Source organism: Manacus candei, unplaced genomic scaffold, assembly GCF_025592945.1.
Source record: "Manacus candei isolate 608988 ecotype Guabito, Panama unplaced genomic scaffold, ASM2559294v1 h1tg000014l, whole genome shotgun sequence".
Classification (NCBI taxonomy): domain Eukaryota; kingdom Metazoa; phylum Chordata; class Aves; order Passeriformes; family Pipridae; genus Manacus; species Manacus candei.
The window spans coordinates 64,997,011-65,566,190 of record NW_026138062.1 but is presented as its reverse complement, the minus strand read 5'-3'; the positions used below and the strand labels follow the sequence as shown (position 1 = coordinate 65,566,190).

Sequence of the window (569,180 nt, the reverse complement as noted above, 5' to 3'; positions counted from 1 at the left end):
AAGGAACAAATTGAAATTCATCCATTAATGTCTAAAGAAAAACGTTTACATCTTTTTCAAATGTTCCAGCTAACTTAGCATGTGTTACTGTTTCTCTTCCATAAATCTCATTCTCTGAGTGCTGAGATCAATATCCCAACCACTGGAACCAGAAACCATCAACAAGTGTCCAGTTGCAAGCTTTTTTTCTCACTTGCATGCTTGGTTCTACCTAGTAATATGAAAGGGCTTGGAAAGTGAAGGCTTTTTTGTAGGTGCTCAGGTAAGAACATGCTCTCAGCTACCAGACAGGGTGCTAAAACAATTGAAAAACAGTTGAGTTTCCTTCCATCATCATTAAGAACTACTCAGGAAAAAGTGCAGCTCCCATTTTTGAAGACTGCAGGCATAAATTTCCAAACATCTGACAGTGTGAAGCAGTAAAAAAATGCTTCACGCCAATCTATCCTAATGGATATATAGAAAAACCATACTTAGTAGAAATTAACTTCTCTACTCTATTTAACAGATATATTCTGCACCATCAGAGTTGTCAGAACTTCCAGGGCTGAACGATAAGCCAGGTGTCGTAGACAGAGGACTTGAGAAAGTGAGCAAAAGCAATGAGGCAAGTCCCCATACCACGAGGGAATTCTGTTGAAGAATTTATGGGAGGCTTGAACTTCTGGGAGAGTCAAGATAAGGTAGAAAAGATAGTAGCAGTTGTGTTTTACAGGCAGATCTCATCAGACATTGGGTAGTGTTTGAGGAGAAGGGCTGGGCCAGTGGTTAAGTCTTATGGAAAAATCTAGGTGAGGTTAAGACATGAAATAAACTTTTGGAAAACTACTATCCAGTTGCCTGTAATCCCAGACAACAGTGAGGAATCCTACAAAACTTGCCTTTCAGGTACAGAGAACATAAGAGCTATGTTCCATGAAGGGCGTGCATGATACTGACCTTTATTTCCTTATTCCCATTCAAATCTCCCACACCATTCTTCATGCATAAAAGCCCATGCAATCCTAGCAAAAATAGGATATATTTATACAATTTAGAAATCTTTGTCTCAAGATACCCAAGAGATGAAGTGAAAATGTGAGCAATATAACTCTCTCTATACACTTCAACGTAACTAAATCTGGCCTTGCTTGATTAAAAACAATCAGATTGTGCAATCATTTGGCTCCATGGCTTTTGAAACACAGGATGCTGGGCTACATGAGGGACAGGATGATTCTGAGCTCTAACTGGTCAAATCAAGCAACATCGTTTGCTGTTACAAGAGCACCTTCTACTGCCTGTGTAATGACATTGCGTTAGGAATGCTAAATCTTAAGGCAGGTCCCCTTGAACCTTCAGCCTGACCAGTGCCCTCCTAGGAACTTTTAAAGGATGATCTCTTGTAGCCTGGCAAAGGAAATTATGTAGATTTCAGAGCACTCGTGTTTTAAAAAAATAAATATTCTTTGAGCTTCAAATCAAAATCCCATGTATTTCTATGCTTATACTCTCTGAACCATACAGATGCTTTCCCTGCTTTGTAATAGACTGCACTTATTTTTAATTTATAGGTTGTATTTGAGTTCAAGTATAAACATTAGGACTATTTCCAGTTTTGCTGGAGGGGGGTATGACATAACTCACAAACCACCCATCAATAAAGCAGTAATTTTAATTACAGTATGTTTCCAATGTTTAGGCATTTGAATTCTACACTCTCAAAGAACAACAGTGTACTGGTAAATTAGACACTAAAGGAACTCTAAACAGTGTTTATCAAAATGCTACTACAACCATCAGATACATTTAGTCATTACAGATTTATTTGCTAGAGGTACTGGAACTTTTCCTTCCTTTTTTTTTTATTTTTTTTTTTTTTTGGTCCTGTATCCTCTTGATAAGTTTGCCCAAATTGATATTGAGTATCCTCACCTAAATATCTCTTTCAGGGGAAAGATATCCATTCATTAGCTGCATGTTAATTATTACATTAATCAATTTAATTGCAACATGACACCAGAAAGAAGCTCTGACCTTAATAAACCTTATGGACACTAAGAGAAATGACTCAGCAATTGCAGTGCAGAACAATGGGCCATAGAAATCATCCATTAAATCATTCCATTCAATCCTCTGTGCCTAGCAAAAGACTTGTGAGCATCATGTTATTTCCAGCCTTTCCAAGGGTTAGTAACCTAGTTCTCCATTAATGGAACTAATGGAACCATTGCCACCAAAAACAGTGTATGTACCGTGGGTAGTTTTACTAATGGTTAACACCCTTGCTGTTCCTTCAATCACTGAATTATTGTCACTAGGTAAAAGAGAGTTTGTATCCTCCTCAAAACCTGTTCAGGTGTTCTACTGTAGCTCATAACTTCCTCCAGTTTCATCCTGATGTATTTCTGCCTCTACTCTTGACATTTCCTGTGCAAGATCTCTCGAGTACACACACACACACATACCCACAAAGCAATTCTCCCCAAATACACCTGCTTTTCCCTTGTAATTTGTTCCTTAAGCATCCCTTCACCCACACAGGGTGACATCTTCCATGGGGAGGCTGGTTTCAGCCCCCAGGGACATCAGACTTGCTAAATCTGCAAAGCCTGACTTTTCTATAGGGGACTGTGGGGAACTGCCAGACATTACTGAGCAGCAACCAAAGGCAGAGGAAGAGGATGCTGGGGTTTAGAAGAAGGGCCCAGCATCCTGAATCAGGAGACTTTATGAGGTAGCTCTTGAAGACAGACTTCCACTCACAGGAAATAATACTTTTAAAGACACTGATTTAATGGAATCATAGAGTATCCTGAGCTGGAAGGGATCCACAAGGATTATCGAGACCAACTCCTGGCCCTTCATAGGACAGGCCAAAGGATTCCACCATGTGCCTGAGAGCATTTGTACAAACACTTCTTGAACGCTGGCAGGCTTGGTGCCATGACCACTTCTGTGGTGGAGAAACTTTGCCTTACCAAACGTTTTAGGAAGCATTTCCACTACGTAACAGTGTCCCACGCTCTATGAGAAGGCTAACAAAATAATTTTCTGAAATGAATATTCAGCAGAAATCGTAGCACCTCGTTTTTGCATAATACTTTCCCTAAGCAAAATTCAGCCCAGTTTAGCTTTTCTCATTTTTCTAAGTGTCTGGACAACACCAAATGCTTGTACTTAGGCTAATTCTGATTCATTTTGACACCATGATAAACTTGGCATTGGTTTTGGATACACACCAGTGGGGACAGGTGGAATTTCAATAATAACTCTTGTTTCCCTGGCTGTGTTACAAAACTAACCAGCAGAATCCAAGTAGATGAAGTAAAAGTGTGCTGAGGTAAATTGTATTTATAGAACTTGAACTTTTTAATTATTGAATATATATCTTAAATCCTACAGACAACACTAGTTTTACCACTTTTCATTTCATTAGTCCAGCAGAATAGTGATCTGTTTTAACAACATTTATTTTCTTTACTTACTTCTAAAATCACGTTGCAAGAGCCTGGATATAACAAGAACTTTACAGAATATTTGTGATATAAAAAAAATTGAGGAATTCCTGCAGTTTGTTTATTTTTTTTTAAATTAACTGCACTATAAAGCCAGTCACACTTCAAATTTTTCCCCATATGCTCTTATTAAGAAATGCTGCTGCACTACAGTGGTATGAAATGGATAAGAGTGATTATTTGGGGCCATTTCCCACACTGAGGGAAATGGCTGAATAATTTCACTATTTAACATGACTGTCATAACTAGCCAAGATGTAACACAGTCATATAATTGCTTCAAATATAGACTTTCCGAGATTTCTAAGAGTTTGGCAGGGTGTTCGTAAAAATAGTTTCACTCCCTGCTCCCATGAGCAGCTTAGCAATACCAGCTAGTGACAGCTCTGCTCGGTCTATTTTTGCCCTCGTGTGTTTGGGCGTTCTGTGTTGACAACTGTAGCATGCTTGTACTACAAACCCTGCTTTGAACGAGGGCTTAAATCTGTTCAAGTTTTCTCATGTGAAAGGAATGTTGGCATGGCTAGAGAGAAAAAAAGAAACCCTTTAAAAAAATCTTCCTGCATGAAGAAAGGAACTTTTTCTGCCCAGTAAATGTGATGTGAATAGAACAGACGGACTAATTGTTTTCCTCTTGTTCTGGCCCATATATTGTGAATTGGTGTGATTGTATTTAACTGTGATCTATTCAAATAGGCAGTAAACAATGAAGCACTAAATTACAGTTTTATTTGGGAAGGAATTTCTGTACAGTCCTTGCTGTAGATTTTAACATGTACTCCTCAAGTGGAATGTGTTTTTTTTAGAGATTATCCCTGAAGACATAATATACATGCACACACTCTGAGACAATTCAAAGGTAGGTGCCCTAAGTGGCAGACATGATAACAATCTTTCACTACAGGATACACTGCAAGGAGTAATCTTATTTCTCTATGTCTTTGATGGAAACAACAAGGAGTCACAGACTTGGACTGAAATGAAAGCTGTTTGGGACAGGCATTTTGAATAGTCCTATCTGGTTTCAAGAAAAATATAGATGTGGAGTAGAAAACTTAGAAAACTATGGAGCCTGTATCATGGATATCTTTAAGGACACACCATGTAGGCGTTTGTCAGGAATGACCACAGTGACACTGATCCTGCCTTGGATGGGAGGGTGGATCCCCTTAGGGGATGGAATTGGGTGTAATGGTAGATTTGAGCATCTTTGTTATTTCCTCACAAGAAAACAGGTCAGAGAAGAGACCTCTAGAGGCCTGTCCAAGACTCATCTGTGTCAAAGGCTCCATGTAGTTGGTTAGAGCATGGTGCTAATGACACCAAGGTCATGAATTTGATCCCTGTATGGGCCATTCACTCGAGGATCCCTGTGGGTTCCTTCCAACTCAGAATATTCTGTGATTCTGTGAATCACGTCAGCAGTGTGTGCAGCCCTTCCTCACTACTCCCTTCACCCTCCATGGCTCCTGTGCACCCACATTTCCAGGCTGTGAACCAGAGAGAGTCCAAAGCTGTCCTTTCCTGTACAACAGTGATGGACCCACTCTCCTACTATCAGGAAGGGAAGGCTGGGGTACTTGCCCTGGATGGAAGTTGCTCAGGCCTTTGACAGGTAATTTTGGGAGAGTGGCTGACCAGAAAATAAAATATTTTCTTTGATCCCTTATATGAACTGAAAGACAGGGCAATGTAATGGGAATATTCTTACATATCTGCTGAGTTCTTATGTTCTTGTCCAGGCATCTGCTCTTGTCCGCATCTAGAGACAGGGATTGAATTCGATCCAGGGAGTTAACAGTTCCTTCAAGCAAGGCCAGAGGCATCTTATTAGGTAGCAGTGCCATGCTACCTCCATCCAGATGGAGGTATGGTCTTATGTGTTACAGGGGTGGCAGTGAAGACCACAGGCTGCCTGCCCACATGCTGACATGCAGTGCCCACATGCCAATCCCACCACTGCAGTGGAGGAGGGAGAGTGGTCAGCGTAGACCTCCAGGGGCAAAAATGGCCCATCATCCAAAGCAGCAACTCTTCTCTCCCTGTCCTACTTGCTGGGAAGTTCTCCCTTAGTGGATCCTGTCTGTGGGGTGCCTGCTTAAAGTGGGAAAGGAAGCAATCCTGCAAAGCTCCTGTCCCTCAAAGCCAAGGGCCGAGCTCGGTGCCATGATGGTTCTCCATGGCAGAGGACATGGAGCAGCAGGCCCGCACCCCAGCTGCATGTGGCATCAGAGGCAGGCTGGTGGGAATGATAAAGATGGGGAGAAGAAAGTTCCCACACTGGCTGCTCCTCCATTTACTTGAGTGCTTCAGCCCAAGCTTGTGACATGGAACAGGGATAGGATCTGCACTGCACTCCTGCTGGCAGGGCACCTTTCCTGTGGCCATCACACACCACATTCAGGTGAGAAGATCTCCATGCAGCATCTGTGCAGAGATGTCTATGGGGGCTGCATGAGCTTAGTCCACCAGGAGGGAGCTGGGCGCCCACGCTGCATGGCATATAGACTCACCAGATAGATCCCTTCTCTGGGGCTATGAGTTAAAGGTCCCAACTCCTCCATAATCCTCAAGCACTCCCTTCCCACTCCATCAGTTTTGCAGGTGAAGGGTACAAACACATAAAAAGCTGCACACTGGACAGGAGAGTGGTTGATGTGAGTGGCAGGGAGCAGAGATCTCCCAGAGGAATGCAACCCACGCCACGATCCACAGTATCCCCATCAAGACCTGGCATGCAGCTGATGAGGAGCTGCTGGTTTGGTTTCCTCTAAAGCAATGCCCATTCACACACACCACAACCACTCCATATGTTGGCTCAATGCATGGTAAAACAGAGCCAAGCAGTTAATTTAGAAATCTCTCTACAGACCAAGGACAAACTGGTAGCATAGATGCAGCCCTAATGCACAAGATTCCTTTGAATCTTGTTTTCTATCATACTTTTGTTTTTCTTTCTGTGAATTCCTCAGAGCAAACACATAAAGCAAGATGTCAATAAGGATCATGTGAAACTTATCTGTTCTGTTTGGAGCAAACTGTCAGAAGCTGTTATATCATTAACAATGCAGAAAAATACTCACATCAAGAACTCCAGACAAACTGCTTTTATTGCAAAGATATCCATTAACTTTATGGTTGGTTTGGGGTTTTATTTAATTTTAGAGTACATTAATTGAGTCCTTCTTCTTCTTCCTTTACATGCACATTAGGCATTTTAACTAACACTAAAAATAAATTCTAGTCCTAGAGTGAGGAATTTAAAAGTTAAGGGATATAAAATTTAAATTCACCTAGGCAATTTTAATTCAATACCCTTGATAATCTATTAAAAAGACTGTTATTCTGTCTTCCACATCTTCTTCCCTCAATGTGGTTTTTTATGTAAACCATCAAATTTCTGCCATTAACAAATATTTATCCATAAAAATCCTTTAAGCAAGCATTTTCAGGTATTTTGGAAAATCTCAGCACTGAGATTTCTGTCAATACTGAATGCATGCATGTCATATATATTAGTAACCTGGGCGCTTCATTAATATATTCCTTTTTTTGCCAGGAGGAAAAAGAGAAATCTCTGTTGAAATACCAAAAATGTATTTCATTGCCTGCTTGTCTAAATAGCTCTCCATTTCTAGAAGTCTTTTCAAGCCAGCTGTTGCTAATCAATAGCCAAATATTTGAGGATGTTTGCCTCAGGAATGAGAAGTAGAGACAGACCTGGAAAAGTGCTGAGTGATGAGCCATGCATAATTTTTTGCTTTTAGTTAAATCATTAATGTTTATTACCTGCATTACTGACATTTCCAAAAGTATCACTCATATTCCAACGTCAGTGTGAATGACACTAGAACAAATATTTGAAAATGAATTTAGATGAATTCATTTTACTGAAATGTCATAAGGTCAAAAGATATACAGAGAACCAAACATTTCAATTCATGTTGTGAATTGGCCAAAACAATCAAGTTCTGTTGTTTTCACATCTTCTTATTAAGTTCTTCCAATCTCTCTGAAAATAAGTAAAAATCTGCACTTTAGCTAGTAATCAAAGAGGTACATCAAGCTTCCTGGTATATTAAAATAGTGATGCAGGATATTTGAGATGGAGAGTGCCTAATATTCCATTCAAAAGATGTGTAGATGTGCCACTTGGGGATATTGTTTAGTGTGAACACAGTGGTGCTGTGACAGTTGTACTCGATGCTCTTAGGGGTCTTTTCCAACCTAAGTGATTCTATGACTCCATTCCTTCCTTGATTACTCATCCACTCTTCTTCTTTTCTCAGCAGCCAGGCTGGCTGACCACTGGAAATCTTCAGCTTCTTGTCTCTTGTTATGGCTACCAACTGCCAGCCCCTGTCACTGTGACCAGAACAGAAGTCCTTAGCTGAATTCAGCTGTTTTGCTGAATACCTTGCTGAGAATTTCCATCTTTACCTCATCAAAACCTGGGGCTTCAAAAGATACACCCCCTGGTCATTTCTGAGCTGTTGCCTTCCTTCTTTGCCTGCACTGCACGATACTACGCTTGCACTAAAAACAGAGCTTTGACTAACTTCTGAACTTATAATTCTATCTCAGTGAAATCCTCTTAGAACTAGAGAAAAGTCAAATTGTTCATACTTTTGTGTTGTGAAAATGTAGTAGGGAAACTGTCAATAAAATGTTCATTTTTTAAAGATTTCAATGGATTTTTGGATGCAGCTTATGTTACGTGGGAATAGTTTGAATGGAGGGTTTACAAATTATATATAGTGTGTGAAGAAAGACGACTCTTCTGATTGTCATTAAAAAATGCTTTTGCCATCACAACAGTCCTTATAAAGTAACTGCATTTTGACGCTTTTTATTCTCTTGGGAAAAACACTCCCTCACTTTCTCCATCTGCATCTGCCCAGATCCAGAAATTGCACTGGAAATAAGACATTTAGTAGGTGTTTTATTTTTGTTGCTCAGGTATTTTGCCTCTCAGTCTGGCAGACCTGTGAATGCTGGGAAGACATTGTGATCATTTGTGTGTAGGGCAATAAATTCCTGACATCTTTCACTGGTTATCTGTGCAGTTGGTTAAAATACTGCACTTCCACAGTTTCCATTCAATGTCCCTTAGGCATAACACTGCTGCTAGGCAATGCAGTGCCTAGGTTGTTAAAAAACTGGAGCAAGAAAGTCACAAAAAATGGTAGGTCTGACAAGGCCTTTAAAGCCAATAATTTGCAAGGAAAAGTATTTTGCTTAAATAAATTCTACGCACATTAACTGACACATCTAAGGCATTCTAGGATGACTTTCTACTCAGATGCCTGGTTTCTTGTTTGTTCATTTTTGGAGGGAAAAAGAAGTTTAGTTAGATCCAAATTTTACAGTAAGATCTTTGACACCGTGAAGTATTTATGTCTGATTTCAGCCACGTGCTTTGTGTAGTTTCTTTTTTTTTTTTTTCCAGAACTACCAGTTCAAAAAGCTGTGGAAAGGAGTATCATGCACTTATTTTAATTCTTCTGTGCTTCTGTATCTGAAACTTCGATGAAGTTCTTAGTGCTGGGAAAGGTAACTGGTTTATACACCATAATCAGGTGTATAAAGATTGCATCCTTAGCACAGATAAGGGAAAAGGGTCTTCAGAAATGAACACTAACATCAATATTAACTAGAAAACTCACGTCTTCTCATTATAACTCCATACATTGCTTTTTTTAAGGTCTTAGGCAAATCCTGTCTCCTCTCATCATCTTTCTCCGTAAGCTATCACCTAAGTGCAAGAGTTAACTATGTGCCTGGTGGGTAGTGAAAAAGAATTGATGAGTAAAACCTTCCCACTCATTTTATACCTCCATAAAAGGTTCTGATTTGCACCATTTCCAGTGAAAGGAGAATGGATGGTACTTTAAAGAATTACATCGAGGCAAAATATTGTATTTGGCATTTAAATTCAAAGTTGATAGCAGCTTCAGAAATGCCTGAACTAGACAGTCGGTGCCAAGGGCTACATTTTTCATATTCCGTAATGTTCTTCAGTAATTGCTCCAAGACTTATACAGAGAAAACAGTGCACAGTGAAGGCTGTTACTAATTCTTTGCTCAAAATCATATGATTCGCCTTTCTGATTTTTTAAAGTTTCAAAGCTGTTCTTGCTTTGGTTTCTGTCTTAAGAGTTCTCGATGCGAAGCACCACTTACATATTTGCCACAGCTTCTGAGGCTTGTACACATGCGAGTAATAACAATCAAGATGCAATAAATTTCCTGAGGATTAATGGCTGGCTGGGAGGAGACAAAGGTCAGCAACACAGCCAAGGATCATTAACCCAAGCTGGTCATTAATCTCAAGAATTTACTTCCTGCCAAGGTCAGTATTGTTATTTTAAGCCAGCAATGAAAAAAATATGGCCATATGAATTTTTATTTGATAGGTTTAATGGTAACATCTAGCATATTTTAGAAAAAAATTAATTTTACTTGGAAGAATTACATTAGCTAATCAGACCACCAGCCCATCTTCCAGTGACTGATTAGTTTTGCTTTCTTTAACATATGTACTGTCAGAAGGGATTTATAGCATTTTTCTTCAATGTGCAATTGCTGTGGACCTATTAAATAGTGACCTCATTTGTGTATCTATTTACAAGTTTCTATTTCCTTCCCAAATTTTAACTCCTAGAGCTTCTTACATCTCTTACAAAATATTTGTATGACTGAACATCTGCTCAAGTTATTAGTTTTTAAAGTGATGTTTCAAAAGACTGCTGTTTGAAAGTGAGGATGTTATAGCTAGCTAGGGGGTGTCTACAACGTAGAGAGCATTTACTCTCTTTAGAAGCAGTACTCCCCTTTAGTACTGTCCCTTTCTCAAATGTCCCCCAACTCTTCTGGCTCTTCCAAAGTACTATTGATATAGGTGACAGTTGAAGAAAACAAAGACTCAGCCAAAGGGGGGGGGGGAAACAATTTATCTTACACAATACAAGAAATATTTAGATGTTTCTAAAGTAAACAGCATTTTTCATGTTTCAAAGTGGAGCTTGCCTTTTTTTCTACGTTTCTTCTTGCTAGGAAATTTGTCCCTGTGAGTTGCTCCTCATCCTTTGCAGTTCAAATCCTCAGTTGACTATTTCCCTCTTTGCTCCCACGTGGGGAATTGCTGCTGAAAGAGACAAAATCTTTGAGTTTAGTCCTCCAAGTTTACATGAAACTGTGCAGTAGACACAGATCCACAGAGCTCTGACTACATTTGACTCAACTCACCACAGATCACAAAATATTTTTCATCATTTCTTACAAACTTTAGCTCCATGCTAAGAGACCAAAATGAGAGAGTCATGTGCCACACAAAGAGAGCAAGAATGACAAGAATCCATCACAGCAATTTTACTCGCTCAGCTGCATCCTGGCTCCAGCTGAGGTCAATCTGCAACGCTTTAGAGCATGGCTCACCAACCAGGCACCTTGAAGACTTTAATACCTTTCTAAATCACCCCCTCATTTATTCTTACTGACATATGTTATGTCTCTACTTGTAACATATTTTTATTATTTCCTTTAAAATATATTAACAGGTGTGTATGTGAAAAGTGGACAACCTAAGGAGGTGGTTGTTGCTGGATAAAGACTCGATTTGAGTGTAGTCCAATGAAAATGTTACACTATGCACTCTTACAAGCCAAAAAAAAAGGCTTCCCAAATCTCACATTCTGATTGGAGATCAGGCTAAGTCAGCCAGAAATATGTTATTATTCGGGTTCCTTTCCACAATATATTCAGTTTCTTCTTTCAGTCATGCTTTTTTTGTATCTTTTTATTTTACTTTTCCTTAAAAAAAAAACCAAGATAATTAAAGTCTTGATATAAAGTTATGGAAAGTCATAGCAAACTTGGCCTCCCATCCCTAGTCCTTGGCATTTATGTTGGTGGCAGTCTGCTCCTCACCTCTTGTACCGTCATAAGGTCCTTCATTATAGGCCAAATTTTGCTCTTCTATTTTTGGCTGAACAAAGTATGATTTCAGAACTTATTCTACAAAAATACCATTATGTGAATACCTGTGACTTGAACTTTTCAATATACACTCATCAGTCAGTACAATATACACACCTACAGACAACGTATGTTTTGTATAATATTAGTGCCTTTTTTCTAACACTGTCAAATGCTTTCTTTAGGCAACCCTCAAGAAAATTGTTCCTCTGAGGTGCTTAGTAACATAAGCTTGCTACATCAACAGTTTGTGTTTTGGTAGACAACTGCCTATCCCCACACCCCTCCCCTCAGCTTTTGAAGCATGATGGTAGCAGAACACCAAATGTCATTATGAAAGACATATTAAGGTTGTTTTGAAGTGAAAACCATTTTTAATATCCCTTTATTAGATTTTCACACTAAAATTCATACAGGGAAATACATACAGGGAAAACCACCATAATTTCATGCAGATTTTGTTTAGTTTCTTAATAGTCATGCTTTCCTTTATTATATGAACATATTAAAATGGTCCAGGAAATAATAGAAGGTGCTGAAAAATGTGCTTAGTACATCCAAACAAACAGAGAAAGATAAAAAATTCACTAATGTGAAAAGCACAGCCTGCCTAATCTAGTATCAGTATCAGTATAATCAGTATGACTAGTGTCAGCCAGGAGAAGGTACAGGGAATCTTCCCCATGGCAGGTGTTTCCCCTCATATTTTTACAAGAAAACTGTATTAGAATCATAGAATCATTAAGGTGAAAAAGACCTCCAACATCACCCAAATTCAACTTTTGTCCAAACACCATAGCACTGATGGCCATGTCCAATCATTCTTTTAATACTCCAAGGGATGGAGACACCACCATTTCCATGGGCAGCCAATTCCAATGATGAACCACCCTTTCACTGATGAAATTCCTCCTGATGCTCAACCTGAGCCTCCCCTGATGCAGCTTGAGGGCATTTCCTCTTGTCCTGTTACTAGTTAGCTGGGAAAAGGGCCCAATCCCCACCTGGCTACAACCTCCTTTCAGGTAGCTGTAGAGGTCTGAGGTCCCCGCTGAGCCTCCTTTTCTCCAGGCTGAGCCACCCCCAGATCCCTCAGCCACTCCTCACAGGACTTACACTCTAGACCCTCGCCCAGTCCATTATCCTACAATGGATGGACAAAGAATGGACTCCCAAGCAAGTTTTCAGACAGAAACCTAGGAGGAGCAGTTCTGTAGTGAAACGACAAGAAGCCACGAACACAAGTTGAAACGAGCAAAGTTCAGGCTGGATGGGAAGGAAAACATTCTCACCCTGACTCTCACAGTCAAGCAGTGGAACAGTTGCTGGTTAGTTTGTGCAGGTTCCATCTTTGGAGGGTTTCAAAACCTGCCTGGAGAAAGCCCCAGGCAGCCTGGTCTAATCCCAGCGATGGCCCTGCTTTGGGCAGGAGGTTGGACCAGAGACCAGAACCCTTTTCCTGCCTGAGTGCCACTTTCATCTGACAATTAGAGGCCTCTTACTAGAAATAGTAAAATTAAAAAAAATCTGCTCAAAGCTCCTCACTATGGTTGTTCTTAGGCCTCTTCCTTAGAGATGTTTCAGTTCAAACTGAATCACTTTTTGTAGTGAGTTTCTCTGGTATAACCTGCTTCAACAAGTCAACAGAAAATAACATTTTTTTTCTACTAAGAACTCGCAGAACTCACTTTTAATGTAGAGTAACCCCATCAGAATTAAAACTAAGTACATAATGTTTGAATAACCTGAGCATTTAATAAATCCTACTCTAAATGCTCATTCGTGGACAGCTGTTTTTTATTTTAAGCAAAAGTGTTAGTGTATTTTATTGTCTATTCCTTAAACAAATTGCTTGAAACTTTTGGCTTCATTTACATATTTTGAAAATTAGTTCTATTACTTAATGATATACTGTGGAACAAAGTATATTTCTTGCCTTTAAGTTTCATGAGTTCCTGAAAACTCACTTATAGCTTCAATTTTTTCAGTTCATACAATGTAGTTGTCAACATTCACTGTTTTAAAAGCTTCAATCTCATTTTATTCTTACTCTTCCCTTGCCTCACATCCTAATATATTCTTCAGAAAGACAGTCTTTTCCTGGCTTCAGCAGCTTTCCATCACCCATTTATGAGCTTCTTTATAAAACAGCACAAAAAAATAAGATTATATAGATATATATAGATATATATATAAATGTATATATACATTGCCACATAATATATATTATGTATATACAATACTATTTTTATATAATGCCATTATAAATATATGTGTGCTTATATACCTTAACACCAATATATATAATAGGATAACAATATCGAGTTTTGTTTATCCTGTTCTAACCTAAGATATGCCTGTGGTATGTCTTGCCTTTGCTAAACAGATTTTCCCTGATTTTCCATGTTAGTGATTTATTTTCTGATGAATGACAACAAAGTTATTCTGAAATGTATAAGGACAATTGTAATTGTTCTTTCTAGGTTTTCTGTCTTCTGTTTATGAACACTAGAGTAGCTACAGCTCTGATGAAGTCAATAAAGTTATAATTTAAAATAAGTAAAGAGTTGATCTGGTGCATTTATACCTACTCAGATGCTTATGATAAGACAAGACTGATGTTAATTATAGTTGTCTCTAACACTGACTAATTTAAATAACGAACTGACTGTGGTGTTCTTGCTTCTCTATAGAGTCCTGTATAGAACTTAATTTTTTGTAAGTTCTTGGGGAAATCAGACATCATTCCTGCCCCCTGAAGGAGGAAACATTGGTATCCCAATTATAAAAGAAAGTTCCACTATGACTCTGCTGCTTGAGGTGTTTTGGTTTAAGTTGTAAATGTAAACCAAAGAACTTGATCATTGGTGGCTGAAAAAAACCAATTCCATTTTTTTACATTAGCAGTAGGTTTTTCCTAGGTTTCTGGCCTACATCCAGTTTAAAAAAGTATATATGACTACTCACTACACATTCTCTTTCTGCTCAGTTGATTATGGCATTATTCATTTTCTCTCCTGAAGTGTTGAAATACTTTTGTACACTATTAAAAAGTTCCTTGCCTTTTCCCTGAGGGAGCTGCATTTCAATGTTGAGTGATGTAATTCCTTCAATAGCTGGTAACCTGGTTTTTAAAGTTTCACGTGCACTCTGAGATCTTTTCAGGAAGGGCTATAAACAAGTATCCATCATTCTTACTCTCTAATGTGTCGTCCCTGGACCATTCCTTACCAGATCTAAAAATTCCACAGTGTGACTAAACCTTACCATGCCGTGATGTATTGCTGCAATGTCATGAGGTAAGGGCAAGAATTTTCATCGGTCAGGAGGGAAGCAAGGAAGTGAAAAAAGATTTGAGCTATTCATCTTAGAAATACAAAAGAATAGTGTATAAAACCAAGCATTGACTCATCTGACAGGATCTATGGAAAATGGGGATTTTTGTTGGGGTATAAACTACAGGGTTTGCCTTTTGGTATGGTTTGGGAATTCAGGCATACAATTAGAATGGGTAATTGGGAAATGTGACACTTGGAAAAAGAAGTTAATTATCAAAAGACTAGAAATTAGTAACATCCAAGTGTTTTTCACATCAACAGCAGCAACAGTTCTTTGCTTAATAGTCAGGGAAACAGTAAAAAGATTATACTATTTTGGTCTTAGCTAATTAATGAGCAGGTTATTTGAGGATGTCAGGGTCAAAAGGGAGTGACAATATTTGATTGTGGTTGAAGATGGAAGCAAGGGAATGAATGAGTGCAGGAATAGGCTTCAAACCTGGTGGGTTAAATAACCATCTCAAGTACGATATTATGAACATGCAGTGTCAAAATGAAATGATCAGTAAAAAAGCCATGTCTTGCAAGCTAGAATATACAATGTAACACAAGAAATGTTAAAATAAGTTTGAAATAGTCTTAATGAAGACTATTGCCCCATCCCTGGAAGTGTTCAAGGCCAGGTTGGATGGGGCTTGGACTAGTGAGAGGTGTCCCTGTCCATAGCAGGGGGGCTGGAACTAGATGAACTTTAACATCCCTTCTAACCCAAGCCATTTTATGATTCTAGAATTCTATCGAAGATATTAAATACTAGATCAAAATGGTTTGCACACGTGTTCAAAAAGACAAGAAGGAAAGCAGCAGGACCTCTGTACTGTTGACCTGGAATAACAGTTAAAAACAACAGACAGATGATTTAGGTTGTGATGGCAGCCTGCGGTATATTACTGCAGTGTCTGCCTCCATTTTTAAACACAAAAATAATCTACTTAGACTCCCATGCAGCTTTAGATGTGATGTTATGTGGAAAAGTATGAACTAAGCTGGAAATGATGGAATTGGCAGCAGAAACATAAAGTGAACAAGAAACTGAATAAAAGTTAGTCATATACCATACCGAAAATGAATAGTATGAGGTTCAAAATCACTAATGGTTACTTCCTGAAATACCAGTCTTGGGGCTGATTTTACTAAAGTTTTTTTATCAGTATCCTTGGCATCACTATGATGACAACATGAAATCAGGAGACAACCTTTGGGGGGGTGAACAAAACGACCAGGATGTGAGCAATAGGCATGCAAAAAGGGAACTATTAAAAACAATAAAATGCTATGGAATTTTCACTTTATAGTCAGTTATTTGGAAACCATTGAGGAAAAACCAAGGAAAACCAGCTGATCACAAAATGGAAAGAAACTATTTCTGCAAAGAAAGTGCAACCATGATCCTGGGATGGACCAGGAAAATCCCACAAGAGATAATGAAGCCAGTAAATTCTTCAAATCATCAATAAGGCATTACCTGTAGTCTTTGTACAAGTCACATTCGGTGTGAAGTCTGACTTGAATCCATACATGGAAAGTCTAGAAGTGCAGTAAGAGAAATTAAAATAATGTCTTATGGCAGGAAATTTTAAGAGCATTTCTTATCTAATCAAGCAAAACAAAGGCTGATGAGAACCTTTCTTTGTCTACAAATTCATCAAGGAAAAACTATGAAAAGAATCACCTAAGCTTACATACTTGCTGGAAGAGTGAGTATAAAATCTATCACCTCTGCATTTAGGCCAGGAATTACAAGGTTTCTAATGATTAGAGCACCAAAGTGTTATAACAGCTTTTCACTAGAAATATTGTTGGCAAGAAGCCTATATACTTTCAAGAAGATACTTGCTCAGTTTGAGAAATATATTATAAGATGAGGTTGCTTGTTGGACTACTTAGATAAAGAGATTTTTTCCAGACCTCAAATGCAGTGAAACAGGAGCATTCATAGGTCCAGCACAGGTCTACATTACTTCCAGGACACAGAGGGCCAGATGCAGCTGTGAAATGTTTGAGAATTTTATAATGGAGATCTCTGAGGGCTGACAGGCAGTTAGGAAATCATGGGTTAAGGATTTGCTGTGTGAGAAGTATGGCACTGAATTCCAAATGGGATGAAGCCATACATCTTAGCGTAAACAAATGGTTATGATTCCTGTCAAGAACAATTTTTCATCTCCATAAAGCCTACTTTAATAACATAGCACAGGCACCACTGAAAAACATATTCCCGTATTAGCCTTCCAACAACTTCCCAAAATTGAAATAGAATCTGTTTTGGCAAAACCAGTACAGTTACCTACCAAGAAAAACATTTTAGGTACGTAGTTATATAAGCAATAAAAATAAATGTTTTGTAAAATTCACCCAGAAGGACTTATAAGTATTAAAAAAACCCAATAATAATTAACTAGATTTCATGAAGTATGAAACAGCCAAAAATAACAGCCAGTACAGCTGAAGATGGTGAAGTAATTTCTTCTACAGCACTCCAAAGCTTGACCACCTGTAGAGATTAAAAAAATATATCCAAAAAATTAATTTTCCCAATATGGACACAATGCAAAATTCTGTCTCTTTACATGACTTCATTTCCAAAGTAATGGAATTTTATGCAAGCTTAATATGTTTTCAAAGTATTTGTTTCTCTGGTACAGCAGATGGGAAGACAGATGAAATGAAGGAGTATCTACTGGGTTTCCTTTTAAGCTAAAAAACCGGTTATTGTCTCCTGTCAAGCCCCTGGCCCACAGAAGCAGTCTATTTTCCTCCACTGATGGTCCAGGTAAGAGCAGATTAACATTAACCTCAGTCAGAACCCACCATTCTGACACAAATGTGATATTCCTGCTCTTCGTCAGCCAAGAGATTTCAAGTTAAGGAAACTATTATCTTCTCACAGGCTAAGATCTCATTTACCCTGTATTTAGACACCATGCCGAATAAATCTTATCAGAACAGGATGATGAAAGAATATGATAAGGACATAAATTAGGAGGCAATAAGGACTAATTTAGTTGGCAAAATGAAGGTTGAGGTAGGTTATGACAACACTTAATGTGAGAGAATAAATGAAGAGAAAATAACATTTTAAACTAAAAGTAATACTAGTACAAGATCAGGTCCATGAATAAATTTACTCTGAAAACTGAAATTTTCTGAACTTCTCATTTTCTAGAATTGCTTTACACTCTAAATGGTAGACCAAGAAACCTGTTTTAAAATAAAACTTGATGGTTTCATTTCCATGACAGGACAAAAATGATCCTTGAGTTAAAACCTCATTTTTGGATCTCTGAATATTTATCTCTGGATATCTGATTGCATTCACTTACCCCAAAGGATTGGACATAAAGGACAGTTGCTTACTACAGGCTCATCATAATTCTTGTCACATATTTCTGGTATATTATTATTATTATTGATAATTTCTGGTTACTTGAAAAAGGTTGGCTTTGAGGATAAAGAGCAGCACTTTGATTTTACTTGGAAACGTGGGACACAGCTAAAGGCAGATGTAAGGCAGGATGTACTGAATAACGCTGAATTTTCAGTTAAATCTTCCAGGTACCTGGCTGGTGAGCTGGTGTCCAACACCTGGGTCAGGCAACACTAGTTAGCTGTTCTTTTTTGGTATTGTTGGGGTTTTTTCTCCAGTGTGCAGGGATAGTCTTTTTTCTAAGAGAATTTACCCAAACAAATTTCTTGTTATGGTAAGAACTGAGTATAATGATGACACCATCTTTTTCTCACACTCATGTATGTGAAATAGATGAACAACAAACTTTCAGTACAATTCTTTGCAATGGAGGGTAAAGGATGAGATCTTCACACGACACAGGAACTCCATTTCTGTGTTTTCCTACATTTCAATGCAAAGCTGACCCTACAGCGGATACAGAAATAAAGAGAAAAAAAAACTAGCTTCAAAATGAGTTTAGCAGCACTTATGAATTACAAGATGCTCAAAAATGAAGCTGTTCTTCTGTAGGAATGGCAGATATCCTCTGTTTTACAGAAGCCATTCACAGTTGCATGTGAAAAGTGGAAATGGGCTATCTTTCCCGGGTTCCAGAAAAAAAAACCAAAATGGAGAGTAGCAAACAAGACATACCTGACTTAGGTACATTTATGTACTTAAGGTACATAACATACTGTCATGGTTTAGGAATGGTATTCTCCAATTTAGTCTTCCTGTCCCCCTGCCCTTCTCCTGTGGCAGGTTGGAGAGGACAATTAGAGGCACAAAAGTTAAAGACCACAGGTTGAGATATGAACAATTTATTGGAAACAGCAATGAGACAAGAAAACAAACAGTAACAGCAACAATACTAATAACAGAATGTACGAGAAATGTTATTGTGGAAACCTTCAACCATACCTGACCGTGCCACACTACCCCGACCTGGAAGCAGGCGTTTTCCCAGTTCCCAGAAAATGAGGTGAAGTGGTATAGAACAACCTGCAGGTCCCAGCCATGTTCCCTCCTGGCTACTGCAAATATTAACCCTGTCCTGTCCGGAACCAGGCCACATACATACTTGTATTTTAAGTACATTTATATATGTAAGTCAACAAAGATTAATCCACTGGGTTAGTTGTTTAGGTGCATTTTTTTCCTTCTTTTGCCAAAACTCATGTTACTCAAAATTCCTATCAAAATAACATTTTAAGATTCTAACTTGTTTGTTAACATCACCTGTTTCCTTCATTGACCTAGACATTCATCTTACTGCCAGAATTTGAGTGTTCACTGCATTAATAATTGAACACAGACATTTAATGGGAATTAGAATTTGTCCACCTCTCTCTTCTGCTTTTGATCACAATTTGTTTGGGGTTTGTTGTGTAGAGGAAATTATTAGTCTGATCTGAGCCCTGAAATTTCCCCTCAATTCTTAGTTTTGCAGAGCCTCATTTTTGTTAGAGTACTGCATCCATCTCTGGGGTCCCCAGCACAGGAACGACATCGACATGTGGGAGCAAGTCCAGAAGAGGACACCAGGATGACTGGAGTGAGCACCTATCCTATGAAGAAAGGCTGAGAGAATCAGGATTGTTCAGCCTAGAAAAGAGAAGGTTTCAGGGTGACATAATTGAGGTCTTCCAGTACCCAAAAAGCCTAGAAGAAAGATGGAGAGAGATTACTTACAGAGGCATGTAGTGAAAAGGGGTTAAGACTTCAAACTGAAAGTGAGTAGGTTTAGATTGGATATTAGGATGAAATTCTTTTAGTGTGAGTGTGGCGAGACAATGGAACATGTTGCCCAGAGAAGCTGTGGCTGCCCCACCCCTGGAAGTGTTTAAGGCCAGGTTGGATGGGGCTCTGAGCAACCTGGTCTAGTGGAAGGTGTCCCTGCCCATGGCAGGGGGGTTTGATCCAGACGATCTTTAAGGTGCCTTCCAACCCAAGCCATTCTGTGATTCTACGACTCTGAAGTTCACAGGGTTGGTACATAAGCATGTGGTGAGGTGTTGTTGACTAAAAATCACAGAAACATAGTATTTTATAACTGGAAAATAGAGCTTCGTTTAAGTTGAGTATCAATGTAAGGGTTTCCCCTGTGTGCTTCGAGAACTTCCCTCAGCACCTCTTTCATTCGGTGTTCACGCTGACTCCCTGCGGTAGTTCTCACGGTGGAAACACAATCTGTGAAGCGGACACCAAAATTATGAGCAACACCAGCAGGGCTCTCTCACATCAGCACCCACGGACACCCACGGGTGGACGACCGCGCACACTGCGGTCGTCTAACGCCGGCTCGGTGGGATGGCGGCCATGCCGCCCCGCCCGCCGCAGGCCCGGACCGCGCAGTTCCCTCCCCCGGCCCGCCCCTTCCCCCCGCGCCGGAGGTGCCGCCATGGCGGGGCCGGCGCTGCCCACCCCGCGGTACGGACACCTGGGCCCGCGGGGGCCCTTCCGCGACGTGTACGAGCCGGCCGAGGACACCTTCCTGCTGCTGGATGCGCTGGAGCAGGACGCGGGCCGCCTGCGGGAGGCTCGGTAGGGGCGGCGCGGAGGGGCGGGACCGGCACCGGCCGCCAGGCACCCGAGGAGGGGGTTTATCTGCTGAGGGATTGCTGTCACAGAGGGACTGGGCAGCACAGTTTCAGAGGGGCCTTAAAGCTGTCAGTATCCAGAGGAGGGCTGCGAAGACGGTGAAGGGTCTAGAGGGGCCATACGAGCAGCGGCTGAGGTCACTGGACTTGTTCAGCCTGGAGAAGAGCATACTGAGGGCAGACCCCATAGCTTCCCTCGTGAGGGGAGGTGGAGGGACAGACACTGATCTTTGCTCTCTGTTTACCAGTGACGAGACCCGAGGGAACGGCATGAAGCTGTGTCAGGGAAGATTGAAGTTGGATATCAGGAAAACATGGTTCACCCAGAGGGTGGTTGGGCACTGGAACAGGCTCCCCAGGGAAGTGGTCCCAGCCCCAAGCCTGACAGAGTTCAGGGAGGGTTTGGATGATGCTCTCAGGCACAGGGTGTTATTCTTGGGGTGTCCTGCACAGGGGCAGGAGTTGGACTTTGATGATCCTTGTGAGTCCCTTCCAGCTCAGAATATTCTACGATGCCATGCATTTGAGCCCTGCTCTCTTCGAGCGGCTTCACAGTGAACTTCCATAATTTCTGTTGCAGTTCAGCCTTGCTGCAATAAATGTACAATAAATGCTGTAGAAATGTAGCTTGTACTATTGAGATTGCATAGTTAACAGGAACTTTCATGTTAGGCATAGGAGAAACGTATGTGTTTCCAGAAGTGGCTTGTAATCACCAGGAATCATCTGTATGGGCACCAGGAGGCCTGGAAGCCACTATGGGAGAGGTGACATAATGTGAGCATTGAGGGCCATGTGACCAGCAAGTTCAGGAGCCGGAACTGATGATCCTTGTGGGTCCCTTCCAACTCAGGATATTCTATGATATTCTATGACTTTAGCACGTTTGGGAGAAGGAGAGCATGTTTCATAACACTGTCTTGACTAATTCTGTATCTGTTGTGATGCTCTTATATGTTACAAATAAAAGTCATCCAGAGTTTTCTCTCTTTAGAGTTGAGATCTGCCTTGAAATAGGATCTGGATCTGGTGTGGTTTCAACATTTCTAGCTTCTTCCATTCTTGGATCCAGTGCACTGTACATGTAAGTATAACAGCATTTTAACTGTTGCATGCAATAATAAAGAATGCTTAGCCCTCAAATATATATTTTTCATTTTACCATTTTAAAAACTGTTTACAAAGAAATATTAGCTCAGTTCTACAGCTAAGGAAATTAAAGCAAAAAGAAAGCCTGTTGAGCATTTCTGAGATGTGGACTGAGGGCAAAAGGGGATGCACCACAACAGGTGCTGAACTATTTACTTCAGGTTCTGTAATTAAGTAGTGCTGTGACTACAGTTCCATTTTTCCATGCCTACACTTGTGTTTGCTGGGTTGAATCTTAAATTTTACCCACTGACTAGTCTTCCTGTGGTCTCATGAGATTAGTTACCTGGGTGTTGGGAGTAACTGAATTTTATTAGAGACTTGTATGAATATATATATTTATGCAGAGCTAGCGTTGAAGTGGAAATCCTACACTTCAGCTTTCAGACAGCCATTAAAACTCACAGTGTAGCATTGAGTGGTTTAGCTGCTAATACAATGTGTGTGTTTTACTAGGTGTTTTTTGCTATTTACTTGCAAAGCAAAGGATGCTGAAATGGATATTGTCTTTGAGAGTACATAAATTAGCATGTGGTTCATAGGGTTAAACTTCCATGTACGGTAGCCTATAACTTACACTTAGTAATGTTTTGCTTTTAGATGTACAGATATCAACCCCATGGCAGCTTACTGTACACAGGAGACAGCTCGGCTTAACAATGTTCACCTTCAGCCAGTCATTACTGACTTGGTAAGATAGATGTTTCAGTAATATCTTCTTTATAGTTTTTGTAATTTTTTAATACTTATTAGAGATCACAGAATCACACAATAGTTAAGCACATGTCCAGGTGGATTTTGAATGTCTCCAGAGAGGGAGAATCCATGACCTCCCTGGACAGCCTGTTCCAGTGCTCTGTCACCCTCAATGTAAAGTTCTTCCTCATGTTGAGGTGGAACTTGTTGTGTTTTAGTTTATGATCATTACTCCTTGTTTTGCTGTTGGGCACCACTGAAAAGAGCCTGGCACCATCCTCTTGGCACCCACCTTTGAGATATTTATATGCATTAATGAGATCCCCTCCCTCTCAGTCTTTTCTGCAGACTAAGCAGGCCCAGCTCCTGCAGTCTCTTCTCATAAGAGAGATGCTCCAGACCTGTAATCATCTTTGTGGCCCTGATTCTGAAAAGTAACTAAAAAGCCTAGAACAAACCTTCTTTTTAAAAGCATGGATGGGGAAAAAGAAAACAAAAATGCCAAAATGTTTCTGAAAGAAGAGAAAACCACACTACTCAAGCTCTAAAATTCATAATTAAGCTCTAAAAAGTCATTGAATTAATTTAAAAAATAAATTGTGTAGATACAGTTTGGGAAAATGCTGGACGAGGAATTCTGTAGTCACTTGACATTATCATACCCCTTCCTCTAAAGCTATACAGTTCTTAGTTCTCAGCCTTTTCTGATTTAATTAGGACCTGTGTATATTGTTACTTTTAGTTTCTTACAAAATTTGATATGGAGAAAACCTAATTTTCTCATCTTTTAACCCTGAATATATATGTTTACAGAAGACGATGTAGATAGGCAACAATAAATGGGATTTAAAATGGATGAACAACTGCTCATACCTGAGAACTGAACTGCAGTTGTCACAGATCAGTCATTTTGGCTAACAAATGTTAACCAATGAAAAATTCAACATTCTTTTATATCTAACTTAAATTCTGAACTAAAGTACTACCCCTGTGTCTGCACATGTGTCTCTTGCTTTTCTACAACTTATGCATAACATAATCATAAGACTATCAAAATTGTTCTGCTCTGCATGGGTACTTCTTCTTGATGCTTCTCTTGCACATAGAAAGTAAAGGTTAGTATTCCTAAGTCAGGATGAAATGCTTAGAATATCCAGCATTACGTAACTGTATTTTTACAAAATATTTGCATTCTTCATGTTTCAAAAAAAAAAAAAACCACACAAAAGAATCATCAACTTCATCCACAGGTCAAAGGATTGTCTCCAAGACTAAATGGGAAGGTTGATCTGCTGCTGTTTAATCCACCGTATGTGGTAACACCTTCTGAAGAGGTAAGAAAAACTTGAAATACACAATAAAAATAGTATTTCTACTGTCAGAGGAGAGACAGCAAATCAAAAAGACCCTGCTATGAAAACTGCAAGGGTTTTTTGAAATAGTAAAGGATGTTGTAGGACCAGCACTGATTTAGTGAAAATGCTGGAGTTCCCTATAAACTCTACATGGGAATAAGGATTGCTAGCTGCTGCTTCTCAGTACCTGCTTCCTCCATCAAGTATAAACCATGTAGGACTTCTGTTAGGCATACTAAATAGAAGACTTTCAACTGAAAATGCATTTGTTTCCTGCAGAATAAAAATCCTCTGCTTCTGCAGACTCCTACTCTCAGAATTTGACCATAAACACTTCAGGGGTTTTCTGACGACCTTTGACTTGGCAAACAAGCTCATAAAACATTACAAGAAAATACATACAAAGTATGTGACAATGTAGCTCTTTTAATTCAGTTTAAGAATAGAACTTGAAACAAAATAGTATGTTCATCCTGTAGAAAGTAGTCTTGAAGTAATTTGCTGCATAAACTAACCCACTGAATCAGAATTGTCAGACTTCTAATGGCAGACACCTAAAGCTAGAGATTATAGTGATGATTCTCTTACAAGTACCACTGACAATTCTATCATTCTATGTTATGACAGTCTTTGTTTTCATTCTTCCTAGGTGAAAGGCCATGGAATAGAGGTATCCTGGGCTGGTGGCAAACAGGGCAGAGAGGTAATGGATAGAGTTTTCCCGTTAGTACCAGACCTACTTTCACCAGGAGGATTATTCTACTTGGTCACAATTAAAGAAAATAATCCAGGTGATCACTGTCCTTGGACATTTAAATGTGCCAAACCAGTTTTAACACTATTAATCAAAATATTGATCACAGCTAGACCAAAAATACAAGCAAATTTATCAAAACTAAGACCTCCCCAAGCTAATTTGGAAAATGGTAGTATGTAGGACCCTAGCAGCTCTGCAAGAGTTCAGTTTTAAGTCTGAGAGGTGACTGTAAATCTTCTGAACTAATTAACAAAGCCAGGCCAATCCTTTCTCATGGAAGAGAACGGTGGTGTTAACTTAAAAGACAAAAGCCCTTAGCTGGAAATGTGATGCATTTCATTTTAAAGGTATAGGGAAAAGATTTGGGCTTGTTTCTTCTGATCTAATGCTAATGCCTACAAGTTATCAAGTAATTTTAAGAAGAAAGATTATTCTTCACACCTGATTTATTAGGCAGCTTTTGGGAGATGATGCTGCAAAATCTCCTTTTTCCTTTCTCCTACAGTTTAGCTTCATACAGAATTTTTCTTTGTTATTAATAGCAAAATACTGAACTTCAGGTAGTAAATTGTAAGCTTTATTCTTGGTGGGAGATTATTTTGCACAAAAATTACTGTCTGAAAGAATAAGAGGACATAGTTTATAATCTTTGCTTTACAATTTATGTTTGACAGATACTTTATAACCAGTTTGTAATTCAGTTGTAAACACTGAACTTTCAATTACAGATGAAATTCTGGAAACAATGAAGAAAAGTGGCTTAGAAGGCATACAAGTACTTTCCAGGCAAGCAGGACAAGAGAAGCTGACTATCCTCAAATTTAGGAAGTCTTGATAATTTCTCTTCACCTTCCAGGGAGTAGGCATGCAGAAAGTTGAACATCTAATTGTCAGCTGAACACTGAAGTTGTCAAATAATTTTTAAACCAAGATTTTTGACCTTCTTGAGGTGTACTCTCACTTCCTGATTACTGCAGTGAGACTGATCAAGACTCTGTATTTATATTTATTCTGGATGTGAACCAGCTGTTGTCTGCTGGCAGAGGTACAGTTATCCTCTGGCTATCTGCAGGGCAGTTGTGGAGGGACCATGAAGTAACCCACCCTGCTGCATTTGCACTTAAGCACCAAAGGCTTTTTCCTCTATAAATAAGTATTTGTATATTTGTCATTGCGTCTTGTTATAATAACATACTTGATGTAATTCCTCCTGTTTTTAGAGCTAGTTTGTAGCTATGCTGGGTTTAAAGGAATACTTTGAATCCGTGGTACTCCTTTTGATGTAGTATCAGGCACCTTTACAGGTCTAAGGCACAATGAGCAGGTTTGTTTCTGTCAGAAGGAAATGGTGTACTTCTGAACAGAAAGGAGAAGCAAGTGTCTTTCCTGTGCCAGGTCCTGCCCTTGGGTCACCACAACCCCCTGCAGCGCTACAGGCTGGGGGCAGAGTGGCTGGAAAGCTGCCCAGCAGAAAAGAACCTGGGGGTGCAAGTTGACAGTGGCTGAATATGATCCAGTGTGTGTGCCCAGGTGGCCAAGAGGCCCAGTGGCATCCTGGCCTGTGTCAGCAATAGTGTGGCCAGCAGGACCAAGGCAGTGATTGTCCCCCTGTGCTGGGCACTGGTGAGGCCACACCTCAAATCCTGGATTCAGTTTCGGGCCCCTTAGTTCAGGAAGAATGTTGAGGTGCTGAAGCATATCCAGAGAAGGGCAAGGGAGCTGGGGAAGGGTCTGGAGGACAAGTCTGATGAGCAGCTGAGGGAGCTGGGGGTGTTTAGCCTGGAGAACAGGAGGCTCAGGGGACACCTTGTCACTCTACAACTCGCTGAAGGGAGGTTGCACCCAGGTGTGGGTTGGCCTCTTCTGACAGGTAACAAGTGACAGGATGAGAGGAAAAAGCCTCAAGTTGTGCCAGGGGAGGTTTGGATTAGGTATTAAAAAAAAAATAAATTCACACAGAGAGTTGTCAAGCTTTGGAATAGACTTCCAGGGAAATGTGGAGTCACCATCCCTGGAAATGTTCAAAAAACATGTGGATATAGCACTTGAGGACATGGTTTAATAGTGAACATGAAGTGGTGGTGGGTTGGTTGGATTTCATGATCTTAAAGGTCTTTTAAACCCTAACAATTCTATGATTCAAGGCATGCTATTCCTTTCCTGAAGTCTTCTGGGCAGTAACATGGTGATTGTGCTCCCTTTTATGCCATTTTAGAAGGAGGATACTACTATGGAGTAATCTAGATGAAGAGTAGTCATCCATGAAAAGGTATTAAGCATGCAGTTAAAAAAGTCTAGTTCCTGGGTAACTGAAAACAATGACTGCAAGGAAGTAGAGAAATGGAATAAAAGTCCTTTCTCAAAATCACTACCCAAAACAGGAAGGTATTTCCTGACCAACAGACCCCAGTGGAGAGCTTTCTTCTGCAGCAACCTAAAAAAACTTCTCCAGGAGACTGAAAAAAGGAGGGTTTAGACAGGCAAAAGTGGAGGTGCTGTTAGCACAGACATGCCTTTCTATGCCACTTGAGGTATTTGACTGCAAAAAAGCTCATATAGGTCAAAAGTCAACTTAGGCCAGTCTGGCATAAAAATTATTCCTTAAACCATCCTGAAGAAGATAGAAAAAAGGACTGAATTGCAGGAAATGTGCAGTGGAGATTGTTTTACACTCTTGAGAGCTGCCATTCCCCAGCTTAGCAGGCCGCTGAAGAACAAGGCTGCAAGTCAATTCAACAGTTCAAACACAGCTAACAGCTCCCTTCAGTAGCTTTTCTGTCCATTTGTTTTTATATGAATGAACATGAATGTGAACACAAACACACAACAAGAGGGTTTAGAAGGAAGATGCAGTCATGATAAAGGTGTTGCTTAACATTTATACAATACAATATTGTATATTTATACAATATACAATATTCAAGAATTACAGTTCTTGAAACTACTGAGGCTAAAAAAAAATTGCATTTCCTTGACCAAAGTGAGGCTTGACTTAGGACTTTCTTTTACATTCTGAATAACTTGTTAAGAGAAACTTTGTGCCATACGTGATGTGAAGTGTTTCCACACTGAAGATTTTAAGCAAAGTTTTGATTTTGTAGTGACCAGCTAGTCACTTCTGAGAAGCTATATTGCAATTTGCCTGCTTCCTACTTCTAGAACCTTTTTGACTTGATGACAGACCTTAGCAAAGCCACACTTTTTTTTTTTTGCTTCAGTTTCCCCTTACAAAACTGTTAGAAGAGGTTTTATGCACAATTTTGTTTTTCTGTAGAATCATGGGATTTGATGTTAAAGGCACAGGGCTGTTTGAATGAACCAATATGCTGTCACAGCCATAGACCCCTCTAGAAGTTTACAGTGTTGACTGCTTTGGCTAATCAGAAGATTTTAAGATGCAATCAAAACATGCAATAGAATTAAGCTACGTGTTTAACAAAAGGAAGTTTTAATTAAACTGTCTAGATTTTAGTTATCACTAAAGAATTATTTTTAAAATAGGTAATCAAAGATAAAAAGAGAGCAGTCATCCGGCACATTAGATCACAACACTCAACAGTGTGTGCAGTTTTAAGTTATAAAGGACAGAATAATAAAAATCAGAACAGAAAGTGTAATAAAACAACATGCTTTGAACAAAAGAATGATTGCACTGAACTATCTAACAACTGGCTACTTGGAAAAGGAAATACATGCATCCACTTAAATAATTCATGAGGCAGTTCTCCTGGTGGAGAACCAATTCTCCAGTTGGTCTGCTGCAGCTTTGGTGGAAGTACTTCTCGAAATGCACTCCAAATGAGAACGTAGGTGAGTTCTGCCAGAGGTGATCCCTGTTATGCTCCCATCACCCTGGTGAAGACTGGGAACTAGTAGACACAACAGGTAATTTTTTTTCAATTTTGAAATTTGCCATCTACAGATGTGTGTATGTACACTTAGCATTTGTTAAGGTCTGCTAGAAGAGTCTAACATGGCTCTTTTCAAGCATTACCTGGTTAACCCCAGCTGGCCTTCAAGTCAGTTACTGACCTTGTAAAGAGAATAACCACAGTGATGCAACTGAGACAATCCTGGAGTTTTAGCATCAGTAACTATGAAACAATACAGCTCTACCTACTCTGTCTTTTCAGTTAGACCTTTTCAATACCAGTGTTAAATCCTTTCCATTCTCTCTTACTCAAAAAAATTGTCAAGGAATTTCTCCTCTGTAAGCCCAGTCTTACCTGTTAAAAATATAGACTTCAGTTATCAACAGTTAAAATCATTCCTAGAGCTGTCACTTCAAAAGTGACCAACTTTGAGAAAGCATACAGAACCTAAAATTTATACTATTAATGCCTGAAAGTTTATCACACAGAGGAAGAGACAGCAATCCAGAGACTACAGAGATTGACAAAATTTATTTATTCCCCCCTTTTATTGACTTTTCAAAGAAATCCACCACAAATATCATCCAGGTTGGAATATATTAGTATGCTACCGCTGTTAAAAAAAAGAAGGCATGAAAAAATGTATGGTTGAAAGCTATTAAATTCAGATACATCTGTATATTCACTTACAGTCCTTATTATTATAGGACAGTGGAAGTACAGTGGACATTCAGCGATAGCTAATTTGCCAACTAATGAAGATAAACAAAGATTGATAAGTGTCTATGCCTTCTCTTTAGAAGCCAATCAGCAATAATAGATGGTGTTATTCATTGTCATGCAGGAATGATTGTGCTCTCTCTACTTAATTGGGCTTCTGAGTTTTCATGTTTTTAGGCTGCTGGATGGCTGAGGAGTTTCGGGAAAAAGAAACTGTTAAAGGGAAACTTCAGTTTATAAACATGTTAATTTAGAACAGGCTATGTTTAAATTTTATGCTTTAACAGAAGATTATCACTGTAGTTTCATGCCTTAATGTCTAACAGCAACAACATTTTTTTTCCTCCATAAGAGGGACTATTATGAATGCATCATAATCAAAAATCAAGTCTTTATACCACCTCTTTTATATTCACCTGTTATATTAAGAGGTATGATCTGGGTTAATTACATAACACCATGTTAGAATATGCCTAAAATAAGAGGTTTTAATCAACTATGCTGTGGCTTAAACACCACTTTTTCAGACATAACTCTGCATTATTTCTGAAATTTTTAACATATCTTAAAAATATACCAATTAAAATAAATTATTATTATCTGTTTCTTTATATCAAAGAAGAATCTTCAAACTTACAAAAACAACAGTCCAGAGGTAAATATGTGTCATATTCCACTGGTGAAGAATTTAAAGTAACTGACATTATTTCCAAGGAGTTAGCTTCTTTCAACATACAGTTTATCACCTGCTCTTCATGTTATTCAGCTCACAGAAAGAAGAAAGACAGTTTTATTTCAGAAGAATGTCTCTCGACAGAGTGGACACGTGGATTTGTTGCTGGATGTGAACCATTTGTACTGAAAAAAGAAATACAGCTGTTTAATATACAAATGCAAGCTGAATATCAGGAACGCTGTACATCAATAATAATCATTATTTGCCAATGAATATAAGTACCAAAACATTAACTATACTTTAAAAAAAACCCTTTCCACTTGTGCATGTATGCATGTGTATATATACATATGTATTTGTATATACACATATTACACACACACTCTGTAGGAGCCCCTCTCATTACATGTCCTTATGTCTTAGTACAAAATCCAGAGATAATTTATGAGTTCAGTTAATCCCAGATACTCCAGTGACAAAGTGGAAAATTGATGGTACTACACTAGAAGCTTAAACTAGATGGTTTAAACTATATGGATAGCCAGGTTGGATGGGGTTCTGGGCAACCTGGTCTAGTGGAAGTGTCCCTGCCTATGGCAGGGGGCTTGGAACTAGATGAGCTATAAGGTCCTTTCCAAGCCAAACTGCTCTATGATTCCAGGATATTTTGCCTATTTAAAAAAGATTTAGTCAAGGTACTTACCAAGCAAGCTGAATGAAACTTTTTCTTGCATGTTCTGCAAGCTTTTTTGGGAAGAGAATAGTTGGAACCATGAATGACTGAAAAGCAGATCATGCAATCTTCAACGCCTTCAAAACGTTTATCAACGTTATTTTTCCACAAAGATAAGCCTTCCATAATACTTCCATTCTAACAGAGGAAAAAGAGCTGTTAATACTGTAGAATTCCTTTGGACTATTCCTACTATTATTCATCAACACATGAAGAAAACAAAGCCTGAAGGCTTTATAATCTGAAATTATGTGCAATACATGCAGTGAGTAATTTATGATAGTCTAATCTACAGAAATGCGAGTATTCATCACAGAGGTAGAATGCATTTAGGAGCACTTAAAATGGGATTTTAAATTTCAGTAACTGCTTTGTTAAACCACAGACGATGCAACTTCAGCAACCACCAGTCTTTTAGAGAATTTCATGGACTGGGTTTTCGGGTTTGATTTTTTGGGGGTTTTTTTTTTCAAATTATAGTTGAGATGGCATTGCCACATGGGGCAAACACTGGCCCGTGTCTTAAGAGTAAATTTTCAACTCAGGCTATGGATTTAACAGGACTTAGCAGGCTGATCATTTTACCTCTGTTTAAGCATATGGAAAAAAGCAGATGGTAAGAGTGACCTGAATCCTATGAAGTGCTTTGCGATCAACTGATGAGATCCATTATCCAGATCTATACAATATTGCATTACCAGGAATATTTTTCTATTATATGGACTTTTAAGTTTTCAAAACTAGGAGCTTTCTTTAAACCCACCTGATGTGTAAGGTATGTGCTTAACTGTAGCATCCAATTACGCCACTGCTGAACAGCCACACCAACCCTCTTTCCACTCTCAACTGTTATGGATCCCAGTGGGTAATTTGGTGGAAGCTGTATTATTAGTTCAATAAAGATATCATCAACTGAATAGGTAGCAATGACTTCTCGTGCTGCAGACCGAGCTTTTACCTATGAAAAAAATGCACATATTAAAAAAACTCCAGAGAGATACTCACCATCTCTAGTCTTTATACATAGATCATATAAACTATAAATATGTTACTGTACGCATGAAATAATTTTCTTAGACCAGGTAAACACTTTTCTCAAAGAAAACAAAAATCTACTTATATCTTGGCAAACTAAAAGGAAATTACCAGCCATTTTCCAATCTACTGATGGGTTACATTTTTTTTAAAAAGCAAAAAGTAGTATATTGATAACAGTATCTTCCACTTCCTCAACTTCTCCAACATCCTGAAACCCATTCTTTCATTTTTTTTCTAAACAGAATATTAATAAACATCAATTTAATATATTGATACCAAGCAAAACTATGTTTCATCAGTCATTTAGAACAACAAAAATGCAATCATATAAAACACTCAGAACCACAGTCTGGTTATGAGAAGTCAGATTTCTTAAAATGTTTGCGACAAACTGAAGCAAATAAAAAGAAAGGACAAAAAGTGTTACTAACCGTCATGCCATTGAACAACTGTGTGCTGGTCTGAACAGAAGATATTTCCTGGGAAGAAAGGACGCTGCTGACGTATTTGCTTGTAAATTTATCTACAACATTGAAGACACGTTTTTCACAGCTATTCCACCAAAGCCTGACCATGGCTGGCAAGTCTTTCAGCGTTATGTGGTACACAGAGCAGGCCAAGTGCGGAATCTGGGATGACAGCACTCCTGTCCCAGGGAGGATAAGAAAGGATGCTCAAATACTCTTAACACATTAGTCATGGATGTTGGTGCCTCCACACCACACACAAAAATTATGATCTCAAAAGAACTGTGGTAACCAGAATTTCACATACATGTTCCTATTATTGCTGCTCTGAGGGCTTGTTTGACTCAGCTGTTCTTCCCTAGGCTGGTTTCTTTGTTTCTTAGCTTAATACTTCACACCTCAAAATTCACATGTGGACTATCATAAGTCAAGAATAATTTTATATTATAGAAATTACAAAATGCTCACTTTGGAGCGAACAAGCAATAAGATGTTTGGAGAACAGCTGAGGTTTGCAGTGTTCATGCATAGAAATGGCCTCAAGGTGCACCAACAGAGGTTCAGACTGATATTAGGAAAAAATTCTTCACTGAAAGAGTGTTTGAGCATTGGAACAGGCAGCCCAGGGAAGTGGTGGAGTCACCATCCCTGGACATGTTCAAAAAACAAGTAGACAGGGCACTTAGTGATACGGTTTAGTGGGCACGGTGGTGTTTGATCAAAGGTTGAACTTGGATGATCTTGGAGGTCTTTTCCACCTTACTGACTCTATAATGAGATAAGGGAAATCTTTCCCTTGGGTTGTCATGTTAGTAATTCTTTCTTAACTGTCATCCAGATAAATTGTTCTGCAACATAGTGATGTTGAAGCAAAAAATTAAGAAGTGGAAACTCAGTTTCTTTGCTTATACCTACACAAGTACATAAAATAAAAACTTCAGTGAAGTAACTTTAAAAACTAATACTCTTTTTCATGTTTCTCAGCTAAAAAAAAAGCAGTGTATCTTCTTTCATCATCATTGATTAACTGGGTCTTCAGAACAGCATGAAAAAAACAACACCGCGTCTCAAACATTTAAAATATATATATTAAAGTATTTTTTAATTTTTTGTATTTATATATTGAAACACAAGAAAAAATGGAAATTCTATTTAGCATTAAAAAGATATATCTAGAAGCAATGGTCCCAGAATAGATCACACATTTTTAGTGTTTTGGAATCTTTACATTCAGATTTCAATAGTAGCAACATATTATTCCTGTTTTTTGTTGTCCTTGATTTTTCTGATAAACATTTCAACTTTGATAAAGTTTCAAATGGGGAGTGTTAGCCAAAGATGTCCAAACATATGTATATATTTGTCTCTCTGTATCTGTTTTATAGGTAAGATTTTCTAAATAAGTATTTTTAAGCAAAAAAAAACATATTTAAACTTCTGCAATATAACAGCTCTCTCAAATACACAAATACAATGTTTACTAACCTTTAACATCTAAATGAAGCTCTTCAGTAAAGAAGGTTTTTGTGTCCTTATTTGAAACTTCTGAAGTTGGCCCAGAAAAGACAGGGTTTTCAGGCATAAGCCTGAACAAGTGATAAAGCAGTTTGTTCAAGCTTTTAGTTCTTCTAAGGTATTGTGAGTAGAGAACTCGCAGCTGGTACCATTAAAAAAAATACACAAAAAATACAAAACACACTTTATAAATATAGCTTATTCTGTACATGATACAAATATGTCCTTGCAGGGAAGAAAAGCAAGACTGTGATTCAGAACAAGTGTTCAGAAGAGCAATTTAGTCCTCTGCACCATTTTGAATGATTAGAAGATCGTAATATGTAGCAAGCTTGCTTGAAAATGCAAGAAAGAATCATCTATTAATGAATCTTAATTCTTCATTCCTCTTAATATTACCACCCTCAACTATAGCAGTGCAGAAATCTTAAGTCCAGGGATGCTTTCAGAATTTCACCAATTCCACAAAAACAAGAGGTAGGATTACATAATTAATAAGAAGGGTGGATGAAACTTCAAGATTCAAACTAAATAAGTAGTTTAAGAAATTCAGTTAAAATGAAAAGACTGAACATATTACCTGAGAAGAAGCTGCTTTGAAGAAAGCTAATGTTAACTTCCAGGTGAGAAGATATCCCAGAACAAGGCAGAACTCATCACTCAGGGGCTGAATAACTGCAAATTCTCCAACTGGAATGCATTCCAGGATGTTTTCTAGCAAGAGTTCTTGAGTGGCCAGGATAGACATAAGAGCTGCTGGAGGTGATCTACAGAAAAAATGTTATCTGGAATAGTAAACTCCAATCTTGAGCACAGCATTAACTGAATTTATGTTCATAGCCTTCCTAGAAAGTCGTGGTAGGAAAGCCATGCATGCAGAACATAAAAAGGGGCCTCTTATTACAGGAAAATTTACTTTCAAATTCACACATCAGTACTATATAGGGATTTTTTAATTGGTGTTTATACCTTCTTACAAGACAAATTTAAACTGAATGCTGATTGCTTAATCTGGAAGGGGTCTATGGCTGAGATGATTTAACCTACATCACAGATAGCTGCTTTGCTTGCTTTATCACACCAACAAAGGAGCAACTGAACAATGGATCTCCTAATCACTGCTGGGTTTGGATTAAAAAGCCCTCTGCAGATCCACAGTTAGGAAAGGTATTAATCATTGGGCTGAGGTTATAAAATGAATTTTAACCAGTTACCCACTTCAAACCATAGATTTTATTGGATTCAAGCTGTATAAAACACTCAGGTTGATTTTGGAGTTTCAAATACCTGAAGTTACCTGTGCAGATGGACACATTCTGAATAAAAGTAAAAATCTGTCAAGATTTTCCAATATAAAGCATATCTATGGCACTTAGTCTAGTAACTTTACCCCAAAAAAATTGTAAATACTGCCTGCAGTTTTAGCAAAGGCAGATTTAACCAATTATATTGAATATTTTAAATATTTATGACCCTATTGTCATAGCCATGTAATTTTTTTCTTTTAACTTCTTCTGACAGATGACTACTGCACATTTCAATCTTAGAACACATTTTAAAAATATGGAAAACAGTCTTAAAAAATGAGGGAAAAAATACCCACAATGCCAGTTCCTCCTCTTCATCACCATAGGATTTGAGATTTTCGTCATCAAATTTAGGCAATTCAGGCATTAATCTATAGAAATATGGAAAGAAAATCATATTTAATTTTTAAATAATTTTAATAAATTATTTTAATATATGTGATGTGTTACTGACAGGCAATAAAATAATGGCAATTATTCCTTAACAACAACACAGAATCTTTAAGAGACATGTCACCATTGCAAAGAGGGTTCATAAGTGACATGAATGAGCACGTAGCCTTGCTCAGTTCTTTTCCAGATCTCTTACATTTCCTGAGACATGCTAAAATAAAATAAAATTCTCTATCAGAATAAAGCTATTGCACATCTTATTTTTCAAATTCTGTATTCTCTCTTTAGGTATTAGAGATATCCAAGAAGTTCACAAGAATACTACCTATTTTTATTCACTTTCTTAATGCCTTATCTAAATTAGTGAAAATAAAAAGGTCATACTATTTAATGATCGTGTCAGATGCTAATCAAACCTGGAACACTTCAGTTTACATTTTAGGATTCATTTTGGGGTAAAAATAAATAGCTTTACAATTATGATACTGATATCTATCTAACTATGATAAAGAAAATAAAATTGTATCTTCATGTACTGCAGTAAAATTTCTCAGTATATACTAAGTCTGCTTTTACAATTAAATTTAGCATTCATAGTTTTATATACTGTTCTCCAATACAGAACACAAATTGCCCAGTTAAGAATTTTTGCCCATAATGGTTTTGCTAAACATGCAGCTATAAGTGCATGTTCTACAGCACATTTAAAAAATAAAGGGTGGGGTGAGAGGTGAAGGAAGTGCAAAATTTGTTGATTCTTACTTATACAGCATGTGGTAGACAGAAATCTGTACAGGTCGAGCCCGAAAAAGCAACAGTGGAGACAATGTATTCAGCAGAGTCTGGAGATTATCTGGAAGATTTGTTTTCTGGCCTGCAACAAACTTCGGTGGCAGTTTATGGTTTAACAACTGGTCCTTCGATATGTAAGTTAGAGCTTCACCCAAAGATATTAACACAGAGTTCTGAAAAGAACCTTCTGATGCATTTTTGGTTTCTCCTACATAAAACAAGAGAAGCCGTGATGCAAAACGTGTGGATGATATCACAAACAAGCATTGCTGGAAATAACTCAAACTGCACTTAGCAGCACCCATCTAATCTTAAGAATCAGTAGGTTAAGTGCAATTACTTTCCTAATTAGCATGTAAGTGTTAAAAAATCTGAGTTTTTATAAACTATATTGACATAACATTCCTATAAATTCAAAAATACAGCCCATTCAGTTCTATTTCAGAACAGCCTGGCTATTGCCCTCTTTGCCATATACTTGCCTGTGATTTTCACCAACAAAGGTAACAGCAAATTGTGAATTCCCTCAGAAAAGAATTCTTTCCATTCACTGAGCAAGTTCTTAGGGAGATTTTCAGTAGTTTCAGGAGCTGCAGCTTCAAAGTAAGCACTAAGGGCAGATGCCAAGTCACAACTAACACAAGCAAAAATCTGCACAAGCGGGACATGATAAAGGGAACGGTTTTCACTTGTTGTCTAGGAAGAAATAAACAAAGAGAAAGATTTCTTAACCATAAATTTGCTTTAAAGTATGCTTCACATTCCCTGTCTACACCAGAAAGCAAAAGTTCAAAGATTCAATTGCAAGGACCATTTGAAAATTATTTGGGGTGGCGGGCTGTGTTTAAAAATGTAAATTATACTCTAGTAAGACTTCCTGAAATTAATTTCAAAGTCTCACCAACATTTAGAATCCTGTACTGCTTCCATTATATAACCTTCTTTATAATGACAGAAAGAAAATTCAAACGGGAATGTACCACACCTGGAACACTTGTGCAGTCCAATGAGACAAAACTGATCTGTGAAGTGCTTTCACTATTCTCTCTCAAACATAAAAGCTTTACCAATATCATATTTGCATTTCCAAATTGCAAAAGGGAATTGACAACATGCTATTAAAAGCTAGAAATTATTGAAGAGGCTGTTAGAAGAATATTTCTTTTCCCCCAACATTTCTTCTTTTTTTTATTTTTCTTCTTACTAGTTCCCCCAAAAAGGAATATCATTATAAATTAAAGATATTCCCAAGCACTTAGTCTACACAAGATTTTCACACAAGTTTATTATTTGTTTTTTAAATTTAAAAAAAAAAAAAAGAAAAAAGATAGTTTTGAGGCACATGCAAGAATGGTCACATGGAAGTTTCCAGCCTGCCCTTCTAAGTGCATAATAACAGAGTGAGAGATTCTGTATCTTTATTTGCTTAATCAGGAAGTAGTCAGCTGACTACTGACCTGTTTCCTAGCAGCGCTAGAATATAATTTTGATATTTCATGTGATTAGTTAGACATTGAAATGTAGATACTGCTTTTTATTCAGTTAATTTTTATGGATCATGTTAGACTTTGGTCTTAAAGGAACATTATTTTTCAACACAGAGATCTACAACATCTGTTGTAGCCAGGTGGGCGTCAGTCTCTTCTCCCAGGCAACCAGCAGTAGGACAAGAGGGCACGGTCTTAAGCTGTGCCAGGGCAGGTTTAGGTTGGATGTTAGGAAAAAATTTTTTACAGAGAGAGTAATCAGACATTGGAATGGACTGCCCAGGGAGGTGGTGGATTCACCATTCCTGGAGGTTTTTAAGATGAGACTGGATGTGGCACTTAGTGCCATGGTCCAGTAACCACGGCAGTGTTGGATCAAGGGTTGGACTTGATGATCTCGGAGGTCACTTCCAACAAGATCGATTCTATGATTCTATGAACAGACATATTTCAAAATTATTCTCCAATTACCAATGACATTATTAAATACCATCTTACTTGAAGAGTGAGCTGATTTCATCTCAATATACAATAAGAAACAGGAGAGTACAGCTTTTAAACTACACATGACCTTTGACAAAGCCCAACACACACAGGACTTAATGCAATTCTTTTTAACATTGTGTCAAATTTTTGTTAAACTGAGATTACAAGTGTCCCTGCCATATGCAGGGAATGATCAAAAAAGATAACCACATCAAAAGTGAGGATGCTTTCACATTACCTCTAACCAAGCCAGCATGGAGCACATGATGAAGTCCCACTCACTATCAGCCAAAGGAGCTGTGGAATACTTCAGCAACAAGGGAAAGTAACGGATCATCTCAATGTTCAAACCAAGCAACTGAGCACTTGTTTCTTTCAGATTGCTGTAATAAAAATATAGCCAAAGCTTATGTACCTTCACGTTGCAGACATGAGTATCTATATCCTTGCCTTCACTCCTCCTCTCATGACAAATTAGTCTGGCACCACCACACTCTGCCCTATGTGCTTTTGATACTCTGTCTATCAAAGGCTGAGTGCTACATTAGCTGCCAAGACTACATAAGATTCCTAAATTACAGATTCATAAATTTCTAAAATTTACACATTTGCTCGAGTAATATATTTACATAACCTATGAAATTTAGCAATTTCATTTAAATCAATGCAAGGAAAATAATAATTTTAAGTTAATAATTTAAGAAAAAATATAAGCCCTCAAGTCTTCAAATACTGTACATTATAAGTGTCCAAATATTGTACATTATAAGTTTAGATTAGATATTGGTGAGGCCTTGGCACAGGCTGCCCAGAGAGGCTGTGGCTGCCCCATCCCTGGAAGTGTTCAAAGCCAGGTTGGATGGAGCTCTGAGCAACCTGGTGCAGTGGAAGGTGTCCCTGCCTCTGGCAGCGGCGTGGAATGAGATGAACTTTACAGTGCCCTCCAACCCAGGTCACTCTATGGTTCTATGATTATTCTGAGACTTCATTGCCAGGATTTTTCTCACTATAGTCAAGACAAATGAACGTTAGTATATCTTCACTCCTTGCTGGAAGCTTTTCAAGTTACATTTTTGGGTCCAGAATTTTAAAAGACAGACATCTAATTCTGGTATCCAGGTTTTCTTCCTGCTACTGAAATAAGCAATCAGAATTGAGAACTGATATCCAGCAACACTTACAAAAGCTGTTCAGTTCTAAATGCTTTTGAAAACAGTTGACATCTAGGTGCATTTAAATAACTCCTTAGTTTCCCAGTCTTCAACCATCCAGGTAATTTTCTGCAGTATGAGTTATTAAATACCTAAAGACAGGTGTATGAAACTACAGAATGCAGTTCTACAAAAGTTTAAATATGTAATAATAGAACAGTGGATGGCAGTTGTAATGTACAGATTGATTTTGTCTGAGTTAATAACTAGTCCGTATTTTTAAATGCTTGTCTTAGAAATGAAAAAAAGTGAAATTATCTCCAAGTTGCACCCACCAGCTAAAGAGAAAGCTGTCCTCATTATCATTTTTCCAAGATATTATTATTTTCAGTATTCCAGGTAGTAGATGATCACAATCAACACTTCTGTCATTCAGGCAGGAGTTCAAAATGGAAAGACACCCAAATGCTCCTATAATACAGTAAAAATACATATTCAATAGTCTTAATTATCAAGACAAAACAAATGTTAAAATGTGTGTCAAATGACTGAATCATTTTATTTGACTGTAACATTAACATCATAAGAGTTTGGATAATACCTAAGCTTTCTTCTTTGAACATGTAATCCACAGATGCCATTGTTAAATCAGAAATACTATATCCAACGCAAACTTTAAAAAAAAAAAAACACAAACCACCTTCTAGAAGGTTAATTGATAGTTTATACAATTAAAAAAAAAGAAAAATACCTGCTAAGATTGAAATCTCTTTGTGTTACTAAAAATGTAGTATGCTAAGCAACAATTTGGACAGATAGTGAAGGAAATGCAACTGCGAGTTGGGAATTCTAGTATTAATGGTATGTTAATTAGATTTCTCATTGGAATGTTAATTTTTACTTTCAGAGTGAAGTACTACCATTGCAATAGTACTGTTTTCCATTCTTAAGAAAAACTGCATTTATCTCGATTTCTTGGAGAAGATGAACATTTCCTACAAGCATGATGACAAAGAAATAAGGCAACGTACCACAAAGGCATAGCAAAACCAACCAACCAAACCCCTGCTTCACCTAAACAGCTGAGCAACAATTTACAACAACTTTACCAGCACTTTTCTGACCTGAAAAGAAAAAGACCATTGGAATGGTAAGCCAACAGCCTATGTCTCATTTAATGTGAATTTGGATATATGTGGTCTGCTCAGGAATCCATAGAAAACTGTGAAGCAGCAGAAAGGAAATGCAGATTACAAAAAGGAGCACTCCACAGCATATGAGGAGTGAGGATTCTTTTTCCCATTTTACTCTGTTTAGAGTTTCACAGACACAATTTTTGCCTCACTGGTTCACTTAGAAAGCCAAGAAGGCTTAACCAAGTTCAAAGAGTAAGAGTTAGGGAAACTACCACAGCAGAAGGATTTTTAAGATTCTTCTCAATTGCTGCATGACACTAACACTGATAATTTTCACACTTTAAGGACATCCATTTGAAGAATTCATCTGAAATCCTGAGGACACTGCCAAGGGACAGATATCCACAGTTAAAAGTCACCAAAGATAGGGTGTTTTTTTCAATTTAAGGAACCACAGTCCTGTTAAAAAAGACAAAACCTATATTTCAGTTTTTATACAGACTGATCAGTAACAGTATGTGCAAAAACATACAAAAACAGTACTGGAAAAAAATAGAAAGTACTTTTAAATTACATCTAATTCATAAATGTGTGTTACCATTTCTAAATAATTTTCTTGAAAAGCAACAAGTTTGTGAAAATATAGACTCAAATTAAGTGGGTATATTCAAAGCAATAGTATAACACATCTCAATCACCTCTTAAGTAATTTTTCCACAGTTGCTGTAGGTGTATGTAGAGCAGTTCTGACTGAGTACACTGTATGCCATGCACTGGAGGAACTACTCAAAAATTGTATGTAAACCGTGAAAGAGTTCTTGCCAAAGCATCTGAAGACAATGATGACACTGCCAGTTGACAACAGTAATATTTTTGCATACTGTGTAAAGCCTAAATGGTTAACTGAAAACTTTGATATTTACAGATGTGTTTAAATAAGATAGACCACGTGAGAAGTACAACAATATCAAAATGCTTTTAACAATTCAGCCTAAGCCCTTTAGTTCCAATTTTGTACCAGGCAGTATAGCTCATACTTTCTGAATAAGGCAGAAAACTGTCTGAAAGAAATATGCAATAGAGAAAACATTTCTTTCTAGAAAAAATAATATTATAGTTAAAACATTTTACCTAAAAGCAAACATTATTACAAAATAGCGTTCTTAAATTCTAATGAACTAGACTGAGGGAGGTAAGAACATACTAACCATCAGTGCTGGAAAGATCTGTCTGTGTGCATGTCATAAGTTTAGCCACACAGTGGAAGACAAGTTCTCTCTTTTCTTCCTCAGTTAAGAAAGGTGATAAACACTGAAGTGTATGCAATCTGCCCTCTGTTAATGGCAGAAACCTATTAATACAAGCAAAACATCAAGAATGAAATGAACCCAAAAATTTAACTAGGAAACAAAATGTAAATTGTTTCATAGTGATCTAATATCCTCTGATGTAACTAATCCCACACACTAAAATGCAGTCTCACTTTCATATGCCACACACATATAGCACTTAATTTTCAGTCCTCAGTAGTCATTTGTCAGAATAAGGATTATTTAACATTATCAACATTCACAACAAACTGGAAGTTTAGAGGCAGCAGTATTAAGATACCCTTCTGTTGTCTTAAAAAGTTCTCTCCTCTCCCAGGATACAGTGTTTTCTGCACGGATCACTTTAGCCACGGTTAAGGACCACAGTCTTCCATGTTCCTCTGATCTTCAAAGAAGAGGAAAGACCCTGGTTAATATATACAGATGCTCAGAGCACCACAAAAGCATTTGGATGAAGTTTGAATCAACACAGAGAAGGAAATATAGTGGCACTTAATACTCTATACAACACAAAATGTGAAGACAGAGTTAAGAGTTGTTTTACTTGTACTCACCTATCAAATATAGTTTGCTGAAGACTAGCTGTATTACTTAGTGTACTGAACTTCTTGTATGTGATGTGCATCTCTTCTAACATATGAAGATATTCCAGAAGTAAGGAAGGAGGATTCTCTAGTTCTTCAATCCATTGTAAGGAGTACAACAGTTCTGCAACTAATTAAACAACAGAAACTGTTGTTTACAAATGACTGCTGAATATATTCAGTGCATAAGCAAGATGTTTCAAGTCAAGTTTTTGTTGTTTTTTTTAATGTTTTTAATGCATTAAAAGTATTATATTTACACACAATCTCAAGTGCTTCAGAGCATGAACTGGATATTTACCATTGTACCATAAAATACAAGAAAACAAAAAGCTACAGTAATCTGTTCTAGATATTCAAGAAATTTTAAAGCAAATCAAGCAAGCATGACACAAATTACAACTCCTCTCTATTCTCCTCTTTTTTTTTGACATATACTTCTTGCAGACAAGACAATTAAGATCTAAGTCCAGAAGAAAACCAAACAAATTTGATGACAAGAGCTAGCATGTGGTTCCTTCATTAGCTTACAAAGACCCACACTAAGCAATTACACTTCTCATCATGGTGAGATTTTTGGAGATAGAATTATTAATTTCATTTGAGCACTCTAAAAATAAAAAGAAACTACATTCCACCTGGTGGAATTAAGAAAATATGCTGCCTCAAACTATATTTACATTATGGCTAAACCCTCAGGGCAGGGATACAGTTCCTATTGACCACTCATGCCAATGCACTGTGTGTTTTGGGAATGAACAAATCTGAAGCTCATTAAAAATTCAAACATCTCCCAGCTGAAAGTTCTGGTGAGGTAGGATTTAAATAATCAAAAAAGGTCCCAAGGATATAAACACTACACTTGTACATACTTACACTTTTAAAGGAGACTTGAAGAAAAAAAAACAAAACAAAATGAAACAAAACAACAACAAAAGGTAAAAGGATAATTTCTCATACCTGTAAGCCAGTCTTTAACTATGCATTTCTAATTATCAATCCAGGTTACAACTACTATAAGATAAAATTCCTTTAAGTTTTACGATTGTAACTTACTTATATTGTCAATTTTCTTTCTTTCAGTATCATCATTTCCATGGACTGCAGCATTTTCCAACACAAGAAGAACCATTTTACTTAATAAGGCTGAAGTACACAAATGGCCTGGAAGTTTAGTTGTGTCACACAGCTTGACACTTGATCCCAGAGGTTCACAATTCATACTAAGCCTTCCTTCCAAAAGAGGTTTGTGTATCCACTGTAATATGTGCATAAAAAGAGTGTGAACAAATAACTGGCATTTTAATAACGCACAGAAGAGCTATGATCTCTTTAATCTTGAAAATTCAGAATTACTAAAAAATAACCACAAAACATATAAATTGACAATAAAAGCACAGTGACCCACTCCAGCGTATTAAAAAACCTAAATGTACAGCAGTAATTTGAAACTGCCTTGCTGCTTCAGAAACAAATATGTTTCTTTAGAATTCTACATATTTTACAAGAAATACTAGGTTTACTGAAGCTGGGTGGTTGGATAGGAAATTTATGTCCTTCCCACTCTCTACTATATGTATGTCAGCATTTTGTTGATAGTCAGCACACCACGTTCCTCTGCAGATATTGGCGTCTTTCACAAAATTAATCTTTTTGAAGAATTAAAGTACATCTTCACAATGTACATTTTGTCAGAAAAAATTCCAGAATTTCTAAGCAAGTTGCTTGTGTTTCATGCAGAAAAGGGTAATTTTGATTTTCTCCAGTAGTACTGGATGCATCCATAAACATAGAGATTTTGTCTTTTTCACGGATAGAGGCTGAAAAGAACCTCTGCACAGACATATGGGTATTCATAACTGCAGTGCCATGTCAGAAGAAAGAGTGCTTACCACCCTAAGGGAGAGAGGCTTGAGGAAAGATTGACTACCCCAGGCAAGCCCATTATCATTTCCATACCTCAGTAGATAGAGACTCATGCAACTTCCCCCACTCCGTTTTGTTCGGTGTGACGTGCTCAACAAAAGCTCTCACAAGGTATCCAGATTGTCCATCAGCTTCCATGAGCTTTGACAACAAATCACTAACTGCAGAGATCAACATCTGAAGACTGAGAAAAGGAGAAAACACTGCAAACAAGTTTGGCACTCTCCAGTAAAAGCAAGCTGTGTATTCTACATTGATACAGTGCTCTATATGTTGTACCAACGCTCTATACCTGTTGTACCAGTGGTGGTTTTCTGCTCTGCCCACCACCTTCAACAGGCTGAAAAGTCTCTCAGCAATACAAATGACCATTAAATAAAAAATAGTATAGCACTGATCTTTGTTTTAGAGAAGAACAACATATTATGAAGCAGACATGTGCATCCCAATTACCTTTTAACGTCCAAAGAGGAAGACTGAATTTGATTCTTGACCCACAGTGCAGCTTTAATCAAAAAGGTACTCTGTTTGTGTGTGCTCTGAAGCTGATGCACAAGTGAATTTACACCAGACATCCAAGTGTGTTTTAATTTGCATACAAGTAAATCTATTGTAGGGAAAAGAAAAAAGAAAACAAAACAATAACAAATGGACAAGAAGACCACCACAAACAGGTAAACTCTAATTACAATCTACATGGACAGCATGTCTAAAGGTCCTTGAGTAGGAAAACCATTCTCTTTTCTATGTGGTTACATGGAAGAACTATAAAGGGCAAATATACATCTCTCTTGTTGCAGAGCAATTTTAAATTAACTATGACACACAGGTAAAATTTAATTTAATGCAGAATAAGTGATGTTCCTGTTGTCTACTACAATATGTCCACATGGTCTTCAAAACCACAGATCTTTTTACTGAAATACTGAACATTCATGGCATCAATAGTCATTTGCAAAGCAGCAGTGGTTCTCAAGCTAGTACTGTCCTACTTCATTTCTATGACAACTCTGAAACATTGTATTTATTTGTGTTGATGTCAGTAAATGCATGTACAAATTTATCATTCTCAAATTCTGCCTTCAAAGAATATAAACGAGGATCTCAGTCTGAACATGAGATGCTGCTAAAGAGGTATGGATCACAATTTGTCTGGGCAACTTAACCAATACAAATGGTTTCAGAATAAATACATGTGGCTGAAGTGATTGCACACATTTTTTCACAGAATCCCTACACTACAAAATGAACCAAAAAAATGCTCGTTTCTTGTATTTCATAGACTTTAAATAACTTACATAACACTCCGAAAAGTGTGCAATATCACAGCCTCAAAGTTAACATCAAAGAAGTTTAAAAATCCTTGTAAAGAGATGTACAGGACTTGATGTTTAGTAGTAACTATGGGCACTGTAAATTAAAGTATAAATTTTTGTATCAGTTACAGCTGCAAGTGCTCAATGTATGTGAATTCAGTATTCTATTACATACTTGAATCCGTTTCATGAAGAAGAAGAATTCAGACGTAATCATCACCTGTGAGAAAGTTTGGTTGAAGTTCTTTTTCTAGATTACCTGTTAAGTGTGTTGCCTCCTGCCTCTGAGCACACAGCTGGAAGATGGTAAGCAGCAGGTCTTCTGAGGATGGCATCAGTAAACACCCTTTAACAGAGCTGAAAAAGCTTGAGGCTACATCACAGATGAAAGATACTGATGGTTCAGTATTTCCAGCTTCAGAAAGATCCTTTGCTTTAGATAGAGCTGCTTGAAGTTTATCAATAATCCTTTCAATAAAAGTTTCATCAATCAATGATTCTATTGGGGAGAGGAAAACAACAGCATGCTTTGATTTCTTGATAAACATGGTCATTCAAAGACGTCGTATTAATATGGACCAATTTGGTTAATATTTACTGATTCTGAAACCAAAATAAAGTGCAAAGCAGTTTCACTCTAATGTATACTCTCTTATTTCACAGACATCAAGGATCACCCAGCCAAAGTTTCACATTGCCAGTTATCTCCTCTCTAAACCAGCTGAAGCAACTTCAAAAAAGGTATATAAAATAGAGCAAGTGCAGACTGATCCCTCCCCCTTTTATGCCTTCCTAGCTTCTGACAATCAACTGTGAGCCCAAGATTACACTTGAACTGCATATAATTACCCCCAAGCAGACCAGTCTTCTGTGAACATGCTTGACTCCTTTTTTGTGGGATCCAAGCAGGCCAATCCCATTTATCCTCAAACTCCACAACACCCTGTGGCAATGAGTTCCATTATTTAATTCTAAACTGGATGCAGAAGTGTACTTTTCCCTCAAGACTGTTATCTAAACATCTGTTAGCAACTCAGGTTCTTCCACTGAAAGAAACAATGAAAAGTTTCTTCCTATTTGCATTTTCCATACAAATTATGATTTTATAGCTCTTTAGCACAACCCCATCCCTAATAACTTTCACTGCAAGTGAAAAATTCTAGTCTGTTTTATTGCCTCTACAACCAGAAGCCACTGCTTGTCTAACCATCCCTGCCAGCGTTCTTTGGGCATATTCTAATTCTATCACACTTTTTCTCAAAAGCATACAGGTGAACTAGAATATTGCAGTGACCAAAACCACAGGTAGTATTACAGACACTGACTACATGCTCAATGCATTGACTACATGTCATCTGTCCTGGGTTCTTTTCACAGCAGCTCCTAATAACCTGCATTCCTTATTTACTGCTGAGCACAACCTGCCACTTACAGGGAACCACCACGATGACTGAAGGTCTCTTTTTGAGTTTTAACAGCTCAAAGCCTATCACTGAATCATTACAGTTACAGTTGGTTCTTCCCTTGTATACTTGTGATATTTACTGGTTTTGGATTTCTTTTGTCCTTATATCAGTTAAGCATTCAGTATCACAACACACTGCTACAGGTCTGTGAAGTTTCAATTTTGATTACTCTGAATAATTTATCAGAAACAATTATCTTCCTTTCAGTATTTATCCTTTTTCCCCTTTAATTCTTATCATCTGATAGGCTACTGATCCATGAAAGGCTCTTTCATTTCCTCCATGGCAATTTACCTTGAGAAACTGAGATAAGAGATTTAAAAAAATTTTTTGAAAGTCCACATACTCTATTTTGGCCTAAATCACTAAGCCAAGAACCACCATAGCTCCTGAAAGCCTCTTAGGCTTCAACCAATATGAATTAAAAACAGGTCACCCAGCAGAAAATGAGCTCAGCAGTACCCCCAAGCTCTAGAGTCACAAAGCAAAAGTCACTGGAAAATCAGCCCTATTTGAATCTGAATTTGAATCTGTTCTTTAAACACTGACTTTGGTTAGCAATGTGGACCAAAAAAAAAAGAAAGCCCAAAAGAAATAAACAAAAACTTCAAACCAACAAATGAAGCACAAGTAGAAAGCCTAAATGTTCCAAATTAAGTATTCTGGAAGATCTCAAATTCTTTTCAACCTTTTGCAAAGCATAAGTGCATAAGTGCACTTCACTTACGCTTTACACTTCACAAACTCCAAGGATTGGAGTATTTACAGTTCACAAACTCCAAGGATTATACATGCTTACCACTTTTAACGTGCTGTGACAGCACCAAGCTCAGGAGGGTCCACCTTTCTGAAGAGGCAGAGTCTGATGAGGCTGTGCTAGGTTTTAAACACAGGTGGCACAGATCATCTGCCAGCATCACCAGTCTTTCTCCAAGTGTATCTCCCTTCAGCCAGTCAGAGACTAAGGAAAGTTTTGTTGTGCTTGAGCATGCCTGAATCACGAGAAAATAATTGTAAGAATCTCTTAAGAGTATAGAACCATAGAATAGTTTGGATTGGAAAGGACCTTAAAGAGCATCTTCCATGTTCCCATTCAAGCACCAACCCCCCCTGCCACAGACAGGGATACCTTCCTCTAGACCAAATTGCTCCATGCCCCATCCAACCAGGCCTTGAACACTTCCAGGGATGTGGCATCTACAACTTTCTGGGTAACTTGTTTTTAACTATTATTACTAAGTAAGCATAAGATTACTATGTCAAACCTACACATAGAGTGGGAATCATATCATCTGTCACAAACAATAAGTCTTCAGGTGTTTACATCTGCAAGAATCCCCCCAGCTTTCTTTTCAGTCAGAGACAGCAGCTTATGGCTAGGTCAGACCTCTGCTGTAGAGCAAAAAAAGTCACCTTCTGAAAATGCTTCGTTTTCCTTTTCTTCAACTATAGAGCCCAGGGAATTCCTACATTGGAATTACAAAAATAACTTTCGGATGACCAAGTTGGCTGAAATAAAACCTACTTACAACATAAAATCCATTTACAGTACCTGAATCTCTTTAAAAATAAATGGAGGGTCACAAATCAAAAACATTATTTTGGTGATGAGGCACTCTAAGTTACAAAATCATAAAAATTGAGTATTCCTAAAATACACAGCATGTGTGAGGGAAGACACTGTGGTCTATTTTTGGACAAAAATGAGTTTTCGTCCAAAAGTTTGTCATACACTTCCTATTGCATCCCATGCAATAACTTAAATGTCAGTCTCAATATTGGGTGTGAAAAAAATGGAATACTACCTTTTCCTTGTAAGCATCATTTAAGGGTTATGATATAAAAGATCATTTAAGTTATTGGTCTAATCCCCAGCTCCATTCTCTCTAGCTTAGCACAGATAACCAACAAATCAGGAATCCCTCTGGTTCAAAAAGCAAACTGACCAAAAATAGAAGGCACAAAGATTCTTTTGTTTTGGTATCATCATTTCATTTTTAAAACTGTCTCCAGATTTAAATGCATTTAAAACAAACACTACTCTGAAACTATTAATGTAAGATTTTCAAACTATGGAAATTATCACTACGTAGGTAAAAAAAAAAAAGTCATTCAAACACATGTGAGTCTCAAAGCTAACACCAGAGAAATAGTCAAAACTACGCATAACAAGAACAAAAAAAAATTAAATATTAAGGGGTACCTTTTGAATTATCTGGAGGAAAATAATCCATTTCAGATCCATCTGAAAAGAAAATCAAAATTCCACAATATTTAACAAATTTTTTTGCTGAATAGGAAGCATTAATACCATTTTAACTGTTCTGCAGGGATTAAGTAGAAGTTGCTAAATTTCAGTAACAAAATCAATAAGGGATTTCATTTAAAAGAAGGGCCACCAATGACTAGTATAAAACTACACTGTATAGAGAAGTAAAAGCAGAGAAATTCTGATGTTCATTTTTTTAAATGATTTTTACCATACAGAAAGGAACAGATGTCGTAACCTTTCACTCCAACACTGTCATGTCAAGCTTTCCTAAAGCTACTTTCCTTAAATTGATCTTACCCAAGTTCATGTAGAATTTTTTCTATATGGCAGTGCCAATGTAAGATTATTAATGAACAACAGCCCACAAAAAGTCATGACTTTGATAAAAATTAATGACATAATGCACAAGTCATACCTTTGCTAAATCATCAAGAATGATTTTCCTTTCTTCATTACTGTTGCAACACCGAAGCACACTGTATAAAATATCAACTAGGAAATGGGTGTCTTTTCTCCAGTCTTCTTTCAGCCAAGTTATTAAATTCATATACAGAAATTGTACAGATGGACTTCTGTTATGAGCTTTCATTTTGTTTTGGGATTCAGCTTGAGCATGGCTTGCATCATTTCCCTGCTCTAAAAGTACTTGGAAAACTCTGTTTGAGGAAAAAGAGTTGAGCAGGGCAGAGAGAAATTTCAAATGCTGTTCTGACTTCTGTTCATTGACATACACAATGCTCAGCTCAGCAAGGTTGCAGACTAAGTTCTCTAAAGGTTCTTTCCTTAGATGTGAACTATGCTGCAAGTCAGCCTGTATTCCAGAGTCACCTTTTCTCACTTCTGTGAGCTTTCCATTCTCTGTGTTTCTTTCAGATTCATCCTCGTCTGTAAATCTGATTTTCAGAAATTTTTTGTTGTTTGGTTTGGTAGCACTCTTTGGATTCTGAAGAATTTCTAGCATACTAGATATGGCAAACAATGATTTCTCATCAGCATCCAATCTATCAACATGAAGTACACACATTTTTAAAAGATGGTCCCAAAAATTTGACAACAGTTTCTGGAAAACTTCATCTGTGCCATCATCACTGGAGAGTTCTGCTTTAGCTTCCCAGGAGCTCAGCATTTCTGCTATTTGATAAAATAATGGTCCACTTTGTAACATGGGCTCTTTAAGAACAGCACTGGTGAAAGGAATTAGCTATAAAGAAAAAAAAATTATTAAAGAACAGTGATCCAGTTAAAAAATCATTTTATTCTTTGTCATGCCACAAAATTATATAATTTTGAAAAACATTGCAGAAGCAATTCTAAAAATACCGGAATTACTCAAGCTCGAACACTCATGGTTGAAAATATACAGGATAGTCTTTTTTTCCTTAAATATAATTTAAACTGCACAGTTAAAAGGATGATTTTATAGGAAGAAAAAAAATTACTAAATTCAGTAGCATTATTTTTGTTACTCATGGCTCTCCACAACTGCCAAAAAGGAGGTTGTAGCAAGGTGAGGGTCAGTCTCTTCCGCCACGTCTCAAATAAAAGGATGAGAGGAAACGGTCTTTAATGGCACCGGAGGAGGGTCAGACCAGACATAAGAAAAAAAAAATTCACTGAAAGAGTGGTCAGGCATTGGAATACATTGCCCAGGAAGGTGGTGAAGTCACCATCTCTACAAGTGTTCAAGAGGTGTCTGGACGTGGCACTTGGGGATGTGGTTATGGGGTAGTTATGGTGGTACTGGGTTGATGGTGGAACTAGATGATCTTGAAGGTCTCTTCCAACCTGGGTGATTTTAAAAATCTAGGGAAACTTTCAACAGAGAAGTAAATCCTCACCTAAATTTCACATTTTTCTTTAATGTTATTAAAATATTAATAACGTTAGTTAATAATAATGGTAATTATTAAATGTGCACACAAAAATATTCCATATTTCTAATAAATACCTGGTCAGATATAAGCATTTGATGAATTTGGGTTTGGTCATCCTCTTCTACTTTCTGTAGTACAGCAAAGCACAGACACTCCATAAATGCAGTTATAATTGCTGAACTTTCTGAAGGGCTGGCTACTGCCCGCTCACTTGACAACCTGTGAGAGGCAACATCAGAGGGAGGGCACACTCAGGCAACTGTGCTTCCAAGAAACCCCACATGAACGCCATGAATATACCCTCTGTTATGTTGTTCTGATCCAGACAACACCAATATGAGAATATAGGATCATAGAATCATTTACAGGAGTCAGATGAAAATAAATTCAAATTAAAGAGTCAATAAACTGAGGCAATTAATATAACTTATATTAAAATAACTTCTTCATCCAGTCTTAGCATTCACAAAGAAATATCTATGTAAATAGAGGAACCAGATCCAGTCAAGCATACTTCACATGCTTCAGCTGGCTGTCAAAACTCCTTTGCAATTTTCTACACACGCCACAAAGTGTCACTTTCTGTCATTACAGGTAAGAAAAAGAAAACAAAGCCACCTAAAGCCAGCTTACCAGTAACCAGTTTGAGCTTGAAAAACTGGAATTCGTTTGCTTTTTAACGAAAATTAGATCACACAAATTACCAGAGAAATATTACAATCACGGAATATTCTGAGTTGGAAGGGACCCACAAGGATCACCAAGTCCAGCTCTTGAGTGAATGGCCCATATGGGTATCAAACTCACAACCTTGGTGGCTGTAACCAACTCACAACCTGAGATTGGCTCTAACCAACTGAGCCAATCTCAGGGTCATCATTTTACTACCTGTAATAACACTCGACACACTTTTCAAAACCAACCCATACATAACTCTCTTCTCCAAGAGCTCTGATACAGGCCACACCAACATCAGTTGAGAACTGATTTTTGTTTAAATAAATGTCATTTTAGTCTTTCATAAAATAATTTCTCTATGCTTTTGAGTACACAATGCACATGTATCTATTTAAATGAGATTTGACAGAAGGTTGGTTTTGATGCATTTTAAAGGCAAAAAGTGATAGCAGTTTCAATCCTTTAAAAATCAGTATCATAAGAATTAAGGTTCCTGCATACAGGAAATTTCATTATCCCAATGCTAATCCCCAATAACCACTGTAAAAATTACACACTGGTGAGAAAAGTCTGATTCTTAAGAGTCACTTAATTTTAAATTAATTTCTCATTTTAAAATTTGTCACGGAATAAACACAAAGTTTTGACAAAGAAAGACAAGAATGCTTTATATAAGGAAGATGTAATAAAATCAAAAGGAAAGCTGAAGATTTCTGATGACAGGAACAGGCACAAAGGACTGACTCTAGTTTTAGATATTTAAAAGAATTTTTAAAATATTATTTTCATTCCTTTTTAAAAGCTTGAAGAAGAATAGTTCTCTTATTTCCAAATGTAAAAGAGATTGATTCCAAATAAATAAATTTGTGGTTCATACCCTTGAATTAAAGAGCCGAAAAAAGTTCTGAAATATTCCAGCTTCGGTTTCATAACAGCAGGAGGTACCTTGCTAATGAAGGGTAAGAGGTTGGGGTATATAACAGTAGCCAGCCCTCGTCCACCTTCTCGAAGCACTGTCCACAGCTTTGGCAGAACTCCCTTTTTGGCATTTACATGACTCCAACAGTCCTATAGAAAGAAATTCACTTTCTGTAAATCAAACAAGAATATGTTGCCTCAGAAGAACTCCCAAGCTAGACATTTAACCTGCCTCCCCATATTGTAGCTGAAACAAGTTATTGTAAAATTTAAATTCTCTTCAGTTACTCTCTTGCCAGTATTTTTTAAAATCACTTTCTCCCTATTTCAGCTTGTGAATTTAAGAAGTTATCACGACAAAAATATTTCTGCACTGCTTAAAATCAACTGACCTTCCTTATTAGCCAGCTGGAATCAAAGGCTTCTCTTTAATAATGCTTTCACGATGCTTCATAAAAGTCATCATTGTAATTAGCCCAGTATTTAATTTTAAGTTCTCATTATCAAGTGATACTGACTTTAGAAGCATCACCCACTTCAAAACTCTCTTCAAAAATTTCCTGATGGTTACAAAATACTTTGGCACTTTCTCCTCCCCAAAATTTTTTGCCATCTGATCTATTATATTTATTATAATACTCAGTACAGTTCCAGATACCTATATTTATAAAAGGCCAAGCAAATATAGTTTGGGGGTTTTTTTCCACACGAATTGTTACAGTTCATACTAGCAGTTACAAAACAGATGTTCATTATTAAGGTCTCAAAACATCCCAGTCTATGGTAACACCTCATCCTGCTCATAAATTCAAATCTGGTATTTCACTTAAAATTCAGTAAAAAAAAAAAAAAAGGAAAAGCTATAGAACCCTTAAACTTGAAGGGGAAACAAACAAACCAAAAATGCACTGCAGGTCATTTTTTTAAACTGTCTTTAACCAAGAAAAAGGTTTTAAACATTATTTGACTTACTAGTAACTACATTTAATGAAAGGGATTCAGGTTAATTCAATTAAACTCATAAAACAACTCTAATTTTCAAATACGCTGGACACAATAAAGTTACACTGAAACCCTTAGGGGAAGAAGGAGTATGTAGCCTTGAGGAGTCCATGTTATTAATCATAAAGAAAACCCAGTCAAGCTCTTCTTCCAAATTCTATACGGAGAACTTGGTGAAAAGTTAAGTTTGAGGAAAATATCTGCCTCTTAGTTTTCCCCATTACCTCAATAGTGGTGATAGCATAAAGTACAGCTTCCCAAAGAGCAGGACACACCACTGCATCGCTGTCATCAATGCTCAGAAGAACAGCAGGACAAACTCTTGGTGCTTCAGCTCTCACCAGCTCAGGTAAGTGCTGGCAAAAAGCAGAAATCAGCTCAAAGAAAGCTGAGCGAACCTGACAGAGACCACAAGAAAAAGAACAAAATTTGTCACTACATGTAGTTTATAACATTCCTTTTAAAGTCAACATAACTTACATCTGGTCCCCATATTTTATTATATCAGCAAAATTTTAAATATTATTAAAGAAAAATAAAGCAATTATTAAACAGGCTTATCAAACGTTTTACAGCAATTCGTTCAGTTGTATTTTAATATACTTCTCAAAAGGCATTTTTTCCAAAAGCAACTTGAAACTTGTTAAAAAATACTACCTCATCAGTTCACCACTCTGTGCACTACTGGTCTTAGCAGATTAAAGACCAATAAAATGGTTTAAAAACTGAAAATTCCAAACCACTAAGAACACAATCAGTAAGCTGACAGAGTTTGTATCTTTTAGATGAATTTTAAATGATGGCAGATTGCCAAGAAGTAGATCATGATGATATAGAAATAACAATTTGGTCTGCTGGGTAAATTTTAGAGCAATATTGTCTATTTAAGGCCTAGAAACCTGAAGGCTGTTTCAAATATAAGCAAAGTGCAAAGTTCATTCCTGTAGAATACAAGCAACTAATACTTCTTTAGGTTAAGTGTATCACCTTTAACTAAAACCAACCAAAATAAAGAAGAAATTAAGAAGTCACCTGTGGTATGTTGTGTTTGCTGTATTTCCAAAATTTGTTTTGGGACAGAAGCGACATTAACTTTTCCTCTAATGAATGCATCTCTTTTTTGGGCAACATGTTAAGCAACTTTTTTAAAGCTAACAAGGAACAGGTCAGAATCCGAAAAAATTTGGCTTCCCTTTCTTCTTCTGGAACAGTTCTCAGAAGGCAAAACAAACAAAGAAATTAAAGTGAACAACAAATAAATCAGTAGGTTTCCCAAGTTCTTCTAAACTAAACTGTCTTCAGTTTTTTTGTGTTCTTCTTTTGATTTCAGGTGCTAGCAATGTAAATACATAAACTTTCCATAGGTTCTAAATTACATTATGAAGTGTTCAAAAGAGTTTCAAGTCATCTCATATTCTGCCTAAGCACAAATGCTATTCCTAAAACAGCTGAAACAAGAATTAGATAACTGGTAACACTTTCAAAAGCATTTAAACTTAATTCCCAAAGAAAGTCACTAGGAACTGGACTCAAATAAATACTCTGCCTCTTGAAACAAAACTAAATCCACTACCTCCAGGGACAGAGAACCCAATACAGACCAATACTTAAACCATACACATTAAAGCAGGCAAACATACTGGGGATCACTGAGTGTATCAGCTGTCTCTTTCAGAAGGTGATCTTGAAGTACCTAAGGGGAAAAAACCCAACAAACATAAACACAAAGAAATGCAATATTTATATGTGAACAATATAGTCCCATACATCATTCAGAAACAGCTCTACAATAAAATTTCCCAACCTCTGAGCTGTCTATTTTAGACAAGCTAGTGAAAAAGAAAATAATTTAATTGACTCATGATCAACATAGTAGCTGTTTGAATTAAAGCTCCATAACACTTCATAAGTTGCAGCCCTGTGCCAGTGTGCTTCTGCTACAAAGAAGCCAAACTGAGGAAAACAAAAATAGTTCTGTTTGCGTATGATGGGCCAGCAATGCAATCTTTTACTTTTTTAATCCAGTCAATTCAGTTTCATATAAGACTGGCATAAGAGCATTAACCTTAGTCATTACTAAACTTGTAGATGCTGAAAGACTGCTCAGCATTCTTTATTCCTTTTTCACTGCGGCTGAAGTACTCCAGCATCTTTATTCCATCTGTCAGTGACATTAAGTGTTGACTGAGCATCATTACATAGAAATGCACACAAGAAAATTCACTATTGATTCCTCTGTGTTCATCACAGTTTTCTTATTACCATACTCTTTTATATTATTTATAGAAGTTCTTTCCTGTGAGGGTGGTAAGGCCCTGGCACAGGTTGCCCAGAGAAGCTGTGGCTGCCCCATCCATGGAAGTGTTCAAGGCCAGGTTAGAGGGGGCTTGGAGCAACCTGGGATAGTGAAAGGTAACCCTGTCCATGGTAGGGGAGTGAAACTGGATGATCATTAAGGTCCCTTCCAACCCACACTGTTCTATATTCTCTTCACAGGATCAAAGTTTCAGGTGAGAAAGAAATTTAACAGTGAAGAATGGATGGGACCAGGATGAGTTTTAAATTTACAATAATAGTTGATATACACAAAGCCTTAAAGAAACATAAAAGTATAAACTCACATTAAGAATTTCATCTTTACAAAACACTAAGGCTTCAGGCTGTTTGCTTGAAGGAAAAGCTTTTTCAAAAGCTACTTTTGCAGCAGAAGCAGCAGGAGAGTAAGTGTCACACTGAGCAATCAGCCAGTATCCCATGATACTTTTTAAGTAAGGAGCTAAGTGTTTTTTTACTTTAAGAATCAGTTGCTCAAAAGATTGCTGAGTTGCTTCTCGAACACGGCGATCATGATCCTGTCAGAATAAAAAAGAAAGGAAAGTTAATGTTTGTTGGTTTAAGAAATGCACCTTTGATGCCAGATACTTCAAAGCAGAGGTGATGATTAAAAAGCCATTTTTGTGATTAACTGGGCTACCTAGATTTGAAAATACACACAAATGACAATAAAGTCTTGGTATCTCTAGGTATGGGGAGAGCCACAACTTAGTAGCATCGTATTCCCAAAAATGTTGGACACTCACAGTTGTAACCTTTTCCCAATATCCCTAACCACAGTATCTGTTTCCAATTTATACAAACATTTAACAGAAAGACAAGAGGCAAGAGAAACAGGAAACCTCAAAGACATCTTTTGAATTAGAACTACCATAAGTCTACAGAAACACTGCATCATTATTGTTTATTTGCATATGAATTTAGAACATCATGATTTTCTAGGCTCTTGGCTCTTGAAAGAAACACTAGGAATTGCTCTAATGGATAAGAATAGTGACCCATTCTGTCCCATATCATGTTTTCAAGAGTAGCCAGTCCAGAGAGTTTAAAATGTATTAAATATATCAAAAATTTAGTTATTATCTGGCTACCCATGGTCCTCCATGTTTGGGTTTGGTTTGGGGTGTTTTTTAATTTTAAGTCTGGTCAGATATTAGTCCCAGGTCAAAAAGATTTATAATTATATTAACTAAACAGTCTCTTTAGCCATTCTAGAATGTACATAAAAGAACTTTTCCTGAGAAGAAATATCCTACCATCTTTTAAACACAAAGATCTAACAACAGATACCTCCATCAATGAAATAAAGCCCAGAGACCCAAAAGTTCAAGATTTCACGCACTGCCAAAACTGAAATATCTCCACAATAAAGAACAATAATTTCCTTCAACTTCATGTTTTTCCTAGAACAAGTCAGTAATTCCAATAAAGGTAGATAACATCAATAAAGACCACCTTGGAAGTTGTTCCAGAGAGAGGAATTATACAGAGATGTTTCTAATTTAAATACTTCAGTACTTACTAGTGAAATTTTACAATAAATTCTTGGCCAGTAAGGAAGAACACCTTTAACAACTTCTGCTTCTCTTTCCTTGCACATTGTCCCAAACTCTTGCATAGCCTAAAATCAAAATATCAAGAGAATGACTTAAGGAGTCAGACAGATATTTTCTGTAATTTACCAGCTTATACCTGAAACTGCAACTCTCTTTTTAAAAAATCAATTCATCTCTTGTAATTGAGCATCTGTAGAGATAACTGCACGATGGACCTTCCTAGAGGTTATCCAAGATAACTTCTGGATTGCAATTCTAGCAAATCTACCAATATGAAATTAATATTAGTTATGTTCACATATTCCTCTCCCATCCTTAAGAAAACTGTATTGTTTTCCAATTAAAAAAAAAAGAATTATGGGAGACAAAGGACACACTTACTTTTAATTTTGTTGTGATGTCCCTTTTAGAAAGTTTTCGCAACACCATTCGGAAATCGGCATCCACAAGGCTGTCTATTTCCTCTGCTCCTTGAATTGCAGGAACATATCCTAGATCACTCTGAGATGTTCCAAAGCCAATAAACCCAGGCACTGTTCCACGTTCTTTGGCAAGGAGCTCTGCAGCTCGGCCGCTGCTAGAAGGCTGACAAAAAACAGGGACAGTGGTCAATGATGTATTTAATTTTATTTTGCATGCCTCATGCATTTGACATGATGATCCTATTTATATTGTACGATTAACCTTCTAATTAAAATAAGTCTCACAAACAAAAGGCCACCTATGGTTTAAACACAGAAGTTTGACCTAGAAAATTATTCTTCGCTTTAGAATCAAGCTGAGAAAGTTGAGGTTGTTCATCTGGGAAAAGAGAAGGTTCTGGGGAGACTTCCAGTATCTGAAGGGAGCCTACAAGGAAGCCAGAGAGGGACTCTTTGTCAGGAACTACAGTGATAGGACAAGGGGGAATGGCTTCAAACCAAGAGTAGGTTTAAATGACATATGAGGAAGAAATTCTTCCCTTTGAGAGTGGTGAGGCACTGGCATAGGCTGCCCAGAGAAACTGTGGATGCTCCATCCCTGGAAGTGTTCAAGGCCAGGTTTGATGGAGCTCGGAGCAACCTTGCTCATGGCAGACAGTTGGAACTAGATGGCCTTAAGGTCCCTTCCAACCCAAGCCATTCTGTGATTCTATTCTCTGATTCTATCAATCAGCATTTCCTTTTCTCACAATCCATGATAACTTATGGAAAGTTTTATTGGATTTATACACACACAAAACAGCGTAACAGGAAAGTCCTTCTGTAAGCAAACAATTTATTAAGAAACTATTTATCCTCCTTCAATACTTTCGTTTTTCCTAGTTCTTCTCATGGGCTAATAAGGGCTCCCAGGAAATGCTATTTGTATCACTGGGAAAAATAAAAGCAGATACACAAAACATTCTCCCAGTAACAAAGTGGCCAAAAAGGATTTAGAGGAATGGAGTAAAGGGTGCATATGTAAAACAGGATAATACCAGTTAGTATTACAGCGTGCGTTTTCGAATTTAGCATCTCTTCCAGTTTGCCCCAGTTGCTCACTGTACCATTGGCTCATGTTTATTACAACCATACTCCTTTGGAAAGACTGGCCCACAATTGACTGATGCTTTAATGTTCTCTGTGATACCTCATATTCCAAACACCTTTTACTTCCTAATGGCAGTTGCAGTTTCGTGAGCTTGTGGGGTTTAAATAATCTTTTCTGAATGTGATCCCTCAACTGTTAAGGACATGCTGTGCTGTGTTCTCTAGTCTTCTCTAAATCCACGGAGGAATTACAGAACCTGAACGCAAGGTTTCGCACACATCCTGAGAGAGTACCACATAGGACAGATTTCACACCACCACTGGCCTGGTGGCAAGACAGAGACACCAAAACAGGTGAATTCTAAGACTCCCCACAGAAAACCACGCTGAACTTTGCTGAACTTAGCCCCGCGGTGATTTTGTAGTTACGTGCCCCTACCGCCGCCCCTCTCCGTACAAACACCACGGCGACAGCAGCCACACACCCCTAAGCACGCCTCAGGCCCAAAGGTGGCCCCGGCCCCGGTTACCGCCACCGGACCCGACGACCGCGGCGCCTCCCCGCCGGAGCTGGGCCTCGGCGGCCCACGGCAGCCGGAGGGGCCGGCCCCGCGAGCCCCCGAGGCCCGGGCCGCACCGCCCTCCCCGGCCCCGCCGAGCGAGGACCCCGGGGGCGGCCGTTCCCCGTCCCACGGCCCGCGCTCACCCGCAGGTTGCCCTTGGTTCGCTGCTTGTTCTTCCCCCCCATGGCGGCGGCGGCGGCGGCGGCGGCGGCACCGGGACGGGCCGGCACCGACAGGGAGCGAGCGGCACTTCCGGGGCGGGGCCGGGGTGACGGGGACACCCTGAGCTCAAAAAACCCTTTGGAGAATAAAAATCCGTCGATCTTAAACGCGCGGAGACTTCGAGCCTCCCGTGGCGCTTTCACGGAGCTGCGGCCTCCTCGTACGCTTAAAGGGACTCGGGATTTGGGAGTTTCATCCAGAGGCAAAACCGCACTTGCCGAATGACGTCACTCCGAAGTATCGCTACAAATTTTACTGGATCTGTACAGAAATATTTAATCAATATTTATTAAAAATATTTAACCCAAAGCGACCAATTTGTGCTTTTTCAGACGTGGGATTTAGATACAGTATCGATAAAATTAGGATTAATTGGTACAACTTTGTTGAAACTGCACTCAAAAACACACGCAGCATAATGCACTTTATATTACAGGAATGAAAACTTGTGAACTCAGAAGGCTGAGGATCATTTCACAGTTTTGGAGTGTGCTGTAAGGGAGCCCATCCTTGATTCTTCATCTTTGTTGCTTCTACACAAATGAAAATAAACTCTTCAGCTACAGATGTAGTGAAGCCACCATGGTATTTCTCTTACCTGCATACACACTTGTACCTACAAAAAACTCTTACACCTTAGAGTAGGCATCCTAGCTCAGCTTCTTAGCATATGCAAGACTCTTGTAAATTTGCTCCCTCCTTTTGTTTGTTTTTAAATAAAATACTGATCTCATGGCTTAATAAATTTTCATGTAGGAAGTAGAAGATTGTTACAAAAAAGTCTTTGTGTAGTGTATGTAAACAGTAGCAATTAATGTAAACATAACATTTCCCCTCCTGAGACATCCACACTGCATTTTTGTAACTTCTTATTCATATATTCATTCCCTATATTCTATCTATTCATTCATCTGTAATTCCATAGCTGCCCAGTTGGTTATCAAATGCATTTTTTTAATTGTAATTAGGTATGTACACTAAATCTCCTTAAAATCAGAAAGTAAATGAAGTAATAAAGTATTCGTGTAGTCATCACTGGATATTTGTTTTCATTGAAAACTGTATTCATCACATAAACCATGAATTATTAATTCCCTCTCTGATCAGCTGCTGCAGAACAGCTAAGGAATCTGTTATGAGGATTAAATTCCAATCGTAAGTGCTGGGGCCTGTGCTGATCTTCAAACCCTTCAATGCCCTTCAACCCCAAAGTACATTTGAAAAATGTCAGCACATCCTTTTTCTTCTAAAAAATGATAGAGTTGCCCCAAATCCATATGATTTCCCCTGGCACCATGTGCATCAAAACATTTTTCTTCCAAAGTGGAAAACTTCCGTTGGTTCTGAATCTCAGCATGTCCTCCACCTTCCAAAGAAACATCTTCTCTGTGCCGAATGAGAATTCTTTTCCACGTTAGTCTTCTCACTCTGAAAGCAATTGGAGAAATACTAATCTATCTATAAAATAAAGACTGTTTTAGGAAATACTATGGAATAACTATTATCACAAGAGTCAAAAAATTCTGTTTGTATATATATACATAGACAGAGATAATGGTTCATGAGCTGGTCATAGAAATACTGCTCACATGCAAACACTCTCATAAGGAGGAGCTTGTTTTTTTATATCTCCTCAGGATTCCAAAACCTTAATGTTATTCCTCACAAAATAATTAATGAAGATGTGGTTTTCATTTCAGTGCTCACTTCTGCCTTCCCCATGCTAAGAATTCTCATACTCTCTTAGCTGTTATAATCAAATTACAATGTTCATTTAGTCTGCATCGCCCAGAAGCATAAATGATGGAAGCAGAATAAAACACGAATGTAAAGTGATATAAGAGCACACATATCTAACACAACTGGGGCACTGTTGCCCATCCCTAGAAAAGTGACACACAGAGGAAAATAAAACAGAAATAAACGTGCACCATGGTTGCTTTGATTGCTGCAACCAACAGTACAGTGGATATTCAGAGTTGTAAATACATTATTATAAATGCAGTACTTGGCAGATCTTTAATCTTGGAAGGTGATTGGATTTCCCACCTTCTGGCCACAGGTACAACATGAAAAAATGTAATATTCTAACTGCTAATGGCATTTAAGTACAAAGAAAAACTAACCTTGACCAGAACTCTTCACAATTACTTTGTAAACCTTCTACACAAACAACACCTGGTTTCCCTGGCATGCAAAACCCTGAAAGAGAGAGCTCCTTTGCCCAGTCAATAATATTCTTTCTTTTTTGCTTGTTGTAAATGTGATGACTATAGATCCACAATCGAGTGAATGTAGTGACTTCTGCCTGAATGGCACTTGCAGTTGTCATTGAGGAAGATGAAAGCTCTTTGTCAATGTAAGCAGCTGCATAGTCTTTAACCCATTGCCTTGCACTCAACATGCAGGGCTCACCACTGCAGTTTTGCATCAAATATGTTTTTAGATCAGAGTTCAGGTGAATCTGCTGAGAGCGGCTTAATAACGACGACCTAAAGGAAAGTACAAATGCAGTTATTGTGTGCTTACAATTTAGCATGTTTTTAGAATCACAGAATCATAGAATCATTAAGGTTAAGACTTCCAAGATCATTGAGCCCAACCTTTGACCAATCACCACCTTGTCCATTAGACCAGAGCACTGAGTGCCACATCCAGTCATTTCTTGGAGCACCTCCAGGAACGGTGACTCCACCACCTCTCTGGGAAGCCTGTTCCAATGCTTGACAACCCTTTCCATCAAGAAATTCTTCCTTGTGTCCAACCTGAACCTTCCCTGGTGCAGCTTAAAGCCATTTCTTCTCATCCTGTCACTGGTTGCCTGGGAGTAGAGGCCAACCCCCACCTTGCTGCAATGTCCTTTCAGATAGCTGTAGGGAGAGGTCTCCCCTGAGCCTCCTTTACTCCAGACTAAACAACCTCAGCTCCCTCAGCCACTCTTTATACAACTTACTCTCTAGACCCCTCCCAAGCTTCATAACTTTTCAAAAGTTTTACTTCAAGCTGCCAAGAAAATCAGGCATATTTAAATGATATGCACTTGCTACTGATATTTAAGTCACATCAGCTGTGAAAATGTCTCAATTAGTATTTAATTGGTGTGCTAACTCTTAAATTCACACACACTACTACCAATCTGTAAATCAAAATCAAGAAAAAGGCACTTCAAAAGTAAGTATGGTGGCTGGACTAATTTCCCATAATATGCAAGGCTACTTCTTTAAACAGAAGTAAAAAATATCAGAAGGCTGGGAGTAACAGCATTGTGACAGGGGAGAAATAAGACCACTGGCTACTCATTCCTTTAGTTAGTGTTAAGCTTTATTAAAACAGACAATGGTCTCTCTTCTTGAGCATCAGACCTATGAACAGTATGTACAGTAATCTTTCTGTACAGATGATGGCACTCCTACACACTTTTTCCCTTTACTTCACTTATTTGCTGAGCACACCAGAGAAATTATAACCTTGTAAGATTTGATTTTCTTACAAAGATTTGTCTTTTCTTTGATCTGGCAGTAAACCATCAAAAAAAAAAGGACTGCTTTCTCTTATTATAACTGTATTTTTGTAACACACAATAACTTTTAAATGCTTTTATGAGCTGCCATACCTCACAGTGATTTCCGGTAGAACAGTTGGATATTTAAATGGCAAAGCACAGGCCATAGAGAATTCCACCTAAAAACAAAGGAGCAAATGCTTAGTTCAAGTAAGCCCTAAAATCCCACAAAAAATAAAGTAAAATAAAGTAAAAAAAATATATGTTCACAGTACCACAGAAGCATTAGGGACCTCAGCCTTTACATTCAGTACAAACTGAACTTTCGAAGACGGCACCTCTGCAGACTCATTTTCAGCATAGTGTTTCAGTTCAGCTAGAGCCAGCTGGTCTGTCACAGCAAACTCCTCCTCATAAGGAAACATGCTAGACAGTAAATCTAACTCTGAAATCTGCATCTCCGCTTCTTCTTGGTTAGTCATTTCTGTTGTTCCCTGAGCAAAGAAAAATTTAGGGAAGAAAAATACAGCTTGAATGTGGGACAGATTTCATTAACTATCCTTATGTGAATCATATTATAGAATGACAGAATATTCTAAGTTGGAAGGGACCCACCAACGGTATTGAGTCCGACTCTCAGCCCTGCACAGGACACTCACAAGAATCACACCATGTGCCTGAAAGCATTGTTCAAACACTTCTTGGACTTCGCCAGGCTTGGTGCCACAACCACCGCCCCCGGGGAGAGTGTTCCAGTGCCCAACCACCTTCTGGGTGAAACACCTTTTCCTAATATACAGCCTAAATCTCCCCTGACAAAGCTTCATGCCGTTCCCTCAGGTCCTGTCACTGTCTCTGCCCTGTCCCTGTCCTGCCCCTACCCTGCCCCTGCCTTGTCCCGGTCCCGGTCCTTGCCCTTGCCCTTGCCCTTGCCCCTGTCCCTGTCCCTGTCCCTGTCCCTGTCCCGGCCCCGCTGCCCTCGCCCGGCGCTCACCAACACCTCAACGGAGCTCGGAGCGGTGGCGCTCGCGCATGCGCGGACACGTCCCGCTCCCAGCCTCGTCACGGCCCCACAATGCAGCGCGCCGGAAGCGCCCATGGCAGCCGGTGACCGCTGCCCCGCCGCTGGGGGATGAGGTGAGGTTGCCGTCTGCCCCGAGACGGAGCCATGCACCACCGAGTTGTTCGCCCCTCGGCACCGGCAGGTGAGGGACGGGAGCCCCGCGCTGCTAACGCTGCACTCCTACCGCCGCGCTCCTACCGCCGCGGCCTCTCTCCTCCTCCCAGCGCGGAGCTCTCTCCGAAGCCACGGCTCCGGCCGGGACACGCGGCTCTCCCGATTGGCTGCGGTGCCTGTCAGTGATGGCGCGGGAGGCGGGCGCGGGCCAATGGGAAGCGGGCGGGGCGGGGCAGCGGCGCGCGGCGTGGGGGCGGCGTGCACGTGGGGTGGGGGCGCGGGGCGGCCCCGGGGCTGCGGAACGGGACGGGCGGAGCGGCCGCCCGGGAGCCCACCTGAGTACGGAGCGCACATCTGGGCGCCCTCCTGAGAGCCCACAACAGTGCCGAGTGCTCACCTCAGCGCCCTCCTGAGCGCCCACCTCAGTGCCAAGTGCCCATCTGAGCGCCCACCTAAATACCGAGTGCTCACCTGAGCGCCCACTTGAGTACCAAGTGCCCACCTGAGCACTCACCTGAGTGTCGAGTGCCCAGGTGAATGCCCAGCCGGGCTGTGCCCATCCACAAGGTACACCTGCTCCCCTCAGGGCCGGGCTGTCGGCTGGCGACAGGAGCCCGGCAGAGCCATTGGAGCCCAGCCTGCTCCCCGCCACACCCCGGTGGCTCCCAGGTGAGCCTCTGAGGGCGTTTTGCCAGGGTGTCAGGTGCAGGTGCGCATTTGCAGACTGTTCTATCTTATCTCAAAAAATACTAAATAAAATGTATTAGTCGTTTAGGCGGTGCAGCACGTTTCATGGTGAGGGCTGTGCCCTGAAAGGGCTAGTGCAGAGCCTGTCAGAGAAGTCTGCCCAGGCACAGCGTGGGTTAAATTAATAGCTACACGTGTCATGCTGTCCTACCTTCCTGGCAGGAGCAAGGACAATTTGGAAAGGATTTTAACAATTAAAAGTTGTTCGTATAAGGGACGTATTGTAGTTTTTGCAGAAAAATGTGGTCTAGGGAAGGGTTGTTGGATGAACTGTCATTTCTTTTTGTGAACTAATCGAATGCTAAGTTGCAAAAGTTGATAATTCTGCCCTTAATGAAATGTCTGTCCATCAGCAACTGGGTCATCTGCCCTAAGAGCATGCTCACATACACATGCTCATGCAAACGTGTTTGTAAAAGGCTTTTCATTAAAAAAGTCGTCTGTGAGTATCATGCCTAAGCTCTTCCCCGCTTAGTTTCTCTCTGATTCTCTTGGTGTGGCTTCATTTTTTGGCTGTGACCACTGCGAGCCGGCAGCTGTGCTCTGTGGCTGGTGTGCTGCCGAGTACGAGCTAAGAAAGGGGTTTGAAAGGACGGGCTGATACAGGTCAGATTTAATGCTGACTGTGTTTAAGTGAAGGGTGGACTGCAGGGTTAGGCTAGCCTGCAAAGACTGCAGAGACTTCATTTGGAACCCTTTTGGCTTCCTTGTTGTCATTGTATAGAATATGTCGAGTTTTAAGTTTACCTGAGCTTTTTGGATGATCCTTAGTACAGGGGCTACAGACTAGAAACTAAAAATGTCCTACCATATGTGCAGTAGCCACCTTTTTGAAGCCAAGCATTTGGTTTAGGTTTCTGTAGTGGTAGATCACTCTTGTTGAGAAGAGTCTACAGGCATAGCAAATAACAGACTCATCTGAATTATTTGCTTGATGTGTGGGGAAGGTGATGATAAATCTTTCCCAGTGAAGAAATTAAAAAATTGGAACTCCCATCATCTGTGTATTTTCAATTATATTAGAGTATTTGCATGTGTCAGACTTCATCAAAGGCACAAGGAATTTGCAATAAACAAAACAGAAAGATTGTAATTGCAAATAACTTCAATTGGGACAAAACCAATTCTTTTTCATAAAATCCCTGTGTTGTTATTAGTTAGAGTACAAATCCTAACGAGTCATAGTATTTTTGATACTAAAGTTTCCAATCTTCTTGGTTTGTGCAATGCTTTTGACTTAAGATTTTCAATCATTTGGGTTTTGTAATTCACACTGTGATCTTGTCTGTACAACAGCTACAATTGTTTCATGTTAAAATATAATTACTATTTTTTTTCTTTTGAAAATGTCAAATCAAGGCAAGTTAGTTCACCTCAAGGGACAGCTTAGCCATAGAAATAACTTGCATAGCAATGAACAAGTAAAGCCAAAATTACTTTCTAATTTTATTATTTTTTCTTTCCTAGGTCACTCTTCCTTTTAAGAACAATTACAGACTACAAATATGGGAAAGAAACGCATCAAAGGCAAAACTGCACAGTTTGATGAGTCTCCGGATATACTGAGTATGTTTCCCCAGAGAAGTCTGTGAACCTAATGTTTTTTTACCCTCAAAGAAGGCTTGAAAGCTGGTTAATATTAGAAGGCCTTTACACTAGTCACTGTCCTTGAAGTCTCATTTACAAAATGTGGATTTTTTAAATTGAAACTGAGGTCTAACAAGAAACGTGTTGCTACTTTTCTAAGTATGCTAGAAAATAATAATCTCATCTTGAAAACTAATATTGTTTTCTAACTTTTAGGAAACTCAGACACACAGTTCTTTACTGATACACAGATTGTATAAAATTTCTCAAAATATAAAGGATTTGTAGGGTCAACTGTTAAGCTTAAGGCTTAAGTAGCATTCTCCTAATGAAAATGTTGTTACAGAAGATTCTTGCTTTAGCAATAAGGGCTGTGATTGAAGTATTTTCTGTGAAATAATTTGTCTTTATTGTAGCTGCTAATTTAGTACTGACCCTGGACAGCTCAGTTCTCTAGTCATAGAGAATTTTGGTTAAAATATCTTCCTTTCCTTCTGTTCCTAATAGTTCCTAATCCCAAAGAGTAAATTTTATTCTAGCTCTACTTGATCTCACCCCATCTTGAAATTTAATTTATCTTGTTTACCCTGGCTATTGTAGGTTTTGTTTTTCCTTGTGCTGTGTAGCGTTCTCTTCTACCACCTTGTCTGCCAGGTCACAGATTGCATCTTGCTCATCTGTCTCACTGATCCCGACTGGGGCAGTGAATTGAGCCATGCTGATTTATCTGTGAGAGAGTGCACTTACAAGTTCAGCCAGGAGGCTTGGTGTGATGGCCTGTTTAAATTCAAATCTACTGTACTTTGTGTTCCTCGGTGTCCTGGTCTTTTTTGGGTAGCTTCTGTCTCCGATGGGAGAGGCTTTTTTAGCTGCTTTTGTCTGGTTTGGTTGTTTGGGTTTCTGGGGGGTGTTGGTTTGGGGTTTGGGGTTTGGGGTTTTTTTATTTGTTTCCTGGAGTCTAGGTCCATGTGTGCTGTAACGGTTCCTCTTCTTCTCCAACAGAGAGATCAGTTATGGTGTCACTGCTGATGGCATTTCACCTCTTTGGCTATAAAATAGCTTATTTTACCATGACAGAGTTCTGTAAAGCCACAAAAGAAACTAAGACTTATTATGAATAATTCAGCTGTAATAGTAGTTGGCAAAATACAAAAGGTTTGGATTTCTTTTTAAAAAATTTGAAGTTGTAGATGAAGCTTGTGGTTTTTTTAAAAGGCTTAAAGAATGCATCAAAATATCTGTATTTGTCTTTTGTTGGCTAGCATTTGCACTGTGCTAAAATCCTGTAATCTTGGACAGGAACAGAACTGTAGGTCCAAAATTTGCACCAGTTTGCTATCTTGAGGCTGTAATCTTGCATGGGATCCTCAAAAAAGATGGATTCAGAGCTGTTACACTATCTGAGCAATAAAAATACCTCAAAGTACAGGACTTAACACAGCTTAATTATGCAAACAGTGGTATAATTCTTATCAATAGCTGTTTTGCAGAAATGTAACTGACAACTTGAAAAATTAAACAGGAAGAAATAAGATAGTTAAACTCCTGAAAGTGGCTCTTAGCAACAGATGCCTGTTCTTGGTGTAATCATTCTTAGCAAAGTTTGGTTAAATAGATGGAGTTCACACCAGGCCCAGAAGGTGCAGTTAGGTTGCAGTATCGCAGTGCAAAGTGATAACAGCACGAGAACTATGACTGCCATTCTTTTTTTACCATAATCTGCTGCATAATTTCACTGAGGCAGCTCAGCTGGAAGCAGAGACTCCATAATCTTTACTTCTGTAAGACAGGCAGGTGCGGCCTTGGTGATGGGAAACTGTGGTAGTGGGCTGTGGCTGCTCCATGGGAGGTTTGGGAATCATAACACCACAATAATAAAAGCCTGACATACTAGGTAAGTGTGTATCCAAAAGTTCTGTCAACTCCTCTAACTAGATGTAACTCTGAGGGATACTTTTAGCAATACAGCAACAGTATCCCCAGATTCTGAATGAGGATAATAAAGGGTTTCTTTCTGATACATCCCATAAATTGTCAATGTTTCTTTGACTCTAGAAAGACTATCCTAACTTCTGGATTGCTGCCTGTGTCCTTAACATTTGCATTTGTTATGATACCTACATCCTTCTTGTGCTTTTTATTTTGTAGAACCTACATGCAAGCATATTCGTAAAGGATTGGACCAAGGTCATCTGAAAAAGGCACTGCTGAACGTGGAATGGCATGTTTGTCAGGACTGCAAGGCAGACAATAAGACACTAGAGAAGTCTGAGGAGGAGGAGACTGATGAAGGCCCTTCAATATGGTTATGCCTAAAATGTGGACATAGGGTATCTTTTGTTGTTAATCTGTCTTAATATCTTTCAGGGTCTCATAACATAGTAGAACAAGAGAGCTCCTAATTAAACTCTAATATTCTTTCTTTTTTTATTTTAAAGGTGTTGCTACCTAAATGATTTTGTATGCTGTAGTGTAGTTAAAAAAATGTCTGCTCTAAATGTCAAATGAAGTACTTGAAAGCTTGGCACAAAGGCAGTTAGCAAGCTTAAGGCTAAAACACCATCTTAAGGACTTGTTTTCCTAGAAAGTTCAAATTATTTTGCTGAGAAAGTAAAAATGCTCCTAATTTGTGATTTTTTTACAGTAAGATCTTAATGCTCACATTAATTCATTAAACTTAGAACTCTGCATCCTGAAGAGGGTTTTGTTCTGTTTCGTTCTTTCAGGTGTTCAAACTGAAATTTGTAAATTAAATGTTCAGTCCGAGAGCAGCTTTATAGTTATTCTGCACCCAGTAAATTGCCTTTCTGTCTGCAAAAATAACTCATAGAGACCCATCTGTTGATCCTAATTAGTTTAACATAATTAAACAGTATTAATTTTGAACTTTGTTTATACTGTGACTTTATGTTTGTGATTTTATGACTGTCAGCTGGATTTTGTGACACTTCTGGTTGTCAACATTGTAGGGTTGTGACAGAAATTCTCCAGACCAGCATGCTTTAAAGCATTATGAAAAGCCAAGATCAGATCCCCACTGTTTGGTTCTCAGTTTGGACAACTGGAGTGTGTGGTGAGTTTGTCAGGTGACACTTAAAAGACATAGCTGAAGGACAACAGAGGCTGGGTTATAATTTGTCCTTTTTTTTGTGAATTCTAGGACTTACCTCTAGGTGTATATTAAAGTATTTCCATACACATAAGTCCCAGCAGTCTTTGCTGAGATTTGCAGAATAAATGTTATTTTCTTGTAAAATTTATAATTAGAAAATTTTCATAATCAAGGCTGAAATAGACCAATTAGTAAATGTGGTTGACTTCATATTTTACTGCTTTTACTTGGTCAGAATCCTGACAAATGGAAACAAATGTTGATATGTAGCTCTAAATCATAACTTTAGACCTTGGGAGAAGGTTCTTTCTGATATGCACTTACTGAGAAACTTACTTTTATTTTCTCAGTAAATATGATTTTTTGATATCACATGTAGTCAGGAAGCACAGCTGTAGAATTAGAAAATGCTACTGAATCAAGCAATACAAAATCCATCTCCCTGGCAGTATTTCCTTCTCTTAAAAGGAATTATACATCACTATATGGAAGGAGGAACCCTAATTTTCTAAACTATGCTACAGAAGTACTGTACCTGATGTAAAGAGTTTTCATTTTGCTTAGTAACTTTGTTTGATGATTTAGTATCTGTCATTATGTTCATTTTATATAACATTACCTGTTTTACTTGATCATATTTAGCACTTACGTGTATTGAACTTTGGAATGAAAAGGGACATTATTAATAACATGTATTACTAATGAACTACTGAATTCTTTTTGCAAATTTAAATTAGTGTTAAAATTGTGGGGCTTTAAGTGCTTTTTTTTCCCTGTTTTTAATCAAAGTATTTGTGAATGAGAGGAAGTTGTCAAAGGAGGATGTTTTTGCTTCCTCCTAGAATTTCTTGGTTGTACAAAGTTGCCCAAGAAATGATTCAGAGATTGATATATTGGCTATAAGTTATTGTTGTAAATCAAAACAGTCAAAAACTATATTACACACAGTGGGCCTAGTACATAAATTCTGATCAAAACTGCTTTTGCTTTTATTAATGATATGAATATGTGAATAAATCTCTCTATGGTGTGCATGCATACATGGTTCAAATTGGATATGAATAATACCTATAAACAGTTAAAAGAAATGTTTTAAGCTTGGAGAGGAAGAGGAGTGTTCTGCTCTTTTGCATTTATAAGTGCTGTTGTACACATTTTCAGTGCTAGTATGGCACAGTAGTCGGATCTACTTGTGTTTTTGCCCTGTTGGTCAAGCAGCCATTGCTAACAAAACTTTTTCCAATCCCTCGATTCTTTCAAGGTTACCTACAAATTTTTTGACAGATCAAGGCTTATGATGTTAAAACTGCCCATGGAAGTAACTATCATTTGTTATTCCAGGAGTGAGAATGCCTATTTTTATGGTTAACCAGACAATAGATATACAATCAGGGATCCACAAGTTGAGCCACTTTTTTTTAATGAGATATGAAGAAATATGACAATTGCAGCTAATGCCAGGGATGCTAGAGATTGCAGCTAATGCTAGGGAAGCACTTTGCTGCAGACTTCTCCTGCTTTTTATATCAGAAAATTGAATCTGACTTAAGGTAATCCTGAAATCTGCTGAATGATTTGTACCTAAGAACTGTGAGTGGTATGTTCCAAAGTGCAGAAGTATTTGTAGTCTCTTCAGTACTTTTTTTTACCTCCTCAAAGAGCTGAACTACAAAATTGATATATGTAAAACTCCTTCAGCTGTGTGTGTTCTGGCAGAACTTTACCCTTCTTGAGTCTTTACCACTGCAGCTTGTCTCACAATTTTGTTTAAAGCAGATTACTGACCTAACCATGCACTTCTTTGCTCACAAAGAGACAAATAGGGTTTGTACCAGCAAAAGAAGAGCAAATAAAAGTCCACAGGTCTAGTGGTGGACACTGATTTATTTCTGATCCAATTTAAATATAACTAAGTACTTGCTTGGCTAGAATACTCAGAATATTTTTCCATGCCGTAACACTCGTAAGTCATTTCCTTTAGGGACCGATATCTTAGTTTCTTGATTTGGGGCAAAATTTTTTATTTTCCTTTAAGTTTTCTGGCAGTGAGGTTTCTAAGCACATCTCTTCAGAGTCTAGTTTATATTTGTAAATTGCAACCACCAGTCACCGAAATAATTTACTACAGATAATTTTTAAACATTTTATTTTCATGATCAGAAGTAGATTGAACTCTTCTCTAAGACTTCTAAATCTGAAACTAAATCTTCTAATTTCATAACTTTGTATAATGAATCACATCAAACAAGCAAATAGTTCAGGATTTTTAAATAACAGAAAAAAATAGCATTAATTGTTTTTCTTTTGGGGGCGGCGGAGGCAGGTGCTACATATGTGATAATGAAGTTCCGTATAAAACTTCAACCCAATTGGGCCAGACTGTGGATTTTGTTAGAAAACAAGTTTGTATTGACTCATCACGTCCAGGTAAGTAATTGTAGTATAGATACAGTAAATCAGAAAGTATGCTAAATGTAGGAGACAGTACTGTAAATCCAGAATTTACACTAAATTAGATTTAGCACCTTAGGGTAAAGGAAAAAGTTTTTTCTCCCTTTTTTTCCCCCTTTTTCGTCACAATTCTGATAGCGTAAGTAATGTCCTAGCTCATGGACCTAATTGGATCAGGATTTTGCTCAGTGTCCCCTAAACTTCTACAGATAAGACATACAGGAACAGGAGGAAAAAAAGACAGTTTTACTGTGACTTTTTAAAGAATGACATTCACTTTTTCTGTGAATATGGAATTGACTTCCAGTACTTAACCATGCTGTGTTTATTCATCAGTGTCACTCAGTCTCTCTTGAGATCTAAAGAAAAATTGTCATTGCTTAAGGATAATTTTATTTGATTTTTCTTAAGTATTTTTCTAGGTACTTGTGAATGTATCAGCTAGAATGACTAAGTCTCCACCTGTTGCAGCACATTTCCCAATGGAAGGAGTACACAAGAGGTTTTTTCACAGGGTCTGTACATTTAGAATAGGCAACTGCAGTGCTTTCAGAACTATTAAATACTGTGTTTAGCCTGCAGTCTTTCTGTAAAACATGGTTGTTTAAAAGCAAACAAACCCAGCAAAACCCCACAGTTTCCACAATGGCAAAAAAAATTGTTTTGTACAACTTTTCACTAGAAAACTTGGAAGAATTTGCATATAAAAATAAATGCTGTAAAAAATGGCTTTCAAAAACTCCAACACCATCCTACACTTGGGTGAAATCACACGCCCCTTGGGAAATGGATCACAAACATCCAACAATGCCAGTGTGGCTGTCTCCAAATTCAATTTGTTCAGAAAGCAGCTGAGATTTTCCCACAGGAAGCAGAATCTTTTGAGTGGTCAGTCTTTCCCACTCACGTAGTTTCTCTACATCTAATATTTGAACTTCATATCAGTTGCCAAAATTTTCTTCTCAGGCTTGAACTGGAAAACAGATGAATACCAACAGGCAGTTGTTGTCCCTTTCACATGTTCCATCTGTTGTTATCCAACCATCTCTTCATTGTCCAAAGATTGTATTGTCAGTTTTCCTTGCTTTCTCTGAGCTGGCATTACTTGATTTTAAAGTTAATATTAACTCATAGCCCTGTTTATCAGAAATCTAATCAATCACTGACTGCCAGGCTGGCAGAACAAGTGTGGGTGTTACTGTGGAAATTGCCTGAAATCCCCTTGTGTTTTTATTAAACAGGTCACTGAAACTTTGAGCAATACACTAAAGTAATTTGGGGGGAAATATTTGTAACGTGTCTTAAAAATATAAACCTTCTGTGTATATAAAATGAACATGAGAATGCTTTGGCAGCGGGAGCCAGTTGGATGTTGTAGAAAGCCCTAACATAGGTGATTTTGACACAGGAATGAAAATTGAGACTTGCAGAGCTTCAGAGGTTGGCATGAATGGCTCGTGGGCCAAGAGGCATGTTCAATTTGTATGCTAATCTGAAATGGTATTTCAGGTGGATCTTGATTTGTATTTGTTGTTGTTGTTTTGTTCTGTTTATTTTTTAACTTCTGTTACCTAGACAGTTTTAGAACCTAAACCAGTATTGTTACACTTATACAATTACAGAATTAATTATCATATGTGTAAGTTTTAAACATTGTAGATTGCTGCTGCCTATAATAACCTTTTCCTAGCCTATTCCCTGTTAGTGAGTTAATATGTGATATGTTTTTTTTAATTATTTCAGTAGAAAAACAGCAAGAGAACAAAGAACTTGAAAATAAAAAAGTAGAAAAAGACAGCAAAAATGAGCAAGAAAAAGAAGTCTCGCTTAAAGAAGAAAATTCTCATTCAACTACTAACTTGGAAGTCACTGTGAAAGGACTTAGTAACTTGGGGAATACATGTTTCTTTAATGCAGTGATGCAGGTACGGAAGTTATTGGTACTTTAAAAAAAAAACAACTTTGAATAGAAAAAAAAGCTCTGAACAAAATGAAAAAGCCCACAACAACCTCCCCACCTCAGCATTTTACAGCGACACAGTTAGACTGTGATTTTTTTCAGCTGCCAAGAATGATGGGTTCTTTCTAAAAATAGTGTGTTGGCCCAGAGAAATTCATAGAAATGGAGCTGCATGTTCAGACTTGCTCTAAGGGGAAGTAAAAAAAAACTGCCTTGTCTGTGAGGGGACAGCATTTTTCACTGACGTAATTAAGCATGCCACCTTCCTAGTTTAATAAAAATATGAAATAGTCTGACACATCACCCTTGCTGACCTCTTAGAATATGAGATTAGTACTCCAAGAGCATGGGTGTTTACTGAAACAAAAATGTCTCTCTCAGCAACGGGAGATCAAAAGTAAATGTTAACAGGATGAGCATGTTGCATGCATTGCCATCTTGTGTCTTGTTCAGCTAAGATCTGTATTAAAACTCACATGTGATCTTGTGCTCTTAGGCCTTTGATACTGAAGCTTTACTTGCAGATTTTAGTAAACTGTTTGCTTTTGATTTATTTTTAAACGCTTTTTAAACCACCCACACTGCATTTTATCTTTTGATTTTTAGAAACAGGCACTAGTAAATACACTTGTCAAAAGATCAATCTGTAGAAAAACAACAGATTTACAGTTTCTGCAATTTAAAGTGGTATTTATAGAAGGCACTTGGAAGTCTCATTAGCTGTATGGAAATTCCAGAGTAGTAGTTAACAATTCTAGTTCTGTATTTGGGAAAAAATAAATTGCTGCTTATCTAGTTGCTACAAATTCCATGACTAGTGGAATTCCTGTTGTCCCCAGTTAACAACCTCTTTCTGTCTTTTATGTTCTACAGAATTTATCACAAACTCCAGTCCTGAGGGAGCTGCTTAAAGAAGCTAAAATGCCTGGTACAACAGTTAAAATTGAGTCACCTGAGTTATCCATGGTAATATGCTTTGACCTCCATAGTATTTGTCCCCACCTTCCAGTCTGTTAAGGGAAAAAGCAATACTTATCTCTGGATTTTAAAGCTGTTTCAGCTAAATACTAACAAGATTAAGAGGTAAAATCAGCAGGAACTTCACCATTGACTTCTGTAAACCTGCTTCTGAATTCAGTGGAGGTTTTTTGTTCAGAGTGAAAGAGCAGTGACTCAATAACTACTAGTTGTTGTAAAAGAAGTGCTTGCATTATGATTAAGTTATTTAAAGGATGACAATACGTGACTCTTACTGTAGTGTCATTTGTCTAAATGCAAAATAGAAACTAGAGGATGTCTGTAGCACTAACTTAAATAATGCACCTGTCATTACAGTTAGGGATTTGGATGGGTACAGGTAGGGATTTGGATGGGAAAGAAAGGTCACACTTTTTTTTTAAGAAATTGGGGGTTTTTTTCCTAGTAAAAGCAAGAAATCCAGAGTTGGAACTAAGCAATACATAATTAATGACTTTTGGTATCATTTCATGATAAACCATGTGTTGTTTTTGTCAGGTTAACTTATTGCCATTTTGGAATTTTGTATATTCTATATTACAACAAAGTTTTCAAAAACTGAAGGGTTTACATAAGGAAAAACTTACTATAGAAGAATCAGTCACTAAATTAAGGCAAAACAGCTCCGTTGCTTTTCTTTCAAACAGGAACCTCAGCTGATAAAGCTAGATCAGCCATGTCCTTTGACATTAGCCATGCATCAGTTTCTGACAGAAATGCAAGAGACAAAAAAAGGGGTAGTCACTCCTAAGGAACTTTTTGCTCAGGTTTGTAAAAAGTGAGTATCTGTACAATTGCATGTCATAGTGACCATGAAAAAGTTTGTTGTTTAAAAGATGGTCAGTTTTTTCCCTTTTTTTTTAACACGAGCTCACATCACAGCATATAAAATTTGTAGAATACTTAAAAAGCTTTGACAGAAGAGAATAAAGTGCAAAATATAAATGAACAGCAGTAAAATGAAAGACATTCAATGACATATAGTGATTATTTGGCTTTGTATTTTTAGAAAATACCATATGTAGACACTTGTTGTTTTTGTATACATACATTATGAAGACTTCGTCCTTGTGTGCCTGGTGTGAGTTGGTTTTGCTTTGTTTATCTCTGGGTTCAGTTACACTTTACAACTAATGTTTCATTTAACAGAGCAATACGATTTAAAGGTTATCAGCAGCAAGACAGTCATGAATTGCTTCGTTACTTACTTGATGGAATGAGAGCAGAAGAAATCCAGGTGAGTGCTAATTTCACAGTTGTGCATACGTTTCTTCTCCATACCCCAGACCCAGACTTTCCCCTCTGCTGAGGGGAGAAAGAACCTTCTTACTGAGATACATCAGCCTCTGTAGAGTGGTTGTGCTGCCTATAGCACTTATTTGAAGCAGATTAGCAAAGAGAACCCTCAGAAAAAGTGGGTTTGGAGTATGTGTAGTCACCGTAAAGAGTGTCTTTTTGTCTTAATTTCTGAAATGCACTTGTGGAAATTCCATCATTTTATTTTTTTTTGCCAGTTTTAGTTTGGGCAAGTATTTCATCCTTAGACTGATTTTCTTACATACTATTTGGAACATTATGGTTGCAAGCCAGATGATTATTTTGTTTAATATCTGCAGGAACCATTTTGTGTCTCTGCAGATATTTGCGGGGTTTGTATTGATTCTCTTAATTGGTGAAGATTATTATTTTTCCTCCCTCTGAAACATTTCGTAAAGTGAAGTGGTTAACTGAATAAATTTAGGAAATTTTACAGTGTGTATTTTTTTTTTTAAATTTCAGCAAATAAGTGTTGGAATACTGAAGGCATTGACTGAGTCTAACAAACAAAATGAAGAAGAACTTAAAAAGAAAATTAAAGGTAAAATAAATTATCACAACATCAGTAACATATAAAATCTTCTGTTTTGCTGAAGTATATAAAGTAACATTAATAGTATCAACTAAAAGATACATGTTTAACTGTATAACTTTATGCCTCCTGAATATGTGTGTATATAGAATATGAGGCTCAATATTTTCAGTCTATATTTAAGTCTCTTGCTGAACTTGGTGGCGTTTCCTTTGTAACAGGATAAGAGAGAGCTGATTCTGTAGACATCGTACATTATTTTTGGGTAGTGATTAATCATTAAATTAAAATATTAGCATGTGAATGTAATTTATGCAGCCCCTAATAACTGTTACTCAACAGTGGTATAAAAACCCCCCAACAGTAAACAGAAGAATTTTTAAACTTTTTTGACATGACTTAGGATGAAGAGAAAATTTATATGCAGACTCTGTGCTACTCTGAAAATACAGCTTGAGGAAATTGGTTTTGCTTGTCATGCGCCTATAGACACAGAAGTTGGTGCTTGTTTTTTAAGTTCAGATAGTTGCTAACTCTTGAGAGAAAACGGGAATTCTTACTGGGATGCAGTACTTCTGAGAAAATAGGTAAATGCATCTAAAGTGGAGAAAGTGGTAAAGGTGTTGGTTTAACCAAGCTGTTTTCTGCAAATGTGTTCCCCCCCTTCCTTTGATATACAAAAGATGGTTAATTTAAGAATCTTGCTGTACTTGCTGTCCTGAGGAAACTAAAACAGGCCAACATGTTCCATTATACACATTGCATATTGTATTCTCTTTTTTTAATTTGGTATGCCATAATGAAATTGGCTGCCAATATATTGTATTAACTTTACTATATACTTTTTTAATTCTCAGAATATGAAAAGAAAAATGGAATACAAAGTTTTGTAGATCGAATCTTTGGTGGAGAATTAACCAGCACAATTATGTGTGAGGAATGCAGAACTGTAAGTAAACTGTCCACTTTGAAAAGCCTAGAGTATAATATTGTGTAATCTGCAGGAGAGCCTCAAAGTGACTGTGTAGAGATGAGAGCTGACTAGCTGCATGCTTTTCAAAAAGGGGCATGATTTGGCTGGAATCTTTCTTTCCTTCTGTTATAAAGCTAATCTTTCAGTTCTTTTCAAAAGCCTTCCAGAACAAGAGGTCAGCAACAACAAGCTGCCTCTGCCAGAACAATTCCCTCTTAGATTCCTAGTGAACACTTTCCTGCCAGTACAAACTGTAGAGCAAATGAATTTTTCTGCTACCAGGAATATGCTGTCAGGAGCCCTTTCCTTTTTTCATCATTTCCCACCCTGAAATGACCGTGGGATTGGCGAAGTTAAGAAGGCTTTACTGGGAGGATATAATTAAGTAATTGAGGGTATTAGTAAGTGGGCTGGGTAGATATCCTGATAGATTGCAGCTATCAATCTCTTAGACCCTAAGGTGCATTCTCACATTCTGGACCACTGAAATTTGTAAAAATACTTCTTGCTTATTTCTGTGGCAATGGAACTGCTAGATTTTGGTCATTTGTGAAGGTAGATGAGCTGTGTTTTACATTTGTCTGCACAAGTGAAAGCAGGACGTGAATGTGAACGTGCACATAAGCCTATTGACAGCAAGCCAGCTGCTTCCAAACAAAATTAAATTGGATTCTTGATTATTCATTTAAAGGTATCCTTGGTCCGTGAGTCTTTCCTTGATTTGTCACTTCCTGTACTAGATGCTCAGGTAAGAAATTGTACATGTTTGCTTTTTGGCTTAGTTTTTTTTTGCTTATATGAAACACTTTTATTATGTAATCATTAGGGAGTCAATTCAAGCATCTTTCTAAAAGTCTCTTTTGCAAACTATCTTGTAAGTGCCTGTAAGTGCCATGTAAATGCCTGTAAGATGTGGCTCATAAATTGTGTCTGGAAAATCACACAGGTTGCTTGAATGCTTTGAGGTTTTTTTCCACTTTTTTTCATCCATTTTTCTCCACTGAGTCCAAGAACACTTTTAATATTCAGGTTATGGAATAAAGTTAAAAAACGTTGATAGGATAGTATGTGAATACTTATTTGATCAATATTATTTAATTTGATCAGTCTCCAGACACTCAAAAGACTTGATTTGCTTTGTGTTTTGCATTGATAATCTGTATATGTAATATTTCAGATTTGTTGTGTAGCACTTGCTCACACAGAAGTTACTGAGTAAATATTGAAATGAAACCCCCACAGCCAAAGGGATCACATGTCTTCTGCCACAAACAAATTTCACTTTAGCAGATGCAAACAAATTCTGTGGCAGGCACTTCAACTGAAGATGTCTCCACTTGTGTAAAATGTTACTCTTCAGTTCTTTAATGACATCTGCCAGAGGCAAACATTATGTTGCCCCCGTACAGGTTCAGAATTTGGCCCTTGATAGCCTTAATTATACATACTGTTTCATTCTGCAAGTCCTTGTTTCACATGGACCCCCTCTGGAGTGAGACACTCCTTCATAAACATTAGGGGGCGAGTAAGTTGTATGTTATATCATTAGAATGTTGTATCTTGAGCTGAAAACTCAGATAACATCTCATCCCTACAGTTTTCTTTGGAATAGTAGTTTGTTATTTGGGACAGTAACATCGCTAATTCTGTGGTTGTTTTGTGGCTTTTTGGGTTTTGTAGAAAGTAAAAATTACAAAGAGAGAAAACATCAAAAAAAACAAAGAAAAGGAATCTGAAGATGAAGAGGATAAAATCAATGACCATTACCTTAAGCAGAAAGATGAGCCCTCTGGTACAAGTAAGCACCTTCAGAAAAAAGCAAAGAAACAGGCCAAAAAACAAGCCAAGGTTGGTTTTGATGAGTATTTCACTTTGTGCTTGCAATTTCTGTTAAAACCAATTATTTTTGCTCCCTTAGTTTAGATGAAGGAGGAGACAACTTAGAATTTCTCCTCACTCAAATGCACAACCAAAAAGACCAATTATATCTATATCTTTGCTGTTAAGAAGTTATATGTTCTATTAAGCATTGCTGTGCTAGGAATGACCTAATATCCAGAGTAATGTTGAATTTGTTTGCCTGTATGAAGTAGCCTTAATTGGTATCAGACAGCTGTTTTCCAGTCATTGATTGTAAGAATATTCACAAAACTTTAGAATACAGACATAGGAAAGGATCAGGAAGATAGCAGGTGGATTGATATTTGTATTTTGATGATATTGTGTAAAAAGGAGCAGTGGGAACTATATCTCAGTGAGGATAAATTCAGTATTGGTGGAACTGATCACCTCTGATCATTAAATCATAGTTTATTCTCCCCTCCTCCTTCTTTGTGCATCTATGGCATGCCACTAAAAATTTGATAAAGAAGTGGTAAGAAAGGTTAAATGTAATTTATACTTACTGTGGGTTTTGTACCCTTTTATATTATGTGTTCAAATGTGCAGAGCCAGCGCCGCCAGCAAAAACTTCAAGGAAAGGTGCTTCACTTGACAGATCTGTGTGCAACTGGACAGTCAGAGATAGATGTTGAGTATAACCAAGAATCAGAGACAGAAATTAGCTCTGAAACTCTTGATATGAAGAAAGAAGAGGAATCATCAGATGAGTGCAAAGATCACAGCTTAACTCAAAAAGAGTTGACTCTACAGGGAAATAATACGGAAGTTCAGAGCATGCATGAAAATACGGGAAAGCCAGAACAAGAGTGTGTAGAAAATGAATGTCTTGTGGATCTCCCTATGGAAGGCTTGGATTCTCCTATAAAGTTTGTCAATGGCCTTGACAACCTGTCTTTGAAAGATAAGGACGATGACAATGCAGATGAGGAAGAGCTTGCTACTGACTTTGCAAAACTACACTTGGGTGCCAATGACTCTGACATGAGTACCTTAGATGACCTTCAGACTGTTCCCAACAAGACATGCAAAGTATCGACAGAAGATCCCGAAATGGCATTTTGTACTCTGGCAAACAGGGAAGACCTGAACCCAGAAGAAGGTTCAATCCATCACTGTTTGTATCAATTTACCCGTAATGAAACACTTACTGAGACCAATAAACTACTGTGTGATGTATGTACACAAAGACACTGTGGACCAAAGAACAACATAAAAAGTATGACAAACTATTTTTTAAAAGAAAACTTTAAATATGTTCCTATCCACTGTTTGGGTGGGTAAGGGTGGTGGGAATACCCCTAAAGTGGTGTCTTTATAACTTTGTCTACTTTCATTGTACAGTTCATCATGTTAAAGGGGAATGTTCAGCTTCTCAGTTGTTGTAGTAGATGACATTATAACAGTTTATATAGTAAAATTAAAGGAATTCTTGCTGTAACATTTGTTTTGATGTTAATCAATGGTGGTTTTTCTTTTCTGCAGGTGAAAAGAAATATGTTTATACTAATGCCAAAAAACAGATGCTAATCTCTCTTGCTCCTCCAATTTTAACTCTTCACTTAAAGAGGTTTCAACACGTAAGTACCAGGCTGATGTAGGTATATAGTATCAGTTTAATATGTATACATGCACGTAGTACTAGCTCAGTTTGAAAATATGCTAACGTTAGTTTTATTTCCCTAAACTTTTGGTCTTTTTCCCAGTTTGGAAGGCATTGGTGTGCAGCATTGGGTTTTATGGTCTCTGAGGTGTTAGGGTGTGTTTTCCTGAAAGATATTCCCTTAATTAACTGGAAAACACTGTTTTGTGAGCTTATTTACAACGTATTTCCTCATTTTTCTTACTGCTTACTGTATCAAGCAGCATCTTAGGAAACCACTAATGGTTTCCTACTATTACAGCAATTCCTGGACTCTTACATTTCAGTAGGTATAGGTAGAATATGATCCCTTACTAAAAAAGTGCAACAAATAAGTTGGCAGAAGTGGAAAAGAGAGGATTCTAAGCCTTGTAAGGGGCAGAGGGGAGAAGGAAAGGAAAGCAAAGCCACTTAAGTTTTATATACAGACACTGAAGTAAAGTGCCTTACCTCTTTATTCCCAAGTTGTAGAAAAAAAATTTTAGAGTTTTAGCTTTTCAAGAGAGAAGGAGGAAAGGGAGACAGTACTGCCTCTTCTAAATTTAAAATCGTTTGGTGTTTAGGACAAGATAATTGAAAAATAGGGGAGGCAACTTTAATTAGATGAAAAACAATTTCATATAGAAAATGGAAATGTGTAGCCTATTCCAAGAGACTGTAATATGAAGAAAATAACATTTGTCATCATCTATTTTGTTTTTCCAGTTTGATACTGAACAATTATTTGATTAAGGTGGGAGCACAAGTTGCATCACTTTTGATGCTGTAAGATTAGATCCTCAGGCACGTTACAGTATCTGAGAATCAAGAGTTACTCATAGTTACTGAAGTACATTGGAGCTGATTCTTTTTCCACTTTTGCTACCATTAAGTTAATGTAAGAGTGAGCTGAAGAGCCGTCTTAACTTGTGCTCCAGTGCAGCATGTGGGGGCAAGGAGGTAATGCTGGAAAATTGGACACTGGAGGAAAAAAAAAATAAGAATGTTGCTTTTTCCCAATTTTGTGTAATGTAAAACTAATTTTGTATTGTTGAAACGTTAACCTGAAACATATAGTAACTAAGCATGGTTTTAATATGCTCCATTTTAACATTATGGGGTTTTCCTCTACTTTGGCTGTTTAAGGCTGGATTTAATCTGCAGAAGGTTAACAGGCATATCAAGTTTCCAGAAGTGATAGACTTGGCTCCTTTCTGCACAGCTAAATGTAAAGTAAGTGGGAAAACAATCAGATTATCCTTTCACGTGTTCTAATGTGCTTTCACAATGAAGCTGATTAGCAGAATCTTTGTAGAATGCTTGTCAAGCTTGTTATTTTGTGTGGTAATACCAGATAACTTGTACTCGAGTCAGTGTACTGCGCTGATCATAGCTGTCGTGCTTGCCTGAATCTGTAATGACCAGCTTCCATTTCATCAGCAAACAAATCAGTTTACATTCTTCAAAACCCAGTACCTGACTGACATAGCTAAACTTCTGCTTTTCTAGAACGTGGCTGAAGGGAATACAAAGGTATTGTACTCTCTCTATGGAGTTGTTGAACACAGCGGAACAATGAGGTCTGGGCACTACACTGCCTATGTTAAAATGAGAACTATGAACAACCACCTCTCTGATCTCGTCCTTCGAGGACAATCTCCTCAAGGTAAAATCATTAGAAATGTTTTACATATTATTACTCACAGAATCACAGAAGGGTTGGAAGGAGCCCTAAAGATCATCTAGTTCCAATCCCCTGCCACGGCATGTACATGCTCCAAGAAGGGCAACAAAGCTGATGGAGCTGTATGAGGAACAGCTGAGGGAGCTGAGGCTGTTTAGCCTGGAGTAAAGGAGGCTCAGGGGAGACCTCATCACTCTCTACAACTGCCTGAAAGGAGGTTGTAGCCACGTGGGGGTCAGCCTCTACTCTCAGGCAACCAGCAACAGGACGAGAGGAAATGGCCTCAAGTTCCACCAGGGAAGGTTCAGATTCAATATGAGGAAGAATTTCTTCACTGAATGGGTGGTTAATCATTGGAGTGGGCTGCCCAGGGAGGTGGTGGAGTCACCATCCCTCAAAGTGATCCAAGAAATGACACTTTGTGCTGCAGTCTAGCTGACAAGGCAATAATCAGTAAAAGGCTGGACTTGATGATCACGGAGTTATTTTCCAACCTTAAAGATTCTGTAATTCAACTCTACAATTCTTACTAAAGAACCATAGTAGAATTGTTTTAATTCTTTGTAATAACTTTTTACTCCTTAATTTTTCCTTTCTCAGCTTTAGAAACTGAACCAGTCAAAGGGCAGTGGTTCCACATCAGCGATACCCACGTACAAGCTGTCTCTGCATCCAAAGTGCTGAGCTCACAAGCCTATCTTCTGTTCTATGAGCGGCTGCTGTGACTCAGCAGAAGAAGCTTCCTGTGTGTGCAGTCACCTTCTTCAGGTGGTCTGAGCGAAGGCAGAGACTTGCAAATCATGTTTTTAATGTGTTGGAGCTACTGTATACAACAACAGGAATTCACTTTATGCTTCTTAAACACACTGACAAGTGGTTAACTTATACTTTTTCCAGTGTTTTCACTACTTTTCAATAAAAGTTTTTCTCAAAATTACAGCTTTGAGCTTCCATTCAGTAATTTGGGTGTTGACATAGACAAGCAACTGCTCCTTTTTGTTTCCTGCAGATGCTATAAATCTTGGTCAGCAGCTTTTTCATTTTAAAGTGACCAGCTATAATTTTGAACTATAGTTGTCTTGGCCATCATGTGTTCCCTGTGTTTTTCAGACCTGGGTTCCAAGCATAAGAAGCTGTTTCTTCCTACACATCTTAGAGAAAACTGTAGCGTCAGCTCCCTTTCCACTGTTGGTTTATGTCCAATGGAGGAGCCCTCAAGTTGCAGACTCTCTAAGAATTCTTGTGCTGGTGTTTTGGCAAGGCTCAGCACTTGCCTCTCTCTCCCTTTCAGTACAGGCAGTCCAGTGTAGCCCTTTCTGCACTGCAGGCTTAGGAAAACTAGTCCTGCAGTGACTTGTAACTTTCAAGTTCACTTCTCCACAAGCTAGGCTTCATGTTGACTTCCATGTAAATAAAATCTTGGCTCCTGCATGTTAGAACAGCAGCTGCTTACATTCAGTGCATTTTTCACAACGGCATTACTAGGAAAATGGGCAGTCTTATGTGTTCTTGTAACCCTGACAGCCATCAGCACTAGCACTCATGCCAATCCCTCAGAAAACTAGCTGGGTTTATTTTGCAGCCATACTACCAACTGCCTAAAGCAAGCATAAGAGCTGCTGTATGGCAGCCTTATTTAGGCATATGACAGTTCCAGACTTGATTTAGCCTTCCACTCCTTTCTGGTTGTGAGACAGAGTAGCACTGGCAAAAGTAATAAAAGGATTAATTAGTGAAGTGGCTTGAATTTCAAGTGCAGTTCTTCTTTCAAGCTACTTGGAGACACACAAGCTGTTTGTTTGCTTTCTAAGACAAATCTTAACAGGGGACTTCAGTTGAAAGATTCCAGCGCTCTGTATCATGCCAGCTAGTGCTGCTCAGCATTTATTTTTAAGGTCATTAGAATGTGATGCAGTTCACTGCTGTCAAGCTCCTGTTTTGAGAGCATGGCAACTCTAAAAGGGTGAGGATATAGATGCATGCAACAAAAATGAATCACAGAATCACAAAATGGCTTGTGTTGGAAAGCCCCATCCAACATGGCCTTGAACACTTCTAGGGATGGGGCATCCACTCCTCTGAACAACCTGTTCAAGGGCCTCATCACCTCCATAGTAAAGAATTTCTTCCATATATCTAACCTAACTTTCCCCTCTTTTAGTTTGTACCCATTCCCCCTTGTCCTGTCACTACAGTTTCTGATGAAGAGTTCCTCTCTGGCTTCTTGTAGCGCCCTTCACAGACTGAGAGGTTGCTATGAGGTCTCCATGCAACCTTCTCTTCTCCAGGCTGAACAGCCCCAACTTTTTCAGCCTCTTCATAAGGGACGTTCTCTGGTCCCCTTATTGACTTGGTCACCCTCATCTGGACTTGCTTTAACAGTTCTATGCCCTTCTGATGTTGGGGGCACAAGAACTGTAAGCCATATGCCAGCGGGGGTCTCACGAGAGCAGAGTAGAAGGGCTACTGTAGGTAGGGACCACAGACCTGCTGCCCCACTTTCAATATTCATTTGACTGTTTACACTCAAAGTATTGGCTAAGGAGCACAAATAAGAGCACAAAGAGCTGCAACAAGTACAGATTATGAGCTCCCTGCAGTGTGCTCATTTGGTGTCCCTGTATGTTGAGTCGGTTTTGCCTGTGACAGTCACTGGTATGTGATCTCCAATCTTTATCTCAGAGCCTGAGAAGTTGTCTCCTTCCTCATTGGGAAAGGGTGTCAGGCAGCCAGTCAAGGTCAGATCACTACACCCACACACTGTCATCCTACACATTCATGGATTGGGAACAACCATGTCATGCTAGGTCCAAATAAAATGAGTGTTAGCATTTTAACAGTGAGTATGTTTATTGAAGTGTTTGAAGTTCTGCACTCCATTGTACACTGTTCATAACTTAAAGGCAAAAGCAAAACATTGCAACAGGTTCCAACTGGGATATTAAAAACCTCACATAATCACGTCACTTAAGAAATACAGTTAAACTGTTCAATCATTTTGGTCTTCGTCCCAGTCTTTCTTTCCTGATGGAGGTTTAGGGCCACCAGCTGGTTTTGCCATAATGATCTTGAAGAGAATAGAGAAGCAGAAAAAGCTAACGTTAGAATCAGGCTCTTCCCCTACTCTTACAGCCACTGATGCTGTTAGCATTCACTAAATTCATGCAGTTTCCCTACTCTGAGCCTAAGCCAGTGATTACTATTATCCGTCTAATCAATATACTCACAACTTAGTTATTTTCTCTTGAAAAAGGCAGAAGCTGAATCCTGATACAATAAAAAAGGTATTTTACCTCATTTCTGCATGCAAATTCAGACCAGTTAGTCTACAGAAAGTGAGTGCTTAAACAGACCAGCAACAGACTAGTTTACAGGATGCACACTACAGAAGGCAGCATTATCAGAGCTATTGTTCTGAATTATCACATCTAAATATCACACTTTAAAACTGTGAAGTCCATTAGTCCTACCATGTTAAAGGCTCATTCTCTGCACTTGCTATAGTGACAAGTAAGGTAAAACTGAAACTGCATTTGTCATTCCTTCCATGAAAATTTGGGTTTAGGAGCAAAATTCATTTGCAAAGGCACAAACACGGGGTGTAGCCATCAGCACACAGCAGAAGGCAGCAGTGTTATGTGTCATCAACAAAGATACAACCTGCCACGTGCTGGTCAATGAACTCATGCATGCACTCACACACAGATACCTCTCTGCTAGAGAAAACAGAGCTTACTGCACACTATTTTTCAGGCTCATCTTTCCAGTCATCTTTATCCCAATGTCCTTGTTGCTTAGGGACTTTTGGACCGCCTGCTGTTTTTGCCATAATAATCTACAGAAATTTTACATGCAAATACATTTTTGCTAAAGTTTCACAAAATAAATAAAGACTTTTATCATTAAGATTGTAACCTCTGTTATTCCTAAAAATTGGATTTTCGTGTAAAAACAATACATGAGAGAAGGTTTCTTCTCTTACATCTTGTTCCTAAAGAAGTCAGGACAACTTTCTGAATACAAGTATCAACTGTCCAATCTTTAAAAAACAAAACTCAAAACCAACAAACATTAATAGCACTGCCATAGAAGCAGCACCATTCCAGATTACAAGCTCTTGAACAAATTACTTCCTCACTATAAGAAATAAACAAACCACATTTTCAAGTACCATTAATTTTTACACCTTGCATTCCCAGAAGATTCACCTGCTTTGCATGAGGGTTCTGCAAGGTTTCAATTCAGCACCCAAATTACTGTAAGCTTACCTGATCAACCCTTAGGACAGTTACTGCCGCATTTGTAGCTAGCTTGATACCCCAGAATTTTCCAAGATATGTGTCTAATACACCAGCTTCCAACATATCCTTCACTGCAGCAGCTTCAGCCTATCAGATGGGGGAAAAACATCATTCAAAACTTTTTCAGGCTTTTACCTAGCAAGATATTATCACTTCTCTGATCTCATCTGTCTCCCTTCAGAAAACCTTCATTCCTAATCCATTGGCAGGAAGACAAAACCAATAATTACTGAAGACTTATTTGCAGTCACATTAGTTCAGTATCCCACCTCACCTCCTACTGGCCTACAGGGCCACTACACTGTGCTGAATTTAACTGCTTGCTGATTAGAACACTTAAGTATTTCAATTCTAACAAGTTACTATTCCAGACTGTGCAATGCAGAGCTTCCAATGATTTAAAATAATCTATAAATACTTCATTCCAATTGAAGTACTTTTAAATATAATCCTGCGCTGCAGGGCACCAAGTAACATGAGAGACTATTTACCTCGATATCAAATCCAACATTTTTCTTCCCTTCCTGATGCACAGCATAAAGTTTGGAGATGACCTCATTAGCTTTTACTCCGGAGTTTTCTGCCAGTGCTCGAGGAATGGATTCAAATGCCTCAGCAAACTTCTTGATGGCATATTGGTCAAGCCCAGGACAGGACTAAAGTGAAGTTGAAAACCATGTCAGCATTTCAAAAACCTTAAGACAGGATGGCATTTTCCCCTACATTTTTTATTAATACACACACATATATATGTTTGTATGAAGTAATTTTTGTATTTTTTGTAAGAGATGTGAAAAAATGGGAAGTGAAGAAGCCCATTTGCTGTACCTCTCCGTAGGATGTGATCTGCTTGGCTAATTCGATCTCTGTCGCACCACCTCCAGGGACAAGACGTTTATCCTGTGAACAAGACCACACCAAAACAGTTTTTTTGCTTGAAGCATCTATTAATTTTTACTTTTCAGAACTTTTTATACTCCATCAAGAGTGCAACAGAACTTCATTCCACACAGACTTATTAAGAAACGGCTTCCGAACAAACGTGCATTATAGGGGAAATCTAACAGAATTTACTCATTCATTTTATAAAAAGCAAAATAATAATGCAGTGGGGTTTGTGTCTGGGATTGTTTGGCTTTTTTTAAACAATTTCAACTCCTGGCTAACTAATAATAGCATTCCTAGATTTTCTCATCTTTTCTACTATTTTGGTGGGAAATGTCATGCAGAAAACCAATCCACTGTACACTAAGTTTAATATGTCAACAGGTATCACAAGGTGTTGGGAGTTTCTGTTTTCTTTCATTTTAAATTAGGCATTTACCTATTAACTCTGGTCTTTTAAACCAAAAAGTAATCATCATAAATTGTAAGCCAGGAAAACTCCTGGAGACAATCATAAATGCACAGTGTTTCAGTGCTCTAAATTAATGTGCATGTCTTGGTATGTACAGGAGATTAAGGGTCAAACAGTTTTAACAATGTTTGCATGCCTTTTTCCTACTAAATACAGAAACATCCTATGTATTAAAAAAAAAAAAAGAAAGAATAATAGCCAAGTCCACAAAAGATGCTCAGAAAAAAAAAACCTGTACGACTGAGTTCTTTCCATAAAAGCACATCTGTATCATGTGGAGGAAGCATGTCTTCATACAAATGAATTAGAAATTTAGTCTGCAACCAATCAGTTCCTCCTGATCCCGAATGACAAAGCTATCTAGATTTTCTTCTGTGCCTGGTCTCATTCCAAAACATTACAAAAAACATTTAGAGAGTAAACCAAGAAAGAGCTGACTGTCATTAAAAAGTGACAAAACTAATCTACCTTCAAGCATTCACTCATTACTGGAAAAAATGAGTGCAGTGCATGCTGAGCACCACCTTTTATGTATCCTATATTCACAACAGCATTGGCAGCAATCTTCTCTAGAGAGCCCTCTACACCTCAGTACAGCACAGCCTTCTCTACAACTCCAAAAGGCTCCTAAGTAGGTAACATATATACCTGCTACAGCCTTTGTAGCAAATGAGCACAAAGCAGGCACAAGTCTTGCCTCAAACTGATCCACTGCTCACTTTTGATAACTTGCGTGTTCTCGCTACTTACCCTTGTGAGTACTTTGAAAGTATTGACACCATCGTCCACTGCTCTCTCTATGTCATCCATCAGATTGTCTGTGGATCCACGAATGAGGATAGTGGAAATGGCACCATCCTCCTTTTCTGTTCAGACATATGCATTACTGAATTAACTCTCTTACAGATAAAACAAATACGAACATCACACTTTCTAGAAGAGCAGTGCTAGCAGTTCTACAGAACATACATACCATGCTTAAACACAACAACTTGTGTATCCCCAACCTCTGATAAATACACACTGCTGCAGTGACCCATTTCTTCAAGAGTAGGGGGAGTCTGGAAAGAAAAACAAGAGTTAAGAGGTGAAACTGCTCATCATTTCTCACCCTCCTGCTCCTCATTTGAAAAGTCCGTACCAGTCTGGGTAGGGCTGTTGCACCAACAGTTTTGCAGAGTCTCCTCAGATCCCACTTGGAGTTCAATCTTTAAAAACAAGTTTCCAGAACAACATTAATACATAAGAATATTCTCTTAACTCAGTAGCATTTTGTAAACCAGTGACAAGATCAAAATTTACTGCATCATTACTAAATCCATTCAACTACTTTTTTGAGTTATAATTATCTACTTTCAGTGATGCTGTGCAAAGACTATTTTTCTAAGAATTTAAAAACAAGTAAGACACATGGAAATTATCAAACTTCCTCCTCTAATGCAAAAAACTTGAATTGATCTTTACAATGCCTCTGTAATAATCCTTTGTTATACAAGACATTACAGAACCACACTCCATTTCCAGAAGTGCAAATGTTTTGGACACTGCCAATAAATTTACAGCTTTCAACAAAGCACTACCTATTTTTGTGAGACGTTGAGAGCTGCTGCTGGTAAATCTGACTTTATGTTATGCAGACTATATTTTGAGGATCTACAAATATGCTTTATTTATAAGTAAGAAGACGAACAGAATAGAAAAAAGACACACAGTTATTAAGAATTGCCATCTATAAACACATTAGTGATGCACAAAGGCATTCTCATCATTGCTAAATCATCACAAGAAGACTGTGAGGAGGAGAAAACATTATGGAATAATCTCACATGCCTTTGAGGTCACATCCCTCTTTACTAGATCTAGAAATTTTGATGTTCTTGATTTCAGTGTGCTATAGAAACACTTAAAGCACAATAACTACACTATACACAAATTACTCCTCCATTAGCTGTCGTATGGAGATGAAATTCTACCAAGAAACTTAAGCTGTGAAACAACCAAATTGTAGGTCAGATTTTGACTCACTAGAAAAACACCTAATCTGCAGTATTTTTTTGGTAATTTGTTTCAGAGCTAAGCGACAAGATGGTGAGTGCATTTCATAAATCTGGCAGACCAAACGTCTTTATGCTCTCCTAGTACTTACCTGACTAACATAAGGTTGTATTTATTGGCGTAATGAAGAGCCATGTCTGCCACTTTGCCACCCGTTACTACCACGTTTGCACCACTGTCAGCAATAGCTTTGACTTGCAAATCCATAAGATTTTCTTCTCCTTTACTGAAGTTCATCAGCTCCTCAGCATTCTTTATGAGGACGGTGCCCTAGTGAAACACATACACCGTTATCAACTCAGCACTAAGCCACAGGCCTACAAGTCTCTGACAAACCATTCTGCCTCTCAACCCATCCATAAACCTCAAGTCATCTTATTTTGTAATACTGATACCTTTCATAGGCAACAAAGTAAAACAAGTCAAAAAAAAAAGAACCAAAGGGGCAATTCTGGTATTTCTAGACAACCTTGAGGTTCAGACATTCAAGCATGCAGTTTGGCTCAAATAACCCAAAAAAACCAACATTACTTCCCCAGTCTCAAAAACCCTGTGAAGCAAAATTAGGTTCAAACATTTTCTGTGAACTTTTTTAAACTAATAAATCAATATTAACCAAAATATCTCAATCACCAAGTGTCAAGAATATAAATATTAAAGTCTATGTTTATGTGCTCTTATTTTTAGAGAGGTAACTTATTTTGAGCTTCAACATACCTTAGTTTCAGTTATCATCCCATCAAAAGGGCAGGAATACACGGCTATTTTTGCATCTTTGACAGAAGTAACATCTCCTTCAGTTTCTTTTTTAAAAACCATGCCATGCAGTACTGAGGAAGCAGAAATACCAGCACCCTGAAAGGAAATAAATGGAATTTGAGACTTTTTACAAGGGCATGTAGCGATAGGGAAAGGGAGAATGGCTTTACACTGAAAGAGAGTAGGTTTAGATTAAATATTAGGAAGAAATTCTTTAATGTGAGGGTGGTGAGGCACTAGAGCAGGTTGCCAGAGAAGCTGTGGCTGCCCCATCCCTGGAAGTGTTTTAGCCCAGGTTGGACAGGGCTTGGAGCAACCTGGAATACTGGAAGGTGTCCCTGCCCATGGCAGAGGCCTGGATGGATTTAAGGTCTCTCCCAACCCAAACCATTCTGTGATTCTATGATTCTGTGAATGACGGAACATCATATTTTCAGAATGCTGCACTACACTGCATGAAAAGCAGATCTTACAATCATTTGGTTGTAACATACTAAGTTATCATTGCAGCTTAAAGAAATAAGACTTTAGCTTATTCAGCAACAACAAACACTGTCTTACATTGTCCCCATTTGAGATTACTTTCAATATCAATGATTTTGGTTTCTGAAAGCTGCTACTGGGTACTAACCAAGGAAAGTAAAGACCCATTTTCAAAATCTACTATGCATGCCACAACACAACAGAAATTAGAAAAGACTCTTTCAAAGTTCAGAGATTAACCTTCATTAAACTGTTTACAGTTAATAATACAGTAAAGCTAGCTACTTCAAACTTACCACAATTTTGCACACTCTGATATTATCAACGTTGAAATGACCAGAATCAGGAAGAATGGAAACTGTTTGGAAAAAAAAAAAAAAAAAGGAATTAATTTGTGCTGCTTAATGAATAAAGTAGAGCAATGGCATCATAAAAAAATCCCTGGAATTTTTCTGAAGTACTAAATTTCAATGGTTTAAGATGCCTACCTAAATTCAAGACAATTATCACCTGCTAACAACTGGCATCAAGAGAAACAGAAACTTTGGTTTTTTACAATGTAGTAATCAATAAACAACACTTATTCAAGCTGCTCAGTAACTGAGTTCAAATATTGATTCATACATGTACATTCAAGAGAAAAGTCTGACTCTATAAATATTTGAGAAAACACTGGAACTAAACATGAAGGCTTTTTCTTGAAAATCTAAAGGGAAAGAGCAACTCAACAGAACTACAGTCTTGCTTCCATTGTTCTGTGGCTGAGACTACTAACAGCTTATCTGAAGAGCAATACATCTTCCTAATTATAAAAAAAGAGGGAGAAAGAGGGGTTTCTGCCTTAAAAAGACACAAAGCTATTTCTATAAACGTTTAGTGGGAAACACAAACCTTTTCTGAGCCACAATGCCAATGAAGAGTTAAACAGGAGAAAGGTTAGCCCTATTTCAGAGGCTAAAGCATTCCACCCAATCCAATCTGTTAAACTAACCATACTTTCTGTCTTACATGCAGCTGTAACGACCATAAGCAAACCTACCCAGATTTTTAGATGCATGCCCACATCTATTCTTGTCCACTTACCACAGGCCTGAGCAATAAGCTTTGCCAAGAAACGTTCATTGCCATATTGTTTGCTCATCACTGAAGTGTGCAACAAAGATGCCACTTCTTCAACATCTCGAAGGTTCTTTGCAGAACAGCACACCAAGTCTGGAAGAATTTCTAGGGCTTTCTTGCAAGCCTTTTCATATCCTTCAATCACCTGTGCATCAAACAATAAATATTCACTACATTGCTTCATACAGCTTTTCTCTCCTTTTCAAACAGTCATAGAACATCAGCAAATGCAGAAGTTTTCAAGGGAAGCTAGCAATCACAAGCAGCAAAACAGTTCTCCTTCAAACATCTTTATCTAAAAAAATTAGTTCATAAGAAAACAGGTGACTCACAATATTACAACCTAGAAATATTGACCAATGGTAATCTAGATTCAAGCTACATGAATTGCAAAAACAATACAACTTGCCTCTGAGACAGATAACCCCATCCTCAGAAGGTCTTCTGCTAACTCCAGAAGAACTCCAGCAAAAACAAGGACAAAATTTGTTCCATCTCCAACTTCTTGTTCTTGCATGTGGGAAGCCATAACAAGCATTTTTGCTGCAGGATGCTGGACCTTTAAAAGAAGGTATACATCTTGGTTACTAACATCCCACCTAAGAATGCAGGTCCAGGCTTTTCTGCACATCCCGTATAAGCTCTCTTATTTCAAATTGTATCTAGAGATACTAAGAACACACAAAATTGGAAAAGAAAGCAGCACAGATTACCTTAATTGGTTGACTTCCCTAATAAGAAAAAGTACAAACTTATATTAAAACAAAATCAGAGAACTGAACGTTGCCCCTACAACATGAATCACACATCTTTGATATTGGTTCTGTGCTATTTTTACAGGATGCAGTGGCTTCACAACTAAGCTCTGCAACAAGAAAGCACTCTAGAGTTTAGATCTTCAGGCTGAATTCATGTGTAACAAAGCAGACATCTAAATTACAACTTTAGTGGGAGTTTTTTCTGCTAAAAGATTGCGTTGCTTCCCCTTTCTTTCAAATAAATGCAACAAAACGCTGTATTCTTGGATAAAATCACAGCAGTTGTCATTTTATACCAGAAAGTAACATGCAAAACTCATCAGATAAGGTCACTAGTATGCAGATTATTTTTTAATATCAGAACTGAGGCTTCCAGTTATTCTACTCATACTGAACACTAACACAATGCATTCAGTAAGGAAATACTTAATATTTACACAGTTTCTGTCAGTAAGTATAGAATTCAGTAAAATATTATTTGTGCTGTGTCACAAATATGAATTTGATAGTACAAGGAAAAGTTAGGACAGAACAGCCTTTTTATGCTTTCACAGTATTTACAGGAGGATGCTGCTATACCCACAGCTTCTTAAATTCTCCTGATGGATTCTAAGCAGACAGGAGAACAAGGCAACTAACAACACTGGGAGATTAACACACAACAACTATTTCATTCAGACTTTTCCAGAACACTGTATTTCTAGACATACCCTCTTCTAAGTCCACACAGTGGTTTGGGGAAAAGTAGGGAATTATTAAGCTTCTCCTACAACTATTTAATGCTGCTTTACAGAGTTATATTCCTCACTGTGGATCTCAAATTCAGTGAAAAAGGTAAATTATTTACAAAGTGGCATATGTAAATAATCTGCCACAGTGACATGCATTTCCCTATTGACAGTCAGAATCATAGCAACCCATGAACAGAAACACCAGTTCACAGCTGATATCTTCTGAAGCAAGAAAACTTACTTCCAGCTCTCTCAGGATAGTAGCAGCATCATTTGTTACAAAAAGCTTCTCCAGATGATTGATAACCATTTTGTTCATTCCTAATGAGGGAAACAAAAAAAATTTCAAAAATAATTCGTTATGCAAATATTTTTTACGCAGACAGTTTTAAAACTTTCAGGTATATCTTGCATATTAAAATGTTGGCCCTATTTATAATTCAAGAACTTAAAATATTTTTCCAAATAAAAGTTGGAAATGTGTTACATGAAGGAAAAACCAATAATTTCTGAATAAGCAGTTCTCTCTTCAGAAATACTAGCATGTTATTTAATTAACCAATCCAGGAGAACACAATTTGTTTTCGTGTATCTGACTGGCCATGGTTATGGTTAAGTTCACTATCTGCCATATTATCATCTTTCCTTTACTTTTTGTGCTCTTTCATATGGCAGTAGGGCAGCAAAGAGAACACAGTAACTGCTACAAAAACACGGCAAAGGCAGATACACTGCACTTAACTCAAGAGCTAACAAAACAAAATCTGATTTGTACAGTCACAAGGATATATTTACAGTTCTACAGCAATTCCAGTGTGTTTCCTCAAGAAACAAACAGCTGCTTCTTTGTCAAGGTATGTTTAGTCTCCAAACACAGTATTTGTCTCAAAAACGTGGCAACAATTTTAGGAATTATTTACCATTTGGTCCATAAGCTGTACGGGTGGTCTGAGCAAGTTCTTTGCATGCCTGGATGTTCCTATAGACAGCTTCTTCTAGTCCTGAATAATGCTAAACAGAAAAATGATCTGATCAGAATTAGGCTAACAAAAAAAAAAAGTCATGAGCTAGTAACTTCTCATCAAAGCAGCATCAATCTAGTGAGGCCCTGAAAATTTTTTATTCATTTAAATTGATGTCACTTACAGTTTAAATGGAAACCAAACCTTACCCAAAGATGGCGAGAAAAGAACTACTTTTCTCCTTCTCAACTAGGCAGCTCAGCAGGCAAAAAAAGCTTCTGAACAGAAAATCTGAACAGTGACTCAACTTTCAATACAGTTTGCACCCCCTCAGTCTTCCAAAAAAGTTTGACATGACAAAGGAAAACAGAAAACAACCAAGACAAGACTGGAGAGGGGTAAGGGGGGTTTTGTTAGCAGAGATTTTTGTATGTGCTTCTTTATTCACAGCTCTGTATTCCCCAAAAATCATTTAACTCAGTCCTATGTTCAAACATGTGCATTTTGAAAATTCAGAAGAATCATTAATAAAATATTTGTGTTTAAGGCTGTGATCAGCCTGGCTTCAGTTTTGAAACCTTAAGAAAAGACAGGATCCCCAGAAAGGGCCTTAAGAAAGAAGAAAGAGTAGGACAAAACATACTGTGTGGCCCATAAGAGAGAAAGGTACTTTCTCATGTATACTCTCTAAATACAAAAACATCTCAGAATGCCAGCTGACTCCTTTGTTTTGCAGAAGACAGCTCTTGCTATTTAGGCCTTGAATTCTCCTTTAGTCAACCAGCAGGAAGGCCACTTTGTTTCCCTGTTCTGCCCCTGCCCTTGAGTATGCCATTATTTGACTCAAACGATTCTAAAGAGAAACACAGAGGGCTTTCAGAACTGCTAACTTCACTCTTCTTCCTATTAAGTAGCAGCAAACAGAAATTTTCTTATTTTTTCCCTATCATAGAAGTCCCTCGCTTGGAAAGAGGGACTTTCCACAAGGGCCTCCCACAGGACAAGGGAGAATGGCTTCACACTGAAAGAAAGCAGGTTTAGATTAAACATCAGGAAGAAATTCCTCCCTGTGAGGATGGTGAGGTTCTGACACAGGTTGCCCAGAGAAGCTGTGGATGCCCCTTCCCTAGAAATGTTCCTGGCCAGGTTGGATGGGATTTGGAGCAACCTGCTCTAGTGGAAGGTATCCCTGCCAATGGCAGGGGGGTGGAAGCTAAATGATCTTTAAGGTCCCTTCCAATCCAAAGCCTTCGGTTGATTCTGTGAATAAGAAGAAAAAACCTACACCTGCTGCCTTTCTGTTCTTTTCAAAGAAAGCTGTTGCTTCATTAAGGCACAGTCCTTCCATAACACCAAAATCTCCATTATGCTAACATTAAATACAATGAATATGGATTTATGGAAAAGAATTATATGGAAAATATTGCACTGATCTGCAGCGCTGACAAAGGTCCTTCTCTTAAAGACACAGGGAGAGTCAAGTAGTTTCTATAACAAGTCGGACACTTCTGAACAGCTTCAACGACAGGGCCCGGTTGAATGCTGCTGTAAAAGCTCTCCAAACCGCGCGGGCACGAGTGGGGCACACAGCTCGAAAGGGCCCGGCAGAGCTTTCTCGAAGGCTGCGTGCGCCAGGCGCCACCCTCCAGAGCGCGGGGCCGGGCCGGAGCCCATCCCCGCGGCGGAGGGGGCCCGGGCCGGGCGGGGGGCAGAGCGCGAACCGCCGGGCCCCCGCCCCGCGGGGCACGTGGTACGGCCGGGCCCCACCGGCCCTCCAGCGCCTTCCCCGCGCCACCGCCCTGAGACTCCTCCAGCACCCACCCACCCGCTCACCCTTCCATTCACCCATCCATCCATCGATTATCTCACCTTCGCCCCCTCCTTGAGCATCTGGGCGAAGCCCGGGGCCTTGGGGACGTGCAGCGCCATCTCCGCTCCGCTGCGGGGCCGCGGCGCGCAGGGCACGGCGGGAGCGCGGGGCGGCGCAGGCGCGCGGCGGGGCCGGGCCGGGCCGGGCCGTCCTTCCGCCCTCAGCGCGGGAGGGAGGCGGGTGCCGCAGGGGGAAGAGCGTCGTGAAAGGCGCGCCCAGCAATACAGGGCTGGGACCGGCTCCCTCAGAGCCTTCCTTTCCTTGTCGAGCTCAGCATACCATTCCCAAGGCGTTCCTCAGGACACTTTGTAATACAAGTCCCAGAAGCAGTGCAGAGTCTTCCTTGGGCACCAGTGGCAAGCACTGGTCATAAAACTTAGCAGATTCCAGTCAGGTGTTTTGCTTAGTTCTTACCTGACTTGTCCAAGTGGAAGCGCAATGCACAGATACGAAAAATAAGTATCCTAGAACCACAGGACCGTTTGAGTTGGAAGGGACCCTAAAGATCACCTGGTCCCAACCCCCCTGCCATGGGCAGGGACACTTTCCACTAGACCAGGTTGCTCAGAGCTCCATCCAACCTCACCTTGGAACACTGCCAGGGATGGGGCATCCACAGCTTCTCTAGACAACCTGTGCCAGTGCCTGACCACCCTCACAGTAAAGACTTTCTTCTTAATATCTAATATAAACCTACTTACTTTCAGTTTGAAGCCATTCCCTCTTGCCCCATTGTTGTCCACAAAAATCTAATTCATTAGATTTGTTGGTGTGCAACAAGCCAATAATTACACAGTTGAGAGAGGCATTGATTATTTATTTCAGAGTTGTGAAAGCCTGGGTGCTCGGTGTTATTCCACAAATCAAGGCAACAAATAGTATGTAGGATAACAAAGAAATGGGATTTTACTATTAAAAACACTTCTCAAGTTTATGTTCATTACAATCTTTCCATAACATGAAAGGCTGAATATTTATCTTTCCATAACTTCTGACCTATATTCTCTGATTTTTCAGGGATGATCTCTCCAAAGCGCTTGTTTCATCAGAACCTTAGTAAGTGTTAGCTCAGAAATTAAATCAAGGGTTGTTATTGTCTGACAATTGTGAGCATTCATCAGACTAGGGAGCTGAGATTCCCTTACTGACTCTTTGATAATTAAAATGCCGTCATTTAATTAGTCTCTGAAGTGAGTTATATACAGAAAATTTAACTTGTGTAATGTTGGAACTACAGCAAAAAGCAAAGTCAGTTCACTCAGGCCAGTAGTAACTATCACAGCATTGCATGGTGCTTTTCAATAACTCAACTCCACTTGAGTAAAATAAGCAACTTGGGGGTGAAAGACTCAACTCTTCTCATTCAGCATTTCGGCTGTCCAGTTCTCACCAGTTTAGGATTCTTCCTAAGAGCCGGTTTTGCTTGGAGAATTAAATTTACCCATGTGTGTTTCTGCTCATAATATTGCAGCCATGAATTTGCTGTTGCCCAGCAATTCTACACTCAAAGTCCATTATTTTAAGCAGGGACAGTGGCCATAAAGCCAGTCCCATCTAAGGCTGTTTGTTTCACCTCTGCATTCTCCTTCCTCTTCTCTCAAATCCTCTCTTGTCAAACATTTGTGCATCCATGTGATGAATCAGATTAGGGAACTGATCTGCATTAAGACTAACCCCAAAGCAGCCTGGCCAGCTTTCAGCTTTCCCGCTCACTACATAGCTGTGCAAAACTTTGCACTGGCACAAGGAGAGACAGAGACGGGGGAGCAGTGTTTCTGTGTCTTATGCTGTCTCCAGATATTTGTATGAAGTTTAACAAAGACAAGCGCAGATTCTGCACCTGGGATGTCGCAGCCCTGGATTTACAGACAAACTGGGGAATGAGATGCTGGAGAGCAGGCAGTATCATGGAAAGGGACCTGGGGGTCCCAGTCAATGGCAAGTTGAATATGAGTCAGCAGTACCCTGGCAGCCAGGAGCACAAACCACGTCCTGGGGTGCATTAAGTACATCATCACCAGCCAGTCAAAGGAAGTCATTGTCCTGCTCTACTCTGTGCTGGGTGGCCTCACCTCAAGTCTGTGTGCAGTTTTGGGCACCACAATATCGGAAGGATATAAAACTCTTAGAGAACATCCAAAGGACAGCTACAAAGACGGTGAAGGGTCTCGAGGGGGACTCATATGATGAGCGACTGAGATCACTTGGCTTGTTCAGCCTGGAGAGGATGAGACTGAGCGGTGTTCTGGTTTAGGAATAGTACTCCCTAGTTAAGTGCTCCCACTGAAACCATGCACCACTCACTACCTTCCACCCCCAGTCTGCCTGCAGCAGGCTGGAGAGGAGAACTGGAGGCACAAAAGGTAAAGATCACAGGTTGAGATAAGAACAATTTACTGAAAATGGCAATGAGATAAGAAAGGAAACAGTAATAGCAACAATACTGATGACAGAGGGTAAAAGAAATAATGATTCACACAGAAACCCCCTGACAGCAGACAATACCCAACTGCCCCCCTCCACCGCACTTACTTGACTAAAAGAGACCCCTTCTCTACTGAAGAGATTCCCTTAACCCAGCCTCTGGCAATGGTGCAAGGTAGTATAGAATAATTTCCAGATCCTGGCCATGCCCCCTCCTGCAAAAACTAACCTTTCCCTGACCAGAACTAAGACAGGGGAGACCTCACAGCAGTCTACAGCTTCCTCACAAGGGGAAGCAGAGGGGCTGGCACTATGCTCTTTAGTGATTAGTGACAGGACCCAAGGCAATGGCATGAAGCTGTGTCAGGGGAGGTCTAGGTTGGATATTAGGAAAAGGCTCCTCACTCGGATGGTGGTTGGGCACTGGAACAGGCTCCCCATGGAAGTGATCATAGCCCCAAACCTTCCAGAGTTCAAGAAGCATTTGGACAGCTCTCTCAGGCACCTGGTGAGATTCTTGTGTGTGTCCTGTGAAGCACTAGGAGTTGGACTTTGATGATCCTTGTGGGTCCCTTCAACCCAGAACATTCTATAATGCTATTATTTCTGGAACTGCCCTCTTTGTACAGTGCTTTTATTGAAACTTATGCTAGCTACTTTTTTAAAGCCGGAATACCACTAAAGTCAAAATATACATGTATGTTTGTGACTATGAATATAGGCAATATACATATGTACTAATCTGTATTCAATTATCACTAGAACATTTCTTTGTGTTATAACCAGCAGTTATTTTGGACTCGCTGTCTAATCACAGCTTTAATTTGGCCTTGATCTTTTTTTAGCTATGCATCTACACCATTTATATTCTGCACAGACATTGCCATGTTAAAGGACCATCCAAAGGTCAGAGGGTTGGCTATTAGCAGTTGGCTGCACTTTCATCAGCTAAAATCTATTACTGTACACATGGAAATCCCCAGTTTATCTGTAGGCACTTGTTTGTTAAATTCTAGGGTGGTAAAATTTTAACAGGATCTCAGGAAGTTCATAAAAAGGATAGAAGGGTAATTTCTGTTTATTTAGTTTATTCAGCTGTGGGAACCCAAGCAATGGAAAATGAGGGATAGAAAAGTATCTGCTGAAGTGTGAGTATAACAACTGTGTTTGTCCAATAACACTGACACCTGGCCAGTGAAAAATATGTGCATGGCATCTTGAGGGAAGGCTGAGGACCATACCTAGTTTACAGAGAATCATGCTTATACGTGAAACAGAAAACTGTGAACCATGTAGGGCCAAACATTCAGAATAATTCTCTTAGTAATAGCAACTGCAGTTACATCAGCTTTCCCCAGACTGTATTTATTTCACTTGTATCATAATGAGAAGAAACAGTCTAATCAACTAAGTACTGCTTAGGTCATTGCTCCACAAGTCCTGGGTTAAACACTACCCTCATCCTGGGCTTCTTTCACTTGTGCAGAGGATTGCAAGCTGATCAGGAAAGAAAGATTTCCATACCATTTGGTATTCTTATCTCAGTGTATGCTCTCTCTGCTGTAGCTAATCCAGTTAGCTTGAGTCAATGGAAAGCACTTCTGGGGATTTTAGAGGAGTATTGCCTTTCCATGGAAGCAGTAGATTAAATTGTTTGACAGAGTTGACATATTAAAGTAGTGAAGCCAGTCCCCAGCTGAGTTAAGGATCCAGGATGTTTGTGAAGCATCTGGACCACAAGCCTGATGAGGAGCAGCTGAGGGAGCTGGAGGTGTTTAGCCTGGAGAAAAGGAGGCTCAGGAGGGACCTACTACAACTACCTGAAAGGAGGTAGCTAGGTGTAAGTCAGTCTCTTCTCCCAGATAACAAGAATAGGATGAGAGGAAATGGCCTCAAGTTGCGCCAGGGGAGGTTTAGGTTAGATATTAGGAAAAATTTCTTCATAACAGGGGTTATCAAGCATTGGAACAGGCTGCCCAGGGAAGTAGTGGAGTCACCATCTCTGAAGGTGCTTAAAAGATATGTAGATGAGCAGTGGGCTGGGTGGTGCTGGGGGAACAGTTGGACTCAGTCAGTTGGTCTTAGAGGTCTTTTGTAACCTAAACAATTCTGTGATTCTACCTGCACAAGTGACAAGAATTCAGAAGTTCCTCTAAACAAGCAAATTGGAAAGAATGATAGTCTCAGAAAGGTATCAGTGCAGTTTATATTGATTTTGTGTTGCAGGTACAGTCAGCTATAAAATCATGTTGTGACATTGGTACAGTACACACCAAAACACGATTCAACAGCCTCTACTCCGTGAGTGAAAGCAAAGTTGTTGAGGTCCTTCTTGTTTTGATATCATAAGAAAAAAAAATATAATTGGGCAAAAATGACAAGTCTTCTAGATGGTGAGTTCTGTTTTCCATGAGGAGGCGAAATCCAGGATCAGATAGGGGCTAGAGAAACACCTCTTTTCAGTTTTCAGCTTGGTCATATGGGAATTCTTTTCCAGTGCAGTGCACAGGAGCCTGGAAATACCTGGAAATCCAAGCTGACTGCTATTGAAAGTTCAGCTGTTCTTGTAGGGTGGGAAGAACTTATCGGTACCTATGTGGTTGTGGAAACTTGGAGAACACTAATTTGGAGAGTGAGGGAAATAGGAATTTTAGGCTGTAATTAGAAAGCATAGGAAATAGCGGAAGAGAGTGGCAGGCTCGGCATTGAATAGACTTCTACAGAAATAGTGTCCAAATGAAGTAATGAGGAGTAGAATAAATAACAACTGTCTGCAGACTCCTGGAAACAAGCTACTACCACACCTGATTTGAATTTCTCTCAGCTCTGCAGACACTAAGCAGAAAGAAAAATGTAGCTGAAAAGGTAGGATTCTGAGGTCAAGACCGCAACTTATGATGGCTGGTGCCTGGGCCACTGAGATCTGTAGTCTCCTCTCTTCACTGTGTCATGTCTTGACTTAGATTCCCAATTTGGAATTTTCTAAGGATGGTCTAAACCAGTACTAGATCTTCAGGACAAAACACAGAGTCCAGTGAATTAATGCTTTGTCTTATATAGTCCTGCTAATATTTTTCTCCCAACAAATTGTTCTTGATGGAAACACGAACAAATCACAAGAATTAATAAACTGATAATTCAAGCAATTATAGGATGGTTAAAAGTTTTGTTGGTTCCACACAGCTCCATCTCCTCTGTTGGCGGGTTCCTATAAAAGAGAAGTGAAAATTTGGCCTAATACAGATTGATTATTAAAAGGAAGGCTGGTATAATGCTTGAGTTTGAAATGCTGATGTTCACAAATGTGACTGATCGAAAGGAAAAGTGGTTATCAGATCTCAGCTGCTTTCTGTGAGCTTTCTCCTGTAAATCTGCTGGCAGTTCCCCCAGTCCAAACTGCTTCCTTTGACCTTCAGTGGGGGGTGCTGGCATTCCTAGGAAAAGAGAACACAAACTTCTCTGACAAGTTACTTGTTAGTGGATCGAGTTGTTTAACTGCATGAACGTGGTATCTCTCAGGTGGAGTTTTAACTTCTATTTCATGAAGTGCTTGCTGCACTGCTATTATTGCTTGCCCCATCTTTTCAGGGGAGTCTCCTCCAATTAATTTCATGTTTGGAGGGAGAGAGACTGCTTGTAAAAATTCGACAAGCACTGCCAGTTGGTCTAGGTTTCTTTTAGGGTTTTTAGGAGGCTTCTGCTTCTCACCCTTATCAATTCGTGAGATAACACTTGCTCTGTTTACTCCAGTGGTTTTAACTTTTTGCCATCTGGGAAGAGGATCCAGCTTCTTGGCATCCCACTGCATTAATATTGACTGGATTTCAATCTTGCCTGATTTATGGCCAGGCTTTGATATCTCAGTAGCCATATATGGCACCATTTTAGTAGCAGTTTGCTGACCCTGGTCAGTTTTTAATGAAGGGTCAACATGCTACTTCCTTGTCATCAGATGTCAATGCAAACACTAGGTTTTTCTCCTTATCAGAAAAACAGACTGGCTTACTGTCTCTCAGTTCCTCCACTGGGCACGGTAAGTTTGAGTCACAAGACCTTGTTTCAGAGAATATTATGGGTTCTATGTCCTGCAAATCTTCCCGTAAGATTCTCTGCCTCTCATGCACATTCCAGAGCTCCACCTGAAGTTTTTGGAAATGATCATGCTTGGCAGCAAGCAATGCCCAAGCAATGCCCAAGCAATGCCTCCACTTGCAGCCTTTTTTCCTTTTCCTCTTTTATCTGAAAATACAATTCTTTAACTGAATCTAGTAAAGACAATATTATTTCAGATTTCTATGTAACCACTCCTTCATTATCCAAATTTTCTCCCACCTTCTCCACTCCAGGGGCAGAAAGGTGATTAAGAAATTTTTCAGTGAAGGACAACAAAATGTTTTCTTTACACTAGCCACACAGGACAGACATTTTCTCCAAAAGTTCCTGCAGAAGGATCCTCACAACCTCCCTCAGAGGGAAGCTGAGGCAAAGTTTTCAAAAATTCAGGTCTCTGCAGAAGAGACCTCAACCTCCTCAACTCTCTCAGAGGGAATTGTGTCAGACTTACCAAGAGTTCCTACAGAAGGAAACCACACAAAACAACCACACAACCCCCTCAGAGAAGACCATGCTACTATCAAAGGCACTTCAGGTCAGAGGAGATTACCCTGCTTTCGCTGCACCAAAATAATGTTATGATCCAGTTATTAAAATTATTAGAAATGCCTCTGCCCAAATTAAGATGCAAACAAGACCAGATGCCAAAGTCGATAGTATGGGTTTTATTTAATGGTTACTGTGAGGCAGACAAAGAGAGAGAGAAAGAAATAGGAAAAAGGAGGGGGGGAAGAAAGAAAGTGACAGAGATTAAAATAGAAAATGTATCACCACTGTGGAACCTGGTGGTGTCCCATCGGTCCAGTTCTTCTGGTCTTCTCAGTGGTGAGGGTCCCACAAAACAGAGAGCCCAGTGGATTAATATATGTTCAGGAGATGCCAGACACTTCACCTGGAGGGGGAGGGAAGCTTTGCAGTCTTTTGTGGCAGGCTCTGGATTTGTTGCCTCACTTGGATCACCGTGCAGTCCTCTGGTGGTAGAAGGCCTCAGGAATCAGTTGAGGCGGAGTTGCTTTGGGGGTCTTTGATGGTTTATGACCCCTTCTCAGCTGCCTCTCACGTGAATATCCCATGTGCACATGGTCTTCCCAGAGCAGGATGGTGTGTAGAGATTTCACCATCACACACCTAAAACCCTTTTCCTCCACCACCCTCTGAGCCCAGCTAGGGCAGATTCTTAACACAGATGCATTCTTCTTTCTGAGACTTGTTTACTTCTCCTCAGACTAGAGATGATTAGATAATAGTATCTTAAGTCCCCAGTCACAGTCCAAATTCCAGTCAGGAGGCACTGGGAGGGGAAGCTTCCTCAGTGGTCACACACAGGCAGTTGCTTCTTTGCAGTTTGACAAAAAGTCTTTCTACAATTTTGACAATCTTTGAGACACTACTGACATTTCAGTCCATCACACCACAGCAGAGGAAAAATAAAATGACATATATATATATATACAAATAAAATCATTACGGGCAGTTATCAAGATATCATTTAAGCAGTACAACACAGTTTACATACAAGGAATAAGCAAAGAACATTTTCTAATAAACAACTTCAAAAGAAATAATTGCAAATGTACCAGTGTTGTAGTATATACAATAAAAAAAAAAAGGAAAGTTAAAGTCCTGGCAATTTATTTAATAAGAAAATCACCCTGATGGACATCTAATCAAGAGAAACAAATGTTTGTACCATGCTGTAATGATATGCAAAGCTACTGAAACATTTGTTCACTCAGATTTCAGTAAATTTGTTATTTGATCTGCGAATGCTTTGCATACTACAAAAGGAATGGGTGAAATGAGAAGGAGGCTGAGGGAAGCTACAGGATATTACCAGACATTGGAATTCCAAGATGAAGGTGGCACGGTGGTGTTCGCTCAAAGGTGGGACTCAATGATCTTGGAGGTGTTTTCCAACCTTAATGATTCTGTGAACACCACATCCGTGACTCAGTAGTAGTAGTAGTTTTCCCTGTTGGCTATCAGGTAGATTTAATTTCAAACCCTGTAATGGGGCTAAAATTCTTGAAACTGTAATCAAGCTGTAAATAAATCTCTGCCTTTTTTTGCTTTTGGAGGATAATTATCCAAGCTGCTTTTCATCATCCGTATTGCTTATCTTACTAACTTGCAGACTAGGTGTTCATTGCTTATCAAAAATAAATTTTATCTGTGATGCATTTGAACTTCTTAATTTCTTTTTTTTTAACATAGTACAGTGAAATGAATGTCTAAATGTTCATTATGCATTTTTATGGTCCAGGTTCTGAGTTCTATTGACTAAAATATGGACATCAAAGAGCAGACTGAGAGGAACCTCATCACATTCTACAGCTTCCTCATGAGGGAAAGTGGAGGAGCAGGCATCAATCTCTTCTCTCTGACCAGGGAGAGGACCCGAGGGAACAGCATGAAACTGTGTCAGAGAAGGTTTAGATTGGATATTAGGAAAAGATTCTTCACTCAGAGGATGGTTGGGGGCGATGGAACAGGCTCCCCATGGAAATGGTTATGGCACCAAGTCTGCCAGAGCTCAAGAAGCATTATCCAGTAACTCAGAATATTCTATGATTCTACCTGTGAGATTCACAACAGATTCTCTGCTAATCATTCTCTTGCATGAAAATGGTCCAAAATATCTACTACAGCATTATGTCGGTTATTTTGATCCACTAACAGATATTCTTGTTGTCAGCGAAGTGGCAAAGAGATGGCAGAAGTCATTAAATCAGTTTTGAAATGGGACAGTATGTGGCAGCGAGCCATACCATCACTCTTACTTTGAACATCAGCATGCCGCAGCTTTAGGAAGCAGTCATGTGCATTCCCCAACACTGCAGAAACTCTGCAAGAGTATTTGTCTTGTTTGATCACTCACAAACACTTTGGATAAGTTGCCCCAGAAGACACCACCTTTGCAGAAAGAAGTGGTGCAAGGCAGAGTAAGGTATAGAGTAAGGGGTAGGTAATGTCCTGGTTTCAGACAGGACATAGATATAATTTTTTGCAGTAGTTGTGAGGGGGCAGAGCCTGGGGCTGTGTGTGTCATTGCTGGGGAGGGGGGGTAAGGGACTCTCTGGCTTCCACACATCATGCCACTGATGCTATGTGGAGTAAGGGGGTCATGCTGATCACACAGCGAGCTCAAATAGGAAATCCCAATCACCCCGGCATCTTGGAAGTCCTCACAAACTGTCCCGAAGGTGAAAATTTCAGACTACCATCAGGGGAGGAGGAGGACAAGGTGAGACGTGCTGAGGAGTCCCCATATAACCAGCTAGGTGAAAATGAAAAGTGATATGTTCTCTTCACTGACAGTTCCTGCCATATCATAAGGATACCTCTAAAGTGCCATGTGGAGTCCTATGCAGTGAATTGCAGAAGCTATTGAAGGACAAGGTGGATCAAGTCAGGTTGCAGATCTGAAAGCTGTCCAGCTGGCTTTAGATATTGCTGAACGAGAGAAATGGCCAGCACTCTACGTCTACACTGACTCGTGGATGGCAGCAAATGCTCTGTGGGAATGGACCACAGAACGTGTGGGACCACAGAATAGACCAATGGAAAAAGATCGATTGGCAGACCCATCTGGGCTGCTGGATTGTGGCAAGACATCGCTGCCCGGGTAGAGAAGTTGGCTGTAAAAGTACATTATGTAGGTGCCCACATACCCAAGAGTCGGGCCACTGAAGAACACTGCCACAACGGACAGGTGGATTGAGCTGTCAAGATTAAACTGACTCAGGTGGATATGGACTGGCAGCATAAGGGTGAATTATTTCTGGTATAGTGGGCCCATGATACCTTGGGTCATCAGGGAAGAGATGCAACACAGAGATGGTCTTGTGATCGAGGAGTGGATGGACACCATCTCTCAGGTTGTCTGTGAAACATGCACTGCAGTCAGGCAGACCAAGTGGGTGAAGCCTCTGTGGTATGGTGGACAATGGTCAAATTATAAATATGGGGAGGCCTGGCATCACACTCTTCCAAACCCATCAAGGCAAGCGCTGTGTGCTTATAATGGTGGAAACAACCACCAGATGGCTGGAGACATACCCTGGAGACATTCCACCGCTGCAACACCATCTTGGGCCTTGAAAAGCAAGTCCTGTGGCAACATGGCACCCCAGAAAGAATTGAGTCAAACAATAGGACTCATTTAAAAATTAGTCTCATAGACAACCTGGGCCAAACAGCACAGTATGGAGGAGGGATATCATATGCCCTGTCATGCACCAGCCTCTGGGACAATTGAATGAACTGTTAAAAACTGCATTGAAAGCAATGGGTGGTGGGACCTACCAATGGAGTTGGCCCCACCCAATCCAAACCTTCACATACCACAGAAGGGGATAAAGTCCCTGTGGCGCATATGAGAAAAGTGTTAGGGAAGACGGTTTGGATTAGTCCTGCCTCAAGCAAAGGCAAACCCATCTGTGGGACTGTTTTTGCTGAACGACCCAGGTGCATTTGGCCGGTAATGCAGAGATAGGGAAACACGATGTGTACCTTAAGGGGATTTGATTTTTTGAGTGACAAGAGTCTGCAAGGTTGAACTGTGTAATATTCATTGCTGAATGACACTGCTTCTGTATGCCATAACTACCATAGACAATGAGTATGGACTGGAATACACCAGTTGTGAGCTCTTGATGCAGTTTGCAACCAGCCCAACAGCACACCAACCTTCCTGCCCTGGGAGATATCTAGGACATATAGAACCCACATCACAGACTAAATGAACTCAAGAGACAACTTGGAGGACTGACCATTGATTATGGAAATGATACCTGTGCATGTGTGTGTATATATATTAAAAAAAATATATGTATATTAAAATATATATATTTATAGTTGGAAGGTGTAGGATCTGGGCATGATGTAGATGTTATAGAATAAGAGGTGGATAATAACCTGGATCCAGCCAGGACAGAGTTAATTTTTTGCAGTAGCTGTGAGGTGGTGGAGCCTGGAGCTGTGTGGGCATGGCTAGGAGTTTATTCTATACCACCTTACATCATGATCTTTCCCCTTTGTGCCTCCAATTCGCCTCTCCAATCCACTGCAACGGGGAGGGGAAAAGGTGGGGGGAGCAAGCAAACAGGATGTGGTTTTGGAGTCTCAGTGGGGCCACTAAATTAGGGAGTACCATCCTAGGCACAAGCATGGTGCAAGATTATACTGTTGTGATCCAGTTCTACTCAAGTTGTCTTCAGAGACTGTGTGACATGAGAAGGACAAATTCTGGTGAGACCCCCACCTGGAGTGCTGCATCCAGCTCTGTGGTTCACAGTACAGGAGGAACATCAGAGGGAGTCCAGAGGAGGCCACCAAGATGATCAGAGGGATGGGGCACCTCTCATATAAGGAAAGGCTGAGAGAACTGGATTTGTTCAGCCTGGAAAAGAGAAGGCTTTGGGGTGACCCAATTGCAGCTTTGTGCTACTTGAAGGGAACCTTCAAGGAAGATGGAGAGAGGCTATTTACAATGGCATGGTGTGACAGTACAAGGGGGAATGGCTTCAAACTGAAAGAAAGTAGGTTTACGTTAGAAATTAGTAGAAAATTCTTTACTGTGAGGGTAGTCAGGCACCGGCACAGGTTGCCCTGAGAAGCTGTGGATGCCCCATCCCTGGAAGTGTTCCAAGGCCAGGTTGGATGGAGCTCTGAGCAACTTGGTCTAGAGAAAGGTCTCCTTGTCCCTGACCGGGATTGGAACCAGAGGATCTTTAAGGTCCCTTCCAACCCAGGCCATTCTATGATTCTATGAATTTCTCAAATGCCCCCACTAAGGGGCAGCATTGAAGAGCAGGTCTCGGTAAACAGCTAATTCTAGTCATACTATGGAGTAGGTGTAAGGAAGGGACTAACAAACTAGTGTTTGTTCTCGGTTGTCTGGAAGAGAAAAATTAAAAAGGGAGAGAAAGAAAGAAAGAAAGAAAGAAAGAAAGAAAGAAAGAAAGAAAGAAAGAAAAGAAAGAAAGAAAGAAAGAAAGAAAGAAAGAAAGAAAGAAAGAAAGAAAGAAAGAAAGAAAGAAAGAAAGAAAGAAAGAAAGAAAGAAAGAAAGAAAGAAAGAAAGAAAGAAAGAAAGAAAGAGAAAGAAAGAAAAACAAAGAAAGAGAAAGAAAGAGAGAGAGAGAAAGAAAAGAAAGAACGAAAGAGAAAGAAATAAAGAGAAAGAAGGAAAGAAAAAGAAAGAAATGAAAGAATGAAAGAGAAAGAAAGAAAAGAAAGAGAAAGAAAAAAAGAAAGAAAGAAAGAGAAATGCAGAAAAAGAAGGAAAGAAAAAGAGAAAGAAAAAGAGAAAGAAAGAAAGAAAAGAAAGAGAGAAAGAGAAAGAAAGAAAGAAAGAAAAGAAAGAAACAGAAAGAAAGAAAGAAGGAAAGAAAGAGAAAGGATAGAAAGAAAAAATGAAAAGAAAGAAAGAGAAAGAAAGAAAGAAAGAAAGAAAGAAGGAGTGAAGGAGAGAAAGAAAGAGAAGGAAGGAAGGAAGGAAGGAAAAGAGATCACCAGCATCGATCCAGCTGATAAGTGGTGTGAGAGCAAGTGGTGATCCAGCTGCCTCAGTCTGGGCCATGAGATGTCCAGGGTACTAGAGGCGTCACCTAGGCTTGAGGCGTTTTTTTAGGTTTCTTACTTTCTATGTAAATTAGTTATCATGAGCCATCTGTTCTTTCAGGCCTTTCTGGAATTGGGTCAGCGGGCTTTGGGGGTCTTTGGTGGTCTTAATCCAACCTTGTAATCCATGCCTACTTCTTGCCGCTCATTCTTGCACTTGTGCTGTACTGTATGTGGTTCTTTCTCACAGAAAAGTGCTGCCCTATTTCCACCTACCCCCCCTTCTCCAGCCAAAACTTGTTCTTTCTCATAGCACGTTAATACCAATGGTCCTTATTACCAACAATTCTTGTCTGTTACTGCTAACAGTCCTTGGGTGGCTCTACAGCCATCCGGTTATCGTTGTTTGAGATGTACACATTAATCCCTTAACTTCTGGGAGTCGAGAGCACAATGGGTCTCACTTTGGACCACTGTTTATAGGGTCCTTAAAGAGTGGGATTCAGTATGCATTAGCCCCTTATAGTTGAGAGCTCAAAGGACCTACTTTGGATTGCTGTTTATAGGGCCTTTAGTCGTATTAATTTTTCATCCTGGCTGCAATTCAGGCCAGTAACTTTCCTTGAAAGTTCAGTAACAAAAATACTGTTCCACTTAGGTTACTATTCAGGCAAGAAAAATAAGTTTCCAAGGCTGTTTGTTAAAAAACAGGCGCTCACTAGACACCACGAGTTCCTGGGAACAGATAATGTTTCTGATAATCTCAAGAGGGACTTAGCCCAGGTGCAATTTGTCAAGTCCGAGGCCTAATGAGCGTTAGGTAGGGGGGATGCACCACCACAAACCATCCCATGACTAAAGTCAGCTTCTCAGGGCCTCTGTGGTAGGTGACTTAATATGGGAATATTTTGGAGTATTGTTATCACTGGCTTAGTCCTCTACATTAGAACACAAGAGGAAGAGCATGGAACTAATAATGACATGTAGTGCTTAGTCTTTCACTTGCAGTCAGCTACAGTGTCATGGGTGATCATTTAGGGAGAACAAAGTTCAAGGGGTCTTTTCCTCCTCTTTGAAAAAGCAGCACTTTACTGCCCCTACCCTACTTTGTCTTGTAGGTGTCCTAGTAGAAAATTGGCAGTCTTTTTTTTCTGGGCAGGAGTTGTCCCTGGCTAAGATAGTCTTTGAAATTGTCTTGTCTAATTTATCTGCCAGAGCAAAGTATTTGCTTTTTTTTTTCCCCTAGTGTGCTTTTATTAAAATATAATATCTTTAGGTTTATAAAAATATAATGCCTTTCATTGGAATAAGCAATTTTGGCTGAATTTGGGTTCATGGGGGAAATTGGTGTAAGCATGCATCATTACAGACCATTTCAGAGAGGTACAAGGGTTCCAAACTGACTGTAAAGGGGGAGGCAGGTCATAAGACTGACAATTTTTGACTTTGTTTTTTTGACTTTTGATTTCTTGTTTAATGTAGTTCATTCTACAGACCAAGATAAATTCACATACACACATCCTGTCATTGCATGATAGTCACATGCCTGATACATCCAGCACACCGCTCTTCTGTAATATCTGTAATATCATAAGTTTTCTTTTCAGAGAGGGAGGGAAGATCATGAAGACATAGAATGGTTGGGGTTGGAAGGGACCTTTAAGATATCTAGTTCCAACACCCCTCCCATGGGCAGTGACACCTTCAGCTAGACCAGGTTGCTCCAAGCCCTGTTCAATCTGGACTTGGACACTTCCAGGAATGGGGCAGCCACAGCTTCCTGGGCAACCTGAAGCGGCACCTCACCACCCTCACAGGGAAGAATTTCTTCCTAATATCCAATCTAAACATACCTTTCTCACTGTGAAACCATTCCCCCTTGTCCAATCATTCCATGCTCTTGTCCAAAATCCCTCTCCATCTCTCTTGGAGCCTCTTGAGGCACTGGAAGGGGCTCTAAGCTCTCTGTGGAGCCTTCTCTTGTCCAAGCTGAACAACCAGAGCTCTCTCAACCTGTCTCCATAACAGAGGTGCTCCAGCTCTTGGAGCATTTTCATGGCCTCCCCTAGACTCACTCCAGCAGGTCCATGTCCTTCTAATGTTGGGGGTCCCAGAGCTGGACACAGGTGGGGTTTTACAAGAGCAGAGCAGGTGGGGAGAACCACCTCCATCAACCTGCCGGTCACATCCCTTTTGATGTAGCCCAGCATACAGTTGGCCCATACAGTGGGCTCCAAATGCAGATATGTATCTAGAGGAGGTGAGAGGACTGGACTATTATGAGATGCGTTTACTAATGAATTTTTTTTGCTAATAAATATTCTAGCACTTATTGTTTCTAAACTTCTCCTCTATGTTTGTAGCTGTCAGTATTACCTAAGGCAGTTTCAGTGCTGAAGCAGTAGTGAGGTTTCAAGTATTGCCAGAATACCAGCTGCTGCTTGGGATTTTGCCACATTCTTCTGATGCTGACTTCTTCCTTAGAGCAGAAAAGCTTCATGAAAGACTCTTTTGATTTGAAAGTCTTACACATGTACCCATGAAAGCGTGATGACTCAACTACCATCCAGTGGGAATGTCTTGTAGTATCTTCTTCAGGCAAGTTCTTAAGTAAGGAAAGCTTAAGGAATGGCAAGTCTAGCTGAAGCAGAGTGATTACTACACTTTTACATGGATATGAGAGAACTATCTTTCTTTTCTAGGACAATCGAATGTGGTGGTTTAGTGGCACAATCAGTAAGCAAAATTGATGAATTTTTTATTAAGTGATGGTGTTTCCAGTTAGCCAGTGCTAGCCAAAGCTGGCTTTGAACATTTAGCTGCTGATCTCCCAGAGAATTACTGCACACTATCTGTGTTGTCCTTCACCATTTCCCATTGACATGACCCACCATCATTCTTCCCATAATTTGTTTATAAAGGTTATTTCCATCTCTACGCTGATGTGAATGAAGTGTGTAAGTTTGCACATGTTGATTTCTGGCAATAGTGAAGCTTTTCCAGTAATATTTCCCACTTCAGCTTTCATCTTGTTTTCCATGCAGAGTTACACAAGGATCCTTTGCAGGATAATATCTCAAAGACTTCAGGTTTCTTTTTCTCAGCAGATTTAGGATTTTACAATTTCTGGATGGAGTTTGCTGTGGAAGTGATGGAATTTTGCACCTGTCAGGTTTTCAGACAATTCAAGATGTAGTTATTTCCAGATGATCATAGGGCAGGTGTAAAAATTGTCAGGTCAGCTCCTGTAAATACACATTACTTTGACTGAGCCCATTCTTTAATTTCTCTGCAGCAATCTCCTTCATTAGGCCTGTATGATCCTATATAAGTGAATTCATCTATTGGATATCAATTTGCTGTTAGTTATAAAGTTAGTTATGTGCTCTTTTGTAAGTCAGTGCTCAATGTGTGTTTCATGCTGGTGTTAATGATTTAGTTTAACCAGAGAGAGTTCAGCCATTTATGAGAGTAGAGCCTGGGGGAAAGAACATTATTTTTCCTGTGTTAAAATACTACCTAGTCAAGGAGACTGGAGGTAATACCAAAGAACACTAATGAAATGCTCTGTTGGTTGCTCCAGTTGTCAGGGATTTTGAATTGTGAGTGATTTTGTTCTATGTGCAGTTTCAGGCAATACTTTTTTTTTTTTTAATTTCTTCTTGGAACATCTTCCATATGCTAGAATATTTAAAGTGTATTTTAAAATAGTGGCTGGCAATCTGCGAAACACCATTTTAGCATGAATGAGGTCATATGCTACTAAAATACTACTTATACTAGGAAGCTGAGATGAATTGAAAGTAGCACAGCTAAAAAAGTGAAGGCAACAGGTGTTTTATTAGATTGCAGGTACTGGCTTTTTTTAACATCTGTAGAATAACTGATACTTCATCCTAAAACTTGCTGCAAATTTGTATGTTTCCACAACTGAATATCAGTAACTCCCAGTATTCCTAATTTAGGATATGTTCCCTTAAGGTGTTTTTGGCTAATAAAACATGATATCCTCTTCTAGCACATCACCAGTTTCATAATGTGATGCAGGATTAAAAGAATTTTGCTTGGAGACCAGGCAGCTGATGACTAAGAGTGTACTGAAAAGGAAACAGGGCAGGCTGTGCTCTTGCAAAAAAAAAAAAAAAAACCCAAAAAAAAAAAAAAAAACACCAAACCCTGGAGATATCAGCATTCTGTAATTTTCACAGAGATGACTATAAGGTGTATGTGCAGCCTGTCAGAAAGAAGTAATTTTTTGTTGCAAGAAATGGGAGGGTAGTTTGGTGTAGATATTTTAATCACCTATTTAGTAAGTAAGAGAAGTGGGATTTATCTCTACGCAAAATTGACAATGCCTTTGACTATTATTTGAGCAAGTCAAGGAAGTGAAACAGCCTAGACTTCAATTTCCCTGTTGTTTAAAATTGAGATCTTCCCTAGTGTATAAAGTAATTTAAACAACCTTTTAAAATGTGCTGTTTAAATCCATGCTGTTGGGAGTTTTAGCACAATGACCCCAATAATAAATAGATGCTGGAGCAATTACAGTCAAATCATTCATCCTGATGCTTCAAATTTGATGTTCTGTATGCAGAATGCTATAATATTCTCACATTTTAAAAGTATTCCACCTCCCATAAAGTAGTAGTTTCAGGTGACTAATTGTTGCATAAACCATGGAACTGATATTTAAATGCAAATCAGGGGCCTTTTTTGGTGCAGTTTTGGATTTTAGCCCATGAGTCACAGTTTTCAGAAGCAGCAAACTCCATAGAAGAGTGTAACTGTGTCAGTTCTGGGCTCCTCAGTACAAGAAAGACAAGGAGATACTGGAGAGGGTCTAGCAGAGATCACAAAGATGATGAGGGGTCTGGAGATCTCTCTTATAAGGAGATACTGTTTAGTCTAGAGAAGACTGAGAGGGGATCTCATTAATGCGTATAAATATCTCAAAGGTGGGTGCCAAGAGAATGGTGCCAGACTCTTCAATGGTTCCCAGCAACAGGACAAGGAGCAATGACCATAAACACAGTAAGTTCCACCTCAACATGAGAAAGAACTTTATGTTGAGGGTGGCAGAGCACTGGAACTGGCTCCTCCGGGACATCGTGGATCCTTCCTCTTCGGAGACATTCAAAACCCACCTGGAAACATTTCTGTGTCACCTGCTCCAGGTGACACTGCCTGGGCAGGGGGGTTGGACTGGATGATTTCCAGAGATGCCTTCCAACACCAGCAATTCTGTGATTCCTTGATTCTGTGAAAAATGCAGATTTAACTAGAAACAGTGAGATTTAAAAATCGTGGATACAAAACATAAAACAACGTACACAATTAACAAATGCATATGCTATTTAAACTAAGTGCAACAGAAGTCTCAGTCTGGAAACTGGAGTGGCAGAACCATCTGGAAAAAACATCCCTGGGCTATTCAGGCATCGTTTCTGTTCAAGACCCTTGCTGTCATGGCTGTTGAAAATTTTGCCTGTTTTAAGATTTTATGTAGAGAGCCTTTCTTAGGCTTTACTGTAATGGCATGTAATGAAGACACTTATACCATTCAAATACCATCTCTCCCATACAAAACAGAAGAGTATCTCATGATTTGGGGGAAACGCTGGCTCTGGGGCAGAATATTTTTAATTCCTCCACTAGCCAGGATTTTCTGTGTCTTCAAACAAATACTTTCACAGTAGTTGGATGTGGAGCTGGAGATCGATACCAATTGCTGATTGTTATTTGCAATAATGGTTGTGGTCAGAGACAAATCTGTCTTCCACCCCTTCCAAGGCAGACATATAGGGAAGAACCCTCAATCTTTTCAAAAACACATCAAGAGAAGTGAAAATGGTCAGTGTTGTCAGAGGTGCAGTCCCATTTTCCAGCAGCTCTTTGGGCCAGAGCCTGTAGTCTGCTCTGAAATCACCCTGTGGACAAAGACAGCCTCAGAAGATACCTAACTAATGGTGTAGCTATCTGATACCCTCCCTGGTCGTTGCTGGGGGAAAGGTAGTGGGGGTAGGATACTTTTGCAGTTTAGCAATTTTGAAGTATAAAAAAGGTCTTTTGAGGCCACAATGGCAACTGCTGGCTTCAAGAGTTTTGCCCTGATGAGATCAATCCTGGACTAGGGCCAGAAGGTGAGAGGGTGAGGAAGGACTTCAGACTGTCTTTATTTGTCCTGCAACCTCTCTATGTCTCAGCTGAGCCAAGAGAATCTAGGTATGTGTCTACAGAGATTTGGGTTAGATAAACTCTTTCCATTTGGAATTTCAATATATGAAATACATTTTGAACTATAAAAGAAGGAGAACCCTCTTTTCAAGCATAGAACAATAACGATATCTGTATAATCATTCTGTAATTGTTCTCCATTTTTCTCCATTTTGTTCTAATGACAGTGGTAGCAGTCAATTGAAGTCATGTAGGCAGTACAAGTACATGACACAGTACACGTGCAAGACAGGGATTAAACCATTATTTTCTGGCAATAGGAAATAAAAGTTTAAGCTGAAGAAATTAATCTATTGTGATATTTCAGGGTTTATCCATTAATTGCTTGCCAGTGGTTTCAAAATTGAAAAAAAGCTATCCAAAATCACACTAGGATATCCTCTGAGTTCAGTCAAATCTCTGATTGAGTCAGCTTCAGTTATCACCGCCATCACCAGCTGATCTATAAATACATCTTCTTTTACAGCCCACGCATTCTGAGATTTGCCCATTGCCTCCTCAGAAGAGCAGGGCTAGCGTCTACTATTAAACAAGCCTGGCTTGGCAAAAGCCAACAAGAACCTAGCCTAAGAGGCCAAGCCCATCCGTTGTTGTCAGCTTTGACAGTCGCTGCTATCATTTGAAAGTGCGCTTGCAGCCAGTCCAAGTTGGTAGTGTCAGCCCAAGCTGATTGGAGCTGCAGACATTTTTGCTGACTGGAGTCATGCTATCTTTGCCAGTTTGCTGGAATAGACACAGACACTGATTGGGTCATGCTGAAAACATTCCTGTCCTATGAAGCAAGTCTGTTTGTATTTCAGGTTTGCCAGGACTAATGAATTAAAAATCTTGGGCTCACCACAGTTTGCTGCTTAATAATGCCTGTGACAGAAGGATTTTTTCCTCCCTGGAGCGTGACAGCATCATAATCCCTTGTCACTGGCAAGGAGAGGAAGGAGAAGCATAACTGTGGAGAAAAGCGGAAAAGGGTGATCTTTTGGGACAGCAAAGCCTATGGGAAGTGCAGGTAGCAGCATGTTGCCCTAACAGCTGTCTCAGCTTCTCAGACCTTGTCAGTTCGTTGCTATGCAGCAGGTGCAGCCTTTTCTTTTATTGAAGCTTTACTCCATAAAGGCAACGACAAGCCAAGGCAGTGGCTGGCCCTGGATTATACAAGTGCAGACACTCCGCTAAGTGAGGTAAGGCAACAGGTGTGAAAAAATTTGATAGAGCTGTAACAGCATTTAATCTGAGTTCTGCTGCACATATTTTACAGAGGAACAGCAGCCAGTTCTATAGGCAATTGTTGGGAAGAAAAGAGCTGCTCGTTAAATCTCATTAAATTCCAGGTTGCCCACTCACCCTCATCTCTGTCCACAGTGATATTGTTCATCATGCATGGAGAAAGCAGGTGGGGAACTGGGGGCAGCCGATCTGACTGTTTCATGATATCACCTTGTTTGCACACAGGCTTCTTCCATCCCTCTCTGTTCTCTGTGATAGCTTTTTGTGATGAAGAGCTTGAGGATTTGGCACAAAAAGGAGTGAAGGGTTAAATTCAGTATTATTTAAAAAATTGATTACAGGTAATTGCTGCGTATAAAGATGAGATTTCTTTTTCAGGATTGGAATAAAATGAAAACATTCGTGTTTTGATAGAATTCACCATTCCTTACTGAAAGGATGTTGATTTTTGCTCTCACATTAAAAAGATGGTTAAAAGAGGTAATTTAAAAGCATCACACACCAGAGAGTATGGGACTGGGATAACACAACAGACTTATAGCAATATTGTTATGGCAACTTTAAAGCCCCTAGCAGAATGCATCATTTTAATTTCTTAGGTTATGATGGGAAATGTTAAGTATACTCTTATGTGGAAGACCACTTGACATAGTCAGTGTCAGGGGAAAGTGTACCAACAACACAGAAGGATGGACAGCCTTGTTTTAAGGATGTGCTTATCACTTAAAATCTCTTAATTTTGTGGAGTTTTTTCCTTCACCTTGTATTGGGAAGTATGGAAGGGAAATATGATAAAGAATTTTGCATTAGTAATTCTGTTGCTTTTTTTAAAACAATGAGATGTACCAGATATTTTTTATGAAGTGAGGGTGGGGAGCCGGGGAAGAGATCAATAATGCTCAGAAGGTAAAAGTAATTCAGTCTGATGCAAGGCACTTCAAAATAAAGTATTTCAGTTTACTCCAAGGATCTTTTGCTGAGTCCAAAAGCATACATGGTTGCAATTATTTGACTTTTCTATGTCTCTGCTCCGTAGATATCAGTTCAGTTTTCGTATGTCTTGAATATAAGTAAGGGAGAATTAAGAACAATTCCTGGTATCCTTTGTGCATTAGCAGAAAGAGACACTCTCAGCTTCAATCAGATTCATTCGAAGTAAAGATTTTAGGTTACTTGTTATTTTAAGAAAAGATTATGCACTTCAAATAACAAGTAACCATATCACTCTGCTAGGTAAATATCAAAACAGACAAAGCAAATAAACAAGAAATGCTGAAATTAACAGACACAAGGCAAATTTGATCCTATTCCACTGATTGCATGGCAGTGATGCCAGAGAAGTGTTTGATTCACTTGTGTACCACCAAGGAAGACTGAAATATTGTTCTGTTGTATTGACATTTTGAAACTGCCAAATAATTCAGTGTAAATTAGAATGAGTTGATAGGATTTCCCTGCAATACAATAGCCACTTTACTGAAAAACTGCGAGACTATTGGCTTAGAAAACTGGTTTTTGTTTTCACTTGCTAAATGCCTTGTTGTCTGCTGATAATGAATTAGTAAATTCGTTGTATTTTTCTGATGAGTTTGGTTTCTAATTGAGTAAGAAGTTTTTATGGTAATTTAAAAGCTACTCTCATAATTGTCCACTTAGTTGGTATGAATACAATGTGCACTGAATAGCAGTCCACAGTCCTAAAATAATTTCTTTATGGGCAGATCTTTTGCATGCATGAAGTCCCACTGATTTCATGTTCTCCACACATGGAGCTAATCAGAAGTTTAATATCTTTGAATTTTAGAAGCTTTGTGCTAGATAATCAAGGAGATTCCTTGTATTCAGCTATCCAACAGTTTAACCAAAACTGTTCATCCAAAAGGTTACATATACATAGTAGAGCTCCGAGTACAACTCTCTAGTGTTCAGAAATGTTCTAATGATCTAATTCTAGATCAATAGTAGCTAATTCTTTTGTTGCTCTTTAGTGTCAGGTTTGAAATGAACTAGCTGTTTTCTTAATGGCAGGGTTTCATCTCAGTAAAACCACCTTTTGTAATTGATGGTCTCAGAAGAAAGACGGAGGACGGAATAAGGTCCCGATCCGGGAGCCAAACCCATGCAGACAGACCCCTAACCTGCACAGACTTCCACTGAGAAATCACCACCAAGGTTTGGAGACCCCATAACTTTCTGGCCATTAAGTGTGCAACTATCAGGCCCAGCTGGACTGGGGGAGTAATGGTTGGAAGGCAGGAGGATGGGTGCCTCCTCATTGACACCATGTGGAGTGGTGTGCACATTTCCAATCACAAGGCAGGCTTGGGGTCATGTTACTCTCAACTCCCCACCCCTTCTTCCTTCTTCACCTTCAGAGGCAGGCAGCATTGCCACAAGTCAAGGCTTGCTGAAGGGGCAATGGCAGGGAGGAAGCAGGTGAGGAGAGGGGTAGCTTCCTTTGCCATCATTCTTTCTAATCTATAAATATCAAAAATAAAGGCAGTCTCTGCACTGAATTTCATTTAATTCCTTTTTAAATGGAAAAGTGAAATGGCGCTCCCTTGACTTTGATTCTAAACATTGCTTGGCTAGAATGGGAAAGGTAGCTGTGAGTGCATGAAAAGCATTAAAACTCATTTATTGAATGATGTCACATGCTCTGTAATAAATATATTGTTTGTATTATTGCAGCTGGAACAAACAAGTAAAAGCATTGACTCAAGTGCCCACATGATCACTACCGCCAGGGTACCTGCTGATAAGCAAGTACGAATTGCCTTCAGCCTGAATGAATCCCCAGGTACAGTTTAATTTATGGAGTAAACCACAATGAAATAATTGGTTTTAAATTTTACATGTACTTACCAGTGTTTACAATATCAAACCTAGTCCAGTATAATGGGTGGATTTTTTTTCCTGAGTGGCAGCTGTGATCAGTTTTCCTGTCTGATAACTTTTAATGTTTCCATTAACAATTTCATTAGAGTAAATCCACTAGATTGACAATTTAGATCTTAGCTTTCTTTCAGTGGTTTGTGGGGTATACTTAGGACTGTAATTAACTAATCAATTTACCTGCACTTGCAGTATATCTGGTTTTATGGAACTTTAAACTGAGAAAAGTAAAAGGACAAATTTGGATGAGCCTAGAGCAGGAAGGGACTTTTTTTTTAGCAGGAAGGTTGAAAAGTGCCACACATGCCCAGCTTGGTGAAAGGTTTCAGGAAATGCATACCCCACATGGCATCTCTGAGAAAGCAGCAGAAATTTCATTGATGTTAATACTGTCAACTAGTGCTGATGGAGTGTTAATTTCCTCAAACATATCCTGTACAGACATGGACCCTTTGGCCTTTGGAATAGATGAATATTATTAGTTTGCACCTTCAATATTATTAAGGTCCAGAGAGCTGTTGCCAAACAATGAAAGTCAGAATGAAATAAAGCAAAAAGGAAGCTGAAAAGCATCCCAAAAACGTTGGCTGTTGCTTTTACTAAAAGTGGCTGGAGTCAGGGCTAAGATGTGTTTATTGATCTCTGATAAGGATAACTAAAACCCACTGCTGTTGCATGTTTTATGGGACTGTATGCATTGTGAGATAATGTGTGAGGTTGCTTCCGGAGCTTTTTGTGAACAGAATCTCAGCTTGAATACACTTTTCTCATGTAAAAAATATTTTAGAATATGCATTAACTTTCCTAGCTAATTTTTGTGTAATAGTAATCTTCAGCTACAATACTGAAATACAATCTCATTCCCTAAGCAAGGGAATTAAAAACCAAACATCTTCATATGTTATTGAACCCAACTTTCAGTTCATAAAGATGAGTGACACAGAAAGACTGGGACAAGGAATGTAAAGAAATACATGTGATTATATATGTACCCTTTTTATAAATTAAAATAATGCGGTAATTACATTTTTATTACAGAAGGCAGTAAAGAATCATTCTCATCTCTCAAGATACAGTCATGTGGTAAATCTCATACAGGAATTATGGCAAAGATGGGTCTTGAAGAGAGATGTAACTTATGGAAAAAGGATGCTTATGTGAGACACTGAAGTCAGGGAAGGCTGAAACCATGGGAAAATCAGACAGCAGACTGGTTTGTGACAAGAGATGACAACAGGAAATTACAAGGTTCTGAATAGCTTGGAAGAAGGAAAGGCAGGAAGCCTAACTTCCTTAACATTGCTTCATGTTTTATTTTTTCCTTTTTTTATCCTGCTAATAACCCCAGCCTCTCTTGTAATGTTTGGGAAAACAAACCCAGTTAGAGAAAGGTAATCTTTTCCTGCTACATATTGTTAAACTGTTTCATAATTTTGAATCCTTTATTGTATGTATGCAAGTGTTCCTGCAGTATGCAATCCAGAATCTTCATGAGTGCTGATAAAAGAAAATAGCAACCCGTAGAGTGAATGCTGTGTTCCCCTCTACATCACATGCCTGTGAGGGCTACTAGGAGGACTAAATCAACATATTGTTTTACCATGTGACAAGTTTCAAGAGTTATTATGTTTGATATATTTAAAGAAGGCAAAGGAAATAAGCTTTTAACAGGTACGAAAATTTCTAGCAAAGTCTAGCTGAATCAAGAGAGTAAAAACAAGTATTTAAAACTTTTTTTAAGAATGGACTACAAAAGCCTTCAACAGATGGACCTTTAGGTATTCCATAGCAGGCAGAGACTTTTTTCTTACTTTTTTATATTTCTTTAATATTTTTTTTTTCCTTGACAAGGTCATTTGTTTTCAGTTTAAACAGGAGTTACCTGCTGAAAGTGTGGTAGTAAAGCATCAGCTGAGGCTCATGCACTGCTAGCCATGAACAGTAAGTTCTTCACCAGGGCTAAGTGGTCAGGAAATTGGTCTGACTTGAGCTTTTCCTTAAGTTCTACCTCACTTGAAAGGCACAATGACACATTTCACCAAAAAAGGGTACATTCTCCTTCCGGGGCTGTACAATTGCTTACTAGGAGGAACTAGCAGCATAACTGGATATAAAAAGGGGAAATGGAATGTTTCTTCTGGGTGGCAATTATCTCACTGGCTAGGATTGTAACCAAGCACTGGGTGTGAGAAGCAGTGAAAGGAGAAACTGCTCTCAACTCATGAGAAGAAATTACTTTGTGTTAACTGACCTACAAGACTGGAGCTGGCTTATCCCGAGTGTACAAGAAATAATTTAATTGCATTATATTATTTGTCAGTCAACACCTGATGACTGAAATCCTGGCCAGCCTTGTGCTGTATTTTTAGTGTGAAAGTAGGGTAACCAGTTCCTTAAAAGTCTCAGGAGCAGCCCATTAGTGGGCTATATACGACTGTTTTATTGTGTATGTCTTATTCCTGTATATATAGATCTCTATGTTTGGCTCTTTCAGTCAAGTTCACTAACATAGATTTCCCACAATATTGCACCAGCTTTGACTTAAGGTACCATTTTAAATTAATTAATTGGAAACATATTATTCCAGCCCATCTTACATCACTTGGAAACTAATGCAATTTGAACTAAAAATGGTGTTCCAAGATTTAAAGAAATATTCCAAAGTTGAAAATATGTTGTGGTTTATCAATATCAACTTCATTTAACCAGTGAAGTTCAATATGTCCTAGTCTTTATCACTCTTACTTACAAATATATTAAGACACAATGATTATAAGAGGAACTTCATGGAATTTAGACAAGTGGCTTTGTTTTGTGCAATACTTGAAAGATAAGGTTTATAGGTAAATATCTCTTCACCTTGCCTCCTACAATAACAGATTGAGTCTAGCTGAAAAGTTCTGCTCGTGACACATGGTGATAAATGACTGGTTTTGAAATTGTTAGTGAGTTCTTTTATTTGAAATTAGTTTACCTCTGATAAACCATTCCAGAAAAATCATTGACAAAAAAGGTAAAACGTAAATTTTCTAATGAACCCGACAGATAGTGACATAGTGAAATATTTTTGCAAGTATAGCAAAATTACTTATTTTACTCCTCTTTATGCTCATTATCCCCATGACCACAAAGAACATTTCGTTTTTCTAATTAATCATGCAAGACTGTTTTGCAGTGGTTGCTTCTTCAAAAGCAACCTTTAAATCCCTACTCCATCCTTATTTTAGTTGTAATGGCAACAGAGGCTTTCCAGCACATTGATTGAAAACCAGTAAAGGTTGCTAAAACATATGGCTAAAATTCACAAAGCTAGTTTCCTAAAACTACACCCAACCTACAAGGAAGTGGCTTGGTCTTTGAGGAATTAGATAGGAACTCATGTGAGATACCTTCAAAAAGATATTTATCTGAGGATGCTTATGCTTCAGTGAAGGTATATGGAGTAGGAGAATTTTGCTGTTATCTCTTCTGTTATGTACTGTTTCTATTTTTGGGAGGCCCATAACTCTTATTATTGAGCAAGACTTCACATCCTATTCCTGGGTGAGGCAGTGACCATTCCCCACTATTTTATGAGTGAGGTAACTGCGAGGTTTTGTAAGGTCGTGTCAGGCAGGGCTGTGAATATAAGCCCTGGAGCTTCACACAGCAGTGCCAAGTTGCAGTCACTTAGCCATACAGCCTCCCAGAATGAATTTGATGAGTTGTCTGTCAGCATACAGGGCCAGAGCTGCTGGATTTCACTGTCCTCCCAGGGTCAAGAATGGACCCTGACACACAGTTTGCTGGTGTTGTCCCAGTGCAACTTGTGGTGCTTGCAGTTGGGTTTGAGTAGTTTTCCTGTATTAGGGCTGATCCACTTACAGGATGACAACCTACTTATGTTACCAATTTAATTCTTTAATTTAGGAGCAAGAAATCTGAATACGTGTAGGAGAAAAAAAATAGTACCTGACTGTATAATTAAATACTGGATCATAACTCAGTTACTCAAGGAAACAGAGCTGTGATTGGCATTTCCTAAGTTTCGAGTGCTTGATTTAGCAGCCTTAATGTGCTTTCAACGCAGTTAAACTTTTCTATTCTATTTCTGTCTATCTTTATGAAGATCATAGAGAAACTAATTTGCAACTTTACAGTGCAAGTAAATCAGATGTTGTTCTTAAAGGATTTATTGCCTGTAGCCCACGGTTTAGCTAAATGGAGCAGCCATATAGGAAGAGACTTGGATATTATACTTCATTGTACCAGACATTGTGTCAGTTAGGCAGTGACATGTGAAGGATTTCTCATATTTGTCTACATGATGGAGGTCTGGGATATCAGAATCTCCAGGAGGCCAGAACATCATCAAATCAGTGAAGCTTTCCAGAAAGCAAGATTCATTTTCAAATGTGCAACATTAGCATATATCAGAGGAATTCCTCAGGACATAAGTAGATAAGTAGTAAGCCTTTTGTATAAAGACAATCTGTCCTAATAGAGTTCAGATGCTCTCTGTTATGATGGCAGTTTTCAGCAACAAGCAAAGCAAGCATGTGAACCATGAAACAAACAGGAAAATCGAACTCTTTTGTGCACATGAACCAAGTCTTTGATTCAAAGTGTTCACCGTGTAATCAGGGTACAGGTCTTTAGGGCACTTTCAAATATAGAACTTCAAAATTAGATTTGGGATTATGAGAAATCAGGAAGTGCTACTCATTTAGAAATCATGTCATAGATACATTAACTTAGGTGGCTGTAATGAAGTCCCTGATATGATTCTTTTACATCACCAATCAGTGCTGTTGAGTTTGCTGGAATGGCCATGGCATCCATATGCATGTTATTCTTACTTTCTTGTTTCCTTTTGACAAGGATCTTAACTCATTTTCAGGTGTAGCAAGTTCCTGTCTTTGATTTTTCTAATATTTTTATTTTTAAACAAAATAGGTTTTCAACATCCAGCTTGAATTATAAATCGATTTTCTTTGTGGGTTTTTTTATAGTGACCACAGGGGTGAGATGCTGTTTGTAGCTGTTGAAGAATGAGCCTAGATATTTTCAAGGGTTTTCGGTACAGAAAAGCCACTAACTTTATTGTAAAGGGGGTCACTGATTATATCAGTGATTCCTAATCTAAGCACTCATTAAAAATTGATAATGAATTGAGAAAAGGAGAAAAAGAGGTATTTCTGAAATTTGTTGTCTAGTTAAGGAGATGTCGAGCAGAAAATAACAGATACAGACAGATAAGGAGATAGTTCTGAGTGATTTGATCTTCAGAATACTTTCACTGACATTTCAGACATTTCTTGTTTCTGATTTTCAGAGTCAATAGATTCTGAAGGTTGGAAGTCAATGTAATTTTGCCTGGTCTTTTACATAACACTCAGTATTTCAGCTTGTAGGGGCAATAGTGATTCTTTCAGAAAAAAATGTAAGAGTTTATATCTTTGCTCTTGACTTTCTGAAAACATCCTCAAAGAAGTTTTAGGAGCTGAATGACTGCTTTCATTTGCTTTCCCCTTGTGTGAAATTTAATCGTGTTTAGTTTTTACCAAGCGATTTTTGTTGTTATTGTTGTGGTTGTTACTTTGACAACAGTGAAATACAAACTGACCTGAGGCAGTAATTTATTTCACTGAAAGCTGTGGGGAAAGTCATTTGTTGTTCTTTTTGTAGAAAACAAGATTGCAGTTAGTTATGAGGATTTCTGTTAATTTTTCTAAACTAAATACTTGAGCGAAAAATCTCAAAAGAGCCCGGGAGAATCAGGAACCCAGGAAAATTTCAAGCCACTAAAGTCTCCAACATTTCTTGATGATGTTCTGCGCACTGGATGATGATTTAAACAAGTCTTAAACTAGTATCACTAAAAAAAACCCCTAGCAGCTGTTCAATAGATGCTAGGGCAGGCCCATTATAAAATGTACTATGGTATGCCATAATGGTTAGGATACCAGTACGTTCTATTTATGGTACCATTGACTCAGTCACTTGAGTTCAAAAAATAAGCAGGGAACATCTGTTTATTGAAAGGATTTCCTCTATATTAATTTCTCTCTCTATTCCATCCTTTATGAAGTACTTCCAAAGTTTTTTAATTAGTTCTTTTAAGAGGATATTCCAATTTATTTTCTAATATTCTGACACTGCATTAGTTCTATTTTCTTATTAATAGCTGACGCAATGAAAAAGTAATTACTAGCTGATGTTGCTTCAGATTTGGGTTTTTTTAGGACTTTGAAGGGTTGCTTCGGCTATGTTTTTCTTAATTTTAAAAATGTTCAATATCCCTCCTTAAAGCTGCTGTACCAAGGATTGTACTGCTGGAATTGTCAAAACAAATAGCAGCTTAACTGCCATCCATGACTCTGGTCCAATATCTCTGTCAGAATATTTAACAGCTATTCAGCCAAATACTTGTAGAGCAGCTGTACCCCTAGTCAGACTGAGTTTTATTCTGTCCTTCCTTTTAGCCTTGCCATATGATTCATCTTTCTTCTTTTAGAAAATTAGTCTATTTATAAATATTGTACAAGAAAGCAACAGCAAATTAAAGGTAAACACTCGCATATCTGCATGATACAATCCTCTACTATTAAAGCAATTTGAGTATTTTCCAGAATGGACACTTTTGGGAAATGGTGTGAAAAACGAAGGGGGACACACGTATGACATGGGTATGACTTGGTAATGCTAGCAAAACTCCTACCACATGAAAATATAGGAACTTCACTTTGTTTTCTGAGGAAGTTCAAAAGTTTTCCTTTTGTATCACTGTGTTTTATTTTTTTCTTCTCTGGGCATCCTTTCCTAGGCTCTGACCATGTGTTAGCCTGTATGCTTATTTTTCATAGGATAAGGTGACTTATTTTACTTTTCCCCCCTAATTTCCTTTGCTACATGACCACGGAGAGGAGGAGAAAAAGATATCAAATATTTGACAAATAATTTAGATCCTAGTCTGTACTCTTTCAGAATATCCAGAATCCTGCTTTGATATGCAGTCCTCTTAATCTCATTGGGGTTTTGTTGCCCTGTACAAGTCTGCCAGCATACAACGTGTTGCAGGATCTGAACTGTGTCGGCAATTTTCTCTTATGAGAGCCATCCTTGTTTAATTTTGATACGTTACAAATAACTGACTATAAGCTAATAGTAACATTCTCTTCACCCCCCATAACCTGTAGCAAGATGCCTAAGTGGTCATCCCAATCCAATGCAAAAGTTATAGTGTGAAAGTCACTGAGAAATACTGTGATACTAGCTGGGATGCTACCAAGTGTGATTCCTGTGTTCCATCTCAGTCCAGCTACTACTGGGCAGGTGTCCACATCTCAACACTGACATAACTGGCACAGTCTGTCCCACTTTCGCTGGAGGCCTGTACTAAAAACAAACAAATAAATAAATAAAAACATGGTTTGGCTTGTTGTCATGATTAAACTAACTCTAGCCCATAAGGATTGTAATGGACAGGTTAAAGTCATGTCTCTGTAGTACGGAGAAATTTGTAGTGCCTTCCCTGTTCTAATCATGTCTGTGCAGGTAACAGTCTTCATAGAATCACAGAACCATAGAATGGTTTGGATTGGAAGCAACCTTAAAGGTCATCTAGTTCCAACCCCCCAGCTCTGGTCAGGGACACTTTCCATTAGACCAGGTTGCTCAGAGCTCTATCCAACCTGGCCTTAAACACTTTCAGGGATGGGGCAGCCACAGCTTCTCTGGGCAACCTGTCCCAGTGCCTGACCACCCCCACAGGGAAGACTTTCTTCTTAATATCTAATTAAACCTACTCTCTTTCCATTTGAAGCCGTTCCCCCTTGTCCCTTACACTGTATGTAAATTGTAGATAGTTTCTCTCTATCTTTCTTGTAGGCTCTCTTCATATACTGTAAGGCCACAATTAGGTCACCCCAAAGCCTTCTCTTTGTGTTTCAGGGTTGCCAGGCTAGTTTGTGTGTTCTTGTGATTGTTTTGGCCTTCATTCAATTAATGAACTCTTTGGTAGTAACGATGCTGTCTTCAGAGGGTTCTTTACTTTTCAGTGTGATGGAAAGAGCCCAGGAAGAAAGACAGTTTGGGTTTATTAAATTTATTAAATTATTGCATGTTCTCCTGGACTAATTGACTTTGTTTTGTTTCTTAATCACTGCAATACAAAATAGATTTTCTGTCTTTCCACCAAATAAATATTTTCTTATTAACAACCCGCTAGTATTTTCAAGGAGTCTATTAAGACATCTCAACTGTAAAAGATAAGATGTAGAGGTGTTTTCAGGATCCCGATATTATTGTCAATATATGCAATATAGAACTTCATCAGATAGATTATTTGAAATGCCCTTTTTGGTAGACATTGACTTTTAACATCATGTTTACCTTTTAGATGATGCTTCCCCTGAAAACTTGTCTTTGGCATTTCCAGAACTAGATCAGCAGCTGCAGGTAAACGGGTTTTTTTTTGTTATGACAACTTATTTCACAGTCACTATACTTGTTATGATATAAAGCCTCTGGTTGTTATACTAAGGTGGAAGTTTTCAATGGTGCTTTTCTAACCTATTGACATTTAATAAGGCTGTATATATCCACAGAAGAAAACACTGTCTTTTCAAGATCTGCAGAAAATTTGGTTTGACATTTTTAATCCAATTGCAGGGAAATTACTATTGCAACAATCTCACCTGCTTTTAAGATTTTTTATACAATTCCTGTGTAAAATGCAGGGCATGCTGTTGCACTGCAATGAAGAGAGTTCTTGTGTGTTTGACAGGGGAAGGAATGAGCCAGGTATTATATTCTCATGCCTGCAGGCTGTGCTATGACTGATGTCATCAGCTTTCTCTGAAGCTTTCCAAGAGAAGATGTATTTTGTAGTGATGTTTTACCTTTAATCTTGGGTAAATAAAGCTAGTCATCAGGATTGATGAGAGCCTCATCAAAGTAACTACAGTTCATGCTACATAGTCAGGAACCCTAATGATTGCCCTGGCAGGTGTCTGCAGACAGCCTGGGATAAAAGTGATGAGTCCTTTTGTGATCAGACTGATTTGTCAGCACAGGATGATGGAGCCCAGATACACTGGACAATGAGCAGTTGATGACAGCTCCGTGGTTCACCAGGCACAGAGCCAGTTCCACATCCAGGAATTATTTCACTTTTCTTTGTGGAGATTCTGAAGTGTTTGTTGGCTGTTTTAAAGTACTTCAGATCATCTGTTTTCCCAGGAGCATTTAGACTTCCTCTGATATTTCACTATGAAGGCAGTTGCTTCCTGGGTGTAAATTGAGAAAGGCATTAGCAGACCATGCTTGTCCAATAATGTCATCTTTCCTGTATCCATCAACTAGTGACACAACACGGGAGGGCTCCTGACTTCAACTATTCTCTCCTACAGTTCTAATCAAAAGAATGACTGCAAAAGGAATGACAGAGACTCCTCTTGCTCTATTGCTCTCACCCTGAGAATATGGGCAGGTTCCTTAGGCATAACTAGGAATGATTAAAGGAATGAATAACAGCTTAAGATTTGGGGTGAAAGGAACAGGATAGGATACTGACCTCTTTATTCTGCTGACCTTCCAGTGCAACAAAGATGATTGGCTTTTTTTTCCCCTCAGAAGAGTTCAGAGAGCAATAATGTTTCATAGCTGAAGCACTGAACTGAAAGTAAAGAACCTGAAATGCTTGAATTTGCAAGAATGCTGGTACATGTTTTTGTAATAAAAATATGGCATCTAAAGCCACAAGATTTTCATCACCATGCCATACATACAGCTAAAAGCATTTATATTTTATTTAAAGAAGCAAAGTATAAATGCAGGTTAGGTGGCATTATAATAATAGACAATATAAAAAAAATAGTAATTTTCCAGGTTTCAAACATACAAAGGAAAATTTTGAAACCTGTTTTAAAAACAAACAAACAAAATAAAAGCCCAAATTAGCTGATCTTCAGGCTGGATTTTGAAAGCAGCTTGAGAGCTATGTAGGTTCACTGAGTCACTTGGAATTCTATGCATGTAGGCAGCAACCACAGCCTGAGTACCCAGCAATTTGCGCCTCTGGTTTAGGTTTCAAGCCCTTGTCCTCCTATGTTGGGCCCTGGCAGACAGCTTGGCTATTTGAGCAGAATTACCTAGTGTTCCCACTTTTCCTGGCACAATTCTACCATACCTGGGCACCACCATCTGAGGTGGGCAGGGCAAAGTTCAGTGCAGCCTCCTCATGGGAGGGTAACAAACCCTGCTGTCCAAGTACCAGCACTGGCTCTACAGAGGTAGAGGTAGGACTGGCTGGAGAGAAGGTCTTTCTAGGAAACTTAGCAAATAATTCTCTATAAGGACTCTTACTAAAGGACAGTCCTAGTTACAGCTTCTTTCTGAAGAATAAAAACGATCAGTCTGTGTCTTCTGATGTACTAGGCAGGTTCAGACTAAAAATGTTTTATTTTCAAATTACCTCTTTGAATGTTACATTTTTCTACTGCACTGAGAGGAACACATTCCAAGAAGCAATCTGTAAGAAAATAACTCAACTGCTATCTCTCTTTTTTTTTTTTAACCTAAATCAAAATTGCTTTATGGTCAACTAGACACAAAAGCCCTACATATGAGAACGGAGCAGTTTAAACTCTTAAGCTCTTAAGCAGTATGTCTCTTTTGCAGCTTTATTATTTAAAAAAAAAATATAAAGAAATTCCTGTTAAGTTATCAGTGAAATGAAACACATATTAATAAACTTCTTGCTTTTGTTTGCAGTACTGGAAATTATTCTCTTCCCACTGACCAGCAATACTTTGAATGAGGATAAAACATGCTTATTTGGGCTTCTGTTATTTCCCCCACCTGTGTGTGTCGTGTGGTGGGTAGTGCAGTGAGGGTAGGCTGGCTACACTTGTCACTTTGTCATTGGGAAACTTTAACCATTTCCTTGTGTAAAAGCTGGACTGGTCCTTGGAAGGCACTTCCTTGATTATCCACAGCGTGGGTGGTGGCCCCTCTGACAGACACTCTGCTGTGGGTTGTCTGCTATATTTAGGCACCTACATCAGCATCTAAGGCCTTGTTGTTCATGTCACTGAATGTAGAGGAAAGTATCTAGAGTTAAGTACCTGCATTGCTATGTCCTGTGTGTTGCCTGTCCCGTTCCAGCACTTCCTGTGACTTGCTCAGTTCATCTCCCTATTCTCCATCAAAGTCTTTATTCCAGATGGGAGTTTGATCCTGAAGAGGGAAGAATACAAGTCACATATGGATGGACAGGGGTTCTGTAATTCTTTATCCTTCAAGGCCTGGTTGGATGGGGCTCTGAGAAATCTGACCTAGTGGAAGGTGTCCCTGCCCATGGCAGGGGGGTTGGAACAAGATGATCTTTAAGGTCCCTTCCAACCCAAAACAATTCTATGATTCTATTATTCTATGATTCTGTGATCTCTTCTCATGAAATGTGAGCTTGAGAGGCATTTATGTCATATTTTGTATTTTTGTACAAATCTGTGGAGATTAACGTAGTTAAATAAACTTGCTGCAACAGAGAAAAAGCTCCAACCACTTATAATATCAGTTTTCTAAGCCACAGGATAGTTTTTCATACTTTAGTGGCAAATGCTTATACGAAAGAAGCAGTGAAAATGTTATGAAAGTTTGTTTTGCATGATATAAGCATTTAGCAGAAACCTTGTTTACTCTGGAACTTGAATTGATTCTACTGAATGCCAAGATTCTTGTTAGACACACAAAATTATTTTAGAAAGCTTAAAAGTATACTGCATTTTTAAAGAGGATAATGTATTTTTTTAAGATTTACTAATATTTTTAATATTAATTTCCATAAGTATTCCTAGAGTACTGTGGTGCTCTATAATTAGATATGAACTTGAAAAGTTTCCTGTAATGCTGCTGTAATAACTATGGTCTTAGGTTATGTAAGACATGGATGTTCACAAATTCAGAACATCATCCCCAAGTTAGAAAAGAATGGAAAATGTCTCAGCAAAGGAGAGCAAAACTCTCAGTTGCTCTTATCCAGTTGACCTGAATTGTTCAGAAGAAAGAGAGCTGCTTATGTTCATAGTAAAACTAGACTAGACAAGATATATCCAGACAGGTATCTGAAACTGGTTGAAGAGTTCCACTTGCACAACAAAAAGTAGCTGCAATGTGCTAGTTTTTGCTGGGAGTAATGTGGGGTTTTCCATCATGGAAGAGTACACAAGGCTGTATAATGAACATAGGCCACCATGCAAAATATCAGCACTGAACTTTCCAGTTTTGCACAAGAGTTTAGCTGAAGGTTATCAAATTTACAAAAAGCGAGATACCACTCTTTAATTGGACTTAATTAGACTTTAATTAGTGGTAAAGACTGCTTTCTAGACAAGTTCACATAAGCTGGTAAAACTGCCTGATACAATTTTTTCTTGAAACTTCAACATTTTCAGGAGAAAATTTTAATTTTATTTTTCACAGTTGAGTCAAAAAGTAAACACAAACAAACTATGGTGAATTAAAAAATAATCTGCTTCAAAGTTTTTGAACATTTGATTGACATTGTCAACTACACAGCCTTTGTGGATATGGAATGCTGATATTCACATGGCAGGGCAAAACATACCTTGTTATGTGAGTGAAGAGAAAAAAACCCTAAACCTGAAAACTGTCATTCTGTGTCCCCCAGCAAAGATTTTATTTAGAACAACTCCTTCAATCTGCCTTAAGAAGCCTGCAGAACTACTCTTTCTATTTCTTCATGAACAGCATTTGCATGTCATCTTCCAATATCCTTCATATCTGGATTCCAAACAAAAGTCTAAATGAACAGTTTATATGTCTTGTAAAGATGTACATATATATGTGCAGTTATAGAATAGTCTCTAAAAGATCTCTTAATGTCTACTTGCTGGATCCTGTAGACCATTTCTCAGTGTTATTCAACAAAGGAAAAATCAGACCTTGTTGAAAATCAGGCGTAATAGGATAGATCACTAGTATAACTTAAAGCTGCAGCTTTTGTGCTAACTTTGTGAACAAAATCAGAGATTCTGCATGTGCATATCTTGCCAGCATAGAAAAATGAGGGTGGATAACACTGAAGCCTGAAATAAACAGGATTAAAAGTAGCAACTGTTGCCATTAAATGTAACCTTCTTTGGCAGGGATGTTTTTTGACTTCTCTAGCAGGTATGCTTTTAAGTGTATTAATTTATGGACAGGCAAGATACTCCATGAAGTATCAAGCTTGGCCTGTACTAAGAAGAAATTAAAGTATGGCTGTTTGCTTCTGGGTGAAAAAAAGTACATACTGCAAACTGCACTTTATTAAGGCCTGTTGAAATTAGTTACCTGGATAAAGTAGCGAACTCTCACCAAAAAAATAGTATACAAACTTCGGGGAATGCCATCAGAGTAGCATCTGCAACACTCTCCATGGTCTGGCCTCATGCATTCAAAAAAGTCATTCTAGGTGGATGGAGACTTGTATCTCTCCATTTCATGTGATTGCAATAGAGATGTTTGTTAAATAATGAATGCATTAGCCAGTTTAATATCCTACTGGCCAGAAATTACTCATGGACATCTATCACCAAATACTATCACCAAATCCTTTCATAGAAATTTTCAAATTGCAAGTTGTCCAGTCCTGGCTGCCCCATCCCTGGACGTGTTCAGTTACAAGTTGGATGGCACTGGAGGCAACCTGGTCTAGTGGAAGGTGTCCCTGCCCATGGCAGGGGATTGGAACTGGATGATCTTTAAGGTCCCTTCCAACTCAAACCATTCTATTATATGATTCAATTATATGATTCTACCTAGTCATACGAAAACATAACCAAATCTATGTTTTAAAGAAAAATACACTAAAAAAGTTCTTTATATAGTTCTTAATACCATCAGAAAAGATTGAAAAGAATTGTATGAACAGAACATTAGTAAACTGATTGTATTATTTGTTGTAAGTTTATTTTAAGTGCTAAAATATCATTGTAAGAAAAAATGTCACTGAAGAGGACAATGGTAGGAAGGGGGTTGTAAATCAGCAACTGGTTCTAAGTGAAACTTAGATACTAAGTTTCAGCATGACTGGATAATTTTTAGCTCTCTATATATATCTTTTGAGTGGGAAGCTGGAATATAGAAACTGAACACTGTTTTAATTTTTAAACTGTTTAAACCAGCTAGATTAGCAGAAACTAAGTTGGAAGCAAATCCAATGTGATTTTTTGTTGGTTTGGTTTGGTTGGATTTTCTTTTGAAGTATCACTGTTTGGGGACTTTCCTTTTGGTACCGTCCAAAATTTTTTTATTGTGATGCATTTGTTGATGGCTGATCTCTGGCAGATACCAGAGATGCTACTTTGGCTCATCCTTGCATTCTTGGATTAGAGCACTGAGACTTCTATATTCTGTCTTGTTAAATTTATGCTTATTATTTGGGTGGCTGTATGAATGGTGCTATTGCTCATCCACATTGAAATGCAATTAAAAGCCCTTTCCTAGGGATTAGATTCATCAAGTGATGGGCTGCCCTTTCCCTGGGTTCCAGAAATCTCCAAGATCAGAGAGAATGTCCTGTGAAACAATTCTTCTGCAGCATTTTTGCATTTAGAAAATGGGAAATGAGTGTTAAAATTTCAGTGAGGAATCACATACTGTCTAAAAGTACTCACAAGATCCTTACATTACCTACATCTGTGCATTGGGTTACATCTGAACCAACTTACCCTGTCTCCTGGATAAAAGTGTTTTCAATCTTTGAAAAAATTCCCAGTTTAGATTAAGAAGAAGGATTAGAAGATCATAAATAGGAAAAGTCTGATAACTTGTGCTTTTCTTTTCCTAATAAAATGTCATTAAAGAAATATTATGCTACAGCAAAGAGTCAAAGTAGGACAGCAAGAAATGTAAAATAATCTACTAATATTGTGAAAGGCAATTGGATGCTCTTTAACTGGGCAGTAAAGGAACTATTTTAAGTGTTTCCTTTTGCTTCAAACAGGTGGCTCAAGGATGCTATTTGGAGTTCATTTACAGTCAACAGATTCATGGCTAATAACTTAGAAGTACTTCCTGAAAGCGTTATAGCCAAAATGTGATAAGCCTGAATTAAGCAGTTTTCTTTTTAAGGAACAAAAAGTACCTACATTTAACCAAAAATGTATTTTCAAGGTCTCAACTGAAATTCACATGAGGAATTCTAACCCTGAGTGGGTTTACTTGCCATATTTATTACATTCAGTGTGCATTAGAAAAAAGTTAAAATTTTGTGACAATGGTGTCAGTACTTAGGATAGGAGGTATAATGCTTTTGTCTTCAATGTGTCTCTTTCTTGAACTGAGTTTTCCTTTTTTGATTGCCATCATCCTTCTATGCTCAATCTCACCTGTGCTTTACATGAAAATGTAAAACACTTTGCAAATAAGCTGACTTAACTCTCATAATCATTCTACTAAGTAAACATATGCCCTTCTTCTACAGGAAATACAGATGCAGAGAAATGGTATTATCTTGAGCAAGCTGTTTACAGCTTGAGATATTGCTGGGATAGAACCCATCATAAAATCTTGGCTGCACTGGAGTCAGCAGATTAACTTCTGTTGAGTCCAGCAGAATCAACCCCAGTGTCCCAATTCACAGCCCTGTCCTATTTAGGAATAAACTGGACTGGAATAAGCATTGCATTTAGGAATAAAAAGACCGTTTAGTCTACGTCTTTTCATGTGTTTTGTTCTCATCTTGCACAACTGGAGAATAGGAGCTTGTTTGCACTCAAAATCTCCTTCTGCTCAGAGCTGTAGTTTCTGCAGTGAAAAGACGCTCCTGTGTGTTATGGGTCTGACCAATGCATCAGCTTTAGCATCCATGTATCACTGTAGCTGAAAAAGAGGGATGTAAGGGAGAAATCTTTCTTTGATCAATCTTTAGGAATACTTTGCAAAACTGACAAGGAGAGTTCTGAAAATTGTTACAAGGTTTGAAGGTTTACATGCATATTCTTATGCAGGGAAGTGGGATCGTTTTTGGTTTTTTTCCTTCCATGAAAGGTCGTCACTAGGAATAGTTGGCAATATCCTGCAGTTAGGGGAAAAAATTCTCACAGGAATTAAGATAAATATTTTATCTTTAAAATATGTATTTTTAAACTAATATTTCATTCTAAAACAGTGCATTTTTCTTCTTCTTTTTCTTAAAGCCTCTGCCTCCTTGTCACGAGTCTAAGGAATCTATGCAGGTGTATAAACAGCACTGCAAAATAGCAGAAGAGTACCATGAAGTCAAGAAAGAAATTGCTCTGCTGGAAGAAAGAAAGTGAGTAAATTTCCCAAAGGATTTACTGTTGTATAATCTCTTTGTAAAATCCTGTTTTAAGCATGAGGTTTTCACATAATATTTTCTGACCTTAAACTCATATACATATATACTCACATATGTATATACTTATATACACACACACCTTTTAATTGCAGCCTTCCAGTACCTGAAGGGAGCTTATAAAAAAGATGGAGATAGACTATTTACAAGAGATAGGAAAAGGGAGAATGGCTTTAAACTGACAGAGGTCAAGGTTAGGGTATTAGGTGCATGGGATATTAGGAAAAAATTCTTCCCTGTGAGGGTGATGAGGCACTGCCACAGGTTGCTCCACCGCTGGAAGTGTTCAAGATCAGGTTGGATGGGGCTCTGAACAAGCTGGTTTAGTAGAAGGTCTCCCTGCCCATGGCAGGGGGATTGTAACTGGATGATCTTTGGGGTCCCTTCCAGCCCAAACCATTCTATCATTCTTTTGACTCTATGATTCTGTTCCATACCTCTGCCTGACAGTCACAGTACAAGTAGGCCATTGCTCCATAGGATCAACTGGACCCACTAAGAGCTGTCATAGTTCTGGACCCTAACCTATGTGTGCGTCCCTTCAAACCTTCACTGACAGATTCCAGGTCACGTAACAGTCCAGTTCAACTGGTGCAAGTCTCCTTTTTAATGTTAGGGAATTTTTTTTTCAATTTAACATTATACATTTTAACGACGAGTGTAACAGATCCTCAGTTAGGCTTGGAGTGCTTGACAGTATTGGTAGATGTGTTTCTGTGAGTTGCCCTGTTTCTGTATACATTGGCTCAATGCACATTGGCATTTTAGGTGTTTGTATGCAAAGTGCATAAGATGGAGATGTTTTTCTTGTCTGTGGCCTGTACTCACAGCCCTGTCATCTTTTGCATGACTATTAAATGGCAAAGTGCACTCTGTGGGTCTCGGTCCCTTTCCACAAGAAACCTAAAAAAAAAAATTCAGAGAGACGAAAGAAGGTGAGTAGTGAAATCCCTACCCAGCTGACCTTGAAGTTCAGCCAAGTTTGCATCCATGGGAATCTTAGAATCAAGCTGATGGGAGGGAAACTGTTGAAATCCTGTATTCTTACAAGATAGCCAAAGAACTCCCTGAATCCAAACTATTCAGGGTAAGAAAGTGAGATGTCTTTATCAGGGTTGATGGCTACAGACACAATATAGTTACATTTGGCTTAACGTGTCAGAGCTACTTGAGGTTTCCCACTACAAATGCCCTTCCACTGTAGGATCTGTGTGGCACTCAGATTCTGACAAACTGACACAAAAGTTAAAAGAGAAGAAAAAATAACCAGAAGAGATTAACACTGCACTGTCCCTGCATGGAAAAATGCATGAAAATGCAGTGTTGGCATTTGATTCATCATTCATTGAACATGACCCATCAAATGTAATTGGTGTGTTTGGAAAGATGAGGAAAAGATAATTAGTTCAAATAATTTTGCAATGATTTGTCAAATTTGGTTGTCTAATATAAGCTGCTTACATACGTATTTAGTAATCAAGCGAATTCGGTGGAAACCCATGTGTCTTTTTCTATTCTGAAAATCCAAATAGAATATAAAATATTAAATGGTCATTTAAGTACTTGACTTTAGATGTATAAACCCAAAAGGTAGCCTTAGATCATTTGGATCATTTGGATTTTGGAGTCTACTGATATAAATCCATTATTATTACTGACACATCCTCAAATCAGTTATGCCTATTTATGAAGTATGCTTGGAGCCTCTAAAAACTAGACATTTATATTATTATTATAATAACCATAGACATTTATGTTATTATTTTTGCACTTTCTTAAGTGAAAAAAATATCCTGTTTGAATGCAATCTTTTAATCTATGGAGTCTGTGGTACTAGCTGAATTAGAAATAATTTGCTTCCTGAGAAGGGCATGCACAAAATTGTTTACCAGAACTCACAACTGTCCTAATCAACTTCTGAGCCCAGATGTCAGCCTCTCTGCAGTGGTTACCCTGGATGAATTAATGGGCTTCAGGCTGGCATTTTATTTCATTTCACCAGTGGATGTCAACAGTGGAACAATGTCAGGATGCTTCCACCACTGCTACCTTTGCCGAACCTGTTCTGTGGATTCCGTGCCCCAGTAGACATATGTTGAGTGGCTGAATAAGGCAACAAATGGAATTCTATTACTGTGATTCTTATGTGCCTTCCAATTACATATTTGTGGACTCGTGTTCACATGCTGTATAGCTGTGAAATGCCTAAACATCACAAATGTCAGTGCAGCACCTCTCACCACTGCCCATGTTAAGAAGTGGTCCTAGAGCGCTGGGATCAAAGATGTTTAATTTCCTACAGGTTGGTGCACTGGTTGCTTGATTTTGAGGTTTAACAAGCTGCAAGTGCCAACTGAAGATTTTTTTTTTCTCCAAATGTGGACTGTTTATAGCTTCTCCTTCCAGGTAGATTCTCCATTTTGTAGTATTTTGGAGAAGGTCTCATGAAACTACCTTTCCCCACTGAAGTAACAATTCTTTCTGTAGCAGTCTGTTTTTATTAAACCTTCCAGAAACTAACTGGGACCTCTTCACTGCATGAAGTTTGGTTAAAATTGGAAGGGGGATTAGAAAGATATTAGGACGCATATACTTTTACACACACGTAAGCTTACAAACCTGAGCACACTTGTAATTGCAGCATTTCAGTACCTGAAGGGAGCCTACAAGAAAGATGGAGAGAGACTATTTAAAAGGATACGTAGAGATAGGACAAGGGAGAATGGCTTTAAACTGACAGAGGATAGGTTTAGATTAGATAGTAGGAAGAAATTCTTCCCTTGTGAGGGTGTTGAGGCCCTGGCACAAATTGCCCAGAAAAGCTCTGGTTGCCCCACCACTGTAAGAGTTGAGTATTCCATTCTTAGAATGGATGCTTTGACTTTTCTAAAAAGTCTGATGAGATGGACAAGCTTGGAGCCTCAAAAGCAGTTCTAATCAATTCAATCAAATCTAATTCAAACGGAAAAGATGGCTTTTGCAGCTTTTTTGAAATTTGCCCCTTTTGTGGGTGTCTTTATCTTCTTCTACGTTTGAATTTGAATGTATGGAAATAAAGATCCACAGGTGCCTAATGCACCTGTTATCTATTGTCTATTTCTCTTAAATACTATTTTGATAAAATGATCGAGTTTCATCCCTTTTAATGGGAACAAACAACTTTATAGTGTTGTTCACTGTACATTTTTGCCAAATGCAACCACAAGTTCTGTTGGATGACACCCCTGCCAGCGCTCCCAATTTCTCTCCACAGGTAACTCACCTGTGTCATTACAATGGCAAATCCCACCTGGCAGTGTCTGCATCTGTGGTGCCTACTGACAGAACACTGTGCACACGGAATACTGAAGGCTATGACTGACAGGAAAAAAAACAGACAATGGATTGAGCAAATATTTTCTATTTGTTGGCTAGGAGGAAGAAATAATGTTAAGATAACCTGGCATAAATATCCATAGTAGTATTAGAGCTTTTTAGTAAAAAGAAATGTAATCAAGTTAATTCTACTTTAAACAATTTTTGTTCCAGCCTCCAAACTTCAGTGTCACCTTTATACATAGAATAATATATGCAGGTATATTTCTAAAGGAGGTATCTTTAAGAAATAGAAAATTGAAAAGCATTGTTTTAAAAGAGTTAAAACCATTTAATCTTTTACAACTTTTCAAAGGCTTAGCTTGACTTTTCTCTCACTGAATTGTGAGCATCAAGTATGGCCAAAGTATAAAAAGTCATTGATGTGAGGAGGGTTGCTTTTCATCAAGGCAAGAACAGAATTTATTTGCCCTTTGTCTTGTATGTAATGTAGATGGTGAAAGAATGTACTAGGCTGGGAGTGGGACAGAAGATGACAACTATTTCACAGGAAGAGGGGAAATGTGAGAGAGAAAGAGAGGCTGCAGTTTCAAAAAAGGGAAAATAAAAGTAAAAAAGCAAATAAGAAGGGTAAAATAAGTTACTAAAGAAGAAGACCAAAAAAGGAAGGAAGAAATTGAAAGAATTTAGAAGAAGACTGAGTAGATTTTTTTTGCTAATATAATCATAGCTTTGGTTGCTCTCTTCACTCAAACTCTTCCCATTTATGCCAGCAATATGTAGTACAAGGGAAAAAATCACTGTGGAATGGGAGACATGATTGAAAATAAAGAAAAGGGTGTGGAAGCGAGAGCACACCACATTTAGGGCACAGAATGTAATTTAATTTATGTTCCAGAAACACACATGTATTTCCATAACAGATGTTTTGGGGTATCTAAGTTTGGGTGAAAGGGGTGGGATGGCTGGTTATTTTGAGCACTTGTTATATTGCTATTACTAGATAATGACCCTGGATTATGTAGTTAAATATTAGAGTTGCCATGGTTGCTAGCTGTATCTTATATTCTTAGCACTGGCTGGTTATCGCTTTTTCCTCCCCCAGACAATTCTAATATAACTCTTCAGAAAATATCATTTGATCACCACCTGGTTTAGGTTCACTCCTTTTCCTTGCCATGAATATGATTTCTTTTCTTCTTTTGCACATGTCACAGTAGACATAGAATCATAGAATCATTAAGGTTGGAAAAGACCTTTAGTATCATCAAGTCCAACCATCAATCCAGCACCACCACCATGTTTGCCATTAAACTGTGTCCTCAAGTGCCACAACTACATGTTTTTTTAACACCTCCAGGGATGGTGACTCCACCACTTCCCTGAACAGCCCATTCCAGTGCTTGACAACCCTTTCCAGAAAAAGTTTTTCCTAAATCTAATCTTAACTTCCCCTGGCACAATTTGAGGCCGTTTCCTCTCATCCTTGTTACCTGGCAGAAGAGTCTGACCTCCCCCTGGCTACAATCTCATTTCAGGTAGTTGTAGAAAGCATGAAGATCTCCTCTGAGCCTCCTTTTCTTCAGATTAAACAGCCCCAGCTCCCTCAGCTGCTCCAGTTACAAGACTTGTGCTCCAGACCCTTCCCCAGCTCCATTGCCCTTCTCCGGACACCTCCAGCACTACAATGTCATTCTAGCAGTGAGTGGCCCAGAACTGAACGAATGCAGGATTTGAGGGTTGGCCTCACCAGTGCCAGGTACAGGGGCACAGTCACTGCCCTGGTCCTGCTGGCCACACTATTGCTGATACAGGCCAGGATGCCATTGGCCTTCTTGGCAAATGACATGCAGTGGAGATGTCTGATTAATTTTGTGGAAGCCTTCCATATGCTTTAGCATGCTCTCATGACCATAAGACTGTTTTAAGGTTTCCAGCCCAGATAGTTTCTCCAGGTACACTATTTCCAGACTGTCTTTCCAACATTGCTAAGACAAGCAGTCTTCAGACTTCCAGGTACTGCAGAAAAAGATTAGCATAAACCTTAAAGGCAACCTTTTAGCTCAATAATTTTCCCATTCTAGACCTGATTTTTCATCATCATGTGTATGGAAAATATATGTTACTTGCCAAATAGTGGAAATTAAATTACAGCTTTCCTAACACAAAGAGAAACTTCCAGGTCTAGTGGAAAGTGTCACTGCCCATGGCAGGGGTGTTGGAATTAGATGATATTTAAGGTGCCTTCCAAACCAAACCATTCTCTGATTCTATGACCTTTTATGTGTTGTCATCTGGATATATTTTCATTTAAATTAAAACAGGCTGTCTCGTTGTTTTAAAAATCGATTAGTAGGCTTTAAACACACAAGGGCAGTCTTCTCAGACAGCGATTACCTTACAGGGTCTCATGATTCCTCCTAATGTGAAAGCCATGTCAAATGTGAGAAATGAAGATGATCTTATGGCCACCAGAACACAGACACATGTTAGCTGTGAAGAAATGTGTGGTGCCACAGATGCATGATCCTGAATACATTGTTCACAACTGGGGAAAGACAAATCTGACTCTTTGTACTCTGGAAGTTGTTTTCCTTGTGTCCAGTCTATCTTTAAATACACTCATCTCCAGACAGATTTATCTGCTTAGTCTGTCACTTTTCTTGGTATTTATTCATTGTGAATATTGGTGTTAAGGAGCTCTGTTGTCTGCATGGTCAGTCATTAAGGCCAAGAGAAATAATTTCCCTGAGACCATGCTGTGTTTTTCTCCTGCTCTGGCAGGCTCCCTTCCCTCACAAATCCCTCCCCAAAAAAGAACACTTAGAGTGTACATTACAGATTGTCTCAAAGCTTTGAGTACCTCAGCACTAGTTTAGAAAATACCTTATCAATGCTGTTAATATTTAAACTTGGGATAGCCATTAACAGAAAACACAGATTACACAGTGCTAGACCTATTTATTAAGCATCCATAACAAAGGCTACATGGTGCAAGAGCTTAGTATGGTGTTCTTTAACCTCTGGAAGCTAAGTTCAAATCCCAGATTAGATCAGAAGAAAATGTTACTGTCCTCATCCTTTTGTGAGCTTCGTAAGCTAGACCATTCATAACATTTAGCAATTCCCCAGTACTCTAATTTTAGTTCTGTGGCAGGCTGACAGTATTTGCCTGAAACATCACCCTACCCTGTAAACAGGTGTTGATCCTGATGGGAAGGGAATAAGTAGGTTCTGCTGACTCAGAAGTGGGCAATTTTACCACAGAATCACAGAATAGGCTGAGTTGGAAGGGACCCATGAGGATCATCGAGTCCAACTCCTGGCCCTGCGCAGGACCATCCTCAAGAGTCACACCATGTGTTTGAGAGTATCGTCCAAGCGTTTCTTGAACTCTGTCAGGCTTGGTGCTGTGACCGCTTTCCTGGGGAGCCTCTTCCAGCACTCAGCCACCCTCTGGGTGAGGAACCTTTTTCTAATATCCAGCCTGTAGCATCTACCAGACTTCCAGCACAATCTCATGAGTAGTCAATCAATAACACATATGTACAGCCATACACACAGGGAGCCACACAAGTAGTTACTTGGCAATTTACTGGAAATTAGTTATTTGGACAGCTGTTTGCCTCCAACGTACTGGGAGACAACTGGAGATTCTGTCCCAAACAGGAAACACAGGAAAGATGGCTGAATTGCCCTTTTCTGCCCACATAGTACTACTGGATCGCAGAATCAGTGCAAGGAAACTGCTTTCTATGAGGGAGGTCCTAGAGTATGGACTACAGCAATGAGTATATTTTTATTTTAGCACATTTATAATTTGTTCAACAGCAAAGGTAAGTCCCACAGGGGAAAAAGTTATCTGTGTTGCTTGAATATTACTGAAAAGCAGCATGAATGCCATGCCTGCACAAAGTCTCATCTTATCAAATCAGGACTGACATTCATTAACAGGGTTGTCCTAGTTCGCACGTTGTCTGTCTGTGCCACTCCTGGCTCCAGTTCAAACAGAGTAGTTAGTACCATTCTTTTTCAAGTACTAAAAGTCCCCGCAGAAAAGATTTGTCTGCTTTGAAGATGCTGATTACTTATTAGTGTGTTCACTGCATCTCCCTTTAAGAAGCTCATAAGTGTATGAAAAGTAAGGAAGAATGATTCTGAGTTCATTTCTTTGGACACTTCTGTTTTAACAGTCTGTAATTTGAAAGAGCTTAATTTAATCCTTCAGTCCAGCACTGCACCAGAGAATAATTGCAAAGAAATATTGCTGACACTCTCTCTTGGTTTCCAGAAACAAAAGTCTTCCAGAGAAGGCCCTTGAGAGATTGAAGTGATTAAACACTTGTAAAACCTCATTGTCCCTAAATGCATTTTTCACTCTCTAAAATACTCCTCCATGGTCTCTGTCTCATTAATAGGAGCTGTCTAGCAGAATCATCTTGGCCCCTTTGAAAATTGGTTGATCTATCATGGCCCAACCAAAGAGAAATAAACCTGTTAATGGCTTGCGGCTTCTAAAAATTTTACGACTATTTTGTGACAAATATAAACAGAATTTTGCTGAGCTAAAATAGGCTCTTGATGTTTTCCCTCAAAGGCTTGATTGAACACACCTTTCACCTGGTGAAAGGAAAGAGAAAGAAGCTTTTCTGCAGCATAGCTGCTCTGCATTACCTCAGCGGTATAAAACAAAGCCAACATATTTAGCTGTAGGAAGATGCCTATATACTGCCTCTTTAGGATGATTTAAACTTCCTGTAACGGCTGCTAACTCTTTTTTTTTTTCAACGGGAAGCACATTTGAGAGAAATGGCTGTGTCAAGAATCTCTTCTGACTTTGTGACTCCTTGAACTTACGTAATTGTGACTGTAAACCGTGGGCAAACTCTGCTATCACTGAAAGCTGCAGTAAAGACAGAGGAAGGTCAAACTGACCCTAAAAGAAGCCCAGACAGAAGTGTTTTTCAAAACCCGTGTGCTTACACTTTTGCTGCTGTAAGTGGTAGCTTTGCAGCTACAAGCAACGTAAGTGATCAGCAAATACAGAAATGTTATCTTTTCATGAATACTCTGACCTGTGGGAATGGAATTCCAGATCTCTAGGAATTTCCTGTCTGAAAGTACAGGTCTAGCCTGACAAGAAGGCTCCTTTAAGGACCACAGCAAAAGCTACCCACTTTGAAGGTACTAACATCTTCCCACTGGTGATCTACAAGCATTGTTTTGATATGACTGAGAAATAAAGTCACAGGGCCATGAACCGTTAAAGATTAACTAATCTCTGAGATAGAATGATCAAAAGAACTAAGAACCCTTTAGAAGAGACTTCCTGTAGCAGGGGTGAATTTTTGACTTAAAGGGAAAAAACCCCAGAGGCCAGGCTAGCCTGCCGGATGACTTAAGTGGAGAACAATTAGTAATTCACTAACCCTGTGAGTTACTCATGCCTTCAGTGTGTTTTAAGACCTCTTTTATCTTCACTTGTGCTGAGGTAATTTCACTTGATACTATACAGGAGGCTCCAGCTCCTGGCCAGCTCTGGGAATACAGGGCACTGTGTTACTCCATCCAGAAGAAGCCACAGCTCTTAAGAGGACCAGGAGGCGTCAGGTTTGCAGGTCTATCACTCTGCCTCAGTAGTAGGGCTAAGGTTGGAGCGTAAACATATTATAGAAGCAATATATGTAGTTCAGATTCATGTGCCTAGTATCTACTAGAATCATCTGTAGTAGAGAAAGGAAACCAGAATTTACTAATAAATCTAACTAGCTGAACAAAAAATTTTGCTCTCTTTCAATTATATTTGATATTGAGAGAAAAATATATTGTTATTCTTCTGGTAAAGTATTACCAAGCAATCTCCAGGAACTTGATTCACCACCATGAATTACATGTTCAGCATTTACTGAAGTCAGAGATCACAGAATTATACAGTTATAGGATGGTTTGGATTGCGATGGACCTTAAAGGTCATCTAGTTCCAAACCACTGCCATGGGCAGGGACACTTTCCACTAGACCAGGTTGCTTCAAGCCTCATTCAGCCCGGCCTTGGACACTTCCAGGGATGTCACAGCCACAGTTTCTCTGGTCAACCTGTGCAGTGCCTCACCATCCTCACATGGAAGAATTTCTTCCCAATATCCAATCTAACCCTGCTCTCTTTCAGTTTAAAGCCATTCTCTTGTCCTGTCACCCTTGTGAAGAGTCCCTCTCCAGCTCTTTTGGAGCGCCTTTTGGTACTGGTAGGGCCTCTAAGGTCTCCCTGAAACCTTCTATTCTCCAGGCTGAATAGCCCTAAATACAAACACTTGAAACCAGCATTTTGCAGATTTGGTCACTGAACAGCAAACCTATCAGCGATTTTGGAAGCTTCATCTTTTAATGGAAAAAAGAGGACTCTAACAAATTAATTTTCTAGGCCCTTGTTTCACACGAGCTGAGGTAATACCATGTTAACAACCTACAGTCCAGCTTTGACCTAACACATGATGACGAATTTTTGCATGCTGCCATTTTTAATATTTGGGGTTTTTTTCATAATCATTAGAAAGGAGCTGATTGCCAGGCTGGAACAAGTGGAAAAAGAAAGCATGGATGCTGCTCAGCTGGCTAAGGAATATGCAGAACTGACAGAGGAGAACCGAACACTGAAGCTGGCCCAGACGCAGTGCGTGGAGCAACTGGAAAAGCTCAGGATACAGTATCAAAAAAGACAGGGTTCCTCATAACTCCCAACTAGCTTGTGTGAGGCAGTTCATAAATGATTGGTCCTGTGCTGGAAAGAGATTTTAAAATAAGGATCTGTTTAATATGTTATAATACTTTACTACAGATACGGAGTATGTAGAAGTCTATATTTGATTTAATGCTTGCCAGCCAGTAACTTAATATAATGGATATTTTATCCATTATATAATGGATATTTTATTTCAAGTAACATAATTGAAGTTAATCTATCCCCATTATATGTTCTAGTAGATCAGATTTCTTTTCTAAACATATTTCTTCCAATTTAAGAAGATATGGACACACTAGAAAATGGTATAAATAGTTCCTGTGTTGGAAATTTGGATCATACTAAGGCATACAGCAGGGACAATGTTAGTATATGGAATACATGTATGTTAAATTTAGTTTGGTGAAGATTTTTTTTGAATTATTTTTCTCATGCCTGAAGTGTTTGGAAGTTATCTTAAAACAGATCTCCTCACTGGTAAAAACTGTACTTCATTATCCCATGTCAACTTTACATTGTTATATAAAATCTGAGAAATTGCACATTAAAAATTGAAGCAATATAATTTTTTTTCAAATGAATGCACTGCCAGTAATAATTAGCAAGTTATGAAAATAAAAGAAAACAGTTGAGATCAAAATTTCCTTCCTTAAGTGTAAAGATTTGAGAGTCTTTTGGCTCTTGTACTTTTTGGCATGCAAGAAATGAAAAATTAATATAAGAATCATAGTTTCATCATAGTTTCAACTGAGAATATGTCAGTAAAAGTGCTGAGAGGATATTTTGTTCTTATTTTCTGGTCTGTTTTGAAACATAAGTGGCTCTAAGTAGGGACAGAATGTACAAATAACTGAGAATATACAAATAATGGGGATATACAAATAACCAGGAAGTAAAATGTCAGTTTTACTTGCTCTATTTATCCCTGTATTTTCCTAGTTCAACTGGAAATTCTTTGTTATACTTCTATTTCTATTCATTATTCATTTTTTCATTAAAAGTGGATATGGAAAAGTTCTCAATATTCTCAATTGTTGTACACATCAGAACTTTAGCTTTGTTTATTATTATTAATCTATCATAAAAATGGTATTTTATGTTAATCAGAACAATTCCTGGGAACAAAGAGGACAAAAAAAGTACACAAGTTGCCCTTTATTTTCCATGCTCACTGCCTACACAGTTCCTGCAGCACACGTGTGAAAACAGGCTCTGCATTGCTCCAAGAACCCGGGACTGCAGTAGGAGAGCATGAAGAGGTTGCAGGAGAGGACAACCTTGTTTCCATTTCTCCTCCTGAGCCATCAGGGCAGTGCCAGTGCCCATCATTGCTTGCTGCTGTACCCTGGCCAGAGTGGAGACACGATGGGAAATCAGTCCTGAGGCACGCGCTTCTTGCTGGGATGCTCCACAGGCAGTGCAGCACTGTGTTTATTCCTCTTTTCTTGTTATCTGAGGATAAAATTTTCACTATATCTTGTGAAAGTTGAAGAGGAAAAAAAAAAAACATAGTTAATAAAACCCACTTGGAATATCAGGCAGGGAATGCTGGAAAAGCCTTATTTGAGTTTTGCACTGATGGGAAACAAAACCTGAACGGACATCAAGGCTTTGCTTTGAGCACAGAACACTGCAGAGTCTAAGAGGTACTTTTTTTTTGTCTGTATTTATGTGTATTAACAAAAGCGTTCTCATTTTCAAATTAATTTGTCATTTTAGTAATTTTTCCATCTAGCTTTGAAAGTATCATCCAGTCTGGTGATTTCAGTGAATTCATTGAAAACTGTAAAAAGTACATAAAATTAATCATCAACAGACTGGCTTCGGATGCGAATGAATTAGATGGCAGACCTTTACTTACAAATAATTGTGTTTACCTTGAAATTTTCTATTTAAGTGCAGCCATTTTGCTTTAGATATCAGAATAATAACAGATTATATGCTGGGATTAAAACCTTCTCCACAGTGAGGTGGAGAAGGAAAGCTGGGCCCCATTTGTGACATATCACACCTTGAGAGCAGCCAAAGAGTATCTTTTACCTGTAGATACTGAACAGTATGGAAGTCTTCAGGAAACATTTTTATACGTGTACAGACACCAAATTTGTGGTGTGGTCCAGCTACCAGCCTGGATAAATATGAAATTCTTAAACCATCCCAAACTACCTGAAGTCAGAGATTTGTATTTAATCTTGACTATGGCTATTTGCAATCAGATTTTCCTCCTACTTTTAGTTATGGTGAAAGTAAAAAATAACAGCCTTGTATCAATATATTTGCCTGCCAGCACAGATGCTCAAGTGTCTGAGAGCACTGACTTGGAGAAATTGTATCACAATTCAAATGAGTAAAACTGATATAGAAGTACCAAGGAAGAAAAATTAAAGTATCTCATGAAAACTATTTTTAAAAGAAAAAATAGTATGAGAAATGGGATTCAAAGACAGGACAGTAAACAAATGGAATTTTCCAAAAATATTCATAGGTAAGTCAAATTAAAATGTAGCAAAGTCAACATCAATCAGGTGTTGCAAAGCATAAACATGGCTAGAACAGCCTTCTGAAAGGTAACTGCTATATGTATCATCCACCTCTTCATTTTCTTATCAAGTTCATAATAATGAGAAACATTTTCGTATTCAATAAATCTCCAATTTTGACATGCTGAGTTTTTTCTCTAGATACTCTGGAAATCTGCTGAATAAATAGCTGAAATTAAGCTTTTTAATAAAACACTCTTCATGTTGATCTTGTATTTTCCAAGTAAACTGTATGATTTGTGTCCTGGTAATTAAGGAGAGATCTTAAATTGGTCTGCAAGTTAGGTCCATTGGAAGTATCACACTGTAAAAACAAGTTTTATACAATTATTTCAAAGATGGTTTTACACTGTATTTCACCCAAGAACTTAGAAACCTCTTTCAGCTTTTGAGATCAACTGCCAATGAAATGTTCAATTTTATAATTTCTGACTACAGCCTGTGGGAGCCACGGTTGTATTCAGCAAAACAAGGGTGCAATCTGAGGCTCTTGCTGTCAATTCACCAGTGGTCAGGAGGCAAGGAAAGGCATGTGAAAGGCTCAGATGGCAAAAGAAGCTGCTAAATGCAAACACCTCCACAGACTGTAACAGTCAGTTACATAAAGTGTTTTTGTTGCTATTATCCAGGTTATCCAGGTTAGCAAAAGTAACCATGCCACTGTGATGGCAAACGGGTTTACTTCAAACCAGTTAAGAAAGAGTGAAGTAAATGGGTTTAAAATAAAAACAAGACCTGTGATTTCCATTTCATATCATTACTAACTAAATTCCTTCCATCCTAATGGGTGCTGAACAAACTCAATTTAAGTCTTCCAGTTAGCAAGGATATGACTCATGCAGTCTTGAAACAACCAGAGGCTAGGGCAATTTGACACTTGAAAGGTCTGGAAGATAAGGACATGCATAAGGTTTGGGTTCAGCAGCTTTTTTTTTAATGTTTCACTTTTCAGGATTATATTTGTTCTGGCTGGTTTTGTGAATCTTTCGAAGTGTGTCACCTCCCTCCAGAGGCTTTACTGCCATCAAGGCCTTTGTGAGCATTACACATTGTTAACAGTGTGTACAAGTAGCCAAGGGTGGGACAGAGAGGTGTTCTCAGCCTTCCTTTGGGCTGGTTGGGGAGCTCTGGCTCTGTCACTTTGCTGTCTTACCTCCATGTATCCATCTCACAAACCACCTCTCAGAAATGAGCTAGTCACAGTCTTAGCCATGGAACCACTTGGTGTTTTTTCCTACATAAAATTCCTTGTTTGCTAAATGCACAAAGTAGAAGTGTCTAAAGGAACGCGGCAGATTTGTCTGGAGGAGTCTTGCCTCTCTTCTCGTGAGGGGTACAAGATGTGCAGTGTTGGAAGAAGAGGGCTGCAGGGAAAGGAACTTTGGTCCAGGCAGTGATGTAGCAGGAGGAGTCCTGGCCCCGTCCAGCAGGATTGTGAGGAGAGCTGACAAAACCTGGGTGCTGGCATGACTTTTCTCTTCTATTCACATATTTCCACAGTCATACATGTGCACCCACAGCACTGAGGATCTTCTCCCTCCTCGTGGAGTGTCGTGGCATGCATGTGCATGGATAATACAGTGATGCACGTCCTTGGAAAAACCATGATGAAACTATCAATGGTCTTCATGACAGGCCTGGAAGGTGTGCAGCAATGAAGGACTATGACTATTACTGAATAAGTACCAAAAAGCTGGGCCCTCTTTTCCATCCTAATAGACTTCTCTAGGACAGGACAGGCACTGACTGCATGACTGCACCACAATGCACATTAAGTAGAGAGGGAAGGTAGCAAACAAAGTTGGAGGGGCAGTCTCAACCTTACCATTTCCTTCACTGAGTGCCTTGGTTTTGTAATCTTAAACTGGGAGTTATCAAGATGGTCCTTCAGGTGTGCACCAAAACTGCATGGCTGATGCTTTAAATTCAAAGTAGATTGTAAGAATGAAAAAAATCTACCTTGCTTTGGACAGTGCCAGTCACCTCTAGGTTCTAGTGCTCCTTACAGGGAATGTCATGTGTTGCTCATACCACATCAATGAAAGATGACAACCATTCACAAATCACTGTTACACTTGACCCAGGCTTCCTAAATGGCACAGTTCAGTGGCTTACACTGTAGAAAGCACAAGATTTGGCATATGAGTCATTCTACTTTCCTGCATATCAATCATCAGTTCCCCCTTCTAAACCTCAGTTCCTTCAATCCTCCCTGACCACAGCCCATGCATCTGTACTCCCCACTGAGTAAGCAGCATCAGCCTAGAACTCAGATCCAGTTGACTGGTGATCTCATGGTCTGATGATCTCCATGGGCTTGAGATGGTTTCCAAATGTTACAGTCATATGATGTTTTGCAATTGGGTGCTGGTTTGTGGCAGCAAAGTATTCCACCAGCCTGCAGGTGCCAGTTGTGAGAGATGCTTGGTTTCTTTGAAATGGTTAGAAAATATGAGAGCAGGTGGTCTGTGAATTTAGTTATTTGTCTGAATCTTATACTAAATTTTAATACAGAAATTAGGGAAATGAAATGAGGATGTGTGTGCTGATGTAACAAATGTGCAGTCAGATGCCAAACTGTGCTCTGGGTGCTCAGAATGAGTAAACTGATGAGAACTGTAAGTGATGGAAAGGAAGTAGGTACAGCTAGGAAGAGGAACTGGCGAGTGAGCTGTTGCCTTATCTGCCTGCTTTCTTGCTGTTTATGGCTTGCACCAGTGGAATGTATAGGCTGTTGTCCTTAGCTCAACATTAAGAAGCTTTTGTTTAGGTATACATGAATATTTACTTCATTAAGGTTATGTTTTTGTTGACTATGTCTAGTATCAACAGAGCTATAATGTGATACAGACACTCACAGTGTTGCAGATGGTTCTTCTACAGAAAGAGGAATAACCAGTATCAGGATATGAGTGTATTCTGCTAATCATAGAATCATAGAATATTTGAATTTGGGAGGGTCCCATATGGACCATTGAGCCCAATTCTATGCCAACTGCTGTATTTACGTTAAAGATAAATAAAGCCTTGATAAATAGCCTACGCAGAGTAAAAACTACACTGAAGGGAGTTTGGATTGACAAGAGGGACCTGGGAGTTTGGATTGACAGGAAGCTGAACATGAGCCAGCAGTGTGCCTAGGTGGCCAAGAAGGCCAATGGCATCCTGGCCTGGATCAGGAACAGCATGGCCAGCAGGAGCAGGGAAGTGATTCTTCCCCTGTACTCAGCACTGGTGAGGCCACACCTGGTGTGGCCACACCTGGAGTGCTGTGTCCAGTTCTGGGCCCCTCAGTTCAGGAAGGATATTGAGGTGCTGGAGCAGGTCCAGAGGAGGGTAAGTAGGCTGGCGAAGGGACTGGAGCACAAGTCCTATAAGAAGAGGCTGAGGGAGCTGGGGTTGTTCAGCCTGGAGAAGAGGAGGCTCGGGGGAGACCTCATCACTCTCTACAACTCCCTGAAAGGAGGTCATAGCCAGGTGGGGGTTGGTCTCTTCTCCCAGGCAACTATCAGCAAGACAAGAGGGCATGGTCTCAAGTTGTGCCAGGGGAGGTTTAGGTTAGATATTAGAAAGAATTTCTTTACAGAGAGGGTGGTCAGACATTGGAATGGGCTGCCCAGGGAAGTGGTGGATTCTCCGTCTCTGGAGATTTTTAAAAAGAGACTGGATGCAGCACTTAGTGCCATGGTCTAGTAACCACAGCAGTAGTGGATCAAGGGTTGGACTTGATGATCTCGGAGGTCCCTTCCAACCCAGCTGATTCTATGATTCTATGATTCTATGAAGCCAGAGCACTTCAGTACTGAAATAACTGCATCCCCCATTAATGGGCTTTTGCTGCTTTCATTGCACAAGTGGAGTTTGGAACTTTTATTAACCAGATCCCCAGTTTCCCACATGAGGGGATAATGATGTGATGTTATGTGATCAAAAAACTTTCACCTCTATCTTGTGACTGTCTTACAAGTGTATGACACATCTCAGTGCACAGCCCAGATTGCCTTGTGGCCACAGACCTTCCCCACAGCCATTTCATCACAGTGCTCTCCCCAGATCGTTCCTTTAACTGTCTCATTACTTTGCTGTCCATGGAGAGCTGAAATATGTTAATGACTCTGAATTTTTTAAGAGTAGTCAGAAGTAAGTTCATCATTTAATGACATTACCTGCTAAGAACCTTGACTGTCTTGTGGTCAGACTGTTTTGTATTCATGTTCTGCAAATATGTCAATATATATGTTTACTGTTTAGATGTCAGTACAAAAAAATACAAGTCTTAATATTCATGCAAGACAGTCAAACATATTCCTATTAATGCTGTTTTAATATTAGGCTTATTCAGGATGTTCCTTCCCTTGGCTGTGAAAAAAAAAAGCCAGCTACTCACACATGAAGTAGTACCTCCTGATGAAGTTATCTGTGCCAAGAATGCGAACACTTCTTTTTGAAATAATTTCAAAACAGGCGTATTCTTTCAAGGAAAAAAAACCCTACACATGTTACAGTTCCCAGCTAATATAAATTACATCTAACCATGCACTAACTGCTAAAAGTGTGCTTAAATCTATTTATAACCCTTTACATAGCTCTCATCAATTTACATTGGAAAAAGACACCACTACATTTGACTGTCTGAGCTCCCTCTTGTGGGTAATGGGACATTATTATTATGAAGCAGAGATACCTCAGACAATGTTTTGAGTGTACAATTATGTTTGTCCGAGTGAAGTTTTGTTTATGTAAGTGTTTATTGCTAATAATTCTTTATATATCTAGCTTCAGGTCACTACACTAATTTATCACCATCTGATCACATCTGAAACTACCAAAAGAGTGATATCCAATATTTTAAAAATACTAGAGGTACTTGCACGGAGGCGTAGTTTTCAACAACATCTTGAACAGCAGCTAACATAAGCACCCGAGTTAAATGAGTTCCAGCATTACACAGAAGCTGAGAGAATTCATAACTGCAAATTATTATTCAAACTGAGAGTAGAGAGTAAGTTTAGGTTAGACATTAGGAAGAAATTCTTCCCTATGAGGGTGGTGAGTACCTGGCACAGGTTGCCCAGAGAAGCTGTGGCTGCCCCATCCCTGGAAGTGTTCAAGGCCAGGCTGGATGTTCAAGGTCTAGGTCAGGCCAACCTGACCTAGTGGAAGTTGTCCCTGCCACGGCAGGGGTTTGGAACTTGCTGATCTTTAAGGTACCTACCAACTCAAACCATTCTGTGATTATATGATTCTGTGAGCTATATCATAATTTCTCTGTTTGTCCAAACTACTTCTGTTGAGTTCAGATGGATTTATGTGCCTGGAAGTCTGGCCTGTATGGCTTCACTTTTTCAGTACTAGAAACTAGTACTGTCACTAGACAGTACTGACCAACTGCAGGGACTTTGCAGTGCTTATGTAATGGTACAAAAACTAAGAGTCAAACATCCTTTAAATAATGCAGTACAGAACGGCTGAAGAGTGTGCTTCTTTTTTGCTGGCAAATTTTAAAATGCCTTAAATCTCATACAGCCTGGTATTCATGAGTGACACATTTCTGACAGAAAACACAAGTGTTATCTTCCTATCTTTCTCTTTGTATTTAGGTTAAGTAATCTGAATACAGGAAGTGTCAAGCTTCGGAGGAGTGCCCAAATGCATGGGCAATGTTCCAGCCACAGTTCGAGTTTCAATGAACTGAAGTGGTTGTGCTGGAATATTAGGATTGTTTTACCAGTAATGAATTTAGTGGCTCTTGCACATCCCACAGTCTATTTGAACAACCACGTTTTTGGAAAATTCGGTTTCCTAGAACATTCTGCAAAGAAAAAGAGTAGAAAAAGCATGCTATTAAGTATGTTTTTCTGCTTTAGCTGCTTCAGAATTCTCGTTTAATTAATAAAAAGAGGTTTATATTTTGTCATTTGGCTGAAACATGGCAAGAGACAAAATTCTAGTTACACTGTATTTAAAGGTGAGATATGAAGACAAAAGAAAGCATAAGCAGGATTTTACCTAAGTGGATGTCATTTTTACCGGCGGATACCTTTGTATCTCCTGAATATGACTGAGTACATGCAATGGTTTCAGATGTTTATGGTACTATACTAATCCTGTAATTTCTGCCCAAGGGACTTTTAATTAACTGTTTGACTGCCAGAGTAAATCTACCACTGTGTTACTGTCCGAAAGGGAACCGTCCCTGAATGCTTATCATGAGAAAGTGGCATTTAAAAGTGCTTAATATTCCTTTTAAAATGAGGGTGTGCACATCTAAATGAACAGGGCTGCCTGGTAAGAAATCATCAACACCAAAAATGCACCACATGGTAAACTGCATTTAGGCTCTGGTTCAACACAGCACTTACAATGGGGCACTGTGCCACATCAAACAAATCTCTCGAACATATACGTAACTTGAAGTAATCAGTAGTTCCCACTGATTTGCCAGTAGGTCTATCCAAAGTAGTTTTATTCATGCACTGAAGTGTTTTGCTGGATTGAGGCCAAAGACACCAGTGCCTCAGCTTGAAACTTGACTGTTACAGGTTCACTGGAATTTAATTACGCACTTGGAGTGTTCAAACAGTGTGCTGCAGCAGGACCCTTCCACGGAGCCCTCTATCAGTGAGCTAAAGAGCTCCTCGGAGTATCTGGTAGCAGGGAGGACCTTCATGCTGTGAGGAGCATACAGAACCCAGGCATCATGCTGCAGCACTTTGAGCTGGGTCTAGGTCCAGTTGCAGCTGCCAAACAAGCCAGGTGCTTTGTAATGCAGAAGTAATGAAGAAAACATTCTCTTTTGTCGCTCCTGGTAAGCACATTTGTTCCCACTCACACATGCCAACCCGCATGAAGTATCTCCACAGGGTCATTATATGACACTATGTGAGTTTTTAAAGAAAAGCAAGCAAACAGAAGAAATGTCAAATATTTACAAAACACTATAAAATACAATTAGAAATGGCTCTTAACTAGAAGAATAACAGCATAAAACTATTTTTAAAATTCAGAAATACTACTCTTGCTTTTCTTTTCTTCGTAAAAATGTAGCAGAAATACTGGACTAGGACAAAAATGCCATGGGTTCCTGTCAGATAGGTCCTGTTCCTCCTTTCTTCTCCCTTCACATACCCCTCCCCGTTCTTCCAGCAAGAGGAGATCTCAGCTTCTTCAAAGATGAGACAGAGAAATAAAATATTTCCCAGGGTTCTGGTTGTGGCATCCTTTTCTTGGAGAAAGTCCCCTCCGCTTTTGATAGGAAATGGAGAGAGGAGGAGTACTTGGGTTAAAGGTGGGTTCTCTGCCCTCCATATGAATTTCTGCTCAAATTTGGATGTGTAATAAGCAAATGAAATTTTCAGTTTGCATGTGGTAAGTAGAGACGTAGAGCTAAAGTATTTCCTAGCTGAACCTACTCTGTAACCCGAGAGCTTCGATGCATTGGTGACAGTTCAGCACATGGATCTCTCTCCTCCACAAATGCACACTTCAAACAGGCATATGTGACCACACACAATTTTGCTTGTGATTTCACCTCACAATTCAATCCTCCCATCCTGTCAACGCCATTCCTTTGGTCTTTCTAAATTGTGAAGGAGGAAGATGTCAAGTTCAAATACAAAATAATCAAACATCTGGATCCAGGAAAGAAGAAGACTCTGCCTTTAAATTTGGCTAGAACCCATTGCTACTTTTCCGATTTATCATCGCTAATTCACTACTAATCAAAACCAAAACTTTCCCTTCCCTCCCCTCCTCTCCCCTCCCCTTCTTTCCCCTACTCTCCTCTCCCCTCTCCTTCTCCTCCCCCACTCCCTTTCCCTTTCATATTATCTTTATTTTTTTTCCTTTTCTTCTTTCTTTTTAGTCAGGAGTATTAAAATATATACCTACAAAAGATAAGGAACTTTGAGATGTCAGATAGTGAGCCCAGACCTATCATGATGTGTACAACTGAACAAAGAAAATTACTATTTCAGCATGATTTTAAGCATTTTGAGGTTTTTGTCTGATGATGCACTTTTCTGTTTCAAGAGTAGGATTTATTTAATATGTCTCTGAAGCAAGCAGAGGATTTAAGAAGCACATCATCTTCAGCGAGTCTCAGCCTTACTGGTGCATCTTTGAGGACTTTTACTTAAAAACAAATAAAGAAATACTTCCAGCTCCATTTAATTATTTATTAAACACATTTCTAAATACTGTTTTAGTTACAAGAGTCAATGCCAGCCAAAGGATGAAGTTAGAAGAAGAGGAATAGTCCACAGTGGGCTTAGATTGGTCACTGTAAAGCCTAAGTTGAGTTTTCAAAACTAAGCAGTGTTTGTGTAAGCAGCATGCGAAGTCTTTTGGAACTTCATTTTCAGGGATTGAGTAATAGGTCTTTTTGAACACCTTATTTTTTTGAAATAAATTAAAATTCACATATCACATCAAGCCATACTTCACCTTTGAAAATGAAGACTGTTTGAAGATCTCCTCTGACATCTGACAAGGACCTGGACAACACAGAAAACACCCCAGTGAGACGTGAGCAATTCAGACCACATGTTACCTGCAGCAGATGCTGCCCTGGGAAGGGGGCCAAGAGCAGGGAGTAGATATCTGTTCAAATTGTAAGTGCCTGCTATAGAGATCTTTTACTTCAATGACCGTTTAGGGACTTTGGGGTCTAGGCACCCACCAGCTGGGTCTCCAGTTCTAAGATTCTATGATTCACTTAAAACTTGGCTCTCTGCACTCAAATATGGGAATGCTGTTAAGGCTGAGATTCTTGGTATTCTGAGTCATGTTATGTGGACATAAAAGTACCCGAAACTCACATTCTGGGTAGCATCAGGCATATTGTTCTGCCTTCCCTTGAAAAACCCCTCCCAGAAACCAACTACTTATCAACAAACTATTCTGCCAACCACACACGGCATGGGCACAAACTGAGCACACATGACAGGGAACTTGAAATCCTTACAGTATGTGTGTGAAGCTGCAGTCACTGCTCTCTTGAAGTTAGGGGTCTGATGTGCCACACACAGCTTAGCAGGTTTGTGTGACTTCTCTTTCTTATTGAGTCACCTCCAACATTTGCAGGCAAAAGCAGAGCAAAAGGAACTGCTCCACATCTTGCCTGGCTGACTCTGCCTGCTGCTCTTCATGGAACTGGCAAAAGGCAGCGAGGTCTTCCAAGAACAGAAAATGTGGCCCTTTGTCACCAGGGCTCCACAGGCACCATCAGGTGGCAAAAAAGCCTTAAAGACTTCAAACCTGCAGGGCAAATGTTCCTGCAGCTCCACAGAACTCCATAGAGTATTCAACATTAAAAGGAGATCCAATGGAAAATGAGAGGGGAAATACAATGGAAACATTCCTGTTTAAAACCCCCCAATTTTAAAAAATATTACTGTGGTGCTTTTAATGAAGATGTATGAGACACAAATTGACAGTTGTCTGGACTATATGGACAACTACACTCAAGAAGAACTTGAGCTTTTTTTAGGGTTCAACCTGAAGCTTCTTCCAATAAATGGAAATCCTGGAGAAAGACAGCTGATCAGTGGCAGGACACCACTTTTATGACATGCTGAAAAATGTTATTGCTTGGTGGTCTGAGCTAAGAAATTCAGGAAATATACCCTAAAAACAAGTTTGCTTGTCTGCACTGTTTGACCTTCAGAGGGTTTTGATGATGCCTCAGCTTAAGAACAAACTTTTTATTCTATTTTAGCAGAGTAATAAAGATCTGGAAAGAAGATAGATGTGCACTGTAAACTTCGTGACAGTGTATGTGGGTCTTTTGGGACTTCCTAGGAAAACTGTTGGAGACCATTTCATTCAGGTGCAGAGAACAGGAGAAGAAAAGCATGCAGTGGTTTTGTACCAATCCTCCTCCCTAGAGCCAGTCTGTAGGACCAAAAACCCCAGGGCACATCTGCTGATTCACCTGGGGACTCCAAGGAGGAGCAGACCCTCAAAGGAGGGAGGAAGGGAGGGCAGCAGGCAGGCAGGCACAGAGCCTTGGCTCCCTGGCATCCTTTGCTGTGCCCTCTTTGCCCACTGTTGCCTACTTTATCCATTCAGTCCGAACAGCTAACAAGCTGATGTGGTTTGCTATTTTTTTCAGTTGCAATTCCAGGTGATTCCTTCCTGGACCTTGTTATTCATTTTCTTTAAAGCCAGGCTATGTACTCTGTGAAGTCAGCTCCAGTTTCATCCACCTGCCTAATTATTTCTGGAAAATCTGTGTGCAGTGTAACCATGCATCATTGGTCTGAGCCAACAGTCCTTTTTAACAAAGCAGAAATGTTTCATTTAACGCTGTTTATTAACACTCTGAGAGATGAACTTTTCTGTTACCTATTCTTTCTACTAGAACTTTTCTTTCTCATTTCCTGTTGTGAATTGAACCATTTCACTGCGTTTCGCATTAGAACTCCTTCAACATTCTGTCAGATGGCTCTTTCTATAGGAAAATTAATTTAATACCCACACCAAATTAATTCAATACCCACACTAAAGCTTTATTGAAAGGAAAAAATGAATTTATTTGTAGCAACATAACTGTCTTAATTTATTAACAGTCAGTTAACTTTCTTGATGGGCAGCTTTTCCCTGATTGTAAGAGTCTGTAGCAACGAACTACTTGTTTTAAAATTATTCTGCTTCCCAATCTCCTACTGACCAGTTGATTTATTTTTTTCTCAATGCTAGTGTGAACTCCTTCTTTTTTTTTTTTTTTTTCTTTTTTTTTTTTTTAACCACCAGTGACAACTTCTCTCCCCAGCAGCAACAATTTTTCTCCCTAGTATAATCTTATATCTCTGTCACTGCCTGTAGGGTAGGGAGAGGACTCTGTCTCTAGTGTGTCTCCTTTGATACTGTTAGTCTGGAGGCACCTTTCCTGTCTGGAACTCATTTTCCTAGAAGTTTGTTTTCTGCTTTTATCTGATAATACAAACATATTTTGTACTTCAACAGCTTCTCTAAGCAGTATGACTTTAAATTCAACAGACAACAGAAGCATTTCTTATTTGTTTTCCAGAGAAGTTTTTTGGTTAACTAATTCTACTTCAGTCCATCAGTGGTTAAACTTTGTTTTCACTGTAAGGATTTTCCAGGGCATTATCTACCTAAATACCATTTTTTCCCTTTGGATGAAGCTTCATTATTAATATATATATATCCCATAATACTTGCTCTGCTATGATGGCCACGTAGACAATGAATTAAGTAACCCTTGGACCTGGAAGTTAGCTAACATTGTTGACAATGTGTTGTATTTTACTGTTTAAAACTCTGACAGTATATGAACAAGCTCAGTTTAATCCAAGCTAATTGTCACATTTTTAATGGCCTGCTGCCTGTTCTTATAACCCATCAATTTGAAGTTTAAAATAATGCACATGGATCGAAATAAAATCCAGGTGATGAGTTCAGAAGAGCAGCTATTTGATCAACTGAAACAGTCTAGAGAACTAGTGATCAGAAGGATATGAGAAGAACTAAGGGAAACTGGTGATGGCAGTTGTTATTCATGACTTTTTAGTAATTTCTACCAAAATAATTCAAAGAAGGCTCAGAGGAAAGAAATGGAAAGCCTTGTCATCTTTGAAGACAGCATCCCCACCACCAAAAAATAGGCTAAAGAGGTTAAAACACACATGCGGATCCTCTCATGTTGCAAATGGGTCTGTTTGCAGCAACTTTGCAAAATCTGTGAGCTGTGGGAGAGCAAACAAGAAACAGGGCCCTAATGTTTGGATAGTGGGGCTCCCCACCCAAATTTTATACTTATTTTTTTTTATATAATTCACAACCCTGAGGTAAGGGGCCAAGTCTTTTCTCTTTCCCGTGAGGTGCCCTAGTCAGAAGGCAAAGAGCTGCATTTCATCAGAGGCCAGGATTCACCTGTGCTTACAGACTGGGGACACTGGAAATGCTACCTGGGACTCCCTCACCCCAAAACTCAAGCCCATCAACCAACAGGGGATGAGGCATCAACTTTCTCGGGCTTTAGCTGGCCTGTGCATGTCGAGAAGCACAACCAGACACACTGAGAAGATGCTCAGATCAAACAGGGAAGTATGGAGTGAATTGAACCATGTTTGGGAGAAGAAACAAGGAACATACTCATCAGTTTTACATTTTGGATATAAATGGAGCTCAGTTTTACAAGACCAGGCATATTTGCATACCTAGATATACCTAGGCATATTTCCAAGCTCCTCCCACAGTCCAGTATTTGCAGTTGTGCTGCTCTGTCACAGGCTCACAACTGCTGTTTGAACTGCTATATCAAATGCAGTATGTTTCAAACACACTAGCTATTGGATTTGTGAAGCTGCCACCCTCCCCCTTCAGTGTGGTTAATATTTTACTTCTTCTAGCTCCCCAGTAGAACCACTGAAGAGCAATGCTTGAAAATAAAATGTTTGCCCTTTCATTTTTCAACACAAGCTTTTGCTACTTATTTAGGCATAAACTAAAGGCCCTACCTAACCTTAGTGTAGAAGTGACCCTTCTATGGACAGACACTGAGCACAGCCAATTCCAGTTAGGCTGAGCTGTGCAAAGCCCTGGAAAGTTCCTTGGGTGTGGGTGTGCTCTGCTCTACCTGGGGGCACTTGCTTTCAGATTAGGATTAAGGGCCTGGAGGAACAGACCCACCAAGGAAGCACCAAGCCTGCCCGAGAGAAGTTTCTACCAATTTTTAACTGGTTATCTAAACTATTTCTCACTTTATGCAACAGCAAGTATTGATACCAATGACAACCAGAAATAGAAACATGCAGCTTATTCATCATGGCCTTACAAATACAACTGCCAGCAACATAAAAGCAGTTATAAGTTTCTTGTTGGTAGAAGAACAGCCACTAATCCGAATAAACATACCTGTGATGACACATGACCTCTCTCAGTCAAAAGGACAAGATTTGCACAGTGAGAGACAAAATGGATAGAACCTCAAACTGTGTTTTATTCATATAACAGTTTACGTTAAAGCTATTCTGAATGAACTTTGACAGACAGGTTTATAAGCTTTATATAGGGAACAGTTGTGGAAAAAAAGTAAGTTTCCAAAGACAGTGAAGGTGGTTATTAATTATTATTACACAAGAGCATTTTCTCAAAACTGGTTTTACACATAATATCTGTTATTTCTTGTTTTTTAAGATCAGTGTTTGGAAGTTTCCATCTCATTCTGCTATAACATTTCAGTTTTTGAATCACATTGTGCCACCAATGAAACTGCCAAGAGCTATTAAAATAGCACAGATCAGAATGAGGGAGAAGAATATCTCTGATATTTCTTGATATGTAGCAGGACAGGGTACGTTTCAAATAGATTATTAAAGGCTCCTTCATTCAGATCTTGGTAGGACTACTCTTCTGCTTACTGACATGTGCTCAGTTAAATGTCTTAGCAGATGAGGGATTCAGCCTATACTAATATTCCATTTTACTCTCTCTTGGAGTATTTAATGCACAATCCTAGAGTTGTGCTATTTTACATGAATATTACTTACACAGGCTACAAGTGCCAATTCCAAAGCCTACATTCCCAGTTGCAGTGGTAGTTCATTTCCATTCCTGAATGCTTCTGTTTCATTTATTATTTTACTTCAGTAACACTGTTAAAAATGCCCCTGTATTGTTCACCCTCATCTACACCTCACGATCTATTAATAAGGCAGAAGTCACTACTCTGCATCGACGTGCGATTTCTGCGTGCATTTCTTAAGTTCATAGAGAGAAATATCTAATCCATATTCTACTCTCTGCATGTGAATAATTGCACATTTTTGTTCCTTAAACTATGATTTTAAGATTTCTTCTCCTACCACTGTGACAGCTGTGCTGTTTCTGCTATGTTTCTCTGCTTGAAAAGTATGTGAGTATAATATATCTTCTGGTACATAATAACCGCTGTGCAACACAGTCCCTTACTGTCTCAGTTTAGTACATTCCCCCAATTTCTGAGACCGTATGTGAGATATTGAAGGTGGGGGCATTTTTTACAATGCTTAATTCATAAGCATTAAACTAGAACACTGGTATTTTTGTTCTTTCTTAGAGGGAATTCATTTGAGATAATTAGCACAATTTCAGATTTACAGCATTTGTCAAAAAGCACAAGGCAAAAGAAAATGCACGTTCTTGCTTTCACACAATGGGAAGACATGCAAGTGAGTACTTAGGGCTGAAGGCTTTTATCTTATCAGGTCCAGACCCGGCTGTGTTCTGCCAAGGCTGCAAGTAGAGATGTAAAACATATTTACCACGACTTGCAAAACTCCACCTGAACTCCAGAATACAAAGTTTTCCAAGTCATTCTGAGGTGGAGCGACACGAGAAGTAGGTAGTTATGCACAGGTACAACACACAATGCAGAACATTGCTCCTGTGAGCAACTCAGAAATCCTAAACTGACCCTGGGCACTCTGAGAGGTTAGTCAGCAGCAGACTGCTCTGCCAGGTGCTCCCACTTAAAGCTCCAATAGTAGCAGTGTGCTACTACATAAGCAGGTAGAGAATATATGGCTCTGCAGATCCTATAGATCCTCTTAGAAAGGCTGTAAGGGTTTTGACCTCTTGTGGAGCACACCCACCCATAGACAACAGTCTTACACAAAGCCTTGGTACAATCAGCAACATACTGGGATAGCATTTGAGTCAATACAGGCAGAATTTGCTAGATAGATAAAAAGATGAGGATTTTGTACAGGAGAAAAGAATCATAGTGGTATATGAATTAATACAAGAACATTAATTTCCTAAGCAAAACAACAGTCGGAAAACACCCTACAGGAAATTCAAGCTTGCAGGTTTCCTTATCGGGAAATAAGTCTGTGTGCAAAGAAGGACCCACAAGAATTTGATTACCTCCCAGCCTTCTGGTAGTGTGGCAGTCCTTTACTCTTTCTGCCTTCCCTCCTTTTCATAAACCTTCCAAATACTTGTTGAGAAGTAAAGCAGCCAACATGTAACCCAACCCACGTAACCTCTTCTGGAGACCCTATGTGAGCTCTGCAACCAAGAGGGGCTAATTTCAGAAAAGTTACAAAATATCCAGAGAAACTATCACCATCATACTCATAGGATGCTTTTCACAACTGCATTCAAGCCTAAAACAGGTTTGTCCAGTTAGGATATTGAACCAGGCATGAGGCATAATCTAGCAGTAGGCTGCTGCACAATCCAGGAGGTATAAAAAAGTCTTCACTGAGTTTTTCAGCTGGGTTTTTTTAGACTGTTTTGAAAAGGTCCCGGGCTACATAAGCTCTGGCTGGAACAGCACCCAGGCTCCAACAAACACCCAAGACCTGCACTCTCATTAAAGCACAACATTTACATGTTTCTCTGAAAAATGAAAGTCTCAAAAAGCATTGTAATCGTGTGACAGTAGCAGGAACAGCACCAGAGGGTTTTGCTAAGTAGATCTGTCCTTGACTAGAACAAATCTTGGCCTATTTCTTTAGTAGTTCTTTAGTAGTTTCTTTATCCTCCCTTTAGTAGTTCATCCATGTTAAGGGAAGGCTGAGGGAGAACCTTAATGGGTACAAATATCAGAGGGGGAGTATACAGATGATGGACATAGGCTCTTTTCAATGGCATTCAGTGACAGGCAATTGGCATGAACTGGAACACAGGAGACTCCATCTGAACATCAGGGAATCCCTTTTCACTGTGAGTGTGACCAAGCACTGGCACAGGTTTCCCAGAGAGGCCGTGGAGTCTCCATCCCTTGAGATATTCAGAGTTGTCTGGATATGGTCCTGGGCTCTGTGAGGTCCTGCTTGAGCAGGGGGGTTGGACCAGATGTCCTCCAGAGGTGTCTTACACAGCCATGTTGTGATTTTGTGAAGGGAAAGGGGAAGAGAAACTGTGTTCCTGAGATAAGCTTTGGTAGTGGTTTCAAGAAGCTCATACCTTGCACTGTGAAAAACCCAACACCAAAAGGTTTCTATAAAAGGCTGTGAGTCTCCTCCAGTGCTGTTAGAACCAGACTCCACACGTGCGGATCATGAGCTGTACAAAGAAGGGAGAGGAAAAGCACTGTAGGAAACTCACTGGTTTGTGTGCTAGGCTATACCTCACAAGACAAAAAATTAAAGAACCAAGGTATCAGGAAATTACACTGTATAATCAATTCTACCATTCTATAACAAGTTTCAGATTTGCAAGTGCACTTTCCAATCTGCTGTTTTCATCAACTTTCATCCTTTGACAAGCACCAACCACTAGTTTGTGCATCATCTAATGCTCTGTTTTTGAGAACCCATCAGAACCAGTACAGGGAACTGCACGTTCATTTCTCTCTCTTTTTGCATGTTGATGGCAATATCTCATTCTGTATCTTGTTTGCATTTTGCTCTGTGTAGCAGTTTTGGTGACTTTCACAGAACTAACCTGGAGATAAAATCAGAAGTAGAGCTAAAATTGGCCTCGTTTTCCCTTCAGTATGAGTTGTACACTTAAACCATGACTCATCATGGCTTGCAGTCACACCCAGGTGCTCGATGGGCTGACTGGCCAGTCACTTGAGAACAGAAGGATCCAGATAGATACAGCAGGTGGGTGAAGGTTGGCTCCTTCCCTCCTCTTACTGGGTCACTGCAGTGACAAACAAACCACCAAGCACCCTGGTTTCTCAGTTGAGGCTCCAACTTGCTAGTGAGTCCCAGAAACTGAATGACTTCTTATTGTGGGGCACTTTAATGTGCAGCTCTAGACAGAAGCCAGCACTGAATCAATTTTTCCTCTGTTATGACAAATAGGGAAATGTACAACCTCCGAAAAATAAATTCCCTTTTCCGAAAGCTGCAACTGGAGAGTGACTAGGTCAAAAAGTCAAACTATTTTCCCGGCAGGTCACTGTGTGATCAGTACAGAAATAGCAGGTTACAATAAGAACCCTGTGCTGTGAAATTAAAATTTAGACTGGAAAGCATACCAAAATTAGGAAAGAATACCATGCATTCAAGTACTTGGCTAAGTCAGGTCTTCAAATGAATCATTCAGTTTTGCAATCATCCTGTGTAACAAAAGCAAGGTGAGGGATCATAAAGAATTCATTTAAGGAAAGAAGTATCTTAATAAGGTACTTAAATTATGTTACACCATGCTGCAAAAGTTCGTATGTCACTTTATGCCGCTGTCAGACACCTCCAAAAGCAAATGCAATTTCATTGTTCTCCATTCTGGTCCTGATATACTTACAGTAGCTTTCAGACAGCCAAAGTGTGAGTCCTTCAGAAGCTTTCTACCATTAAATGTTGAAACTGATCTTTCTTCAGGCATTAGACTCAAAAAGCAAATATGCTTCATTTCCATATTTTCTTTCAGAGCACTTGAACTACTTCAGTCCAATGCCGGAAAACCTGACCTTTTGAGTCATTTAACCAGTGTTTTTGTTGTTCATCTGTCTGTCTTGGTTGCGTCTGACCTCTGGGATGATTGCAATAGAAAAAACATTCGGCTTTTCTTTCCTTTCTTCACTATGACTCAACCTCCTTCTTCTCTCAGGGGTGTGACTACAGTTCTTAGGGAATAGGTCCAAAGTTTCAACATTTCAAGTGTCTCACCCACAAATACTCTTGTCATTTAGGAAAACTCGGGGTACCTGAGTTCAGATACACTGAACACTCCCTTGGTTTATAATCTGGGGTGGTTAGGTTTAGTATTTTACTAGAGGGACAATAAACCATATAGCCCTGATAATGAAGCTCTAAGTAGCAGACTTCTAGGTTAGAGCAGTTAGAGTGAAAGCAAGAGCCAGACACATGTGGGAATATTGCATTACCAGCTCTTAGTTCTCCTAAACTAAGGGTGTGCAGAGGGATCATCCCAATTTGCTAATTCAGGAGACTGTCAATAGACTATATCATAAATTAAAGAAAGCAGATGGGCTCTTCTTTCCCTCATAGGTTTTTTTTGTGAAGAGGTGACAGCATCACCCCTTCATATGGGAAGGGCACATGGAAACAGTGGGGTTTGTTGTGCATTTAGTCTGTGGTCCTGTAAATGGGCAGCTTCAGCTCCCCCAGCATGAGGCATTTCACCAAGTCTCCCTCCATCTTCCCAAATCCCCAGTACTTCCACCAATCTACACACAGATCTGCATCTGGCTTAAAATTAAGAGCCTGCTGGTTTCAGTTTAGGAGTTTTCTGCCACAGGGAGCTTATTCATCCAAAGCCCTCACAGCTGTCATCCCACAGCATTACTCAAGATTGCAAACACTCATCAAACCTTGGATGACATACTCTGGCCTTCCCACATACACTTAGGTTTTCTCCCAGGTTTCAAGAGAGCCATTGTGTGAAAATGTCTGGTCTGGATAGTCTGGCTGTGGTAATTTTGCTTCACCTTCTGAACATTTTTGGTCTTTTCCCAGACCAATCAGATCAGGCATTTCTACCTGACAAAATTACAGCCAGTACCAGTATTTACTCCAGGTATCCAGGAAAGCAAATTCATTTTTCAAGAATAAATCAGTTGTTTTCCTCTTTAAGTTAAGTACCCCCGTGGGATTTTTTAGCTGTCCTGCTGCAATTCTCATTCTTTGGTCTTCTCACACACCTCCCCCATCCTATCCAAGTAGACCTCTAATTTTCCACAGCTAGATACTCTTTCCCACCTTTTTGCCATTGTTTACACATGCTTTATTACCCTTCTCACAGAATCAAAAAAACTCTCATTCTATTTAAGAAAAAAAGTTTCTTTTTTCCCCCATTGAAATATTACTGCTTAATTTAAGGGTGCTGTTCTTAAAAACTATATTTGAAAAGAACCCCAACCAAACAAACCAGATTTAACCAAGAGGACAATTTTCATTTTAACAAGGTTTGATGAGAATTTGGACAAAATTAGCTGTAGATTTAAAATACATTTACAATTGCATTTCAAAAGACAATTTACTCAAATAGGATTTACTTCTAGATGGAAAGCATTTTTTTCTCATTTTTTATAAACAGGTAGTGTAAAAATATTTTCTTGTGTTTAAGACCATGCTTTCCCAGAATGAACAAAAGACTTCTGTAAGCCAGAAACCATGGAAAATGTGTGTGTGTTCCTAAGGATTAGAACAGTATCACATACATACGGCAAAAGACGGTATGGAAATAAATTCTAAAATAATGTATTTAAAGACTTCAAAAAACATTTTAAAATAAGAGGCAGATTTTCAGCTTGCACATATTGACATAGCCCTGAGCTTTCAGTCACTTAGATAGATACCACAGTAGCTCCTTGATAGATCAATTTACAGTTAGAAAATGTTATCTAAATGTAGACTAAAAATCAGCCTTTGTATTTGCAAATTCACAGGAGGGAGTGGTTTGGCTTTCATTTACTGGTGTGTAAATGGACTAATATTCCATATGATGCCTACAGAAGTCATATTTGATGTGGAAATGTGTACAGCAGGGTCTTCAGCCTCTGCCCTGTGAAGCCAGAAGATGGGCCTTCAGCACCAATTTTTCTCAACAATTCCCCAACACCCTTGTTCTATAGGATCCTGATCCCAGCATCCTGCAGGGTTCAATCAATGCATAGCCCTCTGGGAGTTATGTCTCTGGCCTAACCCAGTTAGCCACACTCCCACTGCAAAGGCATGAGATAGGTAGCTCCAAAAGAAGTTTTATCCCATCTGTCTCAGACACCTACCACAGGAAGGGAACAATTACCTTGTGGAGATGCCTGTCTAGTTCCATCAACTACACTGGAGCCTAGATGAGCAGCTTAGACTAGACAGTTCAATTTTAGATGGATAAAGATAGGTGAGATGAATCTCACTTTAGCATTGGGATATGTCACAATTTAACTCTGGAGAATTTACTAGCCAAGTTTCTATGGTACGAAACCAGCTTCAGCACACAAAGCTGAGGGAATAAGGGCAGAAAAGAACACATCCAATATTAAAGATGGCCTAAATATTCTACGGTATAGGCTGTACCCTGCGGTCAACACAACTAACCTGTAGATTAGAGCACTTTCATCTCTCTCATCCACAGACCAGCCAGAGCTCAGTAAACTGAGCTGCCAGAAACTAGTGGTAGCTGAGGCTGGTGCATGCAGTGTGCCAGAAGCAATAAACAACACTAGCAAAGAGACTGCTATAGCCAGGATTCATGAGGAATTAACAGCATTTGATAGAATGGGACTTAAGAATCCCATTAATGTCATCAGTGTATCAGAAAAATAAATCTATTTCAACGAATGAACATTTTCCTTTGATCTCTTCTAATTATATTGTTATTATTTGTTATCATCCACACTACCTCTGTGAGCATTTATCATCTCAGTTTTCATATTGTTTTATCTTTAAAGTATTTATTATTAATTTGCAAGAAGATCTACTTCCTTGATTTTCAGCTTAGATTTCCAGATCTCATTTTCACTGGTTTTACTTCTCCTTTTAGGAAAAAAATGGACTAACTTTTTTATTTTTCCTCCTCCAGTTGTGTCATTTCAATGAGGAAAGTACTCATGCAGTTCTTCAGACTGACTGTGAGTGAGAAGCAAGCTATTTTGCTGTAATTTCACTCACTATTGTGTGGGAAGTAAGCATTGCCATCATCCCTAGGATCCCGAACAGGACATGAAGATCCCTTCTTGGTGGGGGAAGCCCAAGATTTGATAGTCAATCTTCCAGTCAAAGTCATAACTCCTTTTGCTTTGATTTACTACTTTTTGTCTTGATCTGTTTCTTCTCTCTTCTGTTCCACTCTCTTCTCTACAAAAATCTTTGGTGTAAGACCACAAACAAAGCCCCCAAACCCCCAAATTTTAGTCTAGTGGTAGATATTTTAAATTTTCTGCTTATGCTTAAACATTGCAAACATCTTGTACTTCTGCAACTCAATTTTTACCATCTAAACAGTTGTCTTAAAGCTGCCTGCTTCACATGTGAAGGGGACTAGGAATTCCTAACATGTGTAAGAGTGTAACAACTACAAGTCATAGAAGTCATGAACAGCAGCTGTAGAAATCTAGATTCAGACTACCTTAAGTACTGGTAGTACCCAAATCTCAACCCAGAAGGTTCTACTTGGATATCATCATCTAATAGCTGTCCTTAAATTCAATTTCAATTGTTTATGTTATTTTGTAAGGCAACTCTGTTCGCACTGGTGAATATATTGACCAACTAATAACTAAAAATAATTAAGTGCTACCTTCTTAATTAGTTATCAAACAGACATTGAAGGAAAATCTGTATTACAGAATACACCGAGTTGGAAGGGACCCACAAGGATCATCGAGTCCAACTCCTGGCCCTGCACAGGATCCCCAAGAGTCACACCCTGCGCCTGAGAGTGTTGTCCAAACACTTCTTGAGCTCTGTCAGGCTTGGTGCTGTGACCACTTCCCTGGGGAGCCTCTTCCAGTGCCCAACCACTTTCTGAGGGAAGAACCTTTTTTTTGATATCCAGCCTAAACCTCCCCTGACACAACTTCAGGCCATTCCCTCGGGTCCTGTCACTGGTCACCACAGAGCAGAGATCAGTGCCTGCCCCTCCTCATCCCTCACGACGAAGTTGTAACTGGAATGAGGTCTCCTCTCAGCCTCCTCTTCTCCAGCTGAACAGACCAAGTGCCCTCAGCCGCTCCTCACACGGTGTTAGCCTCTGCCAGAACTGAAAGCCTAGTGCAGAAACAGCCGGAAAACTTACGGGATACTTAAATACGGTGTAAAACAGATTGTATGATTCTTCTTGCTTTATTTTACAAGGCATGAAAGCAATCACTCAAATGCAAACAAAACTGTTAAACTTGGTTAAAATCTCGTAACAATTAAATTCCCATCAGCATTCTTGGCACCTTTTGCCATCATTAATGTTTTATTCAGGAGCTTCTGGAGAAAGTTGTCTTCACTGGTGTCCTCGAATAAAAAGGTACACGGAATTTAACAGCCCGCTAAGCGCCCATGCCAACAGCAGGGAGAAAGGGAGGGACGGAGGCAGGAAAGTGGGAGAGAGGAGCGGAGAGAGGAAGAGGGAGGTGAAGGGGAAGAGAGGGAGGGAGAGAAAGAGGAAGAAAGACACAGAGAAGGAGAGGCAGGGAGGCCGCCGCGGAGCGGGCGGGGGGCGGCAGGACCCGACGCTGCCCCGGCTGGCGGCGCCCGGCGGCGCGCATGCGCAGCACGCGGCGGTGTGGGCGGCTGCGCGTCGGCGGGCAGCGCCGCGCCCAATCAGCGGGCGGGGCGTGCGCGCGCGGGGGGGCGGCGGGCGGTGCCCGCGGGCAGTCACCTGACGGCGCGCGCCGCAGTCGGGCCGTGCCCGTTCCGGGAGCGGCGGAGCCCGGGCAGCGGTGGCGGGGCGAGGAGGAAGGGGGCGAGGCAGCGACGGCGCTGTCCCCCGGCCCGCGGCGGCAGGCACCGAGGTAAAGCCCAGCCGGACCGAACCGGCCGCCGCCGGGAGGGCGCGCGCGCGCTCGCGGCCGGTGCCCGTCGAGGGGTTGGCGGTGGGGGGCGAAGGCAGCGCCGCCCGGGCGCGGGGAGCGGCGAGGAGGGTCAGGCCGCGCTCACGGGGGCGGTGTCGGTCATGCGGCCCCTTTCCCCTCCCCTCCGCCGACACACGCTCTGCGACCCGTCCCGCCGCGGCCGGGCCCGCGTAGGGCCGGGGGGTCTCGCCCTTGGCGGCGGCGGAGGCGCCCTGTCAGCGCTGGCTGTCCCTCCGGCGGGTATCGCCTCCCTTCGCCCGAGGCCTGCGCCCCGTCGTTCCTCGTCCCTGCTTTCCGCGGGTGCCCTTGTGTCCCGGTGACACAGGCGTGACTCTCCCACGCCGCGTTCCCTGGTACTGTTCGAAAGGGGCGATTGAGCCCCGCTGGGAATCCTGCGGGAACCCCGCTCTGCCCGGGTAGAACGTGCGGCTGGAGTGCTCGGTGTTTGTTTTCCTTCGTTGGAGCCGGGGAAGGTTTATTTTAGACCGTAAACAACGGGATACAAATCCTGTCCGTCTTGTTCTGTGCGGTGAGATACTTGGCATGTTTTGAGGCACGGTGAAAATGTAGTAATCACAAAACAACCATCACCTGCTTTTCTGTAACAGAACTGTCACTTGCTTTTCTGTCGAATTATATTTATCCGTTTTAGTATGACAGTATAACAGTAAACCCAAATTCATATACAACTCGGTTCTCCAAATGCTTGTTGGATTTAAAAAGGACAGAGAAAATGTTCTAGCAGTAAAGATAACTGTATGTACAGTATTTTTTGACAGACACATTAATTTGAGGCACTTTAGGAAGGCAGTTTTTCTGTGTGTGAAAAACATTGGCTGTAGTAATGGAATAATTGCAATCCAGAAACATTGTAAATTAAGGTTATGCAGCACTCTGAATGCTCTAGTATACAGAGTCCAATTTTGAGTATTATACTGCACTGCAAAGAAAATGAAGGAGTATATTCCTGTCAACATGGTGAGTCTGAATTAAAGCATCTAAAATAAACCATGGAATATGATTTTTAATATGAGTTTAACTTTAAAGGTGACTTAAATGGCATGACCTAACACATGCAAGTAAGTTTGTGTGTACCCTAGCAAGCAATGAGGCCCAAAATAGGCAGATTTGCAGAGAGAAGCAGTTGTTGCTGAAAACAGAATATCCACTTCATTTATTTTTCAGAAGGGCTTCCTTCGTGGTGACTGCTGAATACCTTGAGATTTGGAATTCTTTAGAACATCTAGAGTACATTTCCCAATTTATTCTAAAAAAGAATTTACTCTTATTATCTGGATGTGCCTTGTGAAGTGAACAAAAGCATAGTAAGTGGGATGTGTGGGAAGTTTGCTTCATTAGCACACTCCTGATTCTAACCAAAGTGCTAATGTGGAAGTTTAACTTCCATCAGCTGTATCTTTGAGTGGTTTATATGCAATAATATGCAAGATCTTAGTGTGTTAAATGTTTACTTGCTTTTAATAGGTTCTAAAATTCTTACGCAAAGGATATTTTGAAGAGTAATAAAGTCGTGTTTAAATAAGAATGGTCTAGTATTAAAACCCATACCCTTTACCTGATTCTTTGGATCAGGTGGCACTCTTGTTAGGTGTAGAATAAACATGTCTTTGCACATGAGTTGCTCGAGTCCCAAGTAACTCTGCCCTATGGTTTAGGGAAACATAGCTGAACAAGTCTCCTTGTCATGTCATCCCCACCTTCCAAGTCTTGATAATCAAAGTGGTTGTGTGAATTCTTTGTAAATTTCCTTTTAATCATAGTTGTCTTTCTCCCTGCATCGAGCATGCTGGGGTGTGGGGGGGGAAAGGAGTGTTAGATCAGTCAGAGGGTTCATATTTGTGTCTGAGTGCTGGCATTTTAATTGTCCCCTAGAATTCGATCGCTGGAAGTTTCATGGGGGGTAGGAAAAACCTTTGTGGTATTTATAATGTAAGTCCTGTTTATATGCTATCCATGGTTAAACATAGATACCATGTTAGTTGATGCAAATGTGGGTAGGAGCAAAACCTTGAGTGAACCAAAATTAACTGCTGAAACAATCATTAAGTTGTATTAATTCAGCCCAGTATGACCACAGTGGGGATGAGGTGTGAGGACCCACCTGCAGCTTTCCCTGCCCCCACCTCTGGTTCAGAGATAAGCAGCCTGGAGAGGGGAAAAAAAGCAATAGAAAGGCTTACTTTGCTGTAACAAATCATAGGCTATATCACAAAAGTCACTCCATCTCCATATGCAGTTCTTTTCAGTTAATGCCCTTTTAAGGGTGGAAGGCAGTTTTGGCATTGTTAAGTAATACAAAGGGAAAGTGTTGTATTTTGTATAAATGTGAGTTAGCTGGTTAGAATAAGGCTCAACTGACCTATAAGCTACTGAAGCTTTAAAAAGGGGGAAGTGTGCTATGAGGGGTAAATTGACTTTAGAAGCACTGGGGAAATACATATCAATTGAGTTTAATCATTAGGCGTACTTTGGAGAGTGGAAGAGGTGTAGCCTAGGGTATCAGTAACTCAAAATGTCTTTAAATGTGAGCCTGTGTCTTAAAGAATATTCAATTAATCTTTAGAATCGTGTTGAGATATTTTGTTTGTGAATGACTCCGTTTGAACTGTCAACATAATGTTTGTAGGTGTTTGGATTCCAGTCTTGGCCCATTGTCAAATACTTTGATAAGTAAGTATATGCCATTTGCACTCCCTGTTTACATTTCTTTTAAGGTCATTGAATCACAAAATCCTAGAGTAGTTTGGCTTGGAAGGGACCTTAAAGATCACCTAGTTCCAACTCCCCTGCCATAGGTAAGGACACCTTCCACTAGTCCAGGTTGCTTCAAGCCTTGTCCAACCTGGCCTTGGACAGTTCCAGTGGTGGGGCAGCCAGAGCTTCTCTGGGCAACCTGTGCCAGGCCTGACCACCCTCACAGGAAAGAATTTCTTCCTAATAGCTGACCCTCCCCTCTGTCAGTGGGAAGCATTGCCCTGTGTCCTGTCACTCTGTGCCCTTGTCTTAGGTTCTTCTCCAGCTCTCTTGGAGCCCCTTTAGGCTCACTCTGGGGTCTTCTCTTCTCCAGGCTGAACAACCAGCTCTCTCAGCCTGTCTCCATAGCAGAGGGGCTTCAGCCCTCAGAGCATCTTCGTGGCCTCCTCTGGACTCGCTCCAGAAGATCCACATCCTTCAGAGTTTGGGTGCCCCAGATTTTGGATATCAGTATTTTAATGTGGTACCATCCCAAAAATGCTTATTCACAGCTCAGCTAGTATGACCATGTCTCTTGACATTGTGTGTCAGATAGGAAATGATGGGAAGACTGAAACACAGCTTTAGGTGATTTGTCAGAGACCTTTACTAGCCTTACTATTTGAAGTCTGGTTTTCTGCACATTTTTTCTTTTCTTTATTGTTATATAAATACTGTCAGTTCTGATGAATCTGTGCTGTTCTGTTTTCATAGAAATGTTTCTGAAATTCTTTCTGATTTATGTCTAAAATATCTGCAGGCTTTTTTTCAGTTTCACATATTGTGAAGGGCAGTTGTGGAAACAAATCAGAGTTAAACAGATAATACCAGAAACGAGATTCTAAATATAATTTCCAAACCATATTTTCTTTGATTTGCCAGTATAACTGCTTCTCAGTTTTCACAGGTTCTTTCTTGTGTCCTTCTAAGTTAGAGTAAAATACGTTAGAACCACAGATGGTTAATTTGGTATTCATCATAAATATTTTGACGTACATACTTGTAAAGGCTTATGACAGTTATTAAATCAAGATAATTTGTGTGGTTTGTTTAACTGTGGCAAAGAGTAGAATATGTAGCTCTAAATGCAAAGGTGTTTGTCCTCTGAGAAAAGGCAGGAGCTGAGAGTAGATTTTAGTTGTGCGTGCTTTTCTCATCCTAAGTGAATATTTTATTATCTAACCTGGTTCTTATTTAAGAAAAAATAAAACCAGTTTTTACTTATGTTTTTTGAGTGTTATGTTTGTGGTTATTTTTGTTGTTGTTAAGTGCTTTGAGTTCTTTTTAAAGGTCTTTCTGAAGTCAGAGCATTGTTGTTATCTTTGCAGAGTAACTTGCTTTGAATACGAAGGGCTATAAGTACTGGAATTTTGCTGCAAAGGAGTCTCTGAAATCTCCTCATGCCTATTTCATTTTCTAGCAGTGAACAAACCAAATCCCACACCATGATTTTCAGCCCTGATCCAAAAATTAAACTATTAGTTGTCTAAAATAATGGTAAACTGCAGAGTAGTAATTTTTGTTTATTTTTGCTTTGACATGGACTACTTTGTGTCATCCTCTGAGGGAAACTTTTCAGACTTCTGTTCTGTGGGAAATCTGTTGTTACATGGTATCAATTTTTTTTCCCCCGTTTAAAGTCACAGCTTCTGGAGTCTTGTATGCTCAGGTTCCAGCCCCCCAAGTCCCTCCCACGTCCCGAGTTCTCATACAGCTTGCAAATATTTTTTTTAAAAAGTATATATTCAGGCTTAAAACCTGGAAAACAAATTAAGACTCTCAGAGAAGACTTTAAACTTGCCAGACTTCCTGTGATTCTTTTTTATACTAGCTTGTGACTTGACAAGAGTCCAAATGCTATGGTAAGAATTATGTTACAAAAATACAGCCTGATAATTTTTGAAAGGCTCATTTGTGTAATTAAGCTGTGAGCAATATCATCCAGGTGTTAGACTGGATGATAAATAAAGAATACAATTTAGAATTATGAGTGTGCTAATATCTGAAGATTAAATGTACTTTTTTCTGAAAGAGAAAGCATTGCTCTCTGGGCAGCAAAGCTTAGTTTTTGCTTTTTTATCACTTTTTTTTCTGTTACAGTCTTTTTGAACTAAAGATGAAGAAGCAATGAGCATGAACACCAAAACGCTTGTTCATTCTTTGTCAGCATAATGTGAATCAGCAGCTATTAATTGCTGTAGGCTTTTGTCTGTAATGTAACTATTTCCTTAAAAGGAGAGAGAGCTGGGGGGCAAGGACAGAGAGATAAAACTTTAGGAAAAAAAGCCTGTGCAGTGTATTTTGAATAAACTGTCTCTTATCTAAACTGTCTTGTGACAGACTATCTAAATGATAGTTGTCCCTTTGGACTTCACATCTGCGGATGACAGAAATTTTTTTGTAGGCTAAAGTAAATGTGTCAACCATAAGAGAATTGAGAGACATGAGTGACGTGCTGCAACTTACTCAATAGGTCAGCGTAAGAGTTAGGGATAGCAACGGGGGTGTTTTCTCCAAGCTGTATTTTTGGGGATCTACAATTGTCTCTTTTCCAACTATTCAAGAATTTAAAGTGTTCCAAGAATACAGATGCATTAAAAGCACGGTGATAACTGAACAGACCTTTGTTGTTTGCTAGGTGATAAATTAATCTTGCTAGTTTTATCCTGATAGTGAGCACAACTGAATTTACATCCGGATATCCAAGTTCAGCTCGGATAGCAGTGACAGCCAAGGGGTGTCCTGCCCATGTTCTGCAGCTACTACAAAGGGGAGCTTTGCACTGTACTCTCTCTTATTTCAGAACTTTACCTGTGTACAAGTGACATTGTGATGTGTCATTGTGACTGTGCTTGCTACAGAGGATTGATATCCAGTGTGGCATTAGTGGATGCTTGTTCACAAAATAAAGTCTAAGGAGCAGGGGTTTGTTTACATTTTTAGTAATTTGGGTAACTTTTGACTGGATCTCATACAGGAAGTTTATGGTAGGTGAAGATCAAAAAAAAAACCAAATGTGTGTAGACTGAGTTGATTTGCATAGTAGGGCTGCACAACTGATATAGGAGTCCAGGAATTAAAGGTTAGCTCTTCTTCATAGGATATCGGAAAAGGATTTATTTGTTGATGGAAAATAAGAGGCTGTTGCTCTTTAAGAGAAAGCAGTGACCTCACAGGATGTAACTCCTGTAGCTGATGTGGTTTTGCTTGGTTCTTGCTAGTACCATGGCTGTCTTAGTGGAGCTTAAGACAGAAGGACCACAGGTCAATTTTTTTTTTTTTCTGGTTTATTGCCCCACTTGCTCTTAGGCATGTTAACTGTTGATGGTAACAAGGTAGACTCCTGTGTTTTATTTGACAGTGAGTCTTTGAAAGGCAATTTTTAGGTTTGGATGCTGGACTTGATTGAATCTGGGTGCGTTAGGATGAGTCCTTTCTTCAAAGTTCATCTGGTGATGAGGAGATTACTGGTCCTGGTCACAGAGGCACAGTGAGGTCCTGCTGGATGGCAGAACCAGCTCTGCTCAGCTTCCTGGAGTGGCTGGTTCTCAGCTTTCCAGGAGGAGAGAAAGAGTATCAAACAATTTCTGTATCAAAACCTTCTCCAGTCTACGCTGCTCTTCCATCTGCTGTCTCCAAAAACCTGTAGTTTGGAGGGGGAAAAAAGGATTTGGAAGATAAACTTTGATGTGTGAGGAGGAAATTTAGGGATGAATGCTACCTCTGAATTTGGGGTTCCCATTGTATCTTGGTGACCATTAGATGCTGGCTTTTGTTTTCCAGGTCCTTGGATTTAGTGCCAAGTGTTAAGACTGTAAGTTATAATCAGCTATGTTTTTCCTGAAAGTGTAAGCCTTCAAAGTAATAGAGGCATGACCATTATTGATTTCCATGGGTTTCTGTGTTCTGATTTCATATTTTTAAGGACACTTGAAACATTCAAACTCAGAATGTTCAAAAAGCATTTTGGTAAAACTGTACACAAACCACAGGTATCATAATGTAAATAGAAGCGGAAGGGACAGCAAATTGCACTCTCAAATCTGTATCCGGTTTTAAGGGCCATTTTATTATTCTTTGGCTGTTTGCCTCAGAGTCTCAGAGCTCATGGAGCTCATTTCTGTGACTCATTCATTCTTTTTAGTTGTGAATTTTCTTCTAATGCAGATCATTCCAGCATCAGCTGAACCAATGTTCAAAACACTCTCCTTAGATGTAAATCATACCCCTTTGTATGCTGAAATCTCAACCTTTTGGTTTTGTGGTGTTTGAGGATTCTAAATTTACCTCTGTTAGCTGAATTAATGTATGTTATTCTGTGGTAAAGGTCCTGGCAGCTGTTATAGGCAGACAGGAACACCTTCAGCTGTTACTTTTATGGTCTTTGTTCAGAAACAGTGATGCAAGTATACAATAAACCAGCTATAAGCATACAGAATTGGTGTTACCTGACTCATTTTCTAAGTTAGCAGAATGCTTAGTAGTAAACTATATGGCATTTTGGGAGATTTCCTAACATTGATGCAAAATACAAGATATTCTGTCTGTCTTCATTCAAAGTTTAAAGAAGTTCTTACTATTATTCAATGCAGTTAATTAATAGTAAGCTTTATGTATTTAGATTGATTTTTATGATCTTGTATGTTTGGCATTAATTATTAATAAAATATTTTGGACAAAGCATTCATGTTTTAGAAATTCTCCAAAGCAAAGCTGGAATTCTTTGATTGTTGTCCGGTGGACATCTGGATAAGTGATAATAATTTGGGATAGTTGTTGCTGGTGTTAATGTTTGAGTTAATACTATTTTGACTAATAATATTACAGTTGCTTTATTTTTCTAATGTTCTGAATTTTGTCTTGACAACTGCATCTCATTGCTGTTGCTTCTTGTTAGCTGTATAACTTTCCCCCTTGAATGGGATTTCTGTGTTATCAGCTATTTTCAACCAGGACTTATTAATGATGACAGATTGTGAAGTTTGGGCTCAACAGCACAAAAAAAAAGCAAATGCTCATACTGAACACTGTCAGTATCCATACGTTGTGTGTTTTGCTGTCCTTTGTGTAGTAAAGGTTACTTCTCTGCATTAAATACTTGAGAAAGTGGTACTATGTCAAATTCGGATTTTCAGGAGTGGTTTACTAGGAAGACTGATTGTAAAAAGCTTTTACTGGTTCTATTATTGTGACTTTACTATATCATATAAAAATTTATGTATTATTTATATAATACGTGATTTCTATATTTATGTATGTTATTCAAAAGTATATAGCATTTTTTGTGAAATGCAGTACAGAACTTTCCAGGAGTATGTATTGTCTGAATTTAAGAGACAACCTGTTGAACAGGTTTCTCAAGTTTTCAGCCAAAGATTCAGCCAAATTAAACAAAGATTGAATTAGCTTATCTCCTTTCTCTACAGCTTCAGCTTTCTGGCAATTCAGTTGTGAAACCTTTTCCCTTACCAGGTTTTTTTTTTCTTTTACCAGGTCCCTGATTTCTTTTCAGCAATGTTGTGCGTCCATAAAAATTTTGTTAAGCTTTTTGTCTGCTTCTCAAAATTTGCCATCCTGCTGACTACACCAGTTTGTCTTGGGTGGGAGTGGAAGGCTTAGGCAAAATTTATTAAAAAAAGCCCTGCTGTTGAGTCACGAGGTGCAGAAAGGACTCCCTTGCTTTCTAAACTTCTCCTCAGAGAGGAGTCTAAGTGTGGCTGAATCTAATCAGCCACAGATTTGTGTCAAATGTTTAAATTTAAGGAATTACAGAGGTGTGATTGAACCACTTTTGTCCTACAGGTTTTAATGATTGGCAAAATGAGAATATTTATATAAAATGAATCATTTATTATTACAAATGATCAGACAAAAGATCTTAATCAGAATTTTTTACTATACGATATAAATGCTAAAACTACCAGTAGTGTGATATAAGATAGTGCACTATATTAAAGCAATAATATTAAAGCTAGCAAAAAGAAATAACTGTTAAGTAGAGATTTTATGTAACCTACCCATACCAGTGCTTGAGGGGAGATCTCTTTTGCTCAGCCTTGAAGAGTACCTTTGGAGGGCATCCCCACTCAAGGGAGGAATCTCCACACATACACCCCAAGAAGGGTGTAAAGTAAGAAGAACCTGACTGTAGGAAAGGGGACTGGACTTGTGTAGTATAAAGTGATTGATTGCTAGGCACAAGTTTACAGGCCAGCTACCAGCTTATCTGTGACATCCAACTACAAAAAGCAGGATGTGTGTTTGGAGTTTGGAGAACCAGGCTGGTTTTAGCATAATTCAACACCAAAAAAAAACAGCACCATGGTGCCACTGGTAACTCACCACAGATAGCCTGCACTGTTTGCATTCTCTGGTTGGATTCTAGGTCTTATTGGGGTAAGACACAATATTTAAAGATCAGGCAGTTCTTTTTGCAGGTAAACTGGTTTCTCTGCATGCCTTGGTCAGCTTTGGTGACAGCTTGGTGCTTTACAGCTTCCTTCAACAATCGCAGAACACTTTTTGACCACAGGATGTTGGGTGCAGTGGTACTGCTGGGCATGAAAATTTATCTACCTTGTGCCAGATTTGTATGTGTGTGGATGAGAAATACACCACACTGCTGTGAGTACTGTCCTGCTACTGTATTCCTGCTCTTACACTCTGCCTGCACTAGCCATATTCCTCAAGTGTTACCTCTTTTGTTACTATTTTTCTTCTGTAATGTAGCAACTACAGGTTTTTTTAGCTTTACTTCATTATCATCTCTGGAATATATAGTTCTTTTTTTTTTTTTCTTTAAAGGCATGAGAAAAATGAGCCTTGGATGAGATCTGTATTTGACAATGAGTCTTGATAGGCTTCTTGCTCTGGTCTCTATACTGTGTACTTAAGCAAATCTGTATTCTTTTTTTAAATGTGTTTGCAGTACTGATTTTCATTAAGTATTTTATATGTTCTTTGAAAATAACTATGTATATATCTAGTCAATTGGATGTGGAGATGTTTACATTTATGGAAGATGCAGTAATTTTACGGGACTGTTGGGCATAGTTTCCACAACTGTATGCTAGTACAGAGAAAAAAAAATTGAGTTACTTCTCTTCAGTAAAGCAGAATAAAGTTTTATAGCCAGTGCTTAGAAGGTGTCATGAATGAATGTCCTTAGGCAAAATGTTATTTATCTCAAAATCACTGATGAAGAATGGAAACTTCATATTAGCATGCTTGGTTGTGTTGATTGAATTGCATGTGTTTATGTGGTTTTTATACTAGTGTGTGTTTATGTTCACTTTATTTTTTTTCATTTCTGTGCCTCTTCTCAAGAGTATGAGGTTATTAGGTGTGCAGAGTTCCAGGTGAGAGGAATTTGAGGAACGCTCTTGTACTCGCAGTACTAGTTTTCTTCCATTAACTGAGGATTATTTGTAGTTACTGAGCTTTCATGTTGTTTCTTCTCTAATCCTTTCAACCTCTACTGTAAGGACTGTTTTAAGTTTTGGAAGATCTTTTTGGGCTTCCCATATTTTTGATGGTAGTGGATGTAACAAATATCTTAATGAATATTCTTGCATGTTTGGGGGGTTTTTTAGAATCTTTTGCATTCCATCATGTGGTTGTTGGCACTCACTTAGTGAAAAGTGATTTAGATGTATAGTTATCTGCTGAATTTTGGAATACTTTTACAAGTTACTTGTGCCTACTCTTAGTTTTCTTTACTTAAATGTTATTTTTAAAATAAAAATAGTATGACAGAAGAGGAGTTTTAGGATGGTTTACAAGGAAATAATTAGTCTTATTTGTAGTGTCAGTTTTCCTTAGTAATTTGTTGCTGCTTACATATGAATTATCTGAGAGTGGAAAAAATCTGATAAATAATATTTATAGAAAATTAAATTATGTAAAATGGACAAAAAAAGCCCAGAAGGGCCTGTCCTTATAGGACAGTTGCAGCATGAGCTTTTAAGTTTTATAAAACTTCTTTAAAAAGCATTATTGAATTGTTTTCTCTGCTTCATACCTTTCCCCATCTTTTGTCCATCCATCCATAGATAAAACTAATTTTAAGAATTCTCAGTGTTCTAGAAGAACAGTTAGGGTAGAAGAGAAATTAAACAGTTTACAGAAGAGATGTACTTTTTGATGTAACAGTAAGTATTCTTGTTGTGGATATGTCTATAAAAATATCTAGTTATAGGCAAGTTATTTTGTACTCACTGCAGTGGAAAATCTAGTTGGCTGTCATGACAGGTACTATCATAAATGTAGTAATGTTACTTCTCTTAAGTGTTACAGCTTTTTACAATGGTTACATTTTCCCTTTCCTGTTTGATGCTTTTTGTTCTCACCAGCACTTTCAGTTTTCTGGTTCTTTTCCTTTTGATTTCTTTTTACCTTGTATGACAGTAATTAGATTTTACAAAGAAGACTGAGAAATTTCATGTTTGATTGTAGTGCAGAGGTGGGGAGTTTTTGGGTCTTTTTTTAAAGGTTCATTTAAAATTTGAAATGCTTATTAAATGCTGCATTATATATTATGAATGCCTCAAAAAACTTTTCGTTCTGTTTAAATATAGCAGGAACGTAACTTGGCTGATGAAATCTTCACATTAGGAAGTACAACATTCTCTCAGAGTAACGTGTTAAATTGAGTTATGCTCAAACTAAATATTTAATTTACTTTTCAAGTAACAGAAGGTGGTGTTTGACTGCTGAAAGCTGCTTTTTAGGGGTTTTTTTTGGGCAGCTGCAACATTGGAAGCTCTCTATCAGTGTTTCAAGTACTCCACAAGCTGTTTTGAAAACATGGTGCGTGCCTTGTGAAGATAAGTGAGAAGGAGGGCTGAGTGTTCTCTGCATACATTGCTAAAAGGAACTAGTATTCCTTTTAGCCTTCCATGCTGTGGAAGTGTAATGAACTGAATTGAATATTGGAACTGATTACAAGGGAAAAACCAAAAGCAGCATATATGATACATGTGTTATCTGTCTGAGAGTTCTTTCTTAAAAGACATTTAAAGACTTGTCTGTAGCTGTAATCTCCCTCAAGTTTTGCCGAGGTGTTCACCCAAAATGTGTTCTCATCTATAGTATTTCCCTGTGTTCCCCACCACCCTGGATTTAGTCTTCAGCTTTTTCATTTTGTCCTGTTCCTTTTTGCTGTGTTTTTTTTTTACCTTCTTGTAACAAATACAGAGCTTGTTAAACTGTGTGTGCTGTAATATCTGAGGAATATGATAAGTTATGGCTATGGAGCAAACAAATGAGAAATATATAATTTATATTGCACTGCTTACTTCTCATAAGCTCTTGTAAGAATAGAATGTCATGAATAGCAGTTTCATGGGGAATTAATCACATTTAAATTGATTGGAAATTAAGTATTTCCTAAGTTAATGAATCTTGTTATAAAGTATATGAAAACACTTAAACTGTTTCCTACCAAAAACAAGCCCTTTGTGGTTAACAGTGTATGGTATATAGGACTTTCCCCTGCCACTTCTCAGTGGGGAAAGCTCACAGTTGTGTAACTTTTGGGGTTTTTTCCTCAACTTTCATTTTCACAATACATTTGTACATTTTGTTGGCGAAGTTGAGCGTGCAGTGTTCCATAAGGAAATGGGAAGGGCAGGTAATTCTGATGCTATACACTTTACCAGGATCCAAACTGGTGCAGTGTTACTATTTCCATTGGAAATGGATCTTTTTCTTCCCTCTTTCTGTTCAAAAGTTCACTAAAAATGTCTATGTGTCATGAAAATAGGTTGAGTGGTGAGTAACCAGGAGCATAGTTGGCAGTCTGAGTGTTTTGGGTTTTTTTCCACAGTGTATTTAAATGTGCCCATGTCCTCCGCCCTCCCCATGTTGTGAAAGTTTCCCACATTTGGAACTTGAGGATTTACATTGGTTACAGTTTTATTGTTGTTGGGAGCTGGCAGATGGTTACAACCTCTGTTGAGCAATAGGATGATGGGGTAGTCCCGTGTCAGCTGAATTGAGTCTCCACAGCTGTGCTCAGTTACAGAAACTCTGGGGTGACTAGTGAAGTGTAATCTAAATGTTTGGTTTGTTGAGGTAAAACTTTTCATTAGTAATATATTTTCCTTTCTGGATGGTTCCAGATCTGACTGTGGTTTCTTGATCAAGCTCTAGATGTGAGGGCACTTCTTAGTAATCTTTTTTTTCCTTCCTTTTAATGGGAAGGGCTCAATCGAAAGAGGGATACATTGTAAAAATCAGACTTGGAAATGCTGTCAGATTTTACACTCTCTAGCAGAGCTGCCGTCTCTCTAGCTCTTCTTTTTTTTGCAAATACTAGGAAGTTCAGGAATAAACTAATATATAACTGTCTTGAAGTTATTTCAAAGTTATAAATATTGTATAACTTTTACTGTTGTTTATTATCCAATGAATACTGTTATTTGAGAACTTTGGTCTGTCACAAAAGTGGTGAGATTCCATTGTCATGTGATTTGAATCATAGTGATTCATTAGGAAAGCTAACTTGTAACAAACATGACAAGTAATAAAGAGCAGAAGAGGGGAAAAGAAGGCTGTAATAGGGAATTAAGGTAGGTGGAAAATTTAAATTTAAAACAAAAACACCAATCTACTGGAGAGAAAATTAGTGTTTTACCAATGCCTGGTTCATTTACCAGGCAAAATACTTTTGAAAGAAGACAGAACACAAATATTTTAGTCTGTACTATGTGAATCAGTAAACAGAAGTAGCTCACCTAGTATTTCAGTAAATTTTGATTTAATGCATCTGTTTTATTTCTCTTTACATTTTCATATTGTTGAAGTTAGAATATACTGATTACATAAACATGAAAGCTTAGATAATTGCTAGGTGTTATGGTAAATTTATGACTCTGAATCACATGCCTGGGAAAGAACTGTTCTTTTATTGCTGAAGTCCCTTTTTTGGTGTGTGAGACTACAAAACCAATGTGAAGATGTACATATTAAAGTTTGGGTACTTCAGATGGTCACAAGCATGTATTTATGTATTAACATGTATGAAGTACTGAGTAGTAATCTGAAGAAGAATTAGACCAGGCATTGCATGTTTAACAGCTTGCTTGTATTTCAGTATCGATAGGTTCCTGTTGGATGTGACTTTCACGTGTACAGTTTGGCTTTTTGTTCCCCCAGATTTGAAGCACAGAAGCATGCTTTCCCCTGAGCCTTACACTACCATTTGTGATACAGAATGTCTCTAAGAGAGAACAACAGTGTGGTTTTTGCATATGAATCTTCAGTACACAGTACCAATGTACTCCTCAGTCTTGATGATCAAAGAAAGCAAGATATTCTTTGTGATGTTACAATTTTAGTGGAAGATCAGCGATTTCGGGCTCACAAAGCTGTGCTTGCAGCTTGCAGCAGTTACTTCCTTTCAAGAATTGTGGGCCAGGTGGATGCTGATCTTATCATCACTTTACCAGAAGAGGTAAGTGTCACTCCCTTCTGCGTTTTACCTGCCAGTGCTTCTGATCTGTTTTTTCTCTTTTACAGTAGGTTGGTGCTTAACTGACAGGTTAAGGTAAAGGGTTTAAGGACTGAAGGGAAGGAATTTCCAAGTTGCAAAGCTACTGTTAGTTGAGGTAAAGGCTAGACAGATGAGTGTTTGTCCCAGACCACAGATAACTGAATGCTGTCACAGGAAATGTATAGGGAAGATCTTTTCAATTAAGTATATACTACTTTTTAAATTATGCACCTCTTTCAAAGGATGTAAGTTTGTCAAAAAGCTTTGCAAATGGTCAAGAGATATTGCAGAACTAGTTCTTCTATATAAAAAGAATATTTTTTAAGTAATAAATTAAAGCTTAAGATGGTAATACCTTTGAATCGGTTTCATTAAGATTTGGGTTTGTATGTTTGAGTAATACAACCGTGCATATATTCCTGGCTGCTTACTGTTGTTAACAGTTTTCTTTGGCTCAGTTTCCCATCCTTTTTACACATTGATCATTAGCAGCCTGATTTATTTTTTTTTTCCCCTACTGTGTCTTATTAGTGTTAGGACTAAGAAAATGTATTGCAATTACTTGTTATGCCCCTAAAATACATATTCTTAGATTTAATTTAAAGGCATTCAATGGGAATGAGCCATGACCTGACATCCATTGGAATGAACATTTATTGTTATGTATCTGGAGCATCCAAGACATTTAATGATTGTAGTTGCTATTAAGCTGAGTTGTAAGAGGCATGAGACAAGTAACTGGATTTTAATATGAAATGCTGTGCTTGTAGATGAGAAGTGAAGAACCTCCCAAGTGCTCCAACTGTGCTGAATGGGAGTGCTAATCAGAAAAGTTGGTTGTTAAATAATAAATGGATTTCTGGGAGGTGGTTTATGGTAATTAGCTTGGGCAGTGGGCAATAACATGCAAATTGTTTTCAGCTCAACTGAGATCATTAAAGTTGGAGGAAAGGTATTCATCAGTGAATATTTATAGTGACATTATAGACTTCATGTGCAGGAGTGAGTTGAGTGTTAATGCAGAAATGATGTATTCACAAAGGCTGTACTTCAGTAGCTGCTTCATAGGCTTTGTAACATACTGAGAAAAGCACAAGATTCTGTGCCAGATTCTGTCTGTTTTCACAGAAAACTAGAAGAGATCAAGTGTTCTCTTTAAAGAGTTTCTGTGGTCTTTTGCTATTCTCTCTTCACCAATGAATTAGTTATAAAATTGTTACAGCATAATACCACTGTGTCAGCTTTTACTCACACAGCCTTCTTGCTGTGTTTGTGTTCGTTTCTTATGGTTTTTTTTCTAGTAGCTTAATATGTTGATAGCCTGAATGTCTCCCAGGTTAAAAGAAAGGTAATGATGCAAGCTGATGTGAAAGGGAAGTAGGATCCTGTGGGATGCAAAGCCTTGATTTGGCATGAAAGAGGGAAATTAGTGGCATGAAAAATTTCTGATGTTGAAGAGGGAATTTTGCTTTGGGATGATGTAAAAATTGCATATTGGAAGAACAAGAAATGTACATTAAATTCGGGGAAAGAATAAGAAATGTACATCAAAATTGGAGAGAGGAAAAATAATCTCTGGTGCAAAGCAACAGTGTGCCAATGAAACCATGAAATAAACCTGAGTCAGGACCAGAGTTTGTACAGAAAATGTAGAAACATAATTCTGATATTTACTGTAGTATAGACTTAAGAGGACTCCTAATGTATTTAGCATTACTGATGTAAGAACTGAATCTGCTGAAACAACTAGCAAAAATTTTAACAGTGAATCTGACCTCTTAATGACTCGAACTGATCACTTGGTAAAAGCATTTTAAGACTCAGCAACTTGAACTTCTCTTCTGGGAACTGCTAAATATTTTGAAACAGGTCAGTTTGTGAAGCTGCGTATTTGAGACAAACACTGATCACATGGTTTGACATGTGATTTTTTTTTTAACCTTTTTAATCATCAGAAATATTTGAAGTTTAAAAGGACACCTGCCAACAATCTCAGATACAAAAATATTTTTTGAATTCAAGTACTTGAAATATACTATACTGAAAAGACAAACTGCTGTAGGTTCTGTGTTGGTTTTTTCTGTCTGTGTTTTTACTCTGTGTTAGACTTTTATCCCAAATACAAATTAAATAAATGGCTACTGCAAGAGTTGCTTTTCTAGATCAGTCAGACAAAGTCTTTCTAGGATTCTCTTGTTTGAGCATAGCTAGCTAGAAATGTGTAAAAGAGAGTGAAAAGAGTAAAGTATTTGTTCCCTCTTGATCTTTCCAGTTTTTAGTAGTATTTCTACCTAAATAGAAAGAATGTAGAGTTTTAAAATACCTTCAGTTTCACTTATGAATGCTATTTGTGCATAAACCCACTTTAATGATTTATTAACTATACTGAGCTTATGGATAAACTGTCTTTTATGCTCTACTTCCCCACATTATTGAGGATGAATTCGTGTGGTGGTGTCTCCAGACTACTCTCCAGAGCATATTTCAAATGCTATTTTAAGAATTCTTTAGATGGCTCAAAAAAGTTTTGATGAACTGTCTCTGTGCACATTTATTCAACTTCCTTTCATGGGCTTTGTTCTTTAAAAAAACCACAGCAAACAACCACTTAAACCAAAGAAACAAACCCTAGACTGCTTCCTAAATCAAATTGCTTATAAAGTTAATTATTTTGCTAGCAGAAGAATTCAATGTAGTTTATGCATTGATATAGCACTTTATTTAGCATAAATGTTGTTCATTTCAATAAAGGAGAGGAGCAGAATGTGGGCTTTAGTTTGAGTATTAATAGTAGACATCCTACTTTATCCTTCATTTTCAGAGAAAGGCTAAAAGAAGTGTCATGTAATTTGTAATATGGTGATCTGTTTGCAGCTTCCTACTTGATTCTTTAGGGGTTTTTTTATGTGTAGAAGATCTTGTTCAATTTGTAATGACACAGTTTTTTGTTTATCTCTGGTTTCCCTGCTAGGCAACTGTTGTGAAGATAGAAATGTTCAATCAAAATTACCTATTCCAAGGGGGCTTTAAACTGAGAATTTGTTTTGGTGTACAGTTTTCAGGTGCAATTCTTTTAATGTGTGGGAGGAAGAAAGGAGTTGATGGCTATACTAGTAAATAATCATATGTGGTCAAACTCCATTTTTTTCAAACTTTCTTATGTGAGTGATGCATGAGTGATTAATGGTAATTGCTCTTCAAAAGGTACAATTAAATACCAGCGGCATAACCTTATTCTACAGTAATTCATATTGCAACTTGGCTTTGAAAGACATCTTTGTGAAGTTGGAATCCAGTTACTGGTTTTCAGTGTACAGCAATATTTTTTTACTTCTTAGTACTGCTTTGCCAGGACATTTTATTGAGAGATTGATCACAGTGAAGAAGATAACTGTCACAAAATGTGCAGGATAAAATAGTATCAGAAGAATTGCTTCAGAATTCAGTTGGACCAGGTTTTATCTGTAGAACAAATCTGCTGCTTTAGTCTTGCAGTCTGTCCTGCTGGCAACAGGTAATTTGGGGTTTGTGTATTTCTCTACTTAAACCCTTATTGACCATACTAATATTTTCCTTCTTTTTTAATAGGTAACACTTAAAGGATTTAATCCTTTGCTTCAGTTTGCATATACAGCTAAACTTATTTTAAATAAAGACAATGTGTCTGAAGTCTGCAAATGTGCGGAGTTCTTGGGTGTCCGCAACATTGAAGAGTCTTGCTTTCAGTTTCTCAAATTCAAATTTTTGGACTTTAAGTTGGATCAGCAGGAATGTCCTAGGAAGAAGTGTTGTCCACAGCGTTGTCAGAAAGCAAACTCTAAAACCGGCAGTGCGGATGATGGAGACCAGGAAATAAAGGATGAAGCAGAAGCACTTCTGGAAAAGGAATATAGTCAAACTCCTGACACAAAGCTCTGTAAAGATGAAGAAAATGCTACATCATTGCCTGCTCTCCAAGATAATGCCAATCAAAACTGTGATCCTGTACATTTAGAAAGGGGTAGGGTTTCCAGCTTATCTTCCCAGTGCCCAAAGTATAGGAAATTCCAGAAGGCTTTTGGAAATGACAAAGTTCATACTTCAGAGTCCAATCCCAGTATTAAAGACATTCAGGTGCCACCATTTGCCACTTTTCCTGATAAGGAAATATCTGATAATGATGGCATACAAAAAGCTCAAGAATGTGTACCTATACAGCTGGTCTCAAACTGTGAAGAGACTTGGGTAAAAATGGAAGAAGGGGAAGAATGCATTCAGAAAAAGGAGGAGTCAAAGAGAGATTCTGTGACTCAGAATATGTCATGTCCTGTGGAGAAAATGGATCTTGCTGCTTTTCCCCAAAACTCTGCTGCATCTCACGTACTCAATTCTGTGTCTATTTTACATACTTGTGAGCAATATGGTAACTTGAAGTTCAGTAGTATGCAAAACAGCACAGTCTTAGCTGACAAAACCGTATCAGGTACTGGAGCTGGGAATGACAAAATTGAAAGTCAAGGTGACACATCCTCAAAGGTCGATTTGTACACTAGGGAAGCCACTAACATCACATCAGCTGGTGATCGAAGCAGTGTGGAGAGAGAGGTAGCAGAGCATCTGGCAAAAGGGTTCTGGAGTGATGTTTACAGCACAGAAGCCTGTCAAATACATTTACCACCTGCAGTTCCCAAGGAGTGCTTGGAGCCAGTATATTCGGGGAAAAAATCGGAATGTCCGTGGCTGGGTATCAGGATCAGTGAAAGCCCTGAACCTTGCTCTCAACGAACTTTTACAACACTGAATTCTGTCAACTGCCCCTTTATAAGCAACCTTAGCACTGAAGGATGTTCCAATAGCTCTGAAATAAGCAGTGGAGATTATGTTCAGGGACAACAACAAGAACAGTGTCCCTATAATTATGTGATAAGTTTGGGAGAGGATTCAGAGACTGATACCGAGGGAGACAGTGAATCCTGTTCAGCAAGAGAACAAGAATGTGAGGTAAGAACATCCTGATGTGTCCTTTGCTTCCCTGTCTTTTAAGTCCCCCTGTTCAAAAATATTTTGAGTCTTTTGTGGGTTTTGGTTTTTTTTTTTTTTCCCTGTGGCTGCTTGTTTTAAAAGTCTGGGAGTTAAAACTTTAACTTTCAAAGGTTTATATGAAAGGTCACTGCTAATTCAGGGAGACTTACCAAGTATTTTTGGTAGGATATTGAAGTGTTAGATGCTTATGTATTAGATCTTTTAAGATGCTTTTCTCAAACAACTGTATCATAAAAGGTTGTGAATCTTAGAAGAAAAAAAAACTAAAAAAGAACCTCTGTGCCTTGATCTATCTGCTGCAGTTAGCTTAAGAAAACTAAACTTCTTGGAACCTTTGTTTATAGAAACTTAACAGTTTTCTTGGTTGTATTTTGAGCTGTAGGGAGAAGGTAGGAGAGAAGTGATACTTCAGATTTACTATGAAATGAAAATTAAGTTTTCAAGCTGGCTTCAATAGCTGTATGTTTAAGATTGTTTAACATCATCGTCTCTGAAACTGAGGTTGTATTTGTTTCTCCAACTGCAGTAATTATTTGGCTCTTCCTTTCTTTGTTATTGCTTTGTTAGTGGTTTAGGCAGATGCCATATAAGTAGTCTAATCCCAAAAGATTTTGCGATATACCTCGAACAATTTCTGTCTCAGTTCTCAGAACTGTAGAATTGCAGCGTAACTCTGTGTATGGTGGATCATTTAATGATATGAAAATTGAGTTGTTCTTAAAGCACTAGTTGTTTTTTCTTTTCGAGATGGAGGGCCTTACTGAGACTGACTGTAAGTGGAAGCTGCCATCAATATAAAAAGCTGGCCTGCCAAACAAAAGGCCAGAATTGATTAAATACATTTCTCATCTTTATGTGACAGAGAAGGAGATGGCATTCCTGAAGACAGTGCTCTTTTTTCTTTTTTTGGTGGTTTGTCACCAGTGGTAGCCAAACAGTTCTCTGCTTTTTAAACTAAATTCAAATCTTTGACCACAGCAAGGTGACACATTCTGCTACTTACTATACTCAGAATTGTAAGGATTAAAATAAATGTCTTTAGTTGGATGCTCATAAAACATGGTGATTATTTTGTAAAGGAAAATGTTTTTCAGTATTAATCCACACTTTCTGATCTCAAATGCTTTTGTAGTTCAGGTATACAACAGTAACAAGAGCCTGGTTCTCTCTCTTCTCTAGCATTAAGAATTACAAGACATATTGTGACTTCTGTATTTTAAGGAAATGCCTGTTTCAGATAAAGTTTTCCTGCAGAAAAAAAAAAGTGTAGGTATAAAAATGTATGCAGGATGCAGTCTTAGTAGCAGCTTTGGGGAAACTTTAGACTATATCAGTGAGTCTTGACACCTGTTTTATGCTTGACTTAACTGTAACTTCTCTTCTTAGAGTGTATCACCCAGTTATTTGCTGCACAGAGGAATACATTTCCTCTTGCTCTAAACATGCTTTTGAGGGTCTGGTGTAAATGTGCAAAGTACTCTATTTCAGCTGCACTTGAACTCATGTAGTTGAAACCCCTGGGGTTTATCTGCATCATCCAATGGCTACATCAGTTTGCTCTTGTCTCTGAGGTGTAGGAAGAAAGTTGAGTTTTGTGGTGAAGAATGCTTAAAATGAAAACTTGACTTGCTTGTTGGTGTTTATGTATATCGGTTTCACCTTTTGATTTACAACTCTATCTTACATTCTAGGTAAAACTTCCATTTAATGCACAAAGGATTATCTCACTTTCCAGAAATGACTTCCAGTCATTTCTGAAAATGCATAAATTAACTCCTGAACAATTGGACTGTATTCATGATATCCGAAGACGAAGTAAAAATAGAATTGCAGCCCAGCGATGTCGCAAGAGGAAACTTGACTGCATACAAAATCTAGAATCTGAAATTGAAAAACTGGTATGTACAAATATTCATTGCTTTTGTCATGAGTCTTTCTCAAAACATCTTGACTGGGTATCTGGCAGTAGTTGGAGAGTGAAGTGGCTTATTACTTTTTCCACTCAAGCTTAGAAAACTTTATCAGTCTCAGATAACTTCTTAATAGCAGTTCATTATTTTTCCGTGCTTTCCTCTGAAGGACACACGCCTTTCCTTCTGTGGACTTGTTTCCATTCAGATAAAAGTGCATCACAGCATAATGTTTGGTGAATGATGTTTCCAAAGCCATTGAGTTTAATTGTACAGAATGATTCCCAAACCATTATCCCAGACTGTTTTCTGCCTCCTCCCCTTTCTTGCTTTGCAATTTTTGTTCTTCAGCTCATGGTGTTGCTCATGATCAAGTTTAGTTACGCAATTGTTAGTTGTGTAAGTACAGTTCTTGGAACATATTAACATGGGCTGGTGAACTGTTTCCTGAGCCTTGAATCTTAAAAATGAGACGCTTGCAGAAAGGCGGAAGATACAAAAGAACTTGGGAAGTTGCTTGCCTTTTTAGCAGTTGCATCAAAATTGTAGCTGAGCAATTAATGCATCCAGATTTCTCTACCGCCATCTGTTAATACAATTTCTCCTTCTTAAAAAGGCAATAAAAAGATAAATACGTCATTTAAGAGAAATATAGATAATCTGAGGTTAGGATTATCCACAAAATAGCAATGGCAAGAAAATAGAGTGGCTTTTCAGAAAAAAGTCTTCGTTTCTGACCCTCTCGTTTCAGTTTCATGGTTGATCATACCATGTGCACTAAACAGTTCAGTTGTTTAGGATTACTGTACTCTTAATTCTTGTCCTTGGAACATTTGAGACTTAGTGTATGTGAATTTGATATTTGCATCAGCTAAGACACAGTCATGTTGCATCTTTCTTGACTTCAGAGTGAAAAGGAAAATCAAATTAGAGCCAAGTGCCATGGGATGGAAACTATTTTCCTGATGTAATCCATCATCTTTCACTACATATATTGCTGTTTCTGCAGTGAAGGAGATAGATTTTTGAAGGAAGGCCTGCAGTGCCTCAAATTTAGCCCTGATGAGTTGACAGAGCAGGTCATTTGTTGTGCTGAATGGAGATGATGCTCTGAGAGAGGGAAGGAAATCAGGTGGTTGTGTTAATAACATTTGTCTGATTGAAGAGAGAAGTTGCATTTCTGACATTTCAAAACTTCCTGCCTGGCTTTGTCATCATATTGTTATTTCTGTTATGTAACTCTGTCAATATTTTGTAACACTTGAGCAGGGCATTAAAGGTTGATCTGCAAGATTAGACATATAGTTGTTTAAGTGGCTAATAATTATAGGTAATATTCTTTGTTCTGGATCTGGACTGGAACAGACTGAATGTCAGCTGTTTGATGAATAACACTGTGCAAGGTCTAGATAATGAGTGTTGAGTCTTGAGAATTGTGAGGTGAGGCCTCAGTTAGAGGAATCACGTGCTAAGCACAAATGTGTTCCAGTTGCATATTTTTTTCCAACTGTGCAGATAAGTTTCCTCAGAAATTCCTGAGAAGATCTTTTTTGGAGCTGTTGAGCATGTCTGATGGCAACAGGTGTTGCACCATCAAACTTATGTAAGGTTTACACGAATACAGAAACATTAAGGTCTGTCTAGGCATAATTTCCAGGTGGAGGGAAGTAGAGAGACGTCTGTGAAGAGCAATGTGTGGTACATACAGGTTGCTTCATGCTTGATGGCTCCTGCTTTGTTCCTGTTTCTCAGTCAAATCTCTCAGACTTTTTAGTCTTTAATCTCATAGTATCTTCTGTAATGTGGCTTTGAGAGGGGATGGTATGGTGTATTATTATAGTTTACATATAGTTTTATATATATAATTTTATAGAGTGTATATATAGTAGTACAGTTGATATATAGTTGATAGCATTACAGTTTGAAAACTTTTGACAAGTAGATAATACTCTGTCCTATAGCTTGTTAGGAAATACTGTTTGGTGAAATTCCTCATCCTGGCTTCTAGTATGTACAGAATGTTGTCTTATAATAATTTCTATTTGGTGTTGCTTATAGTTTTTTTTTCTCTCAGATTAGGAGATAGTATTTGTGGTATGTTTGTTGGGAAAGTCCTATATCTGGAACAGAATAACTCCCCGAGTGAGTAGAATCTGGAGACTGACAGCTGGGGAGTAGCCTTGCTGAAAAGGACCTTGGGATCTGAGCAGGGAGCAGGCTGAGCATGGGTTGGCAAACATGTCCAGGCTGTCAAAAAGACCATCAGTGTTCTGGGATGTGTTAACAGGAGCACAGTGAGTTGTTTGAGGGCAGTTATTGTTTTCCTATACTTAGCATGGGTAAGACTGAGTCTTTTGCTGAGTTTTGGACTTGTCCAGTGCCAGGAGTGCATTGAAAAACAGGAGCAAGGCCACTGAGATGGAGAAGAGGTGGGTGTGGGGGGACCTAATACCCACCTGCTCATATCTGTGGGGAAGTTCTTGAGGTTATTGTAGCTATCACAAATGAAAGACCTTCAGCTTTCAGGGGGTAGTACTCGACAGCAAGAGAACAAGGGGGGGATTTCAACTGGATATAAGGAAACACTTCTTTTCTACTGGGGAGAGGCAGGCAGTGGAGCAGTTTACACAGAGATGTTGTGCATTCCCAGTCCTCAAGGTTTTTGTGACATGACTAAGCAAAGCCCTGAGCAGTCTGATCTTAACCAGAGCTGACTGTTTTGAGCAGGAGGTGAGACTCCAGACCTGCTGAGGTACCTCTCCACCTGAGTGATTCTGTAAAATTGGAAGTCTTACATTAAGCTCTACTTATATTGAAGAAAAATACTGTCCAGTACTGAATCTGTTATCTGGGAGAATTATCTTTTATCATTTATCTTTATCTTCTGTACTGACAGTGTAATTTTTGACCCCCCCATATAGTCTTTGCTTATTGACCTTTCAGGTGAATCCCTGTGTGTTTGTTGTTCACTAGTGTTCCGTATTTGAGAACACACATGGGCCGCTTCAGATGTTGGCTTGTTAGAAGCAACTCTTGCAGAGCACCTGTGTACATTCAGATTCCTTGTACTTTACCCTGTGCAATGTGCTCTAGGATGACCCTGCTTGAGCAGGGAGGTTGGACCAGATGACCCACTGTGGTCCCTTCCAATGTTACCCACTCTGCAATTCTCACTTCAAAACTTAAAAATTAGGATACCTATGAGGAGTAACAGAGTAGAGGATAACTGGGCTCAAGAAGCACTACTTGGATGAAGATTCTGTAGATGAGAAGGACATGTCAGTTAGTGATCCAAGAATGTAATTGAGATCTTATTATTTGTATTAGAACAGGGTGAAGTGTGTGAACTAAAAGCCTTCTTCACCAGAAGAATTAAAAGAGCTCTCAGTTTACTATGACCTCAAAACTAACTGACATTACTTTACAGTATTAGTATAATGCTGCTAAAATAAAACAATATTTAAATTTATTGATCTGGCAACAACTTCACATAGGGGTGGGGAACCTACACTGGAGTAACTATTTCTGAATGTTGATGTTTGTTTTAAACAGCAGTCCAGATAATTTCATCAGTCCATAATACACAGCTGAGTGCCTCTACATACCCAAAAGGTACATAAAGTGATTTTAGATAGGAGATTTGGCAACAGAATGGAAGAGATTATTCTCAAAAGTATTGAAAAACAGCTGAAGGGCGGTGTAATCGTCAGTCACAGCCAGCACACACTTCAGGAGGGAAAAGTCCTGCTTGTCGAGCCTGATTTCCTTCTACAACAGGGTAACCCACCTAGTTGATCTAGGTAAGCCGGTAGACATAATGTTTTTGGATTTCAGCAAAGCTTTTGATGCTGGCTCTCAGTGTCCTTCTGGACAAAGTGCCCAGCATACATCTGAATAACTGTGTAAGATGATGGGTGAGCAGCTCACTCACAGGTTGGGCACAAAGAGTTCTAGTGAATGGGGTAACATCAGACTGGTGTCTGGTCACTTAGTGAGGTTCCACAGGGCTCCATCCTTGGCCCAGTTCTCTTCAACATCTTCATCAACAACTTGGACACTGGACTCAAAGGACTACTAAGTTAGCCAATGAAACTAAATCAGGAGGAGCTGTTGACTCCCTTGAGGGCACAGACACCCTGCAGAGAGGCCTCAAAAAATGGGGAGATGGACAATCACCAACTGTATGAAGTTTAACAAGGGCAAGTGCTGGATTCTGCACCTGTGATGGGGCAATCCTGGTTGCATGTATAGACTGGGGAATGAGAGACTGAGGATGGTGAAGGGTCTGGAGGGGAGGCCTTATGAGGAGCAGCTGAGGTCACTTGGCTTGTTCAGCCTGGAGGAGACTGAGGGGAGACCTCACTGTGGTCTTCAGAATTCTTACAAGTGGAAGCAGTGGGGTAAGTATCAATCTCGTCACTCCTGTGACCAGTGACAGGACTCAAGAAAACAGCATGAAGCTGAGTCAGGGGAGGTTTAGGTTGGATATTAGGAAAAGGTTTTTCACCCTGAGGGTGGCTGGGCACTGGAACAGGCTCCTTGGGAAGTGGTCACAGCACCAAGCCTGACAGAGCTCAAGGAGCGTTTGGCCAGCACTCTCATGCACATGGTGTGATTCTTGCTTGGGGTGTCCTGCGTAGGTCCAGGAGGTGGACTCAATGATTCCGATGGGTCCCTTCCAACTCAGCATATTCTATGATTAACAGCTGCTCCCAGTATGCTGACAAGTAGAAATTTATTAGAAAAGCTCTCTTCTGAATAATTTTAGGCAAAAAGGACTGGTAACAACTGCTCCTCTTGCCAAATGCTGCCAAAAGTTAACCAGTTCTTAAAAAAAAATGGTAGAGGTTGCAGTGTGAGTTTCTCCTGCAAAAGGGGATGATAGAAGGAGTGAAAATAATTAAACTTTCCAGGAGTGCATTGACATAGCAATAGCTGTAACACACAGTCCCTATGATTAACATTTACTACATTAAAAACTATTTAAAGCTTTGTATATCTTCAAAACTGTCTCTTAATTAAATGGAGAATTTAAAATTAATGTGTTGTGACATGTTTGGTTTTGGGTTCTTTGTCCTCTTCTTTCAACTGCTTCATTATGGCCTTGCTCACTTCCTGTCCTTTGCCATTTCCTCATAGAGGTTAGGATTGACCTTTTGACACACATTTGATTGTATTGGTGTTTACCTTAATGCCAAATTACTTCTGTTTCAGCAGACCAGATTATTTACATTCTTGTTTTAGCTTTGGTAGGAACATAAACCATAGTTTCGGTGTTAAAATGTAGGCTAAAGGGCTGTTTTTCTTTTTGCAGCAAAATGAGAAGGAGAACTTGCTGAAGGAAAGAAACCACATTTTGTCAACTCTGGGTGAGACAAAGCAGAATCTGACTGGACTTTGCCAGCAGGTGTGTAAGGAAGCAGCCTTGAGTCATGAGCAAATACAAATACTTGCAAAATATTCTTCCTCAGATTGTCCACTCTTACTTTTGTTCCCGAAGAGAGAACAAACAGCTCCGTCTGATAGTGAACCTGCAGTACCAGCGTCTGTAGAATCAGCAGATGGTCTTTCAGGTGTTACATCTACAAATGAGCAGAGTTCTTGTTATCAGTGTGTCAAAAGTGATGCAACATATGATCAAGTACAAGAACTGCAACCAGTTTCTGTAAGAACATTGGAGGAAACGTTACTTGTGGAACAGTGTGGACACAGCAGTGGTATCACAGACTTCTGTCAGCAGATGACAGACAAATGCACTACAGATGAGTGAATCTCTTGTTCCTATTGACAGCCTCTCAACATTGCAACTAAAAGTGAGATTGAGCATTATTGGAAAGTAGCTTACTAAGTGATAAAAAGATGAAACTTTATCTTCTGAAACTACATTGACAGATAAGTGGTCACTATATTACTTGGCAAGCGTTGGGTTTGCTCTGTGTAATTCTAGAGCATAATTTATATGTGTCAACCTTGAAGCTTTTTTTTGTGTGGTGATGCCAAGGAAGGTTCAGGAAAGTTGTTGGAATGTATAAACTCCATGTGCAGGTGTTTATTTTTGAGAAAGCTTTCATTCACATATAGGACAGCCTTTGCTCTGACTTATGCCACAGTAACTAATGCCACTCCGCATCTCAGTGAAAGCCTCCTAACAGGTGTTTATGCACAATGACTTCTATACCTAGAATTCTTCTAAGATTTCTTTTTGCCTGGTAGACAAACCTTAAGAAGCACATACAGCTTGTAAATGCTTATTTTGTAGATGAGTTAGGATAACATGACAGTATGAGGAGATTCTGGCAAGTGCGCTCTGGAACAACTCTTTGCTTCTTGCTGTTCCCATCCCTGTCCCAGAGTAGACTTTTACTGAATAAAATTAGTAGGCTAGTAGTAGTAGTAAATTTGAATAGCAGTAGGCTTTTATTGAATATATGCCTTTGTCTTAGCTCTCCAGTGTAGAGTTAAGAGAACTGGAACGGCAGAGGTGCTGCCGCATACTGCTCTCTTCTCTAAATTTAGTGGGAGGAATAACAACATACTGTGAAAGGCAGATGTTTGAAACTGATGCAGTTCTTGGATGAGTGTGCATTGGATCCTCTGGCATCTGAATCCCATAGGCTTGTTAAAATTCACTGCTGTATTGTGACTTACTGTCCTAGCACCTTCAAGCTTTCTGCTTGTTTGTGGTAATTTGGAATCAAAGTATTATGGAAGTCTAAGGACAGATTTTTATTTTTTTTTTAAGGTATTCAGGCACTACAATTTTTTACTTAAGTGCCTAACTGCATAAAGTTACAAATATATTTGTTCTCTGATCACTGGGACCAGTAAATTTCTATTTCAGAATCTTAGTCTTTGGCGTACTTTATGGCTAAACCTGTAGTACGTTTTCAATGGCTTGTGCTATTAGTGTAGATATATAAAAAGTTTATTAAGGAAATGAGCTGGAGATATTTCCTTTATTTACTTTGAAGGCAAAATTCAGCTACTGAAAACAATCCCTGTTTTTTAGATTTTTACATAGCAGTGGATGCATATTGTATACCAATGATGCTTTGTTATTTAGATGTTATTCTAACAACAGAACTAAGTATTGAACCTCACCACAGAAAACTTTGGTTTTTGCTGGTTTACAAAACATGAAGAATCTTGAACAAGCCAGTGGAATTCTTCATTTCCTACCTCAGTATGTATATTAGCTCTTTGTGTCTTTGTGTGCATGTACAGTAGGCAGCAAAGGACCCTGTAAATACCGCTTTTCAGTTTTATCTTGCAGTGAGACAAAACTTGTTCTTGGCAAGACTTTTTTTTTTTTCCCTCTCTCCCCACCACCCATAGGTAACATAGCATTAATAAATACATTAAGCCGCTTATTTAAAACAGAAATTTAAAATTTGACAGATTTAAACAAGACTTCTCATAACCAGCACAAAATGCAAATGACTACACTACCTCACCTATGGGATTGAAAGTTGATTCGAAATCTCTAGTGATATCCTTGGATTTTCATCACATATCATTACTTTTAAGGGAAAAATTATGTTAATGGAGCATAGCTTGTATAAAACACAGTGCTTGCAGTAATTGAAATTCAGAAATAAGTACTATATGGGAGACATCATGAGAGTTCTACTGATATGCTTTCAGATAATTGAATTGAAATTCTCTTAAATTACTATCATTGATTATATGTTGATCATGTATATGTATTACTTACAAAGCTCTGTGGGCTTTTTTTCCAGTGTCTGTAGATTCCTGGTTAATTTAATCTTGCCTCCCTTGCATGCTGCCATCCTGGGTAGCGTTTCGCTCTCAAGTCTCCATTTTATTTAAAAAACAAACCACAAAGAAACAATAAAAAACAAAATGGAAAGCCCCAAACCCCTCTACTGTTCATAACTACTGTCACTGTTAAAGCTGGTGATACTCTGAAATGACATGGACAATGGCATTGTCCTCATAGTACACATACTTCAAAATGGAACTCCATGGGCTAAACGCTTGTTCTAAACGGGTGGAGCGTATATGTAGGCAGTGGCTGGCTGGGAGCTTATCCAGTGGCCAAACCCCTGACACACTTGGCTGTAGATGCTGGAAAACAAGGTCAGCGATTACCAGGTTAAAGGCTGGAATATCCACTAGAGGCTTGTGCTCCACTGCTGCGCTCTGGTGATCAGCCACAGTCTGAATTCCACATAGCTGATGGTGGAGGGATTCCAGTGCAGAAATCATGACTGTCGTTGACCTGTGATAAAATTAACATCATGTTTATAAACCTGTAATGAACTTGATTGTGAGGGTAGGGTTTTGCCTGACCAGCTGCATCTAAATAATTTTTAAAATATTTATTTAATACTGTAGACCTACAAGTTGCATGTTGACTTCTATAGCCTATGTCATCAACTTGCAAAAGTTAAGAATGAATGACAATTTTATGATACAGAATTCTCAGGAAAATGTTTTTGGAGTTTGGTTTTATTTTTTTCTTCCAGTAAAGAAATATTTGATTTTGAAATTGTAAAATACTTTGCTAAAGCATGTTTTAAAATACTTTGAACAGACTATCTTGAAACCATAAAGGTATGATGGCATACAGATTGTAAAATAAACAGATAATTACAACAGTTGATTTTGTATCTTTCATAATTCAGTATTTTCTAAGACTACAATAAAAACCACTATCCTTTCTACAAAGGCTTTTCTATTTTGTACACATCTTCTGCTGTGAGAAATCTCTGCTGGTGCATTATTCATAAACATTTCTGCAAATGGTAGCAAAGTAATCTCTGTATAGTTCAAAATAGGCCCAAAATACTAGCTCAGGATTTTTCAGATGAAGTTGACATTTCTTAATAATCCAGAAAGGTAAGTGTATCAAAGTTTGGTATCTTCTAAACTACTGAGGATGTTTCCTCAGTAATACATATTTCACTCTATTGATTTTTTTTTTTTTAATTTTAATATTCCCAAATGCATGAATATTCTTCTCATCCTACTGATGATCAAATTTGTCATGTGGAAAACCTACTGTTTCATATGAATAGCAAAGTCAAGAAAGTCAGAATCTAAAATAACAAAAAAACGTAAAAATTATCAAATAAGTAGTGAATGAGAATAATATTACAATACAAGTAAGTCAGTATATTTTGTTAACTTCAGAAATAACATTTAAGGCTTTCTTGATATATGATAATAGTCTGGTAAGAATTTGGTATGACACTTTAACAAGGTCACATAGTTTTTACAATCTACTATTTCGTATTTACTGTGAAAGAGGAGGAGATGGATGGGAGAGACATGGGAAGAAACAAAATGCTTACTAATCAAAATATATCTTCGACTTTATTAACCTGTTGAAGGCCATAAGTCTCAAGCTCTTGGGTGAACTGGCATGATTTTGTTTAAATCTATTTGGTGATGATAAAGTTCTCAATCATATTGCAATTTTTTTTCTCAGCCCAATGGTAATAAATCAGAAGATCCATGTCATGTAAGCCTGTCAGCATTTGGGACTTTTTCAGGTAACGATCTAGGAAACAAGAAAGATTTTCAGTGAGCAGCCCTTACTGATTCTCTGACTTTTCATTCCTGTCACTCTAACTCTTGTTAAAGGTGCACTTGATTTGCTTTTATAAAGGATCCATTAAAGTCATACAGGCATACTAGATACTTTTAGGTAGCAGCAATAAATGGTGTATTGAATCAGCATATGAGGCATCTGTTTAAATGCAGATGTTACAATACTATTGGTATCATTACATAATTGCTCATTGTAATTTTAACTACTCATATTTACCTTACCTTACATATATTTATTACATTCACTTGAAAACGGATAACCAACTAGAAACTATGTGAAAATAATAAAGGCTTTTTCATAAAAAAAGGCATTCATAACAAAGTAGTAGGTAAAAAGCAGGGGACAGGTACAGGGATAAAAGGCAGTAGAAATCACAGACTCCCCAGATCTGGGTTAATAGTGGATCATGGAAGTTTGGGGAATATCACTGACACTTGTACACTGGGCTGGTCCATTTTTCACACAGATGGTGTGTGAATCTCAGAGTGCTAAGAGTTACATAAAATTTTTAGACTCCTCTGGTCTCTGAAATAAATCAGTCCTGGCTCACCCATAAAACCAGAAAACTTTAACTTGTGTATGTCCAGGTGTCATCCCAAGAAGCTGATGAACCTGTAAGTCCAAACTCAGTTGATGGGGAAGGTGAATGTCAACGGCTCAACTCAGCCACCTTTGGGATGATGAAAGCCTCACCTAACAAAAACATTTATGTTTTGCTCCTTGCTCAGGAATTGCTCTCCTGTCAGGCATTCTTGGTACTCAATAATCACAAGCTGAGATGGGTTGCACTTCAAATGAGATATGTTGGAAGCCATATGCTTTTATTTCTAGAATTCATCATTATGGTTTGTCTAAGGTATGATGTCTCCCGTGGTTAGGTAGAGCCCTTCCCAGGTTCTGGCTGCTGTTGGAGAAGTGTCTTTCCTTTCGTCTGGAAGCAATCCTTGGATGTATTCAGCTTTGGAGGTGGACTCAAAATTTCGGTGGTGGTCTCCTGAAAAGAAATAACAGCTCTTTCCCATAGGAAGCAAAGTGCATAGGGCCAGTGTTTCAGGGGCAGATACTAGGCTGTGCATGGCAGGTATTAACCATACTGTCCTGGCATGTTTTTTCTGGGAGAAATCCCTAGAAATAATCATTTTTGGAGGTGGAACCACATTGCATTGATGGTCTCCTGGTAGAAAATTACAGTTCTTTCCTTCTCCCACAGATGGACTGTCACCTTCTCTTCACTCTCACAGATCTCACTTGCTAACCATAAAGAGTACAGCAGCTGAGCCCATGCCAAATGTCCAAGAAGGAAAACTCACAGCTGATTTTTACTCTACCCCAGAAACCAGAGAACTATACCAAACTCATGGCTGCACTGCACTTCTCACCTATTCCAAACTCTCAGTCTCACAGCCTAGATCAAAACTGGGCAGTTTCCAGCTACAGCCCAGAAAAGAGAAGCGTGCCAAGATAGAAAGCTTTCCGTGACCTACCCCTTCTAATTGCGAAATTCTAGGTACTCTGTCATAGGGTTTTTGGGGGTTTTTTTTGTTTGCTTGGTTTGTTGGTTTGGTTTGGGTTTTTTTTTTTAGCTCCTGGTGAATGTTCCACAGCAGCAACCTGTCTGGGGTGGGGTAAGTTCAGGCTTCATTGTTCACCTGGCTTGGATCATCCCACTGAAACACTGATGACTTTTCTTTGCAAGAAGCAGGATTCTTGCTTTCCTCTACCCGAGGCAGAGGAGGAAGGTAGATTTTTACTGTGTAACTTTAGCTGAAGCAGCAGCAGCCAGAAGGGAAACAGGGGCTGGCAGTTTTTGGCTGGGAGGTGCTTGGTTTAGGGGTTCATCTTTTTGGCTGGGTCATTTTTGACTACTTCAAGCCCCGAGGGAGGTCCCGGGTTCGCCTCTGCCCACTGCCCGGACGCCTCCTGGGCGCTGCTGAGGACCAAAGGAGCTCCCATTCGTCCCCCCTCTCCCTGATTTTCGCTGGACGGACCGGCACCTCCGTCCCTTGCCGGCTGCCGCCTCCAGAGCCCCGGGCGCGGCGATACAGCCAGACAGTCCCTGTGGGGGGCTCGCCCTGGGGTCTCGGCCCGGCTGCCGCGGCTGAATCCGCCCTTTGCCGCGTGGGCTCGGCTGGAAGTGGGAACCGCTCCCTCCTTCCCAAAAACCGGCACCTCCCGGGCCCGGCAGCGCCCCCTGCTGGCCGTGGCTGGAACTGCGCCGAGGGGCGAAAAGCGGCTCCTTGTTTTCGGTGGGAGTTTGGGTACGGGGCTGCTGCTTGTTTTGTGGTGTTACCTGTGTATATATGTATGCGTATTCTTTACTAAAGAGCTGTTATTTTCCGCACCTTCTCGACTGGAGCCTCTTAATTTTGAAGTCATAGTTACTCAGAAGGAGGAGCTTGGTTTTTCTCTTGCCCTCCTTAGCAAACATTTCTGTCTTGTTAAACTGAGACATTTATTGGGGCCCAACGTGGGGCTCGACGACGGGAAAGGTGAAAAAGGGATAACAGCTCTTGTGTAATCTGTCTGTGTATCGATTTCGGAGCCCATGCTGCCTGAGTTAGCAGCTTTTCTTTGGCACATAGCCATGCCGAGAGGCCTGTCCAGCTTGGCTGTTTTCTTCAGCTCGAATGATAAGACCCAAGTGGTAATAACTGCTTTCCAGTTCATGTGTTGGGTTTATGACACTGCAAATTCACCACCTATGAGTCTCATCTGGAGTATGTCCTTAAGGCTCTAGCCTAAGGTGTTTCCTCCAGGGATTTAAGGATAATGGCACCAATCCTTGTTGAGAAACACAGGGGGGGATGTTTTCCCAACCCGTAATCCATTTCCCCTTTTGGTGTCCACTACAATTGCTTCTGGGAAGTTTAAATCCTCTTTAGATGCCAGAGATGTCTTGCTCTTTGGGCTTTGCGTGCAAGTTTGTGCCATTATGGCCTACTAATATACGAAGATAGGGCCAGGAATTGTCAAGGATGCATCCAGAAGCCCGCCCCGGGGGTGGGAAACCTCAAGTGGCATGGGTTGTGGGAGGATATGGGTAAATTCTTGGAAAATTGCTCCAACAACATGGTAGTTCACCCTTGAACAACTCCTAAACCCCATGAAAATAATGAAATCTGTGAAGGAGAAAGGTTGTGGTAGACCCATGGAGGGGCAGCTCATAGTTGCACGTGGAGCTTTGTTTCTGCCTCCCGGAAGCTGCTCGGCATGGTGCAGCACTTCCAGGGAAAAGGGAAAGATGAGAGTAAAACACCTGATACCATGGTGGCCCAGGATATGGCCAAACCAAAAGAACAACCAATGGAGGTTGCCACGTATCTCACAATTGAACAAAGACAAGAACCCACTTAGACACCACCTCCAGTTTGATAAACGTTGGGTTATTCAACCTCTCACCTCTAACACCAACCAACCTTCAATTAAAGGGCAGTCCATGGCTCTCTTCAGGCATCCAGGATAAGGAATGTTGCTGTTGACCAGCATTTAAAAACTTGTAAGAGCAGAAATTGCCTCAAAAATTACACTGGAGTAACACAAGCTCCTCTAGCAGGTATGTCAGTAACAAAATCTTTTAGTTACCTAAGCATAAAAGAATATGAGACTCATCACTACAGGCTAGACTTGAGCACCACTTCAAAATATACCAGTGAAGGTGGAGGGCGGAAGCTTTTTTAAGAGAAACAGTGCCTGCCAGGGGGGCAGAATGGGGAAATGAATTCAGAGTTTTTGAAGAAAATGTAAAACCTTATAATAGGAAAAATTAAGTAGTGTCGGGTAATAAAAACACCCCCACTTTTTGAAATTACTCTTGCTTTAGACTACAGCTGCTTGCTTTTATTGAAAAACATTAGGTGGAACACTCATACTGTACAAGAAATGCTGACAATTAGTCAAATGCACAGAAGACCAAAGACAAATAACTGAAATATCTGCATTAAAACAAAAAAAATTGCTGGCAAGTATTCCTAGTTAGCATTTTGAATTAATGGCTCAAATATACACCAAGTTTTGCTTAAAGGAGTGCTGCCACCAGCCTGGTTTGGTTTCCTCCCCTTGAAGCTGTAAAACATCTGACTTTCAGTACTGCAGTTGTGAGATACTGAGTTCGAATCTCACTGAATTATATATTCATGTGGGTCAGAGTCAACTGGCTGTAAGTGTGTGGCTGGGCCTGCAGGTACCTGGCAAGGCCTGCCCACAGAGAGCACATGGCAGAGCCACAAGGCACATGGTCAGGCCTGCAGCCAACAGGGACGGCTGAGCCCACAGAGCACACACAGCAGCTCCAAGAGCCATGTGGCCAGGCTGTCAGCCAAGGCAGACCTGCCTGGTAGCCCACCCACACCACACCCCTGGAGCCTGTGACTGGCTACCCACACCTCACTCTGGCCTGGAAGGCACTGAGTGGTCAATGACTGGATATCCTGCCTGGGAGGCAGGACCAAACTATATAAATGTGGGAGCACGAGACCCTACGAGAGCTTTTCTCTTCTGGCTGCCACCATGAGAGCCATCAGATCGTGGGGGTAACTATTTTTCTCTCCTTCCTCTCTCCTCTCTATTTCTTTACTTCTTTGTTTTCTTCCTTTAGTCTTTTCTTTCTCTTGTGGGCAACTTAAAACTAATGAGTTGTGTTTTAGTAAGATGGTGTACTGATTGTTTTGTAGTGGATGCTTTTGTGACCTGGGCCTTTGTGCTGGGTGTTTTGGTGAAATACTTATGCCTTGGTTATGCCACCCCTGTAAAACCTTTTGCCAAAATGTCTTATTTTCTCACTAAATTAAAAGAAATTCTCTTAGAGAAAGCATAGCAGTGTTTTCTCCATATGTGAATTCAAAGTAAGAACAAACTAAAAGCTTTTCAAAAGTTTAGTAAGCAAACATAAAATTCTTAAATATAAGTAATATTTCCAGTTAAGCCTAAAGCTTCAAAACTGGAGCATTATAGCATGGAAAAGCCATTTTATCTAATGCTGTTAAAGCCTTTATTGATGTCACATTTTAGCTTTGAACTTGTAAAAAAACCTCACAAAACTAACAAACCACAAAACCATAGTTTTTGGCCCATTCCTGTCTCTGAGCATGAGTTGAGCAAAGGCTGTGGAGACAAGACAGCGAAAAGTGACTTAATGTTGTTCCTTCAGACATCACAGCATCACAGGGAGGTTTTGCATTGATTTAGGAAAATGCACACCCAATTCAGTAGATGTTGAATATCAGGGAAGTCAGGAGATAAATTCTTTGCTTTCAGAGAGAAAAATTTAAATAAATATTTACATTAAACCAGAAGTCTACAGATTGATTCATCACAAGTCTTGCTTAAGAAAAAAAACAATCTATTTCTATCTGGGGTATCCTTTTAAGAGAAAGAAGAGGTTGGCTAGGATGGCTAGGATGCTTACTCAGCACTGTTCCACTACAGCATGAGCCACTCATGTCTTTCACTCTCTGACAGCTTTTCCAATGTTTCCACTGATCCCAGAGGATTACAAGGACAAGTTTCACTTTCTCCAGTCTTCAGCAGTTAAACGTGTAATTTCTTTCAGACTTTCTTGGACAGAGGAGCCACACACGACTCAATAGCTGTCAGTCTTGTCTCCAGAGCTTTTAATATAGTGTGTGCCTGCAAAACAACCAGGGAGAGGGACTTGGTTGCAAACAGAATTTCACAATACTAAGAGCAAGTGTAGGTGACAGACAGGGCTCAAATCTGATCTCACATTACCAATCCTATTTGATTTTATTTCGGTTACTTTCATAGTTTGAAAGCTCACTTGACTCTAACGTTTGCTCCGTAATTTTTTCCAGCCTTGGCATCAGAGCCACACGCTCACCTTTTACTGGACAACCATCACCTTCCACAGTCAACTTCCTTATGCTATTTGCTCCCAACCTTCCCTACCTGCAGTCACAAGTTTTCAGTAGAGTAAAGCATCAACTTGATTTATGATGTAATATTTCAATACAAAGTTACAGCAAAAGCTTTTGCACAAAAGGCAAAAGAGACATGGCTATAAGTTAAGTGAAGATCTGGAGAAGTGAATCAGAACTAATTAGGAATGAAATATCAAATTACTGAGATATAAACAGGAATCTAATGCTGTGAATGATAAACAGAAAGTGCCAATTACTGTGAAAATTAAAGGAAAAGTTACTGAAAATCTGGCATAACACAAGATCCTAATGGCATGGAGCAGTACAACAGACGTTATAACCCACAGAATTGCTCTGGATGAAATAAGCTGTTTTGTAGAAGCTATTGAAGGATATTAAGATTTCACAGAAGTGATTTAAACAAAGAATGATATAAGGTTAAATCTTACCCTTTCCAGCACCTCTTGCAAGACAGCTTGACTTTCAAGAGTCAGCGGCTCCTCATCAGTAAGAGCTTGCTTTTCTGAGGATCCTAGAATATAGCTGAAATGCCACAGTTTAGATCATGAGCTTCTCACTCTGAAGGCAAAAAGCCAAAGGCAGTGCTGCTCCAGAACCCCGAAAGACAGCCATGGGTTCTGGGGCTTCAAGATACAGCAAAAAATTACACAGACATGGAGAATGGAGCAGTGCTGGCTGGGAGAAGCAGCCACAGCCATCATTGCCCAAGAAAGTGACGTTTTGTGGCCAGGTTAGTGCTTCAGAGAATTTTACTGCCATGGGAAAAACAAAGTATCAGAGCTGTGGAATGAAGAAAAAAACCCTGAAACAACTGTCCAGAGTAAGAGGGTGAACAGCCACATCGATACAGCACAATAAATGGGAACCTAACAAAAAACCAGAAACATTGAAGCTAGCCCAGACAGAAAAAAAATCACTGTTTACTAGAGCATATGCATTCATAAAAGAACTCTGGTGTGCAGCCTTAGTTCAGGATATAGTTATTGAAGAACATTTTAAGACCACTTTAAAGTGCTATAAACCAATTAAACCCAAGCACACCTTCATTTTCCGGACAGTTTTTAAGATGGCTAAGTGAGAGTCTCAAGCACATACTTTGCCTACCTTAGCAAGGACAGAGCAGACTTGGCCAGTACAGGTTAGACCCCACACCAAGTTGTGCCTAAGGCCCTCTGCCCACGTTTCCTGCTGGCAATGCTAACATCTAACAGCTAATAGGCAGGTCTTTTTGGTGCTACCCATGACTGCAGGCTTGTTTCACAAACTCTCTTCTGATTAAATGAGAAGGAACCCTCTTGTGCCGTGTACCTAGTGTTATTTTCTTGGCTGGTATGCAATTCCTTACACAAAAGGCAGCCCGGGTATTGCATTTTTTTCTAGGATTTGTCTTACACAGGTGATGTTTCTCATTCTTGAGCATTACGATGCCAACAGCAGTAATACAGAAAATCACTCTGGAACAGAGCAGCACAAACAGCTGTATCTGGATATGCCACAGACACAACAGCAGCACCCCTCAGTGAAATCCCGGCTCAGTGAAATGGATTTGTCAGGCTTCCCCATAAACATTCTGCATGTACCTTTCAATAGAATCAACGCTGAAACAGAACAAACCCCTCTTGTAGTCAAGATGCTTTGGGGTGCACGTGTAGATGTTTCCAAGTGTCCTCGAGCAGCCAGAGCAGAACAAGGTTTCTACCACGCTGTAAGTAAGACATGTAACATTTATTCAGGAGAAAATAAAAGGAAGCACCTCTCTCCATCCCTATTCTAAAAAAATTCATGCATTACAATTTTCTAGAGCTTTACACAGTGCAATTATGGGCACTCATCTTTCAGCCTGCATTCCCAGTGGCTCCTTAGGCTGGCTGACCTCAGCAAGACTAACAGAACCACTGAATGGCAGAAGGGTTTGGGATGGAAGGGACCTTAAAGCTCATCCACTCCCACCCCCTGCCACGGCAGGGACACCTTCCACTAGATCAGATTCCTACAAACCCTCTCCAGCCTGGCCTTGGACACTTCCAGGGATAGGGCAGCCACAGCTTCTCTGGGCAACCTGTGCCAGGGCCTCACCAACCTCACAGGGAAGAATTTCTTCCTAATACGAGGAATAAACAGAGTGTTCTTGCAAAACTTGTAATAGTCATAATTGGTTTAGTAAGAGAGTGGAAAGTTACTGGTTATGCAGCCTTTGATCTGTGTAGTTTCCTTAGGAACAAGAGAATCAATCAGCTGCAAGGAATAAGTAACCCCCCCTCCAGCTCTGAAGTAGGTGACAACTCCATATGAAAGGTATAGTTTTATGTGATGTACGCTGAAAAGGGAGGAGAGCCTGTAACCCTGGAGTATCTCAGCCAATAGAGAAACAGGGAGGGATCTGCATTCCCGGTGAGATAGGATAAAAGGGAGGCTGAGTCCCCTACCAAGCTGAGTGACCACACTGAGGTTTGTTCAGTGAACTCTCCCTTTTATTCGAATAAAAGTTGATTTTTTTTTTTAGTTAGCTTCTCTGCCTCCTGGCTATTTATGTGTTTCCAAATGCCTGGATTTTTTGAATACTAATGTCTAATCTAAATCTGCCTTCTTTCAGTTTAAGGCCATTCCCTTGTCCTATCACTACATGCCCTTGAGAGAATCCCTTCTCCCTTAGTCCATAAGCACCTTGTACAGACCTAATCCACGAGCGCCTCGCACAGACCACCCGCAATAAGTGTTTCGGGGGCTCCCCGGGGACACACGGCCACTCCCGCCCGCCGGGCCGTTTTACCGGGCTTGTCCTCAGCGCCTTCCCCGGGAGCTCCCGGTTCCCCCAGGACAGGGAGGGCAGTGCCCAGGCGGGGACCCCCCCACACCGTCTCACCATCCGCACTCGTCGGGCAGCTTGGAGAGCTTCCGCTTGTGGTCCACCGAGACGCTGGCGGCCGCACCTGCACAGGGGGAGGGAGAAAGGGAGGGATGCGGGGAGGGGACCCGCCGGGAGGGGACACGCCAGGGCGGGGGGGCCGGGACTCACTGCGCAGCAGGATGCAGCCGCCCTCCTCGTCGTTGGACACCCAGCTCAGCGTGTCGCCCACCGGCCGCTTGCAGCCGGCGCACAGGAACACCATGGGCAGCTCGCTGTCCGAGCCCTCCGCGCCCGACCCCCACCGCTGCGGCGGCTCCTGCTGCTCCGCGCTCCCGGCGCCCGCCTCCAGCAGCGACATGGAGCACTCCAGCTCCGCCGCCAGCTCCGACGGCGGGAACAGGGCGCCCGCCATGGCCTTGGGACCGCCCCGCGCGGAGGAAGCGGCAGTGACGCCCCTCATCGCCTTCAAATCGCCCGCCGAGGAAGCGGCAGTGACGCGGCGCGGGGAGCCCGGGCCGACCGCGGCGGGGCCGCCCCCGCACCGCCCCCGCACCGCCCCCGCACCGCCCCCGTACCGCCCCCGCACCGCCCCCGCACCGCCCCCGCACCGCCCCCGCACCGCCCCCGCACCGCCCCCGCACCGCCCGCTCCTCCGGGGGCCGCCCCCGCACCGCCCCCGCACCGCCGGGGGCCGCCCCCGCACCGCCCCCGCACCGCCCACCGGGCACCTCGTGTCTCGCCCGGGAAGGTGAGGGCGTTTTAAGGTCACCGAGTCCAAGCAAGACGTATGGTTATTCCAACACGTCCTTTATTTACGAAGCGTTTTATCAAATCGCACCTAGTTCATGGAATATCCTGAGTTGGAAGGGACCCACGAGTATCATCCGGTCCAACTCCAGGCCCTGCGCAGGACACCCCAACAATCCCACCATGTGCCTGAGAGCGTTGTCCAAATGCTCCTTGAGCTCTGGCAGCCTTGGGGCCGTGATCACTGCCCTGGGGAGCCTGGGGACCACTACCCACGGTCCAGTGCCCGACCACCGTCTGGGGGAAGAACCTTTTTCTAATATCCAGACTAACCCTCCCCAACACAGCTCCAGCCATTGACTCGGATCCTGTCACTGGTCCCAGAAAATAGAGATCGGAGCTGCCCCTCCACTGCCCCTCGTGAGGAAGCTGCAGACTGCGATGAGCTCTGACCTCAGTCTCCTCCAGATGTACAAGCCAAGTGTCCTCAGATGCTCAAGCACTCCTCGAGACCCCAGTTCTTTACCTCCAGATAAATTCAGGAATGTCTTTCAGCCCAGCTGTGCTCATGAGCTCTTAGGAGCAGTGCACTGCTGAGAGGGGTTGAGAGGGAAGGGTTTGTGACCTAGCTGGCACTTATCCATCCCATTCTTGGGTTACTTGACATCCATCTCAGTTTAACTGTGATGAGGAGTAACATAATTATCCGTCAGGAAAAGAGGATTGCATTTTAAGGACTGCTGTTACATCTCTGCCAGACATTAATACTCATTGCCACTGGATGTTTTCAGTCCCAAAGCAGTCCTTGAGCTGTGGGACCCCTGAGTGATTGACACAGGCGTCAGTTATGCAATTCTCTTTCTGAGGGCACTGAAGTACAATGAAGCAAGAGTATTAGGCTGGAGCTCTGAGCTAGCTTAAAATGCACTGCTGGCATGGCTAACAGAACAAACTCCTCTGAGTATTTTTGGTCGTATGAATATTATTGGGATTACATAGATCCAATTCCAGTAGATGGAAGCAAGTTGATGGTTAATAAATGTAAGTATTGTAGAGTAGTAGGTGCTAAGCTAGTACAGGTGAAATGTTGCATAGCTTGTCTGACTGACCTGGTTTTGTTTCCTTGCAGTAGAGCCCGTGCTGGGGCATGGTTTGTATAGATGGGTGCCTGCCTTCAGACTGGTTAATTGCTAACACTGAAACTCTGCACTTTAGCTTCCGGCATTTGAAACTCTAAGACTGCTGATACTAATTCTTGTTTGGAAGGACAGATTTTTTGAAGTTGTTTACTCAAGGGAAATCTGATGACTTGCAAATCTCTAATTTGGGATGTTAGCTACCTGTACTCTACTGTCAACAAAGTTGACTGAGTGAGCAGAGATATTCATAAAACTTTTGTGGTTTTGTCTTGCAACCTCAGGTTTACATTGCAACTCACAAACATTGAGAGCCTTAGTAAAAGAAATGGATGTTTCCACTAGCCAGGAACAAAAGCTGTTCTTTTATCTTTCCTCCTTTGATTTAGGGCTGCTGAATGAATAAAGTAATAATATACATTATTGCGAAAATGCTATCCTGCTGTGGAAGCTGATTCTGCTGTGTTTTGCAGTTTATTTTCAAAGGATATAATATGAAATAGTTTTCACCTCCTTCACCTTGCTATAGCTCACAATTAGTTTTGCACAATGAAATCGCAACGTCGTTTTATGGTTACTTAAAGTGGCACGTAATTTTTTTTTGTCCTAATGTAACTCCGTTGGTTCAGTTTTGCTGAGATGAAATGACAGGCTTTGTTCTGAGGGATGAACTGAGTGTAGTGGATGGATGGACAGCAATCAAGGGAGAACGGGAGGCGTTTGAGTGCGTTTGAGTCTCTTCCACTCCAGGCACTTGCTTTCCCTCCATTTCTGCCAAGGCTCTGCCTGTGGCTGTGTCCTCAGTTAAGTGACAAAGTTAAGGGGTTTATCCATTGCTGTTTAGTTTACTGAAGACAGCTGCAACTGTTCAGGTGTGGTTTCAGAGACTAAAATTGCTTTCCCCAGGGTTATTACAGTGATCTGGTCTGTAAGGAAAATGTGATGGTCTTTCAGAATACTGTCATGTCTCTGTAATTAGCACAAGAAACTGCCTTTCTGTCAGTAAAGACTGAACTGGCCCATGTTAGGAGCTGCTTGTCCTTTGTTTGCTTGGAGAGCAAGAATAGGAAAAGGGAGCAGAAACTTACCCTGCACTGCCTCTAGGAGAGCTTTTCTGGCTGAGGGTTTATTGCCTCCAAACTTAGAGCACCACACCTTACAGAAGGTGTAAATATCCACATCCTTCCACACAGAAAATCTTGCTCTGTAATGCTTTAGAGCAACATTTGGTTCTGCTGGGACCAGGCAGGCTATGAGTAGCTTCTCTAATTCTCTTAATTTTAAAGTTAGGGCAGATAATTACCCCCAAATTCCACCAGGGAAAACCCAAACTGCACCAAAAATCAGGAATCTAAGCTTTCCACTTTTTTCTTCTCCTTAATAACATTTTTCTACCATTTGAGTTGCCTGGTATATAATAAGGGTGGTGTTTGTGTTACAGTACTTTTCTCCCTGGGTATTTCTCTCTACTCAGCTGCCTGTTTTCTTGAAATTCATAGAAACTCTACTTCTGAGACAAAATGCTCACCTCTGTTTAATTTAAATTTGTTGAGAGTTTTGTGGAAGAAATTACCCCATGTGCCTATGAGTGATCTTATCATCCTTATTTCCATTAAAAGCAGGGCAAATCAATCTCTTACTGTTTGGGTTTTTTCCACTTATTTCTCTCCATAAAGAAGCTGAGAAGTCTGCCACCTTTCAGCTGTTTTTATATTCTAAGGAGATGAAAACTGACATTTTGCCATGTCAGTAGTCCAGGAGGAATGGAGACTGCATCCTCTTGGTACTATTATTCTTCCTTCTCCAAATACCACTGTGAGAACAGTGGGTTACCAGTTAAAAAGAAAACACCAAGGGAAACAACCCCACAGCTGGTTAGTTTTTAACTTGAGTAAAAGCATCAGTCAAGCAATGAATGTACTTAGTAGGTTTTCCTGTGTTTGCATAATATTTACATTCTTATATCTCCAGAAGCCACAGCTGGAATTATTGCCTTCATGTTCTTGGGATGTGCAGGTGGATTAAGTTCAGCAAGTCCTTGCCTTTTGCACTGAGGATGAAATGTGGTCATTTCTGCTCAGATAGCAACAAGCATTCCAAGTTTGTAAAAATGTAGGCTACCTCCAGGATCAGAGTAACCCCATAAATATTGATGTTCCAGAGGGTCTCTGCTGAGTGGCTGCAATGGGACCTGAGTGTTTGTTCAGGAGCGTTGCTGGGGCAGCCCAAGTGAATCGTGCAGTTCCCGTAACCCCTGGGATGGGATTGGAGCTCCCTGATTCAATTTTGCCTGTTGGTTGTTTTTATTTAATGTAAAACAGAGATCTGAATCTCTGCACTTCCTTTCCTCCATTATGTGGCTGGTCTCTGAAGCTTTGAGAGATTGTTTGTTCCATGAAAATGCATCTAAATCCAGCTGTAAAATCGTGGTCTTGTTTTCTATTAATAATGTTGTGCAGCTCTCTCCATTTTGTATAAAAATAATTAAAAAGCTTAATTGGCCCGTGAGCTAATAAGCTATTTAAAAACATGCACACACACACAAAAAAAGGTAATGGTAAAATTTAGCAATAGGAAAGCTTTTTATTGATTGTTAAAATATATTATTCCACTTTTTTAAAAGAAAATATCCTAATTGCAGAACTTAAAACCAGGAAGTTTTGGTTCAAACTCCCCCTGGGACCTAGAGTAAATTTATTTAACTTCAGTGAGTTCCATGAAACATATTAAATCTGCTCTTAAAAGAAGGAACCAAAATAGTTCTGATACAAAATTCTGTAAATCCAAACTCTTTGTTTCTGTCCCAGTGGCTTTGAACACTTCAAAACTTTGGGCTTTTCAATATATCCTGGGGTCATGACCTTGTTTTTTAGATTTTTTTTTTACCAGAAGTCCCCTAATTCTCCCTTTAGGAGCCGTGGTTGGCCACTATCACCCCATTGCTTTTTTCCATGATAAGTTGGTGAAGAGCGTGTCAGAATATTGGCCTTCACATGCTAATTTAATGTTCTCTGAATTAAAGGTCATTAAAACTTTCTTTAACAGAGGAAGAATAAATAAGCTGCCCCTCCACATTGATATTTCTCAGTAGCCCAGCCAAAACTCAGCTTTCTGATAAGGGTACAGCTGGGCCAGCCCCAGTTTGAGGTTTAAAAGGGGCTGGGCTAACTCCCTTAATCTCTTTGTAGCTCTGATGAACTTCTTCACAGAAGAAACATCCAATCAAACATACTGGACCCGTTTCAAAGAACACAGTGTTTTCTGTCCTTTCAGAGGAAAGATTTATTTTGTCTTGGTCAATATTTGTCTCTGGAGTCAGTGACCCTTCCTTTTCACCCCAGTGGAAGTGAGTCACCAGCTGTGACTTCAGGGCAGAGCACCCAACCTTCCCGAGGCTTAACCTGGGCACTGGCCACCACCACCCTGATCCCAGGAAGGAGCATTTTTGAAACAGTGACCAAATGTGCTCCTGGGGCAGGAGTGGATCATTCCCATCTCTCAGCAAGCCCATGGCTCAGGCAGTACTTTACACAGCACTGTAGCCTTCATTAAAAAGCAGCTTCCTTTGCTCCCCCAGCCACCTCGTACTCCCATTTCCCACTTTGGAACACATACTTTGGCACTGGGAATCCTCTTGCTTGTTCCTTAAAGAAACCACTTGGTCCTGATAAAGCAGGCAGCCTTTTGCACTGTTCTATGATGATTACAGAAGCACTGCAGCTGAACAGGGCAAGGGTCACATCCTCTTCCTCTGCACTGATGTGCTGTGAGGGTCACAGACACTTTTGAACAAGCTTTCCTTGGTATTTCTCTTGGTATAAAATACTTTCAAGGCTGTAATTCCCTCCCTTAGGGCATCATCTTAAAGATCCTGCGTTGTACTTTTCCCCCTAAAATCAGGATTTGGCAGTAACAGCTCAGGCTTCAGCACCACACTGCATCCTGCACTGTGACTATGTAAAAGGAACCATATCCAAATATCTGCACAGCTCTAGTCACCAGCATACTGACTGGATGCTTTTTACCAACCCATCCCTCAGCCCTGGCCTTACCCTGTTACAATAAACTCTTAGGAGGCTCTCACAACCTTTAACAAATTGGCACTCAGATGCCTCTCCCTAAAAGGAGAAATTGAACCAATCAAGTGGTTCAATTGAGAACCTCTATTAGAGACCATAAATTATATTGCTGTGTTTTATATTTGCTGTGGCACTGGTGACAGGATTACTGTGTTGTGTCCACAGACTCCATTGTCATCGCCTTCTGGGTCGGACTTGCTGCCTTCGTGACGTTACTTTTTCTTATTTTGCTGTGTATGTCCCGCTCCGGATCAACTCCAGTGAAGTAAGTACAACCAGACATAAAGTAAGTGCAGATCAGTGTGATAAAATAACCTGAGACATTCACTCCCTTCAATGATCCAGCAGTTACATACAACATTTATAATTGCACAGAGATGACACTCTTTACGTAGTTATTTGATCGGAGTGTCTTTCGACCCACAGCCATTCTCTGTTTGCATAAATCACCTGCATAAAAAGAACTGATGAGGTTTGCAGGTGACATAACACAGCTCAAATCCATTGGTTTCTCAAGGAGCAACAACGTTAAAAAAGGCAGCTTACCCAACTAAACCACAAAGCAGGAGGCAGGCTAACAACACAAGAAACATGGAAATGGAAATAAAATTGCAGGATAGAGGAGGTATGTTCCCAATAATTTACTGTTCCTAAAAAACTGGCAGGAGAAGTCTGTATACATGAAAATCTCAGTGTGTTTGGGAGACTTAAACAAAGTATTGATTTTTAAGATTTTTTTTCACTTTTTCATCATGTTACTGAGTGAAATACTTCGCTTAAAAATATCCATATTTATCCTTGATATGTTCAATTTTGGCCTTCAGAAGAGCTATTGTGAACAAGGCAAGTCTAGGAATGTTTCGTGGAGTGCCCAGGAATCATTAATGAAAAGCACTATTGGATGAGATTTGCTTAGACTTTTCGTTTTTCTAAACTTGAAATATACTGTAAGAAAACAATTCTAGGACTGAAGGGAGTATTCAACACACACACACACAAAACTTGCCCTTTTTGATTGAGTTCCATTTGGTTTTTAAGCCCCACTTCAGTTACCCTTCTCCCAGTTCCAGCAACGAAACCGAACGGGGTGTCTGGAAGAAATCATTCCTGTAAACTTCCACCAGCCTCCCCTGTCATCCTCTTTGTTATGTCATCCACCCCTTACCCTTGGCATGACAGTCACCCGATATCTGTATGGAAACCTCCTGTCTCTTTCCCTGTGATAATTCTGATACATTCACCCAACAAACACACACACACACGTCACTGGTCAAGGCTGGAGAACTTTTACCTTCACCATTTCTGTTCTCATCCATCTCTCTGTCACTCCCAGGGACATGCAGGGTACTGTGTGCTCTCCCAGCTTGCTCAGGGCCAGGTCAGAGGAGCCAGGAGGGTCCTACGAGCGCACCTTGTGCTTCAGTGGAATGTTGAGCAAACCCCCACCACAGGTCAGCTAGATCCCTGGGGTGTCCCTGAAGGTTGTGTTTTCATAGGATCACAGAAACATAGCATGGGTTTGGTGGAAAGGGACTTAAAGATTATCTAGTCCCACCTCCCCCTGCCATGGACAGGGATACCCCCCATTAGCCCAGGTTGCTCCAAGCCCCATCCAACCTGGCCTGGAACACTTCCAGGGGTGGGGCAGCCACAGCTTCTCTGGGTAACCTATGCCAGGGCCTCACCACCCTCACAGGGAGGAATTTCTTACCAGTATCCCATCTAACCCTGCCCTCTGGCAATGAGAAGCCATTACCCCTTGTTCTGTCCCTCTAGACCCTTGTCCAAAGTCCCTCTCCAGCTCTCTTGGAGCCCCTTTAGGCACTGGAAAGGGCTGTGAGGTCTCCCTGGAGCCTTCTCTTCTCCAGGCTGAAACCCCCAGCTCTCCCAGCCTGTCTCCTGAGCAGAGCTGCTCCAGCCCTCGGAGCATCTCTGTGGCCTCCTCTGGGCTGTCTCCAGCAACTCCATGTCTTTTTTGTGTTGTGGTCCCCACAGCTGGAGCTGGGGTCTCACCTGAGTGGAGCAGAAAGGGAGAATCCCTTCCCTCATCCTGCTGGTCTCGCCTCTTTGGATGCAATTTTTGCATCTCTACCACTGCTATGCAACACCAGGGTCTCCTCTTTTGGCAAGGGCACACCACCCTCCACAGCAGAGTCTGCTTTTTTTAACCTGCATCTCCGCACAGAAAACAAGCCAGTGTCAAAGTGTCTTCCAAAAGGCCTATATCTACTTATGCCACAGCTTAATCCTTGGTTAGAGACACTGAGAGGTCCTGGATCTGACTCCGTGATCTGATTGCACCACACATTGCTCTGCAACACCAAAGAATTTGGTGCTAAGTCTGATGGGTGAGTTTGAGACGCAAGAGGGGAGGAGGTTGTGGAATCCAGGTCCCAGTCCCCTTTGTCACCATTACATTATCTCACAGAAATAAGACAAAAGGTCTGGGGCATGGGACCAATGATTTCAAACCCATTAGCGTGCCAAGGCAACTGAGGATCACACTGCTGGGATCCAGAGCCAGTACTAACACTTGCTTCAGTGGTGTTTCTTACCATCCAAAATGATGCAGAAAAGTGAGGGTTAGTGGCTGGAGACAGTTCCTGGCTAAGGTTGGACCTTCACGCAGTGGAAGGGGGACAGGGCAAGTTCCTTCCTGGACCTCTCCAGAGGAACACTGGTCTCCCATGCATTTCATTAGAGGCTATACATTCCTGGCAGCCACGCACAACCCACATTTTCTGGCTGTCCAGACAGTGTAATGTTGGAAAAAAACCCCCGAGTTGGGTGCCCAGAGAGTTGGAAGATCTCTCTATCTCATCCCTTGTCCCAGCCTCTTGCTCTCAGAGAGGTTCACTCCAGGGCCTCTGGGCTCCCTGGCAGCATGAGCTCTGCTGGCTCCACACAGATCTCCTGCAGTAAGAAACTCCACTCAGTGTTTAGATGTGGTGCCTCATCACCCTCACAGTAATCACGGATATGAAGCTGCCTTTATCTTTCAAATCATGCTTCCCTCAAAAAATGACATCAGACATTTTTCACTGTACTTGGCTTTCTCTAGATCTGCACTGCCCTTCCAATCACTATTTCGGTTGTATCTTATCTCAGATTTAATTCTGTGATTTTGTCTTGGCCGAGGTCAGTCACAGCACTGCCTTAGAGTACTCTGAGTACTGGGACTCTGGAACTCTTCCAGCCTCCTCCAACCTCCCTGCTGTCCCAGGGATGGCTAATGATTAACAGACCCTGCCAGAGTTCTCCTCAGACAGTCCCTGGGTCTCTGAGATGCAAGTTTTCCAGCTGATTTTAAAACATGGATAGCTAACTGATGGTATTTAGCTACTTAATGGACTGGAAACATCCTGTTTTGGTAAGAGTTTTTTTTGTCTTGCTTCTGTCAAAGAGAGAGAAGAGAAATGAATAGAATACACTGGTAGCATAGCAAAGAAACTCCCAAACCTGTGCTGGGCCTGTTGCTGAGACTTTGGGGTTTTGTTTCTGTTTTTTGAATTACCATTAAGCAAAATCTCTGTTGAGCTAGTCTTGTCAGGCACAGATATTTTAAGCTTTCATTTGCAAGTAATATAAATTTGAGGTTATAAAGTTTATATTTCACTTCTTTCTCCCATTTGCTTTATCTTGCTTTTTAGATTTTGGTTATTAGCTTTATGTAGCCAATTAAACACTTGCTTTTACTCCAGAATGTCTTCTTTCTCCCTTCTGAAGCCAGGGTGGCTCCAGGACATTAATAAGGCTTTTCAAAAATTTTCCATTGTCAACTTTTGGGTTACATTTTTCTTCCCAGTGTAATTTTCCTCACCACCTTTGAATGCCTAAGGACACAGTAGTAGTTGAGATCTTGTCTTCAGCCCTGTTAACTAGAACTTACTGCTTCTAGGCCAGGACTCATCTGCTACTTACTTTTTAAGGGTGAAGTTTGGGAAACTGCTGGCAAGAGGGCTCAGGGAGGAGAGGAGGCAGGTGCACTCTGCTGTTCTCGTATCACCCCTTCCACCCCACCACTAACTTCTTTTTCTGGCAGAACCACACATCTTTGAGTTGTTATTGTTTGTACATTTCCTGCTACTTGAGTCCTATCTGTTCTTTTCTAGGTCTATCCCATTTCCTTGGTCAGTTCTCCACCAGCCCTTAGAGCTGTCTTGTTTTTCCCCAACCCCAGTATCAGGCAATCCTTCCCAAATATCTCACATCCCTCTTGTTCTTGTCCCCAGTGACACCCATTCACAGTCTCAGGAAGCTCTTATCCCTCTTTGCTTCCCCAGAAGCAGCAGTGACAGTTCCCTTCACCCTTGGTACAGAGAAAGTCATAGCAAAGTTTCTACTTTCCTCTTTAAAAATCTCACTAAAGGACCGAATTAAGGGCTGGACCGAAGGCCCCATCTTGAGGGAGAGAGGGGAGACACCTCATACCTTTCCTGTTGGTCATACTCCATTTCCAGGCAAGGACATGGTTCTCATGGTGGATGAAGAGGGCTGAAGTCCAAGAGCTTCTCTCCTGCTGGATTCAATGTCTTCTGTGTTAGAAGCAGCATCTTCTTTATTTCTTAAAACTTTGATGTACTTCCTGTTGAAACTGAGACTGTCTCTCTTCCAAACACATTCCTGATAGCTGTACTTTTTTCTGTCCACACATTCCAGACAAGTGATTGTAGGGAGCCAGATGGAAGAAAGCAGTTCCAATGGGGAACAGCCTCACTGTGATGACCTCAGGAGCCCATACTCAGATGTGGTTGCTTCTTAAACACCTATCTCCCTTTCGGATGAAATGGGCATTCCTGGAAGGATCTGAGCCTGAGGTAAAACTGGAAGAGGTCAAACCAACCCAGCAGCGCAGCTCCCATGGCTGCAGAGAAAAGCTCAGTGCTGTGACTGCCTGTTAATCACCTGGATTCAGGAAAAAAGGAAAATGTCTTTCAACAAAGAACAAACCTGAAAAACCCTGGATGCATAAGAGGAGGTCCTAATGGCCATATTTGAGTAAAATGGCTCAGCACTCGCCCCAAGAATAGAACATATCCTTTATTTACTTTTGCAAAAAAATATTTCGTTACTTAAAATTTATTAAAATACTGTTTATGTAGAAGAGCTCTTAAAAAGTGAATGGCATGTGGTGGTTTGCACTAATTATCTTCCTGAATAAACAGTTACTTTACTTGCTACCTGGAAATACAGTTTTGCTACCAACAACCAATTGCTTTTTGCTTCCCTTTTGAAATGGTCAATGGTAAAGAAACTGTCAGTGTTGAACAGTCTTGAAATGGTATCTGCCAGTTACCAAGGTGTTGGAAAAAGGGAATATGTATTTTATATCAAAGGAAAATGCTGGCAAAACCACAAAAACAACACTACATTTCTACACGAGGCTGATGAATAGTTTGACAGAACTACTGAGGGTCACGGCAGTGTTTCAGTGACGTGGAGGGGATGGGTCCAGCTCAGCTGGAGCAGAGTCAGAAGAGACACTCACATTCCCTCTCCCTTCAGTGGCCTTGGCTCTTCCCAGCTCTCCTCCCCACCAAACGCAGGCAGAACTGGAGAGGCTGAGATGCCCTCGGAGCTCTGGGAAGCACAAAGCTGGTCTGCACAGTCAGGCTGAGGAAGGCAGCGAGGGCTGGAAGAGAGGTAAGGCTGCACAGCAAGTTCCTGGGCTAAGTACAACACAAAACTCATTTGAAACTTGAGGAGAAGCATAGAAATTCCGCATCCCCAAGTTGGCAGCAAAAACTCCTCCAGGGAAGCAACTGCCAGAGCAGCCTCATGTGGGAGTGTGGGTCAGGATGATGCCAGAGTGGGTGGGTTGGGCTGCATTATCAAAGCCTTGAACACAAGAGACAGATCAAACCCACCAGGCAGATATTTGTATTGCTGGTTTGGTTTTTAAATCTTCAGATTTGTTCAGCCCCAGAGATAAGGCACTGCTGCAGTTTGCTTTGTGAGCAAACTGACTGAGTGGTGCTGGGCTCAGAAACCCACCCACGTGTGAAGGCTGCCGGGTGGTTTTCCACACTGAGTGTGGAGAAACGAGGAAAGGCTGCAGAAACTTATGGTGCAGCATGGACAGAGGTATCAGAGCCAAGTGTTTCCATTAGCCAACTCAGATGGCCACAACAGCCTCCCCCTCCTCATGGGGCACCCTCACCCTTTGCCAGAGCTGAGGGAGTTCTCACAGGAGACAAGAATCCACTCCCTTGCTGGCACCAGCTCTCCCACTGCAAATTAGGAATTACTTGCAATAGTAACTCCACTGCAGTCACACAGCGTCATCAAAGACACTCTGAAGAAAACCTGACCATCCAGACCCATTTTCCTCCTAAGGATGAAGCAGCTTCAACCATTCCTGCCCCACCTGTATGCCCTCAGCTGGAACCTCTCTCCTGACCAGTTCTGCATGGCCTGCCTGCTCCAGTATCCTCCTCCCTGACTCAGGACAGACTTGTATCACCCTGTTTTTTAAGATCCTCCACTCCACAAGGGGATTTCAGGGGGATTTCTGGAAGATGTAAATACTCTCATTCATGACAACAGGTGTTCTTCCATGGGTTGCACTGGAACATGGCTTGGAGCACATAACCACTAAAAAGACCTTTTTTATTTTTTAACTTTCAAATTACCTGGAAATACAGTATGAATTATATAAACAATAATAAATAATATGCAAAACACAACCCTGGCTTATAGCACCCAACGTGGGGGCAGAGGAGGGGGGGGGGGAAGCAACACATTTGCTCCCGTGACATTCCATATGTACCCATTTCAAAGCTTCCCAGTGCTTTGCTTTCCACAGGGAGCACTTTATTTCCCCTGCCCCCAGAGTCCTCCATTAGAATCAGAGAATCATGGAATTGTTTAGGCTGGAAAAGCCCTCTAAGATCAAATCCAACTGTTCCCCAGCACTGCCAAGGCCACCACTAACCTATGTCCCCAAGTGCCACATTGACACTGTGATCCCTCCTTATCCCTGGGTTGGGGGAATGCTCTTACCTCATTTCTTTAATTATCTCAACATATCCAACTATAAACCACTGTGGGGTGTGCTCAGGCCCTCGAGACAACCAAACAATCCCTTCCCTTTGTGTCATGGGTATTTTCTTTGACAGTTAGGTGAGAGGGAAAGACATCTTTTGTTTTGGAACTCCTTTGGTTTCACTGTGCCTGTTTGGTTTTTGTAATCAAGGAAAAAAAGGGGTTTTTTCTTCACACAGATTTCCTGATGTCAGCCCCCTGAAACAAAATGTAGTCTCCAAGGGGCTTTCAGCTTTGCTAAGAAATATTATTTTAAACTCAACTCCTGATACAGAGCTGACAGCTTCTTTAGGACAAGAATATTCAAATGTAAAAGCAATCTCATTACTTGGGTCTCATGTTTTTTATTTAAAAACCACAACAAATTCAATACACATCACAAGGAACATGCAGTTCTGATTTTTCCCTCTATAGAATTTGTACAAAGGACCTGGGCACAGCATGTAGTTGTGAGACAATTTAATAAATCCTGGTTTACATTTCAAAGCTTCAGGTCCTGGGTGTTTGCAGATCTGGACTGTTGTGTTCACCTGCCCTCCAGGCCCCATTCCAGAACTATCTATCAGATTTCACAGAGAATTCCCACTAAAACCCACAAATTATCAATTAGCAGCAAGTCCCTTGGGCTTTAGTTCCATCTCCCACTAGTTCCAAGTGGAGAGAAGATTGCAGCCTTTGCTGCAAGTTCCAGCAGCCATGATGGACAGGGCTTTTTTTAATTTAAGAAAAAACAAGGATAATAAAAATAGACCAGCTCCGATATAAATGCTTTCAAAAGCCATATCATTTAAAACTAAGAAGAATCACAGACCACCATGATTCCAGTGTTCAGTCTTTTATTCACACTGGTTTGGGTATGAAATAAACTTGGTTCTTCAAGAAATAGGAAATCATCATGGCTAAATCTCCAGCTCCTCCTTCTTTGCACTTACACCACATTGTGGGACGTTCTGCAGCCTTTTTTCCCCATTTTATATTGGAGAGAGGACGGACTCCAACGACACAGGGCCTGGAACTGTGTCTGGACACAGGTCCAGAGTGTAGGAAACAGTCTTTTTGGTTCTTCATAAAGTTAAAAATGCCTTAATAAAAATTATATAAATGTCGTGTTCCCATACTGTTCAAGAAAAGGGAAACTGGAACTTTAATGTCCCACTGAGAGACAATGAATACAATTTTCCCCCTCTGAGTTTGCTCAGTAAACAATAATAAAACACTGATTTTTATGACCAAACCAGTTAGGTCTGTATGGGGACAGCTCAGGAGGGTTTCACGGCTCACAGCGACGATGGCAGAGCACAGAACATTAAAGATTAAGAGTCAGTTCCCTGAATTAATGCCCTGATGTTGCCAAGTAAAGTGTTTTGCAAAGAGACGTAATAGTTTCTTCTCCTTGTTCCTGAGTTTCCAAGTCATCATCATTTATTTCTCCATCTGCACTAGTGCAGATCAATCTGACATGAGTTATTAACATATCTGGCTCCCGTGCTCCAAGCCACATGTCCTTGATGTAAACGGATGTCAGGAATACACCAACAGCTGTGGAAGACAAATTAAGAAAAATCAGAACAGATACTAATTCCACATAGTAATATCAAACCATTTACCTCCAGACTTATGGTTTAAAATAGTTTCCTGTTTCCCTAGATGGAAAATCTGGGGGGGTCTTGCCCATGCAAAGCCAATGACTCCCCTCACACGAAGGAAACAAACCAGTTTCCTGTCAGCTTCCTTAAATAAAACAGTTTGAAATCTGTCAGTTGCTAACACTGACCAGTACATGGATCAGCACCCATGGTCACGTGGACTTGGTTTGTTGCAGACTGTTTTTCCCCTTGGAATGGTGTTTCTTGAACTGAACTCCATTTTAGTCCTTGAAAGGGAAGTTTCTTTGTCGGAGTGTGAGTGTTGTACTGTCAGAAAGCCCCACAAGTGTGACCCTTCTCTATGTTGCCCACCCTGAGCTCATTCCATCACACATACAGCTTCTGCCTTGGAAGGTTATGAGCTCCAGTGGACATGGGCAAACTTCAAAATGGTCTGTTGAATTAAAAAAACCCATGGAACTCCCTACTTCCTCCCATTACTGCCTTGTAACAAGAGAGATAAGGAAGAGACAAGTTACCTTTCTTGTTCTCGTCCTCTTCTGTCGTGGCTGAGAGGCACAAGGATTTCACAAGCTCGTGGAAGCTGTTGGCCAGGCCCTGAGCATCCATGAGCTGGAGCATGATGGAGGTGAGCACAGGGAGCTCTTTGGAGAGCTGAGCCTCACAGACCTGGGTGTAGAACTTGAAAAGGTTCTTCCTCAGTGTCTCATCCCTGAGCATCTCCCGCATGGCCGCCGGCTGTGGCACAACACAACCCTGGAGCCAGCGCAGCATCAGTGACACGTTCTGCTCACTGAGGCTGTACTCCACCATGGACTTCACCAGCCATTTCGTGACTATGAGAGTGGATGCACAGGTGAGACTGACTGAGTCATCCCCAAGGTCACTGGGCCTGAGGGGCTCCCCTCCCTGTTTGGAAGGTGATGCTGGGAAAACAGGCTCCCAGTGGGCAAATATGGAATTCAGATGGTCTCTGCATTTCTCCAGCTCAGACACTTCCAGGTCTGCAGCAGCGTCATCTTCTTCAACCCCGTTCTTTTTCCGAATGTGACGATACGCACGAGAAGAGGCTTGGGGCTTGTTCTTGTCTTTAATATTCTCTGTAAGAAGAAAACCACCACCAAAACAAATATCAGATACTCTGAAGGTATCTACGTACTTTCCTGGTACAAAATTATGTGAGAAGGGTGGTCTCCTGTGTTGATTCAGTAGCTAAAAGGGTAAGTACCAGCCTCGTTTTGCTGCTTCATGGAGCCTGTGCCATTCAAATGGGCTCTGGGCAGCTCCCAGGGGCTCCAGGCTGGAACACTGCTCTGAACAGGATCACCCAGCTGGGAGGTGAGAGAAGCTCTCGAGGCTTGGAGCAACACCTTGTGTTTTAAACCCACACATACAATAAGTTACAGATGTCACTACAACAACTCTCTTTGTGTCTTTCTGAGGAGTTTTAAAGGGTGTGAAAAACTTCAGAAAAACTGAAGTTTTTACAGTATCCCTTAAATATGTGATACTTTCATAATTAAACTGATACAGAACATTTAAACAAACCTATAGAAGCTCTAATGTGCACCAAGAGCAGGAAACCAGCGTTGTAGCTGCAGGAAACCAGCGTTGTTTTAACACCTCTCACTACCAAGTTCCTTGGACATCTTATTCACAGATATCACAAGAAAATTCACACAAGTCCAGACATATTTTTCCTTCCTTCAAACACTGAATAATTAACTATTTAATTTTCCCTTGCTTTATTTTTTTACCCATGTATCACTTCCAGATCGCCCATCATCCACACTGAGAACAATTCAAACCTTTGAGCACAAAGCCTTGAAATTTATTTCAGGCACTGCTTTTTCTTTTTAAGATTTAAGAATACAGTTTCTCAAAGCCTGATACCAGATTTGCAATTAAGTTCATTTCAAAGCTCTTTCCCTTTTTAAAACCGTGTTTCTCCAAAGCTTCCAAATTGTGTTAAAGTTAGAAATCGCTGCAAGGAAGACCTGAAAAATTGCTTTCCATTTCCCTTCCTCCTCCACCAAGCCGTATCAGATCATCCAAGTAAAGTTATTAACACTATTTCCTGGGAAGTTTGCCTCACTTATACGGTTGGTTTGTAACAGCCTCAACAAAGGCTTCCTCCTCCGAAATATTTTAGCACTTACTGAGCAATTCTTTGATTTGGTATTTCTGAGCAAGGGCCTGCAGGTCCTCCTGCAGCTGCAAGTCTTTGTCGATGAGGCTCCACTTGTGCAGCAGCAGCAGCACCTCCCTGTTGGAGAGGACTCCCTCATTCACCGTGAAACGCCTCATCTCCCTGAAGGCCTCAATGACCACAGCACGATATTCCAGCACAGAACTGAGGGTGCTGAAGAACTGAGTCAGCTTGGCCAGATCTAGATTAGTCCTATGAACAGAAAACACAAGTGCCATGTATTTTTCTGTGTGCTAATTAATAAAATAAGTACAAGGTTTTTTCCCCTTACAGTCCATATGGTCAGGAATTAAGGATGCAGAACTTCACAGCAACTGTGCATCAAATGTTACTTTATTCCCCATGTCATCAAACGGCTAAACCTTCCTGTCAAAGAAATCTCATCCAAATTCACTACTCAACTTCCAAACAGAAGGTGAAAAAAAGCATGGAACTACCAGAGATCAAGAAATTTTTCTGCCCTTAATAAATTTCAAAGGGTAGAGAGGACAAGATGCAAACTGATTAAAAACAAAAGCAAAGGACTTACCGAATGTGTTTGATTAACGTGATCAAAACATACAGAAATTCATTTACAAGCTGAATAGGAAGAAATTTCCTGCTCTCCTGGGATTGATTCTTTCTTTCTCTCTTGTCTCCTAAATTTGTTAGCCACAGAGTATGGAGTAAGGAAATAATTTTATTTATCACCTTGTTTTCCAGAAACCTGAAAAACAAAAGAAAACCCATATGGAAGGCAGAGCCTGACCAGGAACTGGTCCATCACCTACAGGGGACCATATTCTTGTGCACTTTTGGTGCTAAGCCTTGCATGAACCTGTCAGGGCACTCTGTGCAGAAGAGATTTTGTGTGTGTGTGCCCACGTATGTGAAGGAGAGGCAAGGGGAAGAGGAAGGAGCAGGAGGAGAAATGTTCTAGACAGCTCAAATCCATTACTGTGCCAGTCACTGCGCAGCAGGTCCTATGACAGGATGTGAATTGTGGGCATTTGAAATTTAAAAGTTACATACACTAAAACAAGGCACTGTTTTGCTAAGTTTTTCAAGGAAGTGTTCTCAAAAACACAAAGCCCCCCCCATCATCCCTCCCTTCCACAACCTGAAAGCACCTTGTTTCTGTTTTCAGAAACACAAGGGACACTTCAGAGTTCAGCAAGTTCTGCCAGTACAGCCCTTGGTGCTGAACGTCACCAGCCCCGACTGTCTTCATCTGTCACCTTGGTTTTCATACTCAGTCACATAATTATGCTCCTGGGGACAGTAGAATTGTTTCCATTTCTCTAGTATTTCCCTAGTTACCTTTTCTCTAAGATGTGCAGGACCCAGGTTAGGAGGCTGTGATCCTGTATGAGCTCATAGGCAGCTCTGGTGACACGAGCAGCACTTTGCAGTATCTCCAGAATACGACTCTGAAACAGAGAATGTAACTCGTTCTTTCACAAATTCAGAAATGGTCAGGATCTAATTATAAAACTTTTAGAAGGGCATAATTAGTAATTGGACTAGTATCTGATCAGCTTCAAGGTAAAATGTATCACCAACACCAATTGTTCTCAGCAACCCCGGGGAAGAAAAGACGTCTTCCTTTCAAAGCTTCATACCACAGGTGCTAGTCTTTCAAGAAGTCTTAAAGTAGCAGGACAATTTTATATTTTTGTCCAAGATTTCCACATCTGAGGTACTTTTAACAGACTGGATTTCTCAGGGTGGATGCTCACAAACCTGAGAGCTTCTGGAATGTGAGCTTCCTTCCTACTGCAGCACTGTACAGGTAACAAACATGCTGGTTAGGGAATACAGGGACCCAAAAAAGCAAAGGCTCTGGATGTAGGAGCAAGGTTGTGGTACACAACTGAGGCTCCATGATGGCAGGGAGCTGTTCCAGTTTCAGTGGATAAGGATGTGACTCCGCTTTCTATATAAGCAATTATTTCCCCCTCCACACATACACAAAATCAAAAAGGAATAGATTTTCTAGAGCACAAGGGAAGAGTCAGTTGCTCCTTTCTGCTTTGTGCTTGTTTGAGATCTCCAAGTCATGCAAACTTCTGGGGTTTGGGGTTTTTTGGTGGGCATTTTTTTAAAAAAATTCTTACCTGGGAGCCCTCATCACACAAAGGACTGTTGAAAAAGGAGAGAATGACCTGGAAAATCCTCTGGTAGTCATAAAGCTCATAGCAATGTTTGTCACGCAGTCCTTCCCCAAGAAACCTGAGGATCCACTCACGCTCTGTTTTGTACTAGAAACCATAAAGAAAAATATCCCCATAAGACATTTCCAAACAATACCTGCTCCTAAGAGCACAAAAACCTGATTCCCTGGGAGTGCCAGCTCAAGGCTTACCACAGCTTGTTCTCCATTTCCATCTCTATCAAATTTAATCACTAACATCCATCAGGAACAGTCAGTCTGCAGCCAAAATATGCACTGAAAATGGAACCTTAAAAGTTTCTGTTCCTAAAATACTTCATTTGAGCTCAGTGTTAATAATCTAAACTCGAAGATGAATGTAAGATAGCTAGGGCAGAATATTCTGTTTAGTGTGCTCACAGAGAACACACAGCACAACAAATTATTTCACTGTGTGTTACTATTAAGAAAACAACAAAGAAACGGGGAAATAATAACTTTAATTCTAATATGAAACAAAACAAAGGTGCCTCTAATTAACTACCTATGGGAGAAGGAGATTTTGTTGTATTTTAAGGGCTTTTTTCTATTATTGTCTGAGGAATTAGTGGATACCTAAGATGTGATCCTTACATTACCTCAAAATCAAAACTGTAGAAAAGCTGGAAAAATCCTGGAACTTTCTTCAGGTCCAAATACTGGTGTGATAGAAGAAATCTGTTTACCTTTATATACATATGCTCCTCTGTGAAGAGAAATAACTGTCATTGTGGAGGAGGAACACATTCCCAATACACAACCACAGAGAACAGTAAATGGCAGCTGTACTGGGCAATGTTCCAGCTGTGAGAGCAGCCCAGGAACTGCAGGAGGCCTCGTTATATTGCTGGGCATCCCTTCTCTTCTCCAAAATGAAAAGCTCAGAGTGAATGAGCACAAAGCAGGTGAGAAGATAAACATTCACCATGACTCTGATTTCACCAAATCCAACACTACTGCATTGACAGAACAGAAATCTGCAGCAAAGCAAGACGCAAAACCTCTACACACTTCAAGCCTAATTTTTTATCCTACAGACGAGACATGCCCCCCACGAGCAGTGAAACAAGTTGCCCTGAGGGACTATGCAGTCATCAGCCCTGGAGGTTTTGTAGGATCAGCCTAGAGGTCTGAAGGTTTTCTGGGACAAAGACCCAGCAAAGCACTCTGCCCTCACAGCTGCTCTGGGCAGAAGGTAGGGCTGGAGACCTCACAAGGTCCTTTCCAGATTGCCCTGCTCCCTGAGGCCATGACTCCTTTGCAACAGTGACTTAATGTTGATTCAGCATCCAAGGACAAGAGAACACTTGGGCTAATCTACTCTGATCTGCTGAGCAGGACCCTCACACTCATCCTCTGCTCACCTCCACCCCAAAATTACGAGGAGGTGGTGGTTTCACCACCACGTATCAGACTGGTTTTGTACACAAATACAAATAGCACTTCCCATTGCTTCAGGAAGGCAGCCTACACAATACTGAGAGTTTTTCTGTGAAATACAGGAATGCAGGATCATGGCTCCCACCAGTGTCACAGCCCTCCCCTCTTCCAGACATGCACAGGGACTCGCCCCAGGAGTGACATGCACAGGAGGTTACAGTACCTGGCTTCAGTATCTGCTGTGCCACACGAGCAATGTAGAGGGTCAGGGAGAAGGTGAACCTGAGGTTGGGCTGCCTGATTCCATTCTGCACAGTATCCAAGAGATACAGCAACTACAAAAGCCCAGAAGAGAAAAGCCTGAACCATAAACCGAATGAATATAACAGGAGTATGAATACATAAGTCAGCTTTCAGGATATTTCATAGGCTGTAACTCAAATATCAATTCCATCAGGATTTCCATTCCTATAAACAAAATTTCTAAGAATGTCTAAAACACATTTCCCCAGTTTTTCTGTCTATTGATTCTAACAGAAAGAAACATAAAGCGATAGAGGAGAAACAGTGGAAAAGAGGATAAAAAGTTGCTTTTAGCTCTTTCACCATGTGCATGTACATGGATGAGCAAAGGAGTGCCTATGACCTTCAAGGTCTCATCTGGCAGACTGGCAGTGGAGCTCAGCCTTACCTGGCTCTTCTCCCGAAAGCGAGCTCCTTCCAAGTGGGAGCGGAAGGAAGCCAGGACAAAATATGCAGCCGCTCTCATGCTGGAATCGTAGCTGCTCAGGGCAGCTACTGTGAGACCCAGGGCATTGACTTCCACAAACTTGTGACATGCCACCACACACTCTGTGGGAAGAGGGAAAAAAGACACAGCAAAGCCCCTGGTGAGTCCCATAGTACGTAACAGCACTATAATCCTTAACATTCCTGTTCATAAGCACCCATTTCTAGCTCTACCCTGACAAACTATGACCTCACCACATGCTGAAGGCTCCTCCAGCTAACAAAGGTGTTCTGCAAATCACTCTGAACAGGAATTCTTTACTTGAGTTGGAATTCATGAAGTCAGTCTCATTCATGTGAGACAGAGATGACCCTGCCTGCCTAGGGCATGCCAAGTTAGGAGTAAACTCTGTAAAGACATATCATATCTCACTGTTTAGGGAAAGCTGAGTACAAAGAAGAGCAAGAGGTAGAATTCACCTCCCCGGAGCATTTTCTGGGTGCCTAAAAGAAAGATCAGCAAATGAAAAGCCTACCTGCACTAAAAAGCTTCTGCAACAGAAAGGGCAGGAGAGTAACACATAAATAGTCCTTTGGCCACAGCAGTTGTCCCTGTGCAGGCAGGAGTGACTCTGCTAGTAAGGTCTGTTCCAAGCAAAGTACCAAACTGCACCTCTGTGCCCTTCTGGGAAAAACAAAATCCAGCCCAACAGAAAACAGGAAACACTCCCTTCAATCTAACATTTACCTTCCACAGCATTTTGCCATCAGGATTTGGTGTTTCTCATTTAAGGGCTCTGTGTTTTGAAGAGTTTGTCCCATTTCTACCCACTGATGGCTAGAAAAGACTTGGTGTAAAACTGACTATTTTAATTCCATTCACCAGGAAAGGAACACAATGGCACCTTTTGATGGTATTTTACCAGCTACAGTGCAAATGTACCATGGCGTTGAGTTTAGCAATTATATTAAGGTATTTTCTCCTCATTCACACTGAAGGTCAAGAGGAAGCTTCCAGAAACAAATATTCCTATTTAAGAAGGGGCCGTAGTCTTACTTAAAAGTATCCATATTTGATCCACTGATTTCCTCCCCCATCACTGCACACATAAACTAATATATATATATGATATCTTTATGTAAACAAATCACAGATTAATCCTGTCCCTGCATCAGCAGTTGGGCTGTTTCCCTCATCTTCTTCCCAATTGCCAGAACTCCTAAAACTCCATTTCATGCCTGGCAGATTCCTACCCAGCTTTGCTAGTTATGGGCCAGGTAACAGCAGAGTCTCTACCACCCCACCAGTCCAGTGCCCTTTGTCCCAGAGCCACCACTCTGCTCTCCTTCAGGCTGCTGGAGAACTACTAACAGGCACCAACCAGTCACACCAAGTGGGTGATTTCATGGGGTGGTGCCACGTAATGAAATCCAAGGTTCTCACTTCAGCAGTCCACAGATTTATTTGGAAAACTTTCTTCCACTAAAAACACGCAGTGGTAATATCTTGCATCGAGACTGCGTTCAACAATTAACATAAAATGACGAGTTATTATTTAAAAAACCACCAAGTTAATTCTATGTCTGACATACAGTTTGTTTAAAGGACCTCTAGAACCGTGATGGAAAAGCTTTCCACAAGATGCTTATCAGAGCTGAAGATAGACAGAACTTGTTATCTGCCCAACTCTAGAATGACTTTTTCCTCAGTGAGCATTAAATACTGTGCAAGAAGTCCGTGTTTATAAACTCAGCAGTTATGTTACATCTGTGCACAGGGCACTGTGCAGCCAGCACAAAGAGTAAATAAATAAAGAGCTGGGAATTCCAAGAGCAGATGACATGGTTTATAAGCACCATGGGACTCGAACTCATAAATCACTTGGGCCCTTTAAAAGTGCCCCTCTTACAACACCGACTCTCATTCAGTGTGGAACAGTAAAGAGGGTTGTTTTTCTCCTCTCCAGTTTCAGATTCAATACAGCCACTGTCTCCACAGCTCTGCAAGAACACGACGTTCTCAGTCTCGCTGCTTCCCACACAAGTGGCCACACAAGAGGGTCAGCACCAGCTGCAGTGCTGCTGAGGCTGAGCAAGAACCATCAGATGCCTCTCTCCAGCTCCGGTGGTGGGTGGTGATGGCATTGTGCTTTATTCAACTATTACACCCAGTTCCAAAGACATTGGCTGTCCACGCTCTTCATCCACATCCATCTCAAAGGTCCAGCACATTTACTGGATCATCTGAAATCCCTCCTCCTACGAAATGTCAAATAGTTCTGGTATCTTTTCTCCTCAGAGGACTGAAAGACAGTTCTTGTTCCTGCTGTACAGTTTAAACCATAGCTAAGGACAGGCTAAGAACACCCAAACAGGTGCTGTACTGCAAAGGTCTGGGTGAACAAAGGACTGTGAGTGTGGTTTCACTGGCAGACACTAACAGCCTGCCAAGTGCTTCTGATATTATTGGTGTGGAAAGCCAAATCTAGCTGTAACTACACAGTGGTTAACCATAACCAACACAGGGAGGGAGCTGGTTAGGAAATTCCTTAGGATACTTGTGTCCCTTTGATTTCTGGGGGCTCTCAGCCTATTCATAACACACACTGGCCCCATGCACCTCTGTCTGCTGGAAAGTGAGTTGGCTGAAGTTTCCATGTTCTATAACTACAGCCTGTAACAGGCCAGATCTCCAGCCAGTTCAGCCACAGCCCTCACTGCAGTACATTCCTTCTCTTGAAAGTCAGACACAAATTCCTTGTACTACTTGCTCCTGCAGCAGAGTAACCTGACACTAAATACCCAAGAGAAACATTCGCTTTACCTGGTCTGGTCAGTTCACTGAAGAGCTGAAGTAGAAAACAAGGATCATAGAAGTCATCAAGACTCTTGACAGTTTCATCTTTGTATAGTGACTCTTGTATTTCCTGAAACCAAATCCAAACCAGTATTTGTAAGGAACAACACCAATTTCCAGCTTGGTTTCAAACTTCCCCAACCACCTCATCCCAGGATAAACCAGTTGATACTACACCTTGTAAAATATAATGCAACACAGGGTGAGACATGCACTCAAGTGGTTAAATCTGGCCTTCACTACCAGGGCTTATTCACAACTATTTCTCCTCACCAGCACCAACAGCATGTCAGCAAACTTCAGGAAAGACTGGAGAGCCTATTGTCAGAGCATCCTTGGATACTCCAATTCTGGTCTCACACACATGACAGTCTTGCAATGCACAATCACACCTGCCAACAAGATGTGGCCCATATACTGCAACTCATCTGAAAAGTGGTCCTAAAGAATTAACTCCAGTCATCCTACGAATTGAAATTACTCTCCTGATGGAAACAAACTGCAATGTATTACATGAATGCAAGAAAGGAATGGCTCAAGTGAAAGGCTCTTTTTGCACATCCAAAGAAGGATAACCAAGGATAGCCTGCAGGAAAAGCACCTGTGATGGCAGCAGTCGGCGATGCTGAGGGAATGACAGAATTGTCTTCATCATCTTTTCTCGGTCTAGCAGACACAGAATCTCCTCCATGCTTGGTTGCTGCCAGAGGGACTTCCCCAGACTCTTGCAAGTCCTGTGATGCTCCACAGCAGCCGGACCCCAGAGCAGGATTCTTAAACATTGTTAAAGGTAAAGGCATTAGGAAACAGACTGCTGGCACTGAGCAGAAAGCAATTACAGGTTCAAAATAGGTATTTAAATTTTCTCTTCACTTGTACTTATTACCCCGTGGCAACATGAAACTAGAACTCATTTCCTGAACTCAACACCTTTTCCATCTATCACAAAGCTTTTTGAATTCAGTCTGAGAGTGTCTCATTAACTCTGTCCTACCCTGTCAATCCAAGTCAGAATGTACCTGCTCACAGAAAGTGCCTCTATATTTAAGCTCTAAGTGCAGGTAAGAATGAGCAGCTGCATTAAGAGACAGGGATTCAGACCTGCTCCAGCTGCCTAAGCCAGTGTTCTTGCACTGCTGGAAATATTTCTGCCCCCAGGACAGAACAGTGCATGTGAGGAAGGCAGACCAAAACCTTCAGTGTATGGAAGAACTCCTGCAACAGGCTTTCCTGTGGACTGTTCAGGCACAGGAAGGGGAAGAAGTCCTACTCTAATGACCAGAAGTCCTACACTTTGGCCTCCATCTCTGAGGACATCCCTATGGTGGGTAGTAAGTATGGAGAGCAGGGGACTCCTGAAATGAGGCACTTCCTCACGCAACCCACAGACACCCAAATGTTCGGGCAACACATGAGAAACAAGGTTGAGAATAGGAAATTCATAGGAAAAATGTTTCTAAAAGCAAAATTCACCTCTAGCTTTGACATTGTTCATTGTTTATTTCAGTCAAAAATAAGATCCTGGAAAAATGCCAGCTGTGAGACTGTTTATTGGTGTGTAGTTACTCCAACAAAGGAAGGTGCTCAGCCTACCTGGAGTTTATAAGACTTTGATTATTCTTCTCATACAACTGAAGCAGCAGCAGTATCTTCTGATCTAAAAACCACGATTGAACCTGAAGTTAGTCACCCATGGAGATGAAAGCCAGATGTAGGAAATGCCTTTCCCAGGGTAACACACTCACCTACAGCACTCAGAGTGGCCCCATAGGCCCCCAGCAGCACAGGGAGGTGGCTGCTCTCACACAGAGAGGGGCTGAGCTGCACAGCTGTCAGCAGAACATCCACCAGCGCCTCTGGAACAAGCACAGCTTTAGCCTGGCAGCTCCCAGTCACACAGTGCACATGTAAACACCCCCCCAGACCCTCTACAGTGGATGCACAGACAGGACTGTACATTTTACATCAAGATCTGTCTCTAGAAATACCAGAACCCATTTCCCCAACTAAACTAAAGGATAATTATGATGCATTTCATTGAAGTGGAACATCTTAAACCAGTATTCCCAAGCTGGACACACAAGGCATGTTGCCAGGTGAGGTCCCCAGTGTGGCACACATGCAGAAACTTTTCCACTTGCTCTCTGGTTAAAAAGGAGTGCTGTCCCCTACCCTGCCATACCTCCACTCCCTCCTCTCCCAGGAGGGCATCTAGAATGCATTATACTGGGAACAGGCAGACATCCCAGCAACCTCCCCAAGGTACTTGAGGAGTTATAGCAAGAACTTGTTAGTTCACACCCCAGCTGCAGTAACTACAAAAATGCTCCTACACTGTGCATTCCAACAGGGATCAGCACTGCAGAGTTCAGGTAGTTACTGAGCTACAGGAACTCTGTCCTGTAGCATACAAAAATCACCCACTTTGTTCTATAACTAACTAAGAAACAGAAAAAATAAGTGATCAGGTTACTAAAAGGCAAACAGGGTGTCTGTAGCACATTCAAAACCTGACTCCAGATTTCTCTACTCCCAGTATCTGAGAAGGCACAGGCTTTGGTCCCTAGTTATCTGCAGGAATCTGAAGAGCTCATAAAGCAACAGCCTGAGTGAATGCACTCTTGACATCAAGCTTCTGGAATATTGCAGTTAGCCTCAAAGGATCCATCTTGCTGCTCTACTGAAATACATTCTAAAGGTAAGACACATACAGTAAGCAGCAAAATCTATTCCTTATTTTTAATTTCACTAAATTTGTGACTTGACAAGAGCATTTTTCTCTTTTCAGGTGATTTAAAACTTGAAAGCTTGTTTACATGTTCCTCACCAATACACACAAAATTTGTTATCAACATGCTGCCCTGAAAATTTCCTCCCCTTTTTCTTACACAGCTCCTTTAATCAGTGAATCTCAAACCCCTGTGCTGTGGGGAAAAGCTGAGGTCTAGGCAGACTAAATGTGGTTAATGGTCAGGCAGCATTTCAGCAATGAAGAAACAAAGCCAATCCTACACATGAACTAGCATCCAATTTATATTCCAATTTATGAGGAAGGATATTCCTCGTGAAAGTTGCGGTATCAAATACACCTCATTTAAATTAACATTTTTTTGATGCAACTTGCAAAATCAACTTAAAATCTCCTGTATCAACCTATTTTAAAATGGGTTTCTCATCACAGGACCTATATGCACTTCTGTGATCTTATACTAACTGCCTCACAGAAAGCAAAAGAATCAATCCAAGACTTCAACTTGGTTTAAAAATACCCCAAAAAAACAAACAAAAAACCCAAACCTACTTTCCAGTAGTTTTAGAAATATTAGTGTTTAAAACCAGCACCAATAAAATATATGTAACATTTGGATCCAAGAACAGGTGCAATTTAAAACTAAATGCTAATATTCTGGAACTGTTTAATAGCTCTGCAAGTATTCATGTAGGTGGATAGATTACTGGATGGAGAAAATATAATGCAAGAAAGACAAGATTAACTATATTTAGTAAAGGCAAGAAGAAGATAAAAAAAAAAACCTCTTGTCTGGATGTTCATGCCATCTTCTCTTGACCTCAAGATGACTGACAAAAATAGAGAGTGCTGCGTGACCATCATGTGAAGTTTGGAGAGCTTGACTAAGCTCTGACTAAGTGAAGATTCTTTCTTGTATAGTAACTGTAAGGCAACATTCAGGACTTTCAGAAATGCTTCATCTCTGTAGCGGTACCTTTGGGAGCAAGGACCACAGAAAAGTCAGATCCCAACCAAACTCATAGAAACCTGCTTGAAATAAAAAGTTGTTTCAGAAATGAGAACTCTGCAAAGAAAGTAAACTTAGTAAAACCAAAGCAAATAATGAAAATGGAAACACTTACTTGAGTCCTGTCTTCACAAGGCTGTACCAGTCATCTGGGTCCACTTCTCCAACCATGCGCTGTGTGTGCAGCAAGTCAAAACAGGTGTTTACATTTGGCACACGGAGCTTCTACAGCTCATCAACACCAGCAATTTCTGTTCAAGGGACACGCTATCAACATGCAAGCCAAACTCAGGGGGGATGATCAAGGGATAGCAGGGAAAAAAGCTCTTGGATACAACAACCCTGTCTCCTTGTTCGAATGAAAATGCAAGGGTTGTTTTGTTGGTCTGCGAGCAGAGGAGCATATGGGCTGTATGTAATTGAAAAGCAAGCAGGTCTGTAGGTACCAAAAAACCCAAAGCCTCGAAACTCTTAACACTCCTGAAGTGTGAAAGGAATCAAAAGCAGGCAAGTCAAAGCAAGGGTTTCGGTACTAGGTCTTTGTGTCCTTAAACTAAGCAAGCTGTGCACGTGGCACGTGGAGGTGGCTGGGTGTATGTGTTCCATACAACAACTGATCAAAAGGATCTCTGCCCCAGACTGCAGATGCCATGGTAGGTGGGTCTTGGCAGAAGCGTCTTTATCACTTTTTTTTTTAATTAAAAAAAAAAAATCCACTGGCAACCTTTGATTTTTTACTCCTGAATACCTCATACTTTTGTCTTCAAAGGGGACTCCTAGCAGAAAGCAGTCATCAAGAACTCAAAACTGCTTTTTATAAAGTATTAGCAGGGCTAAGTTAACACCATAAAAGCTATTAAAAGTCCATGGAAATCATAATCTATAAAACAGGAAATCAAATCCAGTCTATATTTACCCAAGACACAAGTGTCCAATCACACAAATGCACACAGTGTCACACTGGCAAAGCAGATAAGAAGTCTCACCAGTAATTCCTCCAGCCTCAGCAGCGTGGACCTCTCCACTTCTTGCTTGCTTTCATCTTTATTGCTGCTGTACAAGGCAACTAACCCCTTCATGCAGGCTGATAACAGGCGTCTCCTCCAGGAATGCAGCTCCTCTGAGTTTTCAAGCACTCTGGATATGGCATCTGCCACTGTCCAACTGCAGAGAGATAGTTATTTATTTTTTTTGTTCATGTTTAATTTGCTTTTTGTATATGTTAAAAGTGTCTTGCTGCCAAAGCGCAGAGCGACAGATTCTGTGAGGAGAGGATGCTGTTACTGCTCACAAGATTTGCACTCAGGACAACCTGAGCCCTGAGAGGGCAACACACACTGCCCACCTCTCTTCATTCCCTGCTCTCTCAAAAGCAGCAGGAAGCTGGTCCATCAGGTTGCGCAGCCCTTTGCTTTCTGAAGATGGCAACAACTTTGAAAGAATTTGCAGTTTCACAGTAGTCTCACACGACACTTCTGTGTCCTGAATTCCAGCGCAGAGCTCCTTCCACAGAGCTTTCCTCAGGACAGGGGTAACAGCAGAGACAACTGCAGGGAGAGCAGAGGTCACAGTTTCCACCACCTACAGGTGTTAAGCAACAACACACTAATCCCAAATCATTTTCTAACCCAGGCCCAGATTATTCTGTTTCTCGGAAATGATGCTACAGGAGCTGCTTATCTGCTACAGAGAAGTGCTAGAGAAAGGCTTAGTTCTTTGCCCATCCTTTACTTTCCTGGGTGCTGACAAGGTCTTTTCACTGCTTGACCTTGTAGGTACAGCTACAGCTACAGTCAGCTTGTTTCCTTTGCTATTTATATTTCTGGGCAATAGGAGAAATGAAACCAAAGTGATCCTGTTCTTTCAAGTTGAATCCTATCTCCTCATTTTGCTGGTAAAGAATTTAACACTCTCGTCCATCAGTGTAATGCTGTTGTGAGTTTGGAAAGGTCTGGACTGCCAGCTTAGGAGGGCATGTAGCAAAGCTATAGTTGGAGATTTGTTTTAGAAGAAAATTTTGGATTCTGTAAAAGTTACAGCTCAGATTCTGCAAAACCATCTGGTTGGTGTGTTCCATCTGTGCCTATGCAAAAGGTTTTACTTCCTGTACTAAACCAAGAGAAGCACAAAGACAGATTTTCACACACACCAAGCATAAGGGCTTCAAAAGAGAAATGTAGGCAGCAGTAACTGTAAGAACATTTGGCTTCATTCTAACAGCCAACCCTCAGCACAGCTCTTAGTGCTGCAGAGGTGCTTACAAGAGTCATCAGAGGACAGACTCCTCAGTTTTATCACCTCTACTTATTGTGCAGAGGATCCAAGACTCCCAAATCAAACACAGATCAGTGGTTCCTTTACCTGTGGAAGGTCGGGTGAAATCATACTGGTCTCTGCACTGCAAATACACATTAATGAGTGGGAGAAAGCTCTCCATGTGCTTCCTGAGGTACTTCCCAGTGGCACTGCTCAGGCACCAGAGCTCAAACTGCAGCAGGTGAGTCCTGGAGTGCTTGATCAGCATGGCCACAATGGCAAGGGAGGTGTGGGAGCACTGGTTGAGGCAGTGAACCTGCACCTCGACGCCAACTGCGTGGGCAAGGACTGGCTCATTCTGGAGAGCCTGAAGGAAAACCTTCTCCAAATCTTTGCTGGCTGATGCTGACATCAATACCCCCAAAGCTCTAATGTGCTCTGTGGATAGCAGGAGCTCTCCTTGCTGAGGTTGCCTTTGGTAGCTGTCTGTGAGGAGCTGCACCAAAATCTGTCCATAGAAGCTCAACTGTTTCCCTTTCTTAGGGGATTTTTCAGGTTTCTGAGCAGTCAAGCTTGTCTCAGGAAGTCGCAGCATGGTTAAAGTGATGTCCTTCAGCTGAGCTGCACTCATGTATATGTGCAACTCCTCCAGAGCCTGCAGCTGGTGAGACTTCCTGGGAGAGATCCGGCTGCTGTCTTTCCCCACAGCCTGCAGCTCTTTCAAGACACTTTTTGTGATAGCTTCGAAATACTTGGACAACACATGTCTGTGATCCGTTGTGATGCTCTGAAAGATGGGGGCACCTGTTTTCAGCAGCTGGAGCACACCAGAATTGAGGTGAGCTGACAGGAGTTTCACAGTGACAGGGTTCAAACCAGGCTGAGGAACAGAACGTAGTTCTAAAGCCAGGAACCAACTCTCCAGCACAGGATGTCCGAAAATTAACATGAGTGTATCTTCCAGGGTCTGTAACAGATGGTTGTAACAATATCATGGAATGGAAAATTAGAGTTTGAGGCAAAAAAATAAAAGCATTCATCTGTCTATTTTCCACAGTTCATTAATTACAATTACTGAACATGAAATTGTCTACTAACTGCCCAGAGGATAAAAATATTAATGAACTACAAGTACATATATACCATTCTTCCACCGTTCAAGCTGTGGGGAGGCAAGGCTCCACTGAGGATTCTCCACATCTCCAGAGGAAATCTGCATATTTTGTCAACATAGTTTGATTCTAATCTCCACAAATTCACAGAACAGATGAAAGAAGGGAAAAAAAATCACTCCTCCAAGAACATAATTTTCATAACATAATTTTCAGGCTTTACAAAGGGTTTTCTGCAAAGGTGTTTCTTTCAGGACCTCTCCTGACTGTGTTGCTGACAGCTCAGGAGTGAGACTGTGGATGATGCAGCTGGGTCAGATTTCCAGACAGTACTCTGGTAACAGTACTTTGGTCCACATGCTCTATGTTGCTAAGTTCTCCTCTGAGACCTTAACAGCATCTGTGGTTAAGCAAAACTTATGACTATTTCCCTAGAGAATAAATCAAAGTTTACTAACAGATGCCTGTGTATCAAGGGACTTGGTACCTTGTCATTTGAAGACTCCTCTGTGATCAGAGATTCCTCATCCACAAAGAGATCTGACTCAGTCTGATGCTCCTCCCGTTTCTGCTGATAATCCAACTCTATCTGATTGCCCCGGCACAACAAGCTCTTCAGCAGGTCCACATAGAGGTCAACAAGTTGAGGACCAGAAGTTTTACTAAGCTGTGAAAATAAAGATACCTTGGAAATTGAGAAAAAAGAAGGATGGGAGCAGAAGGATAATTATCCAACAGGAATGGAAGTTAACTAAGAGCTACTTAGATTACAACATCTTCTGCAAGAAGGAATCGCTCCCCTCTGTAGGAACCTGATTCTAGGAAAAGTCTCAGGCTGCCAAATAAATATTTATAGATTTTCATCTATACTGTGACTTCTGGTGTAACACAGGCCAGTGAATTTCACCCTCTGGAAAGGCTTCTTAGCGACACCCAGGTTTATTTCAGGTTTAAATTCTCAGGTTTATTTGCACTCACACAGATCAGTAAGGTGACCCACACAAAGTAAATCCAAGACTCCTCAACAATCAGAAGAACAGACATTTATTTACAAATTAGGTGCAGCTTTGTCTGGTCCTCTGTAGCCTCAGTGAGAGCCAAGTACAGGAAAAAGCTGCAGAACTGAATCCTAAGTTTTAACAGCCAGGTCATTTGTACTTTCTGCATTAAAATAAACCAAACAAACCCACAATATTATTATAATATTGCTCTTACACTGCCGAAGCTCTCCACTGTGGATTTCAGGTATAGCAACACATGCTTTACTCCCAACAAAAGCTGTTCAGGTGGGAGCTGGGAAGCCAGGTCTCTCAATTTTGTCTGGATACCATCTTCCAGTAAGGTATTGCTTCCTCTCTCGTAGGCTCTCTTTAGCCAAGTGGTAAACACAGAATCCAGGGCCACAGAAGGTTCTTTGCTTACCTCTTTGTGGGTTTTGAACTGTTTAAAATAGAAAAAAGCGTAAGAGGAAAATAACAATGAGTATGAATCAAAGATTTCTTCAGCTACCTTTGCTTTCAAATGAGCTCTGAGCTGAAACCTGGCTGAAGCTCCAGGAGCACAAGTCCTGCTATCACAGAGCTGTCCCGAGGGGAATGTGCCCTCGCTCACTGCTGGGCTAACTCACCCACACCCAGCACAGGGGACCTGTGCATTCCCAACCCACTTCTGCCACTGTGAACTGGCTCCTGAGGCCACGTCACACATCAGGCTGTGCTGTGCCTGGTGAGGAGCTGTGTCTCTGTGACTGTGTACAACACCTGAGCCCTAGCATCACCTCCCAACCACCCAGACATCTTGTGTCCTTAGAGAAAAGCCCTCGAGCAAAATTGTGTCCCAACGTGATCAAGAAGCAATACAGAATTAGCTTAATGTAAAAGTACTTTCTGATGGAAATGTAACCTTTATAAACTGTGAGGTTTTATAGGAATACTGGCTCAAGCATTCAGTGACTTCAGGTATTCCATACCACAGGTTCCTGAGATTGCTGGGGTATCCACAGTTTATAGTACTGGTTAAACTGGTAGAGCTGAGGGTACTTGGAAACTTTCAGGGACTTCAGATCTTTATCATAGAGCTGGAACATCAAGCAGAGGGCCAAGGGTTCTCTCTGAGAGTGCAGGAGGTCAGTGAAAACAGCAACAAGGTACTCCACGATGTGTGCTCCTAGAAAAACAAAATAAAAAAATGACACTTCTATTGACAGAAATAATCTGCATGAACAAAGACACTGGGGTAACCCTCTTTCCCTAGGGCCTGGGCAGCAGGCCCCAGAGCATCACTTAGGAAGTACTGAATAGGATTAAAAGGTGTTTGTGGTAAGCTAGACAAATGTTCCTGACCCACCAAGCTACCTGGAAAATCATCCATTCAGTAGTTCTTGCTGAAGTAAATAATCACCCTACTTTCAGATACGTGCTCAGTTTGGCCTGTTTCCTTCCAGACAAGCATAAAACTAGTTCTGCCTTCACTGTGTTGTGCTAAACAGGCCTGTATTTTAACATGATAAAGACCCCAGCCAAGCACCACCTAAGAGAATCGATTTGTACTGGGGGCACACAGCCAGGTCAACATGTGTGAGGTAAAGTGGGAGGAGTTTCTTTCAGAACTGGGACTTCTCAGTCCCACCCCAGCTGCTACTCAATAGCCAAATACACACAGAACTTAGCAAGGTGCTGTGGGGTTTGGCAAATCCTGTTCAGAGCCCACTTGATGCCCCTGTGACTCCAGCGCTTTCCTCAAGGATGTGGCAGAACTTTGCAACACCACCACCACAGCTTCACCATCAGAGCTTCATCTCTGAAGAAGTCTTCTTTGGAAAACGCACCTGTTTCCTACTCAACAGTGTAGTCCTTTCTCTCACTGCCTGGTCCCTGTGGAAGAGCTGTTTACAGCTATTGACACCACCTTCCTCTCATATCTGCACACTCCGTGCTTAAAACACTCTGTTACTGAAGCTAACTGCTTCCAGACCAAGACTGTCCATGCAAGGACAGTGTCTCCGGTTTAGGGTCAAGAAAAAAAGGACAGAAGCACCTCATAGTGCTTCTCTTGAGCAGGAAGCACCATTGATCTGATATGAAGATATCTGGTATGAAGATAATAAAATGTCTTGAGGAGTTCACTGGGTAAAAATGATCCCACTTCCACTCCACTGGCAGAGCTGATACATAGAAACAGAAGTCTGTACCTGTTCCATTTTCAGACTGAAGCAACAGTACATTCCTGGCTTCTAATGCAGCAGGGACAACAGCACTGAATGGAAATGTTTGAATAATCATGTCTTCATTTAAAGTGAACTCAATTTCCTCATCTAAGCCATCACTGCCCTCAATCATGACATCCACCATATCCAGGACATCTATTAAGTGAAGAAAAAAATGTAAGCAGAGGATTCAGACTAACTGGAAAACAAAGAGCTAGAATGCAGCACTCCAGGAACACAGGCACCAAGTCTTGGAATTCTCTGTCCTTGAGGAGTCACCACTTACCATCAATGTGAGAGATGGGGATGCTAATGTTATCAGAGTCCTGTTTAAACATATTGACCTGGAGCATGCTGGCTTCCTGAACCAGGTCTGCTGCCTTGTCTGTGTAGGGATAGGGGTTTGTCACCAGCTTCAGCAGGACCTGCCAACAAAGGTTGAGAGAGAAAAGTAAGTGCACAGGCTCTTAAGTGTATGGGAACCACACCTTGTTAAAAAAGCCCATGTGCTAGAAGTGGTTGGAAGTTGGGCAAGTTTTAGGAGGACAACTTTTTGTTGGAATCTGCCTGTGGTTCCTGCCATACAGGGTACACTGGGTCTGATGGAAAAAGAAATATCCACTGCAATCTGGCACCTGAAGTGTTACCACAGACTGAGTCTCTGGGGAAACTGCAGTGAAAAAGAAGCATTTAACATCCTGAAGAGTAAACAGGAAATGTCAACTTTTATAGTAAAAGATTACAATTTACTGAGGTCTGGTAATTTTGGCAGGTAATGCCATTTTAGGAGGAGATAAATGCTACCCACACATACAACAATGCTATAATAACAACTTATCTTTTGGGATTTAATTTTCCTGCAAATCATTTTGCTGTCCTCCCACCAAGACAAGAAAGATGTCAGCCCTGTATAAAGAATGACAAACACTGCTTTTCTTGGAATTCGTTCACTGGTCTTTGACAGATTTCTCAAAAACAGCAACAAAACCCCTGGTTTCCACTAACACTATTCTTGGTATTGTTTATCCAGCTAATTTGGACATTGTTACCCTTTCCAAAAACTGAATCACTGCTTCCTTTTGGTCTTCTTTTGTATTATCCAAGTGTTCCAGCCAAACTGTAAGTTCCTTCCACGTGTACTCAAACACTCCACTGTCACGTAAAACCTGTCCAGAAAACAAAGGGACAGGTGTGTAAAAAAAAGCAAAACACCTAAAATACAATATTCCCCAAACCACAGATCTTTTTGTATAGGAATTTCATGTTTTCTCCTTGGAAATTAAAAAAGAGGAGCAGGTTGATGAACAGAAGTATCTATAGCTCTCTTCTCAACCTCTTTGTATACAAAGGAAGCTATCACAACTCATTTGTTCTACTATTTCTTCTTCTATTTAATCTGAGTACAACACCAACAGCTATAAAAATAACTGCTGCTTACACAAATCTGACAGGATAATTCATTAAAATATAGAAAAAACGAAGGGAAAAGGATTCATTTTAACATAATTAACTATTTGTGGCAGGGTCTCAAAATAGAAATGCACAGTTCTCATGAAAACTGGTTGGAACAGAATGTGAAATCCAAAAACATGCCTTCGATTATATGGCACTGTGTTGAAAAATAAACAAAACACACCCATTAACATCTATTCTTAGCAGCCTTTCTGCTGACATAACTGCCCTGACTTCCCTGCCCCTGCATTACCTTCAGCGAAAATGCAATGGACTGAACCTGAAAGAGGACACGAGACTGAATCAGGCAGCCCCCATCCCCATTCAGCAAAAGAATTCAAATACACCACAAAAACAGTACTGGGCAGCTTTTGAGTGAGACATTCATTACTGGGAGACAGAGTTAACCTGAATTTAATCCCCTGCAGGGATCAAGAGCATCGAAAACCTAAACCCCAATTCAACCACTAACTTCGGTTCAGTGGACTGAGTATTACAATTGCACCCTGTGACTGAAGCTAAATGCAGAGATTAAATGCACAAAGCTGTACAAACTTGTGTGCCACTAATACAGGACTAACTGCAGGAAGAGCCCTGTCCAGGGCCCAGAACAGCTGCTTGGATTTTCTCTTTGCACTTTTTCCTAACTTAGGTCTCTACCCCTACTTAGATAACTAAAAGATGTCCTGTTTTAAGAAGATACTGAAAACAACAGCCCCTGGTGCCTTCACGGGCTTGTGGTTGATGGTGCTTCTGAAAAATCACGACTTATTTAAATGTACAGAAGGGGATTTTAATTCAAAAGTACTCCTTGCATCAAAGCTTGTATTGGACTGTAACAAAGACAACTATTTTGCAGGGCCAGAGCAAACTAGCTAAGACTTTAGGAAGGTTGGAGTGATGAAGTACAGATTAAATAAATGAGGATAAGAAATAAATCCCAAAAATCATCTCTTCTTGATCCATGTCAAGACCTTTGCAGGCACAAACTACATTGATCTATCACAGTGTCAGAATTAACTTAGTCTACGGGGGTGAGCAAACATTAAAGACATTTTCTTTAATATTTTATTAACTGTTGCAGCAAAGTCACTTGACAGCATTTATTTCCATAGAATATTTAGCTAACAGGCAGTTATCTGACAGTAAATTCTAAGAACAGTCACAGGAAAGGAGACTCTGTTGGCCACACAACTATGCAGTAAAAGTATCTGCTTTAAGAAAATATTTTACAATTCTGAAATTTCAGACCAGTGGGATATAGTGAATATCCTGATATTTCAGTTCTGATGCTTACCTTGATGATCAGTTTTTTAGTGGAAATTTTCAGATGAGAATGGTTACTTGTAACAAACATTTTCATCAGTAAATAGAAGACTGATTTTTCACCAGATACCTTCTCTGTCTCAGAGATGTCCTAAAAGAAAAGTATATTAAAAATTCCTCTGTTACAGCAACACTGCACAGGATTATGCTGCACTGAAGTAGATATGTAAGACATTATTTTATAGACCTGTCCAAAAATCCCAAGGCCAGAATCGAATGGGATCATTTATACTACCTTGCATTCAGTGAGCCAGGATCATTGTACTTATTTGCACAATGTTTGTTTGGAAAGTAGAAGAAGAGACCAGCAGCAGAAACACCAACCAACACAAGGGTCCAAGATAAAACCACCTCCCTCTCCCCAAACATCTCCTTCTCCTGCTATCACAATCCATAGGAGTCTCTGTTCCCCTCAAAGCTTGGTCCACTCCTCTCTCCTCACATGACAAGCAGGCTCTCAACAGTGTTCTTATTTTACAAGCCTGCAGTAAAAAAGAGAGCTAGGGACCTGAAGGTTTCCAGGAATTATGGAGAGCACTAAAAAATGTTGAAATCTTCCCTGGGAACAGGTAAGATGGCTCCCATCAGCAGCTCATTTCCTTGGTCTGAAACCTCAGGCTTTCCAGACAAGTGGAAACCAGCACATTCTCACTCATGCCCCTCTCCAAAGACATACAGAGCTGAGGGAACCTTGTCCAGTGCTCATCAGAGAAGCAAAAATTGCTCACCTTTCATAAAACCTTTCCAACTCAGAGGGGATTTTTCACTGATGCTAAGACTGCAATTCCTACTGGTTTTACAAAAAGGTTGCCTCCTAAAATGACTGGACTGGGACTAGTTTAAAACTAGGCAGTGCCAGATGGAAAGGTCAAGGAAAAGTAAATTTGCATCAAAGTCTCTTACCTGTACTCTGAACCAGGCAAATTTATTTGCAGGAAGTTCCAGAGCCACTCTCAGTATATGGTGCTGCAGGAGAGGAGGGACCTCTTCCCGGAGGCCCTTTTCAGTGACGATACCTGAGATGTGAAAGCAACACAACCAACTTCAGTCTGGTCCATCTTCCTGAGATCTCAGGAACACTCATATTTTAGGGTTTCAAACAGTCACTGTGAGACAAGCTGGCAATCCACCAATTTTCATATCATGGGATCCCTAGACACACTGAAACTATGTTTGGCTCATCCAAGGTGGGAATCCAGCCCTCAGAGGTAGAGTCCAACAACTGCCTCCAGCACAAGCCATCACTACTGCATGGGAATACAAAATCTATCAGTCTCAGCAACCCTGAAAAGCTGTGACCTACAGGAAGTACAAAGGATGGATAAACTGGAAAGTAAAACACAGAATTTAAGTCAACAATAAATCTTAACACTCATGCTATGACAATATTTGCTCCAGACCATAGAACTTTAAACTTGTGTCTCTCCCTACATCACTTTTATCACCTACTCCCAACATCTGCTATGGCATAACCTCAGTTATTCACCTCACAGATCACAGAGCTGTGCAGACCCTTACAGTGTGATCAAAACCTGACCTGCCCACACCTGACCTGCAGGTAAGTTACATGGGGAGATCAGCTGTACAAAGCTCTGGTGTCCATGTGCTTCTTGTACTCTGTGCAGGATACTGTGGTCCACATTAGAGAGAGGACAATAAACAGTCACCACAAAGGCTAACCAATGGTAAGACCAAACAATAAACTCCACCAGCCATTTAAAGAACTATTGCTATGAGGCAGAAAAACACACTGCATCTGGTGTGTGTGTTTTCATCAAGGTGGGGGGAAGGAGTGACAGAACTCTGACATTTGAGAGAACAAAGTCTCATGATTAATTTACACCATCATTTTCTACCATATCACCTTTCTTCAAAATCAGTATTGAGGCTCACTTCATTACATTTGTTTGAGAATGACACTTCACTTTCCAACCTATTCAACTTCATTATTTCATAATGTAACCAAACAGACCCGCAAAGAGATTTCTGCCTGACAAAAAGGTGTCCTGCCTTTTGTCCAGTTTGAAGTAAGCAGACCAGTAAGCAATAATGGGATAAGTAATAATGGGATAAACAGGGTATGTGATTTGGTGAGTCACCAAGTAGACAAACCAATTAAACATGCTTTGACAGAGGCAGGAAAAACCTCGTGCATCAGACAGTTGATTTAGAGGGGGGTTTTGTTTAAAGCCCCTTTTTCCCTGACAGAGTTTAATTAAGGCATTTACATAACTCCCATCCTTACACATCACAGGCCTGCCTAACACAGAGATAGTTGCTCTAGCTGGGTGGCCTACAAGCTCTGGTGGCCCACAGTCAGCAGTGATGCCCAAACAACCCTCTGCTCTCTCCCCCAGAGTTGTACATGGCTGTATTAATTGTACCACAAGCAGCATTGGAGGACCTTTCTAAATTTGTCAGGCATGATTTGCCCTTAGTGAAGCCACACTGGCTGTCACCAATTACCTCTGTGCTTTCCATGTGCCTTAGCACAGTTTCCAGGAGAATGTGCTCTATGATCTTGCCTGGCACAGAAGTGAGACTGACTGGTCTGTAGTTCCCTGGGTCTTCCACTTTCTCCTTTTTAAAAATGGGGGTTATGTGTGCACTTTCCCAGTCAGTGGGAAGTTCACTGGACTACCACTACTTCTCAAAATACTATGGATAGTGGATTAGCCACTTCCTCTGTCAGTTCCCTCAGGACCCACAGATGACTCTCATCAGGTCCCACAGCCTTGTGCACACTCACGTTCCTTAGACGGTCTCAAACCTGATCCTCTTCTACAGTGGGCTCAGGGTCTTTATTCCCCCAGTCCCTGCATTTGCCTTTCCTGACATGGTCAGCAGGGCTGGATCACTCATCCTTGAGAACCTCAGCCTTCTCCATATCCAGGGTAGCCAGGTCTCCCATTTCCTTCTACAGAGGGCCCACATTATCCCTAGTCTTTCATTAGCAACATATCTATGGAGACCCTTCCTGTTGTCTTTGATATCCCTGGCCAGACTCAATTCTAACTGGGCCTTGGCTTCCCTAACCTTGTCCCCAGCTTCCCCATGCAATTTCCTTATATTCCTCCAAGGCCACCTGTCCTTACTTCCACCTTCTGAAAGCTTCTTTTCTCCCTCTGACTTTGCTCAGTAGCTCCTTCCATGGAAGCCTCCTGGCATTTTTGCCAGATTTCCTCCTTGCCGTGATGCATCGCTCCTGAGCTTGGAGGAGGTGATCCCTGGATATCAGCCAGCATTCTCGGGCCCCTCTGCCCTCCAGGGCTCTGTCCCACAGGACTTAAGGGACAAATAGGTCCCTTAAGAAGCCGAATCTCTGTTACAAGAGTTTTCAGAGGACACTGGTGAATTAGGATGTGCTTCTCTCCCATCCCAAACTTTCTGTGAACTATGCTGTTAAAAACATTCTTCATCATCACAGTTAATAAGAGTTTGGAAATAGCTTTTTGATGTTGGGATTGTTAACAGAGAAATCTAAGAGTTGAAAGTAAGACTTTCTCAGAAAGATTAGAATTCACACCCCATAAAGAATATGGCACAGGAAGAGGAAAACTGTAGCACAGTGTAACACAGCTGAGTGTAGCAGAGCAGCTACGGAATTTAAGAGGGCAGAGTGCCAGAGCACTGAAGAAACATCAACAATAAATGCCAACACAATGAAGAAACTAAAATTAGTTACTTTTAGAAAACAGCTCTTTATCTCCACAGAAGAGCAAACATTCCCTTCTGCGGTGGGCTTTGTGAACAGCCAGAGAAAACAGCGAAGGAAACAGAAACACCCATCACGTACCTTTTAGCAGCTTGCTAAAATCAAAGTTGCTCCGTGCTACCAAGTGGGGCACAACCTTCTGATAAAGGCATATGACCTGAAGGAGTGCAGCTTTCAGAAACAGCGTCTCGGCATCATCTGAACCTGAACAAAGTGTTTCCAGAATTAGCTTCTCCTTCCTTCATAACAAGGGAGAACAGTGCAGCACCTCCATTATCCAGCATGAGAATTACTAACTATATTTCCAATAGACTTGCCTGGGAAATGATCTACAACCTTCTTAACAAGAAGAATCAGAAAAACACTCATGGAATTCCCCAGTTTCCTACCCCAGCATTCCTGTGCGAATACTTTCAAAACTAAATCAGCTTATTCAGTGCTTAAATTGACAGATGACATTTCTAATTTGACTCAAAAGTGCTCACACATATAAAACACAATCTCAATGTTTAGCCCTCGCTGTAAGAATCCCATCAGTCCCACTGCTGTTTCATATAAGACTGGACAACAGAAAAAAAGTGAAGGCAAGGATATGGTCATGCTGCCCATTTCCAGGCACACTACTTTTACCTCATGTCAGGTAGGTTTGGTTGGGGAAATGCAGGAGACAGTACACTATAGTTTGTTGCTAATTTATTATTTCAGTTAAAGCTTTCTTTCTTTACTTTCCCCCTTTCAAAATAATACCTTCTCAATGTGACCTCTTGGCAAGAGGCAGACAAGTATCTGTATGAGAGAAACACCAACACCACATAAGGCAGTTGTTTACTTCTTAGGAAAAGCCACCTCGGCAGCTAAATGTTTTTTCAGTTTGTAACATGAGGACGCATAATAGCTACTTGTTATCCAGTCACTAACAAAGTGAAGCAAAGTACATGAAGGGCAGCCAAAACATTTAACACCTACTTTTTTCCTGTTAACTTGGTCTCCCTCAGGGAGCTATGAAGAACTGGATGGATGCCATGGATAAACTTTGTTTGCCTGAGTCTAAACTCCCATTAGAAAAGAATTCTCTGGTGGTCACGGTGCACATAAAGCTGCAATGGGTGAGCTGAGAGTAAGTGACACAGCATTATCACCCCAGCATAAATATAGCAGAGAAACTACAGCTACAGTCCTGCAGAAATCAGCTGCTCCAGTGGTTTCCACAGGCACTCGGCCAACCAAGCCTTGGAGTGTCAGTGCTGACAAGTATTCTGCTGCCCAAAGCCACGCACAGGACATCCACTGAAAAATCCTGTGCTCCAGGAAGTCTCTCTACAGAATATGCCCTGTGAAGGACAAAACTGGCTGCAGATTTATCTCCAGCCTACAAATAAAACATCACAGGCCACAGACAGTACTGAAGCTCCCTGTTCCCTGAGAGGGGACTATGGAAACAAGCCTTCCAAGGGAGGGACACTGGGTTTGTGAGAGGAAAACTGAAGCCTTCAACCCTCTCTCCTTCTTTTAACACTTTGCATGTTTCTACTCCTGTGTTACAGCAACACAAGGATTTGTGTAGCCACACTAACTAACTGCTTCAAAAAAATGACCTCATGGTAAAAAACCTTGGCCAAACAAAAATCCCTCCAAAAATTATTTTTCAGGCATATCAGTTTTCTTTGCCAGTTTTATTTTGTGGCTGAGAAAATCCTATTAGCACAGGAAGGTCAAAGGCAGGAGGGTGAAGTTCAACAGGAGGAACAGCCCCATTCACCAGGACATGCTGGAGGCCACCCAACTGGAAAGCAGCTTCCAGGAAAGGATCAAAAGGTCCTAGTGGGCACCACGTTGAACATGAGCCAGTGATGTGCTGCACAGAAGGCTATGAGTACCCAGGGTTGCATTAGGCAGAGCACTGGCAGCAGGACAGGGAGCTGACTCTTCCCCTCCAGCCTCCAGTCCGCATTGGTGAGGCCACACTGGGAGCACTATGTCCAGTTCTAGGCTCCCCAGAGAGACATGGACACACTGGAAAGAGTCCAGTAAAGGCTCACAAAGATGGCGAAGAGACTGGAACATCTCTCCTACAAGGAAAGGTTGGGAGAGCTGGGACTGTTCAGCCTGCAGAAAAGAAGGTTCTGGGACATCTCATTAATGCACATAAACACCTGACGGGAGGGTGCAAAAAGGATGGAACCAGGCTCCTTCCAGTGGTGCCCAGTGGCAGGAACAGAGCCAGTGGGCCCAAAGTGAAACACAGGAACACACTGAACATCAGAAAACATTCTTTGACTATGAGGGTGACTGAGCACTGGCACAGGTTGTTCAGAGAGGTTCTGGAATCTCCATCCTTGGAGATACACAAAAACCATATGAGTAAGGACCTGGGCAACCAGATTTAGGCAGAGATGTTGGGCAGGATGATCTTTAGAGATCCCTTACAACCTCAACTGTGCTGTGATTCTGTGACAACAGAGAGTCAAACTGCTTAAAGTTCTAGTAGCAATGGCACCCTATTTATTAAACTGTGTTCTTAGGCTGCCCGAAGAACTGAACAAAGACAAGTTGAACAGTAAAGGCACAAATGGGATCTGGACTCTGGTGAAGTTACCAGCCTTACGTGGGATGAGGGTTTCACAACACCCATTCACACACAGATAAGAAGGGCTGACTACACCTGCTTTGCCTACCATGCTGTTCAGCAACTTCTGCTGTCTCGGTTGTCTTCCCAGTGGAGGTATCACCTTCCTTTTTCTCCTCTAGGTCATCATGGTGTTCTCTCCCTTGCTTCAGAAGGGACTGCCAGACAGCCACGATACTGTTCATGTCTGGTAAAAGCTAAAAGCAAAAAAGGGAAAATTCCAACAGCTCTCCTGCGTAAGACAAAGCTCCTGTGATAAAAGTATATACAATCAACCAACATGAGGATTTGATGCTCTTAACAAAGGTTAGAGCTGATCTTGTGTGCAATCAAGAAAAGATCTGAAATCAAACAGTGTACTTTCACTTCTGAAGAACATCAGTACTGGAAAGAATATGTTATTGAAATAGCTTCCTGTGAAAAATTTATGGTTGGTCCTTCTTCCTCATGGTATATTTTCAACTCAAGTGCTACCTTGTCTAGTAACTTCTGAGTACCTTGACTTGAACCAGGAGGAGAACTTGCTTCCTGCTCTTGGAATTCATCTGCAGCACTACAGATGTCAATGTTACAAATCTGTCTCACAACAAAATTTTATTTGCATTCCCATCAACCAACTGTGCTAGGACATATAGGCTACTACCTCACCAGTTACCAACACCTTTTCATTCATAGCATTCTCCTCCCCCAGGATACCATCTCCTGGCTCCCAGGCTGCAACCACATGGGGAGAAAATGCAGAGGAGAGCAGTTACCGGCCGACTGCAAAAGGACTCATGTTAGACCCCGGTTTTCTCTTTCCCTTGTACCTTACTGATGGCTTCTCTGTACAGCTGCACAAACTCCTGCATCCCTGTCAGGGTGTAGATTTCTGACCTTTGCCAGGTTTCCTCAGTCAAACAGTACTCAATGTTCTTCAAGGCTCTTCTCAGCACCATGGACACCAGTGACAGGATGTTGTGCTTCACTGCTGTGCTGGGTAACTGAAAGAAGGGAGTTGAATTAATGACATTTGAGTGATTCCTCTTATGCTTTGCATATGATCTGTACTTTGATTACGTGTTAAAATTTGTCAACAAATCATTTATTTCCTAAATCTTGGCTTGCAGGAAAGAATCCACAGGTTTTCAGATTTCCAGCCTAAATGACTAGTGAGCAGTGAAAGGCACCTGAAAGTAATATCAATGGTTTTAATTCATTTTCCAGTGCTTCTCCAAGCCAGATTTATGCTAGGACAAATAATACAAACCACGTGTAATTAACCAACTTAAGAAACTTTTTGGATGATCATACACTTAAAACAGCATTAACTGAGACAGAAAAAAACACTGAAATACTATAGATGCTCTTACATTTAACCCTTGGGTGAACATTATTTTATTGCACACTGCAGGGACTGTTGTCACCATCACCATAGAAAGCAACCTGGGAAGAGGGATAAATTCTGAAGTCTTAAAAGAATTGGAGACCTCTGGTTGAGCCTCATAGATCTGAAATAAAAAAAAACACAAAACTATTTAAGCCCCATTGACATAGCCCTGGAGATGACAGCTTCTTCTGGGGAGCATTTTACAGAAGGGTTTTGACTTGTCAAAAGTAAGGGCAACAATAAATGTCCATTTTTATGCAGAAATGCTACAGAGCATCCTCCAGACCCCTATACAACTACATGAAACCTCTGGTAACTTGCATCCCTGCCAAAGGCCACCACTTTTCAACAAACAGATCCCAGGTCCTGCTTGGCCATTTTAAGCTAAACAAAGAGTGAGGGGAACACCCAGGCAGGACTGAAGGTTTTTCCAGCTGAGCCTTAATGATGCATCTCAAAAAAAGTGTCATTGATGTGATGTTTCCCACTGCTTCTTATACCAATTCCTTCTTTCCCAATTTACTTGAATGTTTATACAGCTTCCTGCTCTGAGCATGGCTTTTTACCATCCTCCACAGTCCTACCTTCTTGAGCAACTTCATATTGTCCATCCAAGCAGACTTCATTCTAGGAACAAAGGAATACTGGGTCTCCTTGAAGTATCTATTCAATAAATCAGGGCATACTTTGAGAACATTCACCATGAGATCAGCAACCATGTCATCTTCTGTTGCGGTTTTTAAACCAAGCAGAAAGTGCAGAAGTACCACATTTCCTCCCCTATTGAAGAAAAAAAAAAGTTTAAATAAGAAACCCTTATTTTAACACTTCCTATAGGATGTGAACTCTGCAGCTCCTCTAACTGTTAATTGACAGCAAGACCTCTCACACTCCTGGTATAATTTCCAAATTTATACTCAGAGAAGTAAGAACTGAATTTACTTCTGTGTTTTCTGCATGACAAATGGTAATTACTTTGAATTAATACCAGACATTTCAGAGCAGATATGGTAACTAGTGAGGTCTCTCTTGTTCCTAGCACAAAATCCATGTACAATCCCAGCTTGTCCAGTGACTTACTTGCCAGAAGTTCCAAGACTTGGATCATAGAACGTTATGCCATGTTTCAGGGAGCAGCAGAGGTCCATTAAAAAATTATGCACGAGTTCCCGTACCATCGTTTTTCCCACCTCTTCAGAACCTTGAGTCACCTACAAAAACCAAAAAGGAGTAAAAAAGGCATATAGGATTTGGTATAACAGCAGAAAATCTTCCATCAGTTTCATTCTACGTTTTATGAAGTTCCTTTTACAGAAATCCTAAAAGACAGTTTTGGTTTTGTTCAGATTAAGAAGAGAAACTTCAGGACTTGAAGGTCCCTTCCAAACCAAACCATTCTGTGATTACATTAATCTTCTACATCCAGCACAACTGAAGATCCCTATGAATAAAAAGACTCTTGACAACTGTGGCTGGGAAATCCCAAACCATATGACTTACAAAGACTGCATGGAATTGTAAGAACTTAAAATTATTTCAAAACTGAAATGCAGGCTTATGAATGGGGTCAGAGATTTGCACAGCTCCAAGCAGATACCTACTAGAAACAGATCTCCTCCAAAAGGGGTTTACTGGATATCAATACTGGAATGGCATAAACATCTGGTAATATAAGAGGGCAGACACAAAGGTGAAAAATCAGAAGACAAAACCCAGTGGAAGTCTGTAAGTCTGGTTGGCAACAATTCCAGAAGTTTAACTCTCATATCAGGGCAGTGTGTACAACGGGAATGAGGCCTGTGGAAAGAACACTGATCCCGATGTATTCTCCTACAGAGACCCAGCTGTGTCCAGGAAAAGGAATGCAGTCCTTCTACCCAAGAAACCCATTTCTCCCAGGGTAACAGATCTGCACTACAGTCCTGGCAGTCAAGGAGGGGAAACAAACCCTCCTCCTCAAGCAGTGAAAAGCAAAAGAAATTTGGGGTTTCTTTTTCAGTAGCCTCAGTAGATCCCTCTTCTTGAGTTGCCATCATCAACCTTCATCAAGGTTCAGAGCAACTGGGAGCTGTTTCAAAACCTGTGGCCTGCAGGAAGGGGGAAAAACAAAAGGCAGCACAAAGACTAAGAGTAACAAAGAAATAAATGACCAGACCTCTAAATCCCCAGGGTTGACATCAGTAATCCCATTCCACCGGTAGAGAGAAGCAATGTGGATCAGCACTTCTGCAGTAAAAAAGCGAACCTTCTGGGTTTTGGTGATATTTTTATTTTGAACGACCTGAAAATGATGAGAAAAACTTAACAACTCTTCTATTTTTTGCAAGTTATCACAAAGTAATGGTAAACTAGCAACAGGCTTCATTCTTCTAATACACACGCAGCTGGCTCTCCTCACTAGAGCTGACAAAAGGTTCTGGTTTTGCTTCTAATTCTGTCAACACTTCTCTCACACTCCTATTCCACCTTGACTCTACACCAGCCTCTGCAAACCCTGCACATGCCAGACAGAACAGACTTTCAAGTTCAACTAACAAGCACAGAACACCTTTAGAATACTACACCCACAGACTAATATCATCCAAACGTGCTGGTAGAGATGGTAAAGCCTGCTACAAATAAAGTTTGAATGAAAGAGAAAACACAGTGGAGGAAGTTCCCTAAAGTTCTTCTGCTGCGTTTTATTCTTGGCAGTGTTTTAATTCTCATTTTCCTTGCTCAACTGAAGGAGTCATATAGTGTGTTGGGGCTCACCAATAATGTAACAGCACATGATGTATGATTCCCACACAGGAAAAGCTTCACTTAGAAAACAAAGCTGCAAGGAGGTTTATTTTACATTTAAATGGTAGCTTTTTTATTCTCCCTTTTTTTCCCTGTTATTGCAATAGCAAAATGAAAGAACATTTTTCTCTTTAATTTGCCAGTTGTGAAAACCTGAGTATGAGGCAGGTTCTTATGGTTACACTCTAAATTTGAAACTATTTTTCCTTCATTTTCTCAGTTGGCCATACAATAGCTTGTGCAACGTTGTTACAGTAGTTCAAAACTGAGATTCAAAAATCATAGATACTGGAACTAAAAACATTTCTAAAAACATTTTTATAGAAATAAAATACATTTTAGGTGCAGTTGCCATTCCTACAGCAGCAACAAGCTGGTGCCTCACAGGGAAGAGGCAGGACCATGCTCAGAAGGTAAGTGACAAAGCACAGGAAAGGCAGCCACGACTAACCCAACTCTCACACCTTTCAGCAATACCTGCTTTCCAGTTTTCTGTCTCAACCTTGTTATAGCACAAAGGAATTTCTGTCTGCCATGAAAGAATCAAAAAAAACACCGTCAAAGGGAAGCATTTACCTTTCCAGCAGTACTTTCTGGCAGCAGGTGGAATGTACCCTCTCTTTTTCACAACAAATTCTCTGATTACAAGACTTCCCTTTTCCTCTACTCCACAAAGAAACACCTTTGACCAAACTTATCTCCTGTCATCCCAGCAGTAAGCAAGTCCAAAGACCACCTAACCAGGACCACAGGATGTGGCTCCAACAGAGCCCTGTAAGGCTGGCAGGGGAACGGTACCACACACCCTTCAACTGCAACCAGACAGCTCCTGGACACCCCTTCGTGCCCCAGTCCCTGTACTGACAGCACACAAAATGCTTTTTCTCCTGAAAAGACAAGTGTACATCATTACCTAGCTTAGAGCTAAAAAACCCACTCAGATCTAGCTGACCTCCCGATTTTGGCAGGAAACACATTAACTGAAGGACCAGTCTTACTGGCAGTTGCAACCCACAAAAGCATGAGAATCTGTTGGGCACCACACACTGAAGATGAGCTGAAATTAGCATCCAAGCATAAGCTATTGCAATGACTTCCTTTAAAAGAAGGCATTGGAAAAGCAGAACAAGCTTCAGTCCCCAAACAGCAATACGGCCACGCTACCAACCTGCCAACCTCCAACAAATATGATCAGTAACAGACACACTTACAAACTTGTAGCTGCAGAACAGTGACATCTTAATAAAGAGCTGAACATTTTGTGAGAAATCACTGCAGAACTGTTTCCAGCAGCAAAGAAAACAGAAAACGTGAGACAACACAATTTTGAGGGTATATCATACCTTAGTTCTCAGTGTGGAGAGTAGAAGATTTACAGTAGAAACTCTGTCTTCCTTTATTTCAGAGCGAAAAATACCTGGAATGAAATCTAAGAAGACATTTCAAATATTAGGTTAAAATGTGAGAGCTCTTTTCATAAAAAATGCTTCAGGGAATTCATATTCATTTCTCTTCAATGTCATATTATTTACCTTGCAGTTATATTTCAGGATGAACCAAAAGGCTGCAAGCAGAGTTCAGGAGGATGATGTGCCCATACCTATAGTGATGAGCAAAGGATGTTGCCAAACCTACTCTCATCCTAACTAGCTAATTTGCCAACTTGCTGATTAACACTTCTTGCTACAGCATCTGTCAACTTCAAATATATTTTCGGTCCCAAAGTGCTATGCAGTATTTAAATTTGTGTAAACTGCTATTTACTTGACTTGCAGTTGTTTTCCTGAGTGATTCTCAAACATTTGGACGTTCCATCTCCAACCACATGCATCATCCTTTGGCTGCCCTGTGCATCCCAAAGTTAGACACCTTCAGTTCCTAGGGAACTTGGGGCTCTGGCAGGGGAAGGAAAGCCAGCTGTGCTGACTGGGTCTAGGTATGCACTGCCATTCCCTGGCCTGAAAGAATGAACAACTGTCAGGGTAGCAGGAACAAGAGAAATAAATAATTATGACCAGTTCTCAATCTCTCAAGTAGGAGAAATGAACTTCTGCCAGTAACGACATTTTTATTAACAGTATTTTTAGACCCCTACTGAATTCTTTCATAACCTTACCTAGGGTCACAATTCACATGAGAAAAAGACTGTGTGTACTTCAGTTTTCTAACACTATTTAAAAAATTTTTAATGCAACATATCCACTGTTACTGTCTTATGAGCAAGGCTGCAGGCCATGAAGCTTTTTTCTGCTTATTGACTCCATGACCTCAAAACATTTACTTTTTCATCTGTGTCACCACAGACTTTCTATTTTTGTAAAGTTTTAGCAGACAGCATATTGTTCTCAAGCAGAAGAGGCACTCATTAGAATACCAAAGAAGTTTAAAGTTTTTGAGGTAATAAGATTAAAAATATATATTTTTCACATTATTAGTGCTAAGTGGTTCACATTTTTTATTAGATCACATCTATTATCCCCTATAAAAGACTCTGCCTTAAAAACACAAAAACAATAAGCAATTACAAAGTACCTTTTAATTCCAGCACCTGTGTCAAGACTGCATTGTCACCAGCAATTAAAAAGGAGAGAGCAAACTGAATATAGGCCATGCGGACGTCAGTTCTCCCCTAGAAATACAAGATACTCTCAGCACAGAGATTGTACTTAACTACAAAGCTAAATACTGCAACTGTTGATTATCCTGAGAAGCACTATAAACACATAAATTCAACAATTATAAACATAATAGCCATACACATACATTTATTTGCAATATATCCACAGTATATTTAGCTAGAAAGCTTCTTGCATTAGCAGATCGCTTTAACATAAGAAGGAAAAGTGTACTACTTCACGGACTTTTCAATTCTCAATATGTAAGACAGGCCATAAATTAATAGAAAAATCATATATGAACAGCAGTTTCATGCCAAACCTTGCACACACTGCATCACTGAGCACCCTCACTTCTGCACTGCTCGGTCAGTTCTCAAAACGCCCTTAAGTAAAGGGGCTGATATGTTATAAAACTACAAATTCAGGCACAGTGGAAGCCTTTGTCTGTAAAAGCATACAAACATAGAGTACCTGAAGGGTTTGGGTTGGCAAGGAACTCAGAGATCCTCTCATTCCACCCCCTGCCATGGCCAGGGAGACCTTCCACTAGACCACGTTGCTCCAAGCCCCGTCCAACTTGGCCTTGAACACTTCCAGGGATGTGTTCCAGGGATGGTTGGGGCAGCCACAGCTTCTCTGGGCAACCAGGGCTTCACAATTCTCACAGGAAAGGATTCCCCCCTAATATCTAGTTTAAATCTACTCTCTTTCAATTAAAAATAGTTACCTGTCATCCTATCACTACATTCCATGATAGAGTCTCTCCCCGATTCATCATTTTTCTAAACTTAACGTGCAAAATTAAGTTGCATGTAAAATTGTCTGAAAGAAGGTATTGAGCAGGCAAAACATAATGTGGCAGGGACTCATGAAAGGGTTGAAAGAAGAAATGAGTGAATGATGAAGAGTGAAAGAAATAAGATTTTGCTGTAAGGTTTGGGTCTGATATTTTTATAGTAAAAAAACTCACCTCCAACAGCCAGTTGTGACATAATTTCACAGAAGGCCATGCACAAGTTAAGACCTTTAATCTGGTTTTGGACACTTTTTCCCTCGTACATTACTTGCATATCTAATAAGCTTGTGCTCAAAAGACCAAACCCAAGCATTTAAAAGTAAGGTGTGGAGGTACTCCTGCAGATAACTTCTGCAGTAAGGTCAAAAACCATGGAATCTCATAGTCCCAAAATTATAAAAGGTGGTTGCAGGAAAAAGAGATGTGTTTGGTTTTTTTTCCTTTCTACTTGATTGCTTATATAAAAACACTCTGATTTGTCACCACAGATGGCACAAAAACTGAACACACATGTACACATTCACTCTAGAAGTCACCTTAATATCCAGAAAATAATACTGGATTTATTATAGACTTATATTTGGAATGACACATAAATGTTCTTCTTCTAAAACACTGGTTTGGGTCAATCCTGACTATTTTTAGCAAATGGAGAGGAAACAAGAAATAGTTTCCTCTGAAAAAAGAAGAGTAACTTTTTCTACTCACTTGCATATTCTCCTTAAGGATTTCCAGCAAGAGATTATTTAAAACTCTTGCCTATATTTTCAAAAGCAGTTCCTCTGTGCTAGTACACACATTATCCTATGGCACACAGCATCTTAATTTACCTTATTAGATCTTTTTTTCAGCAGTCCAGGCAGATATTTGTTATTGAAATCAAAATGGCTATACACATCCCTTGCTGAATCCGGGCCCTGGGCCACCATTGCCGACAGCAGCGTGAGGCACCCTCGGCTCAGCCTAAAAAAAAATGCAGAGGAAAATCTGCAGGTTATTTCCAGGATGATGAAATCAAGAGATTAAAACAGAAGAGAAGTTAAACCAACCAAAATAATTTTTTTGGGCAGTGATAATGGCAACCAGGAAGGAGGAGAGAGGAAAGAAGGAAGAAGGGAATGCCTATTTACATTCTTTCCAAAAATTAAACTATAATCTGAGGTGGATATTCCCTCTATAAAGTAGGTTAAAAGGAAGAAAGTACCAAAATTAAAAACTTGAAGATGTCCGTGCTCATTGCAGAAGATTTGGACTAGATGACCCTTAAAGGTCCCTTCTAAACCAAACTTTTCTATGAACTCCCAAACTCACAGGAGTTTGCAATTTATTTCAGTGGGAATGACCAGGCCACTGGGTACAAGCCTGCAGACCTCCATCACTTGAACAGCCACAACCCATAGAGGGGTTTGGAATCTGTCCATCATTTTTCTGTCATGGACAATCAGTAGAAAAGCCAAACGACTAAAATAGAGATCCCATCTAGACATACTACCACAAAAGATTAAATCCATCTGCACATCAAAGAGGTAGCACAGAAAATTCAGAGCATATACCATTCAGAAATCTGCACCCTCCTCTGTGAAGGTTCTAGGATTGTTCCAGAAGCTGGAACCTTTAAATGCTTAATGAGAAGAGTAGATCTTGCATAGCTTCAAAATTTATTTACAGCACACCTATTCACCCATATTTCAGGTTCTATGTACAGCTAAAATGCTGCAATGAGATCAAATGAGTGGTACAGGAAGCTGTGTCTGTGAATTGAAAATCAGAGAATGCTTTTCCAGTTCTGGCCTGCCCAAAGACCAAAAGATAAGTCCTTGGCCTTGGACAAGCCATTTGCAGTCTCTACTTTTTTCTCTCCCTTCCCCTTCCTCCCAGGTTTGTATTAAAACATCTCTGACACTCAGAACTTCTTCTGCCCTGTCCACTGGGCATGAGAAATTGTTGTTTAGACTGGAAGAGATAACACAGGAATACTTCAAATGACCTAAGATGACTTCAGATTTAACAGATAGGAAATGTTACAGAGCAAAAGCCAGTCTGAAAGAAAAAAAATTCTATTATAAACATGGAAATCTGACTCCAAAAACATAGGAAAATAAACCACTCATTAGCAACTCTTTTTGCCATCACAAGACAGACTGTTCAGCCTCTGTGAACCACAAGAAAGCCTGCTCCCCTTAGGATGTTTCACCCCACAAACCAAGTAGCATTAAAATAAAAGGACTAAGGATGTCCATGTCTACCTGCTTCAGCTTTCACTAGGACAGGCCCAACCAATGAAAACTTTAGCCTCAGGGAAGTATCCTATAGCATCAGACTGTTGTATCAGAGCTTCCACCTTGCAAAGACTTCCACAGGCAATTACTTTATGACATGTGGAACAGGATCATTAAATAAAGGTGGGTGATTAGCAGTAAGTCAAGCTGAATTTTGCAACATCTTGTACATATGTGCAAGATCCAGACAGTCCCTCAGGGTCAATAAACAGAGATTCTCCACAACAGCACTGAGAAGACTTACCTGTGATTTTCGGAATACAAAGCAGCATAGACCAGTTTCATGTACGAATGAATCAACTTTTTGACAATGTTCATTCCCACAACAGAAAAATGGGAGAGGTCACTGGCTGTCCTCAGTAAAATGGCTTCTAGAGCTTGAAAGATTAACAGCATCTGCAGGATAAAGAAGTATGTTAATATCTGCCAATATCAGGTATGACTTGAAATTATTATCTGAGCAAACATTAATAACCACCACTAATAAAAAGAGTAATTCCACTGCATAAGGAAAGCTTCCACATATGAAGTTGACATTAACTTCTGAATTCTCTTCCAAATTTAGAATTCCTCTTTGAAAAGATTAGTTCTGAGAACACAAAGCTTCGAGGAACCAATGTTTTAAGAGACAACTGCCAGGAAGTGCACAACAGAGCGATGAAACACGCTGGAGAAAACCATCTGAGCTGCTCCAGTCTTGCAACTAACTCCTTCTAGAAGAATCCAGAGTCCACACAGCATTGTGACTGTGCTGACTACATACATTAGCCCTGATTAGTAAAAGAATCTTGAGGAAAGTGTGTCACTGAACATGACACAGGTTGTCATTACACAGACAAAAGTAATAATTTAAGGCAGAGATTGACAACTGATGGTTAAAAAGAACACCAACTCTATGTTGTAAACAGATATAAGTTAGCAATGCTGCCCCAGCATTCACAGTGAAGAGAGTTATTTGATTCTTTGTTTATTTGCCATATTCTGATGAGGAAAAATTGTGTCCAGCTGAGAGGAGAAAAATGAGGTCAACTTTACCAGTGGCTTCCTAGAAATACTGATGTATCAGGGAGATGTCTAGATGTCTGAAAACAATTACTTTCACTGGACTAATTTTGTTATGCTTTCTTAACTGCTTCTATTGATCCCCTTATTTCACAAAAGGTCTTTTGATAACGTTTAAAGAACCTTAACAGCTTGATTTGGACAAGACTATTTGGTTGTGCATATCATTAAATCCAGGAACATCTTGGAACCGAAAACGGTATTTCCCACTTGATAAGTGCTTCTGCCACCGTGACTTCCAGAAAAAAGCCAAACCAAAACCATACTAAACTATAAGGGCTTTATTAACACCACAAAGCATTTATCCACAGAACCACAGAATATCCTGAGCTTGAAAAGACCCACAAGGATCATCCAGTCTAACCCCTGACCCTGCACAGGACACCTCAACAATCCCTCTCTGTCTCCTGAGAGCGTTGTCCAAACGCTCCTCGATCTCAGGGCAGGTTTGGGGCCGTGACCACTGCCCGGGGGACCTTCCCTTGGTTCCTCCCCAGGTTGGGACGCAGCTGCCAGCCACTAAACTGCAACACCCCCCCCCGCCCAGCTTACTTCGCTTTCAGGTCTCCTTTCCCCGTCCAGAAGCTTGAATATCTCAGCGCACTCCATGGAGATTTTCACGTACCCCTCCACGACATCGTACACCTCGGCCGACGGCAGCGTCTTGGCCACGGACACGAAGGTCTCCAGCCCTGCAGAGCCGGAGCGTCACCCGGGGAGCCACCGCCACGCGTGGGACCCGCTCTGGGCCGGCACATGTCCGCGGCACCCCCACCGCCACCACGACCACCGCCACCACCGTCACTGCCATCCCCGCCAGCTCCCTCTGGCACCGCAGCAGCACCGCGGAGCCGCTCCCGCCCGCCTTCCCCCGCCCGGGCAGACCCCGCTCACCGCTGGCGGCGGCCGCGGGGTCCCGCAGCAGCGCCTTGAAGCGGGCACCATTGAACTCATCGTCCCGCGGGGCACAGGCGCGCTTGGCCGCAGGCGGGCCGGCCACGGGCTCCCCGCTCCGCTTCCCCGCCATGCGGTCCCAGAGCCCGGCCAGCGCCGCCCCGGAACCGCCGCCGGCCCGCAGGAAGGGGCGGGCGGAGCGCGGGCCGGGGGCGGTGCGGGCCGAGGGCGGTGCGGGCCGGGGGCGGTGCGGGGCCGGGGGGCGGTGCGGGCCGGGGGGCAGTGCGGGTCGCGCTGTCCCGCCCTCAGGCGGAGGGGACCGGCGGGTGTTGTCGCCCGGCGCGGCCGAGCCTCTTTGGGCAGGGACTGTCAGAACAGTCAGTGCCCGAGGTGGCAAAAAGAGTTAAAAATAGTTATCGTGGAGTGGTCTGGGTTGGGAGGGACCTTAAAGCTCATCCAGTTCCACTCCCCTGCCGTGAGCAGGGACGCCTTCCACTAGACCAGGTTGTTCCGAGTAATCATGGCTGGGCTTCGCGAACCAAGATTTGGGAAGGGCTCTATCTGCGTTTGTTACAAGCACACTGGTGGCTTATGAGGCCAATACGAGACAGACATATCCGATTGCAAAAGGCACAGCAGAAAGACTCCTTGGGTGTCACGATTCTTTCTGCGTTGTCTTTTCTCCTCGAGGGTGATCCTGCGTGCGTTCTCAAAGGAAACGGCAGCGTTATAGATGGTGTGTCTCCAAGCCTCCCGATTGGAGGCCAGAGTAGACCAGCTATGTAGATCAATGTTTTTTTTTTTTGTTCCGAGTAAAACACTGTAAAAAAACCACCGTGATCCAGAAGAGGGCAACATTCGCAGACGCTGTAAGGTTTAGGAGTAACAAATGCTTTCATGTTGATGGAGGATGCTGCGATATTTTGAGAACAGGTGGTGGAGTATGAAGGTGAAGTTAGAGGGCACAAAAGGGTTAAATAAAAGGAGTACGTGAGACTGGAGGGAAAAAAAGGAAATGCGAAAATATGAATTGCTAGATATTAGGTAAAAGGGCTTTTTCAAAGTAACTTGGCTAGAAAGCTGCGAGGTGCATCATGCTGTGCCAGTAATTCCTATTGCCAGAAATACTTAAACTCAATACATTCCAACTATTTTTCTGCTTGTTAAGATGGCAGTGCCATCTTTGGAATTCACCATAGTATAGCACATTCTGCGTAAAGGCACAGAATGTTCAGTTCTTCCATATAACATTATTAGTGGGTTGTTCTTCATGATGGGAGTCCTTCGTTTTAACCTTACAGTTTTCTTGAAACTTAATTGAAGGTAAGCAGATATACAAGCACATTTGCAATTCCAAAAATTGGGAGGCATATAATCTGGAAAGTATATAACATTTTCAGGAGGGAGCTTCTTTGGTTTTGAGGAGATGAAAAGGAACACTGGAGCTCATAGAACTGAAAAAAACCCCCTTGATTTAGCATAGCTTTCCAAAGGCTTGAAGTAGCTATATTGAGATTTTCAAGGTAAAAGTCCTAGCTGTCAGACTCACAAACCTGATAGCTACCATCACACCATCTTTCATAGGAGATCTACTATAAAAAAATACTGCAAAAAGCTAGTGAAAATTATTTTAGTTTCAACTTGAAGCTCAATTATTCTCTCCCCTCACTGCCTCAGTAGCTGTTAGAGGCTTTAATTAGGATGGGGAGGGTTGGTTTCACTGTTGGTTTTACTTCAAGATAGGTCACTTACATGTTCTGCTGTTGTGCATTTGGAAACCTATATCCTTTTCTTTCTCTTTTTCTATTATATCTATGACAATTTTCCTCCTCCAAATCTGTTTTTCAGCAAGCTGCATTCGTGGAGACCAAGACTGAGACATCAGTCTCAGACAAAGTTCATCTGCTCTATTGTGCCTACACGTTCAACAGATGTAAGCAGTGGATGAGTCAAGTAGTAACTCCTGAGCTGCCCAGTTTTCAGTAAATTGAAGTATACTTCTGTGATTTTTGCCAGATGAACATATAATCATATTCATTTCTGAAATACTACCAGTTTTCCATGCCTTTGCATACCTAACTTGAGAGACCTTGAGTCCTGACTTTTTCAAGGCTCCTGGAAAAGCCACCACTTTTTCAGTGCTTTGACATTGATTCTGTGGCTTTAAAAAGCTGCTGTCTTAAATGTCAAGCACACAATCATTAGTCATTTTGGAAAATCTTAGCTTTAATACATATTCAAGGGGAAACAGTGACAACAACCAGTCAAAGGCAGGCTCATAAATCCATAATAAGGCACTTAAACAAACAGACTGATTTCCAAGACTGTGGTCCACTCAGCAACTCTGTCCTGATGTCCTTCCTAAGCTGAGAAGCAAGACACAAAGCCTTTTTGGGTAAGAGTCATATCAGGAAGTGATGAGAGATTCCTTTAAGAGGGCACGAGCAACAAAGCCAGGACTTTTTTTTGGTATATTTCTTCTTCCGCCACCTTAGGTCTTGTTTTCTCTTGTTTCCAGAGGTAAGCTCTGTGAGATGGGACATGCCTCTTACTTCGTGTCTATACAAGTGCCAGGTGCACTGCTAGAAAAATAATCTGTGTACAGGAGAAGTGCCAGCACAACTGGCAGCGTTCAGGAGGATGAGGAGCAGGGACCTTTGTGCTGTGTGTGGTGAGGAAACTGGAGTGAGATTTCATTCAGAATGAAACATGAGGGGATTGGTTTTAAAAGCTTCGTGGGTTACATCTTACTTCTTTTTTGTGAAGTGGTTGGGGTCTCTATGATGTCAGTGTTAGTTTGGCCAAGAAGCAGCTCATGGCCACAAAACTCAGTACTTGTTAGCTAACTTTGCTCTCTCTGAAGCAAGTCAAAAAATGGCAGAAAACAGCAAATATTTCCCCTCCTTCTAAACTTGCCGATTGAAGTACTGTACTCTGTATTCACTCAAACTTCTACTTGGATGCATGAGAATGTTTCCTCACTGTGGCTTACAGAATTGGTCCTCTCAAGTTCAAATTACTGCACACTTGAACATCTTGTTAGAAGTTAAAATCTGTAGCACCCTGTGAGAACTTACAGCATCCAAAACCCATTTAGAATTAGAAAAAATACGAGAGGCCTCTCTACCACTATTTTCATTCTTGTATCCATAGAAATAGAGGTTGAATTGTGAAAAATGTGCTATGTTTTTTTAAATAATTGCTATTTAGTGATTATTGTAAAGCATGTGCTTTGTTTTAACTGGTCTGACACTGATTTCCATAGAAACAGAGCAGTTTCAACTGTCCTGTAGATTCTGTCTGTGTCAGAATGCTGGAATATAAAATGTTTAAAAATGTGGGAAAATCCTGGGATTCTGTACTTAGATTTTATTTTTTTGTTTACCCACAAAAGCCAAAGAGAAGATTAGTGAGCTTCTTGCAAACTTTATTCTGGGAGAAGAGAATGAAAGTTACTTATGTCATCTCCCCCAGAAAATATTGGGGAGAAAAGGAGAAGAAAAAGCAGTAGGAGGTATAATGGGGAGAAGTATATATATGTATATGTGTGTGTGTGTAAAAGTATTTCTTTGATTATATAATTCTGACAACTTTTGTTACTGTGCTATAGATCTTGTGATTTTTTTTCTCTGATAGAAAATTTTAGTCCAACTAACTCTAACTTTTATTATTTCACATTGTTTACTTCCTAACTGACAGCACTCATTTTATTGGAATTTCCATACACTAAGCCATGATATGAGTTTCAAATTGGAAGTTTGGCTGAAGTTCAGGGAAAAATGAATAGTATGGGGCGGGGGGAATTAAGTGCTCAGATTTTGGCTTTGCTCTTGCAAAGCTTTCATGCAACAAACACAATTCCTGCATTTTTGACACTGTGAAATGGTTTCTTTTCGGCCCAAGTTCAAAAGAGAGAAACTGTGTGAAGCAGACATGTTATCTTAGCCTGGATTCTAACTTAAGGACTTTCATATGATTTTTTTCTTTGGGGAAAAAAAAAAAAACGGAATCTAACTCCTGTTGCTAATGAAGAAATGCCAAGGCTGAGAGATTCTACATGCTGAACATGTCTGGATTAGTTATATTGTCTTCCCACTACTGAGCACTGCCAGCTTGTAAAGGTGCTTTCAAGGCTATGGCAGAGAGACACATTCTGCACATCAGGATAAATACTTTCTCCCTTCCTGCATTGTGTTTTACGTGGCCATCTCTAAGTTTACTATTTAAGCACTACCCATAGCAGGGAATAGCAGGAATTACCAAAAATATTACAGACTTTAGGTTAATGTCGAATAGCAAAGTAGCCCCCATTCAGAGGGAGATATATATGTATAGATATAGATACATATACACATACATATACATATATATATATATAAATGTCAATGCCATTTTCCTGAAAGCTTCAATTCCTGTCAGCCACAGTGTCCATAAGTTGCTTTCCTCCACAGGAAGGCTTCCCTGAAAGGCAGATATCTACACACAGGAGCACTCAACTGCCTCTTGTGTTGTTATTCAACCCTCACTGCTTCACTTCCCTGGAGGTTACCTACATTTTGAACCTCTCCCAGTTCAATCATTCCACTTGGAAACTGCCTTTGCCTTTGGGTTATACCTGCACAGTGCCAAAAGCATACCAGGCTCATTCCTGCACCATGGGATGGTCCTTTCCTTATAGCACCACCGGGCTAGAAGAAGCAATTCAGTGGGAAGAGAAGATTCACAAGTTTTCATTAGGCAACAGTCCTGATGGATCTAAAGCCTTTCAAGCAGGAGTATAGGATATTTCCCAGTGATTTTTGACGTTTTATATATTCTTCTGCATTGATTGTGTACTTTTCACAGATCTATTTGTGTACTCAGAGTCACTCACAGTGGACTGAGTTGCCATCGTTGACATCTACATTCCAGAGAACCTGAAATTATGGTAGACATGAAGTTATGGCAAGTAGGAAGTTGGAGTAGACAGGTAAGTTCACCCTAATCATCTAAACACCTTTCTAGAATCTCCAGGTATGGCCCCCCAATGCTTTCTTCAGTGGGGTAAAAATCTGTGCTAGTTATTCTGCTGGCGTTCATTTCTGCCTTCGATGGGACTGACCTGAGACAGCAAGCACAGGAAGCGTCAGGTTGAATGACCAGGTATGAAAAGACCAAGGGGCAACATGAGAGGAGTAGCTGGAGGCTCCTGCAAGTCTCCTTCCAATACCACAGTTGGAAGGCAGAGGGTAACGGGTTCAGTTCAGAGGCAAACACTGTCCTTATCTGAAGCAGCCAGGAGGAAGAGCCTCACCTGGCAGAGCTACTGTTCCCTCTTCCCATCTGTGTTTGCAGTTGCAGATGCTTCAGAGCCGTTTTATGCCGTTATTTTCGCACCTTTGATCCCATTTATCTGAGTTCAGTAAAGCTTGATGGAATGTCCCTGACCTCAGACAGGTTCATGTGAAACCTGGTTTGCTTTTATCTGCCCAAGGAAGCATAACTGTGTTACCCAGTTGTTTTTCTGTGTTTGAAGAGGTAGAAGGTGAGGAATAAAAGTGGATTCAGATTCAAACATGAAGATCAAGTTGGTCAAAGTTCAGTGTAACCTCCAGAAAGAGGTGCCAGTTTGGAAATTCAAATCTGGATGTGATCCAACTTCAGTTGGAACAGGAGGAGAGGAACGGATTTAACAGAATTAGTTTGGTTCCATCATCTCTCACCCACTCACTCATTTTTTTTGGTTTTTTTTTCAGGAGAAAGGTGTGTGAACATGCATGGCAGGATGTAAACAGCTGGGTGTTCTTGTCTACTAGTTTTATACCCCACCACAGCCCCAGGGCAGAGGATGCTTTCATGACCCACTTCCAGTGCTGGTTCTAGGCTCCCCTTTCCGAGGGCAGCTCTTACAGGAACTGGGAAATGAGTGTCCTGATTTATTCCCTTTAGTCTCTCATACCTTTAAAAGGAGCTCCAAATTATATTTGAAGGTGGCTTAGCAGGTTGTCATGACAATTTGTTTGAACTTCCCACTGGTTTACTTTTCACTCTCACAGAAGATTTCAGGGAACAACTTGAACTCTCTCAAAGTAATTTCAAGATGTTTTCTCACTTTGCAGTGAAAACTTTAAGCCAAGCCTACACACTTAGAAGTCAACTACGCTGAACAACTCAAGTCGTAAAGCTACTGGCTAAGGTGGTGTCAGGCAACAACGTGAGGAAACTGAGAAAGGGGAAGTTCTTTTGCAACATGGAAGAGGCAGTGGCTGTTTGCTCACTGAAATGCCTCGTCCAGAGATGCTGCAAGGCATAGTTATCAGCTGGGTTCCCCCGGAGACAGGTGAGCCAAGGTGTAAGAGCGGGAGCTGGGCTGGAGCATCAAACCTGGCAGGGTCTGGCATGAGGGGAGACGAGGTCTGAAGCAGGGAAGGTGCGCTGCGGGACACAGGGAGTGACGGGGAGCACCTTGCACCTGTCTTGGGAAAAATACAAGCAGGGAAATATCACGAGTCGGGCTGTGTGTGTAAATCTGTGACAGTCGTCCAGCCATTGCCGACCACGAATGGGAGGGGGGAGAAGGCGAAATAGAGCCGCTGGGCCAGGAGGGAGGCGCCGGGACCGCGAACTGCCCGGAGAGGGGTGGGGAGAGCCGGGAGAGGGCGGGCGAGGTGCCCCGGGTCTGAGTCAGCCCGGCCGCACGATGCGCGCCCAGGGCAGTGCCAGGCGCGGCACCGCCGGGATCCCGCGTCCCTTCCCCGCCGCCCCCGCGTCCCGGCCGGACCCGCTCCCGCGGGCAGGGCCGCTCCGCCCTCGCCATCCTCCTCCTCCTCCTCCTTCTCCTCCTCCTCCCGCGGGTCGGGGCAGCCCCGAGGGCGCCCGGCGGGTCCGGGGGGGCCGCGCCGCCAGCCAGGACCGGCCCCCGCCATGTGAGTGTGCGGGGCTGCCCCCCCGCCCCGCGCCGCCCGCTCCCGCACCATGAGGTACGGGGGTGCGGGGCAGCTGCCACGCCGCGCTCAGGTAGAGCCCGGGCGGCTCCTCCGCCTCCTCTCCTGCCTGGTCCTCGTGTGCGGCGCGGAGGTCGCGGCGCTCGCCGACTTCTCAGGTACGGGGCGGGCACCGACCGGCGGCTGCGGGGGCTGCGGGGCGCCGAGGGGCTGGGCGGGGGTCGGGCACCCCTGGGCAGGGGGCTGGCAGGGGCTGCCAGCCCCCCGCATGCACCGAGGCGTCCCGCCGTACCCCACCATCCCGGACAGGGGCCGCTGGATCCCGCGCTCCCCGCCCGGAGCGGCGCCAGGAGCTGCGTATTCCCGGCGGGCTCCGTGCTCCGTATTCCTTCTCTCGGGCCGTGTCCCGGGCCTGCACCCCGGGGAGAGCGTGGGTCGGATGTGCTGTGAAGGAGGGCAGGGTGCAGGAGAGGGTTAAGGGCTTCCAGGGGGTCCAGGTGGGAAGGGACGCGGGGAGCTAAGCTGTCGCTGCGCCGTGGGAACGCTGCGCGTGGATCGGCCAGGGCCTGACGAAAAGTGCGTGGAAGTCCCTGGAAAGGTTCCCACTTTCTCCTGGAGACTTGAAGTCGGGCCCTGAGGGAGCCGTCCTGAACTCCGATAGCGAACAAGTGCTGCACTTCTCTCTGCTGGGGGAGAAGCCTCGTAGCGCCACGATGAGAGGAGTCCCTTGCCAGGGAGTAGAGGCACCAGTTGTCACCCAGAAATCCCAGCCGTGACCCCTGCGAGGCTGCTGCATCAGTGCAAATTGAAATGACTGCAGAAACTGGGAAAATGTATTCCCACTGGGACAAAGAAGCAATTTCTGTTTTTTGTTTGACAAAACCGCACTCTTGTACCTTTCCTAGTGCTCCAGGCCATCCCACTGCTGTTAGAAAGTTATTTAGAAGAGCTGTTTGTCTCCTTTCTATATGTGAGCACAGCATGTTCCTGGAAGTTGGAAGCTTAAGGAACTACCTCTCGGGCAGAAAGCAAATCTTACCCTTAGTGAACAGAGCAGAACTTCCCAAAAGCCAGTTGAGTGCACTGGAAAAAAGTTAGTATATATTTAACAGCCAAAATTTGTTGTTGTGCATATTAATATAGTTCGTGTTATTACAGTCCAAAATGCTGGTGAGGGTTCTGTAAAAACTGTTTTCTCTGCAATAGGAAAATACAGTTTGTCATTTTATTATTTTGTCCAGCACCATAAGCCTGAACATTTCTAAGCAAGCAGCCACTGAATATAAAGACCAGAGTTACATCCTTGATAAGTTACATTTCTTGTATTAGATTCCTTTCACATGTAAAAGGCTTTTAAATTCTTGCTGTCTCATTCTTTGGTGTTTTTCTTTGCTGATTTGTAGATGTTAGTTTTGGAAGCACATGGTGGTTCTCCACAAGAACATAAAATAAATGTTCAAATTCTCCCTTTCAAGTAGCTGCTGAGTTAAAAAATATCCCTTTATCTAGGACAGTTCCCCTCACAAAAGTCCATTCACTTTTCAAATGAAGTTATTTAGATAAGGTTATCCAAGATACATTTCAGAAGTACAGCTGTATTCAGTATTCATTGTGCACTGAACTTTCCAAATAGGTAGAATGACCAGAGAAAAAAAACTCTGGCTCACCCCAGAGAGATGTCATGCAGACATTTCAGCAAATAAGATATAGTAAAGAAAATCAGATTCCAGAATTCTTTCCAGACTGGTAAGTTCCCAGACCTGAACGCATTCTGCTCACATTTTACTTTTAACATGGAGATCTAACCCAGAATGACAGAAAAGATCAAAATGTTACTGGAACTTTTTTAAAAAAAGGTATCCAGAGCATATGGAGAAGTTTTTAGCTGCTTCAGAAGGAGGTGCTGTGGACCAGGAGCTGCCAGAGGTGAGATGACACCCTGCAGTGCCATCCCCAAGCTGTTTAATGCCTTTTAAAGAATTACAAGCTGTGTAACAGCAGCTTCAAGATGAGCTTCTAGAGTTGATTTTGTTTGTTTGCTCCCTCCTGTGGCAGGAACAGCGACATGATTTTCCTAAACTCTGTTGAATGTACGTGAACACAAATCTGCCCTGTTTAAAGAACAGAGTCTTGCACCTGGACAGTATCCTGAGGGATGAAGAGTGGGAAGCTTCTCTTACTGTAACCAACCACCTGCACTTTCCCTGTCCTGGAAAGGGCCAGGTCTAACCCTGCCCTTCCAAGGCCAAAGCTTCCAGGAGGCAGGTTACAAGTTTCCACCAGCAGCCCATGTCAGAACAAAAGGAACAGTGACCTGCTCCTTCAGTGTGTTCTGTGGGGTTGGATCTGATCTTGGGAATTTAGTAGTGCACAGAGAATTGGAAGGCCAGTTGCTTCACCTTTTCCTCCTTTTCACAGACTTTAGGCTTTCATACTCAAATTACCAGCTACACACTTCTTTTGGGTCATTGCATTTTCTACTTTGTGTGTTTTCAGCATCAGGTCTCTCCCCCAGCAGCCCAAACTGTGTTCCTCTCTCCCCCTCTCTCCACCCCTGCTTTCCAGAATCCCTTCCCAGACTGCTGCCTGGTTCCAACACCTGTATGTGTCATCTCTGTTGTTCTCTTCATGCAAGTGTTAAATTGTGCCAGCAGTTCTAACCTGCCCAGAGCCTGTTTGTTCATCACCAGAGCCAGCTGCTTGCTTGGAACAACCCAAAGATGCTCCCTCTTGGGATCTGTTCAATGTTCTGGAAAGGGGAGCAGGGAACAGTGTATGTCAATACTGAAGGGTTGTTATTATTACGGGGCTTTTTATGTTTGACTTGTATTTGTGGTCTGTATCTCTTCCAGGATGTAGAGCAATGTGTTCTCATTCTCATCTGTCCAGCTTTTAACTATGAAAAAAAATTTCTTGGTGGATTTTTTTTTTTAAAGAGACATTTCTTCATGGTGCAATAATATTTTGTGATCAGTATGTGAATTAGTATTTTCTAGGGAAGATAAGTGTTCTAAAACAAGACACCAGCAGCAGTTCAAAATCCAGCCCTGTGAGAATGACTCAGTAGTTTCTCCTAATGGCAGGAAATATTGAAAGTACTATTGATGCATGCCATACTTAAAGATCTGCATAATCTATGATTCTCTAGCAGTTTGGTGGCAGCAATTAACGAATTTAAAAGTCGGACTTGATGATCTTGCAGGTTTTTTCCAACCCTAATGATTCTATGATTCTATATTTATTAATTCAGTTGGTTACTGAAAGTGGAGATGTGCTCTGAGGTCTGCAGTCCTCTATGTGATTAATTTTTAAACGTGGAGTCCAAGCATTTGTGCCCAAATTTGAAACTGAAGGCTGAAGGTTTGGAAGAAGAGATATGTAATTCGCAGTTCTTTCCTTAGATCTTCGTGCATATTGGTGTGCTCCTACACCTAGAGAATTCTCTTCCCCTCATGTGTGCTCTTCAAAACACATCTTTTCACCAAAATATTTATTTATTTTCCTACTTGACCAAGCTCCGTCTTCCCATTGCTTTTCTCAGTGATCACTTGCAGCTTTCACATTTCAGATCAGGTCCCAGTCCAGGAGGCTGAAGACTGCTGTGAATTTTGCTAGTTCTCCAGTCTCTGGGAACTAAAATTTGAATACTCTGGGCTCCCAGGAGACTGTCACAAGAGTCATTTTTCAAGAAATCAAGGCATCATGACAGCCATTTCCTCGCAACTCTTTTATGTTCAAGGACTGGTTCCCAAAATAGGCAAAAATAAGGAGCTGGCAAAACCAGGAAACTTATATACTGTACTTCTACTTCACTTACATCTGTGTCCTGGTGCTCTAGAAAGTCCAGCTGCTGAGGGAGAGGTGGCTTGACTGGGGTCAGTGGCATTTTGAGTGTCTTCCCAACAGCAGGAATCAGTGCTCTCTCTCTCTCTCATCCCCTGCCCTCCCTGCTGGCAGAGGGAAGAGGCCTTGGCTCTTTGTCCTATCACTGCTCCTTCTCCCACCTTTTCCCCATCTACTGCCAAAGTGAACTGACCTCTTATCCATCTGGGAACACACTCCTTCTCCCTGGCAACACTGAGGAACCCCCATTCCCCTTTTTTGATGCCACTTCCTTGTCTTTCTTTTCTCCATGCTCCTTTAAGGTCAGGCTCAGGCTTGACCTGGCCTCCTTCACTCACTCACTACTCAATCTCCTTTTCCTTACCTGAGTCCCAGCCAGGTTTTCTGGGCAGCTTTCAAGAAATGTGGCTGTAACTGAAGATCAAAAATGAAGTAACTGTGTGATTGCATAACTGGGCTGGAGAGTGACTTTCTGGATGTGAACAGAAAAAGCGCCACTGCTTAGGCAGAACTTTTTAATCTCTATCCGCTGGTGTCAACTTTTCTGTCTTTTCTTCCAGAACAGTTCACACAGAATTGGGCATCAGTTTAACTCCATAAATTTGATCTTCTGACCCAACCATAGAAAACAAATGATCTAATGAAAAAGCAAACCAGTTCACCCAAGAAACAAAATCTGATCCTGTGACCTTTCTGCATTAAAAGTTTCCATTAAGTTTTGTGGCTTTCGCCCATACCAGATTTGCCCCCAGGCAAAAGGAAAGCAAACAAATGCCTCTAACAAATGCTTTGTTTGTAGTAAGGTGGCAGGATCAATCAGGACCAACCACAATGATGCAGAGGTTTTCTTGGTGGTTTTGTGTTGGTCAGATAAAATCCTATATAAATTTTCTTGAGTCTGTTCTGTTGACTCACCGTGGCAATTGGAGCATGTCCTTCAACCAGGATATTTAAAGAAGTGCTAAAAGGAGTGATGCAATGATGCATCTTCTTAATACTGCCTTGTAAAAGTCAGGCAAAAATGTTGGTTGCTTTTTTAAAGGAAAACATTTCATTTTAGAAATGTGTTTCATTTCAGTAATATGGCAGTTAAACCTCAAAGTCTGGTTTAAAGCTTTTCCTAGTGGAGTGGGTTTGGGTCTGGGATTTGTTCTGTGAAACAAAGGTGTATGTCAGAAGTGAGATTTTAGTTGAGGTCATGGTGCTGAGATCCAAGGTTTTGCTTCTGTCCCTGCAGTTCTCACTGCTTTCCTGAGGAAGTATAACTTATGAAGTCACATTTTAGATGTGCTAATATTTTTTTGTTAAATCCACTGATGAGATTTAATTATCCTTGTTAGAGAAGTAAAAGCTTTGGTCCTATTAAGTTCCTACACATTTTGTGAGTCTAAGCAGCTGGGCCTTACTTCCATCCCTAAGGAAGGATATTGCTTCACAAGCTCTCCTAAAATGAGGTTTAGTGTGATGCTCCTGCCCCTACAACAGATGTCGGGAAATTCAGATGTGAGACACGAACCTATGGGAAACTTGAGTTTCTGAGCTTCAGTGCTCAGGGACCAACATGTTTGGGTCTGTCATTCGGATTCTCACACCTTTGGGGCAGTTCTCCCTGTGCAGATTGCTGGCACCTGACACATCATATGCCATTTTATTTCAAAATGAATAGCAGGGACTAGTTTCCCCCCTGCCTTCCTGCTCCATCTGCTGCCGATACCCTTCCCAGTGAGACAGAGCTTCCAAACAGTCTCAGCTTTATTAGAGAAAGGGGTTACAGACTTGTTCCAAATAAATACTCAGCTTTTGTTGGAAGTGTCCCCAGACAGAGAAGGCACTGTCTGACCAGTCACCACTTATCAGAATTCTGTCATCTGCCAGCCATAATCTACAATTAAAATGGAAATATTTTGATATATTACCAAACACAGAGAAAATAGTGTCTTAAGGGAGCTGAAGAGCAGGGGGAGGCGTGGTTGCGCCTTATGTGTTCAGCATTGGTGAGTCATTTCATCTGAATTACTAGGCATTTTAGGAGTTTTGCTTCAAAGGCCTATTGTGTGGCTTCTGGCAACAAATTAAATACCAGTGAGATTTGACTCTTAATTTAGAATTAATTTTTAAAAATCACTCATGATATAATGTCTAGTTGAAAGCCTATGGCCACTGGAAGGGTTCCCACAGGTTTCACTGGGCTTTTGATGAGGGTCTCAACCCACAAATATTTGTTTCTTTTTCTTCATAGTGTTTAATCTGGGAAGACAAGCATTATTTTTTCAGAATAATTTTGCAATTTTTGACTCTTCTTCAGGCTAAAAGTGAGTTGGGGTCAAAGAAATGTTGTTATAAAGAAAATCATCAGGTGATGGGAGTGCACTGGGGTGCATTTTTGCTTTTCTAGCTTGGACTTGCTATACTGTAAAGCTGTCATAGCACTGCAGATCCATGAGCTGCCAGATTTCTGACTTTTTGAGTGTCAAATATAAATGAGAATACAAGAAATGCAGAGTTTGAGTCTGAGTTCTGTTTGCGAAACAAAACCTGCATTTTGTTTTCTGAGCTGGCAATGAACAGCTCCCCCCCGGCCTTCTTGGGGAACTTGAACATGGAGGTTCACGTTCATAAATCCAAGTTTTCAGAGAAATATTTTCTACTAGTCCCTGAGGTTCTCCTACTTGCAGTCTTTGGGAATATTATAACTTCTCTGTCTCTTGGGCATAATGATTCTCTCATTCTGTCTCCAGAAGCAGTTGCCCACAGAGCCTTTCTCTTGTTACTTCTTGTTAATGGCACTAGGAGAGGTTACGTCTCCAGCCAAAAGAAGGAATTTTGGCAAGGGCAGGAAAGAGCCTCACAGCCTCCCTTAATAGCATTGTCCCTCTTGGTCAGCATCTTTAGTTAGAAGGGAGAAAATCTTCCTTTTCTACCGTAGTTCCATATTAGGTCCCAGGACAAGCGTTTGCCCCTCTGGATTCATGGAATAACTGACCATAGTGTGGAGTTTTACTACAGACCCAAATCTTTGGAAATCCAGAGAGACAAAAAGGAAAAGGAAATAAAAAGTAAGTGAGAAAAGAGAAGTGCATAGGGATCTCTCCAATTTCCTTGGAAAGCCATTGGGATACAACAACAGTAAGCATAGCTCCTAGGAGACAGCTCAAGGGAGTATGAAAGTGTACATCTGAAGGAAAGAGAAGGCTTGTGGAAGGGTCTGAGAGGCTGAGAATGGGCATGTGGACTGCGAGTGCAGGATTCATGGGTTTTCCCACTCCACAGAAGTTTAATTCACATAACTGCATGTCTGAGCTGAGTGGCACAGAGAGGAAGAGGTTGTGTGGTTCCTGGAGAAACAATGATCAAAAAGTTACAGAAGGTCTATTCTTTCTGTAGGACGTTTTCGTTTTGTTTTTCCAGACAGAGCTCATGGCTTGGTTCCTTGTCTGTGCTGCTGCTCGCTGACAACCTTGTTCAAACTAGACCTTGAACGTGTTCTTATGCTGAATTATCTTCTAGTTACCTGATCCTTTCTCTGGCCTAAGTGGAACCAAGCTCTTGCTTAATTTGACCCTCAGATTTAATCGACAACGAGAGTTAGGTTCAGTAAGATGGTTATGATCCATGTTATGATCCATGAGCTATGAGGGGGAAAAAAAAAGAAATCTTAGGAAAGCTTTCATGTTGATAAAGCATGGAAAGCATAGAAATCCTGACTGATACCTTCATCAGTGATGCCTGCTTTGATTGTCAGACTATCCCAAAAGCATTTTCACTACTAACTTCAGTATTTTCTTAATCCTTCGTCTGTCACTAAGGCCAGCGGAAACAAGTTGCTCCATTGGCAGCAGGCCTGTGGCTCTCCAGCTGCCAGTTGACTTTCAGCATTAATCATTTAGACTGAGTTGACAGTGGCAGTTCTTACTCTGACGTGGCAGCTCAGGCTTCAATTTTCATGAAACTTGTAGGAACGTTATTTCTCTGAGCCCTGCGTGCTTCAGGCTCGAAACTGGCCATTGAGCTTAAAAGTTGTTGAGCTGAATAAGGGAATGGCAGATGGACGGAAGTCATGATCTCATAAGCTTCATGTCTTTTAGAATTGGGCAACTGAAAACTCAAGGACTGATTCTAAGAAAAGCAATAGCTTTGGATGCTCTGAAACCAAAGTAGTCATTTGGAAATGGAAGGGGCTTTCATGGTCAGTAGCTTATCAGTGAAACTAGATTATCACTAATTTTTTCAAGCAAACATCTATCCTCACATCAAAAAAGGTTTAGATAATAGAAAAAATACAGTGATTTTACAAAAAATATTTTCCTTGCGTGGCAAATGAGCTTTTCGTGCCATCTCCTGCAGTACAACTGAAAGGATGAAGTTAGCAGGATGGTGGTCTCCAGCAAAGGGTACGAGGGTTGAGAAGAAGAGTGGAAAAAGGCACACTGAAGAAAACAAGCCATGGAGGGAAATTAAATCAAATGAGTGACTATGCAGGAAAAGCATTTATTAAGCAGGTATGTGGATCTGCTGAGTAAAGCTGTTGTGCTACTTGGAGTAGAATAAGCAGTGCTTCTGCCCAAGTGTATTTCTTACTGATAAAAGACTGTGAGATCAGGTGTGGCTAGAATGACTCAAACAGGATGTTTACAACGTACTTAGATACAAAAGGATAAAATGATGAGGCAAGAAACAGCATTGTGAATTTTATAAACAGTGTCTTTCATGGGTAACATTTTGCCCTCCATCACAATTACAAAAAAAGAGCTGCCGCAGAAAGAACTGTGACTAATTTGGCTAATTCTGGAAGAAAGGATTAAGCTTGGATTCTGCACTGGTGTTTTGAGCCGCAGTACAAAGTTACAATGAGTGAGTAGTCTGGGTTAGGCAAACACTTGCGTGGGATGATACCTTCTGGCCTTCAAATCAATGGGATCTTTTTGTTGCCCGTTGCTTCAGGCTTAACTTCTGTGCCAGTCTGTAACGTTTTGTACATGATTTTGTATGCAGAGCACCCCATACGTCACTTATGAATGTGTGTCTTGGATTAATGGGAAAGTTCCTACTGGAGCTTTCACACAGATATTATTGGGACACTGCAGTATTGCCAAGTTTTTCTAATTTAGACAATTCTCACAGTAGTGGATTTTTTTGTATAAAGTTTCATATTGTTTTAAAGAGTGAAATTTATTATTTTTGAAAAATAGAAAGAGCAGCTCTATTGTCCTCCTCGTTGCAGATAACACATGAGAAAGTGACTGCTGCAGCTGAACACCACCTCCCTCTCCATCACCCAACAACCCAGAAAACAATGAGGAAAATAAACATTAAGTTAACTAAGTTTTTTTTTATATGGTCTGTTTAAGATTCTGTTTGCTCAGGGAAGAAACCCCATAACTCATAAGTGTTCTGATTTCTGAAAATGTGTTTCTGTGCAGAATTCAGTAAGCAATATAGGGATGCTCATGGTCTCAAGGAGATGAAGCTCCTACTAGAGTGACTACAAGGCATTGCTGCCCAGGGAAGGAGGGAAAATAGCCTGGGAATGGCTCCCTCCGGTCCAAGCAGTGCTCTGGGACGAGGTGAGAGGCAGCAGCTGCTGAGAAAATTTCATTCCCTCACTGAGGGCAGGGCAGGCAGTGCCCTGTTTTATGCAGAGGGCTAGCATGAGGAGAGTGAAGAACCTGGAGTTTTTCAGGGAAGGGCAAGAGGAAATCACAATTTTTAGAGTGGGAATTCTTCCTCAGCATGTGATCTGCGAAGGGCTACTCCACCCGTGTCTGCATGGTCTGTGTGTGTAGTAATAAAAAATGCAGGTTTACGTGGTCTGCCATGCGAGACGAGTGGTTTAGATACTCATACGTCACCACTCCTCTTATCTGAGAACATTAGGTTTCAGCAATTTCCATTACTATTTTTATCCTTTATTGTGTGCAAACACATGAGGATTTTAATAACAGCAGAGTCATGTCTACTTGGAAGGCCAGAGAGCTTGATGTCTTATTTTCACCAGTCCATCTAATGCTGATTTTACAAGTGGACCATAGTGCTCCAATGCAATCAGAGCAAGTTTTTTATAAAGACATTTTTTTTAAAGATTGAATAGTTGCAATTGTTGGAGAAAGGTGCTTAGATACTGGATTAGGAATTTGCAGGATCAAAGTAGCAGTTAAGATGCCAGGGAACTCATCCAAATCACAGCATAGCTGATATTCTTTAGGGAATACTGCACTGTTTTTTATGTGGCACTCTTGGTTCCAAGTAACCTGAAACCTGAAGAATTGAAATGATTTACAAATATCGGGCTGTATCTTTGAAGGTGTTGAATGCCCACAACTCACGTGGGGCTGAATGCTCTGACACTGAGGCCCTTTATGCCACGATGGTGATGCCAGAGGTGTTCAGCAGCAACAAAGGCCACTGGAGGCCCCTTTGCAGCATCAGGCCGTGGCAAAGTCGCTTGGGTGCAATTGGGCACTTGGCCCATTTTCCTGGCAACACTCAGCACCTCCCAGGAGCAGGCTGGCAGAGGAGTGGCTCTGGCAAGGAACTTCAATTATTTGTGATCTCAATTACACAGAAAATGTAGGAGATAGATTTGGTTGTGGGTTTGGGGTTTTTTTTTAACCCCTGAGTGGCCATGGGGATTGTGGCTTGGCCATGGTCTCCTTGAGATCCAAACTGCAAATACAGGGCATGACATTTTTTGTGCCCTGGTTCCAGTGCCAGTGCTCAGACTGAGGTCAGGGAGGTGGAGAACTCACGTAGTTCTGCTGCATTAGAAGGTGCATCTGCGTGATTCCTGTGTAGATCAGGAACAGCAAAGGCAGTAGTGGAGCAGGCTTCTCCTTTCTCCAGACTTAGTAACTGATAGGGGAGCTGATTTTCCTTATCTAGTTGCACAGTCAGAGCTGGAAAAAATGCCAGAGAACTGAAATGTTTGACCTATCCCTGGAAGTGTTCAAGGACAGGTGGATGGCGCTTGAAGCAACCCAGTGGAAGGTGTCCCTGCCCATGGTAGGAGGTTGGAACTGGGTGATTTATAAGGTCCCTTCCAATCCAAACCATTCCACAATTCATTAAGTTTCATATCTTTTGCTTAGAATTCTTAAGTTTCTATTTAAAAAACTTTTTTAAAAATTGCTTGTCTTTGGGGAAAGGTTTATAAAGGGCAGAAGTGCGGAAATTAAATGGCATGAGCAAACGCCTTTTCAATATTTTCTTTGAGAAAACTAGTTTTTGTTTTAATGATAAGCCTCTCCCCCCCGATTCAGCCACCAAAACAAGAAAATGTGTGTGGGGCAGTTTCTCCATTATTCTTAAGAGTGAAACACAACTTCCCAGAAGTCCAGAAGTGCAGAGCATCCTTTTAAGACAAAGTATAAGGAGTACCTTTAGCCAGCTGGAATGCAAGAGCCTGGCCCACAAAACCAAGTAATACCCCTTCTGACCTCTGCAGACAGACACACCTAAGACTGAGCACAGCCATGACTGGCAAGGGCCCGAGGCCAGGGATTGTCCATGACAACACATCCTGCTGCTGCTGGAGTGCTGGGAGGGCTGTGACTCATGGCTACACAACCCCACGTGTCCTGGCCCTGACCTTTACGAGCACGAAAGGTTGACCCATTCACAGAACCGTGTGGCTGCAGGCCAGGTGTATAACCTTGACTACAGTGCCCTTTCCGGAGACTGATTGTGGTTTTCTTTTTGTCTGACGAGCTTGTGGTTTCCTGTACTAGTTGTAACAGCTGAATATTTTCTAGGTTACCTAACCAAGCTCCTGCAGAACCACACAGCCTATGCCTGCGATGGGGAGCACCTGAGCCTGCACTGTCCTCGGCACTCAACCATCAGTGTTCAGTCAGCATTTTACGGGCAAGACTCCCACATGTGCAGCACTCAGGAGCCTCAAACAAAGATGGCAGAACCGAGAAACTGTGTGGCACCCACCTCTTTGCAGGTACCCCACGTTGTAAAGGTTCTTAATGTTTCCATGCAAGTGTTCGCAACGTTGAATGAAATGACACCGTACCTATGTCAGTTTACCACCAAAAGTGTTACAGCTGAAAGGATTTGTCTGGTCAGGAGGATATTACCTTAGGATTGTGAGAGCTTTGTAGATTGCCTTGGAAACCCCCTTCTCAGAATTCCCTAAAATAGTTCCTTTCCAGTCAAGGGCGTCCTGACTGAGTTGACCAACCTTAATCTATCACACAGGCCCTCCTTGTCCCCAGGAGAGAATACAACCATTGGACAGAGCTGGGTTACAAATCCACTGAATAAAATGGTTGGCATCTGGCTTGTTCCATGCCTGTCTTTCCTCACTGAAAAGGCGCAGTGACAGCTAAACAGCAAGTCCTAAGTATTTCTGCAGATATCTGCATTTCTGGGAATACCTGATCTGTATCAGCAATGTCTTATGGTTTGTTTGCAGGGCCTGCTTAAGAATAGCTTAAAATCATTTATACTTCATCAATTATTACTTTCCACTGTGGAGACTTTCGTAACACGACTTAAAAGGTCTGACTTATCACTGCTTCATCACAGTGAAAAATGCCCAGTGTTGGGCCAAATTCAGCAAAACATTGCAAAAATGAGTAATCAGTGGATTCTGAACATGTTCTGTTGGTGAAACTGCTGCAGATGGTCTACAGAAGCTTCTGTGAACATTTGAAGCTTTGATGAGTATTTCCAACATTTGTACCTGTAGCAGACACATACATTCCTTCTTGACAACAGGGAGTGTCTGTTCCTGCCCCTAGGTGGTTGAAGAGTTCTATAGAGTGGTTTGGCAGTAATATCCTTTCTCCAGAATCAGTATTAGGGCAGTTTTATAAGTGCCTATAATGTACTGCAATTTCTAAGACGTTCCAAACATTACCTACAGGCCGCATGAAAGTACCTCTCCCCACCAAAAACAGTAAGCCAGATGCATCCTTGGTGTCATTTTACTGACCACAGCAAAGCGACACCAATGATTATTTTGGGCTTGTGAGGTCTCCATGGGCAGTTTTTTTCCGTGAATATAAAAAACACAGCATGGGATAACTGTTGTATAAACTATCATCATCATTCAGGCACTGTCACTGATCAAAGGCATGAAAGCATTTTGGTGAGGCCAAGAACGTGAGAGACGTTCTGCATCTCAGGGAGTTCCTGTTCTGTCAAGGAGAAGAGACACATCTTGTAAACTGATTTCTTAGAAAAGGGCACCAGTGATCTCACCCCTCCTCCTCTTCCCTTTGGAAGCCAATCTGCAGTCCCACAGTGGGGTGTGATGCTGCCCTGCAGCCAGGAGGAAGCACAACAGGCACGTTTTACATCGGCCTCCCATTAGAGGGATCCCTGCAGAGCTGGATCCATCTCCAGATATTAACAGCCTGGTGCTATTTTGAGTGTCATTGTTTGTTTTTGTGTCTGCGTGCTTGTGCACAGCAACATGACAGAAAATGCTGCTGCTGTTTGCATTAAGCAGGAGAAAATACAAACAGATGCTCAGGAGATGATTCAGATCAGGTGCAAACAGAAGGTGACTCAGTAGGGGACAGCTCTCCACTTGTTAAAGATGTAACTCTATTTCACTGGTCCCTTCCAGAACCATCCCAAATAAGGAGGAGTTATTTGTTTGACTTGCAACTCTGTAAAAGGAGAATTGACTTATAAAATTAAGCCTGCTATGCTTTCCCTACTCTTTTAAACTCTAATTTAGAGTGCATTTAATGCTCAAAAAGTGTTGGATGCAAGTCCTTTCCTTCTGTCAGTGCGAGTGTTACAGGATCACTGCAATGTACTGCTAATGTGTGTCATTGCTGCTGGGAGGGATGGCTTCCAGGGCTGACAGCAGAGAGCCAGCCACTGCCAACTCTCTCAGCCTGGAAACAGGAATGCAGCTTCTGCTATCACAGTGGTAAATTTGTGATTTGACCTCTTGGTACGACTGAGACCACTTCTGATGAGAAACATTGCAAAAATTCCCATGCATTTTATGGGACTACCTATAACTACCAGAGAATGCTATCTTACAGTTAGTCCTGTTAAGGGTGGGGTGACCTGGGGATAGCACCCTCCTTGTCACAGCCTGCTGTGATTTTAATCAAAAAGCCTGGGCACAACACCACAGACTATCCAAAAATGGTGTCAGAAAAGCCCTCTCTAAACTGAGCTTTGAAGGTGAGTAAGAATTTCCTGAGCACATTGCCACATTTAAACTGGGGTTTTTTAGGTGCTTTGGCTTGTGACTGTGTTAAAAACTGGACACAGACTCACTTTGGGCAATGTCTTCCTATTTTCTGCAGCTTCAGTTCCAAACCCACTGTTGAAGTGGGAGCACCAGTGTGAGCAGTAGGAGTACTCAGACCGTCTGCAGGACTTGGAGAGGGCCCACGTGGCCCTTTGTGCTGACCTGTTTGTTGTCCTCTCTGTTGCCACTCCCAGGGGAAGCAGCACAGAGAGAACCAGGATATATTGCTGGGCCAATAAATTTGGAATAAATATGGCCTTAGAACAACAGTGTTAAAAACCCCCCACAAAACAAGACATAGAGGCTGAGGATAGACAGGCACATCTGCTTTGCAATCAAACCAATTCTGAAATTTGCTCAAGTGGCAAGTCAAGCAAATATCTGATCTTGTGTGTAACTGCAAGCAAGAAGCAAATGTCCCTTAAGCAGGAGGTCAAACACATGGCTTAAACAGGGTTGTGCTTCAGTGTCCCTCAGCACACCAAGCCATTAGTTAGAACTCTCTCAAGTGAAGGTTATTACAGAGCATGATCAGGTACACATACGTAGATCAATATGAAATGGTTAAAAAGACCTCTTTTTGAGTTGCCAGGCCTCACCTGGACATTGCACTCCCATAAATGTGCTCAGAAGCATATGTCTCAAGCACATTCAGGGAAAAAGCTGGGAGTCAGTGTGTTCCCTCTTTCTCTGGGCTCTGCACCACCAAGGCTGTGGTGGCACTCAGGGAAATTTGGCTGACTCCCCCCGGGGCAGAGGGAAAAGTAACAAAAACCAGTAAATTGGTAACATCCTAATTTGCCGTGAGCATTGCTGTGGTGAATGTGATCCCATAAACTTGGCCATGACTCTAAGTCCAGCAGAGATATGGCCTAGGTCCAGTGATACAGATGTTTCTTGCATGTTTATAGCCAAAAAGTTGTGATTTCTCTCCTGTATAGAACAAAGCGCAACTAAGTGTTCTCATTGCTGTGTAGCTTCATACCTTGTTTTCAAGCCTATCCTTTTTGCCCATTGTTCTAGAAAGTACTGGATGAATGCCAAAACCTGAGATCCTGCCAACTCCTTGTCAATAGTCGGGTTTTTGGGCCTGATCTCTGTCCAGGAACCACTAAATTCCTCCTTGTCTCCTTTAAATGCAAACCTAGTAAGTAATCGACATCAGGCAAATGTGTTTTTCTGTGTCTTTTGTTGCTTGTTTTGGTTAAAATGCCACTGCACGAGGCTTTGCATAAATCTATGTGGAGCTTTGGGGCTCTTGGATTGATAGCAAATTGTTCTTTTCTACTTTACCTTAGTTCTCACTGTATTTGCAGTTTCAGGGTGCTTGCTGCCAGTGTCATGACCAGTGTAGTTTGGTAGGACCACCTGTCAGACATCAGACTAGAAAGGAAAAATGTTTTGGAAACTATTTTTAGAGAAATAGCAATGATAATGTCATATTAGAAAGACAGAGATGAACAGCAAACCCAGATGCTGGGGCTAAGGATCCAGATGATGCAGAAGATATCACAGTGAGGAATATGCAAAAATACTTAAGGAGCTGGGACCAAAGCTTTCAAAGATTCAAAAATGCCTCCCACTTACAGAATAATGGCCAGAGGATAGATGTGTTGACTTTGTTACAGGGTATGTTGTAGAATCACCTGTGATCTGTGCAGGTATTTGACGTTTGATGTGTCAAGGGACAAATCCTGCCTCAGAAGGAGTCTGCTTTGTAAACATGAGAAAGTGGAAGAATGATTGAGAGGTTTCATTTACTGGTGTTTTTTATTGTTTTTCTTGTTGCTATTGTATATGAGAACAAGCCCCAGTAGCCTGGGGGCTCACCTTTTTTGGCAGCTGATCCCCAGCGTGGCTGAAATGGGTCCCAAAGAAAACAGCTGAAGGATGATTTATGGGTAGATTCACCAGCCAACTCAGAAACACTATCCCACAACCACAGGAGAGAGCACTAAAGGGATTTTCTTTAACCAGGGCATTAAGACAGACACCACTGGTGGAACAGGAGTAGGTGGCAGGCAAACTGAAGGGCCAATGCATGCAGAGTGTGGAAGTCAGAGCAGAGAGATGAGAGGCAGATGTTACATTTGGCAAAACACTGACACAAGAACTCCCAGGGGGATACACTGGGCCAACCATTAGCGGAAAAAAGTGCCTGACATTTAAAATTTTCATTATCTGTTTTAATATATCAGTAGTTTAATTTTTTTACATATTGCAATTAGTGCCTTATTAATAGTAGATGGATTTGAATATCATAGCTGTGTCTGTATCATTAGAAATCTTGTTTTACTAATCAGAAGTGAATTGGGAACCTGTTTGTTACTTTCAGAAGCTGCTTAATATTTTTCCCCATTGGAAATGAGCTTCTTTGATTACATAGTGCTTTCTGTGGTCTGAATTTTACAAAAGCTGGTAAAAAATGTATTTAAGAGCAAGTGCTGCCCTCAAGATTGGGAAATAATCCAATTCCAGTGCAAACTACATGGTTTCTCATGACAGGAAATTTATATTTGTAGGTAAGATACCAATATTGTTAGGCTTGGCAGTGGAAAACTTCCTTGCTCAGGAAATCACTGGAGTATAACTTGTATATTTTGCAGCCTCCTTGCCTTCAAGTGGGCACTTCAGCAATTGTCTAAATACCTCTGTTTTTCGTCTATTTAGAATTATTTTTGCTCTATGTCTGCAGAGATCTCTGTTGAAATCTTACCCTGTCTGATACCACTTGGGAGTTTGTCTCTGTTGTCTGTACTTCCAGAGCCCCTCCAGCACAGCCACAGCCACAGAACACAGCTTTAGCCTGTGAGCCCTTGGGCAGAGCCCCTGGTTTTTGGCATGATTTTTATGGGTGGTATGGCAGGTGCTTCTGCAGAAGTGACAATCTGCAGCAGGTCATGTATTTTTTAAAAATAACTCTTTTTTAGACTTAAACTTGTGGCTGTTGATTAGCTTGAATGGAAGAAACTGGATTGTTACCAAGAACATTGTTTTATCTGTTCTATTCTGGATGAAACAATAATTTTTTTTTTTAATTAATAGATAGGTTTTTCTCTCTACAATTCCAACACTCACACTCCACTCACAGGGACATCATTCGCTAAAAATAAGGTTTCCATTTTCTCTTGCTCAGTCAGGGACCTCCTTTTCCTGTTTTCACATTTTTGAGGACAAAAAAATAGGAGAAAACGCTCTTCTCCCTGGCCTTGTCTGCCGTAAAAAGGTTTGCCACCACAGTTAGACCAGGAAGATTCGAGCAGGTAAAATACCACAGGGAGAGCGGCTGCTTAGGCCAGCAAGAGTTTCCCTGGCCAGAGACAGTTTTAGCTGGTTCTCCAGGAGGGATCAGCCATTCTGACTGGGAGATGAGCTCACTGACTTGCCCACCTCTGTGCTGAGAGTGCTGCCCATGTGGCTGTGCCAGCCGAGCAGGGGAGAGGGGGTGTTTTTCTCAGGCTCCTGATTCACATTGCTTTGTCAGCAAAACTTTCCAATGAGCCCGTGCTCGATAGTGAAGCTCAGGCAAACCCCCTGACCTTGGTGAAGCCCTGCAAATACAGCTGGGAGCAGTGCCTGGCTTGGGATGGGGAGCCCTTTCCCATGCCTTTATCCTCCCATTCTCTGTCCCTCACCCGGTGCTGTCACCGAGCGGTGCCAGCCGTGCCCATGATTGATGAGTGCTCAGGGCAGCCGAGGTGGGCGTAGAGCAACAGTGTCCTGGGGAGACACAAAAGGGAAGGATGAGGTTTCTCCTGTGGAGCAGGGGTGGAAAGCAAGCCAGGAAATCAGGCAGGAAGGGGGGAGGCTGTTCTACTGGGAGAGGAGACTGGCAAAATTAATTTTTTTATTCAATTCAAAAAGGAGCCAAAGGCTCTGGATGATCACATGGGAGCATTCAGTTGGAGGAAGTGCTCTGCTATTGACTCTGTCTCTGTTGTACTGGTGCCACATGTCACTCGCAACAAGCAGTTGCAGAAAAGCTGGTTTCTGTCACGCTGCTATTTACTATTAACAGCCCAGCTGAATAAATTGCCTCATGTTACCTTATTGCTGTTTGCTTCTACTTTAGCTGAATACAAAACCAAATCAGCATGTGAGAACCAGGAACTGAAACTCCACTGCCAGGAATCCAAGTTCCTTATCATCTACTCGGCCACCTATGGCAGATGGGCCCAGGAGGAGAGCGCCTGCTCGGCAGAGGCGGAGCACATCCCCCCCTTTGGTATGTTTGTACACTGCTCATAGACCTTCTCCAAGCAGGTGCACAGAGAAGAGGGGAAACAGATGGGGAGAAAGCTTCAGGTGCAAGAGCAATGGCGTTTTGAAAGGGTCAGTGACTGAAATGTAAGAGAGATTATTTCTGAAACGCAAAAGAATTGCCCAGCATGAGTGAGGAACATAGAGAAAGAAATGCAGCAAAGTAATACATTTTCATGTAGTTAATCAGTCCTTAGTATGATTAATGTCAAAAACTAGTTCTGTTGCCTGTCTTGAACTTAGGTGACATGCACTAAATATCAGCTCTTTGCCTCTCTTCTTCCTCCAGCTTCTGATACCAATCAGGCAACCCTAACACCGTGTTTTACTGCTCCCTTCTTCTCTGAACCCTTTTTCTGCTAGATCTTCCATGGCTTAGCTGCAGACTGCAAGGAGAGGACTCATAGGGCAGGGTTCATTGCTTAGATGCTGTTGTATGACTGAACTCCAAGACTGTGGTGGTATACCAGGAAATTAAATATGCCTGGGATTTCTCTTTGGCACCAAGTCCAGCAGGCAGGAATGTCCTATGCACGTGGTACTGAACTGACTAATATGTTCAGTGGTTGACACTGAAGGCATGAAGGTAAATTTTCATGCCATGCAGAAGGCCAGCACAAGGTGTGTGTGCTGTTCAAATCCCTTAGTACCAGACAGGGAAGGGCTCGTATGACTGATGCCAGCCTGTGCAAAGGCTGAGAATTGCTCCGAAGAAACATACTACAAGTGTAATCTATAAGAAGCTTCTCTGAACATCAAGAAGAGATCAATAATTAATCTTAAAAGCCCTTTGTCTGCAAGCCAGTATTTCTATTTAGTTACATAGATACTATTAAAAATGCATTGGCTGAAAATCATGATCTGTTCTTAGACAGGGATCTATTTACTATTGCCAGGTCTGTATTTCACACCTTGTGTGGGCCTTCACACAGACTTAGTTCTGCCTGTCTGTTCTGTGGAGGAAACATTTTAGCAGGTCTTTGACAGACCCACACATCCTTCACCATGGCAGTGTATGATACAAGGCAGGGCAGAGATGGCTCAGCTTATTGAGAAAGGCTTGGGTTCATACTTATGTCTTGCACTTCAGTCACCTCTGAAAATCACTCGCCTCTAATGTCAGCACTTACAGTTCACAGACCAGAATTCTGCCAACCCTTCTTACTGGATAAAGTTTCCCAGGATAAATAGAGAAAGAATTTGCAACAGCAACAAGCTTTGCTGTGGCCCCTGTGTACAAGCACTTCTGGAGCAATGCCCTGGCTGGTGCTGGCTTTGTGTTCTATAAAGCAACCCATGACACTGGTAATAGGAGAGAGCATAAAACCTGAGACAAACACAAAGTAGATCTACAGAAGGTAGATCCTTGTATAGATTTTCCAGGTGCTTGGCCTCTTCCTGCACAGTACCAGTGACTCTGTGCAGGCAGTAGAATTTCCAAGAGCACCTGTGCAGCATGGGAGTTCACATTCAGTTATCACAAAAGACTTGGCACTTAGGACCCAGATCCAATTGACTCCAGATCTGTCTGTCTCGAGTTTAAATCTTATGTGGTTATTTAAGCACCTACTGATGTGAGTGGGTGCATGATTAGACTTCTGAAATGCCTGTCTGCCTTTCTCTCAGGGAAAGCAATGGTAATTTGAATGTCAGCATGATTGTAATGACTTGAGACAATTTGAAAACTTACTTTAGCTGCTCTTCCTTCCTGAATCAGAGTCCACTTACTTGTTTATGTTTGCACCAAAAGCTAAATTGGCTCCATCGTGCATTCGTTGTTGTTTCTGCCCACATTTGTGCTTCTCAGCCTAAGGGCAGTGCTTGAGCCTTTCCAGTTCTTTCACTGCATCACAGAAAAAACGTGAGGCAGTTTTTTTACACCATGCAGAAGAGTTTTGTTTTAGGATGTTGTAGGTCCTAATGCCAGGCATAGGAAGTCTCTGGTGAGCTCAAGTTTTGCATCTCTCCACACCTAGTATGGTCCTGCCAGGGATACTGGGTATTGAAATAATTAGATACTACTCTAGATCTTGTTTACCTGATGTTACATGTGATAAGCAGTGACAAACAGCAGCTTTGGGCTGGCACAGATGTGTTCTGAACCATCACTTTTCCGTGAGCCACCGGTCAAATCAGCTGACAGATTTTCAGAGCTTTGCTTCAAAGGGAACACAAGAAAACATAAAATTTCTTTAGCCTAAAGGCTCTTCTCCATGTAGGAAATAGAGTGTATAAATCCATCTCTGCTATGGGCCTTGCAGCACCTGTTCTGACCCTCAGTTTTACATTTAACATGACTCCCTACTTGTGCAATGGGTTTTCTGAACCAGTTCAATAGTGAAAACCAGCTTCTGCAGCTGTCCAAATGCCTGGCACTTATAAGACTGTACAGAATTTCCAGAGAGCAACTTCCCTGTTTTACTGAGATTATCAAAAACTTTACAAGAAAATTCTGGGTGCGGTTTTGTAGCCGGTGGTTCTGCTTTGATGAATCTCTTGTGCACAGCACCAAAGCAGGAAAACATAGCAGTTTGTTCCTGTGTGAGCTGTTGCCTTTTCTGACCCATTATCTATTTTATATTTGTACTAACATGTGCATGAGGAAAGAGAAAATGTATTGGCCAGAAGAAGTTAAAGGATTGCACCAGAACAGGTTACCATAGAGAGCACAAGGAAGATTCAGGTCAACAAACACCTCTCAAATAATAAATTACTCCTGTTAATACATGAAAATACTTGACAGGAGGCTCCAGTGGGTCGTCTCCAGCTGCAACTTGCAAGTAGAACACTGCAATATCCTTCCCAGAAATTTCACCTGGATGTGCATTGGCTGGTCAGATGTGTATCCCTTCCAGCACAAGTGACCAGCACAGCCCTCTCTTCTACCTGGTCCCACTTTTTGGGAGGGGAGGTGGAGAATTCACACACTCTCATCACAGCTTGCACCATGGCATGACCATACCCTAGGGCTGGGTTTTGTCCTAATCCCCTCTTTCCAGTGGGATTCAGCTAAGAGGGAGGGATGTTAGCAAGACAAACAAGGGGGATTTTCAAAATCCTGCAGGTTCTTTCTAGTTCATAGGTGTCATAATTTTTTTACATAACAGGTTTCTGTGATGCTGTGATTTTTTGTAATTTTTTTTTTTTATTTTGTATCAGTATTGTGGACAATTTAAAGGGCCTTTCATCTCTTATTCACTGACAGTGATTGAAAAGCTTTTGATTTCTGTTCTCTCTTCCTAGTGTGAGCCAGTCCTTTGGGAAAGTCTCCTGAGAGCAGAAATAACTGCAGTGAAGGCACAAGTGGCTGTAGGCAGATCTGGGAATGTTTACACACTGCCTTGGCACTTTAGGTGTGGGAGACAGCAGTCAAATGAATTTTGTGGATGTAAAAGTAAGGATAAAATAGTTTGATTTTGCTTCCACCACAACAAACCTGAAGTCAGCTCTCTCTGTGTGCACACATCAGATATGAAAAGGTCCTTGTCTGTGTCAGCCTGAGGAAACTGGGAAGCTAGGTGGGTGTTTGGGGCCCCAAAAGGTGCCAGCAGGAGCCATTACATCCCTTGGCCCCAACAAATCTTGTCAAGACAAAACTTCCTTAAAAGATGTGTTCAGAGCAGTGGCAGGATGAGGAGTGATTGTTTGAAGGGAAGAAGAGACCAGCCACCATTTTTAGAGTCCAAATAACTTTCTGCTGAGATGAACAGGGAAGGTCAGATTTGGCTGTTGGAAGGTGCTTGAAGCAGGCTGAGGTGCACATCACTTCATCCATTAATTCAGGGGATTTCCTGTGTCTAGTTTTTTATAGCTCAGATTTTTTTTAACTGTTTGGAAAAACACCCTTGGCCCTCAAGTTTAAAACAAGCCTAGGAACTCCTGCCTGTGCACATGCAGGAGCAGTGAATTTGGTTCCTGCTGTTCCCAGAAAGTGGGGAGCTCCACCTGTCCCTTGCCCTTGATGTTGGTGGGATGGATCCCCCACTCTGCACATGCATGTGCAAGGAGGAGAGAAAATTCAGGTTTGGGGTTTTTTGTACAAAATACTGACTGAGTTCTGAACTTGGAGCTGCTTGTAAATCAAAATAGGCAACGGGGTAATCTCCTGCAGGGCCTCAGGACAGGCACTGCAGGCAGAGGGAGAAAGGGTGCAGCTGTTCAGGAAGTCTTGGTGCTGGATTCACTTCCAGGGAATGGCCTGCACTATCAGTAAGCAGGATTTTTGGCACATCATCCTGCCTCGTTTACTGACAATACTTGGAACTGGAATATAAAGGTATCAGCAACACTTTTCCTAAGTGGTGCTAACAATATTGTGTGTTTCTGCTGGAATCAGCGGTTCAAATGCTTTTTCTGATGCACAGGCAGAACCCTGTGTGCCATGCTCTTGCATAAATTACCATAGTATTATGGTAACTTTCTTTAGGAGTCTGCAGCCGTAGCTTGCTCCAAACTCCACAGCTTTCCCTTGTCAGTTCTTATCCTGAGAGCTGATATTTGGGCTCCACAAAGCACAAGCCATCCTGATTTGGAGGTGTGAAATCTTTGCTTTCAGTTGATTTTAAAAGCGAGCTCCTTATTCTTCTAGGGGTGGGCACAGCCCAGGACACATAAATCAGCATAAGGAGCAGTTGGGGAATGAAAGCAAGGAGCAGCTGGGCTTCAGTGTCAGGGTGACAAATTGTGGAGGGGTTTTTTTTTGTGTGCCCTGGTCCTTCACCAGCCTGTTACTTGTTATGTCATGTGGATCCACATTTGAGACACATCCCCTGCCCTCCCCGTCCCAGTGCTCACCCTGTGCATTGTGATGTGGGAGAACAGGGCAGCTGGAAATGTTTGGAGAGGGTGGGACAGGATGCTGTTGCCAGAGCTTGGCACAAGATGCTCCATCACCTATCTGCAGGTCTTGTGTGGCAGAGTGGAAAGAAAGGGAGGGAAAGCTCCTCCTGTCTGAATTGAGAAAAGCTTTAAGAAACCAGAAAACAAATTGCTTCTCATTAAAACCTCCATGATTTATAGCGTGTCATTTGCATGCCAAAACTTTCCCAAACAAAGCTAATTAGGGAGCTGAAAGAGCCTTTCCTCCAGAAACAAGGCTTTCTACTCCAACTGTTAAATAGCTGCAGTCAGATTGGATGGTTTATTACTGCACTAAGAACCTCATCCTGACACCCGTGCCATCCACAGCGGTGTCTGGTACAAAAGATCCACCAACAGGCTCGGCAACTTTGGGAGAGGGATGTGAGGAATGGAGTGTTTTCCCAGCCCCACGTCGCTGCCCTGCCCACCACTGGATGCCACCAGTCTTTTCAGCATGCTGGGAATGTGCCTTTCGAGAGGCAGTTTATTGTAAATGGATGGTACCAGTTTAACAAGCCCCACAGGCACGTGCAGCTCAAGCAGCACTTGGACAGCCAGAAAGAAGCCACTCTGTGTATTTATGTTCATCTCCCCATTGCTGCTTTCTTTGGGGCTGTTCTGTGAGACTCCTTTACTCAAGATGCAGAACTGAATGAGTCCTCTCCTCATTCAGCCACTGGAGTAAGGTGTTTGACTAGGAGGATAAGTTATTCAAGTCATTCCCATCATAGCTGCTGGGAGGCTAGTGGGAAGGCAGAAAGGATGCTCATAAACCAGATAGAAAAAAAAAAGAACATTTTTTGACTGAATCACTAAAACCCAAAATATTTTTAGAATGCAGGAAGTTGTTAAATAGTTTTTTTTATGTTGTAGGACTTACCAGGTAACTCCTGTGGTGTCCTGCAAAAGCAAACCAGCCATGCAACCAGTTTGCATTTACTCACCTGTGACACCAGGCAATCCCTGGGAGGTTCTCCAAAAATGGGCCTGCCAAGAGCCTGCAGGCATATGACAACTGGCTCCCCAGGTAGAGGAGCCAAATCCAACATGGATAGAGAAGATAAGAAGCTATTAACTCCCACAGAAACAAGAGCAAACATCTACCAAAGGCAAAATGAAACATGTACTTGCCATATCACTGAATTTGGAGAAAACCATCAGCACAGCAGCCTCCTGTTTTTATAAGGCACAAAGAGTAGCTCCCAGGGCAGGAAATTCTGTAGAAAACATAATTCAGTTTGCTGTTGTGCTCCCAATCCATTCATCTATGAATCACCCGATAATTGCTCCTGATACTCTCCTGTTGTTTTTGCACTTGCCAAAGTAAGCTACTGGCTACCTAAAATGTCCACGCAAATATATCCTTACTCATCTGAAATCACCAGGGAGGGGAGCTAAAACTGCTGAGTTACTTAATCAGAACTGCCCAATCCTTTAGGTCAGCCTTCCCTGCCTTTCCAGCAACCTCTTGGGACACACAGGCATTGGGATTTTAGGTCTCTGAGAAGCCAAATGAAGAGTTGCTCTCTGAAAAATCCATGTCCAAAGTACCCCGCAAGGCCTTTGTCAGACAGATCAGCCCAGTATCTCCTGATGGCTCTGCTCAGGTATATGACTTATTTAGTGTTGGTGTCAGGAGATTAACTCTAAAAATCACAAATCTGCACCATTTTCACACATTAAATGTCAATTTTCTTTGTCAAGAACTCAGTCTCAAACCTCCACTTCTTTTCAGATTTGGGGAACCTCTGGAGTGCTTTTGCAAACACTGTCCTTCCTCTGAAGAGGCACAAATGAGCTTCAGCATTTGGAAGGTGACCAGATGCCATCCTCTGTTAGAGAAAGAGGGACTGTTTTAATGTCCAGAGAACTTTATTTTCAGACCTTCAGAGTGCCCTTGCCTCAGAAGCCTGGAGGGAGACATACCTGTCATGCACAGAAAGCCACAAAATGCCTGCGGTGATGCTGACTGAAAGCAGCAGCTTCAGAAAAATTACTTGCTCCAGATTTGTAATTTCTGCATCCTTTCTGTTTAGAAACCAAACTAAAGGGGCATTTATGCTTTGTGTCTTGGAATTTAGCACATGTCGATACCAGGAATTTAATCACATTTAGAGAGACATTTTCTTTTTTTTTTTTTTTTAAACAGAGTGTAACTCACACATCTTCCCACTCAAATGATTTCAGTTTCAGTGCAAAATCCATTTTTGGCTGCCACATGTTTCCCTGGCTAAATATTGAGCCCATTCTGACCTCTTCATAATAAATCAAAATTCACTTTTAATACCTCAAACTTCCCTGTAGCCTGAGCTATTGTGACACAAAAATTGATCTCACCTGAGTTGAACTGAAACTAGGCATCCAGTTGACTCATCTCAATAACCCAGAGGCCAAGAGAAAGACTTGCAAACAGCATTTCATCTCCCTTGATTTGCACACCTGTCTTGAGATGGAATAGATGGAATGGTGTTTGGATATACTTAGTTCCTCCAAGATATCACGAAGGGAACACAGACACCTTATACTGGGCATTCCTTTGGAGCTCAACATGACTCTTACTATACCTGGAAGTCAACATGGCAGAGTTACCTTGCTGCAAGTTCACATTTTCATTGCAGCTGACTTCCCTGCATGGACAGATCTTAACATTTAACTCTGAAATCCTGCTTGGACAAACTTATGCCCGAGATCAGATTTGTATCTCTAGTCATGCATCCAGCAGCTCTCATTTCAGATAACAGCAGTGTTTTGTATTTATTGTATGTATTTTTCTTTCAGACTGTTTGTCTTACACAGCGCTGGAGGTTTTATCAAAGAGGTGTTCTGGGAAGCAGAGATGCAAAATCATTGTCAGTAGCCAGGATTTTGGGAGCCCATGCCTTCCTGGAGTGACAAAATCCCTCACTGTCAGCTATGCATGTGGTAAGAGCAAAGGCACCATCATTTTTAAAGCCTCATTCTGCTTGCAAAGCAAAACTATGACAAACACACATCTGGACACTGAGCCTTCCTAAATCTCCCCTTCCCTTTCATATAGGAAGTTTGTGACACAGCCATACAAGAACCACCAAAATATGTGAACAACCCCATAGGAAGAGCTGTATCTAATGAAAACTCAGGCATTAAGGGTTTTTTCCCTACATAAAATGCAGTCGACAATAAAATATAAAGTAGATATTTAGTTTCTTTTGAGAAATACTATCAAAATTACAATTCAATAGAATTCACCTGCAACAGAGCTGGGAAAAATAACCTGGCATTGTCTGGCATTTGTGCAGGTAAAGCAGTTCAGCATAATTGAAGGACTGTGCACAAGCCCAGTCCTGAAACCTGATTCACGTGAGCACACCTTCAGCTTCTCCCTTGCACAGGGAACTAAGGGTTCATGAAGAGTAAGGGCTTGAGGTTATACATCTGTTGCAGGACTGGAGCCTATTTCAGCTCATTCCTTGGACAAGAGGGAACAGTTTTCCATATTGTTTGCTATAGACTAATATATTTTCATAAGGGAAGAGCAGAATTCCTTACAATTCTTCAATAGGAGCAGCTCCACGGGGACATACCAGAGTCCTTTAGCTGCATGTCTAGTGAGTAGTAGTCAAAGGGCATGGGTTTTTAGGAACAGCAGTGTAGGACTGATGGCCAGATCACCATGAACCTGAAGATCAGAGGAAAATAAGCCTTAGCTGCGTCCTTGCTGGCATGGGAGATTTTCAGTCTGCCTGTGAGTTGGTTGTGAGAGGCAGTGCAGTAATTCAGCTTTCTGTTGTTGGAGAGGGCACTAATACGTTATATTATTGTGCAGTTCCCTTCATGAATGGGTTAACAGAATTATCTTTAATTAGTGTGAGGATAATTACAACAAGTTGTTCCTTCTTGCACGTCTGTGCACCAGAAAAGCAGAGCAAGTTTGTTTGCACTGGAGTTATGCATCCTTTTATTTAGGGAAGTGGTTTTGCAAAACACATGCGTAATAAATAGTGTTCTTGTGTGTTGCTGGCACATTTGGGAGAGTTTTTCTTCTGCCAAATCCTACTGAGCTGTGCAATCTGAAGCATGAGCCAATGATCTGCAGATCTGATTATTTCACAGATCATCTAATGAACATGGGAAGAGTTTGGGCATATTCCAGAATGACATTTTACATTTCTTCTCCTCACTAGAAGATCCCTGCTAACCTGATGCTTCCCAAGATAATGCCAATAGGCCTCCCCCTGAAGCAACAAGAGCACAGCAGAGCAGACCACAGGCTGTGCCACACTTGAAAATGTTTCCATCATGGTCAGGAACATGAAAAAAAATCATAACTCCCCACCACAGCGGTCAGGAGCTGTTTAGGCCTGGTGTGTCTGGCTGCAGTTTTATTTTCGCAGTTAATTCCTGACAGCAGAAGCATCACAGGAGCTGGGTGGTGCTGGTTTCTCGCAGTCTCAGTGTCCCCTGATGACCTGCTCAGCAGCATCTCCTGTCTGCCTGAGGTGGCATTCCTGGCTTTTGCTGAGACTGGGCTTCAGGGTCACGGAATGCTCTCTCAGGGCTCCTGATGCCCCGTGGTGCATCCACACAACCTGGATGCCAGAGTCTGTCTGTGGGCTGCCTTTGGTGACTGACTCCCACTCTACCTGACGAAGTACTGCTGTTGTAGTACTGATGTGATTATCCTGATTAAAATTCCAGTTCTGGTACCAGCTACTCCATTCAGCAACCTGGTGCAGCCTATCCAAGTTAAAAGTCCTCATAATGAAAAGGAGCAACACAAGCAGCTAGGAGCTTTTTTTGAATTAAACATTTCCCTACAACAAATGTTTGAATAGCACAGGGGGTAAGGAACAAGCAAAGCCCTGGGAAGTTCCCCCTGGGATGGGAGCAGGAGAAACATCAGCACTGGTGAAGGAGTCCCAGGCCATGTGATGGGAGCTTCGGGTCCCGCATCGGCACTGGAATGGTGCATCCTCCCAGCAGGTTGTTCCCAACACAGGCACTTACTTGTTCAGAACATCCAGAGTGCAGGTTGAAAACAATCCATCCTGCTCCCTGTCTGCCCCACACACCAAGGAAAGTGTTCTGCCACTGGAAAACAGCAAAGAATTATGATGAGGGACGAGCCAAAATAGAAATGAGCTCATTCTCCCCTATCTCTGTTGGCCTTCCAGTGCAAACAGGAGCTAAAAGTCCCAAAAATATTCCTTCATGAGGAAAGGAAGCAGCTCTGACTTTGAGCCCATACAGAAAGAAAAGTTCTGCTTAGAAAAAAAATCCTATTCTTAGTTGTTTTCCAAACGAAAACTATGATAAGTTGCAAACTTCAGTCTCCTCTGTGCCATTTAACTCTCTCGACACTATTTATTGGCAAATGCTTCTGTGTGGGATAGAGGTGAGGTTCATACTTGAAATTTGTTCCTTTTTCCCCCCCCCCCTTCACATCAGTCTGAAAATCAATCAATCAATCTTCACACAGTACAGGAACAGGTGCCAAGATCTGGGTGTCTGAAGGGCCCATTCACCCATCACAGAATACATGAACCCTCAGTGTCTGCACAATGCACCCGCCTTTAGCTCTTTTAATTACTTCAAGAAGACTGCAAAAACTTATCAAGGGAATAAATTAATGAAGTGAGAAGGATGCAGCCCACTCCCACCTACCTCATCTATTCCCATCCTCCCCACCTTCCATCCCAGAGGCTTTGCAGAGGACATCACGCAAGACTTTAAACATTTATCTCAGAATGACAGTGAATTATCCTCATCCAAACCCAGTATCTAGATGCAACTTAGCATCTGACTGTAGCACGCTTTATCCTGAATTTATAGGCCAATTTTGTCTCCTGTCCAGGGTTGGCACACCCCTTGAGAGGTTGAAAACAAGGGGGGTGGTGCCTGGGCTGTACACAGTAATTAACTGGGGAGAGGGTTCCTAAAACTAACAGTACACAATTTGTCTTTTGTCTTTGCAGTTCCTAAATTTATCCTCATGGCTGTCAATCCCGGGGTCCCTGATAACAAGTCTTCCATAAAAGAGAATGATGGTACGTACCATCACAGACACAGGGTTTGCTGCTTCCCTTTGTCTTTGATTGAAACAGGACATTTTCCCACTGCAGAGCTTCATCTGAGGCACGAGGTAGTGAAAACCCTGCTGAAACAGCTGCTCATTCCCTTGGAGGGCAGCAGGACAGGCTGGGAGTGGGATACGGGCACAGCAGTGCTGTGAGAGGAGTGACCCACCCAGCCTGCCCACAACCAGCATTTCTGAGAAGAGTAAAAGTGAGACTGCAGTTGTTTCACAGGGTGAATAATCTTTTAAGAGTTATGCCAACACCTGCTCTTCTTGAAGGCCACAGAGTTAAGGAGGTGGCTCATGTGTGTGCACTGTCCTCAGTAATGCAGTGCACAGCAGTCCTTGGGCTGGGAAGTCCATTGGAAAGCTGTGAAGCTTCAGGAACTAAAATTATTTCAGAAACCCCAATAGGAATAGGCACAAGGGGTTTCAGTTGGTAGTAATTCTTTTAAATGAATTTGCCATTTTCTAAATGCTCAGTATTTTCAACGCTTTGTTACTTATACTTTATTTCTATATTTATTTAATTTACCGACCGTTGTTTGGTTTAATGTTGTGCAAGGCTCCTGCAGCATGGCCCAGGCCTGCCTGCGTTCTGGGTGGACTTGTTGGCTGAAAAGTTATTGGGTGAATAACAGTTTAGCAGCTTCACTGAATTTGCTTTACCTCCTTGTGTCATAGGTGTTGACTTTGATCCAAAGGAATCAAGACTTCCAAAGAAAGATGGAATTATTCTTAGCTCTGACTACCTGGCTACATTTGCATACATCAGAGGTAGGAAAATGAGGCTGAGACTGTTTGGTGCACATTTTGGGAAAGGGGAGGATCACCTCTGAAGGTCATAACTAGTAATTCCAGTTGATGGTAACGATATTATTAGAATATAATCAATCTTGTGGATGGGAAAATTACAGCATAATTGATATTTATGGAATATTTCCCATCTTGAAGGATCCAAACTCTTTTACAGACTGCAGCCAAGATATATTTTAATGAATATTTTCAATGGGGACTGTTGGTTGTTCAGTAGTTTTAAAAACCTGGCCCTGACCTGTGAGCAGCACTGGAGACATGCATGTTTGGGAATGTTGGGTTGTACACATACAGGGATCATCAAGGAGCAGTGATGGTAAGGCCCATTTTGGCAGGATGCCTGGAAAAAACAAAAAGGGCATGCAGAATTCTGGTAGCTGGTTAGGAACACCAGTGAGCTGCTCATAAAGAGATGGGATTTGTTGTTATTTTGTAATGATATTATCAGGCTGGGATTTTTGCCCAGCAAAAGAAGAGGCAGAGATGGCAGTGAGTGCAGGGAGGTTTGAGTGCCTGACAGGAAAAGCATCCCCTCAGCCCTTATTCCCCACCATTATGGCTATGGAATGCTGCAGAAATGGCAGCTGGGGTTGGTAGCCAGGCCTTGGCAGGGTTTGTAAAGTGTTTAAGCCCTGGCTTTCTGCCTGCAGATCACCTCGAAAGAGCTGCTCTCCTGTTTGTGTCCAGCATTTGTGTGGGGTTAATCCTCACACTGTGTGCCTTGGTGATATGTGGGTGGTGCCCAAGTGACATCCGGAAATTACATAGGAAGGAGGAGCAGTTGGTGCCAGAGAGTGCCAGAGTGTACGAGAACAGTGAACAGGAGGAGGAGGAGAATTCCCTTTTGGACACCCAGGATGAGATAGATGGACTTTACAGACCTTCTTACTCAGGATATAATTTGGCAGAGGCGGCGGAACTGGCAGAAAGGATTGAGCGCAGGGAGCAGATCATACAAGAAATCTGGATGAACAGTGGTGTGGATATGACACCTCCTAGAAATATGAATACATTTTATATTAATGAACAATAAATGGCTTATTTTGGATGATGCCCTAGCCCTTTTTTTTTTTTTTTTAAAAAAAGAAATGTACCTTCTGTGAAGGAACATTTGTATCCATGTAATTATTTGTAAAATAAGATAAAATACATGCAATAAACGGAGAGTTTCATACCCTTGACTGTCTATAAATACTTCTTTGAAAAACACTTTCATAGTTTTAATTCATGTTATGGATTACTTTTCACTGTAATTTGGGATCAACTGCCACGTGCAGGTTAAGGAATATTAAAAAAAGTGGAAAAAAACATCACATGGAGAAATACTTTCTGTGTTAGATGGCACTTGTAACCAGTTAGGGTGTTGCAGCTCATAAGTTACATCAAATCTTGCTCTATTGATGAGAAATACGAGTATTATTACTGGCATGTGCAGGACAAAGCAAAACTAAACACAAGTTCCTGAAGCTTTTCTGCCGTTTCCTTTACTCAGCCTCTCCCTAGTAAACCCTATTCCTCTGGTAACAGTGATTCTGATTACAAGGGGGTTAAGTTCTGCTTCCTGTCTTTAAAATGTCTCCAATATTTTAGCTGCAGCCCATGGGGAATTTACTGAACAAAAGGAGGAAAAATGTCACTTCCTGTTGGGAATACTTCATGGGTTCATTCTGCTTCCCTGCTCAGACGCTGCATGTCCAGGTAGAGCCAAGCAGTATGAAACACTTGGAAAGAAAAGAGTTGACATGACTTCTCATTTCCTACTGATACAAAGTCAAATTAAGCCTGAGAAAACTTTAAAGGAGGAAGGGGACTTGCTCAGATGACTAAGGCACAATCCCGTGCTCAGCTGGAAAAATCTCAGCAGCAATTAGCATCCTATCAGAGGAAGGAAGAAAGGCTGAGGAGAGGACTGAGGGCTGAGGTCACTCAGAGCACTGGGAAACTGCAGGAGAGGCAGGCACAGCCCAGGATTCTGGCTGCACTCCTGCTGGGACTGCTCTCCCCTTCCCCACAGAAAGTCATTGCAGCCTGTGCTACGGCACAATATCGATGAACAGATTTTTGTCTGGAGAACCCCGTGCCTTGGTCCTGAGGGTGAAGAAGGTGGGTTTGCCTTTGCCTGGCCCTGTGGGGAAGTGTAGGACAGCTCTGGGCAGGAGCTGGCTCCTTCCTCCAGACTCATGGGGCAGGTGCCACCCATTTCCCAGTCAGATAGAAAGGGACTGATCAACAATTCCCCCTGCTGACAGATCGTACTAGCCAAAAAAACCCTATCCTCTTCCTTTTACTGATCCAACTGGATTGTGGAGAGTGGGCTGGGCTCCACAACAGGAGGTGCACAGTAAAAGATTCCTGCAGGTGCCTCCTTCCCAATATGGAGCATTCCACAGTCTCTGGGAATCTGTTTTGAATTAAAAAAAAAAGGTGCTTAGTAATGCATACCTGTTTAAATGGATCCTCAGACATGGTGACAAAACCTGTCAGAAGTCCAGCACAAGGAGCAACCCAGTAGGGTAGGGAAAACAGCTTTTGCTCCAGGCTGGGAGGTCAAGCTTCACTCTGGATTTGTTCCCTTGACTGAACTATTTATAGTCTGAATTTGGGTTGCTATTTTATTCTTTCTGCATAAACTTTCCAAGTCTAACTGGGGAAAGCTATCAATTAGTGGTTCACCTCATTCCCAAATGTTCACTGTTCACAGCAGTCTGAAAGTCAGAGTGAAGACAAACATGGAAAAGCCTGAGAAACAGAAGTTATTTCAATCTTTCTGAAAAAACACCCTCTGCAAAAAAAGCACCCAGTAGAGAAACTAGAGAATTAAGGAGGAATGTACTTACCCCAAGCCCTGAAAAATCCAGCAGAAGTGCCATAGCTGGAATCCATTTCCTCAGAGGTATCTTTTGGGAGGGTGCCATGGGGCGGCAGCAGCATCACTATGGGGAGGGCGCTCAGGGCTGGATGGAGTTACAGCAGTAAAATCCCTGCAACTTCCCAGAAGAGCAGCCTAAGGAGAAAATACTGCAGAGGAGAGCTGGCGGTTTTATGGACTATTTGGTTCGTGCCACACACGTGGCTGTGGGAATAACATGCCTTTGGAAATGACATGAAATGACATCAACACCTAAACTTGCTGGAAGGCAACGTGCAACGTTGGCATGGCTGTTCAAACTCCCCACTCCTGCCTTGAGAATACCCTGAGTTTGTCACCAGGAATCCCTGGGTGAGGTTGCAGGAAGCAGTAAATAAATCCTTCCAAATCCTGGGTGAAAGCAGAGCCTGGGACAACCTGGGAAAGCAAAACTGAAAAGGAGAAAAGGAGTGAAACTAGGTCTGGAAACCACTTCCATTCATTAGGATGGTGATATGGCCACAGAACAAACATTTTAGCAACATTCCACTCTGCATGTCCTTTGACAAAGAATGGGTTTTCCCTTTGGAAGGGCACAGCTGCTCTCAAACTTCCAGAAATAAACAGTTTAAAAGAAAATATGCAAACTCTGTGTGGTGTCTCTGTCTCATCATCTCAAAATCCCTGGATAGTTAAAATACATATAGGCTTTCCCAGGTTCCTGTAGTCTTCAATCTTTTTGCAGTGAGTTCATTCAATTTCAGCCATAATAAATGAATCCAGCAGATCCACAAATACTGTGGTAAAAACTCGGATCCTACGGAAAGTTTTCTCAGCTAAAGAAGAAAACAGCACCAATTACAGCAGAGAACATCAGTCAAAGGTGTGCAGAATAAAATGGATTTTCCTATGTCTGCTTTGCCCTCACTTTTAGAAAGGAGATGAGAATATTGTAAGCTCCATAATCAAAGGTCCTGTTCAAACATTCCCCCCTCTCAGAATCCTCTGTCCAATGGTAATTTTAAAGTCTCTTTTTCCCTGACAGAGTAACTCTCAACAAGTCTTGGACAGATAGCCAGACTTCTTGACTCCTTCCATTATTTCACTCTGCCTCCTCTGCTATGGAATATTTTCCTGGTATCAAGGACAATAAATTCAATGGCCAAAAGCCAGCAATGACATCAGTTATTTAAAGGGCTGGGAGCCCCCAGAACAAACTCCTCAAACAATGCTAATCGAAGATGAAAGCTCTACTGGTGAGAGGGATTCAGTCAGATATTTTCAAGCATTCACTGTAACTGATTCAAAACACCTGGGAAGCTCCCTGGTGAGGCCACAAAGCTCAAGGCAGTTATGAACAAGTAACTTAAAAAAGATACTTCCAAATGAGGAGGAGCAGACAAAGAAGTAATCTCGCTAAGGAATTGTTCTGGGGTGCAGAAATTCCAATAAACAAGCACCACTGGCTTAAGGTCATGTTGCAAGCCCCAGCCCTGGTGCAGATCTCCACCTTGGGGAGCATATGGACAGTCCATCTTTTGGGAATCTCCCTCCCAGGTTGGCAGGACAAAACCCAGATGCCCTCAGCCAGCTCCTTAAACAGAGGTGAGATTTTAGGGAGGGGAATTGTTGTCACAAGCAGAGCTGTAACTCCCTTTAACTCCCCCCCCGTACACAAAAAGTGCCAGGCTGCCTCACAACCTGCTTTAAAAGCTCATAAACAGCATTACATTTTTTTCTGGCTGCCAAAAGGATGTAAATATTTTAGGAAGTTGCCGGGAAAGAGAAAAACAAATGTGTAACAACCCTAAGTCATTAATCTACAAAGTCATTTGGGTTATTTATTGAAGCACTTCCATATAGTTGTCCAAACAAAGGAATTACTCAAGGCAGAACCTGTTTTGAACAGACAGCATTCATACAAATCCCCATGGAACCACTATGGAGAGCACAATAGGGAAAGGGGAGAGGGTTTGAATCTGTAGAAATCTCCTTAAAAGCCACAGCAACACTTCCAGCAATGTGGGCAGCACTGACCAGGAGCTGGACCAGGTGACCAACAACCTTTATAACAAACTGTGATTTTCTGATGATTTCACTGAGTGTTCCCCATCCCATCACAAACATCCACCATACCATTGGGGGTTACAATGCCAATGACATTAAGAATTAAGTATTTCTAGATTTTCTTCAATCCACCCTTTGATGAGGACAAAGGAGCACATTAGGAAAAAAAGCTTTTAGCTATGGGAATGGTTAAAAATTCCCAGAGCTGTATAGGGCAAGTTCTGCAACTTTGAAAAATCCCACATGCAGATTTTTTTTTTTTTGTATAACACCATGGTACTGGAAAGTTGAGGTGCAACAAAAACTACCAGACACCAAACTTCTGTAAGACTAAAAAAAAAAAATATCAATGATTGAAGTAAAACCACCATTAATAGCTCACTGAATGGCATTAATTATCTTTTCTGCATCCAGCCTTCCAGCTGTGAGTTCAGCCGACACTTGAGAGTTTTAACTTGATCTGTCTCTGACCACAGTAATACAGAAAATGATTATTTTTTACTTCTATCCTAGAGATCATGTCCTATTAAACATAGTTTTATTTACCCAATCTACTTGCAAATGACGCTTGTTTTTGTATATAGATTTCTGTCAACCTTTATATACCAGCAATGAAAACTAAACCAAATGAATGAAAATTATGCATTCCATAAGGATTTTTGTATTATTTGTCTTTATACAAAAATACTTCCTTTAAAAAATTGTTGAGAGGTTAACTCAATTAAAAAAATAATAGTTTGGAATTAGCTATGTTGAAATTTGAATGAGCACATAAAAATCATTAACTCTCCCTGCATTAGCCTGGGAAAACTGATTTCTCATAAAATAAATTACTTGTTACAGGGCACACCACCTAATAGTAATGCAAGAATAAGAAGAAACTATAAAGACCACTCCAAACAACACCAAACATTCCAGTGCATATTTACTAGATCTGTTATCTAGGAAATGGATTAACATTTCAATATTCAAATTACAAGTTTCTAATAAAATACGAAACTTCAAGAGAATTGGTTCAATTCTTTGCAGAGACAAATGCTGCTGGAGTTACAGAGAAATGTCAACTTTTATTGAACACCCAAGGCTACAGAAGTGACAATTTCAGCTTCTGACAGAAGAACCTACTGCACACAATCCTCTCTGCAAACAAGAGTATTGACCAAACAGCTTAAGAAGGGGTTTGCAGAGCTTCATCTTGGACCCCATTTGATGTCTTTTACACCATGAAATTGCCTTTTCAAAGCATGGCTGTCTGCCCACTCAGCATTTAGAAATGAGTCGTTGTCATCCTCCTCCAGTTTCTGTAAACAGAGAGGAGAGGAAGGCAGTGAGCGACACAGCCCAGGCTCCAACAGCTCCGAAGCACCAAAGAGACACTCACCTTCAGCTCCTCCTGCTTTCTGTAGTAATACAGCATCATCTCTTTTTGTTCTTCATGACTAATCACAGGCTCACGCCCTGGAGCTCCTTGTCCTTTCTGGAAGGGAAATGGTAGATGTTACTGTTGGTGGCATTTGTGAGACAAAGTAGAAGCTGCAAAGATAGCAAAACCTTCAAAAGATAGCAAAAAGTTATACAAAGATAGCAAAAACCTTCCTTCAGACAACAGGATTTCTCAAATTTAATAAGGTCCCTCAGGACAGAAGAACAAATGCTGCTGCATTCATAGAATCACAGAATGGTCTGGGTTGGAAGGGACCTTGAAGATGATTTAATTCCAACCCCCTGCCATAGGCAGGGACACCTTTCACTAGATCAGGTTGCTCCAAGCCCCGTCCAGTGTGGCCTTGGACACTTCCAGGGATGGGACAGCCACAGCTTCTCTGGACAACCTGTGCCAGGGCCTCACCACCCTCACAGGAAAGTGAGGGTTGTTTTTTCAAGTGAGGGTTATTTTTTCATCTCAGCATCTGAGTCATGTTGTCAATTCTGCGGACATCAGTGGAAGATGCAAACAGGATTGAGTCTAGTTTACTTAACTTCCACTTTAAAAGACACAATAAATCTGTTTTAAGGTCATTCTAGATATCTCAGGATAGGCCCATCTATCTTTAGGTCCCCTACTAATACAGACTCAGGATGGCATAATACTTAGTAAAGCAGGGAAGGAAGGGAGTTACAAAATACTACAAATAAAAGAAAATTTATTTTCCAGGTAATTGTCCTCTTGGAAGAAATGATGCACAGAGAAGAAAACAGGTGGTGACAGCTACTGTCAGCAATAGCAAGCAGAGCAGCTTCCATGGAGAAGGCTAATGATCTCTAGAACAAAAAGTGTCTGAGATAGTTCAGGCAGAGAGAAACCCTTGCACTACTCTGCATCCTCTGAAGAGGTCCATCAGCTAATTAAACAGGCAACTTCCCTGGAGCCTACACCTCAGTGGCTGTTAAGCTGCCACACTGTTTTTCAGTCACCCTGAGAGGAAAGAGAAAGAAATTCTGGTCTTCTAAATGACAGACACATAAATCACCTGACTTATCTCCAAGGAATGCACTGCAGACACCTGCAGGTGACAAGATTTGCTATAAAACTTTTCAATTTGTATTTCATCTATTTTTAAATACCTCTTCGTTGTACTTCACAAAAGTGCTATGGAGCAAATAATAATAGCAGTTACAGGATGTAACTGACAGGCAAAGGAATTACTAAAGAAAAATTTGGAATATAATAAATTCAAACCTTAAAATAGATGTGCCATTTTAAGACACTCAAGCCAGGACTAATATAATCCATTTTAGACACCTCTGGACAATTCTCTTCCACAGAGTACAGACAGCCAAAGGTGAAGAACTTACACAGACATCTCCTAGCAATACTCACTTTCTGGATCTTGACAATGATGGTTGTTTTCTCATTTTTTCCTACATAGTCAGACAGCAACTTTGTTTCTTGCAACTCCTTTCCTGCCCACCATAACTGCGCTTCTGATTCTTTTATAACTTCAAGTCCAGCCTGTGACATACAAACAAGGTGAAGTGTTAGGGGTGTTGTTTCTTGCTCTATTTGTTTCTTGCTTTTTTTCAAAACCTACTTCTGCTACATCTTTCTCCTCATGCTCATCTATGGCATTCATTCATATTCCATTCAATCTTGATCTCCTGTGAATACTTTGGGCAATCAGCTCTCCATACTGGAGGTGACAAGCTATTTAAAATGAGATCCAGACTTACCTGAGCGCTGAGTATGCAACATTTGAAATAAGCTCCAATAATTTTATTTCTAGTTAAGCTATTGGTGTGTTTTTACGTAAACTGTGAGACTAAAATATTAAACAAAATTTGTAATGCAAGGGAAAACAACCTTCATTGATACGATGGAGAACAGCATAGCACAAGTTTAACCCAGGGACTACATAGAATGGGAATACATTACTGCATACATGAGTTCCTGACAAATCTTCTTTATCTTCAAACTCCATCCTAATTGGATCGTGTGGAGGCAATCCCATTGGATACACAATCATCACAGCCCCTCGGAGCTGCTCCAATGCATCTTTCACCATCTCCATATTAATACACACGTTGGCCTGAACTTGTTTCTGAAATACAGACAGGGATCATTGGCAATTTAAGCAAACCTGCAGAAGACTTTGCTTTGTAGCCAGTTCAAAGTTTCAGAGGTGGGATATCTGAGCAGAGCTAATGGGCTGCATAAAGATACCAGAAGTGCAAATTTCCTTGTTGGAATAGGGACTTTGGCGAACATCACTCCCCTTTGGCCCCTCTGTTTAGCCTGCCTACATGGGGTGGGGGAGAAAACAAAAATAGGAGATCTCCACTAAATTGTGCAGGAGGCATTTAGCACCAACTGCCTGTGTGATGCAGGACTCAATCCAGGACATGTATGACCACAGAAATCAGACAGAGAGGCTTTGGTTCCAAGCACTTGTGATTCATGAATGTGATTCAAACCAGCAGAATTCAAGTGAGGGGTAGAGAAGGGGTCCAAAACTTGAAAGAAAAAATAGAGCACACATGAGCAGAAGCATAAAGCTTGGCATATTCATAGAATCAATCATAGAATCAACTGGGTTGGAAAAGACCTCCGAGATCATCAAGTCCAACCCTTGATCCAACACTGCCGTGGTTACTAGACCATGGCACTAAGTGCCACATCCAGTCTCATCTTAAAAACCTCCAGGGACAGTGATTCCACCACCTCCCTGGGCAGCCCATTCCAATGTCTGATTATTGTCTCTGTAAGAAATTTCTTCCTAATATCCAACCTAAATCTCCCCTGGCACAGTTTAAGACCGTGCCCTCTTGTCCTATTGCACAGCTACTGGAGAGACTTGTGTGATCAAACACTTGAGGTCATTCCAAACCCTACCACAAGGCATAAAGGAGAAACATAAGACATCTGGAAGAGAAGAAATAAAGCTTTTCTCTATGGATTTAACAGTTTCAGTATTTAAAATAATAAGGTACGAGAATGTTGCCTCCTTGTGGACACTCTTGATCTGGTTAACTAGCCTGTAAAACTTAAAATGCACTTTTCTTCATTTTCATTATAAAGTGATGTACATAACAAACCACTTCCCAAACTATCTTTAATTTCATTCAACAAGGAAGTTTTATAATAAATATTACTTAATTTGTGTTTCAAAGTCATACAAGTGTTGACACACAACATGGAACATCTACAGATTTGGCAAAGTGAAGCTGAATACCTGAAAGCACCATCCCACAAGGGCCTCACACTTGTCTTTGAGCAGACTCACTGGGACTGAGCATGAGTCCAAGTGCTTGTCAAACCAAGGCCTAATCCCTGCCCCATCCCTGGGCCAGGCTGGATGGGGCTTGGAGCAACCAGGTCTAGTGGAAAGTGTCCCTGCCCATGGCAGAGGGGTTGGAACTGCATGAGCTTTAAGGTCCCTTCCAACCCAAACCATTCTGTCATAATCTAAGAGATTAGAACACATTTTTCAATTAAGTATACATATAACACAAAAGGCTGTGTTGACTCCAGGAAGAGCACAGAACCCACTTAATTTTTCACCAGAAAGCACGACAAGTATTCACCCAAAGAACACATCAATAGCAAGTTGTTGGGAAACCCTGAGTGCGATTTAATCATTCCACGTGGGCTCGGCTGCCAGCATTCACTTGGAGTTTAGGATCTGATTCCTTAACCTGTTGAACCAGCTTGCCAAAAGCCACGAAGGAAATAATTAACAGAGATGTCAGTTTTTATTAGACTATTCACATCACTACATGGTATTTCTCAAGAGCTGGCAGCCCTTGCACTGAAAGAAGTCTGGTTTTATTTAAGCTGCCCAACCCCACAGCACTTCTTAAGAAAGCCCCACATACCACTTGAGGAAATTTACCTTAGAGATTAGTGCCTTGGCTTCCTCTATTGTCTTCTTTATAACCTGCTGCATTTTTTCATTTGGAGCTAAAAATAAGAGACACATATTTCATGGTCCACACTTACTGTAAAGAAACCAAGCACATAACCTGTTCAAAATCCACTGTGAGCGAATGGAACAGTGTTGAATCACAAAGCAGGAGAGACACTCCTAAGCTGCAGCCTATTTATGAGTTGGATTGTTCATTCCCATATTTCTCACTAACTTACAAGACAAAACAGTATTTCTCATGGGACAGCCAAACTTACTTTTCCCCAAAGACATGTGACTAGTATTTGCCCCATCCCCAAGTGTTCCAGGCCAGGCTGGATAGGGCTTGGAGCAATCTGTTCTAGTGGAAGGTGTCCCTGCCCATGGCAGAGGATGAAACTGGATGAGCTTTAAGGTCCCTTCCAACCCAAACCATTCTGTGGTTTCACAATTCTGTGACTTGGAACTTCATTTGGGACAAAGGTAGAGTAGAAAGCTACTGAGTAGAAAGCAACAACCATAATCCCATACCCTCCACAACATAAAACAAGGCCCTTTCCCTGTTGGACTACTGGGAACCATACTGGCAGATGTGCTTTTACTGGGCACAACAGCTCACAGTTCTGACTTTTTTCTAATTAAAATCTCAATCTAACAGCAAAGGCAGTTTTGCAAATACTCTGTTCATTTCATATCACATCACACTTATCTATTTTAATTGCTATAAAAAGCCTGTCCTCAAACACAAAAATCCAATTAAAGCATACTCATTCCCAGCTTATTTCCCACTTAGGTGCTTGATGGCATTTGGTTTGGCCTATATATCAACACCATTCAATATTCTGAATTTGTCAACATTATAAAGCTGTTCTCTCACTAACAAACACATGTTCAGTGAGTCTGAGTCCCAGCCAATGAGAAAAAAGGAGAAATATTAGAAAAACAACCTGTTGACATATCTTGGAGTCTCTGGAGAAAACCAGTCCTCAAGTGTACATTTTCAAATGGGGAGAGTAAATTACAATGGACACTCCACTTGCTCCTGGTGATTGTTTGTGTGCTGAAGAGATATGCTGCTCTGTAGGCTTTTAAATCAGTATTACCCCAGGCCCTAACCCAAGACAGAACTCCTGGGTATGTAACTGATACTTTGGCTATTCAGGTCCAGAATTTGGAGTTTGTTATAGATGGTCTGTGTCTGCAGGGAAAGAAACAAATCTTTACATTTGACTTACCGTGCCCATTTCTCCGTCCCATTTCATCCTTCCTGAAGATGCTCCCACCGCTTGGGACACACTTCTCTGCCCACTCATCCTTTAACTTCAGCTCTCCAATTTGCTCATCTGTCAGTCCTTGCATATTGTAAGGCAAGGAAATACCATGCTCTGCCAGCTCCTCCATCTCTTTTGAGTGTTTAGAGAACAAGATTAAAAGTCTTTGTTATTACAGACCATTTTCAAAAGCCTTTCACATGATGTGTGTGCAGGCAAACCTTAACCCCAGCCTTCAGTTTAAACAGCTAAGTACAGGGAATAAATATTAAGGGACATAAAGACACATAGATAGATACAGATGCTGTAGTTATGTCAAAATTCATACATTTCACATACATATACAACAATATAACAAATACACCTGCAGGGATTCAAGCCTCGATGGTACCTGCTGGCCACAACACTTTTCTTTTTGGCATTTCCCTAATCAGCTTTAGCTGTTTTTTTGGTTTGTTTTTTTTTTTTTTTATTTCAGAGCAGGCTCAGTAAGGCCTCAGACACACCACAAACCCAGTGGCTGGAGCACAGCAGGTGAGGGTGGGCTGCACCCCCCAGGTCAGGCTCACCTGAGGGGAATCTCAGCTCTGGCAGCCCCGCAGTGGGGGCAGAAACATTTTTTAAAACTGCCTCAGAACTGAACTCAGCACCAATTCAGACACATCTGCCATTCCATCACATGGCAGGGGATGCTTTGCACCAAGTACGTGGTAGGGAACAGTGTCATTCATGTGTAAAGGGACACTGCTGGTCACAAAGGAGTCCTTTCCACTGCCAAAATGGGAACTTTGGACATGGAGTGACAGGACAAGGAGGAACAGCTTTAAGCTGAAGGGGAGTAGATTTAGATGAGATATGAGGAAGAAATTCTTCCCTGTGAGGGTGGTGAGGCCCTGGCACAGGCTGCCCAGAGAAGCTGTAGCTGCCCTATCCCAGGAAATGTTCAAGGCCAGGCTGGACCGGGCTTGGAGCAACGTGATCTAGTGGGAGGTGTCCCTGCCCGTGAGGGAGCGTGGAACGGGACGTTTAAGTCCCTTCCAGCCCCTGATTTAAGCAGCCACTACAGGCTCATGTAGCGGGTCCGTTTCCAGCCCTATGCAGTGCCCGCACTAAAATCCCAAGGCCGGGAATTCCCATGCGGTTTCGGTGGGCGGTCACCGCCCCGCTGAGGGAGGAGGAGGCGCGTTCCCGCTGCCCAGCCGGTGCCCGGGCGCCGTTCCCGGGCGGTACCTGAGCACAGGCGCTGCACCTTCAGCCGCCCGTTGTGGATGCGGGCGGCAAGCGGCGCCAGCTCGGCCAGGCGGGCGCTGCCCGGCGCCTCCAGCAGGAATTGGCTCTCGCCGCCGCGCTTCACGTGCAGCCGCACCATGGCCGGGCCCGGCGGAGCCCCTCAGCAACGGAGCCGCGTCCCTGGATACCGGCGAGGAGGAGCCAACGCGGGGTGACGGCCGCGCCCAGCGCCCCGGGACGCGCTGAGGGCACGGCGAGGCCGCTCCCGGGGCCGCCCCCGCTGTCACCGGGATCCTCGGGATCCGCCGGGACCCTCCGGATCCGCCGGGACCCTCCGGAGCTGCCTCAACGGCGGCGCTTCCGCTTCCGGCCCTCCCCGGAAGCCACCGGGGCGCCCCTTAAAGGGCCCGCGCGCCCCGGCCGGTAGTCCCAGGGCCGGCCCCGGGGCACCGAGAGAGAACGAGCACCCGGACCAAGGGGCAGGAACGTTCCTTCATGGACACCTGGGTGTCCCCGGGGAGGGAGATACAGCCACGGACAGGTGTGCGGGAGCACCGGGAACAGCGCCCAGTGACACTGGGGGAGCGCGTCACATCACACTTCAATCCTTCCTGTTTTCAGGGCTTCTGCTGCTGGTCATCGCTCCCATCCAACAACACACGTCACGGCGTTACTGTAGCTTACCTATATATATATATATTTGTATATATATATATATATATATATATATATATATATATATATTTGTATATATATATATATATATTTGTATATATATATTTGTATATATATATTTGTGTATATATATATTTGTGTATATATATATTTGTATATATATTTGTATATATATTTGTATATATATTTGTACATATATTTGTACATATATTTGTACATATATTTGTATATATATTTGTATATATATTTATATATATATATATTTGTATATATATATTTGTATATATATATAATATATATATTTGTATATATTTTATATATATATATATATATATATATATATATATATATATATATATATATTTATAGACATACTGGAATTCCAGAGCATTCCCAGTGGTCCCTGCAGGTGCTGCTCCAGTCCCACAGCCCTGTGAAGTGCAGAGGTGCCTAACACCAGGTACAGTTCAGACAGTAGTTTTTAATCACTGCAGTTAGATATTCGACAACATATTTATCACGTGACTCCCACCAGCAAAAAGTTTCCCCCCAAAATTGGCTTGCCAATGTAGGAATATACCAAAACACTGATCACACAGATGTTTATAGCAACAGCATAAAACAAGGTAACTCACACACCGAAGCACAAAGGGTACCACTGCTGTTCCAAATGTACAAGTTGAGGGACCTGAACAGAAAAAAGCGCCATATAAAACTCACTATCACTGCTCTACACAGCTGCAGCTCATGGTTAACCAGGGACTGCTCAAAGGAACAATGCGTTATTTTATAGATCATGTCTTGATAGCACTGGAGAATTTAAAAACCGCACCGCCCTGGGGTATTTTGCTACTGTAACTACAATGTTAGTGTGTTGTTTCACTCCCTGGCTGGTAGACTATATTGTCTGCAACTGGTAAAGACTGCTTTGTATCTCAAAACCCAAGGGGAATCTTTTTCAAGAGGTTGAGGGAAAACTTTTTCTATATGTTGTTTCTAACTTCTGGGAAAAAAAATATAGTTAAAATAGTAATGAATAAATAGATGATATGGAACAATTATTCTGAATTAGTGCTAGTGAGTGTATGTCACAATAGGATTTAATAGCTGAAATGTACTGACACAGAAAATTAGTTGAATATATTAATATGCAAAGTTTTGTTTGTATTTTGAAAGTAAACTACTTTCGTTGTGCCTCAAATTCAAATATAAGCCTTACAAATATCCATAGCCTCTGTTATAAATTAAAACAACTTCTAAACAATACTTTTCAACATTCAAATCTCAATAAACTTTGGCAGCTCTTTGGTAAATACTTATAAATACAATTAACAAAACAGTCAAAAGGGAGGGGGGAGGCTACCGGCAGGGAGCCTCTTTCTGTGGAATTCCACAAGGGGGATCAGAAATGAGAGAGCTCCCTAAGCAAAATCTATGTCCAGATTTTAATGAGATCAGTAGCTCATCCTTCTTCTCTTTTTCTGTCTGTTCAAATACTATTACCTCAGAATTTTAATAAAATTCAGACAATTTTTTGTGCTCTACCATATATACACATTCAAAATTTATACACAAGCAATAGTGGCTGTTTATGAGTAGAGTTAAGTTTCAGTGCATTTAACACTTAATTATTGCACACAGAATAATCTCAAATACCCAATTATTCTACTGGATAAATGTAGCAACAAATACAACCTGTTGTATCTTTGAACAACTATCTTTCTGTAAAATCATGGGTTGGTGACACCTGGGGTGCTGAGGAAGCGAAGGGATCTGCAGGGGACCTGTTGCTGGTTGCTCTGGATGGTACAGGGGGTGCAGGGGGTCTCCTTGCTGGCATTGCACAGAAGCAATCAGTAGAGCTTTTATTCCAGTCATCACCAAAGTTAAAGTCTGAACCAAGGAAAGTCTTTTGTTCAGTGCCCAGCAAACCTGGAGATCCAGCTGACTTCCTGGAGCCGAGTCTCTGAAAATCCGGGACACTTGTAGATGGCTTTAGCTTCAGATTGAAGTTCTCGTCCTCATCAAATGTCACCCACCCCTTGGGCTGCACATTTTCTGCCTTGAGAGATTTACTTGGCAAGCAAAACGTGTTTTCAGCTGCATCCACAGAAAATAGAGGCTTGGCTGTGTTACAGCTGGGGCGGGGCAGGGAAGGGAAAGGATGGGAAACTGCAGGTCCTTCCCATACCTGCGAGGTTATTCCGGACCCTTGCGTTTCCATCCTAAACGGGTTCCCAGCATTAGGAGTCCTTTCAGTGAATGGATTTGCGCAGTTCAGCCCAGTAATAAATGGATTTGGAGAGGTGCGCTTATGCTCCTGGGATGAGTGGAAGGTTGGAATAGGAGGCATTGCTGGCATGCAGTTTATAGTATTCAAATTATCAGCGTTTCTTTGTGCTGCTGAAGGCAAAGGTATCAACTCCTGGCTTAAGGTTGGAGCGGGTGATGTTCGGACACATGTCTGCATCTGGGACATGAGCAGCTGGAATGACAGGTCTTCAAAAGGGTCACTGCTGAGCTGGGGGCCAGGGTTGGAGCTGTACGTCCAGTTGGGTTTCAGCTGCAAAGGAAACAACATGCTCAGTAATCCTGTAGCTGATTCCAGGTTATTCCTGACCCCACCCTTTCTCACTCTTCCAGCTGAAACTTCAACACAATTCAGCTGTAACTAGAATGGAAACAACAACCCTGAATCCCTTCTCTGAGAAAAAGCCTATGAGTTGTTGAACACCACACAGGTGGTCAACGCAGCTGGAATCCACTTCCTACAGGTCAGAATTCCAGTGAAAGGCACCAAGTCCAAGTGAATGTTGGATAAGAAAATCTTTGGGAAATGCTACTGTATTCTAAACAAGTGATAACCCAGCACAGCTACAAAACAAAGACCTCCAGGTTACATTGTTTGTCACACTGATGTTACAAGCAGTATTTAAGCATCACAATGGGAGGAAACATTAGTGTCATTAGTATGTGCATGTCAGACATTTCTACGCAGACACAGGCATCCGTAGGCCTTCCAGTGCTTCCTGGCATGGGAAGGGACTGGTTTCATATTTTAAAATGGCAAGTTATCCTTGTTTAGTATAATACTGAATGGAGAAGACAGAGTTTTCTCCACAGAACTTCTCAGCTTTTAAAAACAAACATATTTTTGTTTTTTTACATCTCTTCAAACAACAGTGCAACTTTTTTACCTTGTAAGAACTGTCCAAAAAGGTGGAATATCTACTTTTTCAGTCAGCATACTGACAGAACAGGGTTTGGAGCTTCTCCTTTTTTAATGAATTGAGCTTAAGTTAAAACAGCTCCTGAGAATTCAAATTTCACAAAAAAGTTTGTCATTTTAACAATCACCTTAATACACCCAAAGAGTTTGGGTATTTAGCTTGAAAATTCTGTTAACTAGTGTTTTGTTGAACTATGGTGTGAGCTAAAACATAGTATTACTACAGCCTAACCTCCATCTTTATCCATCTTGGGTTCACTGCATTTATTGTGCATAGTTTGAAGTGTGTCTCCACACATCCACTACCTAAGCAGCTCCATAAAATTAGCCTACAGGCTTTAGAGATTCTAGGGAATAATAATAATAATATTGCAAGTTTTCCCCAGTGTATGCAGTATAACAATTTATTTTTTAAAAATTTCAGTTGTAGCTTGAATGGGGTGTATATATAGTCAGTGTTCTGCAGAATAATATTAAACCAAAGGCACTGAGTAACTGAGGGGAAAATGTGAAAAACAGAACTGCAGAAAGAATAGAAATCAAATGCAGCTGGGCACCAGCTGGTTAAGTCCTGTAGTCATTTAAAAAGTGCAAGATCCCAAAGAAACTATGAATCCCAATTGCTCTTTATTGTAAGTAAAAATTTGCTCTGAATAATTCTGGAACCAAATACCTTTAAAATTGTAACAAACCATTTATTTTACTTTGGGTAGTAGTAAGTTCTCTGCTCTTTGAAAGATGTGAAATATGGGGTTTATTTTGAAAAAAATTTTACACTGAAGAGAATATTTAATGCCAACACTGATCTTTTTTTCCCCAAACAGACTGAAACCAGGAGATTCAGCAGTGACTAAGCAACATAGGTCAGGGTCCAATTGTTTCATAAAAGATGATGAAGCAAAATATTTGCTCTGGCACTAATAAATGCAGTCTCACTTTTAAATGCATTATGAAAGGGAAAAGCAAACTATGGTATGACAGTCAATCCATGAATGCAGACAGGTGGCTTTTAACATGGATGGGACTGCAGATGTATGAAAACAAGATTCATACATCTTTTCTGCTTGAGTAGATGGAGACCACATACAAGATTGGTAAATAGTCAGATACCTGTTACCCTGATGGTTGCTCCTGCTTGTGAAAGAGAAACAGACATCAAAGGAAAGAAAGTTAGGAAGAAAATTCAAGTAACAAAGCAACCTCATGTTAAAAATACTTTCACAAATTTTCACAAAGCCATTTTTTGAGCTATGAATACAAACTGCAAGTATTTTATTATACACTAGACTAAATTTTGAATTTCTGTTGTATTCTACTGTAAACTCGACCACTATGAATCAAAAAACCAACTCAAGCCCATTCTAAGTTTTTTCCATACAGAGACTCACTGTGCAGCTGACTGAGCTACTTTTTGGAGATGGATTATAAGAATTTGAGCGTTGATGGTCTAATTCTAACCACCTATTAACAGGAAAAGCCCCATAACTCCCATTCTAGGAACTGTGTTGGGACAACCACTCACTTGTAGTAACAGTTTTTCAAGCTGAAAAACCATAAGGCTTCTCATTCTATTGAAAATTAAAATCTCCTTACTTTACAATGAAGAACATCTATTTAAAATAACTAACTCTCTCTTTTAATATACTGCTTGGTAATCTATAGAATCCTGAATATTCACACTGTATAAAAGCAATTATTTTTATAAGAGAGATTCAGGTTCTTCAATATCACAATCAAGATTTGCATAGAAGGATGGGCTTGGAATCCACTACCTCTCAAAAGACTTTGTATTTATTTAAAAAACTTTCCTCAGAAACGTTTGTATTTTGTAGTCTAAGTTTCCAAAATGAAAACCAGTTAACAGGCAGAGAGAGAGGTTCAGCAGAAAGAAAGGTAAAGCATTTAAAGATTTTTTTTAATTTGAATGCAAAATCAACTCACCAAGGACTGAATTTAGCTGCTTAACTATGGTACAAAATAGGCATTAACTAACTGCTGTAGCAAAAGAGGTCTTCAGGTGTAGGCATAAGCAAAAATCTGAGCAGCATTGAAAACCTGATTCTGCATTTTTAAGCAGTAGGAAGAAACTATGGCTTTCCCTAGAAAAAGTTGGTGTTCTTTTATAATAATATTCTAAATCGTCCCACAGAACAGAATGTTAATGTTACTGGATGAAATTTTCACATTACTTTGATATGTTTCTCTATTTTAACTGACACTGGGGAATGGGGAAGAATCTGTTTTTGTTAAGTATTTATCAGTATTGTCTTTCTCCAATGAATGATCATCAGCATAAAGCACCACATCATGCAATGACTTTATTCAAAACTTGTTAGCTACTTACTAATCTTACTTGCTACTTATGTCATGCAAGTGTCATTATAAAATTAAATTTCTTAGACTATTTTTCCACAAAAAGTTGCCAGATGACAACATAATTTTAAGAATGAGATCTCCTTAAGTTGTAAGACTGTCACAAGAAACCCTAAGTTAAATGTTCAGTATTAGTTATTCATGGACAATACTAAATATTTAGTATTTAGTTATTCACGGACAATACGTAAGCAATTATTACCCTACTAGAACCTGACGACCTCTGAATCCACTCTTTTGACCTTTATTTTCGTTTATGTGTTTGCTATAGGAGTTCCTCACAAGTCTGCAGCATTCATAACAAGCTGTGTTAATTTATATAATAAAAAAAAATGTATTTCCAAAGTGTTTTTACTTACTTGCTGCTGGGATGGAGCAGGTTCAGAAGGCAAACTGTGAGAGGATCGGCTACGAGGAGGCGGCTGTGGGGGTTCCAGGCTTTGTGGGGCACTTGCCTGAGATGGATGTGATGCCACAGGAATCAGGGGCTCCTGCATCCTTAGCACAGGAGTGCTGGGCTGAGCAGGGCCAGCAGCCTGAGGCTTTAGTGGTTCAGGAAGCAACGGTGAGCCTAAAAGTACATTTGGAGTGATTTTCATCGTAAAGAATTGTAACAGAAGTCCTTAAGGATGGCATGATGAGGACAAATGGCTGTGGAAGCACCAGAGAGAATTGCAGGTGGCTCTAAGAAGAGCAAGTGTTCATGGCAACAAGATTGGAAATCATCAGAAGCTCAGCAGATCTCCATCACAAATTATTATTATAGTTTAAACTGAAAGAGCAAGTTTAGATTGGATATTGAGAGGAAATTCTTCTGTGTGAGGGTGGTGAGGCCCTGGCACAGGTTAGTCAGAGGAGCTGTGGCTGCCCCATCCCTGGAAGTGTCCAAGGCCAGGTTGCACAGGGCTTGGAGGAACCTGTTCTAATGGAAGGTGTCCCTGCCCAGGGCAGGGGGGTGGAAGTGGATGATCTTTAAGGTTCCTTCCAACTTAAACCATTCTGGGATTCTATACAAAACAGAGAACCAGAAGCCATGTCATCTCTAAATGTACATCAGCAGTATTGAAAAAGTATTTTGGAAGTCACTATTATAAAATGTATATTTTAATATTAATGAAGGGGTTTTGTAAACTGTGAATTTAGGAAGTGGCTTTAAGAGTCAAACAAATTCTATTCCAGATCTTACAATTACAGAACTACCAATCCAGAGAATGTCCAGTGATCAACATGAAAGGGACACATCACAGTGCCCAGACCAAAATACTGCACTCTGATCATAGCTTCTCCTGATACCAGGAAATCTACGGGTCAAGATCTCAGGTGATCTTGAGATTATTATCTGGTGAGGTTTTACAGTACTTGTGGATGATTAACAGAAACTGCCAAGTGTTACTACATTCAAGAATCTTAATTTCTAGTGAAAAGTGGAGACATCTATTGGAAAACAATGCATTCAAACCAGAGACTGTGTCTCTTGACTGAATTGTGACATTCATATTTAACCTACAAAGGAAACTTACCCCGTGGTGGTTCAGCTGGTTTGGTCTGAGTTTCGGGTACTGGTCTTCCCCCCGAGGAACGGACATGGCTTTGTGGGGCACTGATAACTCCAGCTCGAGGAGGAACAGTCTGACATGATCAGGGGTAAAAAGAAAGTATTTTAGCTCTACTTTGGATCTGTAGTCATCTACTGAAAATGATTTGGGATAATCAGGGCTCCATGAAAAATAAATGATTTGATAACAGCTGCTGAGCTAACATCCTATGTCCATGTAAAAGCAAAGAATATATTCAAAATACAATGAGGGTTCAGTTCAAAGCAAAGAATTTTTACAACTGTTTTCAGCTTTATATAAATATTTACCTGTGCACCAACACTAGAAGCAATTATTGTTTTGCTAGTATCAATAAGATAATTTACCTAAGTCTGTGAATTGCTGTAAGCAACACAACCAACAACAGCAGCTACTTTGTTCCTCAACAAACAGTACTGATAAAACACATACTCTGCCTCATTTGAAGGCTGGAGAGAAATAGGAAGTTATTCCAGACTACAGCTGAAACAAGTGAATTACAAACACCACATTGAAACGTGGATACAAGGCACTGGAATAAAAATGCCCAGACTTCAGGGGAAAAAAAGAGGCAAGCATCATGTTTTTTCAGATCTTCTATTACATTTGTTTGTTTGTTTGTTTTGTTGGGGTTTCAGGGGGGTTTTGTTTGTTTGTTTTGCTTGGGGATTTTTTTCTGTCTTGATAATATGAACAAAAATTCTTGCACTTATGCCAGTTCCAAGACACTGGTGAAGTCTCTTTTTTGCACCAGATTTTCTTATTTCCTGTGTATACCAGGTTTTCTTTATCCAAATTTTAGAAGAAGCTGTTTTATATTTCTGGGAAAATAACAAAAAAGAGCCAATATCATGAATAATGTCTTTGAGAAAAAATGAATTAGCACAATATTACTTCAATGGACAGTAGTTTGCAGTAGTTGTAATACTGGGATATGCTGCAAAGTTTAGAGAATTATCAGCAAACAATCCCATTTCTTAGTAATTCTTTAATGATAAGCCAAACACAAAGGCTCCTACATGCTGCTGTTAATAAAAACAAGGCAGATGTTTTCCATCTCTTGAGTTCTTGCTAGAGGTGAAGCATTTGAGCACCCATAAATCCTTATTTCCCTTCCTTCAGTTCAGTTCCATAAATAAAGGAATGAAACACATAACTAATGTTATGTTGAATGTTTCCTTTTTACATGAAGACCTTTATCAATAATTATTTTTAAAACAAGGTACAAAATCCCACAACGCATCAAATAATCATAATATATCAACTGCCCGGGTAATCCATTAACAGCTGCAAGGAATTAACTGGTGTCAGGATTTACATTTCAGCATAAAAGATAATACATTTTATCATACCAAATCAGCACGGACATATAATACAAAGAGTAACTTTGCAGTTATTTGAGAGGAGATGTGTATTATTTGGGAGCCTGTTGCATAATTGGAAAGAGTGCAAAACAATCAAGTCACTTCCAGTATATATATATATACACATATATATTCTGGAGTATTTTTAGTCAACAGACAAGAATTGCTGAGGGAATTAACTCACAGAAGCAGTAAACTGACCAGTCAATTTTGCAAATTTGTCACATCCATTATGACTTACAGAAATGTTGACCCAACAAACAGCATAAACTTAGGAGGAGAACTATTGTAAGACAGAATACCTACCGGTCTGGTCATGCCTGCTGCAGGTGGAGGGTGACTACGAACTGCAACAGATATTAGAGATTGTTGACTTAGAACATATTTCAAAATCAACTTCTCTCTTTATTATAATTAGTACAAAGCATGTAAATGTATTACCTAAGTTATCTTTTCTTTGTGTTCCAGGACTTTTTTGTGCTTTGAAGCATGGAAAAGAAAATTAGATTATCTGTGTTAGATAAGCCACAAATGGGTATTAGATGGCAATGTCACATTACCACTAATGAGAATGGGAGCAAAGAGAGACCAGTGATTTTTTAAAAAGTTGTTACATATCACAGTCTATCCATCAGCTGTCACTATAACACACTCCTATCCCGTGGCACACATGGAATAATTTGACCCTTTTAATTACAAATTAAGTCAAATTACCTCCTGTTCATTGCACGGTAAAGATGCCCACCTGTACAGGTGCCCTGTGTTCTCAATCATGCTAGAAGTTGTTTTGTTTTGTGGTATATTCTGCAGATGTTCTAACAGCAGTCTTTAAAACAAAAAGAGCTGATATAACATAGTTCCTGGCCCTTCTCTCTAAGATAAATCTCTTAGACCACCAGCCTCACTGTGGCCATGCTGATGCTAATGACAACCTTGGCACTATAATGCAACGTCCAAGTTGGGAAGTGCAAGAGATGAAAAAATTACCTTTAGCTCAGACAAGTGCACAATTTTTAACAAGCCAAGAGGTTTGAGATTCTGGCTTGTGTTTCTGTGGCTTATTTCCCAGGAAGGCAAAACCACCATGCCAGTGACACTAAGTGGAAGGAACACTCTGGTGCATAAGACAGCTTCTGGGTGTCAGATAACCTCAGAACCATTGGAATGGGTTTTTGGGCACAGCTCTCAGTGATGCAACTCCCACCTGGAGTAAGCTGGTGCCAGTTTACCCTTCTTGGGGCAGGAGGATGGAGTGGACAGTCACCAAAAGGTCCCCTCCAACCTTGACTATTCTATGCATAGGGTGATTTTGCCAATTTATAAAAATAAACCAGCAATATGGCCAAAGTTAATTGTAGAATACAGGAGGACATCCTGACTGTGACTATATTAGGACTTGTATTGCCATACCTGTATTTGTTGCAAACACCAAATTCCTGTGGTGATAAGAAGAAACCCAAACCCCTGACTGTGCTGGCATGGCTACAGCAGGACCCATCCAGCACTATTCATACATACTCCAGTTAGAATGTGCAAGAGAAATGCTTCTCATAACTGTATATCACACACAGTTAGCTATCACTGTGCTCTTTAGAAAGAGACAAAATATTAAATTGTAGACTAAATAGTTTAAATGGAATTTTCTCTCTCCAATATACATGAACATATGTAATTATTTATGAAAAGTCAGGCTCCCAAAATTCCAGGTTTAGTTTCAGGTATAGCAGTCACTCTAGTGACCAGTCAGCACCAGATTCTTTTGAGAGTCAGTCTGGAAAGCATTCTTGATTAGGACACTCTAAGTTTTCACTTCATTTTTCATAAATGCCTTCTATAACAATTCCCACCATCACCGAAAACCAAGAAGCAACTTGGCTGTCTGAAAACTATGTTAAATAAAAGAAGAAAGATTCCACGTGATAAATACTTTCATGAAACTACCTTTACTATCACAAGGGCAATAGTATTAATTAGGTACTAAATAGAATTCTGTTTCTAAAATACAAAAATTGTTATGTTACCTTCTACTTCTCTCCTAGCTACCCCAGGACTGGGAGGAGCTCCAAGACCTTTTCAGAGAAAGAAGAGAAGCTGTACATTGCATAAGAAAAGTAGCAGATTGAGAAAGCAAAACCAGAAAGAACACCACCACAAGAGAGCTGTACACAACACTGGCCTAGCTGGATTACAGTCACTTGTAGGAGATAATTGTTTGTAGCAGCATGGGGAACCAGACTGGTGTGAATTATAATTCAACAAGTATGCTCATGCTTAGTAACATCCATTGTTTTAATTCCATTTTACAGCTGAAAGCGAATTTCATTGCTTCAAAATATTCACTCCCACAAATTTTTGTACATTTGGTATGATCTTATATGTTGGTGTTGAACCTCTCCTAAAGCAGAGCATGTGCCTGCACTCAAACACTGGGGAGTAAACAGGTACATCAAACACACTCTGCAACATGTCATTTAGAATCCTAAGTAATCTGTTTCTGTCACACTCCCTCTGAGTAAGCAACTCCATGGAAGAAATGTTTCCCACTTTATATAATGTATCCTACAGAACTGTATCATTATCTCCAAGCAGCGCTGTGTACTCGGGAGAGCTGTATCACCTGGTGTTACAGTTCACACTGAGAGAAAGCAGGCTTTCAATCATGCATAACCATGCCCAGTTGTTCTATTTCTGCAACCTGATCGAGCGTATACTGGGTCTCTAAAATTGTATGGTAAAAACATGGCATGGCATAGGCAGTATGCAAGGAGAAATCCTGAGGGAAAGAGTAACTGGTATCTGGCAACTCTGGAGTGGCTCGAGTCCAGAGGAAGAAAAGGAGCCAGTGCTCAGGAAGCCTACCTGAAAATCAAATTCTGCCTTAGTGCTGACACAGCCTCCTGCTTTCTCATCGTATGCCAATGTGTGGGATCTGCTCAGAGCTCTCTGTGATCTGTGAATTCTGTCAGATATGGGTGGAGGTGTCACTTGGAGTGGGCAGAGTGAAGGCTGCAGATGAGGCTGGAATGTGATTGTCTCCAGAGATACCAGATCTATGGTTTGGCTGAACATCTGGTTCAAAGACATGACATCCCAGCATATGTTATCTGTTGTGGGTGAGCTCCAGGCTCTGCCAATTCCCATTAGATTTCCACCCAAAAGTTCCTGACTGCGAAGTTCTCTGTGAGAGAAGCAGCAGTGAAGGAGCACAGGGGGGAAATTGCCCAAGAACATTCCACTGCTTGCAGGTCACAGATCTGCCCTTTTCCCACACAGCCCAGAGAAACCCCTGGGGAGAACAGAAAGTGGGAAAGACAATGGGAAGCCCACTTGCCACTGGAGGAGTATCAAGGGAGGTGGAGAGCAGCCCAGCAGAGCACAGGACACTCCTCTGAACCTTTGCTAGTCACAGACATAAAGCTGAATGTTCATCTCAGATGGCCATGGACACAAGGAAACCTCTCTCTTCAAGAGCAAGATCTCCTGAACCTTCCCTTCCCACAGCTCAGCTCACATTTTGAATAGGCATTGTCAGCATGGTTTTGTTAGGCATATCTTGTTTTATGCAGGATGATGACTAAAGCCACTGCACCATACAGAGGAAGGTTGCTGGGCACCAGGATTTTAGAAGGTTTTGTAAATTTAAAAATATTCAATACATGGAAGTGAAAGGGCATAAAGGGCAAAATACCTGAAATTTCACTTACTAGTAACACCCTTCAACATGATAAAACAAAATTATGGTGCTGGGATCACAATAGGCAGTATAGGAATATTTTAATCTTATGCACAGTGAAAAATGTACATCTGAACCTGACACACATTTGTGGGTCTCATTTTAAACTGACTGTTGTCTGTCTGGAGCTTGAAATCTCTACTGCAGTTTGACATAGGACTTTCCAAGAAAAAATATCACATAGTTGTTTTAAATAGTATTTTAAGGAAAGGGGTTGGATTTACACAGAAACAGCCTGTAACTTATGCCCTGACATCCTTCAGACAAACACTGCATGTTTTGCAAAGATGACATTTAATGGAAAATAATGTAACCCTGACCTCCAATAAAGTAAAACGTGCATATATATATGTGTGTTTATACATACATATGAAATCCAGGCCCCTTGCCTGCATTTGGACAGTGCATTTACTGTTGTAGCATTAAGGTTTCTTGTTTTCTCCATCACTCAACATTCCTTCTTCAGCAAGAAGAAAGGTGCTTTTCCCATCTTTAAACAAAAAAAGCTTTTTCAAACTGACTGCCATATCCTGATGCACCCCAACAACCTGGACTCTGCTCTGCAAAACGAACCCCAAAGCTACAGGTGAAAAATAAAGATGTGGAATGGTTCTTGCAGGGCTAAGTTTAATGAGGGACTATAAATAGCAGAGTAATCTAATCAGTACTTGCTGCTTGAGTGCAAGTGTTTTCACAGCTTAACATACTTGCATTTCTTTTAATGCCAACTGTATTACTGTATTACTGTATTCTCTAGGTTCATTTTATTTATTTGGAGGATAATCACAGTGAAAATGTAATGCATTTTACCCAAATTATTGCATATACTGAAAACACTGTGTACTCTCTTAATCTTAAGCCCATTTTAACAGTTTAAACCAATGATAACTGCAACAATCAGGAAAAATCTGACTAGTACTATTAAAGAAAAAAAAAACAGCCATAAATGTTATTTTTTAACTCAACTGACACTTAGCAGCCTTTATAATTTTTAATGTTCTATAAGAATTTAATCTGTAATGTATTAAAAAAGTCTTGGGTAAACAGTGTGACATTTTAATTTTTAACTATGAACAACTGAGAGCTTACAGTTTAGTGAAAATTTTTTGTATTACCATATGAAAAGTCTGCACTTTGTTAAGCCTTGCAATGAGTGCAGAGCCTCATTTCCTTAAATGTCAAATATGACCAAATTCTAAAACATTTTGATGTCCAAATCCTCTTCTTATCTTCAAAGCACACTGAGCTATTAGAAAAAATGTATGGGCATTGAAAGGAGTAAAGCACTTGCCAAAAAAAGGTCAAAACACAAAGGGGGGCGGGGGGAAGTAACATTTAAAATGCACAACATGTTAAAGACGTGATCAATGTCCCTTTGCATGTGCTACAGAAGTCTATAACCAAAGTTTCATCCACTTATACAGTATACAGGGTTATTTTCACAGGGTTTTAGGAGCCTTTCTTCTAGGGAAGAGAAACAGGTGCCCTTTCCCCAAGCAGAGTAACCCACTAGGACACTTATTCTGGTTCTAGCCCTGTGCTGAGCTCAGGTACCGTTGAAAAGCAAAGTATTATGCATTATACATGTACACCATGAGTGGAAAATGAAGAGGATAGAAAAGGTGAAGAACTTTAGGTCAGAATAATATATGAAAAAGAAATATACTACAATCTCAAATGACTGCATAAAAGGCAAGTTTTATGCAAGTTACAATTCTTTATGGAATGCTGTGTTGGGAAAGAGGATAAAAAAAGAAGACTAGTCTTGGCACAATTGAGACAGACTAGGCAAACAGGATTGTGTCAGTGCACATAAAGCTGCACAGGACTGAAGTACAATGAATTATATCTCACCTATGTTGAGTGTGATGTATAAACTATTTCCTAACACTTCTGCATTTTAACTCATTTGAATTATTATACCTTTGGCATAAAGCCCTACTCCCCTCCATAGTATTTAGGAGCCACATACATTTTTGCCTGACATCAGAGTAAGTTGGTTGATATTTCCAGACTATGTAAACCAGTTTATTTATTTTCCGAGATTGCTCAAAACTTTTGAATCATTTTCCCAAAAGAACTTCTTTCCTACCAACTGAGGGCTATTTCAGAGAAGTATTTCAGAGCCATGAGCAGTTTTCCCCCTATCCCATGTATTGATGAGCTGATTTAAGTCCAAGCAGGACAGCTCAATGTGTGACAAGGAATTAGGGGAGAATTATGTCAGGATTTTGTTATTTTGTAAAGACCTGTAGCTCTCCTTCAAAGTAACAAGATAAACTCCTTTCCTAAGTTTGTGTTTTTGAAATACACACTAATTGCAGGAACTATGGAGGACATTTCATGTCTCTAAGGAAGGGCTTAGGAGCACATTCCAGACTTGGAAGCAGAAAGTAAACTACCCATATATCAGTGTTCAGCACGGAGACAAATACAGCTCCATGATTTGGAGATCTCTGTTAATTGGGGAAATTGAGCCAGATCAGCAGTAGCTTCAATTTAAACAATTAATTAATGGATAATTACTGCAAGTAGCTACAATTACAAGCTGTTTAATTATGCTCCTTGACATAGCTTGTGAGGAAAAAAGCTCTCCTTTCTACAACTACAGACAAGTTCCAGCTTCCACAGAAAAGTTAGCTGGGTGTATTCCAACCAGGACAAAGTAATAAAAACGTGGGACAGCTTTAATCTCTGACTATAATGTACCAGCTTCTGGACAAATACTATTGCACTAAAAAGTTAGATGTAACTCAGAGATGGGGACAAACCCCAAGACAGAAATTATATTGACATTCAAGAGTTATCCATTTCTATGACATTAAGAATGACCCATTTTTATACCTTTGGAAATCATCACGTTAAGTATTGTCACAACAGATCACCACAGCAGTTTTGCTACGCAGTCACATTGGAAAACAATTAAAATCATTACCTCCAAATTCTTTTCTAGCAGGTGCAGGACTCCTACCTCCTGACAGTATTTTAGAAATGAATGCAGCAATAATGAAAAATATCAGTACAGTAGGAGGGAAGAGAAAGAATGAGAAAGTTAAAAATTACAAGGGTCAGCTGTTATTAACTATGTTGCCCATATGCTTCTGAACATCCAGTTTCTTGTAGTGCTCAATTGTTCACCTTTTCAGATGATCCAAATGAAGTCTACATTAAAAATGTGGACATGATAAAATGCGTACATACAGATGCCAAAATTAAAGAAATATAAATCAATGAATGCACAAGATTATTTAAATTTAAAAATGAAGATGCTATAAAAAATGAAGATGTTGACTAAACATTGCTGTAGGAAGCCCACATTTTTAAAACTGTGAAAATAAGTTTATAAAAAACTTAATTCACTATTAATATTTAAATGGTGTTGAAAAATGCTGTTATTTCCCATGCTGTTATTGCTATTAAATGTACCAATTAAACATTTTGGTCCCAAACTTTCAAGTTCATCTCACAGACTTGAAACAAAATATTCCTGAGCACGTGGCACAGGTCCCCACACTACCTGAGGGTGGAGGTGGCCTCTGGGGTGGAGCAGGACGTGGAGGAGGAGCAACAGGACGAGGGGGTGGAGGACGCTTCGGCTCCAGGCTCTGAGGAGGCTCTTTCTGCTGGGCACCAGCCTGAAATTCAGCTGAAAGATGTGACAGAAAACAATGCAAAAATTAATCCCTGTCAGTCCCCAGCACTGGAAAAAACGATTCAGAAGTTTCTGTGATAGGATAAAAAAAAAAAAAAAGGAAAAAAATCAATGATGAAAAGAAGATCTGCTAAACCGAGATTTTTGTCTCACGTGTTTTAGTAAGTTTATGCTTTTCATTAAATCCTCCACATTCTTACAAAGTGAAGCCTTCCCAATTTCAATTTTGACCCTTACCCATGAGCTAAGTGCTCTGGAAAAAAATGCTACCAAGAGAACCCTGAGGGCATTTGAGCAGTCTTTGTAAAAGCTACTCTAAATTACACTGAAACAAAGTCTTTTAGAAGCCATTCCAAATACCATAATTGCGTTCACTTTGTCAATAAAAAAAGGTTGTGTTTCAAAGGAAGTTTTTTATTATACACCCAATTTACAGAAGTACTGATTACAATTTACATCTCAGAGCTGACAGGAGTACAGATTGAAAGGAAAGAGTGTGCCTGGAGTGAACCAGGATTCCACGGACACGTTGGAACAGAACTTCCATACAGCAGTGCCTGAGGCAGTGGAGCAATGTGATCCATACACACCATGTGTGGAAACAGGAGGTCCAGGAGTTTTTCCTGGGGCTCGGCTGGGCCTCACTGGGAGCGTGGGTCCATCTGACAGGGTGGGAGACTGGCAAGGACTGGAACGTGGGGAAGAGCTGGGGGAGGTTCCAAGCCCTGAGCTCGAAGTTGGCTGTAGATGCTGAGGAAGGATTTCTTCTACTTCAGCACTGTAGTCATCAATGTCCCCTAAATAACAAATTCCCCAATAAAGAAAAGGGGATCAACAGTTACTTATTTTAAAAAAGTGGAGGAATTATAAACTGATTCTGGGCATGGGATTTTATGCAAAAAAGTCCTAAATTTCAAAGGAATTAGCTCAACAACCTAAGCATGCTTCTTACATCACAAAATTACACACAAAGGATGTATGTGCATTCAAACCAGTTTAAAATGTTTCAAATGCACAATTTATACTACAGGTACATGTTAAAGCTTTATATAACAGCATGGCAACTGTAATGTTGATTAATCTAAGAAACAATCAGTTTTACAAAGAAGACCTTTGCAAAAATTATTCCCTTGCTTTGCAATACATGGCAAGCTTCACTTTTTCTCCAGAAGGCTGGGCAGAAGATTCCAAGATATCTGCTGTTTGTAACAGCTTCTGCTTGAAAAAAGTACAATGGTGTTTAAAAAAAAGGCTCAATGTGGATGTGCCTTTGAAGAGTAAACTGTCAATTTAGAATGTTTTATGCTGCTATTCGAAATGCCTAAAACAGACAACTACCCCATCAATAACTCCAAAAAGACCATAAGAATCCTTTCCTCCCTAACTTCTAGGTTTCTCTACCATCAGGTACATTTCAAAATGAGGAATGCTTTATCTCAACAAACCTTCCATATCATAGTCTGCAGTAACCTCAGCATCTTCACAAAGCAAAGTGGAGCTTGTTGATGAAGGCAGCCCAATATTAATCTTTTCCAGATTCATTTCATCTTCCAAACTTTTGATCCAATCTGGATTTTTCAAATTTATGTTTATAATCCGTCCTTGTAGCTGAATTGCAAAAAACGTATGCACAAAACAGAAATTAAGAGCAAAGACATTAAAATTCAGCATTCTACATTTAAAAATTTAAAAAATAATTACTGAAAATATCACAAATAAGGTTATCGTGATTTTTGGGACTAAACAATGGCACTGACATGTCACAAAAATAATTATGCTTCTCACTTCATTTTTGTAATTAACTACATTTAGGTAGTTTAAACTGTTAATTAGAACTGTTTAACATTTTTCTATAGAAAAACTAACAACTTGTCTCAAGATTTCCCTTTTCAGTTGATCAGAAAGCTTCTGGGTTTTTTTAACATTTTTCAGTGATGGCACTACAGAAGTGCTGAATTTTTAATAAACTGCAGGCTATAAATATGTTAAACTTGTTCATTCTAAAAAATCCCAAGTAAAAAAAAATTCTGCTTTTTAAATTACAAAATGAGAACCCCAACCCCCTCATTTGATAAAGATGCCTCTAAGTATGGGAACGTCATTTTTCCAACAGTCCTTCCCCTAAAAATAAATTAAGAGTGATACTTCTCTCATTTGGCTTTTGAAACTCAACTTAATGCTATGTGGCTACCAATAGAAGAAAAAAAAAGGCAATGCAACGGACTGGTATGGAATGGAAAAAACTTCTAAGAATTAAAGACAAACAAACAAACCCCAACCCACTCAAGTAGTCCCTAAAATGCCAGAACTTTTCTTGATATATGAAAATTCAGTAATTTTTACATTACCTCAATACCATTCAAATTCATAACATTCAAAGCAGAGCTTCCTTCCAAAAATGTTACCCACATCTTGTCTTCCACAAACCTGCAAAGTTCATTGGAAACAATAACTAAACAAAATACCACTACACTTAATAGTTCAACTGACAGCTTAGTGAAAAGGCAACATGCACAGGGATCCTCTCATTTTCAGTTCATTTAAAACTACTGACCTAATTTTAGAGTACAAAATTTGTATAAAACTACATGATGCTCTATATCAAAAATAAAAGGGTATCTGGAAAAAATATGTCTGAAAACTGAGACACTTACAGGTATGTAAAACTAATTGTAAAGACATTGAAGTTGAAATCTAAATGTTAAAAATGAAGCAGACCATAATTGAAATGCTCGCTAAGAAAGCAACTTTATTCAGGAAATAGGTGGGAACAATTTTGGACTTGCTCCAGATAGGACAAGGGGGAATGGTTTCCCACTGCCAGAGGGCACTGCTAGATGGGATATTGGGAAGGAATTCTTGGCTGTGAGGGTGGGGAGGCCCTGGCACAGGTTGCCCAGAGACACTGTGGCTGCCCCATCCCCGGAAGTGTCCAAGGTCAGGTTGGATGGGGCTTGGAGCATCATGGTCTAGTGAAAGGTGTCTCTGCCCATGGCAGAGAGTGGAACAAGATGAGCTTTAAGGTCCCTCCCAACTCAAATCAGTCTTTGATTCTATGAGTAGAGATTAAAAGTAAAAAGGTTTTTTTAACCTTATAAGTATAACTTCGCCATAGCTTGCAAATTTTTGAAGAAGATCATCAATCAAGTTATCATCAAAATAGTTTTCTTCTGCTGAAGAACTTCTGATGGACACCATCACAGTCCCATCAGGTGGTCCTTGCATTGCAATCACCTCCTTATACACTTTTTGTCTCTCTTCTGCTTCAATTTCAAATATGTCGATATCAATCAATGCAACAACAGGCCTTGGAAGAAAACACACAAGAAAAGCCTGTTAGCAGTGTATCTGAGCAACAAAATACACAACACAAGTATTAAATCTTAGGAAGTAATGTATAAAATAAAGCTGAAACCTGTGATCAGATGTTTTCAGCTCTGCTCTTCCGTAGTGCAACAAAGTGCCAGGATTCCATGTATAGGGGACATTGGTGTCAGTGTGAAAACTTGCATTCAGGAGATCCAGGTCTTCAGCTACACTCAGCAATGAAAACAAAAGGGGAAAAACACGGTGATTGCGAGAACGTGCTTTAAAAATAAGCTTTTGTAAACAGAAAAAAAATCATAGAAAGTAAACCCAAACCAAGTGTTTTACAGAAAAAAACTCTGGAAGTTCCTTTTGCACTACTGAAATGGCAGTAACTGGGATCTGAGACTTGACCCTCTGTTCAGCACCACTGCCTTTATTGAAGATGCTGTTTTAAGTGTTGTCTCTTACCAAGCCCAGAATCACTGGCACTGTGAATGTCACTAAACGGATTCTCTAAGCCAGTTAAAAGAGTATTTTAAACAACTGAAGGAAACACTAAAACCTGATCGGTCAAAGGGCCATTTTCTCCTCCTCCACAGGATCCGATCTGTCCACGCTGGTGTGCGACACTTCTCACTGGTGTCGTAGTCATCAGAGAACAGATCATACTTGTATGTAGGAGCAAAATTTATCTTCCCTTCCAAAAATCCCCTAAAAATCTGCAAGAGACAAAGCTGTTACATGTCATGCCAGAAGACAGAAACAGATGGGAAACAGCTTGAAACCAATCAGAATTCTCTATTCTAACAGTGAAACCCTGTGTAGACATCTCAAAATAAAAATAAAAAAGGTCATTTGGCTATATGAATCCTTCTCCACATCTTATCTGCTGAAAACATTCTACATTTGCCACTATGACTAAATAGTGACCCAGACAATCATCAATAAACAGAAATGTGTCAACATTTATATCTTTAAACCCAGGGTTACGAGCAACCTACTGTTCCTCCAGTGTCATTGGAGGTCACCCAGAACACACACCACTTTAATTAGGTGCTTAGTTGTTCCTGTGTCAGCAAAAGTTGGGAATTAAGGTTTATATTTTATGTACCAAGCATTCCTGCAGATTCATAGAATCACAGACTGGTTTGGGTTGGAAGCGACCTTAAAGATCATCCGTTTCCAAACCCTTGCCATGGGCAGGGATGCCATTCACTAGATCAGGCTGCTCAGGGTCCCATCTAACCTGGCCTTGAACACTTCTAGGGAAAAGCTGACACAAGATGCCTCACCAAAAAATAGGAGTTAAAAAAAAAAAGGAAAAAATAAAGCGTCATTAATATATTCAGTATGAACTGAAATACTAGAGATAACATCACCATTTCTTCTCAAGCAAATAGGAAAACAGAATAAAAAGAGGTAGTATGTGACATTATCTGTCACATATTTAGAGAGAGTGTCACTGAAAGGAATCAAAAACTCCCTCAGGGAGGCTTTTGCAACACAGAAACACACAACCAGCTGACACAAGACACGAGGAGTGCCCTTAAGTGTTTAAGCTGGACACAAGCTAAAACCTTAGTTAACTTAAGCTCCATTCTTGGGTTCAATCTCATACAGGCTAGTTTTACTTCACTTCAGAAATCTGTAAAATATAAATCTGACTTGGATCTTACAATCAAATCTGCATCAAGTGACAGGCTGGTTGTTTTTCTTGTTGGAAATATAACTTGAAATCCAGTCAATTTAAAAGTCTATGTCAGAAGATCAATGTCAGAATGTCAGAACTTCCACAACTTCTGAGACAATTTGTTTGCCTTCAGTAATTATTTCTTAACCTACTTATATTTTTCCTTTCACTGCTACATGCTGCCTCCTAGGAAACCCTACAAATCTAAAAGCAGAAGCTTTCCTCAGACTTTGTTATTCCCTGTTTTCTTTGTAAATAAAAAGGCACCATTTGGACTACTGCTTTTTCTAGCAGTAACAGCATCAGATCTATTACTGCAGCAACTTAAGTAAAGAGTAACATTAGCAGAAGAACTTCTACAAATACATTTTTTAAGTAGTTGCACCTGATAAAATGAAAAATATTTTAATTAGCAAACCCAGTGCTGAGGATACAGATTTACAGAATCACCACAGAGAACTGCTAAAGCCAAAGAGGAAAATGAAGTATTCTGAAGTATTGGTAACATTTCAAGATACCTGTCCAGAATTTTTCTGATTGATAAGTTGGTCTCCTGCAATGAGGGGATCCCAGTTCTGTTGTCGTATCAGCTCCTTCACCTCTTCATTGGGCATATCTATTCGATAATTGAAGTCACCACACCAGAAAATATAGTCATGGGAAAAGAGCATCCTTCCCTGGAAAGCAGAAGCACACAAGGAAGATAAAAACAACCAGGTGACAAATTTACTACTTCTCGGTGCAGAAGTCTGGTTTTCATCTGTACAATACATATAATTTCCAGTTGATGAGAACAACTGAAATACATCTCAGTGTTTGGTATGGTTAGAACAACACAGTCAGGATATGGTGCTCACATATACAGAACACGAGAGAAGGAATGTTTCTTATATAGTTTCTGTTTCTAAAGAAACATGAATCATCTCTATTGGATTCTAAAATTTTTCATCTTCCTACTCCTGTTTCAGAAGTCAGCTCCAAGGCAATGACTGCTGCCTCTGTCACAAAACCAAAACACTCCCCTGGGATTTTGTGGCACAATCTCCTGACAAACTGCAAATCAAGGGCTTTATTATTCAGATTTAATTGAAGACTTTTCAGTTACATCCAGTTTTCATAGCTAGGGAAAGACATAAGGGCTCTGTTACTTTAAGCAAAGCCTAAGGTCTGAAGTGAGAACTTCCCCCTTTGTTTTGATTTTTCCACTGCCCATAAATTAATCCAAGCAGATGCACTGGCAGATTAAAAAAGCACATTTAGGAAACTGATGGATGCAGTACTTTCAAGGAAAACTGACACATGACCATTGGGATAAATTTAGAAATCAAAAAAACCTGTAAAACTGCACACTGCCATGCAGACTAACAAAGGACAATTTGACTACAAAATTTAAAACATCTTTAAGTCTCAAGGAAGCACTTTGTTGCACTGATAAAAATTTTAAGTATTTACTTGGTGTTTGATAATCCTTTATGAGAACATGGCATGGAATTGTTAGCAAAAATCATTCCCATGTACTGAAAACAGTGCTGTTTCCTACGGATTTTTTTCTCATAGCTGATTAACTCCAGTGCCTACAAAAGTTCTACTACATGTCAGGGATCTAAAAGGCCTCTTTCCTATGCTAAATCCTTGATTCCTAATGCAAGTGAACTTGTGCTTCCATCATCTCTCTCAGGCATTGCACTCAAAAGGTCTATTCTTTTTGCGGTCTCCTATTTTAATAAAAGTTATGGGAACTTAATTATCTCTGAGACCTCTAACCCAAGGAAATCTGATCTTCACAGGAATCTGGGGAGGGGGAAAAACACAAATGGAGCTTCTGGATTACACTGCTGGAGCCCCAAGCATTTTACTTCTCATTCGTTGTGGAATTTGAACATTTGCTTACCATTGGAAAGCCAAGTTTGCGAGAAATTTCTACGAAGTCTTCGTTTCTCTCTTTAACCTGGGACTGCCCTGCAGCAAAGTGGCTGCAGACAAAGCAGAGGCTGGACGTGTGGAACAGCATCCGAATGGCCACAGCACCTTTGTTCCCAGTGGCTCCTCCCATGCCTGTCTTCACAGTATCGACAGCAACATCCCTGAAAGAGTGAAACAACTTTCAAAAACACGGTACACGCGTGTCTGAGTACGACTGTGGGCTGGGAAAAGAACATTCTTATATCGTCCTTTCAGCCATGGGGCTGGTTTTAAAAAATGCCAACAGCTACTGAGCAGGTAACAGGACAAAAGTTCAGCTTTTCAAGCTTTCTTGGTGACTCACGAGACATTTAAAAGCTAAGATAAGAGAATTTAAGCAACTACTTCCCCAGAAGATGGAACAACTCCTTCAGAGCCCCACATGCTCCTGGGTACATTTGGGTGTTATCCTGCAACACAAGGCGAGCTGGAGGTGACCCAGCCTGGGGACAGATGTGCCCACTGACCTGATAAAAGGGGCGTGCTGGGGCCTGATGAACACGAAGAGGCAGACACCCACCAGCTGCTCAGAGGCCAGCAGCACATACTTGTAATCTCTTGAGATAGTCTTCTGCAGCTCAGCAGCCCAGAGCTTCTGGTTGGTTGTGCTAAACAGTGAGATGAAAAATGCCAGTTTTAAAATAAATCAAATTAAGCAGGTTTCTAACTGTTGATTGAGTTGAATAAACTTCATCCAATGATCTCAACCTAACTCTTGGGGCAGTAAGCCAAAGCCAAGTTGGGAATGGTGCTCAAATGTCTCCCAGCAGAGACATGGGCTCTAGACTGTCATAACATCATCATTCAAATTCAGGCTCTACAAATGCTGCTTCACTTTTCCCAGCACCACAGACAACATTATATTTCCTCTATTTCTGAGCCTAGATTAGTGGAGCAAAACCTAAGAATTTTCCTAGGGAGTTACTTCCCAGCCTACAGCTCAGTCAATATTGGAAAAAAGTTGTCCATGGTCTAAGATCCAGAAGAAGCCTGCTTGGAGGCATAACAGACCCTGGTTTTCAGAGCTAGCATTGGATATAAATGAAAAATATCAGGCCTGGAAACAGCATTAAGTAGACACAGTGTGACATCAGGGGATGCCAAGCTGCTACTTGGTACTCAAGACAAAAGCCCATGCAAAAGTTACAGCATTATGGGCTTTAGGTGCTCTTCCCAAGGAGTTAAAGCTTGCCTAACATCAGTAAACAAGCAGTGCAGGCTTGTTTATGCAGAGAAAACAATGGACAAAGGGAATATGGCCCTAGGACTACACACACATTTATCACTGGTATCACCCACCACTAGGAAAAATGTATTTCCATAACCCACTCTGCTAGAGGTGAAAAATCCAAACTCCACAATAACACATCCATGTAATTAATGGAATGGCAGTGAAAACTGACAGGATGAAAGGAAGCCTTGCTTTATCCAGATCACAACCTGGTGCAAGGCACTATATAATGACACACCAACAACACATGTTTTTGGAAAGATTTTTCACAGGATTTGCCGTTCCCCAGAAGTACAAGAACACCAGAGCTAAATTAAACACAGGAAAAAGCTGAGGAGCTGTTGGAGGTGCAATCCAAAATATAGTCAAGTGCTGACTATTTGGATCCATGAGATTACATTATACATGATCTAAGTGATCACAGCTTTGCTAGGGAAAGCTGAGACGAAGTCTGCAATCCTGGCACAGAAATTGGGAGAGAGAACCAGAATACAGTAAAAAACTAATCCAGACTAATCCAAACCAGCACAAAACAGGAGAAAACAAAATTTTAAATAACATTTTACTCAAAAAACATGCTTATCAACCAAACTAGTCCTGTATGGATTGTAACACCCACCTGGCATTCACAATGTTTCCTGCATTTAACTCCACCATTTCTTCAAACCCAATGGCAAATATGTCCACAGGCTTGTTTTTGCGATCTGCAGGGAAACATGAAAATACCTATTTGTCCTTTCTAATTAACTGAAGAAGCAAGACATCATATATATATTAATTTTAGTAAGGAATTCTTTACTTAGGAAGAAATTCTTCCCTGTGAGGGTGATGAGATCCTGGCACAGGTTGCCCAGAGAAGCTGTGGCTGCCCCATCCCTGGAAGTGTCCAAGGCCAGGTTGGATAGGGTTTGGAGCATTGTGGTCTAGTGGAAGGTGTCCCTGCCCATGGCAGGGGGTGAGACTGGATGGTGTTTAATGTCCCTTCTAACTCAAGACATTCTATGTTTCTGTGACATCTATTTTAATATTCATGATCCAATTAGGAAAATCAGAGTTTTCAAGGAAAAACAGAATAAAAACGCTACCTTGGAATTCATGGATCCCAGCTAACTTTGGTGCATCCAGCAGCCAGTCAGTGAGGGTCTGATTTCTGAAGGCAATACTCCGGAACTGCTTCCCCCCGTTAACGTTCCACGTCCCAACACACACTCGGATCTTTTTCGGTTTTGCATACTTATAAAAGTTCTCACACATACTCTTCAGCACTTTTACAGATGCTGCAAAAAACATTTGAAAAGATGTTGTTTTTATACAGAATGTTTCTTCAGAAAACTTGGCAATGAGATCTTTCCCATATACATGCACAGACATGGAGAAAGTTAAGCTGTTGAAGGAGGAGGAAAGTAGCCTTCCCAGAGGAAAATGTCCCTTACAGACATTCCTGGTCTGGGTAGGACATTGACTGACTGAAAAACAGCAGCAATTTGTTCAAAATAATATGTAGATAAATAACACATGAAGGAAACATAATTTTCACGTTTTATAAATATCTGTCATTCTTTCACCTTATCTGTGATTCTCTAGGGAAACCACTATTTTTCAAACATACCAACATCATTTTCACAGATTACGTTTATGAAATCCAATTTCTATTACAGAACCAACTTGCAGATGTGTTCATTTCTGGAAGTGTAGAGTATGTCTATGTAAGCCAAACAAATCTGAATTATTTTTTAGGTCAGTTGAACTCCTAAAGTTCTGCTTTAGTTAGGAAGGTAGGCTGGGATTCAGAACAATTAAATTAATTTCTCTGTCCCACCAGCCTTTCCCTGTGCCTTGTTTTCATCTGTCAGACGGGAGAGAGAGGAACAACACATGTGTAAAGGACATTGTGGGAAACACAGAAATGAAACAGCTGATTCAATGGTCAGGTAAATTAATTTCACTTAGGTAAAATACCTATTTTGAGTGCTCTCTTGGTTATGAGACTCCGAGAGAATCATAAAAACAATATTAGATGGAATTCTTCTATTCACTTGTTGCTGTCTTGCAAAATAGTCAGTTACTGGGCACAATATTTTCATTGAAATCCCCCAAATAAGATGATTAGTGAGCTGCTGCTGTCTTTTCAGTTATTCTTTTTAAGGTTGCCACCTTTAAATTTGCTACAGAACCTTGGCTACCTGGGTAATACAAAAACCACAGATTCTCTAGCTCTCATGGGTTTGAAACAAACTGGAAACAAGAGAAGAAAATATTATATTGTATTTGTTGGCTGTGAGCTCTTTCCCTGCTGAACAAACCATATATCCATGGAATGGTAATCATAGAGAAAAGACAGTGAACTGGTTGGTGTCTCTTGGGGGTACTACAAGCAGACCATGCTTGGGATCATGCTTTCCTCATCATAATCCAGGGAAATGAAGCCTAGAAAACAACAAGGAGCCAACAGAACATTTGACAACTTCAGGTGAGAGCCAAATACTGAGTCTGCTTCTGACTGGGCCTACACATGAGGTAACTCAAGCCAACAAGTCCAGCACATGCCTGAAGAGTCGCCAAGGGTCAAGGACAGGAGCAACCCAGGACCTGACCACTGAGGGGAAACCAATCTCAGCAGTGTTGTAGCCACAACACATCCAAGTACCCAAAGAACCCAAACAGCATTGCAGGCAGCTCTGAAGGTTTGCACAGAGTAGTCTTTGTAGTACTCTGAGAAAGTTTTAGTATCAGAGTTTGGACTTATTATTCTCTCCAGTTTCTTCTTTTTCTTTTGAAAATTTAGCACTTTTCAGCTTTATTTTAAATATTTACTCCAAATCATTCAGAGTTGCTACCCAGCAACTTCTAAGAAAAGCCAAAAAATTGAATTTAACTCCTGACATTGTCATGAAGCCCTAATGTGAAGAGCCTTACCATGTTAGAGTCTAACTTTAGGAGGGAACTGACAACATGCTTATTACAAACAGGTAATTCTTACCTTTAAACTAGCAAGCTTTCTAAATTGTAAAATGGCACTTCTTATAAATTAGCATAAATAATTTTTTTTTAAAAAATCATCTGTTTTCCCAAATACTGAGTGAACCAGTTGCTTTTCAGAACTCCTGAGCCTCCTGCAAGTATGATTTTCCTATACATTTCTAGCTATTTATCTTTTCAGAAAAATTGTGCCTCACTCTGTCAAAAATCCAATCAATTACATTTTCTGTTATTTTGCAGGAAAAATAACTGCTGCTCTTACTAGGTAAACAGACATTTGGAAATCAGTTCTACAAAGGGAATGCCAATTTAATATTCTGTGGGGGATATTCTGTGCAACTGAACTTGATGGAATTACAACATCCAAATTCCTGTAGTAATGTTTCAATATATGCAATCTGTATCCAGGTGAAATCTTGAAATGCTAAAAAATAGTTGACTTGTATCACTCTTCCTGAGTTATAAGCTAGAAGGTAACACCATCAATGACAATGTGACTGGTTATTTCAATAAACATTTTTAACACTGACAAAATGCCAGTGAATCAGATAATTTGAGATGTATATTACCCATGACTCGGATTTCATTCTTGAGGTACTCACTAAGAGTTAAGTAGATAGAGTAAAACACATATAGAAAAAGCAAAGTTGACAAATGTAAAGGTCATTTTAATTTCCTCGAAATTATGCAGTAAAATCTGCATATAGGAGCATTAGGAATATTTTATTTTAAACAATAGTTTCTGGGAACAAGGAGATGATGAAGCATTACACAGCTGACAAGTACTTGCAGCTCTTCCTTCAAAATATGGAATATGTATATATCCTATCTCCCTTAATGAAGCAGCTTCAGGTAAACAGCTTAAGTAATCAAAAAGGAGAATTTCCACTAAGAATCAGAAAATTCAGAATTTCTGAATCCTCCATATTTTAAGCTCAACATCGGGGACATTGGTCAGGATATTACTGGTATGTCTACAAGTAGGAGATGAAGAGTTACCTAAAAAGTTCCCTCCTCAAGCTTTGCCTTCACTGAGAGTTTAACCTAAAGAGACGCTCAAACATTTTCCTTTTGTGTCACCTGCAGAGGTGATTAAACCTCAGGGAGTTTGACTGGACTTCTGCTCCACAAAACACAAGTGCCAGCAAGTTATTTCAAACCCTTCCAGTGCAGCATTAACCTTTGCTGGGAGATAGTACAAAATCAGCCTGTCTCCTGCAAGAATACAAGCAGGTGGAGTATTCTGACAGCAAATAAGATGAAGTTACAAATTGTATTGAAGAATTTTACCTCTTACGCTGAACAAAACCACAGAAGTTCCCAAACCAGATAAAAAGGCAAATTCCTCTACATTTGCAAAAAATAAAACCCAAAGAATTGGTTACCTCATTTCCAACTCAAACCCAAGCACACTGCAACATTTTTCACCTCTTGTATTCTCACTTTTCTTGGATTAAAGGGCTTTTCTTGGATTAAAGGATGTTGGGGCACAGGACTGCACAGATGCAAACACTACCAGGAAAATATGAGCCCATAACCAAATATTACACAGATATGCGAAAGAAGTCAGAGAAGAAAAACAGCTGGTCAGGTATTCACAGTTTAATTTACTATACTCTACCTGATTGTAATGATTGCTCTGATACTACGGGTGCAGCAAGAAGAAAACAAGAAAAGATTAGTCAAATAAGTTATTGCTTTTTAGAATTTTCCAGTAATATGTGAGAGAACATGCTGTAACACACAATTTATCATACATAACCATTTGCATCAGTTAAAGCACATCTTTTATGCTGCAAAATCTACAAAGTTTCACAACAGGATTAACAAATTCCCTTTTCTTGCTTTATTAAGAATGGATTTACACATGATGAAGTACCCTGCTAGTTAATTTGCCACCTAGCAGCGAATGCAGACACATTCTGTTCAGTGAAAAGGGATTAATGCTCCTCAGCTGCCAGGAACTGCAAATATGGAAAGGACAGCTTGCATTCCCAGAGAAAGTGAGAAGAAATGAAAACAAGTTTCAACTAATGTTGAGGTGAGGCCGATTTAGCAGGTTTCAGATGCAAGGAAAGTTACAATAACATGAAACCTTGTGCTAAAGAAATGGGAGAAAAACACTCTTTCAGGTTCCACATTGGATGAAGATGTGGGCCCACAAGATGAAGACTAAAATTGGGCAAGGATTTTTGTCTTGTGCCAGAGATTTGCACCAAAGCTTTGACACACTTTTCCTCATTCTAGATTGAGAAGTGTCCAGGAGAAGGAAAAAAAATTAGAAGGAAAATTTTAGAATGTTATTAATCCCTAAAACATTGCAATAACCCACCCTTTAGAACACGTGGGATCTTGGAAAGAAGACTCAACTATGAGCTCCTCTGTTTTTTATATCCCACGAGTGTTCTCACCACAGCCCTACATCTGACTCACTACTTCCTTGCCCATCAGACCTATAGAAGGATGGGACTGACTGTAGTCCTGGGGACCATGGAGGCTACACACCTTTTTGGGGATGCAGGATTCTGGTTCAGCAACCTGTTCTGAGGAGGGGAACCACTTTCCTGGAACCAAAACCCCAAGTCCCACATGGCTGCTCTGCACAAGCAGAATTTCTTGTGGATCTCTCTCTGATTTTGACATAGAATTTCACCCACAAATAACACACAGGTAAAGAAATTACTGCAGCATGCTAGTTTGGCACTATTAGTAAAGCAGAAGTAACTTTCATTGTTTAATAAGCCAAGAGAACATAAAACAGCATTTATACTTCCAATAGTGCTTTGAAAACAAACTCCATACAGCTTTCTTACACCAAATAGTTACGAGACAGATTAAAATCCTGAAAGACACATACCGCGTAAACTGCTGGTGGTTAAGAGAGCCCGTGCTTTATCTGCTAAATCACTATTTAGGGTATTTCCCAATAACAAAACATCAATGGCCTCCTGCTTGGAGCTATCAAAAAAGTTATTTTGAATCGTTCTGGTCACAGAACGAGCACCATCCTTCAGCTTTCCAGCCTGTTAGGGAGGAACATGTATAAAATATTTTATGTTGGACACTGCTCACAATAACATTGGCAATATTCAGTAGCATCTATGTAAACTGTGTTAATGATTTTAAAGCCTAAGGCAATTTCCTTCTTTAAGTGTTAAATAAAGTTTCCTGAGCCTACTCTACCATGTGTGCTGTCCCCCCACCCCCAAATGCTAAACAACACAGTAATACCTTCAAGGCACATCTAACAAGTAGATTTAAAAGAAATTAAATAAAACACTGCAGGGAGGGGAATAATTTTTTTTCCTAAACCTTAGGTCTTCAAAAATTAATTTCATATAGTGTCACATACAGACCATAATAGGGATTTTGGGCTTTTCCCCAAATAGTGAGAGATGAGCACTTGAGTCCAAATGCCATGATACATGAATATATATGTATATGCACATATACATGTTCAGAATTCACATTCTGAAATATCCATGTTAAAAACAGAGATAGCTTCAATTTATTAAGACCCTGTAACTTTTGAAAATAACATGCAAGTCTCATGCAGTATCCCAGAAGGAACACAGACACGAATCAATGGCTACAGATACTGTTCATGAAGGCCTCTTAAATGCATAAGGAAAAAAGACAAAAGCTTAAAAAAACTACCCCAAGATTTAGTTGTACAAATTGTACTAGACAACAAGGAAGAAACTACTCTTTTTGCAAGGCTAAGTAGAAGTAAATTGGCACCATGAGTTTTGGCAGACAATGTGGATGAGGTGTAGGGTTCACACTACTGCATTAGGATTTTGATGGGATGTGCTCCCTTCCTGGCAAACAACGTACAACTTATGATCCAAAAACACACTCACCGTTCACAAATCAGGCAATTAATTGAAAGGAACCCAGAGAAAGCAAAAGAAAGAGCAGGTAAGGAGTTAGATGTAATGAGTATTGTAATACTTTAAAAGGGACTGGTTTTCAGAATAGAAATGTATATTAACACATTTAAGGTCAAAACAATTTTTCTCCTATCTTTAATTTTCATATTTTTACTTCTAAGTACTCTTGGACTTTGAAGAATCAAACTGACGAGTAAGAAATGGAACAATTTCAAGCATCAAATTTTTCATTTGAAAAATGAGAATACAACTTAAAATCTACATTTTAAAACAGATTATCAGAGTACTCAAGAGCATATTGAGTAGTGACCTGGCCAGGTTTCATTGAAACTAGAGCAAGTATCATATGGCTTTGCAAGCATTAAAGATCCTCTTTAAACAGACGGGACTTGTGTCAGGGATGCTGTGTTTGATTTAGGAGATGTGATACTAATTACAGTCGTCCCAGAGCAGGGATCCAGTGTTATTCCGAAGACAGCAGAGTATATGGACTGTCATGGTTTAATCCCAAGCTGAAACCAGGACATCTACTCTACTACTCTGCATTTTAAACATTAAAAATGGACATGGAAATACAATAAGTGCATTTTCCAAAGTAGAAAATTTAAGTAGCCACGTGAACAGCAGAAAACCATTAATTTAGGAAAACAATTAAGGAGGGTTGGATGGGAAAGTCAAGAAAAGGGGAGAAACTCCACAAAAATACTTACTGCAGTTTTCCTGACAATCTGGGTGACATTTTTTGTAAGAAAATAAAACTAAACATCTTTAACCAAATTCCACTCTACAGTAAAATACAAGCAATTCCCAAAATGAAGAAGTCCTGCATGCACCAATCAAGGGTTGAATAAGCAAAAAGTCTATTCCACCTATTTTGTTTTTATGTATCTCGCTGTGGGACCTCCCACATGTGCAGAAAAGGGCCCTGGAATGGTCTGAACAAACAAGTGATGGAAAAACCAAAACAGGTGACTAAGAGTACATAGGATGTAACACAGAATGAGGAGCAGAACATTCTCTGACAATAAGAATGGTGTTGAAAAGACATTTTTGAAGGAACTAAGGGCAAAAACTGCTATGGTTCAACATTTGTTTGTCGTGATAGGTATCACCTGGTAAGAGAAAGAATTATGGAAACAAAAAAAAGCAACATTGTGAGAAGAAAAATAAAAGACGGTGTTAGAAAATGTGAACAACTCAGACATCAACCAAGACAAAACAAGCTGAAAAGAAACCAAGCATTACACTGTCATGGAGTAGGGAACTGTTAACACAACGACAGAAAGCAGGGTAGAAACTGAATTTGGTTTTTTTTTTCAGTAATTGCAAAACTAAAAAAAAATAGCTGGAGGCACATGCAAACAAAAACCACCCAGCTGCAACCTACTACCAACACTTAAACAATAAAAGCATGAACAACAACATCCAGTCCAACACATCAGAAAATAAAGGATAAATAGTGAATGGAACTGAAACAACAGCAAGAGAGGTAGAGAGAGGAAAGTGAAAATATTCAAAGAAACCAAAGCTGATTTGAACATACATTTTTCTGAACTATGATCTAAAGAAATTGAAGATTTGAGCCTTATCCTGTCACACAGAACAGTGTTGTCTGGGAGGCAGAAGCATGGCTGGAAAGGGATCTACTGGAACAAAATCCGGTTATCAACACAACCAATAGTTTTATGTTAATTGTTTTGGTTGGTTAGGTTTTTGGGAGATTATTTTTAGGATTACCAAAAGAAAGGGTACGTTTTTAAAAAGAAAATCTCATTGTTGCTATATTAATGACAGAATTTATTAAAACCCATACTGAACACTGTTAAAACATTTGAGAAAATGTACTTTACCTTCGCTTTTCCTTCAAGGGCCCCAGTTCCAGCATAAATTTTACTGACAGAATCACCATTCACAGACCACATGGATCGGAAAACTTCCTGAAAGCGAGTAACTAACTGAGGCTTCTCAGCTAATCCTAATACCTCCAGCTGTTTTGTTAGCATCTGCAACAGTTGAAGACAACATTTGTAAAAGGAAAAAATCTTTAAATGTATTTATTGAAAGGCACATTGTATTTTTCAGCACATATGCATAAAAAAACCTCGAATCGTTGGTTTATATTTATCGTTCTGAACAAACTGACACAGCTTGTAAGGCTGCATCATACATGTAACTTAGCATCAGCACTTTGTTTTCTTTTAAAGATAGGTAGTAACATAAGAGAATAATTATGTGGTTGATTTGTAAATATTTTCATCTAAAAATTCATCAAACTAAATAAAAAAATTATTTTCAAGAGCTTTTAAAAATCTTTAAAAACCTTGAGGTGTCCAACGGCAAGAAAAAGGAACTTAAAACAATGAACACAGAATGACAAAGGCAAAATTCTGAAGGTTGGTCAGGAATTAACAAAAGATACAAAAGGAAACTTGCACACAAAATTAAGAAGACATAAACAAGAAAAGAAGCTTCAGAAATTTGGTGCTTGGTCTTACAATTTTAGGTGGTCATCCAGAGTTCAATACTTGTTATTTGAAGTATCTACCATGCTAAATAAAGTAAGAATTCATGTATCTCATTTAAACAGAATATTAAATTTAGGTAAGCAGCTCTTCAGGTTTTACCATTTCCCTTCTTATTAATCAGCTTTATACTTTTAGCTCTCATATTTTAGCTGAAATAATAATTAAATCATAATTTAATTCTCATCACTTCAAAATTTGGTACACCTAGTCTGAAAAAAAAAAGGTTACATTAATCCAGTTCTTAAAAGATAAGAAAGGAAAAAACAGCTGCAAAACTAAGTTTGACATATAAGTGCTGTACACTTTAAGAGTGGATAAAGATTTGTTATTATTCCACAGAAAACACTTGTGTTAATGCAGCAACAAAGCACTACATATTCTAGAATCCGATATGTTTGTTCTACAAACAGTTCTCACAGAAGTTCCTCTTACAGATGCTAAAACAAGAGCATTTTAATTATATAAAATTCAGAAAACAAGATTTTCCTTATTTTGACCCTACAGCACCCATGATTGTTCATTTTTAAACATGCTGAGGATCTCTAGAAGTCAGAACAAGGAATATATCACACTATAAACCCAACTGCCATCTGGGAAACATGTTAATTCACTTTTCTTAGGGAAGTTAATACTGCTTTTACAGCTTAAGTGCCACAGAAGCATCAGCTGGACGTGGTTTTCCTACCTCTAAGCCAAGGAAAGCCTGGACGCTGTTTGTTCTATCCAGACAGTCCAGGCAGTTGGTTCTGACAGTACCACTCTGGGATCTGTGCCAAGGACAATGGGAGACAGAGAGAGAAAACAACTGAAATAACTCATTTAACACATTATCTCCTCAACAAAGACAGGGACATGAAGACCTGAACCAGGACAATAAATCAGGGTATTGTTAGTTCGTGCCTGGAATAGAAGGTGAGCTCCCAAGAGCAGCACTGCTCACTGTACACAACATTTTCTGCAAATAACATTTCTGCTTCAGTTTTTTGCAATCCTCCTTGCTTGTTTGGGTAAAGTGTTATGCAGGATTAGGCTTCCCTTTCAAATAATTCAGCTAACATACTTCCCAAGAATCTCAGAGGGAAATAACTTCTGTTAAAACAGAAATGAAAAAAAATACATAGAGACACTTCTTGGTTCTGTTTAAATAAACTAAAGGTAAGAAGAATTTGTGATAAAACTAAAGCCAATTTCAACCACTCATTACTTTCTCTTTCCTCCCCAATTAAAAATGAAAAATAAGCCTTTTCCCTCAAACCACAAGGGAGATTTGAGGCCCTCAGGCCCTCAGAACTGCTCTGCTTTCTTTGGGAGAAGACCAGTAATTCCTGCTGGAAAGCTCTTAAAAGGATTATGTCAGGCAACATCCATGCACTGCTTGCTTGGCCAGGAGTACAAAATTCCTATGACTCTCCCAATGACACCCACTTATTCCTTACTTCTGTCATTCTCACTACACGCTTCACCCAATGAAGTCAGTAAGGTTTCAGCACATGGACTTGGAGATCTAACCATAAACCACACAAAGTTTTGAAGAACTTTCTCCAGGATTTTTTTTTTTTTGCATTAATATCTCCACATTTGACCTGAAATACAAAAAAAGCCTGACATTCCCCAAAGGAGATGGTCCATGAACTCACAAACATTAGTATCGTGTCTTTCATTAATGCAATTTTTGAAGTCATTACAAGCCATGGCCTATTTGGCTTTTTTTGACTGTTGCCAGTCTTTTTGATGTGTGATTATTTGAATCTCCATCCCAATCCAAAGTGTCACACCGCTTTGAAAGCTTTTTGGAGTACAGTCAGTGACATTTTGACCAGCAGATGGGGACCTGAGCACCCTCCAACTAAATCTAATCCTATTAAGGCCTACTAAACCCTGTCCTTGGGGGATTTAATCTCACAGCCAGGCCAGAGCACAGAGTGGCACTGGAACTCTCTTCTCTCCCACTGCATGAGGCACAATTGCCTCATCACTCAGCAACTCTCTTTCTCAGGGAGAACCTCGTGTGGAAAGGAGAAGAGCAGGAATGCTGCCTGTTTCCAGCCCTACTCCCCTTCTGCTGAGACAAGCACGGCCTTTGCTCCAGGAATAAAGACAGAAGTATAGAGCAGGACAGAAATCAGGCATCTCACTCTCTCTTTGAGAGAAAGGAACCACTCAAATGGGGAACCCAGGTGCAAACAGATTCAGAAAAGGACTGCACTGAACATGAACTTTTACAGCACACAGAAAATGGTGTGTTCCATCACTGAGGGAAATACAGAGAACGTTATACTGGAAAACAGAAAAATATTCATTCTTTAATCTGGCAAGAAAAATGACTATTGACCATTTTGACTAAATCATGAGGTCAAAGGCCTGAAATTAATTCTTGTCCCCTCAATGTCTCACAGAGATCTTCTATGAAGATTTTTAGAGCACACTCAGAATGAGAAAAAATTTTAATGGGAGTAAAATAGGTGACTCATAATTCAGCTGTTAAGCATCATCTTGGATACAATAAAAAACACCATAACAGAAGTTACTTTTTTTCCCTTAATTTTTGTCTCTTTTATCTTCTTGCTAAGGAGTGAAATCCACCCCAGCAACACAATTTGAGGAAATATACAGAAGTTATACACACAAACCTTTTCACTTCCTTTCCATCAAAATAAAAAAATCCACACTCCAAGAACTTCTGGACTTGAGGTTTAAGCACACTGTGCAGTTTTTCTGCCTTTCCACCTTTAACCATCTGATGATAGTCGAAGTTCACCATTTTGATATCAGCTGAATGTTCAGATGCTTTCAAATGGCTCTGGTATTGTAAAAAGAAAATAAAAACTTAGAAATATACCAGTATCTGAACATAGAGCAGTATGAGCTAAACAAGAGGTTAAAAATGTTTTAAAGGCTGTTTTATTAGTCATCTTGTCTATTACATGCTTTCTCTTAGGTAAAACTTCCCCTAATATTCACTGAAAAATCCTGAAGTGTTCACACAGTGTTTGTTGGCAAAGGTTGGGCACCTGGGAATGCTGCTGTCTCCTACCAGGAGAGCTGGATGCAGCAAATATCCCACTGAATGCCCTAAGATATTCTACCACTACAATACAAAGGGAATAGGAAAAAGGGAGAGGGAAATAACAGATGGCTATTGACATGTTCTCTGGCTTCAGACAGAACTCCTCAAACTGTCAGTATTTACGGACTGTACCATGACAGTTATTTTTAACCTAACCAGTGGGAATTAATGGACGTGGCTACTTATAGTTAACATCTTCTGAAAAAACATTTCCTTTTAATCATGAAGCAGCTTTCAGGTTTAAATTGATAATTAATTTGTGATTTTTAAAAAATGTTAAGGAACAGATCCATTAATTCCAAGAGAAATATATTTGAAAGGAAGATCACAGTATTAAATATCACAAAGCATAATTTTATAGTGTAAAAAACATTTACATTTTTAAATAAATATGAAAATTACTGAAAATCCCTCAACATTATGTTGCTGTTATAATTTTTCAGCACAGTAACCAATCTGAACAGAATCAAGTACAAATTGTACAGAGAGCTCTTAACAATTTATTTCACATTATATATCTTAAGCAGCACTGTTATGATAAATCAAATTTGAACTCCCAGTGGTAGTTGCTCCAGAGCACAGCATTCCTGGTTTGGTTTTCAAAGGCTGTATAAAAGCTTCATTGCAAACCAGCAAACTCCAAGGATATGCACAGTGAGAGAACTGTCACACTCACCTGAAAAGCTTTGCTGAGCATGTGCTCCCCTTCTTTTGCCCCAAGTAAATTTACAATAATTTGCTTGCCATATAAATTTTTAAGAGTCTGGAAATGCCTGTTAACAGAAGAAAAATTCCAGAGTCATCTTCTGGCATGCAGAAAATGAACAGGAACACCTGCAACGCCAACTGAGATACTGCAAAATATTTCACTATAAATTTAATTCACACTTTCCAACAAAGCACTCGAAGGCATAAGCGATCACCAGAGAGTTCCCTGCTTTGCTGAATCCCACATTTTCATAGACAAAGCCTCCTGTTTGAAATAATACATCCCATGTCTATGATGCAGCATTTACCAGAGATCTGTAGGGCATTACCAAAAATCTAAGATGTTCTTTCACCTGTCAAAAGCTGGTGCATTCGCCTCGAAACCCCTTGACATTCTGACACGATGGGATCCCACCTATGACATGAAAATTACATTAAATTATTTGTCTTGGTTTGAGTAAAAGGCATGTAAATGTTTCATCAGTTCTATTACAAAATGCTGATATGTCTGAAGAACCTAGAGTCCCTGTGAGGCATCAGCTCTTTTTAACTTTTCCTGTAAAAATTGTGTCACAGCAGTAGCTGCTGAATCAGTTCCTCTTTCTAGAAAACTTGGATGAAATTATATTACAGTAACTCTTGATCTTTACTGACTTCTTGAGAAGACTTCTCCTCAAGAACAATTCAGAAGAAAACAGTCTCTTTGGATGCCCTTAGACAACCTAATTAAAACAGGAAGAAATGAGAACTTCAAAGAGAAAACACCTAAAGAGTAACGGACATTCAAAATGTGTGCAGAGCAGCATTCAGAGACTTGAGAGAAGCAGGTTGAGTGAGTCACACCACAGCACCAACTCTCAAAGAATTACCTCATCCTGAAAGGGAACTGTGCAGAAGAACCCAAAGGCTACTGTATTCGTGTATTTTTAAACATGTTAGGAATTACTTTTATAATTAAATCTATCTCCTGTTTACCTGCAGGCCTGGCTGTTCCCAAAATAAGGGAACAGATCCTCGAATCTGTATGAAAGATGACACAGAGTCATCTAAATATATCACCTGTTAAGGGAAAAAAAAAAGCATAGTGTTAATAGTGATCACAGTGTAATCTTTTAGATTTCTTAGCTTTAACTAAACATGGAGTAAATAAAATATATTTACATGTTACATATTCCACTAAAAAAAGTTAAAACATTTATTGTGTTCCCTAGACTTTTCTCTCTATCCCCTCTGAATAATTCCTAAGAGAAATCGTGGCACTCTCATGCTCCCTTGCAGGATCATGATTCACACAATGTGTTGGGAAATACAGTGGGCTTTTATTATTTGGGCCTGAGTGACTCCTGTGCCACGAGTAAGAGGTTTTAAACAACTCAGTAAGACTTTCAGCTCAGGAGGCTCAAAGGAAGCACAGCCACCCACAGCAGTTCAGCTCATGGATAACAGCTTCTTAAGCTACTGCAACCCAGGCTCCTGTGTGCCCTTACCCTAAGCTACACTAAAAACCAAGATCATTGAATTATGTAACCTACTTAGACTCCTTATTTAGCACCAAAGGAACTATTCCAATATCTGTTGGTTAGAGGCTTGACTTGTGATCTGTCGATTTAGGGTAAAAATCACACCACACACGTGCTAACACTGGCTTTGTCAGCCAAGCAATGTGCAGTGGAGCTTAACATACCTGCTCTGTTTCAACAAAATTAGCAACGTGACCATCATCATTTGTTCCCCGGACGTTAAATCTGGTGCCAGCCCGTTCACAGCTTAGTCGTGAAATGAGACAAGCCTTTGCCTGCTTGTGAGCTGCATAAATTGTCCTTATCTCCACTCCTCCACACATGAGACGTAGCAGCCAGTCATCACAGTTCACACCATAGTGCTTCAGATGTAAATGCAGCGACTGGTTCCTATCAGGGACAAAATAATCATGAAATAGCTGGGAGGAAATAAAATCCAGGTCAAACTGTTAAGCCCACTACTAACTCCTTACATTTTACACCTACTACCACAAATAAGAAAAGGAAAGTAAACATGCTATAGTTTTGTGATATAGCTCTTTTTTAAATATACCTGAAATAGCAAAGTTTACATGAGAACAGCTTAAACATTTGCACAATAAGAATATGGAGTGAAGCTATGAATTTTAATGACCTTAAAAAATAACCCTTATAGCCCCTGCTCACCACTCAGTAAAAACCAACACTCAAAGTTTTTTTACACTTCTCTGCTCAGCCTTGCTTTGAGAAGTCAAACATTGCTGGAAAAAGCAAGCCAGAATTACAATGACAGGGTTACTTTGTGTGGTGGATAAAGCACCATTCAGGTTCATGTCACCACAAAATAAAGCTAGAGGAAAAATTCTTGTCAATATACATTGATTATTTCCATTATATGTCATCATATCACATCACTTCCCAGACAAGCTTCCAGGAATACATTCACAGCCACTTGATTCTCAAATTTCTGTAAATATAAATGTCAGGGTTAAGTGTTGTTATATACTGCAGAGACAAACAGCAAGGTTCCTACAAGTCCTATAAACCTACATCAAGGGAGTAGTGTTTCTGAAGACCTGAGCTTATTTTCTGTCTTAATACATGTAATTTTGTCTTATACTTCACTCTGATCAGATTCCTCCACCTGACCAAAACAGTGGCAAAGAGTAGAGAAGCACTGGTTCATATGCCAGAGCTGCTTTGGTGTCTTGTATTTTGGACCAAAGAGAGGGGAGGATGTAGTTTTTCAGGTGTTCTAACAGGATACTGCCAAGTGCCCTTCCAAGGTTCATGGACACACAGACCATTTTTAACAAAAGCTGAAGAGAAGGGAGCAGAATTTCTGCCATGACCATGTGTGTATTTCCAGCATTATTTCAGCTGCTTATCGACAGGAAAAGCAGTATTCCTTTTACTAAAAATCCTCTGAGTGAAAACCTATACTTTATTCAAAAATACCCAGTAAAAGGACAGCAAGTTCAGCAGCCAAGCAAAGTGCACTTTGTAGCAGAGCCTACCTGCTGTGTCAACAAAATCAGCAATATCAGTGTGCTGTGAAATAAAACTTTTGAAGTGCTTTCATATGTTGGAAACCCACTTGGAAACTATATGTAAACACCATGCCATTTTGGAATCCAGAATGTTCAAAAATAGGATCTTTTTTCATTTAAGGCTTCATTACCACATTCGTTTATAAAAGCTGACACGCTTGATGAAGAATGAGGAACTAAAGCTGAAACACAACATCACAACAACTGTTAAGATCAAAGTATAATAGCAGCAGTGAAAATCTGTGTCTTCCCATTAAGAAACTCCAAGTGGCCATGGAAACATCCTGTCACTAGTAACATACTCATGCCCTTAAGGTAATGCTATTCTATCTCACCAAGATTTGTGGAAGAAAGGTGCACCTGTGACAGCTGGGAAAGACAAGGATAAAAACTTCTGTAGAAGGATTCATTACTCTAATGCCTGCTGAAACAACTACGAACTCACCAGAAAAACCTGTTGTCAGTGGTGTGCTCCTGCATGCTGCGGTGAGCACTGAGGCTCAGGTCTAGACTGACACCAGTTGCAGACCAGGCAAAATAGAAGTTTCCTGAGTTCAAGACTTTGCGCACTTCCGAAATACGATCCTCGTCTGTCGGGTCAACCCGCAGTGACACAAACTCCGTGGAAGTGACTCGGAACACTTCGGAGTCCTGAATCTTTCCCACAGACATGCACCCTGTTACTAGAACCAGGTAATGTAACAGCGTGTCTCCTGTAAAATAAGAAAGGGCACAGGTAAGAGAATGGGTCTCAGTGGAGTGGGGTGTGGTTGCATTTACATGCTCAAAGGTACACAGACAACCCGTTTGCCTGAAAAAAGTACAAAAAGAACCAACACCAAGAACACGTTCCCAAGTTCTACAGAAGAAAAGGAAATACAAACAGGCGAAACTACACTGCAAAGAACAAGGATTGCGAAAACGGAAGTTATTTTTGTCCCCTCCCTCATTTCTGGGAGTGCTCCAAACTCGTAAGTTACTCCATGAAGAAAAAAAAGCAAAACAAACAAATAGAAACAAACGAGCCCAGTTCCTGTTACAAAGATTCAGTTTTACAGGAGCAGCATAGCTTTCTTTCCCAAATGAAAAACTGAAGTTTTCCATATTTGACTCACCAAGGTTTAATCTTAGCACACCCAAGAGCCCATATGCATCCATGACTTTGGAGTAGGTATTCTTGATTGTGTCTTTTTCTGCAGAAGCTGTGGAGAGAAAACATAAGATATGATGATGTAAAAGCCCCTACACTGTGGCAGGGAGAAGGAGCCACTCCAAGCCGAAAATCCAAGGGATTACAAAAGCAGAGTTTACGTGACAATTCTGGAAAGAAATCAAAATGTATGACCATATGGCACTTTATAATGGAAAAGGAAGATCTCATGACAAAGTACAATCACGCTAAGTTTTTAAGCAAACTAAAAACTCCAAGTGATATTAAAGGGGAATGTTGGCATTTTTAACAGCATCATCTCTTAATATAAAAAGAATCTACAACGCAGGCAATTAAGATCCATGAGAATGCCCTCCTCTCAGGCACATGGTGTGACTCTTGGCGATGGTCCTGTGCAGGGCTGAGGGTTAGAGTCAATAAGCCTTCTGGGTCTCTTTCATATTCTTCCACTTCATATTCTGTCATTCTATAAATGCTGCTTTTTTTCATGAAAAAATTATCTTTTTTCTCCAACTATTAAAACCCCGATGTGGCAGCATTATCTCCAAAGAACTAAACAAGATTATCAAAAGTGCATTTTAACTATTTTTAGATATATTCCAAGAAAAGCAAAACTCTGGCAGGTCCACAAAAAATGGTAATTAAAAGAAATATCTCAGATTAAGAAAACACAGTTTTCACAGTTAGTTTTGAAAAAACACCCTGTAATATTTTAGAAGAAATTAAAGTATATCTGCCATTACTCACCCTGGAGTTAATGTAACACTTTAGCCCTTTCATCAGCACTCAAAAAGCCAGGCCCACAAGCTTGGCAGCAGAGCCAGGTGAGAGATGCTGCAAAGCAGCAGGATCCAGCTTTGGCAGTGGATCTACAGGGATCAAAATTTCTGGGTCACCAATGATCAGCACTGTCTCCTTCCTCAGAAATTATCTGCTTTTCACTTTGACACTAAAAAAACTCAGAATTTGACCTAAAGAGCCAATCAAAGTGCCTACTGCCCTGGCATTCTGCTATGTTCTCTCTCACATTAGCTATATGTTATTTAGAATAAAAAAAGCTCTATTTTATCTAGAATTGCTCTTCCTAATGACTATTCCCTAAGCTCAGCAGAGCCCTGCCTGTGCACAAGCCTATTCCTTCTGTTCAAATATCTGCCAGCTCTCTTAATCAAAGTGAATCAGAAAATCCAATAGAGATGAAACAATTATTTAACTGCAGTTTGAAATCTAACCCTATTCAATGTTTTATTACGTGGCTTTTTATGAAGTTTCTTTACCTATTTGTACTGACACCCTGTATTCCTGTAATACAGATGCTAAAGATAAGAGAGTTACAGCAGCATGAGGATTTATTTCCAAAATCCTCTCCCAGAATAAGTGTTAAGAACCTGCAGCCAATCTAAACACATTTTGTCAGCATCATCAAACCATGTTTTTCTTAACCCGAAGACCACCAGGCTGGAAAGAACTTCTAAACTTCAAAACCTGGTTCTTTCAAACTGTTTTTCAGCAAGGATTTAGTGATATCAATGTACTCTTCTAAACTCAACTTTGGTAACCAGAGAGCTGCCACATTCTTCCTCCACATTTCAAATTGTTAATGTAAGATGAGGTTTAGTTTCAAACTTCTTGCAGGATTTTCCTTAAAGGTGCCTGCCAGTATTAAATGACATTTCAGAACAATGGCCTTCCTGTCTGCGATGGATTTATTCTCTTTTTCCATTGCAGAGAATGCTGGTTATCCTTGCTAAGCCTTAATAAGTAAATTAAGTAACATGCGCTTTGCAAACTCAGAACAACTAAAAAAGGCCACCCCTAACAAAGCACCAGAGAGTTGCAAAAACAAATAAATGGAAATAGAAAAACTTACTGTGGCCTGTCAACTATTATTTTCTTAACAAAGTGCCCAAGGACCAACCAAAAGCATTTCCCATGATGTTTTTCAGTGACATTGGACTTAATTCAGTGTGCATTCAGTAAAGCTTTTCCACAGTAACCATATAAGTATTTCTATCTGGCATTGCCTGCACTTTTCCCTTTTTTTTTAAGGCTAAAATTCACATGGGAAAACATCAAATGGGTTCCCCTTCATCCATCTTGCCCTGGTCCCTGCTCGCCCACCCCCAGGTTCCTGCTTTTGGGGCAATGCACAACAAGGAACTTCCCACCATCAGGAGTGTTACAACATCAAGAAAAAGCATTTGAGATTTCTGAAAACCAAGATGAAATCAGGAAGAAGACACAGCTCCACCACACTCCTCCCCATCCTCTTCCATTTGAACCAGGACAGCCTCCCAAGGGACCCTGCACAGTTGCCTCAACAGACCAAAGTCTGGTCTCCAGAAGCCCAAGGCAGTTCTACTGACCCTCTCCTTACTTGTCCAAGAATTGAAAACTTTTTATCCTTTCACAATTGTTATTTAGCAATACCAAAAAACCAAAACAAACCAACACTGATTTCCACAAAATCACAACACTTTTGATGTGGTTTTCAAGTCAAATTGCAATGCGTTCTTGTAGAAATCCAGCAAGCCCCATTTGCAGTGTCACAGAGAAAGAGCAAAATAATTTCAAGTCAATATTTATTAAAAATTAACAAGTCACAGTATTTTTAAATGTGCATTGTAATAATCACACCTTACAAACCACGGACTCATTTAAGGTAATTAATTCAATTATTTTAAAGGCAATATGTCAGCCCTCCCAGCCTTACACAAATGGAACCTCATCAACAATCCTGTCTTTAGGATAACTTGGTTCAACATGTATTCTGCTTAATTCCAGATTAGAAATTAGTTTTGCAATTATAACAATTATAAAGCCCAGATCATATTAAAAGTTACCATGTAGGCTTTCTATATTTATGTTATATCTATATGCCATGACCACACATTTTAAGTTAGTGGTTACAGCCTCCATCTGGAATATAAGACTGAGCTGGGAACAAAGACACAATATGCAGTTCCTTCAGGCACAAGACTCCTCATTTACATCAGGCAAGAAAAAGTTCATGCTACTGTCACTTCAAAAAGTTTAAAATCTAAAAAACTTACGGACTATTCTTACATAGTTTAATTTTGTGCTTTTAAGACTGAAGTTTTCAAGCTTTTTCAAATTAGGATGGTTAAACTTTCAGGATTTAAATTAAAACCAACACTTGAATATTACCACATAGGTGACATTAAAATCAGAGTGGAGTCACCACTTTCATTTATAAATTAACCATCTGAAGAACCATTTCATTACTTTTGCTACACCTCTTTTATCGACACGTTGCTGGTACTGGGTCAGCTCAAGATACTGCAGTCTGAGGGGATCCTGCCAACTTGCTTCTCAAGGCCTGGTAAAAGCACTTGGATTTAAATGTGTGGGAGAATTTTTGTTTCAAGAAGTGTTACGAGTAGCAGTGCTAGCCATGAACACCAGATGCCTGCTGCACACAGGTTACTACAGCTCTCCTCCAGCCCCACAGAAAGCTCGGGGTGGGCACAGTGCCTCCTGCTCACACCTGTCCTGCTCTCAACTCTACCACAGGACTGGAGGCCAAGGATGTGCATGATGCTCCTGCTCTCTCCACTCAGTGTTTTCCCAGATGACAGAACATTCTCCTGTACGCCTGGCAGGCGACAGGAGTAAAGGCAGCTTCCCACTCCTTTTGGGATGACTCATCAGCAGGAACAGGGAGAGAGAACACACTCCTACCCAGTCAATGAAATCTTTACAGGTAATATCTTATTAAGAGTCCTACTTCAAGGAATAAACATACTGTCTATTTCATATGGCAAATTAGAAAAATAGATCTATGACATCCTCCCACTAAATTCTAAACAAATCAGCAGTGAGGATGCTGACATTTAAACCCAAGTGCTCTCATCAGGCCTTGAGAAACAAACTGGGCACGATCCCCCTCAGACTGCAGTATCTCAGGCTAAGGATACAGTACTAGGAGTGTGTGGATAAAAGAGGGGTTGAATGTATCAAGGCACACAAAGTATTGCCCAGCTGTTTTGGCCACAGCTGATCCACACAGGGGCACTTCGAGCAGAAGCGTGGCTTGGGCTGCTCCCACATTCAGACAATAATTACACAACCACCTCTGAACTATCCACCTCAATCCTCTTCCTGGGCTTCCCTCTGACTTTGTTGACTGGAACAGCACGTAGAGCACTCACTGAAAATCACCCATCATCTGAGCTGTGCAGCATCTCATACCCAGGCCTAACTAAATCCTCTGAATCATCATCTTGCAGTGCCTCACTGAGTGCACAGCGGATGAAGGTTAACGCAGTTATCCTTCCCTCAGCAAAATGACAGATGTGCTTCCTTTGAGATGACATTTAAAGGATCAGTAAGCTTTCAGTCCTTTCTCTTAGCCCATTTAAAAGCCAAATTTCTATATGTGGATATTCACTAAGGCCCTCAGAACAGAGACACAGAATCAGTTTTAATGGTAAAGTGCATTTCACCAGGTTGTGCACATACATTCTACATACTGGTAATAACTATGATCAGGTATAAGGTTGACCACCTTATTTAATTTCCAGTATTTATTAAAATATTTGCAAAAGTGCCTTACAGTTTGAGATCAGTACTGTAAATTTTTTGTGGTTTAAAAAGGGTTGGCACCATCAGCAAAACCCACAAGTTTTTAGCAGTTCAAAGTGGTGGTGTTATGGATTTAAATAATGCTTGTTGGACTATTTTTCTGTCTATTCACACAGATTTTACAAACATACAGGAAATCTTCCCCAAGGAGCAGTTTCTCATTACTTTGTCTTTTATTTGTACCAATAGCTGGAAGTTTGGCTACAGACTGGAATCTTCTGGCTGGGTTCTGTGGCATGGCAAGAGAGATGGAGAAGTAGCAATTTACAAATCTTTCCTGAGCACTAATAATTGTACTCATTTAAATAAGTATTAAAAAGAAATGATACCAGACAGGAACAGCAAGCAGAAAAAGAGGAAAAAAAATCCTGATCTGAGGAACTCCTGGGCTTTTTCTGCTGTCAGTTTAAGATTGTCATCTTCCAACCACTAGCAAAAGTTTCAGTACCTAAAGAATTCAGGGAATTAAACACAAATTAAATAAAGAGAATTAAAGCAAAATGCCACTGCTAAGTACTCATTGGGAGACTGTGCCCATGTACCAGACAGAAAAAGAGTAAGCAGCTTCCTGATTAAGGTTACTGAAAACAATATTCAGAGTAACTACTTCCAGCTGAGTATGAACGTTTGCTATGCTGTAACCTACCAATTAGAATTTCAAGGACAACATTTTACAGATTAATAACATCCTATCACTAAGTACAGAACAAAAGAGGAGAGAGGATTTCAAGCTTCCTTCAGGTCCTGCTTTCTTGTTTTGGTAAAAAACTGAGGCACAGAAGAGTACAGAACCTTGGAAATCGTTTTTAATTTTTAGGGAAGAAAGTTTACCCAGGTGCCTCCAGTGTATCCCAGCATAAAAAGCAACTGACTTACTGCCCTTTTTGAGCATAACTTTCAGGAATAAATAATTTCTCATGCACTGGTCCCTAAGCAGCTTAAGCATGCTCCCCAGTTACTAAATACATGCTAAAATAACATTTTCCACAAATCTTCAAAGCACTTTAGTGCTTGCACTAACCCTGTTCGGTGGCTTTATGGCTGGACACTTACTCCCAATCCACACCACACAGTGCCTTGCCTTGCCAATATATTCTTAAATATATAGTAAGAAGAAACTGTATCAGAAAAAAAAAGAAGATAATTACAAAAACAGGAGAAAAGCACCCCTTGTTCTTCACCTAGACCATCACACAGTCACAGCTACCACGCCAATCACTGCCAGGCCTCTAACAGGCACCAGCTAAAGAGAAAACTACCTCCATGGTATGAAAGCTTTCTACAAAAGAGTCAAAACCAAGCTTAGAAACCCTGTGCAACCAGGTGCTCTGACTTCCTGAAGAATTCTAACCAAACGATATTTTAAAACCCTATGTAGAGGCTTCATGGTTCTCATTTGCACTTCTCAGTATCCTCCAAAAAAAAAAAAAGGGGGGGGGGGAGAATTTAAGGGAAATATTTCATACATTTATCACTTAAAACATGTAAAAATAACTTTGCAATGCAAGACACCTTGCTCCAAATATTACTCATTTTATTACAAGACAAATCAATACATTGAGTCTCAAGATGGGTTAAAAACATAAGGACAAAATAAAGCTAAAAGTCAAAAAGCCATAAAAAATGATATAAAATGAGATAAAACCAAATTACAATGATGTAACATTTAAGAATATAGAATTTTTTATTATGAAATACATCACAGAGAATTAGCTTGTCAGTGATTTATCACATATTCAAAAGAAAGTTGTTCAGAAGCAAAGAAATAAGTGGATGTTGTTGGAAGCAATTAGAAGAAAATTTAGTGGACATGAAAATATACATGCATGATGAAATGCAATTAACTGTGTAAAACTCTCAACAGGTGAAGGCAAGAAAATGTCTCTCCTTCTTTTCCCATTTAAATCACAACCCTCTCCATTAGCAAACAGGAAAACAGAACGGTTGCCTCTTTATATTCCACAAATAAACAGCTTACACCATGTCAAGTCTGCCACCTTTCTACACTGTAGTTATCAAAACAGATGGACTTACAGAGCACAGCCACAGCTCCGGATTCAAACATGAGACATTCCTCTCTGTTCCTAGTTTCCACAATCACACTGAAGGGAAGCGGATCCAGCTTGTGATAGACACGGTATCCTTTACTGAAAGCCATTTTGCCCCGATCACAGGCAGCCCTGTCCAACACAAGATGATGTCTGTTAGTGAAACCTCCCTGTGCTTCCAGACACCTCCTGCAAAGCAGGTCTGACCCACGTCGTTCCTGGGGATTTTATGTGTTTATCAAACAACAACAAAAAGACCTGCTCCCTCTTTCTACCTCATGAGACTTATTTTATCTCGTGTTCCAAAACAAATGTAAGGTTTATCTGAAGACGACACAAGAATGTTTCAAAGCCAGACGTACTCAAAGAAACACCTTAAAAATTTTTAACAGCTTCTTGGAGACAATGAGAATTTCATAGAATCCCAGACTGGTTTGGGTTGGAAGGGACATTAAAGTCCATCCAGTTCCACCCCCTGTCATGGGCAGGGACACCTTCCACTAGACCAGGTTGCTCCAAGTCCTGTCCATCTGGCCTTGAACTCTTCCAGAGATGGAGCAGCCACAGCTTCTCTGGGCAGCCTGTGCCAGGGCCTCACCACCCTCACAGGGAAGAATCTCTTCCCAACATCTAATCCAAACTAGTCTCACTCACTTTAAAGCAATTTTTTTTTCACTCTCTTTGAGTTTAAAGCAATTTCTTTCACAATACTTAGTAAATAGGATTTCTTCTTAAGGAAAAAAAAAAGAAAAATGAGCTTTTCCAGCTACCACCAATATAGAAGGAAGAATGGCAAGTATGCTAATGATAAACTAATGCCTAAAGCAGAGGGGCAGAAGTCTGGCCAGGCCTCAATTTTTGTATCTATTTTACTAATTCTGACCTTGTACAGAAAGATGATATATTTTAAACACTGAAGCCACCAAGACATCTTAAAAGATTTTACAGAAACGTTAACCTATTTTTGTTTTGTTGTTTGTTTGGTTGGGGTTTTTTTTCCCTTTTTTTCACTGAAAGCAGGGTTTGGTTTGGATTTAAACCCTGCCCTGCAGTGGCTGAAACATCGCAGCACCACAGCAGTGACGCTGCCCGTCAGCCGCGGGGGTGAGACCTTAAAAATAATAACAATTTAAAAAGCAGACACCCCACGCAGCAAGAAACTAAACAAACGCGAGAGCATCGTGATTCTTAAGGGCTGAAGGTCAGGAAGCCCACAGCGAAGGAGGACTGCTCCCGAACGGCAGAAGCGGGGGTTTGTGCCCTCCCTTCCCGGCCGCTCCATGACCTCCAGGGCGGACACGCACTTCCCGGCTCGGGGCCACCAACCTCCCCGCGCCGGGCCGGCACATCCCCGGGAACATCCCCGCGTACATCCCCGCGTACATCCCCGGCACGGCGCGGGCAGCGCCTGCTCCATCTTGCCTGGCGCCGGCGGCGCCCCCGCCCGAGCCCCCCCGCGGTCCCGAAGCCCCCCCGGTGCCCAGTCCCGGCCCCAGCCCGCGGCCGCAGCGCTGCCGCCCCACTCACCGTCGGCCGCCCGCCCCGCCCGGTGCCGCGGAGCCGGCGGGAGCCGCTTCCTCCCGGCCCCGCGTCCCTTCCGCACTGCGCCGCCCGCCCCGGAAGGCGGGGGGCGGGCACGGCGCGGAGGGGCAGGCGCGGGGCTGCGCTGAAGCGCGGCGGTGTGGGGAAGGCGATGGGCCTCCCGTCCTGCCGAGTGCTCCGTGCGAGGGGCGAAACCCGAGGGGCAGGCGCGGGAGCGGCCCTGGGGGCTGGGACGCGGCGCTGTGTGAAGGGCGCAGGGCACAGGGCTGTGAGGGCGGGCGCTCCGGGTGCCCCGGGTCGGGTGGGAGCACGGAGAGCCGCCTAAAGCCGGCCTCTTCCCGGCAGCGGGAATGGAACCACGGAATGTCCTGAGCTTGAAGGATGATCCACGGGGATCGTCGCAGTCCAACTGCTGGCCCTGCACAGGACACCCCAGCAATCCCACTGTCACTGAAAATAGCCGTGAAGAAATTAAGCCCTCCAGCACTACCTTTTAAGTGTTGATGAGCCAGGGCATTACTTTATTCTGGCCAGAAACAGGTAGCGAATCATTCCAGCTACCTATGACCCTTTCAAGACTTTTCATGTAATTATACATTTTAGCAAATAAATTAATGTTCATTGGTTCTAAGTTACCCGATTCTCTTAATTTAATTAGTATTCCATTCTTCACTGACTAATTTTGGTCCTCATTCTTTGGTCCTCTTATCATTTTCCTTAGAGAGTCTCCAACTTGCAGGCTGTAATGTCTTTGTTATTGCCCTCTGAATCTTCTGGTTACTCCAACGTGTCTTTGAAAGACCATAAATTTAAGATCCCAGGTGTTCAATCCTCAGCTCCATCAAGCTTTTTTTATTGAAGCTTATTAGAGTTTCAATAGCTACAATCCAGAGAAACTCAAAGCTTTGGTGATTTAAAGATCAAATCGACAAGAGCCTGTAAGAGGAAAAGAACTTAGCTACCTGCTACCACTAATTAAAATTTTGGGAAAGTTGTATCATTTCCAACAATTCACCCCTTTGGAAGTGATCTTAACTATTCCTTTTAAGATTATTTCCACTTGACTTCACTGAGTATTTAGCAAGACTTAAGACACTAAAATACAATAATAATTATTAATAATTTCCAGCACAAGCAATCTCTGGATGTATTAAATTTTGGAGCACAGATTCAAATTTCAAAGTTGGCCTCCTGAAAGTGGATGACAGTGCTTTTCCTTGTGAAGGAAAGCACCTACACCAGTGTTGGTGGTGCAGATGAGAGGTTGCCCAGGGAAGGTAAAGGGAAGGAACAGCTTTCTTTCCTGGCACCTTTAGGTGCTCAGATCTTATTGGCTCCACAATGAATTTGCATCCCTTGTGTTGCACCACACAGCCCCTGGAGCTCTGCCCTTTGCTTCTCAGCTCTCTGTACCATCGTAGTCTTTCACTATCACAGAGCCTAGCTTCAAAACTGAAAATATCCAGCAGCTGCTCCCACACAAAAGGTCCTGGAACAAAAAGCTGGCCTTGACCTTCCCCTTGCAGCCTGTACACTACAGCAAACACCCTGGTTCCCTCTACTTTCCCTCTCAGCTATAGACACCATCACATTCTCTCAATCTAAAAAACTAAACCAAAAAGTTTCCATCTACATCTTGCACAGAAAAATGTGCCAGGGCAGGAGCAGTTGCTGGACCACCCCACTCCTCACAGCCTAACACTGGGACTCTGTACTTTTCTTCCCAGCTAGAAATGCCATCTAATTCCTTACAGTCTCACAAGTCCCCCTCCTAATTTGAGTCATCAAGCCACTGCTCCCAAAAATAAGGTTCTAGAATAAAAGGACAGCAAAAAATTATGGCAGTACATTTATTTACGCAAAGAAAGCACTTGGCGCTCGTGTTGTTGGTGCAGATGAGAGGCTGCCCAAAGACCAGCTTTTTGTCCTGGCATCTCCAGTGTGGGAACAACCCCCTGACATACTCTATTTGCAGGTACCATCCAAATTTTGAATGTGGGCTCCTGAAACAGAATAACACTATGGGTGCAGCCAGATCCCCCCTCATAGAGCTGTCCTGCACCATCACCAGGGCCAGCACTGGGGCCAACAACAGGTCAGGGACCTCCAAAACCCTGCAACCCCCAAAACACACTCAGGGAGCTCCAAACCTCCCCACGTCTCCCATAAAATCCCTCTCCAACTCCCAGTCTCTCCCATGTACTCCCAATCTCTCTTGTCCCTTTCCCCAGCCTCCCCCAACCCTCCTGCTCAGGACACACCCAAACCCCTCTATGTTCCCCAAATCCCCTCTCAGGACCACCCTAAATCCCTCAGTGCCTCTCAAATCCTTTCTCAGGACACCCCAAACTCCTTTGTTAGGAGGTACCTGACCCCCCCCCAAGTCTAATGGGGTTGGGGGCCCTGGGCCTTATAGGGGTGCCTGACACACTCCCCAGGGCATATGAGGGTCACATATATTTTGTATAGGGGGTCATATATAATTTATATAATCTCATCCCTATGGGGCAACCCTGGGTCCCCTAGGTGGATTGGAGGGTGTCCTTCTGGGGGGCCCACATCCCTATAGGGTGCCCCACACACTCCTCCCCAATGCTTTGTTAATGACTCCTCGTTATAAAATAATTAGAGAAGAATCCACAGTGATGGGGGCGTGGCTCCTGCCTGTCTGTCACAATAGGGAGATATGGGTTGGGGACCCCAAAATACCCTCTGGGATCCCCCAGGTGCCCCCCAGACCCTTCTGTACCTCCTAAACTGTGAACTGGGACCACAATCCCAGGTCTGGGATGACATCATGGAGACATCATGGTGACATTGCCCTCCAGTACTGTGTTGGCACATGTTGGTGATGATCCTGAAAAACTGGGGTAAATTTGACTATGTGACTCCTGGTGACCCCATGACCTGGGAGATTCTGCAATCGCAGATAGCCTCGTTAGGAACTGACCATGGGGAAAACAACCAGAAAATGGGTCTGTAGAATACAACACAATTTTACAGTCAGTGTCATTTTGTAGAAGGCAGAAAAAAATGGGATGCAGTCCCTGAAGGAGATTTTTTGCTTTAAAAACTAACTGGGATGTAAAGAAAAATGGGGCCATGCTGCAGGAATCCCAAAGGAACACAGAGTGTGATTAAAACCAGGATGGCAACTTGTCATCCCAACTGGGGGCACATTCAGGCTCTCATGTCCTAGCAGAGTCCTGTGAGGAATGGACACAGCTTAGAAAAGGCTCAAGAAGGAGGTGTTAGGAAAACAGAAGGGTTAGATCAAAAGAGGCAGGAATTGTAGCAGGAATTGGGCTGGACTGAAGGGGACCTCTATTTTATGTAAAATGCACAATTCCCTGTTCCTGAGGAATTCCAGGTGCACAATCTGCTCCAGGGGCTTTCAAATAATGGGAGGACGGAAAGTCCTGGGCTACAGCTGGGAGCAGCAACAGGTAGAATTGCTGCTCCTGCCTCAGGGATAGTGGAAGAGACTCCAGGGATGGCAGGGTGTGGTCAGCCAGGGATCTCAATTCAGCCCAGCAATGCCTAATGCTTTGGTATTTAAGCAGCCAAACCCAACAGCCTTCAGCCCTGTGCTGGAGGGCACCTGGCCCTGCTTGTGGTGTCTGGTAAATCAGAGGGACACGTTTCTCTTTTCCTGTCTGCTGGGATTAACTCCCTGGGAAATGGCTTTCTTTTACACTCCAGTCTGGCCCTACATGTGTCTGCTGGAAAATGGTAGAGATGAAAGAGTGAATGGCCAAGTTAATTTGGGATAACAGAGCTGTGGTGTTTGGCTGTGCTGAGAGGTGCAGGTCGGTCATTATTTGTGAGTCTGAGGATTGGTTTGAGGGTTCAGGACCCCAGGGAGCCGAGCTCTTGGTGTATTTCCAGCTCTCCCAGGGATGGATCTGATGCAGGGTTGGGTGACAGTCTTGAGCTGGGCTTACTGCAGGCACTGGCCACAGCACAGATGCAGTGGAGGACTGGGAGGATTTGGGATTTTTTGGAGTCTTCTTTGGGACTTCTTGGACATGAGGGATAGGCTGGATGGAGTGATGAGCTTATGCGCATGTCCACACAGTTGTACAGGTCACTGGGATCTGGTTAAAACTCCAGTTACCCTTGTGTTCAGGAATGCAGGGTCTGAGGGATTGTATTTCCCTGTGGGTTTCCAGGACACCAGGAATAAAGAGGAAACATGGTGCCAGACTTTGTGTTTGCTCCTATTAAAGCAGCACTGTGTTTTCACCCTGAAATTTGGGGTAGTTTTGTTTAGGATTCTTTTTCCCAATTGAATCAGGCCTTCCATGAACAGCCCATGTTGTCCTACACGACTGCTTTGGTTAAGGGTGTAGGAAGACGTTCCCCCTGGAAGTGACCAAGCAACTCATTAGGACAATGCCCTATTTGCAAATAGGGGCAAATTGCAAATGCCCTATTTGCAAACTGGGGGGCTGAGAGGGGCCAGGCAATGTTGAAACCAGTCTGGCTTCAAGCCCAAATTAACATCTTTTCGATTAATGGAAACTGGTTTTATTGAAATGTCCGAGGTGCCACATGCTTTCCCCAGCAAGAGCTCAGAGTCAGCCCTGTGCAAAGTGGTTTAGTGCCAATTTTCCTGATCCCTCAAGTGCACCAGTGCACTTGCACCCAAACATGCCCAAGGTGCCAAGTGCCGGCAGGAGGCAAATACAGAGGGTGCACAGGAGGAGTTTGCACTGAACCTGTAATCCCAGACCTGGAGCTGTGTTTTATACATCCCAGGAGATTCTGCCTCACTCAAACACTGTTTGAAGATCAGCATCCCTCCTGCTCCCTTGGACTTGTTGCTCTTCCCCAATATTATTATGATTATTGTTGTAAGTAACCCCTCCTTTTCTTCCGTAACCCTTTGCTTCCCAGAGATGGTGCTTTAGGAAAGACTCTCCGGCCTGGGGAAGGTGCTTTTGGCTCCCACCACATTCCCAGTCCCCGGGACCAGCAGGATCTGTGCTGACCCCAACAGATCAGGCAGAGGTGTCTTTCCTTCCTTACCTGCTACAGTCTGGCTTTTCAGGGGGTCTCTGGTGGTCTGAGGGAGAAGTTCATGGAGGAACCAACTGTACTCATCCCACTCTGCACTGCATGTTCTTCTCAGGTAGATGTACACTGAAGCACTTTCAGTCTGGCAGAGTCCAGAGTGTCTACTACAGCTCCTGTAGAGTAAAACAGGCCAAGGCAAAACCAGTTACTGGATTAGCCCTTCTCTTTGCAGCCTTTCAACTACACACTACACCCTGGGGCTCTGCTCTTTCCTTTTCACATAGATGGACTCTCACCTTCTCTTGCACTATTGCACATCTGACTTGCTAACCCTAAGAAGTCCAGCAGCTGAACCCATGCCTGTTCTTTCCCTGTGCAATGTGGGGTGTGTACAGTTTAAAGGCTGCAAGGGGAAAGTGACTGTGACTTAATTAGGAGTGCCTCGAAATTTGCAATTAGAAGGGGTAGGTCAGCGAAAGCTTTCTCTCTTGGCACACTTCTCTTTTTTGGGCTGTATCTGGAAACTGCTCAGTTTCGATCTAGGCTGTAAGACTGAGAGTTTGGATGGTAGGAATAGGTGAGAAGTGTCTTTGGTTTCTGGGAAAGAGTAAAATCAGCTGTGAGTTTTCCTTCTTGGACATTTGGCGTGGGCTCAGCTGCTGGACTCTTTCTGGTTAGCAAGTGAGATCTGCGAGAGTGAACAGCAGGTGAGAGTCCATCTATGGGAAAAGGAAAGTACTTAGATATTGTCTTAGTTTAATGAGACAAAAACGTTTGCTAAGAAGGGCGAGATAGAAGAAAAAACAAGCTCCTCCTTCTGAGTAACTATAACTTCGAAATTAGAGGCTCCAGTCGAGAAGGTGCGGAAAATAACAGCTCTTTAGTAAAGAATACGCATACATATATACACAGGTAACACCACAAAACAAGCAGCAGCCCCGTACCCAAACTCCCACCGAAAACAAGGAGCCGCTTTTCGCCCCTCGGCGCAGTTCCAGCCACGGCCAGCAGGGGGCGCTGCCGGGCCCGGGAGGTGCCGGTTTTTGGGAAGGAGGGAGCGGTTCCCACTTCCAGCCGAGCCCACGCGGCGAAGGGCGGATTCAGCCGCGGCAGCCGGGCCGAGACCCCAGGGCGAGCCCCCCACAGGGACTGTCTGGCTGTATCGCCGCGCCCGGGGCTCTGGAGGCGGCAGCCGGCAAGGGACGGAGGTGCCGGTCCGTCCAGCGAAAAGCGGGGAGAGGGGGGACGAATGGGAGCTCCTTTGGTCCTCAGCAGCGCCCAGGAGGCGTCCAGGCAGTGGGCAGAGGCGAAACCGGGACCTCCCTCGGGGCTTGAAGAAGCCAAAAATGACCCGCCCGAAAAAAAAATAAAAATCCGAAGACCTTCTCTCCACACCCAGGAGGAAAATAAAGTGCAGTCCCCTGAAAAAAAAACCCTCTCCCGAAGCCATTATAAACTTAATCCAGGTGGGATTGCAGGGATTGACCCCAGGTAAAGGTTTGATCCTCCGTGTTCATTAAAGATGTTGAAATATTTCTGCTGGGATGCAGTTAGGATTCCAAAGATCAGGAATCACACTGCTTCTGGTATGTTTAAGGAGACAAGAAGGGAGAACACTCCCAAGCGAAGATAAGCTCACCCACTGATCCCGAAATAAAGGGATATTCGCTTTAAAAATTAAAGGATATTTCTATAAAAGGGTATTTTGCTGATGGAGAAGGTTTTTCAATGACCCTTCTGATCCCAACACTTCTCTGGTGTGGTAAGAACTGGATTCTTATCTTTAAACCTGTGAAGATTTGTTTTACTCTGAATCATCATATTATCAGGGACAGAAACCCATATTCCATATTTTCATTCCAGGAAATGCTCACACCGGCTTGCGGATGGGGGTCACCTCCTCCGACTAGCTGCGAGGTCTCCTTCGCTTTGGATAAGGTTTGGCTATGGATGCGGCAAGCTTCCAAATCCTGCCCTAATTGTTGCCACACTCATTAATAACCTGTGACGACCCCTGGCAGCCTCCAGGTAGATCCAAACGGCAGGGGCCAGCGGGAGGCGCGGGACGGCGGGAAAGGGGGGAGCTCCGGCGGGAAAGGGGGGAGCTCCGGCGGGAGAGGGGGGAGCTCCGGCGGGCGCGCCGAACCAGCAGGAACCGGCGGCTGCAGACCCGGCGTGGAAGGAACGGGGCCGCGGCAAAGCCGGCCCGGGCAGGGCGCCGGGAAGCCCGCAGGTGCTCGGGCGAGCAGAGCCGGCGGGAGCTCCCGCAACCAGCCCGCGGCTGAGAGAGGCGAACGGCGGAATAGGCTGCGCTTTTATGCCTCCAGTTCTCCCGCGGCTCCCGCAGAATCTGTTCCAGGGGTCCCCCCGCCTACTCGGGAGCGGCCCCCCGGGCACGGCGAGGCGCAGCCTCCTCCTCAGGCGGTAGCTTGGGTTTGGGGGGGGGCTGCTGAGCCCCGCCTTGCGCCTCTGTCAGCGAGAGCCCCCTCATGGTGGCATGGAAAAAATACAAGAGAATTTAAACTAACAGCTGGTGTTGGTGACTGTGACAGACCTGAATAGTTAGAGGTTAATGGGGAATTATTCAGTGCACCAGAAGTGAGAGAGAAAATCAGCTTGATCAGACCCCATAGGGGTGGTTTATTGGAAGTGCCAATAAGGAATAACAGGAATTGCCACAGCCCCCATCTCTCAGTTTGGTCCCACCTGCCTGCACCGCTGCCCCTGGGAAGCGCTGCTCTTCCCAGCTGGAAAACCTAGAAACATTTCTTTTCTTACTTCCTAAAACCCCTCTCTGGAAACTTCTACTCTCCCATAATTCTCCTCAAACAGCGTCGTTTCTCCTTCTGTCTCTCCAGAAGTGGCATTGCTGCTCCCCGGCGTCTCCACAATTAATATAATTGATGCTGAGCCTCTCTGGGATGGTGAGAGGGTCCAGAGTGGGGTCAGGCCAGGGCTGGCCGTACCAGCACTGCCGCGCGCTGCAGCTGCTCATAGGACACGAACATGACCACATTCCAGGAGCCCAACCGCAGAAAGGATGGGATGAATCTGTGCCGGGAAAAGCAACACTGGAGAGGATGTACCAGGGACAATCCCCTCCCCAAAGCCCCGCTCGTGGGTTGGGATATCTGGAGTTCAGTGCCGCGTGGCCGCACAGCTGTCACGGCGAGTTTGTGGGTGTTCAGTGTGGTGTTCCCAACTCACCCCTTGTAGAGGCCGGCAAGGCCATCCTGCTTGAGCAGAGCCAGGAGGCAGCTCAGGGCATTCTGGTACTGCCCAGGGCTGGCGTTCATGTACCGTGTCTTCACCACATCTACTGGTGATGCCACCACCGTGGCGCAGAACCCAGCGCCGAAGGCAGCCACAAAGTGGCATGGAACGTTGTCTAAAGGCAGGGAGGAGACAGGGTTGGATGTTATGGGGACAGGGAAGGCCCTGCCCGTGTCCCCCCTCATGGGATGTTGTCTAAAGGCAGGGAAGAGCCAAGGGTTGGATGTTGTTGGGACAGGGATGGCGCCTGGCTGCATCCCTTCTCATGTCATTGAGAATGTTGTGAGGACAAGGATAGCATCTGGCCGCATTCCCCTGTCACGGGACGTTGTCTAAACAGGGGGAAGAGCCAAGGGTTGGATGTTGTTGGGACAGAGAGGGCCCTGGCCATGTCATCCCTCACAGGATGTTGTCTAAAGGCAGGGAAGAGCTGGGGTTGGATGTTGTGGGGACAGGGAAGGCCGCAGCAGTGTCCCCCCATTCCATTCCCACCTGCCATGAGCCCCGTCCGCAGCAGCACATCCTTCAGGAGGTCGTAGGTGACGAGCTCCCCGCAGTTGATGATGGCATTGCGGGCAATGTTGGGCAGCGTTCCTGGGTAGGAGAGGGGGGGCATTGGGAATGGGGGTCACAGCTCCTCCTGGAGCACCCTGGACGGGTGCCCCAGCCCTGCTGTCCCCATCCTTGTCCCCTTCCTCTCCCCATTTCCATTTCCATTCCCATCCAATCCCTTCCCATCCCTTTCCCCCGTACCTCTCCAGAGCCCACGGACCCCTTCCTCCCTGGCGATGGTGCGATAGGCATCCACAGTGCCACTGTACCGGCGGGCCCCATCCAGCTGTGCCCCGTTGGCTTGGAACCGGACCTTGACCACATCGGTGGGCTGGGCACAGGCCACAGCCACGGCCCCTGTGGTGCAGCCTGCCAGGAGCCGCGCAGCCAGGCCTGTGTCTGGAGAGGGCAGGTGCTGGGATCCCTGGCCCTGTGAGAACCCCAACCCCGTGGGGACCCCAGGGCAAGGGGGACCCTGGGCTCTGTGGGAACCCTGGACCTGCAGGGATCCTCAGCCCTGTGGGCACCCTGGGCTATGGGGGGACCCTGGGGCAAGTGGGGACCCAGCGCTTCACCAAGGCTCATCTTGGGGGTTTGCGCCCCTCCAAGTGGATTGCTCACCCCACGGTGGGCTGTGCCCCTCCAGGGTAGGGTTGTGCATTGGGATGGGGGGGTGCAGGGATGTCTGGACCACGTGAACACTCACTCTCGGCACCCTTGGGGGTGTAGAGCTGCTTCACGGAGTCGTAGAGCCCAATGCGAATCGAGGCGAAGCTCATCTGGCGCTGCAGCCCGGCTGCCAACCCTCTGTACAGGCTGCGGGGTCCCTCTGTCCTCACCATGGTGCTCAGCGTCCCCAAGACACCCCGGTACTCCACAGAGCTGGTGGCCTGGGGGATCCTCACCTCGCCCTGGATCTGCAGGGTGCCAACCGTGTCACTGTGCCTTCCGTTCCCCTCCAAATGCCACCAGCTCTGGGGTGGAGCTGGCACAGGGAGTCCCACTGTCGCAGGGTGTTCCCTCTGCCCGTGGGATTTTGGGGGGCCCGGCGGGTCATACCTGCAGGCGCACTTTGGCGGTGTCCAGGGGGAAGGTGCAGAGGTCAGCGATGCATCCGGCCATCCCCGCGCTGACGAACTTCACGGCGGTGGTTGGGGGCACCTCGGGGGGCTTCAGACCCACCATGGTGGCAGAGGGGCTGGAGGGAGGGGAGGGGTTTGTGGGGGATCCTGGATGCTGCGATGGATGGGGCTTCACGCAGGTTTGGTGATGGAGGTGATGATGTGCCGGGGTGGTTTCTGCTGGCTTGGGACGACCCCAAAACCCATATCTGGCCCTGTTTCCTTGCTTGCATCCCCGGGGAAGTTGAGGCATGGGATTCACCCATTCCTTGCTCAGCATGGGAGTCACCCATTCCCACCCTCCCCTATCCCGCCCCAGCCATAATGGGGGTTGCTCAGTGAGAGCTTCTCCCGTGTCCCCCCCATGGCCTCACCGTAGGGACCTCAGCACCGCTTCTTGGCTCCTGCCTTGCTCAGGCAGCACTCTGAGAGCAACTCCTTGGCCCCACCCTTATATAGCACTCAGGATGACATTCCAGCAGCCACGGATTGGATCGGGTGACAGGGAAACTGAGTTCCCCCTGTGGCATTTGAGCTGATGGGAGTGGGGTCACCTGGTACCCATGACAGGGTTGTTGTTTCAACCCTCTGCCCACACTGAGGGCTCAGGCATGGGAAGCAGGGATCCTGCCCAAATCCCCAGCACCCATTGGAGCAATGCTGTGGGGAAGCACCCAGCAATGTCCAGGTGACCACTGGGACTGCAGGGACTGGGGAGGAATGTCAGGTTTTAACCTAAAAGTGCTCTAGGAAGAATGAGATGTAGAAAACACCCAAAAAAACCACCATCCCCACAACACCCTTCAGAGCATGGCTGGGCACTGGGGCTGAGGCTTCTGGGGAGGACAAGGCTCCAGACAAGAGGCTGGAGCCAAGGTGGAGTGCAAAAATGCCCCTTTAACTCCAGTTTTAAAAACTTCATGTGTTTAACCCTTGGTGTTCCTCAGCACCACACTCACAAAGCCTGAAGGGATGGGCCACATCCCTCTGGATGTGCCAGGAACCTCCATGCTCACACCTGAGCTTGCCTTGCATAAGAGGGACTTTGAGTGGTCATGATGCCCTGAAACCACCTTTGCTCCATCCCTTGGGCTCCAGGAAAAAGCTGCCTGGCACTGACACCCTTTTCCAGTTGGCTCCTGCCCTTATTTTCCTGCCCGTCTGTGCCGCTGACCTAAACCCAAGAGGAAGGTGCTGTTTATCTCATGCCCGAGGGGTCAACACTTGTCACCTCCTCTGTGACAGTGTTCCCAGCCCAGCTGGCATCCTGCCTGGGTTTTTTTGGGAATGCAACTGGGAGAAAGCAGCCTGCAGGTCACTCCTGTCCCTGCAGGGGACACTGAGCATGTTTACCTCCCATCCCAACCCTGCAAGAGCAGGAGGCAAAGGGGCAAGTTGTGCCAGCAGTGAATTACACATTTAGGGTGTCCCCTGGGAAAAACAACACTACAGAGGGAGAAGGAAGTGGGGCTGCTGATCCTTTGGCTCCTTTAAACCCTGAATTCCATGTACAATTTGAAAAGCAGCTTGAATTGGGAGCAACTTGTCCCATGCAGCTGTGCTGCACAGTGATACTGAGTTCCTTGGCAAAGCAGTGACCCTTCCATGTGTTCCCAGCCAGCCCAGCTTCCAGCAGCATTTCTCCACCCTGGAAGCTTGTGGAAGAAGGAGTCCTATTCCCTTTTGAGGGGAACACTTCGCACTAGCTGACAAGAAACCTCCAAGGGGAATTTTATTGAAACACAAACACTAGAAAGAGAGCAGTACAAAAATAACTGAGCTCTGTTGGCATCAAAGTCTGTTCTCCAAAAGGTGCAGGACATAAAAATATACAAAAATAATTTAGGATAAAAAAAATTCATCTTTCTAGTCCCCCCCCTTTTGTACACCCAGCAGTGTTTTACAGTGCCCTTGGCCTGTGTTCACACAAGCATTTTGGGCATCTCTAGAAACTGCAAATTGTGCTGCCCACCAGCTATTTTTGAAAGGGTGATTTCACAGGAATACATCCCAAAATTAGACTATGTGGAGAGGTCATGGGTCACCCACAGGGGCGCATCTCTTCGGGGACCTGCCCCTGCAAGACACACAGTCTTGCAGCTCCCTGTGGGTGATCAAAGGCTTTAAGCCCCTCTAATTAGGGGATGCCAATTAACCAACCAATTGGGCAAACTAAAAGCAGAGTCTGAAAGCTGTGGCTTTCACCTCCCCTCTACTGGAGGACCCAGAGGTTGGGATTGGGAAGCTCCGCTGTGGATGGTCTCTCATGAATGCTATTCCTTCTTGGAGAGCTGAGCTGAGAAGATCCTGGCAATTCTTTGGGCTTCCTCTTCTGAGAGGTTGGGTGTGGGCTTGGGATGATTTGGCCTTCGGTATGGGATCCCCCCTGGCACTGCTCCGCTCCTTCTCTCCTGTGGAGAGAAGGGATTAGGTGTGAGAACTCTGCCAGCATCTGGATTTGGGTTGTGGCAAACCACAGGGAAACCAGTTGAATACACAGGAAAAACCACCACAATGAGAAAGGTCCTAACCCTTTACTCTGACTTTGTGAAAGTCCATCCTCAGCTAAAGACTCACTCTGTGAAGCCAAAGGAATGACACTGGTGTAGTCACTGGGATCTGACTCTCTAATTGGCTTTCAATTATTATTTCATTTCTTTAATTTGCAGAACCCTAAAGACCAAACCCCCTTGCAGTGGAGAGGCAATGCTCTGGCACAACAAATCCAAGCTGGCTGACAGGACAAGGCAGCGAATGGGTTTAAACTAAAAAAGGAGAGATTTAGATATTGGAGAGTGATTCTTCCCTGTGAGGGTGGGGAGGCCCTGGCACAGGTTGCCCAGAGAAGCTGTGGCTGCCCCTGGATCCCTGGAAGTGTCCAAGGCCAGGTTGGACAGGGCTTGGAGCAACCTGTTCTAACAGAAGGTGTAATGAGATGAGCCTTGAGATCCTTTCCAACCCAAACATATGATTCCAGGACAAATGGGATGGGCCAGTGTAATGGACTGATTAAACGATGGAGTCCGCTTCTCCATGATCCCGAGCATGGAGCTAAAAAGCCTTGATGCCACAGCTGGGCGGCTGCAGGAGCCAAGCTACTTGCCAAAGCTCCAGGAGGCAAGCCAGCAGAGGCAGGTAGACGAGCAAAAAAAGATAAAAACTTGTTACAGTCAAGAACATGGCCAGGAGTTACTCTCCAAAATAAGGTATGCCAGGCAGATCTTGCTTGGAGACTGGGGAACCAGCCAATGGACACTCAGGGCCCATCTTGGTACCAGGTGACCTTTGCTGGGATACTGGTGAACTGGCCAGTGGGCATCCAGGGGCTACCATGGTGAGGGTATTTAGGGCCATGCCCCCTGCAGGGGCTGTTTGAGGACTGCTGTGGGAGCTGCTGCCACTGTTACTCTGCCAGTTCAGCTCCTTCCTAGGAGGCTACAAGGCAAGTAGGGAAGAAGACCAGCTTGCAAGCCAGTGGCACTTCATGGTGGTGGTAACTCCTGTTCCCTGTGCTTTTAACAGTTACCCTTAGCTTTTCCTACTTTTCTGTTTTCCTTCTTTCTCTCTGCTCTTTTGTGTTACAAAATAAAGTTGAATTATCGTTTTGGGATCCAGCATCTGGCCTCGTTTGTGCCTTAATCTCGCTTACAGGAATGTTTTAGAACCTGGTTCCCCTCTGCATCTAAGTGGATCAGAACAGCCAGGCTCAGCTGAAGGGACCCCAAAGGAGCATTCCCCAAGAGGAAAACCCCTGGATTAAGCAGTGTCACCTCCTCTGTGGTTTGTTGGCAGCCTCCCAGAAGCCTGGCTTTGTCCCAGATGTTCCTGTAGCACTAAAGACAGGTAATTTCAGCTACAAAGAAACTCATGTTTCTCCCCAGCGAGAGCCAGCTTATGCATATGAAGCACTGAGAAAGCCATGATCTGGCTCTGGGAGCCTTTAGAGGATGAAGCTGCGGGGCCAGGAAAGGCTCCTGGAAAGCTGATCCACCAGTCTGGCCTTTCACCTACATCACTGCTTCTCTGAGTCCCAGGAAAGGTCTTTTGAGGTGACCAGCTCCCTCCCAAGAGGGAGGGACCAGGATTCTGTTTCAGTGAGCTCCTCTCTGATGTTTAGAGGCAAATGGCTTTTTTAGGAACAAGCGAGTCCTTGTGTTTGGTTAACTGTACATAACAGGCTCAAGTGACAGTGTGCAGATAAATATACTTTAAAACACTTCCCATTTTATCACACTGAAATAACATACATGGATAATTAGGAGAATCTTTGCTTTGTTCTCATTTCTTCTTAACAATTCTCCAGGATGATTTTCCTAAAACAAAACGTCAGGAGCCAAGAGAGGTTAAATGCAGACCTGGCAACAGTGGAAGCTTAAAAATCAGCAGAGAGAGCTGCTCTCTGCAGAAAGCACCTCTCTTGGATAGTGCAGGACTGCAGAAAGCACCTCTCTTGGATAGTGCAGGACTGTCCAGAGAAGACCAAGTCAGTAGCTCATTCTTCCCACACTGTTTTCTGCCCATGTGTCCACAAACAGCCAAAACATCAGGAGCAGCTGGAGAGGGGCAGTAACCAGACTCAGTGCTGATCCTGGAGTTCATCACTATGCAGCTCTCTAGAAAATTCCACAAATCTACTAATTAACCCTGTTTCAGAGGTGCATGAAACTGCACTTCCCACCTCTCACAGTTCCCCTTTTCCATGTGCCACACATGTTGTCGTGCTCAGCCAGGGATGGAGAGCCAGCACCTCTTTTTTTGAAAGTGAGGAATAGAATCCCAGACTTGTTTGAATTGGAAGGGACCTTAAAGATCACCTTGTTCCAACCCCCTGCCATGGGCAGGGACACCTTCCACTAGACCAGGTTGCTCCAACCTGGCCTTGAACACTTCCAGGAATGGAAACCATGACACAGGAGCAGGTGTTTGATGCTATTTGACCTCACCAAGGTGAAGGAGAGCAGTTTGTTTGCTCCCGAAGTCAGTAAACAAGGTGCGCTTAAAAAACACGTCACTAACACATTGTTTCAGATAGAAGTGGCTAAAATAGACCTCCTCCCATTTTCACACCTCCGTTCCAATGTGCAGGATGCAGAGGTGTTAGGATGTGTGTATCTATCTCAAGGATGTTCCTAAAAATGAACTTCCAGCTGTGGGAAAGGTTTAGCAGCTCTCCTTGCTGCTTTTCTACACGTACAGGCATGAATCAAAGTGAGAGAGGTTTAAAAGCACTGTTAACACTCCCAGCTCGCACATGGATCATGCAACTGCTGAGGTTGGAAAAGATGCATAAGATCATCGAGTCCAGCCATTCCCCAGCATTGCCAAAGCCATCACTAACCCATGTCCCCAAGTGCCACATCCACATGGGACTCCAGCCTGTGCCAGTGCTGGACAACAGTTTTAGGGAAAGAATTTTCCCAATATCCAACCTAAACCTACCCTGGCACAACTTGAGGCCATTTCCTCTTGTCCTGTCCCTTGTTCCCTGGGAGCAGAGCCCAACCCCCACCTGGCTCCATCCTCCTGTCAGGGAGTTGGAAAGAGCAAGAAGGTTCCCTCTCAGCGTCCTTTTCTCCAGGATGAATTCCCCCCCAGTTCCCCTGTTCCTGGTGCTCCAGACTCTTCCCCAGCTCCACTGCTCTTTTTTTGGACATCAAACCTCCCTTTTGATCCACCAAACAGGCAGTTTCTACTCATCAGTTTTCACCTCCTGCATATTTTCCAGAGCACACATCCAAAATGTTGTGTTTACACCACTCCTCGCCCCAGGAAAAGGCTCATCCAGACTCCGAACTGAGCACACACAGAGCCCATCCCAGGATTCTCCCTCTCTCTCTCTCTCAGACTTCAAGTGTCTGGTGCTCAGGCAGGAAGCTCCCACATTCCATTGGGAAAGGGATTGTGCACTGAGGATCACGCTTCACTTTTCTTTTTATAGGAATGGCAGTGACACTGACACCAACTGAGGATTATCCAGGGGCTGGATTAAAGCAAACAGATCCATGAGCATTTTATAGGTCATGGAGAGGGTAGGGTTTGGAGCCAGGAATATTTCAGGACTGTGGCTCAGCAGGTTTGCTGGTGGTTGTTTGTGCCCAGGGATGAAGGAGAGCAAACACACGTGTGTTAACAGGCTACAACCTCCCCTGGGAGTTGCACCTATTCCTGCTTTCCATGCAGGAAATCAAGTAGACCCAGCAGATCAAGAAGACACAACACAACCAAAAAAGGATGTTTCGGCTGTTGCTGCCATTGACATGTTTAGAACATATAAAACCTGTTATTGTGAATTTGCTCAAGGCTGTGTCTAATTCCCACTGAAGGTAAATCTATCTATACACAAATAAGAATTTTTCTAAGTAAAACTGTTTTTTTTATCCTTTTGGAATATTCCTAGAGGTGAGGGGGGAAAGAAATAAAAAATATTTGGAGTGGGACTTTTGACAAGGGCTTGGAGTGACAGGACAAGAGGGGATGGCTTCCTCCTGCCAGAGGGCAGGGTTAGATGGGATATTGGGAAGAAATTCTTCCTGAGGGTGGTGAAGCACTGGCACAGTTTGCTCAGAGAAGCTGTGGCTGCCCCATTCCCGAAAGTGTTCAAGGCTGGACAGGGCTTGGAGCAACCTGTTCTAGTGGAAGGTGTCCCTGCTCAAGGCAGGGGGTGAGACTGGATGAGCTTTAAGGTCTCTTCCAACCCAAACCACTCTGGGATTCCATGATTCTTTTTTAGGCTGTTTGTTGATCACTCCCAGATAAGATGATGCATTGATTTCCCTCTGTATGACCTACAAAACAAACACTCTAAGGAACCTTTATGTCACTGGAAACAGTGTCCTTGACGAATCAGAACAGAATAAGGCAGGATCTAATAGCTCTGAACTCATGGAACCCTGTGGTTTAACACTAATACCAGTTTTATTTGAATTCCCTCTCTGGGCAGTTCTCAGCTGAGTGGCTGGAAATACAGCCCTGAAAATGATTAATAATTAGATAGACTATTAGCAAGGCACTATTTGGATATAGCTAATCTCAAACCAGCCTCATTCCAGGATTAGCTGCAGCACTTGTAGGGTCTGCTGAGACAGGACTCTGTTGTGCCTCGTGCTCCATCAAACACCCTGTGTGAAGAAAATTTGCTGCTGCCAATGGTAAAACAGAGTTCACCAAAACTGCTTTCTCATAGTTTTCATTCTAAGTGGCCTTGGGAACATTAGTTTCTAAACCTGGGTGTTTGGTTTCTGCACAGTTCAGCCAACACTGAGCGTGACAGCATGGCTGCAATCCGAGCTGTTCTCTGAAGATCACCAGACTCCTCTTGCTCACATGGCAGCTGGCAAACATCTCTCCTGGCTTTTCCAGTGCTCCTGCCACCCCTCTCTGGCTTGTCTGACTCCCTGCTTTCCCAGTCTTCCCTCACAGATTGATGAAGCAGTGGTGAGGTGGGATGGCTGGCAGCATTTTGAGACAAAAATGCTGTCTTGTCTCCTGCTGTGAGGATGTGGGGACCTCAGGAGGTGCTGTGGCAGCTCAGGCCTCAGCCTGGATCTGTGACCACCTTCCAGGGGTCTGAGTTTTGCAGAGCCTCATGAAACCCAGATTTTTTTTTTTACTCTTTTTCTCCGTCAGACTCGGGCTTCCAGTTCTTGAGATCCTTCTCTTCCACACACTGCTCTGAGAGGGGGCATGAGGATGGATTTTAAAAATGAGAGAGTTAATAAACTTTTCTGTAAAATCATAGACTCACTAAATGTTTTGGGTTGGAAGTGACCTTAAAGCTCATGTCCTTCCAACCCCCCTGTCATAGGCAGGGACACCTCCCACTAGACCAGGTTGCTCCAAGGCCCATCCAACCTGGCCTTGAACGCTTCCAGGGCTGGGGCAGCCACAGCTTCTCTGGGCAACCTGTGCCAGGGCCTCACCACCCTGACAGCAAAGAATTTCCTCCTAATATGCAACCTAAATCTCTCCTCTTCTAGTCTAAAACTGTTCCCCCTTATCCCATCACTATCTCCCTGTGTAAGAAGTCGCTTTCCCTCTTTTTTATGAAAAGTACTGAAAATAAGATTAATATGTAGACCTCAAAATGACTGAGCCACAAACCTCTTGCAGTAAATAAATATTTATGCACATAAAAAAGTGAACCTCAGTAAAACACAGCTTTGCTGCAGGAGGAACAATCATGCCAGTTATTCTGCTATTCCCTGTGTCGCAGAACAGTTACTTGATGCCTCTCCAGGAAAGCCTCTCCTGCTGCAAATTCCCTCATTTCATCCTGATGAGCACAGACAACACACCTATGAACACTGAACATTAAAAATGATCCTGACAGAGAGAAAAGGGATCAGGAAGATTCTCCTTGACATGATTTGGAAGCCACCACCTCTAAGCCAAGCGCTTGCAGGCAAAAGAAGAGAGAAGTACTTCTGTTCCTGCTTTAAGGAATGGACTTAAGTTTGACAGTGAAGGAAATGGCATCCCATACTTACTTTCAGAACCATGGAAGGATGAGAAGAAGTGCTGAGCAGTCTCATGGAGGCTTCCATCTCCTGGGGTGGGAGGAAGAAGTTCGGAACAATGACAGGATCAGATCTGAGCAGAGCTGTTAAGGAACAACCTTTGGCAGTGAGTAGTTGCACACAGCTCCAGATGTGCAATAAGCTTGTTAATGGATCCCAGACAGTGAATCTCATTCATTTAAATCAATATTCTATTGTTCTGAATGCCTGGTTCTCTCACAGAGCATGGAACACCGACCTGATTTACAGCAGTACCTCACAAATCTGTAGAGCACTTCATCCTGCAAAAATTCCAAGACTGCTTAGTGGAACTGAGTGAAAGATTTGGGATCTGTGCAAGAAATGTTGAGAAGTATCTTAAAAGCAAAATAAATCACATTTCTATTCACACAGAAGAAACACAAGAGCTCTTTTACATGGAGAAAAACAACATGGGGAAAAATGCAAGAAGACACATTGGAATTACCCAAAATGAAGATCACAAAATATACTGGTTAAAAGCTTCAAGAGAGTTATCACTACATTGTGTGAAACACAAGTAACAGGGTCTTCATTTTCCAGGGAAGAGCTCCACATAGTGAATTTCTCTTTCCAGAGGCCAGGGACAGTCTAAGTAAGCAGGAAGACACGCTCTGGGAATGCAAGGAGTGTTTAAGGAAAGAGTAAAAAGGATACAAAGTGACTTTTGGTTTGATGGAGTTTTCTGACCCTTCCAGTGGGTCTTCACTGGCGTCATCAGGAAAACTCTCACTGTTTCTTTCCGAGCCAGCTTGGGTTGATACGCTCCTAACACAATTCTCATCAGAGCCACTTCCTTCCTTGTCACGATGCTCTTCATTTAAATCCTCTGCATTTTCCTCCTCCTCTCTCCCTCTGGTTTTTGGGTTGATCAAATCCATGTCTCCTGGGAACGGCAGTAATTCCTTGGAGCCTGCATGGATCTCGACATTCTTCTTTCTGGGTTCAGAGTTAAATGCTCTGTCCCAGAGGCTCCGTCCAGCAGGTTGAAGGGGCTCCTTCTCTGCTGTTTCCATGCCGCTGTTGAAGCTTTGGAAGCCTTCCGTTGCTTCCCAAGGACTCTTGCCATTCCCACCAGCATGGGGGCTCGTGGATGGGCTCAGGGCAGTGAGCTCGCTCTGGTTGTCCCCTTGCAGGATGCTGGTGCTGCTGTTTTCCCTTTGGAAACAACCCACATCCATGGAGTGCTGATCTCCAGGCCTGGAGTCCATGGAATGCTGCTCAGCCCCCTGCCCAGTTTCAGAGATCACACTGGACCAGGGACTCATCCTGTCTGTTACGGTTGTTATTTCATTGAGAGTTTGTGGCTCTATAACATCTTCCTCATATTCCTCTTCACTGTGTGGCTGGATGTCAAAAGCACCTTCATCGTCCTGGATATAATCCACTGGATGCTCATCTTCAGGGACAATGGGGTCTAGGAGTTTGTGCAACATGTGTCTCTCAAACACAGGTCTCCCAGAATTGCACAGCTGCTGTGGATCGCTGGAAATTCTGGGCGGGTCCAAGTCCAGCCGGCCTTGATGGACTTCGAGTCTGGCTCCTTCCTCCTTCCAGCTGGATGCATCCACAGCACCTGGCTTCCTGCTGCTGTCTGGATGCACATTAGAAGCTTCTTTGCTATTTTTAGTTATGGTCTGTAAGTCTGGTTAACAAAAAACAGCATCAGTGAATGCATGGAGAAACAATTCAGCTTACAATTGATTTATTTTGGCTTTCTCCAGATAATCCCAATGAAAAAGGCAAAATACTGGCTCCAGGGAGACTTTAGAGCCCCTTCCAGTGCCTAAAGGGGCTCCAAGAGAGCTGGAGAAGGACTTTGGACAAGGGTATGGAGTGACAGGACAAGGGGGAATAACTTTCCATTGTCAGAGGGCAGGGTTAGACGGGATATTGAGAAGAAATTCTTCCCTGTGAAGGTGGTGAGGCCCTGGCACAGGTTGCCCAGAGAAGCTGTGGCTGCCCCATCCCTGGAAGTGTCCAAGGCCAGGTTGGATGGGCCTTGGAGCAACCTGGTCTAGTGGGAGGTGTCCCTGCCTATGGCAGAGGGTGGAAGAACTGGATCATCTTTAAGGTCCATTCCAACCCAAACCTTCTGTGATTCTATAATTCTATGATTCTATTGGTATTTTGGAGTGGTTAAATCCAGTTTGGACAGTTCACAGCACATGAGAAGGAAAAAGAAATAATCTAGACAGGAAAGGTGGGCAGGATAATCTTTCCACCTTTCCATTCCACAGGTTCCCCAGTTTTATGCACACAGTTGTTACTGATATTTTCCAGCTTCCAGTTGAATTTCCCAACTTGGATCAAATGATAGACAACTGTTAATGAAATATTTGTAACACAGGAATTCACTGTTGCTCAGCTGTGGTGGTAAAATTGTCAGGGCTGCAAACAGCAGGGCTGTGTTTCCTAACACAGACCCTGAAAAAGGGGATTGGAATTAATTAAATCTATGCAATCCTGAGAATCTCTAGGGATTTTACAAATTCCTTAAAAAGCCACAATCATGTTTTTTTTGGTTCCTAGTAAGCAAATCCTATTCACAGCTCGCAGTGTTAGGTAAAATGGGAAACAATTCTGAGGCAAGTCCTGCTCCAAGGGAATGGTGGAGGACATTTGGGAAAGGAGAAGGAAGAGTCTGAGGCAGATTGTAGAGAAGAGCATGTGAAGAAGCAGAAAAACAATTACTAAGGACAAGAAGGGAAATAAAAAGAGCAAAACTTGGAGAACAAAGAGAAAAAAAAATAAAAGAGAAGTTTAGGTGGTGATACAAGAACAGCAAATCCTGGCATAAAAGGGATGTGCCCTTTAACTCCATCTCTTGGAAGGGCTGCTTCCCTGTAGGGAGCCACTGGCAGAAAAAGCATGGAGTAACTTTTCCACTGGCAGCAATTGTAGCTCTGAGCTACAGTTTATTCTCTATTCTGATAAATTATTTTAAAAGCATCAGCTCTTAAATTGATTTCCATGTCATTTTGCTACTCACAGCAACAACTTACCATTGATTAGACTGCTGACCTGAGACACCAACTGACTGGATTTTTCCAAAAGATGGCATCCTTTGGGATCCACTTCTCTGCTCATGGAGCCATGATGGTCCCTCTCCTGCTCCTTATGGCTTGGTTTGGATGTGTTGCCGTAACTGAAGTCAGGAAAAGACCTGGTCAGCTTCTGGCTGAAGTATCTTTGAACCTCATCCAGCTCATTCAAGTTTCTTCTGGAAGCAGTGGTAAGAAATTCGGTGGTAAGAATGGGATAAAAAAGCCTGTGGTGAATGGGTTTTAATTGTATCTTTCTAGTCAATAGCATGTAAATATGCAAATACAAGATTAAAGGTTATTGAAAAATAGATCAGTAGGTAAATGTTGAGATTGCTCTAAGTAAGAGGATAACACTCATGAACAAATCCTGAATTAGCCATGAAACTTGGGCTGGAAGTTAAAAAAAGAGCTAGTTTTAAACTTATTTAATCAAAGCAGTTGCATTTGAGATGACCTTCCAACAAGTCATAAAGTCAAGAATATTAATTGATTTTGTGTCTGAGCTTGATAAAAATCTGAGGATTCCTACCTGCATAAGATCCAAGGATTTTAAGATATATTGCTTGTGGTAGCAGGGGAAGAGATCAAACACCTCAGAAAGTCTCTTTCAGTCCTACAGACTTTAATACTCTTCTAAATTTATACCTGATTTAAACCTAGAATACAGTCAGGAGAAAAGTGCTTCTAGCAAATAGAAATGCATCCTGTTGGGAAAGGATAACCTGCTCCACACAGCATAAAAATGCTTACAGCTTATCTTTGTAAACCAGTTCAGCGGACTGTTGGCTTCATGGCACGTGCTGCGTGACAGGACAGATAAATCCAGGCACTCTCTCCTGATTTGGAAACACTGCTAATGCTGTTTCACTCCAGTCCTTCGAAATTGGATCCTTCACTTCCAAGCTCTGCTCTGCAAACCCAAGGCTTGGCATTCCCTTGTAACTTTACCTGAGGGCAGTGAGGAGACCGGCACGCGATGACGGTGACGCCGAGTCCAGCCTTGCTGCCCGCCGCGTGTTCCCCTCCTGCTGCAGGGATTCGTGGAACCTGCGCACATTCTGCATGTGCTCTTCATGACGAGGCGTGTGTGTTCCAGGCACACTAATCCTGCTAAAAACAGCCCTATGTTCAACGCCAAAAACCAGGTTGAAATCTCTAATTGTGAAGAGTCTGCCAACTAAGAATATCCAGTGTCTTGAAATCCTTTGAAGAGCCACAATTAATTCTTTCAAATGTCTATGGGAATGGCATTTACACCAAAATCGAGTTAATGGTGTGGCTGGGAATTTTCCATGCCCACTGACAGCTCCCACGCTAGCTCAGATCCCATAATGGTGGAACCATGATCCCTCTAAACTTCAAAGATACATGTGGGAAAAGGATCATCTCTGTAGGCTAATTAAACAAATCATGAATTAAAACACTCTATCACTAGTTAAATATATTTGGTGCTTGTTTTAAGGAACAGAAAGCAGGAATTACTGCAGGATATCTGACAGTCTTACTCCTGGAATATGTAATACTACAGCATTTTACCAGCTATCATTAACTGGTCATAGGCAGAATTTATGGCAAAATAAAGGGGATATATCAGGAATACTCTCTCTTAACTTATTAAAAATAAAAGTAAAGACAGACACAATCAGAGCCTGGAAGAAGAACCTGCCAGTTTTAGGAATGGCATCATGTAAATCCTAATTTACAAGGGTGTAAATGAAAATATCAGTGAGAAGAAAAAGAACATCTGGGTTGTGTCGAAAGGAACCTGTCCCAGAATTGCAATCTCCTGTGCTGCCCTCTCACTGGGAAGGGGAATTTCCTCTAGTTTTTAAGAACAAGACCTTTGACAGGGTTTGCCTTTTTCATCTGAGCCCTGAAAATAATCAAGAAGGTTGATGGTCTGTGGACTCACCACTCTTGGGTAGAAACACTCACTTCCTTTGACAAGGAATTCAGCATCTTCTTGGAAAAGTTTGCAGCATTACCAGGAAATGGTAGAAAGCTTGCCTTCCCCTAGAATGAAGAGGAACACTGTACCTGAGTCTTCCACAGCAGGAAAATAAGAGAAATTAAAGTATTATCTTGCTGAACTAACAAAACCTCACATTTTCTAAATAGCTTTAAATTTTCAGTGGATTTTCCAGCACTGGGCCAAAGTACCATTTCACAACACTCTCATTTCAGACACTTCTGTTAATTCCTCCCATGTATCAAAGAGGAAACTGATGAAAAGTAGGATAGGGGCTCCATTACAAGTGTATAACACACCCCAGTGTATCTGGAAAGTCCAGAGAATAAAGAAAACCCCAGAAGAAATGACAAATCTTCCAGAAAAACAGATTCCTGCCAAATTAGAAATGAAAGGCTGAATTTATGGTATGTTTTTGGCCATCAGCTGCCACCCAAAGCAGCAAACAGAACAGAACAATGCCAAGCTCCCAGACATCCAAGCCCACACTATTTAGATTATTACCCTAAAAAAAAATCCAAACAGCAGAGTGAAGCTACTGGGAATGTCCATGACTTGGTTTGAGTGCTGTAACTAGTGTTGGTGTGCAGCTCCCATGGACACATGGAACAGAATTCCCAAGGAATTAAGTGTTTCTGATACCTTTACACAGACTGGCCCATGAGAATGCTGTGAATTTGCTCAGAAACCTGGAGACTCGGTGCTAATTAGGAGGAATCTGATTAAATATCAGAGGGGAGGAAATGGAAGCACGTACAGAGGAACTTTCCGGCTGGGTTCGGGCCCTGGCCTGTCTTTCTTCTTTGAGATTATTTATGTTTTGGAGAGGAGAAATGGCTACTTTAATCTGTCCTCGGCACTGCCCACTGAAATCTGTGATGTTGTACCACCCACACACAAGCTGGAAGCCGGAAAGGAGAGGGGAAAGGTCCACGGATGCAAATCCAATCACTCGCTCAGTCTCTGGAGAAGGAGGATATAAAACACATATTCATTGAAATGAAGCATTTTCAGGAATGCTGAAACACAGTCAGCTATACAGCCCTTATATTATGTCTTGGAAATAGACCCAATTTCCAGAACAACCAATCCTATCCAAGAAGAGGATGTTATTTGGTTATCTTATTTAACTAAAAATGTCCCTGCAGAACCAGTGAAAGCCCAGGGAAGGGAGAGGGATTAGCAGGAGTATCACTGTAAACACACATTACTCTGGCTAATACAGAGGAAGGCTGAGGAAGTTTATTTTGGAAGCAAAAATCAGACAGCTGAACTTTAATATTAAAAAAAAGAAATAAAAGTATTTGGTTACAACTGGTTATGCTTCAACCAACTGCAGAGACACCACACAGCATTTTTGAAGAAAGAGATAGTAAAGAACAGAGTAAAGAGTTTTTTGACAGAAAGAATACAGTAAAGAATTTCCTTCAGCAGGAAAATCCAACCTCTAAAGTCATGTCAAAATAAAACTGAAAGAATACAAAGAAACCAGACCTTGTAAGATGATTAATGGGGAGAAGGAGGATGCCAAGGGCCGGGAAATCAGTAGGTATTTCTCTCTAGCATTCTTCTCATGCAAGGTAAAAATGTCATCACAATTCTAGTCTTTGATTTATTTAATTTATTTTCCTTGAATGAAATACAAGTAACCCAAGGAAAGGGATGCAGAGTATACACTCCTCTCAATACTGTACCACAAACTTTACCTGCTTTGTGCCACACTTTGAAGACCAAGGTTTGCTGTGGATCCAGCAGAAGCTCTTTGGATAATCTGTTAAGAACAAAAATCATAATATTTTATGCAAAACAGGAAAAAGAAGGAGTACAGTAAAATGCCTCTGGAGTTTCAATGCCACTGTATCTACCCAGTTTCTTTCTGGACTGATAGGGGCAGGAACAAAACAAACCCCAAAATTATTGAGCCCTCAAAGCATAACTATATTTACTTGGTTTGGGTTTCTGCTTATTTCCCTCTCCTCACTCTTGCTGCATATTTAGAAGATGGGACAATAAAACCATGAAGGAACAGAAATATGCTTATTTCATGACTCAACAACACAGTGACAGCAAAGTACTGAGGTCATGGTTGAAAGCTGTAATGTTTGAGGTTCATTCCTGGAAATAAAATAAACCCAAACTGAAAATTGAACTGTCAAACTGTAGAATAGTTTTTAAGTTGTTTGAAGCAATTCAGGTATTAGAAACACCAGAAGAGCCACTAGATTGGAAACACAGGTTTATTCCTGAATATGCATGACTTGATCTGCTGAGGTCTAGAGGAAGGTGTCCCTGCCCATGGCAGGGGGTGGAACTCGATGAGTTTTAAGGTCCCTTCCAACCCAAACCTGTGATTCCATGACATGCATGTCCTTTTCACACTTGGTCTGGCTCTCAGATCCAGGGTGTTTCTCTGAGAGTTCCCATTTCTTACCTGGTTTGTTCCTGGAAGTCCCAGACTGGTGAGTCTGTATTTTCTACTACTGGAGTAGTTATTGGAGCATCTGCACCAGCAACAGCAAATGATACACAGCTACTGGGGGCTGTTACTTCCCGTTCTGTCAAAGGACTTCCTAAAATTACACAGAATTTAAATACAAATTTGTTATCAATAGTAATAATAAAAAAATCTATAGACAGTTCAGCAATTAAAACCAGACAATCAGCAAAGAAATCCACCATCTAGAAAATACTTCTTTTCATTGGTGGAGCTGAAAGCCCTTTACGTTTACAATGGGAGCAAATATTACATGAACATTTACAGAGCAGATACTGGAATATTCAAGGGAGAAATGGAAAACCCCTTTGCCCAAGATCATCTGAGAGGTCAGAGGCAAAGCTAGGAATAAAATCCAGGTCCACAGGACCCTATCCAGTACTTGAGCTACTCTCCCTGCTGAGCCACCTGTTTGACAGTAATAAGGAACAGAGTTTCTTCTTGAAACCAGCTTATATTTGTTTCAGCGTATCCATTGCCTCTCAATTAGTTACTTCCAAAAATCCCCTAAAATGGTAAATTAAGAGCAGAAATATTGCAATGTTTCTGCAATATTCAGAAGAAACCTCCTTTATCTCACCAGAAACTTTGCAGTAGCAAACAATGTCACATCAGTTTCCCAAAGACTATGAATTCCAGAAGATTCTACAATCATTACAAAAAAATCCACTTGTAGGCCTCAGAATCTTTTGGAATTACACACACTTAAATGATGGTTTATAGTTGACTTTTAGTTGTGTTCTCAGGGGCAAAAAGCTGAATTTTCAATTCATGTCATACTTTCATCCATGTCATATTCATGGCATATCACCTGGAGGGTGAAACCGTGGATCTTAACAGAGATGTTTCCAGCAAACTCACCTGGGATCAGTTCCTTACTCCTATTTGTATTTTGGCCCAAGGTGAAGGCCAGAGCCCCTGATGTGTTTGAAAGGGTTTAACCCATCTTGAACAAAGAGATTCCTTTATAGACCAGGGAAAAGGCTCCATAAACCCATGAATTCCCCAACTACTGCACATCAAAACCCAAACATCCCCTGCCAGGAAGGAATATTTTAATACACTCAGCCTAAATTTCAAAGCAAAGATAGGAGAGTCTCGGGTTTAGTTATTCAGGTAAGGCTTAACTTCAGAATTCAACTGTCATCTGTAACAGGGAACATAATGTTACTTATATTTTGGATTGTATTCATGGAGACAGGCTGAATAGTTTAATCTGCTTTTCCTGTACTTACACAGTGATTGGGGCTGCAAGTTCCAAATTTTGCTGGAGTATGAACAGAGGAAAAAAAAAAAGAAAGAAAAAAGAAAGAAAAGAGAAAATAAAAAAGGGGGATGGTGATATTACCTTTTAAACTTAGATGCATTGCTCTTTCTACAAGGATATTGACAGCAACAGTGTTTTCCAGAAACATCACATCTTCTTCCTGTGGTTTGCCATTGGTGATTCCTGGACTTAAAATATCCAGCTGCTGATTTTCAGGGACCTGCTGGCTCAGATCAGGGGGTTTCCCTGTGCCTTCATCCTCACTGCTGCTGCATTCCTGGGCACAGGGAATTCCGCTGGGCAGAGCAGCAGGAGTGGGAGCGAGGCCGACGTGGACACGCACAGCAGCTCCTGCCAGGTCTGCAGCGTTGCATCTGAACACTGGATACACCCCTGCAGGAGAATCCACAACCAACCAGCTGAACAAGCCAAAGGAAAAGCAGGAGCTTGGGAAACAGCTGGTATAGTTCACTACAGCAAAGATCTCATAGCAGCCCAGCAAAAGGAATTTTGATTTTCAGTGTAATTTCTATGCAAGGTGTCAGAAGGATCAGTTTGGAAAGGTTAAAATCCATGACCAATCCCCCAAATTAGGTAAACCTTCATTTTCCCCCTCACAGCTCAGATTACTGTTTTAAACTACATCAACTTCCTGAGAGCCCTGGGAATAGTGACTCTGCATAATTGTATATACACCTATGCAGAATACAACACATACCCAGAATAAATCTTGTTTTAACTCTCGTACCTTCTCCCTTTCCTGAGTGCATTTAAAAGAAGAGCCAATGACCTGTCCACAAATCTACCTGGTGGAAGATGGGTACCATAAAGCCATAAACTAAAACACAAGTTCCACCTCAACATGAGGAAGAACTTCTTTCCATGGAGGGTGGCAGAGCACTGGAATAGCTGCCCAGGGAGGGCATGCAGTCTCCCTTTCTGGAGACATTCCAAGCCCACCTGAGTTCCTATGTCACCTGCTTAGGTGACCCTGCCTTGGTAGGGGAGTTGGACTGGATGATCTCCAGAGGTCCCTTCCAACCCTGACTATTCTGGGATTCTATGCAGGACAAAGCAAAGCCATAAACATTTTGCTTAAAGTGACTAGAGAAAGAACCAAATTAAATCACCAATAAGGAGGAATGAACATGACCCTGCTTCAGGAACTCACCACTAACACTTAGTGTTCTCCTTGATCTCTCTGCCAACGCTGCGAGGTCGACATAGGCAGATCCAATCAGACGATCTGTATCAAGTGGTCTTTCCACCTCATCTTCTTTGCCATATGCCCACCACACCTGGATTTCTAATTTCTCCTCCCTGAAGAACCACAGCAGCCCTTGGCTCCTTCTGAGCGTCACCTTGTTTGGCTTCTTAAAGTTCACTGTGACATTCTCTGCGTCGCTGCTCAATTTTGGCCGCCTAAGGCAAGTCCATGTGGCTTCCTGGTTGTACAGCTTATACCTGAGGTAGCAAAAAGTGCTTTTATCGAGGTGTGTCTGGCCTGCCAGCAGCACACAGTGGAGTGGCAGCCACACTCTTGGGGTGGAGATGGTCACAGTCACTGGGTTGGCACTCTGCTCCCAGTCTTTGCTCTCCTCCATGCTGTCTTCATGGATCTCCTCACTGCTCCATCCCAGGAGTTTAGCAGTTTCCAAAACACGCTCTCTGTCATCCCAATGAGCAAAGGTAACAGAAAGTTCCAGCCCCCCCACAATGGCCTGTGTGATGTTTGTGCAGCGTGGAGGCATCGGATTGTTGGAGAGGGTCACTGGGAACCAGCCTGAAATACCTTCGGGAGGAAAGATCACCATTAGACTCATCCTGCCCTTTGGAAAATGTCAGTGAAGAATTGTCACCTCTCTGGCCACCAGTCAAGGACCAGAACTTGAGGTGTTTATTTCTCATTTGGAATTTATGAAATAAAGCAAACTATTAGACTTCAGAAAATTTCAGTAGTTCCAATTCCAAAGGCACTTTGCTTTCAATTTCATTAATAACACCCATTTTACAATGAAGCTACATACCATGGATCTCCAATTATAAAATTAGGTATTCTCATTTATTTCCTTCTCTCTTCCCATTAAAAATAACCCCAAAACTTTGTGTTGGAGAAAATGAGAACTATACTGAACTTAAAGCAGAAATAACCAGGGCAATAATGAAAACATCATTACTACAAGACAAAATAATCCCAAACTAACACTAGATAGAGGAGATCATGAGTGGAAAGGTATGTGAATAATTTTTTCACAGATATTTCACAGAATGTTCTGAGCTGGAAGGGACCCACAGGGATCATCGAGATATTTTAGATCTTATTTTTAAAAACCAACCAAACAAGTTAATTCTACTGTTTTCTTATTATCTAACACCTTTGTTTCCAGCTTTGACATCTGAAAAGCAATCACTGATCCTCCACTAAACACTACAACTCTTGGACTTTCCATCTTAAAGGTAGAAAATAAACAAACTAAATAACACCCTAAGGATTGTAGGTGCTCGTTTTAGCTGAGATGTGGTTAAATTTCTTCATAGTAGCCTCAGATTATTCCTTCAGCTACTATTCATCCTGCATCCTGAAAAAAGATCTTCAAACAACCTTTATATGAATTTTCTAATACAGGATTTTTAGTGAACACATGGTCTGAAAGAACTTTGGTCTAAAAAAAACCCAGACAAACCACAAAATGGGTTTGATTTCATTTCATTCCAAAAATGAGAATGAAATTTGTTTTAAGAAATTCCAACAGCATTTGCACAGAACGTCAGCAGTGCAATGCTGCTGCATTACCTGATCTTCTTGTCAGCAGGTCTCTGGTTGGAATTGTGACTGTCCCAAGGAGATAATCTCTTGATGCCCGATCAGCCAATCTGTCAGTGGCTGGAAAAGAAATGATTTTGTAAATACACCATCCTGGAACTCAAGATTTAGTACCTCCTTTCAAAGAAAAGCTCTGTTGCCTCAACAGCAAATAGCTCAGCTGTCATCCAGAAAACATTTTTAATCCTTTTAAATGCATTATCTCTTCATCTAAGAAATGATCTTGATCACCAGGAGTCTTAAAAACTCTTTGCACCAGGGGAACAGTCTCTCCCAAAGCCAGTTCAGATAATTACTTCTAGTAGCACAGAACAGGCCCTGGGAACATTCAAATTCAGGTTGCCTTAGTGGTGGTTGGCCCTGCTCATTGCAGGAGTTTAGACCAGATGGTTTTTGAAAGTTCCAACCCAAACTATTCTATGATTTTATGACTATTCTCTTTTCTATACTAAAAATTAAGGGGATTTCTGCAACAGCATTCAGTCCTTGTTACCACTTGTACTCCTCACCTGACTTGGTGTTCTGATGGTAGATAGAGAAGATGATGTTGCCAGACTGCAGGAGTTCCCCCAGACTAGAGGATTCTCCACTGCTTTTCTGAATGATGAGGCTGCAAAGAAACTCTACATGATGCTCAAACTCTGGGCAGAAAGTACAAGCCACGGCTTGTGTGTTTTGTGTCTCTGCCTCAGGCAGGAAGGAGAGGAGCACAGAGACATAAGAATTCACTCCCACACCTGCATAGTACTGGACTGCAGGGTTCTTTTGTGCCACAGCTCTTCATTTATTATGAAAAAAAAAAGAAAGAAAAGAATAAATAGAATTAATATAATGTACAAGGAATCTAGGAGTCAACACAATTAAAGCAAAGGTTTTAAGGCCTCATGCTGAAAAGATGAGACAGAACAGTGAATGTCTAAAGTCCAAATAGATGTGGGTTCTGGTTGCATATTATTTGTCATCTTTTTTTTCATCTGAACAAACTAGGAACAGATAGGAAATGGGAAGAGGAACTATTGCGAGGTCCATCGCTGATGGCTGTCCTCTTACCTGTGTAAGTGGTTGAGAAATTACTCAGCACCCTCAGAAATACACTGTACTCTAGAATAACTTCCCAAAGAACCTGCTCCCTGCTCCAGAAAGGAGCCAAAGGCCAAGACAAATTATTTTTACAGACTAGCAAAAGGAGGGGAAATCTGTAGATGGAATCATTTACAAGTAAACCAGACTCAGATATTACTGAGGTCATACACCTGAACGATGAGGAGTCTGAGGTCATCTCCATCACTTCCCTGACTTTGGCAGGGATCCTCATCTTACAGAGTCTACTTGAATTAAGATGCACCAGGAGCTCAGCAATACTGAGAAAGGGTCAGAACATTGCTCTGGAATGAAAGAAGCCATCCTTCTCTTACGGAATTGACTCTAGTGTTGGCTTTTCTCTAACTCTTGAAAATCACATACTGGAACTAAATCCAGATGATCCTATGCACTTTGAGCAGCAGCCTTATGGTGGAAAGGAATGTGTTTCATTTACTACTTAGTTTACTGAGGTTCTCACAGTGAAATGCAAGAAAACAGAGCTCAGCTAACTTTCAAATACCATCAGTAACACTAAAATCCAATGTCCAAATAGGTATTGTCTTATATCAATTTTATATCAGCCTATGATGTAGAAAAATGTGGAAATGTAGGAAATTGTGCCCTTCCAATCTTCATCCCTCACTGGACAAATGCTACCACCCTGTACTGCAGCTTCAGTGGCCAAAATAACCACTGATGGACTTTATAAAGGTAATTTTCCTTCAGAGCAGAACCCACTTTGAATCTTGGTCTCTGCAGACAGAAAGCTGTTCAGTTACAATTCATTCCAATCTCGTGCCTCAGCCTGCTGTCTCCAGATAAAGCTGTTTTAAGTGAAAAATGGTCCTTTTTGAACAAGGCTTTACCTGGCTGCTGCTTGCAAACCTGCTGCTCTGTGTATGTGTACAGAAAGTGAAATGGCTTGAGCAGTTATTCCTGCCTTTTTCATGGATCGTTGGTATCTCACACTCACATCGAGCAAACCTGGATTAAATGGAAGAAAGGAAGGAAAAAAGTGGTCAGGTTTTAATACAGTTACATCCAATACAATCAATATTTAGCTATACCTCTTAATACAAGGCCCTCATATTTGCACTATCAGAGCTTTAAAATACCCTCCTCAAGCATTTCAACACAACTTTTTATAGCACTGCAGTGACAAAATCTTCCAAGAGATGTTGGAATGAACAGATGTTCTGCTGCTGCATGTGACTCACCTATTACAAAGTAACTGTGGCACAGTGACCTCACCTGTCTGGCCCCAGTTTGTTTCACAGCCCTTTTTTCTAAGAAGCTGCCTCATAATTCCTTGTGGCCTTCCCAGAGCTGATGTTTGTGTTATTTGAAAAAGCCACGAGAGAACTTAGAGATGTCTCTGCTCACAACATAAACAGCCCTTCTTCAGATCCCCTTTTCCCTGCCTTACATAGGAAGTTTCACTACAGGCTGTAGCTTATTTGCCAGGAAAGCATTTTGATACAATTTTTTGGGAATTTGAGGGTTGCCCATGCTTAATCCCTGATTTTTCACTCATTATGGTAACAGTGAAAAGCTGGAAGGAAAAACACTCCTGGTTGGCTTCACTTGCCAACAAAAATACATATTTTTATTTGCCTTGGAAGCAAATAGACTTTATTTTTATACACAGAATCAGCGAATTGATTAGGTTGGAAAAGACCCATAAGATCAGGGAGTCCAACTGTTCCCCCAGCACTGCCAAGGCCACCACTAACCTATGTCACCAAGTGCCACATCCATATGGCTCTTAAATCCCTCCAGGGATGGAGACTCCACCACTGCTCTGGGCAGGACAATTCTTTTGGGGAAGAAATTTTCCCTAATATCCAAGATAAACCTTCCCTGGCACAACTTGAGGTTGTTTCCTCTCATCCTGTCCCTTGTTTCCTGGGAGCAGAGCCTGACTCACACCTGGCTCCACCCTCCTATCAGGGAGTTGGAGAGAGTGAAAGGGTCCCTTCTGAGCCTCCTTTTCTCCAGGCTGAGCCTCCCTCAGCCACTCCTGGTGCTCCAGACCATTCCCCAGCTCTGTTCCCTCCTCTGGACATGCTCCAGCCCCTCAATGTCCTTCCTGCCATGGGGGGCCCAGAAATGCCTCCAGGACTGGAGATGCCTCAGCAGTGCCCAGCACAGGGGCACCACGTGCCCTTGGCCTCTTGCCCACCTGGACACACCTGGGCTCATGTTCAGCCACTGTCACCAGCACCCCCACGTCTTTTTCCAGCTTTCCAGCCACTTTTAGCACTGCATGGAGTTGTTGTGAGCCAAGTGCAAGATGATCTGTCCCATGACCTTCTCCAGCACTAAGGTCAGGCTCACAGGCCTGGAACCTCCTTCCAGCCCTTCTTGTAGATGGGTGTTACTTTTGCCAACTTCCAGTCAGCTTGGGCCTGCCCAATATTCCTGCTGCACAGTGAAATCAAGCTCCTCCTGTTTGCTTCCTTCCCAGGTGTAGAAGCAGTTCAGCTGGGCTGTTGATCTCGACATCCTTTCTGTGGGAGAAGCTCTAATTCTTATGTGACCCTGCTCATGCACTTCTGTGGTTCCTAATACATCCATATCCCTTGTGTCTTTGCACCCCCATGGATCTTCATTTCCTGCTTCTCCTGAGGCAGCACGATGAAGGACTTTACCAATACACACACCCCTAGGCTTCTCTACTAAGCCTGGTTTTACCACATGAAGTGAAAACCCAAAGGCTTCCTTACCTGAAGACCGTGGATGAAATTCCTCTGAGGTATCAGCCCGGGGGACCAATGGAAGATTAAAAGTCTGTATCCCTATTTCTTCCCGATGCTGCATAGTTACCATGGCACAGAGCCGTGACAAAGGCAAGGTCCCTTTCGCCACCAGCTGGTCTCTGACATTTGGGTAATAATACCTGAGAAGACACAAAGAAGCAGCATCAACATTTCTCTCACAACTGCACAGAAATCAACTTTAATTTGTGTGTCTTCAAACCCTAATTAGTCTCTCGATAGCTAAAATCTCAAGGAAATGATTTTTCACAGGAATAAGAATCAGTAAGTGCTTAAGTTAATGCTATGAAAGTAATCAAATAATTTCATATGAAAGTAAGTAATGAATAATAATGAAAAGGAGTAGATAATGCTACAAATATATTTTTTCACTGGTTCTAACAGGTCAACAAGCAGAAACTCCACTAAAAAATTGGCATCTCAAATTAAAACTAGAGAAGGATCTGGCACCAAATATTCTCCACTCTCAATTTCCATCAATAAATGAAAATGCCTCTTGAAGAACAGATTTGTGGTATCAATTTGTGAGTGTAAAAAGTTACTCCAGACCTTTTCTTACTGTGTTACATGGCTTCACATTAATCCTGAAGCGAGTTTTGGCACTTTATCTAATAGACAACTTGCAGTAATTCTCATGTGACTTTGCAAACTTTAAAATGCTTGACTTGTTTACTACAGAATGAACAGATTATTGTGTTTTTCTAAAGCTATTTGTCTTCATGACTTCTGCTTCCCACTACTGATACTTAGCTTTGGTTGCCAAAGAAACAATTTGAACTTACAAAACATTTTATATAATTTCTTTTATAGTATTTCTTTTGTAGTAGGAAAATAATCAAACCCAATACAATGAAATTATACTTTCTGGGTGCTATTAAGTAAAATAGAGATGTGTCAAGCCTTTAAACACTAATTTTAGATTGTTGTGCTGACAAAAAAGTGGAACATACAAAACATACAAAAAAAGAACATACATTTTTTAAAGAAATTGTAAAAAGAACAGAGTAATTAGCACTTTTGGGGAGGAAAAAAGGCTTACAGGTTGGAAATGCAGATATTTATCATCAAATGTCAATGACCTTTTAATTTTTTCAGTTATTATTAAATAATACTGTGCAATATCCATTCCACAGCTTTTGAATACATCTCTACCTGTATTGCTGTGCCATCTACAAAGAATAGGATGTTATTCTGTACCTGCACCAGACTTCAAACTGGATTCCTCCTCCAGCCACTCCTGGGGCCATAAATACACTAACCAGGAGCCTCTGGACTGGGACATCAGCAGGAACCACCAGGGAATGATGATGCTCATCATTAAAGATGGGATCAGGGACACACAAAGTGGTTGCTGTTCGAAATGGCTTCAATTTGATGCCTAAAAAATAAGCAGTGTTGGTTAAAAATGGTGACATTTAGGGGTTTCAAACTTTTCCCACTTGCAATCCTTCAGGAGGCAGGACCCAAGCAATCCATGCAGCACCATGATCCTGTGAGCCACAGGCTGGAAACTACTGCTAAATGTGGCTGAAAGCTGACAAATTCCACAGGATTTGCTATGGAACAATGCGACTGACTGTCATTTTTCAGTGGGATTACATGTTAGTGATCCAAAGCCCTCAAATCAACCCTACGTTCTTTTCTACAACTGCAATTATTTAAACACCCTTTTATAATCTGAAAAATGGTGGGTTTAGATGGGATATTGGAAGAAATTCTCCCCTGTGAAGGTGGGGAGGCCCTGGCACTGGTGGCTGCCCCATCCCTGGAAGTGATCAATGCCAGATTGGAGCAACCTGTTCTAGTGGAAGATGTCCCTCCCCATGGTAAGGGGGTGGAATTGGTTGATCTTTACATTGCCTTCCAACCCAAACCACTCCATGACAGTCCTAATGATCTAAACCAAGCAAGTCTTCTCTTGGTGTATCCATGAAAATCATAGAATCACTAAGGTTGAAAACACTCACTAAGGTCATCAAGTCCAGCCACTAACTCAGCACTGCCAAGGCCATCACTAAATCATGTCTTCAAGTGCCACACTCACATGTTTTTGAACATTTCCAGGGATGCTGACTCCACCACTGTCCTGAGCTTTTCATTTGGTGAGACAGTCCAAATACAGCTTACAAGGAAAACAAGCACTGGCTGCATGAATGCTCAGAAAAACACCCCCCCTCTTCCTTAGGCAGAGAGAACATGACTAAACAATATTTAATTAAAGCAATGCAATAAGGAGGAACTACAGACCAAATTTACCATGCTCATGCAATCCAGAGCTTTGCAGTGCAGCACAACCAGCCTCCTGAACCGGGAAATGGTACTGGACGTAGCAGTCGGCCTCTCCCCAGACCGTGGACTGCAAGGGAGTGAGTCCTTTCACACTCTCCACATGGATCTCAAACACGTGTTCCATCAGGTCTTCTCCTTCTGGGTCTATCTGCTAACAAAACAAAGGGAATCCACATGGAAAGGATGAGCCTCTAGGAAAACTGGGAACATTTCAACAGGCTGCCCAAGGAAGTAGTTGAGTCATCCCTGCAGGGATTTAAAAGATGTGTAGATGTGGCACTTGGGGATATGGGCTAGTGGTGGCCTTGGCAATGCTGGGGGATGGTTGGACTTGATGATCTTAGAGGGCTTTTCCAACCTAAATAATTATGCATGATGAGAACCTAAGAAGCCTGAGATGGGGGACAGAGCCATTATCTGCCATTTTCCTCTTCAGGGTCACAGAAACATTGAAAGCCTGAGAGTAATTTTTTTTTTTCCTGCAAAACGCAAAACTCAGCACGTAAAAGTTCTTACACATCCAGCTCAAAGGTAGTGGCAAAACCTCATAATGAGGCTGTGAGAATTAAGATTTTCTAAAATTTGTTTGTTTGTTTTTTTTTTTACTACACTTGTATAGATAGAAGCAGTGGATATGCAAGGAAACAAAAAAGGCAATAAGGTCAAGACTGGTGAGAGCCAGTTGGTAAGAAAAGAATATAAACAATATAATTCTGTGTGGAATGTGATCATTTATGACAAAACAGCTTCAAATAGAGGTTGGGGGTCACTCAACTGTTAATGAACTACTGGTAAAACCCTTTTCACACATCCCTAACAGCAAGAATGGGGATTTACTGAACAATTAATAAAAAGGGATTTACTGAACAATAAATACCACTGTGGGTTTTGTAGGAGGAGGGTCCAGAGAGTGGGAAGGACGTTGTGGGACAGAAGGTACCACTCCTTCTCCGTTCTTTAGCCTTTGCAGTGCCATTATTTGATCAGCTGATCCCATTGCCAAGATGACTCTGAGGCTTCCACTTGTGCTGCCAGTAAAAACATCAACCACAGGCATGTAACTGTCCACAGCAACCACTGGGTACTGAGCCTGGAGGAGCAGGTGGGAAATCTTTGGGTCTCTACAAAGGATTAAAACAAAAACAGAACAAAAAAAAAAAAAAGAGCCATTTGAGTCAGAACAGGATCACATGAAGCTCATATTAGATGGGATTTTCAACGCTGTTAAAAACCAATCTTTCTCCATTCCTCCCAAATTTGTTTCACACAGCACAGATCCGTGAGCTGCTGACTGAAAAATGTTATTTTCAGCAATGAAAAAGCACAACTTTCCGAAAACTAACACAGCCTCAGCTATGAGCCAGCCTAGAGATCCATGATCAGATGGGAGAAGACTTCCATTTGTTAACGGGAGTAGCCATATTAGACTTTTATGAGGCAGTTACATGCCTTTATGGATGGACTTGGGCCATATGAAAAGAAGGAACAGCAACTGTTCTCCCAGAAAAAAATCTCCTAGAAAAAATGTAAAAATCTCTAATAACACACTGAAGATATTCAAGGTCAGGTTGGATGGAGCTTGGAGGTACCTGGTCTAGTGGAAGGTGTCCCTGCCCATGGCAAGGGATGGAACTGGATGAGCTTTAAGGTCCCTTCCAACGCAAACCGTTCTGGGATTGTAAGATATACACAAGCAAAATACAGTGGATTACTGAAAAAACTACACAAATGACACAGTAATAACTAACAAAGTGGTGTTCAGCCAGTTCCAGCACCATATGATTCACACCCACCACTAAATCTGACCAAAACAAAAGGAATTAATCCTTTGTATCAGCAAGAATCTCTTCTGTCCAGTATTTCCATTAATTTAAACTGTGTTAAGCAGGTATATTTATTGACTGAACAAGAAGCCAAAAGATTAAACCCAAAAAGAACAAAGAACTCTTATTTCTGGACAAGGACAGTGTAACTTACTCATACAGTGCTCACTATAGGAAGTTTACCAGGGCAAAAATGCCTTTTGCTATAAAAAGTGTCATTAAGAACCCTCCCACAAAACCCTCAGACACCATCCATGACTTCTTTCCCTCAGCATCAGTGAGGATATTTCCCCACCCAATAAAATATGGAAAAAAAAAAAGATGTTTACTTGAATGAGATGTAAAACTGATGCAGAGGAAGTTTCACTAATCCCAGCAGTCTGTCACAGCCAGTGCTTCCCACCTTGTTCCAGGCTTCAATAATCATGACATTGTCTTTCAGCCTCTCCAAACGTTTGGAACTCAGTGGAAAAGGCATCACCTGGAAGGGTTTCACACAGAATTAGCATTCAGAATAAACTGGAAAATACTGGCTAAGTCAGGAGCATTCTGGTAACACTACATTATTCCAGTCTACAGAATTGTGCTTTTCAGAGGTGGAAATTGAAAATTAAATGTGCATTTGCCTAATGAAATTCAGAAAACTGGTAGCCTTGGAAAAGAGCTAGCCAGGAAAATAAATAATGGAATGGGTTGGGTTGGAAGGGACCTTAAAGGTCATCTAGTTCCACCTCCATGGCAGGGACACCTTCCACTAGACCATGTTGCTCCAAGCCCTGTCCGACCTGGCCTTGGACACTTACAGGAATGGAACATCCAATTTAGATAAATTTTATCACAAGATCATGTGTAATGTTAAAAAACTTTGCTTTACCTTCAAATGCCTGTTTACTAAACAACACATAAATCATTTCACACAGCTGTTTCAGACGTGGTTTGCTCTGTTTTTACGTTTCTTTCAGCTGAAGAGTTAAAACAAATGCCTTTGAGCATCTTGACTTTTCCAAAGGAAAATATCAATAAAAATTACAAAGTCATAACATTACTGAATGCCTGAAATTCTGCTGGTTGCTGGGGGACAGTTCTGGCTCATGTTAGGCCAGTAAGCCACTGATATGTTCACTGAGAAGAAAAAGAACACAATGCAACACACACAAAAATTCTACATCTCCATATTAGGATGTCACCATCAACATGTTTTCTTTCTGAAATAAAAAAAAAGAAGTCAATTTTTTTCATTTTTAACCTAAACTTTTCTGACTGTTTTTCCTTCATACTTCAAAGGTCTCATTTATTATTTAGATGATTCAATGAACTGCATTTCAAACTGCAACCCAGTCAAAACAATACTGAAAATACTTTCTGATATATTGAACAGAGTCCAGCAGAGACATTCCTACATACATAAAAGTAATTTATCTATGAAATGTGTTTGTCAGTGTGGAATCATCAGTGTGAAATGGAAAATGTGTGACTTGCCTGACAAAAATTGAAGGCGGGTTGTGTTGAGCCCCACACGACAGCGGATCTCGTTGCCCCCTCAGTGCTGAGCAGTTTGCAGTTTAAATACACATTGCAAGAACTGGGGAGCCCCTTGTCTCCAGCAACAAAATCCTTCCCATCAGGCACCATCAGTAGCACGTGCAGCAATAACCCATCTCCCTCAGATGGGGTTATCTCGGTCAGCACATCCTGGGCCACGACTTTGCTGCTGCCCACTCCTCCCTTCTGGGAATCTTCAGAGCTTGTTCTCAAGCAGTGAGGGCCTTCTGCATTTGCACTCATCCTGTTGGACCCCTGGAATTCCAGCTGGGGACTTCTCACAGCATGAGCTAGGGCTCGATGCCCAGCAGGAGCTGACCTGGCGGCTGTGCAGGTGAAGTCCTTGTTGTCGGCTGCAAGCTCTAAGAATCCCTGCAAGGTAAGGCCAAGTGGGCTGGTCGGGTGTGCCCCATCCCAAAGCAAGGGACTGCAACAGAAACTATGGAAAATATATCTCATGCTTTGCTCAAGAGCCGTGTTGTCTCACCCTAAGGCATGTGCTGGTTACAAGCTACAGCTGTCGCTGCAAAATAAACATGTGGTTTTAATAAATAAAGCCCAAACTGGAGTTCAAAACCACACAATTACAGATGATTCAGAGAATGGTTTGGGTTGGAAGGGACCTTAAAGCTCATCCAGTTCCACCCCCTGCCATGGGCAGGGACACCTCCCACTAGACCAGGTACCTCCAAGCTCTGTCCAATGCGGCCTTGAACACTTCCAGGGATGGGGCAGCCACAGCTTCCCTGGGCAACCAGTGCCAGGGCCTCCCCACCCTCACAGGGAAGAATTCCTTCCTAATATCCAATCTAAACCTACTCTATTTCAATTTGAAACCATTCCCCCTTGCCCTGTCACTCCAGGCCCTTGTAAATAGTCTCTCTCCACATTTCCTTCAGGTACTGGAAGGCCACAACTAGGTCACCCCAAAGCCTTCCCCTTTCCAGTATGAACAATCCTAATTCTCTCAGCCTTTCCTCACAGGAGGTGATCCATCCCTCTAATCATCTTGGTGACCCTTCTCTGAATAAAGTAAAACATTAAACCAATCCCAAGCCCAAAGCTGGCTGAAAATGAACCCCTACCCAGCCAAGGTGAAAAGTACTGTGACAAAGTATCACAACTGTCACTTGCTCCACTTTGCTACAGCACATGCTGCTTGAGAAAAATTAGGAAAAATAAGTGTTTCTAAATGTTTTCTGTCACTGCTCTTTCACTGTTATGTTGCCTGCTGATTTTAGCTATTTGCAAGTGTTAATTGCTACAGAGCACCATAGATTTGCTGGATGCATTCAGATGACAAGGCAGCAAGGAGAGGAATAAACTGAAGTCCAGAAGATAAAGTAACAGAATAAAGCAAAGGGTTTGAGCCACAAAATGACCAAATAAGGAAAACAAAATTATCAGGTATTTCACTGTGCACCTGAAACCCAGGAGACAGGGCAACCAAAATCAGTTTTCTTGAAGTATTCCCCTTCACTAAATTCTTGCATTGAACTTTGGTTCATTAATTCCCTACAACATCATCTTCCACTTTTCATCTCTCACACCCTGTTGCACTGCATTCTCTCCCTGAATAAACACACCATTTCTCCTTCCTGCCTTCAACACTTCCAAAACCTACCCATACTTTCCTAAGCCTTCAGCTGCTAATCTAGAGAGCTCTTTGTCTTCAGAACTGGCAAATCTGCTGTGTAGGAGTTTTAATTCTTCTCAATAAGGAGCTGAGCAGAAACTTTGGCTGGAGAAAATAACTCCTGAAGTGACAAGGTGATACCAAGGACAGGGAACACCAGGCTCCACATCAGCTCCTGCCACATGTGAAGCAGAAGCCCTGTATATGTGCCCCTCAAAATTTGCCTGTGGAGTGGTTTCTGCATCCAAGCCCCACCTTATCGACAACCTCCTTAGACATGCAGGAGGTTCAAAATATTTCTCCAAACCCTCAAGGAATAAAAAAAGTTCATATTATCTTGTATTGGTCTAACAAACCTCCATATCCAAGACCCAGCAAATTAAAACAAAGAGGGAAAACACAGAGGAGGGAAAAAAAGGAGTGTGCAGCCAAAATTAGCAGTAAGAGGTTGCTTAACAAACTTGAGACAGTAAAACACGTACCGTAAGTGGTCCAACTTGTGGGTGATCTCCCTCTTTTTCCACAGGTATTTCCCAGCTGACACTGAGCAGCTTGGCCTCGATGACCCTGCGGAGCTGAAGCACTGCTGAGCCAATGGCCACGGGCTGAGGACAGGTAAAGAATCCATTTTGCAAGATTTGTCAGGTTTAAAGGACTTCTATGGAACAAAAGCTTTCTGGGAAGCCAAGGGCAGCCACACAGACTCCTCACTCCTATAACATTAGTAGTACCAACAGGGATTTGGAAAATTTCCCCTAGTTCCAATTACTAGAACAACAGTAAGACAACTTCTCCCAGAATCTACTGGAAAAGAATTCCAGATTAAGGCAAAAAATTACCATCCCAAATCCTAGTAACTGAGCAAAATTTCCATACTTAAAGATGCAATTTATTCACCTGTTAAAAGAAAAGCACATACCCTTAGTGCTGATTAAAATGCAACATAAGCTGAGTTAACCCCTCTCCCCTCTTCATCACAGGTAGATGATTATAAAAATAATCTTAGTGAACAGAAATGCACTTTTTCCCCCCAAATGCACAAGTTACATCAGTTTTTCACAGCTCATGTTATTCCTCTTAACCTGGGCAGGGTAAAGATACAAACTGCATCCACAGGAACTCATTTTGTGTTGCTAAGTGAGCTGTGTTCTCACTGAAGAACAATGTTTATAATTGATCCAATGTTTTTAAAAAGAAGAGATCAGTTTTAAAGATGAGGGAAGGACAATTTTTTTTTGCCTGTCAGTTTTGAACTCAGAAAATCCTTGAATGGAGTGACAAAGAGTAACAAGCCTGGAATGAGCTTCCCCAGGGAAGTGGTCACTTCCAAGCCTGACAGAGCTCAAGGAGTGTTTGGACAACACTTTCAGGCACAGGGTGGGATTTTGGAGTCCAGGAGTTGGACTTAGATCCTAGTGATCCCTTCCCACTCAGGATATTCTGGAATTCTGTGATGATAGAACAGCAATCAGTTCAACTTATATTATCTGCACATAATGGCACTTCCCTTCTTAATATCTGGTTGTCTGCATTAAGTGTGTGTGGGAAATCAAAATGCCAGGAATTCTTTGTTTTTCAAGACACAAAGTAGAAACAACAACTAATCAATACCTTTTTCTGGGTGCTTTTCCTCATGTAGATTTTAAAAGCAAGGTCAGAGTCCCACCAGTGCTCTATCATTGTTCCACCAAAACGGACAGGGAACACAGACCGCTGTTGGAATTTCACCCCTGGAAGACAGGAGCAACAAATATTCCAAATTAACTGAATATAAATAAACTTCCCCCTGGAGACCACTCTGTTACACACACAACCATTTAATTTTGCATAATTTATTAACGTCAAGGTCAAAGTAAACTGTTCTTCATTTTCCAAGGCCCGAAAAGAACAGGAGGACAAAATTAAGATTATAATTAAGATTATAACAGCATTTAAAGGCTGCAGTTGACACCAAGTCTCTGTCATCTGTATACAATAACTCTTGCCCTTTTTTCAGTGGGAGAACTCTGTATCATTTTGAGTTATATAGTTCAAAGTATTCATTGAGAGAGTCAAAGCTGAGCTGCAAGAGAAATCACAGCTTCAGGAGAAAAGGAACATCTGCAAGAAAACATGGAATGAGAGTCTGCAAAAAGAGCACAAGAAGCACAATAACAGTGTTCAAGTACTATTTTTCACTTGTTCACAATGGATAAAGAAGTACTCTTGTCATGACAAAAACGCAGATTAGACATCAGGAAACTTTCTCAGTACAGTTTGTCTGAGATGGCTCTGGAATTTTTCTATTGGGCATCTTTAATAAGTGAGATAAACAGCTCTCAGAAAGGATAATGCAGTGGATTTTCTTGATGTCTTCTCCAAATTATTTTCAGCACAATCTGTTTTTCTAGGCTCCAAAGAGCTGGACTCTACACAAGGCAAAGGGCAGGAGGATGGATGAGCCTGAGGTTCAGAAGAAACAGATGTTTTGTCTGGCCACAAATGGAGAACATACAAGAGAACTCAGAATCTCAGAAAGATGCAAAGTCAATGAATGACCAAATTGGAGAGGCATTTGAAAGTCACTCTGGAATTCCAGTTTGTGGGAAGACAGTATTGCTTCTAAAGCATTCTCTGCTCAGGGGAAAAAGACAGGAATTGTTTCTAGAGATACAAACACTGGTGACTCTCAGAAAAGTGAGATGTCTGATTTGAGCACAGGACTCAGGATTCCTTGGATCCAACAGATTACCTGAGCTCTTGGAGATATTACATGACATCATCTGGAAAATTATTTATTTGAGGTATAAACATCTCTGATATTTCTAAAACTAATTTATCTTCCTCTTACTATGGCAGAAAGGATATTTGCTTTATGTTGAAATGAAGGAATGGGATTATTGACTCGCTGTTCTTTCCCTAAGAAAAAATTTGAAAATCCCAATAACAATACTTTTTGAAGAAAAAAAAATAATTCAAAAATCACTTGGGTTCCCTCTCCCTGAGAGGACCATTCCACCACCTGCAGCACAGCAACTCTACAGTAATCATACTCTACACTAATCATACTAATCATGACTTTCAGGCAGCAAAAGAAATAGAAACACAACTAAATAATTTCTAAGAGATGAAAGAGTCAACAAAACTAAACATAAGGGGGAAAAATAATGCCCTTACCATCATCTGTGATTTTACTTGAGGCTACTCGAATTACTTCTGTTTTTATGGAGACCTGTCCCTTATCATCCTTGGAGACTCTCATGGGAAAGTGGTACTCCACAAAGAAAGTGCTGTGAATAAAAAAATGAATGGATGATCACAGTCCATCAGAAATCAAATTAAAAAATAATTTAAAAAACAAAATCCATCAAAGATCTATTAAAAAATGTATGTAATAAAAGTGAACACAGCAGGCAAATTCCATGTTCACACTGCCACTCTTTTTTTAGGATAACTGAACCACCTATTTTCTGAATTTTTTCCACATTACAGGTTCTCCACCAATACAACCTCTTGTTTTCAGTGTACATTTGGACCTCCCCAAAACCCCTGGAAAAGCACAGCCTGAAGTGAGGCCACATCAGAATAAATTAGTCACATCTTTAACAAGTTTACAGGATACAATTTCCTGAGAGAAGCAGAGAAATAGGAAGACCTCAGAAGCCTGGAGAACTCAGGGAAGCTGGACAACTCAAAAAATCTCAAGGAAAACTACCTTAAAGGCACAGGAAACAAGCTCTGAAGACACAATCCCTCTTACCACTTATTAACAGATGCAGGTCGGGGAGGTTTTCCCGTTAAATCTTTCTTCCTCTGGTAAATCTGGATGCTTTTAAAAGGGATTTTCAGTCTGTCAATGATGACTCTGGCCAGGTGTATTTGCTGCAGAAATGCCAACCTGTCTGAATCCAAGGATGTGATGTGATCTTCTGGAGGAGCAGTGGGAGAGCAGCTGGAGAGAGGAAAATGAGACTCAGGATACAGAAACATCTTTAACATGACCACATGAAGGGAAAACTGTAGCTTGGTGGGATGTTATTTTAAAAATGTATGTTTCAAATGCATTTTTACAACAAATTTGGTACTCTCTGTAACAGAAATGTTACAATACCCAGGGTACATAACTGGAAAAAATCAACCCAGAAAGTGCATGTTCCACACTGTTGATTTGGAAAAATCTTATGTTAACTCCTCAAAAAGAAAAGCTTTATTCAATGTCATGTACAAAACCGGGGAGATGACACAGTTATACACAAGAAAAAGTCTCTGCTGCAGAGGAACAGCACCAGGATTTTAGTCATAATTTAGAATCTCAGTTGTGTAATTTGTAAGACATGTAAATGGTTTTGTGTTGGTATCTCTGGAGATATGAAGTTGACCTGACTGTAAAAATAGCAGTATTTGCAAGAAAAAAAATCATAAATAATTGTTTGGAGCTGAATTATTAAAAAAATGAGCCATAACACCTTAATAGTAATTCTATTACACAAATGAAGCTTGATTTTTTGAGACACTTTTATTGGTTCTGTCATGCAAAAAAGGGAATACAATTAGATGAGGTCAGAACAGAAGGCACTAATGTAACTATTTACCTGGGTTTAATTTCTGTCACGTTCTGATCAAAGGCATTAAAGTCTTCCTGTGGATTTGCTGGATTAGCTTTCCTGAGAGTTTCTGTCTTCAGTGCTTTGTTTGAGGATTTAACATCATCATCACTGAGGGAATCACTTAAACTGGAATCAGATTTCTGAAACAGAAATAAGGCACATAAATAATAAGTTAATTAGCATTGTCTGGAGAGATATATAATAGTCATGATACATATGTTAAAAAGAACACCAACTTGAGGATTGCTTAACTTGGAACAATTGAAATGGTATCAAAATTTTTCAGCAGTTTAAAAAAAAAAAAAGTCTTCCTGGACAATTCTTCCTGAGCAATTTCCAAACTCGGTGCTTGACTCTGTAGTCTTGACAGTATTCTTTTAAAAATGTTAATTTTAAGCAAAGTACTCATGTACTCACAAGCCTTTGTACGATACTTAACATTTATCCAGACTTAAAATCCTGAAATCTGTTGAATTTTTGAATATGCAAACTTCTGGTTTTCTTCCCCTCAGGGAATGCACATTTTGCTTTGGATCTCCACTTACAGGAGTTGTGTAAAAAAGTCCCTCCAGCAGACTCTGGTCATAATGGGGATCCCCCAGTTCACTGTCATACACCTCACTCCCAAGAGAGAGGGAATCCCAAAGGGATCCTGTGCGATCCCACAAATGCCCCGGAGAGAAATCAGCACTGTGGGTAAAAGAGAGAGAAACACAGCTTAGTTTTTCAGTTCTGGAGATATTTTCTAAGGAATCTGGACAATACTGCCTCTTTTATACCAGATGGAGTCAGTCTGTAACCCAGTCTGAAGGGTTATCCCATAGTAACATCTCTGGATCCAACAGGAAAAAACTGTGTGTGAATTGCAGGTTGGAAGAGATCCCTGGAGATCATCTAGTCCAACCCCTGCTCTAAGGGAAATGATGCAAATAAAAATCATCCTGTTGGATTTTGAGTATCTCCCAAGCTGCAGGTTCCACAACCTCTGTGGGTAACTGACTCCAGCCTTTGGTGACTTTCATAATAAAATATATCTATTAATATCTAATTTATTAATCTAATTTTTATCCTTAACTGCTTTATAACTTTTGGTTTAAGGTATCAGTAATACTTGGGGACAGTTTATTTAAATTAAAAAAACCAACCAAACTATATCTGAGTAGGTAAATCCAAGTATTTTTACAACATGGTTGGAACAAATTGGGGTTTGTTTAGTTTAAAGGGTTTTCTCTGTGCTGTAAGTTCAAAATCATTTTATGATCTGCAAACACTCCAGTGTTATCCAGTGATAAACCACAGGGAAAAAATAAGTGCAGGGCACAAGATACATGAACTGAAATTCCGAATATCTGACCCAGAAACTGTGTTCAGGATGCTTCATGCCCTGATTTGGGCACAATGGAAGCAGCATTTATTCTACTGCTACACAAAATGAGAGAAAAATGTTACTTTAATATCTGGAGGAAGTTGAAAAATAACTATTGGTTCTCTGTAATTTTAATTTACTGTTTCTTCTTCAAAGAAATGGTGTATTTGTTTTATATACTTAGTAACATTTTAGGATACAACAGTAACAACCATTAAAAAATTCAGTTTTATCAAAGATTTTGAATAATTTTTCTTTTAAATCAACATGACTTGAAGTTTTCCAGGCTGTCCTGCATTAAAGCTGAGGCATAAAACACCTCCATCACTTGCACATTGGTTACATTCCCAAAAATGTGGAGAACTTGAGGAGTCAAGACATATTTTTTAGTATAAAATGGTCAAAAGAGGACAACTTTGCAGTAATAACCCCCAGTGCATCACACTCACCTGCCCAGCAGCAACTGGATTGCTCTTTCTTCAGAGTTTAGATCAAATTGCTGCTCTGAAACTGCAGATTCAAGGTGATGGAAATCTTCAGGAGGGTGCACCAAACTGGACTTCAAGTTTTTGGGGCTCCTGGATAACAGTGATGGAAGCACAGAGGGTAAAAGGAAAAATAAAGATATTAAACAGTAAAAGGAATTCCAGATCAATCCATTAATTGGTCTATCAATTTTTCCTGCAGAGTCCAAAATCACCTACTTTAAATAAATAGTATTAGTTTGAGCAGAAATAATTTAAATTGGGTTTGCAATAGCATCACTGACTGGCAAAGATAATGACATTACTTTCTGGTTATCACAAAAGAACATGAAATATTTGTATTTTTCCAGAAATAAAACAAGGAAATGAAGTTTCTCCTATTTAAAAAAAATATGCATTTGTTTTAATACTTTTAAATATCATTGAACTGAGAATATTTATTAAGTCTAATGCTAAACAAAGGTGGAGCTAGAAGCTGAAAAGGCACCAACACTTTTTTTTCCCAATCTGCTAAGAAAAATCTTGCAGAAGATAATGACTAATAATTTTGAGAACACAGTTATATAGATGCAAATTTTCACGGGAATGTTGACATCAGGAGATACAAATTAGAATATATAGCAAAATATATAAAAATAATATATACTATTTATATATATTATTTTACATAATTGTATAGTTTATTATTTTATATTATTATTATTGTGTATTATTTTATAATATATAGAATAAAATATATAATAAAACCTATCCAATTTACTTATTTGAAAACCTGTTCTTTGTGATGAAGTAACCATTTCACTTGCAATTCCTTACTCTACTCTTATTCTTTACCAACACTTAATATTTCCTTAATTTCCTCATAATTAATATTTCCTTATCAATATTTAATATTTCTTATCAATGTTTCCTTATCAACTAAATACAAACATACCACAAAACAAAATTAAAATCAGTTACTTAAATCAAGGCTTACTACTTCAAGATTAAAATAAATTCACAAAATTTAGGCTTTATTCACAGGTAGAATTTAATTTTCCATTTGAATGAGAATCCTAAAACATGAATATGAGAATCCTACCCATGAATATGGGTATTTCAAGTTCTCCTGATAAGGCCTCAAAATGTATAGTTTGGAACTTAAATCTCACTTCCCCCATTCCAAGCTCACTTTGTTGATGCTTTAAAATCCTCTCTCTCCCTAAATGGAGCCACTTTATTCAGTTCAATCTCCATGTCAGGGCTGGATTTCATTGCAGAGACAACCATGGCATCCCGGAGTTTCCTGCCCTGATCCAAGAGAGCTGGGAAACAAGCAGAAAGATTCATATTTCAGCATTCAAATGCAATTTAAAAGCAACATGTAAACACAATAAATGTGTCGGTGACAGTCAAGAAACTTCTGTTTTCTGCTGTTATAAAAAGATCTTAACACACTGGGGACTAAACATGTCTTACACACCAAAAAACAGCTCAGTGAGAGTGATCCTGCATCGGTTTCCCACTCAGAGCTGTAAAAACAACTCACCCACACACACCAAGTCGGGCATTGGAAAGGCATTATTAGGATATAGAAGCAAAACCAATTTAGGGAAGAGTAGTTTGTCATCTTATGATGTCTGATTTTAGGTCTTTTCTGTGAACATGAAGCTCAAAACACAGCATATATGGAAATGTGCCCTACTCTAAGGCTCATTTCAATCCAGTCCAGGCAGCCTGTGGTCTAAAAAGGATGGAAATAGTTTTCCACCTGAAAATGCCAATAGAATAGGAACTCTCCCTAGACCCCCTGAACAGGAGCAGCAGTTCTGACAGTCACTTCAAAAGACATCTCAAAGATTAAAAGAGTCTGTGAAGCTGAGGTTCCTTTTCTTTTACTCCTCCAGGCCCAGGAATCCTGCTGGGCCACTGTGTTTTCCCTGAGCTGGATACTGCAGTCACCTTCCAACAAGACTAAACCAGCAGTTTTTAAGTAAAGTAAAAAATATAAAAATTATCTTTGACATAATATAGTGAGAGGGTGCAAAAAGGATCCCTTTTCCTTCAGAAAATCTCAGCTCTGGAGAAGCACTGGAAACATTACCAACAGTTGTTTGTTGTGAACCTCAAAGACAATGCCAGTTGCACACAAACCTGACAGCAGGTCTTTTGTAGCTGGGTTGTTCATGGAGAGCATCCGTGTGTTCATTCCAGTATTGGTGCTGGGGGGAAACAACAGGGAAGGATTTGAAGAATTCATTTTCCAAAGCTCATCTGGTAAACTCCCAGGGTGATAAGAAGCAGGAGTGTCCTTTACATTTTCAGAGTTCTCTTGGAAGAGCAAATGGTCCTTTCCTCTACTGAAAAATGAAATGTTACTTCAGTAACAGCTCAAGTGGGCGGGTAAAGAGATTCCAAACTCTTCAAATGCTCCAAAAAGAAATGTGATGTTATGTCCATGAGTCCTCATCTGCCACTTAGACCATGAGAGGTCCAATTCAAGCTGCAAGTAAAAGACTTACATCTTTTTAGAAGATCTTTTTACAAGAGCATGTCGTGACAGGACAAGGAGGAATGGATTCAAACTGACAGAGAGAAGGTTTAGATTAGATATTAGGAGATAATTCTTCCCTGTAAGGGTAGGGAGGCCCTGGCACAGGTTGCCCAGAGAAGTTGTGGCTGCCCCATCCCTGGAAGTGTTCCAGGCCAGGTTGGACAGGGCTTGGAGGTACCTGGTCTAGTGGGAGGTGTCCCTGCCCATGGCAGGGGGTGGAACTGGATGAGCTTTAAGGTCCATTCCAACCCAAACCAGTCTGTGATTTGTTGCACCTCTTGTGTGAACCAGCATGGTTTGAACTAAGTCAACATAGGATGCAAATTTCTGCCAGATGACAAACTGCCCCTGTAAGCTCAGAAACCTTCAACACTCTGGATTTCATGTAACACACACGTTCAAAAAGATTAAGCATTCCATAACTCACAAGTGTATAGTTATTACAAAAAAAAAATGTGTGTGAACTGCAAAATAAACCAGAACTTTGTCATGGCAGGAAAAAAAAAGAGTACCTGGGGCTTGTGGCTTTGCTGTTGTCAACAGACTCTGGGTCAGCAACAGCCACCTGTGTGTGCCTGGGCTGCTGGGATGGAGCAGTAAGCTGGGACTTGCTGCTTCCCTGAGCAGGAGCAGGGTCCAAACTTCCCTCTGTGGTGGTGCTGGTGTCGTACACTTCTGGCAGAGGTTCTAGAACCAGCGAGACCTGAAAGACACAAGGTGAAAATATTACTTTGTTTTTTCTTAGCTAAGTGCAGCACATACTGTATTCAACTTTACTTGTCGTGCCATGAAAAACTGTTGCTCTTCCACATGAAGTAATATTTATATTTTGCATAACTCTGACATGATTTACAAGTATTTGTTTCCCACTCCATGTTTTCCAATCTCAGACAATTATCTTTCAGCATCAATTCTCCTGAGCCAGGGCTGCAGGACAGAACTTTCCTCATTCCAGATTTCAAAATCTCCTACAATTCCAGCCCAGTGAAGTGTTAGAATTGAGGATCCATTTTTAAATCCACCTGCAAAAACTCACTCTCAGCGTACAGATGACATTTTCTTTATCAAGTTGAACTACCACACATCCCTCTAAACAAAACAGAGTCAAAACCACCAATATTTATTTTTCACTTGCTACCTTAGCTCAGAAATGCCTTGGACAGAGATTAGGTCTGCAGTGTGCCATGTACAGTTTGATCCTGGCACTTGATTATACACATAATTTATAATAACATAACTTATAACAAAGAGCACAGACATCAGGACTACCTGCAGCTCTCCAAGTTTAGCAGATGTTGGTGACACCAAGGGGAAAGACCCTTTGATGGGATGGCTGGGAGAGAGCTGGGACAGTTTGGTGATCTGCACTTTGCCAATGGGGAGGTGGTCAAGCTTGGTCAGGACCTCCAGGACAAGCACACCCATATCTGTGAAAATTAGGAACAGTTTCAGGTCAGCCTCATGGTCACAATTAACACTTTTTGATTAAAATGACAGAGATGTCAGAGGTTGCTATGTTTTATATGGAAACGATAATAATGGGACATCAGGGAAAGAAGAGTCACTACAGATATTATTACTGCTATGTGATAAATAAACACAAGATTACCAGTAAAAGAAATAACATAACAAGGGGGAATGGCTTCCCACTGCCAGAGGGCAGGGTTACAGGGGATACTGGGAAGGAATTCTTCCCTGTGAGGGGGGGGAGGCCCTGGCACAGGTTGCCCAGAGAAGCTGTCCCATCCCTGGAAGTGTCCAAGGCCAGGCTGGATGGAACTTGGAGCAACATGATCTAGTGTATGGCAGGGGGTGGACCTGGATGAGCTTTACAGTCCCTCCCAGTCTGGGATTCTATGAGTAGCAACAGCCAGCACAGGTTTTACGGACAGACTCTGGACATTAGGCTTGCATTAATTTCCTGCATATCTTTCACTAAATTAAGCACCTCAATAACCTTACAAGCTCAGCTGAGTATCTTTCTATTTTCCACGCCTTTAGACACTGAAATGCCTGTATGTATAATACCAAAACCCACAGAATCACAGAACAGCTGGGGTTGGAAAAGATCTCTGGAGACTATCAAGTCCACCCTGTGACTGATCCCCACCTTGTGAACCAGGGCAGAGCACTGGGTACCACGTTCCTTGAACACCTCCTGGGTTGGGGCTCCACCACCTCCCTAGGCAGCCTCTTCCAATGTTTAACAACCGTTTCCATGAGGAAATTCCTTCTGATGTCCAACCTGACCCTCCCCTGGCGCAGCCTAAGCCTATGTCCTCTTGTTCTAACCTACTCCCAATAAACTCCTCGGCTTTAGCGGGTCTCCCACGCGAAATGTCCCTACCTGCCAAGTACGCAGCGAACTGCCGGGGCCCGCAGCGCACCGGGAAGCGGGCGGTGGTTCTCCCGGCGGGACGCCCGGGCCGGGAAGCGGGCTGGAACAAGGTGCCGCCGGAGGTTTCCCCCCACCACCTCAGGCGGACGACGACGGGCGGTTTTGGGGCCGCCCAGACCACCCTGGACACGGTGCAGCGGAGGAAGCAGCGCGGCGGGCCCTGGACGAGCGGCGGGAGGCTGGTGGCGGCGGGGGGGGCGCCGGGACCTGTGGGGACAGGCGGCGTCAGCGGCCACCCTGGTTCCCACGCCGCTTTCCGCCCCATCCCGCCGCCCTTCCATCCCCCCAGGATCCCTCCAAACCTTCCCTCCGCCCTCCCATCCCCTTCCACACCTTCCCTCCGCCGCATCCCGCCCGCGCCTCCCGCCCGGCAACGGCCGCCCCGGCGGGGGACTACAGCTCCCGTCATGCACCGCGCCCCATAGAGACCAGCGGAGCCACGGACTACATTTCCCAGGATACCACGGGACCACATCTCGTCCCCGCCCGCCGAGCGCCGCTGCCGCACCCTGGGGAACTACAGCTCCCGTCATGCTCCGCAGGGCACTGCGGCGCTGCGGACTACATTTCCCATGGTGCCACGGGCCCCCGCGACGTCCCTTCCGGCAACTCCGCGCTCCCGTGCGTCCCCTGTCACACCCCAGAACCCTTCCATCCTTCTATCCCGCTCCACACCTCCCTTCCGCTGGGGCCCAGATCGGCCGCTCGTTCCCCACCCCCGTACCGCATCCCTCCCCACGACTGCCGCCATGGCAGTAGACTACAACTCCCGTCATGCACCACGCTCCATAGAGCGCGGCGGAGCCTCGGACTACATCTCCCATGATGCCCCGCGGATGTTTCCCGTGGTGCCGCGCGGCGGCGCTGTCGAGGGAGGCCGCTTCCGGCGGGGCGGAGCGGGCGGGGGCGGCTCGGGGGGTTCCGGTGTATCCCGGTATTCCCGGTGTGTCCCTCGCCGTCATGTCGGCCTTGGAGAAGCAGCTGCACCTGGGCCGCCTCTCGCCGCGGCCCCCGTTGCCCGGCGGCGGCGGCCAGTCGGGCTCCAAGATGCGCATGGGGTAGGCGGGGGAAGGGCGAGGGCGGCTGAAGGGGCCGGGGGGAGTTTGGAGGGGAGGATTATAGCAGAGGGGGAGCTCTGGAGGCAGGGGCGGTCGTTTTGGGGGGTCTGGAGGGAGGAGGATTCATTTTGGGGGGTGTGGAGGGAGGGGTGTTCGTATTTTGGGGGTGTGCACGGAGGTGGTGCTTATTGAGGGGTCTGGAGGGAGGGGCGCTCGTATTGAGGAGTCTGGGGGGGGCTCGGATTGGGGGGTCTGGAGAGAGGGATGCTTGGTTTTGAGCGGTCTGGAGGGAGGGCGGCTTGTGTTGGGGGGGCTCGTATTCGAGGGGTGTGGAGGGAGGAGTGTTTGTGGGGTCTGGAGGCATGTATTGGGGGTCAGGAGAGAGGGGTGCTCCTTATTTGGGGTGTCTGGAGAGCGGGGTTGTCATTATTGGGGGGTCTGGAGGGAGGGGGGCTCATACTTGCAGGGCCTGGAGGGACGGATTGGGGGGTGTGGAGGGAGGGGTACTTGTTTTTGGGGTGTCTGCAGGGAGGAGTGGTCGCATTGGGAGAGGTGCTCATTATTTGGAGGGGGTGGCTCTTTTGGGGAGTATGGAAGGAGGGGTGGTCGGTATTTGGGCGTCTGGAAGAAGGGGTGCTCATACTGGGTGTAGAGGGAGAGGTGGTCGTTTGGGGGAGGTCTGGAGGCAGAGGGGGGTCATGTTGGGGGCCTGGAGGAAGGGGTGGCCCTGCTTCCCAGTGCTCCAGGAGAAGCAGCACCCAGATCAGGCTTCTCCAGCACTGCCCGGAGTATCCTCAGGGCTGAGGGGAGGTGACAGGTCCCAGGATTGCTCTCCAGCCGTTTTTTCCAAATCCGTTTGCCATCAGTTTTGGGGGGGGAGTATCAAGAACCTTTTCCATCTGGTACCTCAGAGCATGGCTGGGGGAGAGAGGTGTTTTGGAATTTTTGGGAATTGGATTCCTAAGTCGGAGTTGGACTTTGATGATCCTTGTGGTGGGTCCCTTTTTCCAGCTCAGGGTGTTCCACGATTCTGTGAAATGGGATTTCTCAGCAGCAGGTATCCCTGTGAAGTAGGTGAGCTCTGCTGAGGGACTTGAATCCCTGCTCCAGGTGATGGAAAATCTGGGATACTCTTAAATCTTTCAAGCAGGAGTTGAGAGCACATTTTGGGAGCTGTGGGAGAAGTTTGACTTAAGGATGTGGATGGCAAGTAGAAAGGATAGAATGGGCAAGAACAACCCTTATTCCCTGAGTCAGGGGGAGAAAATGGGTTGCAAATGGGATACTTTTGAAGGGAATTTCATAATTCCGCCTCCAAAGGTTGTGGTGTGAGGAGAAAAACAGGATTTTGCAGCAGGTTGGTTTGGAGGGAGGGAGTTCCAAGTGCAGAGGGAAGCAAAGGAAGCTGGCAGGGATGGTGCAGATTTAAAACATGGAGGTTTTAACTAATTTAATTAATCAGAAAAACTGAGGTTTTGTTAAATCTGGAGAAAATGTGTTTTCAGGGATGTGAGAGTATGGAATTTGAGGTCTGGCTTGTGACAGAGACCAGGGGTTGGTGCTCTGGTCCTCTCCACCTCAGGACCTCTGCACGATTCCTGCTCCATTAGGAGGATAAAAATATCCTACAATTCCCCTAGGAAACCTGCTTTGATGCAGGAAATCAGATAACTAAAAGAAATAATGGGAATTATTGGAAATATGGAAATAAACTCTTGGGGTATTTACGGATGGGAGAGGATCATTTTCCTCTCCTTTAAAGCAGAGTTTAAAAAGGTCAGTACACATCTCATCACTTTTGGATTTCCATCCATGTTTTTGGATATCCATTGATCATATTTGGAGGGATGGAATGCAGTTGGTGTTGTTAGGACATGAATTAATGGTGCCAAATCTTCATCAAACGCTGCTTTATTTTAATATGAATTATTTTAAAGGTAAGCTTCACCCAAGTGTTTACTGGCAAGGCCTTTAGTTAAGCAAAAAAGTTATGTTTTAGGATTAATTTAGAAATCAGAAAATAAGTAAGCTTGAATGACTTTCTCTCTTTCAGGACTGTTGTCTGCTCTCCTGTGGCTCTTGGTTACCTGAATTAAGACTTTCCTCATGAAATGTGGGGTTGTGAACAAGCCATTAAACTCCAAATTCCTCAGTTCGTGTCATGGGGAGGTTTGGATTTCACAGTGGTGTGTTGAAGGTTACATGGACATACAAAGCTAGATTCAGTGTTAAATATATTATCTAATTTTGCTGGCTCTGTTCAGAACAGGTTTCACCAAGCAAAGTCTGCCAAGCACAATTTTCCCAGTTTAGGTGAAAAAATTAAATTTTTAATTCTTCCTCTTGTTTTATCCTGTTAAACTCATCCTTCACAGCTATTTTGTGTATTTTTAATGTGCTTTATACAGTTTTCATGCACTGTAAACTTTGTCAACACCCCATCCAACCCTTGTGATAGTTTTTGTTAGAAAAACTGACAAAAGTAAAGGCATTTAAGTTACTGACTTAATGAAGTGCTGTCAAATCAACCCCCCCATGTATTTGTTGCTTCATTTGCTCATTGCAGGTAAACAACAACTTGTAATGGGCATTTCCAGGGATTTTTCAAAGGGTTTTATAGACACTTGTGGGGTTTTTTTTTCTATTTAGAGATATTTATGCTCATTAGTAGCAATCCCATATATTAATTTATACAATTCTTCCTGTCTTACTGCACTTCAGAGGGTTTTTAAACACTGTTAGGGAATTATGAAGGAAAGTTTGCTTTCTGTTGTCCTGTAAACCTCTTTTTTCCCTTTCAAATACTTCCTGAGAGCACTGATATGAAACCTGTTGTTGTGGTTAAGGATCAAGAATTTCCCTGGAATTCTTCCCCTTGGAAGCAGCAGGGAACAGTCCATAATAATGTCGTGTTGTGTGGCACAGTTGTATTTTTTGTTTCCAAGTAAATCCCTTTATGGTGGACATTCCTGGTTGCACACCCAACATGGAATGGCCTCATCCAGAGGGGCCTGTGGCTTGTGTGGAAAGGAGACAAGAAGAAGTGGGATAGAGTTTATCCTTACAAGGTTCAGTACAAACCAGGAGTGCACAATGGGATAAAACAGCTGCAGAAGGTGCCCAGAACGTGTTTTGTAATTCCAGCATAATGTGCTGGAGTTAAAGGATCATTCCAGAAAAATTATTCTGTCGCACCCATTTCTGATTTGGTTTGCTGGATCCTTTAAAAAGCACTAATTAGTTTTGTCAGTTCAAATATTTGGTCAGCAAAATGTTGCTTCAGCATAGGAAGGTGCAAACCCACAGCTGCTGTTTAATGGGTTCGCTTCTAATTTTGAATTTTGAGTGTGTGTTGTGCTAAAAAAAGCAACTCTAGATAAATTCAAAATCAAAGATACTCATTCTTTTCTCGGGAGAAATGTTTTCCACCCCCTGTGGTCACTTGGGATTTTGTGGAAAACTCCACATTTATTCTGCTCTTTGAGGGGTTTCAGTGTTAAATCTGAGGTTATTTTATGTTTCAGCATTGCTTGGAGGTATTTTCTTTTCAATCATGTATTTGCATCAGAGGTGACAATAGTTTTTAATTCCCGACTCCTCTTCACTTTCTGCTCCAATTCCCTTGCAAACATAGGAATTCTTGTTAATTTTTTTCCCTCAGATATTCCACATTTGTCACACAACTATTAACATTTTCCCTGGAGGTGTTAACTCTTGTTGAAGCTGCTAAATCCATCAGTAGGGCAAGTTCCTGAGGAAGGGCTCAGCTTTGATTTCATGGATTCCTCTTGCAATTCCTGAGCTGCTCTCCATGGATCTGTCGTGGTATTACCATCTGCCTGCCTTTTGCATGGATATTTTAGCATTGGATCTCTGCTGTCAGAAATGGAAGGAAGTGCTCAAGGCCAGGTTGGACAGGGTTTGGACTAGTGGAAGGTAGGGATGACAGGGGGTTGGAATGGGATGGGCTTTAAGGTCCCTCCCAACGTAAATCAGTCTGGGATTCTCTGAAAAGCTGGATCTGTTCCCAGGGAGTGGTTAGATGTGGAAAATGGAGAAGCCTTGCAGGTTTATTCTGTGGTCCAGGGATTGTGTATCAGTGCTTCCAGGAAACGGGAAACCTTTTTTCCAGAAGGAGCTGCTCCAGGCCAGCCTAAGAGGCTTGAGACTGAGACCAAGTTCTCCAGGTTCTCTTAAATCATCTGCTTGGGAAAACAAGCTAAAAATCCCCTTCAATCCAAGCAACTTCTGAGTTAATTTAATTTACCTATCTCTGTAAAAGTTCTTACTCTATGCCCTGTTTTCCAGTCTGGATTATTTCTATACTTCTCTGGATCCTCTTCCAGTTATACCTTTAATTTATTGATCCAACTGCAGGTTTTGGTGATTTTTGGTTAGTGCTGTGCTTCATATTCCCCGTGGCAGCCTCAAGTGCTTAAAAATCTGCATTTAATGGTAGAAACTCTGGGGTTTGGTGTTTGTGGCAGATCCTGAACCTGTCGCCATCTGTGAGGTATTTTGTGTCGTTGCAGCTTGGTCTTGTGGCCTGGGTGTACAGCAGCAAAAAGTTCATTTCTTGCTTTTTATTACCATTAATTTTGATGCTAAATATCCCGAATTTGTGCTACTGAGGAGTCGTATGATTTCATACATCTCCCACATGTTATGGATTCCCTGGCTGTCCATCCTGTAACCCTTCTTCCAGAAAAATTCATTAATTTGTCATACAGCCAAAAGTCTTCATGGCATAATCAGGAGCTTCCCCATGTCCTGCCTCCCCTATGGATAAGAGAATTCCCTTAAAATTTCTGCTATCACGATGCAGGTGGTGAGTTACCAGGGAATTCCTGCTGCTTACCAGGTTTATGGATTGCATTGGAAGGGGTGTAACAACATGATATTTTCTAATCACCTGGAATTCCTCAGGAAAATCAAACCTAAATCCAGCCGTAACATGCTGTGGAAAAGTCTGGCTGCAGTTGAAATGCTGTATTTTAAAAGGGTAGTGGAATTTATTTCTTACCTATTCAAAAATGGGACAAGGGAATTTGTCCAAGCTATGAGAAGTTCTCTCCAGCTCCAGAAAGAACCAGAATGCTATGGAGAGAGCACATGATCAGAGCTGGGATGGCTTCCAGGGAAAAATTAAGGATTGAATATAATATTTTTTTCTTGATCAGAGCATGAGATTAAGCCGAGGCAGTAAAAGAGATTAATGTTTTCTGGATTTACGTAGGTGACACCCCGTTTTATTTAATTGAAATTTGACAAGAAGTCTGGAAACCCGCAGGAGGGAATTTGGTCCTGGAATTCAGGGGGCAGCGGGTTTATGTTTCATACTCTAGAAATACGAGGGGAAGTAGGAGTTCTCTTTCTACAAAATCCAAAAGCTGCTTTGCCTGTTATGTTCTATTTCCTTAGGAAGCCGTGAATTCAGGAGAAATTTCCTTCCACAGGCATTTTTCTGCTGGGAAGGTCTTTCACCCCTCACGCCCATGCTGGATTTTAATATTCTGTGCTGCCTGGTTTCTTCCCCCAGATGAGTTGAAGTGCAAAAACACAGTTAAAATGGTGCAGTTACTCATCCTGGGCTCGAATGCAGCCTAATTATTCCACTTCCAAAATTAAGCCCTACTCTTTTAGCCTTCCTGAGTAAATACCAGCCCGAGAACCAGATTTTGCATCAACTGAGTCATCAGGAAAATTCTGATTGCGGAGCTTTTTGTTGGAAATGGGGATACAAGGAGAGGGCACAGCTGCACCTCTTGAAAAATAAATTGTTTTTTTTTTCAACTGGGCACCTTTGAGAGTTGGTTTATGGGATGTCCACAGGCCTAATGATAATTTAGGGGGATTGCATTCCATGGAGTGCTGGATACGCCCTGACATTAGTACTGCAGGAGCAGCTCATTTAAGGGGTAATTTGTTGCAGTGCTTTGTGAGGTAACCACCAAAAAACTGCAGCAGAAATGATTGCAAAGAGGAGATGGGGAATAACGACTGTAATTCACAATTTGGAAATGTTTTCTTGGGAAAACCAGGGGGGGTTTTGCTGCCTTTGTTCAGTTATTATTCCCTGAGCATATGGAAGAAGACACCAGGTTATATAAAAAGGCCAAAGGTAATTCCTAGATGTGAAGGGGCCACAGGTAGTAGCATTGATGTCCTAGTTTTTCGTCACTCCAAGTCCACCACCCTGGTGTGGAAATACTCCACCAGCATGTGTGTTGCACAGTTTTGTTATTGTGATCCTTAATTTAAAATAGTTTTTAAAAATCCTACCTTTTAAAATTTATTTATTTTTTATTTTAATAAATATAGCCTCACTGTGTTTTACCTGCATTGCTGGACTTGAAAGCATCCTTCCTAATGAGGTATTTTTAGGATAGGATATTGTCAGATTCCCAGGACATTACCTGTAGAGCTCTAAGGACATGCAAAACAGCATTTTGAGGAGTGTTTACTGCATTTTATGATGATGTTGTTCCCATGGTCCTTATACTTAACTGAGGCAGGATAGACATGGAAGCACAAAATGAATTAATTTAATTGTTCTCTCTCTTCCCTTCACGTTCCTGTTGTTGCTTTACCTCCCATTTTAAATACTTTTTATGTCAGATTTTTAACTGTCGCAATAAATTTCACAACAGTTGAGCTGTAATTAAAACTTGCTGCTGTGAAATTAAACCTGGTGGATGGATTTTATTTATTCTGCTTCCAACAGTGTTTTTAATTTATAAATTAAATTTAAACAATAATTTATAAATTAAATTTATACATTATTTTAATTTATACCACACTCTTCAATCCTAGCCTTTGGAACAGGTTGACTTTCTATTTGAATGTTACTTCTTCCAAAAATTAGAGGGGATTTCTAGGAATATTATAATCTGTGCCAGGTAGTAGGTGGTAAATTAGTAACCTTCAGTAAATATCTGACACTGCTTTTCAATACTGTGGGTCAAGGTGACTTCTGAGAGCAACATATTCTTTTTTTTTTAAATTATGATTCATGGGCTGAGTCATAAATTTGGGATGGCTTCCTGTGTTCCAGGCTCTGGAGTACTCCCAGCCATGTGAGTGTCAGGTTTGCCTCAAGGCCAGAGCAGAATTACGAAGTATTTAATGCAAAGTATTATAAATACAAAGTATTTAATGACTTCTGACTCTGTTCTGAAGCACCTGCAAACTGGGATGTTGTACTGGGATGGTATCTCCGTATTTTGTGTTCCTTTTATTTTCCCTTGGCTTAGTGTAGTCTAAATCACTATTTTCCAGTTTTCCTTGGAATTACTTGATGAGGAAAATACTCTTCTCTCTGTGTTTCCAAGAGTTCTCCTCAATAGCAGTAACAATTAGGGGAAAAAAAAAGAAGGATTTCCTCACTGACCATAAAATCCTTAATATTGTTGTTATGTGGGAATTTCACTTCCAGTCCTGAACTGTTGCATAACACCAGCATGTTCTCTTCAGTGGATGGAGGGAAGCCTGGATGCCAATTTCAGTAGAAGATTTTAAAAATAACTCCTTTCTTAGGGATTTTTTTTTTTGTCTTGCAGCCCTGGAAGAAAGAGGGATTTTTCACCAGTGCTTTGGAGCCAGTACTTTGAATCTATGGAGGATGTTGTGGTGGAAAATGACACTGGCAAGGATATATCCTTTTATTTGTCAGATTTAATCATAATCTCAGTGACTGGGGTGGTATCACATATTTATTGGGGTTTATTGGGGTTCTCTTCAGCTTTTTCATGTATTTGTTCTCATCTTCCATTATGTCCCTTGCAGGGCTCCTTATCAATAACTAGAACTATCCCTTTTAAGCTCTTCCTAGCAAGGCCATTGTTTCTTTAGTAATCATTAATTCAAAAGGAGTATTTCCACCAGCTCAATACCATTTTTTGCAGGCAAACACTCAGCAGGTTCCCATAATTCAAACCCTATCAGGATCAAAGCTGTTTATTGATTTTTATTAACAACTTTAGCAGTACAACAGGTCAACCTCAACATCACCACTTAGATGTTGATAAATACTTCCAAATTTTTGGCTGAGGTGGTGATGCCATCAGAGTCTTCTGGCAGTGCCAGCCAGGTTTTTTTCTGCAGCTGTTTCTTCTCCAAGATTAGGGAAACCAAACTTTCAGGCTATTTCTCTCCAAATACCAATTTAGTAATTACTCCTATAATTCCAGTAGCATATGATGCTTTGAAATGAGAGAATTCTCTCTCCTTGTTGTTTTGCTCAGCTTGTCATTATGGATTTGTCCAGCTGATCCCATGAATTCTTCATGCCCCAGCCCCGGAAGTGTTCCAGACCAGGTTGGATGGGGCATGGAGCAACCTGGTCTAGTGGAAGGGGTCCCTGCCCATGGCAGGGGTGGAACTGGGTGTGCTGTAAGGTCCCTTCCAACCCAAACCATTCTGTGATTCCATAGTGATTCGTGATGTGCACCTTGCCTGCGTTTAATGTACCGTCCCCTGAGGCCCCAGTATGAAATAAAAAGCATAATAGATCTATTTGAATAGGTTGTGCACATAAACATCCCAAATTTAAGCAAATCTTAGTTGTTTGGGATTTTTTTCTGCTCCCTTTAGAGAAGCTTCAGCTTCATATGAAAGGTTGTGGGTAGATGTGAACTGTGGAAGCAGCTGAATTAATGGGTGGGCTGGTGCCCTCTGCTCTGCCCCAGTGACCTGTTAGAGTAATCTGGGGTGGGAGGAACCTTAAAGCTCATCCCGTTACACCCCCTGCCATGGGCAGGGACACCTCCCACTAGACCAGGTTGCTCCAAGCTCCATCCAACCTGGCCTGGAACACTTCCAGGGATGGGGCAGCCACAGCTTCTCTGGACAACCTGTGCCAGGGCCTCCCCACCCTCACAGAAAGGAATTTCTTCCCAATATCCCATCTAGCAGTGCCTTCTAGCATTGGGAAGCCATTCCCCTTTGTCCTGTCCTGCCAGATCCTTGTCCAAAGTCCCTCTCCAGCTGCCTTGGAGCCCCTTTAGGCACTGGAAGGGATTCTAAGGTCTCTCTGGAGCCTTCTCTTCTCCAGGCTGAACACCCCCAGCTCTCCCAACCTGTCTCCAGAGCAGAGGGATTCCAGTCCCTGTGGCTTAGTGGCTTTCTAGTTTTCTCTCAGTTGTTCAATTCACTGTTGTGCACAGGGGGAAAAGGGTGGGGGCAGGAGATGTGGGAATTATGGGGAGGAGAAAAACCGGGCAACTGGAAAACAACTCTTGAAGCTTAAATTCAGTTACGTTTTGTCCAGGTAATGCTTGAACAAAATTAGAGGGAGAAATGGGTACACAAGGGTGGAAATAAAACACTGTTGGGTATTACAGGCTCCAAATCCAAGTGACTTCGAGTAACTCTCTGGAATGCCCTTAACTGTTCATACACTTTTCGAATTTACAAAAGTGGGTTAGAGGGGCCTGTCCTGCTGCTGTTACACGGTGGAGGCCACTCTGCCCTGTCCTGGGCTGTGTTTACTGTAAGTAAAGCTGCTGCTTGAGAGAAATAAATGTGTGTGGAAATGTACCTGTGTGAGCGTGGATTCAGCTCTGGGAAACACAGGAAAACAATATTATTAAAGATAATAACAATATTATATTTGCGTGGTTGAGGTCCTGCTGAGAAACCTCATTTGCTGCTCAAGCCACTCTCTGAAACACAGACTGAAACTCTCTGAAACAAAAACTGAGGTGGTGCCAACCAGGAGTGTCTGAGTAATCCTGATGAAACCATCTTATAATATGATGGGACACACCAGAAAAATGCTTTTCCAACTGGACTGTAATTTTGGTGTCTGTAATATTTGTTAGTTTTAGCACCTGCTATGAAATTATGTCCTTTGTGCATTTTGGAATGAATTTGTCCCAAGCAATCAAGTGTTAAATGTTTGGGGTGAACCAGAGCTTATGAAAACGAACCCAAACCCCTCTTTCAAAATAAAAATAACACAATTTGAGAACCATTGAGGGTAACCATCTATAACTAAAATAACCTGCAGGAGCAGTGTGTTGCTCATTTCTCTTGTTTAACTTCTTGAGTGACGAGTCTGGACTTCTCATGGCCAAAATACTCCAGTTTGGATAAAACTCAGGGCACTGGAAATCCTTCCACTTCCTCACATCACACCAATGATCCTCTTTCCTTACTGTCTACTAACAGTAGTCTGATTTTTAGCAGCAGACCTCTGTTAAATTATTGCTATGGTGCATAAGCACCTTGCAGATGGCAGTTTTGCAGTGTCTTTAGGGGCTGGAAAATATTAACTTCTGGATTCAGTGGGGTTTGGAAGAGCAACTGCTACAGCCGTTTAGGAGTTGAATAACTGAAAAATCAAAATAAGGGGGCTGAGTGGCTTTTGGCATTTATGTAGGTGGTTCTATTAAGAATTCCTCAGCAAATTTCCCTGTTCCTGCAGGGCTGTTATTTAAATAATCAATGATTGCTTAACACAGAGGTCTTCCTGTCAACAAAGAATGCCACTTAATCTCTATGATACCTGAAATAACTTAGTTACATTGATCTGCCAGGGACAAATAGAGCCATAATTGTTTGCAGCCCTACTTTACCTTAAAAAAAATTATTCACTTGTTCCCCCCGACCTCTTTGGACTAATCAATTTTTATACATTTCAGCCTGTAAAACTCTATTGTTTGAGAGCAAATTAATTGAACATGTGCTGCAAAGCAGCTGCTCCATCGTCATGTCAGCTGGGAGTTCATTCTGTACCATCTGGGGCTTGGAGAGGGAGGGAATTCCCTTGGTGTCCATAATCCCACTGCTGTTTCAGTTTTCAGAGGTGCTGCAGAGCTTGAATTCATGATTTGGTGAATGTCTGTAGTGTTTGATGCACAGGGAAATAAATGTCCTCGTTAGCAGTGGCAAGGATGGAGCTTTTGGTTTATTAAGGATCATTTTATGGAATATTCTTGCTTGCTGTCTGTAACACCTTATCCAATCCAGGTTCAGCCACTTTGTTGGCAATGAAGGGTTTTTAGGGAATACTTGATGTTGCTAATCCTACTCTCTCTGTCCCTCCTTGCAGTCTGCAATCATTAACAGGATCCAGTGTAGGATCGTGGCTTTGGATCTCCGAGGCCATGGTAAGTCAAATAAATAAACCTGGGATCACATCAGCTTGTTATACTCTGTTTTTTTTAAAGATGTAGTGAATTCCTTGCAAAAATTACTAAGAAAGCATCTTAAGGCATCCCAATTTTTATTCAAAAGCAGGGATGGAAAAGTGGCTTCTGCCAGGACCACCAACCCCCTCCTTTGTATTTCCATGACCTTTAGGTAATCTTTACTATGAGAAATAAGGGCTGTTATTTAATTTTAAGATACACTGCAAATACAGCACAGTTATGGGCAGTATTTCCAACCATAGTGCAATAACTGTTCCTATTAATTCTGTGTTTCTTAATAATTCATGTGCACTGCTGTAGGCTCACTGTTAGTATCTGTGCCAAAAAGCTCTGTACAGTCCCTGCTCTAAGTCCTGAGAGGGCCTGAATGTTTTCAACTGAAGTGAATTTAACTTGGGGTTGTTTGTTTTTTTTTTTTTCTAGGAGAAACAAAAGTTAGGAATCCTGAGGATCTGTCTGCAGAGACTATGTCCAAGTAAGGAAGTTTAAGCTCATCTCTCTTTTCACAAACCTCTTATTTTCTTTGATTGAATAATAAACTACTTGAAGACATAAAACATTCATTCAAAGAGCTGGGATATTTCACTTCATGTGATTCTGGTAGTTATCCCTTCTTTTCCTTCCTTTTTAGGACAGTTTGAAATTGTTTGAAATTATATCTTTGCCAGCTGAGTCAGATTCCAAACTGGAGTCATTCTCTGGTTTCCCTCATTTTGTAAACTTAGTGGCTCCACATCAGTGAGCATTTTAAACCTACAACACTTGCTAGAGAGTTTGTAGTGGCAGAGAAATGCTTTCCTTGGAGATCTCTGGGAGGATTTTAGTCTGAAATCACCAGTTTGGCTCTCCCTCAGCTCCTGGAGCGAGCATTCAGTGTGGGGCTACCTTGGACTGGTGGTACCCCCAAAGTCTGGGCCACAGACTGAGATTTTTCAAGCATAGAGAGGGTTGTTTTTTTCAACTACCACGACCTGCTTTGGTATGCAAATCCCCCTCTTGACAAAGCTGTAAGAAAAGCAAATACCCACTGTAAAGCACATTATGCTCTGCCCATGTTTAGTACAAAGAGACTCTTTGCTATGACTACAGTTAAATCAGGAAGGATTTTGTAACCTTCCCATGGACAAATCCACTTGGTTTGTTGTGGGGAGGCCATGTGTGAAATGGATTCTGACTTCCATTGTGTCCCTTATTCCTGCTGCTTATGCCTTGTCAGGCCCTGGTGTGTTACTGTCCTGAGGACATGCCGGATTAAATAATTAGAGTGTTTTAGAACTGGAGCAGCACCACTGTGTGGGGAAAACAAGTCCCTTTTGTTTTCAAACCTTTCCCTCCTCTTAGCAATGAGCTTGAAAGTTAATCTTAAGTATCTTTTAAATAGGAGCCTTAAATTAGTGCTGGCTTTATGCTTATTCTTTTAAATCAAATCCTCAAGCAATTTTCTCTAGCGGAGCAAACAAGCTAGTCAAGCTATATTTTCCCTTCTTTTCTGTTTTCAGTACTGCTCAGTGCTCAGGTTCCTCAGAATGGTTGTAGTCAGGAAGGGATGTCTTTAAACTACAGTGCTCTTCAGTAAATTTCAACCCTTAGCTCTGCTGCTGCTTTGGGGGTTGAGGATCACATCATCCAGCTTTCCCATCCTGGGAAAATGTCAAGAAGTCACAGCTTCAATTTAAGAAGGTTCCTTATGGAAAAGATGGGGAAATTGCGCCTTGCCTTGTGATATCTGTGCTCGTACAAAGTCAGTCTTTTTGCTCATGCCCAATGTTGTTCACCTTTGCCTTGGTTAGTTGGGCTCAGTTATTTTCTCCCTTTAATTCCAAACAGTTCTCCTTTCAGAACAATGAATTTCTTGCTTTGTGCTTCCATGCAAGAGGATTTGACAGCTTTTTCTCACCTTTTATTTAACATTCTCACCAGCAAATGTCAACCTAAAATGATTTCCTTGGGGAATCACAAAATTTGTATCAGGAGGAACCTTAAAGCTCATCTCCTCCTGGGTAGGAACACTTTCCAGTAGAGTGGGTTGCTCAAGTATTTTTTAAATGGGTACTTTTTAAATGGGTATCTTCTAAATGAGAACTTTCTTTTAACAAAAATGGGAATGACATGGATGTTCGGGAAAGCTTTGGCTTCAAGGATTTCCTTCACTGGTACTGAGATGAAGCAGTGACAGGAGAAAAAACTTATTCCCTGTGGGTTAAAAGACAATTTGAAGCCAGCAATCTCTCTTGGATCGGTACTTTCTCCTCATGTAGAGGTGGGGATGCCAGCCATGGTTTGCTCTCCCTCTGGCAGAGACGTTGGGAACGTGGTGGAAGCTCTGTATGGGGACCTTCCCCCCCCCATCATGCTGATAGGGCACAGCATGGGGGGGGCCATCGCGGTGCACACCGCCGTCGCCAACCTGGTGCCGAGTCTGCTGGGGCTGTGCATGATCGATGTCGTGGAAGGTGAGTGTGGGTTCCCTCAGATGACCTTCTACCCCTTTGGGTGGGCTTCCCCCTCCACTTTTTCCTTTAGCCCCAGTTCCCCCGGATACCAAAAGTTTTGCCCAGTTTTTAAACCAATTCCATCCTCCTAAAATAGCCTGTCCACACAAAAATCTTTCCTGTGTAACTCTCCCTTCTCCTCCCTTCTTCTGGCTTCTCTTCCCTTCTAATTTCCTCCTAATTGCTTTGAAATACTTTGTTTTTAGTGGGGAAAAGGGTGGCTTTTCCTATAATGCCTGGTGCTAATTAATGTTTCCTTCTTATTTTACAATCTGAATGTCCTACCTTTTCAAATACTAATTTCCCACTAACGACCATTGGCTTAGAAATACTGTACTTTCTTTAGAAACATTAAATCCCCCGGGGAGCTCCAGCTCTCTCTGAAGGTGTTGCAGCCTGTTCTGTATAAAGGGATATGGCAATGATTTCATCAGATACCACAAAGCTGAAATACTTGCTTTTAGGAACAGCCATGGATGCATTGAACAGCATGCAGAACTTCCTGAGAAGTCGCCCCAAAACATTCAAGTCACTTGAAAATGCCATTGAGTGGAGGTAAGGGATGGATTAGTGTCTAAAATCACTTGTCTTCCCTGATTCCTCACCAACACTTTTCCCACATGAATTTTAAATTCAGAGTTACAGTGGCAAACGGGGGAGGGGGGGTGGGTTTGAAGTTGACTTGTAGCACAAGCCACTCCAAATTCCTTCTGACAACAGGGTTTGGGAATGGTTTGGGGAAATCTTGAACTATGCAGGGATTTTGCTCCTGTTTCTGGGCCTGCTGGTTCCCGAATCTCTTCAGTAAATATTTCTCTCTTATTATTTTTTCTAGTGTAAAAAGTGGACAAATAAGAAATCTCGAATCTGCCAGAGTTTCTATGGTCGGTCAAGTCAAACAGTAGGTTGCTTTTGGTTTATTTTATTTATTTTTTTTTAGAGCTCTTAAAGTCATCTAGTCTGCTTTACAATATTTGCTACATGAGTGCACTTGAAAAGGAAAATTTCTTTGAGCAAAACCCACAAAGATTTAAAAGAAATCCACTGTGTTTTAAAAAGTTTAACTGTTGTGTGTTCCTTGATTTTCGTGTGTTCCTTGATTTTCGTGTGTTCCTTGATTTTCGTGCCTTTCTACACACATTAAGAAAAAAGTGTTATCTGAGGAGTGATCTGAGGTGGGCTTGGGGATGAATCAGAGTAACCTGCTTGTGGCACTTGAATCCTTGAGGTACCTGAAGCCTTTACAAATGTCTCACACTCCATTAAGAAAAGCTTAAGTTGATTTTTTGACCACTTCTGCCTCACGTAAGGAGCAGTTGGCATTTCTGTTTGCACGGGATACATGTACTGCACATTCATGCAATTCCAGTCTTTCATCTGCAGCTTCTTCTAAACTTGAGGGGGTTTTTTTTCGGTGCCTGAGAAATTCCTGAACACTTTAAATTGAATTCTGGGTGGTTTTTTGGTTTGGAGTTTTTTTTTCTTTTGGCAAGGAATCAGTTTCTGGGTTTATTTTCACAGATGTGAAGGGGCTGCCAGTCCTGAATGTCCTAAAGCCATAGTGGAGGGAATTATTGAAGAGGAGGAGGAGGAGGAGGAAGAGGATGAGGAAGGGGGAGGCTCTGTCAACAAAAGGAAGAAAGAAGATGACACAGAGGTAGGGAGTTTCTTGCTGTATTTTCACTTTCCCATGCAAGAGTAGTCACCAGTAATTATCCAGATCATTCTGATTTGAAAAGGAGCAACTCCAGGGATGGAAAACTCCAAGTCTGAACGTTCAAAACAATTTGTGACCTATTTATGTTAGGAAAAAAAATAGCAAATTGATTACCCTGAGTTCCTCAACCTTGTCTTGAAGGCTCTTCTGCTCTTGGTGTAGCTCTTGCTGACTTTTTTATTACCTACTCGTGTAGTTGGACTCCGATTTGGAAAGAAATTTGGAGGAGGGAGGGTCATCCCCTGGACGTGTGTGATCCACCAGAGGGAGCCAGTATTTTTTATATATATCTCTATATACGTGCACTTCCAAGTGGCTCCCTGAGTTCATTTTCTTCCTGCTGTTTTCCTGATCAGTAATGCAGAGCTCTCTCTCCTCCCTGCAGACAAAGAAGGAACATTTATACACGTGGCGGATTGAACTGGCTAAAACAGAAAAGTACTGGGACGGCTGGTTCAGGGGTTTATCCAACCTCTTCCTGAGCTGTCCCACTCCAAAGCTTTTGCTTTTAGCTGGTACGTGTCTCTCCCAGTCCTGTTTAGGTGTTCAGTGATGTCCCACTTGTATGTTAGAGAATAGGGTCAACATTTGGCTGCTGTGTTTCTCTGGGAATAGCAAACCTGCCTCTTCCGTGTTGGCTTTTCCATGTCTTTTGAAATACTGTGGTCTGATTTGAACTTCTCAACTGAAAATCAAATACGGCTTAGGCCCTTTTTTGTACCTTAGTAGGAAGTAAAGTGTGTAACCAAGATAAATCTCCTTTGAAGTTGTAGAGAGGGACGTGCTCTTGCATTTTTTGGCTGTGTTTCTTTCCTGTCACTTCACAGTCTTGAGGTGCAGCAGTGAAGTGTCCTCATGGTGGGTGGCAGATGTGTTTATTTTGTGTTTTTCAAGCTAATGTCCTTTCAAAATGCAGTCATGTTCTCTCTGGCTTTTCTCCAATACATCTGTTTATTTGATTGTAGGTGTTGACAGGCTGGATAAAGATCTGACCATTGGGCAGATGCAAGGTAAATATTTATTTACTCCAGCCTTACTGTAATGCTCTTTTTGGAGGACAGCTTGTTGCTATGGGTACAGTCTATATGCAAACGAATGTGCATTAAAGAATTAGCCCATCCCAAAGTGTTCTCTAACTCTTACCCTCGAGGAAAGGTGGGGAAGTTGAGGAGTAAGAGGCTGAATTAAAAGTTGTGAAGGACTGTTGCCATGGGTTTTGTTCAGTCCAGTGTTCAATGTTCCAGCAGTGGAGGTCCCACATTTCTCTTGGATCACATTGTCTGTGAGGGCTTCTTTCTAGTCCATTTCCCCCCCCTTTCTAGCTACATTCCTAATGTTCCTGTGTAGAACACCTGCAGCCGTCTAAAATTGTCCCGTCTCCTGGTGTTTCTGACAGACATCAGACCAAGATTAAGCATCTTCATTAATGTTTTGGGATTTAAGCTGGTTTTTTAACCCATCCCAGCTTTCCAGAGCAACCAGTACTGGAAAATAGTATTGGATAACAGGATAAATGTTACTGTAAGGTAGATTTATAACAGTTTCAACTCTGAAAGGAGTTGCATTGAGAGGCTCCAAGAAGTTTAGCTTCATTTTAACTCCTGGGAACCTGCTCTAGTTACACCTAGGGAATGTGAATTATGCAGCTGATCCACATATTCTTTGGAGACCATCTCCTATTTGTGTTGTACAGTTTGCCCAGACTTCTATGCCATCCCTCATCCCTCTTTGCAGATGCCTTTAGTGAGATTTCTTGGTAAAGAATGTGAGATCCATGTGCTGACTCTTGATCCACAGGGAAGTTCCAGATGCAGGTCCTCCCACAGTGTGGCCACGCAGTCCATGAAGATGCTCCAGACAAGGTGAGCCCCACCACGGGATTGAAGCTGCATTGTTGTCCCAGCTCGAATGCAAATGGAGTCTGTTCTTTACCATGGAGCAGAGATTATACTTCAGGGGTATTTTTTTTGGCACTGCAACTGGCTTTTCACAAGCAGCTTGGATTTTGAAGCTGGCTGGAAAGCCTGGGCTAAGATGTTACATGCTGGGTTGGGGATGTACCTAATCCTTCCCAGTGTGGATTTCTCATCCCTGCCTTTCCTCATGCGGTTCCCCACTATCCCTTGCACCAAGCTGCAGCTTTAGGGGTTGGTCTGTGTTTTGTTGAATTGAGTGGCTCACATTTTCCAAATGGAAACCAAATGTTCCTGAAACAGCTTTCAGACTGACAGAGCAGTGCTCCTTCTGGGCACTGCTGGAATTAGTGTCCAGTTAGAAGCAGGAATGTGGTGTGGAACATGTCTGTTTTAAAGCTCTGACGGCTGTGAGTGTAAAACTCAGACTTTCAGTGCTTCATTTTACAGTCTGAAATAGGTATTTTTATCTAAACATACTGATGGGATACTGAGAAGAAATGCTTCCCTGTGAGGGTGGGGAGGCCCTGGCACAAGTTACCCAGAGAAGCTGTGGCTGCTCCATCCCTGGAAGTGTTCAAGGCCAGGTTGGATGGGGCTTGGAGCAGTGTGGTCTGGTGGAAGGTGTCCCTGCCTATGGAACTGGATGAGCTTTAAGGTCCTTTCCAACCCAAACCATTCCAGTATTGCTACTGTCAGGCTTTGCTCTTTATAGGAATAACTTGAATTGTGATTTTACCAGACCTTGTTTTAAGAATTACTGAAAAGGGTGGAGAAAAAGTTTGGTCACTTCTTGGTTGTGAGATCAGTGTCAGAGTCAAACTGGAAGCATTTTACATGCATATATATATGTATATATGCATATATATGTGTGTATATATATATATATATATATATATATGAGCATATATATATATATATATATATATATATATATATATATATATGAGCATATATATATAAGCATACAGAGCTCTTGTTTTAAAGAAGCAAACTTGACTCAGCAAGAGAACCCCAAGGACATGAACTGTTGTTGGGAATGCTGCAGGTTTGGAAAATTGCCTGAATTTCTTGTTCTCTTTGTTCCCCTTTAAATCCTGCCTGATTTTTTTTTTTCCCCTTTCCTCAGGTTGCTGAAGCTGTTGCAACATTTCTGATCCGTCACAGGTTTACAGAGCCCATCGGAGGATTCCAGTGGTAAGGATTCATGAAAGCTGGAGCTGTGCTGCCTTTGAGCAGAACTTTTGCTCCTGCTGCCAGTTTGGCTCTCAAGGTGGGAGGTTGGAATTTTGGCATAATGCTAAAAACCACAGGTAAACAAACAGCTCTGAGTCACAACCATTAATGCATTTGATGTTTATGTGTTCCCTCTGAATTTCTCATGTGCTAATTTCTTATGTCCCTCCCCCTTGGAGAGGAGGAGCAGAGCTGATTCCTTCCTTTATAACCTTTCAGGGAAGCAAAATGACAAATTTTATGGCATTTAGCTTAAATAATATTTTATTTAAGTAATCAAGGCCTTGCAAACAACTTCCATCACACTTCTTTGGCTAAGAAATACTGATGAAATGAGGCAGGTAAAGCTGTGTGCTTCACATTCCAGACTTTCTATACTTATCCCATGTGTTTTCCTATCAAAATGAACTATGGAAGCCAGGCCTCTGTGATCTGCAGTGAGACGAGGGTGTGACTGATAAGGTTGAGTGGAAAAACTCCCAAAGTCTTAGTTAAACCTCACAGAAAGTGTTTTAAGATCATATTTCAGATGAGTGGTACAATCAACCTGTTTCTTAAAGCAATCCTGAAAAGTCTTCCTGCATTTAGCTAAGAATTCCTCAATAAAAGCTGAAAGCCCCAAAATGTGTGACACTGGACTGGCAATGCTAAAGAGTTATTGCTGCATGACCTCTTCCTTTTTTTCCCCCCTTTATCTTGCGCCCTTGGGGATGAAACAGTAGAAATACAGGACTGGGAGCTGCATATTTTAAGTTCAATGAAAGAATATAGTGTTGGTTGATGGGAGAGAGGGAGAAGACCAAAGGACTTTGCAGCTAAATTTAGGGTATTGCAGAATCTGCAGAGAATACTTGTATTTTAATATGGGATCTTTCTTCCACTCTCTTTTTTTCCTCCTAGTGTGTTTCCTGCTTGTTAATATCCTGGTGTTCTCCAGCACTGATTCCTGTTGTAAATAAACTGCACCAGAGGCCACTGTGATGTATCCATATGCTCTCATCTCCCAGTCCAGCAGCAGTGGGAAGTTGGTGTGAGATTCATCCCTAGAACTAGTTCTCCAGTCTAAATTCTTAGGGACTTCCTTGCTGGGAAGCAGCTTCTACTGAAGACCATGAAAAGCTCTTCATACCCTTGGGAGTGGGATCCTCCTCTCTGCTGCCACAAGGAAAGACCTCCTGGAATCCCAAGTAGTTGATCAGACCAATCTCCATCAATTCTCAGGCTTTCTTGGACCCAACTGCAGAAGGGCCATGGACAGTCCAGATCCACCAAAGGCATTGCAGCACAGCCAAAGCTTCGGGATTTTTCTGTGGAGTCATCTTGGAAGTGCCCCTTAGATTTGGGTTTTATATATACACATTTTCTTTCCCCTAAAGCAGATGAGGAATTGGCTTTGTTGAGAGCTCAGGTTTCATCTCACCAACACCAGCTTTAGGGGTTAAGGTGTGGGAAGAGCCTAGAGGACACTTTCCTGGGAAAAGTTGGATGAGATTGTAACTCAAAAAGGTGAGGAGGAGCCGTGAGCTCCGTTTCAGTCCTGCAGTTTTCTTAGTACTTGTTTCAAGTTCTTTCTGGGAAGAATAGCCTGGATAACTCCATCTACTGCAGACACATCCCAAGAAGGGGACTCTGGGCCTGGGCTAATGGGGAAGACCCAAGAGCAGCAGGAACAACATGGCCAACAGGCTGTTTCCTGACCCTGGCACGTGTTTGTGCTTCCCTTCTTGTAGCTGCCACACACAACTAAGCATTGCTCAGCATCACTGGAATGGCTGTAGGTGAAACTCTGGAAGACCTTGGAGTCGGTCCTGCTGATGTGGATGCAGAGGTGAGGCAGCTGCTCCCCCCAGAACTGGAGGAAGGACCATTGTCACTTCCTGGATCATTTTGCTGCCTGCTCTCCAGAATTCTATATACACAGAGAGCTTTTCTTCAAGGATAAATTATCCCTAGACAGAATCACGTGTGAGTGTAAGAGCAGACATGTTTTGGAGCAGTTTTCCTCAATATTTTCCCAGTGGATATCTGAAATCCCTTTTTTCCTGCCTGATGTCCATAACCCTTTGCTGCTGTAGGATGATTTTTGTGATTTGGGAGCTGTCATTTGCATCCATGTGTATATCCCATGACAAGAGCCATCAGGAATTCTTGGCATTTGAGAGAGGTGCAGGTGGGACAAAGGGTTTAACTTTGAGCCTGGTGGAAATCCACTCATCTCTGATTCACTGGGCACAGTGGTCCTGGCCTTGCTTCTGACACATCAGGGTGGGAAGTGCCTGGATAAGGGACAGGAAAAGCTCATTCCAGAGAGCTCTCCTCCCTCCTGGCACTTTGGCCGTCAGGTGATTAAAGGAAATTGCTGGTTCCCAGCATTTCCCTCTGTAAGTCACCATGTGAATTACCACATTAACTTCCTGTGGCCTTGATGTCCACCCTGTTCCTTATGGATTCAATGGATCTTCAATAATTGAGATGCAAAATAATACCTTCTGGAGACATATCCTGAAAATTGGCAAAATTCTCCTTTCCAGGCGACTCCTTTGTTCAAATTGTTAGGGATTAAATAATACAGTGTCTGTATCCAGAGTCTCACTTCCTGGGATAATTAAGCCTGTGGTCATAATCCTGAATGATCCTGGTGAATTCACATTCCTCCTTTGTAAGTAACTTGGAGAATCCAAGGGATTCCTCGTGTTATCTGTTTCATTTACGAGATCTGAAAAATAAATCCCAACCACACAGACCGCTCCGTGGAAAGCAGATCAGTTCTGTATTCTCTACAGGCACCACTGGAAAAGGTATGGCTTTTGGAATCCTGTTGATGAGGCCTATGTAGCCCATGGGGCCTGTTCGGCCTGTAGGGCCTGTGTGGCCTTTGAAGCCCATGGGGTCTGTGGGGCCTGGGTAACCTATGGGGCCCATGTGGTCCAGAGGGCCTGTGAGGCCTTTGAAGTCTGTGGGGCATATGTAGTCTAGGGGGCCTATATGGCCCTATGGGGCATGGGAGGCCTTTGGGGCCTCTAGGATCTGTGGGGCCTTTGTGGCCTCTGGGGCTGTAGGATTCTGTTTTGTTATTTAACATTTGAGAGGTGAGTGAAAAGAAAATAAATGTTTCAACAGCCTATTTAATGGTGCGTCCCTCTGTGCTGAGCTCCCAGCCCTGCCTTGCCTGAAATAAGTGGGAGTAGTTCAGGGACTGGTGCTGGATTTAAAAAAAAAAAAAAAAAGGAATTCCAGGGACAGCAGCAGTGTGGGAGTGGGTGGAGGGGAAATTCCTTTTGGTTCAGTCAAGCCATGTACATTTTTGAGACTGTACTTTTGTCTGAGAAGTATTAATGCTCCTGCTGCAGTTTCCAGGGAGCTACAGGCTGGGATAAATGGGATTTGGATGAGGGATAGCACAGGCTGTGAGAAAAGGGACTGCAGAGAGAAGGCATATTCTGTTCAGCTCATGAAAAACGGGCACAGAGTGAATTGCCCCCTAACTCCCAGCTTTTCACTGTGTTTTTCCTGCAGCCTTTGGATTATTTAGAAATCACACTTGCTTTTGTTCCAGTTGTTGGATCTAAGATCAGTAGAAACTTTCCCAGTGGAAGATCCCAAGGCTTGGCAGGAGCATGAGATGCAGTTTGGGAGGCTGGTTTGCCACAGGCTTTGCTTTAATTTAATAAATTAAATAAATAAATGAAAAAATGAGGCCTAGGACAGGTTTTGCCACATTATACACACCAAAAAAAGCCATCAGTGACTGAATGGAGCACTGAGATAGTTGGAAAAAGATTATTTCCTCTATTGCTAATGCACGCGGTCTTGCTTTGAATAAACCAACCCTTGAACATGGAATGAAAACTCAGACCTGGGGTTTTCCAGATGGAATTCTCCCCTCAGGCTGTGACAGCATTTGCAAAGGTAATACCTTTATAGACAAAGTTGTTATTTTTCCCTTTTTTGGCCACAGAAAGGCCTGGAAAACCTGAGGAAGCCCATTCCAACCAGAGCCATGCATTGAAAAATTCCCCCCAGGAGGGTGGATTAGATATTAAGAAAAAATTAATTTACATTTGAGGCTCTGGCCCTGGTTTTCCAGAGAGGTTGTGGATTCCCCATCCCTGGAAGTGTTCAAGGCCAGGTTGGGCGATGCTTGGAGCAATGTGGTGTAGTGGGAGAGAGTTGGAATTGGATGAGCTTTATGGTTGCTCCCAACCCAAATTACTCTGGTTCTGTAACTTTGGCACTGACATTTATCCTCCCTTCCACTATTCCCTTTTCTCTTGGGAGCAGAAAGGCCTGGGAAAAGAGCCTGGCAACCAGTGATTCACTGGTTTGAACTGGTGCTCCATGCTCTTGGAAATCTAGACATGAATCTTCAGCTGAGGTCAAAAAATTGAGTTTATGGGTTGTCCCTTCCAAGAAATCCTGGCCCTGGTGCATCTACTACCCATCTCACAGCCTGGAAGTGCCCTTTGTGTTGCCCAGTCTTGCATCCCTTGGTTGTGTCATCCATAGTGACCCATCTGATGGCACCGTGTCCGTAAGGCATCCCAAAACAACAGGATAGGGATAGGTGTTTGATCCAAGCTTTGCTGTCGGATGCTTGGTCAGTTGTGGCCGAGCATTCCCAGTCTGGCAGGGTGACCTTTTACCACGTGCTGCTATTCCCAGATGGAAAATGTGTGTGTATGTGTGTGTGTGCGCGTGTGTGTGAGTTCTCCAGAGACCGCGCGCCATGTCCCGTGTCAGCCACATCCTGTTCCCGTCTTGTTCCGTGTCCATTTCCCTCGCCTACAAATAAAGCATTTGTGAAAAGCCTGGAGTAGGAATTCCTGCTTTCCCTTCAGCTGTGGTACTTGGGCTCCTCGGAGCAGCCAGTGGAAGAAAGGTGTTGATCCAGCTGTTCCTGTGCCATCCCCAAGCCTTGGGTTTTTCTGGTGACTCATGGAAGCCTCTTGTCATCCAAAATGCTCCTCCATCCCTTCCCTGCGCTGTAGTGTGGGGGAAAATGGGGAATTTAGCACCAGCTTTTGCTTTTCCCACTCCTTTCCATGACCAACTCCCATGTGTACAGAAACATCTGGAAGTAATAAACCATGGCCCTCGGGCTGCTGAGTAACCTGTGCTCTGTCCAACCATCTCTGAGTCCTGGCATAGTTGTTCCTGTTTGAAAAAGCAGGAATTTGGGGAAATTGGAAATCTTCCAGGCTGTTTCACAGTCAGGCAGGTTTAACAGACCCCCAAAGGGCTCCTGGAGCCTCTTCCCAGTGCTCCAGCTCCTGCTGTCCTGCCTGAACACTGCTTGCAGCTCCCCTCCACCCCTGTGTGCCTACAGAAGGGTTAATCCAGGGCTGCATAAAGCGGCCAAGGAGTGATAAATGCACATTTTTTAACTGAAAGTGAGCAGGATAGCCCTTGGGAGAGGTCTGCCTGCTGTTTCCTTCCCCCTTAATAATTTTTGTCCTTTTTTCTTCCAGCTAGGAAAGAGCCTGAGAGGTGACGTGGTTGCCTCGACCCCCGCGGGGAGCTGGGGGGGATCCCAGAGGATTTGAATCTCATCCAAATGTTCCTAGATGAGGGTGGATGGACACAGAGTTTCTGTGTCAATGGCATCCTCCACCTCGACCCTCACTTCATCCGGGTTGTTTCCCCTGGGAAGTGCCTAGGGGGATCAGCTGGGGGCTCCTGCCTGATCTCCAGGCGCTGCTGGAGATCCTGGCTGCCTCCTCTTGGCCTTCCAGTCACTGAGGAGCTGTGGTCGCGCTGGAGAAAGGGAATGTGTCTGCGGCCAGGCGGGGGGCCAGGAGGGGTGGAAGGAGCTGCCATCTCCCTGAGACTGAATTTTGGCATCCTAAAACATGGATGGGAGCACTGGGATTGAGGTTTTGGCACCCCAAAACAGAGCTGGGATCCCTGAGACTTGATTCTGGCATCCCAAAACACAGATGGGAGTCCCAGGGTTAGGGTTTGTCATCCTGAAACAGAGCTGGGATCGCTGAGACTGGATTTTGACATTCCAAAACAGCTCTGGGAGCCCCAGGATTAGGTTTGTCACCCCAAAAGAGACTCCATTTTAGTGCCCTTTGACTTTATTTCCACACGATTTAGTCGTGGCTGAGCAGGTGACAGCCCCCCGGATCACCCCCCACTACGCTTCCACCCCCTTCCCTCCTTCCCTCCCTCCCTCTCACTCCAGCCTTGGGAACATGCTGTGCTGGGATGGTTTTGCCACATCCACGATCCCACGATGGCTCAGTCCCCTGGGTCAGCACCACATGGCCGCCGAAACTCCTGCCCATGCTCATGGATCCACTTATTCGCCACTGGAAGGGTCAAGGACACAGATCCTGGTCTGTCCCTGTCCCTCCGCACCCTTCTCCAACTCTGTGCTGATATTGGGGACCTTTTTCCCTGTTATCCAGGATTTTTGCGTGTTCCCTGCCTATCCAACCCTGTGTCACCCCAGGGTGACACCCAGCAGTGTCTCTCACCCCACTTGTCCCCAGCCAGGACAGGGCAGCCGGCGTGGAGAGTGTCACCATCACCATTCCCGTTCTTCCGCAGGTTCCACCAGAAAAGAGCGGCATTCTGAGGAGCAGAGACTGGATTTTGGCACTCTAAAGCAGAGCTGGGATCCCTGAGACTGGATTTTGACATCCCAAAACACAGGTGAGAGCTCCAGGGTTAGGGTTTGGCACCCCAAAGCAGAGCTGGGAACTGTAGGATTCGACATCCCTCAAAAGGAGCCAGAGCCCAGGGCTGAGTATTGGCACCTCAAAACAGGGCTGGGATCCCTGAGATTGGGGTTTGGCGCCCCAAAATATATCAGGGAGCCTTGGGATTGAGGTTTGTCACCCCAAAACAAAGCTGGGAGCTGTGGGATCAGAGTTTGACTGCCCACAAAGAGAGCCAGGAGCCCCAGGGCTGGATTTTGGCACCCCAAAACAGGGCTGGGATCCCTGAAACTGGATTTTGACATCCCAAAACATCACAGTGCTGGGAGTTCCAAGGTTAGTGTTTGGCACCCCAAAACAGAGCTGGGATCCCAGTGAATGGATTTTAGCATCTCAAAACACAGATGGGAGATCTGGGGTTGAGGTTTGTCACCCTAAAACAGGGCTGGGAGCCCCAGGATTGGGGTTTGGCATCAGAGCAGGCTTGAGCACAATTCCCTGCAAGAGCTGACATCCAGGGAGCAGCATCCCCCCTTCCCTGCTCCTGGGGGTTCAGTGGGTCACCCTCACCTTGACCACAGGCACGCTGAAGTTGGCATAGATGAAGGCGGTGGAGCCCCCAGCCTCCACTGCACTCAGCTGGAAAAGGAGCAAAAACAGGAGCCATGGTTGTCCCTCTTCCCAAGATCTAGCTGCTCTGCACAAGGAAAGTGAGGCACGACTCCTCCCTCAGTCCCCAACTGCATTTCCCTTGCTTTGCTGCAGCACAAGCTCCAAAATAGTGCCCAAGCATTGGTGTTTAACACCCCGCTGCAGCATCTGAGGGCTGCCCTTGCCCCGTTCACTCTGAAACCCTACTGAGACTGCATCAGGGCCGTGTCTCCAGGTGTGGGAATGAGGGAGGACTCACATAGATCATGACTGTGGCGATCCTGTTGCCTGACTTCATTCTGTAAAGGGGGCTCTTCCTGGACTGCTCCAAGAGTGAGGAGGTGGGAACGGTCACTCCAGTGCTGATGCAGCTCAGCCCAGAAGCACCTCATGCCCCAAGAGTTCCAAGCAGCTCCCCCTCCCTGGGAAATCCCTCCCTCTCCCTTCTTTTCTCTCCCTCCTTCCTTCCCTCTTCCCTCACCTCCTTCCTCCCTCCCCTGCCTTCCCAGGCACCCACCCAGGGATCACCATCCTGGGACCACCCCCCCGCCAGGGTCCATCTCCAGGAACATCTGAAGGACCACCCCAGGGTTCACTTCCAGGAACCACCCCATGGTCCACCTTCAGGAACATCTGAGGAATCACCCCAAAGACCACCCTCAGGGTCCATCTCCAGGAACATGAGGGACTACTCCAGAGCCCACCCCATGGACCACCTCCAGGAACATCCCAGAGGCCACCCCAGGAGCACCACAGGAACATCACCCCACAGCCCACCCGTGGTTCACCCAGGCAGCTCCCTGACCGTGGCATGGTCGAAGTGTGGCTCGTAGTGGCCTCCCAGCCCATAGTTGACCACTTGCAGGTACTCGGCGTAGGGTGGCCGCAGGTCCAGGCCGGTGATGGCAGCGATGCGCCGATCCAAGGCCCTCACCACGGGGTCAGCCGTGTCCTTCAGCCACGCACTGCGGGACCACCCCACCTTCAGCCCCCTGAATTCAGGCTGGGCTTAACCCTTGTAGCACTGCTGGAGGCACCAGGCCTGCCCAGCGTGGCTTCACTGCCACCTCGGTGGTGGCCACGGTGGTCCCACTGGCTGGAGGACAAGGTGGGGGGTGTCTCCCACCTCTGGCTTATCCGGTACTCGGCTTTCTGCTGCTTCTCCCCAGAGGCGACCACGGATCTCTGCAGCTGGAGGACAAAGGGTGGAGGGTTGCTGCACATGGTGACCCTCACACCAAGCAGAGACCCCGGTCAGGATCGAGGTTGGTGCCTACCAGCTGGCTGCCAAACATCCCCACCCCAAGGTGTCCTACAGATCAAACACAGTTGAGTGTCACCAAGTCAAACTTGGTTAGGGAAGTGGTTCAGGTGCATGTGTGAACTTGGTTTCTCCCAAAAAATCTTTTGTAGGGCTTATCAACCCAAAGGTCTCATAGAATCACAGACTGGTTTGGGTTGGAAGGGACCTTAAAGATCATCCAGTTCCACCCCCGCTCCATGGGCAGGGACACCTTCCACTAGACCACGTTGCTCCAAGCCCTGTCCAGCCTGGACTTGCAGGAGAAGGCTTTGGCTGAGCTTTACCTTAAAACCCCTCCTATCTCTGCATTCAGCTCTCGGGACACCCTCCTCCAGGGAAGAGACATCCCTGGGGACAGGGACAGCTCACCCAGGGCCCTGCCAACCCCTTGATGGTCTCAGCCTCAGCATCGCTGATGAAATCATGGTACAGTGCCACATAGGGTCGGATCCGGACCATCTCCTTTTTGGCAGGCTGGAGGAGGAGGTAGGGACTGCTGTTGGTCTCATAGGAGCAGCCAAGGTGCAGGAGCCGCTCTGGGGCCAGCTGGGAAGAAAGAGGACAAAGGAGGGCATAAGGGGCGGGGGGACACAGTGGTTGGGGGGTGACCATGGCACCCCCTGCTAGCCCCACCTGCCCCCTGGGGTGCTGGCACAGCTCCTCGTAGGCGTCCCGGCTCTGCAGGCGGGTGCTGTTGGGGCGTCTCAGGGGTCTGGCGCTCACCCCCGTCCCCATCTCCAGCAGCTTCTCATACTTGGCCACGTTCTTTGTCACCCTTTGGTTACTGGGATCTGCCGGAGAGGTGGTGTCACCCAAAATACCATGTCCCCATCACCCCCTTTCTCTGGGGAATTGCCCCACGTGGGGGCGAGAAATGGGGTGAAGGAGGCTGTTGCCACACAGAGCTTATGGGGACGTCCCAAAACCTCTCCCCTCATCCTTCTGCAGCCAAGGTTGTCCCACATACCATAGTGGAGAAACTCCCTGGAGAGGCTCAAGGCATGGGAGACGTTTCCAGCCTGGATGGGGGAGTGGAGAGGCCATCAGCATCCCCTGTCTGTGGTTTGGCTCTATGGACACTGTGGGGATGGGGAGGGGGCTTGTGGCTGTACCATGAAGTAGGAGAAGGCGAGATGGTCCAGAGCATCCTCCAGGCTGCTCCGGTCCTCCGGGTTCCAGCTGCCGTAGGAGAGGCGGAAGAGGCTGACAGCCTCCTCCAGCCACGTGATGGAGTGGTAATAGTCACCTGTGTCATAGGCTACCTGTGAGGCAACACATCACCTGGACCTGCCAGCTGGGCCATCCTGGCCTGCATCCCGTCCCCTTCTCTACCATCCCACCACATCCCCACCCTTATCCCATCATGACCCATCCCATCCCCTTCTTATCCCATCCTATCCCCATCACCATCCTCATCTCAATCTCAACCCTATCTCCTTCCACCCTGTCCCTACCCTGCCTTATCCTGTCCTGTCCCATCCCATTCTATCCCATCCTCATGCCATTCTATGCCATCCGATTGCACCCACCCATTCTGTCCCATTACATCCTGTCACTTTCCTATTCCCATCTCCATCCCGGTTCCCTCCCACATCATCCCTTCCTTTCTTGTCCCATCTCCACACATCCTGGTCATCTCCATCTCCCTTTCCATCTCAGTCTCCATCCCCATCTGCATCTGCACCTCCATCTCACCCAATGCAAAAAAACTGCCATGTCCATCCCTATGGAAGCAATGTCCTGGGCTGGAAAAGCTTTGTGGGGGCTGATGGGGCTTGCACTCACCTTTCCCACATGGAAGCAGTCATCAGCGGAGAGGGAGACGCGCCGGCCCGGGCTGTAGAGGGGTGGGTGGTCGGTGCCGGATCGCTGGAAGACGCCGTTGGCCAAGCCCTTGACACTGAGGGCGTAGACGTCCTGCAGCCGCATCAGTGCCCGGGCTGCCCCATCCAGGTCCTCGGCTCCAGGCAGCTCCTGCTCCACCTCCCTGAGACCGGCATGGAGTGCTGCAGGGTGGGAATGAGGTGCGGGGGGGGAATTAATGAGGTTTAGGGGTGTAATCGCCTTCTCAATCCCTAGGGACCCCATATCCATCCATTCCCCTTCTTCTCCATTTATTGTGGTCCTTCACATGTTCCATTCCTTCATCCATTCCCCTGCTCCTCCATCCATTTTTCTGCTTCTCTGCCTGCTCTCCTCCTCCATCCATTCCCTTGCTCCTCCACATGTTCCTTTCCCTCATCCATTCCCTGGGTTCTCCATCCATTCTGCTCCTCCACCCATTTTCCTGCTTCTCCATCCACCCCCTGGCTCCTCCATCCATTCCCTGGCTCCATTCTCCTGCTCCTCTACCTATTGACCCTTCTCCTCCTTTCATTCTCCTGCTCTTCCACATTCTCCTCCACCCGTTCACCTCTTCTTCTCCATCCATCCATTCTCCTGCTCCTCCATCCTTTCCCCACCACTATCTGGCTCTGCCAGGTGACAGAGGGGACACATGGCCATACCCTGGGCATTCCCAGTGGCCTCGTCGCTGTAGATGATGTTGAGCCAGTCGGAGTGGAGGCGCTTGATGAGGCTGAAGGCCAGCAAGGGATTGTCCACCGAGGCCTCGGGGTCCTGGTGCAGCACCTGGACCTTCTCATAGAACCTACAAGGCACCCACTGGGTGACACCTTGATGCTCCTCAGTGGTGACACCCCCGGGGTGGGGGCTGAGTCCCCCCATCCTGGGGTGGCTTTGCCTCGGTGTCCACTTTTGGGCCAAGCCAGAGCTGAGGGATTGTCCACCCCCATCCCTGCTGGGTGTGTGGGATGGCCTGTGCCTTGAGGATGCTGTAAGTCACGTCCTCAGGGGTGAGGAGGCCACGTCCCCGTCCAGTGGCACAGCTTGGGAGCCCACAGGCAGTGTCCGGTCTGAGCTCCCCACCCTCTTAATTAAGGGCACACCCGAAAATCGGGTGCTGCGGGAAGGTGTAGGTGGATTAACCCCCCTCATTGCCAGGGCATCACCCACCCTTGGGGCTGGGTGGGCAGGATGGGAGGGGATGCTGCGGGTGCCCCCACCCGTGAGCGCGGCGGGGTGGGGCGTCTCCAGTACCTGCGGAGGCGGCGGAGGCGGGCGTTCTCCTCCCGCAGGTAGGACCGGAGCCGGCGGAGCAGGCGGCGCTCGGCGCCCAGCGCTCCTCGAACGCTCAGCATCGCCGAGAAGGTTTCGGCCGGGGCGGGGGGCGGCAGCAGCGCCAGCAGCGCCCCCAGTACCCCCAGTGCTCCGAGCACCCCCAGTTCTCCAAGTACCCCCAGTACCTCCAGTACCCCCAGCGCCCCCAGCCCCAGCAGTGCCCTCAGTGCTCCGGGTACCTCCAGTGCCAACAGCACCCAAAGAACTCCCAGTACACCCAGCGCTCCCAGTACCTCCGGTATTCCCAGCGCTCCCCGTCCCAGCAGCGCCCCCAGCACTCCCAGTGTCACCAGTGCCCCCAGCTCCCGCGCCCGCATCCGGCCGCCGCCGCCGCCGGGAGAAAGGGGGGGGAAGGGGCGGAGAGGCCCCGCCTTTATGGGGGGAAAAGGGGGGTAGAGGGGTGGGGGTTTCTCGGATCCGCCACGCTGGCTGGGGAGGGGCGGGGTGGTGCTGGTCCCCCTCCTGCCTGTCCTTGTCCCCATCCCATCCCGCTCCCATCCTGCCTGTCTCTGTCCCCATCCTATTTGTCCCTCTCTTGTCTCTGTCCTGCCCCAACCTAATCCTGCCTGTCTCTGTTCCCTGCTGGTCCCATCCTGCCCCGTCCTCAGCTTCATCCTGCCTGTCCTGCTCCTGTCTGTCCCTATTTTGTCCCCTGTCCCCATCTCACCCTGTCCCACTGTCCGCCCTCATCCTGCCTGTCCCTGTCCCTATTCCATCTTGCCCCCATCCTGCCTACCCCTGCTTTGCACTCATCCTTCCTGTCCCCCGCCTTTTGTCTGTCCCCAAACTGTTCTGGACTCATCCTGCCTGTTGCTGTCCTCTGTTCCAATCCCATCCTATCCTCATCTTCCCTGTCCCCACTCTGCCCTGTCCTCAACTGGACTGGCCCACTCCTATCCCTCCCCACCCCATTCTGTCCCCATCCCATTCCTGTCCCCCTCCTATATGTCCTCTGCTACCTGACCCCACTCTGTCCTGTCATAATCCCATCCTGTCCCCATCCCATTCTGTCTTGTCCCTATCCATCCTCTCGCAGTGGGGTGAGGGTGGCAGGTTGGAAACATCCCACTGAGTTCCCAATCAATATGTGGACACTCACTATGGAAAAACTCTTTTTAGGAAAAAATCCTGTTGGAGTAGGTGCTCAGGTGCCCTGTCTGTGGGGACAGCACCACAATGGCACCCCAAAATATCCCCAGCCCCTGGAACTCCAGAGCCTCCCAGGGAAAACGGGCCAGAACTGGCTGAATTCCCAAAAGCAGGGCCAAGAGAAGATGGGAAATGTGGGTTTCCCAGGGTGCCTGTGCTGAGGGGCTACGAGGGGCCAGCCCTGTTCTCCACCATGGGAGGATGGGTGCAAAGACACGATGGGTGCAGGACTTTTCCCAGTTTTCTTCCCCAATACTGGCTGGATTTCACCTGCTTTGGGAGGACTTTATTTGCAAGTAGCAGGGGACTGTGAGGTTGCTGTCGCCATCAGGATGCCACAACCTATTCCTATGGAGCAGAGTAAAAAACTCCCCGCAAGACTGGAGTTCTTTTTCCTATGGGAATACAGGCCCAAAGCAGGCAAGAGGAAGAAAACAGGATTAAAAAAATGGGAATTCTCTCTGCCACATGAGGGGGACACAGAAACTGGAAACATTTTTAACTTAAATCAAGACTTTAGGGGACTTCTTCCTCAGGGAACCAGCTGCTCACGGTGGCAGTTTTTTGCTGCTACCAGGTGAAAAACGCCGATTTTTGGAGCAGCAGCAGCATTTTGGGTGCTGTGCCAGCACCCCTCGGCCAACCTGCAGCAGATTGTCCACCACCACCACCTGACTGGGTGATTAAAAAGCAATAATTAAATATAAAATTAAGCAAAAGCTACGCGATGCTGAGCCTCTGGAGCATCCAAAACATGCTGGTGAGGTCTGGACCAGGATGCCAACAGTCAGGAGTGACCCTCTTGAGTAAAACAGGCCCGTTTCAGGAAGCCTTGAGGTTCTGATCAGAGGAGTCCAGGGTGAAGAGGCAGAAGACGATTTCCTCACAGGCACTGGCAGTGCCGCACTCGAACAAGCAGCCGAAAATTCTGCCAGGACACACGGCCAGGTCGGAATACCCGGCGGGCCCCGCGTGCAGCACCCACGGGTGCCGCCAGCCCGCCCCGTCCAGCGGCGACGGGTTCACATAGACACCCAAATCGCGCCGGTGGTGCCGGCTGGTGGGGTGGGAGTAGAGCAGCCACGTGGGCGCCCCGGCGGTGCTGGCGGGTGCGGCAAAGCTCACCACGCTGCCCTGGCACCCGTGTGGTGGCTCGGCCAGCGCCGGGCACCGCGTCGGGTGCTGGAAGCGCAGCCCACGGTCCGTGCTGAGTGCCACGGCCCGGCAGCCGCGCGGTGCACGGGCGCTGCAGTACAGCAGGGGCGGGTGGGCGCCGTGGATTTCGGCTACCTGGCACTCGCCCGTGCGCTCGCCAGCGAGCAGGGCGCCCTTGTGCCAGCGGCGCCCGCCGTCATCGCTGTAGAAGACGAGAGAGTGCTGGCGGGTGGAGCAGGGCAGCCGCGCGGCCCCGCAGAGGCTCCCGTGCATGTAGTAGGTGTACGCCGGCACCACGAGCCGCCCCGAATCCAGCTGTATGCCGTGGCCTGGCCCCACAGCAAAGGTGGCCCAGCGGGACAGGTCGGCGCCAACGGCCTCGTCCGTCACGTCCCGCAGCGGGGCCCAGCTGCGGCCGCCATCGGCACTCGTGGCGAAGCAGAGGCGCGCGGCGCTGCACCCCCTCCAGATCTGGTGCTGCTCCGTCTTCCCCTGCTCCACGCAGATGCAGAAGAGGAAGATGGTGCCGCTCCTGGCATCGAAGAGCGGACACGGGTTCATGGTGCGGCGGCCGGGCAGTGCCAGCGCCGACAGCTCCTCCACCGGACCCCACTGCCGGCAAGGAGGGAAACAGGGCTCAACCGTGGGGTGTGCCAGTGTCGCTGCACCCTGGAACCACCCGGCGTCACTCCCAGGGATGCGGACACAGGTTGTTCCTGCAGCACAGGGTGGATTTTACCTTGACCGAGGAGCCGTGCTGGCAGCCCCGACGCAGCACCAGGTACTTGGCGTCCTCGTCCCGGGCTGAGGAGCGTTTCTCGGCAAAGGCCAGGAAGGATTCATCCGGGGGAATGTAGAGCAGAGCTGGGATGCGGTAGGTGACCCCACTTCCCTGTCGGAACAGCGTCTCCGGAGGGGAGACAAGTAGGGATTCCGATGGTGGTGGCAGTGGGGGGCTCTCTGTGCCATCCCCCTGGTGCTGGAAGGGTGGGAGTGCCAGGTGTAAACAGTTAAATGCCAGGAAAAGCCCTCATGCCCCCCTGTATGGAGGGATAGGGATGAGGACTCACCTTGAGGCAGGTGGTGGCCTGGAACATGGTGGCTTCCGCTGGGGCCTGAGAGGTGTAGGAGAGGGGCGCTGAGAACAGAGCCCCTTGGAGGGGTCACGCCCCACTCTCCTGCCTGTCTGTGGTGTCTCCGTGTCCTTCTGTTCCCCAGTGCTGCACAGGCTTCTCTATTTCACCCCCAAGCCCACCCCTACACTGTTCCCAAGGGGTCTGAACCCCCTGCGCCCCCCCAGTACTCCCAAGCCTCCAATTCCTTTAGCTCCCCCAGTGTCCCCAGGTCAGAGTCCCCATGCCCATGCATTCCCCTGCCCCCATCCCCCCATGCACCCCCTCCCACCTGGATCTCACCCCGCACCCCCCATGTCCCTGCAACCCCCCCTACACCCCACAGCACAAATCCCCCACACCCCAGAAAGCACTGACCGCCCAATGACGGACACCCCCGCTGTGCATCCCCCTGCACCCCACATGTCCTGACCCCCCCTTCACCCTCATGCACCGATGCCCTCATCCACCTCCAGTACCCAGGCCCTCCCCGTGTATCCCCTTGAACTCCCACGGCCCGACTCCCCTATACACCCGCCCTGCACCCTCAAACCCTGATTCCCCTATATCCCACACGCAACGACGCTCCCACCCCTGACTCCCCAAAACCCCGACTCCCCTACACTCTGCACGCACCAGTTCTGCCCATTGCCTTTCCCAGACCCCCCTGTCCATCCCCCTGCACACCCAAACACCTGACCTCCCTGCACCCCACATGCACCGATCCCCCCATAATCCCCCCCATCCCGGACCCGCCGTACACCCCATGCCCCCCAAACCCCTGACTCCCCTACACTCCGCATGTACGGACTCCCCACGGCTCCCCCATCCCCTCCGTGCCCCGACACGCCGCATTCCCACATCCCCGCATCCCTCCGCAGACCCCGCTCCTCCAGCCACCGTCTCCGCCGCGCCAGGGCAGCCCCGCTCCGCCTCTTCCTGCAGCTCCCGGAGCGGGGGGGAACCGGATCAGGCGGTCGGAGAGGCCAAGGAAATGGGCGGGGATCCAAGTGTCGGGACACCAGAGCCTGATCCTGGTGCCAGAGGGCCGATACCTGTGCAGGCGTGAGCAGGTGATGTGCTCAGCCCCCTGCAGAGGAGGGGGAAAGGTGGAGTTTCAGGAGGATATTGACTGCTGGAGGTGCTCCCGAGGAGACTCTCCTCCCAACAGGCAGGAGAGGACCCAAGAGCGGGATGGAGGTTTGGGGTGCCCCTGCCAGCCGACCTCACCTTCCCAAGTGTCCCTATGGAACAGGTGTGGAGAGTGAGGGCCAGGAAAACGATGAAGGACCATCGGGGGGTTCCCTGGGTTGAGTCAGCCAATCCCACCGAGCTCTGTAAGGGATAAAAAGGGGAATCGCCCACTCCCTTCCGAGGGAAATGGAGGGTCTGAGAAGCCGACTGGACCCACCCCACAAGGAATTCTGCTGTCTCCCTCGGGCTCGGGTAAGGGACACTACTAGGAAACTCCCTGATCTTTACCGCCCTCTATTACCTGCCGTTGGTTGTCCAGGGAACTTACGCTGGAACTCGGGGGAAAAAAAGAGTGGAAGGAGGGCAGGAAACCTGGGGGGGACCACAAAGATAGTATGAGGTGATGTAAGGAGAAAGCGATAAGGGCCAAAGCCAAACTGGAACTTAATTTGGCCACTGAGGTGAAAGACAACAAAAAAAGTTTCTATAAGTAAATAAATAGGCAGCAAAAGGAGGGCCAAGGAGAGTCTCCATACTGTGCTGGATGTGGAGGGCAGCTGTGTCAGGGAATGAGGAAAAGGCTGAGGGACTTAATGCCTTCTTTGTCTCAGTCTTTAATACTGACACTTCAGGATATGCAGCTCCCAGAGCCGAAGTCAGTGATGGGGAGCTGAGTGAAGCCCTCGTAATCCAGGAGGGAATGATTCTGTGAACTGGGATTCCTTCTCTGGCCTCCACCTCCCCTGAAACACCCCAGAGATGCTCCAGGACACATTTGATGTCTGTTCTTCCCTTTTATTGAAAAAAAAACCTCAAAAAATCTTTTAAAAAATGCCAGCTTATAGAAGGGACACGCAGGACAGGAGATGCCACAAGGAAACAGCGGGGCAGACGGACAGACACAGCTTGGAAAACCTCTTTTACACCTTTTTGAGAAGCTTTGTGGCCAAACACACAGAAGTAGCATATTTTATTCCCTCCCTCCTCCAACACATAAAAGGTTTTTATATAAAACAATCCTCTATCCCCACTTAGATAAATACAAAAATAAAGAAAACTCGTTTGCCAGGGGACGGTTGTTTCACAGAAGAGTTTTGTCCTGAATTCCTAACACAGAAGGGAAAGGTGGGATTAGTAAAACGCCCCTCAGACATGGAGCCATGTGATAAAGCACTGCCAGGTACAGCGGAGGAAGCTGGGGCGGCATCAGTGATGTGTCTCCCCTCACGGGGGTCCCCAAAATCCAACTTCAGGGTCTGCCCTGCAGGCACACAGCCCAAGCTTAGCCATGAGCTTCACGAAATCTTGGATCCAAGATTAAAAATCCAAAAATGGAATAGGATTTCAGGACAAAAACAGAGGCCATGATTCGCTTTCTTTGCCATTTGACTTTATTGGTGTTAACTCAGCACGTTCCCGGGAGGTGAGCGGTGTCTGACATCATTTTGTTTTCCTCTCCAGGGCCAGACTATCGTGGAGCTTGGACACCTCTGGCTCGTAGGCTTCCATGACTAATGTCCCGTTGTTATCGAAGAACTTCGCGATGGATTTGGTGAACTCGGCTTCCCTCTGCTGCTTGGTTTTCCCGCTGATGAACGTCAGCTTCAGGGTGTACTTGTCATCAAACCTGCAGGGAGAGCAGAGAGGTCTCAGAGCAGGATCCCAGCTGGAATCAGCTGAGGAGAAAGAAATCCACCTCTTATTTAAGGGGAAAATCCTCCCAGACTGGAGTCCCCACCTGGGCACCCACAGCTACAATTAACACAATTTTATGTTCTGTGATTAAATCACGGGGATTAAAGAGAAGCAAAACCCATTTGCGGCAGAAAACCACTCGGTGCCGTTTCTAGACCAGGACATGGATTTTTGATAGAGATTTGTAGGTTTGGAAAGGAAAAGGAGTATTTAGGGTGGTGCTCTGGAGTGATAGGGATGGAAATGGTGCCTTCTGGCTAAGCCTGGGATGTTGGAACAAAGGATACCGTTTGAGGCTGGAGGAGAGTTGCCAAACATCATCGGGGTCCATCCCCGCCGGGTCTTTTCTGTGAGCCACGAGGAAAATACTCTTCTCCTTGTATGAGGTGTAGATGGTCAGGATTCCCATCATCACAAAATATGTGCAGAGAAAGTTAAGGAAATCAGGGAGTTGCAAGGACAGGCAGAGAAGTCACTCGGATTCCCCTCAGACAGGTTGTTTAACCACCTCTTGTGACACTCCATTCTCACGCTTGGCTGATGCCTCATTAGCATGAGAAATTAATAATAAATTCTTAACTTTAATAATAACAAAATTAATTTATTATTAACTCCCTGGAAGCATCCAAGGTCAGGTTGGATGGGGCTTGGAACAACCTGGTCTAGTAAAAAATGTCCCAGCCCATGGCAGGGGTTGGAGCTGGATGGTCTTTAAGGTCCCTTCCAACCCAAACCAGTCTGAGATTCTCTAACATTTGCTGGGAGATAGTGGGAAAACCTGAGACTGAATGAGCCACAGAAAGAATCACTGTGAGTTCCTCCTAAGCACAGACCAAGCAATTCATCTTTCTCATTTTTGGAATTAAATAATTTCAAGTGCTGCAAGACCCAGTGTTTGTGCTGAAAGCCAACCAGAACAGCCTGGAACAACTAAATGCCTTAGAATAATGGAACTGTTTAGGTTGGAAAAGGCCTCTAAGACTACTTAAGTCCAACTGTTCCCCCAACCCTGCCAAGGCCACCACTAATCCTTCATCTTCTTGAACCTCCCAGAGTGGCCTCAGCCCATGGATCCAGCCTGTCCAGATCCCTCTGCAGAGGTGCCGCAAGAATTCCCTCTGTTCCACTTTTCCCTCTCAGTATCTGACTTGTGGTATTAGGGAAGAGCAGACATGTCTGTAACCACACTATGGATGGAAGAAGAGAATGATTTGCCCTGAGGTCACCCAAATGTAGGTGCATCACACCCAGACAGGCAGGAATTTTCCCATCACATGAAAAACTGTCTGATTATCAGCTGACTTCAGGACAAAAAATTCCCATAGGCCTGAGAATGGGAGAGACAAGGGTTTTCTTCATGAGGAAAATCAAACCCTTTTGGTAGAAGTGAGACAACATTTCTAAAGGATATGAAACAACACAAAAGGCAAGGACGGGTTTGGATTCAGGAAAAGGGTGCAGGTAATCCCAAATCAAAGCAACAATTGCAAAGAGACAAGAGATTGTGCAGATGAGGAGGCGGCCGTCGATCAAACGGAAATTTTCCACATATTTGTACTTTTCCAGGAGAACCTGTGGGAGAAAATGGGTGGCTGAGTTTATTTTGTGCTTTCCATGAATCTGACAAACTGTTTCTGGGAAAGGTTTAGAGGAAACAACCTCCATGAGTCAGGTAAACTGAGCAGAAAGTTCATGGAGAATTAATGTCAGGCATCCTGATAATTTGCTGATTAACACTGGGAATTAAGCACAATCCATCCAATTAAGCACAAGAGATGCTACAGGCCCGGCATGGATAGGGGCACAATCAACCCAAAAAAAGTAGAAAAGAAAATAAGAGAGTTTTCCAAGAAGGAAAAAATCAGCAGTGGCAGAAGGTACCTTTTTGGCAGAGTCATCCAGGGAATTTTTCACGGCTGAACCGTCCCATTTGTCAATTTTTACTGGCTTGTCATCGATCTTCCACTGCAAAGGAAACCACAGGGAGTGAGGAGAATTTCATCCTGGTGCCCTTGTTCCTGTCCTGAACATAAAGACAGAAGCCAAACCAGAGAGCAGCTGCCTGTTTGGGAAAACCTCAGTGGAGACAGAGGGAATCTGGGACCCAAAATCCCCCTCAGCACCACTGAACCTGTTCCCTGTGCAGGTTCCAGCTCATTCATCTTGTCACAGGTTTGAAGGGGCTTTCTACATCAGATTTACTCTAAATTTGCTTCTGCATTTGCTGCCATCCCCAGATTGTGACTGAATTCCTGCCTTTGAATGTATTCCTGCTGTTACATATGGACTCTTCGATGACAGGAGGAAAATTCCAAGAACCCCCAACTATCCCGTGTACAAGGGGAGAACTAAAAGGCACAAACAAGAAATGAAGTTTCAGTCAAACCATCCTCCAGAATGAAACCAAAAGCTTCTGTTGCTCTTCCATATTCAGGTCTTCCTTGGAAATAGGTCCCTGCCCAATAACAATTCCCAGATACAACAGCTTAGCTTTTCCAAGGGTTCGCCTTCCCCTGAACTATATTATTTTTTGGGCCCTGTGTATTTTAAGTTATTCCTTATTTCAGCTGAGTGACTGGAGATGGAATTTTAGCTGCCAGTAGAGCAATCCTCAATTTCCCTCATGTTATTTCCTGCTCCTACAGCTCCTGAGTTGGATTATTAACTCCCAGTCCAAAGAGCTCCTTTCCCTTCTCTGGAAGGAATAAAACCACTTCAAAATATGATGTAAAACTCCATCTACTTCCCAAAAAGTTCAATTATACTCCACTCTCTGCAGGTAGGAATTATCAGGCACACAGTGTATCCTGTGTGTATCCATGAGGTTTATGAGGCACAAAAGCAGAGGGATTTAAAAATAATGGAGAACTGGGACAGAGTTCAGTGTGACGTACAAAATATTTTAGGTTTTCTTTTTTTGAAGCATTTTCTTGCAGGGTTAATTAGCACACATGGTAATTAGAAATGCCATGAAAGAATAGGAAAGAATTCTTTCAATTATTTATTTTTCCTTATAAAAGCACCTACAACAGTGGAATTGCCAAAGTTTAAAGTATCAAGGGGGTGTAAAAAATATTTTTTTTCCTAAGCAATGGATGGGAAGTCTTTGACTAACACCACCAACACCCAACCCCTCTTTCCTTATCCCACAGAGAAATCAAAATGCTTCCAAGAAACCCATCCAGGCTTGACCTCACTGCTCCCAGTTATCCAGTTGGAGGACTTTGGAAAGGAGCTCCAAAGGCTTCCAAATTAAAACTCAGACTTTGGTTCCAGCCTGATGGAGAAAAGAAGAAACCAACCAGTTCAAAACAGGTTTTTTTAAGTTTGGGTGTCTTTTGACACAAAGTGAACTTTTTGTCCCCAAGGATTATTCCTTGTGCTGCTTTACATTCCATTCAGTTTTAGCCTGGGTACCTGGCTTGGCTCTTTAAATATTCCACCGGAGTTTCTGGCACACTTTTGGAACTACAAACATCAATAATCAAGTCATAAAGTAAAAACAGGTTTGTTGCTACTGTAAGAGGAACACCAGTGTAAAAACTCTTAACGGGGAACAACATTTCTGTGTCTAATCCGTGTTTTCTACGACAAGGATGAAAAGAAAGGAACCCCTCCTTTCTAAAATCAGCAATTTTTCAGACTGGGACCCAAGAGGCTGGAAGGGCCTTAGTGGATGATGCACTTCTGGGGCACAGAAGGCAGCTGGTGTTCAGGAAGTAGTTTTAGTCCTGAACACAGCTCTTGGTGTTGTGCTTAAATGGGTATTAATTAGATTAATTCAATTATGGAGAGAATTATTAATTCAATTAAATGGGAGAAATCCCAAGGAGTTTCCCAAGGAGGACTGTGGCCACAGCATCCTAAATTCCGTGTCTGCGCACGCTTAGGTGGCCCTGGATGAGCAGGGAATGCTCAGGAATAGCTTCCCAGTTAGCACAAAGTCTTCAAGGACATAAGAAAGATGAAAAAAATGGAATAGTTAAACCACAAATCTCCCTAAATTCCCCCTGATTTAACTTTTCAGGGAAGCACAGAAAGGTGAACAAGCAACATGTCCTAAGGCTTCAAAGCCTCGCTGGTCATCAGTTGTTTCCCTGCTAGGGAAAAACTGGAACAGATTATGGACTTAAGGCCACAATTCTTCAGGTGATTCCTCACCAGTGGATACAAGAGTTCACAGAAATGACCAGCGTTCCCTCAGGCAGAGAGAGGAAATGAAGGCACACAGGGAAAGGGAGGAACATTCCCAAGCGTGTGTGTTCTTGGGGTAGAAACTCCTCACTGGTTTCTCCCTAGAGGATTCAGTGTATTTCCCTTCCCAATGACTCCTGGTTTTTATCCCTCAGCATCCACAGAGCACAGCAGGAAGAACAGGAATGCCTTGGGAGCAGGGTGTTTCCATGAGTTCTGGAAGTTTAACCACAAATGGAGAGCTGAGCACGTTTGCAAAGACAATGCCCTAAAAACACTCACTTAACAGCTTAAGTCTACTGTGCCAAAGGAAAACCATGGAATTCTTAGGGATATGAGGAAAACATCATCTCAAACAGGTGCAGGAAAACTATACACTTTAGGAATGATGAATATATCACTGAAAATCCCAGTGTTTCCAACTGCAAGTGCCTGTGTTTTAGAGTTCAGTAGAAGTTGCCAAGTCCATCCCTCTGGAGATACCTCCATAAATACAGACACAACCAAATCCATCTCCTTGGGAAGCACAAAAAGAGCCTCTAGGTCTTTAATTCCAGCTCCCAGGCTGCCAAAGATCCCCAGAAGCTGGGACACAACACCTGGACACTGAGTTGAGACCAAAGCTAATCCAAAACCAAGGTACTTTACACTACTGGGATGAGATTGGGATTGTCAGCTCTGCTCCCCTCGACATCTCAGAGAATCATGGAATATCCTGAGCTGGAAGGGACCTACAAGGATCACCGAGTCCAACTCCTGGGCCTGGGGATGCTCAAAGATGAGGATGCTCAGGGATGGGGGGCTGCCCAGGGTGAGGAGGGAATGCCCAGGATGAGGGAGGGGATACCCAGGATGAGGATGCTCAGGATGAGGGGCTGGATGCCCAGGGACAAGGTGGGGAGATAGGAAGGAAGGAAGGAAGGGTGGGATGCTCAGGAATGAGGGGGTTGATGCTCAGAAATGAAGGACGGATGTTCAGGGATGAGGGGGGATACTCGGGGGGAGGGAGAGATACTCAGGATGAGGAGGGGGTGCTTAAGGATGAAGACGTTCAGGGATGAGGAGGGGGAATGCCCAGGACTAAAGGATGGATGCCCAGGAATGAGGCGGGGATGCCCAGGGGTGAAGGATGGATGCCCAAGGATAAGGGGGGATGCCCAGGGATGAAGGATGGATGCCCAGGGATGAGGCAGGGATGCCCAGGGGTGAAGGAGGGATGCCCAGGGGTGAAGGAGGGATGCTGAGGGATGAAGGGAGGGATGCCCCAGGGGTAAGGGGAGGATGCCTAGGGATGAAGGCTGGATGCCCAGGGCTGGCGGGGGGATGCCCAGGGGCCCGGCCGGGGCAGGGGGACGGTCGGGGCGGGCCCAGGAGCCCCGCCCGCGGTACCTTGTCCAGGAGCCCGTTCCGGCCGCTTTTGGCCGCCATCTTCTCACTGCCTCCGCCCCCGTCCCGGCCGCGACACCTGGGCGCTCCTGATTGGCCGCGCGGGAGGAAGTCCCGCCCCATCTCGCGCGCGCGCCGCGAGGCACACTGGGAAATGTAGTCCGCTCCTCGGTCACTCCTGTAGGGGTCGGGGGTGTTCAAATAATGGAATCATGGAATGGTTTGGTTGGGAAGGAACTTAAATCCCATCCAGTTCTATGGGCAGGGACACTAGACCAGGTTGCTCCAAGGACTGTTCAACTCCAAAAGAGCTGTCTGCAGTCCCCAGCCCTGGAAGGATTTAACAGCCGTGTGGATGTGGCTCTTAGGGACATGGGTTAGTCGTGGCCTTGGCAGTGCTGGGGGAACTGGATGACCTTGAAGATTTTTTCCAACCCTAACTATTCCATGATCTTCAACAGATCTGGCCACGCCACAGGATGCTGTTTATCCATCGTTAATTAGACCCTTCATGTGGAGCTGCCATGCCGAGGAATCTACTGTTTTCTACTGCTGGAGAGGAGATGCTGAGCTGGATATCCACTTGGACTGATCCAATTTAGCTGCTTCAACGTAGGGTATCAGTTTTCCATTAAAGGAATGACAACATCCTGGCAGATGCATCTTCCTGCAGTGACAGCAAATGATGGGGTTTCACCTGTCCCTGCTCCAGCCTGTTATTAATGAGCCTCTTTGTACCTGCAGCTCTGCTCGGGAAGGTTTCCATATCTGGAGGTTTTTTCTCTGGGAGACCCTTATCTGTCAGACCCAAGTGTCTCCATGGGCCTCTCCCGTTTTTGCTGGAGAGAGAGAACCTGGCAGGGATGGCTCTGGATTTGGGGGCTGGCAGCTGCTTCCATCAGCTGGTGCGGAGCAGACTTTCAAATGAAGCCCCAAATCTTTGTGATTCACTCGGCTGCTTCCCTGTTTAGTCTCCCTGGAATTGTGAATGGGACTGAGTGGAAGCAAACAGCCTCCTGCCAAACCTGGGAATTCAGCTCCAGCCCCAGGCATTTGCTGATCTCCAGGTCTCATTTGAGAAATGGCCCTTGCTCTCCTCATTTTCCCTTCTCTGCCCCAAATCCATCCTTTGTTCCCAGCGCAGCAGCAGTGGGAAAGGCTGTGGATCAGCTCCCTCAGTTTAATATGGGATTTTGTGATTCACATGCCCCTCTGTGGGGTTTGGGGACAGCACAGACTTTCTGGCGTTCCTCTGGTGCTCCCAGCTGGAGGTGGGAATTTGTGCTGGCTCATCCTGGCTCTGCCAAGACATTCCCGGAGGAAATCACACAATGTGAGAGGAAAGGGAGTGGGAGAGGTTTAGGCACAAGTCTCTGAGCACCCTCTGGCAGCAATACCGGCCACTTCAGCAGGAGAGCACGGAGCTGGAAACCAAGAAAGGACAGCTTGAATGTGTCCTGCTGCAGATGACAGGTATCCGGACAGGATGAGGGGTATAAAAGGTATGGGACAAAGGTCAGTAATAAATTTAAACTCTAAGAGGGGAGATTTAAATTAGATATTGGGAAGGAATTCTTCCCTGTGAGAGTGGTAAGGCACTGGCACAGGTTACCCAGAGAAGCTATGACTGCCCCATCCCTAGAAGTGTTCATAGCCAGGTTGGACAGGGCTTGGAGCACCTGGGTTAGTGGAAGGTGTCCCATAGCAGGGGGATGGAGCAGATGATCTTTAAGGCCCCTCCCAAAACAAACCAGCCTGTGATTCCATGAAGATGAAGCTGAGTGTGCTCCCACTGTGGCAGCCTCCTGGATGTCCGTGAAGGGAAGACAAAGACTGAATGCCCTCATCCCAGCACAAGGCTGGACCCTGATGCTGTGGCTACAGAGGGGCAAACGGCACACAGTTACTGCTGGGGTCCCTTGGATTTACAGCTGGATTAACCCCACCTCAAACCCAGCTGTTGGGAGATCAGCCTTGGAGTAAAAGTGAGTTTGCCCCGACATGAAGTAGGACTTGGATATCTTCCATGTTTTATCTCCATCCCATCTCCAATGGTGGTTCCATCTGGAACTGCCAGTGCAAGCAGAACCCGATACTTGCGAGTGCTCTTTTCCCTGTACTGGCTGGGGAAGAGAGGAGGGAAGAGAGGCAAGAAATTAAGGCACCTTTTGCAGCTAATAGTAAATAACCCAGCACATCTACCTTCCCTTTGGAATTACTCAGGATCACTGGTGCCTTTACTTTTGAGGCTCCCGTGTTTCATGTGTGTTCCAGGATAGAACTGGATCCCTGTCATGTGGGGATGGAAGAGAGCTGAGCCATCCAAGGAGCCATCCCATCACTCTGCTCACAACCCTGGCCTCCTAAAGAGGGAATCCAGCCCCAGGGCAGGTCTGGAGGCAGGAGGAGCAATTCCACATGGTGTACGAGATCCCCCCTGTAACCATCGGCAAGCAGATGGCCAAGCCATTTTCCCCCTCCTGAGGTAAGAAAATCTAGTAGGAAAACTGAATTGGAAAATCCAACCTTGTCCTAGAAAATCTGGGACAAGATTCATCTCAGGTTTTCAGGGACTTCCATCTTGGAAGCATCAAAACAGCCACAAAGCTGCAGGGACAGCACATGAAAACCATGGCTGCTTGCTGCTGGGCTACTCAATTCCTGGAAAATAAAAGTGTGCTCATCCACCCCTGCCCAAAAACTGGAATCAGAGTGGCTGGGACAAGCGATGGGAAGCAATGGAGGATGCTCACTGCCCACTAGCTGCTTCCCTACATGAAAAACAGGTCATTATACCCACTTACACCATTTTTTCCCCCCTGCAAAACATAACAAAGAAAATTCCTTCCCCAAAAGGGTTGTCCAGCCCTGGCACAGGCTGCCCAGGGCAGTAGTGTGTCCCCATCCTTAGGGGAATTTAAAAGCTGTGTGGATGTGACACTTGGTGACATGGTTTAGTGGTGGGATTGGCAGTACTGGGGGAACAGCTGGACTGGATGATCTTGAAGGGTTCTTCCAACCTAAATGATTCTTTCTGATTACTCAATAACCTCGCCCGTTTGGCACAAGCAGCAGTAGGATCCTGCTTGTCTCCAAGCACAGCAACTTTGGCAGAAACAGAGATTTCACTGTCAGAACCTGGTTTTATTCTGTTTGAACCTTGGCCTCTGCCCTGCACTCTCTCCAAGTCCTGGTTGCTGTTAAAACGTACAACATTATTTGTACACATTTGCTATTTGTTGGCGTGTTTCTGGTTTGTGACAGTTGTTTCACAAGCAGGATTTACTCTGTTTCAAACAAACAGAAGCCACAACATGAGGGATTGCCTGCGTGTCATTCCACTCACACATTTCACACATGCAAGTCAACGGTCCTTCGGTGCCTTTTGAAAACATTCAGGTGGTTCAGCTGAGACCCAAAATGACCGTGAAAGTCTTGTCACCAGCCCAGTGCTCTGCTGGCGAGCTGAGAACGCGAAAGCACAATTGGAATTTTTCCACAAATGGAAAAGCACAATATAAAGCATTATTGGAAAAAAAAAAAAAGAGTGTAGCGACATCTAGGTTTGTTTTGAACAGTTTGACAGCAAATCCCAATCCGTGCCCAGCTGAGGGTTTTCCCATTTGCATAGTGAAGAGCTAATTCTAGAGCGGAGGAGTTGCAGCGTTTTCCAGACGTGGGGAGGGGGAAAGTTTGTGTCAGGTGTGTGGATCATCCCAGTTTCCGTGCTGTGCTTCTACCCAGCTCCCATCCATGGATGTTCATCGTGGACAGTGGTTAGTTTTGCCCGCAGGTGTGAAATGGTCCAGGTTTTCCTGAAATGCTTCCCCTAATGCACGGGATAAGCTCTTCGTCAGGCTTTTGCTGGACAGCTGGGAGACAGGACAGGGCTGTCGGAGGGTCTCTCCCCTCGGAGCATTGCTAAAGGCTTGGTTTTTAAAATCAGTGAGAGTCTTTAAGGCTTCAACCTCCCCCTTTGCTTTCATTGAGAAAATACTTGTTCAAGCTATACTTCCTGACTACTGTGCACTGCAGGTACAAGAGCATTGGAAGAGAAATACTGACAATATAGAACATCATCATACAATCACCTGGTATGATCCCTTTTGGCACTTTTCCTTCATTTATCTGATCTTGCTGGCTCCAAACACGGACCTTTCCGTGCGGCTTTTCCCAGGCAAATTGCTCCAGAGCGTTAGAAAGCAACATTCCGGAGTCAGTGGCATCTTTGGCAGACACAAGTCATGGAACCAACCCCAGCTTCACATTCTGGGAGGATGCTCCCACAAAGGATGCCTTCATCCCAGAGGGAAGGCTGAGGGTTAGAAAGCACTTTCCTAAAGTGTGAATAAATACTTGGTTTCATCTCAGGCCTCTGCACATCTTGCAAGAGGTATTTTCCTCCTCAGCTGGCTGAATTTCTGGCAAAGGTAGTGCCATTCCTGACCTTTTTATGGGAGAGGCTGGGAACTCCTGCTCTTTTGAGTGTAATTATTTACAATTTTTGTTTCCTTTGTGCAAGCTTACACAGGCTTTGAGAGTGTTAAATTAACAAAACATTCATCCTGCTTTGCATTGCCGCAACCCTTCCACGATTGTGATTCCACATATAAAGGTCTCCTTAAATGTGGATCCCACAGCCTGTGCGTGATGCTTGGGGAGTTGGGATCTCTGTTTTGGGAGGAGCCAGGGGAACGAGGGGTCTCATGGAGCTTTTTTTGGCTGGGGACAAACTCCAGCTGAGGCATGCCTCCCTGCCCAGCTCAGATTTGGAAAGAGGAGATTAACGCACAAACCCCCAAAATATTTATAAAACCTTTTCAAAAGGAGATATTTAAGACACTGTCCTGGTGCATTGGGCTGTGAAATCTGTTTTAAGAGGGGAAAGAAAAGATACATTCAGCACGTAAATCTAGCATTTTTTGTGGTGTGGCAGCCCAGGCCTGGCTGAACCCACACAAGAAGTGCCACGAGAAAGAAGGAAACTTTAAGGAAGTCTGACTGGGGCTCCAGGGATTAACTGTGGAAAAATAATTCTAAATCTAAATGCACTTGGGAAGTGCATACTTTAGCTCAAAATGTTGGGAGAAACCACATGGATTGTGAGTTAAAGCTGTGGCTTTCCCTCCTGAACTCCAAGGGCAGATCCAGGCCATCGCTCTTTCTCTCCATGCTACTCTTCCAGGTCTGGCCAAGGCTCTAATTCCTCAATTTCCTTCTAATTCACAGCTGGAAAGAGGAGCAGCACTCAGTTTGGGCCAAAAGCGCCTGATTCAAGCAACACCTCCTAAGGCTCTGAGAGGGCCTGGAATGCTGGGAAGACAGAGCAGGCCAGGTCTCACCAGTCCTGGGGACAACTTTACCCATCCAGTAGTTTGGGTGGCAAGGAGATCCAGAGATACAGATATATATTATGGAATCATTGCTATAAGATTTCTCCAAACAAAAGTGTCAATCTTTTGAAATATAGTATTTAAAATATATAAATTTTATCCATTAAAATATAAGATTTCTTTTTTTTTTGTCCTTTTTTTTCTTTTTTTTTTTGAAAAAATCCAGTTCAATTAGGGAAAAAAAAAACCTGCCAGGGTCCTTGCAGTGAAAAAGAAAACCAGTTCCTGTTTTCTTTTTAACCGTTTTAAGATGGAGGGAGAAAATTAAACTGGTTTTAGATAGAGGAAATTGGGCAACGAATGTTCTTTTGTTTGTTTTAGTGCACTGGGTGTCCTCCCTTCACACCATCCATGGAGAAGCTTGCCCCAGCACTGTGCTCATCCCCAAAAATATCTGGCACATGGGTGGGCTGGTGGGGAACGCCACAGCTCCACCCTGGGCAAAGATCCTTGTGGGCTCTGAGGATCCCAGTGAATACTCTGCAAGGCAGCTTTCAAGGATCGAGGTGGAATAGTGTTGTTTGAGCTCCATTACTGGAAATAATCCACAGAGTTAATGGATGGATGAGTGTTACAAACATTCAAAGGGTGGGAGGCCACATCTGGGCAGAGAACACACGCTCCACCAAGCCCAGGCTCTGGGCCAGCTCTGCTGCAGGCCCAATTTTATGCCTGGAAGTGGGAATTTTTAGTGCATTGCTCACCTGAGCTTTTTTAGTGGTTTGGACCCGGAGCCAGGGAGCTTAGAGCAGGGGAAGCCCTCTGGAAGGCTGGTCTCCCATCCCAGCTCCAAAGCCAACCACTGGGTGCCTGAAGAGCACAGGGATGTGTCAGACCCCTCAGGATGCCTCCTCTGGGACATGTAAGAACGGGTCTTAGAGAGAGAGCTCTTAACCAAGCAAGATCCTGAGGGTACGTGTCAACAGGGAGAACGTCCTTCACAAAATCACCCAGCCGGCATTTCCCCTCCTTCAGTGTTAGAGGGAAGAACAGGAAACCCTCCTGGCTTGGAAGAGGCAGGGACTAAGAGAAAAGCTCCCTGGATCCCAGCGCCCAGTGCTCCACCCAAGCTCTCTGCCTTGTCACTAACACGGAATTACAAGTCCCTATAAGGCTTTTCGGTAAAATCCTTATTTTAGGTCTCTTTTTTTAACTGCATTTGGTTTTTTACTTCAAGAAAGTGACGTATGGTCTGTACTGCTGGTGCAGACAGTGAGATACATTCATTTTTAAGTACTCCAGGGGGCTCTGGGATTTCCTTGGAGAAATACGGAACAGGCTCCCTCCCCAGCAGCCCTCAAGTCGTTTGACATGGACAAGGCCTGACTCCACAGTCTGAGGGAGAAAATTGGGCAGGCAGAGAGAAGAAGACTGTAAGACAGAACAAACCTAATTTCTATGAGCAGAGCTCAGATTTCCCTTGGCAAGGGATGGACGAGGTCCTTACCTCGTACCTCATGTTCACAACCCTCCAGGCTGGGGAACCCACATGCACGTGGAGGCCTTGCAGTGTATTCACAGGGATAACAACACCTTCGGACCAATGGGACCAGAAAGGATTTTCTCTCCTCATTCTCTCCTGTTTTTTTTTTTCAAATCTGAAAGGACTCTGGCTTCTCTCCGAACTGGACCTACGAACGCCTTACCACTGGAACGAGAAAACAATGGTGTGGGTGGAAGTAGGGCAAAAAATAGTTCTCCTGTAAGACAATCTGATAAACCTCATCGTCCTCTAGAAAGGCAGCATGGCCCACCAGTGCTACTTGGCTCCCAGAGTGCTCTTGGAGCGCAGCAGGTACCGATCCACTCGGACTTTCCGCCTGTCCACTGTCCTGTTCTCGCTGTCAAAAATCCGCTGGAGGTGCAGGGCCAACCTCCTGTCCTCCTCCTCCTGCTGGAGCTTCTGCTCCCTCTCCCGCACCTCCGGAGGCACCTCCCCTGCTGTGTGCCTCAGTCTCTTGACGGAGCCGTTGTGCTCCAAGTGCTTTGTTTTGCAGCATCTCTTCCGGCCCCGCCTCAGGAGCGGCGGCTGTTCCGTGATGATGTTCCCGACGGAATTGCAGGTGCTGTTCTGCACGTTCATCAACTTGCTGTTGTTCAGGTATTTCAGCTGCTTTTTCGCCGGTGCCTTGGCAGGGACTCCGAGTGTGCTGCTGTCAGGCAGCGTCGTGCCAACGCCCACGCTCAGCATTTTCGTGCCAAGACTAAGACAGGATTTGTCCATGAGTTTTAGGTCAGGGCCTTCAGACACTCGTGTGTTCAAGGAGGTTACATTTGATCTCACATCTACTTCGGCAGCACTGTCATCTCTTGTTAAGGCCTGTGAACCCTTGTTCTTCTCACTCCCTCTTCCCAGCTTCATTTCACTGATGGAAGGGAAGGAATCCAGCTTGGGCTGAGGCTCTCCCATTGTGTCAGGTGGAAGGCGGTCATCCTGCACTTGTGGCTGCTCTTTAGTGCAAGTGCTGGAGTTGGTGATGTCAGGAACCGTAATGTCTTCCACAGGCTCTGCAGCCAGGGATGTGAGGGTCGCTTTAGAGAGAGTCTTTTTGATCTGACGCTCCTGAAATATCTGCTCCCATTTTTTCAGTATTCTTGGACTGGCCTCATAGGTGGTTGGCTTCTGCAGGCTCCGGTTCAGGTTCCTCGGCGTGGATTTGATGATGAGAGGGCTCAGGACTCTGCCGTCGGGAAGCCTCTTCGGAGGAGTACACGGGGAGCAGACAATGGGCTTGAAGTGGTTGAGCTCTTCAGAGATGCTGTCGTTGCTCTCTGGGCTGATGGATCGCTCTGGCTTGTGCAGGGCCGAGAGGGACGACACGGCCGTGAGGACCAGGCGCTTCTCTGCCGTCAGGTCTGGGGCCGAGAGGCAGCGGTTGTTCTGGGTGGACGACAGGACCCCGACCAGCGGTGTCGACGTGCCAGTCACGGGCAGCACCTGAAAGGCAATGCAGAGCACCCGGGGTATTGGTCACGGAGCAGAAGGACAAGAATGTGAGAGGAAAACAGGAGAACCTGAGGTTCCTGTGCTCTCTGGACACATCACCTTCCATGGTCAATATGAGACATGAGCAGGACGCACCAGACCCAGCCTGATTTGGGTCTCAAATTTATGTCAGTGCAAGAGCTGTTCTGGCTGCAAGTGGCAACCCTTCCAATGGCAAAATCACAAGATGGTTTGGGTTGGAAGGGACCTTAAAGATCATCTTGCTCAAACCAGGTTGGATGGGGCTTGGAGCAACTAGAAGGTGACCCTGTCCATGCCAGGGGGTGGAACTGGATGAGCTTTAAGGTCCCATCCAACCCAAACCATTCTATGATCCTAAGAATCTCTTCCCATAGCATGGAAGTGCCAAAGAACATATTCTGACATCAGGAAAACTTTTGCTAGTTTAAACAGCTTTAGAGAGAAAGGGAAAGGAAGAAAGGATTATTTTCCTAAAATTCTATATTTTTCTTTCAGTGGCTGTAGATTCAGCCTTGAAAAGAAAATGAATCACAAAACAAAAGGCTGATGACAATCCTTCCAATTAGCCTCCAAGAACTCTGCCACCTCTCTGCTTTTCTGCTTAGCAACCCATCAGGTTTACACTAGGAAGTGACTGGCCCCATGACAATAACACAGCACCACAAACCCTATGTTTTATATCTCCAGACTACTGGTGCTGTGTAACCCCAGATAAGAACATTTACATACCACGACCTGTTCCCAGATGCTGCCTGTACCTTTGTTTTGTTGGCTGGGGCTGATCTCTGCCTGCTCTTGGATCTCTCCTGAATGGTGTCGTTGCAGCTCCGACTCCTCTCCAGCTTGGCGGTTAAATTCCTGAAAAGCAGATGGGTGGAAACAGGACTGTTCATGGCCTTAGGGACAACCAGCTCAACAACCCTGGCAGCTGTTGGGAGAGACATCAGCCTTGGCAGCACCTGACTGTAAGAGATACCTCCTACGCCCTCTGGGAAAGGGATCCAGGAATCTTGGATTGTGTTCATGGGCTCCCTACTAAATACATGGACACCTCCACCCATGGCTCATAATTAACTGAGGTCAGAGCTAATGATGAAGCCGTGGAAACCCTTTGCTTCTCATGTGGAGACACACTTGGTTACTCAGCTGCTTCCACTGGGTCAAGCAACAGCTTTCCAGGGAAAAAGGCGTCTGGGGCTGATGGTCTCTCTTCATGTCTGTGCTCAGCACTTCTGAGTTCATCCCACAGGATTCTGATTCCTGACTAATGATTTAAATCTACAGGCAATGATTTTTCTGCTTCATGGAATGGACACTAACTTCTTTGATCCCCTGGATTTTATAACAGGTAGGAAGTAAGCAGATGGACACCATGTCCTAACAATGAGTCTGCTCTAAAATTCTAGAAAAAAAAAATCACTTATTTTGGATTGAAACAACCATTTGAATTAAAGCATCACAGGTGCATTTAGAACAAGTTGAAAGAACATCTTTAAGGGACACTGAATAAAGTCTCAGCATCTTACCCTGAAAGGAAAGCAAAGGAGGTCTTGGAAACAAAAGCCGACCGATGCGTTTGCTTGCCCTGGAATGGTTCTTCATTCTCTGAATCCGAGAGACGTTCAGGAAACTGAAGTCAATCAAGGAAGAGTTAACTGACATGTACAACAAAGAGAATAACTTGGAAAATAAAGCTCTTTCTTGCAAAGGTGTTAAAGATCCCCAAAGCCCTCATTTCCGATTGTACCGAGAGGACATAAAGCATAAATAATGCAAAAATAAGCACACAGCTCCTATGTATAGTCATTGAATAAACTTAATTTACTGGTCAAGAAAATGTGGGAAAATCCTACAGGGTGGGAAAATTACTACAGGGTGTTCATTACTTAGCTCCCACAGATCAGCCCATCAAATTGAAATTTTAAGAGCATTTCCTACAGAGCCTCCCAACTGAAATGGGAAACAGGCAAGACTCAGCCTGAAGAATGTGTTGAACTTCAGAATTGTGCAGAAGATTCATGGGGAAATGTTCATGGAAGGGCATAAGGATCATCCCAAAGCAGAGATTTATCTGCCATGTTTGGAAGAGTCATGTGTTGGTGGGTAAAAGGGGGCACAGAAACCTCTGGAAGAACATCTGCAGTCATCAACATGGATCTTTATAATCTGTTAGCTCACAGCCTTCAGGGGCTATAAAGGGTCAATCAAATAATCCTGGAAAGACAAAGGATGAAAGCTCTGGATATGTGGATAGGAAGGAGAAGCACAAGCTTACTTACACACTCTTGGTTCACTTTCAGTACGACAGATTCGTCCTTTTTCTGCTGTTCCTCTGTTTTTCTTTTCCCTACATCCATGTCATCTACAACGAACTTGTGAATCAGCTCCTCAGATGCCTTTTCTTCTTGTAGTTTTTCTTCTCTCAGCTGGAGACAATGAAAAATGAGATATTTATAATGTTTGAAGTCCTCCACACAAATTGGCAAGACCAAGAGTCTGGTCACAGCATTAAATTTTGTGCCTTCATTTCCCTACTCTAGGGCACAGCCACTGCCTTTCTCTCATAATACTGTGAAGATTGGTTTGTTTCTACAACACATTTGTGTTTTTGACACAAATATTAGGGATTTTATCTTCTTTTTAAAACAATAAAGGCACTTTGACACAGGCCATGAATAGTCCACATATATCTGTAAATAGAACAGATCCTCCCTCCTTCCTCCATCCAACCTCTGTGGATAAGTTACCCTTGTCTGGGACAAGCAGCTGGACCTTTGACTGACACATCCTCATTACACGGATGAACCACAGCACAAGGAATTCAAATCCTTGTGTTTTTCCTCATATATGAGCGTGGGCATCTCATGTGCTTCAGAAGCTGCTGTGTTACATTGCCCTCTAGTCAAAAATGCAACAACTTGCAAAAACTCCTTATTCTTTGCAAAATATTTACACTTTTTCTTCTCTGCTGAAGGATGGAAAAATCCCCAAATCATGGACATGTGGACAACAAAGAAAATAGAGTTCTTGAGTCATTACGTGAAAAGCACGTCATGATTTTGAAGCTGGAAAAGACCTGAATCCTACTGAATCCGAGCTCCCAGAGATGAGGTAGGAGGAACAAGGTAGATAGAAACCAGGAAAAACTCCACTGTTTGGCTGATTGTGGGTGTTCAGCAAATGTTTTCAAAGACTGATTTGACTTCCTGCTTGGAGTTGTTTGAAGATGTGTCTTTAAATTCCTTATCTATTAATAATCTCAGGCAATAACTACAACACCGTGTCTGATTAACATGGATTGTGGCCACACGACGAGGCATGAGGAACAGTCTGCTGTATATCAACAGTATTTCTGCTCTTTAAGGAGCCTTTCTTGAAGTATCTGAAAAATTCACATCAAGATTTATCATAAAGATGACTTTTTTTGGGCAGCTGAAATACTACCCAACACTCGGTGTCCGTTTCCCACTTCTCACCTCGAAGAAAATTATATGGAAATCCTCACTTTTTTGGCTAAATTATAAAATTATACTAAATTCCTAAATCTAAAGCCACAACCATATGTAATATCATACAGAAATATTTAAGGATTTTGGGCAAATACATTATGTGAGGTGCCAGCCACATGCTTTGCTGATGGTGATCAGTCAAAAAGACAACAACAGGATCCTAATCAAGGGACACAAAAAAGAATTTAGGTCCAGAATTCAGGCTGCACACAAAAGAACCTCTAATGATAAAATCTGTATGAATTAAAAAAAAAATAAAAATTAAGTAGCCTTGTGTAAACTATCTCCCAGAGAATTTTTTTACAAATGCTAGCACATACAAATGTGCTGGGACACGAGGATGAGAAACTGAAACAATGTGGTGTGAAACATCTACCCTGGGAGAAAGTTATCCAAGTAGCATCTCTGGAATACTGGATGCAGGACCATCAGCTTAGTTAGCAGCACAACTACCAGAAAATGCATTTTAACTTGTTTGTAGCCGTTTTGGGCACTGGAACTGCAGGGGAAAAATGCCGTACAAGTGATAATTTTCTGCGTAAGAAACAGGCATTTTAGGACCATCATTCCTGATATAAATATTTATTTCCAAAAGTTTGGCAAATGCACACTTGGTATCTTCTCTTCACTCCACAGACTGTCAGATTTGGAAAACAACTTGCATCTGGGATAAGTAAAAACATTTTGAAATGCTCCCCTCCCTTTCTCGGGAAAGCCACCCTGGGTTATCCTCATTCCACAGGCAGGGGGAGCTAAGATGAGAGCTTGTGCTTCCAGACACAGAGGCAATCCCAATCAAGAAAAGCTTAGATTCCCGGACCTTAGTTCTCTTCCTGCCTAATTCAGAAGTTCAGAGACACCAAGAAACCCTTGATAACCGACAACAGTCCCAATTTTGCCTCTATAACTCTCTGACTGGATGTTGGAGCCAGGTCGGTCTGTTCTCCCACAGAACTAGTGACAGGATGAGAGGAAACAGCCACAAGTTGTGCCACTGGGGGCTTAGACTGGAATAAGGAAATGAATAAGGAAATGAATAAGGAAACAGTGACTGCAGCATCAGTTGTGATTTTATCAGCAAAATTTCACTGCCATTTCCTCTTAGATGACGATTCAGAGAATCTCTCCCCCCCCCCCAGCTCTTTCAGCTGAATTCCATAAAAAGTAAGTTTAAGTTGGCATGGGAAAGAAACCCATCTCCCATCTGGCAAGGAGCAGAAAGGGCAAGGCAGGAGGCTGAACAGGAATGAGACAAAAACAGGACCAAAATGCCAGAAAGTAGTTAAAATATTTCTTTGTGACTGGTGGGGAAGGCAGAGGTGTTGGCACTGAACTGCACACTGTATCTTTTTGCAACACTCCTATAAAAGGTTCATAGATCATGGGACAGAAGATGGTTTAATCCTTCCAGAAGATCCAGATATGCCTCACAGAATCCCAGAATGGTTTGGGTTGGAAAGGACTTTAAAGACCATTCAGTTCCAACCCCTGCCATGGGCAGGGACACCTTCCACTAGACCAGGTTGCTCCAAACCCCATCCAACCTGGCCTGGAACACTTCCAGGGATGGGGCAGCCAAAGCTGCTCTGGGCAACCTGTGCCAGGGCCTTACCACCCTCACAGTGAGGAATTTCTTCCCCAAAATCCCATCTAATCCTGCTCTCTGGTAGTGGGAAGCCACTCCCCCTTGTCTTGTCACTAATTCCCGATGAAAAGTCCCTCTACAGCTTCCTTGAAGGCACTGCAAGGGATCTTTAGATCACCCATTAATACCTATACAAAACCCCTTATTTCTTCATCTTTAAGCCAAAGATGCCCTGAGTCAACTCATCTTAAAGATTACAGTGAAAAATACAGTGATGCACATTTAAATTATTTAACTAATTAGATTTTTATAGCAGTAAGATTCCTGTGCAATTAAAGTCTGACACTGTTGCCCAGACCCAACTGCTCCTCAACAAAGTGTCTCATCATTGCTGAAAATGCCACAGGTCCCACAACTTTGCACACAAAGTTTCCTTCCCTTCCTGCCAAGTCACCTGGATGGGAGAAGAGTCTGCAATTCTTAATATCAGTTAATGAAACAGTCAGCCAAAGTTACCCTAATAACCTGTAGTGACATTTCCCATCAGTGCCACTGCTAATTCCACAGGAGTGGAAGCAGGAGGGAAGCCCCTTCCACACTTTTTAACTGTCTCCTCACACAGATGCATTTCTCAAACTAGTTATTTACCTTAAATATCACCAAACCAGTATTTTCCTACTCAGACAAGGCTGTTTTTCTAACTCAGCTTCCCAGCCCTTTCTACTCTTGTTGATATTTTCAAGCGAAAACCCAAAGAAAATTCAACAATGAAAACCCCCCTGGGTTCCTTTTCCCCAGCAGGTAGAATAATCAATGAAGGGTTGGACCCATCTCAAGGGAAAACACATCACAGAGATCAAAAATCCCTTTTTAAATGGAGAAAGTATTTTCATGGACTTTAACTGCACACCAGCTGAAAAGCTTTTCTTCCCTTATCATTTTTTTGACCTTTAAATGACATTTTTCCCTTGCCTAAAAATAAAAAAAAAAAGCTCTGGTTTGGAATAGTTTGTTTCTGAGGAGAAGGATGTTATTGCAGGAGATATCTTATGCTGCAAAAGTGTTTATGAAATTACATCCACAACCAGTTGCTCCAAGGAACGAACATTTCCATGTTCTGGAAGACAGACTAAGACAGCAAAATTTGGTTTCTAAATGCTCAATTACAGCCATTTCCTGAAGTGGCTGAACAGCATAAAGGGAATAAATGACTTTTGTTACAGAGCAGGAATAAAGAGCCCTTTAGGTTTCTCTACAGGATGGCATTCTTGCAGGAAATCCAAGTTCTCCTGGAAGAAAATACACAATTACCCAGAATACTGACCTTCCTTAGCTGGCTTTCATATTCTTCTCGGAGTTCCCCTGGTTTGCTTAATTTAATGGGTGCTCTGAATATAAAATCTGGAAAGAGAAGGGAAAAAAAGAAAGGAAACACTTTTTAGTGCAGGATAATGCTGTTGGCCATTATTTCCCTAAAAGCGTGAGATCTCCATGGGCTGCACAAGAGGTTCTGCAGCACTTTTTCCAACTCCAGATGTTTATATTCCACCACTGCTATCAAAGCGCTGCTTAACATGCAGGAACATCAGGAGGAGGGTGGCCAAGCAATCCCACTTTGCACTTCCAGAGTTTCCTTGGAGACTCTCAAGAGTCCTTGACAAGCAGTTAAGCAATCAGAGGAGTATTGGGATGATGTAAACACAGAGGTGAAGTAACAGCCTGGTGATATCACAGGGAATCTGGGTCTTAGGAATAAACTCAGGCTTTAAGCACAGGGAGTAAGTCCCAGAAACAAAACCAGGCTTTAAGCACAGGGAACCTGAAGCCTAGGAATAAACTCAGGCTTTAAGCTCCTACTCCCAGACACCCAAGGCACACAGGCTGACAGCTGCAGCACAAACCCCTCAATTCACATTCCTGCCCTTCTTCCATTGACATCAATGCATCGGGAATGCTCCCTATTTTCTGGATAAACAGTGTTTTTTCCCCTCCACATCCCCTTCCAGCTGTTTGCAGCGTTGTCCCACCGATCTGGAGTAAGCACAGCCTTTTTTCCACTTGCAATTCATTCCCCGAGGTCAATATTTCACTCTGTCTGGCAGGAATTCCCCATCCTGCTCCCGCTTCCTCCCTTCCCCCTTGGGAATTCAGGAACCAAAAGCTTATTGGCACAGGGTTATAGTTTAACCTCGTGGAGTCTGTTATTCCCAAAGGACTCTCTTCCTTCTATCGGCCACAAAGCTCCCTCCCACTTCTGAGCAGTGCAAGTCTGGGCAAGTTGCACTACAGTTGGAGGAGCTTGCATGGAAAAGGGAATAACAGGAATAAAACAAGCCCTGGACAACAATCCTGGCTCAATCTGTATCAGTATTCCAGGCAGGGTGCAGGACAGCCCATCATTCCAGTGTGCTGTGGTCAGGATGGAATAGGTACAAGCATGGAGGAAACATCAGGGGTATTTCCTTCTTCCAGCTTGCTAAAATTAAAGGATATAAACCAGCAGCTCCATCACGATTTCAGAAATTCACAGAACCATTTAGGTTGGAAAAGACCTCCAAGAATCCAATCTGTGACTGATCCCCCCCTTGTCAAACAAACTACAGCACTGAGTGCCACATCCAGTTGTTCCTTGGACACCTCCAGGGATGGGGCTCCACCACCTCCCTGGGCAGCCCCTTCCAGTGAACGACCCTTTCCATGAAAAACTCCTGATGTCCAATGTGAGCCTCCGCTGGTGCAGCTCGAGGCTGTGTCCTCTCCTCCTGGCACTTTTTCCCGACTCCCACCTGGCTCCACCCTCCTGTCAGGGAGTTGGAGAGAGCGAAAAGGTCCTCCCTGATCCTCCTTTTCTCCAGGCTGAGACCCCCCAGCTGCCTCAGCTGCTCCTCACAGGACTTCCTTTATTTAGGAAGCGTTTTTACTTGGCCCAAAACGAAAGGTTCACAGCGGGGGGAGTGAATCAAACACCCAGTGACCTGCTGCCGACTCTCCTGCTGGGCATCCTCCCTGGGGACAGGTCACAGCCCTGGTGCCCACACATGCCATTTAAACACTGACTAAATCCTGTTTTCACTTGTCCTGCTTTCCACTGGTTTGCTTTTATCTTACAGAAGACTCCTGTAACTTGAGCTCCTCACAGTGAGGGTGAGTTCAAACTCTGTAGCCTCTGGAGATGGGAATGATGAACAAATCACAGAGTATTTCTTTAATATTTCCTTCAGAAAGGAGAAAAATAATCTCATGTAAGCAAACATCAAGCACATAGATTATAAGGCGCTTTTTTTAAAATAAAAAAGCTGCTATTCCCTCTTCCTTGTACACCTACGAGAGCCAGGCTTGTTTTTAAAGGAAAACTTCCCAAATGTCCGAACATGTGGGATAAAAATCCCAAGCAGAGGTAGTGCTGGGAAGGCCAGGCTGCATTCCTTGCTTCTGCCATGCTGGAAACCTTCCACTGGTTTCCCCAAATGTTTTTCCAATTGTGTCCTTGAGCAGTTCCAGCTCTTTGTGAACTTTATCAAGCTGAATTTCCACTGGAATGGTCCTGAAGGCAACAGGAATCTAACTCCCCTGCAGCAAACTTCAATTACTCCTCAATGTTTAAAGCTTGTTTCAGACCTTGTCTGCAGAGCTAAAAAGGTGGATTTTTTTCCCCTTCAGGGAAACATACAACTGGAAAGAGGAGCCATGTCAACTGTCTCATTGCTCACATGGGTTCAGCAAGCCAAGCCAGAAGAGATTTTAAATAATGGGATAACAGTTATTTGTAAAGTTGTGCTGGTTTAGCTCAAGGGAGGCAATTTTATCCATAGTCTTTATGCACCAACTGGAATATTTTATAGTTGGGTCCAACTCTGTAGAAGAGACAGAATCAAAAATGTATGCATAGCTACATATCTGCATTCCACAGAATCCCAGAATGGGTCAGGTTGGAAGGGACCACAGTAGCTCATCTATAGCTCAAGATTAAGTGATCTTGAGAGGAAACAGTTTCTGAAGGGCTGCTGGGAAGGCTGGCACTGGGATGCTCCTTCCAAGCCCTGGTAAGAGCACCAAAACAGGATCAGACCTGGTATCCTGCTCTTTTATCCTGGCAGACAAGAGTTTCATCCTACTGTGTTCAGCCTTGGAAAAACCAATTGATTTCTGCACTATTTGAGAGGACAACAGATTTTCTAATTATTTAATGCTGGTTTTCTTTATGAGAGGCATCTGACAGCCTAAATCCCCTCTGACTCGGTCCTTTCCAGGTTGGAAGTGTGCCTTACACACTGTCTCCGTGGAGCCGCACTCCTGACCAGCACATTTTATATTTACTGGCAAAAGATCCAGAAACCTCCATCTGGCAAGTTCAGCACCACGGGTTGGATAAAAGTAAAGCTGAACTCGACTTAGAGCCTTGTCTGTCATTCAGAGGCTCCTGAGTTTTGCCAATCTGATGTCATTCGGCAAGTCAAAGCTGTGCCATGAGCAGGAGCGAATCTCCTCACCCCCAGCTTCCAAGGAAACTTTCAGCAGACTTTGTAGCTTCCTTCTCCCCTTTACTCCTGGCAGGGATAAAAAAAAATCCTTGAGGTTTTCACTATTTTCCCTTTTAACTCCCAGCAGTCAGTGTTTACACTTGCAGCTGAAGGTGAAATTTTAAAATGTTTTCAAAATGCAAACCAAGAAATTTTGTGAGTACAGAGAGGTTTGGAAACAGTTTTCCAAGAGAAGCAGTTTAACTAAATGATATGAAGATATGCCAATAGCCGAGATAAAGCTTTCCAACAGATTTGCATAGAATTATGGAATGGTTTGGATTGAGAGGGACTTAAAGCCCATCCAGTTCCACCCCCTGCCATGGGGCAGGGACACCTTCCACTAGACCATGTTCCTCCAAACCTGGCCTTCTCCCAGGGATGGGGCACCCACAGCTTCTCTGGGCAATTCGTGCCCAGGGCCTCACCACCCCCATAGGGAAGAATTCTTTCCCAATATCCCATCTAGTCCTCCCCTCTGGTAGTGCGAAGCCATTCCCCCTTGTCCTGGCACTCCAGGCCCTTGTCTGAAGTCCCTCTCCAGTCCTCTTTGAGCCCTTTCAGGCTCTGGAAGGGGCTCTAAGGTCTCAATGGAACCAGTATTTTGTTGTTTTAATTGGGAAGAACATTTAAAAAACATTTAGAAGTACAGTGAGGAAAAACCCCCCTACTGTAGGTATAAGCACTATTCAGATGGAGGCACAACTAGCTGGACAATTATTTTCCAGGAGTTAACGATCCACTGCCATGCCAGGACAGGCTCTCACACTGGCCACTGGGTCAGGTCCTAATCACTCTCTTCATTAACAGCTTGAATGGTAGATTAAAAAAAGAAGTGGTGTTGGCTTTAATCAGTTTGATATAGGGGGCAGATCACTGCTTTTCCCAAGGCAGGGAAAAGCTTCATCAGGATTACCACTTCCAAACACTGTGGCCTTGAGATAAAACACAACTGGTGACAGGCTACAGAACAACAGAAACAACAGGAAATTAAGGAATCACCAGGAAATGCTCCAGAACTAGACTGGTCTGGGCCAGTGGGGAAAGAGGGAAACCACAGCCAAAAAAAGACTTTGAGGAAGGAGGGGGAAGTCATGTTAAAAGTTTGGCAAAAACACCCTTCTATGAGCATCAGTTATTAATTGTTGTGCAGAAAAGAAACAAAAGAAATCAGCTGCCTTTGTAATAAGGGAGATTTTGATTAGATGTTAAGTTTTCCAAGTGTTCAGATGCTGAAGCAAAGGTGGGATCCCATCCTGCTGTCTGGGTATGGATGAGAGATTTGGGATGTCTGTGAGGAATGGTTTGGGTTGTATAACCAGTCATTTATCGCAGCCCTTCAGTACTTAAAGGAAGCTTGTAAAAAAAGAAGGAGAATGACTTTCTACATGGGCAGATGGAATATCCGGAGTTGGAAGGGACCCACATGGATCATCACTAAGTGACAGGAGAAGGGGGAATAGCTTCCTACTGCCAGAAGGCAGGATTAGATGGGATATTGGGAAGAAATTCCTCCCTGTGAGGGTGGGGAGGCCCTGGCACAGGTTGCTCAGAGAAGCTGTGGGTGCCCCATCCCTGGAAGTTTTCAAGGTCAGGTTGGACAGGGCTTGGAGCAACCTGGGCTAGTGGAAGGTGTCCCTGCCCATGGCAGGGGGTGGAACTGGATGTGCTTTGAGGTCCCTTCTAACCCAAACCATCTAGGTTGATTTATGATGATTTATTCTCTCGCTCCTAGACCACTTTCATTTTAGGAGTCTAAAGCTCTTCACCATCTCATCAAGCCCTTTCCTTGGAAAACTGCATTTCTGTTTCCCAGTTCACATGACAACATTTGTTCTTCAGCAATTTTCCAAGCTCTCTGACATTATCTATAATCTGAGATGGTAATGTCAGAGTTGACAGGTAAAAACCTATCAGTGCAGATGGGTATCTGATCCTGAAGTTTGGCCTTGTGCCTGCTGAGAAGACACAGCCACGATCTCATCTGTTTGTCCTTCTTCACAAGACTCTTTTCTTTTTTCTTGATTAATAAGATACCCCATCTTCCTTGGAAGTGGCCTCAAGTTGTGCCAGGGAAGCTTAGGTTGGATACTGGGCAAAATTTCTTCACTGAAAGGGTGGTCAGGCATTGGAACAGACTGTGGGCACTGGTGGAGTCCCCAGCCCTGGAGGGATTTAAAAGCTGTATGGATGTGGTACTTGGGGACATGAGTTAGTGTTGGCCTTGGCAGTGCTGGGGGAACGGGGCACTAAATGATCTTGGAAGGCTTTTCCAACCTAAACGATTCTGTGACTCTATGAAATGTGAATGTACTTATTTTCTTACAAATCAGGCCGAGCACTTCCCTGCAAACATGTTCTGTTCCTTCTCCTTGGCCTGCTGAATCATCACACACGTGGTCTCCAAGCCTCCCATCTGCTGCTCCTCTCTGCCTTCCAAGACTTTCAACAAGCAACTGTTTTAATCTAAGCTTAATCAGTGCTTCATAACAGAATTCACAGAATAATTCAGGTTGGCAAAGACCCCTAGGCATGCAACCCTTCTGCTCAAGCAGGGTCACCAGGAGCAGGCTGGCCAGGTCCACGTCCAGTTTTGACAATCTCCAAGGATGGAAACTTCACCTGGCAATCTTGTGCTGGTCCTTGGTCATCCATTTTTTCTTATGGTCTTGTGTTTCAGTTTGTGCCCATTGCCTCCTGTCCTGTCACTGGGCACCACTAGGATGAGCTGGGCTCTGTAGGTCTTTCTCTCAGGGACCTACATACATTGATATATAAATGATATACATTGATCAGGTCATGGTGATTAGGAGAGGTTCATGAGTCCTGGAAGAAAGCAAATGTGACACCTCCCTTCAAACAGGACCAGGAGGAGGAATGACAGGGACAGCCCCATTTTGATCCCCAGGAAAAAACTATTCCTGGACACCACTTTCAGACAAGGTGGGAAGTGGTGCTGGATGTATGGAAAGGAAGGCAGGCTTAATCAATATCTTCCATCTCAGAGGATGAGTGGAGAGCAGCAGTCTTCTTTATACTGACCCGTGAAGGACCAAATGACTGGATTATATGGCATAAGGGAAGGCTGAGAGATCTGGGACTGTTCACCCTGGAGAAGGCTCAGAGGGATCTCACCAATGTGTTTAAATGACAAATGGAGAAGATAGAGCCAGGCTCTTCTCCGTGGTAACAGAACAGGAGGAAATGGGCACAAATTAAAATAAAAGAAGTTGACTGAACATAGAAAAATCACTTTTGTAAAAAAGTGGGTCAAGCATTGGTACAGGTTGTCCAGGGAGGCCACAGAGTCTCTTGGGGATGGTACTAACCCACCTGGACACATTCCTGGTGACCCTGCTTTGAGCAGGGCTTGGCTCTCCCTGCCAGGCTCAGCTACGTGGGGATCCTCTGATCAGCCTCACTAATGCCAGGATAAACCACTTCAACTGCTCTCTCCCTGCAAGAAGGAGGTCCCTGTTTCCAATGGATCATCTGCCTTTGATTCCCTCACTATGAGCACAACTTAGAGCCCAAGAAAATGACAAGTAAGACAATTACTCTGTGCCTTACTGCAAAACAGAATCATGGAATAGTTTGGATTGGAAAGGACCATAAAGCTCATCATGTTCCAATCCAGTGCCATGGGCAGGGACACCTTCCACTAAACCACGTTGCTCCTTGAACACTTCCACAGATGGGGCAGCCACAGCTTCTCTGGGCAACCTGTGCCAGGCCTCACCACCCTCACAGAGAAGCATTTCAGCCCAATATCTCATCTAACCCTGCCCTCTGGCAGTGGGAGGCCATTCCCCCTTATCCTACCCAAAATCCAGGACAAGTAGAGAATTAAAACTAATTCCTCTTAAAAAAAAACCCAAACAAGACACTGTACAAGCATTCCTGCAGCATAACTGGATACTCTCATCCAAGCCTGCCTGGACCAAGCTAAGTCCATTTAAGCAGGACTGACAGCACTGCCTTGGAGCAGAGATTGACTTGGGGAGTTCCCAGAGGAACCACTCCCATCCCTTTGGCGCAGCTCCCTCTGGGCAGCCCGGCTGTTCATTGATTCTGCAAATCCTTCCAGGCAAAGGCTCCTTAAATCTCTTCCAGGTTAGCAGGGTTAGTTCAAACCACCAATTTAAGCTGTTTAAGCTCGTCCTGCCAATTCTTCCCGCAGCCAATTAGAGGATGCTGACACAAGCATGAACTGGGAGACCAGGAACATGCTCCGGGTCCAGCTAAAAGGATGTTTATCCGTAACTTAAATCCTTGTCTGTTCCAGAGGGCTCCCCCCAGCACTGCTCCTGGGTGGCCAATCTCTGCATCACCTCCCCAACCAAGAGATCCTGGCGCATTCTGAGAGCTCACAGCAGCAAGGTGGGCACCTCCAGCAGCTCCTACCGGGAAAGAGCAACACCGACGGCTCAGAGGAGGATTTTGAAGGAAACGCAGGGAGCAGTTTTCCAGGAGTTGAGGAAGGCAGCTGGCTTTGGAGGCAGGAAGGAAATGCGTGACAAGAAGCCAGGAACTCAGGATTATTTTATGCCAACAAGGGAGCAGGCGCATCCTTCCAGGGTGAGGGGACCCGACGGGCACTTGGAGCGTAGAGCTGCTGATCTGGGCCCGGCGAAGTGGGGAAACATCCCCTCGTCCGGGCATCCCTTCCAGGGATGACGCCATCCATCCACTCCATCTCCTGACGCCACAGAGGAGGGGTGGGCTCAGCCCCGCCGCCCCCTCAGCGATCGCTCCCGCAGGACTCGGGCCGGGGGGGCAGAAGGGGGGCGGCTGAGCCCCCACAAACTCAACGCACCTCCTGCGTTTGGCCCCGCAGGACTCGGTGGGGGAGGGAGGGAACGACACCTGAGCCCCCGCAAACTCATCGCACCTCCCACGTTTGGCTCCGCTGGACTCGGGGCGGGCCTGAGCCCCCAGGAACTCATCGCACCTCCCGCCCCCTCCCGTACTGGCCACTCCCCCCTCGGGGCTGAGCCTCCGCAAACTCATCACACCTCCCGTGTCTGGTTCCCCCCCCCCGCCCGTCTGAGCCCCGCAAACTCGTCGCACTTCTCGCGTGTGGCGCCGCGTCGCTCGGTCCGAGCCCCCGCACACTCATCGCACGCCCCGCGCGTGGCCGCGCCCCGGGGGCTGAGCCCCCGCGCACTCATCGCGCCCCAGGCCACGCCCCCGGCCCCCCGCGCCCCCCCGCCCCGGCGATGGGGGGGCGCAGGTGCCGCCGCCGCACCTTGGTCCGGCGGCCGCTGCTCCCCGCCTCCTCCTCCGGCCGCCGTGGTGGCTGCGGGCTCGGCCTGCTGCCGCCGGGCCCGTGTGGAGAGGCGGCTGCGGCAGAGCGGGCAGCACAGGCCCGGGCCCTGCAGGCAGCGCTGGGAGCAGGCGAGGCAGAGCGAGTGGCGGCAAGGCGGCGTCACCGTCACCGCCTCCGCCAGCGCCTGCCGGCACACCGGGCACTCCGCCACCGCCAGCACCACCCCGTCCTGCTCCTCCTCGGCCGCGGGCCGCCCCCGCCGCCGCCTCCCCCGCAGCGCGGCCCTGCCGCCAGCGCCCGCCGCCGCCGCCGCCGCCATCTTCCCACACTTTGAAGGGCCGCGGCGGCCACGCCTACCCCGCATAATTCATGAGGGGGCGCGCGCCGCCATTCATAGTAATAAGCGCGGCGCTCGCGCGTCCCGCCTCCGCGCAGACCACGCCTTTCTAATGAATATTCATGAGCGCGGTATATAAGGAGGGTCCGCCGCTCCACTCCTGTACCTGCTGTCCTGCTCCCGCTGCGGGTCCCTCAAGGAACTGTGCTCGGTGTGAGGGCTTTCTCGGGGGGACAGGGGCAACCCGACGGGAGAGGGGGTCACGCCGCGGGGCCTTGGCCCTTGGGGGATGCCGCTGTCCCCTCCACGAACCCGGGGAGGTTGCAAAACAAATGCGGCACAGAGGGGCTGTGGCTCCAGAGCAGGATGGGCAGGGATGCGGAGGTAGTGAACAGCCAGGCATCGATTTGAAAAGCAAGAGAACGAGAGGTGGGCACGAGAAAGGGGTGCTGGGATGGCTCGGTGTGTCCAGCGAAGCCTAGCTCCAACCCTGCGGGATTGTCAGCTGCCTTGGGAGCAGGTTACTTGGATCTGTCTCCTGTTTTCTGCCTCTTCTTCCAGGCGTGGTTTGCAGAGGGGTGCTCTTCCAGGAGGGAAGGGATGAGGAGAGATCCTGTGGCATCCAAATGCTCATGCTTTTCCCGGGAACAGTCTCTCTGCTATGTTAGACAGGGGACTAAACAGACCATCTGGTTATTAAAGGCAAATTGTGGAGTCACAGACTGCTTTGGGTTGGAAGGGACCTTAAAGATCATCCAGTTCTACCTCCCCTAGACACCTTCCACTAGACCAGCTTTCACTAAGCCCCCTCCAACCTGGCCTTGGACACTTCCAGGGATGGGGCAGCAACAGCTTCTCTGGGCAACCTGTGCCTCCCCACCCTCACAGGGAAGAATTTCTTCCCAATATCCCACCTAATCCTGCCCTCTGGCAGTGGGAAGCCATTACCCCTTTTCCAAAGTCCTTCTCCAGCTCTCTTGGAGTCTCTTTAGGCACTGGAAGGGGCTCTAAGGTCTCCTCGGAGCCTTCTTTTCTCCAGGCTGAACACCCCCAGCTCTTCCAGTCTGTCTCCAAAGCAGAGGGGTTCCAGCCCTTGGAGCATCTTCATGACCTCCTCTGAATTCACTCTGGCAGCTCCACATCCTTCTTGTGCTGGGAATGTCCTCTGAGCTGTGCTGGCATTTGAGATATTCTCTTCTACTTATCATAGAGATATATAATAGAAACAAATACTTGTTCAGGTGGGACAGCAGGTAAGAACCAACATCCCAGTGGGACCAATAAATCCCGGGCTTAAATTTCAACAGAAGAAAATTAGGTAAAAGAGTGAGGTAATAAAGGATTGGGACTGAGGTAGAGAATTTTTAATGAAGTTAAGCCTGGGAAGAAGGGAAGGGGGGTGGGAAGATGTCTTTAAGATTTGTTTTACTCCTCATTGGCCTAATCTGATTTGACTGATAATAAATTCAATAATATCCTAAAGTTGAGGCCGTGCTACCCATGATAGTAACAGGTGAGTGATCTCTCCCTGTCCTTATCCCAACCCAGGAGTCTTTTGGTATATTTTCTCTCCTCTGTTCAGACAAGGAGGGCAGTGATGGAGCAGCTTTGGTGGGTACCCAGAGTCCAGCCAGAGTTAAACCAAATAGAAGGTGACTCAGAGCAAACCAGAGGAGGCAAAGCCTCTGCACTCGTTGCTATGGAAATCTCTTTTGCTTTTCATCTCTTTACTGGGACACTGAACCAATCTGTGTTTTTTTCATCATATTTTTGCACCTCTCTGATGAAGTGTCTCAGCTACATTGGGTTGGCAGTAGAAAAAGTGTTGCTGCAGGGACAGAGGTGAAGCTCTAAGCCTTTGAGTCACGGTTGGAGAGAGGAAGGGAAGATCCTTGCCCAAGAAACAGCCTCTAACTAACAGCAAGTGCACAGAACTTGTTGCTGGACAGAGTCAGACAGAATGTGTTATTCCTTAGGGTCAGGTGGGGATCTGGGCCCTGAGGAGCCCTCAGGGAGGGACAGAGAACATTTGAAGAGGAGACAGTTCCCTACTAAAGCTACTTGTAGGACAAGCAGCTGTGCAGGGCTTTAGGGCTCTGCAGATGTTCAAGTGGCCACAGATTTGGAAAGGGATCTCTGCCAGATGTTCTCCCAAATTACTTCTGCACATCCAGCCCACCCTGGACAGAACTTGGTTTCTGTGTGTCCAATTTGTCTTCCAAGCCAAACACCTGCAAGGGGCAACAGTTTTACACTGAGAAGGCAGGGTTAGACAGGATATTGGGAAGAAATTCCTTCCTGTGAGGGTGGGGAGGCCCTGGCACAGGTTGTCCAGAGAAACTGTGGCTGCCCCATCCCTGGAAGTGTTGAACACCACTTTTGACTGGGCTTGGAGCAATGTGGTTTTGTGGAAGGTGTACCTGCTCATTGCAGAGGGTGGAACAGGACGGTTTCCCTTCCAGTCTGTGGTTCTCCAATTCGGGATGTGTGGAGCTCAGCGTTGGCCTGCAGAGGGAATCCTAATCCCGTGCAAGGCTCCAACCTCAAATCCTGCCGCCTCCTGCTAAAACCTCAGCCTTCCTCAGCCTGACAGGGAACGTTTCTCTGCTCTGCTCTCCCGAGGAGCTGGCAGGGTTTTGCCACCACCGTTTTTCTTCATGATCCTGCCAGTCATGATGTTGGCCTTAGACAGATGCCTACATATGGTGCAAGTGGGATGTGTCCCAGAGGAGTCAGGAAATACAGATAGACCCGTGGCATGTGTTGCCCCATTTTTCCTATCTCTCCTTCCCCCTTGCTTTGTCCAGCCCTTCTTCACCCCTCTCTCTTATTTGGTTGCTGATCTCTGCCCCTGGAGGAGAATCTCATACTCACTGTCCTCTCTCTATCACTGGTTTGCCCTGATTATTTGGATTGGATTTATTATTTGTTTGGATTTTACTATTTATTTGGATTTGTGCTTGGCAACATGCACAGAATCTAAAAAAATGACCCAATTTCCCATTCCAGGTAGGACTACATGGTTCCATTGCTAAATTATTATTTTAAGCCTCATCAGTCATTGACTGCCTCAACCCCCCCCCCCCAAAAGTGCAGCTTTAGAGCTCTTGAAAGTCCACCAGCACTCAGATTGATGGGAAAACAACCCCTGCCTGCAGTGCTTATGGCTGTTTTATGGGAAAAGACATTCCCAGATGCAACCAAGAGCTGGCATGTGCCCTCAGAGGGTTTCACTGGATCCTGCTGCAACTCCACAAAGCCCTTGGGAACACACTTTGTATCCAAGGTGCTGGAACAAAGGATGTTGCCTCCAGCATGGGTCCTGCAGGTTGTTAGGTCACTGTGGGGTGATAAATGTAAAGGCTGCTCCTCCTTTCCCCCAAAGCACAAGTCAGAACCTGGAGACGTGGGGTGATGTCCTCTGACACCTCTGCAGCTTGAGGTGGGTTGTGAGACATGAGAAAGCTCCTGGGCAAGGCTGAGTTTCACACATGGTCCATTGGGAAAAGCAATCTCTGGGGCTGCTCCATGGTGAACGGGAGAGGTGAGAAGTAGAGAAATCAGGATGGGAGCAGGGAATCAGGTGCTGGATAAAGTGATGTCTGTTTTAGAATTGCAGCCACATGAGGAGGTGGTGATTACCTGCAGGAAATGTGAATCCTTGCAGCTCCAGGAGACACTTGGTGCTGGCTTCTGGCTTGGAGGCACATCTCCTGCCATCACTGAGTCAAAACCAGGTTCTAGGAATAGGTGACTGGCTGCAAAGGTGGCTGCAAGGAGCCCAGAGAGGAGTTCAAGGGTTACACCATCACTCACAGGAAAGAGTGAGCTCCTCTCTTGTTGTTTCACTGCTGTGAATTACAGTGTTGCTCTGCCACTATCTTAATGCATAAGAAGGAACAGCATAAAAAAGGCCAAGGCTCAGCCTGAAGGATGATTGTCAGCTCTCCTCTTCCCACTTGAATCAGAGCTGTGAGAGGAGCTCCTTGGGCATCGTGCAGGGAGGTAGGATTGACTTTGCAGCCTAAAGAGATGGTTTAGAATCATAGACTGGTTTGGGTTGGAAGAGACCTTAAAGCTCATCTTGTTCCACTCTCCTGCCATGGACAGGAACACCTTCCACTAGACTAGGTTGCTCCAAGCCCCCTCCAACCCGGCCTTGAACACTTCCAGGGATGGGACAGCAACAGCTTTCCTGGGCAACCTGTGCCTCCCTACTTTCACAGGGAAGAATTTCTTCCCAATATCCCATCTAACCCTGCCTTCTGGCAGTGGGAAGCCATTACCCCTTTTCCAAAGTTCTTCTCCAGCTCTCTTGAAGTGCCCCTTTAGGCACTGGAAGGTGCTCTAAGGTCTCCTCAGAGCCTTCTTTTCTCCAAACTGAACACCCCCAGCTCTTCCAGTCTGTCTCCAAAGCAGAGGGGCTCCAGCCCTCAGAGCATCTTCATCATCTCCTCTGGACTCACTCCAGCAGCTCCACGTCCTTCTGCTGTTGGACTCCTGACCTGGAGGCAGCTCTGCAGGTAGGGTCTCACCTGAGCGGTCAGAGGGGCAGAATTCCCCCCTCACCTGCTGCCCACGCTGTGGGATCAGCCCAGGGCATGGGGGTTTCTGGATGCCAGGGCACATGGTTGGGTCACACCCTCCTTGAGGAGAGGGTGGGATAAAGTGCACTGAGATAAGGTGGTGTGGGAAAGCAGATGGAAGGGATCAGTCAGGGCTGTGCCTCAGCCCTGTTTGAGCTCTGCAGCAAGACTTGGGCTGGACAGTGTTGGTGGCACATCTTCTGCCTCTCGGGGGCCTTGAAGATGTGACACCTGTCCTCCTGGGAGTCTGGGGAGGAACCAGGAGGTTTTACCTCTCTGCAGAAATGGCAAGAACAAACTTTGAAATCCCCAGGTTAGGAGAGGAAACTCATGAGGCTTCAGGCATGGGATGGGATTTTGTGAAGGTAGGGCATAAAGAAAATATGAGTTTTGCTTGATTTAGCTGTACCCTGAGGAATATGGCAGAGAGGCATCATCCCATTTAATACCCATATCCAACTCCACTGACTCTACTTGGACATCTGGCAATCTGATGTGGGATGCATTGACTCCTCCTCAAATGCATAGTAAGGATAAAGGACATGGTCATGGGTCATAAGGAATCAGAGAGAGAGACTGTGGAATCACAGCAGGAATCTCATCTCTGCTTTGGGTAACCCCATCCACCCTCCTGCTGGCCACATCCCCATGAGGCTGTGATGGTTTTGGTCAGTGGTTAAAAATAAAAGCAGAATGGGGGGTTGTTTTCCCCTCATGATGAAAGGAGGATGGGGCCAACTTGGATTGCATGGCTGGCAGAGGGTCAGTGGGGTGGGCTGGCTGGGGGCATGAGCAGGGACTGTGGTTTTCACTGCAAGATCATGGATAATGCATCCTGGGTAGCAGCTGCCTGATCAGCATCCCAGCTTGTACCAGCACTGGTGTGGCAGTAGGACCAGGGCAGTGACCATGAGGCACCTCCAGTCCTGGGGGCCATTTTGGACCCCTCAATCCAAGAAGCATATTGAGGGGCTGGAGTGTGTCCAGAGAAGGAAATGGAGCTGGGGAAGGGTCTGGAGCATCAGGAGTGGCTGAGGGAACTGGGGGGGGCTCAGCCTGGAGAAAAGGAGGCTCGGAGGGGACCCTTTTGCTCTCTCCAACTCCCTGACAGGAGGAGGAACCAGGTGGGGATCAGGCTCTGCTCCCAGGGAACAAGGGACAGGACAGGAGGAAATGGCCTCAAGTTGTGCCAGGGGAGGCTTAGCTTGGATATTGGGAAAGTTCCCTCCTCAGAAGGCTTGTCCAGCCCTGACCCAGTCTGAAGTCCCCAACTCTGGAGGGATTTAAAAGCTGTGTGGATGTGGCACTTGGGGACATGGGTTAATGGTGGCCTTGGCAGTGCTGGGTAAACAGTTGGACTCCATGATCTCAGACGTCTTTTCCAACCTTGACAATTCCATGATTCTATAATCAGGACTTACTCCTGCCTTCTCTGGCATGAGCATCTTTCATGATTGGGCAGAAGAAACCCACATCAGGCTACAGGTTTTAGCAGCCTGACATCAAGTGATGCAGCAGCTCCTCAATTCCTGGGACAGGACTCACTCCCACAGCAGGATTTCTTTAGTCCAGTTTCCAGCATCTCAAGGTCCTGCAGGTTTCCACCTCCGTTGCCTGCAGCTGACAGCCCTCACATGTGTGTTTCTCCTGGCCCACGTTGGATCAAATGTCAGGGATGCAGGGCTACAAACTTCCAAGGATAGGTCCAGTGTGCAGCCAGCTCCTCCAGCCTCCAGCCTCATCAACTCATGATCCTGCCACAGGGCTCTCAAGGTGGGGGGTGTTTTTGGAGCCCATGCTGTTTACTCAGTAGTTTGTAGGAGAATGTCAGTTTTCAGTCTCTCTCAAAAAAAGAAAAAAAGGAATTGTCTCATCTTCTCAATTGCCCAGAAAACATGAGGTGAGCTTGACCTAAAGACTCAGGAAGTAGAAGGCAAATAAAAACGACCCAGGTTTTATTATTTGCAGGCCAGTGCCATGGGTTTTGGAGCCTGATTCTAGGATTGATGTTGGCACTATTGAACTGTCAGACAGATTCCTTTGCAGATGAAGATAAAGCGCCTGGGTTTTGCCAAAGCGTGAATGTATTCTTTATGAGACCCAACAGAGATGTAACACAGCACCTTGCTCCGGACAAGGCTGGCCTTTATTTCCTGGGTCTGCACTTAGGACAGGCCTGAACTTTCTCATAAGTTTTAGCCCTGATGCGGGGCCAGTATCTACAGTCCTGAATTCAGCTGTTGCTGTTACAGCAGAGGCGCAAAATAACTTCATTGACTTGGGCTTCGTGTCCCCATTTTTCTAAGCACTTTCATAACTTGCCCACAGACCTGTGCTACAAATGGGCTTTTCAAGTCTGCCCTGTGCAAGGGAAAAGCTGGGAAAGAAGGTGCCGGCTGTTCCTGGTGGGAAATGGGAGGAGCCTGCTGTTTACCCAAACCCCTTTAATATCTTTATCGAGGCGTGAGGAAAAAATAGAGGGGCATTGCCAGAAAAACTTACGGGGAGCTGGAAATGAGCAGAGCAGTGAAATAAGGGAAGCTGTGGTAGATGGTGAGGGCTTTCAGCTCTGGAGTCCCTGACAGAAGAAGGATGTGGAGCTGGTGGGGCAAATCCAGAGGAGGCCACGGATATGCTCCGAGGGCTGGAGCCCCTCTGCTCTGGAGACAGACTGGGAGAGCTGTTAGTGTTCAACCTGGAGAAGAGAAGGCTCCAGGGAGACCTTAGAGCCTCTTCCAGTGCCTAAAGGGGCACTTCAAGAGAGCTGGAGAGGGACTTCGGACAAGGGCCTGGAGGGAGAGGACAAGGGGGAATGTCATCTCGCTGCCAGAGGGCAGGGTTATTTCCCTGTGAGAAGAACTCCCATTTCTGGTTGGCCCTGAAATGCAACAGGGGTGGCACTGCTTGTGCTTTCTGTAGAGGACCAGTGCCAGATGATGTGTGGAGAGAAAATAACAAAACTTGTGATTCAAAGAGTTATTAAAATAGGTTTCTTATTACCAAGATTTCCCTCAGGAACAGGCACTTGCAAACATGGTTTGGAAAATGGGGATGTTTTTGGCACCTGGGATAGGGCTAGAGACAGACAGAAATAAGGTGGATGGAAAGAAGAGGTTTTGCTGCAGAAATTCCCCTTGATTGCTTTCATGTCTGTGACAAATGGGGCTCATGGTTGGTGTGAGCAGGATAAGGGGTTTGGGGAGACCTTGGAGCTCTTGGAGGACTGGTGGCTTAGTGCCATTCTTAAGTGGGATGGCACTGGGCATAAAGATCTCATAGCCTGGAAAGCCCAGTTCTGAGCTTGAATTAACGGAAGGAAATAAATAACTTGGCTGATGGAGAAGATCTCCAGTCACCAAAGGGATCACAGGTGGTGACAGTCTCTCTCTGGCCATTGGTGTGAGGAAGCCGAAGAAGATGAGGGGAAGAGACATGAAGCCATTTGCAAAGGAGAAACCCAGGGCTCCTGCAAGGTCTGGGACCTCCACCCAAGCCTTCCCAATGGTGGAACCTGGGCACGAAGGCATTCAGTGCTGCATTAAAGCTTGTATTTTATGTGCTAATGAAGTGTCTTGCTCTGACCACTCCTGGAAGTGCAAGTTGTGAAGGTGGAGCAGGACAACAGGGTAAAAAACCATACAAAATCTGGTCTTAGGAGTCTAAGGAAGCTGCAGGAATCCATTTCCACGATGAACTGGCGGCCCTGGCTTATTCTGGGCAAGCAAAGCAGCACTGCCGAGTGGACACAGCTACTCAGGGAAGATCTGGTGCTGTCCAACCTCTCTGTAAGGATCCTGGGGAGCAGAAAGCTGAGCCCCACAGACAGGCAGAGAAGGGCTGGCAGCCAGAGCTGGACCACTTTGTGCAGGATCTGGGGAGCAGCAGTAACAGGAGCAAAGTGGTATAGAGGCCAGGTGGCTTCTCCAGGGGTGACTGTGTGACCAGTGGCTTTCCAGACGATGGCATTTCATTCCCAACATGCAGAGATGAAGGGCAGCTGAGATGGGAGCACTTTCCATACCGCTGGAACAGTGGGAGAAGGATTTGGGATTGTGGCTTGGGGTAGAGGGTTAGGGGGTTGCTGCAGGCTGGTCGTTTAAACGGCTTTATGCAGCCGGAGGAATGTCAAACAGCTGGTGGGGAGAGGTCTCGACTGCTTTCTCTCGCTGAAACCTCTGCCCCTTGTGCGCTGCCTCTGTTGCCTCAGGAGAGAAGGAGCTCTTCCATGGAAATAGAAAGGGAACGGGGGTTTGCTGGGAAGGGATTCATGGCACTGGGGGACCTCGGTGGTGAAGCAGAGCCCTGGAAAGGAATACTGCACCTCGGATTTATGCTTTGCCCCATTCGGAGCGTGGGATGCTCAGGGCTGTGCCCGGGGTGGGGCAGATGCGTCTGCGCGGGCTCAATCCCCGCGCGGGGTTTAAACATCTCCCGGGGGCGTTCGAGCATCTCAGAGCCGAGTGTCCAGGTGGGTTTGACAGGGAGAAGGAGCGCAGCCCCTTGTGTGTGTGTGTGTGGGGGTGATTTATCCCATTGGCGTCACCTCTTGGCTCGTAGCTCCCCAGGACGGGGTCCAGCCCAACGGGTCCTTCCAGCTCCCCGGCCGGGCTGCAGGGAGGTAGGGGTTAACCCTGCGGCTCCCGCACTACTCCCCGCCCGCTCTCCCTCCGCCCTCCCGCCGCCGAGGAATTTCCTAAAACACCCCCCAAAAAAGTGAGAATATAATAATAATTTATTAAAAAAAAAACACCAACCAACAAAAAAACAAACAACACAGAACCCACCCTGCGGATCCCCCCCACCCTATCTCCGCCTTTAATACCAACAAACAAACTCGACTCTCCCTAAAGGAGGCGCCTTTGATCGGAGCGAGACGAGCCCCGCCGGGCACGGGCACCGGCACCACCGGCAACCCCGGACACCGGCACCGGCACCGCGGCACCTCCGGGAACGGACAGACCCAGGAACCGGCACTCCCGGCACCGGCACCGCGACACCGGCACCGCAGCACCCCCGGCATCGATATCCACTGGGACCGGCACCCCCGGGCACCGATAGTCCCGAACACCGATATCTCGGCACCCCCGGGCACCGACACTCCTGCCATCGGCACCACAGCACTCCCGGCTCCGACAGCCCCGGCACCGGCACCCCCGGTACCTCCGAGCATCGCACACCGGCATCGAGACCTCGGCACCGTCGGGCACCGACCGTGGGAGCAAAGCCCCCGGCACAGACACCGAGACGTCACCGGGCACCGCACCGGGAGCAGCATCGGGATATTGGGCAGCGCACTCCGGCACCGGGACCGACGCCGATCGCCGGGCTGCGATGCTTCCCGGGGCGGGTCCCTTCGTCTTCCTCCTCCGGTGCCTGTTGCTCCTCTTCGCCTCCGAGAGTCGAGCCCGGGCTCGTAAGTGTCCCCCTCTCCCCTCCTGGCTGCTCCGCATCCCGCCGTGCCTCAGTTTCCCTGTTTCTTCAGTCTCCAAGAACGTGTAGGGGTGCTTTGCGGGCATGGCTGGGGACACGGGGAGGCTCCGGACCATGGCAGGTGTTGGATGGACCTCCATGGTGGGGATGTCCCAGGTTTCCCATCCGGCACCACTGGGGACATGGCTGTGTCCCCCTCTGCCTGCTGCTGTTCCCAGCTGCTTTGAGGGGTTGTATAGCGCCGAACACACCCCTGCGTGCTGATGAGGGGGCTGGGGGGCTCCGTGGGTTGGCAGGGATGTGCTGAAGTGCTGGGACCCCCCTTCCATGGGCTAGAAATGTCGCAGGGCAGGGGGTTGACTTGCAGCCCTTCCCCTGCCCAGATCCCACCCTGCACGGGTGCACCTCCCCTCCGGGAGTGGATGAAGACAGGGGCAATTTGGGGAAATTACCTCCCCAAAAACAAAGCTGGGGTTTTTTTTCCATGTCCATCCCTTGTCCATCTCCATGTCCATCCCTTTTCCGTCTCCAAATCCATCCTTTGTTCTCTCTCACTCCTGCTCCCACCTGACTGAGCGGGGCAGACAAAAGTTTGGAATGGGGAAGGGAAGGGAGGTTCAGCACCTGTGCAAAAAAGCTGGAAGGACTTGGCCGGAGCTATTTAGGAGCTTGGAGGGTACTGGAGCTTTAACTGGGGCCAGGAGGTGGGTTTGGCTTGGGCAAAGCACTAGGACCCCACCAGTGGGTGCTGAGCACTCCTGCAACATCGCAAAGGCACTGAAGCTGTGAGCAAAGTGGAGCAGGACTTGTTGTGTCCCTACATTTACTCTCCCTTTTAATCTCCCGGAATCCCAGCGGAGTCAGTCGGTGGCTGTGTCAGGGTGATTTACAACCTGCCCGCTGCCAGCAGTGCATTAGGCAAATAAGCGTCCTCCTGGAGCGCTGTGAGCACTGGATTGCTCATCCCGGCGGGAAGAGAGGGGGGGAAGAAGGGAAGGCAGGGGCATGGATGGGGCTGTGCAGAGTCCTGGAGAGCAAAATCTGGATGAATTTGGCACTTTTGCTTTCCTGGGCTCATCGAAGCCACTAGACTCAGAACACAGCATCTGTTTCTTGCAAAAGGGATGTGGGTCTGACTCCCTGCCCCTGCCAGGGCTGCTGTGGTACCCAGATTAGGAGGAGGATGGAGGCATCTCCTGAAGATGAAACAGGTATTACGTGATGCTTTCACTCTTTGAAGGTACCTACTGGTGGTAGCAGAGCCTCTAAATCGTGCATAAATCATGATGAGTGGGGGCAGAAAGGTTTTGTCTGCTTTGGGAGGAAGTGTTGAGGTCCATTTGCAGAACTTATAATGGTAATAAAGAGCTGGGAACTTTGGGGTAGAAGCAGGACTGGAGCAGGGGGATCCAGGATCACCCATTCCCCAGCTCTGCAGCACTTTTTCTTTGCTGCAAGGCACATCTCATGGTGCCAGGGCTCCAGGTGCCCCATGGCTGAGGGCAGGGTGGTTTTTCTGACAAGACCCTAATCAAATTATGGTCTTTGCTCCATCATCCACCTCTGCAGCCTCAGATTTTTCTCAAGGCCGAGTGCTCAGGGAGAATGAAGACAGGAATAAATTAATTATCAGCAGGCTCATCAGCCAAGGGACCTACAGTGTCGTGGCTAAAAATAGGTGAGAAGCAGAAATGCTCAGGCTTGAAGGCAACTCAGAAAAGAAGAATTTGCCCACAGAAAGAGGCTATTTTAGGGGATTTGCGCTCCCAGATGAAAAAAAACTATCAGAGGCACAGGTTACTGGGCTGAATGTGCTGCTTTCTGAGTAATTCAGGGGCAATAGTTGAACGCAACCATGTTTTGGCTGGAGGCATTTAAACACCAGCATCTCTGGAGAGCGCGGGGCAGTGGTTTTTCCCAGGAGCTTGGAAGTTGCTGTTTCATTTCTTTTTAACGTGGTTGCGGAGAAAAGGGGGTTCATGTGATCCCTCTGTCCTAAGAGTTTGGATCCAGTGTGCTGAGGGACTGGGTGGTCCAAAGTGGGAAGGACCAGGATGAAAAGCAAATGCTACCACTGCCATGGAAAGGGGGATGTGAGGGCTGCACAACCTGCTCTAGACAACTGAACTTTCCCTTGGGAAGGAGTGGGGGAATTTGGGCCCTGTCTGCAGCTCCAGAGCCCATGGGGATCCTCTAGGTTTGGGACTTTGCTTGGATTCTCTACCCTGGGGAGCTCAAAGATGCTTCATGAGGCTGCATTTTTGGACCTACAGAGTTTTCCAGGCTTCCAAAGTCCTGAGTAGGAATTCTCAACCCAGAACTGAGTGAGGCGAGTGTGTGGGAAGCGATCTGGAGATGTGAGCGGAGTCTCTGGGATGCCACATGTCAAGGGCCTAGTGTGTTTTAACCAGTCCCCTCTCAGCTAAGTTGCATTTTAAGCCCTTCATAAATACAGGGCTGTCAGAGGAGCGCCTGGACTCTGTGTACCAGCCAGTGCCTTTTACACTTTATTTATGGCCGCTCTTAAAACTTGCAAACTGGTTTGCATAAACTCTCATCCCCCCCCCACGGCCGGCACGGCGCTGGCTGGCAGGTGTGTGACCTCCAAAAGAGCTGCTGGGGCTGTGAGCCCGGCTCAGACATTCCTTGATCAGATAGAGCTCCAGGGGTGCCATCTGGGGATGTAGGAATGCCCCCCCCCCACCCCTGCCCCAACCATGGGGTGAAAAAGGAGAAGGCCTGGGAAGTGTTTCAATAACATCCTTGTTGGAACCAGCTTGGCACCTGGAGTGAAGGTCCCTGCTTGGGCAACTGAGGCACGGGACTGGTGAAGGCTTCCTGTACTGGATGAGCAAATTGGGATGAGCATTTTCCATGCTTTGAAGTCTTTCAGGTGCATCAGCCGCTCTCTAGCCTGCAGCAGGGACTCACCTCTGGAGACTCCCAGTGTCCTGGAGCATAGAGGAGTTCCGGTGTTAGTCAGGACTGACTGACAGAGACCCAGCTTGTCTGCAGCCAAGGTTAGGAGATGTGGTCAAATTCTAGTGGAAGGTGTCCCTGTCCATGGCAGGGGTTTGGAACTAGATGATCTTTAAGGTTCCTTCCAACCCAAACCACTCTGTGATTCTATATCTGGGAGTGTTCTGATCAACACTGGCCAATTTGATGGTCCAACAAGGAGGTTGTGAGATCTTGCTCATCTCCTCTCATTTCATGGATTCTCCCTGGGTCTAGAGCAGGTCAAGAAGCTGTGGGGTGGCTGGTGAATGAAGCTGTTGAGATGCATCTTGAAGAAACATTCTGTTCTCATGGTGTAAGAGATGTCAGCAGTTACCGGATGCAGCACAGGATGGGTTTCTCCTCACCATTCACTCTGTCACCCTGGATTGGTGTCTCTAAAGCACCTTGTGAAGGTGCTCCAGTGGATTCAGACTGTCTTAGACCTTCTGTGACAGCCTTTTGTGGGGTTTCAATCTCCTAGTGGCTGGAAAGCTTCCCACAGTACATATCCTAAATCTTCCAGGCTTTCCCAAGCTGGTTGCTTTTTCTTGTCTCTGCCATGACCAGAGATCACCCTTTTTTTTTCTTAACAGCCCTATCTCGCCTCTTCCCATTGTACTTCCCATCTCATATTACATTCCTCCTTACCATCCAGGATACAATTAATGCTAATTAATTTCAATTAATGGTAACCAAACCAAACCAGGGCCTGGGTATAGCCTCAAGCATTTCCCAAGGGTGTCCAGACTCTTGCTATGGGTCTTGGCTGGTGCCAACTTGGGCTTTGCCAAATGCCTGGAGACAGCAGGGCCGAGGTGGCTCCAGCAGGTGAGTATGGACATGAGCAGGACCAGGCAAGTGGCTGGGGTATTCCATGATTTGGATGTAACCAGATGGTCCCCAGTCAAGAAAACACTGGAGCCATGGCAGAAAGCAGCTGTTGGATGGGAAGGAAGGGAGAACCCCCCTCCTTCAGGATGTCCCTAGCAGAGCCCTTTGGGGTGGGCAGGGTGGAGCAGCTCCCCTGTGGAAGAGTCACTCTCCAGAGCACCTTCCACCCTCCCTCTGGGCATGAGGCCACAGGTCTTGCTGCTGGGCAGCAGAGGAATCATTGTCATGGCTTTCAGGGTTTTTTCTGGTCCATAGAACCCATAATGGAAATCTGAAGACCAGGATCTTGTACTGGGGGCTTCTTGTATTTGAGAAGAAACTGGTTAGATGACACCTGCTCTCGGAGGTTTTTGCAGTGGGGAACTTGCCCCTTTCCACCCTCTGCTCCTACTCCCAGGTCTCATAGGGCCACTTCTAAGCATGGAGCTTCTAGTTTGCAATCAGCAAGCTCTGGTTGTGTCTCCAAGGTGGTATGGACCAGACTGGACAGGTTCTTGAGAAGGAAAACAAGATTTTCCATGGCTTCACCTGGATTTTTGGTGCTGCAAAGCACTCCACAGCTATCGAGTCCTCTCTGGAAAATGAGACTTTTCTGAGCATGCTCTTGCTGAAGACTCAATAAATAAAGTGACTGAACAGCATGGGAGCAATTCACTGCCACAAATGGCTTTTCACTCCAAGTGAATTGGGAGGATATCCAAAGTTTGAACTCTGAAAATGAAATTATTAGCCTGGCATGGGAAAAAATGATCCAGAGCCTCCAGGTCTTAAGCCTCCTCCTTCCTTCCTCCCATCCATCCATCCATCCATCCATCCATCCATCCATCCATCCATCCATCCATCCATCCCCAGCTTGCTTTTACCCAAAATTGCCGGCAGCTTTTGCCAAATAGCTGCCAAATGCTGACAAGTGTCTTCTGCTGCCCAGTGCTGCCAGTCGGCTTTAATTTTACCAGCAGCCCCTTTGCAGACATGAATCAGGCTGCTTTCGAGGGCTGGACCCAAACCAGGGCTCCACTGGTGATTAAATGTTTGCACGGAGCAGCCAACTGGCAGGAGAGCCTGCAAAGCAGAGCGGGGCCACAGCACGTGGAGGCAACTCGATTTCTTCACTCTCAGTGTAATTCATGAAGATGCTGCAAGCAGGGAAAAATGAAGTCATTTTCTCACCCTTTTGCAAAACTATTTTTGTGGATTTTTTTTCCTCTCTCTCTTGGGTTTCTGCGTTTTCCAGCTGCATGCTCACCAGTTTTGTGTAGTATGCTGTAAGCTCGTGTCCTGCGTGTCCAGGAGTAGGGGTTTGCCGGCTTGTCAAGGGGTTTGGAGCAAGATGTGTGGATGATGTAAAGTTCTGAGTAGGGAAAAGGAAGGAAAATACCTCTGCCTGTCCCTCTGATGACATGCACTCCAAATTATTGCAAATCTCCATCTCTGCAGATGCAATGCTGGCCCCACACCACTGTGCTTGGACCACAAGGTCTGGACAGCTCCTGTGAAGGTACAGCTTGGAGAATCAAATGCTTAAAGCCACCAACGAGGAGCTCAGGGCTGCTGGCAGAGACCCATAGGGATCATCACAGACCCATAGGGCTGCCCTTCCTGCTGGCCAGAGAGTCTGGCCATGGTGGAGCATTGCTTGAGTTCATCTTGAGGATGGTCAGGAGCTGGAGGAGGGACTGCAACCCACCCCAAGCGTGTTTGGATGACCTTTGGTTGATGGGAGAAACCCATTAAGCAGGTGACATCTCCAGTTTTGGCAGGGTGGGACAACACCAGCTGGGCTCTCCAAACCACTGCTGGGCCCCAGGTGACAAAGCAGAGCACAGGATGGCTTTTAGCATCTTTGAGGTGGTGAACAGCATTGGGGTCATTTTGGGGATCCTCTGCTGTTCATCAAGGAGCCCTCCCAGCAGCCTGGCAGGGTAAACACCCGAGTTCATGGAGCTGGGCACTATGCCTTGGAAAACAGCCCTCTCCCACATCCCCAGGGTGCTGTAAGGCTTTAAAAGACCCATAAAAGCTTCAGGGAGCATAAATGTCTACACTGCCTTTGAGCAACGTCATCGCTCAAACTACCTCAAATCCCCTCAATGACATAAACTTTTAAATCACCTTCAGTTTTCAGTGGGGCTGTGAGCACTTAAATCACTAAAACCACATCAGGCAGGTGTGTGCTTAGTCATGAAACAACTCAAGTCCTGGTGTGACCCTCTGCCTGGTCAGGGCTTGGGGACATGTCACAGGAGAGTGGGAGAAGCCATCAGGGCTGTTACAGGATCCTAGACTCCTGTGGGTTGGAGCTCGGTCCTGCAGGACCAGGTGATGCTTGTGGATGTGAACATTAATGATGACTGATTTGGATTTTTTGGCCAAAGTCCTGGGGTTTTGCTGGTGATTCTGACCATGGTTTGTCCCACAGGCTCCCGCTGCAGGTGGGTCTGGTCCTGTCAGAGGGTTGGTGTGTGATCAAGGACTTGGAGATGGAGGGGGTTGATAGGGAACTGCTGAAATACAGGGAGAGGGGGGTAACCTCGTTCACCACTTGTGCTGGGTGCCATCTAATTGCTCTCCCTGTGCTGTAGTGAGGTTAAATCCATGCCAGTGTAGCCAGGCCTGGATTATTTCTGGGACAGACGCTTCCTGTTCAGGAGCACAGCTGGAAACTGGCCCTTCTAAGGATAATACAAGAAAAAGACACACATGTGTTTATGCTTTTGGGGGCAAAAAATGGATGAGGTGGATTTGCTGTTTGCATGGACAGCCCCATAAATGAAAAGCCAGTCACTCCAGTCAGACCTGTGCTGCACCAAGCCAGGTAAAGCTAAGGGGATGGGACAAGCCAGCCCAGTCCTGCTCCTTAGAGATGATATTTGGCTGCTGGTGTGGCGATAGTGCTTGTCCAGGGATCCTGAAGAGAATGAGCTGAAGTTCTTAGAGGGAGCAACAGGTTTTCCTGCAGACTGTTTCCACCCAAAATTGTCTTTCTTTTTTTCTTTCTTCTTCTATTTTTTTGTTGTTGTTGTTGTGCAACGGTGAAAATGTCCCCTAAATTCAGGCTCTCCTATCTCTGTCACCACTCCCTGGGAGAAATTCCGTCCTATGGTATCAACCTGTCCATCTTCCAGTGAGCATTTCTACTGACCTATCTTAGAGTAAAATCTCAATTTTCTTGGCTCAAACCACCCATTTTGTTCCTTGCTTGCAAAGAGAGTCCAACTTGCTTGGAGGAGTTGCCATTTGGATCACATGTGTCCCAGCATAAAACCAAATCATTACCAAAAAAAAAGTTTTGGGGGAATGTATTTCATCTGGGATTTGGTGGGTGGGATGTGGCCATCAGCTACTCACAGGGAGCAGCATGAAGGCACAGAGCTGTCCTTGCTGTTCTCATCGCAGTGGGAGGGGACCTCTCATGAGGACTATCTCTTTTTCTCATGTGGATTCTCCTGGTTGACTTTCAGGGCTGGATACGTTCTGTGACTTCAACGGCAAGAAGTACAGCCCAGGGGAGAGCTGGCACCCCTACCTGGAGCCCCAGGGGCTGATGTACTGCATCCGCTGCAGCTGCTCTGAGGCACGTCCCCTACGAGGGGCCATGGGAGGTGATGGGGACACTCCTGTGCTGGGGCTTTGCTTTGGCACCTAGTTTGACCTGAGTGTCTAATTTGACCTGAGAAGCCCTTTCCAGTCCCGTAACGACATCAGATTAATTTCTTCCCTTTTGAAAAAGCTGTCCCATCCCCCTGGTGGTGTTGGGTTGACCTTGTGAGGGAGTTGCCATTGACTGTGGGGAGACCTTTTGGTACTTCAAGGGAGCTTGCAAAAAGATGGAGAGGGATTTTTTACATGGGCAGACAGTGATAGGACTAAGGGAATGGTTTTAAACCAGAAGAAGAGAGATTTAGATTAGATTTTAGGAGGTAATTCTTCCCTGTGAGGTTGGTGAGGCCCTGACACAGGTTGCCCAGAGAAGCTGTGGCTGCCCCATCCCTGGAAGTGTTCAAGGCCACGTTGGACAGGGCTTGGAGCAGTGTGGTCTAGTGGAAGGTGTCCCTGCCATGGCAGGGTACAGAATAGGATGATCTTTAAGGTCCCTCCCAGCCCAAACCAGTCTGTGATTCCTTGATTCTGTCTCAGTAGTGTTGGTGGGCTGTGAGTGGAAGTGGCTCAGGGCTACTCTTGGACCACAAGTGGTCTTTGCTGATGATGGACCATGAGCTGGTTGGGTTTGTGCACAATTTGTTGTGATAATGTGGCTACCACCCAACATCTCCCTCCTCTTGCAGGGGTGAACATGAACCGAATGTTCCCTGTGGGCTTAAACGAACCATCTCTGTCTCTCCCCAGAACAACAACATCAGGTGCTACCGGATCCAGTGCCCAGCTCTGCAGTGTGCCAACCCCGTCACGGACCCCCAGCAGTGCTGCCCAAGGTGTCTTGGTAGGTGGACATCCCTCAGGGAGCAGGTGGCCGTGATCCTGCAGAGTGGTCCCTCAACTGCTCACACCTGTGGCAAGGCAGTGATGCTGGGTCTGATCCTGCTCACGGAGTCATGACAGCTCAGGCTGCTCATGATGCTTTTTCCCTCCAAAAATGTAATTTTTGATGGAAAAGGGCTCTCTGCCAGTCCACTTTCTCACCCCCATCCCGAGAGCTTTGTAGGGACAAAATGTTATTTCACACTTCAGGGACAACCCAAAAACTGGTACTTTATTGTGATCATTTGCCAGCAAAATGTCAGGGGAAAAAATAAAAAAGGAAGATTTTTAACAACCTCATTATCTACACTGGAGATCATCTCAAGATTTATCCCCAAAATTTTCCCTACCCATCCACTACTGATGGCTTCAGTTTACCTCAATATGTTCATTCTCTCCCTGTAGATTACTATGATTTCACCCCCATAATTTTCACTATGTGTCCACTACTGATTATGTAATTTTTACCTTAAATCTTCTTTCTCTCTCCTACAGATTAACTCACATTTTATGCCTGAAGTGTTCATTTTGTCCTCTCAGATTTTTCCTCCAAAATATTCCTTGTCCATTACACTTTACCTCAAGCTTTGACCCCCAAATTTTCCCTAACTCTTCACTACTCAGTTTACCTCAATCTGTTCATTCTCACCCCTATAGATCACTTCATGATTTAGCCCCAAAACTTTTCCTACCTGAGTGCTGGCAAAGCCAGTCAGAAACTGTCAGTGATTTGAGAAATTAGGAAGAAAAACTAGGAAAAAAATAAACCCTAAATTTAATTTTTAGCTAATTACCCATGGGTGAAGCCCTTTTTATGTGACTCCATCTGAATTTGTAGATCATTATAACCAGGGGAGGGAAAAAATCGAGAATTTTTTCAGAGGTCAGACTTTCAGATTTTACCCCTGTGCTGAGCTCAGTGCAGCCAGGGCAGCCCCATTCCCCAAAAGCTTTTGGGATCATAATTCCCAACCAACCCTGGCTGCTTTCCATGGGAACTGTGGCGTGTAAAGGGCTCCTTGTCCCTTCGGGTTGAGCTCATGGGGAATCTGCAGAGCATCCACGCTCCATCAGGTCCAGGTAGGGCTGGCTCTCATCCTGCTCCATTCTCATATTCTTTTCCAGAGCCACATTCCCCTTCTGGCCTCCGGGCGCCTATCAAGTCCTGCCAGTACAATGGGACGACCTACCAGCAAGGAGAGATGTTCACCACCAGCGAGCTGTTCCCCAGCCGCCAGCCCAACCAGTGTGTGCAGTGCAGCTGCTCTGTAAGCCACCTCAGAGCCCTCGGGAGGTGGGGAGGGCTTGGGCTCTGCTCCTGAACCACTGTCCCACAAGGTCAAAAACATCGTGAAGACCTGGTGGTACCAGCCCATGGTGGTTTATCATCAGGATCAGATTATCAGTGCAGAAGAGAGATTTGTCGGAGATCACATGGGTTGGTTTTGGGTGGGCCCTGTTGGAGCTTTTTGGGGTGGACAGAGGGACATCTCTGTCCCCATCAAGCATCTCAGTGCTCTGGGCCTGTGTCTGACAGCATCCAGCTGGGATGCTGGTCCCCCAGGGAACCTAGGGGAGCTCAATGTGCCTGCAAGGCAACGTGGACACGAGGTGCCAGCGCTTGGGATTCAGAGGTTCTTGGGATCCATAGTTTTGTAGAAAGGCTTAGATTGGAAGGGACTTTAAAGCTTTCTCCATTCCAACACCCTGCCATGGGCAGGGACACCTTCCACTAGACCACGTTACTCCAAGCCCTGTCCAACCTGGTTGTCAACACTTCCAGGAATCAGGCAGCCACAGCTTCTCTGGGCAACTTGTGCCAGGGCCTGACCCCCTTCACAGGGAAGAATTTCTTTCCAGTATCTAAACCAAATCTCTCCACGGAATATTGACCATGCTGTTGAGCTGCTGGGATTTTGCTGAGGTCCGGAAAGGATTTGTTGGCTCCCAACCACTGCTAGGTGCCTCAGTTTCGAAGGGCCTCCAGCTGCCTCTTGTTCCTGCCCTGCATGGCTGGAGCTCCCCCCAGGGATGAGAGCAGAGACACAGGAGTGGTGGGCAGTCGGAGATGGGAATGGGATGGCAATTGGATCTTTGTCCCCCTTGCTTGGGTTTAGGTGGAAGCTGAACCCAGGGCTGAGATGTGCTTGAGCACCAGGAGCTGGGCTCCTCTAGAATCTCCTGCAGTGTTCACCAGCCCTCTGGGCCAGCAGAGATGTGCCCTGCAGGAGGGCTGTGCACGTGCTTTTCAGGATGTCTACAAAAAACTTTTGCAGGAAGCAGCTCCTTTGCATGTTCACTTCCAATGACCTTTGGCAGGACCATTGTATTCCCTTCTTCCCTGATTGGTCCTGATTGTCCTACCTGAGGGCTGTGATGGTAGCCAGGGTGTCCTCAGTGTGCATCTCAGTGATCATCCACCCCTGATTGCTAACTCTGTTGGGATGTTGCTTCTCCATGAGCCTCCAGCAATGCCCTGAGACAGGGCTTGGCTCTGTTTTACCCAGCCCTCTCCCAGGGGTTGGGATCCTGTGAAAATCTATCAAAAGCCAAGTTCTGACACCTTCTCAGGAGGCATGAGGTCAGCAGTGATGGGAAGGCGTGTGGAGTGCCAGGAGCTGAGTGTCAGGAGATAAATGGAGCAGCTTCTCCTCCTTGAGAAAGAGTGAGGAAGGGGGATTGGAAGTGCTGACACTGGACTTGGACACTGTGAAGAACTGCTCACACTGGCTGCTGCCTCTGCCATGAAAAAGAAAGTGAGTTGCAGGTGTGGCTTTCACCACCCATCGTTCAGAGCCCTTGGATGGGTCCAACCTCCACAGCTCCATGAGTTGCAAATAATTGGACCAAGTTTGGCCAGGAAAGAATAAAGAGGCAGGAGAGCCCAAACCACCTCCCTCTCTCATACCAGGAGCACACACACAGGGGTTACACCAGTTAATGCTTGGTAGTAAAGTATCTGTGATACTGGAATAGCTGGTCTGAGCCTCTGGGGCTTGCACAGACCTCAGAGCTCGGTGGCGAGAGGAATAGCTCAGATGTAGAAATTATACAGTTTTTGAGGCTGGTTCCTTTCTTAGGGACCCCAGATGGATAGTGGGAAACACCAGGAAGGAGCTCTTGGATCCAGCTCTATGTACCCACCTTATCCTGTTTTCCCACCTCATCCCCAGGAGCCTGTGGAGTTCTGCATCCCTCTTGGCTGTCACTCGGGCTCTGTTTATTCAGTAGGATAATGCCTTGGATACAAAGAGGAAAATAAAAGGCTGGCTGTGGAGGGGTCTCTGGGCTGTGTGTGTTGTCAGCTGCTGGAACAGCTGCGGGAACAGCTGGCCTAACCCTCTTTAAAAACCTCCCTGAGACTGGAGCCTCTGGGATAAATCCTGATTTTTATGATATTTGCCCAAGGCAGGTCATTGCTGTGAGCTGCTGGTCAGAAGGAGAAAGAAGGAAGAGGCAGGTCTGGACTCCATGAAGAGGAGAGCAGGGTTTGGTTTGCTGTGACCTCCATCAAATCCTGTCATTTATCAAACTTTCCTCATGTTCCTTGTGCAGCAGTTTGGCTTTCTGGTGAGAGAAGAAGCTGCTCTGGTTTGGTTTTCTAAGGATATCCTTGGCTGACCTCTTGGTTTTGGTTGAGTGGGAGCTTGTGGACACCCCAGAGAAAATTGCTGCATGAAGAAGAGGACCTTGCTGTTGAGCTCTGGCTGCTAAACATCCTTTTCTTACCCTTCTGCAAAACAGTGAAAACTTAGTCTTGCGGTGCAAATCGACTGCCCGAAGTGGGACTGAGATGTACTAAGGTCAAGACTGGCCTTGACCTGTGGTTTTCAGTTTGAATCACTGCAGGAATGAAGTTTCCAAACCAACCACCTAGCCAGTGGAAGAAGGTCTACACCTGAATGTCCATCCACAGCTGAGTCTGTGTGCTTGGCTCTGGTGTTATTTAATAACCCCAGGCAGAGGGAGGGCAAAGCTTTGGCATGGACCTACATCTGGGTTTGGCATCAGGTTTCCCATTTCCACCTGTCTCCTTCAGGTCCTTTTCCTGGGAGATGTCAGAGAAAATCTTCTTGTAGCCCTTCAAATCAGGGGGTTGTTCTGCAGAGTTTGAAGGTGTATCGTGGCTTTTTCAGGTCTGGTAGCGCTAATCATTGGTGAGGTTTGAAGATGTACTATCAGAGGGCTTTTGATCATGGCGTCACAGAATCACAGGATGGTTTGGTTTGGAAGGGATTTGAAGCTCCTCTAATCCCATCCCACTACCATGGCAGGGACACCTTCCACTAGACCAGGTTGCTCCAAGCCCCATCCAACCTGGCCTCCAGGGGTGGGGCAGCCACAGCTTCTCTGGGCAACCTGTGCCAGGGCCTCACCACCCTCACAGGGAGGAATTTCTCCCTAATGATTTAGGATGGATCTGCAATTTGAAGTGCTGGTATCCCAACACAGGGGACATACAACCTTTTATAATGCTGACAATTATTTCTTTTTCTTCCCACCATCCTAGGAAGGCCAGATTTACTGCGGCTTGGTGACCTGCCCGACGCTGTTGTGTTCCTCTCCATTAACCGTGGCGGACTCCTGCTGCCAGGTCTGCAAAGGTAATGAGGCTGGGGGTGAGGGTGGGATAGTCCAGTTGGTTGCCACCTGACAGCAGGAGCCATTCCAAGCTGCTTTAGCAGGATTTTGGAAGCCTGTACCATAAATCAGGCCACTTCCTATTTCTTGGTTGTACCAGGGAACAAAACATGGGTGCTCAGGTTTTCCTTGCACATTTCCCTTCCCTCACTGAGTTGTGATCTGCCTTCCTGCAGCCCAAAAGCTGGAAGGGCTGAACTCCTTGCCCTGCCACCGGTGCATTGTGCAAGAGATGGGACCTGTGTGGAGGGAAGTCCTCCAGGCCACTCACCCACCAGGATGCAGAACGGACCTTGTAAAGGCGGTGTATTCTACTGTTGCTCCAGGGAAGTTTCCAGGACAGTCAGGGAAAAACCCTCTTTCCACCCCAGTACAGTGTGGCTGAGCTTCACTCTCACAGCTCTCTGTGAGGGACAAACTCTTGAATTCGCTGCTGGTTCCCCTGTCTCACACCTGGGAGAGGGAGGAGAGAGTTAAGCTCCATGTCTCCAGATGAGACAGATCCGAGAGAGGATGGGCAGGTTCACACCCTGCTGACAGTGAAGTCACAGCATAAAATGACTCTTTAATACAAGAGATATTTATGAAGCTGGAAGGCCATGGTGGCCTCCTGGCCATGGACAGAGAATGACCTCTTCCAGGTACCTCCTCCAAACTCTCCCCTTCTGCCACTTGAGTTCCTCTCTCCTGGTTTTCTTTGGTGCAGCTGGGACATGTCACTGACTCAGTGAGAAATGTCTTTGGATTTATTTTTAATCATTCTTCATGACGTCTCACTCTACCAATGGGCTATTTTCATGCCACCTAACTTCAGAAGCTACAAGGTCATGTCTTTCCTGGAGCTGAGCTGTTGTTGATAGTGGGATAAAATGTTTTTTGAGGTATGGCTCCATTTGCTTTGCGTAATATGAATTGCATGTCCCAAAGTTCCCCTCTTTCCACATCTCCCAGGTGGGCCAGCATCCAGAGGAGAGCTGCCTCCAGCCAAAGAGAGAGCAAATCTTCACCCAGCATCTCACAGGACAATGTTTTTCCCTTGCAGATGGCTCCTATGAGAAGTCCACAGAGGAGGAACCCCTGCAGTTAAACAGAGGTGTTGTACGTGATATTTGCATTTTAAAACTCAGATTATTGCTTCTGGCACACTGCAATTAAACAGCTCAAAGAATGCCCTTGGCCATTGTCTTCTACAAAGAAATGACCCCCAGCAGCTCTTGGAGGGCACTCCAGTCCTTGGACAGCAGAACCATGGACACCTGGTTTGCAGGGGAATCATGTCTTGGAATTGAGTCTAGGTGAGGGATATCAGCACAGGTGAGACCTCAGACCACCAGGGAAAGACCGTTCTCTTCATCTGAAGCATCTTGAGGACGTGGTTTAGTGGTGGACTTGGCAGAGCCAGGTTAAGGGTTGGACTCAATGACCTTAAAGATCTTTTCCAACCTAAATGATTCTGAGTCTATGACCTCTTATGTCTTTGGAAGAGCACAAGGCCTTTGGGAACTGAAAATCTTGAACAGTTCTCCTCCTTGTTTGCTGAGGTTCCTTCATGGTGACATTTCAGAACCAGGTCTGTGGGATTAGGTCACTTAGCTCTTGGCTCTGCCCTTCTCCCTACTGCTCCACTACCTATAAAACCTCCAAAATAGGCACAAGGGGACCCTTTGTGCTGCGTGTCTTGTCCCAGAACTTTGCTCTTGGAAGCCTGGGATGTTCCTGGGATGTTCCTGGGATTTCAGTCCTGCTGGATGGCAGCCCCATACCAGGTGGGAGAGCAGGATATGGCCCATTCTTACCTTTCTTATCCTGTTTGGGTCACATAGATGCCTCAGTTTCCCTGTGGGTATCTAGGAAAAACCAGCCCATTTCCCTGCCTGTGTCAGGGATGTAGGACCTCACCTGCTTCTCTGAGGGCTTTGAGTTGAGCATGGGGAGAGAAAGCTGCTGTCCCAATGAAGGTGACCCACTCATAGCTTAAGGAGGACACCAGTGTGGGGCCTTGACTCCAACTACTCAGTGCTCCTTGGGCAGTGGCAGCAGCAAGATGGGGAAGGGTCTGGAGCACCAGGAGCAGCTGAGGGAGATGGGGGGGCTCAGCCTGGAGAAAAGGAGGCTCAGGGGGGAACTTCTAGCTCTCTACAACTCCCTGACAGGAGGGTGGAGCCAGGTGGGAGGTGGCCTCTGCTCCCAGGGAACAAGGAACAGGATGAGAGGAAATGGCCTCGAAGTGTGCCAGAGGAAATTGTATATTGGGAAAAATTCTTCCCTGAAAGAGTTGTCCGGACCTGGCACAGGCTGCCCACGGCAGCGGTGGAGTCCTCATTCCTGGAGGGATTTAACAGCCATGTGGATGTGGCACTTGGGGATATGGGCCAGTGGTGGCCTTGGCAGTGCTGAGGGAATGGTTGGACTCAATGATCTTGGAGAGATTTTCCAACATAAATGATTCTGTGATTCTATGGCTTCTGGGTCATTGCTTATCCCTGTGGTTTGTGGACCTTCCAGTCCTGATGGAAGGCGAGCAGGACACTGCATGGCTTTCTCCAGCATGCTTTGGAGTGAGAACAACTCAACTACCTGGATCTGAGCCCCCTCCTTTTCTCTGACTGCTCACAGAGGCACTCACAAGACCAGTGCTTGGGGGAGGTGATGGGCAGGAAGCCACCCGGAGCCACTGTGTCCACTGTTCTCAGTTCTTCCCTGGAGTTCATTCCCAGAAGCTTCAAACCCAAGGGGGCAGGTGGCACTACTGTGAAGATCGTCTTGAAAGAGAAGCACAAGAAAGGTAAGGGATGGAGAGGCTGAGAAGTCTACGTGTGGCTTGAAGTGACTTCTCCAGAACTTTGAATTCCCCGAGGAATCCGTTTCAGCAGCAGGTTTCCAGCAGCAAGTCTTACTTCCCACTTCTCCACTGCCAGTATCCCCCTGCTATCTCAGTCCTGGAGCCCAGAGCCTCTTGACTGCATGAATCTCCCACTTTCAAAAAAGTTGGAAGGAAATGGGTCCTTGGAGCATTTTGGAGATCTGGGACCTGGGAAGCAAGGTGCTCAGCTGGAAGGCTCCACATGAACCTTCCAGTACAGTGCCACAGAGGGACAGGATGTTCCTCCTCCCACCTACCTGCCACGTGCTGAGTCTGTCCCAGGTGTTCCTTCTGGAGGAGAGAGTAGGAAAGTGAGATGAGGAGGCAACCCCCTTGATCCAAAGGGGAAATAACAGGTCCTTTCTCCTCCTGGCGGCTCTTCCACTATTGTGCCTCCAGAAAAACTCTTTCCAGTCCTTGGAGATGAAGCCCTAGAGGAAATTTTGGGACCTCCAAAAATTTCCGTGGTGGAGTCAGCAGGTGGCACTCTTCACTGTGCTTCATTCTGCGACAGCCTCCGAGGGACCCTGGGCTTCCAGAGGTTGGGAGGCAGGTGAGGTCCTGCCCACACTTACCCCCGCCCACACTAGGGTGGTCAAGCCCAGCAGCCTCCATCTCCTGGTGCCTGGTCCCTCTGCCCCATGGCACCTCCTGGGCAGGGTGCCTGCAATATCCCAGTTCCCACTGCTGCCGAATCCACTGCTGGATCCTGTTCTCGAGGCAACAGGACCACTCACGTGTGAGGTGGTGAAATGTGCTGAGCTCCACCAAGTCCTGGGTTTGCAAAGAGAAGGAGGGTTTATTTGCACCAGCAGATCTTTTCTCTGTCTCTTCCAGCTTGTGTTTACAACGGGAAGACCTATTCCCACGGGGAAGTGTGGCACCCTGTCTTTCGGCTCTACGGCCTCCTGCCCTGCATCCTCTGCACTTGCAGGGACGGCGTCCAGGACTGCCAGAAGATCACGTGCCCCAAGGAATATCCATGTGATTATCCGGAAAAAGTAGATGGGAAATGCTGTAAAATATGTCCAGGTAGGTGGGATCCCACCTGCTCCTGCAGCTGGCTTCCAGATCCTTCCCTACCTTGGTTCAAAGCCCTGGGATAGATGTGTAGGTTTCACATTGCTAGTGTCTTGAATCCACATCGGAGGAGTTCAAATGGAAGGGCTGGCTTGTCTTGGAGGGCAGCAGGACTTTCCCAAGGTGAGGAAGTTGCAGTGGCCCCCAGTAAGTTCCATCTGTTGGAAGGGTGGAGTCTGGAGGAAGACGCTGAAGGAGGGACATGCTCAGACAGACAGAAGGTGCTTTCTGGGGAGAGGGCACGTGGTCTGTTCTTCAGAGCTCCACGTGGGACAAAAAGTCATAGGGTTAAATTGTGGCAGGTGAGATGCTGGTGAAAGGAGGAGAAGGAGAACATTTCCCAGGAATGGGGTTATCTGTGGTACTCACGATTTGTTGGAATGAGAGTTCCCCATACCTGGAAATGGAGGTTGGACACACAGCTGGAGTGGGCCAGTGGGCACTGGGCTGGTGCTGGGACATGGGAAAGGGTCTGGAGCACAGGTCTGATGAGAAGCAGCTGAGGGAGCTGGGGGGGGCTCAGCCTGGAGAAAAGGAGGCTCAGGGGGGACCTTCTTGCTCTACATCTGCTTGACAGGCAGGCTGTGCTCCCAGGGAACAAGGAACAGGACAAGAGGAAATGGCCTCAAGTTGTACCAGGGGAGGTTTAGGTTGGATATTGGGAAAATTCCTTCCCCAAAAGGGTGTCCAACCCTGGCACAGGCTGCTCAGGTTGGTGGTGGGAGCTCCCATCCATGGAAGGATTTAACAGCTATGTGGATGTGGCACTTGGAAACATGGGTGGCCTTGGCAATGCTGGGGGAACGGTTGGACTGGATGATCTTTGAGGACTTTTCCAATCTTAATGATTCTGTGATTCCATGGTGGAGAAGACCTCTTTCCTTTTTTAATGTTCAGTGTGTTTTGGGTCTCTCAGCTGCTCCTTGGTCTTTGGAAAACTGTTTTCCTTAAACCACCAACCTGGCAAAGATGTGGCAGGGCTTGAGATCTCCTCCTGTTCCCACTGGAGAATGTTTTCCAGGTTATACCTGTCTATACTTTCACTTATCAGGAGATGTTCAGCTGATGGATCACCCACTGCTTCCCTCCGGAGACTATGAGTGTCTTTGAGCCTGGCTGAAGGTCTAGCAGGTTCTCTGTGATCTCTTCTGATGAGTATCTTCAAGGGGGCTTTGTGGAAGGATCTCACCAGGGAGAACAACCAAGGGGCACTGCCACATTTTGGAACTGGGGCAGACAGGCTGCAAAATCATTTGAGCTGCGATTTTCAAGGTTTTCCAGCCTTTGGGCAGGGAGGTTCTGGGATGGCCTCCATGGGGGAGCAAAGGGCAGAAGCTCAGCTTGTTTTAATAAGGTTTCTGATATGTTTATGAGCAGGATTTATGATGTGGTGCCTAGTGGGAATGGGATGTGATGACTGAGCAGAGCCCTTCCATTCTTGCATTCCCATTATTTTGGGTCTTTCTGCTTTCAAGTCGACAACTTTCCCTGCTTGGATCTCTTGTCTGCTGTTCAGTATTCTTTTTATTTCCAGTTAAACACCCTGATGCAGGCAAAATGATTTTGTTCTTGCTTTCCAGTTCTCCCAGACAGTGATCACACACACACACATACACATTGCTCGGCCCTTTCCTTCACTGCACGGAGGTTTTGCCCATCTTCTTTCTCCAGGCAGCTTCTGCAACTGTTCTCCCCTTCCTCCTTTGTATCCAGTAGTTTGGAGAGAAACACTGGGTGATTTCTGCTTGCTAAAGGGATGCTGATCCCAGGATTGTGACCATGCATTGTTTGGATGGGGAGGTCATCGGAGCTGCTGTGGGCAGAACTAGTGACCTTGACCCATGTCCCTTCTTCTCCTTTCCAACACTGTTGGGCCATTGAGTGGCTCCAGAGTGAAGCTCCAAAGCTGTTAAATGCCTGTTGAATACGGGGTTCCTTCCTTGGCTTGAAGGTGGGGCTTTAATCAAGGACTCCATGACCTTAGAGGTCTTTTGCAACTTTAGCAGCTCCATGATTCTATGAATGCCCTGGAGCAGGTGAAGTTTAATAGTCTGGGGCAGAGGTTTTCCTGCCCCCTGACCCTGTGGTGGAAAGGATGAGGGTGCTGGGCTGTGGTTTTTCCCCTTAACCTCATGCTGAACCTGCAGAGCTGAACGCTTGTGTTCCTGGTGCTTATCCCTTTAAACTGAGATTTCCATCCCCTCTTGGAGAAAAGGAGCTCAGGACCACCTCAGAAAGCCTGGGGGAGAGCAGAATCAGGCCTGAAATAACTGTCCTACTAAAATATACCCCATGCATCTATTTATAGCCAAACTTTCTTTCGAGTAGCGTAAAAAGTTTCAGCGTCCAAAATGGCTGGGAGAACAAGGCTAAATTCAGCAGGGCTGGGCTCCTCTGCCTTCCAAGGCTCACAACCAAAGGCAATAAATCTCCTTCCAAAACCATGGGGGATTCTTAATTACTCCAGATATATTAAAAAAAAAAAGTGAAATGTTAGCAGCTCTTCTTTACCGAGGATGTTGCAGAAGTCACGTAGGGCCCCGGTGTGGGTGGCACCCCACATGGGGAGAGTGCTGGGGATGGTGCTGAGCTGGGCATGCTGCCCAGGCAGCCCAGCCACAGCTCTGGATCCTTCACTGCTGGCTCATCCCTTCGCTTCCCTGATGTTCCTCCTCCAGGACAGCAGTTGGAGTGAGATGGGAAATGGGGAATCCAGTCTGGGCTTTGTGGTGACGGTGGCACCAAGGTCCCTGTGGTGAGATCCAGGTGCTGAAAATCCCCTGCCCTGTTGCCTGAGTCAGAGGGAATGGAAAACATCAGGATGAGCAGGTCCACAGGTCCTTTACTATCATCTCCCTTCGCTGCCAGTGCTGGGGATCAGATCAAGGTCCTATTCAGAGCCGCAGCTGTGTCCAATGGCACCAAACCCAACTAGATGCCTTTTCCATGGCCTGGGTGCTGAGGCAGCTCCTCCAGGCTCCTTCCTGCCCTGATTTCATGAACTCTGTCCTTGTTTTTGCCCAGAAACTAGAGTCAAACCCACGGATGAAATAGTCACCACCCGGTGTGGCAAGAACCCCAGCCATGTCCTGGTGTACATGTTTGTGCCACCGCGCTCGGAGAACTCCAAGGAGATCCTCAGGACAATGGCCATTGAGAAGGAGCTGACGGAGGAGGTGGAAATCTACAACTGGAAGCTGATTAAAGGTGAGTACCATAACAAAACCAGCCAGGAGTACAAGGAGTATGTGGAAACCTGAAGCTTTCCAAGCTTTGGTCAATTTTTCAGGCTTTTCTAACAGTGCTCCAGCCCCTGTGGGGTGAATCAAAACCTGCTGACAGCAGGGTGGCTCTTCTAGCTCCCTCATTTCACCCTCTTTTCCTGCAGTTCTATGCAGATCAGGGGCTGGAAACCACTTTTGGCCCCACCATGAGCTGTAACACTATCTGGAGGCACAGCACGTGGGCAAACAAGACAAGGGCCATGGGACTGTTCCCCTAAACCTCCCTGTTTTCATGCCAAATGCACATGGAAAACAAACAAAAAATTGTTCTGGCACTCCATGTTTTTGCTTTTGTTCTTTTTTTTAACCCTAGTCCACCCATAGCTTCTGAAGGGGGAATGAATTGTCCCCAGCCTACTTCTCGGATGGGTGGATTTGGATGCTCCTCTTGGTGTGACCTCCAGAGGTCAAAGCATGGCAAATACACTGTCTCTTACTCCCTCCCCATACCTTCAGCTTTGCAACGTTGTTATGGACCAGAGGATCCCAGGGACTCCTGGTCCAGTAGATATTTGTGTTGAGTTTCTCTTGGGTCCAGGAAAGCATCATGGTACCCCAACCCTGAGCTTCTGTTGGATGTTCTCTATCCAAAACACTTGAGCATTTGAGGTTGGTTGTACCTTTCCTATGGATACAACGGCCCTCAGTCCGGGTGTTCTGGACATGTGTAGGCAAATGTTCTGGTCTCTTGCTTATGGTCATGTGTCACCTCACTCCCTAGGGAGACCTCAACCAGGCTCTTCCCGGCCACAAAGGGTGGGTGCACATGGATAGTAGCCAGAGAAAACAACCCCAGAGATGGACCCCTGGTTGCCATCATGTTTCCATCCTCCCCCTGCCGTTCTCCATCCTCCATGGTGCCCCTCTCCCTGTCCTCCCCCTCTTCTCCTTCACAATGGCACCTTGTAGCTAGAGGACAGCTCTGAGCCCACACTGTCTGGGCCCCACCGTTTCCTCTCCTCGCTCCTTGGCAGAAGTTGCCACCCAAACCTTCTTGGTACCTTCTGAGGCCAAAAGCTTCATGCCTGCATGGAGCTCCCGAGCCCTGCCAGCCAGGGACAGGGAAGGCCCTTGTCCCTGAGGCCAACACAGCTCTTTTGCTTGGCAGAGCGAAGTGTTGTTATTGGGAAAGAGTCACATATGGATTCCACCTCTCCATGGTCCATCTACTCTACCAACAGTGCAGCATGTGTGGAGTAAAGAGGCTGCAAGTCACATCTGGACCTCGTCCATCTGCCTTTGTATGGGCTTGTGATACCTATATGGCTTTCTCTATTTCTGTCCTGGGAGGGTTTTCTCCGTGAAGCAGGAGCTGAGAGGAGAAACCAGTGCCAACACCCAGCCAAAAGTCTCACCCAGCTGGCTAGTGGTGCACAACCAGCCTCCAGAAGAGCTGCAATAGGGGCTTCCCCATGTTTTTAGGGGTCTGAAAACCACCAGGAGCTTTGAAAAGTGACTTTCCAGTGTTTTTGAGCAGGAGTTACCATGGGGAGAGAGGACAACAAAGGAACAGGCAGGATCAAAGAGGGACCAGCATAGTTTGGAGGCTCTGCAGTTGATTCCTGCCCTATACCTGGATCAGAGGTGTGGTACATCCATGGACCCCTTTCCCACATTTACCCTGCCAGGCTGTTGATTAGACAGTGATCAAAATGCTCCTTTCTATCCTGAAAACTGACAGTTCTGAGACCTCCAACCATCCCTGGGGTTTCACCATGCTCGTATTCCCTCACACCTGGGCTGGAGGAGACCTGCATGGTTCACACCAGCCATTCCCATGCTTCTCTGGTGTTTTCTTCCAACATGGAGACTCTACAGTCCACCTACTTTCTTCCAGAGCCAAAAACTCCTTCCTAAGGGAAGACTTTTCCCAGTGTGCAGCTCAAGCTCGGACCTTCTCGTCCTCTCCACTGCAGATGTGAAGAGCACAGTCCTTTCCTCTGAAGATGGCATCAGCTCCCATCTCTGACATCTCTTACATGGTTTAAGAACTTGAATATTTTCATTCTTTCCTTGATTTTCGAAATTTCCGGTCCTTTGGTCCTTCCCATAGCTCTGCTTTGGACTCTATGTGTCTTTCTTGAAATGCAGAGCCCAAACCAGGGTGTGGGTCTCTGGCCAAAGGTTGTGTCCTGCTAGGATGGGTCTCATACTCCCATGTGCACCCAGGCTGCCACCTCCGGCCACCCACCAAGGCTTTGTTTTGCAGATGATTTAGAAAGTCTTGAGACCAGTTTCTTGAACCAAACTTGCTTCACTCCCCAGCCCAGCGTTAAGTACTGGTAATGCTGGATTCCCACATAGCCAGCAGAGAGAATTATGGTATGTCCACCCATTTCAGGATGGGAAGGAAGGTGCTGCAGAAAAGCCTGTCTCTCCAAAATTAGGAAGGATGAGCTGCTCCATTAATTCATTCCTCGTGCTCTACTGTACTCTACTTCTATTTGGATCCTGAGGCAACACCTAAAGCATAGAATTATTGAATCATAAACTGGTTTGTGTTGGAAGGGACCTTAAAGATCATCCTGTTCCAACACCCTGCCATGGACAGGGACACCTTCCACTAGGCCAGGTTTCTCCCCATCCAACCTGATCTGGAACACTTCCAGGGATGTGGCAGCCACAGCTTCTCTGGACAGCCTGTGCTGGGGGCCTCACCACTCTCACCATAAAAAATTTCTTCCTCCTATCTAGTTTTAATCTCCCCTTTTTTAGTTTAAAACAATCACTCGCTGTCCTCTCTCTACAAGGCCTATTAAAAAGTCTGTCCCCATCTTCCTGATAAATCCCCTTTAAAGCACCAAGGAAGGTGGCAAGTGCTTGGCAGCCCCACCACCTCCCTTCATCTCAGCCAAAACATTGCAAGGAATGATCCTGCCCGTTGGATGGGATCTGCTTGACAGGAAGTGGCACTGCTCTTTCGCAGCTCCATCCCCTCCTGTCTCTCTGGTGGGTGGACTGTTCTTATCTGCACTGCCCTGTGCTCTCCTTGTGCCTGCTGGAGCATCCTCTGCATTCCTACACTGCTCCCCACCTCCTGGCATCTGTCAGGAACGGTCATCCCAGGGCAGGCAAAGGTCTCAGCCAGCTCTGAGAGAGCTCTTGGGGGAGCATTATCTGGGTCCGTTGATTAAAATTGTTTATCTCTCCTAGCTCTTGTTTAAATATCCTCTTCATTACTAATGTGCTGGAAAGTGCTTCATCAGCCATGGGGACTGCAAGCATGGCCTCCTGCCCCTTTCTAAGTATAGACCAGAAGGATTTATTGAACACTTGTGCCTTTCTTGTGTCTTTAACAGTTATATTACCTCCATCCAGTATCTTCTTTTGTTACTGGTAGGACTTCTTTTCCCAACCCACTGAAAGGACTTATTAATAGTCCAAATATCCACATATTTCTCTGTATGTCTTTGACTTCCTGTATTAATTTTCCACAGTCCATAACATCTCATTTAGATGGATTGCAAGCTGGTTCTCTTTCATGACGTACTCTTTTTATGTGTAATTGCTGCTGGGAATCAGGGAAAGTGTCTTAACCAAATAAGGGGGACCACATTGCCTCTCACATCTGCTGGCAGCAAGAGGCTGGATGTTCTGGGAGCCTGGGTGAGAGGTGGGGAAGGATATGCCCGGCATACCTACCTGGTTTGTCATGCTTTGGAATATCGTAACCCCTAATCCCACAGAAAGGTCACTTCCATTGCTAAATGCAGGTTCTGGTTTGCTTGGGTCAAACGCCTGAGTCAGGCACCTCTACTAATGGGATGATGCTAGCACAGCCAGAAATATCAATCTCTGCTGAGGTCACTCGTGTTTTTTTCCTGTCCTGGAGAAATTTCAGGGCTGGTGACTGAGAGATGGAAAACTTTGGTCCCTGGCTGCTTCGAGGAAAGGAAAACATCCTAGGATGGAGGGGTCTCAGCAGTCAGGGGAGATAGGTGGTCGAGAGAGAGCAGAGGGGACAGGGATCTCAGCATCTTCTTGGTCTCACCTTTATTTCTTTTATGGTTTTTGGGGAAGATCAGAACCTCTCCAGCATGAGATGTTTTCTGGAGCAACAAAATCTTACTGTTTTCACCTGCTTCATGGTGTCCCTGCTGTGTCCTGATTTAGTGACCAGTACTGTTTGCATTGAACCATAGGATCATGGAATGGTTTGGGTTGGAAGGGACTTAAAGCCCATTCAGTTCCACCTCCCTTCCGTGGGCAGTGACACCTTCCACTAGGTTGCTCCGAGCCCCATCCAGCCTGGCCTTGAACACTTCCAGGGATGGGGCAGCTTCTCTGGGCAACCTGTGCCAGGGCCTCACCATCCTCACAAGGAAGAATTGCTTCCTAATATTCAATCTAATATTCAAATGAGATCTCTCCTGACCTTGACCAGCCTTGGTTTCATTCCCAAACTCCCACTAGGCTTTGTGAGCAGGTCCTGCACCGAACCAGGACCCCAGGGCATCCAGAGCAGGCAGTTTCCCCTTTGCATCTCAGGAGGGGACAGAACATCCAAACCTGTGTGAGCCTTAGATCAAGAATCTGATGCCTTGTGTTCCCCTCTGCAGGAATATTCCATCTGATCCAAACCAAGACGATCAGCAAACAAGAATTCAAGCAAGAAGCACAAAACTTCAGGCTGATCACCAGGACAAACGAAGGTAGGGAAAGAAAAATCCCTTTTCCTCACTTCTCCAGCACATCCTGCCCCAAACAACCCTCTATTTTCCTGCTCTGCTCTGGCCATTCCAAAAAGACTGCATAAATCCCGACACGGCATGGGGAGCTGAACCATAGGGAAAAGGCTTGTGCAAGCTTAGCAGGGTTGGAACTGACCTGTTTTCACACCCATATGCAACACTCCTGGTTAACAGCCACTTTATGGTATTGGAAAGGGCAGCCAGCTTTCTAAAAGTGGATGCACCCTTGTGAAATCCAAAGGATTTGTCTCTCCAAAGCCCATAAAACTGTTTGATTTTTATATCTAATCCATCTGGTCTTAAAGGGTGGGGGGATGAGGGAGAAAAAAAATAAATGATGCAAGGGATTAGAAAGAAAATAAACTGTTGAAGTGTTTTTAAAAATCACTCTGAGTGTTCTTGGATGTGCGTAAATGTTGCGAAAAGCAGGAATGCCAGTGCACATGCCGGGAGCGCCTGTACGGAGTGAAACTGCCATGCTATTTCCTGCTGGCTGCCTCTCCTCCTGGGCTGTGTTGGAGTTTAGTGGGATAGGCTGGGATCAGAGCCATTCCCATATTGTCCAGCACCCACAGGTCACTGGGTCAGTCTGGAACAACTCTGCTGCCCAGTGCACCCAGTGTGCCAGGGAGGCTGGAGATTGGTTTTCACCCCCAGTCCCCTTGGGACAACATCTCTTGAGCGAACCCTGGGGAATTTTCCAGTTCCTGCTCCCAGATTGTGTTTCCCACCCTCATGGAGTAATGTGCCGGCTTCTTCTTGCCTCAGTTTCCCCTGGCAAATAATCCTGTTGAGAATCTGCAGCTCGCTGGTGAGGCTGTGGGGGTTGAAGGAGGTTCCTTCTCCTTCTACAGCAGGATTTTCCTGTGCCATAGGTAGAAGAGCCAGGGCTGATGCAGCAGCAGGAAAATGAATACAAGTGCAGGGGCTTTGAGCAAGCCACCCCAAAGAAATGGGGCTGACAGAAGGGAGGAGAGAAACCCACCTGCCCACTGCTGTGAAACTGAAATTTTGGCTTTCTGAGGGTGAGACAGAGGACAAGCAAAATGCTTCTTCCCCCTGAGAGGCAGGGAGTCATCCCAAATTGCAGACAGGCCAGGCAGGACATGGCCCTTGATCGTATCAAAGCACCCTTTGAGGAGGTAGAGAGAGAGATTTATCCCTGTTTCAATCTTCTTTTAAGCTCCTTTTCTTATAAGACCATGTGAGGGTTTACCAGGAAAAGCATTGGAAGTGCCATTGATTGTGCCATTAATTGCATTGCACTGGGTAAGAAGGCCCTTCTTGACCACAAATACCATTTTAACTTCAAGGTGACAAAGTCTAGAGCTGGATGATGAATCACTGATGAGCTGCTCTGGCCATGGCTGGTGTGGGTAGATCTCTATCCTAATCTCTCTCCCAGCATGGTCCTTGTGGATCCTCCAGCAGAGAGGGTGCTACACATGGGGGAAATTGTCCTTTCCTGCTCCAAGGTTGTTGCTAATGTGTGTCCCTCTCTGCTCATCCAGGTCACTGGAACATCTTCCGAGCCCAGACGTCAGAGCTGAGGATGACAGAGAGCCCAGAGAAGGAAACAAAGAACTTGTAAAGCTAAAAAACTTTACCCTCGCTTTTGATTTATCTACACCCCCACACATACACATATATATGAGAACCAGAGCTGCATTATTAAATAGACTGGCACTTCAATAAAGGATACACTAGTGTAAGTTCCAGAAACTTCAGATCCCAGTTGATCCGTGTGAAAGCCGCAGCCATGGAGGTGCCTCTCTCCGCTCTCTCTCCATCTTCTGCTATCCTCGGATATGCAGAGGGAAGAGGGCGAACTGGCAGAGGTGTGAGACCTGGTGTGACATGAAGAGGTGGGATACATCCCTGACACCCCGGCATTCTCAAAGAGCACCAGGAGCAAAGCTTGACCGAGCATCTTTCCAATCACCGATGCAAAGATGACCTGCAAGGAAAGAAAAATCATTCTTATTTCTTTTCCTGGAGCCCCTGTGATCTGTAAAGGGTTTCTTTGGCTGAAAACCCTCCAAAGGGTGTTTTGTGAAAAGTCTTCTGTCTTTCCTCCTCTGTTCCAGCTGGGAGGATCCTTTTCCCTTCTTTGCAGATCTTGTGAAGATGTAGTTTTTGGGAGGACCCACCTGCTGACAGGGTCTGGGACCCTGAACACTGCACTAAGGTTGCTACTAAGCAGGTTATTATGCTATATATTTATATATATCCTACATAATATCTACTGGGCTGTATTCACTGGAGGCACATCTCCCAGAGAGTCAACAGGACCATTTCTGCAGCGTGGGGAGGAGGGTGTGCAGCAGCATCACCTTCCCCCTGTCTGGAAACAGCTTTGGGGGATTTTCAAGTTGGTTTTGGTACGTGTATTTATCCTTGGATTCTTGTTTTATTCTGTTTTGATAAATCTATTTATTTGGAGATCCAAATCTGTCTGATAAATCTGATTAAAGCATCTTCTTGATTCAGCTTCCTGTGCTGGTTTTCCTTTCCCTCTAAGGTCTGTATTACATCTCTGGAAGGGACCCCATCCTGGTGGGGTCTGACCAACTTGACCTCTCAGAGTAGGGATACAGGATCCCATGGATGCTTTGCTCATCAGCAGGGGATCATCCTTTCCCATTTCCTTGTGGTCTGCACATGGTTTTGGGCTGAAAACAGATCTTGGGGCTGGTGGTGGGCATGGGGAGACAGGTCATAAACCCAGACCAGGAAATGGGAAGTCCTGGAATGCTGGCCAGGAGCCCAGGCAGGCTGCTGAGTGCAGGAGCTCTGTCTTGGACAGGCAGCCACTCACATGGGACTATGAAAGGATCAACGTGAGCAACTCCCATCCCATGCTTTCCCCTTCTCTCTTCGTTATGCTCCAAAAAAACAGAGTTGGTAGATACAAAGTGGACGGAAACAGGTGCCAAAACTTGGAGGAATGAAAGAGGACCCACAGCAAGGAGCAACCAGGGACAACTGGAGTAGCCAGCAGGCACTGAGCTGGCAGCACTCGCCAGAGCCAGGCAATGATCTTGGGGCTGAGCTGGTTCAGCTTGTCCATGAAAAAATCCCACTGATGCTTTGGGTGTTAGGGGTGTTTCCCATGGCATGAGATGAAGGGAGAGGGGCAAAGCCACCCCCTCGCCTCCATGGCTGTAGCTGCAGGGAGGATGCTGCCAGCCCTGGGCAGAGCCTGAGCCCTTGCTCCTCAGCCTAATTAACTCACCCTTGCTGATCTAATTGGAGCTGAGCAGAGGTGCAATTTGTGCTCATTTACCAGAAGCAGCAGGAGTTTCAAAAAAAGCTGCTCTGTTGGGTTCATGGGGAAGGCTGGGAGAAAGTCAGCAAGAATTCTCATCCGTATGAGGTTTCCTGCAGGTATCTCTGGGTTACTGAGCCCATATAGGTTGTACTGGGCCCATATAAGTTCTACTGAGCCCATATAGGTTATATGGAACCTATATAGGTTATACTGAGCAGACAAAGGTTATTCTGAGACCATATATGTTGTACTGAGCCCAAATGGGTTGTACTGAGCCCATGTAGATTGCACTGAGCCCATACAGGTTTTACAGAGTCCATGTAAGTTCTACTGAGCTCACAAAGGTTGTACTGAGCCCATCTATGTTGTACTGGGCTCATCTAGGTTGTACTGGGCCCATAAAGGCTGTACTGAGCTCAGACACAGACAGACCTCTTGGGTGCAACTCAGCTGAGTTCCATGCACACAGAGCTCCTCTACCATGTCCAGGAGGATGGTGGATGCTTCCAGATATTCCATGACCAGAAGAAACCCTTTGGAGAGCAACAACAGAGGAAGCTGGTAATTTCTCATGGAGTTGGTCATTTCTCCCAAGTAACAAGTGATAGGACAGGAGGAAATGGCCTCAAGTTACACCAGAGGAGGCTTGGGTTGGATATTAGGAAAAATTTCTTCCTCAAAAGGTTGTCCAGCCCTGGCACAGGCTGCCCAGGGCAGTGGTGGAGTCTCCACTGTCCCGGAGGGATTTAACAGACATGTGGATGTGGCACTTGGGGACATGGGTCAGTGGTGGCCTTGGCAGTGCTGGGAGAAGGATTGGACTTGATGGTCTTAGAGGGCTTTTTCAACCTTAATAGCTCTGTAATTCCATAATTCTGTGAATGTGGTCCCTGCTATCCCTCACCGAGTAATCCCTACCTGCTGCATGGTGCTTTGTATTTCTTCCCAAAAGCACCACTTGTCTGAAGTGACCACAGAGCTGCATCACCCCAGTGCTGCCTTGCCTGGAGCCCTGGCTGAGCTCTGCCTTGGGCAGGGAGGTTTGGGGATTAACAGTGATGTACAAGATAGAGGTTCATGGGGACACAAGATGGAGATGGAAAAGCAGTCTTATCCTAGGGAGCATCCCACGAAGAGATGAAGCTGCTGCCTGGTCCCTCCCTGGGAAACCTGCATGTCACTGTCCTGGTGCAGATGCTCTGAGGTGCGCTGGAGTGGCTCTACTCCTTCTTCTGCTGTTGTCCTTGCACTGAAAGTGGTCCCAGCAAATAGGGTTTGGTGCTGAGTTGGTGTTCAGTGCTCCCATCATGAACAGGAGATGTGGAAGTCTCCAAAGATGCTGTTTGAGTGATGTGGCTGTTCCATCCTCCCACAACTTTCTTTATTGCCCAGACCCATCACATCCACTTTCCCTGGCTGCCTCCAAACATCATCTCATCTTTTGTGGTATCAGCTTCTCCCCCGCCATCAGGCATCACGCCCCTGCCAGCTCTTTGTTGGTGGGAGTCAGGTTTTTTGCTGCCTCTCAGTTACCCCTTTACTGCAGCCCTGCTTTGGAACACTGTCATAAAAGGCACCCCATAAATTTTATATGGAACAGTAAAACGTTTTCGCCTTGGCTGCAGTTCCCTTGCTGTTCACTTGCTCCGGCAGCAAAGACCAAAGGCATGAGCTCCAAGCTCCATATCTCGCTGCTGGCTCCTAGCAGACAAAATTGGGATGACATTGCTTTTTGATGGTTTGGTTGCAGGAATAAACCTTGCACTGGTCACGGAGCAACACTGATGCCTTCTGTCTGAGGGACGCAGCCATGGGGGCACAGGACATCTGGTCTCCAAAAGGAGACACAAAAGTCTCCCCTCTGCTCTCTGCAATGAGGCAGGAAGGGCTCTTAACCCTAACCATAGCCCTAACTCTAACCCTAATCCTAATCCTAACCCTAACCCTAATTATGAATGAGAGAATCACAAATAGATTTGGGTTGGAAGGGACCTTAAAGCTCATCCAATCCCATTCCCTGCCATGAGCAGGGATACCTTCCACTAGACCACGTTGCTCCAAGCCCTATCCAATCTGGCCTTGAACACTTCCAGTGGTGGGGGAGCCACAACTTCTCTGGGCAACCTGTGCCAGGGCCTCACCACCCTCACAGGGAAGAATTTCCTCCCAATATCCCATCTAACCCTGCCCTCTGGCAGTGGGAAGCCATTCCCCCTTGTCCTGTCACTCCAGGCCCATGTCCAAAGTCCCTCTCCAGCTCTCTTGGAGCCCCTTTAGGCACTGGAAGAGGCTTAAAGTTCTCCCTTGGAGCCTTCTCTTCTGTGGGCTGAATACCCCCAGCTCTCCCAGCCTGTCTCCAGAGCAGAGGGGCTCCAGCCCCTCAGACCATCTCCATGGCCTCCTCTGGACTCGCTCCAGCAACTCCACATCCTTCTGATGTTGGGACTCCCACAGCTGGAGGCAGCACTGCAGGTGGGGTCTCACCTGAGCAGAGTAAAAGTGACCCCTGATCCAACAGGGATGTGAGGGGTGGGCTGAGCTTTCCCTTCAGACAACAGAAGTGCAACCATGGGTCCCCATTTATCATCCCTGTCCATTATTATCCAACCAGCCAGCTGTCTATCCACATCCATACTTTCCCAGACATAACTTTTTGGGTGCTTTGGCTTTCCCTTCCTTAAGTGGCATGGAAGAGAGAAGAGCTTCACCTTGGCTTACCCTGAATGCTAACCAGTATCAAAGCCCTGTGTTTCTCCTAGGACTGTAAAGAACCATCCCAGAGGAGCTCTGGGAACACACACAAAGGCCACGTGGGCTGGTGACCACCCTCTGCTCACAGCAGCTAATGACCAGGAGCCTGCCCTAATGACCACACCTCCCCTCAGGGGACCTCTCAGAGGCCACCTTCCCCGAGGGGGTGTCTCTGGGGATTAACCCTTTTAATTGGATCAGCAGCCACAGATCAGAAGCCAACACTTCACCGGGGGTGGCATCACCTTCCTTGCCCTGCTCCTGCTCCCTGCGTCCGTTTGCCTCGGCAGGGATCACCCCATTTCCACCCCGAGCTGTGAAGATGGGGCTGATTCGGGGGCTGAGCTGACACAGTGCCGTGGGACCTTTCATCTCTTGCAACACTGGCTGTGTTTGCACATCTGTGAGTGAGGAGAAACCTCAGCTTGTGGTTGCAGAGATGATCATGGAAGTGTAGAACTGGGTTTGAAAAGATCTTCTCACTCTCCACAGGAGGGTGGAGTCAGGTGGGGTTTGGGCTTTTCTTCCGTGTGACAGAACAAGGGGAAATGACCTCAAGTTGTGTCAGGGGACATTTAGGTTGGATATTAGGGAAAATTTCTTCCCCAAAAGGTTATTCAGCCCTGGCACAGGCTGCCCAGGGCAGTGGTGGAGTCCCCATCCCTGGAGGGATTTAACAGCCACATGGATGTGGCACTTGGGGATATGGGCCAGTGGTGGCCTTGGCAGTGCTGAGGGAATGGTTGGACTACATGATCTCAGGAGGGCTTTTGCAACCTAAATGATTCTATAATCAGCTCAGTCATGGATTGTTTGGGAAAAGATGAAGCTTTCCAAGACCTCTCTGCATAACCTGGCTGACACATCAGAAGGAGTTTCAGCCAGCCTGGACCTTTGCTTATATGGATAAAATCCATGATAAGAAATCCAGCACCAGCTGGTTGCACCACCAAGCTGGAGGAGTGTCATGGGTCTCGATGGTGTCCCATGGAGGCAGCCTGATGTCTTTAGAGCAAAAAAGCCTCACAGCAAACACCCAAACCCAACTTCGGGATTTCAAATATCTTGTCCAAGAGAACCTGGCGTGGACTCAGACACCGTCTCTGACCCAAGCCAGGAGGAGAGGGGGACATCAGCTCTTCTCGATCCTCAGGGAGATGTCATGATTTAATTGCTGCTTCTACAGGATTTGCATCTCCTGGCACTTCTGCAGGACCCAGATCTCTTGCTGCATCTTCCCTGGGACCCATGTTTCCTGCCAACCCTCTTGTAGTCATCTCTCCTCTGCTGTGGTCTGCTTGGAGTTCAATAAGTGCATCACGTCTCCCATGGCTGGTCCAACCCATGCTGAGACACCTCTGGACTCCGCAGAGAGCGTTTGGGCAGTGGGCACAGTTTGGGTCCCCAGTACTAGGCAGGCAGGGACTGGCTGGACCCAGTCCAGCTGGAAGATAAGCCAAAAACGTTTTCCCCTTCAGAAATGCTGGAACTGCAGCCAAGGGAAGGAGGGGCATCCCATCCTCGGAGAAACTCATCTTTTGCCTGGACACAACCCTGAGCAACCTGCTGTAACTTCAAAGTTATCCCTGCTTGGAGCCAGAGGTTGGACCAGGGACCTCCTGGGGTCCCATCCAACCTGAATTGCCCCATGGCTATGTGCTCCAGGATGGATGGCAAGTCACCATCAGAAATCTTGGCTCTACCTCTGGGGTCTTAGGGCTTTTTTATGTCAGAGCCATGCTATTTCATGCTCTATTATCAGGTCAGTCAAAATACTTCTCCAAACTATATGTCCATGCCAGCCACACTCACTTCCTTGGCTCCTGCTGTTTTCCATTGCGTCAGATTTTCAGTCATGCAAAATATCTACTTTCACCTTTATCTGCCTGAAGGGGAAGCCAATACCTCTTGGTTATGTTCACTGGAGTCTCGTTCCCCACTGGGCAAGACGGGAAGAGCCAGTGCTGGTGACGTGCACTGGTGACGTGCTCAGTTTGAAGTGTCACTGCATCATTAGGGCTCTGCTATGGGGAAATAAAGTCACATAAATGAAGGCTTTGTTGGGTTTGGTGCTGCTCCAAATGTCCTAGGTGAACCTCTGGAGATGGGTTGAATTTTTAAGCATCTCCCAATGAACTGGGATGTGCATTTTCATGTCACCTTCCCCCAGCCAAAGTGGGGGGGAATTTCTCCTGAAAGGGATAGGATTTGCCTTAAAACAGGGCTTGCAGCTCTCCGTAGAGACCCACGTGCCATGTTGGCTCTCCTCTGTGCATCCTTTTCTTTTTCAGCCATGAGAAATGGAGAAACCAGAGGGCCGTCCGTGCTGCACAGCTCACAGGCTGTTCTCGTGCCACCACAGACCTGTCTCCTCTCCAGACTAAACAGTCCTAACATTTCCTGTCTCTTCTCACAGAGAAATGTGTCTGTGATCACTGTTTTCTCCTGTTTCTGCACCTTTTTGGATGCCGGAGCAGCTCAGGGTGTACCTAATCTGGGGGGTTGTCCGAGCTGCTGGGGAAATGAGCTCCCATTTCCTTGCCTCCATCTTTGTCAAAGCTCCCCAAAGCTGAGAAGCAAAGAAATCCCTGCAGAGAAAAGCTTTGCCAGCAAGTCAGGAAGGACTACCTAGACACTGGAAAAAGCCCCTGACTGCCTGGAACATGGGTGCAGGGAAAGAGGGAAAAAGAGGGAAATCCTTGGAGATGGTGCTGGTGGGGTTGGAGGTAGAGGAGGGATGGGAGGTGGAGGAAATGTAACCAGCATGGCATGACCAAAACCCTGTAGGTCTTTTCCTCCATCATGATGCTTCTCTGCTTTCCACGTGTGATGTGGCCATCCCCAAATGTGGGGTTTCCAAAGGACAGACCAGTGGTACAAAGGAGCTGGTGGATTATCCCATGGTTGTCCTGGCCTGTGGGATGTGAGAGAGCCACCCACAGGGAGGGTTTTTCTCCCTCTCCTATTTTTTTGGCCATGCAGTCCCCAGGCGAGACCCCTGTTTGTACAGGCTGGATAAATGTGAAGGGAACTGCTTACAAGTCCTTCTCACCAGCGTTGCCAAAAGACCATGATTCAGTGCTGTTTTTTAGGGTAGAAATGAATTAGTTCGGGCCCATCACAATTATCTAACTCAACGGGCACAACAATAGCCCACTGTTTAATGGTTGTTCATGGCCCTTTAGCACCATCTGGGTTGTCTGATCAGGGACTTTGAGAACAGTTGAAAATGAAGTAAGAAGGATTGCTTGGCCCGGACACCCCTTTTTGCCTCCCAGCTGCACAGACAATGAAAATAATCCCGATGGACCCATTAGACACAGGGAGAGGGAGTGTGGAGCAAACATCAACACATGCCCTCTGAGCTGCAGGTCGGTGTCCCCAAGTGGTGGGTGGCGGCCTTCGGAGAAGCAGGGGAGAAAAGCTGGCCACATGTCTAAATAGCAAAGAGTTGCACCCTGGACATGCTCCTCTTCAAGCTTCGGGGGTTGAGTTTGAGTGGGTGACCCCTGAGATATTCCCATGGCAAGGCTGGGGGTTGAAGAGGTCTCTGCTGCTGCTCAGAAGGACTCGGACCGCTCTGGAGATGGGGCTGTTTCTTGTGCATGCTGGAAGATGGATTTGGAGGTTTGCCAAGTTGGGCTTGGGCTTCCCTCAAGGTGGGAGGGCAGCTGGGTGCTCACCAGGTGCAAGGCTACCCTGCGAGGGGCTTGGAGCCTGATGGGAATCCAGGACAGGCTCACTTAGTCTGCCCTTGTGTGGCCACTTGAGAAACAAGGCTCCCATATCGTGTAAGTGAAGTGATGCCACCCCTGACAGCCCCTGTCATGGCCTTCCCAGCCGCCAGCCTCCAGGTCCCAAGGTCTCTCCAGTAGCTGGCTGTGATCTCCCAGTCCCACCAGTCCCAACTTCCAGCCCCACAGTCTCTCCAATCTCCATCCCAGCTTCTCCAACACCCAACTGTGAGCTGTGTTGCTGGCACCCAGACCCCCAAACACACACACGTACCTGGAGAATAGAGCCAGGACAGGGAAAACAGCTGGAAATGGAGCTCAGTGAAGGAAATGGAGATTAATGAGACAAACTGCTCTAACTGGGGACAAATGCAGTGCCCATCCAGCTACTTTGACAGAACTGGCCCGTTTATCCCCTTATCCCTCTATTTTCACATTTGTTTCTCTCCAGACCCTCTTCATTCCTCCCTTTGCCCACGATCAATCTGTCTGGATGGGAAATGTAAGCAAGTGTGTGTGTCCCCCCCCTGCAGTGTCAGTGTCCATCCAAACAGGCCAAATTTAGTTTTTATTAATTTCTTTTTACACCCTGCCTGTCTCTGTGTCTAGCGTTAGCTTGGTGCTGAGTGCTCCAGGCTGCAGTTTTCACAGGAAAACCTGGTAAAGTGGAGTTTTGCTCACTGAGGCAGGAGTTTACAAGGAGGATTTGGCAGGGTGGCCGCAGAGAGACCCTCGGGGGCTCCTCCAAACCCTGTCAGGCTTCCGGCTCCTGTTCTGTGGCAGGACAATCCTCTTGAATAATGAATAATGAATGGAAATACTGATCCCCTTCCAAACTACTTTTAGCACGTCCCGAGAAGTTACGCAGAGAGAAGTTACGCAGACACCGTTGTGGGCTCCTTCTCCTCCCAAGTGGAGCGAGGGAATCTGTATCCTACTGACGCAGCAGAGGAGAGCTGCACATTGTCCTGCCCTCCATGACCTTCCTGGGAAGTCAGGAAGACCTAGTTCCACAATGGGTGGAGGCTTTTAATACGTGACCGTGGCTGCATCGATCCATGGTGAGGCTGTCAGGGATCACCACCTGGGCCAAGAGGTTTCCAGGGGAAAACCTGGAACTGGAAATCACTTTGCTGCCTTCCCAAGATGGATTACTGGCATTTGAAGCTGAATGTGAATCTCAAAAATGAATAAAAAAAGGTCAGTTAGAATTGAATATAATTTGGCTCTTCACCTAAACAACCACCAGCCAGTGACAGATTCCCAGAATTACTGGGACAAACTCCCCAGACAGTGTTCTGCTAATAAAAAAGAGATCACGTGACTGGTGTTGGATTTCCAAGTCAGCCTCACCAAATGCTGACCATGGTCCCCCAAAAAGGCATTTGGATGCCTCTTGCCCTTGAACCTGCCCTGCAGATCTGAGCAGCTCTGGTGCAAATCAGGAAACAATCCAAGGGAGTTTTGTCCTTCACAGCATGGCCAGAGTTACCTCTAACACATCCCAAAGGATTTTGAGGAAGGTTTTATCTTTGAAATGGCAACTGAACCCTTTCTAGCTGATCATTGCCTTGGTAGAATCCTTTTCCCATGAGCCAAAGCTTGAGTTTTACCTCTCTTCCTTGGCCAGGCCAAGGAAGGACTTGGTGGCCCTTTGGGTCATGTTACAGGTCCCAGGGGAAAACAGAGTATAGGCAGCATGTGGAGCAGTTGTGGGAGCTGGAACTGGCTTGGTTCTGGCTCATTGCTCTTTCTTTTGGTGAGACCAGCAGAAGAGTAGCCTGATCCCTGCATGAGGCTCCAAAATAAGCCTGGGGTGATGCTCTTACCAACCCCTGTTCATGGTGGGGATGGTCCCTCCTCCCCCTTGAAATTTTGCACCCCCGGGGAGCAGCCGTGCTCTCCACACCTGGTCTGGGGAGGAGGGATAACGTCATCCACAGCTCCTTGGCACACAGGCGATGGCAAAATCCCAGCCAGAGGAGAGGCCAGCTGGGGGAAAACTTGTGGGTGAGCCCACGCCAAGTCTCCCAGCTGGGAATTGGTGGGGAGGGCTCAGGCTCTGCTCCTCTCAGGGCCTGTGGTTTAATTCCCTTTACACCAAGGTAAGGGCAGGGAGGAGGAAACTCCTGCAAGCAAAAAACCCCTGGGATTTTGTTCTTCAAATGTCCTGGTTAGGGATGATCCAGAGGGGAATGTCAGTGGAAGATTTGTGGGAGATGACATCCTGGTGACCCTTTGGGATGGACTCAGCAGGGTGGGTGCCCCAGGACTCTGTGCATGCTCCTCTCCTGTGTCCTTGTCTTCTTCCTTCTCTCCATTGTTTGGGTTCTTGACAAATCCTAGAGCTTTTTTAAAGACTCATCAGAGCATTGTGATGGGTCAGATGGGCTCCAGTCCTCGCTTTGATGCCAGCAGGGCAGAGTCTGCTCCCTTTCTAGCCTGCTGGAAGAGGTGGGATGTTGGGGAGCAAATGCTACTTCTTGGGTGTTTTTTTTTTCCACTGTAGTGAGTTTTGAAGTTCCCAGCCCCTGGCTGTGGCACTGCTGAGACTGACAGAGGGGAGTGTGCAGACACCCCACCCCTACAGCCTTGTGTCCCCAAACTAAGGAAAAACACAAGAAACAGGGTGAGTAGGAGATTCCCCTTCCTTGGGGTGATTCCCCTCTCCCAATTCCTTGCAGGAGATGGGTCAGGGCTTGGATGAGGATGTCACATCCCAAACCATCGTACTCAATAGCCAGGGACTAACCTGGTACCACCATTTGAACCCACCCATAGTTTTTGGTCTTGGAAAAGGTCTGAATTCAAGGCTGCAGCACCAGGAACAACTTTGGCCCCCAGTTTTAGGCCTTTTTCAACCTAAGTGACTCTATAATTATACTCCTGATTTGCATCCAAGTGGGTAACACTCCCAGCACTTGGAGATCAGGTTAGAAATGCTTTTCTTTATATATGATATTCCTGAGTTTCCACCTCAGGAAGAAATCAGAGGCTTTTTCCTGCCTGGTGGGCATCATGGGGGGACATCCAACCAGCCCAGGAAACCAAAATACTGTTTCCCAGCCCACAGGAACTGACTTTTCTTTCAAGCACTCAGCTTTGAGACAGGATCCAGGCAGTCCTGGCATAGGAAAGCCTTTTTTAGCCCAGCTTTATCCACACAAGTGGCAATGCTGGTGTGGGATGGACTTGGATGGACAGGGTGAACTCCCTGAAATCCATCCTTAATTTTGGCCTCCACAAGGACTTGGAGAAGTTTCGAAGGTGGGTGCAAGCACGGATCAGGACCAACCCAACCAGGGATGGGATACGCTGGGATTTTAGCAAAGCTTTTGGTATCATCTCCACCAGCATCCTCATGGTCAAAACTGGGGTGATGTGGAGTGATGGGGACACTCCTACTGCAGGAATCCCGGGGATAGAGGGATGGGACTGGCTCAGGTTGGTTGTGGGTGATGTAGCTGGGCTCCTTTGCAGCACATCTGCCAAGTCCCATACCTCCCAAATTTACTAGCCAAATCCTTTCCTAGATGAACTCAGTGAGTGTGGGTAAAAAGGGTTGGGGAGTTGGGCCATTAATATTTGAATATTAAAATATAAAATGTATGGTGAGAATGGCTGTGGTGGTGGTGGGTGAGCAGGACCTGGAGCAGCAGCAGCAGAGGAGGAGGAGAAGGATGAGGAGGAGTAAGAGGAGGAGGAGGGTCAGATCTCCTCTTGGATAAACAAGTCAAAAGCCTTCAAGACCCCAAATTTAGCAGTTTGGATGACCCCAAATTTAGCAGCACTAGGGTGTGCAGGTGCCATGGTGGTGATGTGATGATATGCTGTGCATCCACAGTGTGGATGCAGCCACCAAACCCATGGAAACAACTCTCAAAAATCTGCAAACAGCCCCTTGGCACCCACAACACAGAGGGTAGGTGGAGGAGGAGATTTAATTCCCTGGGGAAGGGGGTGCTGTGTCCCAGCTCCAGCATCCCTGGGCGGGTGTAGCCCCTCAGTTTAGCTCCATTGGCTACACCAACGGGTAAGGTTGTTTCACTGCTAGAGCTACAACAACATCCCAGAAAGTTAATTCTGGCACCTCCTGCCTTGGCACAGGGCAGGCACCACATGGCACTGAGCCAGACCCTCTGCGATGCCGGGAGGGAGAGGCATCAGCATCAGCCATGCCAGGCACCCCATCCCAGGGCTGTGTTCCTTTGTCAGGGGGGTGGCCTGGGGGCAATGGAGTGGCCTTTGGGGATGTGGCTGGGATACAGGGGCATGAGAAGGAGTGCAGGGCTGAGACCCCAGATTTTAGGGGCCAGATCTTCCCATTTATGCCTCTCTGGCCTCCCTGAGTGGCTCTGCCTGAGGTGTTTCAAGGACCATGGACAGGCCTTGGTACAGAAATGGGGCTCAGCCCCAGGGATGCACTCCTGGCTATCCTGTGAACCACAAGGGACCTGAGAAGAGCAGAGATGTCCCTGGGTTGGCTCAGACCTTGCAGCTGGTCTCTGTACTCCCCCAGCAGACACAGGTCTCCAAATTGGCAGGACCAGTCCCCACAAGCATCCCTGTCACTGGGGATGACACCATCCATCAGCAGCTGGCACTGAGCTCTGCCACCCCTCCCCAGCCTCAGTCACACCCTTCTGCGTGCAGGGCAGGGTAACATCCCAGTGCCAGCTCCCCAAACTCCCCTGACAGGAGACTGACGAGTCCCCTGCACCAGGGTCCTCTCCAGCTGCCTGCACACCCCCTCAGAGCAGAGCCGGTAGCCGAGAACCTGTGCTGGGACCAGAAGCCCGTCCAGGGAATATAATAAAATTAAAGCTCATTAAGCACTTAGAGAAGGGTTTGCATTGAGGGGGTGTGGGCGGGGGGGCTGGTGGGGCCGTGCATCTCAATACTGGGCTATTTAGAAGGGAGAATTTAATAACGGGGGGGGGTTGGTTTTTATGGCAATAGATTTATTCCACCTGGGCTAAGAAATACATTCCACATCTGCCGAGCCGTGTAACCAGACTCTAATTAAAATCGTGTGCCAAGCGAGGGCCTGGCTGGAAAACACAAAGCTGGCTTTTAGAGCGGCTGGGAACTGCGGCCGCGCCGAGCCCGGCCCGGGGCCAGGCGGCTGTGGGGCGACAGTGGCAGGCACTGGTGGCAGGCGGTGGTGGCAGGAGCTGGTGGCAGGAGATTGTGGCAGGAGGTGGTGGCTAGCATGATGGGTAAGGAGCTGGTGGAGGGGCTGTGCCATCGCTTGCCTGCCCCATGGTGGGGTAGGAGGAGTGGTGGAGGGTGGATGGTGTCCGTGTGGGGACCCTGGGACAAGGTGGCATCTGCGTGTGTGCCAAGACCTTGGGGATAGAGTGATGTCCATGTGTGTGCAGGGACCCTGGGACAAGGTGTGTGGTGACTATGGGGACAAGGTGATGCCTGTGTGTACACAGGGTCCCGGGGAACAAGGTGACATCTCTCTTTATGCAGTGACCATGGCGATGAGGTGACACCTACGTGTGTGCAGGCACTGGAGGACAAGGTGACATCTCTCTGTATGTAGTGACCACAGGGACAGAGCAACACCCATGTGTGTGCAGGCACCATGGGTCAGGGCCATGTCCATGTGTGTACAGGGATCCCTGGGGACAGGGCAACATTGTGTGCATGGTGACAGTGACATGTGGTGATGGTGGGATGGGGCAATGTCCTCGTGTGCACAGTGGCCACAGAGGCAGGGGTTTGTCCCTGCACAGGCAGTGACAGGGGGACAGGGTGATGTCTCCAGGTATGTTGTGTCCTCAGGGACAAGGTAGGTGGTGGTTGTGCACAGTGGTGGTGACACCCATCTGTGGGATGGACCATGGGATGGCTGATGTCCCTGCACAAGCAGTGCCATGTGGATGGGGTGACACCCACATGTGTGTAGCAACAGCAGGGACAGCTTGACACCCCTGTGTATCTGCAGTGATAACAGGGAGAGGGTGACACCCATTTGTCCATGGTGTCCACAAACATAGGGTGACATCAATGCATGTAGCACCACGTGGGTGACATCCACGCACCTATAATGATCACGGGATGGGGTGACACGCTGCGCTAGTGACATGGGGACAGGGTGATGGCCATATGTATGCTGTGACCACAGTGACATCCACAGTGTGGGATGTGTGATGCCCCTGAACAAGCAGTGCCACGGGAACGGGGTGACACTAGTGACAGGGTGACATTGGTGATAGGGTGACACATGTGACATGGTGTCCACACAGCCACTGGCACTGGAGCGACGGTTATGGGGCTGAAAGGCTGCCCTGTGCGCCCCAACACGGGACAAATTTTACAGTCCTGCTAAGTCAAGCCTAAAATGTCCTGAACAAACAGCAGTTCTGTCTCGGGTTTAATAGCCCTGTCCTCCAGACAGCGGCAGGAGCGCCAGTTCTGATGGAGAAACTCATGAAACCTTTGAAATAGTTTGTACGGGAGTAGTGAAGTGAGAAAAAACCCCAGAGCGCTGGCTGCCAAGGAAAACACACTTACCTAGTAAAGCATGAGTAATAAGTGGCATTTTTTACAGTGTGAAGATATAACTTTTCATGAAAATACCAAATAAGGCTCCGTGCAAAAAGTGGACGGCCTTTCTAGTTGATTTTTTTTTTCTTCCCTTCTCTTTCTTCCCTTTCTTTTCGTTCTCAAGGCACACGTGTGTTTTCCCCAGCGCCCGTTTTGCAGGAGCCTGTTTACAGCGCCGCCTTCCCGCCACTCCCGGGTTCCTCCGCCGTGAGATGAAGTTGAGGAGGGAATGGAAAAACAAGGGCTGCTGTTCTGTGAGACTTTCTATTTTTAAAAGGTTAAAAATATCTATTTTCAGACACTCAGCCCAGGAAGCGCTGGGGTGAAGCGACGCGGCAGGACGGGAGGAGTAAACAAGCGCCGGGACGTGCCGGGAGGCGCGGGAGCTGCGGCTCCGGGGATGCTCAGGGGACCGGGACAGCATGGGACACCACGAGCCGTGGGCGTGGCCACAAGGAGATGTGGGATCGCATAAAGCTGCAGGGCTCGGTGCCAGTGGGGATGCTCAGCCCCGAGGGAGGATGCTCTGCGACAAGGTGGGATGTTCAGCCCCTCAAGGGAAGGTGGTCCACATCCAGGGGGATGCACAGCCCCTCGGTAGGATGCTCAGCCCCTGAGGAAGGGTGCTCAGCCCCCAGGGGGATGCTTGGCACCCATGGAGGATGCTCAGCATCAAGACAGGGTGCTTAGATCCTGAGGGGGGATGCTCAGCACCCAGAGGGAATGCCCAGCTCTTGAGGGGGATGCTCAGCACCCAGGCAGAACAGTTTATCTCCCTCCACATCACAGGTCTTGGAGCCCCCACGGCTAAGTGTGAGGGATGGAATGCTTGGCTACTGCACATGGAACCCACTGAAGGAACCCACTTCCTCCTCATGAGAGGAAGGATGTGGAAAAACCATCTCCAAAATCTCACAGATGCTTTTCCTCCCTGCGTTTTGCAGCTTTGCTCCTCTCTCCACCAAGGTGAAGGTCCTGGTGATGCTCTCTGGGCTGGCTCCAGCAGTGGCTGTGCCCCTGTGCTCATCCCTTGGCCACACCTGGGCACCTTTCCCTGTGGTTTTCTGTTGCAGACATCGAACGTGCCACATCACAGCCCAACAGTGATTTTAGGGGTGACCTAAACTGGGGCCTTCCAGGACCTGAAGGGAGCCTACAACGAGGCTGCAGGGGGACTTTGGACAGGGGCCTGGAGTGACAGGACAAGAGGGAATGGCTTTAAACTGACAGAGAGGAGAGTTCCGATTGGATATTGGGAGGAAGTTCTTCCCTGTGAGGGTGGTGAGGCCTTGGCCCAGGTTGCCCAGAGAAGGGTTGTTAAACATTGGAAGGGGCTGCCCAGGGAGGTGGAAGAGTCCTCATCCCTGGAGGTGTTCAAGGAACAACCGGACGTGGTACTCAGTGCTCTGGTCTGGTTGACAAGGTGGGGATCAGTCACAGATTGGACCTGCTGATCTCAGAGGCCCTTCCCAATCTACCTGATCCTGTGATTCCATGATCCACAGCACTGACACACAGCCCTGGCCCTGGACCGCTCTCCCCTCTGCCAGCGCTGGGACTCACTGAGCAGTGTTTTGCTTCCTTATAAGGCCCTGCTGTTCCCTGCTCCGGTATCTTAGCTGGCATTGCCTCTTGGGAGGGCAAACAATTCCCAGCAGGCTGTCGGGACACCCTCCTGCCCAGCTCAGTTATCCTGGATTAGCAGCACTTCCCCGCATCCCTCCTGTTTTCCTTTTATCTCCCCCCGAGCGGGAAGAGCTGGAGGGTGTTTTCCGAGCAGGCTGCCTGCGGGAAGGAGGGTTGTAAATCAGCTCTGCTATCTCCTGAATATGAGATGGGGATTTTTCATCCCTTGGAGCAGCGTTTCCAGCCCCTTCCCACGGGCTGCTGGTTCTCAGGTACCTTGTCCGACTGGAGCCTGGTGCATCAACAGTTTTAGCCCAGAGGAAGGTACAGCTTCTTAGCCCACCTGGAAAACAAGGATGAAATTTCCTCTGCCTGAAAAAAAGAGGCTTTCAGGGAGCGAAGAAACACTATAAAACACGTTTTATTTAATACATGAACAAATACCTTCTCCCACTGCCTCTTCTGAGGCTCTTCCAAGGGTGTAAATGTGGTGGGAAGGGAGATCCAGGGGGAAGAGGAGAGGAGATGCCCCTTGGACATGGATCTCCAGCTATAAATCACACATACACAAATATAAAGACCTCTGCATCTCCAGGAGGTTTTGGACCCTGAGCCCCTCCAATACCACATCCCGAGGTAGGAGATGTGCTCCCTGCTCCAAGAGCCAGAGCCTGACTCCTGGACATTTCACCCCCTGCCAGCCCCCAGGTGACAAATAGATGACATCCACCCACAAAGGAGCCTTCTCCCTCTAACCAGTTCCAACTTCTTGCTCCCAGGCAGTGTCTGGGGACACTTTCAGCCTCGGCTGAGGGGGCATCCAGGGACCTGAGGCCCCCCTGGGGCTGGCAGACCATGGAGTGTGGGAGTGGGGAGTATTAGATCATAATTTTTAGAAGTCTGAAGTTTGCCCAGGTCCTGCTCCTTCAGACATTAAGTCATTTTCCTGAGGAAGTGGCGTGTGACGTTGATCTGGTTATAGAGGGAATATAGGGGTGGAGCAGGGAGCTCCAGGGAGACCACGGCAGAGATGAGGACCAAGAGCACTGGGACACCATGTCCTGTCAACATCTGCCACGGGAATAGGACTCTAGGGGTCCAAATTCAATACAAATCCTGCTATTTTGAGGTTTCAGATGCCCTACAATGCTCAGTTCAAAGCTTCCAGTTTTGATGGAAGAACTCTTTATACACTTCACCAGGGAAACATCTTTGATTTCCATGCAGTCAAATACCATGCTGACCCTTGGAATCCAGGATGTGACAAATCATTTAATGAATACAGACAATAGAAAAAAATACCTGTGTTTAATGGGATTTTTGACTTATTGTTACCTTTGAAAATACACCCTCTACTCTATCAAGATAAACAAAAACACTACAGCAGGGTGGGTTTTTCTTCTAATAGTTAACTTTTTGTTTTTTCTTTCCCTGGGACACCGCAGGGGCACAAACCCAGCGATGCCACTGGTTTGCAGGGGATCCTCTCAAGCCTCTTGGGGGTACAAACTGCCTTGGGCGACATCACTTCAATCCAGCCAACTGGTCACAACTGGTGTGTGCTGGGATTTCCCCAGTCCCCAACCCAATCTCCAGGTCAGAATGACTGTAAACACACTCAGCTGGCCCTTTTACTGGCCACAGGTCAGGACATTTTTAGCTGGGTGGCATTTGTTTCATCGTCACAGTCTCTAGATTATATCTCTCTGCCAACCACAAACCCTTTACAAACCAGCGTGTACATCCATATCCATACATATGTCAGGCTCACACCACTCAAACAAACACTGGTTGGACATTGGTTTGGGAGCACTCACTGGCCCAAGCTTCAGAAATGCTCAGCATCAATCCCTTGGGAAAATCTGGTTTTTTACATCTGTCTATCAACTGAAGCACCAGAAAAGCAGGAGGCACCCAAAACAACAGCTCCTTTCTGATTTACAGGTCCATGGTGAGTGATTTACTCCTCTCCATTAACCAGGTTCCTCAGGACCATGTGCTGTGACACACTGCCTTCAGCAGGCAGATGATGAGGTGTCCCAGAAAACTTTTCTCTTGTCTGGGTTATGCCTGTTAAAACCACTTCAGGTAACCCAAAACCTACCAACCCCAAAATGCAGCAGGTGCCTGCCTGGTGTTACCAGCAGTGCCCTCTAATCACTCTCCCCTCTCACTCATCAGCCTTCAAGGTAAAAGATCCAGTTGCTTTCCCAACAACAGCAAAGCCTTCCTCCAATTCCTCTGCAGCCAATTGGGTGGGAAGTCTCAAAGCTGTTTTTGTCAAGCCAGAGCACCAACAGTGTCCTGGTCTATAATTAGGCATCTGAGCAGCTTACAGGGGATACATTCAAGGAAGAAAAGAGTAAGAGGGTTTTATACGCACTTTTTTTGTCCAAAAAAAAGGTTATGAAAGGCAGGGCAAAAACTATTTACCAGTCTTAGGGGAGAAATTAAATTCATTTCATTCAGTTAAAGCTGAAGCAGATGTTCAATATTTGTGCCTGTGTCTGAAGACCTGCTACGTTATGGCTTTTACCCAACGTGAACGTTCAGAACAATCTGGAGAGCTGAGGGCGTAAAAAGAGAGGAGAAAAATGCCACATCTCATCTCCTAACTTAGCAACAAACAGGTGAAAGGCCAGATAAAAAAATATAATTTCATGTGAACAGATTAACAGTCTTCCAAGAGTTCCCTCTAGATGTTGCTTCTGGCTGGCAGTTCCCACACTGCTTAGTGAAGATGATTGAAGTTATTGCAGTAACAAATAAAAAAACTTTTCTCTAATACAAAATCTAGTCCAGAGGGCTTCCTTACACAGTAAGCAGGATCCCTTATGTAACCCAGGGTTGCACATTGTCCTCCTCCCCCAGCAGCAGCAGCTGCTTGCAGAGAGACGCACAAAACCAGGGAGCTACACTCCCAAGCTGCCAAGAGGACCAGGAGAAAGATCCAGTTCATTTCTTGTGGAAAAAGCCCATGATGGAGACCTGTTTGTTGGCTCTGTTGGCAGGAGCTGCTCCTTTCTTCAGGGTCTTCCTTTCTTCCTTCGGTTCTTTCTTCATGGGCAGCACAGGCTGTTTGTGTGCAGCTGGCGGCTTGGGCTTGGGGAACTCCTCCTCACTGTCTGTGCAGGATTCACTCTCATATACCTTCTCAGTCACTGGTGGGAGGAAGAGAAGAGCAGATGATGATGATGATGATGGTTAAGGCTGTGTACCAAGGAGTAGAGACCTCCCCACCACAGCCTTCCCATGGCATTTCTGGAAAGGAACATTTTGGGTTCAAGGAGCATGTGTCAGACACAGGAATTAAGTCCATTGCTCAAGGTTAAGCAGTAGGAAATGGCCTCAGGTTGTGCCAGAGGAGGTTTAGATTGGATATTAGGGACATGGAAAAGGTTTTCCAGCCCTGGCACAGGCTGCTCAGGACAGTGGTGGAGTCCCCATCCCTGGAGGGACTTAACAGTCATGTGAATGTGGCACTTGGGGACATGGATTAGCGGTGGCCTTGGCTGTGCTGGGGAAACGGACTCAGTGATCTTAGAGGGCTTTTCCAACCCTCAGTGATCCTGTGATTTGAATTCATCTTGCAGAGGCTGACAAACAGCCATCAGAAAGTGATGAATCTGAACGAATCAGTTTAGCAGTAGATGATGGAACATCTATTTTATGGTTAAAAACCACCATTCTGACTTGGTCTGATTTTCCACAGGGGCCAACACAACGAGATGAAATCCAGACAAGACAACCTAGAGACAGCCCCAGCTTCCCCTCACCAGCACATCAGACAGTCAGGGAAGACCAAGCAGTTTTCACTCAACTCACGAGAGACGGAGCAAAAAACCTTTGGGGCAGCTTCTTTCCACAGAGGTGGCCAAACGTGGCAGATATAAAAAAATCCTTTTGGAAGAAATAAAACCAAAGCTGTGGCTGAAATCAGGGATATGCCTGAAGGGGATTGCCAGCTCACTGCTGTCAGCGTTCGGTGATGGAAAGCCCAGGGATATAAAACCAGGCTCACGGAAATTAAACTGGAGGCAGCTCCCCTGATGAAAGCCACCGTCAGATACTGGTAAGTGTTGTTATATCAGCTTTCCCAGCAGTGTTCTGGGATTCTTCTACTAAAGCTATTTTTCTTTAGCAACTGTATTCTTTTAAATAAATGTCTTAACTTCCCTTCTTCTGGGAAATGGGCTTTCACTTGTACTAATGCATCAAATTTAAGAATGTTTTCTACGTAACCAGAGATCGGGAAGAGGAATGCTATGAAATCCTGCTCGGCAGCACTGAGAGAACCTCAAACAGGGACTGGAAACCAAACAACCTCCCTTCAGAGGTAACAGGCTTTTCAGGGAGCAGCTTTCACAAACCACCGGCCACTGGGTGAGCTTTAAAAACTTATTGTGTTGTCCACCACTGAGAGGAATCACTGGGAAACTCCCAAAGTGTGCATTTAATCCCCTCCAACTGCAAGATAACAGTTTAGATCAACTTTCTTTGACTGCAATCTCAGCTGAACTTAAAAGGTCTGTATTTGCAGCACACAGATATAGTAATTGATGCCCCACTCCCAGCCAGACTCCCCAAAAATCACAGTATGATTTTTGAGTAATGAGCTCTAAAATGCTGTCAAAGAAGTATCTCTTCAATGTCTATATTCCAATACTCAAGCCCATACGTGTCCTTTCAAGCTCCAGAAAGTGCAAGGTAGAAGTGCTCTAGTTTAAACCTTGGTAATTCCCCTTTATAATAGACTAAGAGCAGAAACTCAATCCATGAAATCCCTGTTGATACATGGGAACGTGTCTTGTGCTTAACTCCACACATACTTTAATTGCACAATTTCCCTCAGGGCTAATCCCTAAATTAGTTTTGCTTTTTGACACCAATTTCTTGCTATTGCAGCTATTGTGAAAACCATCACTCAAAATTGTGGGGAAATATAAAGCACAGCTTCATTCTAATGTTAGGATTTAAAGTCTCTTAAAACCTAGTTCTGGTTTAAAATAATAAAAAAAAAGCCCCTATATTTCAAAGAATAACAACAATCTACATTACTCCGGGAAATGTGCGAGTTATTTAGCCTTTGAATTATTGGGCTCGTGAGTGGAAAGGGTGGGGAGGGAAGGGAGGGGAGAAACTGGGCAATAACCAGAGAGCAAGTTCTGCACTACAGGCTTGGAGGGTTTTTAGTAGGGAAAGCAGCATCTCCTCCCTAGTTCCTCAGTATCCCGGCATCCCTGTCTATCCCAGAGGATCTGTCTCCCAGGGGCACAACAGGGGCTTGCATTTCCCTTTTCATCAAATGGTAGTGGATGTGAACTATAAAACCTAAACTCTAGATTTCCCAAGGGACTATGAAACCCCGTGGGGGTGAAGGGCAAAGAAAGAAAGGCAATATTTCAGGAGCGCTCCATTGGGAAAGGCTGAAGAGAGGGAGAAGAGCACTATTTGCTGGAAGCTGAACCCGGAACAGTCATTCCTCTGCTCTGGACACAGAGCTTGTTCAGCTCAGCTCCCCAGCTAATGCTATTTTGTTCCATTTTCCTTCCAAGTGTTTTAATGGTTCTATCTGGGATGGGAAACCAAAACACTCCCTCATGTCAGGAGCCAAAACTGTCAGTAACTTTGTGCAAGTCCAATTCTTGGACAGAAATCCAGACCTTGGGATTTCAGTCCCTAGTGCAGCCAGTTGCTGAGTGCTAGAGCTTTACATTTCTTTAAAGGAGACACACACCAAGTTAATAGGAAACATAAGATCCAGCTCTGCAGACAGGTGCAAACAGACACAGGCTGACTCGGGGCCAGGCAGCTCCAGAGCCGGGCCAGGAATGCCCGTGTCTGTCCATGCTCAGGCACCACAACAGACCTGGACAACAGCACCACATCATGTCCCAGAACTGGCTGAGCTCCCTTGACATCCCCTCTGATCATCAAGGCTGGAGAATGTTAAGCATCCTACACAACTGCGTTGACAACAGCATTATGAAACATACATTCCACACTCTTAAATGTATAAAACCTTTAAAAAACACAAACAGCAAGACCCAAACTAACGTTATTCTGAACTTTTGCAGCTCTACTTCAATGTCAGAACACAGAGGAAAAAAGTACAGCGACTTTCTCCAGGTCACAGGAGGAAGCAGCGTCCAGTCAGGCTGGAATTCAAAGCCTGTGGCTCCCTGGACTTCTGTAGGGACTCTCTTCCCTCTCTTTCCTCCACCTTCATCAGAAACATAAACCCTCTAAAGTATTTAACCCCCAACTTATTCCTTGTTTATCTGGGATACTGGAAGTTTCTTTAATATATAATCAAGTGCTGTTGCACAGCTCTGGATTTATCCCCAAAGGAAAAAAGAAAAACCAACAACCCCAAACTGATCTCAGCCAGAATTTATCCCAAACCCTAAACCTCTTTCTGCACCACCTTGAAAAGCTTGCAGCTTTGGAGAGCAGACTATATGAAGGTGGTGCTCATGCTGGCAAGAGGAAAGGGAAAAAAACTGAAAGAAAATCTATGATAATCAAAAAGGGGTAAGGATTCAGTTCCAGCTCCCTGACTCCCTACCCAGGCCTTCACCAGAAGGGCAGTTCCCTCAGTCTGGGAGCACAAGTTCCATGTGGAATAACAAAGTGACTTCATGAACCTGTAAAAGTCATCAACAAAGTGAGTTCCACTGAGGGGTAGGGCACAGCCAGCCTTACCCATGCAGCCTTCTTCTTCATCAATAAACATCTTGGATTTCAGCACACGCTTCCGCTTCCTCTTCCTCCCTCCAGCTGACACCTGAAGGGCATGGCAGCATTGTGAGAAACTAAGAGTTAAGGCCCCATCACGTACATAGGTCATAAAAGTGTCAGCTCCAGGTGGGAAATTGGTCTCTCTAATGAAGATGAGCATGATTTGATAACTAATTTTGCCCTTTCCCAGGATATCTTAGTCAAAATACAACCTCAATGAGACAGCAAGCTCTCCTGGTGCCAGCACAGGGAGAACATTCCTCCTCTGAGACACGAGATGTTTGGAAATGTGTTTGGTTATGTGAGAAGGGATGTCCCATCACACCTCCAAAGAATGAGGAAAGGACAAGGTGTCCAGGACAAACTGCTGAGATTTCATAGAATCCTGGAATGATTTGAGTTGGAAGGGACCTTAAGCATCATCCAGTTCCACCTCCTGCCATGGACAGGGCCACCTTCCACTATCCCAGGTTGCTCCAAGCCCCATCCAACCTGGCATTGGACACTTCCAGAGATGGAGCAGCCACAGCTTCTCTGGGCAATCTGTGTGAGGGCCTCACCACCCTCACAGGGAAGAATTTTTTCATCTATCTAACTCAAATTTCCCCTCTTTCAGTAAAGCTACACCTATTTTCTCAACTCAGAGTTTACCTTCTTGCCAATCTCCCTCATGTAGCAGCTCCCTTACGATAAAAGGTTGAATACCAAGACTGTCTGGTTTAATTTCTGTAAGTTAATCACTCTAATTTGCTCTTACCTCCATGGTTGCAGGCTCCAGTTCAGTTTTCAGAGCAGTTACAGGTGGTGGAGATGGAGCTTTCTCTTCCTCAGGTGTGGGAGGTGGTGGGATATCTGCTAAGAAGAACACCTTGATAGCACACGGGTCTAATGGCCCCCTTCGGCTCCTCTTTTGTCTCAAACAATTCCAAACTCATTCAACCTGTGTTTAGACCAAGGTTTATAATTTCTCACTCGGATTTGTTGAATTCAAATCAGGACACATCACTGGAAGCAGTCAGAGAAGGTTTACCCTGTGCTAAGGTGCAACATGCTGCAGTTCCCAAAGAAAAGAGGGTGGGATAGGATGGGAGAAGTGCATTTGGGATTTTTGCCAAGGCAAAACAATCAGTTCCACCAAATGAAGCTTTAAAAACAGGCACAGAAACTGGCTTGTTTAAGCCATACATTTCACTTGCACATTAAAAGAGTGACTGTAATTGTTCAGAAGTCAAGAGAGTCAGGGTGTGGTAAAACAGCTGTTGCTTCACTGGTGGTGCTACACATCCTAAATGATCCAAGAATTAAGAGCAACATACTACTACCCATCCTAAAAGATTGTTAAGGGACATCGAGCTTTTATTTGAAAAAAAAAAAAAAAAAAGACCCAAAATCACAAAACCCCAAAACAGTACAAAAAATGAAGCCCATTCTCTCTTTGTGCCATCTCCTTGCTCTCCTCTGGGTACAAGGACAGGGACACTGAAATCCACTCAATGCCAGGACTAACTGAACCATTCAAGGACACCTTCACAAGTTTGTATGGAGCAAAAGGCAAATGAGCAAGGCAGGGTAACCCTTCCATGAGGCTTGAAGAGCTCCAAGAGATCCAAGTGAGAAACAGTGTCACGTAAGCTCCCAATGTGTGGCAGAGCTGGGAATGTGGGGGAAGAAACTCCTCATCTGACCTATTGCTTCATCCCAACAAGGATGTGGCTGGCTGGGAGGACAGAGCCTGCTTGGCTCCTGCTCCCAGCCCTGCTGGCTGTGGCACCGCCTCCATCCCGCTGGCCTGACACGGATTCGGGATCCGTAGCTGTCCCAGAAGATTAGGTCAGTGTGAAGAGTTATGGCCCTGCCAGGCACGCGGCCAACTGACCTTCAAGGGTTAAGAAGGGCTCAAGTGAAACAGTGGTTGGCTGCCAAGGCTGAATAACAAATTACATTCTTCAAACAAGGACTCAGCCTCCCAACTACTTCAGTAAGCGAGGCACGGGAAACGCAAATGGAGTGGGATAACATGACTTGGGGTTTCACCTTACTCCAGAGGGCTGGGGCTGGCAAAGATAAAGCCAAACAACAGCTCTGCTCTGAGGTGTAAGTGCTGGGGCGGCCAAGGAGCTGCGGGGAGCTCAAAACTCTCAATATTTTATTTATCACAGTCTCACGGCAACTGCTGAGCACCAAACCTGCTTCATGCACTGCCCAGCCTGGCCATGTCCATTTGAAATGCATTTTTAAGGGAGGACAGGCTAAGAAGGGCTGAAAACCAGCCTCCAGCAGAGGCTGCTAAAGGTATTTTCAGTGTGCCCGCTCCACTATGGGGAGAAATTTCCACCTGGGGGAAATTTGGGCTTCTTTGGGTTTTTTTCCAGCCTTCTTGAAAAAAGTTCCCCCAGCTTTTGGCCAGCAGAAGGTACCTTCTCCCCACGTCAGTGTTTAGGACTATTATCAAGCTCTTTATTACTTTATTATCCTCCTCTAGCCAACACAGCCCTCTGACATGTGATAACTCCTGAGTCAACCTCTCGCTGCTGCCCACAGTTTACTCAACAGGAACAGCTGCATGAAATGGATACAAGTTGGGCAACTGGATGTACCAAAGATGTAAATCCTGGCTTTGTTTGGTTTGCTCTGACCCTGCCTGGAAAAACTGTGAGAAGCTTTAGTGCTTCTGCTGTGGCTCTAAAACCCACAGAGTTTGCAGGTTACAGTGCCACTGAAATCACCCTCCAAAGTGGCTGTAAAACACTTGTCAACACTGCGAAAGCTGCCTGTGTTCATACGGCTGAAGCTGCCAAAACCTCCTGTCCTCTGTGGGCACATTTGTGGAGTTTATTCTGGCACTGGAAGCAAAACAACCTACACTGACTAAGGAACCCTCGTACCAATATAACTTTTTAATGAAAAATCATTTAAATGGAGAGGATTGTGCCTTATGTCCTCTGTACTTGCTACAATGTGCTGACGCTGGTGTAAGAAGAGCTTATTTTGGGCTCCTTTCAGTACACCAAGAGCAGATTAATACAGACCAACGCAAAAGACTTGCCCTGACATAAAAGTGCCCATACAGTGCTTTGCATCAGCTGTATGGGCTGAGCCTCAAACCCACAATACCTTCCTAAGTCTGCCTGAAAACAGGGGCCGTGGTTTTCATAGAATCAGTCATAGAACGACAGATTGGTTTGGGTTGGAAGGGACCATAAAGCTCATCTCATCCCACCCCCTGCCATGGACAGGGACACCTTCCACTAGACCATGTTGCTCCAAGCCCCATCCAACCTGGCCTTGGACACTTCCAGGGATGGGGCAGCCACAGCTTCTCTGGGCAACATGTGCCAGGGCCTCACCACCCTCACAGGGAAGAATTTTTCCCAGTATTCCATCTAATCCTGCCCTCTGGCAGTTTGAAGCCATCCCCCTTGTCCTGTCACTCAAGGACCCTTTAAAGTCTCTCTCTATCTTTCTTGCAGGCCCCTTTCAGGTCCTGGAAGGCTGTAATTATGTATATGTATATTGTTATTTTTTAAATGATTTGTTTCATCCAACTCACATTCTTCTACTTGAATACTGAATGTAATATTACCAGTTTGGATTCATTATGAATATTCCAAAAAATTCCAATCTACCTTCTTTCATCCAGTTGGATTTAGAAGGGCAAGCAGCAGGACCAAAGGGCTGAGCTCTCCCAGTTCTCACTTTCCCTTTTGAAAGGGGCAATCTGAGGGATATCCAAATTTGTATACATCTGTTGTAATTTGCATACATTAACAATTCTAATGTACAACACAAAGAAATAAAGAGGAGGAGCAACAGCAGTGACAAAAAATACTTCTCCAGTGCCTGACCAGCCTCTGGGAGAAGAACCTTTTCCTGATATTCAACCTAACCCTCTCCTGACACAGCTCCAGCCATTCCCTCAGGTCCTGTCACTGGTCACAGAGAGAATAAACAAAAACCATGGAATAAATGAGACCCCACATACAAAAGCATTAACTGTTCAGCACATGTTATGGTCCCACAGGTATTCTACAGAAGACCAGAGAGCTCTAATATTCCAGAATCCTGCCTGTTCCCACTCACACTCTCTCACTGAGAGATTCCAGCCCAGCATGGACAGGCTGATTTCAGTGTTCCCTCTTCAGAGCTAAACAACGCAGTAGGTGAGTGATGAGGAAATGGAATGGCAAACCTTTAAAGAAATAAATACCAGTGTGTGGACATGTATGTATTTTTTTTTACAGCCAAACAAGAAGCTCCACACAGGAATTTGATGAAGTTAAGGCTGATCATGAAGAATAACTTCCTGAGAGATTTATCATCCTGTGGAATAGTCTAAGGAGAGGTGATGACAAAGTTCACTTGAAATTATGCTGGGTAGAAGAGACAAAAACAGGCCTAAAGGTGGCATGGAGACTGCAGAGATATCCAACAGAAGCCTCCTCTCTCACATGTATTGCAGATTCTCCTGATTTCCCAGTTGTTTCCAATGTGGCAGCCACACTAAATGAGGAAACGGCACCAGCTCTCCTGCTGGACTCCCCTTCCTCACCAATACAACCCATTTGTTGTTTCATTTTATTTTACTGGAGCTCTACACCAAACTGGTGGTTTCAATTATTCGCCCAAAATGATCCCCAAATTCTTTCCCTGATCAGCTCGTTGGATGCCAGTTCCATCTCGCACATACTCCAGAGCTCAATCCCCACTTATTTTCCAGTTATCTGTATTGAATGGCATTTGACGCCTCAATTATCCACATTCTTTGGAATCCAGCCCTGCTGTTCCTTACTGTAAGCCCAAATCTTGAGATGTTCTGGGCACCCAACTCCTGTCAAAGCCAACAGCTACTGAGGAGACGCCAAGTCGCATCAGATACAGCTCAACTGCTTTGCCTCCAGTTTCCCTATTATCTGGGTTTTGGGGTTTTTTTTTTGAAGTCTTGCTTCCAACACTGTCTTCCAAACCATTTCTATAAACAGACAGAATAAAGATACTAAGACTGACCCTGGGAGGAGGGGAAGGTCACTTTGTGAGTGTTTAAGGTCATTTTGTGAGTGTTTACTCACCAAACAAACTGGTTATGACCAGTCCTGTGATTTTGGAAGGTGTCATATCTTTCACAAGAGATTTGGGAACCTCTTTCTCACACGTCCATGTGACTGATAGCACACTTGGGGAGAAGACAGCCAGGTCTGAGCTAAGCTAAAACAAAGACTGAGGTATCTCAACTCTGTGGCCAAGTGCTTGCACAGCACAAAGATAAACAGAGAGCTCAACCTAAAGCCATTTCCATGGTCTTTAGTCCTCTAAACTATTCCCTCAATCATTGACCAGCAGTCTTGGATAGTCATGTTGTGGAAATCAGGCCCCTGACCTACATGACTGGTTTGTTTACAGATCTTTTTACCTTCCTCATCACTGCTGTCAGACTGAAGTTGTTTGATTCGCTTCCTCTTTCTCTTTGCGTTCTCGGGATCTCTTTCCTCCTCGTTATCTGACCTGTCCACATGCTTCGTTTTACTGCCACAAAAAAGGGAAAAAAAGGGAAGGAACACCTGTTATCTCTTATGTGTGCATAAAAGCATCATGTGTGTTTGGATAAGCACGTTCCTTATGGAAGGAACTCAAATACCTCTGTACCTCCTAAAAACATGAGGTGAACTATACACTCCCCTACGCAATCAGGAATAGGTGCACCAGCATTTCCAAGCCTCTCATCCTAACCCATATCCAGCTCTCCAAAACAAGGAAGGTTTATTTAGCCCCTCTGCAGTTCAGCCCAGTACCTCACCTCGCTTGGCCACGGCAACAGCCTATTTCTGATCTTGTCTCTTTAGCTCAGGCTCCCAATGTCCCCAAAAGCATCACTCAGAAGCTCTTTTGACAGACTGCTTGCCACTGACTGACTATGAGGTAGTGTCTCAGAATCCTGGAGCCATTTTTAAAGACTACTGGAAAAATAAAATAGCTTCTTTCTTTTTAATGTTGGCGAGACACGTCAGACCAACAAGCCTGGAGGCTACAGGCCCACGTATCCTCAAAGAGCTGGGACAGCCCCAGTGGCTTTCCCAAATCCATGCTGCCAACACCTCCAGGCCCTTGGCTTTTTGCACAAGACTATCAATAAGACAAGCAGTTAGTGCTCAGTGTGATGGTGGGCTGGGTGGTGTGCTTACCTATTTAGTAAGAAATGGATTGAGACCACCAATTAATTACTCATAGGCCACCAGAGAGCCATCAGACTTAGTGATTCCTTGTCTCTTCAGTTTGGGTTGGATTACACACAAAAGGCTGAACTTAAAATTTACCTGGAGCCTCAGCCCAAAGTAAACCAGGGGCACTGAAAGCAGCAGTGCATTAGCTATGGGAACCAACAAGCAGAACTTTGTGTGCTGGAAGCTGTGTACATATAAGCTTGGGAATATACCACCTTCCCTGCAGGACAGGTGCTCCTGCCAGTCCTCAGGTCTATCCTAAGTCTGCTCACAGTGTGAGGTTGTCTCATGGAAAGCCACCCCCTTCCACTGAAGACAACCTGGACTGTGTCTCTTCCCATATGTAATTGCCCTGAGGCACCTACAGCACTAAAGGAAAAGAAACACCAGGAAGGAGTTCTCAGAGAGATAATTTTAGCCAGGGTTAATGCAATTTAGTAGCTGGAAACAGGAGGTGAGCCAACATCGTATGACCAGACAGCTCCACGCAGACCACCAACAACCAGGTTCCCAAGTGACAGGGACCCTCAAAGGCACAACCTACCTTTTTCTGTCCTTTTGTTGAATTCTAGCAGACTCTGTTCTCTTCCCAGGTTTCTCTACTACAGGATTAGGGGATGACTCTGGTTCTGCTACAGCAACTGAAGGCTTGACTACTTCTTTCTCCTCCTTTGGCTGCTCAGGCACAGGGTTGACTTTGAGTTTATCTGTGAATAAACCATTCAAAAAGAACAAACACTGAGCATTCAGTATGAATGAAACTTAGAGAGGAGCTGGTTGGCTCTGTGCATCAAGAATACAGAAAACACTCCAGATGATGTATTTAGGGATCTAGATTGCATTGGGGATTTAGCAATCCCTAATTTAGATTAAGGATCTAGATTGGCCAAGCTGTGTCATACATGGAAAAAAAGGGCATGATTAAATTTCCACCTGATTTCCCATGGTTCTGCTGTTCCTGATGCTAAGCCACTGGTACTGCAGCAGTGAAAACTGTGGAAGAGGGTTGGGAAGCAGTGGCAGAAGCCCTTATAGTCCCCAGGTGCCAAGGCACTGCAGAAGGATTGGGAGCCCCTCTTCTAGACACCCCTTTGACACAACACTACATCTGTTTTCAGACTCAGTTTATCCCTTCTGAATTTGACTTATAGTTAAGCACAAACATGGCCAGAAACAGGAGAATTAGGACTGATGAAGAGAACAAGAGGTGTGTGCAGTCTCCTTGCATAACATTTCAACCCATGACTAGTATTTTCAGCAGCTTGTTGTTCCACCCCAATACCAACATGATCAACAATCTCAGAACGGTTTGGGTTGGAAGGGACCTTAAAGATCCTCTTGGCAGAGAGGTTGGAATCAGCCTCTTTTGCCTATGCAGCATCACATATAAGGACAATTCTGCTTCAAAAGGCTTCACTTAGTACCAGAGAAGAGATAGCAGATGGGAGCAGACAACAAAATAATATATTTATCAATATAACCACCTAAATACAGTCTGTGAGCTTCATCCAGCAGCTTTCCACACCTCCACAAGAGAGGAGCAGGTGAGATAGAAACCTGTGTTACCCCAAGCATGAAATGCCCAAGAAAAGAGAAAATATTGAGCAGTGAGATCAACTGGATCATCAGCAGGGTCAGAGGCTGCCGGGAGGGTGATGACTCCATGCCAAAGCCTTTCTGGCAGTGCTTGGAAAACACTTGCTGCTTCCTGGAGCAAGGGCAAACATCTCCTACACCAGCACTTGAATGACAGTTCTTGTCTATGATCAACAGCAGAAAGCCCAAGGACCCTATCACTGGTAATTCAGGACTTTCTGGCAATGGTGGAATCTTTGAAGCCAGGAGAGACGTACATGTAGGGAATAAATCTTCCTCCTGGAATCCCCCTCTCTCTTCTATGCACATAATCATTTCCAGTTCTGCTTGGTTTGCTCCTTCCCTGTTCCCACCTCAATCTTTCCTTGATGTGCTCCAGGACAGGACTCAGCAGAGAAGGGAAACCCTTTGGAAATTGTGGAAATGCATGCAAGAAGAATTCCCCATCCTCAGTGGGGTTACTTTTATCATGCCATTCCAACTGATTGGGTTTTCAACACATGAACTTTGGTCTAGGGCTCTTCTCAGACCTTCAGAATTTACTCTGGTTAATTGTGGTGACTGTCCTCAGGCTGAGCGTCCTCAACTCCCTCAGGCTCACCAAAACAGGGACTCAAAGATTCCCAACAGGGCTGTGCCTTGTGTGCTCAGTGTTGGAACTGTCACCTGCAAACTCTGTCAGATGCCTTTTAGAAAGTGAACTTTGTTGTTTACTCTCTTCCAAAATTCTTCTTTGAAGCCTCCTGTACTCACTGTTGTAAGGGAATCTTTGAAGGAGGTCCTACAGTCCTTTTCCAACATCTATTTAAAATCTTCAGCATATTTTCTTTAGAATTGGATAATTCAGAAGGGATCTCCAGAGGCCACCTAGTCCAAAGCTCAGCTCAAAGGGGAAGGCCACCCTTCATTTTTACTCTCCAGTTGTTAGTCCTTTAGTTTTTTGGAAAAAAATTAAAAAACTAACTATGGACTCCTCAGCACTGTGTGATGAAAAGCAAGCACTATTAACATGCCCTGCAAAACAGGTTTTGGCAAATATCTCCCCAATAGCTGATCTTCCAGCCAGGAGTACTCACTTTAAATCAGATTTCTTCTGCACTAAAAAATCCTTCCTGGGTTAGTCTGCACAAATATGTCATTTTAATTGATCTCCCTCCAGCAAGCTTTTTGTCTGTAAAACTCTACTGAAAAGTCTTAATTTTTGCCTTAAGAGTTGCATGCCAAAACATTAACCCCTCTAAGGCCAAAAGAGCAAAACAGTATGGAAGAGTATTGGGATAGAGGGAATATAAAAAAAATCCAATGAGTCTGGCAGTGTGGGGATCGGAAGGAAGAGTTCTGCTCTTTTCTATATGTCTCCCATTACAGCTCTTTAACAAAACACTTGATTCCACTGAATATTTTTTAATTGCTACCCAGATTAAATAATATATATATATATTTTAAAAAAAGAGATAAAGAGATTTCCCAGAACCCTCAGGTTTGGGTTTGTTTGTTTTCTTTTTTTTTTTACTACACCAGGCTGTTCCCTGACCACCTCTGAAAACAGAAAAGCACTTACTCATAGCAGCTTTCCCAAAGAAGTTGTTGATGATGTTGTTTTTTGTTGGTGGTTTGCTGCTAGCTGTGGAGACCTAGGAGCAAACAGAGGAGTAACCACAGGAATTGTTCACAGCCCTCAAATGCACAGAACTGCTTCTGGACAAGCAAAATAAATAGGTATGATTTGTTCACCACTGCCTTTAGTATTTAGGAGAATTTGAAGATACTTACTAGATACTACAGGCATCAAAGGGGTGAGAGTAAGTTACTAAGGACTCCTTAGCCAGGCCTTCAAATCTAACTTGGGGCACATTCCCATCTGATGGTGTTGCTGAAATAAGTGCTTGGGACTTGGGTCAGTTCCCAGGAAAGAACTGTTCTTTTTGCAAACTATCAGTGCCTCAACTCACAGCAACAGAGGAAAGAACATGGATTGACCACACCAGGAAGGTTTTATCCAGCTCCTCTGGCACATAGGCTGTTTGCAGAGGAATATCACTGCTCTCTTCCACCAGTACAGCCACCATCCAAGTAAAAAATCACACACACACACACAGACCCAGGAAGTGTGGCCTCCTAACCCCATTAATTCCCATGCAAATAAAAGGCAACCAAACACTCAAGTTCCCAAAACACGCACATTTCACCAGTTCTAAATTCACTATAAAAATCAGAAAAAGGAACCAAAATGTACTCAGCTGTTATAAAAAACCCAAACCATACACAGGGAACGTTACCATTTAAACACTCATTTTTCTGGCCAAATAGCTTTAAAAACAATTCTACTAATTAAAATTAAAACGTAATCCTATCCTGGAAAAACAGCAGTGGAGAAGATAAACAATTTAGTCTTGCACAGGTCAAGTTCTGAGACTTCCCTTGCAGCCTAAGTTTAAACACCTTGATACTTTTAAGACCTGAGCTTCTCACATTTCACTTATTGCTCAAAACAAATCCTTTTAAGCACAATGGGGAGAGCAAGATCCTCAACTGGTGTATATATTGGGATAGCTGGAGACAACGGAATAATTGTCTCCATAAGGCAGCTATGCTGGTTTATACTCACCGGAGACTCGGCTCAAGGGGGAATGTCAAAATTATTGCAAATACACTTTTGTGGAGAGATCAAGAGTGTGGCACGAGGTATTTTTGCCCAAGATGACTGCACATAGTTAAACGCTTTCAGAGGGTCACTGAGCATTCCCAGTGGGATGTGAGTTTAGCAGGAGGAGCAGCACTAGGTGGTTGAGGTTACTGAGGTGGTGTAAAAGCGGTTAATTAAAGCCATTAACTCAGGGGGGTCTGAGGTAACTTACACCTGAGGCCTCTGCTTTGGTCTCCTTATTTGTGTCCTGGGGTTTGGAAGCGGCTTTGGCTGCAAACATTCCCATGATCCCTTTGTGCTGCTGCGAGGGGTGTTTGGCAGCCGGCGGCCCGTGGCCATTGACTGCAGGAGCGCTGGGAGCACCAGTGTCATTTTCCCTCTGGGAACTGCCCTGCAGGGACGTCTGTGCTCTGGGAATGTCAGGCGGCATCCTGGGGACTGCGGCGTCACAGTGGATGGCACTGAACCTGGGTGATGGAGGGAAAATTCAATTAGCCTTTTCAACTCCTGAGTTTTCAGCTCGTTTTTTCCCTGTTTCTCCGGTCCTGCATTTTCCTGTTATGGAAATAAGAGCAGTTTAATCTGTGTATGGGACAAGAAAGAAAGGCTTGCACAGAAAGAGACCTCTGATGAAAAGATCAGCTGGACCTGTCAGCGAGAGGCAGAGCATTCCCATGCTAAACAAGTTGTTCAGCTTTCCTGGGGGGAAAAGAGCCTTCTCCATACCCAGGGTGGAGAGAGAGCAGGCTGCATTTTATTCCTAAATGGGTTAGAGTTTGTGGCATAAGTTGTATGGCTGTGTGAGGATCTGAAACATTTACAGCCTTCAGATGCTCTGACAGAGGCCACAAGGGTTGCAACTTCCCAGGTAAGTAAAACACAACTGAAACTGAATGAAGCACAGAAGATATTCCAACTTAACTATATAAAGTCATTTCCATGTAATCCCTGGTAGACAGAGGTGCAACTCAGCTTACAATACTTGATTGTTTGGGGATATGGAGATACAAGAACCAAATGATATGCCTGCAGTTACAGCACAACTCACTGACAGTCAGGAATAGCAGTTCCCAAAAATAACTGAACTCTGCTCCCCACTGTGCAAATCACAGGCGACGCTTTCCAGATTTCCCACAGAAATGCCACAAAAGAGCCCAGGCTCACGCCTCGCAACCCACTGAATTACACAGCAGATTTCTATTTGCATAAGTAACAAACCAGTTCATTTCTGTGCCTCAGCACTGGCCGCTCACGTGCACAGGCCACTTCACTCAGATCAGGGTCTGTAATGTATTAACAAAACAACACCATCTCTACGGCGTTCCCAGGCTGCAGCAGCAACCTCTTGACATTCAAACCTTTAAAGGAACGAAAAGAGACATTGAAGGAAAATATTCCTGCTCTCCTTTATACTTTTAACATGGTTAATACGACTCTCAAGTCAGCTTGTGCTCCAAATCTAAACACCATCAATCCTCCAGATTACAAATAATATTGTCACCAACCTTCTAGGTTACAAATAATATTGTCAATAATATTGACTGTGCAGCAGAGCTCAGCTAAACTTCCCATATTCCAAATCAGCTTGCCTTGATGCTGCTATGTGACTACAGCTTATGGGCTTGCCTCAGAATTCACTAGAAAATCACTGAAAATATAAGCAATTCTTGAACTATGCTCTGCCAACAAGGAGCTGCTTCCAGCTGATGATGGCAACAGGCACTAAATCCAGTTACTGATATCAATTAGTACATCTAGTTACCTCCAATATCCCCACAGCACAGGAGGTCCTATAGAAACACAGAAGGGAATAAAGATCCTTCTCCTAGAGCTGTGAGATATTTGGACTCACAGGGAGCCTCTGTTTGCTACAAACCTGACATAAAAACCCCTGGATTTTGCAGGTCCTGCAGGAATCTTTTCCCAAGTGCCAAAGACAATCCAAATAGTTGACAAGGGAGACAGAACATTGTCAGGCTGAATTTAGTTCAGCTAGGTCACAAATGAAGAAGTTGAATTTTTCTTAAGTTTGCTTAGGAAATTCTACTCCAAAGCCAGACAGGGCTTTACACCCAGGCTTTGGAAAGCTGTTTCAGAATCTAAATTATCTAAACCTTCTGGATGTACAAATCCCACAGGTAGACTCCTCCAAGGCACAAATATCACCAAACTGGGGTGTCTGAGAATAAACAGAGTGGAACAAGGCAAGTGCAGCCAAATCTATGGCATGTGGCTCCATTGACAGGGGGGTTTCCAGCACCTTCCAGGTCATTGCCTCTTGTGTCAAACAGCTTCTAGGACAATATTTTCTCAGCCACTCTCTTGTCAACACATTGCAGACAGCTATGTTTGTCCTTTCAAATTCTATACTCTTCCTATGACACAGCATTCAGGCATCCCCCTTTTAAACCAGATTGGTCACGGCACTGTACATCCCCATGACTTCAAGCTGAAGCTGTCATGGTGGGGAACAAGATATAAATGAAAAGTCACAGCTGCCAGGCACTGCTCAGGAGGGGAGACAGTGACTCCTGGAGACTGCAGTCCCTCCCAGTTCTTCTCCAGTTCAGCCACCAAGGACACTTGTGCTGCCTGGGCTGTTTTGTGTGCTCCTCCTAAGCATCAGACTCTCAGAGACTACAGAATATTCTGGGCTGGAAGGGACCCACAGGGATCAAAGCCCAACTCCTGGGGAATGAGTTCCTGTAAGATATCTTCGGAGAGGTGGATGAAAACACAGTCTCACAAAAGAGAAAGCAAACTCATGTTTGCTGAGCACATCACTCATGGTTTTCTAAGTCTGTTTCAATTTACAATGTGTGACTGAGAACTGGATTAAAATAGTCATGATTAAGTGTGACCTGGAAATGAGAAAGAAGTTTCTAGCCATCAGGGAAGAAAGGTACTGGAACAGTAACCAGCAAGTGAACCAAGTGTAACCTGGAAATAGCTCAGTTTACAAAACAGTCACATGATGTGCTGTTTGGTGACTGGTCTGGCATGATTTGGAGGATAACTTCTTCTAGCTTTCTAAAAGTCCAGATCTATCTGGTAAGCACTGACTGAAAAGCAACACCAGTTCAGAATCACAGGGTTTAAGAAGAAAAAGCAAGATGGGACTCACTTGCTGCAGTTGTGGAGGTTTGTTTTGACAATGTCATAGTCAGTGTTGTAGAGTGGGGAGCTGTCCTTGAGCAAGGCCTTCTGAATGCTGTACACATGCACACTTGCAATTGTGGACAGCTTAGACTTCATTGCTGGGGGAAAAGAAAGAAAAAAGTCCTCTATTAGTACATAGGATGGAGTAAGACTGACAGATTTTCTGAATATGAAAAGGTCTAACTGAACCTCCTCCCAACACTCACTAATCAAGAATTCAAGGCAACAGATTCCACAAGTCTGTCACGTTTTCCACTATGCACTCTTGGTTCTTGCACAACTGAATTAAGAGTGATCTCTGTGTCTACCTTCAAAACATCCATTGTTTGGGATCCAGAATATCTGTGTGAGTACCTAAAGCTAAGGAGGAATGCAGATGGTCACAGCTCTGCTGGAATTGTGCCATTAGTGCAGTGTCACAGTGTCATCCCTAGTAGAGTGCTGGAATCAAAATTTTATTTCTTTTATGCTACTCAGACTGTAACCCCCTTGAGACGAGGGCTGTTTTTCAGGAATTCTTTGTTCACTGCTTATATTGTTCTTTCCACACAGTCCTGGTCTGAGGCTGAGCTTCGAGGCACTGTAAAAATACACACAGTAATCATTTCTTGGGGCTGGTCCTGGACTGTGCAGTTCCTTCAAAAATCCCAGCCTTTTCCAAATACAAGTCATACCTTTGGCCTGCCTTCCAATAAAAAAATCCATGAGCAACCCTTTCCTCCACAGCAAAAGAGGGTGTTACAGAGCACAGATAACTCAACAAACATGACAGGTAGTTGCACTCTTTGACAATCTCCTACCCTTCAGCTTTAGCTAGAAATCCACTTCAGATTTCCAGAAGGAAAATAACTCATCTTTCAAACAAGGTGAGGTCATTAGCATGGATATTTAGGGTCACAAATGCCACAGTGTATCCTCAAATGACAAAAATGTTATCTGAAAGCAATGAAGGGCCTGAAGTTGTGTTTCAATTGCTATGGGTAAAGTTTCCTCAGCAGGACCAGACCCGGAAAGATGGTGAGACAACTGACAGGACATGGAACAGGGTTACAATGCTGGCATTTTTTCAACTTTTACTGTGAAAGTAAATACAAAAGTGAGGTAAATGTCCCATGAGAACATTCTAACAACCACAGGACTTGGGGCAAAGACTGTAATTGCATTGAACCAATAACCTGAATTAGCATTCTTGAGGGCCTGAAGACTCACAATTGTTCCGAGACACTACCTGGGTATTGTTGTCTTTAAGGACAGTCAGAGGAAAAGAATCACTGACAAAATGTTCAGCATCTAATAAAAAAAAAATTGCAAGACCAAATCATAAGCCTGAAGGTACTCAGCTGTTGGCTCAGATGCTCCAAGTTCTGAGAAAAAGCTGGTACAAAAGGTACACACCTGACCCCAAGAGCCTGGCTGGGCACTGATGTGCAGATGGCAAGTTCTGAGCTTTGCTTGTTCTGCTGTTCTTGCAAAGAAAGAAATTAAAATCCACGTAATTTTCACGGTTTTCTTACCTTCCAGTTTATCCTCCCTCACTACTGCAACCTTGTGGCACTGGAAAAAATAAACACATGGCAATCTTAAAATTTCTAAAGATCTGTTGTGTGCAAGACTAATATTTTCAGTTATAAGAAAGTCTAATGATTATTTGTGCAGCTTCATAGCTGCAAAGAACACTGCCTTTAAAAACTCATCAGCCACTAGTTTTTAAAGCTCTGTCATCCCACTTTTCAGTTTTACAGATCACCAGATCCCTAAGAAAGGCTTTGTACTCCATTCATGACACTGGGAGATGAGGTACAGATGAAACCAAACCTAAACAACTGTGCAGCAGAAGAAAAGCAAATTAAGAACAGCTAGAAACCTGCCTCACCAGCCCACATCACACCTGGATATTTAGATTGCCAGGACACTTCAATCCAGCAATCAGTAGCCCAGATATGGCACCAGAGAAGCCAAACAACATGAAAAATTAAGCATTAATTTTATTAAATTGATATGTAACCTAACCTAAATATATAACCTAAATTTAACTAAAAAGCCAGGAAGGAATGTTTCTGAAATGGACAGTCTTCAAGGTCTATACCTGCTCCAGGACATTTACCAGACTGTCGTTAATACAGAAAGGATCCAGACTGGGGAAAACCCAACCACCATTAATTGTGTTTAACAGATACCACAAACCTGCTTGAAGTCAGGGAAAAACCTGTTAAACTCAGGCTATCAACATGATACCAACCTGTGCAGCTTTAAATTAATATATCCCATTAGACAGAACTAATGCACTAAAAAATTACCACAGTCTTCTTTTAGGAATGGTGAATCTCAGAGTGCCTTGGCTTTTATTTGTAGACTGGAAAGCAACACCAACAAACCTTTTCTTTTTTGTTCTCCTAAATAATAAATTGCTTCACGTGCACAAAATATTGCCTTTAAATGTCCAAATCTGCCTGAAATGGAAGGTTATTATTTATTGTACTAGTTCTGTATGATGGAATATATTTATTTAAAGCTGCACAAGTAGTGTCACATTGACAGCCCGAGTTTAACAGGTTTTTCCCTGATTTCTTTCAGAAATAACAACTCTCTCAGCTTGCTAGAGTTGGAAGTCAGGCAGGAAGACCTGCCTGAAGTTTTAGATGACACTCCTGAAAATCTGACAAGAAGCAACGAGAAAAAATAAATCCACTAAGCAGCAATTCCTTTGCTTAATAAGACAAAGCACTTTAAATACAAAATACTGTTAATAAATTTATGTTTCTTTTTTAAATCAGTAAGAAGAAGTTGCTTTAATTAGTCAGCAAAAGAGTAAGTAAATAAACATGGGGAGTCTTGGGCCCTCACTGTGGCAAATAAAAACCAGCAAGGAAAGGGTGTGCAGTGTTTAATGGGAATTATTTGTGAAGGAATTGTATCCCTCTCTCCCTTCAGGAATCCTGCAGCTGAATCCACAGCATTCCAGCTACACCTACTGCCAGCAGGCAGTAGTGCAGGGATACCAGCAGGCACAGGGATGCACCTGGAGCTTCCACAGCCCTTTCCTACCCAAAATTGACTCAGATTGAGGAACTTTGAACTCTTGCTGTGGATTATTCCTAATCCTGACACTGCTTCACCTCTGCCTCCAACACCTTCCTGCACCTGCAGCTCACCCTTCTTAACAGGCACTGACACTGCAGCATTCGAAAATAAGAGATTTAAAAACAAGGAGGGGGAAAGTGACCTTTATATGTTTATGGATCTAGTGGAAGATTCCCTGCCCAAGGCACGGGGTTGGAATTAGACCATCTTTAAGGTCCCTCACAACCCAAACCATCCAGTGATCCTATGAACTTGTTTAACAAATACACAAGCTGCTAAGACAGAGTTAAAAATAATTATTTGTTGCTATGTCAGAAGTCACTTGTTTGTTTTAAATACATTTTGGCAAATTTAAATATAATAGTACAGGTTGACAACTCACTAGCCAGTTCTAGTGAGCCAAGAGACTTGTTATTTCCAAAAGAAATCAGGGAAAAACCTGTTAAACTCAGGCTATAAATGTCACATTATGTGTGCAGCTTTAAATAAATATATTCCATCATACAGAATTAATGCAATAAATAACTACCTTCCATTTCAGGCAGATTTGGGCATTTAAAGGCAATATTTTGTGCATGTGAACCAGTTTATTATTTAGGAGAAGAAAAAAAGGTTTGTTGAGGTTTTTTCCAATTTACAAATAGAAATCCTGAGATATCCTATTCCTAAAAGATGACTGTGGATCATACTATAATAGATACTTGTGTATTTAAAAACACTTAGTGGGATGTCAAAGGCATTTTGTGCTTGGCTCTTAAACTCTTCTATGAGCAAAGGGAAACAGGCACCCAATTTCCTCATCTTCTTTTAAAAACTTCTGGGGTACCGGTCTCAAGTTTTGGATGACATTCCAGAAAAATCTCACAAGGAGCAATATGGAAAAAAATAAATACATTAAGCAGGAATTTCTTTCTTAATAATTTTTAAACCTTCAAACACTGTTAATACATTTATGTTTCTCTTTCTTCTTTACCAGGATTAAAAAGTTGCTTTAATTAACAAGATAACTTCAGCTATTCATTGTTGTTCTGTTTGTTATTCCATTCTAAATGAGTTCCAAGCGCTCTCTGCACTTCCATCCCACAGCAAATGCCAGGAAATGGATGAGTTGATCTCAGAAGGGTCCTTCCAGAAGGTTTTATAATCTTTGCTGCCCAATAAGAGTGATGAGAGAGATGACTGGTAACAGGATTTGAGTTAATTAATTAAGAACCCTGGTGCATTATTCAGCACTGTATTCCCAAGCCATGGCCAACTGATTCTTCCTCCACATCATCTGCACACTGGGACAGACACTGTGCCTTATTTTGTACCTGTCCAGGAGACCTGTCTGGAAGTGTCTTACTGGAAAAAGAGCAAGTTCAGCTTTTGAACCAAAGATCACAAAACAAGGTGGAAGAAACACAAGAACAAAGAGCTCACAGACACTTTAGAGAAGTGAAACACTCACCACGTGTCCATTCTGAAGGAGGTTTCCTGCTACTAAGTAGGTGACATGAAGCTGAGCTCCCGAGTTCTCCTTCCGTTTCCTCTCCACATAATCATACAGCATCCTGCACAAAGAAACCACTGTTAATCACCCAGAAAGGAAAGAGCCTGTAGCCACCACTTCCATGCAGGTTACATAAAAAAAAAAAGAGTAAGGCCACCCTGACATGGAAACTTTTCACATTTATTAACAAGCACAGTTATTTTACCCAGGATTAAATTAATCTTCCTGAGTCACTTTCCTCCTTGGCCACTTCAGAGAATCTCAGTCCAACAACTATAGAAGGCATTTTAGTAGCTGGTTGCAGATGGTCTCATATCCTCTAGGCAGCTTGTCCCAAAATCTCCCCCTCCAGAAAGGCATTTCTGAAACCCCTGACTGAGGAACTGGTGACTTTTTGGTCCGTAATCACATGGCCAGGTGTGTATGTACAATCCCAGTTACATCCATGGATGGGGTGATCAGGAGCAGCAGGGAAGAGTGTGATTAGGGAGGACTGAGCTGAGCCTCAAAATATCAGCTCCCACTCACACCACTGCTCCCATGTACCTGGGCTGAGACACTCCATAGGGACACTGCCTGGGAAAAATACTGGAAGATCATTACCATTACAGAGACAGACTGCAAAGACCACACTGTCACATCCAGCACAATCCCTAGAATAATTCCTTTGTGTCACCAGGCACTTGCCAGCTTCTAGGAGAGACTTGTAAGCACAAAAAAGCCACAGGAATTCTTCATCCCCAGGTTGCCTCTGCTTCACCACGGCCACCTTCTTCCCAGCAAGGAGTTCTAATTTAGTCTATGAAAAGAATTGTTCCTAGCAGGACTCTCCAGTCGGGTCTGATGCCCACTCAGATTTACACACTACCTAAATTGCTCACACACATGCAGAGGAAAGAGACCAAACACTCTCTTCCATTCCATGAGATGCCTGAGTTGATGTTCCAGTGGTTTGGGCAGGACAGAGCACAGCAAATGCTTCTTTAGGTCTGGGCGGTAGCCAGAGAAAAGGAAAGAAAATATTTGTATTATGGGGCTTGGCACTCTCAGGGAGCCTTCAAATTTTATAATCCACTTTCCCTTGCATTGTGGGAACAGCTCTGGAATCCCTGAGAGCTCATTCTTTGCTTTATAGGCCGTTCAAGAGGTTACAGTCATTCTAGTTCTCCATCTTCCCACCCTTCCCACATTTACCTACGCCCACAAACCCTGGTAGAGAGCCAGGCTCGTGGAACAACACCACTGACTGTGCCTGAGAAGGATTTTTAATATTTCCAGAGAGATCATTTTAATATGCTCACCACATTAATTAAAACAGGAATTAAAAGCAATTAACAAGGCTTCAGGGGATGTAGCAACACCTACTGTTTAGCCTGATTGACATGGACTCCCAGAGTGTAGCTCAGCCATTTATATGTCACCTGTAACAAGAAAAAAAACCACAGCAAAACTCTTCAATATGAAAACCTCAGCCTCTCAATTGGTTAAATCCCCTGTGTCAGACAAAATGCACCAACTTTGCTGCACCAGTATCTAGGCAAAACGCCATTTTAAAAATTTTTATTTATTTATTTCAAAATAATTTTTGAAATAAATTTTGGAAGGAATGCACCCGTGCACAAGCCTATCATTTTTCTGAACTGTCCTAAAAACAGGTAAGGAAGGGGGCAAGAGGAGAAAGAAGGAAATGGGGGAGAGAAGGAAGGAAGGGAAGGAGGAAGAGGGGGAAAGGAGGAGGAAGGAAGGGAAAAGGAGAAGGAAAAAAGGGGAGAGAGAAAGGGGAAAAAAGGAAGAAAAAAGTGGGAAGGAAGAGAAGGAAGGGGAAGAGAGGGAAAGGGGGAAGAGGAGGAAGGAAGGAAGAAGAAGGAAAGGGAGAGACGGAAGAGAGGAAGAAGGAGGAGGAAGAGGGGAAGAGAAGTAAAAGGGGGGGAGAGATGGCAAAGCGGGGAGAGGAGGAAAGAAGGGGGAAAGAGAAGGAAAGGGGGACAGAGAAGGAATCCCCTGACTGTCCCCGCCGCCGGAACTCACGACGCGGTTCTGGTCGGTGACGAACTCGTCGATGTTCTCCAGGTATAGCTCGTCCGCCATGGCGGGGCCGGGCCGGGCCTTCCCGCGCACCTCAGCACCGCCCGCCCGCCGCCGCCATGGCAACGGCACCGGGCCGACGGCGGCCGAGAGGGGACAGCCAGCCCCGGGAGAGCGGGCGGGGACAAGAGACGGGGCGGGGACCGGGAGCGGGCGGGCACTAAGACCACGCGGGCACAGGGAGCGGGCGGGCACTAGGACCGTGCACGGCGGGAGGACGGGGCGGGCGGACGGGCCGTAGGACCGCGCGGTCCCTGTGCCCGCCCTCTGCCTGTCCTCTCCTACGGGGACACGGCCCCCACGGGCTTTGTCAGCCCTCTCCCCGAGATCACAGAATCCCAGAATAGTCAGGGATGGAAGGAACCTCTGGAGATCACCTGGTGCGACCCCGCTGCCAAGGCAGGGTCACCCAGGTGACACAGGGACGCTTCCAGCTGGGTTCGGAATGTCTCCAGAGAGGGAGACTCCGCAACCTCCCTGGGCAGCTGTGGCACTTAGGGACATGGTTTAACACTGTTAGGTCTACGGTCAGACACAATGATCTTTAAGACCTTTTCCAACCGAAATGATTCTATGATTCTCTCCACTGCCCTGGGGAAACATCTTATCAGCTCTTGTAAGAGGAACAAGAAACACAAGAGACAATTGTACTGCTTTTTACAAGGATCAGGTTTCTTTCCAGGCATATGTGAACACACTCCTCTATAAATGGAAGGGGTACTAAGCAAGTTTGCAGACGACACAAAACCCAGAGGAGCTGTTGCCTCTTCTGGCAAAAGACTCAATTTGATCCAAGAGTGGTTTGGATTGGATATTAGGGGAAATTTTTTCACAGAAAGAGTTGTCATTGGAACAGGCTGCTCAGGGAGTCACCATCCCTGGTGGTATTGAAAAGACATAGTGCTCTGCCACCCTCAGTGTAAAGAAGTTCTTCCTCGTGTTGAGGTGGAACTTGTGTTTCAGTTTATGGCCACTGCCCCTCGTCCTGCCACTGGGCACCACTGAACAGGGTCTGGCACCGTCCTCTGACACCCCGTGGATGTGTTTGCATGGACTGATGAGATCCCCTCTGCCTCTTCTACAGACTAACCAGGCCTAGCTCCATCACCAATCTCAGAGGTCTTTTCTGCTACTGAGATTATACTTAAAAATAAAAATAAAAAAAGCTGATTAGGTGATTGGGGGAAAAACAATACGTGACAGAGCTGACAACTGGCAGCAAGAACCAGCAGCTCTGAAACAGACCTGCTGCAGTGATGAGAGGGGGCACGGATTTAGCAGAGCTTGGGGGGGGCACACAGCAGCAACTCTGGGAATGCATCGGCCTCACATGGAGGCGTGGGCGCCGCGTTCCCAAAATAATTTCTGCTTATGCAATTCCCTCTCCGAGTCAGCAGGTGACAGCTGGGCACCACACTTGCCTGGCAGCCCTGGAGCCGCTCCTGCTGGAAATGCTGAGAGAATATGTTGCTCTCCAGCTTGTGCAGACCAGAACTCCTGCTGCTCTTCCCTGCCAGCTTCCAGCACCCACCGTGTGCTCCATGCTGCCACAACGAGCAGCCTGAGAGGGCCATGGCTGTGTCTGTCAGCACCCCAGGCTTGTGCCGGTTTGAAGTGTCGATGGAGTGGTGGAATGAATCCTGGCATCACAGAACCATTTGGGTTGGAAAAGCCCCCTGAGATCAATCATGGAGTACAACTGTTCCCCCAGCACTGCCAAGGCCACCACTCCATGTCCCCAAGTGTCACATCCACACAGCTTTCAAATCCATCCAGGGATGGGGACTCCACCACTGCCCTGGGCTGTCTGTGCCAGGGCTGAACAACCCTTTCCATGAAGACACTGTAAGCCTTTCCTGGCACAGCTTGAGGCCGCTTCCTTTTGTCCTGTTGCTGTTCCCTGGGAGCAGAGCCTGACCCCCACCTGGCTCCACCCTCCTGTCAGGGAGTTGGAGAGAGCAAGAAGCCTTTGTCAGGGGAAGGCTTCTCCTGTGCCCCACCTGGCGCCTCCTGAGCCTCCTCTTCTCCAGGTT

General features: G+C 43.1%; 22 protein-coding genes and 2 long non-coding RNA genes across 55 annotated transcripts; 9 read left to right on the top strand and 15 right to left on the bottom strand.

Moving 5' to 3' along the window:
• Window positions 1-19,165: 19,165 nt before the first annotated feature.
• Window positions 19,166-28,993, top strand: N6AMT1 (N-6 adenine-specific DNA methyltransferase 1). Of its 2 annotated transcripts, none has more exons than XM_051779774.1 (6): window positions 19,166-20,804; window positions 21,855-21,944; window positions 22,610-22,700; window positions 23,956-24,039; window positions 24,710-24,763; window positions 25,546-28,993. In XM_051779774.1, the coding sequence occupies exons 1-6, from the start codon at window positions 20,473-20,475 to the stop codon at window positions 25,564-25,566; spliced, it is 672 nt and encodes a 223-aa protein (XP_051635734.1). In that variant the 5' UTR covers window positions 19,166-20,472; the 3' UTR covers window positions 25,567-28,993. The 2 variants fall into 2 exon arrangements, with proteins under 2 accessions (XP_051635734.1, XP_051635733.1); XM_051779773.1 differs by having other exon boundaries at window positions 20,614-20,804; window positions 24,710-24,851.
• Window positions 28,994-29,201: 208 nt separating this feature from the next.
• LTN1 (listerin E3 ubiquitin protein ligase 1) lies at window positions 29,202-60,226 on the bottom strand. Its single transcript, XM_051779752.1, has 30 exons — window positions 60,065-60,226; window positions 58,229-58,432; window positions 57,814-57,912; window positions 56,579-56,809; window positions 55,598-55,650; window positions 54,990-55,170; window positions 54,182-54,355; window positions 52,915-53,105; window positions 51,434-51,578; window positions 49,901-50,686; window positions 49,417-49,458; window positions 48,013-48,205; window positions 46,007-46,246; window positions 44,885-45,038; window positions 44,465-44,615; window positions 43,562-43,763; window positions 42,476-42,635; window positions 42,202-42,306; window positions 41,799-41,941; window positions 39,790-39,925; window positions 38,542-38,686; window positions 36,813-37,026; window positions 36,301-36,538; window positions 35,442-35,516; window positions 34,419-34,605; window positions 33,809-33,980; window positions 32,288-32,502; window positions 31,582-31,776; window positions 30,789-30,956; window positions 29,202-30,267 (listed from the first exon to the last, which is right to left on the bottom strand). Exons 1-30 carry the CDS (start codon window positions 60,104-60,106, stop codon window positions 30,205-30,207), a joined length of 5,304 nt encoding a protein of 1,767 aa, XP_051635712.1. The 5' UTR covers window positions 60,107-60,226; the 3' UTR covers window positions 29,202-30,204.
• A 220-nt stretch (window positions 60,227-60,446) lies between these two features.
• RWDD2B (RWD domain containing 2B) lies at window positions 60,447-64,963 on the bottom strand. 3 transcript variants are annotated; one of them, XM_051779770.1, is made up of 5 exons: window positions 64,893-64,963; window positions 63,921-64,139; window positions 63,757-63,824; window positions 62,270-62,635; window positions 60,447-61,571 (listed from the first exon to the last, which is right to left on the bottom strand). In XM_051779770.1, the coding sequence occupies exons 2-5, from the start codon at window positions 64,125-64,127 to the stop codon at window positions 61,334-61,336; spliced, it is 879 nt and encodes a 292-aa protein (XP_051635730.1). In that variant the 5' UTR covers window positions 64,128-64,139; window positions 64,893-64,963; the 3' UTR covers window positions 60,447-61,333. The 3 variants fall into 3 exon arrangements, with proteins under 3 accessions (XP_051635730.1, XP_051635731.1, XP_051635729.1); XM_051779771.1 differs by having other exon boundaries at window positions 64,907-64,926; XM_051779769.1 differs by lacking the exon at window positions 64,893-64,963 and adding an exon at window positions 64,640-64,746 and having other exon boundaries at window positions 60,448-61,571.
• Window positions 64,719-84,661, top strand: USP16 (ubiquitin specific peptidase 16). Of its 3 annotated transcripts, none has more exons than XM_051779756.1 (18): window positions 64,719-64,850; window positions 67,037-67,135; window positions 69,305-69,486; window positions 70,126-70,229; window positions 72,592-72,695; window positions 74,466-74,644; window positions 75,553-75,645; window positions 76,344-76,474; window positions 76,846-76,933; window positions 77,476-77,554; window positions 78,403-78,494; window positions 79,210-79,266; window positions 80,199-80,366; window positions 80,967-81,636; window positions 81,903-81,997; window positions 83,185-83,271; window positions 83,548-83,704; window positions 84,323-84,661. In XM_051779756.1, the coding sequence occupies exons 2-18, from the start codon at window positions 67,075-67,077 to the stop codon at window positions 84,445-84,447; spliced, it is 2,472 nt and encodes an 823-aa protein (XP_051635716.1). In that variant the 5' UTR covers window positions 64,719-64,850; window positions 67,037-67,074; the 3' UTR covers window positions 84,448-84,661. The 3 variants fall into 3 exon arrangements, with proteins under 3 accessions (XP_051635716.1, XP_051635715.1, XP_051635717.1); XM_051779755.1 differs by having other exon boundaries at window positions 74,463-74,644; XM_051779757.1 differs by lacking the exon at window positions 83,185-83,271 and having other exon boundaries at window positions 74,463-74,644.
• A 1,886-nt stretch (window positions 84,662-86,547) lies between these two features.
• On the bottom strand, window positions 86,548-98,254 carry CCT8 (chaperonin containing TCP1 subunit 8). Of its 2 annotated transcripts, XM_051779761.1 has the most exons (16): window positions 98,117-98,254; window positions 96,206-96,296; window positions 95,527-95,606; window positions 94,206-94,355; window positions 93,761-93,941; window positions 92,974-93,035; window positions 92,153-92,290; window positions 91,527-91,705; window positions 90,522-90,588; window positions 90,354-90,441; window positions 90,131-90,246; window positions 88,852-88,923; window positions 88,515-88,679; window positions 87,991-88,110; window positions 87,459-87,557; window positions 86,548-86,789 (listed from the first exon to the last, which is right to left on the bottom strand). In XM_051779761.1, the coding sequence occupies exons 1-15, from the start codon at window positions 98,174-98,176 to the stop codon at window positions 87,465-87,467; spliced, it is 1,662 nt and encodes a 553-aa protein (XP_051635721.1). In that variant the 5' UTR covers window positions 98,177-98,254; the 3' UTR covers window positions 86,548-86,789; window positions 87,459-87,464. The 2 variants fall into 2 exon arrangements, with proteins under 2 accessions (XP_051635721.1, XP_051635722.1); XM_051779762.1 differs by lacking the exon at window positions 87,459-87,557.
• A 20,282-nt stretch (window positions 98,255-118,536) lies between these two features.
• On the top strand, window positions 118,537-149,283 carry MAP3K7CL (MAP3K7 C-terminal like). 2 transcript variants are annotated; one of them, XM_051779360.1, is made up of 6 exons: window positions 118,537-118,628; window positions 120,703-120,846; window positions 121,366-121,474; window positions 129,950-130,008; window positions 137,757-137,872; window positions 147,800-149,283. In XM_051779360.1, exons 3-6 carry the CDS (start codon window positions 121,405-121,407, stop codon window positions 147,978-147,980), a joined length of 426 nt encoding a protein of 141 aa, XP_051635320.1. In that variant the 5' UTR covers window positions 118,537-118,628; window positions 120,703-120,846; window positions 121,366-121,404; the 3' UTR covers window positions 147,981-149,283. The 2 variants fall into 2 exon arrangements, with proteins under 2 accessions (XP_051635320.1, XP_051635319.1); XM_051779359.1 differs by lacking the exons at window positions 118,537-118,628; window positions 120,703-120,846 and adding an exon at window positions 121,047-121,110.
• LOC127467416 (uncharacterized) lies at window positions 149,162-167,965 on the bottom strand. The gene is made up of 4 exons (XR_007903122.1): window positions 167,740-167,965; window positions 166,450-166,548; window positions 158,974-159,023; window positions 149,162-149,464 (listed from the first exon to the last, which is right to left on the bottom strand). It is a non-coding gene; the product is annotated as an uncharacterized LOC127467416 (long non-coding RNA).
• Window positions 167,966-172,752: 4,787 nt separating this feature from the next.
• On the top strand, window positions 172,753-202,764 carry BACH1 (BTB domain and CNC homolog 1). 2 transcript variants are annotated; one of them, XM_051781137.1, is made up of 6 exons: window positions 172,785-172,903; window positions 175,611-175,654; window positions 186,875-187,172; window positions 190,800-192,191; window positions 193,925-194,131; window positions 199,458-202,764. In XM_051781137.1, the coding sequence occupies exons 3-6, from the start codon at window positions 186,933-186,935 to the stop codon at window positions 199,911-199,913; spliced, it is 2,295 nt and encodes a 764-aa protein (XP_051637097.1). In that variant the 5' UTR covers window positions 172,785-172,903; window positions 175,611-175,654; window positions 186,875-186,932; the 3' UTR covers window positions 199,914-202,764. The 2 variants fall into 2 exon arrangements, with proteins under 2 accessions (XP_051637096.1, XP_051637097.1); XM_051781136.1 differs by lacking the exon at window positions 175,611-175,654 and having other exon boundaries at window positions 172,753-172,903.
• Window positions 202,765-209,161: 6,397 nt separating this feature from the next.
• On the bottom strand, window positions 209,162-213,019 carry MIS18A (MIS18 kinetochore protein A). Its single transcript, XM_051781138.1, has 5 exons — window positions 212,634-213,019; window positions 212,481-212,547; window positions 211,198-211,320; window positions 210,046-210,139; window positions 209,162-209,345 (listed from the first exon to the last, which is right to left on the bottom strand). Exons 1-5 carry the CDS (start codon window positions 212,923-212,925, stop codon window positions 209,265-209,267), a joined length of 657 nt encoding a protein of 218 aa, XP_051637098.1. The 5' UTR covers window positions 212,926-213,019; the 3' UTR covers window positions 209,162-209,264.
• Window positions 213,020-214,079: 1,060 nt separating this feature from the next.
• Window positions 214,080-225,048, top strand: MRAP (melanocortin 2 receptor accessory protein). 4 transcript variants are annotated; one of them, XM_051780322.1, is made up of 3 exons: window positions 214,080-214,253; window positions 218,593-218,692; window positions 223,087-224,958. In XM_051780322.1, exons 1-3 carry the CDS (start codon window positions 214,148-214,150, stop codon window positions 223,187-223,189), a joined length of 309 nt encoding a protein of 102 aa, XP_051636282.1. In that variant the 5' UTR covers window positions 214,080-214,147; the 3' UTR covers window positions 223,190-224,958. The 4 variants fall into 4 exon arrangements, 1 of the variants encoding a protein (XP_051636282.1); XR_007903337.1 differs by lacking the exons at window positions 214,080-214,253; window positions 218,593-218,692 and adding an exon at window positions 221,549-221,797 and having other exon boundaries at window positions 223,087-224,070; window positions 224,831-225,048; XR_007903336.1 differs by lacking the exons at window positions 214,080-214,253; window positions 218,593-218,692 and adding an exon at window positions 221,549-221,797 and having other exon boundaries at window positions 223,087-224,070; window positions 224,764-225,048.
• A 768-nt stretch (window positions 225,049-225,816) lies between these two features.
• URB1 (URB1 ribosome biogenesis homolog) lies at window positions 225,817-267,816 on the bottom strand. Its single transcript, XM_051780312.1, has 39 exons — window positions 267,676-267,816; window positions 267,334-267,473; window positions 265,964-266,115; window positions 264,271-264,403; window positions 262,559-262,655; window positions 261,370-261,455; window positions 259,398-259,523; window positions 258,323-258,453; window positions 257,827-258,022; window positions 257,226-257,363; window positions 256,683-256,856; window positions 255,923-256,070; window positions 253,329-253,451; window positions 250,436-250,548; window positions 249,504-249,623; window positions 247,804-247,920; window positions 247,041-247,179; window positions 246,740-246,910; window positions 245,519-245,715; window positions 244,765-244,989; window positions 244,037-244,216; window positions 242,543-243,404; window positions 241,527-241,728; window positions 241,168-241,345; window positions 240,297-240,355; window positions 239,958-240,148; window positions 238,169-238,279; window positions 238,017-238,080; window positions 237,025-237,196; window positions 236,391-236,493; window positions 233,529-233,689; window positions 233,061-233,172; window positions 232,057-232,163; window positions 231,384-231,527; window positions 230,587-230,696; window positions 229,817-229,993; window positions 229,238-229,479; window positions 227,597-228,178; window positions 225,817-227,010 (listed from the first exon to the last, which is right to left on the bottom strand). The coding sequence occupies exons 1-39, from the start codon at window positions 267,806-267,808 to the stop codon at window positions 226,805-226,807; spliced, it is 6,822 nt and encodes a 2,273-aa protein (XP_051636272.1). The 5' UTR covers window positions 267,809-267,816; the 3' UTR covers window positions 225,817-226,804.
• Window positions 267,817-274,497: 6,681 nt separating this feature from the next.
• On the top strand, window positions 274,498-305,732 carry EVA1C (eva-1 homolog C). 2 transcript variants are annotated; one of them, XM_051780316.1, is made up of 8 exons: window positions 274,498-274,756; window positions 286,190-286,386; window positions 289,690-289,813; window positions 292,739-292,891; window positions 300,565-300,708; window positions 303,741-303,812; window positions 304,526-304,618; window positions 305,308-305,732. In XM_051780316.1, exons 1-8 carry the CDS (start codon window positions 274,630-274,632, stop codon window positions 305,688-305,690), a joined length of 1,293 nt encoding a protein of 430 aa, XP_051636276.1. In that variant the 5' UTR covers window positions 274,498-274,629; the 3' UTR covers window positions 305,691-305,732. The 2 variants fall into 2 exon arrangements, with proteins under 2 accessions (XP_051636276.1, XP_051636277.1); XM_051780317.1 differs by lacking the exons at window positions 286,190-286,386; window positions 289,690-289,813.
• A 3,584-nt stretch (window positions 305,733-309,316) lies between these two features.
• On the bottom strand, window positions 309,317-317,758 carry CFAP298 (cilia and flagella associated protein 298). The gene is made up of 7 exons (XM_051780321.1): window positions 317,416-317,758; window positions 316,150-316,317; window positions 314,903-314,970; window positions 312,953-313,111; window positions 312,394-312,525; window positions 310,954-311,049; window positions 309,317-310,873 (listed from the first exon to the last, which is right to left on the bottom strand). The coding sequence occupies exons 1-7, from the start codon at window positions 317,552-317,554 to the stop codon at window positions 310,763-310,765; spliced, it is 873 nt and encodes a 290-aa protein (XP_051636281.1). The 5' UTR covers window positions 317,555-317,758; the 3' UTR covers window positions 309,317-310,762.
• A 793-nt stretch (window positions 317,759-318,551) lies between these two features.
• On the bottom strand, window positions 318,552-367,891 carry SYNJ1 (synaptojanin 1). 2 transcript variants are annotated; one of them, XM_051780313.1, is made up of 32 exons: window positions 367,780-367,891; window positions 366,239-366,384; window positions 359,544-359,630; window positions 358,874-359,141; window positions 357,064-357,289; window positions 356,355-356,438; window positions 355,733-355,794; window positions 355,348-355,444; window positions 354,235-354,404; window positions 352,290-352,371; window positions 350,930-351,082; window positions 348,044-348,209; window positions 346,808-346,831; window positions 343,293-343,484; window positions 342,827-342,911; window positions 341,444-341,584; window positions 340,906-341,098; window positions 339,533-339,691; window positions 337,887-338,043; window positions 337,431-337,548; window positions 337,107-337,322; window positions 336,364-336,442; window positions 335,461-335,623; window positions 334,606-334,812; window positions 333,881-334,009; window positions 333,299-333,337; window positions 328,652-328,699; window positions 327,072-327,110; window positions 326,937-326,977; window positions 325,213-325,321; window positions 324,052-324,263; window positions 318,552-320,653 (listed from the first exon to the last, which is right to left on the bottom strand). In XM_051780313.1, the coding sequence occupies exons 2-32, from the start codon at window positions 366,360-366,362 to the stop codon at window positions 319,805-319,807; spliced, it is 4,719 nt and encodes a 1,572-aa protein (XP_051636273.1). In that variant the 5' UTR covers window positions 366,363-366,384; window positions 367,780-367,891; the 3' UTR covers window positions 318,552-319,804. The 2 variants fall into 2 exon arrangements, with proteins under 2 accessions (XP_051636273.1, XP_051636275.1); XM_051780315.1 differs by having other exon boundaries at window positions 348,044-348,200.
• Window positions 367,892-375,424: 7,533 nt separating this feature from the next.
• Window positions 375,425-378,165, bottom strand: LOC127467857 (mitochondrial uncoupling protein 3-like). 2 transcript variants are annotated; one of them, XM_051780320.1, is made up of 7 exons: window positions 378,134-378,165; window positions 377,698-377,836; window positions 377,345-377,555; window positions 376,840-377,037; window positions 376,579-376,680; window positions 376,021-376,201; window positions 375,425-375,864 (listed from the first exon to the last, which is right to left on the bottom strand). In XM_051780320.1, the coding sequence occupies exons 2-7, from the start codon at window positions 377,821-377,823 to the stop codon at window positions 375,759-375,761; spliced, it is 924 nt and encodes a 307-aa protein (XP_051636280.1). In that variant the 5' UTR covers window positions 377,824-377,836; window positions 378,134-378,165; the 3' UTR covers window positions 375,425-375,758. The 2 variants fall into 2 exon arrangements, with proteins under 2 accessions (XP_051636280.1, XP_051636278.1); XM_051780318.1 differs by lacking the exon at window positions 378,134-378,165 and having other exon boundaries at window positions 377,698-378,033.
• Window positions 378,166-378,267: 102 nt separating this feature from the next.
• On the bottom strand, window positions 378,268-420,800 carry C2CD3 (C2 domain containing 3 centriole elongation regulator). 13 transcript variants are annotated; one of them, XM_051780298.1, is made up of 33 exons: window positions 420,746-420,800; window positions 420,362-420,619; window positions 419,284-419,441; window positions 418,527-418,717; window positions 417,615-417,820; window positions 416,653-416,785; window positions 415,446-415,574; window positions 414,176-414,320; window positions 413,616-413,770; window positions 412,784-412,975; window positions 412,201-412,313; window positions 410,656-410,774; window positions 409,527-409,649; window positions 407,346-407,780; window positions 406,196-406,347; window positions 404,921-405,164; window positions 404,002-404,194; window positions 402,952-403,132; window positions 401,704-401,876; window positions 399,844-399,961; window positions 398,404-398,672; window positions 397,865-397,954; window positions 396,242-396,862; window positions 395,152-395,463; window positions 393,741-393,879; window positions 393,016-393,080; window positions 392,067-392,272; window positions 391,253-391,353; window positions 390,289-390,462; window positions 389,299-389,516; window positions 386,951-387,938; window positions 386,246-386,348; window positions 378,268-380,170 (listed from the first exon to the last, which is right to left on the bottom strand). In XM_051780298.1, the coding sequence occupies exons 1-33, from the start codon at window positions 420,759-420,761 to the stop codon at window positions 380,033-380,035; spliced, it is 6,858 nt and encodes a 2,285-aa protein (XP_051636258.1). In that variant the 5' UTR covers window positions 420,762-420,800; the 3' UTR covers window positions 378,268-380,032. The 13 variants fall into 13 exon arrangements, with proteins under 13 accessions (XP_051636258.1, XP_051636266.1, XP_051636263.1 ...); XM_051780306.1 differs by having other exon boundaries at window positions 389,299-389,441; XM_051780303.1 differs by having other exon boundaries at window positions 390,289-390,450.
• LOC127467860 (uncharacterized) lies at window positions 383,883-385,491 on the top strand. Its single transcript, XR_007903338.1, has 2 exons — window positions 383,883-384,082; window positions 385,006-385,491. It is a non-coding gene; the product is annotated as an uncharacterized LOC127467860 (long non-coding RNA).
• Window positions 420,801-421,298: 498 nt separating the features above from the next.
• PPME1 (protein phosphatase methylesterase 1) lies at window positions 421,299-444,790 on the top strand. Its single transcript, XM_051778979.1, has 14 exons — window positions 421,299-421,470; window positions 429,030-429,124; window positions 430,869-430,960; window positions 432,524-432,581; window positions 433,047-433,098; window positions 434,922-435,076; window positions 435,580-435,670; window positions 435,951-436,016; window positions 436,637-436,772; window positions 437,218-437,347; window positions 437,798-437,842; window positions 438,630-438,694; window positions 439,875-439,942; window positions 440,882-444,790. The coding sequence occupies exons 1-14, from the start codon at window positions 421,373-421,375 to the stop codon at window positions 440,898-440,900; spliced, it is 1,170 nt and encodes a 389-aa protein (XP_051634939.1). The 5' UTR covers window positions 421,299-421,372; the 3' UTR covers window positions 440,901-444,790.
• A 1,033-nt stretch (window positions 444,791-445,823) lies between these two features.
• On the bottom strand, window positions 445,824-452,098 carry P4HA3 (prolyl 4-hydroxylase subunit alpha 3). Of its 3 annotated transcripts, XM_051779717.1 has the most exons (13): window positions 451,700-452,098; window positions 451,108-451,250; window positions 450,386-450,606; window positions 449,713-449,862; window positions 449,568-449,619; window positions 449,234-449,391; window positions 448,970-449,146; window positions 448,424-448,488; window positions 448,103-448,262; window positions 447,557-447,619; window positions 447,217-447,285; window positions 446,464-446,560; window positions 445,824-446,295 (listed from the first exon to the last, which is right to left on the bottom strand). In XM_051779717.1, exons 1-13 carry the CDS (start codon window positions 452,095-452,097, stop codon window positions 446,225-446,227), a joined length of 1,824 nt encoding a protein of 607 aa, XP_051635677.1. In that variant the 5' UTR covers window position 452,098; the 3' UTR covers window positions 445,824-446,224. The 3 variants fall into 3 exon arrangements, with proteins under 3 accessions (XP_051635677.1, XP_051635675.1, XP_051635676.1); XM_051779715.1 differs by having other exon boundaries at window positions 448,970-449,391; XM_051779716.1 differs by lacking the exon at window positions 447,557-447,619 and having other exon boundaries at window positions 448,970-449,391.
• A 1,108-nt stretch (window positions 452,099-453,206) lies between these two features.
• Window positions 453,207-456,124, bottom strand: NEU3 (neuraminidase 3). Of its 2 annotated transcripts, XM_051780009.1 has the most exons (4): window positions 456,080-456,124; window positions 455,155-455,199; window positions 454,824-455,063; window positions 453,207-454,696 (listed from the first exon to the last, which is right to left on the bottom strand). In XM_051780009.1, the coding sequence occupies exons 2-4, from the start codon at window positions 455,179-455,181 to the stop codon at window positions 453,752-453,754; spliced, it is 1,212 nt and encodes a 403-aa protein (XP_051635969.1). In that variant the 5' UTR covers window positions 455,182-455,199; window positions 456,080-456,124; the 3' UTR covers window positions 453,207-453,751. The 2 variants fall into 2 exon arrangements, with proteins under 2 accessions (XP_051635969.1, XP_051635970.1); XM_051780010.1 differs by lacking the exon at window positions 456,080-456,124 and having other exon boundaries at window positions 453,207-454,616; window positions 455,155-455,391.
• Window positions 456,125-457,758: 1,634 nt separating this feature from the next.
• Window positions 457,759-463,802, bottom strand: SPCS2 (signal peptidase complex subunit 2). Its single transcript, XM_051780017.1, has 5 exons — window positions 463,669-463,802; window positions 459,967-460,050; window positions 459,498-459,657; window positions 458,373-458,508; window positions 457,759-458,017 (listed from the first exon to the last, which is right to left on the bottom strand). The coding sequence occupies exons 1-5, from the start codon at window positions 463,786-463,788 to the stop codon at window positions 457,831-457,833; spliced, it is 687 nt and encodes a 228-aa protein (XP_051635977.1). The 5' UTR covers window positions 463,789-463,802; the 3' UTR covers window positions 457,759-457,830.
• Window positions 463,803-466,788: 2,986 nt separating this feature from the next.
• On the bottom strand, window positions 466,789-487,257 carry RNF169 (ring finger protein 169). Its single transcript, XM_051779991.1, has 6 exons — window positions 486,889-487,257; window positions 478,445-478,521; window positions 474,306-474,452; window positions 473,553-473,656; window positions 472,785-472,884; window positions 466,789-471,996 (listed from the first exon to the last, which is right to left on the bottom strand). Exons 1-6 carry the CDS (start codon window positions 487,226-487,228, stop codon window positions 470,818-470,820), a joined length of 1,947 nt encoding a protein of 648 aa, XP_051635951.1. The 5' UTR covers window positions 487,229-487,257; the 3' UTR covers window positions 466,789-470,817.
• Window positions 487,258-497,163: 9,906 nt separating this feature from the next.
• CHRDL2 (chordin like 2) lies at window positions 497,164-524,593 on the top strand. The gene is made up of 11 exons (XM_051780034.1): window positions 497,164-497,245; window positions 504,615-504,727; window positions 505,501-505,594; window positions 506,758-506,900; window positions 510,143-510,236; window positions 511,316-511,371; window positions 512,890-513,058; window positions 513,974-514,168; window positions 517,241-517,423; window positions 522,060-522,152; window positions 523,703-524,593. Exons 1-11 carry the CDS (start codon window positions 497,164-497,166, stop codon window positions 523,780-523,782), a joined length of 1,302 nt encoding a protein of 433 aa, XP_051635994.1. The 3' UTR covers window positions 523,783-524,593.
• Window positions 524,594-540,513: 15,920 nt separating this feature from the next.
• Window positions 540,514-567,222, bottom strand: POLD3 (DNA polymerase delta 3, accessory subunit). Of its 3 annotated transcripts, XM_051780006.1 has the most exons (13): window positions 567,091-567,222; window positions 566,428-566,483; window positions 565,021-565,123; window positions 562,004-562,043; window positions 560,455-560,587; window positions 557,542-557,797; window positions 556,245-556,317; window positions 553,632-553,794; window positions 552,280-552,392; window positions 551,939-552,043; window positions 547,630-547,724; window positions 546,837-546,918; window positions 540,514-543,292 (listed from the first exon to the last, which is right to left on the bottom strand). In XM_051780006.1, the coding sequence occupies exons 1-13, from the start codon at window positions 567,148-567,150 to the stop codon at window positions 543,087-543,089; spliced, it is 1,485 nt and encodes a 494-aa protein (XP_051635966.1). In that variant the 5' UTR covers window positions 567,151-567,222; the 3' UTR covers window positions 540,514-543,086. The 3 variants fall into 3 exon arrangements, with proteins under 3 accessions (XP_051635966.1, XP_051635967.1, XP_051635968.1); XM_051780007.1 differs by lacking the exon at window positions 551,939-552,043 and having other exon boundaries at window positions 540,515-543,292; window positions 547,630-547,727; XM_051780008.1 differs by lacking the exon at window positions 551,939-552,043 and having other exon boundaries at window positions 540,516-543,292.
• Window positions 567,223-569,180: the final 1,958 nt, after the last annotated feature.

Coding starts and splice junctions, on each gene's coding strand:
- N6AMT1 (XM_051779774.1), top strand. CDS start 20,473: ATGAGCAACACCAGCAGGGCTCTCTCACATCAGCACCCACGGACACCC. Junction 24,040..24,709: donor TGGTAACACCTTCTGAAGAG/GTAAGAAAAACT, acceptor CATTCTTCCTAG/GTGAAAGGCCATGGAATAGA. Junction 24,764..25,545: donor GTGGCAAACAGGGCAGAGAG/GTAATGGATAGA, acceptor TTTCAATTACAG/ATGAAATTCTGGAAACAATG.
- LTN1 (XM_051779752.1), bottom strand. CDS start 60,106: ATGGGGGGGAAGAACAAGCAGCGAACCAAGGGCAACCTGCGG. Junction 58,433..60,064: donor GAACCAAGGGCAACCTGCGG/GTGAGCGCGGGC, acceptor GTTTTTTGTCAG/CCTTCTAGCAGCGGCCGAGC. Junction 57,913..58,228: donor ACATCACAACAAAATTAAAA/GTAAGTGTGTCC, acceptor TTTTGATTTTAG/GCTATGCAAGAGTTTGGGAC.
- RWDD2B (XM_051779769.1), bottom strand. CDS start 64,744: ATGGGCGCTTCCGGCGCGCTGCATTGTGGGGCCGTGACGAGGCTGGGA. Junction 64,140..64,639: donor CGAGCTCCGTTGAGGTGTTG/GTGAGCGCCGGG, acceptor TTCTTTGCTCAG/GGAACAACAGAAATGACTAA. Junction 63,825..63,920: donor AGGTCCCTAATGCTTCTGTG/GTACTGTGAACA, acceptor CTTTGTTTTTAG/GTGGAATTCTCTATGGCCTG.
- USP16 (XM_051779755.1), top strand. CDS start 67,075: ATGGGAAAGAAACGCATCAAAGGCAAAACTGCACAGTTTGATGAGTCT. Junction 72,696..74,462: donor TATTGACTCATCACGTCCAG/GTAAGTAATTGT, acceptor TAATTATTTCAG/TAGAAAAACAGCAAGAGAAC. Junction 78,495..79,209: donor TGTGTGAGGAATGCAGAACT/GTAAGTAAACTG, acceptor ATTCATTTAAAG/GTATCCTTGGTCCGTGAGTC.
- CCT8 (XM_051779761.1), bottom strand. CDS start 98,176: ATGGCGCTGCACGTCCCCAAGGCCCCGGGCTTCGCCCAGATGCTCAAG. Junction 94,356..95,526: donor CTATCCTGAGAGAGCTGGAA/GTAAGTTTTCTT, acceptor CTTCTTTTAAAG/GTCCAGCATCCTGCAGCAAA. Junction 88,111..88,514: donor ATGTTGGATTTGATATCGAG/GTAAATAGTCTC, acceptor CCCATCTGATAG/GCTGAAGCTGCTGCAGTGAA.
- MAP3K7CL (XM_051779359.1), top strand. Junction 121,475..129,949: donor CAGCCTGAATGAATCCCCAG/GTACAGTTTAAT, acceptor TTTACCTTTTAG/ATGATGCTTCCCCTGAAAAC. Junction 130,009..137,756: donor AACTAGATCAGCAGCTGCAG/GTAAACGGGTTT, acceptor TTTTTCTTAAAG/CCTCTGCCTCCTTGTCACGA.
- BACH1 (XM_051781136.1), top strand. CDS start 186,933: ATGTCTCTAAGAGAGAACAACAGTGTGGTTTTTGCATATGAATCTTCA. Junction 192,192..193,924: donor CAAGAGAACAAGAATGTGAG/GTAAGAACATCC, acceptor CTTACATTCTAG/GTAAAACTTCCATTTAATGC. Junction 194,132..199,457: donor AATCTGAAATTGAAAAACTG/GTATGTACAAAT, acceptor TTCTTTTTGCAG/CAAAATGAGAAGGAGAACTT.
- MIS18A (XM_051781138.1), bottom strand. CDS start 212,925: ATGAGGGGCGTCACTGCCGCTTCCTCCGCGCGGGGCGGTCCCAAGGCC. Junction 210,140..211,197: donor AGCGTTGATTCTATTGAAAG/GTACATGCAGAA, acceptor GTGGCATTTCAG/CTATATTCTAGGATCCTCAG. Junction 209,346..210,045: donor TGCAAGAGGTGCTGGAAAGG/GTAAGATTTAAC, acceptor GTTGTTTTGCAG/GCACACACTATATTAAAAGC.
- MRAP (XM_051780322.1), top strand. CDS start 214,148: ATGGCTAACAGAACAAACTCCTCTGAGTATTTTTGGTCGTATGAATAT. Junction 214,254..218,592: donor CAAGTTGATGGTTAATAAAT/GTAAGTATTGTA, acceptor TTGTGTCCACAG/ACTCCATTGTCATCGCCTTC. Junction 218,693..223,086: donor TCCGGATCAACTCCAGTGAA/GTAAGTACAACC, acceptor CACACATTCCAG/ACAAGTGATTGTAGGGAGCC.
- URB1 (XM_051780312.1), bottom strand. CDS start 267,808: ATGGCGGGGAAGCGGAGCGGGGAGCCCGTGGCCGGCCCGCCTGCGGCC. Junction 247,921..249,503: donor CTAAAAAACTGATCATCAAG/GTAAGCATCAGA, acceptor TTTTCTGGACAG/GTTTTACGTGACAGTGGAGT. Junction 227,011..227,596: donor AGAGGACGAGAACAAGAAAG/GTAACTTGTCTC, acceptor TGTCTTCCACAG/CTGTTGGTGTATTCCTGACA.
- EVA1C (XM_051780316.1), top strand. CDS start 274,630: ATGAGGTACGGGGGTGCGGGGCAGCTGCCACGCCGCGCTCAGGTAGAG. Junction 292,892..300,564: donor GGAGCACATCCCCCCCTTTG/GTATGTTTGTAC, acceptor TTTTTCTTTCAG/ACTGTTTGTCTTACACAGCG. Junction 303,813..304,525: donor TTCCATAAAAGAGAATGATG/GTACGTACCATC, acceptor CTTGTGTCATAG/GTGTTGACTTTGATCCAAAG.
- CFAP298 (XM_051780321.1), bottom strand. CDS start 317,554: ATGGTGCGGCTGCACGTGAAGCGCGGCGGCGAGAGCCAATTCCTGCTG. Junction 312,526..312,952: donor AAGATTTGTCAGGAACTCAT/GTATGCAGTAAT, acceptor TGTATGTCACAG/GCTGGACTTGAAGTTATAAA. Junction 311,050..312,393: donor TCATTGTCAAGATCCAGAAA/GTGAGTATTGCT, acceptor TTTCCCTTCCAG/AAAGGACAAGGAGCTCCAGG.
- SYNJ1 (XM_051780313.1), bottom strand. CDS start 366,362: ATGGCTTTCAGTAAAGGATACCGTGTCTATCACAAGCTGGATCCGCTT. Junction 356,439..357,063: donor ATTTTGTTGAAACAGAGCAG/GTATGTTAAGCT, acceptor TTCCCTTAACAG/GTGATATATTTAGATGACTC. Junction 341,585..342,826: donor GGAAACATTGTGAATGCCAG/GTGGGTGTTACA, acceptor CTCACTGTTTAG/CACAACCAACCAGAAGCTCT.
- LOC127467857 (XM_051780318.1), bottom strand. CDS start 378,012: ATGCCTCAACTTCCCCGGGGATGCAAGCAAGGAAACAGGGCCAGATAT. Junction 376,681..376,839: donor GGTCCGTGGGCTCTGGAGAG/GTACGGGGGAAA, acceptor TCTCCTACCCAG/GAACGCTGCCCAACATTGCC. Junction 375,865..376,020: donor CTTGCCGGCCTCTACAAGGG/GTGAGTTGGGAA, acceptor TTCCCGGCACAG/ATTCATCCCATCCTTTCTGC.
- C2CD3 (XM_051780298.1), bottom strand. Junction 407,781..409,526: donor CACAAGTTGGACCACTTACG/GTACGTGTTTTA, acceptor CTTACCTTGCAG/GGATTCTTAGAGCTTGCAGC. Junction 387,939..389,298: donor GGTCAGCAGTCTAATCAATG/GTAAGTTGTTGC, acceptor TTTGTTAACCAG/ACTTACAGACCATAACTAAA.
- PPME1 (XM_051778979.1), top strand. CDS start 421,373: ATGTCGGCCTTGGAGAAGCAGCTGCACCTGGGCCGCCTCTCGCCGCGG. Junction 429,125..430,868: donor AAATGACACTGGCAAGGATA/TATCCTTTTATT, acceptor ACTGTTCATACA/CTTTTCGAATTTACAAAAGT. Junction 436,773..437,217: donor AGAAAGAAGATGACACAGAG/GTAGGGAGTTTC, acceptor TCCTCCCTGCAG/ACAAAGAAGGAACATTTATA.
- P4HA3 (XM_051779715.1), bottom strand. CDS start 452,097: ATGCGGGCGCGGGAGCTGGGGGCACTGGTGACACTGGGAGTGCTGGGG. Junction 447,620..448,102: donor CACACTTCGACCATGCCACG/GTCAGGGAGCTG, acceptor CTCTTGGAGCAG/TCCAGGAAGAGCCCCCTTTA. Junction 447,286..447,556: donor TCGCCACAGTCATGATCTAT/GTGAGTCCTCCC, acceptor CTCCTTTTCCAG/CTGAGTGCAGTGGAGGCTGG.
- NEU3 (XM_051780009.1), bottom strand. CDS start 455,181: ATGTTCCAGGCCACCACCTGCCTCAAG. Junction 455,064..455,154: donor AGGCCACCACCTGCCTCAAG/GTGAGTCCTCAT, acceptor CCACCCTTCCAG/CACCAGGGGGATGGCACAGA. Junction 454,697..454,823: donor AGCACGGCTCCTCGGTCAAG/GTAAAATCCACC, acceptor CCTTGCCGGCAG/TGGGGTCCGGTGGAGGAGCT.
- SPCS2 (XM_051780017.1), bottom strand. CDS start 463,788: ATGGGGCGGGACTTCCTCCCGCGCGGCCAATCAGGAGCGCCCAGGTGT. Junction 460,051..463,668: donor GGAACGGGCTCCTGGACAAG/GTACCGCGGGCG, acceptor TTTCCTTTGCAG/TGGAAGATCGATGACAAGCC. Junction 458,509..459,497: donor CCTTGCCTTTTGTGTTGTTT/CATATCCTTTAG, acceptor ACTTTCTCTGCA/CATATTTTGTGATGATGGGA.
- RNF169 (XM_051779991.1), bottom strand. CDS start 487,228: ATGGCGGCGGCGGCGGCGGCGGGCGCTGGCGGCAGGGCCGCGCTGCGG. Junction 478,522..486,888: donor GCAGCGGCCGCCGGACCAAG/GTGCGGCGGCGG, acceptor TTCTCTTTCCAG/ATTTTATATTCAGAGCACCC. Junction 473,657..474,305: donor TGAAAGTGAACCAAGAGTGT/GTAAGTAAGCTT, acceptor GATTGACTTCAG/TTTCCTGAACGTCTCTCGGA.
- CHRDL2 (XM_051780034.1), top strand. CDS start 497,164: ATGCTTCCCGGGGCGGGTCCCTTCGTCTTCCTCCTCCGGTGCCTGTTG. Junction 497,246..504,614: donor CGAGAGTCGAGCCCGGGCTC/GTAAGTGTCCCC, acceptor GTTGACTTTCAG/GGCTGGATACGTTCTGTGAC. Junction 510,237..511,315: donor CTGCTGCCAGGTCTGCAAAG/GTAATGAGGCTG, acceptor TTTCCCTTGCAG/ATGGCTCCTATGAGAAGTCC.
- POLD3 (XM_051780006.1), bottom strand. CDS start 567,150: ATGGCGGACGAGCTATACCTGGAGAACATCGACGAGTTCGTCACCGAC. Junction 547,725..551,938: donor GGTCATAACCAGTTTGTTTG/GTGAGTAAACAC, acceptor TCTTCTTAGCAG/ATATCCCACCACCTCCCACA. Junction 543,293..546,836: donor TGAAGAAGAAGGCTGCATGG/GTAAGGCTGGCT, acceptor TCCTCCCACCAG/TGACTGAGAAGGTATATGAG.